Source organism: Sciurus carolinensis, chromosome 15 (genome assembly GCF_902686445.1).
Source record: "Sciurus carolinensis chromosome 15, mSciCar1.2, whole genome shotgun sequence".
NCBI lineage: Eukaryota > Metazoa > Chordata > Mammalia > Rodentia > Sciuridae > Sciurus > Sciurus carolinensis.
In genome coordinates, this window is record NC_062227.1 from 43,823,420 (window position 1) to 44,241,177 (window position 417,758).

Genomic DNA, 417,758 nt, shown 5'->3' on the forward strand with positions numbered 1-417,758 from the left:
TTAGTTCCCTTTTTATCTAGAAAACTTTAATCATGAAACAAAGAGTTTAATGGATGTAGTAATCACAATTTTAAAAGGGAGGAATTAGGAGCAAATATCCTAAATGCTACCTAAGTTGACAGAGCAAGTTGATAATATAATCTAGCAAGTCAAACTGAAAGTTTATTATAAAAAGGCAACTTTTTACCACTTAAGTAAATGTACACTGAAAACTAGCAAACTAAACTGACTGAAAAAAAGCACTTGTCTAATTTGATATGGGAAGGAGAGGAGTGAAGAAATAAGGAATAAACATTGCTCGAGCATATAGTCTGATACATTAGATGTTTTACACAAAGAACCAGGGTCTCTAAATTGTTAAAGTTAACACCTATTTTCTAATCATATAAAATATGGTGTTACTGAAATCTGTTATAGCTATTTAAATCAATATTTCTAGTTATTTGATAACTTAAAAAAGTATATATTTAAAATTTTTCTTTATTATAAAATAATAACATTTCAACCTTTCTTGTCTCCCTGATTAGGCATTATTCTGAAAATTCCCTATAAAAGTTAAGCTCAGGTGAACTTTTTCTCAAAGTATCTGTGGCAGAGCTCTTTCTTTTTTGTTTGAATTGGATTGGATTGGATGCTTTGTATTTCTGGGGATCAAATCCAGGGCTATGTGCATGCTAGGCAAGCACTCTATCACTATACTATAAGCCCAGTTCCACTTAGATCTTAAATATATCTGAAGAAGTTTCTGGGCTCCTCTGATGATGATGCTTACTTGATTGTGGTCCCTTGAAGTATCTAAAGGACTATAATTGAAATCATTTTGCAACCTAAGTATTATCATCATGAAAAATATCATTTAATCATGCAATATTTCATTCCTTCATTCCATACATTCTTACCGATTGCCTCCTATTTGCTACATAATTTAAACAAGACGATGTAAAAACACACAGGTAATCTGACATAAAATTAAATAATTGTGAATTTTTAAAGGTTCTATGAAGGAAAAAGTATGATATCATCATATTAAAAAAAATTGTCAAAAGAGAGATTTCCTTTTCAGGTGTGAACAAGAAAGATCCAACTAGAAAAATCAGGATGTAAAAGACTGAACAATTATCAGTCCACTTATCCTAAATCAAATTTATAGAATACTTCCTCAAATAACAGAAGAAAATGCATAATTTTCAAGTGCATATAGATTATTAAAATAGATCATACTCAGGATCATAAAATAATACTCAATTAATTTAATAAGGTTGAAATCATTCAAAGTATGTTCTATGTATACAAAGGAATAAATAAGCACCAATAATGGAATAGTGTCTGGAAACACTCAATATATGGAAATTAAAATCAAACTTCCAAGTAAATTGGATAAAAAAGATAACATTGGGAAACTTGAAAAAATGTTGAATTGAATATAAGCAAGAAAACATCTCAAAATATGTGGAATGCAGCTAGAGTAGTGGTTAGACAGAATATTATCACATTGAACTCTAATATTAGAAAATAAGATTTCAAATCAATTCTCTATGTTCCCATGAAAAGAAATTAGAAAAAGAAAAATAAATCTCAAATAAGCAAAAAGAAGGAATAGGAGTGAGATCAATAAAAACAAAAAACAATATTGACAAAACCAAAAGTTGATTTTTTTGAATTGATAAAATCAATAATCTCTACCAGATTTCTCAAGTATTTACTAAAGCAAAATTAAATTATAGGTCTTAAAAAAAAGCTAATCGAGTATTTACCCCAAAGATGAAAATACAGAATTTTAAGAACACTTGAGCAAATATATTTGCTGCAGCTTTATTGATGTTCTGAACACTGTAAACAACCCAAATGTCAATCTACAGGGGAATGGATAAACAGATTGTGATACATTTATATGAAGAACTAGAAGTCAGAAAAAAAAGGAAGAGAACTATTGATATGCATGACATTGATGAATCTCACAGATACGGTGCTGAGCTAAAAGAGATAGACGTATGTATACTATATGATTCCATTTATCTAAAATCTGGGAACATTAAAAAAAGAATCTTTAATAATGAATATGAAACAATCAGTACCTCTGGGTGGATTTCCTATGAAGAGGAATAGGAAATTTTCTTGGTGATCTCGATGCTCTGTATCTTGATTGATGTGGGTTACATTTTTCAAAATTGTCAGATTGTACACCTAAGATCAGAAAGGGGGATCCTGCAAAGGGGAGGTTGGGTGAGAAGAGAGAACAACTATGAAAGAATTAAAGAAAAAGACAAAGAAGAAAGGAAGAAGGAAGTAGGGAAGGAGGAAAGCAATGAAGGAAGGTAGAAGACTGGATCTTGGGTATAAAGGTTTAGAAAAATTATAAAACAAGATTGACCTTTGGAAAATCCAGAAGTGCACACTAAGATAAGAAGCAGCAGCCTCTAAAAAAGAGGATCCGTCAAGGATGAATAGTCCTTTAAGTTATTTACTCTACCTCTAGGCACTTGTAATTGTGTTTGTGTGTGCAAGGTCTATTTTTTAAATAATCACAGTGGGTTTGAGTATGCACCTGTAGTACGCAGCAGTAAGAGCCAACTTTTCAGAACACAGAAAGCATTATGATATTCTTCCTTATGTACTCCCATTCCTTAATTCTAAACTAAAATTTCATTAACCATATGCTGAAATATGGATGGATGGATATATACAAGATCTAAGTTTCAAAATAATATGGGTAGAATGGGAAGAATGGGTATGTGGAAGGATTTGGCCTTGGATTATCAATTGCTACAGCTGGCTAATGGGTACTATTATGTTTATTTGAATTCTCAATAAAAGAAAGTCAAAGAAAACCATAGTAACCATAAAAATGAGTGTTCAACAACTGAGAGGTTTTTACTTACTTTTCAGGAATAATTACCTTGAAACTTAAAATAATAGCTTTTAAGAATTGTAGCACTCCTGTTGCCAATGATAACAGCCCGTGCTTAGTGCACCTACTGGGCCATGCTGTTCTGGCTGGACTGAGGATGGCTTTTCCTGCTTGTCTCATATCCGGATGGTTTCACAGTTTAAAGGTGCCCCAGGGGGCAGCGGTTATAAAAGTGAAGTGAAGGAGTCAAAGCCTTTGTCACTGCACAGTAAGGAGCATCCCAACTAACAGGATAAAGGACTAGAAATATTTTGGGGACAGATGGGGGAAGGAAGCAGTGAGCAGGTCCTAGGGTATTTTTGTTTTCTATTCAGGATGCACGGAAAGTTATACTTGGGATTTTTATTTTAGAACTAAAACTCAAGGTAATACATTTCAATTTCTTAAAGATAGCAAAGCTTCTTCATTATGACCTATTGTTAAACCACTGTGTTTAATATATATTCGACATTCAGTAAATATTTTCAGTTATTGAAATATTTGTTAATTTTCTTTGAACAAATATAAGCCCTCTCATAATATGCTGTGCATCTAATTATAAAAAAAAATCAGTTTAAATTTTTAGGTTATCCAAATTTATAGCACTAAGAAAAAAATACCAGAGAAAATTATTTCTACTTAAATACCTCCAGATTCATTTTTAGAAGTTTTTAAAAGAGAAATAAAGTTGTACTACCCAAATGAATGATACTACAGAGAACTTTAAGAGATCACAGGTACTAATCATTATCTCAACAACAAAAAGTGATTTTGATATGACTTTTATTTATTCATTTAGAGACACAGAGTGAGGATTGTGCTATCGACCTTAAATTATTATTACAAACAACTCTAATATTCTGCTAGAAATATATATTTAAAATTTCAGAAAATCACAGAGATTAATAATAAATTTAAAAAGACATTATTCTTTATTTGGGGCAATATCCTACCAAAACCATCATCTCTTTTCACTTAATCAACATTGCAATCAGTCAGTGTTTATAAAATAACTATTAGATTCTAGGAAATGTACGAGAGGTGATTCTAATATGCAGGAAACTGTTAGTTAATAATATAATATATTATGTGAATAGGTTTTCAGAGAGTGTATCTAAGAATGAGCCTTTTGGATGAGTTCAAGGAGAATGGATAACAGAAGGCTAGAGACTATACTTTGAATGATGGTAAGAAAAAAGTACCGTGTGGATTCCCTTATGTATGCACTGAATAGATGTCTGCAAGTAGTGTCTCCACTTCTATAAAATAAGTAAATTGTTTTTACTTTTTATGAAATAAAAATAAAACTTCTTCATATCTCTAATATTTGCTTTAGTATAAATTAAAAACTTATGTTTTGTGCTTAGAGTCTTTAATTATTTAGACACAAATACAGACAAAGGAAGTTGCAATGTTTTGTTGTTACTGTTAAATTGAATGTAATTCTTTTTTATTTATTTTTTATTGTAAACAAATGGGGTACAACTTGTTTCTGAACATAATTCTGTCATCCAAATTTTACTTAAAACACAAAGAAAAAGGTCTATGCACTCCAACAGAGGAAGCAAGTCATACAGTGTATCCAATTCAGCTTGTTCATAGGAAACATAAAAATAGTCTGTCAAAGGTACTCACAAGCTTAAAGGAATTATTTCTGGATGCTACATAGAGTCAGAGGTAAAAATGTTTCAATTTTCCTCACTCTCAAGTATTTTGTAAGCATTCCCATAAGGATATACTTGATTTTCTAGGGAAGCAAAACTAAGAGTGTTATCATGGGCCTTGACCTTGAGAGTCTTAGCATATTTTTGAAAAATGTGCAAACAAAAAGTAATAGCAATTTCAAAATCAGGATGTTTTCATGTTTTAGAAAACAGCATAGGTGATGATGACCACAGATAAGGGACTGAGTATAAAGGAAGGCTTTGTGTTATGATAACTCAAATAGAATTCCTGCTATGTCTGCTTCTTTCAGACTAGTGATTGACAAAAAAATGGGAGGGTTTGAATGCAGCTCAGTGGTAGAGTTCTTGCATGAGACCATGGACACAAAAGAGAAAAAAAAAAACAAACAAACAGGACAATGATACACGATATGTGTGGCACACATAAGTATCTTGATTACCAAAGAAAATCTGCATTTTAGTAAATACATTATCACCTCATATAAATACACTTTGAATTATCTCAAAACATTCCCTGAAAGGTAGAATACCCTACTTTCAAGAATAAATTCAAGTGTGAATCCATGTGCATGTTTGTTATACACTTTTAAAGATTAATGCTTGGTTAATTTAGCTTCATCTCCCTCCCTTTTATTCTTTCAACTAGTTTTTTATAAAATATAGAGCTTCTCAGCATAAAGTAAATTGCATGGTATTTACTATAGGAATTAACTTTCAAATTAAAATGTGTGCTTGTTAACATAGTTACTGACAGCCTACAGAGATTTGAGCTGTGTCTACATGATATGTAAAGAAACATTTCAGTGGTGAAAAAAAAAATAAGTTAGGCAAGCTGGTTTCACATAAAAATTTTTTGACTAAGCTTTTCACCCTATATCCATTTTTTGGTATTATTTAAAACATTAGGTATTTATTTAGAAATAATCACTGAAAACTTTGACATTTCCCTGAGGTAAGTGGATAGTTATTCAGGGAATTAACCTGTAATAAAGACTAGGGGTTCTTTTTTTGTTCTTAATTACATGAGTGACTCATCCACATTGATCAAATTTATTTGCCTTTGACTTTCCTTTTTAATTTTCTCAATGTTATTTCTGATTATATGTATCAAGATGTTTTGTATGCCTGCATATGTGTGTATAGAAATTTAACCCAAAAGCAATTTAAAACAGGATAAAAACAGTTTTAGCAGCAAAGTAAAGTAAGTAATAGGCACCTTCTGAAAAGCTGTATTTGTCCACTTACTTTTTCACTCTTTCTTTACTGTGACAGCACATTAAAGTTTCATCCAAAATATTTGTGTTTTGTTTATGGTCCACTGAGGAAATAAATTCTCCTAGGAGCAAAAGACATGTTGGTGTAATTCCATTGAGAGATGTGAATCACCATAATATGTATTTAATAAATTGTTATTATAAAGTGAAATCACAACTATTTAAAATGGCAACAGATTTGTTCTTTCTAGCACTAGGAAACAAAATGCACTTGGTCACATACTCCCATTGTTACACTAGGTTCTCCCTTTCAGTGCAAGGAGAACATGGAAAATGCAAATAGCATTTATCCTGAGGGCATTAGTCAGACAGGAAGATCAAGGAGGTGACACTATGCCTGAGCACATTAATAGAAACCACAGTAACAGCTGAGCCATGAGGCACTGTACATGTGCACAAAGTGTCAGTCTAAGGAGGTAGAGCAAAGGTGTGATGTAAGGAAGATGAGGTACTACCCATGGTTTTGCTTTCTATAGTTTCAGTTACCTGCAGTCAATCATGGTCCAAAATTTTTAAATATAAAACTCCACAAATGAATAATTCATAAGTGTTAAATTCCACACCACTCTGAGTAGAGTCACAAAATCTTGTACCATCCAGTTCTATCCTTCCCAGGGTGTGAATCAGGGTGTGTATCCATCCAGTATACACTACCTGCCTGTTAATCACTTAGTAGCACACTCAGTTATCTGATTAATTGATGAGGTATTGTAGTGTTTGTGTTCAGGTAAACTTTATTATATATTATAATGGCTCCAAAGTGCAATAGTATTGATGCTTGCAATTCAGATATGTCAAAGAAAAGACATAAAGTGCTCCCCTTACGTGAAAAAAGATAAGTTTATCAGAGGCATGTATGTACAGGAAAAAGCATAATATATATAGAAAGAGTTCAGTACTATTCACCGTTTTAGGTATCCACTAGGGGTCTTGGAAGGTATCTCTCATAGATAAGGGGAGACCACTTCTGCTCTCTTGGATTTGGTAATTACTCCATAAAAACTGACTAGAGCATGTTTCAATGCAGAATTTCTCAGGCAAATGTATATTAAATTTTATAAATATGTGTCTTGAAGTGATGCATAAGTAAACTGAATGGACCTTGGTATTTATTAATTAAAACATGCTTACATCCCCTCAGGTTTCATGAAAGCTTAGGACACAGTTTGCATATTTCAGTGAGGGTAGAACACAGCATCCCATCTGAGACTGATTTCCACAATGTGGATTGCTTACAAAGTGAGAGCACAGCCCAAGGTTGCTGAATGTTTGAGGAGCCAGAGAAGTCAGGGCTTGTGTTGGAAGAGGGGAACATTGATTTTTTTTTAAATGGAGGGCAACATTCATCTTACTTCATAGTAATGCCCAGAAGCCACCTTGGACTGAAAGTCTGGTAGCTCACACAAATCCAGGGTGGTTGGCAGGAACACTTAACCATGAATTCTCTAAGCCATGGTTCAGTTGATCCATTTTCTTGATATATTGCACTGTTTTATACTTTTCATTTTTGAAATCTAATTAGAAGAGAATTTTTATTTTGTGTTTGCAACCCCCAAATCATCTATCCCTAAAACACGGGATAGAAGGAATCCTAATCAGTAAAATAGCAGTGTCTTTATTTCTTCACCTCTTTTGAATCCATCTTCTTTTTATTATTATTGGGTGTCTTGTAAATACTTCAATATTATTTGTTCCTTATGCTCCCAAACTATAACCAGTATACTGATAAGAATAATCCTTTTATTTTACCTGTGGTACATAAATACTCATCTAATACCACATATTAAATCACAGGCACACACAAAGTATCACTATAACCTAGAGACCATTTTCATGTTAGCTCTGACCTATTTTTAAAAAAGAAGAAATTATAAGAACAAAATAGTAAACACTAGTAATTTCTTATCCTTGGTAAAGATGGTCTAAATTAGTACAAACCATAAACATGTATTCATAATCACATTAAAAATATTTTTCCTAAATGAAGATATTCTGATATGAATTGCTAGTGACTGTCAAGTCATCTGAAGTTGTAATGCATTTCTGAAACACAATCATCAAACCTAAATATATCTTTAATTAAAACAAATTTTGACATGAGTATACAGATCAAAAGGAAAATGATCTTGATATATTGCTGTTCACTTTAAGCCTTCACCTTTTTTGCAAAAGTCTCTCAGATATACTGCAAAGTCATTAGAGTCTGCTACATGCTAAAGCTTCTGGTTTAACTCCAAAAACCTGTTTAACATCCTGGATTATAAATCACTGTTACAATCTTTGCCCAGAAATCCTTCTATTTGTATTGTTCACGAGGACGACTGGCAAAAGGTATGCTGAGCAACATGTTTAGGGCTGATCAATCAGAAAATACAAATGATATTTCCAAAACAATGAGAAAAAATTTTCACCGCTTCTCCATGTAGAAAGTTAGGGAGAATTATTATATTTAAAAATGAAATCCCCAAAGGTGCCTACATCTAATAATTTTTAGGTTCAGTAAAGACTTATGAAAAGCACTTTTAAAAGTCTGAATGTGCTTTAAAAACATAAAATATTATTAGTAGTATTATTTTGCTTTAAATGAAGCAAACTTAATTCTTTATTATTCACATCAAAGGATCTGTGCCTTTGGTTTCCCACTTATCTTCCTGAATTTCAGTACTAAATTCCTCATTAAAATACATATACATTAAATATACACAAGATACATGACTGACTTCTGCTGTTATTTTCATTGTTATACATTATTGATAGGTTACTCTACTTATTTCTTCTAGTGGATCTTGAACTTACATTTGAAATTTTTAGAAATTGAGATTATTTAGGGAACACTCTGCAAGATGGATACCTGGTGTCCTTGCCACCAAATTCCTCTAAGTTTATCAAAAAAGTTTGATGACAGCAAGAAACTCCACCATTTTCTGAGTTTATTTTCTATGGAGTAAAATATGAAAAATATTAGCTTTCACTGGTAGTTGTCACTCTCCTTTTTTGTTTTGTTTTGTTTTGTTTTGTTTTTTGTCTTTTCACTCTTCTTGCAAGTTAGATCCCTTTTTTCTTTTCTCTCTTTCTCATTGCTTTTTCTTCTACCATCTTCCCTGGACCATTCCCCCTCACACACCATTTTTCTTCTCTTTGGGTTATTAAAATTCTAATTAACTGCTGAAGTTTCTTATCTAAACTTGAATAGAAACTACCCAGGAGTGCTCTTTTTGAACTTCTGTAGTTTAAAATAATCCCCATGTGGTGTTTATGTGAGTTTGGTCCACTTATAGGTAAAGGGGAAAATTAAACATATTATCTTGGCTCTTGACAAGCTAGAGGCATCAATGACAGACAAATATGAGTGACATAGACAAATCAAATTATTGTAACATGAAACAAAAGTTAAGTAATTCATAACAAACACCCAAATAATAAAGTTATTTATTCATAGTCAGTCAATATGCATAGATATGAACTAATGGAGGGTGGGTACCATGTATTAAAATTCTCTATATAATCCAGCTCTTCATATATGGCAGGCACTTAAAAGGGACTTGAGTGAACAATACAGATCATTAAATTGGCAACTACTCCAAAAACACTGACTAAAATTGCTGGAACTATGATCTAGGAAATTTAAAAATCCAGATGAATATGAATTCACACACATAACACCTACCCCTTAAAGAAATGAAATTATATGAAAACATGAAACTGGAGATTTATGCAAATACACAAGAGAAAATGCTATGAAAATATAAAAATAGAAAATAAATTAATTTTCAATTTTATTTGGTAGGAAACAAAACTATTAATAATCTTTACTTATTCTCACTAATCCAAGTTTCCAGAAATTGATTATAGTAAATATGCAACTATGAGTAGCTGTGCAATTAATATTTATAGTGAGATATTGACTTATTATATGCACTTCGATAGGTCATGTTATCTTACCTATACCTCTGTGTCCCTGAAGTGACAATACTCTGCCTTCTCATCCACCTCCTCTGCAATGATGCTCTGCAAATAAATGAGGTAATGTTTGGGAACTGTTTGCAGCTTGGAATAGAAAACCACTACATATATCTAAAATATTACTATTCCATATTCGAGCCTGGTATATTATTGCCTCCTGTTTTAAATGAAAATTGCACTGTTTGAGTCCTTGGGTTCTGACCAAAATCTGGGTCAGCGTAAGAGTAAGATTCTTTTTAATTTTAATATGAGGTTCCGTTCATCTCCCTTGCACATGTAAGGGAAAACTAGGAAATAAACAAAGCACATAAATCAAGATTTAAAGGAGAAAAATCTCTATCTGGATTTTTTTTTTTTTTTTTTTTTTTTTTTTTTTCAATGAAGAGCCTGAACACTGTATTTCCCTGGAGGAATATTTCGGTTCAGGAAAGAGGGTAGTGCAAGCAATGAGAGAGAGTGTGTGAGAAAGAGAGATCGCGCGCACGCGCGCGCGGGTGTGCGTGTTGTGTGTGTATGTGTGTGAGAGAGAGAGGGAGAGAGAGAGTGTGTGTGTGTGTGTGTGTGTGTGTGTGTGTGTGTGTGTGCTGTGCGTGCGCGCCCGCGGAGAGAGGGGCGGGGGAGGCGGATGAGGAGGATGAGATCATAGTTTCAGGATCCTCAGGAAACCCTGGTACTGGCAGCAGCCAGCCTCTGCTGTGCCCACATGACCCACAACTCTGGCAGCGGACCCGGCACTTCCAACATTATTAAATAATAAGAAAGCGGCTCCTACTCCATGTCCAAGCCTCCCTACAGACCAATGGACACCTTCTAAGAGTTTGACGAGTCGGAGATTGAGGCGCCAGTCCATTCCAAGGTGTGTGCTCGGCGATTTCTTCCTTGACAGCTCCAGAGTGGGGGAGGGCGCGGGGATGGAGGGGGTCGGTATGCCGGGCGAGGAGTGGGCGCGGGGCCCGGCTCTGCGCGCTGCCCCGGGCCGCCGGGTGCCTTGGAGCCCGCCGCGGGGCGGGAGGTGCACATGACGCGCAGCCCCAGCTGCGCAGGGACCGCAGCCGCCCACGGCGCCGGGGCGCGGGCACAGGCGACTGGGCAGTAGAGCAAGGGCAGGCGCCGCGCACCGGGCAAAGTCAAGAGTGGAAGCCGGCGGAGAGTGCCCGCGGGGAAGGGATTCACCCGAACGCCCACTCGCGGGGTTCCCACCTGTGCGCGGGCGCTGGCCGTGGAAAGCGAGCGCGAAGCATGTGCCGGGCGCCGCAGCCAGGACTGCGGCGCGGCGCCTCCCCGGGCGGCGGGCGGCGCCTCGGGCCCGCGGGGCGGCGGTAGCGGCTGCTGCAGGATGGTCAGCCTAGGGGCGCGGGGCCGCGCAGGTAAATCGCCGCCCGCAAAGGCCCGGACAGCGCAGCAACCCCTTGCTGCTGTCCGCCGCTGAGACGCTCCTGGGGCGGCGATGGCAGCCGGCTCCCTCGTATCGCCGGTTGAGTTGTTTTGTTGGGTTTGTCCTCTTGGTGGTCCTCGTGGGCTGAGCTGCTGGGAGGTGGCGTGGCCACCTTCATTAAGGATGACACTCACGTTGGGAACAATCGGGGCGGTGGGGGCGGGTTGACCAGGGAATCCGCGAAGGGTTCTCTTCCAGCCGGCGGCGTCTGCGAGTGTTGCAATGCACCGCGGTGCCGGGAGGAGGGCTGAGCAGGAGTGGGCAATGGGGACTGGGGTGCGGCGGAGCGGGTGGGCGCGGTGCTGGAGCTTTTATAGCCTGTTGCCCACTTCGGGAGTTTTCCTCTGGACAGAGGGCAGGCGGAGGTTTTTATTCTGGTTCCCAAAGTGGGAGGTGGAGAGAGGTGTCTGTCAGAAGACCAAAGCAAAGGAGAGAAGAGGGAGGCAAGGGTGCTGGGACTCAGTGGTACCACTACTGAGACTTGATGGTAAAACTTTGCTGTTTGGCAGGCTGGGGCATGGCTTTGGGAAGATAAGTGTAGAAGTGTGTATATGGGGATATTAGATGTAAACTTTACTTCAGTAAAGGATATCTCCTGTTAGCTTCATTCCTACTCCAAAAAATGATCATTAAAGTTGATGTTTACATTCACATTTTCCTGTTACCTGTCGGGATCACTTGATATTTAATGTGTTTGTATCCTTTTTAAGAAAAAGCTGTTATCATTGTAGTATGCATAGTTATTAACCCAGTAAGTCCCATTATCCCAGATGTGGGACACCTATAAAAACTTAAAAGTAAGCAACAAATGTACCACTTATGGCAACTTTTGAAATAAATGTTGTTTCTAGAGTTCTATTCTATTGAATGATTAGAGCATTTGAAAATATAAATGTATTTCCATATTTAGGAGTATATAAAAGGGTGTATAAGCTCTAAATTATGGTTTCCAGCCAACTTATTATGCACCTGTGTCCATTTCCTTGAAATATTGGCAGAATTGAAAATTTGGGACTTAAAGGGTTAATTTCTTTGGCAAAAATATACCTTTTATTCTTGTTCTGAAGGTAGAAACTTTAGAACAAAACAGCTCCCGACCAGTTTCACAGTTCCATGGGATTTACCTTTATTCATTCTCTTAACTCTTACACCACCATGAGTGGTAGGAAATAAAGTGATCCATCTTTTATAGATGAGCAAAGTCCAAGCAGAGATGAGTGAAATTACATAGCCAAGCTCATACAGTTATTACTTGTTAGAAACCAATTAGGCTTTAGTGTGACCTTTTCCAATTTACCCTACCAAATGTCTTCTATACTTTATATATTTTCCACATCTTTTTATGAAGACAAACGTCTTAACCCACTACATGCTACCCATTCAGGCCAATTAACTCTAATTTTAATATTATGATTATGGCAAATACTCTTTGCATAACTTTCTTTTGCCAAAATTTTCTACATTAATTATAGATTAAAGTCACATTTAACAGCAGCATTAGGGTGTTCAGCAGTTAACATTTATCAGCAAACAAAATTATTATAAAATGAATGACTGAAGCTATGTATCTGTTTACACTTAATTTTAAACTTCCTAAGTTATTAAAGTCTATTCTTTGTTCAAAACATGGCCATCATTTCCGTCAGAAGACCATTTTGCAGAATTTTTGAGCAAGTTTAATTATCATTAATCCAATCACAGTGACAAGAGTTCGGGCAGTTTTAAAAGAAGAATTATACAATTCTCTTTCAACTGTCAGTGATTAAAAAGTAGGGTGTATTTTAAGAGCATTCATGTGCATCATGTCTTTTAGTCAGTTTTATGTCCTTTCTACAAAATTCTATAGCAATGAAGACTGAAACCAGATTTTCTCATTAGTTCTAAGTTGAAACACTTTCAACATCTCTACTTGTTTTGGATGAACCATGATGTAAAGAAAGGTCTCAGTAGGGTGAACTCCGACTTTCCATACTTAGAGAATTACTCTTCGTTTGAGCTTAACATGGAGCATTCATAATATTCATTTTATTGGACAGATGTCTCAAGTCTATTCAAGTAAGTTTAATTGCTTCTTCATACAATGAGTTTTGACATTCATAAATTTCCTTTAATTCTTATATTTCCATTTAATTAAACCCAATATACATAATTTTTAAAGCCATACTTTCAACATCATAAGCAAAAAGAGACAAAAAGACAACTGAATTATCATCAACATGACCTATGGGCATGAGAATAATTTTCCTATTCTTTAGTGGTTAACTCCCGGCCCAGCCCCCCCAACTTTGGACTTTGAACACACCTGAATTGTGGCCATGTCTTTATTTTGAGATGCTAGGATGCAGTCCTGTGGTCACAGTGATCATATACTATCAAGAACAAGTGTTTTTGATGTTGAAATTGAAATTGAATTTTCTAAATGTTGCTTAAATATTATTATTAAATCATAAATTTATAATCATATATGAATAATCATAAATTATACATATATACACCCTTTCTTAACTGACTCAAAACTGTTCCAGAGTTCTAGCTTCTGTTACTTATGTTAGAGACAGCGTTCTCTTGCTGCTTTGATCTTACATGGTGGTTCTGACCTGACTTTTTGTTTCAAGTCCACCCTTCTGGTTTGGAGAGAACTGTACTCTGTCTACCTCTGGAGAATCAATCCATCAGTTCCAGGCAGAGAACTGGCCATCGGGGTTGAGCAGAAAGATGTGTAGACCCTGACAGCTCAGAAGATGGACTTTCACAAGATAATTTTAAATATAAATGATTATTTTCAAGTTGATATGTTTTCTGAATGAAGGAAGGAATTCTGTGAGAATATATATGTTAGGAGATTGTGGATTAGATGCTGAGATCAGAATAGGATGCACAAATAAGTGAGAAGTCACATATTTGTGGAGGAATGATGTGTGAGGATGTGTTTGCCAAGTCTAGTCATCTTCCTAAATGCTTGCATGTTAATTTTCTGAATTACTTTCTGAGTCAGGGACAGGAATCTCCCTCCAGTTATCATTTTACTTCCCTATTCATCAGGCTATTTCCTCTCTTTACTCACTGTATACCTTGGCAGGTTTATAACACTCCTTTCAATAGTTTTTAAAGTACAGAGAACATGTACTACTTTTATCTGGTTATTATCCAGTTTTCAAAAAAGTAATTATGTTTAACAAAAAATAGTCATTTCCTTTCTTTGCACTAGCAACTTTCAAACATTTTAAATGTAGTTTTATGTACGGTGTTTTGCTATTGTTGTTGTGAAAGCTGCAAAATGTCTCCAATAGAATTTTAGTGGGTTTATTCTGCATTCCCTAAGATTCTCTGAAGTCCCCAAGGGAAGGGAAGAGTTTCCAGAGCAAGAAGGATGAGGTTGAATATTGAAAATGCTGAGGAAATGAGTATTAACAAGGTAAAGCAAACAGTGACTAAGTTTATTGGACACTGCTGTGTACTGGATATCATTCTATGGACTCTATATGAATTCATTGATGAATAATTCACAATATCCATATGATTTTGCCTGCATTATCATCTATTATCCTTTATTTTACAGCAGGAAAAACTGAAATAAAGGCATGTCAATAATCATGACCATTGCCGCATACTAAGATTTTCATAGTTCATACTACTATTGATGTATAACGTCTCTTTCAAAAATTTACTTCTGCATTAAATTCCTGTTGAAAATATTGACACCTCCTAACTTGATATTTTGATTCTTTTCCCTTGATAAAAATTTGTGGAAAAAATAGAATTTCCTTTACATCAATGCTTTTTTGCCCCATATTTTACAGCAAAAAATGTGTATATGAATGCAAGGACTGGTGACTACTAGATTATGAGAAATTCCTAATTATTTATGATGCATTTTAAGTTAAAAATGGTCATCATTTGAGTACCATTTTAAACAATTAAAATTTTAAAAATTTCAGATTTTTCTGAAATTTTAAGAATTTCAGATAATTCAGGAAACATTTTTAACAGCTAGAGATTCTATGACCACTAAAAAACTTAAGAATTTTAAGTCACCTGTATTACCTTTCTCTGGTTTCTTTGTCTGGAGCATGCACTGTAAAGAGGATGTAGAGTTTATTATCAAAAACATGGTAAATTATCTTGACACAATTAGAAAGACCCCACTAATTTTGCCATTGGGTTATTTTGACATGAATTAATGTAATTGTTATGTTAAAATTATGGAGGATAATTTAGTAATTTTATATTATGCAGATAATGTTAACTAAGTCAAATGGCACATGTCATTGATAAAGTGAAATGCTAATGGGGTAAGTGTGGTAATGCATTAAAAAAAACTTTGCTTAGTTTCTGATGATAAATGTCAGTAAATGTTTTTTCTCTCTGAAAATGATGGGTAATATGCAACTTATATGAGTAGTAATAATAATTTTGGTGGCGTACCTGGGATTGAACTCAGGGCCACTCAATCACTGAGCCACATTCCCAGCTCTATTTTGTATTTTATTTAGAAACAGCATCTCACTGAGTTGCTTAGCACCTCCCTGTTGCTGAGGCTGGCTTTAAACTCATGAACCTCCTGTCTCAGCCTTCCGAACTGATTAGAGTCATGTACCACTGTACCTGGCAAGTAGGAATAACATTAACCTTGAATTCATCCATAGCACACATGTGTAAATGTACACAGCTTTTCTCTGAAGTTCTTGGAAATGCTCATGGCGGTGAATATATTTTCAGTGACTCATATTTCCCTATGAGGAATGTGATACATCATTGTCTGTATGTTCAGCTTCACACAAAGCCTGACATCATAGAGTAGCTAGTAAACTATTTTTCTGACTTTTTAAATAAGTAAAAAGATACAAGCCTTGATTTCTTGATTTGACTTTCCTTACTGTGTATCTGTTAGAATGGAGGATGTCATTGAGTAGACCCATGAGTAGTGCATTAACTTGCGTTTACAATTTAATGTCACAGTACAGTGCCTTATTGCAGAGTTTTGCATATTTAATGTAAATATAAAATGTATCAATCAATTATAATAATTTAGGTTATGCTGTGGTAACAACTATCAAATCTCAGTGACTGAAAAAGAAAAACAAAATTAATTTTGTGCTAATACTACGTTCTCATCCTGATCAATGAAAGACTATTCTATGTCTTGCTTATTCAGGAATCCAACCTTATAAAACTTCTATCATCCAGAACATCTTCATCCTTTATCATGGCACATGAAAACGTGGTTAATCACCACCAGTTCTTACAGTCTTCTGCAGGAACTGGCACGTGTTGCTTCTCATATTTCATTTTCCAAAGCAAGTCATATATATGGCTATGCTTCACCTAAAGATGTAAGACAAGACAATCCTATCATGTGTCCAGGTAGAAAAAAGTTGGCTACATGAGTAAAAACACCTGACAATTTCCATATAAAATTCACATGATCCCTTTAATAGTTGTGGCACTAAAATATTACTTATTATTTAATGTAAAAGTAGGCTTACCAACATCTGTGTTCTAGAACTCAGAAAAGAAAGGTTCTTCTTTCAAAAAGCCACAATCAGAGGCTAAATTTGTGAAATTGATGCTATCAACTATTTTCCAGCAGGGGTTTTGTTTAGTTAAAGAATGATGATAAAAGCTATGATTTATTTTGAGTGAATGCATAAAGTAGCCTATTTGATAGCAAATGCAAGCTAAGAACAGTGCAAGACCTCCACACAGCACCCAATCTTGGTTTTCTGAACAGATTTGATAGTATTTTTTTTTTATGATTCAAACATTTATTCAGGAAAGGCATTCAAAGCCACATTCATAGGAGAACCCTTTTGGCAATTGTATTAATAACACAAGTGTGGGGGTAACAAATCAAAACATCATAAATTCCAACTTCAGTCTTTCAAAATAAATGAATACAATTAGGGATATGTAAATTGACTATTCAAAAATAATTTTTATAATTGACTACTCATCTCCAGGATGATGGTATTGACATGATATAGAAATCAGAACAGCTATGTGTGTGTATGGTTTTGTCACTTGACCTGCATTGAAAAAAAATCTATGCTATCGTGTATTATTGTAAAAAAAGAATACAGGTAAACATACTGTGTGTTTATTTTATTTTGTCAAACAATCTGCATAGTTAGATTTTTGCCAGTCCATAATTTTTAATTAGTTTTTATACAATTGGACATTAGCAGTTTTAAAAAAGAGAAATTCCATGGTCCCTTTACCCATTTTTCTGCAATCTTGCAACATTCTGGCAAAATTACAGTGCAATATTGCAACCAGGGCACTGGCATTGATACAGTGAAAAACGAATTCCATTTTCACATGGTAAGTCCTCTTACTGTCTTTTGGACATAACAACTTTGCTCTATCCACCCTTGCCCCTTTAACTTCTTGCAGTCACTAATCTCTTCTCCATTTCTACACTTTTGTCATTTCAAGAATGTTACATAAATGAAATTACGTAGTATGTAAACTTTGGGCATTGGTTTTGCATTTGGTGTAATTATCTGGAGAGATCTAAGTGGTTGCATGACTCAGTACTTTACTACTTTTTATTTCTGAATTATATTTTGTGGTGTACATGTGGCATAGTTTGTCTTGCCATTCACCTGTTGAAAGACATCTGGACTTTTTTCCCTGGTGTTTGGATACCATAACAAAAATGATCATGAACATTCATGTGGATATTTTTGTCTGAATGTAATTATTAATTTAATTACATTAATTTAATTTAAATTGGGATACATTTCCCAGAGTTATTTGTATACTTCTGTATGAAACTGCCAAAGACTTTTCCAGAGTGAATGTGCCATTTTACCTTCTCATCAACAGTGGGTGAGAGATTAAGTTTCTATCTTCACCAGCACTTAGTGTTATTGCTATGCTTCATTTTAGCCATTTTTATAATTATATAGTAATATTTCATCAGGGCTTTAGTGTTCATTTCCTTAGTGGGTAATGCTGTTGAACATCTTTTCATGTATTTATTTGTCTTTTGTTTATTCTACATGTTGAAATATCACATAGTGTTTTTTGGGTCTTTTATAATTGGATTGTATTATTACATTTTGTGTTCTCTCTATATATTCTAAATAACAGTTGTTGTCATGTATGTGGTTTACGATGGGAATACTTGTTTCAGTATGTTTCTGTGTTCCTTGTTCTTTTCTGCCAATGTGTGTATAACCCTTACGCAACACTATACAATCTGTAGCAATATAATAAATCTTGAAATCATATAGACAGATTCCTTCCACTTTATTCTTCTTTTTAAAAATTATTTTAGCTATTCTTGTTTCTTTGCTTTTCTGTACAAATTTTAGAATGGTTTTGCCTATAGTGATAAAAATTCTGAATGAAATTTGAAAGGAATTATGGTAAATTTACATATCAATTTGAAGAGAATTGATATTTAATCCATAAATGTTGTATGTCTCTCCATTTATTAAGTTTTGTTGTTAACTTTTATCAGTAATCTATGATTTTTCAAGACACAGATCCTACACACATCTTCCTAAATTTACATCTAAGTAATTTTTGAGCATTTCTAAATGGTAATGTATTTGGGGTATGTTAGTTAGCTTTTCATTGCTGTGACAAAATACCTGACAAGAACAACTTAGAGCAGGAAAAGTTTAATCTGCTCACAGTTTTAGAGGTCTAGCTACCATGCTTGGCCAGTTCCATTGCTCTGGGCCTTAGGTGAGGCAGAACTTCATAGTGGAAGGGAGTGACAGAAACAGAGAAAGTGAGTGAGGACCAGGAATAAGATTTTGTCCCCAAGGATATGGCCCCCGTGACCTGTTTCCTCTTGCCATGTGCCACCTTCCTCCAGTTATCACTCAGTAGTCCATTCAAATTATTAGTTCATCAAATGAATTAATCCATTTATGAGGTTATAGCTCTCATTATGGCCTAAAAACCCCACCTCTGAGCCTCGATGCATTAGGATTTATACTTTCAACACTTGAATTGTTGAAGTGACATTCTAGGTCCAAACTGTGACCCCAGGCTTTCAAATGACTCAAATATTTTTATATTGTATCTTGTGCACTTGTTGAATTCACTTTTTCTCGGCATTGTTATGTAGATCAAGTTATCTAAAAATAGGGACAGTTTTATTTACTCTATGACTTTTGTTTCCTTTCTTGCTATATTGTATTGTCTAGCATTTCTATTAGTGCTTGAATAAGTGTGATAAAGACAGACATCTTTGCCTTGCTATTGATCTTCAGAGGAAAGCACTTAGAATTTTAAGTAAAATGTCATCTGTAGTTTTCATAGATGTTCTTTATCAAGTCAAAGAACTTTACCTCCTTTCCCATTTTTTTCTGAACTTTTAAAAATAATCACAAATAGTGTTGATTTTTATCAAATGCTTTTCCCCTCAAAGTATATGATCATTTATTTTTTTCTTTGTTTTTGTAATATGATGGAAAACACGTTAAGCCAGCATTGCATCCTGCCTGCAGTGAACTTCATTTAGTTATTACTTGTATAATTCTTTGTATGCGTCATTCAATCTATTTGCTGATATTTTATAAAAAGTTTTATACCTATGTTCATAAGGCATATTACCTGAAGTTTTCTTTTTTGGAATTGGTATTAGGATAATACTAGCTTCATAAAATGAATTGGGATGTGCTCCTTCCTCCTCTGTTTTCTGAAAAAGATTATGTAGAATTAGTATTAATTTTTCTTTAGAAGTTTGGTAGTATTCTTTAATAAGTAATTTTTATTACTTTTCTAGATCTATCATGACAAAATGCTGTAGACTAAGTGGTTTAAACAATGGAAATGTATTTTCTTACAGTTCTGGAGATTTGAAGTCCAAGATCAAGGTGTTAGTGTTTTTATAGTTGTTTTCTTCTGCAGTCTCTCTCTTTGCCACTGTCACATGAGGACAGTGTTTTATCGATGCATGTTTATTGAGGTTTATTTTGCATCCCAAAATATAGTATATCTTGGTGCATGCTCCATGCACTTGAAAAGAATGTGTTTGACTGTTTATAAGTAAGGTGCTCTGTAAATACTGACTAAACATGTCATGATGTTGCTAAGTTTTTGTAACATCTTCATTGATTTTCTGACTGGTTGTCCTATTGGTCAAAGAGTCTGTAAAAATCTCCAATTATAACTGTGAATTTATTTATTTCATTTTTCCTTTAACTTTTACCAATTTTACTTTACATATTTTTGTAGCTTCATCATTTAGTCCATGCATATTTATCTTTTTGGTGTACTGAATTTTCCATCATTACATATCAATTGCTTGCTATATCTGATAATTTTATTTGCTCAGAAGTCTATCTGATCTTAATGTAGACTCTCTTTTTTCTGTTAATTCACATTTTCATAACGTCTCTCCATTTGTTAAGGTTTGAATATGAAATGTCCTCCAGAAGCTCCTATGTTAACGCAAGAATGTTGAGAAGTGAAATGATTGGATTGTGAGAGCTGTAACCTAATCAGTTTGAGTTTGAATGGACTAGGTGGTATCCATAGGCAGGTGGGGCATGTCTAAAGGAATCGGGTTATGGTGGACATGCCCTGGAAGGGTTCATCTTCCCTGAGACCTCTTCCCCTAGCTACCATGAGGTGAGCAGTACTCCACCATGCCCTTTAACCATGATGTTCTGCTTCACATTGGACCCAGAGCAATGAACTCAGCCAGCTATGGACTAAGACCTCTGAAACCACAAGCCAAAATAAACTTTTTCTTCTAGGTTGTTCTTGTTGGATATTTTGGTCACAGCGACAAAAAGCTGACTAACATACTGTCCTTCTACTTTCTACCTGTCTATATTGTTACAAATAATTTGAATTCTTTGTAAACAAAATATAGTGTGTCATATTTTTTAATTCATTCTGTCAATTTTATGTCTTGGTATACCATTATATGACTATTTACATTTATTGTAAATATTCATATGTTAGGCCTTAAGTCTACCACTTTATTTTTTGTTTCTTCTCTGATTTTGGTTTCTCTAGGGTTTTTCTGACCATTCTGAAAGTTAACTGAACATTTTTAGAATTTCAACTTTATTCGTGTATTACTTTGTGTATTACTTTATATAGTCAAAGATCATTGTAACTATTACATTTTGTATATAAATTATGACTGTCTACTGCTGCTATCAACTTGTAAATTTGAGTGACATATAGAAATCTCATGTCCCTTTACATCCTTCACTTAAAATACAATTTTCTAAATATTTTCTCTGCATACACTTAGAACTATGTCAGTGTCATAATTTTTGTCTTTGTCAAATAATAACTTAGTTGAGGAAGAGAAGGGAAATTCATTACATTTATCTACATTTTTATTGTCATGTTTTTTATTATTATTGATGTTTTTACATTCCTTGCTTACTGTTTCCCATTTGTTTTGAGAATTTCCTTTAGCCATTCATTGAGAGCAGATCAGATCTACTGGTAACAAGAATATCTGTGTTTTCCTTAGAATGGTAATTTTCTTCTTTCACAAAGGATATTTTTATTGGATATGGAGTCTAAGTTGACAATTCTTTCCCTTGAATGCTTGAAAAATGTTGTCACTTCTTTCTGGCCTCCATGGTTTCTGTTGAGAAATCCACTGACATCCTAATTGGAGTTCTTCTAGAGGTGAAGGGTCATTTTTCTCTGGTGTACAGGATTTATCTTTTTTATATCTTTAGTTTTTATAATTTTGACTCTGATGTGTCATGCAATGGATTTCTTTATTTTTTATCCATTTATTTTGGGAGTGGCATTCGGGTTCACTCAGTTTATTAAACCTCTAGGTTTATATCTTTTGTCAAATTCATGAAGTTTCCAATCATATTTTTATTGCTTTTTTAGCCTTACCTATTCTCTCTTCTCCTTCTAGGCCTCCAACACACAAATGGCAGGTCCCTTGTCATAGTCCTGCATGAATTTGCTTTCCATGGTTGCTGAAACAAATTAACACATCATGCACATCTATTCTCCTATGACTCTAAAAGCCAAAAGTCAGACATTAGTGTCATTGGACTGAAATCAAGGTATTGGCAGGGTAGCCCTTCCTTCTGGAGGCTCCTGGAGACCTGTTTCCTTGCCTTTTCTATTTTATGGAAGTGACCTGTATTTTTCATTTATAGTCACTTCCTTGGATTACTTCAAGATCCTGCTTCTGTCATCACATCTTTACTCCCTTATCTGTAATAAAATCTCCCTCTTCCTTCCTCTTTCAAGGACATAATGACTACATTTAGGGCATACCTGTATAATCCAGGATACTCTCCCTATCTCAAGATCTGTGATTTAACCACATCTACAAAATTTTACTTTTTTCTTTTATTTTCTTTGTTTTTCTTTATTTTATTTTATTTTATTTTTTTGTGCCAGGGATTGACCCCAAGGGTGGTTAACCACTGATCCACACCCCATATTTAATTTTTAAATTTTATTATTACTTTGAGACACAGTCTCACTAAGTTGCTTACAACCTCACTAAGTTGCTTACAAAGAGGCTGACTTTGAACCTTCGACCCTCCTACCTCAGCCTCCCAAGCCTCTGGGATTATAGGCATGTGCCACCATGCCTGATTTCCGTTTTCTGTATAGGATAGTATTTGCAGCTTCCAGGGATTAGGGTCAATACTACATATCTCTTGGAACCATTATTCATCCTACGCACACATTTCTGAGATGTTCTTTCTTTTCTCTTCCCCAATTTGCTTTGTCTTTATTTTCAAATTGAGTAATTCCTATTATTCTAGTTCCTAGCTCTCAGGTTCTTTCCTGTCACTTCCATTCTGTCACTGAACATACCCGCTGAATTTTATATTTTGGTTATTATCTTTTTCAGTTCTAAAATTTCCAAAATTCCCACGTAGTTCTTCCTTACGTATTTTGATTTTAGCCAAAACTTTCTACTCCTTCATTTGCTTTAAGCGTGATCATAATTGTTAATTGAGATATTTTTATTGAGTCTGCTCTAAGAACTTGGTCATACAATTCCAACAGTGCTGTCGTCTCATTGTTAGTATCCATTGATTGTCTTTTGTCATTCAGTTTGATTCCCGGTGTTTGATACAATAAGTGATTTTCAAATGAAACCTGTATGTATTCTTACATGTTAGAAGACTCTGGATCTTACTTAAACCTAATTTAGTTCGTTTCCACTATCATCACCCAGTGAGCAAAGTAGGGTGTCATTCCACTTCACTGTCATGTGTGTGTAGAAGGACAGGTTCCTCAGTCTCCCTTGACACCAGGTGGAGTTCTACATGGGAACAAGCTGAAAATTCAGACTTCTCACTGGGTCATCACTTAATGCTCCTTGACTGCAAGTGTGTCCTTTCTGTTCCCAGAGTGGTCTTCACTGACTCCTTAGGGACACAGAAGGTGACTGATGACCACTGCGCCTTAGGTATAGTCCTAACTCTCTACTAGGTGTCCTGTGACACCATCCAGCAGATATGGAGAGAGGAGCCTTGATTCTACTAGGTGAGAGTGAAGTCCAGTGAGGTATGGGGGTGGTAGTGGGCAGTAGGGAGCCTTTACTATCACCTGATGGGCATGGAAGCCCCAGCTCCCTACCTTGCCCTCTGAGCATCACCATGATGGGACTGGGGGAAGTTGAAGCAACTTATTGTGAGGGTGAAAGTTCAGCATAGCCTGTGCCAACATAGCTTTTGTTGGCATGAACCTGGTAGTCACTTTTTACTTTATATGTTTGTCTTGTGTGGTTGGGATACAGCAAACAGTTATTTTGCTTTACGTTATTCACTTCTTTTTGTGGCTCTGGGAATTGAACCCGGGGCCATCCTCATGCTAGACAAGTGTTCTATCACTGTGCCACATTCCCAGCCTGCAGTTGTTTGTTTATTTGTTTTTCTTGTTGTGCTGATCCTCTCTGGTCCTTACACTGGAGAGGCATGCTTTTGTTGGCATCTTTTGAAAATCTGTGCCTGTTAGCATTTCTGAGTTTCTAGTTTCTTTAGGAAAATTCCTTTTTCTCCATCTTAACAGAAAGCAATCCATATATTTTCTGCAAGTCTAAACTGAAAAATATCACTCCCCATTGATCCTCAGAGGATGAATCTCAGAGGGTTACTCTGGATCTGCTTCCAAATAATCAACACTACAGGTCCTGGAGTGTGTGAGTCTTTAGATAATGATGCAGTTGGGTGCACAGAAGAGGTCATCGATCTAAGAGCACCTGGAGTTGCTCTCACCCCCACTCCCCCAATCAGTCCTCTTTGTCCCGGAAAGCCATTGCTGCAAGCTGAAGCAAGGTTAGAGATTTCCTCCACTAGGATAGATGAACTTCTCTGGCAAAATTCTGGTACTACACCAGGGGAGTTCTACTTTCTCACTAAGTGTTCTTCATTCCCAGGAACATCTTCCACCTTAAATGTAGTTCGGCACAGTATATGTGCAGGGAAATACCCCTGAGCTTGGAAGAAAATAGTGGCCTCAAAATCCATGCTTAAACTCTGAGGAGCCCCTACCAGCAAGCATTCTTATTCATTTCTTTTGATGTAAAATTATACATTAAAAATAAATGTATTGATTTGTCAAGTCCTTTGATCACTACTTGTTAGATTAAATGTGAAAGATGGGACAAAGAATTTTCTGCTTGAGTCCAATATGCTGAGAAAAGACAGATGACAGAAAGGAGAGCACAAAAAACAACAGCCTGGGGAAATTCTTGCAAGAAACAAATCAAGTTATTGACATTGTGGCTTGCCGTAAGGTTCTTATTGTCAGAGAGCAATGGTTCTCAAAGTGAGCTCCTCAGTCAGGCAGCATCAGCACCAGCTGGGAACCCTTTGAGAATGCAGATTCTAGGCTCCACCCTGGGAACAGAACTCAGCAACGTATCTTGCAGCAAAGTCTGATGAATGCGAAGCTGCAAACCCCTGGACTAGACTATCTCTTTCAACCATTGCAGAATACACTAAAGCTATGCTTTTAATGACTGAGGTTCATCATTTAGGTTTTGGGAAAATTTACTTACATTGTATTTAGCATTTTTATATGCTGTAATGATAAATGCTTTCTCAAGTAAATATAGTAAAGAAATTAAAAATGCATTACCTAATCTCTTTGATTAAATACATGTGAATGATTTTGCAAAGTTATTTTCTGTCCTTCTACAACATCTGCTCCATATCGGCTTTTACAATTGACACACAGAAAAAAGCCATTCCCACACTTCCCTGCTTTTGTTTGGAGTCACTGGCCAGTCTTAGGAGTTTCTTGCTGTCTTTATGTCCTTCTTGTGAGCTGACACTAGTCATGAAGGTGTTTGGAGACAAGGGTGGAGGCGTCTCCGCATCATTTAAAGAGGATGCTTTTTAGAAGATCTTGTCACACGATATTGTTAGAGACAGATGCATATGCAGATGTCCAAACTCATCATTGTCATTGCCACATCAGCTCCACTATGGGGGATTCACAGTCTTCTGCACTTGGGCGCTTTTCTCTGGGCTGTGTGAGATTAAAGGAAATCTTGGCTACAAGGCTGTCCTGAGGAAAGATAAACTGCATTTCTGAGTAGAGCTGTTTTATAAATGGTGTATAGTTTCCCAAACCTCAGAGTCGGATAAGACAAAATTGGCAAGAAGTAAGAGGTTAAAAAGTTTAAAAATATTTGGGGATTATAGTAAAATAAAGATGCATGCAGATTTGAGAAGTAGTCTGTGACACTAGCCCTGAATGCATTTCCATTTTATTTTAAGGACAATATTTTCCATAATTTTATGCTGTCAATTAGCAAATCACTAAACCTAGAAGACATGACAGATTTGTAGTCACTTAATATCTACCACTTCTGATGACTAATAGTTTAGCTTTTTGATTGGGGAGCCACATTTTACCATGCATATTTTTTAAGATGCATTTTTTAGTTTTCATAAATCATAAATTCCAGTTCCATGTACTCTGTATTCCATATGCCTTTTTAAAGGAAAATAACTTATGAACAATTTATCTGATTTTCATTTAAGATGTCACCCTTTCTTGGTTTGTAAAATATTGTTCTCTTATCTTTTTGCTCTTCTCCACTACAAGTTCTTTTATGTTTTTTTCCTACCTTCTGGATCGTACATGTGTGTGCATTCAATCTGATTTTATTTCTCCTTTATTCATTTTGCTCATGTGTTTAAATGCTTGGGCCTCTGCAATGTTTTGGGAAAAGACTTTTCAAACCATCATTATAAAATGTTTGTTCAGTAACACCATTTGGGCAGGTTGGAGGAACCATCCCTTTAAGAACAGATTTTTAAATGGTTCAACAGATGTTTTTTCACACATGGAGTCATTTTTTTTAAAAATAAAGGCTCCCGTCCTTAGCAATACTAATCAGATGTTTTCTTTCATAGAGTAGTTACTTGGTTGGCATTTCTTAATATGGTGACTAAATCATAGATGCAATGCTTAAATATGACTGGAAAAAACAACCCCACAGGTCTTACAGGAAATAAGGGGCAAGAAGAGGGGGATTTAGAAAAGTATAAAGTGCTCCGGGAGTCTTCTGTGAAGAGTGGTCCAGATCTTCCCTTCCAGGGTGAGCTTCTATTTATAAACCCCAAATGTGCCACATGCTGTTTTTCCCCACATGCAGATATAATCAGGTGTTCTGCCTTTCTTTTAACCTAGATGCTATATACCATTAGAATGTATACAAAATAATACTTTGTGTAACTGCTAGTAAACACTTTGTAGGAAGTTATATATAAGTCAGATTTTGAAACTTTGATCTAAGTCTGAATCAGGATTTCAAAATAGAAAAATATTCCATAGCACCTGCCTGTTCTTTTCACATTTTCCTTAATGTCAGTGGAGTGCCTACCTCTTTTTTTTTTTTTTTTTTTTTTTTTTCTTTTCTGCTTTTCATTGGTTAGTTTGTGTTTGGTTTATGGTCATGTTATTTTCATGCCTTATTTTTAGGGAGCCTGTGAAATAACAGCTAGAAAATAAAGGCTTTCTAAATTCCCCTAATATTTACACTGAGCATGGACTTGAGATTGAGAGTGGCTCCGTATTTCTGCAGTTGGAGTGCCTGTATAGAAAGCAAGAATGGCAACTAAAGGAAATGATATTTTATCTACTTCTAGGACTGGTTAAAAGGGCAAAATAGTCCAACTTCCCCTAGTTAGAATAGTGTAAGGGAAAAACAGTCTTGTGATTTCTCTTGAGCCAGTGTGTGTAAAGCTTTTGGTTTTTGTTAAGGCCAAGGTGGAAGGAGGTGGCAGTTATCAGTGCTTCATTTCTTTCTTAGACTTCAGTGCTTCTGCCTGTGTATAAAAAGATGATAATTTATGCCAGTTGTCCTTGTTTTTTTCCTATGAGCTTATCTGCCCTCTCCACCTCCTTATTAGTCTGTTTCCTGTTACTATACACCAAAATACCTGAGATCAGTTGACTTTATTAGGAAAAGAGGTTTATGTAACTCACAGTGCTGGAACTTCCAGAGCATGTTACCAGTATCAGCTCAGCTACGGCAAGGACCTCATGGTAGATGGCATCAGAATGGTGACAGCATGCATGAGATGGAGATGAATCAGATGGAGAAGTCATATTGAAAGAAAGGAAGCCAGAGAATGAAAGGAGCTAGTAATAACCTCCCACTAAACCCCACCTCATAAATGTTTCACTGGTTCTCCAAAACACCACACTCGGGACTAAGCTTCCAACATAAGAACCCTTAGGACACACTTAAATCATAGTAATCTCCTCCCTCAACGTACACATTTTTTTTTTTTTTTTGATGCTAGTGATTGAACCCAGGACTAAGCACATACTGTCCACTGAGCTACACCCTCAGCCTTTTCTTGTTTTTCTCTTAGCTTTCTTTCCTCGATACTTCCAGCCAGCATCATGCTGAGTTGGATGGTCATGAAAGAAGTCTTATCACTGGCATTGTAAGAACCAGGAACCTTTTAGTCCCTTCCTTGTGCTTCTCTAATCTCTCCCAAAGCCCATGACAAGACTGCATTTTTTAAGTTTTCTCTTCTACCTGTTCCAGCAGTCATTCCTTATTAGTCACTTAGTTTTATCATTTTATGATATTCTGTGGGAGGATGTGCCTTTTGCATAGGTGGTACTTCCAAATCTTCTGTGTAACCCATCTCAATGTGGCTATGACACTGACCATTTTTTTTGGGGGGGGTGTGCTGGGGATCGAACCCAGGGTCTTATGTTTACAAGGCAAGCACTCTACCGACTGAGCTATCTCCCCAGCCCCTGACCATTTTTTAAATGCCATATTTCTCAGAGTGTGTTTCGAGGACCACCAATATCAGAATGAAGTGTGTGTGTGGGGGGGGTACTCGTTAAAAGTACAGGCACTCAAACTCCAGCCTACTCCTACTTTCTGAATGAGAATTTTTATTTCTGACTTTAAGATTTTAGGACTAACACTAGTGATACAGATGAATCCAGATCTGCGCTTCATAACCTTGGGTAGCTTTTTAAAAATCATAATGCACATATATCTACCCTAAGCACTAATTTAGACAGCCTGGTATGTTTCAAACTTGCAGTCTATGTCAACAATCGGAAATGAGCTGTAGAAGTCAAAAGGTAAGAACAGAGACTGGTTTGACTGAGAAGTGTTATTTCCTTGAATTCATCAGTCTATGAATTGATCTTCACTGGTAAATTAAAAACAAGGTCTTTCTCTCCAAGGCCACAGTCAGATTCACCAAGCTTATATAGACTCATCTATAAATAAAATGGCTGTTTGCTTATGCACAAATAGAATGATCATTGTCACAAGGACCAAAGTGACTGGAACTTTCTTTCCCTGTAGACCGATATCCGTGGAAGGAAAAGTCATGGCCAGCAAGTTTCTCCTTTAGCTTGGAGCCAGACTGAAGGAAGTTAGCCGAATAAAATTAGTGAATATATTTTGAAGACTTACTATGTGTCAAGGACTGTTCTAAACATTTCACCTGTGTTATTTCATTTAATCTCTCTCAGTAACACTTTGTGCTAGTAGTATTACCTTTAATTTCTAGGACAGAAAAGGGAAAGAAAGGTACCTGACTTGTTCAACATGACAGAGCTACCACAAGGTAGAGCAGAATCTTCTAGGCTCTGTGATTGAGTTATTAGAAAAGGAAATCAGAAGCTTCTAGATAACTTGAGCACTGCTTGGGCCTTGCCCTTTAAGAAAGCAGTCAGATGAGGGCAGAGCAAAGACAGGCATCTACAAACTACTGTTCATGTGGATAGATGTTTCCCAGTCATGGGCCATGAGGAGGAGCAGCCCTGGGTGGAGGCAGAGTGACCCTGTGGTCACAACCTACTCATTTATTTTACTGTCCTCTCTGTGACTGTGATTGAGAACAAAATCCACACGATCGAGTTCTGCTCTCAAATTTGTTTTTTTTTTTAAATGCATCACAGCTCAATAAAAATAGCTAGTCATAAATAATAAGTAAGAATAGAGACATATAAATATAATAAAGTATGTAGATATAGCTCTCCCAAATGTCCCCAAGTCCTGCATCTACCCTGTCTCAGGAAATTTGAGTGAAATTGGTTTGAACCTCTACGAACTCTGACTCAGGCACATTTGCTGTTATTTGGGGGGATTTTGTGTAGCTTCCGGTTCCCCTGGGTCTCTGTTCTAAGTTTCTGCATCTGTTGAGTGTCTAATCGCTGTTCTGAATTTTGTTTCCAAAGCATGGTGCCAACTTAGATCATCCTGCTGGCTCCTGCCCTTCATCCCTTCACTCCCACATTATCATCAGCTCTAGGCTCTGTGTTTAGGAGACTTTGCTGTGGGTTCAGGGCAATGGAATAGAGTTATAGGACAGGGATATTAGATATCCCTAGTACTAAAAATCCTTCAACCATTTCTTTTTTTCCCTGAAAAATCAGAGTTCCTATTTTAAAGTTATGCTTCAGCATCTTATGATGTGAGAAATGGGGTTATTTCTGAGTGCACAGATACATCTCAAAATGGCAGGTAAACACTAATAAATCATATTTCTGGCTTTCTGTTTTCCCCAGTTGGTCTGCTAGAAACTGCCTATCTGATTTCTAGCTACTATTGAAATGTAACCTTTACTCTCTCAGGAGAAGCAAGTGGCCATCTCATCTATGAAATAAATGTCTGCCAGCTGCCGTCCCTGAAAATCCCTCAGCATAGACAAACATGCCATCCCCCAGTGGTAAATCCAGCAAATGAAGGGCACAGTGACATTGTGTGATCCTGGGGCTAATATTTTGAGATTCTTTTAAGTCAGTGAGAGTAGCCCTAACTCTACAGTAGTGGTGTTAACTATTCACTGAAAACTACTTGTGAGGTCATGTCATCTGCTAAGAGTGGGAAACTGTAGGGCCCTAGGTGTGGAAAACATGGTGCAACCCCAAATGGACATCTTTCCCAAAAAAAGCTAACTTAATCCTTTCTGACATGAGAAATGACAGGCACCAATGTGTAAGTGTTGTTTACATCAAACATGTTAGGGTTTATCAGATGCTGTGTTTGATGAGAAAATAAATAAAACTTGTCCACTGTGATGAAAAGTAACTGCTGCATTATGAAACACAAGTTAGCAAAGCAGCATAGAATAGGAATACTGGTTTTGCATATGATGTGGCCACTGCTAAAATCAGGACGAATGCAGTGAATGACGTCCACTTGCATGAGTCGAAGGATGTGTGGAATACTTTCACATCTGCTTAAGATGAGTAGCGAATGTAACTGTGGCATTGCTTTTAGATTGTCATGCGTTTTCATAGATGTGGCTTTTGGAGCTCAGTTTATTTTCCAGAAATAAATTCTTATATCTTAAAACTGCCAAGGTACACATTATTGCCAGCTGAATCTCTTAAGCAACTTCTACGTCTCTGAACCCAAAAAACACTGGTTGAGATTGATGCAAATCTATAGGAAAACACAACTCTTCAAAAAAAAAATATATACTAATGGTAAATTTAACATCGAATACTTGTAGCACTAAGAATTTGTGGTCTTAATGTGCAAAAATCTTTACATAGTGATAAACTAAGAAGAAAATGTGACAGATCTCATATATGAAAGTAGTGTTTTATAGGGAGCATCATTTTCCTTAGCAATACCTGAAATTTTGTTCTGGCTCCGCCAGATGTTGAACTGACAAATGAATTACTTGTTCTAAGTTCTCATTGGAGATGCCATTAGTTCATTGCAAGGCAATAGCCTAACTGCCTAAGTGAGCAAGGGTAGGACTAGGAGAAGATGAAGGTGCCCATACATTAGGGTCACCTTGAAGGCTGACCACACCAAGCAAGTGAAAAACACATCACTCCTTTGCTCTCAGAGAGCTTATATTCTGCCTAGGATATGCCATTAAGAAGCGACATGATCAGTGAGACAATCTGATGTAAAGGAAGTCAAAATTGTGTTGTATAAAATATAATAAAATGGAAAAAATATAGACAGGTAGAGACACAGGAAGGCTATCAAGAGGTAAGCAAAAACATGTCCTCTACTTTTTTGGATCAACAACTACATAAACAAGTGGGTGTTGCCATTAACTAATGCTTCATCCCACCTCAAATCTCTGCAGTGAAAACCTAGAGGGAACTTGAGTCCTACTTGGATACTCCTGAATTCTGCATTCCTTGCCCATATCACAGTGTTTGGGTTTTGGCTCTTGACAAGAGAGGGTGCCTTGACTGCAGCAAACTGAAAGAATGGACTGGTCCATCTTATGCCTAGAGATTCTAATGGTCAGAATCCATTCCACAGTGGAGAGTAGATAACTAAGGATTCTAAATTTGCTTTTTTCTCTGTATTTTATCAGGCTAAAGGATCAATTTCTACTTTTAAGGAAATCTGTGATTATATGATCTTTGTCCTAATTCCTTTCTCATCAACTCAGATGAAATTTGGAACCCATTATTTATTAGTGATTCAAGGTTTTGGATGCGTCAGAATCACCTGGAGAGTTTTTGAAAGCACAGATGGCTAGGTTCTACTCTGAGTTCCTGATTTAGAACTCAGGGGTGAGAAGCAAGTGCTTGCATTTCTAACAAATTATCAGATGACGCTGACACTGCTGATCTAAAGCCAAGATTTTAAGAGCAATAAATAATGACAGTAAAGCCCATGGTGAATCACAGTGACTTGATTAAAAAGTCAATACTGAAACATAGTATCTATGGTAGTCTTAAGGGAGAAACAGGGTACTGCAGTGTACACAAGTAAGTATGTCTTAGTCTGTTCAAGTTGCTATAACAAAATACAATAAACGGATCAGCTAATAAACAACAGAAATTTATTTCTGACAGTTCTAGATCGGGTAGTCCAATATCAAGGCCCATTTGCCATCTGGTGAGCCTGCTTTATCTTTGGCTCACAAATGTTACCTTCTTGCTGAGTAGAAAGGACCAAAAATGTTTTGGGTCTCTTTTAAAGGCACTAATCCCATTCATGAAGTCTTTGACCTCATGACCTGAATATATCTCAAAGGCCTACCAGGCCTAATAACATCACCTTGGAGGTTAGGATTTTAACATGTAAGACCATAGCAGGTGTATTTTTGCACCCCTTGAAACTAATCCTTGGACTTTGCCTTGAAATTTTGTGGTACATTGATGTTCATGGGTTGATTAAGTTTTGTAGTATTTGTTTGATTCTGTTATTGGGGTAGAATCTTCCCCTTGCTGAATACCTTTTTCAAATTTTTGCTCAAAACAACTAGTTCAGTTCACTTCACCTGATTGACTTTCCCCTAAGATCATCTCCAACTAATTCACTCCAAATGGGATTTTTTCCCACATATGTTGTAAGTGGGATCACTAGCTTTATTTGCTTTCCTAGATGGCAAACTCTATGAAGAAAAGTACAAAGTCATTAACAGAGACCAAACATATTTGTGTCTTTTTACACTGCCAGAATTTACTGAATAACAATAAATTCACAGGCTACATCCTTACATCAGTGGTAGTTCACTGAATACTTATGGGTCACCAGGCAGGTAGAAGCTGGGCAAACACAAGTTCTTTTATTCCAATATTAGTTTCTAATATCTATAACACTCAAGTCACACATCACACTTCACACAATTATATGTATATGTATATATGTAAAATATATGTGTGTATATACATATATATTACAGAAAGGCTAAGAAAAGACAGTCACAAGGGTTCAGAAGGCTGAAATGAGAGCAAAGCGGGAGAGCAGATCTGAAGGCAAAGAACCCCCCAGCAAGTGGTCAGATAAGATTAAGAACCAGCCAAAGAACCTGTTCAGGGAGAAGAGCTGTCAATTCGTAGAAACTTATTCTACGCCAAGATCCCAATGGACCATGGACAGCAGTTTCACAGTGTCAGCTTGGAGTGTCAGTTTGAGATGTCAGCTTGGAGTGGGTCTTGCATGGTCATCACTGGCAGGAAAAATGGCACCCAGCTAAAGCTTGAGGACAGAGATACAGAACTTGATTGCTGTGACAGTTTTCCTGGGCCAGGCTAATGACAAGTGACCAGGTGACGGGGTCAGGGTGCCACTGGGTTTGGTCTTAGTGTGTTTCTCCCTTAGCGGTCATGAGTGTGGGGATTGCATCCTTTGGTGGTCTGGTGTCTTTGATAAGCTCATGGATCTGGTTTTTCTGATATGAGTTTGATATGCTCATGCATCCATGTGTTCCAGATGAATTCCATAAGTGCACAAGTGGTCATTCTTACTACAATTAATTGTTATATCAGTTTATGCCTCAGAGTTGTACCAGGCAGATGGTGTTTGTTTACTTATACAAACAAGATGTTGAGTCATTCTACCTCAGTATTTAAATCCAAAATGGAGTAGCTTATGGCAAACTACACAGCTTTATAAAATAGAGTAGCGCAGGTTTAGGAATAGTCTGAAAACTACTATTCTCCACACCGTAGAATAACTCCAAGCAGAGAACAGACTGTGACTAAGGTTGACTAATCCTCATGGTTTCTTGTGTCAGGAAATCCACATTCTTATGCTCCTCCAGTTTTAACTCTACTTCTTTCCTTAAAAAACTACTATTATGATGCAAAAGGATGTTAGCTCCTTGGACAAATATTTTAAAAACACTTGCACATACATACCACAGAACCACTCTCGAAGCATCTTACTATTTTGTAGTCATGGCTATTTTTATGAAATAATCCTCATTTCCAATGGTATCATAAACTTATCTACTTACTAGAACATCACCTTTGTTTTCTGTTACTTATGTTTTAAGAGGATGGTGCTGTTATTTTTCCAGTTTTCATACTCAAGTATTCTAAAACACTGTACATTGCTTGATTTTCTCCTACTTCCAGAGATAAATTTCTCCTCATTAACAAATGCTATTCTAAAACCACTTGTCAACCTTACCAAAGGAGAGTTTACCCTGTTCTTCGAACCAAGTTTTAGTGATTTTTTTTTCTTTCTTTTTTCTAGAAAGCTCAAACCCTATCCTCTACTTTTGGGTTAGAATCATGATGTACTTGTGGAACATTAAATTTGAAAGAGAGCATAGATATCATCTAGCTCCACCTTTTCAGCAAAGAGAGAAGCTGAAGTGGATGGATCAAGACCACACTCTAAGTCTCTCAAATAATGACGAAGGGACAAGACCTTTTAGCCTTTCAGCCAACCTCTTCAACAACTGCATCTGAAGTTTTAACAATATAATGGATCTTATTCATCAACATGATAGTCAAAGATCTTTAACCAAAGCAGCTGCTGTTACTCAATAGATTGTCAAAATTTCTCATATTGAAACTGCCCTGTTTCTATAATACTCTTAAAAGTCTTCAACTTTCAAAACCTTTCTTTTTTAATTTTGAGATAACTGTAGATTCACATGCAGTTTTAAGAAGTTATGCAGAGGTCCCATGAAATTTTCACCCAATTTACCTGTGGTTACAATCCCAGAAGAAACTCAGGAGTCCAAATGTTCTTCAGGTTGTGGTAGTATCCTATCACTCATGGTTTCCAAAACTCCATTCCGAAAAACAAGCTTATTTTTGATAGGTCTGTTCTGATATATTTAAGAAAGGGACTGTGTGTGCCTGCTTTATATAAAAGATGACCATGATCTTTGTCCTGCTCTCTTACAGTCAGTGTTAGTAAACATTTCATGTCTTGGCTTAGAAGAATGTGTCCTTGGACAGTGGTTTCACATGTTCAGTTACCCAGGGGATACTTTAAAATTATGTATTCTGGAATCCTACTCTTGAAGACTTCAAGATAGTCAACCAGAAGTGGATCTTTTCTTGCTTCATTTTTTAAACTTTCCTGAGTGTGTCTAGAACATCTCAGAATCATTGCTCTGTGATGTAGCCCCGGACTTCTGAAATTTGCTAGTGTGGTTCCCCTGCCATTTCCTTTTTTGATTTCCATTGCTTTAAACATTTAATAGCATTGCCTAGATTTTCTGTCTTGTTCAGAACTAGAACACATTTTGATAGATGACTGAAACAGTCCCTCCCCTAACCATTAGCCTATCCATTCATCGAATCCTTTCCTGCAGCAGCATCTCAGAAGCAAAAGATGGTGTTGGTGTGATTTTAATAACATTAACCACCACAACATAAAAGCCATCTTTTATTGAGTATTCACGATGTGACAGATGTGTTCCTGGTGTTTTGACTGTATTTTCTGGTGACAAAAGTCTAATCTGTGGAGGTGTCTTTACAACTGCCTACTCAATATCTCAATGCAAGGCTTGATTCCTCCCTTCCCTGATACGTGCCCCCCATCTCCCTTCATCTTGGTATGCTCTCAGCAGTCAGCCAGTTGCTCACATCCAAATCTAGGTGTTATTCTTATCTTCCATTTCCCCCAACACCTTATCACCAATCTATCAGTAAATGCTGTCAGCTGAGTCCTCAAAACCCAGTCTCACCATTTCTCACCTGCTCCACCAAGACATATTCAATCCCATTCAGTATTATCTCTTGTCTACACTACTTTGGTAGCTGGATGACTGGCTCCTTGACACTACTTTTTTTCCTCCATTGGTACAGGGGATTGAACCCAGAGGTGCTTAACCACCGAGCAACATCTCTAAATAATTTATATAGAGACAGGGTCTTGTTAAGTTGAAGGTGCTGAGGCTGGCTTTGAACTCACAATCCTCCTGCCTCAGCTTCCCAAGCAGCTGGGATTACAGGTGTGTACCACCATGCCCAGCTCTGCCTCTACTTTTGTTTCTTACAGCTAGTGCTTCAGAAATGAAGAAAGTAATTAAAGTGCAAATCAGAGAGAATGTCACTCATCATCCCAAATCCTTTGCTTCCTTTCACACTTAGATTAAAAATCAGAGCCTTCACAAACAGTGCCTACAAGTATCTGGCTGTGTTCTCTCTCCAGCCCCATCATATCACTCTGTTCCCTGTCTTCCCTCTTTCCTCATTGCTGTTCTCTAAACAAGCCAGGCTTTGCCCACCTCAGGACCCTTTCTCCTACCTGGACCACTCTCCCTCCAGAGCTTCCCATGGCTCACTCTTTGACATCACACAGATCTCTGTTCATATCTCATCCTTGGTGAGGCCTTCCCTGCCTGGTCTACCTAAAATGGCACTTCTGTCACTTTACTGTTTTCCTTATGTGCTTTTCCTCATAGTCTTAATTACTACCTGACATCATGGCATAAATTGATTTGACTATTTGCTCTCTTCCCCCACCCGCTAGAATGGAAGTTTCATGAGGGAAGGGTTTTATCTGTGTCTTGTTCACCTGTTTATCCCTAGCACTGGCACATGTCAGTGCTCATTCAGTGTATATTAAATAAATGAATGTGTAAATATAGTAGTTGTCACCTTTCTGGATTTTCCTTCAGCAGTGCCTTTGATTCTTGCCTCTTGGCTTACATGAATTTTGTGTATATTTAGATGACATGACTTGATCTCTGTCATTCATTTTATTCATTATACTGGTTATTTTTTGTTTTTGCACTTTAATATTTATAAAGAACAGAGCCCGTCCTAGAACAGTTGGTCCTTTTTCTCAAGTCTCTCAGTTTTGCAATCTGCCCCTTTTCTTGGGCGCTTTTGGATTTAGGTTGAAGAGGGCATGCTTTGTGGGGTCATCAGTGCCCCTGCAGACAGGGAAATACTCTGTGTACCTGCTGCCTATCCCAGATATTTATAGGACCATATGAGAGAGAGAAATGGACTTTTGTGCAGGACAATAAAATGCTCACACTGGAACCTTCGGGCGAATATTCTTGGTTCCCACACCACTAATAGATACATGGATCATTTTACTCTCCCTTTCATCTGTGGCCTCCTCCTCTACTCTGAGCCATTTCCTACAGGAAGTTCTACATTTGTTCTATGTTCCTTGATGCCTGAAATACTAGTACTACCCGCCCTCTTCTAGCTCACACTAGGAGCATTTGTTTTATGACACATGAGAGCCAGCAAGTGTGGTCAAGTGCAAACAGACCCATATGCAGGTTGGTGGAAGGGCTTCTTGCGGAAAGCTAGCTCTCACCACAGTGTACCCACTCACAGACCCTTGGAAAGCTGGCAGCTCTGCGGAAGTGAAATGGGCCAGCTTGCCAGTGGGCACCTTGCCATTAGAGCAGATGGGCCCAGCAGGGGCAGGCAGCAGAGCACGCATGTCCGTTCCGGACACATGCATATTTATCATTTGTGTCTTTCATTTACAGGAGACAAATTTTTGAACAGAAAGGCTGAGTTTACAAACTAAGAGTCAGAAAGGATGAGTTTCAGCCCTTAATTAAAACATTCCAGCAGAGAATTCAAGAGAAGCATTGGTCTCGCGAAGGAAAGCTTGTGAAGCAACTCGTTACAGACCCTCTTCGATCCAAATTGCTCCTTACTGAAAGGGGTACTGTGTCACCTCAGCAGTCTTTCACTTGCAGACTCACAAGGTAGCTCCAGAGATGAAGGAGAATCACTGTAGACAATGGAATTCTTTTTATTAACATACTCATTATTTAAAAATACAATTATCCCCAAACTATTTTTCTCCTTTTAAGAGAACAAGAACAAAAATTATTTTCTTTTCCTGCTAACTTTAGAAGGTGACACTGTGCAGAGAGGATTCAGCTTGTAGACTAGGCAAAAAATACTGGTACATTAAAAATCTGCTTTAAAATTAACTGAACTGGGCGTAGTGGGATAGGCCTATAATCCCAGCTTCTTGGGAGGCTGAGGCAGGAGGATCAAGAGTTCAAAGTCAGCCTCAGCAACTTAGTGAGGCCCCAAGCAACTTAGTGATTATATATATATATATATATATATATATATATATATATATATATATAAAATGTTCCATTTGTCCAAGTTGAGAACTTGAAAAGGAATAATTTTAACTAAAAGATATGCAAATGACCTTAGGTAACGTATCAGCATCGTATCCACCTAAATTTAAAAAGGAAACATTTTACAGGCCCAACTTAAACTTCATAGATACTTTGTAATATTTCTTCACATTGTATAGCCCCTTTCACTTTTGACTTAGTTTCCACCTGTTACCTCCTTGGAGCTTCACAATCACCTTGTGACTAGGAAAGGCACGCGACCTGAGTCTCACTTTGTAACTGAGGAGATCAGGGATCATGCTAGTAAAATGACTCAGCTCACACTTCACAATCGTTTGTCATTTATCAGGTTAACTTCAGTTTGCAGACTACAGTGAGAGTGATAACTGAAGCAATCATAGTCTTTTAAAATCTATTGATTTTACTAATTAAATCTGGCAAGGATATTTAAGAGGAACTCTTAGTGTTTTAGATATGTTGGAAACTGACTGCAAAATCAGCCTTTGAGGCTTCTGATTGACTTCAGCTTATGTTTTTGACATTTATTGGGTCCTCCAGGGCTTGTAGAGAGTCACTACACTGCCTTGCATGTGTTAATTTTTTGAATAATCATGAGGATGATCATTGCTGATCTTTGATTTACTTTACTCTCCATCAGTTCCTCTTAGAGATATTAAAACAATATCACTGCTCTAAAGAATTGTGTGTTCAGCCATATGGTATTTTGTTTGTTTATTTGGGATTTTACCAACACAAATGGTGACCTTCATGCAAAATAGCAGCACTAAGGAGAACTCTATAGTAAATTACAGTGTTCTGGGGACCCTCCATATGAAAATATCCTTGAAAGAACAATACATTTTTATTTTGTACTACTTTACTTACTTGTTTATTGCTTTTTCCAAATGGAAATATTATGTTCTTATTTTGACATGTTGTAAACAACATGCCTTAATCATTGTTTACATTTACCATGAAAGAGTACAGAATTCTGCTTTCAGACATGAGACAGTTATTGCAATTTCCCAGTCCTGAGAACCCATCAAAAATCTTTTGATAGTGAGCTCACTTAAGGAAACCCAGGAAGCCACTCTCCTCCTGGAGGTTGGTATGATATCATCTGTCTCCTTTTAGAAATAGCTTGTTTGAAGAGATAACAGTAAGTTAAATTACAAACTGTTTTCCAAGGAATTGATATCTGTTACTGGATTTGGACAGAGCACAGTTATTTTGTCTGGTGGCTGGTGCTCTGGTATGCAACGATAGCATGTCTTTTCTGTTGTAGGTGGGTTGCAGAAAAATCATAGTTTTTAAGACCTTGTAGAGAAGCAAGAGGATTTTTTAAAAAAAGGTTTATACAGTTCTCAGAATCTAAAAGAAACAAATTCCAGGAAGCTGCAATAGCCTGGTCATCTGTGTCTGAGAGGACTAAATTTAATCATTTGTGTGGACAGTACTCAAGGACAAGTGAATTTGGGACATAGTGCACCTGTGCATACGAGATGAACTACAGGGTGGATTGGGTGAAAACTCAATTTTTAAACCCAACAAACTCCTTAATTCTGCTTGGAGGTCATAAAAAGGGGGACAGTAAATTAAAAACATGCCCAAAGTGGCAAATTTTTGGAAAGAATCTGATTCAGTGTCCGCTATATAGTATACTTGGAAGCAACATTCTTATGGGTGCTGAGATGGAGTTCTCTGCTGCTGGACCGACCCTACAGAGTCTGCATGACTCCCCAAAGAACAAGCAGGAACTGAGTGAATAACTACTCCACTTTCCAGGGCAGCAAGAGGTCCAGTGTTCAGGCAGATCTGCAGCATTTGTTTCTTGGCCCCTCCAGACCATTGGAAAATACGGGCATATTTTCTGTTCCCATTCCTTTCCCTACACTCTTTCATCTTTCATCCCACTTCTCACTTTTAATCTTTTCCATAGCTTTAATTTTGTCTTTTGTCTTCTCTTGCCTCTTCAGTTCCTCCTGTCTAATTCCCAGAGTTTATCAGTACCTATTTTACACTATCCCCAAGAGGATCCATCCTTATTTAAGGGACTGTTTAAACCTTTGGTTCATAGGATTTGAAGCAGCATTGTGAAGCCACAGGTCCTTCTTTGTCCCTCGGATCTTGTCCCAAAGGAGAGCATATGCTGTACTCAGATTGCCTGCTCATAGGCAGTTTCACTGTTCAAATAAAGCTACTCCTCTGTCTCTGAGTGGGAGAACTAGAAATGAACCACCCTCGACACAGGTTTGATCCAGAAAGAGCCAATAGGTTTTGCAAGAATCCAAAGAGAATGTAATCTATAATAATTTCTATGGAATCCTATTTGGACATGATGAAAACAAAAAAGGAAATAGATTGGCTGACCAAGGTGACTTCTAAGGATTTTACATTCTCCGTGTGTCTATTTTCCCATTTACGTATTTACCCTACCAAAGAATAAGCTGGTGTTTTCCCTCATCACAATCTGAAACTGGATGCAGGTCCTCCATTACCTGACCTAGATTACTCAAGGTCAAGGTCATTATAAGGGTAGACATGCCCTTGAACTCAGCACTCCCCTCTGGAACACTGAGCCATGCTCTGTAGCTGAATGTTTGCTGCTAGTCGACAGGAATGTTTGGTGATTTGTGACAAAGAAAGAAAGAAAGAAAGAAAGAAAGAAAGAAAGAAAGAAAGAAAGAGAGAGAGAGAGAGAGAAAGAAAGATCTATTGTTTACTTGAGTTTTTCTGTTAGACTCTTGAAAAATAAGCAAAATTTCATAACACTGGACTTTACACAAAAGAAGTAGGAGACTTAAAAAGAAATGCTGTGATTTGGTGACTTTTGTCTTCTTCCTGTCCTTACACTTTGTAAGATAAAATTAATTGATTAAAAATTTACTTCTTTGAAGATGGGGTTAATAATGGGTTTATCAAGACCCATGGTGAGTACACTTTGTATGCAAAATACTGTGAACAGTGCTCAGTATACCTTACACAAGTATGGACCACTATGATTAAAATTAATCAGTAACAGAAAACTGCTGTATCCCTATATTTACATCATAGAAACACTAACTCTAATCATAGGAATATATAAAAATAAAGTTTTATACTAAATGTAGTAGTTTTTAGTCAGTCCTATTGCAAACAATATCTGACTCTCTCCAAAATCAAATTTTGACCCTTCTACTTAAGAGTGTACAATTTTTAATTTTTGGTCGTTCTTGAAATTCAGAAGTTGCTGTTTCAATTTGATGCTGTCTCACTGAGCAAGAGAAAAGAAGTCATTTCTAAGGAGACTGTTTTCCTTTGGGGATATATCATTTCACAAGTGTATTTGGTTTTCATCTGTAAGAGGCACAGGGAAGAATTTTCAGTCCTGGGACTCTTTATTGGTTCTGCTAAGAAGGAACAGACAGTGAAATCTCAGGCAGATACTTGTGAAAGGCACTGCCTGCTTTTCATGTTGTTTTTCTCAGGCTTGCTATATTTTGAGCATTTGGCTATCTTTTTTTTTTTTTTTTTTTTTCTCACTCTCTTCTCTTTACACCTGTCCTTTCTGTAATGCCTTAAATGTCTTTCACCTTGTGTGCAAAACACATATATATGCATGCATGGGATGAGGGTGCATTTGGACCTAATAAGATCTTTCCGATAAAGTAGTACAGCAGTTAAGTCAGATAAGATAGGGACTCCAGAGTTCATTTAGTCAGACCCTTTTATTCTCAAGTTCCACCTCCCACAAACCAGAGGAAATTGTCAGCTCATCAAGAAATGGACTTGTTATCTTCCCTTAGTTCCATACAAAGGAGTATTTTTAGTGGCTCACCCAGATGCTGCCAAAAGCTAATAAAGAATGGCATTTTAATAGTAGACATTCTAGATATAGGCAGGAGCCTCAGCAAAACAAGACAATGTTTCATTTTGTTTTTATTCAAGGACTTGTGCTTCTTAGAAAGAAGGTGAAATCATTTAAGGGGCAGAATAAATCTGTATTTCAGTTCCAAAGTATGTTGAGATATCAGTGAAGATACATTATTACTTGTTTAACTTCTACAGGTTTATTACTTGTATATTTGATCTACCATTTTTAAAGTTATTTTTTATTTTATAGAATTAAAATGAAAGCGCGGAGAAGCAATTCCATAGAGTCAAGTATCTAGTCCAAGGTCAGAGAAAATCATTGGTAAGACCGATTTTGAAACACCAAATTTTCAGTTATTAAACTGTTACTTAGACCACTAAGCGGTGATAAGTGAGTCCAAATACTGCAGTTAAACAAAATTTTAAACTTTACTTGAACCTATATCAAGTTCAACAAAGTCACCCATTTGCTGAAATTCTCTGTAAATTCCTTATTAAGGTAAAGTTACTTAGATCTCTATTTTCATTAAAAGGGTTTTTATGCCCAGCCTGTAGCACAAGATTACAGCATGAGTGTTTTCTTTTTTTGGAGTACACAGGAATATTAATATACCTGCCACTGTGGTTGATTTATAATTTCATCCTATTTTAATGAGTTAGAATCTTCATGCTTCTTTCTGTCTCAAACACCCATCTGTTCCTAATACATAGTTGCTATGAAAACATGCCCTTGAAACCTGAATTTTCTGTATGACTATTCTGCATTGGGCAAGACCTTGAAATTAGACAACTGACTGAACTCAGAGAACTTCTGCCAAAAATATTAGAATTGATTGCCGAAGCTACTTGAACTGAAGAAGAGCGTTAAGTTCATAACTTGGAGTTTGTTCAACTAAATAAATACACACATACATTTAAAATAGTGTTTAAGTTTTTCAGAATAGCCACTGTGGCAGGTAGCATTTTCTCCACACAGATAGTCTGGGCTGATTCAAATCAGATCATGCAAAGGGTGTGGCCACAGAAGAGAATATGGCAGTTGTAGTTAAAAACAAAAGTCTGAGAGGTAGTGTCCTAGCAGTGACCTTTGATAGCATAAATATATTCATATATTTGTTCTGATCTGAGTAAAACTAAGTAAATGAGGATTTTCTCTTTGGATAACTGTAAATGCAGAACATTTCAGGTTGAAGTGTTTTCTAAAAGAAGAGCTCTACCCAGAACCCAGGCACAAGTACCACGTTTGATAATGAGATTAGTCACCTGGGGTGCAGGGTCTGCTAAATTTTCAAGAAAAATAATACCTTTCCTTGACAGACAGACCTCTAATCATGTGTTTTTGCTTTTAAATAGGAGCCTATATTTTCCATGAAAATTTAGAATATGGAGAAAGAATATGACTAAAAGTAGAAAGTTTGTCCTATTTCCATGGTTGATGCCTGTGGCATAATTGCCACACCCAAGACCCAATCCCAGTCTTACTTGTTGACCTTCCCAGTTTGCAGATGTTGGACATTGACCCTACTCATCTGCCTTGTAAGAATAGAGGGCAGTTTGACCCAGTTTAGCCGCTGGGATGTAGTTGGATGTCCACTGACCCTGTTCACATTCCCATTCCTTTCATCCTGCTTTGATCGAAAACAGAACTAATGGAGCTGCAGCAGCCATCATGACAGCATGAGGAAAATACCTCAAAGATCTGGGTGACACTAATTACAACTTATCAGACAACTGAACCCACGCTGGTAACGGCCCAATTCTAGAATTTTCATTTTATGATTTTTTAGAACTCTCTGTATTTATAGAGTTTGATATGCCCTCTGTTCTTTATCCTACTATATAAGTTCTTCATCATCATTCATTTGTTCACTCAATGTGTTATAGCATATGATTCAAGTTGGTATATAACATAGAAAATTAAAATAAATTTTTAATATGAGTAATATAAGGTAGGGAGACTTCAATGGTGGAAAGGCAAATTAAAGTTAAAAGAACACAAAGTTATGCCTGAAAGAACCCTAAAGCCATGCCCTCAGTGACCCACTCCATTCGACACACCCTACCTGCCCACTGTTACCACCTGGTTAATCCCTATCAGAAGGATTAATGCACCAATTGGTTTAAAACTCATAACCCAGTCATTTCCCCTCTAAACTTTCTTGCATTGTCTCACACATGAGCTTTTGGGGGATGCCTCATATCTAAATCATTACAATATATATTGGAAATATATTAGGAAAAAAAGACAGAGATTTGGCTTAAGTTTTCTAGAATCCACTGCAAAAGGGCATAAATGATGAATTATACAAGTCTCATGCCCGTAAGAGAATAACAGCTGGTTGCTTTGCTGAAGTCAAGGACTACTGACTAGGAAATGATGGAAACATTTTCCCCATGGAGAGACACAAAGTACTCATTGTGTACAGTAATGAACAAAATCTTCAAATGTTTTCATAGTTACGTATTTTATAGATTTTTTTTTCTTGGCCCGTCTTAATATATGCTAATGGTACAGGGCCAAATTACCCTTTAATAAAACAACTTTATATGTCACCAGTATGATGCAATATATATTCAGAACTTTTTGAAAATCTGGTTTAACTCAGAGTAAAGCTAAAGGTAGTTAGAAAAGTGGAATGGGGGATTGTGCTTCAGAAAGAACTTCAATTTTTCCACTTTAAATTTTGGTAGCTATTAAGAAGCACTTGAGCCATAAAATGATCTTAATAAATGTGATTATGAGGGCTTTCCTGGCTCCTCTGATAACTTGGGTGACATGTTCCCTTCATTTTATGAGAGTATCCATGGAGGCAGGAGCTGCTTGGACCTCTCTGGGCCACTTTATCCTTGAGGAAGTGCTTTTGGTGGGGATGATTTGTGCTCTTACTCATGGCTGTGGGGAGGGAGCTGGTCTTCCAGCCCCCATCCACCAGGGCACAGCGACTTCCACAGTGGTCAGTGAAGGCCCACTCTCAGAGTGAAGAAGTAGACATCTCCATCAAGGATAATTTATCCTAATTGGGGACTTTAATGAAGAGTGACACTTTAATAAAAATGTTGTCTTTTAAACGGTCCTTTTGCTCCTCTCAGTACATCATTACAGATTTCTCTGACATTTAATTCAGTTATTTTTTCTTTCTCCTACACGAGAAATGAAGTCATTCTGAAATTATGAAACTGTAATATAGTCAACACTCAGAAATCTGTCTGATATCACTTCTAGTCCATTCTCACAAATGCTCTTCTCTTTTTTCCAGTTACCCTCTATCCATCCCCACCCAGTCCCTCATTTATCCTTTTGATTATATTATCATATGTGAAAAAGCAATATTAATTATTCTAAATTACTACTAAAACTAATAGTTAAATTGCCAGAACTTAGTGCCAAAATCTAGGCTGAGTGCTTTTGCATATGTTTTGCCATTTAACTCATTTGATAATATTTTAAAGAAGCTGTTTTTATTCTAATTTTACTGATGTTACCAAAGAATTAGAAGGGATTCTAATTCTTCTCCTAATATACCAGTGTCCCCTCATCTCCTTCTCCTTTCTTCCTCCACCTCCACTTCCAGATCACAGTCTACAGTGTGCTTCAAGTGTCAAGGGGACATTTCTGTGTAATCGTACAGGAGCTGGAACTGAGGGACTCAGTTTTTCTGGAAAGCCACTTAGGTGATGGAGAGTCCATTACGCAGTCACTGCACTAGAGATTAGCAGGAATGGGAAGAGGGAATTAACATTCAGGAGGCACTTGAGAAACATAGTTTTACTGGAAATCTTTTCCCTCTGCTTATAAGCTCTGCATGTGATCCTGAGTATTAGGCCTGATGTTTTACTGGTGGCCTCACAATCTAACACTAGTGAGATATGCAGAGAACCAAAGTTCAGGACATGTGGATTCTGGCCTCCCTGTCCTTGGCTGCCCTGTGACTTTAAACCAGACATTATTTCCTTCCCTCTCTCACAGCAGCATTCATAGCTCTTTTAGGACTTCTGGTTGAGATAGCATTTTGAAGACATGATAAAAGAAAATAAATTTTTCTTTGAAAATTTAAAACTCCCTTATTTTATAAGTAAATGATGATGAAAGTATCTTAACTCTCTTTCCTTTGCACATCCATTAACGGGTTTATAACTAACTTTATGTTGTTTTTTTTTTGTACTGTCACTTCATTCATTGAATGGATTTACATTCATTCTGCATAAATTATTTAACTTTGCAAAATGCAAACACAGAATATTTAATAATTAAAATACTGTAGACAGAGAGTACAAGAAGATTTGAATGCCTCCCTTATCTTCAGTCCAGTTTTCTGAAGTAATCTTAAATTCATTCCTTGCTTTCTGTTCAATCAGGTAAGAATTTTAAACCATTTCTGATTTGGGGTTTCAAGAATCTAAAGAACACTTGAAAGTCCCTGAAACAAAGAAATATAATACTTTGCTTTCCACAATTTTAAAATAACCAAATGGAAGGGATTTTTTTTTCTTTAAATAATCTTATCCCTTAGAGTTGAGAAAAGAGCATGAAAATCTTCAGCCAAAAGGTTAAATCCTTTGACTAGAGGGCCTTTCAGGGAAGTGCTCAAAGATCACAAAGAATGAACATGCCTTCTCAACCGTTTAATTTAATTTAGTTCAGACAGCATTTACTGAGCACGTCCTAGGTGCCTTGATGTCAGAGCCCCCAGCAAAATGAAAAGATGCATGAGACCTGGCAGTGGCCTCATGGCAATGCCCAATGCAGAGGGAGAGGGAGATGCAGTGAACCTTCCTCCTCTGAAGCAGGGCTTTCTGGGGTCAGTGTTACCTGGAAGGACTCGATGGGGGAGAAAACACAAAACTGATTCTGACTGCTGCCTTTGAGCAGGCTCCATGATGAAGTGGAGCATTAAACGGTTCCTTGAAAAGTGATAAAGGCCAGAAGGTCACTCTAGTCCAAGGGAAGAAAATGAACTAAGAAATGGGAAACAAAGAAAGTGCATCCGGATGCCTGAGATCCTCTGCAGAACTCAAAAAATACAAATGGAGCAGATGTGGAGGGTGGTGGGTGGAAAGTTGCTTAGGGTTCCATTTGGGCCACTTCGTGGAGAATTTGAATGGCTTATTGCAACTCCTCAATTTGGAATTCCATCACGTGCAATCAGAAGAAAATTGACTTCAAAACTTTGTTTTTGTTTTGTTTATTAGCAATATTAGTAAATGTAAGTCACTATTGATAGTTAAAATTTATGTCCCAGATGGAGAAGCAAGAAGGGAGGAGACCACATCAGGTCAACACTTCCCTTGCCTTGTGCCAATTAACAACTGGAAGGGAAAGTTCTGTTTCCACATTCCTGCTCCTGGTCCCTGTTACTGCCCCTTCCATAATCTCATAGAACCTTGTGCATATCAACAAAAATAGTGTGTATCACGCTGTGTTGAAATCACCTACTTCTCTTGTCTATCTCCCTCGGGGGCTTTAAGTCCTTTAAAAGCCAGAACTGTCTGTCTCTGTATCAGCATCCACTTAATCCACTTAGTAAACAGGAGGTGAATTTTTTTTTTAAACTTTAGATATATTCATAGAATAAATGCATTAAAAAAAAAACAGGAAGCCATGTAGTTAGGGTTGTGCTGTAAGAACAGAGATTTGATGATAGTGCATAGCATAGAATGGAAGGTGGAGAGGTAGAAAGAAGTTGGATACAGGGAGAAAGGGAAGGTCTGAACCAAATGTGCCATTTGAACAAGATTTGGTTATTTCTTGAGTTTGAGGTCAAAGATGGGCAGTGGGGGGATGAAAATTTATTTGAATGTTCTACTTATGTAACTGGTAACTATGACTGGGAGCGCTAGGGAAAAGAATAAGAGGGGCGGTTTGGGGGAGACTCATGGCAGAGGAGATGAACTATTTGGATGTGGTGAATCTTTGGTTATCACTTCAATGGCTATTGCAGCATTAATTCTCTATCCCTTGCAAAAGGTGAAACCAAAGCCGAGCAATACAATTTAACCAACAAAATAATTGTTACTTATTTACCTGTACCATGCGCCAGGTGCCTTTCTAAATGCTTTATACATGCAGGAGCTCATTCATCTTTAAATAACCTAATAAATTCAACCTTATGATTACCCCCTCTTTTATGATGAAGAAATGTAGACCAGTAGAGGTTCTAGGATTCACCCAGATTCATGTCCTCACCAAACTAGAGCCGGATTAAAACCCACACAAACTAACCCAACGGTTTGAGATCTCTCCCACTCTATAAACATCATGCAGGAATGCAGGATACTCACGTCAGTGAAATAATTTGGAAGATGAGAACAAATGATAGGTTTTTATTCATTATTTGTTGTGGACAGATAATGAGACATATCTTGGGAATCTTTAATTATTGGAAGCTTTAGATTACAATAAAGATCAACTTTTTGTATCACATCTAACATAAAACATTTGTTATTGATAAATGTTTCAAAATTTGAAAGTAAATCTGAGTCAGAACAAATCTTCCTGTCCTTGGAAGATGTCTGAAATCCCCCTTCCTAAAGCATGCCCTCCAAAATGCAGATGTTGTAAGGGGGAAGGAAACTTTGACTTGATTAACTCGATCATTGTGCCAAGTCAAAACTCTCCACAATTAAAAGAGAAAAGTAGAAATAATTATAGTTGTTGTGTCAGTTACACAAAAATATTTGGTGTGCTTGCTTAGGTCAGTGTTTCCAGGATTCCTTTTTCCATTTTTTCTTTGATGCTTTTACTCTCAAACTTCTTTTACCATCTTTCTTTTGGCAATGGGCAAGCCTTAAGACTGAGGAAGAAACATGAAGATACTAATCAATCACCAAAGGCCTCCCAGCTTCTAAATGAGTTGCTTGTCCTGTCCCTTTTGGTTTTCTCCATTCTACCTACTCCGAATGCCTTTCTCAATTACTGAGGTTGTCATGGTATTCTAAAAAGATTACCCAAAGAATTGTCACTGGTTTTGAAGTTTGATTCACATCCAGCCTCAAATAAAGCAACTGGTATTTGTTATATCATGTGGTCCTCAGTTTCTTCATATGTTCAGTGAGGAGGTTGCATTAGGTGATTGAATTTGCTCCCAGCTTTCAATTACTGATTGAAACCTACTTATAATCATAATAATTATTCAAATTTAGAACATACATTTTCAAGAGTGTCCATCTTTCAACAAAGTATATAGTTAATCTGCCTTCCTCTCTTGCTCCCTATAAAAATTTAACACATTTTCCCTTCATTTTCTATGCCATCCCTTTATAAAGTAACCTGGAATTTTAGTTTCATTTATTAATTGTACTGTTGAACTATCCTCTGAGTATTGTGCTGTTGCTATTCTTTCTGATTTTACTACATTTATCAAATTGAGGTGCTAAACTTTCAGAATTTAAATGCATTAAGGTAAATTTTTTTCTAAGAATTATAACTTGCTATGTAGGGAGTATAGAATTGTAAATATCCTTAATTTTTTTTCTTTTCAAAAAAAAAGGCTTCATTTTTATTCAGCAGTCAATTCTCATATATCAATAGCATTTTCTTAGTTTTCTTTTTCTTAAGAATTATTGTGACTAGTGTATATATGACTTTTCTAGTAATAGTGATATTATTTTCAGCATTATAGTTTCCTCTCTATAGATTGTTATGCTTGCTGTATCAACAAGTAGGAGCAAAAGAGTTGGTAGAAAATTACAGATAGTCTCTATACTATAATATAAACTGTACACATTTAGAGTTAATAATAGAATCAGTGTGATGCAAGAATTTGCCTAATCTTATCTGAATGAGTTTAAAACACAGTATTTCAAAAAATATTTTTTAAAACCTTGTTTTGTCAGATGGGTTTAGACAGGTGCAGCTCATAATAGCAAGTTGTTCTGATAGTTCATAGAAGAGAGTTTGACTTCAAGAGAGCAAAGAAAGGAATATATTTTCTTTGTTGTTGTATTTTTGTTTCCATTTATCCATGTCATTCTACTATTATAAAAGCAGCTGGCTGACTTACATTATCTCTGTACTGGACACTCAACAATGACCCCCATATCCCTTTTCTTCCTTCCCCTCCCATAGCATTTACTAGTCAACAAAAGAGAGCATTTTAGCTCTGATATATTTGAATACTTTTTCATAGGCTGTAGGAATATTATTGTTATAGCACAGAGAAGAGGGTAATTTGGTACGTGGGTTTTTATTTGTTTAATTTAGTAAATGGGTAGTACATTATTCCAAAATACAAATGAAAAGAAATACAAATTAGACAATAGCCATACTTTATTATGATAGAAAATTAAATTGTTTGCTTGGTAAGAAAATAAATAAATAAAAACAGGCAGAGCAAATGTTTATGGTGAAGAGTTTGATTTGAAGGAAATTTTTAAATTTGTGAGTCAAAGGGCAAATAATATGGCTCAATAGTAGAGCTCTTACCTTGCATGTGCAGGTCCTGGGTTCAATCCTCAGCACCACATGTATACAAAACAGAGACGCATAGTATGAGTCAAAAGTAAATTTGAATGGCAGGCACAGTGGTGCAGGCCTGTAACCCCAGCAGTTAGGGAGGCTGAGGCAGGGGGTTCACGAGTTCAAAGCCAGCCCCAGCAAAAGCGAGGCACTCAGCAACTTCAGTGAGATCCTGTCTCTAAATAAAATACAAAATAGGACTGGAGATGTGGCTTAGTGGTTGAGCATCCCTGCATTCAATTCCTGGTATCCCATCACAAAAAAAAAGTAAATTTGCACTTAAAACTCAGTACTCAAGAATCTTAAATAATGTAAAATGATCTTAGGATCAGTTATGGAAATGGTTTGCCCAATCTTCTTGCCTGTGCCTATGACAGATTTCATACCACCCTTTTAAATTCCTATTTTGTCATAAATACAACCTCAGAATCATTCTCAACATGCTTCAGCTGCTCTCAATTAAACACAAGTTACACAGAATAAAAAGCTTCTTGCTTTGAATTTATATTGATTAATATAATTAATGAGTAGAAACAAGGAAAAAGAATTTGACAGGGAGAGGACTGAATGAAGTTTTGTGATTCTGAAATTAAATGTGATAAGAGCCAGGGAGAAAATAAAAATCACTTGCAGTACCAGTGCCTGAAAAGAATTTTCTACCTTATTTTTGTCTTTTTTCTTGGGATTTTTGTTATGTAGAATTAAAGGGGAAAGGTGAGATAAATTGAACCTGTAATGAAAAGTTGAAAGATTTGCTTTAGAAAGGTCCAGTTTTCTCTTAAGAATAACACAAGTGTGAAGAGCGAAGTCAGTTAGACTTTTTCAAGGGATGGTTTTGGTTGAGGTGTGGCATGGGGCAGGTTGGGAGACTTGCTACCCATGCAAACAATTCTTAAAATAGCAGCTCTACCATTTAAATGGGTTTTAAACCAATTTAATTATAATGTTATATGTCATTCTTTCCCTAAGAGAGTGATAGGAATTATTCTTAATCACTTCTTTAACTACCAGACACTGTTTATTTGAAACAACAATCGTAAAATTCATGATCCTGTGTTTGAACTACATGAAACCAAAGCTATATTTGAGTTACATGATTGGTAACCTTGTTCCTGACCCCAGTAGATTTTCTAATTTACTTATGAATTTAAAAAGTAAGAAATTAGAAGTGGATGACTTGGAAAATTTAGTTAGGAGGTCAATGTGCATGCCACTGAAAGATGTGTGTGGGAGTTTCATGACAGGTACTGTCTCTACTGATGGAGTATTGATACAAGAGGCATCTGTGCATAGAAATAATTGATATTGTGAAATAATAGATGTTCTAAATTGAAAAACAGAAAAACATATTAAGAATATAAGGGGAATGCACCTGTATTCCCAATTCTAGAGATAAACTTAGGTATTGCTTACGCATATTTAAGATTTTTTTCAAAAGATTTTACATATTTCAGATCATTCTTTGTAAATATTCCTGTGTCCTAAATATATAATTACTTTCCCATTTTTTTGGGGTGGGGGAGTAGAGCAGGAATTGAACTCAGGGGCACTAGACCACTGAGCAACATCCCCAGCCCTATATTGTATTTTTATTTAGAGACAGGGTCTCACTGAGTTGCTTAGAGCCTCACTTTTGCTGAGACTGGCTTGGAACTCACAATCCTCCTGCCTCAGCCTCCCAAGCTGCTGGGATTACAGGTGTTCACCACCATGTCCAGCTCCCATGGTTTTAAAATATGTATAAATGTAATTTTCAGAGACAACTTGATATCATCTGATGTGAATATAGTATAGTCTAATAATATATTCTACGGCTCTGTGTTCTGCATTCAGTATTTATACCAATCCTTCCAGATTAGAGAACAGATTTAGATATTGTAACAAAAGACTCCAAAGAGCAGTAGCTTAATAAAGTCTTATGCACTTTTCTCTTCATGTAATAGTCTAGTGGTAGCTAAGGAATCCTGGGCTGGCAAGTGACTCTGACATCCTCAACATGTGGCATTCACTTGTGTTCTAAAAATACTGTTGCCATCTCACAGCTTGGAGAAGGGAGAAGGGGATCAAGAAGCACACATTATTCCAAGGACAAGATCTACAGTGGTACACATCACTTCTGCCCACATCACATTAGTAGGACTAATGGCCATGCTTCACTCCAAGGAAAACTGGGTTTTGAGCTTGGGCACCTTCCACATAATGGCTATTAACTGGAAAGGAGAAAAAAAAAAAAGATATTGAGAGACAACTAGCAGTTAGTTGCACCTTGAAATAGGATATCGTGAGAATATCCATAAGTTCAGGAATTAGAAGTCAAACATAAACTGGCATAAGTTTCCTTCGAATACCTCTTGCAATCAAATTATTAAAAATTCCTGTATCTAAGAATATTTCTAAAATAGATCTTATTTTATAATTAGATGACTTAAAACTGGTTTTGATTTTTTGCCTTAATTATAAAGTTTATTGTCTTTTATTCTGGATTGAATTCTAAATTTGATTTGAGATTTTTAAGCTAAAAAAATTTAAAAAGACTTTTCTTAGGGATCCATTGGAAACTTCACAAGCTATAAAGACAAAGGCAGTTCACTGACTTATTAATTTAGAAAAATGGGAGACAATCTACATTCACAAATTTCTTTCAAGTAAGCTAATGAAAGTTCAGGAATCAGAGGTTCCAGGTAGCCCAGTTTCATGTGATTACAGATGTTATCAAGCTTAGGGTTACATTTCTGTTAACATGGCTACTGATGCTTTTGGTGGTGGAAGGATTTTATTGTTTACTGCCTTGATCTTGACTTGCTAGTTCCTAGCAGCAGATATGTTGTTGTCCAAATGCACATGTCTTTTAGGGCAGAGCTTTTAATGATACACCTCTGACTAAAGAGACTTAGGAATTCCATGCATTGGAATGTACTGTCATGATATTTCTAAGTTATAACATGTATTTGATTTATGTCTTTTACAAAAAGATTTTTTTCCATGGCGGGGGGAATCTCATGAAAATTGAAGGGAGATCAGTAGAATAGAACAAAGGGGCTAGGAAGAGGGAGGAGGGAAGGGAAAGGGGAAATCCTGGGAAATTATATTGATCAAATTATATTATTTTATTGTGTGCTTGTACGAATATGTAACAACAAATCCCACCATCATGTACAACTAAAATGCACCAATAAAAATGTGGAGAAAAAAATATTTTTTCCTATCTGAATTACTTTTTTGACTGAATTAATTAATTAATGCTATATGCTTTTCTGGTCACTTTTAATATTGTCACTATAATTAATAAAACATAAAAACAAATCCTAATTCAAGTCACAAATCTGAAAACGATTACTTTGATTTTTGAACAATTGTTTATTCTGAAACTCTTGAATATTAATATTAAATTACTTTAAATACTCCACTTAATAAATAACCTTTATTTAAAATAATAATAATACATTAAATTGAAGATGTCAAAAAATGGGGTATATCTAATTCCCATATTTTTATATATTACTTTCCTCTTTTATTACAAAAATGATGAATTCACATGAGGAAATTTTTAAAAATCATGAGCAAAAATATAAAAGTTGAATCAAGAAAATAGAACATAAACACAAGCCATAGGATTCTACATAGCTCCTAATGGTTGAAAATAGCATTTATTTCTGGTACTTGTTCACACTGAAAACAAAGACAATTACCATTTGTATTATTTTCACTGTATGAGGCATATAAAAATACACTGAATCTTCATGGGAAGAAAAATTGATCCACACAAGCCCTGGGGTTCTATCCCATCCACACACACACACACACACACACAAAAAAAAAAAAAAAAAAAAAAAAAACCCAGCAAGGAGAAGGAGAAGAAAAAAGAAAAGGAAAAAACTTATTATTCTAGAACATAGCTTTTTTTGGGGGGAACTTTATATAGACAGTGAATGGACAGTGACTTTGTTAACATCTCTACAATATATGCATTATCGGATTCCATAAAACAATATATAGTATCTTCTTTCAACAATACTTAAGGTTGTAGCCACAAAGTACATAGCTAAATGAAAGACGATCTATGGGAAGCCATGAATAGCTGGCCTGAGGATATACCTTTTGATAGTCTGGTTTATTCACAGGGAAAATCATTTAGGCAAAACATAAACTATCCTGAAGGAAAAGCAGACTTCATATCCTTAAAATCATGCTCCATAAGTACTATTTCCCTAAACCAGATTCATAATGTGCTGGACAACTGAGAGTTTGGGTTTCGATTGCACATGTTTAATGCATTAAGGGTTTCATTAGTCACACTGCTCCTTGAAGAGAGGATGTTCCTCCTATGCAGATTTTCTCCTGCATCCGTAACAGACCTGAGCCTGCTAAGCCAATTCAGGAGTCACTGCTAGATTCAATGAACCTAATACACTATAGGTTTTGGAAAAGGTTATACAGTAAGACATAATATTCTTAAGACACATATCCTCAGCAGTGCTGAGGACCAAATGGGACTGCAAAAGCATTGTAAAATATGAATCCTTTTGCTGTCTCAAAACACCATAAAACTACCTCCACAAAAAAAGTCAGTTTTGAAAACAAGAATTTTCTATGTCAAAAGTAACAGTTTTACAAATTAAATAATAATACCACTAAGGCAATCATTATTTTGATTTTGTTTTAGATCCTTGTGTTTCATGACTTTTTTTCATGTCACTCAAATTTAAATCCTGTAAAGAAAGAAATATGAATTTACAAGGACAACTTATTATATTAACTATATTAATGAACAATATTTCACAGATATAATAATGTCAGCATTTAAAATATGGCTGTTAATAATTATCTTCAATTGTTCATCCATTTATTCATTCACTAAATACATTCTGATCAATTACCATATCATAGTCACAATGAACAGAATAGACAAAAGTCTGATCTCATTCTATCCTATTGGAACATGGAAATTTGCTCCTAGTAAAAAAGACCAAATCAAACAAATAAACAAAACGTAAAACACACACACACATTACTCACTCACATTCAGCTACTGATAGATACTTAAAAAAAAAATACAGCAAGTAAGTAGATGGAGAATGACCACAGGCACTATTTAGATAAGTAGTTAGGAATTCCTTGCAGAGCAGGGACCTGAATGAAAATTAGGAATAAATCATCTGAATTTATGAGTAAGTGTATCCACTGGGATCTGTATTTGCAAGAGTTCTTGAGGCAAGAAAATGCTCCAGTTTTTCAAGAAACTGAGAGAAGCCAGGTGTCAACTGAGCCAAGTGAACACGAAGAAGAGAATAAAAGGAACTGAATCAGATGTGAGGCCAGTAGTAAGTTCCAGTAGTCATGGCCATGGTATGAAAATTGGAATATTTTTGAAGTGATAGGAAGCTATTGAATTTGGAGCAGATGATTGACATGGTCTGATTTGTAATATAAAAGCTCACTGAACCATTGTGTGGAAAATGGATTTTAGGTGAACACAGAAAGGGGTGGGTTTGAAAATGGGGTGGAGGGCAGTAGAGACAAGGAGACCAAATAAAAGACTTCAATTAAAGATAATAATGGCTTAGTCTAGAATTGGAGCAACAGATCTGGTAAGGAAGGTTTAAATTCCAAGTATATTGAGAATTAAGATGACATGATTAGGTAAATGGGATATAGCATATGTAACAGAAAATTCAAATATGACTTCAAGTGCTGAATAATTATGATTTTCTGAGATGAAAGAACTACAGGAAAAGCTGGATGGCAGAAATATGGAATATCAAGGGTTTGATTTTGACCATCTTAAATTAGAAGAGCCTCATAGTCATCCAAAAATGCAATTGTGTGACAGTTATATATGCAAGGTTGGATTTCTTGGGAGGCATATGGCTAGAGTTACAGAGAAACATCATGAGATGGTTTTTGGAGGTGGGGCACTGGATGAGGGAGCCCACTATGTGTACTAGAAAGGAGAAGGAGGCTGAGCACCACCACCTGGTCTCAGCAATGCTTGCATATCATGATCAAGAGTGCCATCCAGCAACAGTCTTGGAAACAGAGACCAGTGAGGAAGAAGGACACTCAGTAGAATCCTGGGTTTGAGCAATGAATAAATGTGTTGTGTGTTAATGAAAGGCTGGGTATGCTGCAAACTGAGACTGCCCATGGGATCTGGAACCTCCAAGTTCATTGGCACTGTTATAAGCTGTTTCTATAGAGTTGAAACGAAAGAATAATTTGAATGAGTTAAAGGGAAAATGGGAGCCAGGAATGGTGGTACACACCTAATCGTAGCTACTCAGGGCTGAAGCAGGAGAATCACAAGTTCAAGGTCAGACATGGGAAGTGAACTTGTATCAAAAAAGAAAAAGAACAAAAAGGCAAGGGAAGGAATGGAAAAGGAACAGCAAATTTGGGGTTCTGCTTTAAGGAGGAACATAGAAATTTGGCAGTTACTAGATGGAAATACACAGTTAAGGAATTTTTAAAAACCATCTTGTAAGGTAAAATATTATAGTACATTCTTTTATAAGCTGATAGGAATGATCCAATGGAGAGAGGAAATTAATTTAAAAGATTTATTTCAAGAAGCAAAATCCTTGAGTATGAACACATGAATACTGTTGACTTCAGGTAGAAATTCTGACAATTGATCCATTACAATGGGAGAGAAAGATTATTTATTGACAGGTGCAGTGAGATTGGTAGATTTGGTGGTGGGGAATGAAAGACATGCTTCTCATGCATTATTTCAATGGAATAAGAAGCAAAGTCACCAGCTAGAACAGGAGGAATGGGGAGAAGGTAGAAGATTTGAGAAGAGAGGAGAGAATGTTAAATAGCTTCTGTATATGGAGGTGAGAATTGACCAAAGAAAAGAAGTGATATTGAAAGCCCACTCACAAGTACAGAAACAGAAAGAGAGTGCACCTACCTGTTCAGGACAACTGCCCAATTTCAAGTTGCTCAGGCTAAAATCTTTAGCAAATGAAGGAAGTGACCAGAGGAATGCATCACTTTGCTGAGAAACTTGTGAGGTGCTATAATTTAAGGGCACATGGTCCAAAAGGAGCTGAGTTTCTTTGCTTTTTAAGGTTGAAAGGAAGAGGTCTTGGCAGGGAAGGTAAGGAGTAAGTTGGATACTCATTGCAGTCTTGGCCCACAGTTTAATGAGGTACTCTCAAAGGAAAGTAATTTCCATTAGCACAGGTAATGGAAACATTTAGCAAAGAGATTAAGAATATAGAGAGGGGGCTGGATTGTAGCTCAGTAGTAAAGTGCTTGCCTCGTATATGTGAGGCACTGAGTTCGATCCTCAGCACCACATAAAAATAAATGAAATAAAGTTATTTATTTAAATAAATAAATAAAGTTATTTTTAGTTGTCCTTCTACAACTAAAAAACATATATATTTTTAAAAAAGAATATATAGAGAGGCCAGGCACAGTGGCACATGCCTGTAATCCCAACAACTTGGGAGGCTGAGGCAGGAGGATCTCATATTCAAAGCCAGCAACTTAGGAGGGCTGTAACCAACTTAGTGAGACCCTGTCTCAAAATATTTGGCTCAGTGGTTGGTTAAGTGCCCCATGTTCAATCCCCAGTACAAAAAAAAAAAAAAGAGTATTTTGCTGATGATATACACAAAGAAAATAATCTAAAGTTCATTAAGGAGTGGGAAATAAAGTAGCATTTGAAAAGGTCCAGAAATTATGGAGGAGAGTGTCCCCAAGAAGAGGGATGACTTAAGAGCTACTGATTCTGATGTTGACAAAAGTTAAGTCCTGCAAGTTTTGATGGACATAGTCCTGGTGGTAAGTTAAGGATAGATAGTAAGTGACCATAATTAATTCTGTCTTCATGGGAGTAAGCAAGTCATTGGAAGTTTGTGGCCAGGAGGATAGGGAGAAACCAGGGTCTGTGGTGAAGAAGCAGAGTGGTGGGCTTAGAGGAGCAGCCAGAAGTTTGTGGACCTTCCCTCAATATACCTGTGGACAGTACCCTGGTTAGGTTGGGAAAGGTAAGAGGAGAAAGAAGTCACCAGACACTATAGTAAATCATTCCATTTTTGCTGTCATTGATTGCTATTCATTATTTTGCCATTTATTTTATACAGTGTCTTCTGAGCATCCAAATCTAAAACTCTACAAATTCACTTTAATCATTGTAATTTACTACCAAGAACCCACAAATTCAGGACACAAGAGTTGGATTTCAAATTGCTTCAGTGAGTATATTGTGAACATTTCCCAGTTCCCTGAATTGCACCTCATGACATTCATGAAAATTGGGTAGACACGCATCTGTACTGAGGTGACATGTTCCTTACTGTGGATGATTTTTCTTCTTTCTGAACTGAACGCTTCTTTAGTTTTATGCCTGCTCATTAATGCCTATGTAGTAACTCATCTCTGACAAAGATCATTCTATTCTACCAAAGCATTTCCCTTAACATGCTCCCCCACCCCTGGAGAGACAGAGGTGGATCCTTGGATGTTCATTATATGAATCATTCAGTTCATACTTCTGTTTCATTCAGGTTGCTGAGGAAATGTCCAGAGATTCTGGTAGTTTTGCTTCTCTTACTTACAAGCTGCAAAATTAAGAATTGAAGGCTTTAGGTATTGTCACTTGGATAAGGATTATCAGATTTGGGGGTTGTTCATATAACTGTATAATTTTTTAAAAATTATAAATGGGAAAATGGGAACAAGGTGACCAACCATTTCTAAAACAACAGCAACTACTGCCTATTTTCACCAGCATTTCATTAAAAAAAATGATATCTTCTGACTTTAAAAACTGACTACAGAGGTTGGTGTTATGGCTCAGTGGTAGAGCACTTGCCAGGCACATGTGAGGCACTGGATTTGATCCTCAGCATTACATAAACATAAAAAATAAATAAAGGTTTAAAAAATTTAGTTTAAAAACAACTGACTACATGTCACATTATAAAAATCATTGATGGTCATTATTTCCTTCCTGCTATAACATACTAATGAAAACCCTCACATGAATCTACAACAAGTTGCAGACCAGAATTAAAGAAACTGAGCAAGCTGAGCTTTATAAATGTGGTATTCTATGCTAGCATTATTTAGTAGTAGAGTGCAAAATCATGTGTTTGATCCTCTGTTATTCAATCTGCTTTATTATGCCCACATGGAGCATCAATAAAATTTCTAGTAATGATGTTAGAATCTATTTTGAGGTGTTCTCTATGTACTTTGCTATAGTGTCATCCCACATTGTGTAAGATCTGACACAGCTGCTTTGATAAATATATGACAAAATATATTTAAAATATATTTAAATATATTTAAAATATAATATTTTATAATTATTATAAACCATCACTTGGGCAATGCATAACTTAGGTCCCAAATTATACTGATAATAAGGAATCTCTGAGGAAGTTGTCTTTTCAGCAGATATGAAGAAAAAAGTGTTAAATAGCATAAACTTTCAAATGTACCCAAAAGTCCATACAATATTAGTATATAGTGTTTCTTGTTGGCAAGGAAAGCTGTCTTGACAAATGTATTCTGCTTTTTAATTACACCTGTGCTTATTTCATATACACTTAAATAATTATGTGTATTATGTAAATAAATGTACTTAAATATAATAATTTGGTAAAAACACCAAATTAATTTTGAAAGACAATGGCAAACAAAAAATTTGCTGCCCTAATTTTAATATTTCCTTTTTAGCCTATTTCCTAATATGAGTTGTGGATACATTTTTGCTTTCACATGTTGTAACTATAATTTACATAAGCACATCTATGAGCACCATGTACATGTATGTATAATAAGGAAATTCATCAAGGCAGATTCTTGGGTTTAGAAAATACATAGGAAGTCATCACTTTTCATCCCATAAGATGGGCACTTGAGTTTTCTTTATAGTCTCCCCTTGACAGTGTCTAGTGATGGGGAATTCACTATTTCTCCATGAAACTCGTTTTACTATGTGTCACCTATGAAGTTAACTTTATATTTTATAATATTGTACAGATTTCTATAATTTCCACACATTTATCCTTTTCTGGACTTGAACTGTATGGATTAATTCATTGCATTTCCACATAATGGGTTTCCAACATTACACATTGTTCCTCCTCCCAAGTTCTTTCCAGGCTTGGTAATTTTAATTTTTATGGTTATGTGCTCTTAAGATTTTCAAGCCCATTCATTGACTTGAATTCTTTCCATGAAATGTCTTCTGATTTGTTGGTTGGACACTGACATGTCACAGTACACCAGAATGGTTTAGCCTGCACTGAGTACATTAGAACTCGCATTTTATACTGCATACGATAGTACACCATAAGACCCTTTTCACCAACTATATCACATCATGGCTTATGTTGACCTTATACTCAACTACTATCTTCTTACTTCAATTTTATCTCTTCCTACATTGCTTCAGATTGTGATTTAATTAAAATTTCACCTTGCTGGATTTAACTCCTCTTTTCAACACAATACTGCAGATCTCTTTTTGTGGATCTGTATCTCTTCCAGCTTTGCTCCTTTTATTAACTGAGGTAATGGTCGCCAGTGTCCCACAGAATCATTGGTAAACTGACCATGACAAAGTTGAGATTAAAGAATTGTGACATGCTTCAAATAGCAGTTCAGTTACCTATACACTGCCTGCAATTCACTAATCAGTGTCATATAGAAGGAATCCTCTATTTTCTTCCTGTTAGAAGAATTTTTAAAAATTTCTGTGGTTACCTATTAATACAAAGAATTGTGTTAGGTGCTGTGGGATATTAAAGTGATTTGTGAATAGACTTACAGTAGTTCCCACATATTATCTACAGGAAATACCATTCCAAATCCCCAAGTAGATGCCTAAAACTGCAGATAGTATGGAACCTACTTTCCTCTGTCACACCATTGTGCCATGATGTTCTTCCTTACCTCTGGCCCAGAGCAATGGAGATGGCTGTCTATGGATTGAGATGTTTGAAACTGAGCAACAAATACACTTTTCCTCCTCTAAATTTATCCTTGTCAGGTCTTTAGGTCACAGAATAGCAAAGCTAACTAAAGCAACATACCTAGGATTAAGTATAATGCCTTCTGTATTTTAACTAAGCAAATACATACTGTGACCCTAACTTTTGCAGTTTTAGTTGAAAAACTAGAAGGAATACCATTTTCCTTCTTCATGAGTTCACAGATAGAAAATTTGTCTTTACCATAGATCTTTACAACCTTGGCATACATTTTTTTCTTTCCTTGCCTTTTCATTTAAAGGAAGCACTTTATAGCTTATCTATGCCATATTCAACTTCGCAATATCATTTCTCTTGTGCTTTTAGATCACTTTAAGTAAAATAAGGTCTACTTAAACATGAGCACTGAAATATCATGACAGTTTTGATCTGATGACCAAGATGGCTACTAAGTGATCATCAGGAAGGTGGCACAGAGGCATGATTCACATCCAGGGAGTGAGACAGTGTGAGATTTCATCATGACACTCTGAATGGCACATGATTTAAATTTTATAACTTGTTTATTTCTGGAATTTTCTATTTAATATTTTTTAAAATATTTTCAGGCCACAGTTGACCATGGAAAACAGAGATGGCAGAAAGAGAAACTGTGGATGGGAGTGACTACTATATTAGATCCCAGCAACCACTCTAATTAACCCATTTTCCCACCACATAGACCATGATTTCATAAATTTATAAAATGACTGGTTTTGAATTTCATTCAAACTATTTGATATGTAAAGACCTAAAATCTAAAGTCCAACATTATTTTTTAACACTACTAATATTTATAAATAATTTCCATTTAGATTTTATAGATGTGCACTTACAAGTTTGAAGAAAATTTTACCTGGGTCCTTGAAGGACTTTTAGAGGCTCTGTTAAGCCTTGGAAAATTCAGATGAATTTAACCCACTGTGTTCACCACCTAGTGACATTAAGGAATGAAGCCAGTTTGCACTATTTTTTCCTTAGCAAATTCTTCCTGTTCCTAATGAACATCTCATCCTTCATGAAGTACAATAAAGAATTGATTTGTTCATGAGACTCTAGTCTGCTTTATAGAGCCAAAGTGGTCTTTTGACCACTTATGGCTGGCATAACAATAATAATGGTCTGTTATTGATTACATTGACCACATTTATTGACTGTGTATAAGTAGTTTACATGTATTTTCTCACTCAAATCACATGAAAATCTTATCATTATCCTCATTTTATAGATAATAAAACTAAAATTCAGAATGGTCGAATATGCCCTAGGCTACCAAGTGATGGAGTCAGGATTTACAACCAAGCTCAATCCAAATGTTAAATTTTTAAAAAGATATCTGCCTGACAATGCATAGTCTTATCTATGGCTCTGGAATTTATGGAAATATAGAACCAATTCCATCATGGGAAATGTATTATTTCTCCCCAACATTATAATAATAATAAAGAAGTCTCTGAGAATATGTATTAAAGAGCATGAGTTTCCAAAGGCAACTCAAGGTCCATACAGCCTTGTAAGCACACTGCACTTTTTCTTGGCTGGGAAAGCTTTCCACAAAGGTACTCTATCTTCCTTATAGATGAACTCCACCGACACTTGTTACAATTTTTCTGGATGATAAATGGCATGGCAAAATCATCCAAAAGAAGAACCAAGGAATCTCTCCATTGCCTGAGACTTGGGCTACCTGTATACCACAGCAAAATAGAGCATATGAAAGCACAAGTTTTGAAACATAGAAATCCCTGAATAAACATTTATTAATTCAGCCATAATATCAATATACTGGATTTGGAAGGTGTGGATAATGGACAACAAGAGATAATCTCCAAAATTAAAATATTGTACAAATACTGCATGTGCATATGAACATACACACACACACACAGAGAAAGGCACACTCAGAATTTAGTACTGGATTCACTCAAAGTGCTTTTCAACCTTGTGGCAAGAACAGTACACTTCTGGCAATCCATACAAGTGAGAAAAATGAGCATGAGCTACAGTAATCAGGACGGAATAGCATGAAGGAAAGAGGCCCTTTCTGGCACAGAATTTCAGGACCAGCTCTTAACTTCAATAAGAGTTGCAATGAGTGACAAGTATGAAAGCAATAAAGGCTCTTGCATACAGTGTTAATTATTAGGTATGAGTATAGGAAAATAATAATTGTGTAAAGTAAAAATAAGTTTTTCAGTGAGACAATTGTAGCAGTTCCTTAGTGAGAAGATTTCTAGCCACCAGTGTCATCACTGATAGGTACAGGGTCTAACAAAGGTGGGGTCAGACTGGGATTTTTCCTATAAATCATGCTACACTCCAGTTTGTCTCAATTTAAAAATTTATAATGTAGCTGGGAATGTAACTCAGTGGTAGAGGCTTGCCTAGACCTAGGTTTCATCTCCAACACCACAAAATATAAGTAAATAAAAATAAAATTCATGATGTATCATACAACAATGTGATATATTTCTGGTCCTAAGTCTGTGATTAAAATAGAATAGGATTTTAAATGATGATTGAAATTTTTGCTCTAAGTGAAGCTTACTGACATAATTGAATCATATAATAAAAACAGAAGATCCTGTTTCAAAGAGCACTATCCCCTGACATAGGAGACAATATAGTGCTCAACAAAGTCAACAAAATCTTATTTGGGAACTTCCCTTTGATATTAATAGTGCAAAAGATGAAAACGAACACAGTCTTAATGAAATTTTTCATATAATTATGAAACTTTATGAAAAGTTCAAAATTTTAATTGATACACTAGGATTTCAAATTAAAGTGCGTATAATTACAATATGTTATATATATGTAATTACATCAACATTTACATTTTATTTGGAAAGTCGTCATGTCAAACCAGCCATTTTTTGTAACACTTTAGAATCTAGTAAAGTTTTAGGTACCTGCCTATGCATTCCTGAGGAGGTGACTTGTAACTTGTTCTTGGACATGTTAATTACTCTGGCTCCAATGGATAGAATGGGTGCTGAGTCTTTAACGTAGAAGAGGAAGTCTGAAGAACTGCAAATGGGTAACACTGAGCAATATTGTCCATTGTCTGAAAGAGCTGTTAGACAGTGTCCAAGCAGTTGGAACTGACAGGGTTACCTTAACTAGCCAGGTGCAGCCTCAGAAAGAAGTGATGTTGATGCTGTGATTTTGACAGGTGGCAGGTGTAGTCTTTGTCCAACTTGATTTCCTACAAAGAGTGTGTGAGAAGTATAGTTGCAGCATCCATCACAGGAAGGAGATGGATAAGTCCTTGACAGGATGGAAAATTTAGGTCAGAGTTTGTTGGGAGTTAGTGGGAAAGGAATGTAAGGAAATACAAGTCAGGGCAACCAGTCAGAACAAAGAACCCGACTGGGAGTAGATATGATGGTTGTGACATGAGATGCCATGCATTCTGGCTACTCAATGGACATTAGATCTGGAAGTTCCAGGTAATCTCAGGTTCCTTTCAAGTATAAGGAAAGAGTCACTGTGCAGTGTTGCAGTGGAGGACAAGGATGTTTTGTGAACTAAATTTTATATTCCTACTCTGATATCTATTCTGTGGAAAATTACTGAACTTTGTTAAATATCTCAGTTGTATGTTTGTTATTCATTTCCTAATTCATGATGAATTCAACCAGGTAACATAGTAGTTAACAGCAATAAAGAAGAAGCACTAGGGCTGGGGTTGTAGCTCAGTAGTAGAGCACTTTCCTTACACCTGTGAGGCACTGGTTTGACCCAGAGCACCACATAAAAATAAATGAAATAAAGGTATTATGAAAAGGTATTGTATCCATCTACAACTAAAAAAAAATAAAAAGAAGCATTAGCTCATTTCTAAATATAGAATATATAGCTAAATAAGTAGATTTAATCATTTATTTTCATAGGATGCAGAACATTGAAACTGACAGTAATGTGGCTTTAATCTACCCTCCTTGTTTAAGCAATGTGTTTAACATGTTGAATACCCAGCTTTGAATACCAGAACTTCCCACTGCCTTCCATCTTCTGCATAACTTGAAGATTTCATGAATTATATTTAACTATAGTAAGTTTTAAAAATATTTTTCTTATAAATGGCAATAAATAGAGTTTAGGACAGTTTGTTCATATTCATATTTTCATGTTCATATTTTCTTTTTATAGTGAAATAAAGAGAGGAAATAATTTTATTGCTTTCTCATAGCAGGTTGCAGAATAAGGTTAATAGTTCATGGGGTCAGTTTCTTCCATGTCAACACTTTCTCAGCATGCCTTCAGTCCCAAGTGTGCACAGTTTTCTTCAAGCACAGTGTGCTGTGAGTTTATTCAGAGATCATTAATTAAGGATCTGCGGGATATACAGTTCTGTAGTGCATGCTATGGCAAAAAAAAATTTTAAATAGAACTCTCCTGTAAATTGGTCACAAGAGCATAAAACATGGCCAAATGATTTCCAAAAGGATTACTCTGACCCACAATAAGAAAAACATGGATCTCTCCTCCCCTTAGTAGTGAGAATCTAGTTCTTCTCATGTTATCATATTCCCTCCTTCTGGCCTCTCTCCAGGCAAAGACATGGATTTTAGTTTATACAGAGTAAAGACATGGGATAATTATGGAACTGTGACCATTAGTGCTAACTAATTTACATGGAGATTTGCCCTCTTAACTGAGACAAGTCAGTCCAATATCACCCATATGCACTCTAAGCTATACCTGATTCTTGCCATCCAAAATTTTACCTCAGTGATACTGCAGTAGCATTTTGTACCTGTCTTTTTTAGTAAATCAAGGAATATTCACCATTTTTACCTTCTGGGATATTCTGAGCAAGTCTATATTTATCCATCTTCTGTTCTTCTAGACAAAGATCACCCCTGCCTAGTTTAAGAATTCAATGAATATATCCAGTAATCTTGATTGTCTTGTAACTCTGAATTAATCATGCCTTGTTAATTCACAAGAAATGGAGTCTAAAGGACTAATTCACATCACCAAAAGGATCCAGGTTCATGTCTGATTTCCAGCTTGAAAGACTGTGCTAACAACATCTGTGAGGGAGACATGAGTCACATAGGTTCAGTTTCCCAGGAAAACTCAAAACCCAAGACATAATCAATGCATCCAACATTATCTCACACACTTCAAGTCATCAATCAAACCTTTGAAGAAAAGTACAACGACTTTTCCCATATAAAATGTGTATCATTTGAAGGAGGACCAGAAGGGAAGGGAAGCTACCCAGTAATCACCTGCCCTTATTTTGTTGTCATTTTCATGATCATAGATATTATACTGTGGTATTGTCTAAAATTACACAGAGGGAATAATTATAACATAAGTTACTATACAGTGGTGATTTACTGTAAATATTGACAATTTTCACATAGACTGGGAACGTTTATAGTAATATTTCGGGAGAAATTGTGTTCTGCCTTTTGTGTATTTGATCCTCAAGCTCTCTTGCTCACCAACAAAAGAAAAATGTAAACATAGTTCAAAAGTGTGGAGAACCTACCTTTAAATTGTAATGACAATTTTTAAGTTACTATATTTCTGTTCTTTAATACCAGGGAGTCTTGGTCTACCTGTCATCTTCTTGCCTCTTTCTACCTCTGCCTCAAAAAGAGAGTTATGAGGAGCAAAAATCGATCTTGTGATGGATTTTGCTCTAAGCTGTGACTTACCAAGGAAATATTGTATTTTATGTGTCACTCTGAGATGACCTGGGAGAAATCTTACAAGGCGAGAATTACTCTGAATGCTGACCTATATGCATAATTCTGAACTCACTGAAAATCACAGATTCCCTTTATGCCAGATGAGCTTATGAAAGATGCCCATTATTATTTTTAAACTACATTGGACTCTTAGAAGTGTACCATATTGTTTCCCTTGAGTGAGTTATTTTCACTTTACCTTGGTCAGAAAACGAAAACGTTTCTGTTGACACAAACTGTATTCATGGGAACAGATTCAACATTTGAAAATCACTTCTACGAAGACATAGGACTAAGTACAAATGAGGAAAGTTGAAATAGATTATTTAGGGGAAGATTATGGGAAATGCTGAATTGGCTTTGCAAATATGAATATTAATATATCCCAGTGTAACCTGTATCTATGCATATCAGATAAATTACAATCAGAGCAACCAAACTCAGGGTCAACCAGCCAGAACTTTTCTTGGATGCTTTCAAGACAAATTTAAAAGAAATGAGACTCGATTACAATTGATGGAAGATTAAAACATTTTATACATACATATACATATAGATACATATATATGTATATGTATATAAAACATAGCTCATTTTTAAGGATTGAAGAGTGAATATTTTGGAAGTTGGGGGAAAATCTTTTATCTCTGTTTCTTGAAGCTTAATAAATTTATCTTTGTAATACAATTCAGTGCTCATGAGCAAGGAGAGCTGCTAATGCATTAGAAGGTGTTTTAGTCATTTTTTTCATTGCTGTGACTAAAAGACTCGACAAGAAACAATTGTAGAGGAGGAAAAGTTTATTTGGGGACTCATAGTTTCAGAGGCCTCAGTCCATAGATAGCTGGCTTCACTCCTCAGGGCTTGAGGTGAGACAACATCATAGTGGAAGAGTGTGGCGGAGGGAAGCAACTCACATGGTGATCAGAAAGCAGAGAGACTACATTGCCGAATACAAGTATATACCCCAAAGACATGCCCCCAATGACTCACCTCCTCCAGCCACACCCTACCCACCTCCAGTTACAACTCAGTTGATTGGCCAGGGGATTAATTCACTGATTGGGTTAAACTCCCATCACACTCTTACATTGCTGGTGGAGTTGCAATTGGTGCAGCCACTCTGGAAAGCAGTATGGAGAATCCTAAGAAAACTTGGAATGGACCCACCTTTTGACCCAGTTATCCCATTTCTCGGTTTATACCCAAAGGACTTAAAACCAGCAAACTACAGTAGCACAGCCACATCAATGTTTATAGCAGCTCATTCACAATAGCTAGATTGTGGAACCAACCTAGATGCCTTTCAACAGATGAATGGATAAAGAAACTCTGGTATATATACACAATGGAATACTATTCAGCCATAAAGAAGAATAGTATTATGGCATTTGCAAATAAATGGAATACATGGAATTGGAAAATATCATGCTAAGTGAAATAAGCTGAGCCCAAAAACCAAAGGCCAAATGTTTTCCCTGATAAGTGGAAAATGATATATAATGGGGGTCAGGAGTAGAGAGTGAGAGAAGAATGGGGAAACTTTAGATTATGTAGAAGGAAATGAGAGGGAGGGGGTTATGAAAAATGGTGGAATGAGACACACATCATTACCCTATGTACATATATGATTACACAAATGGTATGAATCTATGTAACATACAATAGAAATGAAATGATTTACCCCATTTGTGCACAATGAATCAAAATGCAGTCTGTAAAAAATTAAAAGATAAATTTAAAAAACTCCCATAACCCAATCATTTCTCCTCTAAACTTTTTTGCATTGTCTCACACATGACCTTTGGGGGCCATCTCACATCCAAACCATAACAGAAGGTATGTGGAGTTCCATGTTGCTTTATGGAGGATCTAAAAACAATAGCAAACTGGATACTACTTGCTCACCCAAAACAAATCATTACAGATTCTGGATCATCAGAAAAGAATCTAGATAAATCAATTTATTGTCTAAATCACATAAGAGTAGATGGAGAATAGGTGAATGCACACATTCTTAAACACATTTTCCTAATTGTCTTGTTATTCCTTTGAGTCTAAGGAATACCAGTTCAGGTCTATGTATATTTTAATATAAACTCCAAATTAATTGCATTGTAAAAGAATGAGAAAATTAGCTAGGTTTGTTCTAGTTGTGCTTGCTTAAAATGAATTAAAACCTCATGTGATTTTAAACTTTTTATGTATTATTGTTCAAAGAGCTTTAATTGCTTATTGGCCTTTTGCTAAGATTAAGTGAGGTATCTTTAGCTTTCTTTACTTACTTCTAAGGTGCAGTAGAAGCCAATGTAGTCTGAATATATTATCTCCAATCCAAAATATATGTAGCACTTTAAAAGAAAATTTGCAATATTTTTACTATATTAATGTTTGTCTTTACTTATTTATTTTTATGTCTCTTCAGTGAATCATGCAACTTTCTTTGATAACTTTACTTATAGTCTATATTTTTCAATAGAGCCTCTCCTTAAACACTACTTTTATTCCCATATTAACTCCAACTTCTTTTAATCCAGACCACAACAGATCTTTTATTTGTTCTGCTATGAAATATAAGCCATCTGTTGAGCCTGGGCTGTTATTATTTTTGTCAACTCTGTAACTAGACTACTCTGTATTCATGCTTTCTTGATGGATCTGTCCTGTCAGTTCTCAAGACAAAAAGAGTTTTGTTTCCTATCTTATTTCACAGAGATTGATAATTTAACACTCAAATTCTTACAGTTTGCAAGTCAAATGAGGTCATCCCTGTCCATCCTGTCTACATCTAGGCCCCCACAGACAACAAATGGTTCAACCCCAAGCCATATCCACTAAACCTTCCCCTCTCCACAGTCTGGTCCACAGCTTCCACTCAAGTCCAAGCCACCAACATCTCTTAGGTGAACCATGCAATGCCATTTCTTCTGATCTTACTCCTCAACTAATGCACTTTCTAGGCAGTAGCCTGAATGCCTTTCTGATGTACTTTCTATGGGAACTCTTTTTGTCTATACTTGTTGGCATTTCCAGCTTCTTGGCTTCTCCGTTGACTAATCCAGGATGTGTGTTGCAAAAAAAAAAAAAACCTGGAGAACTCACTCCTGGATTGTTCTCCAGGTCCTGAAGTCCCTAGTCAGTCAGTCTGTCGTCATCTCTCCAGCTATCAGTCTTTTTATGTTTGTTGTATATATTATAATATCTAGAGGTTTGAGCTGAAATAAGCAAGAAGAATAGAAAATAAAAAGCCTATTTGCTATATCTGATCTGTATCTAGAAGTCCAGAATACTACTTAAAAAACAGATCACTTTATATCACAGTCTCAAGTTTAAAACCTTTCTGTGGTTTTCTGTTACTCTCGGTATTCAAACAAAAGTACCTCAGTGACCCACAGGACCCAAATACTATGATCTTGACCTGCCTCTTCAACATTTATCTTGTGACAGTGGCCCTTCCCCACAGACCCAATCTAATAGGATTCTATTCCCTTTTCATGTTTGGATTTTCTTCAGGGAATTATTATAAATCAGACTTTTCAGTGATTACTTTTTATAGTCAATCTGTATGAACAGTTTCACAAAAGACCTTATAAACTTTTAGTCTTCTTATAGATGCATTTAATCAACACTGCCTTGAAAGATATTATTATGTTAGAAGCAAGAATAACAAATAAACAAATCCACAAAGTCCCTAAGTTACAGATCACTATCTACACCAACAAGTACCCTTGCTAGTTTTAGTTTGCTTTTTAAAAAACTAATTGATTAATTAAACTAATATTTACCAAGTGCCTATTTTGTGCCAGGCACTATTCTAGCTGTTGGAGATATAGCCATGAACAAGACCAAGTTCTTGCTCTTGAGGGGCTTACTTTCTACTAGAGACAGAAAAATAAATAAATATGAGACAAATGTATACTTTATCATGAGTATAAAATGTAAAACAAGGTAAGTAAAGTAGAAGTGACTGGTATAGGCTGGGACTCAGAGACACACACATTCATACATAACGTAGTCAGAAAGATCTTTTGTCATAAAGTGATATTTGAGCAGGGTCCTAAATAAAATCAAGGACCAAGCCATGCATATAACTGAGGGATACAGAGGGAATAGTAAGGACACACGTCCTGAAACTGAAATGTAGGTACCATCATCCAGAAACAACGAGGAGACTGATATGGCTGAACTTAGAGTGGGAGGAGGAAGTACTGAGATGAGGTTAGTGTTAGCCAGAGTAAGACTGTTGATGAAGATCCTTGACAGCCTTTCACCTGGACAGACTAGTCAAACCCAGCTTGTTACACAAACTGCACTCAGTGCACATGGACACCCTTGATGTTGTTTGGAGGAGAGTACCAGGCATTGAAACATGACCACAGTTTCCCAGGTTCAAGTAAGAGTAATACATACAGGAAATGTATTGAGCTGATTTCCCTAATTGACTCTAGGAAGGCAGAGTGGAGAGAAAGTGAAGACAATTAGGGCATACATTATAAAAAAGTAATTAGAAATACTTCTAAAAGGAAATGAACTAATTGTTTCAAAGTTATTTAAAATTCCAAATTCACAGTTGTTTAATTGCTTTCTTATATTACAGTGTCACCAGGGTAAGCAACTGAATCAAGTTCTATGGATAAGTGGAAAGATGAATACAGAATTAAAGGATTCCGAAAATAGCAAATGGGCATTTAAATGTGTGCAGTATTTTATTTTTTAATTGAAATCTGAAAACTGCAGGTAGCTTATTTATGTGCAGTACTATATTGTCATTGTGTAGATAAAAGATAACTAAATGTCATGTTACTGCTACGAAGAGTACAAATTGCTGTTCTGGACAGGAAATTCAGAAGGAAAGAAGTGTCAGGTTTCCCTATGATATCCTCATCAGTTTAATTCATTCATCCAGGCTTAGATGATGACAACCTTTAAATATGATGTTGACTATGCCTGACTTAAACAGAAAATAAGGTTTTCATCCACACTTCTCCTTACTATAATTCCTCCTGAAATCATTACAAAGGAGTGCCACTTTCTGGAAGCCTCTGGTAAATTAGTCTCATAGTTGGACTACTTCCTTTTCCTCCTTTGCCATCCATTTCTTCCCTAATAAACTAGGATTAAGGTCACATCTTCTGTCCTTCCATATATTGTACCACAAAATATGTACAGAAAAACACCAGTACACAGGGCTTGGAAAATACTACTTCCCATGTTCTAATTGCTATAACCATGAACCAGATCTTGCTCACCTTCATAAACCAATGGAGATTCTTTAATCCCCCTGCTCTGTCCCACTAGGGCAACTTCTTGTAGACTGTCTCCTTTATTGGGAGTACTTCCCTTCTAGCCCTTCCCTCTTTGCCTGACAGCTCCCATTTCTCTTTCTGGACTGAGACTTTGTGTGACTTATTTTAAACTTTCCCTGACCATCACCTCTGAACCTTAGGATTCTGTGTCCCTGTATTAGAATTGAACATGCAGTGTTGTTGGTTTTTTTGTTCGTTTGTTTCAGATAGATCATTGTTAGCCACTACAGGCTGTTTGAGAGTGCATAATATGTAGCACAACCCCGGGAACATGACTAAGCACTCAAAATATTTGTTGAATAACTGAATAAACCCAATTCCAAACCAAACATATTGTTTAACTAAACATAGTAATGAGAAAATTATAGTAAATTCTAAGGTTGTGAAGAAACTTATTGCTTATAATTCCTTTTAAAGTATTTGCACTGGAATGTTATCATAGATAATTGAAATAACCCACATGTATTTGTTGTTCATAGAGATGAATCTTGAACCTACAGACTATCCAGAATATGCAATATATCTTACTTTTTCATGGCTACTCGTTGAGAATGCACAGCAATTTAAAATTTGAATTAAGCTTTTTGATGGTATTTTTTCATTAAAAATTGACGTGACTCAAAATAATCTAAATTATTTGGTCTAATATATTAAGTTCTATATTTTCATTTTTGATCTATTTTAAATAAATGCTAATTATCACATGCATAATAAATTTCATAGTTATGTCATTGAAATGTGGGGATAGTTTTTACTTGAACAGGGAACAAAAACTTTGTTTTTCTTCCTTTCCTCAAGATGCAGCAACAATTTTGTAAACATATACTACAGCTAAGATGACTATGACAATAACATTTTAGCATCTCTTTCGAAAATGAAATATATTTCCTAATATGAAATACATATTCTAAAAAATATTCTGTTCTTCTAACATCCTTAAGAAGTCATTGAGATGAAATTTGAAATACTATCTTTGTGATCCTTGAGAAATATACAGAAGTTCTCAGTATCAAAACCACAGCCCTCTCAAGATGTATTTGCATGTATTTTAAAACACACACTGGAGTAAAAGATTATACTCTTTTGAAAGCTGAAGTCTTAGCAAAAGAACTTGTTTTCTTGTCTAAATTATGTGTTTGATTTGTGCTTCCTTCCTAAGCATCACAGTTGAGTCTAAGGGAGTAGTGATATTTTACAGTGCTAATGAAATCCAAAATTGCTTTACTTTCTTTACAAATCAGTGATTTAATGATCTAGGAAATAGTCCATTCTTCTTGTTCCTTATAACTGATAGAAAATTATTAAAATTTTGCTGCACATACTTTTATCTTAGAGGGAAGGACTATAAATGGATGCTCATAGCAACATCCCAGCATAATCTTTTTATTGAAAAATTAGTTGAATCTTGTGATTGCTATTTTTTTTAAACCTTTTTTTTTTATTTTTTTTTTTACGTTTACATAGGGTAATGATGTTTATTTTATTTTTTCCCTCGCCCCACCCCTCCCACCCCTCTTTTCCCTCTACACAGTCCTTCTTTCCTTCATTCTTACCACTCTCCTTAGCCTAACTCTAAACCTAACCCTAAACCTAATGCTAACCCCTCCCACCCCCATTATATGTCCTCATCCGCTTATCAGCGAGATCATTCGTCCTTCAGTTTTTTTGAGATTGGCTTATCTCACTTAGCATGATATTCTCCAATTTCGACCATTTGCCTACAAATGCCATAATTTTATCATTCTTCATTGCAGAGTAATATTCCATTGTATAAATATGCCACAGTTTCTTTATCCATTCATCAACTGAAGGGCATCTAGGTTGGTTCCACAATCTGGCTATGGTGAATTGAGCAGCAATGAACATTGATGTGGCTGTATCTCTGTAGTATGCTGATTTTAAGTCCTTTGGGTATAGGCCAAGGAGTGGGATAGCTGGGTCAAATGGTGTTTCCATTCCAAGCTTTCTGAAGAATCTCCACACTGCTTTCCAGAGTGGCTGCACTAATTTGCAACCCCACCAGCAATGTATGAGTGTTCCTTTTTCACCACATCCTCGCCAACACCTATTGTTGCTTGTATTCTTGATAATCGCCATTCTAATTGGGGTGAGATGAAATCTTAGGGTAGTTTTGATTTGCATTTCCCTATTACTAGGGATGTTGATCATTTTTCATATATCTGTTGATTACTTGTACATCTTCTTCTGTGAAGTGTCTGTTCATTTCCTTAGCCCATTTGTTGATTGGATTATTTGTATTCTTCGTGTAGAGTTTTTTGAGTTCTTTATAGATTCTGGAAATTAGCGCTCTATCTGAGGTATGGTTGGCAAAGATATTCTCCCACTCTGTAGGCTCTCTCTTCACATTTCTGATAGTTTCCTTTGCTGAGAGAAAGCTTTTTAGTTTGAATCTATCCCAGTTGTGATTCTTGCTTTTATTTCTTGGGCTATGGGAGTCCTGTTAAGGAAGTCTGATCCTAAGCCAACAAGTTGAAGATTTGGACCTACTTTTTCTTCTATAAGATGCAGGGTCTCTGGTCTGATTTCAAGGTCCTTGATCCATTTTGAGTTGAGTTTTCTGTAGGGTGAGAGATAGGGGTTTAATTTCATTCTATTGCATATGGTTTTCCAGTTTTCCCAGCACCATTTGTTGAAGAGGCTATCTTTTCTCCATTGCATATTGTTGGAACCTTTGTCTAGTATGAGAAAATTGTATTTATTTGGGTTTGTGTCCATGTCCTCTATTCTGTACCATTGATCTACCTGTCTATTTTGGTACCAATACCATGCCGTTTCTGTTACTATTGCTTTGTAGTAGAGTTGAAGATCTGGTATTGCAATACCCCCTGCTTCGCTCTTGCTACTGAGGATTGCTTTAGCTATTCTAGGTTTTTTATTCTTCCAGATGAATTTCATAATTGCTTGCTCTATTTCTGCAAGGTACATCATTGGGATTTAATTGGAATTGCATTGAATCTGTATAGCACTTTAGGTAGTATAGCCATTTTGACGATATTAATTCTGCCTATCCAGGAACATGGGAGATCTTTCCATCTTCTAAGGTTTTCTTGAATTTCTTTCTTTAGTGTTCTGTAGTTCTCATTGTAGAGGTCTTTCACCTCTTTTGTGAGATTGATTCCCAAGTATTTTATTTTTCTCGATGCTATTGTGAATGGGGTAGTTTTCCTAATTTCTCTTTCTGAAGATTCATCACTTATGTATAAAAATGCATTGGATTTATGAGCATTGATCTTGTAACCTGCTACTTTACTGAATTCACTTATGAGTTCTAAAAGTTTTCTGGTAGAATTTCCAGGTTCCTCTAAATATATAATCATGTCATCAGCGAACAGGGATAGTTTGAGTTCTTCTTTTCCTATTCGTATCCCTTTAATTTCTTTGGTTTGTCTGATTGCTCTGGCTAGAGTCTCAAGGACGATGTTGAATAGAAGCGGTGAAAGAGGGCATCCCTGCCTTGTTCCAGTTTTTAGAGGGAATGCTTTCAGTTTTTCACCATTTAGAATGATATTAGCCATGGGCTTAGCGTAGATTGCCTTTATAATGTTTAGGAATGTTCCCACTACCCCAATTTTTTCTAGTGTTTTGAGCATGAAGGGATGTTGTATTTTATCGAATGCTTTTTCTGCATCTATTGAAATAATCATGTGATTCTTAACTTTAAGTCTGTTGATATGGTGAATGACATTTATTGATTTCCGAATGTTGAACCAACCTTGCATCCCTGGGATAAAACCTACTTGATCGTGGTGCACTATCTTTTTAATATATATTTGTATGCGATTTGCTAAAATTTGTTGAGAATTTTTGTGTCGATGTTCATTAAGGATATTGGTCTGAAATTTTCTTTCTTTGATGTGTCTCTGTCTGGTTTAGGTATCAGTGTGATATTGGCTTCATAGAACGAGTTTGGGAGGGTTCCCTCCTCTTCTATTTCATGGAATAGGTTGAGGAGTATTGGAATGAGCTCTTCTTTAAAGGTTTTGTAGAACTCGGCTGAGAACCCATCTGGTCCTGGACTTTTCTTTGTTGGTAGGCTTTTGATGACCTCTTCTATTTCATTGCTTGAAATTGGTTATTTAAGTTGTGTATGTCCTCCTCGTTCAGTTTAGGTAGTTCATATGTCTCTAGAAATTTGTTGATGTCTTCGAGGTTTTCTGTTTTGTTGGAGTATAGATTTTCGAAATAGCTTCTAATTATGTTTTGTATTTCACTCGTGTCTGTTGTGATGTTGTTCATTCCGAATTTTAGTAATTTGAGTTTTCTCCCTCTTTCTCTTTGTTAGTGTGGCTAAAGATTTATCAATTTTGTTTACTTTTTCAAAGAACCAACTATTTATTTTGTTAATTTTCCCGATTGTTTCTTTTGTTTCAATTTTGTTGATTTCGGCTCTGATTTTAACTATTTCCTGTCTTCTACTACTTTTGGTATTGGTCTGCTCTTCTTTTTCTAGTGCTTTGAGCTGTAGTGTTAAGTCGTTTATTTGTTGATTTCTACTTCTTTTTTTGAATGCACCCCATGAAATAAATCTTCCTCTAAGTACTGCTTTCATAGTGTCCCAGAGATTTTGATATGAGGTGTCTTTGTTCTCGTTTACTTCTAAGAATTTTTTTATTTCCCTCCTGATGTCTTCTGTTATCCATTCATCATATAATAGTGTATTATTTAGTCTCCAGGTATTGGAGAAGTTTCTGTTTTTTATTCTGTCATTTATTTCTAATTTCAATCCATTATGATCTGATAGAGTACAAGGTAGTATCTCTATCTTCTTGTATTTGCTAACAGTAGCTTTGTGGCATAAATATGGTCTATTTTAGAGAAGGATCCATGTGCTGCTGAGAAGAAAGTGTATTCGTTCTTTGTTGGATGGTATATTCTATATATGTCCGTTAAGTCTAAATTGCTGATTGTGTTATTGAGATCTATAGTTTCTTCAATTTTTGTTTGGACGATCTATCCAGTGGTGAGAGAGGTGTGTTAAAATCGCCTAGTATTATTGTGTTGTGGTCTATTTGATTTCTGGAATTGAGAAGGATTTGTTTGACGTACGTGGATGAGCCAATGTTCGGGGCATAGATATTTATGATTGTTATGTCTTGCTGATTTATGCTTCCCTTAAGCAGTATGTAATGTCCTTCTTTATCCCTTCTGACTAGTTTTGGTTTGAAGTCCACATTATCTGAGATGAGGATGGATACTCCAGCTTTTTTGCTGTGTCCGTGTGCATGGTATGTTTTTCCCCATCCTTTCACCTTTAGTCTATGGGTGTCTCTTTCTATGAGATGAGTCTCTTGCAGGCAGCATATTGTTGGATTTTTCTTTTAATCCAATCTGCCAGTCTGTGTCTTTTGATTGATGAATTCAGGCCATTAACATTCAGGGTTATTATTGTGATATGATTTGTATTCCCAGTCAATTGACTCATATTTGTTTTTGACATGATTTGGTTTCTCCTTTATTTGGCTATTCCTTTAGGCTAGCGCCTCCTGTTGCTGATTTGCATCGTTGTTTTTCATCTCTTCCTCATGGAATATTTTGCTGAGAATGTTCTGTAATGCTGGCTTTCTTTTTGTAAATTCCTTTAGCTTTTGTTTATCATGGAAGGATCTTATTTCATCGTCAAATTTGAAGGTAAGTTTTGCTGGGTATAAGATTCTTGGTTGACATCCGTTTTCTTTCAGGGCTTGGTATATGTTGTTCCAGGCCCTTCTAGCTTTTAGGGTCTGGATTGAAAAATCTGCTGATATTCTTATTGGTTTCCCTCTGAATGTAATTTGATTCTTTTCTCTCACAGCCTTTAAAATTCTCTCTTTATTTTGTATGTTAGGTATTTTCATAATAATGTGCCTTGGTGTGGGTCTGTTGTAATTTTGTATGTTTGGAGTTCTATAAGCCTCTTGTACTTGGTTTTCCATTTCATTCTTCAGATTTGGGAAATTTTCTGTTATTATTTCATTGAATAGATTGTTCATTCCTTTGGTTTGTTTCTCTAAGCCTTCCTCAATCCCAATAATTCTTAAATTTGGCCTTTTCATGATATCCCATAATTCTTGTAGATTCTGTTCATGATTTCTTACCATCTTTTCTGTTTGGCCAACTTTGCTTTCAAGATTAAATAATTTGTCTTCAATGTCTGAGGTTCTGTCTTCCAGGTGTTCTATCCTATTGGTTATGCTTTCTATGGAGTTTTTTAACTTGGTTTATTGTTTCCTTCATTTCAAGTATTTCAGTTTGTTTTTTTTTCAGTATCTCTAACTCTTTATTGAAATGATCTCTTGCATCCCGTATTTGGTCTTTTAACTGTTGACTGGTGCGATCATTTAATGCCTGCATTTGCTCTTTCATCTCCTCCTTCAATGCCTGCATTTGCTCTTTCATCTCCTCATTAGCTTCCCTGATCGTTTTAATTACGTACATTCTGAACTCCCTTTCTAACATTTCTTCTGCTGTGCTGTCATTGGGTTTTATTGATGTAGTATCTAGGTTTGTTTGGGACATTTTCTTCCCTTGTTTTCTCATATTGGTCAGTTGTCAGTGGGACTCTGAGATATTGCAGTTTTCCGCTATTGGCTTATAGTGTCCCGGTAGATTTCCAGTGTATCACCTCCCAGCCTTCAGTAGCCTGATGTCCTGGAGGAATCTGATAAAGCAGCTCATCCGAAGAAAACTGCCCCTAGCCCCCTACTGGTTCCACGGTTTGGAACTGGCTCTGTGCGGAAATGCTCTCACTGTGGGCCTGCACCGTGCAGCTGGCCTTGTGGGAGGAGCCCACTGCCAGAGTGTGGAAGGCTACCTTGGGAAGACTCTAGCTGCCCTACCCGGCTCCAATAAGCCACCTCTATCTGGGCCTGCCACCCGGACCGAGCTTTACCCAGTGGGCAGACTCACCCGTGGCTCTATTTCAGTCCGAGTCTCTCAATGCCTCCCCTTCTTAACTCCTGGGTTCTGGAGCGACTGGGGGTGCAGTCTCCCTCTAGGCCGCCATCTTGGATCGCCCCTTGTGATTGCTATTTAGGAACAAATTCTATTTTGAAAGTGTACTTTTATCTATCTACACTAGTGCAGAGGGAAATGGAGAATGTTGTATCACAACTATTCAATTATAGCAAATTTAAATTTTAATCCAGTTATGTGATTGCACATTTTTCTCTTTCTAATTTCCAAATAATCTTTATTATATTTATGTGTTAAAACCCACTGTTTCCCCTGTGTATTACAGTCTATGGTAAAGTTATAAGGTATTTTCTGTGAAACGAGTTTGGAGTCACTATCTATGACTTCATATTTGAAGGATGTTCATCTATTCAACAAATGTTTCTCAGAATAAAACTATCACAACAATAATCAATTAAGCTAAAAAACTTTTTAAAACTATGTATGCTTGTATGTACGCACATACACACACACACACGCATACCTCTAAATTAATAAAGAAAATAATCCATGTCCATAGTTGTACTACATTCATTACTCTCCATTACATTTGCCTTAAATCCACCAAAATCTACAGACTCTAAACTACATTCAGAAAATATGTGATAGAAAAAAACTTCTTCTTTCCAAATATGAATTATAATTAAACAGGAATCCAAGACTAACAAATAGTAGATATAATCATTCCACTTCATTCTGTTCCTACTTCCTCAGCAATCAGATGTTAATAATGGAAACATTTTGCCACCAGAAATGACATCTCCATCCTTTTCTTTATTCATTCTACTTCTTTGTCATTAAAGTAATTGTGGAAGGAGGGAGCTTGAAAATGGGGAAAAGATTTTCCTTGCTGCAACTAATAGGAGTCTTTTACCTGATGATGATTCAAGGCAGCAGATTTGAAGTGTGGTCTCCAGTGCATCCACATCAGCCAGAGGCTTGTTAGAAATACAAGTTTCCAATTTTGTGGGTGGAGCTCAGTAAAACTGTATTTTAACAAGCCTCCTGGTGATTGTGAAATGCAACTAATATGAGAGAACCACTGATTTAGGGAACAGTTATCATGACAACCCCATGTTATCTACCTATGAGAGAGTGTCAGAAAGGCCCATGCTGTCCTTGAAGATCTTCCCCAAATTTAATTGTTTAATGCAGGAAAAAAATGATGGAATGAGGAGCTGTGCCTTTAACAAATTGCAAATTAAGAAAATTTTTTGCCTCAAAATTGTGACTAAGAAGAATTACCTCTGAATTATAACATGAGATTTGAGAACTTCAAAGACTGAAGGGTTTTAATGGATTGAATACTTTCCCCCAAAATCATGTCCACATGGAACTTCTGTTGTAACCTTGTTAGAAATAGGGAGCTTGCAGGTGTAAGTGTTAAGATGAGGTCATACTGGATTAGGGTGTCCCTAAATCCAATGCCTTGTTTCCTAATCAGAAGGTCATGTAGAGAGACGTCCAGGGATGAAAACCATGTGAATACAGAGGTAGAGATTGGAGTTAAGCTGCCAAGAGCCAGGACATGGCAAGAATTGCTGCCAGCCACATCTGCTAGGAAAGAGGAATGGGTCACTTCTCTCCTCTGCCTCCAGAAGGAACCAACCCTGCTGACACCTTGATTTGGGACTTCCTGAACTATGTTGGAATAAATTTCTGTTGTTTTTAGTCAAATTATTTTCACTTAATTGTTATGGAAGCCGTGGGAAACTAACAGAAGACTTCATATACTTTCTATTTTGTAAATATTCTTTGCCTTGCTTTTGGTCCATGAAAACCTTCCTCGTAAAATAATGTATAAAGAAATATGCCCCCCACCCCATCAATTCTGCTTTTCTTGTCCACACTATCCATCCCACACTTATTTGTTGTGTTCAGGTTTGTCAAGAGATGAATTTGACAAGTAAAAATTATAGATATTCAAGGGGCGTACAGTGATGTTTTGATCCATATATATACATCATGAAATGACTACTATAGTCAACCGAATATAGCCATTACCTCACAAAAGTTGAGTGTGTGTGTGTGTGTGTGTGTGTTGAGAATAGTTAAGGACTACTCTTCTATTTCAATTATACATACATATATTATAGTACATTGTTAGGTCTCCAAACTTGTAAGTGCAAGTTTGCACTCTTTGACCAACATCTCCACCTTTCTAAAGGATTTTGAAGAGTCTAGCTTTAGCTGGCAAAGTCATATTCTTACTTAATGTTGTTGGGGAAAATTCTCCTAAGAGAAAATTAAATGTAAAACCTTTTTCACTGTGCAGAAATAAAACATTTGTGGATTTTCAGTTATAAATTATGCCTATTATCTCCCATCCATCTGTCTTTCAATAAAATTTCAGGTCGAAGTGGATTATGCTTTTTAAGCTGCTCTGTACTCATTTGTTCAAATGCATAGCAAGCCTTTTAATTAGGCCATTTGACCATTTTATATGCAAATAACTAATAGCATTAAGTGTATCTGTGCCTCCTTCTGTTGCTGCTCTGGTTATGTCATAAATGCACTGACCCTCCACAAACAGGGTTAATTAGAGTGTGTGTGTGAGCGCGTGCGTGCAGGAACTGCCAGCTGTAGATCTAAGATAAAGAAGCGAGATTCACCAAGCAAAGCTCTTTGTGTCCTAGACAAAACACATGTAATTATGAATAATATATTTAGGGAGCCTGCCTTAAGGAAATGAATTGCATTCTCTGTACCTTATATTAATAGTTCCATGAGTTCCTTTGTTACACTTTTTTCCCCTCAAATTACTTAGCCAACCATCTGTATTTTAATATATAAATAGGCATTTTAAAAAGTCAGATGAATTGAAAGAAATATTCAGTAAGAAAACTCTGCTAAAATAATTTAAACAACTTGAAATATCCATCTTTATGTAGACTTATGTTAGCTCTATAACGATTAAAACAAGCAAACATACAAACTAAAAGCACCTTGATTTCATTCTTTTTGTATATGCTGTGTGCTAAATGTTAAAGAAGTTCAGGTTCTTACATTCAGAAAATGATAATCTAAAAGGAAAGAGTACAGTGGACATTTATGAATTGGTTCTAGAATTGGTACCTGGAGCTGGGGGAACTAAGAAAGGATACTATACTCGTTTTCTAGGGCTGCCATCAATAGATATTTATTCTGTTACGGTCTGGAAGTCTGAAGTTTAAAATCTAAGCCCCAACTTCCTCATAAAACTCTATGGATGGATGAATCCTTGCCTCTTCCAGTTTCTGGTGCTTCCATACATTCTGTGACTTGCAGCCAAATAATTCCAGTGTTGCCTTTGTCTTCACCAAGGTCTTCTTCTTTGTCCCTGTCTTCTCCTCTTCCGTCATTCATTAGAATATGTGTCATTGGATTTAAAGTCCATCCTAATCCAGGATGATCTCACCTTGAGATCTTTAACTTAATTGCATCTACAAAGATCTTTTTTCCAAATAGCATTACATTTTCAGTTTCTTGGTGGGCATATCTTATGGGGGCCATCATTCAACCAGCTCTAGCTCCCCAGAGGAATGTGTCCTCTCCATTTCTGTGCAGGTTAGAGGAGAGAGGGGAGACAAGTAGTGAGTTCCCTTTTTTGCATGGACATGATGAGATACCCAAGTTATAGCACAATACCTGGGGTAGAGCAAGGACTCAGAGACCATGGAGTTATTAATGAAATATACTCAAGAAAAATGTTCAGGTGGATGCACTAGTCTAGAGATCAGGAAAAAAAAATTGAGTTGGATAGAATAGATCAGGTTAACAATGGAGCTGTATAAGAACAGAAAGAGAAAAGGAAGGTCCAAGAGGTAGTTCATGTTTGAGAACTCTTTGAAGAAGAGATTCAGGAATTGCAGTAAAAACAAGAGGAAACCAGGAAAGAAATGTGGCCTAGGAGACAAGAGAGGAATACATTTTTAAGTGGGGGAATTCAGGTTAGGTTACTGAGTACATAGTCTAAAGCCTGGATTTGGGAACTTTGATAGAAGCAATTTCAGAAGTTATAAATACAAATTTCAAGGAATTAAACATGGTAGAAAGTGTGATACACATTTTCTAAAAATTTCCTAATGGACAATGAAAATTAATCCAGATGGTCTTCAATTTACAGTATTTCAACTAACAACTTCTTTATCATGATGTGAGAGTAATAACACATTGAGCCAAAACTATACTTTGAATTTTGATCTCCTCCTGTGTTTGTGATATGTAGTGATGTTCTCCTACGATTTGGCACAGGGGCAGTGAACCACTGACCCTGTCAGCCACATAATCATATGGGAAAATAGGGGAGACTCTAGTGTACACTATGCTGCTAAACTCTGGTGGTCAGTAGGTGAGGGGAATTCATACCTTTCAGCTTGTAACATTTTCAACTTATGATGATACAGTTTATCTGGTTGTATCCTCATTATCGTCAAGTTGGGGAGCATCTGCACATAGCTTTCCCTCCTTCATGCCCAGTGCACATGTTTTGAAGAATGAGTTCTTAACAGTTCTGCATGAGGACATACATCCATGACCTCTTTCCTTTGAACCATGGAGACAGACTGTGTGAGTTGCCATGGGTCATTGGAGGCACTTGCTGGAGATTCACTCATAACCTCATTGTGCTCATTGTCTTACCACATCCACAGTGGGAGAGCACAGTTTCTGATCTGTGATGCTCACGTTCCTTCGGCATCCTACTGAATCCACTACAAATATGAGTCAGGAGTCCGTAACATTGGATCAGAGACCCTTCTGATCAGCAGTGTGAAATATATTAGAAATATAAGGAGACTTCATGCTTACATGCTGGAGAGATTTAAAGGCACATTATATTTTAAAGCCAACATCAGCTTTCTCCCTTACAATGATATCTGCTGTTAAGGAATTCAAGTTTCCTTAAGTTAACCTTAGATGCTGGAAGAACACTGAAGAAACATGGTATATAATCAATACACCACACATTTGACCTTTCACTTCTGTATTAACAAATGACTGAACATTGACATTTTCTTTTGTAACTTGAAATCCCCCCCAAAATGTTTGAATTAATAGCAATGGTAACTGTGTACTAGTTTGCTCAGGTTGACTAATTTTTTTAAAAGAAATTAAGGAGAGTAAGTTTGGGTATTTTGATTTATATTGTAAATGGTAGCAATCATTATTTGTAGGTTTTGAAACATTTTCTCAGGCTTATGAACTAAGATCATGACAAGAGTGTTCACTTTGAAACTAAAAATAGGTTTAACATTCCTTACCAAGTTGAACTTTAATATTAGGCAAACAAAAAGATCGTGTTTAAAATCAGCTTTTTAGTTGTTAACATATTTTTAGATTGAAATCTTCAGAATTTGGAACGGATCATTATGGGAATTATTTAAAACTTTCTTTTGTAAGTATATTGTGCCTGATTTTATAAATCAGATTTTAGAGTTATAGAGGGTGATAAATTATGGGGTAGCATATACAAAATATATGCTATTTGGTCATATTTAAAATAACTGATATATATTTATATTTAAACCTATAAACCCAGAATTAATTTAGATAAGTCAATAAATAAATATATAAATAACCTTTATTAAGGTTGAACCACACAATGTTACAGCCACTTTAAACTTCTACCTGTTATTTTGATATTACATTCAGACTTTGGAGATTTCTGCTCATCTTAGAAAAACCAAGCAGCATGTTTTACTACTCTTCTAGCATTTATATTCACAAACTACATACATGTAACTACTTAGAGTTTAATAAGTCTTTCAAAGAGAATCCTGATCTTAGTAAAGCTTTTACCCTTGCCCTACTTATAATGTCTCTATCAAGTGCTTTACTCTACAGGCTTATTTTTTTAAAGATATAATTTTATATTATTTTTCTATATGTTGCAATTATGCCATTTTCTTTACATGAATATCACTTTCTGCAGAAAATGTTCTTTGGAATATCAGGGGAAAATCAACTGTTATTTCTATAGAAATAGGAATGTTCTATGGGCAACAGTGGATTGGAAAATAAGGTGCATTCAATATGAATCTTTGTTCACACTAGGTGAAGGATAATTTTGTAAAAACAAGGCCAAGAAAGATGAAATCTGGAATTTCATAGTTCATCATAACTACAACATTTTATACTTCTAATAATTGAGCACACCATAGCCTCCAATCACACTTTACACTGCAATGTATGTTCATGAATAGGAATAAGATTTGTCAAGGCACAGTAGCTCTACAAATTTGAGGGGTGCTTAGATTCCGGTTGTAAATGATGTAATTGTGCAAAGGAAAAGGCAGCAAGGATCCTAAGCAAAGTGATTTGTGAGTGATTGCATTAGTCTGTTTTCTGCTACTATGATGAAATACCAGAGGCAGATCACTTTATAAAGAAGATGGGCCTATTGAAGTTTTAGAAGTTTAAGTGTAGCAGCAGCAGCTGGGCTTTGGTGAGGATCTCATGACAGAAGGTATCACAATGACTGGAGTGTGGATGGGAAAAAAAGATCATGCTGCCCGATAGAAAGCCAGAGAGTTTAGCAGTAAGGCTCATTCTTGTAATTTGCTTTCTTAGGAGCTAGCTCAGGATCCCACAAGAACTCTCTTAATCCCTTCAGAGTACAGTGCCTCCAGTGACCTTAGACCTGTCACTAGTCCCCACCTCTTAGAAGTTCATCTTCCCTTAGCATGAGGGAAGTTCATCTTCCCTCAGTCTCCAATACGTGAACCCTGGGGGACACACCCAGACCATATCCAAACCATGGAAACATGGCAGTGCTTCTATTGAGGGTTTGTCTCATTTCCCCCAAATTTCCCTTATGCCATAAATCTTCACATTTTTTTTTCTAGATTTCCTTTTTTCTTTTTCTTTTGTCTTTGTATTTTTCTTTCTTTCTCTGGCCTAAAGTTCCCCCATGCATTATCATAAGGTACTCCATTGATTATTATTCCTTCTCAGTGTTTATCTGTGTGCTCCCTTAGCTTCCTCCTAAATCTTTGTTCTTTAAGAATCACTTCTTCCATTTTCTCCCAAGAATATTTTTCCACAAACCATCCCCAAGTGGAAGTTTGCTTTCCTGAACTAAATTCACCACCCTGTGTTTATGTTATCATAAAACGTATCCTATTCTAATGACTCTGCTGGAATCTAAGCCCCCTGAGCATGGACACCTTGTGACTTTTGTTCACACCTGTATCACGATCACTTAAAATGTCCCCAGCTGCATTGCAGTCACTCAATAAAAAGTGAATGAATGAATTAGGGAGGGAAGGAATGATTTTTAATTTCTTTTTCTTAGTTTTACTGCATTATGAATTCCTTGAAAGCAGGGACCAGGTTTTAATTCCTTTTTTTCTACCTAAAACCTAGCACAGATTAAAAGTTCTGTGAACGTTGACTAAAGGAATAATGGGTAATTGAATTACTAAGTGCTTACTGCGAACTTTTTCTTGTCCCTGAATGCTTCAATTTTATTCCAAATGTTTTATAAACATTTTTGAAGCACTTACACAGATAGGCATTGCTGTACCTTGGAGAAATTATATTGGCAACTAGGATTACAAATCAGAAAATGCTAGTGAGAGGGATCAGATAGTCTTTTTAAAGATCTTCAGGGGTACCAATGGTTGAGAATCTTTGCACTAGGTAGAGTTGAAATGAGGTTGCTCAGGAAGATTAAAATATGGGGTACTCTAAGGAAGGCTTGATCGTTTGAGGACACTAGGGTGGAAGCTTTGAGCAGGTTACAGAAGAGGGGCAGAAGATTCCTAAAGAGGAAGGAGAAATGAGCAAGAAAGTTGTGTAGTACTTTGTAAACAGTGAGTATTTACCACTGTCATGCCTAGAACTCAGTGTTTTACATGAGCTGCCACTTGTCTTTGCAACAGCCTTGCCAGCTCGTGTTAGGTTCTGTTTATGGATGAGGACACTGAGGCTTAACTTCCTCCCATCCACTGAAGAGAATGGCAAAAAGTTCAAAGGTAGGATTGACTGGCTACAAAGTTTATTATGTTCTTTGCACCACATCAGTGATTCTCAACCAGCTGAACCACCCAAATCTATGCCCCACTTAAGAACTGTTACATGGGAACCTCTAGGTAAGAGACCCAGGCATCACTATTTAATTTTAAATCTTGTCTGTGTTTACAAAATGTTACCAAGGTTGAAATTCACGACCACAGATTCCACAGACTCCCCCTGGACTTCCAGGTACTCTCATCCAGGAAGAGACCTGACTCAGTCAGTTTGTGAAGGATCCACCCTATAGCCAGTTAAAGGAGCCTGAAGAGCCACATGTTCACTGGGTAATCTGTGTTGCTCTTAATAGGTGTCTGCTTTGATGTTAGCAAGGTTTTATCCCATTGTAACTCTGAATTAATGAAACGGATTACAACACTAGCTCCAACTCTCCACAAAAGAGGCCTGATCAGTGGCATTCTCTTTGTGAGTTTTATAGCACAGCTGGTTGCTTTATTCAACCTACCTCATTCCAAAAAAAGGTTAGGTAATAGGCAGGCCCTGTATATGTGTGTGTGTGTGTGTGTGTGTGTGTGTGTGTGTGTGTGTATCTACATAGATAGATAGATAGATAGATCAATAGATAAAGTGTATATATGTATATATTTATATACACACATACAAATCTACTTAATCCACACAAACACACTTATTTATACATACCTACACACACATGCACACACACACACACACACACACACTGTACACTGCACAAAACAGGGTATGGTTGATGTCATGGAGCAATTGTTATATTTGATATAAGATTTTCTATAAATTTTGGTAGCACAGAGCTCATTTTTTCTTTGTATTGTAAAAACTTACAGCTAATGTGCAGGATCAGTAACTTTGTGTAAAATAAAATACATTTGTGCAAACACCTGAAATGTATCAAAATTCAGTCAGATATTTGATATATTATGTGTATATAGATCAAACTAATTAGTTTAAACTCAATGCTAATAAGAAAGATTGGCATAAAAAAATGATAGAAGTTCTCTGCCATGATTGCACATTAGAATCTAGGAGGACCTTTTTTAACTTTAAAAAAATTTTTATTTCCAGTACATTAAATTTACTCATGAAAACATTCTAAAAATGTACAATTTTTCCTTTTTAGCCAAGTGTAATAAAACATAAAAAAAAAAACCAAAACAAGAATACTTGACACTTACAATTCAAAATCAAATTAGCAGAATGTTAAATATTTACAAAACTATATCTTTTAAAAATATTTATAAAGTTACATGCAATTTTGTAGAATTGACAAAAGAATGACTCAAAATGGAAGAATATTCCTTCATTCCTGAAAAGAAGGCATGTCTTTTAGAAGTTTCAAAGGTTTCAGTCTGGGCACCAACCCCTCATCTTTGCACACAGAAATGACACTGGTGGCGGCCGCTCCCTCCCCTCGGTGAGCAGGGTTGGTGGCCGGGCCCTTTGGCCTCCACCAGCACAGAATGTGATTTTCTAGAGTATTGAAAGAGTGGACCAGAGACCCCACTTAGACTCAGCCATTGGACTGTTCAGCAATAGACTCCAGACCCTATGGCTTTCAGTGTCACCTGACTTCTTCCTTGGAAGTCGCCTGCACTTTGGGAAGGACAACCAGCCCTGCTCCGGTTCCATAGGACCATCCTTAGCAGGGAGACCATTTCCCTTACAACCTTTAAGACATGAGCAGGCAAGGCCAGCAGTTACCAGGATGCAAGACTAGCATCAGACAACACCAGGAAGCATCGGGTGACAGGGGAGGGGTGGGGAGAGGAACTGGTGACCTGTGCCCACAGGGAGCACAGCCAGGGAACAGTGGCAGAGAGGGCCCTGTGAGCTACACCTGAATGAACACAGGCTACAGCCGCTGTGTGGACAAGCTGAGAGGCAGACGATACTGGCTTTCTAATACCCAGTCACATGTGTGCGCTCAAAAAAATGATTTGTCTTTATTTTTATTTTAAGTGCTATTTCCCATTTTCTCATTGCTCTTCAGCAATTAGGAGTTTTAACATTAAACACTTTCCAATTTTCATTGTTACCATGGAATAAAAATTAGAAATAAGGTAGAAAATTGAGTATTTTGCTTTAAAAAAACAGAGAGGTTAAACAGTTCTATTCAGACACTGTTCCACTTGGATCTGTAGATTCCACTGTCCCCATTCCTGGAGATAAAACACAGGGTTAGAGGCTTGACTAAGGGGACTTTATAAACAAACAGATGCTTAGACCCCATGCTAGAGATTCTGATTCAACTGGTCCAGTCATTGTTATTTAAATGCTCCCTAGGTAATTCACATTGGGCTTTTTCTTTACCTTCCTTAGACCTTCTGCTGTTGTAGAAGATGAGTATTAAATGACAACACTTAGATTCACATATTTACTGTCAGCAGTGATAATGATGATAATGATAATGATGATAGTAACTAATTGAGCTTGCTAATTGCTAAGCAAATTTTCCAAGTGTTTTACATATAGGAACTGTACTTATAAGCTTATAATAGTTACTTGGTGAGGGGAATATTATCTTGGTGGTTTTTGTTGTTTTTGTTGTTTCGGTAGCAAGGACTGACCCCGTGGGCACTTGACCACTGAGCTACATTCTCAGCCTTTTCTATTTTTTATGTTGACAGGGTCTTGCTAAGTTGCTTAGGGTCTCAGTAAATTGCTGAACTTGTGATCCTCCTGTGTCAGCCTCTCAAGTCACTGGGATTACAGGTGTGGCATCGGCCTATTGTCATCCTTTTCATAGATAAGAAATAGGTTTAAGAGATTAAGGGACGAGCTACAAGACCCAGCAGAAGTGAAATGTGAATTCCAAGGAGTCAATTCAAGTACCATATATTTTCTACAGCCTCCAGTGAGGTTATGAAATTAACTAGATTATATCTCTAAGCTGCCCCTTTAGCTCATTCGTTGTCATTTTCCCTCTTGGCTTCTGCAGGCTAAGCTAGGTACAGGTTCACCAACTCCTCTCTCAGATGATAAGGAGAGTCCTCCCCACTGCATTTCATCCCACACACGATTGCATTTGCTGTGTAGTATAATTGCACCAAGTCTTCAAGATTCAAAGTACTACCACTTGGTGGTTCCTCTCTTTTGGAAAGGTGTCTTTTTTACTCCTAACTACAGTGGAAAGAATGTAAGGCTTTGAAATCACACAGATGTAAGAAGGAATTTATGTACCTTTAGTTATTAATCCTGGGCAAGCAATTTCTTCTCTCTGATGCTTCATTCTTTTAATCCATAAAATGGAAATGATTCCTAAACCACAGGAAGTTAAAGGATTAAGTGGACTAATATACACAAACCTCCCATGCACTCAGTGGGTACTCCGTGCACATGCTTATACCTGCCCCCATGCCAAATGCACAATTAACTCCACACTCAGGAAGTCCTGCTCACCTTCTACAATTCTGCTTTCCTTTTCCCCTCTTATTTCTGTGTTTCAAAAGTTGTATGGGGCAGCCAAAGTTGTGTTTGCAAAAGGCTTGCCCAGTAGAGAGCTAGCTATGTGACATGATTTAGCACTCTAAGGAAACATTAAAAACAAAATTATCTCTTAAAAACATCACAGCCTCCCTCCCTGCCCTCCCTTTCTACTACCACCACCAATCTATTCAAACATTCAAAAGCCTAAAATGATAATTTTAAGATCTCCTCCAAGGAACTGTTGAAGAAAATGTGTTTGTCTAGGGCACATCTTGTCCACACATGGCCACACATGGGCATACCCTATATGCCATTACCATCCACCCATATGAAGGCAAATAAAGGACTGGAAAAAGGGCAGGTTCTTTTTCTGCTTTTGGAATTGACGAATAAAAATTCTATCATGTACAACATGATGTTTTGTGGAATGGTTCATTGAGCTAATTAACATATGCATTACCTCACTTATTCTGTGTTGAAAACACTTAAAATCTACTCTTCTAGAGCTTTCAAAATACAATGCATTGTTGTTAACTATAGTTACCATATTGTGTAATACATTTCTTGAATTTATTCCTCCTGTTAAACTGAGATTTTCTATCCTTTGATCACTGTCTCCTTAATGTCCACCCACCCACCACCCATCCAGTAATAACCACCATCTTACTCTCTGCTCCTTTGAGTTTAATTTTTTTAGATTTCATGTATAAGATTCATTTTTTAAAAGCAAATAAATTTTATATATATATGTGTGTATATATATGTATATATGTATGTGTATATATAAATGTATATATATGCATATATATTGGTACTGGGAATTGAACCCAGGGGTGTGTAACCACTGTGCCACAACCCTTTTTATATTTATTTTATATTTTATTTAGAGAAAGGATCTTACTAAGTTGCTTAGGGCCTCTCAAAATTGCTGAAGCTGGCTTTGAACTCATGATCCTCCTGCCTCAGTCACCTGAGCTGCTGGGCTAATGTGCATACACCACTATGCCTGGCTATTGTTAAAATATAGGGGAATAAAGGTTTTGGCATACCGAGTGTGATCCTTAAAGTTTCAAAAGTGGCTAGCTGTTGCATGGTTTATTTAAAAATTCTGTTTTCTTAATGTTATAGTGGTCCAGCTGACCAAATCATAATATATTGCACTTTACTACTTAAAGAGTACAATGAAAAGGAAATAATTTTTCACAGGTATCCAGCCCTTCAGGGGCATGTCTGATATTTCTATCCACTGTGAAACATTTCTTGTTTCACTCGAAACCCTCTCTACTCTGTTTGGTTAATTTCCTGTGAGATTTCCTTTCATTTTCTCGATACAGTTCTATCATTAGGTTTTTGTCAAGCTTTTGAACTTCATTTTCCATCTTTGCATTTTCTGTTTCTAAAGGTTCACTCTTGCTTTGGAGAGTTTTAATATAATATGTAAGCTCTTTTATCTTCTTCAGCCAATTTACTATATGTCTAATTACTTTTTGATTGATGGCATGCCCATTGCTTCAAAGCTCCTCATCTAGGTGGTGTCCAATTTCGGACCCTTTTATTATGCCCAACTCCTAGTAACCATCACTTGTCATCTCTAAGGACAGCAAACAGCATCTGCAATCTTCAACAAGTATTTAATCAGAGTCTAGTTCTGATGATCCTTCTCCTATAGGATCTTTTCCAAAGATGCTCTTAGATTTCAACCCTCTTATCCCCTGTTAAGAGTTCACTCTGTCTTTCTTTCCATCCTTTTATCTTCAATATGCAAGAATTTTTCTGTTTTCCTAAAGATTGGAATTTTTACTTTTGAAACTTTTCTTTACAATTACAATCTGTAATTGTATTTTACTCTTCTGATGTAAATTCCAAGTTTAATTTGGTTTAAGCTTTTGGAGCTTGGAGGGATTTGATTTATACTTCAGTAACTGTGTTGCATTCTTGTAAAATCAGTTCTCACCTAATGCTGATCTGCATATTTAAGATTTTCTTCCACACTTTTCCTAGCAAGTCTGTTTTAAATTCAATAAAGAAAAGGGACTATTTAGTTTTTAAATATATGTCTTCAGCCTTAGCACTTTTAATAACTTTATTTCAAGTGTGGCCTCCAGGAAACAGTTCCCCAGTGCTAAAATTCTAGAGCCTATCAGAAATTTTAATTTTTTTCTTCATCTCTAGTAGAAAACATTCTTTCAAGCTCTTTCCCCCTATAGTTAGTTCCATGAGGCCTGTGATTCCAGCTCTCTACAAAAATCTCAGGGTCCAATCTTGACTCACACCTGCAGGCACAGGGCTCACAGTCTCGTATGGAGCTTCCACAGTAAGCTATAGTAAAGCTGTGTGCCTAGTGTGTGGCCTTGGTAACACACATGGCTGCCACAGAAGTGCTTCAGATTGTCAGTGTCCTATGGCCACAATAGACTACAGGGAACTGAGAACATTCCACTTGGGACCCAAGTCAGCAATTGGCAATCAAGACAAACCAGCATGGAGGAGTCTGTTATGGTTTAGATACAAGGTGTCGCCTAAAAGCCCATGTGTGAAGCAATGAAGAAATGTTCAGAGATGATGCGACTAGATTATGAGAGCTATAACCTAATCAGTGGTGGATTAATAATTTGATGGATTATTAATTTGAATGGACTACTGCACTAGGTGGTGACTACAGGCAGGTAGGGTGTGACTGGAGGAAGTAAATCACTGGGGGTGTACCTTTTGGGGTTTGGCCCCTGGTCAGCAGAAAGTCCCCTGTCTGTCTATCTGCCTCTCTCTCTCTCTCCTCTCTCTCTCTCTCCTCTCTCTCTCTCTCTCTCCCTCCCTCCCTCTCTCCCTCCCTCCTTCCTGGCTGTCATAAACTTAGCATCTTTCCCCCACCATGCCCTTCCACCATGATATTCTGCTTCATCTTAGGTCCAGAGCTATGGTGTTGACTGACTGTTATGGGGCCCAACTTAAGAACAGACCGACCACCACTGAGAAGTCCAAATTTGAGAGTCTCTGTTAAGCTGGCCAGCTGACTGTCTCACACAATGCCCCAAAAAAATGGCTATTGGGAGAACAGCCCCAATCATAGGGTGGTAGGGGTTCTTATACCGAAAATCACATCAATCATAAGTGTCTGTTGCTATGATTCAAAATTACAAACTAACATCGTGAGATCATCAATGGAGGGGGAAGTGGGTCACAACAACGCTTACCTAGGTACAAACTAAAGAATGTTTACTAACATCCACACAATCACCGTTCACATGGTACATTGTTTAGGAGCAATAGGAATCAAAAGAGAGCAATTTTTCATTACATAAGAATTGTCATTTTGTATTGCTAAACATGTCACGCTAAGTAACTGATTATGGGTACAGAGGTGGGGTGTTCCCATGGGAGAAGCTTATTTCCTACATAACATGGAGTCTCAGAGCAAAAATGGAGTCTGTTTAGTCATTTCCCTTATAGTCTGGCCTATAACATTCTCATGGAGCCAGATCTGCCAGCCCATCACATGACCATGAACTGAACCTCTGGAACTGTGAGCTTTGTGGGGTATTTTGGTCACAGCAACACAAAAGCCAACTAAAACAGAGGATAAGGACATTTTTCCTCACCTGTCCCATTATGGAACACAAGAAATTGGCAAAGTCTGTAATGATTCCCAGGGAAAATGTGTAAGGTTGTTTCCGACTTGCTCCACTTGGAAACCCTTGGACACACGATGCATGTCTTGTCATAACTGTGGACCTTTCAAGCTGACTGGCTGTCAGAAAACCCTGCCAAGACTCCCTCTTCTCACTATCACACCTCTAGGCACTTAGGGAATCATCCTGCCTTGAGAGGTCCCAGAGAGCACTCCCCAAAACACACTGTACTCCAGAGTATCAGAGGTTAGTAATAGTGTGTGTGTTTGTGTATGTGTGTGTGTGTATGTGCGTGCACGGCCATGCATGCTGGGATAAAAGACCTTAAAAGGGGTTTCTGCTTATCTTTAAATGACTTTGGATTTGTATATTTTCCCTCTAACACTGTCCATTTTTGTTTCTTGTATTTTGAAACTTTGCTTTTAGTTTTATGTCTTCTTGATAAATTGATCCATTTATCACTATAAAATGTCCCTTTTTGTCTCTGATAATGTATCTTGTTTGGAAGTCTACTGTGTTTCAAATGCCTACCATTTTTGTAGTATATCCTTTCTCATTCTTTTACTTCCAACCGATCTGTAGTTTTGAATTTAAAGCAAAAATCTTACAAAGATCATGTAACTTAGTTTTTATTTTTTAATTCAACTTGGTAATGCAGGATTTAGTATATTTACATTTAATATAATGTGTGCTGTTGTTACATTTAAGTCTAACATTTTTGTAATTGTTTTCTATTAAGCTCATCTGTTCTTTGTTCCTGTCTCCTTTGTTTGCCTTCTTTTGAGCTAATTAAATATTTTAACCTTCCCTTTTATCTCCTCTATTGATTTTTTAAAACTATACTTCAAAGGAATTTTTTTCAGTAGCCCTGTCTTGAGATTACACAACATGCACTTTTATCATTCTCTACCTTTAAGTAATATTACTAAAATATTAGTCTAAGAACCATAAAAAAGTATAACTCTATTTACTCACTTTCTGGCCTTTGTCCTCTGCACTGATTTTATTTACTCATAAAAAACACAAAATATGTCACTATTTTTGCTTTAAATCTTCATTATTCTGAAAAATGTAGATAGGTAGGTGGATGGTTATAGGTCAGTAGGTAGCTGTGAGAGTTGATGCATAGGTGGGTAGAAGATAGCTTTTTAAATGTCTTTTATGTTTATTCAGACATTTATCCAGTTGTCCTTTCTTATGCTTTTTATTCCTTCATGTAGATCCAGGCTTACATCAAAAGTCTTTTCCCCTTACCTTAGAAAACTTCCTTTCTCTTCTCGACTTTGTCCTGCCTTATTTCACCCTCCTGTGGGCAGATACTTTTGCTGAATGTGGAATTCTGTGTTTAGAGGAACTTTTCCTTCAGTACAGGCAGAAATCATTGTGTTGCCTTAAGCGGTCCAGTGTTTTAGATGAAAAATCCGGCCTCATTCTCCAAGTATGTAATGCTTTTCCCTCTGCTTTAAAGATTTAATGTGTGTCTTTTTGTCCCAGCAGTTTAATTATACAATGCTTCAGTGTATTCTCACTGTGGGTGGTAGCTTTATGTGTTTGGTTTATGTTTGCTTTTATTCCACTTGGGCTTCATTCAGGTTTTTTTCATATCTGAGTATGTGAAATTGACATCTTTTATCAATTTTGGAAAATACCAGTAATCTCTTCAAATATTTCTTCAGCCCCATCTCCTTCGTGTTCTTCTGAGACTCTAAATTACACACATTAGAACATTAGATATTGTGTCATAGTTACAGGTTTTCTTCACTCTTTTTCCCCCTTATGTTTCAGTTTGGATGATGTTATTGACCTGTCTTAAATTTTATTGATTCTTTCTTCTACTGATTCAGTCTGCTAGTCAGACCACTGAATGAATCTGTCATTTATGACACATAATTTTCTTTTACCTTTTTCATTTTGTTATGTTTTAAAGGGCTCATATCTCTGTTGAAACTCCCCAACTGTTAATGCACTCTTCCTACTTGCTCATTTTATCTCTTTAGTACGTTTACCATAGTTTCTTAATTTTTAAATCTCTGTCTACGATGTCCAACATTTGGCCATCTGTGGTTTTGCTTCTAGTGTTTTATTTCTGTCTAGAAGTCACATTTTTCTGCTTCTTTGTGTGTTTTACAATTTTTCTTATGCTTCACAGTAAAAGCATACTAGTAAGTAATATTTGCTCTATCAAGATGCCAATGTGTATATTATGTTGCAGGGACGCCAGGGGGACTGAGTTAATCTGATGGTCACTAGATCTGCTTCTGAGATTTGTTGCAGCTTTGGTTAGATCTGGTTCGCCAATGGTTTTAGCAGTATTGAGGGAGGAAATAGGACTTTCCATTTAACAAGATGGATTGCCTGTGCTCCAGAGATGTCTTTATGCTTAGAGCCTAGATGCTGACAGAACTCTCCTCCTTCTACTGTCCAGGCCCTTCTGTCCAGGCTTAATATCTCTCTCTGCCACTGGAGAACTTCTGCAGTGCTCTGAGCGAAGGTCTGTGCACCTGGTGGGATTGCCATCAGCTTTCCTGCTCTCACCCACTCCCAGGACTCAGGAAGGGACTGTGGGAAGGTGTTGGCAGGCAGGTAAACATCCTTTCTGTGCTAGGGGTACCTCAAGGTTATGATTTTGAACTCTAGCCCATTTGCAGTCGTAAAACGTTTGCCAGTCGGGTCAATTGTCTTTACCATGTCTTCACCAACAGTGTCCCCAGAAGTGATAAGAACTAGAGTCCTTTCTCCAAGGAGGAGTTAATCCCATTTTGGAAATTAATATATTTAGTTTTGGGGGGATCTTGAGCTCTCTAATAGATTAAGAGGCTTATCTGTTGTTCAGGACAGATAAATTTGGTAGAGAAAACACTGAAAGGTACCCAGTTGCCTTTAGGGCTCTGCAATGTAAATAGAAGGTCAATATGGTTGTCAGGCCTGACACTAGTATTTGCAGAACTTGGGACTGGAGTACAAATGGGGACACACAAAAAAATATGTCTAAGTATTTAAGAGTTATAAATCAGACTTGAAAATCATTAAATTAAATATTTCCTATTTTGATAAATGTATCTTCATAATTACTTTGAAGACCAAGTTCAAACTGAAATTCTTCTGCATGTGGCAACTCTGAGGAGGATGGCAGTCTGCCTTCTCTTCCCACTCCTGGTTCTGTCTTCTGTCTGAAAGGGCTTGCTCACACACGTGTAAACTCCTCAGTACACCACTCCATGTTTGATTCATACTCTCTGCATCCACACTCCACAAACAAGCACCTTCATTCATCCCTAAGTCTCCAGCTGTGTATGCTAGAGTCAGATCCACCTTGGGAGAATAGACCTGGAAGCATCTTAGGGCTTTTGGGGAAGGAAACTCCAGAGTCCCAAGCACTCAACACCAAATATGGAAAGGACCTCTGGATTTTCTAACTCTTAACTCTGTGGGGAAGGATATAAGCAGAGCAAGACTAGTGAAGTACACAGTCTTTTAAAGTGTGAGGCCAAAAGTATGCCCCATTCCCCCACCCCATCTTCCCCTTCCTTTTGACTAGGTCTAAGGGCAGTACTGGGAAAACTACAGAATATTTCACAGTTAGGTGGGCAATTTGCAAAGAAAGAAGAAACGTGGAAGGAAAATAAAGGATGCTAAGGATGCTCTTTATCCCTTTGTCCAGGGCCAATTCTTATAGCTGCAGAAACATAGAATGTATACATCTTCCTAAGAGCTTCAATACTGATGGTATACTTTTGAAAAAAGAGGGTACAGTGTGTTTTCTAGAAATCTGATGCCTCTGGATTGACATGAGGAGCTAACCTAGCCTATAAATTGATTCAAGACACAGCTTACTTCAAATAACAAAATCCACAAATGTGGCCCATATGCAATTGGCTGTGATAACTTAAAGGGTAAATGACTTCACTATCTGATTTTTCATTGCCTTCCAACAAAAAGAAAGCACAAAATGACTGCCAAGATAATTTACTTGTCTTGACTAGATTATGATTTAATTTATAGTCTATGTAGAACTTCAGTTACAAAAGAAATGCATTTTCAGTTTTTAAGGTATACCATTTTTGCATGTGAAGGAATTATTTATAATTATATATGTTCGGATATTTAACTCCTCAGACATCTGAAGAAAGTTTTAATATAAGGGACCACAAGTAACTTCAAAATAAAAAATATCTTTTAACTTTAATTGAATGTTATACTTAACTGTGTCTAATGCAGTTAATTATATGCCTTGATGAGATTCAGCTTTCATTTCCCATTGAATGTACTTATGGAGAAATATGAAATATTATGTTGCCCCCCATGCACACACACATGCTGAATTTGGTCAGAGCTTTTGGGGAATACTTTGAGAATTTCTTCCCTTGTTAGAGCAGTGCTAAAGAGTAAGGCAGAAAATTACAGTTAAAGTGGTGGAAATTTTAGTACATGTATACAATGTGCAATGATGAGATCAAGGTAATTGGTATACCCATAACCTCGGGCATTTATCATTTCTTTGTGTTGAGAACATTCAAAATCTTCTCTACTACTTGTTTTGAAATACTCAATTAATTGTGGTCAACCATAGTCATCCTACTGTGTACCTGAGCATTAGAAGTTATTCTTCCCATCTGAGGGAAAGGTATTTCTGAACAATAAATTCTGTATCTAGTTAAACTAACCATTAATGTAAGAGAAGAAATTTTTTCAAGCATTCAAGCTCTCCCAAAATTCATTTGTTGTTTCTCAGGAAGTTATTAGAAAATATCTTCTCTTACCTATAAATAAGGGAGTCCATCATGAAAGAGGAAAAACAAAGTATCTAGGCAAAGGACTCAGTAATACAGAGAGACAAGAAGCAGTCACAGGATGGCAGCTCAGTAGCAAGATTGCCACTAAAGATTGGGGTGTGGGCTCCAAGAATGGAGGAACTTTAGATTACATAGAGGGAAATGAGAGGAAGGGGGGATGAAAAATGGTGGAATGAGACAGACATCATTACCCTATGCACATGTAAGAATACATGAATGGTATGAATCTACATCGTGTACAACCATAGAAACAAAAAGATGTACCCCATTTGTGTACAATGAATCAATGTGCAGTCGGTAAAAATAATAAATAAATAAATTTAAAAATTTTAAAAAACAATGGGGTGTGGGAGAAAAGAATTATTGATAATATTAAAAGAAATGTCATATGTGTATTGGACAGTTTGAGAAGATATGGTTATGAGCAAATAGGAAATTCAGCAAACAAAAATGTGACTCAACCAATGTCAAGAAAAAGAAAAACATATAAAAGAAATATAATCAGAACATGTGAATAACGTATCCAAAACCAAAGTAATGTAACCACTGATTAGTGCTTCATCTAAAATTGTTGTGAAATTAAATTGGGAGGATTGGGGGAAGAGAAGTGTGCATGTGCGTGTGTGTGTTCTCTGTACCTATGTGTGTGAGGGTGTGCGTGTGTGTGTAATGTGAGAATCAGAAAAGGACAGAGGAAGGAACAAGGAAAGTGTAAGTCGGGGGGAGAGTTCACACACTAGATGAATCTCTGTCTTCCATAGACAGAACTGAAAGATAATATCCATTTTTGAAAAATCAAAAAGGAGGTGTATGAGAGCATCATTTAGGAGCTCGGAATCATCATCATAATTAACAGTTAAGAACTGAAGATGTTGCATCTGGGATTCAACAGCGGATAGGGGCAGCTAGGACTTTCTTTTAAGCCTTCTAACTTTACGTGACTTTTAAAAATATCTGCATGAATTTTTATTAATATATACCATCTAATTTCTTTTTCCTTTTTGGTACCAGGGACAGAACCCAGGTGTACTTAAACCCCTGATCCACATGCCCAGCACTTTTTATTCTTGCTAAATTGCTCAAGGACCTCACTAAACTGTGAGGTTGGCTTTGAACTCACTATCCTCCTGCCTCAGCCTCCAGAGTTGCTGGGATTATAGGCATGTGCCACCATGCCAGACTACAGATAAAAATTTTAAGGGAATACTAGAGTTCTGTGTTTCTCAAGCTGTACTTCCCAGGTTCCTGGTGGTTGCCCAGTGAAAGTATGGGCAGACCTGGCCAGGACACTGGCCTCACATCTGAGCTTCTGCAAAAGAAGTTATGCCTTGTCCTTGTTAAGTTTCAGTGAAATATTTGCTTTTGAACAAAAAATTCCATAGCAAAACAAATCTGAAAAATTTTGATAGTTATATGTTCATCTGACCAAACAACAACAACAACAGAAACAACAACAAAAGCCTGCTCCCAGAAGCACTATATAATTACTAGCTCCATCCAGTGTGGCTATCACCTGCCATTTTATTTACCTCTTAAAAACTAGAATTTGAGCCAATTTTTCAATTATATTTTAAATGTGGATTGGGTATTAGATTATGAAAATTTACATAGGTTTTAAATAATGACATTTAATGTATTTTCATTTTGCTCCCGAGCCAGATTTCACCCTTACTTCTTACGAGCTATCAGATATGACATGTGCTGATAAAACAGAGGTGTCTCTGTGCTTGAGAAGTCACACATTTTAGTTTCACCTAGAGATGGATGTCATTATGACTATGCTCCAGTTAGGTTGACTCTGATCCCACAAAGGAAAAATACCCCCACCCAGCCTAAAAGAAAAATATACTAAAATATCCATATTCTATACTGAAGACAATCCAGATCTTTTGCAACTATGTTGCTTTGCTTGCTCCTGGGGCTATAGAGCCTCTCAAAAAAAAAAAATTAAAACATTTCAGGGGAAATCAAATCCTGAAACAGATACTTCTGAAAAAATCATTTCCCTCTGTCAATCAGTCTCCTTCTTTCCTTCTCTCTCTCTTTCCAACTCCCTATCCCACACTGTGAGGTGCTGTGCTTCCTCTGTATGTTTCCGTTATTTTTCGATCTAAAATATCGAAAAGTTTTTTTGAAAAATAACTACATATAATTTCATATAAAATTTGTGTAAAACATACTTGATATGTTATAGATTTATAAACTTATATAATCTGAATTTACACACATATCTCATTTGAGGTTGGCAACAACTCAATGTGGTATTATTATTCTCATTATAGGAATGAAGCAACTGTAGTTATCAGAGGTTGTGCTTTCCCAGGTTGGGTGACTAAAGACAGGTTTATGAAATTCATATTTTCAGAGCATGGTGAGCTAAACACATCCTAATTCACCTAATTTGGTCTTTATCAAAAGCATACGTATGTCCTCAAATTCCAGATTACATATATAGGATGATCAGCTGGTCCCCATTTGTCCAGACTTTCATGGTTTAGCTTTGAAAATCTTGCACCCCAGGAAATCCCCGAGTCCCAGTCAAGCCAGAGTAGTTGGTAACTTTATATGTAGTGGTGATCACAAGAGATGAGAACAGATGCCTCACAGGAACTGAAAGAGATAGAGGAAATGAAATACAAGTAGAGGAAAAAGATCCGGAAAGTTTATTTAGACGAGGGTAAAATGATTTCTTACCCTTATCAAAGAAAACTAATTTTAAGAGCCATAACAACCTAACAATTAGCACTAACTCTTCAAAAATGTGTATGCAGTGGAATGTATCTATAGATTTAAGGTTCATTTCAATATCATGAAGTGTCTAAAAGACACACAAATTTGACTCTCCAATCTTGAAAAGTAAAGACCTCTCTTAAGGGTTTCATGATAAGAAATCACAAAAGATATGACTTGATGATCTAGATATCCTAAATTTCTTCTTTAGATTTTGCTCTCCTCAAAGTCTACTTCATTAAAGTGACAGCTCCTAGTCTGCCCCACCCCACCACGATGTGCCAGATTCAGTGCCCCACTGTCTCTTCCTGAGTTCTTACATTTCTGTTAATGATGTTCTTTTTCTTAGGTATTTCCTTCCATGCCCTTTCTTAAAACCCATGTGTTTTCCACATGAGAAACCATCTCCATTCCCCTCTGCTCCTGTTCTCAAACCAACCCACAGCAAAGACACAGAGAAGAGAAATAGAGATGACTTTTCAAAGTGAGGAGAGTAAGCAGATGAGGAAATGTGTTTATTCTTATTTAAGAATTTGTGGGATGTGTGTGTGTGAGTGTGTGTGTGTGTGTGTTTGTAAATTCTCAAGGTAAAATAGCCTCATTACTGAAGATGTAAGAAGAAAGGGATAACATTTTTTTTTAAATGAACCACAAATCATTTTAATAGGATTCCTTTTAGCTTCATCTTTTTTCTCTGTAACTGCAGATGTTCTAATATAGTTGAAATCCTGATGCATGTTTGTGGTGATTTTTAAGTTAAACATTGCCCAGTATCATTCGTTTGTCATTGAAACCATCATTATTCTCTACCAAATATATTATCATTTGTATTAGTATATTACATATATACTATATATGTATATGTACACTATATATATATATACATATATATATATATGTATATGGGATATATATATCCCTTTCCTTGACTAGGGTTATTTTCACACAATAGATATCCATAATTGGTATCCATTTCATCCAATTTTAAGTTGATTGGCATTTAATAGGATTACACATTATGCTGCTCTGATTCCTTTTCTTTTTTATTGTATATATTTGAGATGCATGTGGTGTTCTGATATACTTATAAGTAGTGATATACATATATGTAACAAAATGATGACTACTCTCAAGCAAATTAACATACCATCATCTCATATAGTTTACTTTTTGTCTTGGCAAATTACCAATATATAATGCATATATATATATATATATATATATATATATATATATATATAAAACATACATATATAATATATATATAGTACTTTTTCTTGGGTAATATCTATTTTAATTATTTTTAAAACATCTATTACTTATATTTATTAGAATTTTTTCCTTTGAACAAAATTATGATCCTTTCTCAAAACATTTTTTTACATAGTTTTTTAAAATAAATGAGATATAAACATTCAAAAAAGCAACTGCAAAACCTTGAGAATGCCATTTGTGCTTGTCTTTTAAGGATAGTTGGAAGGATAAAATGTGAAAGTACCACCTACTTTTGAGTGACCAGGACTTTTATACACATGGATGCCTTATAGAGCACCTAAGACTTGAATTTGCAGCCCTCATGTATACCTGCAAGTAGCCTACACCAGCATTTGCCATCCCCAGGACTATACTAGTACCGTCTTTTTCTGGAGAACTGAGCTGCAAATTCATGATAAATTAAAGGCATCTGATTTGCCTGTTACATGCCTGATTTTCTTTGGAAACAAGCCCTGGAAGCTATTTTTCTGATCAATCCTAACTCTCCTGTTAGTAGTTATAAAAGAGGAAAACAACATTTACTCATGATAAAGACTGAGTTCTAACCATTATAAATCTTATCAATTGCCCTGTGAAGCTTAGGGGGGAAAAGAAAAAAAAAATTCATTGTGTTCACTCAGGGTAACATCTGTACTGATGATACTACCACTGTTGCAAATTGTTTCCAAATTTCTAGGATTGGCACAAATGAAAACATAAGCAGAGGTGAAGTTGGGGACCTAAGGACTTTATTAATGAATGTTTGCACTATAAAGAATGGTCAGTGACATTAAATAAAGAAAACTGTTACAGTTTCCTAGTTAATGGAAAATATTAAAGACCTAACATCTTTTTTCTGTTGTTCTCATAAGTCAGCAAGATCAGCATGAATGATCTTAAATGTTTGTCTTGTTAGTTTTTTTTTTTTTTTTTTTTGGCTTCAGTTAGATGCTTAATACATAATATACATTCCATATAAGTTCTTGGTTCATTGCTTGAAGAGCAAAATATTTTTCCTAAAATCATTAAGTTAAATGCAAATTATTTTTATCTAAATTGTGGGCCAACATATAACCATTTTCCATAGGTCAAAATATGAACTTTTACACAGGTGGGGCTTCATTTTCAACAAACATTTCTTAAGTGTCAGTTTTGTGCTGGTGTTCTCCCAAAGACAGACAGAAGTGAGCAGTGTGCTGGAGGTGACCCTGATGACCTGCCACCTGCTCTGCACACTCTTCGAGTTTTGATGCTGTCCATTAGCCTGGCTGAGGAGTGTGATCTAATAGAGGGGAACAAAGATTTGTTCTCTGGGCTCCCTGTGGAATTCTTTCTTTCCTTTTATTTATGAATTTATTTATTTTTAACATATTTATGAATTTCATAGACAGTAGCACATAATATACACTTGAAAATGAAGAAGAATGGTTGTATAAAAGGATATATTTCAACCTATGGAAAAAGCTATGAATTGTATATTTTAACATATGGAAAATGACAGATGCTTCTATCTAGCAGCATTGACTAGAGCCCAAACTTCCCTAAGACAATCAACTTTGGGGATAAGAATTAGGCATCCTTCTTCTCTTCCTTCCTTTATAATTTTTTTTTAAAACAGCAAGTAAAAGATAATGGAAAAACAAAAACAAAATGTAAAACCAACAACAAATAAACAAAAACAGTGTTCCTTGTGGAGTCAACCATTTGCCATTGAATGTTTTTGAGATGTCCCTTTAAGTCCCAAGGAGCAGCTGCAGCGACACCACCACCTAGAGCCCAGCCAGCTGACAGTTGCCAAGAGTTGGCAGTGATTGGGGTTGTGATGTGTCTAATTACCAAAATTATAAAGCCTTTATCATGCTTTGAAGAAGTTGTGTGGCCCGTTGAATTGCATGCAATAAATTCATTATTATAAACATAAAGAGGTAAATTATCTTCCATTGCAGATCTTTTTGACCCCAGTGACCACTAAATAAATGTTAAACACAGGTTTATTAGTGGCGATTTAAAGGTGCTCCCCATTATTAATCCTTTCCAGACTCTATTTGATGAAATGTGCCTTTTTCCTAGTTTGCATTCATTTGTTTCTCTTCTTTTAGATTCCTGTCTCTCCTTCCCTCCCTCCTCTCTCTCTCTCTCTCTCTCTCTCTCTCTCTCTCTCTCTCTCTCTCTCACACACACACACACACACACACAACTTTTCCAGTTCTCACTGAAGTTTACCAAAAGTCTTAAGAAGTTTCAACAGGGAGGTACAATCATTTCTTCCTCCTGAGTTTGAAGTATAGGTCATTTAAAATCAGTTTCCCCACAATTCCTATAAGCAAGTTTTTCTCTCACAGAAAATCCATATTAAATAGTTGGTCCTCCAGAATACCTTGAAGCAGGAAGCATGGTCCTTTGTCCCTCTGATGGATCCCAACCCATTTACCAATGCTTCCTCAACTTGTAACCAAAATTTTGCTAATTTACTTTTTAAGCTACAGTCATAGCCATTTGGGGTGCAATTATATGTGAATATTAAAACTGAGGTACTGTCCTACAACAAAAATATTGTTAATGCCCCCAAATATGGCTGGATTCTCCTCAGACTTATGAAACAAAAAGCATAAGTGTTACTTGTTTGTATTGTGTGCACCTGGGAAGTTATTCGTGCTGAGTAACAGTACAAAACTTGAGCTGCTTTGCTTTCTGCTTCCAGGAATGCCAATCAGAGAACATTCTTTTTCAGGCAGCCAAGTTTGGAAGTCAGTTGGTTTCTGGCAGTGAGTAGGGGGAGGGGCTGGCAGGGGAAGCACAGTGAGTCCTCGGGCTGGTCTTCAGCCTCCAAGTGTTTCCGTAATAGCCATCAATGAAAGCATCTCCTTTTACCCACGCAGAGACAGGTAAAAAGACAGCTGAGTAAATCAGCATTAGATCAAAAGGCGGAAGCTCCATTGGAGGGCGGGGGTGAGAGAGGGCGTTTGAAAGCCTGCCATTGGTGAGCTTACCAAAGGCATCTGCCAGTGGGACTTCAGTGGAATGTGAAACCAAATCATTTTCAAGTTAAAGATAGACACAGTGCACACCAGGATCTAGGAGCTGGATTTTAAACTCATATCTCTCCCTAGGATTTCAGAGAGTTCTGGCATGATCTCTGCGGCAATTAACAATTTGGTTAAAATTTGTTCTTCCAGTGAATGTGCTCAGAATTCATGTAAGTTCTGGATGTACTGGAATTAAAAGGATCTAAGAGATCGTGGTGTGTGCACTCTAGGGTAAGTGAAAAAGATTGACTTTAAGGTGCATCCTTTTTCTGGGAAGGTTAATACTGAATTTTTATTGGTGAGAATGAAAAAGCAATCATGAAGATTTTGTAGTTGTGTGTGTACTTTGCTTATCTTTTGGAGTTAGTTGGTATTGTACATTTTGTGTAGCAGAATGAAATATAGTACTTGAGTTTAGTTTTAAAATTTACATTGCAGGTCTGTAACTTCAGTTTTGCCAGTACCCTTCTTAGATTTTTTCCTGTTAACCCTTATGCACCCTATGTTTATTGAGTTACAGTATCAGTAGTTCTCTGTCACACCATACCCTGAATATTGCTGTGTTCATTATGTCACTGAATGAAACTGTATTATTGTGAGATGGAGTTCTGTTTCCCTTGTATGTTACTAACACACTTCCTAATTTTAAAAAGGAAAATTTTTTTTCAGGAGAAAAAGGGAAAAAGGAAGGTGATCTTTAAGGGAGGTCTAAAAGTGCATGAGAAGCTATTAGAAAGTTTTCTCTTTTTAAAAAAGCAACTGAGAAAAAAACAAGCAATTTCCACTGAACAGAACAATTTATTAATAGAAGTTATTTTTTGGTGTTACCTCATTAATTCCAAGCAGGTTCCCCTTCCAAAAGAGCTGATGTTTGCTAAGTGAATGGAGGCGTTCTGATTATAGAGAGCTTGAGAGAAGAGGAGGAGGGACTGGGTCGTCTAATTTGCTATTGCCATGCTGTGTTTCTGGATTTTAAAACATTTTTTCATTAAAAGAGAGAATGACAAACTTGAGTTCTTCATGTTTTGCCCATGTATAGATTTTGTTTCTTGTTCTGTCAAGTGACCGCTCCCTCTGCTCTTAGTGACATCTTTTCCAAACTTGCAAAACATTCCTGCTGAATAAATAGTGTCCATAATAGTCACAGAGTACATGGTGTGAATTGGAAATTCTACTTTATATGGGGAAAATAAATGTGCTGACGCTCTTATTACAGAATGTGGGGCTGAACAGTTGTTAAATGTACCCACCCAGTTTTTGCACTATCAAATAGACCAGATTCAAATGAATTAAGTTGACTCAACTAGGTACACACAATGAATGACTTAATATGGATTTTTCACTCAACTTTGATAAGAATGGATACTATGTCCTGTTACTCTTTTGAGATGAAAACGTGGATGTTATCTTGATAGAGCCATTTGGATTTTACAACTACCAAATGATATGACAAGGCCAAACAAAATGTGAAGTTGGCAGAGCTCAGGTTTAGTCTCCTTCTCTCTTTCTCTGCCCACTGTCCCCACCCCCTCCTCTCTTCCTCCTCTTTCCAGATCCCTGAGGAAAATCATTCCTCAGTGCTGTTCTTTTCTAACAGTTGAGACATGTCCTCAAGGAAGAAGCTCACTGTAGTACGTTTTAAAGTCAGTGTTCTAGATCCAACAGGAATATTTTCACTTCAGTATAAATGCCTAAACTTTGAAGAGCTTAGGTATTTGTTAAATCATGGCTAACCTTTAGTAATACTTAGAATTAACTCATTAGGTTGTAAAATTTGCAGCTAATTACCCTAGTGGCTGGTACCTTTGTAAATTTTCCCTGGTCATATCAGATGCCTGGGGATACTGCATTACCAGCTGTGCCCTGAATGATTGACATTAAAAATGCACCTGGAAGAAAAGTGCATTCAAGTAGTTTGTAATGTATACACTTGTACAGAGTACACATGCAGGCACATGTAGGCATAGCTTTTACTTAACTAATATATTTCTCATTCAACTATGAAAATAAATAAGTATATTAACCTTAACAGAATGGGATTTTAGTGGGGTTTTGTTGTTTTTTTTTTTTTTTTTTTTTTTTTTTTTTTTTTTTGGTTCGTTTTCAGCATGTCAAAAATAATAATAATATAAGTGTAAAATTCTAAACTGTAAGAATTTTAAATTATATAGCCAATCAGTAAAAGAGGCAAATAGTTGTCTGCTGTATTATGTCACCTTTATAGTTTCTAGGTCCCTGATGAAATTGTCAAGCTTGACTTTTAGTAAAGGTACTAAACATAGTAGAAGTAAGCTGTTATATAATATTTGTCTGCTGATTATAATATTTCAAGTGTTATTGGATTTGTTTCTATTATACCAATCCTGCCATTTCTCACTTGGGGTGTCTTATTTTCTTGGTAACCTGGATATTTTTACTATGTGCTGGGAATGTATCTTAAAGCATGCTTGAAAGAGTAAGTGGAGACCTCATGAGGGTGCTGTGTTCCTCCAGGGAAGAACTTGGTTTGCACTCACAAGGCACCTGGGGGCAATATCAGACCAGAATCACCTTAGAGGAAGTACAACTCCTAAGGCTCCTTGAACCACAAATGTGCCAAGAGGCAAAACTGAACATCTGTGCTGCAGTTGTTTATTTTGGGTTCCCTTCACCTGAAGAAAGATATGGCCATTGGGGAACTGGATGTGAAATTAGGTTACTTAGTAAAAGTCCCTTCTTGAGGGCCAATGACCTCTCCCTGAGCCTACCAGGCTACTCAGAAATAAAGCTCTTTTCTCAGGTCTTTTTTTTTTTTTTCCTGATGGTCAAATGCCCAAGGGCAAACACTTTTAAAATTGAACTTACCTCTCTTGACTTCTGATCTTCTCCTAAATTTTTTATCTTCTAAATTCTCATCATCTTATTAGTTCTTTGCTATTTTTATATTTCAAGTAATTTTACTTACCTGATTAGGTATGTTGGTCCAAAGTATTTGATTACTCTTACAAGAGATGGAAATTCTTTCTAGTACTTTTATAGTCTTTTTTTTTTAACTCTTCATCTTAGAGATAATCGGAGATGGTCTACTGATATCTTTGGTTGATTTCAGGTAGTTTTTCTGATATATTTGTCTTCTTTTTTTTGTTGTGACCTGATTTATTTAGATTTTTTGGGGAAAGCTGCATATGCATGCTGAATGAAAGATTCATGTTTTCCAACTTGATGTGGGTGTTCACAGTACTTCACATTTCTCTTGTTTGTCCCTAGCTAGCCACTCTCCATGGTAATCTCTTTTATCTCTCAACCGTCCCACTACCATCACTCTCAGCTGTTGACCTTGACTTTTCCAGCTTTCTTTTGGCCTATATTTAGTATTACCACATTTAAAAAAAAAAACTTAAATAAATTCCTTCCTTTCTTCCTCTTTGCAATTGCTCTCCTTCAGGTCTTCATCATCTCACTTGGGGATTGCCACGGTCTCACAGTTGCTTTTGTGCCTTTGGGCTCCATCCATCCACGCTGCCACCCCACCCAACACATATCTCCTGCACTGGGCCCAACACAGATATCTTCTAAATATCATAGATACCAACAATTACTTAAAAATTTTCAGTGGCTCACCAAAGCCTTCAAAATAAAGCTCCTTCTCTGTGGTATGTCCTCCAAGGTCTGTCACAAAGCCTCGACCCATTTCTCTAACATGGTCTCCACTCCTTTTATGGTTATCTTCATACTTCACTCACACATAGCTACTGCCTCCAGAACATGCCATGTGTTCTCATACCTCTGTGCTAGTCCACCCACTAATTTCATTTTTCCCAGAATGCCTATCACTCCTCTCCTTTGTGGGCAGATCCTACTTCTCCTTCAAGGTTGACCTGGTAAGTCACCTTCACTGTACTTTCCTTAATTGTATAGTTCACCTGCTATTCTGGGCGCCTCTAATGACATGAATTGTGTCTTACTCATTTCTGTATGCTCAGTAACTGACACATGGAAACCACTTACTATATGATTAAGGAATTAACAAGCAATTACTCTGAGAAATTTTTCCTTCAACAATTCCTTTTTCTTTCTTTCACTGTACTCTATTTGGTTCTAAAAAACCATTACTCTTTTGACCTTAGAATCTTTGTCTAATGACTTTTGTTTTGAAATTTTGTATGTCAAGTGGAATCACAAAAAACAGGACTGTCTGGTGGTTGTCATTGTTTTGGGAAGAGGGGATTATCTATTTATTTTCTTTTTAAATTTTTCTTTTTTTTTTTCTTTTTTGTTATTACCAAATGAAGCAAACTTATGACAAGAGAAACAGTAAAAGTTTAAGTTTGGTGAATCAACTGTATATTAACAGAGAGATTCTTAATCAAAAGGCATAGACTGGGGCTGACATATTTCAACAAATCGTGTTCAGAATGTTGGCTAGTACAACAGGAAAGAGTCCATGGGACACAACTAAATTAAATTACTTCACTACACACAACCTAAATCTTAGCCATCAGAAAACAGTGGATTGTTTTCATATCAGTGTGGTGCTAGAAGGAAAACAGCTGATTGTTTATGTAATATGACCTTGTGACCCTGAATCTGAAAGCTGGTTGAGATTTTCTCTTAAAAATGTTAAGACCTGAAAGTGTAACTGAGATCTTGTTTTGCTGTCAGCATATGTTAAACCAAGAAAAAATGTGTTATTAGTTAAAAATTGAATACAGTTTATGGGAATCAAAAGAAGTAGAATAAATAACTAATTTATTATAAGGATGTTTAATTAATTTTATAATTTTGGACCACTTATAAATTTTTCATCATGTTTTTATAGTGTGCCTTTGTTATGCCCACTTCTGAAATTTAGAAAAATTTAATTCTGGCTTATATTATTTCTCATATAGAATTCTCCTATCTGCATAAAGAGAAAAGCTCTAATATGGTGGAGCCAAAAAAAAATCTTTAAAATTTTTTTTGTAATGAAATGTTCAAAGCCGATGTTTAAATGTGAAGCCAGAATTTTCCATCACAAAATATGAAAATATGATGTTGACCTTTTATTTTTTGTCTCATCTATAAAATTGACTAAGACTCGCTCTTAAATACTGGCGATTACATCATAACTACCAAGTAGCCAAACTAATTTGACTCATTACTTCAGTTATTCAAGGTCTTGTCTTGTGCTTTACTAGGTAGTGAAATTACATATTCACCCCCTTTGCTGGACATTTAAATTGAAAGATATCAAGTTTGAAAAATGGACTTGATTAACACATTTTGTTATAGATTCTTTCACTTACTTTTTATGTTTTTGTGAGAATCTCAGGTATTGTTTTTTAAAATATCATTTTGCCTTTCTCAACAATTAGTATTTTCCTCTCAGAAAACCAAGTAATAGGTATTATTATCTTGGCATTATCTTAATGCTTAAAAAACCCCCATGTTTAACAAATACTTTAATTACAGAATAACTTAAAGAAAATTGAACAATGTCTAAAAAGAAAAAAGGGAAATAGGTTGTATATTTGTCACATACTGTGTTGCATTCTTAATATAAAATAGAAGTACATTTATTTGTATAAATAAATCTGAACTTTGCATTTTTGCAAAATAAATATGATGTAAGGATGACTCAGAAGCACCCTGAGTCATGAAAGCTTTGTAAACTTCTGCATATTTTAGAAAGAGCAATAGAATTATCCTTCTTATTTTTCCTTTTTAGCCTCATATTACTTTTTGTACCCATTCCTATAAAATGTGATAGGTCACATTTTGTGGATGATGTTGAACCAATGAATTCATCTAGTTAATCACAGTGCAGGGATACAGATGCTTCCTCTAATTTTATTAAAGGATGTAGATTAATTTTGAATAAAATTGATCTTCTAATGCAAATAAATTTATAAGCCTCAGATTATTTGTTAGTACACTTTTATAAAACATATTTACTTACCAAGATATGTTTTTTTTAACACCTTGGGTAAGCGTAACAATTGTAAGGTCAATCCAATGTAGGCAGGAGACATATATTCTTATTTTACTGCCTATGATAAATCTAAGATGTGGATATAGAAACTGTTTCAACTATACTAAGTGTGGTTTGTCATGGGGCATCAAACAACCCCAGTGTCAGTGCAGTATGAAAACCAAGGTTTTCTCTTCACTCATGCAGTTTAGCAAACTTCACTGGTTGACTAAAAGGCTTTCTCCACATTTTCTTAAGTTCAAACTCCCTTGGCCATAGCAGGTCATGTGGCCATACCTAACTTCATTGGTGTGGAAAGCACAATCCCACTGCATACCTGGAAAGAAATTTGCCTGGAATATTTATGAATAGCTGTGCTGACTCTCTACACTAACAGATGGTGAGCAATCCTAAATCCCCAACATCTAACCCCACAGTCTCACACACTGTGAACAGGTCCATGCTTGGGGATATGGACACAGACGACCTGAAGTGTGATGCTCATATCGTTTGCCCTTTACATCTTTTGGCTCTCATCTCCACTGAAAATTTTTAACTCTCTAAATCTTTGCTTTTCCTCAGTGTCTGTGACCTTTTCAGTCACAGCTTCTGGTGTGTCATGGAATGCTGGGATTTTACCTATTCTCCCTTTAGTCATTCATGGAGTCTTGCCCACAGTGCTGGGAAGTCAAAGGAGCCTCTACTAGGGCAATTCCTACAGTGTGGAGAGAAAGTATGCTCATGTATAGTAACAGAGACTAAAACCAAAAAGGACCAGGCTTCAGGAAAAAGGCACGGGGGAATGTTAAATATAGACTACACATTAGACATGCGTAGATGGTCTTGAATAGCATCTGTATTTACTGATGCTCTACCTTTTGCTTAACATTCAGTTTCAAGCATTAACAAGATAAAACTCAAAAATTCAAGAATTAATGAGACACTTAAAAGTTTAAAAATTTTAAGCCAATATTTTAAGGTCCTTTGGATCACAATTTAAGTCAGCAAATCTCATTTGTGCTCTTAAGAGCCATAATTCGAGGAAATGCTATGTGATGGTGGGGGTTAGGTTTAAGGATGTGCATAAAGTGAATACTATATTCCCCTTTTAGAGATTTAGGTCAACATTAGCATTAAGTGTTTATAAAAGCAGTACAGTAAAGAGACATGTTTGACTTTAATCCAATGCTTCCCAAGCTTATTTGACTATGGAACTTAGAAAGAGAGACAGAGTGGGGATCCCATTTCGACATCACATCACACACTTTGGTAAATTCTTGTTTAACTACTCCTAGTTTGTTGTATTAATAAATTATAGTGTGATAATATTGTAGCTCATATAATAGTTTTATAATATAAAGTTAAGAATTTTAAAGGATTTTCACAAATATCTTCACTATTTGGTCATTTGTTTTCATTTTCTTGATAAAAGACACTGATTTGGAACACCAACAGAAATTTAAAGTGAACAAAGCATCCAATAATATTTAACACTATGCAGGCATATATATAATTTGTGATACACCACAAATAAGGAGATTGGCTGTATTTTTCAGAACCCAGAACTCAAAAGCAGTTTGCCCTATTTTAATCATTTTGTTGGAAATTCTAAAGCTGTCATTCAGATTTATGATATGATCACACATTACTAATGTATCAGTCTTGATTGTCATTTCTTTATGAAGGCCTTGTAAAGAGAAAGGTCATCATTTAACTTCAAGGTCTGTTTCTTGATATTTTCCCCATTTTTTTAAGGTCAGAAATTGTAAAACCTAAATGGAGAAAAAGAAATTTGTTGGGTTTTTAAAATCTTCTACTAAAAGTACCCCCTTGGAAATTTTCCTGCGCAAAAGAAGAGTAATAGATGAATAACAACAAATTATCCACTTCCTCTTTTGTAGTCAACCAAATGCAGTGATCACTTGGAAGGACCCTACAGTCCCATGAATGTTTATACCAGCAACACCTTCATTCAAAAAAAGTCCTAGGTATGATTTTTACTAGTGGATGTTTGGGTGCTTTAGGTAACAGGGCATGTTACATGGTTTAGGTAACAGGGTAACAGTGTTCTTACCCACTCTGGTTACATTATTCTGTTTTTCATTCATTAGCAATTTCAGTTCCTCTCCCCACATTTTAGAACAGGAGACAAATTAATAGTCAAAAAGTGATTTGCGAAATACACTTTCTTTCTAGACCATAGAAGAAGGCATTCAATCAAAATTTAGGGTAGCAAAAATTTCTAGAATACATTTTTCCTCTTATTCTTTTCATATTTTTCCTTGGGTTATAAGATTCAGAATGTGTAATGATGTCAGTAATACCTCTGAAATTTCATTTTAGGAGGATCTGAAGATCACTTGAGTGCTGCAGGGCTGCTCTTTTGCAACTCTTTGAAAGTCACACAGCAATATTCTATTTCTTGTCTGTTCAATTCTGAAATCAATTACAGCCACGTTTTCTTTTGAGGATTGAATGCAGGGGCACCTGCCACTAAGCTAAAACCCCACCCCTTTTTAAACTTTCTAAAATTATGAGGCAGAGTCTTGCTAAATTGCTGAGGCTGGCCTTGAACCTGTGATCTTCCTAACCGACTACCACATATATCATTTGGAATGCTAGAGAAAGTCCTGTGTAACCATTTGCCAAACACCAAAATGTAAATCAAAGCTACTTAGATTTGCAGTGTTATAATCTCTCCTTTAAAATGACATGAGGGAAGCTTTTAACTTAATGAGGCAGAGGGTCCTGGCATGCAAGTTACATTGTATTTTTCATTGCACAAGGCTAAATTATTGCTTTAGCTTCCTATATGGTACCCCAGTGGCCTCAAAGACACAATGTAGCTTCCAGAAATGCCTGCTTTTGTCTTAAGGCAATAACTTATTCCCTGGGACTATGCTTTGTGAAAATTACCCATAACATTTCTTACAGTAGGCAGAATTTCTTGAAGGTCATTCACAGATAAGAACTGAACATTTTTATTTTTAAAAACTCAGGAACATTGAAGTAGCAAGTCTGCAAACATTAATATACAAAAGGAAAAATGAACATTTCCTTTCCATCTATAACATTGAGAAAACAAAAAAATTCTGGGTAAGAAATTATAGGGCATAGTTTTTTTTTTTTTTCCCCTGACATTTCTCCTCTGTTGTTGTAAACTATTTAAAATAAGTAAAAGTGGGTTTGCAGGGAGTGGTCTTTGAAGACTTAGAGTTATAATTATGAAATATACGAATTTAAATTTGTAAACCAGAATCTTCATGCTATTTTAAACATCAAATGTACAGACCCAAATATACAAGTGTGTATGAGAGTTATTTTTAAAAATAAGCTGTATTGTCTAATAAGGTAATATGAGAATTTAATCAAAGCAAAGCAAATAAAAAATGCCCTCACTAGTCAGTGTTGCAGCCTTTGGGGTAAATTTTAGAACTTGACATATTTCAAGGCAGAGACATTGCTGCAGGCTTTTTGCCAAACAATTCTTGGTAATCTGATGACAAGGGTTGAAGCAAAAGAAAGAGCTGCTGCCTGGCTTAGTTAGATATGCATTTGCTAGAAGAGAAGCCAGTGCGTTTTTTTAAGCAAACCATCAAAATCATAACTTAGACACACACACACTCAGTATGCTTTTACAAGCCCAGGAATATATGCATTAAAATACAACTGGGCTCAAAGGAAACACAGAAGTAGCAGACACAGCTGGTGTTGGCTGTGTTTTTGCTACATCTTGAGTGGTTTTGATATACTGCAGCATTTTCCTCAATGGCTACAGCGGAAGGAATTCCATTATTCATATCTGGACAAGATTTGGAATCGCCCTTATGTGGTTAAATTCTAGGGACTGCTCAAAATCATCCATTCATAAATGGATGATTTGGGCTGCTATTGTCTGCAGTTTATTTAAGTGACTTAAATAAAATCTATTCTCCCCATAGTGCTAAAAGTGATTATGTAATATTATAGTGATATAAGAAAGTGAAATCAGACATGTTTATGAAAGGAAGATTGTTTTATAAGTTCTTTGGAGGAGAAAAATATAGAGTAAAAACTGGGTTTTGGGATATATAGGTTTTGGCCACTGGAGGGCTCTCATTTTTTAAAACGAATTCTTTAGAAAGCTGCTTGATGTAGCTGTAACTTCTACATCATCAATTTAAATCTTGGTATTATAAAATCTATCTTGATTTCCTAGTTCATAAGATGGCATAATTTTCAAACCAAAAAAATAGAATGAAATCAGATTTAATTTACTATGTTCTTTCATTATTCCACAAGAAAAAATATTTCATCACCAAAAAGGAGAAATGTGCTGTGTGCCTATTTTTTTAAATAATCATTTCATAACAAAGACTCATGTCAAAATTGCATGATTAATAATAACCTGCATATAAGAGTATAACAATCCTAATCTGGGAGTTAGATTCTACGTTTGACATCTTAAATAGTCTGCAGTATCAAAGCCCTGCCTTTGAGTGGTGCACTGTTGGATTTAACAGATGAGTAGATATTACCTAGACAACATAAGATGGGAAGAGCATTCAGAATTGAAGGTCTAGCAAGAGCAAAGATGAAACTTCACTCGAGGGTGAAGGGTGAAGTTAAAGTGCAAGGGGATAAATCTGGAGAAGTAAACAGGTAGTCACAAGTGAAAGTCCTTTTATATCATTCTAAGGGGTTTGCTCTCTATTCCTTAGAGGGTTGGTGCTCAGAGACCCTTCCCCAGAGGAAGCAAAGCCTAATTAGAATCACTGTCTATTCATGGGAGAGCCCAGTGCCAATGCTCAAAATGACCTTCCATCTATCTTGCTTTCTTTGAATTCTCATGTATTTACATTTTGCTTCATTAATAAATCTTCGTTTCATTCAGCATAAAAGTATTTTTTTCCAAATTTCCAGGAAGGTGCTCCATTTTATCCAAGAGCTTCTCATTCTGGACATACTGTTGGTGTTTTCAGATTTGTAATTACAAATCCCTTTTGATTGAGAAGCACAGCAGGTAGCAAAGATCATTTAAAGTAGAAGTCACAAGAATGAATTAGATAAATTGACCATTCTGGATAATGATTTTAAAGAAGCAAAGAATGGAGGCAGAAGAGAGAGAATACTACAATAGTCTGCTCATAAATATTAGATTTAATTGATTCCATAATGTCTAGTTACCTGGAATATGATTTTGACCAGTGAGAGAAATTCCCATAATTTTTAAAATTTTGATTCTGTAGAATCTATTTGATGCAGCTGAATATTCCCAGCCTAGCTCCAAAATGGACATTTACCTTAGAAAAGCTTACATAAAAATAAATTGTATTTCTCAATTTTCCCAGCTCTTTCACTTATAAATTCCTATTAGAAGAGAGAGGAAAACTGTGTCACCGTAACAAGCACCTATAGCATCATGGTATTATTCCTGCAAGGTGCCTCCCATCTCTTCTATGACCCCTTGGCATTTTGTGCCAGTCTTCCATAAACACTCCAAGTTCTAGGTTTTCCTGGACATTTTGGTACTTTGTTTTTATAATGCACTTACACAATCCACCTTATCCAGCATCAGTAGATTGGAAGATACAGAATTGATAGATCACCTAGAAGAAAAACAAAAGAGGTAACATTCTGATACTCAAGGAGGACTTTTGTCCAGGTAGTCTGTTTAATGTGAAATTCAAAATAGAGAATTACAACAGTGCTCCATCTAGAATTGGCTATGATTCCAAATCCCCATGATTTGAATCTTAAGTTGCTCTGACACATTAAGAGGAGCTCAGAAAGCTTCCCATATCCCTGATGAAGCTACACTAACATTACACTCCTCCAACAATTTCAATTCAAATTTTAAATCTTGTAGAAACAAGTTTGTGCCATGTCCTATGTTGGTATTTAAGTGAATTGGAGAAATACTTTCGTATCCAGTCCTACAAAAAGGCACATTAAACTATGATGGCTTGGTTTTGTTATCACAATCGGGACTAACTTTAATAAGCAGATTTGTCTGTTACTAATTTTATCTAGGAAGAGACTTTCACAGTGGAAAAAAATTAATAAGATATTTAGTATTCAAATACAAAATAGTAACCAATCCGATTTGATCAGTTTGTTCATATACTCAGAACATTTAACACTCTGGAGTACCCACAGTATGTCTTTCTTCTTAAATATTCAGATATTTAACAAAAGGTTCTTGGTTCCTAAGATCATAGATTCAGGCAATGAAATTGGGACACTACCCATAAAAATTACTAATTTTTATTCTGTTCCTTCTGTGCTTTGTGGAACTTAACATACCAAGAGAGCAGATTCAGAATTCCCTCTCTCTTTTTGAGAGTAGAGTTGGTTTATTCCTTTGTGTATTGGAATGACCTTCCATGACAATGTCAACTCTCCTGCCATCTTGCCTACTCGTTAAATATATAGATCTTCTTCATTTAGCCACATCGAATATCAGCACTTCTAGTAACTGTCAACAAATGTAACCTTCAGCTGACTGTACTAAGATTATGGTCAACCCACCTTCCCTAACTGTTGTCAGACATGGAATCACGTGCCACAGCTCTTTGGTTCACTCTTCTAGTAACCACCACATATTTCTGTAAGGTCATGACTGAGTAGCCACTTATTGTTGTACCCTTGATTTCTGTTACAGTTTACATAATACATGACTCTTGGGGAAAATAAAGAAAGAATGGCTTTGAATAACTGCAGGAACATCATGCTAAGTGCTACTTGACGTCTTTAGAACAAGGAGCTATGCCACACAGCTCCTTAGGATTTGTTCCAGAAAAAAAGTTTATCTTTTAAGATTAGCTTCTAAGCTTTCTTTATTGGACAAGGAAAACTATGTAATACATCAATTCCCACTTTTATTTTGACTGCCTCAATTGTTGGAGCTAAGTTGAATGCTAAGTTGTTATTAATGATCTAATTTTTAGTGCTTTTTATAATTATTGTTTTCAAAATTTGTTTTAAATCATACCATGTGAAGTCCCTTTTGTTTCCTCTTTCATAACACTTATCTCATGAGGGCAGAATTCTTTCCTTTTTTACTCTCTTGTGATCTCTGACTCAGTTCATAACTGCTTAGTGGTCTATGGTTGCTTGTTCTTGAACAGAGATGCTTGTGGAATTACCTTTACTTTGCACAGTCTTGTATTTTTAGGGGTTTTTGGTCTTGTATTTTTAAATAATCAATGATTCCATTTTGAATATAGGTTGCAAAATTTTAAACCATCAGAAATAACTAGCAAGTCTATTGAGAATAATTAACACATGAAAATAGTAACAATTCTTAGGGACATTTTGAAACCATGTTTTCCCTAAAGAATTTAATGATATCCTTCTACCACGCCCCCTTTATTTTTGCCCATATCTATATACATTGTTATCAAGTCACAGTTTATATTATTTGAGTTTTAACTTTGTTAGAGTTTGCATCTGAGGACTCTAGGCAGAATAGTTAAGCAATAAGGTCATACTTGATTACCAAGTGTTTATGTCATCACTTTGTCCTATTCTTGAAACCAAGGCCATTAGTCAAGTACGTGAGGAGAATTGTATAGGCCAAGGAGGACTGTGACTGTGAGGCTGGCTTTATAAGAACTGGGATGAGTCAGACAAACTATCACTTACAGGAGCTGCTTCTTCCTTCATAGAAATCTCCTGACATGTGAGGAGAGCAAATTTGGAATCATGAAGTGATTGTCCAAGTTAAGAACAAATCCATCTAAATGGGAGTCTGAAACCCAGGTCTCCTAATTTATAATCCTGAACTCTTTCCAAGACATGTCTCAGATGTTTCTCATCAGTTGTCTTAAATAATGTATTGAGACAGAAAGGGTGATCAAGCATCCCTTACTGTTGTGATAAATTGCAGAGCACTATTTTGGGGCATGGGGAGTGGTCACTTTTTCTCTTGTGCCAACAACATAGCCAATGTGTTTTGAGGTATGCTTATAAAATGAATAGGCCCAAAGGGATGAGGGAGAAGGTATGTGAAACTTCATGAATCATAATACACAACTGAAAAGGAAATTGTTAGAAATCAATGGCAAATCAACTTGGTAAAGTATTATATGGTCATTGTACATTTAAACTTGGTATATATCCTTCCCTGAGATAGACCAATGACTTCCTATAACCTGTGTGATATCCATTTAACTTCTTTAACTTCTTATTCTCATGTGTTAAATTGGGATGATACTAGGACTACCATCCGGGGGTGTCGAGAAGATTTGATGCAATATTGACCCAGGTAGAACTTACAAGATAGGCATGTTGTCCATAGTAAGAATGATGTGTAAAAATTTTTGATGATTTGGGGAGATGCTGATGTCATAATGTAACATTAACAAATGCTAGCATGCTAAATCATGCAGTTGATTATAATTATATAGATATGTAGATAGAAGAAAATAATTCAGAGGGAAATATTTATCCTACTTATCTTTAAATTATTAACTATTGAGATTATTTCCTTCCTTTTTTGTATTCACCTGTATCACATAAATTTTCTACAAAATAACATACAAAAGGTGTTCATAAAAATATAAAATTCAAAAAGGTAAATATCACAGTTCTCTCCTTTGTATCCTAACAATTCTTGGCAACTTTGGGGAGGCAACTGATGTAGTTTTATTTGCTTAAAAACCTTTATCTAGCAATGTGCATCTCATATGCACTAAGGAAACAGTACCATTCTATTCTAGTCCAAATCCTTTCTAGCCTTTTAGACCAGTTCATTCATCTGTAATGAAAATTTAGCAGTTAGAGAGTGACATGATCCTGTTCTCAGGTGTTGAGCTCTATAAATCTTGATTCATAGATGTTCATTTCCTTTTTCAGAACCCATATCATTCTTTTAGCAAAGAAAAAGTTCAGAAGAATCATGATCTTTGAAGGACACAGGAGTGTGTAACTTCAGGGAAGTGGCATTGAAGACTCCAAGTGTGCTCTGTAGTGTCTCATCACTGCAGAAATAAAAAGCAGCAGGGATAGTCTTCTGGGCCCCTCTTTGATTAGCTGTATTGAGCAGCAATAAACAAGGAACTGTTGTCATTAATTTTGCAGTGCTTACACTCATCAGTAAACATTATTACACCTTGACGTTTTCAGTGGTGCTCAGCTTACCTGTAAACATTTCCCCCGCCAGTTCACCTTGCTCTTGCCTTATAATTATGAATCATTGTATGAATTAATCTAAATGAAGGTATTATACCCACAAACTTTAATCATGGCTGGGAGAGTTCTCAATGTGTAAATCAATTATAATAAGTCAGCCTTCATGGTATACTCATAGTGCTTTTGAAAACAAGTGTCGGAGCAAATGATATTCCGTGCTTGTATAATTATGTCAAAGGGAACCCCAATATTGTCTGGAACTATGATGCACTAATTAAAAATTTTTAAAATATGCACATTCTTATGACAAATTATTCCCTCTGCACACCTCCTTCATCTCTTTGGCAATATAATTTTCTAATATTAGACTGGATCCAGCTCCTCTCTGACCTGGGTCACCAAATGATAGAGCTGAGAGTAGGCTTACATATCATGTACTGAATAGTTCAATCTATTCATTTTATAGAAGAGAAACAAAGGCCTAGAGAGATTAACTTTGTCCAAGAGCACAAAGGCAAAGATTATCCCAGTCCTGTTCTATTCTTATACATCTTGTGGCCTTTTGATAATTAATACCAACCATTTTTTGGCCCATATAATGATTGGGCACTGTCACATACTCCATTTTATGGAGTTCATCCTACTTCAAAGTATTTGTTTACATCACCATGAAATCATTTTAGTGAGGAAAATTCAGGGACAGAAGCACTAAGAGTTGGTCCAAAAAGCATTTTAAATCAGTGGTGACTATAAATCACTATTTTATTCAAACACAGCATCAGATGATTCTCTATACAAAACATGGAATAGACAAATGGAAGTGTATTCTTCAAGAATAGGAGCAGATCAAGAACAATTCTGTGACTCAAGTATTCGTCCCTATTCTTTCTGCCCATTTGCTTTTGGAGGCATATATCAAATCTTTCAGTGTTAGGAAGTAGGATTTTTTGGTGCTTTCAAGGGTAGGATTTTTGTTGTTTTCAAGGGTTTTGCATTGCAGATGAAGATAAAACTTCAAACTAGTGTCATGTTGAAACATAAGAAAATATTTACTCATAATCTTGAGTTAGCATTTTTTACCTTCATGAAAGAATTGGTCAAATGAATGGTCCTTGATAATAGAGATTTTTTAAATAAAAAAATTCCTTTTTTCATTCATTCTCCATCTACCTTGATCACTAACCAGAAACTGACTTCTGATTAGGTCTGTAGATGCTGTCTCTACCCAAGGGGAAATTCACAGAGCATCGGGGAGACACACACAGGCAGGTCATCATGATCGCATGTGACAGATACAATGGAAGGCCCAAAAGGGATAACGAAAGAGGCAGAGTATTAATAGAGGAAAAGACAAGCAAGACAAAACTCAAAAGATGACTACAAGTTTGATGAACTTGTTGTGGATGGGATGGAGTTTAATATGTGAATGCAAAGTAATATTCTGGAAGAAATAAATGTAAGAAGTATTGGGGTGGTAAGAGAATATTTTACCTTTAGGGAGCTGAAATTGTTTAGTATTGCTAGAGCATAAAATCTGTTGTAATGAGTGGTATAAAATAAGACTGAAAATGTATCATATAAGAAGTATTGTAAGTATCATACAGGGTAAAGTATCATTAAAGGAATTTAAGACTGTGTTAAGAAGGTTAAAATTTATGTTGCGGCATTTAAGAATTATAAGCAGACAATGGCACAATCTAACCTCAATGTTAGAAAAACTACCATTGCCATGGTCTCTTAGGAGGGAATCCCCTAGACCAGGAAGAACAGCAAAGAGGAAATAACACCACAAATTCTAAGTAAGAAATATGTTCTGGGAGAATCACAATGATAATGGCAGTAAAATAAAAAATAGGATGAGTCTAGAATATACTTCACAAATAGACATCATTTAGAGATTTTATGAAAGGTCAGGAGTGAAAGAGATGGAGGATGGTTCCCAGATTCTTGCTGTGGCAAGAGAGTGGTTGGTAATCATTTTCAGTGATAGGAAATGTGGGAAAGGATTCACTTGCGGGGAGAATGAACATGGTGAACACAATGAATTCAGTAGCTTTGGATATTTCAGGTTGGACACTTTGATGGGATATCTATATAAAAAATGTCCTGTAGGTGAAATGGTGAAATGTCAGGAGGAGAGACTTCAGTTTAAAGTCCTTTATTACATCATTAATGTAATAAAACAAGTGACTTTTCTCAGGAAGCACATATACCAAAAGGAAGAGAAGGCTAAGAAGAATGCTAATGGACCCTAGGGAGTTACTGAGGAAAGGGAATTGCATCATCAAGTGACACTGGGAAGAATTAGACAGAGAGAGAAACCAAGAGGGAAGGTTCTACAGAAACAAAGAAAAGAGCTTTTTTTTGCTTGTTTGCTACTTTGCTTTTTATTTATTTATTTTTTAAGTATTGGCAAGTAGTGTTTCATGAAACAAAGAAGATTGGTGAGGACAGAAAAGTATCTACTGAATTCTGTAATTTGGAGATCAATGGTGGCCCTGTTGGGAGTAGGTTCAGTGGAACGATGGGAAGGCGCTGGACTACATTAGGCTGCAGAGTGAAAAGGAGACAGAGATGTGCACACAGCTAACAGAAGATTGCTATTTTGGAAACTCAATGGTGTAAAAAGTTAAAATGGATGTAACCAAAAAAGAACTTAGTCAAAGGACTTTTTTATTTTAATACCATTTTTAAATAAGACAGACTTGAAAACATTTAAATGCTTATATGAAAATAAAACATCCATGGGTATGGGTAATTTGAAGACTCAAAAAAGAAGAACTGATAAAGTTCCTGAACACATTGAAGAAGGCAATCCACAGAACAGGCATTTCTATGCAATACATCTTACTTATCATAACCCAAGATGTACCTTGCTGCTGTGTTTGGCCTATAATTTAAATTTTTTAAGTTAAAAATACATATTTGGAGTGACTGATTACTTTGAGACTATTTCATGAAAATATCCTTTAAAAAGTCAAGTATTTATGGAAAATTTCAGATGTTGTTGTTCCTATATTGGTAAATATGTTGTTAACCTTGAAAAACCTTCTACTCTTATTGTATGAATGATTACACAGTGGTTAAAACCAGATTTATTCAAGGTCATTATATGTTACAACAACATACATTAATAAATTCAGCAGAAAACATTTTTTGGAAAGAACTAAATTATGTGGTAACTGGCACTGTATTCTTAATAAAGAAATCAGAATTAGCTCACTCTCAGGTTTCTAGCAGGATTAGTCATAGTAGCTAAGATATGGAATCAACCTACACATCTATAAAAAAATGAATGAATAACAAAATTGTAGTGTGTGTGTATGTGATTAAATAGATAGAGATGTATGAATATATATCTACAATGGAATACTACACAACAATGACATGGATGAACTTGGAGAATATTATTCCAAGTAAAATAAGCCAGGCAGAAAAAGACAAACACTGCATAATCTCACTTATGCACAGAACTTATAAAAGCTGAGAGTAGAATGGTAGTTGCCAAGGGTTGGGGATGGGGTGGGGAGTAAAGGGGAGATATTGGTCAAAGGATAAAAAATTTCAATGAGACGGGACAAATAAGTTGTGAAGCTCTGTTGTACAGCATGGTGACTGTAGTTAACAATAATATATACTTGAAAGTGCTAAGAGGGTAGATGTTCAATGTTCTTACCACAAAAAAAGTATGTGAGGTGATGCCTCTGTTAATTTGCTTCATCTAATCTGGTCACAAAGTATATACATATGAAAACATCACATGGTGTAGTATGTATGTAATTGTATTGTTTATTATACTTCAATAAAATTGGAATGTGTGTGTGGCAGGGAGAGAAATCAGAACTAGCCTATACCTTTAGCTTACATTTTCAACTAGTATGTTTTAGCTTCAATGGAATAGCCTTGAAAAATTGTTATCAGTAAGCCACATTAGTTTGATCAAAAATTCTATCATTTGGTGTTATGATGGGTAATAGCACACTCTCTTAAAAATATGAAAGAGTGTTCTTCTGAAAAGTGCCACAGGATAGCAGACATAGCTGTATGTTCAGGCCTGTGATAGGACACCTTGGGGAAGAGCTCTTGTGGACAGGACCACTGGGGCACAAGTCACATGGAATACATCAGAGCTATATAACATGATACCCCTACTGGTGTAGGACCAAGGCCCAGAAAATGCAGGCTTTACCAAAACAGGGAAGAAAACTCTAATTCAGGAACCAGGGTCTGAGCCTCAAAGAAAATGAGACAGGCAGACTTTTCAGGACTTCGATTTGGGTTATATAGAGACTGCGATAAGTATCAGAAGCAAATCAAAGGGAACTCCATTTACAATGTAGAGTTGGATTTTTGAGGATTATTCTGGCAGATGGAAGTCATTTCAAAACATATACATATATATATATATATTCATATATACATATATGAATTACAACTTTTTTTCTTTGCTTAGCACAAAGACACTTTTTATCTTTCTGAATTTTCTGCATCTCTAGTTTTCACCAGATATTCTCAGCGCTCAAAGAGTTTATCCTTTGCGGAGCACATTCTAGGCTAGAAGCAGTAACTACAATCAGTACAAGTATTAGAAATAAATGCACTAATACAAATGTCCTCAAATTCGTTCATTAATTCAATCAATACTTTTGCGCTCTTGTTATATGGCAGACATCGCGCTGTGGGCTGGCCATGGGCCAGACCAAAAACCAGGAGTCAGCTAATGGCTCAAGGAATTAAGTGCATGCTGAGAGAGCAGGCATTATGTGTAGCAAGAAATGCAGTCACATTACTGAATGAGGCATCAGGGTTGTTTTCTGAAAGTTGCATTTTTAAAACCATAATTCTTCCAAATGTGTTGAAAATTGTCCTCAGAAGCTATTTTAACTTTACACAGACGCAGCGCTTTTATAACAGGAAAACGCTCATATTTTCAGCTCAAGTTTTTAAGTGGGGAAAACATGGCAGATGCTTTTTGCTAAGCACAAGAGATTGATTTGAACTGAATTTTAATTAAAATTACTCAAAGGCCTAATGAATAGTTTTTCGTGGCTGAGTCCAGGGGATGGGGAAAAGTATCCACCTGTTTAAAAAAAAAAAAAAGTATCAAATTTAAATCAAGAGAACAAGAAAAATAGAAGGTAACCAAGTACGGATCAGTTATGTCATGAGATTTTCCTGAATATTGCAATGGAAAGATAGTTTTCATTTTACCTTTGCCAGTTACAAATATATTCATTTATGAAGATACTAAGTTCAATAAATTAGCAATGATGTAAAATCTTATTCTGGAAAAAGCAGAGCACATTGACACATTAACATTTCTATAAAAAGTGCCTACTGACTATTTTCAGTATTTATTTTTTGCATTTTTGAACAGCAACTGCCTCTTCTATAATGGATGGTTTGACAACACAACTGACTATATATAAATTTAGACTATAACACTATGTTTGAATAAATGATTTAGGAAAGCATCAAACTTTTTTTTTTAACATGCCAAGTGTCAATGCAATTTTTTCAAGTCTAATTATTTTTAACTGTGGAAATGTTTGTTCCCCAAAAAGAGAGGTATAGAGAATGCTGATGTGTTAAGCAAAGTTGAAATTTAATAGAAACTTAATTAGCAAGTATTGTTAAAAAATCAGTGCTATCTTAGTTACTTTGAGAAATAAACAGATGAATTGCACAGCACTATGACTCACCCAGATCTCACACTATACGGTGGGAAACAGCTGTGATAAGTGCTTTAATAGCTGAATAAATAACATCCAGGCTGAAAGTACAGCAGGGCACAGGGGGATTAATTCCAGTGGACCATGCCCTTTAAATGATGGATATTCATGGCACATTAGGTACCCTAGAGAATAATAGTACAAACATATGACATGGCCCTTCCATCAAGGAACTTATCTTCCTGGGAAGATAAGATATTTATACATAAAATAGAGAACTCTATAAACAAACAAAACATTGTAAAATGTACAGTTACCTATAAAAAACAAAAGAGTTTGTTCAGAAAGTAAAGGCTCTAGGAGTTCACTAGGGGAACAAATGGGTATTGACAGGAGAGATTAAATGACATCTTGGAAAAGATGGACCATGAGTCAAGCTGGGAAGTGCTGGAACTATTTGTCGAAGATGCAAAAGTTTGAAATGATGCAAAAACTGAATGAAGGGAGGACTGTTCCATGGATTTCAGAGACTTACCTGGCTGAGGTCTTCTTCAAGCTGCATGGGGAGAACATATTGGCTGCATTAAGGATGGGTGGGATGTGGTACCACCCTTGAATGCCAAGATGAGGTATCTGGACTTGACCTGATAAGAACAGGAAATTCCTGCAGTTTGTCAAATAGCCTAGTGATAGGTGGAAGCAGCTGGAAAGATTAGGCTGGCAGTTATTGCTTTTCTGAAGAATTGTTTTATATAGAGTTCTTCTTAACAGTTTGGAATCAAGCATTAGACAGATATACAGTGTTATTATTACTTGAGATGCACAGAGAGAACTAATAAGTTTGTAAAGAACCCTAACACTTGGGAAAGCGTTCTGTGGAACCTTACAACTGAGACCTGTAAGAAACCATTTAGTCACCCTGCTGTACCATAAAGGAGTAGATGAAAAACAGAATGGATTAACAGTTGTTAAAAATAATCTGAGAGACCCTAAAGTGGAAATGCTTCACACACAAAAAGATTTCCATCCAAAATGCACTTATCTCTGATATTTTAAGGAGCTTCAGAAGGTACCTTGACATCGAAAAAGGAAATTTCCTTTTGTAAGATTTTTTTAATGAGAAAATATATTTGGGGATTACAAACGAGTTTAATTTTAGTACATAAGAAGAATGAAACCCAACAGGTTGCCAAGAACCAGAACATTAAATGTAGGTAGTAATCAACAAGATCTTATGAAGGGAAAATCAGGGCAGATCAGTTCAATATCCGCCCAGGACAAAGTAATAGATCCTAATGATAGGAAGTTATAAAGTAGCTGAGGTTTCGTAAGACTTTGGGGTCTGCTCTACTTGACATCCTTTCTAATAAACTACACAGATATGATCTGTGGGTGTTGCACATGGAGAAAGATGGTGATAACTTATATCCAGATATTGCTTATTGATCAAGGATGTCTCACCGTTAATGTGGAAACTTTTGTAGCTGATAAGCTCAGTTGTCAGAGGTGTGTTAATGATGTCAAAGTTCCAGAATTGCCTTCCATGTGAACTTGCTTTATCCTGGAATTACATTACTAGTCGGGCTTCTTCCTGCCCGCTGACTCAAAGAATATATTGTTGTCACTAGAGAACCCAGCATAAAATGATAGTACAAACTAAATCCTCACTAGTAGAAGGTGGGAAAATATCCCCATAAATCCTGCTTGGGCAATGTCTGCATGCACAGAGTTTGAATCAAAACAATAACAACAAAGAAACAAGTCTGCTCATTCCAAATATCTACCACATCAAGAAAGTTGAGATTTAAGTGACTTGAACTTTTCATTTGATGGGTCAAAACAAACTAACAATTTCACTGTTGAGACCAAGAATATTTGGTGAGAACTTATCACAGTTTGGGAACTAACAATCATTCCAAGTGTACCTGTGTATGGTGTGTTTGCTTCCCTTGTCCCACTGAAATCTTCACAACTCCTTTCATCCCAGGAGATCAGATTCTTCCTAGCTCTGCAGGAGCCCCTTCCCAGAGAAGTTCCCATAGCATCTTGATGTCCTGTTGTCTCTTCCCAGCTACCGTCCAGGTGGCTATCCAACACATTAAGCTTGGTCCACCAATATCCATATGTCCTACAGATCACAGAGGGACAGATCATCCAAAAATTCCTTTTCAATATTTGCAGTGAAATTACTCTCAGGCCTCTGTCCCCATCCTCTTTATAACACCCAGTCCACTGTTCTTTGCCCTTGGCCTCTACGAAGCACAGTGCTCCACCTCAACTTCCTGGATCCAGGAAGAATGACATACTTGATTTCTGCCAGTGCAGCTGTGTTTATGGAGATTCCACCCACAGCCCAGCTTCTCTTTTGGATGTGTGCTCCATCTGGGCAAAATACGGAAGAAAATTTTCCTTCAAATGCTCTATTGAATGTCTTTATTATGAATGACTTCCCGATGCTGCTTCTATTTCTTCTAGCATTAGTTACTTTTAGGAATCTCCTGGTACATCTTCTGTCTGAATGTATACTAATTTTTTAAAATATGAGTTCAAGTGTCCTAAAATAACTATAAAATGCTAAGGTATTTGTCATTTCTGTAGATTTTATGGGAGACATTTAAAATTCTTCTTCTATGGGCTAAGTATATAACTCAAGGGTATTGCCTAACATGGGTCCATCCCCAATGCCCATCCCCAATACATCAAAAATAAAGAAAGAAAGAAACAAAGAAACAAAGAAAGAAAGAAAGGATAAATAATAAAATTCTACTTATGCCTTCTTTCTCTGTTAAACAATATCTCTAAATCACCTTATTTTTAATAAAATAAGAAGTTGAAAGGTACAAAACATCCCTGTGCTAAATGAATCTACTCAAATGTTTTGAAACAATTTGATAAAGGATTCATATGACACAGTGATTTCTTTTGATGCTCCTTTGTCATAAGATCTTTAGACATGACATACAATTTTATAAATAAAGCTAGCTGTCAGGTTAGTGATTTGATTATGGAGAAAGACTCATTTCCCTTGGCCTCTACTTATACATTGTTCAAATTACATTATGTTCTTTGAGATTTTTTTCCCATTGACCCAGCTAAATCTTGCTTGATGCTTTTTTAAATAATGCTTATCAATGAATTTCCAGTAACCTTCTGGCATTTCAAAATTGCTATTCCCTGGATAAAAATTGTATTTTTCTCATTGTGAATTACCTCAGGAGATGCTTCAACTAAAGCAATACTTTCTAATGAGTAATCTGTTAGTAGACTTGGTAGAATTTTCATAAGTAACTGAACTAAGAGCTAGCAAGTAGATTTGCGATGCCACAGAGATCAGAACTGATTTCATTTTTATCCTTTCACCCTACCTTTATTTTGTTATTACCATTGTTACTTAGATTTCTGATTCATGTGGTACTGTGGTACTTTCAGTCCTAACTCAGAGGGTCTCTAGTATTGGTCTCAGGAATTCTATTTGCTACTTGCTTTCCTGGGCTAAGATTTCTCCAGAAAATCAATGAATCTAGGTCTCAGTGAAATCTTTCCAAGTAAGCTTAAGATGCCCTCATTCACCTGGACATTCAGAAAAGTGCAGTTGAAAACCTAGGGGCTCCTCCATTTTCCATGCTTCCCAGGCCTATTAACTTGGTCACCCACAAGCCAACATTAAAAACCTGTCCTGTGCTGGACAACTACATCAAACAGTCCATCCTGAGCTAGCCCTCTCCTAACACTTTTGCTCTACTGTTCCCAAGAAACCTGTACGCTGCCCCTCTTTTTTCTAAGTTTTTCTTCATCTTCTCACCCTGATTGGAGGCCACTGGGCCTCTGATAACATGGCATCTCCGGCAACCCTCTCAAAAGAAAGTTGCTTATTCTACTCACCCTCTACTAACCCTGTGCCTCAGGGTTGGATGTTGTGGTTGGCATTTTTGTCCCTTGCTTTGGAAGAGTGGTTTCCATGCCTGTATCTAAAATTCTTGAATAAAAATCTATTCTTAGGCATATGACCTCCACTTTAACCTCTCTGTACCTCTGATGATCACTGTCACCCACTTATAAGCTGAAGAGTTTAGAAGCCAGTATGTAGTATTTAATACAACCCTGGTAACTGCCATGTTGAGTGACTTTGCATCTGGGCATATAATCCATGAAAATGAGAGTCTTTCAGGGCCTTGGTTTCCCTGCCTCCAAACACCTTCACCCCACTTCAGATACTCCACTCCCGACATCCTGCTCCCCAGCCATATCCTGGGACATTGTGTGACCCAACTCTTCTGAATTTCTGAAATCACAACTCTATCACTTATTAGCTGTGGCCATTGGCAAATTACTCAAACTCTCTATGCCACTATAGATGAGAATCATAATGATACCAACCACACAAGCCTAGTGTAAAGACTAAGGGGTTAATGCACTTTGTGAGCAATACCTGATTCATAGAAAGCCCTATGTAAAGACTTAAAAGTTATTTTTATCATTGCAATTTTCTATAATATACTCTGACTTGATGGAGAGGTATAATTATATCCCCACCCTTCTTTTTTCAACTGAGGAAACATATTGTGCTATTTAGTTTAGTAAGTTTTGGGACTGGTTTTTGGAAGGGGACTTTATAACTAGGGATCCCGCATATTTAAGAGACAAGGAAAAAGATTGCAAGAAACAAAAAGCGAACAGTTCTAAGAAGTAGAGAGTGACTAACAGTGCTAAATGTAAGAAAGTTGTCTTGAAAATATTCTTTAGTTCATGTTGTTTTAACTCAACACCAAGGACTCCCACATGTAAACTAATTAATCACCCAAGAGTCACTGTGCCTGGAAGAGTTCACAGATGCGATTTCCTTTTAAATTCATTCACTGAAACAATTGGGTTGTGGTGAAATTTACTCAGCTCTACTCCTACTGGGAATTTCATAATCATGCACATTTTATTTTAATATTTGACTCCAGTTTAAAATCCATCTTCTAAGTTCATTGCATTATGTTATTCTTAATTTAAAGGAATTATTTATTCTCCATTTGGCAGCACTGTAATTTTTGTTTGTTTTTTGCTAACTACTTCTCACCATTCCTAATGAACTGTATTTAATCAATATTATCTTGTATGTCTCCTAACATTTTCAATCTAATATTTTTTAATTAAAGAAAATAGACTTTATGTAAATTTCTCACTAAGGATTTGTAAATCCCTGGGCATTAGAAACAGATTACATGGCATTGTCCTGTTCCTTCTCCTGGTGTGGTGACATACACATAAAAGGCTTGTACATTTGGGACATTTCATGTCAACTTTGCTTTACCAGTCCATGAAGCTTACATTCCCATTGTTAAGGGTAATTTAAGGGGAGGATCATTTAGAAAGCAAGCCAAGTGATTCCTCTTGCATCTCAGCTCTTTCTAATATGATAGCTGCAAACTATGCTGCTGTCCTTTGTCATGGATTTCCACATAACTCTGGGCATGGTGCCTTATTTAACAGTTCCCTGGTGTTGTTTTGGAAAAGTCCTTTGCAGAAAATGCCAGAACTCAGCTTGAACTCTTGTCCCCTGTCAGGGAGAATCTTTCTATCAGCGGGATTTCTCAGCTATTTCAAAAATCATTCAGGGCTTTACTGGTAAATTTTGTTCCTGTGGAATATGCCAACTGTAGCTTACCCTAATTGTTCTTCCTATGAGCATTAGAAACAAAAAAATTTCATCAGGAAATTTCATTCTTTGCTACATCTTTTATGTAGAAATCTTAATTTTAACTCACTAATTCACTTCTGTTGCTTTTAAATGCACTTTTAAAAGCTTCCTTTCACTTCCTTTCACTTTAATAAAGATAATGAAATTTTCTTTAATAACAAGAATTTATTTGCTAAGTTAAGAATTAGTGTACCCTTGGATAAGATAAGAAATTTCTATTAGTAAACAGTGAAACCAATATTTGAACACAGATGATCTCCAGAGTCTAAACACATAACCATTGTGCCATATTTGATGAGGAAAATCCCAAATTCTAAGTCAATGTACCTCCTTAGGATCCTGCAATGGTAACTATTCTAATAACTGGATTAAGTCAATTCTTTACAGTCATGTCGAGTTCCATAAGTCCACTGTAAGTTAATCATTCAGAATTCAGAATACAATACTAGAGAAAGGTGGTACTCTGCCCAACTCACAAAATCCTATTTAAGCTCTTAATTGAAACACACTGTATTTATAGTAGCCAACTTACAAGTTACAGTGGGACAATACTGAAATCAAAGAAAATATAAAACAATATGAAATTTTGAAAAATGTTTAATAGTATTGCTTGAGTGGATGTTAAATTTAATTATAACATAAAAAAATAAAGATCTTGATAGCAAGAAAGTCATAAAAAAGGAATTCAGATCAGGTGCATTACAAATCATGATAATGTTTGATGAAGCAAAAAAAATTGCAAGCTGAGAAATTGAAAGCGGTCAGGTAGGAATGGGAGAGAAAGAGGTGGCACCCAGAAAATGTTTTGAATACACGCATTATTAACAGGTCATAAATTCCAAGGGCTCCAATAATTGCTAAAAACAATATATTTTGTGGAGAAACACACACACACACACACACGTCTGACCACCCCCCATTATATTAATGATAGCGCTGGATGAGCCCAAAGACACCCATGCCTGCAGGCCTGTGGAGTAGTACAGTCTTCTGAGTTTTCAGTACAGGGAAAAAAGAGAATAAATGTGAAAAACAATCTTAAAACTCCAACCAAATGTTTGAGCATCATCAAAATGGAGTTCTGTGGGCTTAAGTGGAAGTAATATGATTCAGTTGATTAATGAGGTAACTTACATAAAATTTACTGTAAATTGTGCAATCCATAATAGAATACAATCAATCATAGTTATTACTAGGCAAAACTCAGGTACTTCCTTAACACCTAACCAAAAAAAAAAAAAAATAGTGTCTATATATTTAGTGTATTTGTATTTCAAGGCACTTTTTGAATTTGAGGTTGAGATAGGTACACAGCATGGCTGCCCAAATTTTGTCTTTCATTCCATTTGGCTGTGTTTTTCTTCAATTTTCTCTAAAATAATTACTTTCTTTGCCCAAAATGCATGCCTGCACACTAGCTCTTCTGGAACATTTTAATCTCAGACCCTCTTTTTACTCTTTCAAATTATTGAAAACTCTCAAAGAGCTTTGTGTGGATTACATCTGTTGATATTTTCCAAATTAGAAATTAACACTAAGCAATTTAAAAATTTTTTACTTATCCATTCAGCCAAATATAAGAACAAATTACTTACCATGACACATGGGACACCTTTCTTACTATAAATAAACCATAATTTATAAGCAAAAACAGTTGGCAAGAAAAACAGCAGTTTTACATTTTTATAAATCTCTTTAATGTCTTAGCTTGATAAAGGGCAGTCAAATTTTCATATCTGCCTCTATTGCAATATGTTGATTTGTTTGACATATATGAAGAGAATTCAGCCTCACATAGATATATAGTTGAAAAATGTATGCTATGGTTTGTATATGAGGTGCTCCCAAAAAAGTTCATGTGGCAATGCAGAAATGTTCAGAGGTAACATGATTAGACTATGAGAGCTGTAACCTGATCAGTAGATTAATCCACTTGGTGGGTTAATAACGTGAATGGATTCTGAGTGGAACTATAGGCAGGTGGGACATGGCAGAAGGAAGGAGGTCACTGGGGACATGCCCTTGGGAATTGGCTTTGTCCCTGGCTCCTCCCTTGCTCTCTGCTTCCCAGCTGCCTTAAGCTTTTCTCCACCACACCCTTCCACTATGGTGTCCTCCTTTATCTCAGACCCAGAGCAGTGGATCAACCGACCATGGTCTGAGACCTCTGAAACCATAAGCCCAAAATAAACTTCTTCTCTAAATTGTTCTTGTCAGATATTTTGTTGCAATGACTACAACATTAGACAATTTTGCTTGCCTTTTCAGATAATTGTGAATAGTCTTTGATATTGTTCAGGTTTGAATATGAGGTGTCTCCCAAAAGTTCCTTAATTAATTATTAATGCAGGAATTTTCAGATGAGAAATTATTGAATTGTGAGAACTGTGTCCTAATCGGTCCATCCTAGTTTGAATGGACTGACCAGGTGGTAACCATAGGCTGGTAGGGTGTGGCTGGAGGAGGAGGTTCACTGGGATGTGCCCTGGAAGGGATGTTCTTCCTGTGGCCCCTTCTGCTTTCACACTTTCTGCTTCCTGATACCATCATGAGCTGAGCAGCTTTCCTTCACTGGGTCCTTCCCCCATGATGCAGTTGAGTTGGCCATCTGTGAACTGAGATGCCTGAAACCCTAAGCCCCAAATTAATTTTCCCTCCTTTAAGTTGTTCTTGTCAGGCATTTCGGTCACAGAGACAAAAGGTTAATGAAACCTGAACTCAAGAAGTCACTGTTTCTCTTAACTTTTAATTTTTTTAACTGAAACATATAAATTTAGATAATGTACAACTTATTTTGAAATAAGTGTACATTCTGGAATGGCCATGTTGTACAACAGCTCCTTTGAACTTATTCCTAACAAATTTTGTGTCCTTGACCAACCTCTCTCCACTCTCCAACCCCATTCTCTGCTGATCACCATTCTGCTTCCTAATTTCTATGAATTCAACTTTTATAGATCCCACATACAAGTAAAGCAAAGCATTCTTTGTCTTTCTCTGCCTGGTTTATTTCACTTAACATAATGTAATGTCTTACAGGTTCAAACGTGCTGTTGCAAATGACAAGATTTCCTTCTTAAGGTTGAATAGTATTCCATTTTTTATGAGTGCCACATTGTCTTCATCCATTCATCTGCTGAGGAACCCTTAGATTAATTCTATATCTTGTCAAGATGAACAATGCTGCTATGAACATGGGAGTACAGATATCTCTTCAACGTGCTGATTACATTTCCTTTGAATTTTTGCCCAGTAGTAGAATTAGATCATATAGTCATTCTGGTTTAAATTTTTAAGTAACTGCCATGCTGTGTTCCATAAAGGCTATACTCATTTACATCCAACAGGTAATTATTTCTTAAAGGTGAGATGTGATGTGAAATCTTAAGCTCTATCAATGAACTTCTCACATTTATATCCATTATCTCTCTCGTATTTTGTATAGACTTTTTGCCTATGTGTGATTTTATTACTTAATGCATTGGTTGGTTGGTAGGTATGCATTTACTGAGTTAAGCAAATCCTCCAAATATTGACATATTTTACTTTACAATAATAAAAAATGTTCTTGTTAATATAAACATCAGTATCATCAGAAAAGTCTTTTATATTTTGAGAAGTTGTCACATTCATGGTGGCAGATGCAAGCTTTCCAGAATTCTAATTTTTAATTAAAATTTCATTTTTATCATTGGCAACAAATACTGTCATTTCTTTTACTTAAAGTGACAAGTAAAAAATACTTGTGAAACACTCAAACTTGAATAACTATAGTTTGTCAGTCTTCTTTGACTTAAAATGACATTCCATAAAAAGCAGCTAGCCCAGTTCACAGTCATTTGCACAAATCCTTTATATGCATGCATGCACAAACACACTCCTTGGTGTGTGGCAAAAGTGCGTTATGTATGCTTCCAATTTCATTACATAAAATATTAAAAAGATACAACTTTGATGTTGAGATTTAGAAAAATTAAGGATTTTCCCCATTCCATCAAGGAAACTGAAGTGAAATACTTGTTTTTTAATTGCAGTTAAAAATTAGTATCAGTGCGACATAAGAAACTCCCTCAGTTCTTAGAGAGAGGCTAAAATTTTTGCTCACCATTGCTCTTGAGCTATCAGTGCAAGTGGTAATCTGGCAAATAAAGCTGGTGATGTGTTAGCATCACTATGAAAATAGTATTGAACTTGTGCATACCCTGACAAAGTCTCAGGGACCCCAAGAGTCCATGGGTCACACTGAAATGCTGTAGCACAGAATGCCTATTTCTAAATGTATCTTGTTTTGTTTTATTTTAAAATATCTCCCTCCTCACCCATAGTTTTTAAGCCTTTGAGCTACAGGATCCAAAGTCACAACAATACCATAGAATATTCAGTTGTCAACTAAAAGATCATTGGGGTTAATTAAAATGAATTTAGTACTTTGCTCATGGTTTTGAAATATCATAGGAGATATTGATGATCAGTGAATAGTTATTACGGGGTGTTGTCATCAGTTCTGATTTCCAGGTCTTTCTAAAATGAACCTATAGAAAAAAGGGATGGAAATTGTTGGCACCTGCAAGTTGTTCAGTAGCCTCTATCCAGGCTGATCTTCTAAATAAATAAATGCCATATTACTTACACAATGCCTTGCTTACTCAATTGCTAGTATTTCCCCCTTTAAATTATCCCAAGAGAAAGGAAATGACTGGAATTATGTTCTAATATTGTGCTAAGAGCAAAGAAACTAGGTATATCTTCAGCCCCAAGTATAATTTGTGTCACAGCCAGTCATTATTGCTATCATGGCATATTCCTGTGTTTACTTTTAGCAAACAGAGTTTAATTAAGTGTAGTTCATTGCCCCCCTCCAGCTACTCTTATCAGATCTTTCATAAATGTAAAACCACTATCATCATCTAAAAAGTGCTGCCCATGCAGGGGAAAATTTCAGGAAATAATTTATTTCTACCCCAGAACTAGAAGGAAACGAAAGTACCCAAGTGGAAAAAATACACAAAGAGGTAAATCTCTTAATGATAGTACAGTTTCTGTTCCTATAGCAGAATACCTACGACAGGGTGATTAATAAGGAACTGAAGAGCAGATGCAGTGGTGTGCACCTGTAATCCCAGTAACGCAGGAGGCTGAGGGAGGAGAATAGCCAGTGTGAGGCCAGCCTCGGCAACTTAGCAAGGTTCTAAGCAACTTAGTCACTCTGTCTTCAAAATAAAAGTAAATAAATAAAAAGCGTTGGGAATAGAGCTCAGTGTAAAAAACAAACAAACAAAAAAAAGGGTTAGAGTAGAAGAAACAAAGCACAAGAGGCAGCCCCCCTTTATCACAACCCATTCCCTGGATAACTAACTCCCTCCCAGGAGAATTAACCTACTCCCAGTAGAAGAGCGTCAGTCCTTCACCAGGTAATCACCTCGTAGAGGCTCACATTCCAGTACTGCCACAATGGTGACCAAATTTCAACATCAAATTTCTAAGGAGACAAACCATATTCAAACATACTAATGGATAAATATGTAAAATAATTAAGATGCCATTCTGGTTTTGCTGTCAAATGCTATTAGGCCAAAAATTAGCATACAGCTGGGTCCTGCCTCCACAAAGCACGCCCACCCAGCCACAGTCTGCTAGTAGAGTTCTCTCTGATCATTACCACCTGGAAGCTGGCCTGCCTGTCATGTATGGGTGCAAACAGTTCTTTCTCAAGATGAATTCGTATTGCAGGAGCTCACAGAAACAAACTTGAAAAGCCACAGAGCAGTTTGTTACGTTTTATAGTCATTCATGTAAGTGCTACAAGGATTTGCTCACGGGCTAACTGCCCATTCATCATCCATAGGCAGATGTAAGCAGGGAAATAGCATCCAGGAGTAGCTTAATAAGATTAAATTGGAGTAAGGGCAGTTAGCAGGGTCACTCAAATGTGTTAAGGCATAAGCTAAGCATATATTTCTACAGCAAGGAAAAATTGCCCTCAGATTCTTTTCCATGTGAACTGGACATTTTCATTTTTGCCTGGGAAACTCGATTTACTAGAAAGAGTTAGGGTTGCCCTTTGTCAGACAGGTCCCAGGTATCTCAGCTCTCTGTACTTCTCACTGTTCTATGTTACTTAACCTTTTTGGCTAGAGTATCACTGGGAATTAAGTGAGGTAATGGGTATGGAACACTTAATAAAAGACCTGACATATGGTAGGATAGCAGTAAGCATGAATTCCTTTTCTGGCTCTTGCTCTTCTAGGCTTCTGTTGTGGACTTCCTGTAGTTCTCATTAACACCTAATTCCTTCCAGTCAGCTAATACCCTAGGTGAAGAAGTTATATAGGTCAGTCTTGTAAATAACGGCTTCTTCTTACTGAGTACTGTGTTCTAGGCATTGCACTTACTAAATTGTTTCAATACATTCTCATGTACTCCTCACAGCAACTCTGTGGCAAGTGCTATATACTTACTCTCCTGTTATAAGACAATGGAGACAGGATGTTTAGTGAACTTACCCACCTGGAAATCAGTGGAGCTGAGATTGGAATCTAGGCCGTGTAAATCCAAATTATGCTTTTAGCTGGTACCTGACAGTCGCTGATCTCTCACCTGCCTACCATCTTCCTTTATGTTCAGGGGAACTTGCATACCTTGGATCAGCTCACTATGTGTGGATTTGTAAGTTCTCAGAGCACACCTTAGTTCCTACATTTCTGTGTTCTAGGTATGGACATGTTGCCATCACCTTAATTCATAAGCATTTCTATTTGTGTAATTCACAAATAAAGGGAAATATGGTACTTAGGCCCACAATAAAACGAAAAGTTTATTCCCCTACTCAGAATAATCTGTTTTGACATTTGATCTTGGCATACAATCACATTTTTATTAAGTATTTGTTGATCATCTGCTAGTTTCCAGGCATATTTCTGGGAGGTAGAGATTCAGCCTAGATCAGGAAATCTCAATCTAGGTACAATGATATTTCAGGCAAATAGTTCTTCATTGTGCGGAGCTTTCCTGTGCATTGTGTAATATTTAGCAATATCGCTGTCCGCCCCCCAAGTTCCACCACAGACACACAGAGCTCTGACAACCAAAACTGTCTCCAGATATTGCCAGTGTCCCCCCAGAGAGGGGCAGCAATGTCACCCACGATTGAGACCCAGGAAATGGCATAGTATGCAAAAACTCATTCCAGCCAAGGCTTTTAGGGTCCTTCTTGGGTTGAAATTCATAATTCATGATCAAGCTATAAACAGGTCTTGATCTACTCCACCCCTAGAAAGGAAAGAAATACAAGTTAAAGCTGGGATGGGCGGTAGCGTCAAGTTCTTATTTCCACTCTGCTTTCATGGGGTCTCAGTATTTCTCTCAACTGGAAAATGAAGCAGGAACTGCAAGGTCAGCTGACTCCCCGACAGACAGCACCACAAAAGTTGTGACATCGCCAGCTCCATTTTGCTGTGTCCATTTGGTTGCATTCTTCTGAGATTCCCTGAGATGGAGTTGGGATGATAGTTTCAAGGTCCTTTTCTGCAGTCTAGTGAATACATGAAAACAAACTTTCTTTTAAGGTATAGATTATTGTGTTTTAAAATTTCCACTAAAAGCCTTGGATGCAAATTTCTCCTAAAATAAGTTTCAAACTGTCAGAAATGACTGTTAACCTACAGTTGGATGATAGGAGAGAGCAGTCCTTTTGATGTTTTCATGTTATCAACAACATTTCATCTGTAGCTTCCTTCTCTTTCCACCTTGCAGACCATTTCATGACCTCGTCCAGCAGCAGCCACGTGGTGATTTGCCTGGCTACCTACCTGCGTGCGCCTCGGCTTAGTTCTGCCTCCCTTCGCTCAACACTGGTGCAGAAATGCAAGCACCCATAGACTGACTTACGGTCGTTTCTCCTTAGAATATAGACAATTGTCCTTCAGGTTTTATGCTGTATTCATGCCCAAGGTCGAGTAGCTGGTCCCTGTCACAATGCCCACCCTCTGTCTCTGTTCCAGTGACTGCAACTTTGTCAGGATGACCTAATGCCCACAACACATATCTTCCCTGCTCTTCTACAGACTTTCATTCTTTCACTTATGTATTCATCCACAAACAGGTATCAGCTGTAATAATAACCCAGGTCACGTTCTAGGTTCAAGTTCCCACCTCTTGACATGCCTACCAGTCTTTCTAGACCTCTGGCTTCTTGAGTACCAGTCTTTGCCCAGCTGCCTAGAATGTTTCCCACACTTTGCATCTAAGTCAGGCCTGATGGTTTGCTTCATCTATATAAATCTATCTAGAGTTTAGATTGCTTCCAACTTTGAACTAGCTTACTCCAGAACCAACTATACCCTATTTTCATATGAAAATCTCAAAGATTTTTCTTCAAAACAGTTTTTTCTGATTTTTTTGCAGTTTTTTTGGTTTTGTTGCATTTTGTTTTTCCTGTGGACTTTTAGCTGATTTTCTTTGGATTTAAAGGGTTGATTTGTCTTAGAGGTTTTGTTGTTGTTGTTCTTTGGTTTCCTTTTTAAGAAGGAAATTGAAACTTTATTAAGCACTGTCAATTTACATAGGTACAAGCTGAGAGAAGAGATTTCATTAATAATTAATTAATAATTGCCGTGGCAACATATACTAAATGTTGTTTCTAGGAAAAATAAATATGAAAATAAAAATCAACCTAGAATATTTCTAGTACCCAGGGCAAATAATGTGTGAACACAAAGATAAACCAGTGACGGTAAAGTCTATTGAATCATAGAGTCTCAGAAATCTATGATAACTTAGGCACTTACCAAATCCTGTACTTAAAAATAATTATAAAGATGAATTATGTGATAATTAATGAGAACATTTATTAAGTAATGTCTGTGTACCCTGTTATGAGCAAGTAAAATGATGGATGTAATTGATTCCTGGAAAACTGTCCTCTCTAGTTCCTGGAACTCACCATGACCACAGCAACTCAGAATATTTCAGAGTATGTTAGAAAGTTCATCCATTTATCATTTCTAGACCTTCTCCCCTCTGCTTTATGCCTTCTGAAACCAGACTCTACAGGTCCATTCTCCCATCACATGATAGCCATAGCTATTCATGTGACAAGGACAATCCAAATAATCTTGATTCTTCTCTTCTCTAAGTTAGACAATATCAATATTCAATTATCCAACCATCTGCTTATAGCAAGGGACTCTTTTTCTGGAGGAAATCCACTAATCCCTTGACCCGATTCTTGCTCTTCTCTCAAATATCATTGCTTCTCAAAGTGTGACCCAAGGAACCAAGCACTGTGTTTTAGGTATGAACTGAGAAGGAGAATTCATTCTCTCTTTGGATCTTTGGTTTATTTTAGCATAAATAAGTTGACATGTGAGACTGAAGTTTGGACTATAAAGAGACAGAAAGGACAAAAAATGTTATGCACCAGAGAACTAAATTTAATAGATTATATTCCATAGTTTTATTTATTTTTTATAGTCTGCTGAGAGTTAAATAGTAATCCCTGAAAAACAGTCTCATAGAGCAAAGTACTGGCAAACTGCAACCCACCAAATAGGTATGAATATTGTTTCTAGTACTGTTACTATTTAGGGATTGTACTATATTCAGACCTCTCGTTGAATTGCTTCCTAGCTGCCTTTCAACTCTATGTATTGATTATCACCTAGATAGGAGCAACTACTACTACAACAGGAAGAAACTTTCTCCTGAGTTCTCATTACATCCTTTTCATAGCAAGAATCTTTGAGGGACCACTGAGGAATTCTCGGAACCCACTGGAGCATCTACAGCAGAATCAGATGTTGCCCCAGGATGCCAAGAATGAAGGCTCTCTGGAGCCATAAGCTCCTTAAAAGGTTCTCCTTAAAGGTCACCCAAATCAAAGCAGGGTGGCTCTGTATAGCGCCACTCTCCATGTTGGGATTTCCAGGGTCTTGAGAGACCTCACTGCTTTGAGGATGAGCATTTTCATTGCTATTTAAAACTCTTGAATGCCATTCAAGTACCCAATCTTACTACCTTAGTGGAGGGAACAAAGTCTCCTGACAGGAAACCAGCTTGCACATTCCACAGCACTTCCACTGGCTTTCATGGGGAGTCATATTGCCTTGGCTCCATTGCTAAGTCTCTTTTCTTACAGAATCCCAACCCTCCCAGAAATGTCACTCTAGCACCACCCTGTCCCAAGCTTGCTGAACACTAGCCTGGAATTCATGCTGGTCACTAGCATGCCATAACTCAGCTGCAGGCTGTTGCAATACTTCTCTGGGTATTAAGTTGGGCTGGAGCCGGTGACTCAGGGGAGAAATTTGGTGACTATTTTTGGTGACATTCTTTAATCATGGGATATGGTCAGTCTTCAGTGGGTAAAGGGACTATGTACCTTAATGCAGAGTACTAAAACATGTCATAGAGCTCAGTTCGCCAGGCCTTTGTTGTGTTAACTATGAGGACTTCTAATCAGAGCTCATAGATTCTTATCTTTGGTGGTAAAAGATTTGAGAATATCTTCACTGGACAAACCAGAAATGTTGACAACAATTCACCAGCATCTGCAAGTTTCATTTTCTAGACTATTTACTAGAAGCATTGACTTTTATCCCAATTTTGTCCTTAAACACATTTAGATGATATGATGCAAACTCTCTTTAGGAACTGGGATTATGTTTTCTGATCTACATTTTAGAACTAGCTGCCAACATGAAATCTTAATGAAATTATTATTATATAAATCATAACAATCCAGTTGTATACTCTTTAATTACATGATTTGCTAAATCCCCATACCTCATTAAATATCCCCGTCATATATTGTAAAAAAATATAAACTTCTGTAGCCCCAAAGCTAACTGCCAGACCACAGCTCAACAGCTTATCCAATAGTACATCTTTCTTCAACTGTATATTCAAATGCTTCTCTAAATTTTCTCTCACTCTTACAGTGGCCAATGCAATTGTGGAGGATAATGGAAAATAGGAATAACAGATATTTCAAGTTCACAAATAAGTTAAAACTCATTTGAGTAAGTACTTTCAGCCTTCCCTTGCCAAATCCTAGTGCATTTATGTTCCTTTAATATCCTACTCACGCTCTAATAGAATCTTAAATAAGTAGTAGAAATAAGCACATAGAGATTGAAACTAGAGAAATTCCAGAGAGAGCCAAATACTCACAAAGCCAAGTGATTCGTGGAATATGTAGGAATTGACTATTATTACCAAGAGAATATTTTTGTGAAGGTTATGATGGTTAAAAATCTTTATATTTATTAGCTGAGTTATAAGGAATAAAACTACATGGAAGCTAATAAAATAACATTAAAATATTCCAATTTAAACATAATCATTATTTCATAAGTCTTTCTGGAATGACAGACTGAAACATCCCCTAAATCCTATTAGGGAGCCAGAAGGCTTTCCAAGGATTTGTAGTTTATTTTTGAGTTCAGGTTTGATTTAGTCACTATTGATGTGTATACTTGCAATCATCATCACTAATACTCTAGAAATACACAATTTGGCGCCTCACTTTATAATCTGAAGAGAACATCAGTGACATTTTAGAAAAATTTTAAGCAAAAGAAAACCATAATTTTTAGTTCACTTCAACCAGTCTTTTTTCTTCAGCCTAATATGGATATAAAATGCATCTGGCATTAGCGTTTCTTAGTATTGCTGCAGCTTGCTGGAATGCTTAGACCTTTGCACAATGAATCCTTTATTACAGTAAATATAAAAAGACATAATATTCTAAAGAGCTCATCACATTCCTTCTAATGTTCCTTGCACCCCAGAACACATTTTAATATATACTAAGTATTTTAATTTATTTTCAAAATGGCAAATTCATTCTTTGGATTCTTGCCCTTTGGGAGTTCTTAGTGCATATTTGTGAGGTTGTGAACCTGGTGTGTTAATTATGATCACTTACCCACTGGAAGAAAACACAGTCTTTGACTAAGTCTCTAAAGCTTATTTGACCCATAGCTTTTAAAATGATGTGGGAGTTATATTAGAAATATGGATTTTCATAAAGCTGGACACTAGCCTGTATATTCTGATTCTAAAAGACATTGTTGGGCAGAGGGGAGAGGGGCATGCCACATAGAGGACTTTGTTAAATTAATGGTGTGATTTTAAAGGTGCTTATTATCCTCAATATTTGACACTTATGGTGAACCCTGGATCTAGCCTGTAGGGTAGTTCTTTTTACTGCTTATAAGATTTGCATGTGGGTTTCAAGCCTGTTCACAAAATTGGCAAGGGCTGAGAGTGTCATTAATCCCACCCTGTAATGTGGGAAAGTATTTAAGAATTAATGTTGACTGAGGGAAGAAAAACATTTAGACTTTGTTGAATGGATATTAGCTTTAGTAATTTACCAAGCCCTCTCCATTCTAGACATTCCTATTCATAAAAAAATCTAAAAGTATGTATCTATGTATGTAGAAGTAGGCAATAAACCTAAATAAGGGATCAGATAACACAGGCAGAGTGTATGCACTAGACTCACAGGAGGGTGGCAGAGTTACATCAACCCTTAGGGCTTCCTTGATGGAGCCTTTGGGCAAGCACACTCAAACAATGTCACTGGAGCAAATGGGAGTCTCTTAGTTATCCAGTGTCTTTTCTAGAAGACTATGAGAGGAGGCAAATACAAACAATTCAGAGGTTTCCTCAGTTGAATTGACTTTTTTAACCTGCCTTACATTATCTTTTATTCTTTCACTCATTTCCTAGTCTTGTAACTATTTTGTGAAAAACAATGTGTCCCGTTTATTAATATTTCCTCTCGACACATTTCTATCACCTAGTCTCTTAATCGCACCTAAAGATCCAGAAATGGAGGTGGAGACATAAGTTGCATCCCCTTCCTATTTTTGTTTATCACTACATGGCATGTGATCATTTTAACTGCATATATATGTACAACTTGGCTGGCATTCATTTTTATTTCAAGTCATGTCTGTTTTCCTGCCTTTTCAACAAGCCATACCCTTTAAATCAGCATTTCAAAGGGCTATTGTATCAGTTACTTCAGAATTAAACAAAAAACAATGCAACATTCCTCGTTATATGATGAAAAAAAGTAGTAAAAAACTGGGCACATTACTTCATTTCCTGTCTGTTATTTGTCTATAATAAACTTAAAAGTTATTTATTAGAATTACCAACAAGCTTGTTTTTAGAAGTGTTTTTAACTTGATAGTTTTAAAATTAGGAAGATGTGGCTCAAACAGAGAATAACACAAAATTAGGTTATGTTTTATACATTATTAGAGGAAAAATGTATTTTATATCAAGGGTTGGTTATAGCTGTCCAAAAGTCAGTTTGAACTATTAGGCAAATGACATGAATTTACTAGGGTAGTAATCAATAGTTTTAACATTTATACCAGATAATGTACCACAAGTCAATATTTGGAATAAACTGGACACTTTAGATTACTTTTATTTTAAAAGCAACATAACATCAGGAATACTGAATTTTGTTTTAAAAGAATTACAGCATATACCACATATTCAAACAACTTTTTATTCTCTATAAATCCCCATTAGAAGTTAATCAATTTTATGTTTAAGAGGTCCACAGAATTCTGCTAGGAATTGAGATGGATCAGGATTTGTATTTGAATGGTTCAATGGACCTCATTAAGACACACACCCAGGATTCAAAATGGATAATATCCCTAAATTCTAACATGTTTTAAAACCCACAAATGAGGTAGTAACTGTTATTACAAATAAATCCCATAATGTCTCTACATACCAGCAATGTTTCTGGTGAGTAGGTGGCTTTTCTCATGAGGTGTTTCTGAAAATCAGGTCCCTTCCTTGCATTTAGGATTCTGTCACACCTCTCAGATCACAGGGTTCTCTGTTTCTAACTTAAAACAGGGGAGGAGGGGAAACCTCCTGAACACCCAGGAAAACTTTATTCCAGCTGACACAGAAATGGCTCCCATTACCTGTGCTCACATTCCATTAGCTGGAAATTAATCACATGATTTCATAGCAAGGAGTCTGGGAAATGTAGTATAGCTGTGTGCCAGGAAAAAGAAAACAGATAGTGGTCTTTGCTACTCCTGCTGTTTTGTGTGGTTCTAAAAATGAGGACAAGTGTCAACCTATTTGACACTGGTGTCTAGATCTAGCTTTATCACTAAAATTGTGACATATTAAGAGGTTTTCAACCTCATTGCCCTTTCTAATATTTGGTCTCACAGTCTTAAAGAAAAGAGGTATTAAATAGCCAAACAAATAAATATATCATCACAAACTGTGATTAATGAAGGCTCAGTGAGAGTTTGGACCATGCCTCTCTGGCACTCAGAACAGTTCTTGATGCAAACTAGGTGCTCAGCCACAGGTGCTCAGTGAATGCATGCCTACATGCATGGAGGAATGAATGGATGAAAATATCTGAAGGAAAAGAATAGGTGCTGTGAAGGAATGTAGCAAGGAAATTTAAATTAGTTTGGAGATCAGGGAAGGCCTTTCTGATGAAATGATATTGACATTGAGGAATGAAAAAATGTAGGAATTAGCAAAGGGAAGAGTTGCCTGGTGTACAGAGTTGTCTGGCAGAGGAAGCAGCATGTTCAAAGGATCTGAGTTAGGAAGAGACTGATATATGGAAGGAACCGAAGGAAGGCCATCGTTGCAGGAACCCACAGAGGCTGAGTGGTGGTGAAAACCAAGCTAGGAAAGTAGACAAGGGCTGTCCCTGGCAAGGCTTCTATGATGTGTTCAACCTTTTGTTTTTGTCTGAAGATGCAATATGAATCTAATGACAATTAGAATGATCATATTTTCATTCTGTGAAGACTGTGTTGAAGTGGGGTGTAAGTAAAAGTAAAGTAGTTGGGAAAGTATTGCAGATTATCTAAATAAAATGACTAGACCAGTACAGTGGTTTAAAACAAACTGAGAGCAGAGCATATAGATTTAAAATACATTGTATAGGCTGAGAAATTGGAATAGATGGACATATGCACTAATAAATCCCCTGGTCCCATACTGCATTATTATTCTATTGCAAGTGTCACTACAATGACTATGTTGCCACTAGAAATAGAACTTCCAAGATGATTAGTTTTGCTTCCTTCAGATTCTTTAGAAACTTTGTCCCAACTCAAGATTTGCTCAAATATCAGTCAAATAGTAGGCATTTCAATGTAGGTTACATTCTTGGAGTATCTGGAGAGCTGGGGGAATAGCTTAATGGTAGAACACTTGCTCGGCACACAGGAGGCCACAAATTTGATCCCAGCACCACAAAAACAAAAACTTGCTTCAGATAATATTACACAGCCATTTCCTTTTCTTTAAGAAATGAATTAGATAAATTCATAAATAGAGTGGAGGGTTGTATGTGCATGCATGCAAATGCATCTTTGAAAGTGCCTCAAGTATTTTACCTTTAAGAATGTATTTATTAAAAGATAAACTTTGGACCACCTCTCATATCTTGCTAATGTGTACTTGTACTGTTGGTTCTGTTTTAATTTTCAATTTAATTGTAGGAAGTAATCCACAGATTGCAATATTGTTAAAATTTTATCCTTAAAGCCAGTTTTTTTGCTCTTTCAGAGTTGGTTCTAATGATTTGGTCTTTATTCGCTTCTTTGGAGATAAGAACACTCTGTTCAGAGGACTGGCAATTTGATGCTCCCGAATTCCACTCTGCTCTCCTCCCTCTCCCCATTCGTTCTTGGGCTTACAGATTAATCTCTGTCTGTGTTTGTCATCTAGAGAATGGGCACCACGGTGATTTCCCAGAGGCATTGGGAGGATTATGTCAATGTTTATCAATCAGCTTTTAAGATGATATGGGGATTTGGGTAAAGGGATATCACCAATTTAGGAATAGATATGTCTGCAAAATGACTGCTATCCACAAACACAAATGCTGTCGAGACCTGGAAGATTTCCTGCGGAGATGTTATTCCCATGGTTGGGGAAATACTTCTGGCAGGTTCCCTTCCTCATTCTAAAGATAGAGCCTCAATTCTGAGATTCTCTGGCAATGATATTGACATGCAGTAAATGCTATTTTTCACCTAAATGCTATAATTTTCACCTAAAATTCACTATTTTGAGTTACAAATTAGTGGATAAAATTTGTTAATGACCTACTGGGAATACCAGGAATTAAAAAAAATTTTTTTGGTTCTTTTCTGATAATCACATTGATGTTATAACCTTCTATTTTCACTTCATATTGATTGAGATATCCCTCACTTTCTCTTTGACATGATTAATCTTTATGTGCATTTTCTTTTCTTTTTTTTTCCAAAAAACTTTACAGGCATGTCTTTCTCCCCCCAGCTCTTTCTTATCCCATAGCCACCTCACTTCATGATGATGTCATATGTAAAGGAAAGCATAGGAAACTGAGGCAAACTTATAAAGTACTTTTGTTGTTGTTTTAGTTTATGTGTAAGTGGAATAAGAATATAAAAAACGGGAGTGGTTTTCTTACAGATTCTGGGCAAGTTATTTGCATTACTTCGCTCATCCCCAAACTTCTACTTCTCATGCTAGCCAAAAAATAGTTAGGACTCCAAACTTGGATAAAATCATTTGTGCAGGGGAACCTGAGAGTCAAAGGAGTGCTACCTTTAAGCTTCCTCATTACACAGATCTCTGATCACACTGCTTTCTGAAACCTGATACAGAAGATGAAAATCCTCACTTCCTGCAAATCAAGTGTTTGGAGAGCAGAAGTTGACCTTCCAAGCATCCTAGTTTACTTCCAGATCAATAAATAAGAACCTGTGCAGAGAGACCAGGAGTCAGGTGAATCTTCCCTCATGGGTGAAGGTTCAGTTCTGTGAATCAACTGGAAAAAATTGAAGGAGGCGTGTAAGCATGTGTGTTGTGTTGTTTTCTCTACTTGTACACACCTGCTTTGTGCCTGCTTCTCCCCTTGGGATACAATCTTTTTATAGTAATGGTGTAATTAGATCCATTCCCCTTGAGCCACTCTTAATCATCTTTTCGACCTGGAGCCAATATCTCTACCTCAAAATAGAATGAAAATTCAGCTTCCTAGCTTGTGGCTCCTATGGGTGACTCTCCTTGCATTATTGAGCTTGGAGACAGACACTATACTAAACTCATGTGGCAATGGATTGGGTGTTAAAATATATCTGTTCTAATGTCAGTAAAGAATATACAATTAGTGCCTTGAATCAGTTTCTTGTTTCTGTCATATTTTTTCTATTACAGTGACCACGGGAGATGTGCTATCAAAGAATGTCATTATTCTTCAAAATGTACATTAGTAATTTTTATAGCCCTATGGCTCATGAATCATTTGAATGTTTAAAAATTATTTTCTATTTTCAACTTACTCCTAATAGTAAGTAATATATCCTTTCACGGGCCCAAAACTTACCTCTTAGAAATGCACCAGTATTTCCAGTGGGTAAGTTTGCTGTCATCGTTTCCAGACCATTCAAAGACTTGTAGCCTACACATCTCTTTTTTCCCAGAGAACCCTGTATTCTTTTAGTCTGTCTTTATACAGATACCACCTATTCTCATTAGATACTTCAAATATATTTTGTGAGCTATGGCATCCAGAACTACCAGAGGTATTAAAGGTGTAGTCACAATGGTTTATAGAATGGTAAGATCTAATTTATGTGCAATTGCATTTATGATTTCATTTTCTTATTAGCAATACCTTTCTAATAAGATTACTATGAGGATTAAGTGAGATGATGCTTGGAAAGTAATTAGCACAGCAGTTGGCATGATAAGCCCTCAATAGATGTTAGCAATCATTACTACTCAGTTTAATTTTATAATATCTTAATACACCATGTGCCAGCCACTTTTATTTTTTAACATCCAAGACTCTCCTCTCAGTAATGTGAGTTATGCATTAGTCAGATCGACATTCCTGATGCCCATCTCTGATCTTATCTGTTTCATTCATTCAACAGATCCATTCAATGAGTATTCCAGGCATTGAGCTAGGAATGGGGAGACAGCTAGAGATGACATTCAAAGGGCCTACCATACACAGGGACAACCAATAATAAGTAGATAGCTACAGCTCAGTGCAGTGAGATGCACAGGGTTAACAGGCTAACACAGAAGGGGAAAGTAACTAGTACAGAACACTAGGAAGGCTTCCTGGAAGGAGTGATGCCAAGGCCAAGAGGTAGCCAGAAAGGGAGTAGAGACATTATCAAAAGGAATATCCCGTGTGCCACTTGGAGGTGAGAGAGAATGTTGTTTATTGAGGAATTGAAAGATACTGAACATGAATGGCCATAAGGTATAGGCAGGCATAAGATCCCAGGAGGCCTTGGGATTCATGTTAAGGAGATTGGACTTTATCCTCAAGTCTGCTCTGAACTCATCAATGACTTCTCTTCATCCAGCCAATACCATTCAGTCTTCTTGGCTGAGTAATTTGGAACCAACCCCTTTCTCATTATTTCCTCACATAGCCCTCCCACTGTTCCTGCATGTCAAGTGTTTACTTATCTCCTTGACTAGAATGTCCATCCTCAAATTCTTCAGTTCAATCTGGGATGCATTTGCTGGCAGTGGGTTTGTGCCGGGCATTGTGAGGTATCATTGTTCCAACACCTTTTCATTCGTTCATTCTGCAACTGTTTATTACATGTCAAAATACGGAAGGTGCTGTGCTGCTTTCCCAGGACAACTTCTGTGAAGGCCCCCAGATACTCCTGCTGCATAATCTTTTCTACTTTTCTTCATCCCCTGAAGCCCTAATATCCTCCATGTGCCTCTGTGGCAGTTCTTGCTGCTTGTTATACTGCATGATAGTTAAGAATTTGCCTGAGTCTGAAACCTCAATAACTTCTCTGTGTTCTAGGGAACTGAGTCCTGGTCCCACTTGTTGTGTTTTCAGAGCTCATGATCTTGCATTGGTTTAAAAACTTTATTGTCCATAATAAATATACAAATGAATTTATTTTCTAATATTGTATAGAATATAATTGGCACTTCCTAATGACCTACTTGGCCAATCAAAGCAACTTAACTCAAATTCATCAAAACTGAAATTTAGTACAATTTCTCTTAAAATTCACTATTTCCTACAGGATTCTAAGATTTGCATGAAAAACAAAGAGGTGGATAATACCCCATTTAAGATTGCACACTGTTTTAGTCCATTGTCTGTTGCTGTAACAAAATACCCGAGACTGAGTAATTTACAAAGGGAAGAGGTTTACTTTGGTTCTCAGTACTGTAAGTCCAAGAGTGAGGTGCTGGCATCCTCTCAGCTTCTGGTGAGGATCTATACAGCTTTAACTCATGGCAGAAAGCAGAAGAATAAGCAGGTACCTGTAGGAAAGAACAGGGGCCTGAACTCCCAGAATAGCTAATCCAGTCCTGTGAGAGCCAACAGAACTAATCCCTTTTCCATGAGAACTAATCTAGTTTCATGAGAAAGACCTCAATTCCTCTCAAAGACCCTGCCTCATATCACGGCTATACCAGCAACCAATTTTCAAAGTGAGTTTGAAACCACCTCCAAATCACCACACATCTATCATTGTCTCACTCCTCAGATCAGCTCTCTCCTGCTCATTTACTCAAACTTTTCAGATTTACTTATAATCATGGTAAATCACAAAAGAAAAAAAAAAGAGTAAACTGTAACTTGTTGATTTTGTTAATTGCTAAAAATAAAACTGCTTTGCCTTTAACTTTTCAGTTTTACTCTTCTCTTCCTGGATTTATAGCTAACATTTTTTGGTGATTGCCTCTGCATTTACTAGGTGCACCAATCTTCTGGCAGGTTCTATGATTCATGGTGAATACTAGAGTTGAATCTTAATTGTCTCCATAGTCAATATTGTAGTTGAAGCTTAATTTTCTCCAGTGCATCACCATCTATTTAAATGGAAGGACCAGGCACAAACACTTAACACTAAGGAATACCTTTAAAATACCATGGAGGAATCTATGTTGAAATACCAGGCAGCTTTGCACAGAGACCTTCCCATGCATTACACTGCTTCACTGTCCATACTTGCTAATGATGTTTGAGCTTTATTTGAAACTACATGAAAGGTTTTGAGGATGCTTCCTTGTCAGCCACCGTAGAGGATATGCTGAAGCCAACAACATTCAGAGGTGTTTTTTTGTTTGTTTGTTTGTTTTGTTTTTTTCTGAAAGGAAACCTGGGAGGATGTGTGGACTTATTTACAGGCTTGGGTGTTCTCAGTGATTCACCTGTCACCTTACTCAATTTCCTCTTCTGTGATTGGCCATCTGACTTAGTGATATTCTTCAAATAGCTGAAATGATGGAACCATGGTTAATTGACAAGGAGATTGTTGCTTTAAAAGTGACTGGAAATGTCCCGATGCACTATTTCTATTTAGTTCCTTCCCACTCCTTACTCCACTTAATAATTCTAGAGAAGTTATAGTTACTGAATGAGTCACATGCTAGGAGCAATATATTCATTATCTGCATTAAAACTCCAAATTACTCTAGCTAAGCACTATTAAAGATGAGGAAATATTTAAAGAAAATAAGGAACAGATGCAAGTCCTTATTCTTGGTCACCATGCTGTAACTTGCCAGTGTATTCTGAGCACATATAGACCCTTCAATACTAGCTGAAATTAAGATTGTGAAAAATGAATCTATTGGGTACATTCTGAAAAAGAAAAAATTCAAATTCTGAACCCAAATATATATTTTAGAATTTATCTTCCAGATAGGATAATCCTTCCTCTGTGTTCCATTATGTATATGTTTAGAAAGTTGACTGGAAAATCCCTAGAGAATAAAAATATAGCAATAATAATATCAAGGAATTATTTTATTAATACGTGTAATTTTTTTAAGAACCCTGTATTATGTCGGCAATCTATGACACTCTGTTATGCAGTCAGGCAGAAAAGTTAAGTCCAGTCAGGATAGTAGGGCAAGTAAACTGTTAGATTCAGGAGGTGACTTTCTTAGATAAGCAGACTGCTGCTTATTTTGTCTATTCATCTGTCAAATCACTCATGTGTTTTCATTTTTTATCCAGAAATTTCTTGAAATTTCCAAGAACCAGTGCTCAACTTAAATTGTTTTCTTTTTTTTCTATAAATACTTACTCTTAATAAGGAATAGTTAATCAATTTTTCTGGCAGTTGGATTTCCCAAGATATTTTTAACCAAAGAACTTCATGTATTTGAGTACAATAAAACTCTTATTTTGCTGGAATGTGAGTAGGCCAGTCCTTCCAGGAGTCATAACTTTGTCATGGAGGAGACACACACTGATAAAAAAAAAAAAAAAATCAATACTCATCTATACAAAGAACAAAGTTTTCACTTTATCTTATTCTCAAACTTGTCAAATTTTACTTTCTATCCTTTGAAATGAGCAAAAATGGGAGGTTTCCCACATATACACACATCCACACATTTATACTCACACACACACAAATGCAGTGCTATTTGTCAACTCTTTCTCTTGTTGCAGATGAAACAATTGAATTCTATGAATGGTCTTTATGTGCTTGGAAGTAATTCTGTGGTTTGTGGACACCCATGAGATGATGGCTTATATCATTATAAAATTTTATCATAGCTTATAAGTTCCTTTTGTAATGCTACAAGTTCCTTTTATTTCTTTAATTAGATGTATTTCAGACATGATTTTACTTCCAATTTTAGTGTTACTAAACACTAAGCACAGATTGTCAGTCCTGGAAGGGGTGAAGTAAGCCATTCATTAGAGTGATTCATCTCGGTTAAGCTAGTAATGAACTATGCAGTTTGGATTTTATCTTCTGCACATTGTCCTCCTGGGAATCACATCGGAAGAACAGAGGGACTCTTACTACCTTACGTGTCTGAGCATTGTCTCCTATTTCTTCGTCTCTTAAGGGCTAAGGGGTTTTAATTGGACTTGAGATGAGCTGCTAATCACCATTAACTCTTTCCAGGTCAGGAGCAGTCAAAGCTGCTTTTTCACTGTCCCGGTAAAGTTTTCCAGGCCCTGACAGGCTTCTCAAACCACATTCTACAGATGTCACTGCCTTCAGTACTATGGTTTTTCTTTGTTTGCTTTCCCTGAAGGAGTTTCATTAACAACTCATAAAATCTTAGAATGTACAGGATTCTTTATCACATTTCTTGGTAACAAAATCTAGAATAAAAAGAAAAGAAAATTCTAATTATTAGATGTTGAAATCCTTTTAAAAAATACTCTAATGCAGTTATCCAAAAATTCAGGGAGATTAAGTCGACAGTATATTCTACACAATCTTTTCATGTTTGCGTAATCTTATTCAATATTATTTTAACCCCAAATCACTAGAATCAGATAATATAAGGTTGTTGCTCTAGAAACGCTATAAGCTTGTCTTAGCTTGCTTAAAACACTCTTGCTTTTGTATATGTTCCAAATATGAGCACTTTTTTTAATTGGTCAGAAACACTTGTCAAGAAATTAGATTTAGAAAAATTTGTCAAAAAGTAAAATGTGGCAGGGCAGTATGACTCGCATCTAAAATTCCAGGTATGCAGGAGGCTGAGGCAGGAGGATTTCAAGTTCAAGGCCAGCCTGGGCAAATTAGGGAGACTCTGTCTCAAATTAAAATAAAAAGGGCCACAGACAGGTTAGTGGCAAAGTGCCCCTGGGTCCAATCCCCAGTATTAAAAAAAAAGAAAATATTAAAAAATTAAAAATCAATTACCCTGAAGAGTGATATGATTTCAGTATATTTTTAATGAGAAAGCAAAAATATATGAAGATCATTAAAATACTAACCCATCAATTTTCCCTTAGAATATTTCCAAACCTTTAAATTAATACACTGTTTCACATATTCTGACTCTCCATTTAGAGAAAATATAGTAATCACAGGGGAGAATAATGATCTGTTCTCAAAAGTCCCCCCAAAGACTCATCTCAATTTCTGAATTTAATAGAAAAAAACTATAATATTTATTTGGGACAGAAAGGAGACACTTCATGACTGATTGAAAAAACATTTGAGGAATTCCATCCTTTCTATCAACTAACTCAGGAGACACGCACTCTGTGACCTTTTCATTGCTAGGATGAATACATGTTTTTGGACAATTACTCCAAATGTTCTAGCCACTGTTTAATGACAACTGTGCTCATAAAAACTAAAGTCAGCGTTAAAATGGATGAGTGAAATTCAAGGATAAGTGGTAGATGACTTTGGAACCCAAAACTGGCATCTTGTCTACTCCAAAGTCTTCAAAGCAGATGTTGTTTAAGAACTTCCGACAATATGTACAATCAGAAAAATGAGAAATTATACTCCATTTATGTATGATCTATCAAAAAGTTTTAATGCATTCTGTCATGTACAACTAATTAGAATGAATTTTAAAAATTAATTTAAAAAAGAAAAACTTAAAAGAAGCTGATTGATGCAATGAAGTACAGGAGCAAGGACCTCTCACTAACCACAATTCCAGGTGATATTCTAGTAACAGAAAATGTATTTAGTCAAATCAAGAAATTATAACTTTTCCTTGATTTGAATAGCCAAATCAGTGTCCAGATTATGCTTTACCAAAATCCTTCTTAAGACAAATTTTAGCCCAATGTATATGATACAGTCTTGACCACTATGGCCAAGTCTTTCTCAAAGAGCATCCAAGTCTAAAACAGAACTGAAAAGTTCTGAGAACTTCACCAATTCTTTTCTACAGGGCTCATTGTGTTCTTTTGTAAGAGTGGCGTGGGGAGAAACATTTCTTAGCATATCTACAGGGCCTTTTCCTTTTTAATGAAGGAGCCAGAATTCAATGAAATACGACAAATGTCCTTTCACTCTTGAGTCTAGAGCTGAGGCCTTTTGGCGGTTCAGGAGGGGCTGACTTACTGTCATTCTTGTACCATTCTTTGGCTTAGAGAACTAGAAACTTCAAATCAGCACCTTAAATGTAATTCTGAAGCCCTTGTTATTTTAATGCACATTACTTAGGCTTTTTTCCTTATCTTTTTCCTCTGTGTGTGTGTGTGTGTGTGTGTGTGTGTGCGCGCGTGCATGTGCACGTGCACAGGTGTACATGCAAGGGCACGTGTGTGTTATATTGGAAGGAAGTGATATCTAATGTCTCCTAAAGCAGCACTTCCAATAGAAATAGAAAGCAAGCCTTGTATTTCATTTTAATTTTTCTAGTAGCCACATTTTAAAAAAAGTAAAAAGAAACAGACAAAACTAGTTTAACTAATATATTTGAGTTTTCAAAAAGTCAAAAGCATCATTTCAACATGTACTCAATGTTAAAAGTTATTAGGGTTTTTTTTTTTTTTTTCTTTCTGTTTGCTTTTAGTACTGTATCTTGAATTCACGCCTGTATTTCACACTTGGAGCACATCTCAGTTTGGACTGACCACATTTTAACTGCTCAGTAGCCACATGCATCCACTACCAGGCTGGTCAGCCCAGTTCAACAACCTCTTTCCTTCTTGGCACAATATCCCATTCAAAGTTGCTGGCTTCTAACATTTCAGTTCTCAGTTCACATATATTTCACTTTACAAAAGAAATCTATATGTATAAATATTTTAATTTAGGTTCTAACACACAAACCATGTAGATATATACATATTAACATCTGGACATTAATAACCTATGCAGATTTCCTTCTAAGTAAAACTGAAAAATAAAAGTTCCTCCCTCTTCTGTTTTCTGAAGGCGCATGAGTGTGCACCATCCTGCCGTTGAGTGGTCACCGTATTTAGCCTTGTCAGAGCTGCTGACTCATGGCCCATGAATGGCCCTGCTGCCCATGGTAACTGTTTGACAGAATGCCAGCAATGGCTGCCTGCAGCGTCTGAAAAGCTGACCTTGTAACAACATCCACATTCTTTTACTTGCTTTTGCTGACATACTCTCTACTCAAAAGCTGTTTTCAAAACAAAAGTATAACCAAGTATTGAGCTTCTAGAAGCAATTGGATTTCAGTTCATTAAATTATGTGAGTGTGTCAAAGAGGGCAAAACAGCAAAGAAATTAATATACAGAGGGAATTATCCTTGAAGTTGACATTTGAGCTACAAGCATGGAATACTTGGGGACAGTGATCTAAGACAATGAGAGCATGGAAATGAAACAGATGTCACAAGAGCTAATTTTTAACTTTCTCAGGATCCTTTATAAGCTCTGTATTACTGACCTATTTGAAATTTTCTTTTTCCAAATTGCAAAATTTATTCCATTCCCCACCCTAAAAAATGTTTTGCTCAAGTGAAGCTTCTGAACAAAGCACATGAGATGCTCTTCATTAATTAATAAGTGTATAAATACTTAAAACAGGGATCAAATTAGCAGTAACTGGTACATACTGTTCTACTTAGTGGATAAGCTGATAATTGATGCTCATTTTTCCACACAAAACTCAGTATATATCTTCCAGCCAACAGCATTTTCTGCCAGTCCTAGTTTTTAGATTCCTCTCTTTTCCTGGTGGCATGGTCTAGATCTTGTGTCTTCTCAATCCTTGCTGGAGCTGATGGCCCTGCTCCCCTCTTTACATCACCTTTAACCCTCAAGTCTGAACTGACAGTAAAATTACCCTGCGGTTCACACCTCACACATTGTAGCCAAAATTTGGTTTCCTGGTTTTGGTAGTGAATGATGATTTTCACATGGATGGAGGTTTTCAATGAACTGAATGAATGAGCATTCCGTTACTGTTTTGGCAAGCTCTAACCACTAGAGGGCGATGGAGGCGCCTCTCTCTCTTAGGTTCCTCTCCTCTGCCGGGAGGAGGAGTTGTGATAGGAATCAAAAGCACAGTTTAAAGATCCAGAGGAGCAGGAAGGAAATGTAGCAACCTGAAAACCCTGACAACATGTTTTATTTGTTTTATCCAGTTTGAGGCAAGAGTTAATAATTTGAAGATTTCACGTAGAAGCCTGGATTTCCACCCTGAATATAAAAATAGGAAGATGTGGCCATATTGGCTGCATGCCTCCACATGGCACACGCACAGGGAGCTACTCCCTTTCAAGACACACGCTCTTCATTTGAACTCCATTGCTACAACCCTCTATTGCTTTTCCAACACTGAAACAAAATTTCTGTGCCACTTATCAAGTCTGTGGGGGAGAGACCAAGCAAACCTCTTATTATTTCAAAGAAAATGAGAGAAAGAATAGCTTTTGGAAGTACTAAGAGATATTCACAAGTAAAATATGCAGCACAGTGTATCTCAGTTTTGCCTACTTCTCCCATTTAAGTCAGCTTTTGAGTTTTCTACCACTGACTCGGTCTCTGCCAGATCCCTTCTGTGAGAGCGCTACGCATACGTATGCGCATGTGCGTGCACGCACACATGCACTGCCCTCCTCTTTGGGAACACCTTCTTTCCCGCTTGTTTCCTTGCATTAGTTTTCCCCAAAAACTGATAAAATCTGGAGGACTTAGATTAGGGAAAGAGCCAACTCTCAGGAAAGACATTTCTCAAGAGTTGGCTCTAGGCCTTGAACAAACGGGGCTCCTGTGACCCCTTGCGATCTAGTCTTCTGCTTCACAAACATGGTATGGTAGGCATCAGGTCAGGGGTTGAGGGATTTGGGGACCCAGTCAAAATACCATCTCTCATTTATTACCCCTAACTTTCACTACCAAGTAATGTCTCTCATGACTGTATAAAATTTGCAAAATCAACATACAAGGGGCAAAGCATCTATCTTTGTACTCAAGGGAGTACTGAAAGAAGTATATAGCTGCATGTAGCCTGTACTCACAGAAAAAATGTAGAACTTAAATTTGGATTTGGGTGGGATAAATAGATTCCAACAGCTGATATTCTGATTTATTCACATCATTACTTCTTGATCTCAAAAGGAAAGATAATATAAATATTAGTAATCATAGTTAACATCTGTTGAGTTTACTGTGTGTCAGGCACAGTGCCAAATGATGCCTTTAATATTTAGGAACATCTCTGTGAGGTAAGACCTGATATTTTTCCTTTTAGAGGAATTAAAATTGGAAAAACCAGTCTTGGAGTAGGTAAGTAACTTTCCTGATAACAAAGAGAAGAGTTATCATGGTCTGTCAAACCTCAGAGCTTCCACTCAACCACCTTAACATATTCCCTTCCTCCTAGGGCAGTGGTTCTCAAAGTGAAGTACCAAGACTTTCTAGGGTTCCTTGGCATCAAAACTCTCCTACTAATAACATAGTGTATTATTTACATTTTTCAATCTGTAAACATTTACATAGTATAAAAGTAGTGGTGGCTGAAACTGTAGGAATCTTACCATAAATCAAAACAATGATGCCAAACTCTATATTCTTTACTCCAATGCAAGTATAGTAAGAAAACAAAGCTACCAGAAGAACATATTTTGTTAAATCTCAAAGCCGTAATGCACATCCTTCTTGACAGGTGGTGTGAGAAAATGGAAAATATGCATAAAGCACTTTTAAAGTATTTCAAGGTACAATAATTGTCTCCAAGTACGACTGTTTGGGATACAAGCTGAACCAGCCACTACTTTCATAGAACAACATGTTTATTTGAAGAACAACTGGCAAGCAAACTATGATTATTCAGACATGGGAATTTGGCAAATATTTTCTTGGAAATGAATGAAGTGAGCTTGAAACTTCAGGAAGAAAAACTGAAAAAAAATTCTAGCAATGATAAAATGTAAACTTTCCAGTAGAATTTTGGAAAGCTTGCTTCTGCCACTATGAGCTTGACAGCTTCCCAATACTTTTAAAATAATTTTCTGATGAGACTGATGGTGATATTGACGAAAAAGATTTGTGTTATTGAAAGTGAAATGTGTCAACAGTGGGAATATCTGCAGTACCTAGTGAACCAATAATTTGCAAATGACAAATGCATGGTGTTATAAAACTCATGCTTTTGTAAAAACATTTATAAGAACTATAAAACTGATGGTAGATTTTAATGCAACGATTATTCAAAGTTCGTTGATTGGCTAAAGATTCCACACTGCAACTCTTTCAAGGATCACTTGTTGAATTTCAGTGTCAGATCAAAAACAAATATTCATATAATATGAAATACTCTGGCATTTCTGATTGTGTCTCTGTATAAACCTGGAGTTTCTTCATACTCTTCAACCCAAGCCCCATTTTGCAATAGATTCAGTGCAGGAGCAAATATGAAAACCCATCTATCTGCTATTGGTCAAGACATTAAAAGTATTTCCAGATATGTAAAACCAGGCTGCACTTCCTGTCCAAATTTTGTTTTGGAAAAATATTGCTATTTCATTATTTATCTTACATCCAGTGGGCTTACCATTATTATTCAAATGAATTTATAAATACTTTTAATTTTCAAGTTTTAATTTCTAGTAAGTTAAATATTAATAGATGTAACAAATAGAGAAAAACTCTTTTAGAGGGTCTTCAGAACAAAAGGTTTAAGAAGCCCTGATGTAGGGTCTAGGTTCACTTTTTTAACCCCAGAGTAGCATGGTCATTTACTGACACTAAGTTAAATGATGTATGTTTTATCTTCATGATTTTAGAAAGGCACTTTCGTCCTCCGAGTCAGGTGGAGATGACAGGTCAGCCCCTCAGTAGCCGTCAGGCGGCTCCTAAAGCATATGACATATGGAAGTCCCCCAGACTAGGTAGAGACACACTCCTGATGGACAAGGCTAGAGAAACCAGAATTAGATGCTTCTGTCTCTTTATGCCTTCCAGAAAAAGCATTTCTTTGTTTAAGAAAACACTAACCTGCATTTTGCACATAATATTATTTTCCTGAGGAAACGAGATCCATAGTACAAGCAGCGGCAACAGAAAAAAATTAAAATCTGGTTTCTGTGCCAGCCAGAGTTTGTCAATGAAACTGCATCCAAATAACTGCTGCATTTTTTTGTGAGAACAAGTTTTATGGTTGGGTTTTTATGCATATTAGAGAAGAGGAATGTTTTTAAAACATACAGAATTCTACATGCTTAGTGCAACTTTGATTCCGGAGACTTGTAGGAAGCGTGGTACCCTGCCTACAAACATCTCCTCTCCTCTCCTTCATCTTCTTTGTTTAAATGTTACTAATTGATAGAATGTCCTTTAAATCTTTTTTTCTTTTTAAATTTTGCTCTTTTTCTATAACCAGTTCCATGAGTTACTTTTTTTCCTTCCTTCTTTTCTGATTGTTTTGATCTTTACACCATGGCAAAATCAAACACAGTTAAAGCAAATCACATCATGTCATTAATCTCTTAGACATGTAAGACCGACTTCCCTATCGAATGAATGAACATAAACTATGAACAAGAAAGCAAAGGTCACATATTACCAGGGAGACCATCTATGATCTACCTGCATGTGATTAATTAAAATTTCATCTCTTCAGAAACTAATTGGACTAATCTTTGTCACATTGTTAGTTATCCTTCAAAATTCAACTTAATTCTCTTTTTGACCAACTTCATGGTGGTGCTTAGATGCAAGGGACAAAATAAACATTTTTCTTCCTTACTTGGAGTTAATTTCAACATCGAAAGTTCAAGGATTTAATGAGTTCAACACTCTGCAGTAGTATCTGCCTGTACTTGATTTTAGTTGCATTTTGCCCTACCTTTATTCATACAGAGATTTTCTTCTAAGAAAACTTCAACTACACTTATGTTTAGTAATTATGTAAGAAAATGAGACTCTCATTGGTTCTGTACTTGTATTTCCCCAAAAGATGAAAAATGAGATAATCACTTTCTTGAAATGTTTTCTGAGAAAATGACTCTCTTTTCTGATATTTTGGGATACTTGGGATTTTTACAGAAGATGTTTGTATTATAAAAGTAAAATGATGACCTACTGCCTTACCTTGGAATGTAGCAGAAATCTGTTCTGATTGAATGTGTACATGAAATACACAAGTAAAATAAAAAAACTCTCATGTGGTCATAGGTTCACAGACTTCAATTAGCAAATTGAATAAAAGCAACCTCATAGCCATGAAAAGAAGTCTTTATGTTGAATATGTATAAATCACCAGCAATCAAATACCAAAAGCTTAAAAAAAAAAAGAAAAAACTTGGAACGAAGTCATATCTAGATTATAATACCTCAAGTTCATTAAAAATTATGTGTTGTGTATATATGTGCATATACCTGTGGGTATATATACACATAATCACACACATATCTACATATTTATATATGTGTATATATAATTGAAAGTAAATGTACAAAAACCTTCGTAGGGATTTCCTCTGGGAAGGAATGTAAGCAATATAATTTTCTTCATATTTTCCACTTCTCCCATAAAGAAATTTGTTGCAATTAAAAAAAAGCTAAAAGCTCTATTAGTTTCCTGCCACCTCATTCTATTTTTAAATTAAATTTGCTTTTTTCATAAATATTAGCATCTGAGCTAATCATTCTTACTTGTCTAACAAAAGAAGAAATATGTGTAAGTTCTTGAGTTCTTAGCAACTGAGCTCCTCTACTGAGGTTGCCCAAGTGCAATATGTCATTAAATATATCATATCAGGGACATGTCCTTTTAAAATTAATATCATCTGGTAAGCCACTGCCCTAACCTCAGTGAGATTCAACAGGAAGAATCACGGAGGCGGAAACTTAGGCAGAAAATGCCGTGAAAGAAACAGAGCTGAGAAACCCTTTATAAATCACCTCCTTCTTTCTCAGCACCTGTAAAACAGTTGACAGAACACCAAACTGAACTGAGACTGACAGGCAAGTCGTCATATTGTTTAAGAGTTTCTGAATGTCAGCAGGTCTCTGGCTTCATGGTGTAAGAAATTCTGCACTCACTGCTGAAGGTATACATCCATTCCTTTTGACAGCTATTTTGTCCAAATGTTGTGCTTTCTATTTTATCTTACTTTAACCTGAGTGATGAAGTATGATTTTTTTTATCCTTGTTGGTAAAATATTGATTGAAACTGAATTTTCTGCTACTTTCTTATATTTGGTCAAATACCTTCTTGCTGTCTTTTGTTGCTGTTGTTCTTTTTAGATATACATGACAGTGGAGTGTATTTTGACATATTATATATACATAGATTATAACTTCTTCTAATTTGAATCCCATTCTTGTGAATAAACATGATGTGGAGTTTCACTGTCATGTATTCAAATATGAACATAGGAAAGTTATATCCAATTCATTCCACTGCCTTTCCTAGTCCCATCCCACCTCCCTTCCCTTCATTCCCCTTGTCTAAACCAAGGAATTCTCTTCTCCAACCCAAACCATTGTGTGTTAACATCCACATATCAGAGTGAACATTTGGCCTTTGGTTGGGTATTTCACTTAGCATGATTGACTATCATTCACTTAGCATGATCATCTCCAGATCCATCCATTTACCAGAAATGCCATAATTTTTTCTTTATGACTGAGTAATATTCCATCGTGTATATATACCACATTTTCTTTATCCATTCATCTTTTAAAGGAACCTAAGTTGGTTCCATAGCTTTACTGTTGTGAATTGAGCTGCTATTAACATTGATGTGCTGTGTCACTGTAGTGTACTTATTTTAAGTCTTTTGGGTATATATGGAGGAGTGGAATAACTGGGTCAAATGGTGGTTCCATTCCAAGTTTCCTGAAGAATCTCCATACTGCTTTCCAGAGTGGTTGCACCAACTTGCAGTCCCACCAGCGATATATGAGTGTGCATTTTCCCCCATATCCTTGTTAACGTTTATTGTTCCTTGTATTCTTACTAATTGTCAGACAGGAGTGAGATGAAATCTCAGTGTAGTTTTAATTTGCATTTTTCTACTTGCTAGAGATGTTGAACATTTTTTCTATATTTTTTGACCATTCATATTTCTTCTATGAAGTGCCTGTTCAGTTCCTTAGCCCATTTATTGATTGGGTCATTTGTTTGTTTATTTATTTGTTTTGGTGTTAAGTTTTTTGAGCTCTTTATATATCCTGAAAATTAATGCTCTATCTGAGGTGCAGGTGGCAAAGATTTTCTCCCAGTCTGTAGGCTCTCTCTCTCATTCTTGATTGTTTCCTTTGCTATGAAGAAGCTTTTTAGTTTGATACCATCCCATTTATTGATTTTGGATTTTACTGCTTGTACTTTAGGAGTCTTGTTGAGGAAGTCAGTTCCTAAACCAACATGGTGGAGAATTTAATATATTGCAAACTCCTGTCCCATTATATATTAAACTAAACTAACAATCACATTTCTTACACATTTTGTTTAAAAGAAAAATACTTTTCTTCTAGTAGCGAGGGGTTTCTGGGTCTAATGTGTAGGTCCCTCTCACTGTCTTGCTGTATGTTATAGGGAGTAAGTATTAAAGTAAGGAACTGAAACAGTAGGGCACAGCAGTGGCTCTACTTTTTCCTGTACAGATGTCTGGATTTCTAGAATGATGACATATACCCAGGACGCTTCAATCATAGGGTATATGATAGAAACTATATGAGAAACTATCGAATCACAGGCTCCCCTGAGATTAGATGAATTTTCCTGATTGTTTGACCAAAGACATAAGAATGTCACAGAATTAAGATGGCCATAGAACATAAGAGCAGATCTAGCCAGTCCTTTTTTTTTTTTTTTCCAGTAGTGGATATTGAACCCAGGAATTACACAGGCTAAACAACATTTCACCACTGAGCTACATGTACAGCCCTTTTTGATTTTTATTTTAAGACAGGGTCTTGCTAAATTGCCCAGGCGGGCCTAAAACTGGCGATCCTCCTGCCTCAGCCTCCCAAGTCGCAGGGATTACAGGTGTGCATCATTGCACTGGACTGGCAGTCAGTCTTAATAGCACTTCCCTTGGGGATCCAAATCCCAAGAGTAGGGAGTCCACCTGATGTGATCTTGCCCTTCCATGATGGGGCCACACGAGATTGGAACAGCTAACTTGCCACAGTTGCAGCTTCTCTCTGCTGTGGGCCTGCAGTAACAATCTTTGCCCATTATAGGAATATGTGTAGACACCCAAAACCTTCCTCGTTCTCTGGCTGAGCTTTGTATCAACAAGAACAAGCCCTTAAAAGAGAGGATAAACACTAAGCGTCCCTAAACACTAATTTCATGTCCCAAAAGACTCATTTGGCAGCAGCCATCAACCTGACTGACGTAATTACCCTGTGTCTGGGGTGACTCCACCTTTACCTCAAGGACTGTGACTCCAAATCCACTTTAATGCAGCTTCCTAAGGTGCTTCAACATTCCTAGGCCAATAACTAATAATCTGGTGAAATTATCTGAATAAATGTGTACAGCAACTCTGTGAAGGACCCAGGCAAGAAACCACTGAGCTCTTCATGTTTGCCATTTATTCCATTATCAACCATTTACTTGAACAAACATTTAGTGAAGACTATTAGTCATCAAAGATGATGTCCCAGAGAGAATGAAGAAATAAACAAAACTGTTCCTGCCCTCAAGTTGCACCTGTTCTTATAGGAAAAAGAATATTCACATTTTCCATGACAGCAGGTGCTCTAATGAAGGACCTCAAAGGTGTAGCAACACTAAGAACTGCAGAATGAAGGAGGTGTGAGAGGAGAGCTGGAGGGTGCAGACAGGAAATCAGTATGGTATATAAGCCAGGTAACTTCAGTGGTGAATCAGGCTCAGCTTGTGCAACATCGGAGGTCTGGATGGACCCATGGTGAAATTACAGTATGGTCTTAGGACTAAGAGGGATTTAAACCATCTGGACCAAAGTTTCTCAACCTAGTACTGGTACACTCTGGACTGGTTCCTCATTGAGTGGGGGCCATCTTGGACACTGCAGGATATTTAGCAGCACCCTGACCTCTACCTACCAGATGCCAGTTGTACCCACTTTTCCCCACAAGTGAAAATACTCTAGACATTGCCAAATGTCCCTGGGGCTAAGAGCAAAACCACTGCTGGTTGAAAACCAGTGGTCCAGACCAATACCTTCATTTTACTAATGAGAAAACTGAAACAAAGTTGAGAGTCAATGGCTTGCCCAGCTAGTTAGGGATAACGACAGAAAGAAAACCCAGTCTTCCAATCATAGTTCAGTCTTCTTTCCAAAACAGAAGAAGAGAGACCTTTCAGACCTAAATTTTTCCTTCTCTCCCAGCCTTCTCATCATTGTAAACGATTATCCTGCTGCTGTGATTGCAGAAGAAGGTTAACAGGAATCCCAAGCTTAGCTGAGGTTAAATCTTAGCATGCCATCTTTAAATCAGTGGAATAGAGCTGCTGGAAAAAAAAAGCAGGACCTATGTAAGTTGTTTGGAAATCATCTGGACAAATTGTTACCATGTCTCCAATGACTTTAAGAGCTAACCAAACCATTTTAATAACTGCTACAACTTATGTCAACCGACAGTGTCAAACTCCAGAAGTTAGCCAAGTTTTATATGTTTATGAATGCCATATGTCTCTCATGCTTGCATATTTTTTGGTCCACCCTTTGCAAATTTATGGACATTATCTTCTAACCCAAGGATCTGAAATTGTTCTCCATTCACTGAAATCTAATAAGATAGACCCATGGCACCCCAGTATCCCAAGCATAACTAACCAAAAAGGAAAACCTACAGCGTAAGTCCTGGCAACTACCCATTTCCCTCTCCCTTAGTGTTTCTGCTGCATATTCCTACATAATAATGAAAATAGATAAAATGACTACTTGATTTCCTCATTTGTTTCAGTGTGAATAAAATTCCTGTGAATTCTTCAACTTGGGATGAAATTATTTTAATGTGGTGCAAGTTCATAAGGGTTAACAGAGAGGAGATTGGACCTAATACCTTTATAAGAAAAGGAGGCAAATTTTAGAAGAAGAAAATAATAAGATTTCTTCTTTACTGCATTCATGTTATTTAATCTTACATTTTACCCTCCTTTGTTTGTTTGTTTTTTCCCCCCAGGGCATGTATAGATAAAATCATCAATTATAAACCCAAATCTGATCTGCAAATCTTGTGATTAAAAACATGCAAATTTCTTCTTAGATTTAAATTTGGTGACAACCAACAAGGTTTCATTCACTCATGGGCTTGTGTGTTCTTGCAATAAATATTCCTGCAGGCCTACTCTGTGCTAGCCATCACCCTGAGCGTCCGAAGTGCAATAAGGAACAAAAGCTTTGCCTTTGTAGAGTTTATATGTTAGTGTGAAGAGACAATGAATAAATAATACATTAGAAAGTTGGAAGTGCTATGCAGGAAAATTTTTCAAGGTAACCACTAGAGAATGAGGGTGGAGTGTTGTTTTAAGTGGGAAGATCAGCACTAGCACAGACTTGAATAGTAATGTGAATGTTAACTCTACTTGAGTCTCATAATTGGCTTGGTCCCATGGAATTAGAATTGGAGTGACCACGTATCCCAGCCTTGTGTAATGGCTGTGTGGCCCTTACCAAATCCCACACTGCAGTGACTATCAAGTCTCTATATTAATACCATTAGTGTGAAGGCCTTTCCATTTGTGTATGCTCTAATTTAAGGAGTTTTCTTATTTAGCAAAAACCGTCCTCCTGCAACTTCCATTCAACCTATATGCCTAAAATATGGTGCCCCAAATAGAGCAAAATACTTCTTTCTCTTTTAGTAGTCTGCGGTGTGATAGCGACTCCTAACTCCAGTAGGAACCCTGCCTGAAATCTTGTCAGGGAACTAGGTAAAGGAGACCTTATTTTTATTTTATCTCAGTGTACTAAATTTTAACTTCTAGTTGAATTAGATATCCTAGGTTAGCCAATCTAGAATTTAAGTTACCTGACCTAGTATTTAAGTAAACTTTTAAGGAAAAAAAAAAAAAAAGGTATCATTTTCTGTCCCCACAGAGTGTTCCTGTGAGAATTTTGCTTCACAAGTGTCCAATAGGCTGCAGTAAGAGAGAGAGAGTAGGATTGATGGCTTTGATTCACCGGCAGTTTGGGAGGCAGCCACCCTCAGGTTCAGACGTGGAAAGAATTATCTTTATTCAGTTCTGTGTATCCTGGGGTCCCACAGGGAACAAAGCTAGGAGTAGTAGAGATGGAGCTGCCTCCAGATTAGACACCTGCTTTTGATCACTGCCAGAGCTACAGGCTGTTACAGGGTCTTTTTATGGTGAAGGAATAGTGGCAAAAACTCAAGCTGGCTCATAGTCAGCAAATCATCCAAGGTGCAATTGTTATTAAAGTCATAGATCCCAGTCAACTTGGGTCACCCAGCTCACTGTTTGAGTGCTACCTTGTCTCCCTCCTTGTCCACTGCAGTCCAGGGTGACCCAAGAGCTAGGCAAAAATCGAACATGCAAGGCACCCACCTCAAGATTGACAGGTGAAGGAGCAACAACAAGCAACAAGATCCTAACAGGTCACGAGGCCAACAGCAAGGGATTTCTTGAATGATTCTGGGTTGCCAAATAGAGCTAGATATGTTTATCTATGTGTGGTCACTTTATTCCACACATACACACACATACATGCACATATGACCTTACGGGAAAGAATATAAGATTGCATGGTTTTCTGTTTATTTCCTGGCACTGTGGCTTGGAGGGCTGCATTCATGGTGGGAGGGGCAACATTTTAATGTATAATGTATTCCCAAATACATAGGTCTAATCTACTTCAAACCCAATTTTAGAAATAATAACAGTGTATACTTCAAGAAAACAAACCAAAATATCAGAAATTTTTGTAATAATACATTTAATTCAAAAATGCCAAATTCATGCATGTCCCTAGAATGTAAACACAAGAGGAAGACTGTTGGGCCCTGGTATAACAGAACAGGGGTTCATTGTGCAATGAAATTTTCTTTATCTCCGGTTAATACAACTTATGTAATAATAAACCTATCTGAGAATTTGGATTAGAGGAAGGGGGAGTGATTGTTATAGAAATTTTTTTCTATCTACCTAACACCATATGATGCCTAAAACTAGTCATGACAGCTAAAATAATGATTATGGTCATTTTAGATGACCAGGGTTAAAGAACACAGTTGGAGAGGAAAGCAGTGGATTAGAGCCAGGGACAGAGGGCACATACCCCAAGTCAGTGTTCTGTCTGTCCCTCCCCTTTCTGTTCCCGCAGCTATCAGACACCTTCTCCCCTTTACCTTAATGTGTCCCTTCCCCTCCCTCTTTTCTCCTTTAACATTTGATTTCCATAGCCATACAAAGCTTCTCTCCTCCAGTTTTCATCTATGAATTTTCTCAGAAGGCAAAAGCTTATAAAACCATTAAATGTTAAGAAATATGAATGGCCCATTTTGTGAACTATTTACTGTTTATGTTATTACTACACAACATGATAAATCGTACGGATTATTAAATAAGTTAGTTTACTTTGCTGTAGCTCATTCTTATGGGGTATCCATGCCATTAGAGAACATTTGTGTCTGAGGACTCCAGCTTCAACATTAAGTTCCTTAGCTTTAGTAGAAACTATGGTGATACAATATTCTAGAAAATTACCTACTTGGAAAACATAGCAGATTCCATGTTCTCCCATTTCTGGGTTTCTAATTAACCAAAAACAAAGAGTTATGCTAGGACCCCAAGGTTTCAGACTCCCTTCTGTTATTAATAAGTTGTTTCACCTTGGACAATCACTTGATCCCTCTGGGCCTGTCCATCCTCATCTGTGAAAGGGCTTCTAGCATAAATGCCATTATTCTTACAGGAAAAGATATTTCATTTCTTATCATGAATGAAAACCAAGGTTCCGAGTTGAATATTAAAAGTTATTAATAGTGTATGAGGATCTTGTAAAATAACATATATTCTAGATCTGCCATTCTTGGCTTCCTGTTTCTGTAGTAAATGTGAGTTTCTTAGCTAAATAAAAATATGTTTTCTCATTGCAGATATATAGGATTTACCAGTCCCTGGATGAAGCACTTCGGGAGTCTTTAAATGCCATAATCAACAGCCATTTCAAAGAAAATAATATAGATGGTTTTGGAAAGTTCATGCTGTTTCCTCACGGAATTTTAGGTGAGTTTAAGCCGAAGGATGTAAGATGGATGTTGAACTGTGTCCTTGTAAAGTGCTTCTCTTCCTTGCATAAAAGGAGTTAAATATTAGCAATGCCTTTCACCTTTCTACTTTTAATGAGGTGTTAGACAGTGAAAGACTTATTTTCTGTTCCTTTTGTTTTTATTATTATCAGAAACCATCTGCATTATGAAGTGTTTAACACAGAAATGGACCCGATATCTCTTCCTGGTTTCTCTAAGGCAAATTCCATAATATTTTCCTCTCCTCTAAAGCTTACCATTTTTTTAAAGATAGAAAGTGTATTCAATATTAGAGTAATTAGTCAGAATAAGATAAAAACTGCATTTTAATGGCATAAACTGACAGAAAATTTGCTGGTGTCAATGGTAGTTTAGTCATTGACACATCTATGGGAGATAAAGATAACATTTCAAAAGCTACCTGTAGGAGGGTTTTATATTGCCTAAATAAAAAGCAGGACATGGTTAATTTCAGTTGTGCCAATTTTTTTTTTTAACTTCTGTGTACAATTATGTACACACACACATACACGCACATTAAATTTTGTTTGCCTGGCTATAAAATGGATGAATAAATATATTTTGTATCATCAGACATGATGCCTTGCAAATTAACGTTTCAATATTAGCCTTAAACATTTATCATTTTTCAGCAGGACAGAGAGGATGGGAGGATTTGAGTGTGGTCATTTTGGAGAAATTGTGTGACTTTCCACTTCCTCTTAAGACCAGTTTACAAAGTATGGTTTTATTTTCCCCTTTGAAGAAGGGTGATGTTCAAATCATCAGAATACACCCATGTTCCCTTCTGAATAAAGCAGCGTGGCTGACAAGACATTGCTCACTGCCTGTCTCTTGCCTGAAAGGCAGGTGTGCTTCCTTTACACTTTTGACTAACTTCACAATGAAGGTCGTTAACTCTCTCATATTCTTTTTTTTTTTTTTGGTACCAGGGTTTGAACCCAGGGGTGCTTAACCACCGAGTCACATCCCCAGTCCTTTTTAAAATATTTTATTAGAGAGAGGGTCTTGCTGAGTTGCTTAGGAGCTCACTAAGTTGCTGAGGCTGGCTTTGAACTCATGATCCTCCTGCCTCAGCCTCCTGAGTCACTGGGATTACAGGCGTGTGCCACCACACCCGGCTCTCATAATCTTAAGGTGCATAAATTTGGTTTATTGAGACTGGAGATAGAACTACAATGGAGATTTCATTCTTTTTCAAGATGTTTGTTAAATGTACTACCCAAGAGGTAAACAGTGCACTTCAAAGATATCGTTAAATCCCTCTCCCTAGTGGAGCAGTTACTCCAGAAGAGAAAAGGAAAGCGAAAAGCTTATTTTCTGAGCTCTCTATTCTCCAGGGTGCCAGTCTGTGCCTGTTTTTACCCTGAGGTCCATTCTTTGCCCTGTGTCTGCTCTGTTCCATGGGGATGAAGCCCTGGAGGCTGCTCTCCAACCCCAGCCCTTGCCTCCAGCTTCCCCCAGGAACCCTGAACCCTGAACTCTGGCGACACTGCCTCTTCTCGTGGTCCCTTGAGAACTTAGGGTGGTAGTACTTCGGGCGTTTTGCTGCTTGTACTGTTTAGCTTGGTTCCCTCTCACCGGTTTAGCCTCTCATCTATGTAACCATTTCCCTTGGGTTAAATTCTACCCATTTTAAATACTTAGGAGTGTTTTCTCTTGTCGGTTGTGTCCTAACTAATCCATCAATGCTTCATTCCAAAATTATTGAAAGAAAAGTGCACAGGGATTACTTGCTTCTCCCCAGTAAAACACATGATCTGCAGGAAATAAATTTAAAATTGCGTATTTTGTTTTTGTTTTTGTTTTGTCTTTTGTTTCTTTTCATTTATAAAATGCTTTATATTAAGACTCTGAGATATAAACACACACGCGCGCGCGCGCGTGCAACACAAGGAAGTATGCTTGTGTTTCTGTGAATTTTCACAGGGTGATTACTATCAATCAAACCAAGAAACAGAACTTCACCAACACTTCCAGATGTTCTACTCATGCCTTTGTCTAGGCATTTCCCAGAGGAAACCACTATCCTAGTTTATATCACCATTGACTAGTTTTGCCTATTGGAGAACTTTGTCTGATGGAATCACACAATGTTTTAAATAGCCATGGAGCATTTCTTTTTTTTTTCTTTTAATTAATAAGCCTTAATTTTGAGAACAATTTATTATTCACAATAGAACTGGGTGAAAGGTACAGACATTTCCCAGATACTCCCTGCCCCCAAACATGCCTAGCCTCCTGCACTATCCACATGCCCCACCAGAGTGGCACATTTATTACAATCTGGGAACCTACATTGACACACTGCTATCACCCAACTCACATTGGAGTTCATCGTGGTGTACATTCGGTGGATCTTAACAAATGTACAATGACACGTATCCTCCATTAAAATGTCACATGAAGTGGTTTCACTGCCTGAAAATCCTCCCTCCCCACTAAGCCCTGGAAACCAATGTCTTTTCGATGCCTCCACAGTTTTCCTTTTCTAAAATGCCATACAATTGGAATCATACAGTCTATGCCCTTTTCAGATGGGCTTTGATCACTTAGTAATATGCATTGAAGTTCCTTCCCTGAATTTTCAGGACTTGATAGCTCATTTCATTTGAGTGCTGAATAATATTCCATTTCCTGGATGTGTCACATTTTATTTATCTCTTCACCTACTGAAAGACATTTCATTGCTCCCAACTTTTTATAATTATGACTAAAGCTGCTATAAACATCTGTGTAGGTTTTTGTGTAGACACAACTTTTCAGCTCATTTGGGTAAATACCAAGAAGTGTAATCACTGAATTGTACAAGAAGAGGACTTGTAGTTTCGTCAGAAACTGCTGAACTGTATTGCAAAGTGGTTGTACCATTTTTTATTTCCACCTATAATAAACAAGTATCCTATTGCTCCACATCCTTGCCAGCATTTGGTGTTGTCAGTGTTTTGGATTTTGGTCATTCTTATAGGTGTGTAGTTGCTTTAATTATCGATTCCCTAATGAATATGATGTTGAGTATCTTTTCATATACATTTTTGCCATCTTTATATCTTCTTTGGTGAGGTATCCATTCAGGTCTTTGGCCTACCTTTTAATTGGGTTCTCCATCTTCTTATTGTTGAATCTTGGGAATTCTTTGTATATTTTGGATAACAGTGTTTCATCAGATGTGACTTTTGCAAGTATTTCCTGTAATTGGTGATTTATCATCTCATTCTGTTAAAGGCTGGATATTTTTTGTTTTGAACACTGAAAAACTTTTAAACAATATATTTAAAACTGTATTCTAAGCTGTACAATTTTGTAGCATTAATTTATTTCTATTAACATAATAGTTGTCACCCTTCTCATTTTGCATGTCAAATTAATAGGAATATCTTAAAAACTTTATGTATATCCCAACTATGATTTTTAATTTTTAATGTTCACATTTTATAAACAAGTGTGTTCAATATAAGAATTTCTTCATGGGACATGAGTCTCATTCTGGCATTCAATTTTTTTTGTTTTGGTTGGAACTAATTTATTTATTTATTTTTTAATGTTTAAATATGTTTATTTTTATTTATTATTTTCTTTTTAAAATTTTTATTTGTGCTTTTTAGATATACATGAGAGTAGAGTGTGTTTTGACATATTATACATACATGGAGTGTAACTTCCCATTCTTGTGGTTGTACATGATGTGGGGTTTCACCGGACATGTATTCACATATGAACATAGGAAAGTTATGTCTGATTCATTCTACTGTCTTTCCTATTCCCATCCTCCCTTCTTTCCTTTCATTCCCCTTTGTCTAATTCGATGAACTTCTATTCTGCCTTCCCCACCCGTTTATTGTGAGTTAGCATTCGCATATCAGAGAGAACATTCAATCTTTGGTTTTGGGGAATTGCCTTATTCACTTAGCATGATAAGTTCCATCTATTTTGGCATTCACATTTAAATCTAGAGCTTCTTATGTTATTATGGACCTTTCACCATTAGCTGAGGGATCTGATCTCTGTCTTCTAATAATGGGTATTTGCTATTTGAAGATGTCTTGTGATCAGAACATTTCACACACTTCCTATAATAAATTCTGAATAGATGTATAAAGTGGTCAGGATGCCAGTGTCTTTCTTTCTCAACAGGTAAACAATTTGTCCTGTTTCAACAATCCCATTCATTCTAAGGGGCTTCCTTGGTATTAAAGTAGTTTTTCATGTTATCATTTTGGTGTTTTACTTAGTTATTCTAAATGTAAGTGCCTTGCTGCTTTCATTTTCTTCTCATTTATTTATGCAGACATTTTCCTTTTCAATTTTTTCCTTAGAGATTATCACAACTGCTCATAGTACATTTTAATGTACTATGGTTATACTTAAAAGGACATGGTGTCCCTTCTCCAACAATTTTCATCTATTCAACCAAAGTTAATGTTGAACCTGCAATACCTAATTTAGAATCCTTTCAGACAATGTGCAAATGACATCATGAACAGAACAGAATTACTTGGACCCCATCATAATCCTGCAGCTGGGAGATACAGGGATGAGCAGCTTTATGATGTGGTTTTAAAGGCAGTTAATAACCGATGTTCAGCAAGCAAGTCTTCCCCTTAGTTTGGTACAGCACCAAAAATTCTAATCGTTAACATTTTTCTCCAGCTTATGGAAATAAGGCTTTCTAAAGTTATAATTTTTGGAAATAAATACCATTGGGAAAGAAAAATTCATCCACTAAAAATGTATGTTATGTGAATACATAAGTCTAATGACTTAGCAAAGAGACCTCTAAAGCAATGGTGGAAATACTCATCTTTGGAAGGTTTGGTACACATAAGTAGAAAAGGCTACTGAAATAAGCCAACTGTTGTCTGCAGTCATGGGAAACACCTGTCATCAAAGATAATTCAGGCTGCAGAGATCTAATGTCTTATTGGGGAAGAACAAAGTTGTGGCGAGAGATTTTAAATCACTGTTGCCCAAGTGGTTCAGAAAAGTATTTTAACCAGAATGTAGTCTGTACCACAATTGCTGAATCCCTGAGAGTGATGCGAGAAACAACAAATGTTTTTAAATGCAAAAATCATCCTGTATCTATCCTTGTATCCCTGAAAATCAGCATAGAGCTTGGACATGACAGGAACTTTCTAAACAGTTGGCTGATGAATGAGGGCAATGGCACAAAGCAAGATGGGCTAATACCTGTGGAACTCTCATTTATGCCAGACATCCTTTTGTATACACAGGTACTTTATTTTGTGTTAACACACCTGGTGGCTTGCACTCTTTATTTACATATGAGGAAACTGAAGCCCCATTGAAGTCAGCTAACCACCCTATCTAAGGTTCAGTTAGTTGGAGTGAGCATTCCAATTCAGAGAGTCTGGCTTCAGACCCTAAGCTCTAAATGATTATGCTCTGCTGCCTTGCATGTAATATAATCACCAAATAACTTTAAAATACAGAAGCAATTTTTTTTTTATGTTTGAGAAAAGTTTTATCATTCCAGAACACAACTGGACTAACAGACTCTATGCAGATCTCAAACAGCCTTTCTTTGAACACAAATGCCCTCTTTTCATTGTTCTTAAATGAACATGACTGCCCAAACATGACTTTCCTTTTAAAACATGACTGCCCAAATCAACTTCCTAATTTAAGTTCAGATCCCATCATTTTCATTCTTCTGAAATTCATGTTTTAAAAGTTCCATTGTTAAAGCCAGGCACAATGACTCCATGCCTGTAATCCCAGTGACTCAGGAAGCTGAGGCAGGAGGATCGCAAGTTCAAAGCCAGTCTCAGCAATTTAGCGAGGCCCTAAGCAACACAGCAAGACCTTGTCTCTAAACAAAATATAAAAAAGGAACTGGGAATGTGACTTAGTAATTAAACTGGTTCAATCCCCAGTACCAAAATAAATAAATAAATAAATAAATTCATTAATCCTTTTTATGCCATTTGCTTAAGAATGTATCATATTAAGCAGCAAGTGATTTAACCTCTCTGAGCTTCACTTTCCCCATGTAAAAAACATGTCTGTTTCCTTTTAAGGGCTAGAAAATAATACTAGTAAACAACAAAGCACAGCTCCTGGTACATGGTAGGTACATAATGAACAGTAGGCAATATGACCATGTAATCATTATCAACTTCTATCTCAAAGTCAGTTTTGGCTGCTCCATCAACAGAAGAATAAAATCTATGTCCAGGCATTTGTGGTGGTGCATGTCTGTAATCCCAGTGACTCAGGAGGCTGAGGCAGGAGGATTGCAAGTTCAAAGCCAGCCTCAGCAACTTAGCAAGGCACTTAGCAACTCAGGGAGACTCTATGTCAAAACAAAAAAATAAAAAGGGCTGGGGATGTGGCTCAGTGGCTGGGTGGTTCAGCACCCACGGGTTTAATCCTCAGTACCAAAGAAAAAGAAAAATCTATGACCAGCGTTCCTCAGTGTGTCATACATAATACAGGGTTACCACCTCCTCTGCTCCTCATCAGCTGTTCTTTCCCAGAATGTTTTCACCTTTCCTAAGTCTCATTCTCCATGCTGTAAAGTCTCTCCTTTACTTTGCACATGCTGGTTCTCCTGCCTAGACTCTCCTCCCCAAATCCCCCTCACTAGCACGCAGTCTCCAGTGGTTCACAATGTGTTAGTCATCCTTCAAAGTCCATCACAACTGTTGCTGTTGCCCTTTCACTGAAATCATTGACACGCCCTCCTAGATCAACAGTTATATCTCTCCTATCTCTGAATTCACAGAGCCCTTTGGGCCCTTTGTAGAAAACCAGGTCCTAATGTAGACAACAATAATCAAAGCAATCTTCATTCAGTAGTCACAGCATCATGTTGTAAATCCTCTGATTATTTGTCTTTCTCCCTTCTGAATTTTTCATCCAGTACAAATGCCTGGTTATTTTTCACCTTTGGAAGTCCTGTGACCAAGTACAGTGTGGTCTTTCTTTCTGGTATGAATGAAGTATGGAGGGTCCTATTTGAAGAGAGTCTTAGGTGCTTTCAGGGGGTTAAGATTCTAACACTGTATCCAGCCATCACAAGAAAAGGAGAGATTCCTTTCCCTGACAGAGGGCCTTGGCAAAATTCCATTCTTAAAGAACTTTCTGATTCGATCTTGTAAAGATACATGTGTTAGATAATGTTAGAATTTTTCATTTAAAATGTTTCCTGAGGAGAAAGTTATTTAAAAATACATAGATCTTTTCTGATTGTCAAATAAGTTTATGTTTAGGTTAATGCTAAAATTAGCATTATTTCTGTTCAACAAGGGTTTCAAAGATCTAGCACCTTATATTTCTGAGACCTGTTTATGTAAAATCCTTCTTGAGGGTAATTCTGGAAATAACAATGTCTGAAGTTGTACACTAATAGAATTTGGGGGCCAAATGTGATCTAGAATCAACTCTAGGAACTGAGGTCTTGTTAAGGCAGGAGTTTCTCTCTTCTTTTTTCTCCTGAAGAATATTTGTAAAATGATTATTTATAACTTATGAAAGGGTTTGTTTAAAATGCAAAATAAAAATTTCCCTAGCTATAGTGACACTATTAGCACTTCTTCAGGGAGTACATAAATACATTCTAAATGTTTCAGTCACACCTTTCAAATACCAAGGGTAAGAATAATAATTTATATGAATGAAACTGAACTATCAAAAAACAATCTCTGATTTTGTTTTAATTGCAAAAATCTGTATCTATAGAGAGGAGCTGCTTCCTTTGGTGGAAAATCCAATGGATGCATAGGCAACATTAACGCATTCTTAGAACAATTATTCATTCTTTCTTCCCTTCATTTTTTAAACATCCTTTACACAAATTAATGTCTTCTGGTTCTGTGTGAGGCACCTGGGAACCTGAGATAAATAAGGTACAACTATTCCAAATGATATCTTGGTTAGATACCATATGTTAGAATCCTAGTATTTAAAGCATCAGGAAGGACATTTCAGGTCATCTACCTGAGACCCATTAATTTTTCATTAGAAGAAATTGAAGCCCAGAGCAGTAAGGTCTGCTCCAGGAATTAGCAGTAAAGCCATAGCTAGGACCTTTTTGAGTTTCCCATCATGTCAGTTCCTCTCACACAACAGAGTGGCCTGTGTCCCTGTGTTCTTGATTTTATTTTGCTTCAAGAGAAGTTTCCAGGTCTAAGAAGATAATAAAATAAAATAAGGTTGATCCAGGTTTTATAGAATGTGTAGAAGACACATTCTATATTCAATAAATGTTTATTGAGAATTAAATATTTGCTAAATGCTGGAAATATGACTGAAACAAATAGGAATGTCTTCCTGGCCCATATCCTGTTTACTGTTGTGTGTCCGTGTGTAAATCCCCAGCATAAAGATGCTAAACTGCCCTTCAGTGTAGACAGTAAAATAGTTGAAGCTGAGCAATGTTGGCACATACCCAGAATCCCAGTGACTTGGGAAAATGAAGCAGAAGGATCTCAAGTTTGTGACCAACCCCAGGAACTTAGCAAGACCCTGACTCAAAATAAAAAAAAATTAAAAAATTTAAAAGGCTGTGGATGTAGCTCAGTGGTAAAGCATCCCTGGGTTCAATCCCCAGTACCAAATAAATAAATGCAGAAACAAATAAATATTCCATGCAATATGTAATGCCAAAAAATGGTACTAAAATGATTGTAACATATTCACTTTTTAAAATATAAAACAATGCAATCCATAGCACCTTACATATTACACTGAAAAAATTCATACCCATGACTTTGGTTTACTACTGTTAAATGAAAAACTTGACCTACTTCCTGCTTACTTAAACATTCCAGAAGTGAAAAAGAATTTTTTAAAAATATGAGTGGAATATCTGCACTGTTGTGTCTTTGAGTAAGAAAATGTATAGTCTTAGAAAACAGAAGTCTATTCACATTTCCAGATTATAGTCCTGACTTGTTATCTTTTGTGTGTTAATTGCCCCTTTACTACCCCAGAAGAGCTTGAAAAATGCTATTTACCTTTATATAAGTACAATTTAAAAAACTGTATTATCACAAGATTGAATAGAGAAATATTTTCCCATTAAAAACTAGGGATTGAAATGGGCCAATACCTATGTGGTTTAATGTTAGTGCATTCGTATTAGTGACAGTTTATTGTCTGAGTTTGTATTTTAGCCATAAACTGATTTTTATAAGCTTCAAAATGTGAATTTTAAGTCTGTACTGAGTTTATATAAGTAAAATTTAAAACTGTGAATCTGATGGTTTCAAATCAGCAAAGCAGATGAATAATGTAGCTCTCAATTCTGTCAGTTCCTAATTATTCTGTAACAGCAGAGTATAAATGGTACTGTGTGTGTCTATGTATGCTTTCAGATGACTGATACTTTGAGCATTTTCTAATGGTATGTGAATAAATAACGTGGCTGTCTTTTTAGGAACAACTTAGTAGTATTGTACCATGCTGTCTTAGTGTATAAACAACTCTAGTATCACAGTGTCTCTTCTGAAGTTGGAGTTCTTCCCAGGATGGTTACATCCTCAATGGGCACATTGGGAGGGGGAAATGCTTTAGTATGTCCCACATAAGGTTACATTCTTCCCGTTCAGCTGCAGCAAATGAACCTCCCATAACCTCAGTTACGTAGGCCCCCGTTCTCTACTGCAACAGAGTTAGAACCCTCAGTTTAACAGACTTCCTTTGCAACCAATAGTGTCACCAGGAGTAAGACAGAGCTATGCCACTGCCTGAGTCCCCAGTGCATCCCCATAGCAATCTGAATTCTTCTTTGGCAAGAGAAGTCTGCAGACATAGAGGACAATGGTAAAATTACACTGTTCTGTCCCAGATTCCCAGATTCTCCCTTCCTACAGTACAAGGAATGAAGCACATAGTTTGCTAGTCCCCTCCAAAACTCCATCATTTTTGTAAATAAATAAGTAATTTTTTATTTGTTCTTTTTAGATATACATGACAGTAGAGTGTATTTTGACATATTAGACATACATAGAGTTTAACTTATTCTAATTTGGATCAATTCCAATCTTGTGAATAAACATGATGTGGAGTTTCACAGGTCATGTATTCACATATGAACATAGGAAATTTATGTTCGATTCATTCCACTGTCTTTCCTATTCCCATCCCTCCTCCCTTCCCTACATTCCCCTCTGTCTAAACCAATGAGCTTCTATTCTCCAACCCAACCCATTGTGTGTTACCATCCACATATCAAAGTGAACATTTGGCCTTTGGTTTGGGGATTGACTGATTTCACTTAGCATGATAGTCTCCAGATCCATCCATTTACCAGAAATGCCATAATTTTATTCTTTTTTATGGCTGAGTAATAGTCCATTGTGTATATATATATATATATATATATATATATATATATATACCACATTTCTTTATCCATTCATCTGTTGAAAGGCATCCGTGTTGGTTCCATAGCTTAGCTATTGTGATTTGAGCTACTATCAACATTGATGTCACTTTAGTATGCTTATTTTAAGTCCTTTGGTTATATACTGAGAAGTGGGATACTGGATCAAATGGTGGTTCCATTTCAAGTTTCCTGAGGAATCTTCATACTGCTTTCCATAGTGGTTGCACCAATTTTTAGTCCTTTAGCAATATATGAGTGTACCTGTTTCCCTACATCCTTACCTACATTTATTGTTACTTGTGTTGTTGATAATTGCCATTCTCACTGGAGTGAGATGGAATCTCAGTGTAGTTTTTATTTGCATTTCTCTAATTGCTAGAGATGTTGAACATTTTTTCATATATTTGACCATGTTGCTTCTCTCATAAAGTGCCTATTCAGTTCCTTTGCCCATTTATTGATTGGGTTATTTGGTTGTTTTTGTTTTGTTTTGTTGTTTTGGTATTAAGTTTTTTGAATTCTTTATATATCCTGGAGATGAATGTTCAGTCTGAGGTTCAGGTGGCAAAGATTTTCTCCCATTCTGTAGGCTCTCTCTTCATGTTCTTGATTGTTTCCTTCTCTGTGAAGAAGGATTTTAGTTCGATACCATCCCATTTATTGATTCTTGATTTTATTTCTTGCACTTTAGGATCTTCTTGAAGAACTCGATTCCTTAGCTGACATGATGGAGTGTTAGACCTACATTTACTTCTAGTCAGTGCAGGGTCTCTGGTCTAATGCATTCGTCCTTGATCCACTTTGAATTGAGTTTTGTGCAGAGTGAGAAATAGTGGTTCGATTTCACTCTTCTACATATGGATTTCCAGTTTTCCCAGTACCACTTGTGGAAGAGTCATCTTTTCTCCAATGTATGTTTATGGCACCTTTGTCTAGTAAGAGATAACTGTATTTATGTGGGTTTGTATCTATGTCTTCTGTTATTTTCCGTTGGTCTTCATCTCTGCTTTGGTACCAATACTGTGCTGTTTTTGTTATTATAGCTCTGTGTATAATTTAAGATCTGGTATTGTGATGCCTCCTTCACTCTTCTCACTGATGATTACTGAGGCTATCCTAGGCCTCTTATTTTTCTAAATGATTTTCATGACTGCTTTTTCTGTTTCTATAAAGAATGCCATTGGAATTTTAATAGGAATTGCATTAAATCTATATAGTACTTTTGGTAGTATGGCCATTTTGACAATATTAATTCTGCCTATCCAAAAATATGAGAGATCTTTTCATCTTCTAAGGTCTTCCTCAATTTCTTTCTTTAAAACTCAGTTCTTACAGATGTTGTTCCATCTGATGAAAAAAAAATTTCTTTGAGATTTTCCATGTCATCCAGCTCTGAGGCATTGTGTGTAAGTTTGTCACCTGTAAGAACAAGGGATTTTCAGTTAAATATTATTGGTATTCCCTAATAACAAATACTCTGGTTCAGTTCATGATTGCTTTCTCATTAAAATATTGAGATCCCTTTCATACTCATATCTGGAGCCTTGCTTAATATATACTAACTGTAATAAACTATAGTTGCCTAGTAATGAGTGGATGCCTGTCAGAGTCTGGAGAACATCAATGAATAACTGAAACAGCAACATCTGTTTCAGGTGGGTGACCTAAGCCTTCATTCTGCACTGGCCATCCCCAATGTTTCTGATGTGCTGGTAACTTTCTCAGAAGTAACTCATTATTATATCATAAAAATGAAAATTAGCATTTCATGTAATCTCCTTCTTATGGTATGTGTTTGGAGAATGACCATAGAAGCAACGGGTCCAGATACTACCATCTCTGAAATGCTTTTAACAGAATACAGAATGAGATATTCACCAGAATAGACACTGTCAGACAGCTTGTTTCAAGTGCTTTTGATTCTGTTTGCTCAGTTTCATTGGGAAAATGCGTTAACATTTTCTCCTTTTGCTGATAGTATTCTTTTTTCACATTGAGTATTTAAGGATTCTAAAATATTTACCAATTTTTAAAGGTTATTACTTTTAAAAAAATATAGAAGCAAAGGAAAAAATGTGTAGAATAAAGGAATTTTAGCTGGGTAGTAAAAATTAACCCCTAAAATAAAAAATACTTGATATATTCTGAAGATAGCTTGAAGTACACCTAAAGCCATTCTTTTCTACCTAGAATATGTAATCATGTGATGGGGCTTTCAAAGCCCCACGAAGAAGATACATCAGCATAAATTTTCATGGGGAGTCATAAGGTATCAAAGACATAGCAGTGTTGTAAATAATTCTGCCCTCATACCCCAATCTGATGTAGTGCCTGGGTTTACCTTGCTAGCCCATCCAGTGGGAATTTTGAGGATCATACAAAATAGACCCTCTATAAGAACCCAGAAACCACTCCGGACTCCAGAACTCAGCAAGAGAGTTTATTAAGCAAACAAGCAGAGCATCTCCCTGCAGGGTAAGAGAGAAAATGAGAGGAAAAGAGAGAGAGAGAGCACACGTGCAAGAGAGAGAGTGAAATGGAGGAGAGAGCATGAAAGTGAGGAGGAGAAAGAGAAAGAATGGCGGGGGAGCTATCCTTAAGCAGTCAAATTCCACAGGCTAACAGGGAACCAATAACGGAGAAGGATACTTGCAAGCTGACTGATGAACCAATAGCTAGCTAGGATGTTCACAGACTGACAAGAAGTTGGGAGGCGGGGAAATGACTGCAACATAAAGGGCTGGGAGCAGCTTTATATTACCCTCCACTGTTTGGAAAGAAGGATTGTGCTTTATTTAAATAAGAAAAATGTTCTTACTCATAACAAAAGTATTTGTGTGAATTCTGCTCTCTTTATAGGCAGGACAAAAAAAAAAAAAAAAAAAAATCATCCACAATTTGTTTTGAAAGTTGTGTAGAACCTTGCCCACTTCCTCCAAGCAATGGTTCTCAACGGCATACAGTTTTTCCTCCAGTGAAATTTGGCAATATCTGTAGACATTTTGATTGTCACACATGGGGGTGGGAATGCTATAAGCATTCATTGGGTGCAGGCCAGGGGTGCTGTTAAACATGCTGTAAAGCTAAGACAGTCCGCCAAAGGGAAATGTTGTCTGGCCCACAGTGCTATTAGTGGTTAGATTTAGAAACTCCACTCAAAAATATTAAGAGCTACTGTTGCTGTGTACTAGGCTACATATTAGGTACTTTCCACATATTATCTATTTAATCCACACCACCAATTCATTAAGTAGGCACTACTGTCTTGACTTTTATATGATGAAACACAGGCTCGGAAGGTTAAGTAATTTGTTCAAGGTCATGCAGTCAGCAAGGTAGTGGACTCTGAATTTGAAAGCAGATGAGACTCTAAAGACTAGCTCGTATCAGGTCACTATGCCCCACTCTTCAAAAATACCTGTATCAACTGCCTCTGTGCTTCCTGAAACTCTGCTTCCAAAGGGTCCCCATTGAAATGCATGCGTGTCATCTGTAAAGACTGGCAAGGTGGTTAACTATGGCCTATTACTCCATTCCCAGAGTCCAGAGTGAATAAAATGGTTTCTATAATTCTGGACTCGAAAAGAGATGACCAAGTTAGAAGGGAAGACAAAAATTCCCCTGAAAGAAAACGTCATTATAAAAAGTGCTTCTTTAGAACAGAGCTCTGCTGGGGAAAATGGGATTCCGGGGCAGTATAGGAATGGCCGGTCATGCACTAGGGATTTTATGTATGAAGCAGAGAGATCCTGAGGCAGCAGGCCTTGCAAGGGGATGCGACACCCTGCTCTTTCTAAAGGAGACAACAGGCCAATTCTCTTGGCAGAGGAACCACTCACCGCTTGTTGCCTGCCCTTCAGTGAATGTGAGCAAGGGCTTTAGTTAGGCAGAAGCCAGCAAGAATCCCAGGAAGTGGTGGTCATTGCAAAACAGAAAATAGATAATTAACTTTGGACAACACTGGAAAAAAAAATGAGCCCCTTCATCTACAGCATGTTAAAGGAAAACGAAAACATTATTTTCAGTGAATGGTATTGTTTCTTGACTCATAATTCTACTTGACCATCAGTCATCTGCTTTTCAGCACTTCTGGCGATGGCCTGCTGAACTGTTACCTCTTCAGGCTCTTCCAATGGGCCTTGACTCTCCACCTGTGTCATTCACCTGACATGTCAACATTTTCATTTCTCTCTATGATTCTTTTTGGAATGATGAGACTTTTCCCACAAACTCCTTAAGAGTTTTCTGGAGTTTCTGTAACCAATAACCATAGACTTGGGGCTTGAATCAACAGAAATTTATTTTTATTTTATGGTTCCATAGTTAAGAAGTCTAAATCAAGGCTTTGGTCAGCTGGGCCATTCTCATTCTGAGGCCTCTAAGGAAGAGCCTTCTTGATGCCTCCTAACTTCTATTGGTTCTAGAAATCCTGGGCATTCCTTGACTTGGAACTATGTCACTCAAGTCTCTGCCTCAGACTCCCACAGCTTTCTGCCCTGTATGTGTCTCTCTCTGTCCTCTCCTTACAAGGATACCAGTAATTGGATTTAGGGCTCACCATAATCCAGTGTGATCTCATCTTGATCCTTAGCTGATTATATCTGCAAAGACTCTATTCCTAAACAAGGTGACATTCTGAGTTTCCAGGTATATGTGAATATTTGAAGAACACTGCTTGTATTAGGGTACTCTAGAGAAACAACCAATGTATTGCACACACACAAAAACAAAAACATAATAAATTTATTATTAGGAATGGGTTCACACAATTATGGAAATCAAAGAAACCCCCAGATTTGCAATCCAAAGACCTGAGAAACAGGAGAGCTGTTGGTGAAGTTCCAGTCTAACTCCAAAGGGAGAAGACCCTGTCCCTACTCCATCAGGCAGAGGGCATGAAGATAGCTCAGCCTGTCAGTCTTTTGTTCTGTTTAGGCCCTGGTGAGATGAGGCCCACACAAACTGGAGAAGGCAATCTCTTTTACTCTGTGTACCAGTTCAGATGTTAGTCTTATTCAGAAACCCTTCAAGACACTTCCAGAATAAAATGTGACCAAATAGATGTGCATCCCCGGTGCCAGTCAAGTTGACACCTAAGTTAAATAGCATGCCACTCGACTACTACCCTCCTCCCAAAAGATTTTCCACAGTTCACAGGCGTCACACTGGCAAGGGGGCTACAATTGTAGTGACTGACTTAGACCCTTCCCTGAGTCCTATGGTAGAACCATAGACAACAAAAACTTAGTATTATGCCTGCAAAGAAAAATTGGAGATTGGATATTGGGCAGGTAACTAAAAAAAAAAAAAAAAAAAAAAAAAAAATCTGTTACATTTCCATGCATTTCAATTTGATAATTCAGAACCATCCACACTAATCTCTGCTTTCTGTTTACAAGCAACAGAAGCAAAACAAAAAATTCAAGCTAGCTTAACCACACAAAAAATAGGCAATCAGGTTTCAAGTAAGAGTAAGAGTAGATCAGAGGTTCGAAGGGTTGACTCAGGAGTCTGTCTCTTTCTCCATTCTTAGTTGCTTTCCTCTAGTGTTGGATTAATATTTCAGGAGGCTCAATCCATGCAATGAGGAAGAAAGTCATCAGCCTCTGCAAGTGTAAATAATCTATCTAATTATGAGTCACAAAGAGATGAAATTTCACTCCCACAGAATTCTGAGTGGCTCTGTTTAGGTTACATAAATACATAAACATTCCCCCTCCAGCTCTTGTTTTTGTGCACTTCATTCACTTGTTTTGATCTCTTCATTCTACCTATGGCAGTCCCAAGCAACATCTTCTTCCCAGGGAGGGGGGACTTCATTTGACCTCAGCTGTCCACTTCTTTGACCATTGAAACTGAACCACAATCATGAAATATGATCTCACAGTCTCCAGGTGCTGCATACTCCTCTGCAGCTTTTTGCTCTGATACTCCACATTTGCCACTCTTTTGTGTTCATCACAGGGTATTTTCATCCCAGTTCTTTCCTGCTAGCAGTGAGGCTCCTCTTAGTCTTTACTTCCTTCCATTTCTAAATACACAAATATACATCCTTTTATACCCTTCTGTTCCCTGGAATCCCAGGGAAGGCAGTTTCTCTCCGCATGTAGGTAAGTGTCCATCCCCTTTACCCTCTCCAGGACTGAACGCATCAGTCAACGATGGTCTCTCCTACCTTGTCAGTTTCTCTGCCTTTATGGACCGTACAGCATGTGTATAGTTCAAGGATGCCTATACTCAGAAATCTTACCCTGGCTTCACCCTTCCTTTTTGTTGTTACCATACCTGCCCTCCCCTGCAAACCCAAGTTTCTCCAAAATAAGTCTACATAGGTTGATTCCACTTCTTCACCTCCTATTCTCCTCCTCTTCCTTACCATTCCAGGAAAAAAATAATTGTTCTCATTATGGTCATCGTTGTCTCCATAGACCAAAGCCAATGACTACTTTTTCCATTTTCATCTTACTGAAGTTCTCAGGACCTCTGAACTCAAAGACCACTTCTCCCTCAGAAAAACTCCCTTGTCTTGGTTTCTATGGAAATACCCTCACAAGGCTTTCCTCCTACTTCCCTGAGCCCTCTGTTTTGGGGAGGAGCATTGGGCATTGTCTCTACGCATGCTCTTTCTTTTTCCCTCATGACTTTAAAAAGTCTACAACTTTCATTGGCATCTCTACATCTAAACCCTATTTTCTTAGCTTCAGACTCACAAAAACACAATTGATGTGATATCTCAAATTGAACACTTTCCTCATGCCCACCACCCCTCAGGGCCTCCCCACAGCACGCTCCTGCATCCAGCCTCTGCCTGTAGTAAATGCCATCTCCGTTCATTTTGGAATGCTCAGAGTTTTTCTGCATACTTGATTCTCACCCATCCTCCTCATGCAGTCAATGACTGATTCCTGTCATCCTATGTCCACATGGAGTTCCAACATGATCCCTTCTCACCGTCTCCATTGTTAGCTTGTCAGCATCTACTTCACCATCTCCAGTCAGTCACCAAATTCACTTCACTTGATCCACTCTTGCCGCTGGCCTATCCATTCACCACACCACAGCCAGGGTATTGGTTAGATTATGTCACTATCATGTCTTAAGTCCTTCAAAGCTTTTCCATTGCTCTTGGAATAAATTTCAGAATCCCTAGCATGTCCTACAAAGTGCTGGTCCCTGTTGAATTTTCCAGGTTCACATTATGTTCCCTCTCTCTCATGCCCAGGGCTCAGGCCACACTGATCTTCTTGCGTTCCCCAATCACTTCAAGTGATCTCCCCCTCAGGGATCTCATGTATGCTCTTCTCTCTGCCTGAAATCCTTCCTCCCCATCCTTCTCAGGTGTCTTCTCAATGTCACTTTCTCAGAGAAGTCTGAAATTCCACCAAATCACCTCTAAGAGGGTGATTCTCTCCTCATACCCTTTTCCCAGAATAAACTTAACTGCCCATTTCCTGTCAAAGCTTTCCTATAATTTTAACAATAATAAAGAGATATTACAAATCAAGAATATTTAAAATTAGTCATCAGCACAATTAGTCCTTACACCGTAAGTCATGCCCTTCAGGAGGAGTCCCAAATTGGCTGCTTCCTCCTGGGCCACTGTGATTTACAGCCTGCTTCCCCCACAGATAGAAGTTCCCTTTGATCTGAACCTGACTCCCGGGTTCAAAACCTAACATCCATTCCCCCAGATCTTGTCTGTACTCCTATCTCAATTCCAAGTAATAACTGGTAATTTTCCAACTGTACAACCCATAATGAACACACTATTATTGTCTTTTATATAGAATGGCTTAGTTTCTTTTCCTTTCACTCTCTCTTCCAGACTAGTCTATGTGTAATCAATAGGCTCATTTAAAGTTGATTGCAAAAAAAGATCCTTTCTCAAAAGTAAAGTCATTACATCTGTAACTTCCTTTAGAATTTGGGGAAAAAATCAGTTTCAAAAATAAGAATTTGTTTTAAAATCAAGCTACATGTTTACATAGAAACAGATATGACTAGGGAATTTTTTTAAGTCAGCTGTCATTGGTGTGATTATAAATGATTAGAAAACATTTTTGCTTTACTTTTTTAATTGGTCTGCAATGTTTATGAAAGATATCATAAAATCTAAAACAGATAAAACATACAGCCTTGGTTCTGTTCAGTGTTCTGGGTGTTATTGCTGTTTTGGTGATAGGGGTAAGCAAGCCATAGCTCAGCATCTAATGAATGATGTAGCATTTCTCTGTGCTCAATATGTGTGGCTGAGAATGTACAAACACATAATTGTCTTCACTGGGATGTAGGACATTCTTATAAGAATAACAAATATGCATGGCTAATACCCTCTGAAAAATGGTTTTCATCTCCAGGTGGAACATTGATTTCTTCCTGCCTCCTTATATTTATGAACAGAATCTTGGTATTATATCAGCCGGTTCTTTCCAACCTGGCCAAAGCATGCTGGGGTGGCTTCAGTAAGAAAGGAACACCTGTTCACCATTGTTTACATGCAAGCATCCTTTCAAAAGCTGAATCATCTCTCTCAGAGGCTTCTGTTCCACTTCCCTTCCTGTTCATTGTTCACCGATATACCTTCTCCAGTTTCTCCACTACACTTCTCAGTGAGGCTCTTCTCCCCTTCTCTGTGAGGCTCTAAACAGAACACAGTGGCTGAAAGGCATGGAGGAGACGATGATGTGTGCAGCAAAGATAGGGCCTCCCCGACTGACTCCAGTGAGCCCCTCAGTGGAACCTCTGAAATGCGATGCGGACAGCCCTGGCAATGGAGTTTTTGCCACTGACAATGTACAGACACTTGGAAGAGTCCAAAGTGCCCCATATCTTTATTTTATGATTCAATTTATATAAAAAAATTTAACTACTAGTTCGACCTTTTTCCTTCATTTCAATAACAGAAGTCATGTTAGTATACAGAATAAAGTTTCAACTCTTAGTCTATTTCTCATCTCAGTTTATTCAAACCATTTCCCCAATAGTGCATATTTTTTCAATATTCTTCTCTATTCCTCCCTAGGGTAATTTTGCTTTTGTGCTTTCTTAAGCACATATGCTTCTTTTTATTTTCTTTCCCCCAAATCAGTTCATACCCCTTCAAACTGCTTTTAATCTTTTTCCATAATTTATTCACCTGTAAAATTGCCTTAGTGTTTTTTCTAGCTTGCTTCATTTCCTACAACCCTATAATTTTTTCATAGTTGCCACTAATAATGAACTTTTTACTGAGTGCCTACAGGTGCATAACCTTCACTGCTTCCTTGTCTCTTCCATGTCATTGTCTCTGAGATATATATATCTCATGACATATATATATTATGACATACACACACACACACACACACACACACACACACACACACACACTCTCTCTCTACTTGATAGGCAGTTACAGTTCATCCTCCCATACCACTGCATACTAAATTATTTGTCCTTTCCCAGGGAGCATAACTGAGGCAAGGAGAAACTCAGTAGCTGTTATCACTCCTACATCTAAACTTAGTTACTGAATCTGCTGTTAGGGTTCATCAGACCCAAAATTTAGAATGGGTGCTGTGTTGCTGTTTTCAAAGTCTGAGCAGAAAGTGAAAGAGTCAGGGAGAAACACACCTAGGATTCCAACAACGAAAGCTTTCCAAGCCTGGGGGGGCACCGAATGGGTGATTTTTCTTCCAAAAATGTTCTACTTCAACCGACCTAATTTGATTATCTATCCACTCTCAAGTAAATTGATTATATTCCTTCTCATATATTGTTGTATCTGCAGTTGTATTTTCTTTATCCACATTCTTATCTCCCCATCTAGATTGTATGCCATTCATATTTCTCTGACTCTGTCTAGCACAGTAAGTGCTTTTTAGAAGACACTTAATTAAAATCTATTGAATTGGAATAAGCCATCTCATTTTAGAATAAGACACACTGAAAAAAATAGGAAACAATAACCTCTAGTACTGTGTATTTAGAATAAGAAAATGAATTCTTTTAAGAATGAAGTCTCAGGAATCTGCCTATTTCCTTGACTTTATAGGTAGACTTGATTTTCAGAAATGTCCTTCCCTTTCTTCTCTAGCAGAGAAAGCATATATTCTGTCAAAGGGGGACTTCCTACATCCTGCAAACATATCTGGGTTTACAGGCTGTGACAGATCACAGGCAGATGATCAGGCTGGTTCTTGTTGAGTTGGCTAACAGTCTGCCACTCAAATCGCAGAACTGCTGCTCTCCCAACCAACCATGAGACCATGAGAAGAACTTAGAGGCCATAACAGCCGTGACTATTTTACATCAGTTTGAGCTCACCAAGTTTAGGAAGATCCTGATCCCTCAACATTCCAGGGAACTTTCTATTTTGTTCTCCAAAGAATGACTTTTGGTCTGAAAGAGTGCTTCTCAATATCCATTCTGTTTTGCTATTAATAGAAGGTAGTTCAAGAGATCCTGCCACGCGGACTGTCCCTCCTGAGCACGTTGGTGGATTTTCATGGAGGACAACACCAAGGTGGAACTGGAAAGGAGCCCCTCAGGAGTGAATTGCCATTTAGAGTCAGCATGGCAAAATTACGAAATGCAAAACTGACTCACAAAAAAATGTCCTTTTTCTGTTCTAGCACTAGAAAAAATCGTGATAGGACTTGGAGGAAGCTTTTACACTTCATTGAGCTTTAGTTTCCTCATAAATAAAATCAGTAAAATGGGTATTAGACTAAATTATAGATATGGATCCTGCTATCCTGACAATTCTAAAATTCTGTGCTTGAATTTATCTAATGTAAATTTAATAATCTCCCCCATCCCCAGAAATCTATTTTAACTAAATAACCTTAGATACAACCAAAAATGTATACACAAAGGTACATCAATTAGAAGAAACCTAGAAAAGGCTAAGTACTCATTTAACAATAAGGTATAGCCAAATAAACTTGAACACATCCAATTAACAGAGCTCCATGCAATTATTAAAGTTTTTTGCAGATCTTAAAATATTAGAGTATGCTTATTTTACTGACTTTCATTAAGTAAAAAGACAATATTAAAATGATACACTTTGTTTAATTAAATAAATGCATCAAAATGTGAACACTGATTACCTCTGATAATTGAATCATGAGAGCTTTTAATGTTATTTCAAAAATATTTTCTACATTTTTCAACTTCTGTACAAGACACTCATGTGTCTTTCTCACTATCTAGTATTGAGAAAATGGAAAAAAAAAATAACTGTTTATCATTAAGTTTAAAAACCAAGAATATTTTTTACTAAGGATAAATCCAGAAATAACTACATAGCTATGAATTTTAAAGAAATGAAAATTGCAAAAACAAGTTTGGGAATCAATTTCCATAAATGAGTAAAGCGAAACGATGTAGGGTTCATGTTAGGTTATCTGTAAAATATGTAATCATCAGTTTCAGAAATGTTATTTAAAAATAGATATTTTATGTGATATTTTCACTCTAGGAAAGCATAAAAGAGCCTTATTATTTATAACCCCACTGAGATAATTCAGAGAAATATATTTTGAAAACATCCAATGGGAAAAATAGAATATCTGGCTATTGATATAAATCGAGATGGCTAGCAACAGACTTGTTCTTTCATAAGAAATTGTCATGAATAGAAGAGATACTAATCTGATTAATATTTTTTTAGGTCAGTTGCTCAAAGTGCCTCAAGAAACCATGTGCTTGCAAAAATTGTTCAGTAGATCACTATCTTTTTTCATTGCTGTTAACATGTTTTATTTAATATAAACCAGCACCCTAATAACAAAGCATTTCGTGGTATTCAAAAATAAAGAAGTCTTAAAATGTGACCTGAAAAATGGCATTTGCAGAGGCTCAAATTATTTTCTCTTGTTTTAGTTTCATTAACATTGGCAGCCCATGTTTTTTTGTAGCCATGCTGCCTAATTCAAACCAGTGACCTCTGAGTCCATATTAGTACCTTGAGTTGGTGATAAATTATGCGCTCTCACATCAGAAGAGAGAGCAGCGGTGAAGCAAATAACCTCTTAAGCTCCCTCCTGCCTCCGTGAGACCAGGGCTTGGCAAAGCAACTTCATGGGGTATATTCCAAATTATCACCTTTGTTGCAAAAACTTTCTCTCCCCAGGTGTTTGGATTCTTCACATGCAATTAAGTGGGTCATACCAGCACAGATTATATTACAAATTCAGTTCACGCACAGAGAGAAATTAATCTTAACAGTCACAAAAGGGAATTGCAAACTTTCAGAACCCTAATACACTGATGTCATACTCCCTAATGTTTAAAAAGAGCAAATCAAACAAGTTGCTTTAACATCTGACAAACGATGCTACTCATGTTGGCTGATCATAGTGAATGTTCTAGTAGTCATATGTATTAACTAGATAAAGGAGAGGCTTTGAAGTTTACAAAGTGAAAAACAATTATATCCATGGAATGGGCACCTGACTGTAGGAGTGAAAAGGCAGACAGTGAAGACTTCCAAAGAAATGCTACAGGCCCTGAAAGAGTCTTCGTCCAGGGAGCCGCACATGAGAATCTTTATGAATTATTCACATGTGCTTGGTCTCGCCTTCATCAGCTGCTCTGAAGAGAATTAGCGGGTGCTGGTTTTCCAGCATGGCTGTTCCTTATCCTTCTTGCTTGTTCCTCCTCTTCATTTTGTAGGACTGTGTCCTTGTGAGTCACAATGCTTGAGAATTTTTCAGGTTTGTAGCAGTTGCCAAAGCTATTTTCATAATCTCAATGGATTTGTTGTAGGGCTTTTCTTTATTTTTGTTTTTCATGATAGAGAAACCTTGCAATGCGCAACATTCTTTCGGTAATTTCCTGCGAGAAGGAAAGTTTTTTACTTATTTTTTTTTCCCTACCACAGGATATTTTAACTGCTGCTGTTTGGCATTGTAGTCTTCAAAGGGATTTTGATGCTAATTTTCCCATGCAATTGGCTTTGGTGTCAGGTAATTTCCTGACTTAGATGACTATGGAGAAAAGCAGCTGAAAGTTTATGTTGCTGAGTAATTCACAGTAATTGTTAGATCAAGGTGACCTTTTAAACACTCCTGTTAATCCAACATCAGTACATTATTAAAAATGTAATCTATATATAATTTCTATTCTGAAATCCTTTATGGTGAAGATACTTAATATTTCATTTTAATTTGAAACAATACTACTAATGATCATATGACCATTTTTGAGAAGACAATGTAATTACTGCAGTGAACTGCTTTACTTAATGTGTTTTGTTGCCTATTTAAAGATGGGAAAAATATACTCCCAAGGTTTTGCTTTTGTTTTGTTATATTTTGTTTTGGTATCAGGGATTGAACTCAAAAGTGCTCCATCACTGATCCACATCCCCAGTCTTTTTATCTTTTATTTTGAGACAGGATCTCACTGAGTTACTTAGGGTCTTGCTCAGTTGTTGAGGCTGACCTCAAACTTGCCATCCTCCTGCCTCAGCCTCCTCAGGTGCTGGGATAACAGACGTGTACCACATTGAAGATGGCTAGCAACAGACTTGTTCTTTCGTAAGAAATTGTCATGAATAGAAGAGATACTAATCTGATTAATATTTTTTTAGGTCAGTAGCTCAAAATGGCTCAAGAAACCATGTTTACTCCAAAGTTCAATATTCTTCTGATGGTCCATTTTGTACTGGGAATATGTGTAACCTTTGACTGCTCAGTCATTCTTAGATGGTTTGTGGGTGGTGGCAAGCTGCCTTAGTTATTTGCCTAAAAAGGTCACTGTATTTATACTGTGTTGTTGTCCAAACCCATATTATGAGGCCTGAGATTAATAACTTGCCATGTTACAAATGAGTTATATCAACTAGGGGAAGTTCAAGTAGTAGTTAGCTTTCTCGTTGTTCCCCTTGCTCAAAATTCACAAATATATTTACTTAAATAATACTGCCAGGAATTTATTGAGCAGTTAGTATATTTCAAGCTCAGTGCATGATGCCTCCTTTTTCATATCTCTAAGGATTCTACAGAGAAGAAAATAGAGCTTTGGAAAGGATAAATAATCTACCCATGATCACAAAAGTATGTATGGGAGCTTGAGGCTGTGCCAGCCTCCCCTTGTGAGGCTCTGGCTGAAGGAAAAGCCTGCGCAGGGTCTGTAAGGCTTTAACAAAAGCAAGGTATGCTGGAACAGTCCAGCAACAGCCAAGTTTCCTCCAGTGTATGGCAGGGAGCGAAATGGTCTTTCCTTTTTTATCTATTCAAGAAGTAGCCCTGCCTTATGCCCACTCTCCATATTCCTTGGTGCAGAAAGGTGATTAAGAAAGAGCTCATGTCTAAAGAGAGAAGATCGATACATCAACAAATTATTACAAAATAGGATCTAAATTGGGGAGCTAAGCAAGGTTGTGCAAGCAGCAGAGTAACAAGGCCAGGCCTGAGGGACCTAGTTGCCTGGGAGCACCAGCTGGTGCAGGTGTGCTGCTGGGGAGGAAGGGCAGGGTTGTCTGAGGGGAAGCTCCAGGCTCCCGGGGCTCTGTCAGCCCTTCCTTAAAGGACCAGGACTCCTTACATCTTACCCCACAGCCATTGGCTTGGGGCGTCCTGGAAGTGACCACAGGTTGATATTGATCCAACTTCAAGACCCTGCTCTTAATATAACCTCCCAAATATGGTTTGGCTAATTCTAGCAAGCTGTATCACCATAGTTCCAAATTTATGATCTAAAATGTAAGTAGAACTGAAACCTAATCTGTTTAAGGAATGGTTAAACACGAGACTTTGATAAAAAGAAAATGAAGAATTTTTCCTCCCACATCTAAGCCGTGAGTAAAGTTTGTTCTAAGGGGAAAAAAAAAAAACTTAAGACTAGCCCTTGGTATACTGATGTAGTGTTTTGAACATTTGTGTTTACTGAATAATTTTTTTTAATGTTCTTAAAGGAGCTGTGAGATTATTTGCTATAAGTTAGTGACTGGTGTTTGAGAATATTTAGTTGGCAGAAGTAGGAGATAATGATCAGTATTTCAAGAGATTAGTGGCAATTTAAAAATGCATATTGTTATTTCCTTAGTCTGAATGCTTTAGAAGACCTTTTATTCTTTTACCTCTGGTATTCATTTTTCTTTTTCTTTTTCTTTTTTTTTCCCCCTTGTTCATGGAGTTGAGTCAGCAAGAGAAACATATTCAAATTAGACTGTCATACAGAAAAAAAAAAAAATCTGACTTTGTCAGGGTGGGTGGAGGGGAAAAAAGCAACTTTTTGTCAGTCTTTTGTATTTCAGCAGCTGGATTCATTGCTGCCATGGTAACGGACCACATGATGAGGTGTATTAGATTGCTGTGTGTTGAGCACAGGGGGAGAATGAACACAGCTTTTTATTGAAGTTAAAGGTTACTTTGGAGTTTCTTCTGTGGAAATGTGTAAGGTCAAATACTATAGCTTTCAGCATATGTAGTGCCTCAGCAGAAGAATTAGGGGCATGTTGGTGCATTTAACTACAAAACCAGGTAAGGTACAATCGAATCTATGAAACTGAACTCTCTTCCTCTGTAGCAGTAGCATAACTGGCTGGGTGGAATTTCACTGTCGCCCCCGTCCCCGCCCCCACAGAGGCACAGGACAAATTTTCTCCTGTCCCCTCCCCAACTCCTCCACCTCCAATTTTATGTTTTGCATTCGAAAGTCTAAAACGTTGAAGGTCTAACACATTCCAAATTTTTGGAGTTCTCTGGTAGCGTGCACAAAAGCTTTGTGTGTGTGAGTGTGTGTTGTTAAGTCAAAGAAAGAAAACTGCCAAGGAAGTAATAAGAATGCCATAATTAGTGTCTTCAGATCATTGTGAAATGAAGAAGTGTTTCCTTGTTTTGTTCTTTGAAAATGGTCCGCTTTTCTTAGGGGACACCTTATTAGTGGCATTGGTCCAAAGCTGCTTGTCTCGCACTAAATTAAGCAGTAGGACAAAGTTCTCCAGCATATTATTTAGCTTATTTGTTGTATGTGGGATTTTCCCCCCCTTCTTGTATCATAAGACTGCCAGCCTCATCCAACAAGAATAGTTCAGTTTTATCTATAATTTTTGCAACAGATTTTATTTTCAGCAACATTCAATTCTTTTAGGCATTGTGGCTGTATAAGTCCTAGAGGATTTTTTAAAAATATAGAAGTAAATATAATATGAGTGAGTGTAAAACGAACTCTTTTGCTTGGAGGCAAAGACCTGAATGTAAACAATTCAGTGTGGCTTGGTGAGGCATCAATTCCCAGAGCACAGCAGCCTCCTCCTGAGCTGTTTCTATATCACCCTAGCAGCCTGCATCAGGGGAGCCTTCCAGATGCACAGGGCAAGCTAGTGAAGAAGAGGAACGTTTCCTCATTGATAACTTATTTTGCTTCCTTGTTTTTACAGATGTTTTATATTTGACTTTCTTAGGAGAAATTAACATTTATTTCACGTTTAGCCAAGAGCTAACTTATGCAACTTCTTTCTGTACCAAGTTGTCTTGACAGCTTTTAGAGACAAAACCTAACTACATAGTAGCAGAGACCCACTGTCCACCTGCAGTTTTTCCACATATGAAAATCTTTGAAAACTGCTTTCTTAGTAAGTTAAGTCAGCTCTTTGCCACTAACTAGCACTGATTAGAATGAAAGTCAACAAATTACCCCAAATTGAGAGTATACCACACTTCCTTCAAAAAGGGCAACTTAGATTTTATTGTATCCACTTATGATCTGATTTTCATTGCTGTTTCCTTAGTCTCTTGTTTTTGTATGTTAAAGTCATCTTCCAAGTTTGAGCAAGGAGTTACAAATGAAACATTTTTTGTTACATCTAAAATAATTTTTGCCATGACCTCACATGATAACAAATATCGAAATCATTATAACACTTATAAAACATGTACACTTCTATCTGCATTCATTCTTTCTTTTTCCCCTTTGTTATTTTGAATACAGAAAAAGCTGTGAATTTTGCCAGGATATTTTATCGGAATGCTTTTGTCATCTCTTGTTTTAATCATGCTTTGCTGTTAATTTTGAATGAACGAATGGTAATTGTTAGTGTTTTTTAACATTTTAGCTTTCATTTCTAGAGTTCCCTAGGTGCTCAGACTAATAACTAATTATCTGCAAACATTTACCTCTATTAAGGTGATAGACATTCAACAGTGTCACAAGAAAGGAGAACTGTATTGACTCAGAAAATTAATAACTTTTGAACCCCAAGACAGTATTTCCAAAATAGAAGAAGATGAAGCCAATGGATGATAATTTAATATCAGCTCTATGCACCATTTTTAAGAGTTATTATTTTTGCACCTACTATTCTATTAAATTTTATTATTGATCACCATTTTTGTATAAGAGGAATTGGACAAAAGGAATTTTTTTCTCTAGGATTCTTAAACTTTTCAAATAAAAATTAATGGTACAATTATGCTGATTATGATGATGTTGGGCTAATGATTAATTTGGAGAATAAAATAGAAAACTCTCGGCCTGTATCTAGTAAAAGGTCAATGTTTTAAAAGGAACATGAAAGTTTCTAATGGGTTATATGAGTCTCAGAAATTTACTCCCATATTGAATTAATTCCATTAATAGCACTTATAAATCACTAACAATAGATGTGCTTGTTATGTTCTTACCAGATATTATAATACATGTTGGACTTTGTTCAATAAGCAATAGAGAGAGAAATGATTGAACTTATCAAAAATCATACAATATGTGGGCTAGTATCTGATAGGAAAAGAATAAACTCTTTTCTGGGAATGAATCACTTGTATTTTTAGTATAAAGGAGTAATGCACTACTTTTACTTTGATAATAACATAATTCCCCCACTCTGACATGTATCTTCTGAAATGTTCACTATTTATACCCTCTCAATATTTTTGCTGTATTTAAATACTAAATTATTCATTGTAAGCAAATAATAATATCTTATATGTGAAATCTGTGGACTTTTGGTTTGTTCATGGAAATATTCTGCTCAGAAAAAATCTCTTATCTCTGCTTATCCCACACATGAAGTAAAAGGCCAAGTGGATTGACAATTCCAATACAGAATTAGGATCCATGAAAGTAGTAGGAGAAAACACAGAAACTGAGATAGAAAAATATGCCCTCAAAGGCAAAAACCATAAAGAAATGGTGACATGAAAACTTACTACTTCTCAAAAATTCTGTGAGCAAAATTAAAAGACAAGTGGCAAACTAGAAGCAATATTCAGAGTGTATGTGGAATAAAAATAGTTAATATTCATAATGTATCATGAGGTCTTATAAATCAATAAGAAAAATAAGCTCCCTGATTATTTTAAAAATAACCACAAATTAAACAAACACCAGAACTCAAAAAACTCAAAAATGTGTTCAGGGACCAGGTCATCATTGTTATATCATCACCATCACCACAATGACCAAGCCTTTGGCATTAGGCAGTTTTCATGGATTATTTAATTTTTACCACAACCTATGAAGCAAATAGTACCCTTGTTTTTTGAGAAGACACCTACACAACCTTGTAAGTGCAGAGCCAGTGCAGAGCCAGGATGATAGACCAGAGTCGGCTCTATCAACCGTGCTGAGTCTCTACTTACCTGCTTCTGTATGGAATTCAAACTACCTTTCTGCATAGAACCTGAATACTGAATAGCTGAATACTGTGGGAAGCCATATGCACTTGAGGAGTTAATAATGGCAGCAACAAAGAAAATAAACCAGAGGGAAGTCACACTAGATGTCAGATATGAGTCCCAAAGTGAATGCAGGACATGTAATGTAACCCTCCAGGACAAAAATGAGAATGACTCTGGGCCACGGGAGTGAAAGTAACTTTGAAAAGGAGTGTATTTGAGAGGTGTTTGTCAGTTGCCTGGCTTTACAAAAGTCAGCTAGAAAACTTCTAATGTTGTTTTCTAAGCCTCCCCTCAAACAGTCAGTGACTGTGGGCAGTACTCATGCAGGATTGTGATGGTCAAGGAAACTGAGCAGATCTCACAACATCCAAGCTTTTCTGAGGAGACTTATCTTCACAAACCACCCTGCACCATCTGCTTTCACAAGATGCATGGTGCATCACAGGATTGTTTGGAGATATAAATAACTGAGGTGGTATCTTTATGGGATTTTCTCTTTCATTGAAATCTTAATGCTCTTAGTGATTTATCTCTCTTTCCAACATGTAATAATTCTTACATTATAAAGTTAGAGAATCGTTTAGAAAGGTCAAAACACAGTTCCTTTTACCATTGTGGAAACTAACTTAGTTTTTGATTGGGGTACACTATTATGTTCCCACCTTGGCATTATTTTTCTTGGGATTGTTTTTCCCTGCTGTTGGCAGTATATCTAGGTCCCTTTTTGGGTTGGAAGATAAAGAGAAGCCATGCCTTCTGGCATCAGAAGCCCACTATTTTCCAAGAAGAAGTTACTTTCAATGTCTCCCAGTCTTAGGATCATTGCAATAGGAAAATAGTGCAATAGGGAAAATGCAGGGGAAAAGGTGGAAGAGGTGGAGCGAGGCCTTGATAATGAAGAGCTGAAAGGAAGAGAAAGGCAATACCGGTGGGTGAGGTGCTGACCTTATGTTGGATGACCGTGGGAACCACCACCCAGGAAGACACACACACATTGGGTGAGAATTCCTTGAGTTTTCTGATGTAACAAAACAGGATACTTCCTAAGAGCTGGATATAACTCCAAGTGCTTTTCAATTATTCATTTAAATTAATTGAACAGTCCCTAACACATGGAACCCACTGAATAAATATAATTGCAGAGGGTGCTTCTCCATTAGTCCTCACAACCACCCATGAGCTGGGTATTTTTAGCACTTTTATGTTACAGATGAAGAAATCAGAGCCATAGAGGTCAGATAATCACCCCCAAAACTTACAGTTAGATAATAAAGAATGCTATAGTTAATGAGCTGTCTATCCACCATACTCTTAATCTATGCAAAGCTTATTATATGTAAAGAGATGATATTTGTAAAGTGCTTGTGAAGTGCCTAGAATATAGTAAACCCTTAAAAATGTCAGTGATTATTATGTAATAAGATTTAGAAGACTTTCTGGTGTTTATCTCCTTCTACACAACAGTGCTCAGAAATAGTAATAGGGGCAGCTTAAGATTTTTCTCATGCACTGTGTGAAAAGAGCTGTTGAGGAGGGTGCCCCTTCTAAGGTGGAGGAACCCTATTTCTACCCAAATACTATCCAGTCAATTTGACTGGCATAGTTGAAGCTTTCACCTCAAAGAATATACCTCATCGAAATGTTCTTTCTTTATATCTGCATAACTCTGACCTTCTGACAGAGAGCCACTGCTGCTAACTGGTACTAATGAGAGCAAATGAAATCCCCTTCCACGTTTTGTATTTGAATAATACGTCAATTTGTTCATTGCCTTCTTGCTAAGAATTAAATACTCTGACATTTTTATAACCTAAGGGAGCAAGTGAGAGGTTGGCAGCCGGAAAGAAGGAATCAGGCCAGAGTCTGGCCAGAGCTTAGTCATAGGGGGTGGATGGGTAACAGAGTCAAGGTCAAGAGAGTGGCTCCAGCATAGCACAGCCAGACCCTAGAACAGAGTCAAGTACAAAATGCCCTCTGGTCTCTTTTCCCTGTGATGCAGGTTTGCTGGGGGTGGGTGGGTTGTCATCCTCTGCACTGAAAGAATGTTACGGAAAGTCAGGCTTGAAATCTAACTGAAACAAGAATACCAGCAGATGCAGAATTAAAGCTTCTGAAACTTTATGGATGCGAGGCAGTGTGAGAACAGCGCCTCTTTGGTGCTGGATTTCCCGGGGTGGAGGGTACTGCTGTGGGCCATGCGCAATGACTAGGCAACAGATGGAGGCAGAGGAGGTTTGAGGACACCATGACTCAGGACAGCAGAAATGTGGGGACTCTAGAGGTGTACAGAAGGCTGCAGAAAGGAGAGGGCAAGGAAGAGCTTCATTGGAGCACCCAGCAGTTGCTTTGCCATCTGCATCTGTCTCCTGTGGCTCCAGTTGCCTTTATTTGTAACCTTAGATGAGAATTTAAAGGGTTTTAATGTCACTGGGCAGGTGTGCCCCGCCCGTTACCCCAATAAGAGGACAAGGAAGGCAGAGTAGAGGGATGTACTGGCTCTCGTCACTGCTCTCCTGGCAAGGATACCCCAGGGGTGTGGGGCTGGGAAGCCTCTCTAGAGGTGTGTCCTCTGCCTTGTCACCCAATTCAGGTGGCTGCTTTTCCATGAGCTTAAGTGGCCCTGGTTTCTTTCAGCTATTAGGGAATATGTTCATAATGGCAGTAATTCATGGGGTCTTTGATATTACCTCTGCAAATATTTTATGTAGCTTATTATCTGAAAAAGTAAGGAGATTTATTAACCATAATAATTAATATTTGTATGGTGACTTACTGTTCACAAAGTATTTTGATTACATTATAGTTGAGTCTCCACAAATTCTGGAAGGTAGATAACACCGTTATTTCCTCTATAAAGATGAGGAAAGGTAAGTTCAGGAACTTCCTTAGAGGCACTGGCTTAGCTAGCAAAGCAGAATTTCATTCACTGGTTTACCAACCCACACTCCTTCCCTCAGCACCTTCACCTCTTGAAGTTTCCTCAATGATAGACATTTACTTTTAGAAAATTGATATTACAAAGAACTCTTGCAGTTATTCAGAATATTAATACAAATTAGATCCTCTTTTCACTTTCAGGGGAGTTTACGTCCACCGTGGGTATTTAATAAGTGCTCACTGCCTGATTGTTGTCTTTCTGCGTTCCTCAACAGTTGATCATTCTGATTCTGACACATTGGATGAAAACGGTTTTTTATGTTAGAGAGAAAAGAATAGTCAGCAATTACAATTCCCAGTGTGGAAAGTGATCAGAAAAAGAAAATGTGAACCTGTTCTTTTGATTTAAGAAAATAATTTAACCTGTAACCTGTAAAAGAGAGGACATCCAGTAACTCAAGTGGACAAAACCCAAAGACAGGGCAGACATTTTGGATCTATTGAAATCAATAGAAGGAAATTATTATGAGCCCCAAACTATTCTCCCTCCCATATCCACATTACAATCAACCACTGTACAAGTCTATTTTGCCTAGGAGAGGCCCTGCTATCTTGCTTGGTGTGTTTTGTATCGTGCACCATCTGTATTCTTGACAGTCCCCCCTACCCAGCATTGTCCTTGAGTCTAGTTCTCTATTTTGCCTTGCAGAGATATCAAAAATATTCTAATCCCTGGTTAATTCTCTGTAAGAATCAGTGATTAAAATCTGGGCCAAAGAAGGTGGAGCAGATGATTGTCAGCAACAGGTTTTTTCCAATTTGGCTAAACTGAAGCAAGTATTGCAGCTGTTTGAGTTTAATTTTGTTTATACTTTTCCTTAAGATTAAAAAAAATTTTGAATTACAATGTTTATTACCTTTGATATCCAAAACTGTATTAAAATAATCCTTTGCATTTAAATATTCTCCTGTGATAATAAGGCTAAGATCTGGAATTTTTTGATTAGTCTAGGGTCAGGCAAGAAAAGAATATTAAAATCAAGAGGAACTTATCTTACTAGCTATGAAATATTTCATAAAGCTATAATTATAATTAAGTTGAACTATAATGAAAGAAGGTGTTAGTATGGACAAAACCCTAGAGTACAAATACTAGCATATGTAATAATATATGCTAGAGAAAGCTATGCATATCCATAGGGAAGATCATTATTATTATGCAGAGAGTAGTATTAAAAAGGAAAACAGGGTCCATACAACTAAACAAATTCCAGTTAGATTAAATATTTATAATAACCAAGTTATAAGAATTAATAATATAGAGGAATTTTAAAACAACTTTGTTGTGATAAAATTGAAAATAAACTAAAGTGCAAAAATTTATTTTTTGATACAATTTGTATGCCCCAACCTTCTCTAGAATCAAGTTAATGAATCCTTCCTTCACCCTCAATGGTCTCCTCCAGCCCTTTGGTAATTCTTCTCTCCACTCCTCCTCACCCCAGATCTGCTTTCAGTCACTAGAGATTAGTTTGAATTTTCTAGAATGTATCTAAATGAAATCACATAATACATACTTTATTGTCTGATTTCTTTCACTCAGTGTAATTATTTTGTGATTTATCCACATCATTGCATGTAGCAATGGTATGATCACTTCTAGTGCTTTATTGATTCTACACTCACCTGTTGATGGACATTTGGGTTGCTTCCAGTTTTTTGACTATTACAAATAAAGCCACTATGAACATTCATGTGAAAATTTGAAGTGATCTGTGAACGGAAAAGGATTTAATAGTATAAAAATGAAGATTCACTGCAGAAAAAGGAGTTACGTTTGACAACATATTAACATTGTAACTTTCTGCATATCAGAAAATGTCATAAATAACATTACAGGTTAAATGCTAGTCAATGTATACTAACTGATGATGGTAAGAACTAGCTATAAAGAGGCATCAAAATTGTTGCATGCAGGGCTGGGGAGATAGCTCAGCTGGTAGAGTGCTTGCCTCACAATCACAAGGCCCTGAGTTCGATCCCCAGTACTGCAAAAAAAAAAAAAAAAAAAAAAAAAAAAGAATGTCAAAATTGTTGTATTCATTAACCCTCATGACATTCCATGACATCCTCATGACAATATCATCCCTCATCCCTCTTCAGTCCAGTGCCACAGTCTGTGTATTAAGCCACTGCTCTGTGCTTCCTCCTTTAGTGGAGAAAGAGCAGATAGCATATACAGATGGTAGGCTTGTCAAAGAAAAGGTTAACATCCTAATGAAGAAAAGTACTTATGAAACACAATGAAAATGATCTGTAAAATGGTTATGTCTGATACACATATATGAGATCACTAGACTTAATACATAAAGAACTGTGCAAATGTGCAGGAAAATAAGAAGACACTTGTAAAATGGGAAAGAGACATAAATAGGTAGTTCACAGCCAAGAAAAAGAAAACTATACAAAGGTATTAACTTCATATTAATCAAAAAATTAAAAGTAAAATCACATTGTGACACCTATCAAACTAATGAATATTTTTATATATATTGTTAGGTTGTTTTGCTTTTTAAAAAAATGATGGTAATATAAATGTTAGTGAAGTTAGAAAGCATTCTCTTTCTTCATTGGTGGAAGTGTAAATTAATGCAATAATTCTGGAAAGCAATTTGGTATCACTCCAGATCCATGGCTTTAAAATAATTACACCATTTGATAAAAAAAAATTATTTTGGAATCATCTAAAGAAATAATCTAAAATGGATACAAAGATATGTACAGAGGACCTTTTTATAGCATTATTTATAATTCTAAAAAATTGGAAACCACCAAATGTCTTATAATGGGAAAATGAATAACTAAAATCATTCCAAAGCTGAGAAATCCTATGTAGCCATTATAGGGGTTTCCCTAAAAATTTTCATAAACTATTGGTAGAGTGAGAATTTCTACAGATATTATGGAGAAGAGTTGGTGGTATTTTTAATTTATTTAACTTGGATATGATCATTAATATAATAATTCTTTTAAGAATGTCTAAGATGCAAATACTTTTGTCCCAAAATTTATAAACAAGGATTTTGATCACAGTATTATTTGAAACATGAAATTTTAAAACCAAACTAAATACCCAACAGTGGAAACCTGGTTAAACAAATTATGGTATATCCATATGATGTAAACCATTTAAAGAACTTTGTAAAATGCTTGCTTAGAGAGAATATGCTTTTATAAAATACTTTCTACCATTATATTCTGCTATTGGGGAGGAAAGAGAGCAGAAAAAGGATAGATAATAGGAAATTAAGCAAAATGTTAGTTATCTATGGCTAATAGGTCAATTTTTCTGTCTTTCCTGTGTTTTCTAAATTTTCTTCAACTGATATATATTGCTTTTGCAATGCGGTGATACAATTAAAAAGTCACATTTTGAAACTGGATATTCAGTGTAAATATAACAACATATAGAAAAGAGGCAAGAAGACTATCAACCAAAAAGTTAATAATATGGTTTTTATCTTTTTTTGTATCATTTAATATTTTTTTCTAAATAGTAAAGAATCAGGGCAAAAACTACTTCCAGAAATTGAAGGAAAAAACAAGTCCATCTTGTTAGTATGTGAAAAGTAGTAGAAGAGGCCAGAAAGGAGTTAGAAGAGACTCTTCCTGTTGCAAGTTTAAGAAATACCACTCCAACCAGTTTTAAAAGGAAGAATTGGTTTATGTAAATACCAGGAATCCATGAACAGGTGGCTTCAGACTTGTTTAGGTCCAGAGGCCCCCAAGACATCTGGAAATTCTTTCACCACTTCTAGGCTCTGTCCATTTTGACTTACTCTTATTCACAGTGACTCTACCTCGAGGAGTATGACCAGATCATGTGTCTCTCCTTAGTTCCTGGACAGGAGTTTTCCAACAGTAGCTGGGGTGGATGCCAGTAGCTCCAAAATCACACACCAGCAGCTTCACATCCCATAGCAAGAGATTTTTTTCTTAATAACTCAGACAAGATTCCAGCAAGTAAGTGGCAAAGACTGGCTCAGATTGTGTGCATGACTCTGAACCGTTGGTCAGGGGGAAAGGCATTTGAACCCCAAGCCTGGTTCAGTTGTCCACCTTTCTGTTTAAAGGAAAACAAAGTCAGCAGCAATCTCATGCACTAGACTGCAAGGGTCGTCAGAATAAAAAAGAGGGAAAGGGAATATTGGAAGGGGCGTAAGACAGACGTCAATGACTAAAACTAGCAGATATAATGACAAACATTTTACAAAATTATTCAATCCTTGCAAAATTATTAAATTATGACGTCCACTTTCAAATAAATAAATTGAAGGTTAAAAAAAATGAAGCTATTTGCTCAAGAACACGCAGGTAGGACACAGCAACCAGGTGGTTTGAAATAAGGTGCATAACTCCATGGGCAAACCTCCCATGGAACTTTTCTTCTTACCCATGATCAGATTTGCCTTCCTTAAACTACTATGTCTGCTTCATCTTCAGTCAAGGAATAAGGAGTGACATTCTCTGTTTCTATAAGTAAGAAATGGCAATGGGCACCAAGTTTTAATACCTTCCAGATTAGCTACCTAGGTGACAGGTTGCTACTGTCTCCCTTGAGAACTCTACTTCGAGAAGAACTAACAAAGTGAATAACCCATCAAAGTATGTGCCTTAGGTAAAATGTCGGATATTTTCCACACATTAAAATTGAGCATAGGATTTAAATGTATTAAAGAATTTCACACTAAAATGTTTTAACTTTTTTGAAGGAAGTTGGCACATTCCATATTTGGCACTCCAGAGTATATACAAGAGCATCCTAGGCATTCTCAAAGATATAAAAGTAAACACAGTCTAAATTAGGACACAAAGAAAAGACGGAAGATGGGAAATTCAAGGTAGAGAGACATAAATGGCAACCCAGAAATAATAGTCTTTGTAGATTTGGCAGTTCCCCAGCCAAAGCAGACAATCTAAAAGGAACCTCAGGTTATTTATACCTGCTGAGGATTTACTAAACCTAGTGATTAAACCTCCAGAACACACTAGAGAAGTTTAGTAGAGCTTTAAGACTTCAAGGTTTGTATTTCCTTAACCTTCTTGTTTCCTGTCCTTGGCTCTGCTTGAAAAAAAAAAAAAAAAAAAAAAAAAAAAACCTCATCTCTCCACAGTTCCAAGGAATAATTCCAAAAATAAATATAGGCATTTGCTTTGACCAGGACATTATGTCCCGGGTTTTCTTTCCAGAGCCTACAGGATGCACAAGTTGCTCTTGAAGTCTGTCCACAGCCCACCAAATGCAAGCTCTGCACTTGCTCCCTGCTGAGTGGCCATGCTTGACAAAGCTGCACTTGGTAGATAATGCCACGCAGGAGCAGCTGGATGAGTAATGTGCAGTTAAAAGCATTGACAAAGTCTCCGGATTTATTTAGCACAGTGTATTTCATTCTTCATTCAGAAGAAGTAAAATTCCATATATTAGGTAATGTTTGTAAAAGTGGTTTGAACTTTAAGCATTAAAGCAGAACACAATTGTTAGGACTCGAAGTTGAGAATGGTCAACCTGTGTCCTGGTCAGTCAGGAATTCATTTCTTCCAGAGCAAGAGAAGATGAGAAGTTTTGCCTGCAGCCCCCTGTACTTCTTGACAAAAATCTGAGGACGAATAGTGAAGTAGAAAGAGTACAGACTATTGGACTCAGATTTAGGTTCAATATAATTTCCATGCACTAACTTACTGTGGGACCTTTTTGAGCCCCATGTCCTCATTTGAATAACTCAGCCTCTTAAGGATTCACATAAAGTTGCTTTGAACCCATTCCCACAACCTTTGGGAGTTCTTAGGGTTACTGTCCCCTACCCTATTATTCCTCTGCCCCTAATGTCTATGCATGTTGTCCTTTCTTTTTCCCCATCATCAGATTGCAAGTGAAGCTGTGTCCCCATGCCAGGATCCACCAAAGAAAGCACTCATGTATGGTGTATCCAGTAACATTGTTGGTTAGCGATCAGAAAGGATAGGGAGATTGGAGAGATCTCCCGCCTGCTTCATCTCTCCAACAAACTCCGTCGTCTCCTTTTTCACTCATGTATGCCTCTAGCTTGCTTCTTAGGAATGTGAATGTTTTTAATCTTACTATGAAGAGAAATTTTGCTCTTTTCTATTCCTCTTCCCAACTTTGATACATAAGTGCATCAAGATGCTAGTGGAACGAAGGGTCTTCCAATGGCCTCTTCAGAAGACACATGAGGTTATAAATAGAAAAAAGGAAATTTTCCTTCATCTTTTAAAAATGGTCATAAAACACTTACCTTGCTATTTTCTAAGATGAGTGTGAATTTTAGGTATAAAGGATGCACAATACTTCTGACATAATGTATGATACGTGGTGCATAGTTAGTGATAATGATGATTCTGTAGTGGATACTTGGTATTTGCAGTAACTGTACTTCTCTGAATATCATTTGCCACAATTATAATGAATTATTTTTGTAATCATGTTTTAATGTCTGTCCCTCCCACTAAGACTGCTGAGTTCCTGAAGGCAGTCACTATTTCTTTTTTCTTTACCACTGTATGTCGCCAATGCCTCCTAATGTGTGTGGCCCATGGATTTAACTCTTTATTGCATTAACAAGTAGATGAAAAGGAAAATGGACAGATACTATTTGTGGAAGATTTTTCTCTTTGCTTAGAGTTGTAACTTTATATAGAGAAGTCACAGGACAGACAAGTGAAGGTGAAAATATTTAAGATGATCATGGGATGTTGTCAGTTCTTATTTTGGGAAAAATTTGCAGGGCCTTAATTGCTTTATTCACTTCATATTTCTAAGCATTTTCTACTCTCCCCACCCCACCAATCTGCTCCCTACATTAGGTTTATTGGTGTCAATGACGCTGAGAAAAAGATATTTGTTTGCCAGCCGCCCCCCACATTGTCTCCTTAACCCAAACTATGACCATATGTTTTCAGACTATTCCATGAAAACCCATTTTACCCATGATTTATTTGAAGTAGTTGAGGCTTTTTCCCTAATGTTTACTTGGAAGGTATTTTGGTTTTTACCTACCTTGTTGATGTACCTAATATTCTAACTTTAATATTATAGCATCTTCTAATTAGGAAAATATATTCTGTGCTACAGTGAAGCTTGTACATTAACTTTAGGAACATACCTTACTCCTGTACTGCAGAGTCACCTGCAGATGTCGAGACAGCACAATCCAAAGCAAAGACACGTATTTTCAATCACCCTCCTCACTGATCCTCTCTCTCATCTAAAATAAGAATTCAGGGCTACAGAAATGGATTTCAAACAATAACCAGACCTGGGAGCCTGAACTGGCTACTGCCCTCCTTTTCCTAACAGAGCAACTCCTGCTGGGCTCAGGTTGAGAAATTCATTCGAATGAAAGTTTTCATAGCAAAAATTAAAATTAGGAATCTGGGGAAAAGACTTGTCTTTTATCCTAGGCATAGAATATGAAATCACCCAATAAATATTTTCTGAGTCTAAAGTGCTACATTAGTAAGGATACCAGATAAAATGCAAGATGCCCAGTGAAATTTCAATTTCAGATAGACAATGAGTAATTTTTGGTATGCATATGTCCTCTTCAGTATTTGGGACATACCTATACTAAAAAATATGTTTTTTATTTGCTAATACTAGCCACTTTATATACTAGGCACTTTGGGTTTGAAGGGTAGACACCAAGAAGAACACAAAGACACATTGTAAAGTGGAACTGTTTCTGTTGATTTTCTTATATTGTTATTACTCATTAGTAGGACTCTTGGAAATTCATTGCATTACTCCATTACCTTGTGTCACATCTCAGCACAGTGCCAGCCAGAAGAGGCGGCTCTCTCTAGCTTTTAAGGTTCTCCGTTCACACAGGGCCACCAAAAATGCATGTAATGCCAGCCACATCTGTACCTCAGTTCCTCCTTCTATTACCTCATGCAGGATCTCTGCCCCACAAGGCACTATTCCCTATACCTGTGGAGTTTATTTCTAATTTAAAAATTGAAGCCCATGGGAAAAGGGTGTTCAATACACAGAACTTAAACCTATAGCAAATATACCCAGAGGATTAGGGGCCACAGGGTTGGAAAACACTGGTGACTGAGTACTGTAGTTTGTAATCGTACTTTCCAATTGGCTAACACCACCTAAAGTTATAATTACAAGAGAACAACACCACATTATAAACTCTGAAATGTCACTGTCCTTAGCAAGTATTCACATACTGTGGATACTCCTATGTGGGCTTATGCTACTTGTCATCATCTCCATTGGTTGGAGATTTCATTTCTAAAATCTTTGGGAGAATCTTTTCAAAAACTTATATATAAGCCATAATTAATATGAATAAATTCACCCAGAAAAAAATAAGGATATCTATTTCCCATTGATTTTACCATAAGCAAGCGATTGTAACCAAATGTAGAGTGTGATGGTTTTCCATAACCATTGTATCATGAATCTTAAAGTGGAGTCACAAATGGGGGAAAGCATGGACAATAAACAACACAGACAGAATCAAATTCTAGGTCCTAACACCCCTAGAGTAGATGGGAAGATGGAGTCAGCATTATAAAGGTAAAAACCTTCACATTCTGAAATTTAAGCCTACATTTAAAGGCCTTGAATTTATTGGGATTAAAAGACATTGCCCACATGCTCTTGAGCTATTCAAAATGATGCATTTGTAATAAGAATGATTTTTATGAACTTTCAAGTAATATTCATTATACGTTTGGCCCCAAAACTACAAGTCACTTGAGAATAGGTTCTGTTTAAACTGTGGCATATATATACAATGGAATATTACTCCGCCATAAAGAATGATAAAATTATGGCGTTTGCAGGCAAATGGATGAAATTGGAGAATATCATGCTATGTGAGATAAGCCAATCTCAAAAAACCAAAGGACGAATGATCTCGCTGATAAGCAGATGATGACACATAATGGGGGGTGAGAGGGGTTAGTGTTAGGGTTAGGGTTAGGTTTAGGGGTAGGGTTAAGGAGGGTGGCAAGAATGGAGGAAGGAAGGACTATATAGAGGGAAAAGAGGGGTGGGCGGAGTGGGGGGAAGGGGAAAAATAACAGAATGAATCAAACAACATTGCCTTATGTAAATTTATGATTACACAAATGGCCTTTACGCCATGTACAAACAGAGAAGCAACATGTATCCCATTTGTTTACAATAAAAAAAAATAGAGATGGAAATCCAGTAATGAATCTGGAAAATGTTTAAAATGTATCTATCTGGTTCTAGGAATGACGGAATCTGGGGAATACCTCTGTACTTACTCTTCCTCATACAGTTTGATCTTTCTCCTTTGCCACACATCCTCAGTTTTGTCAGAAAGGGCATAAGATACTACAGGGCAACCCTTCTCCCTTCCATGGCTTACAAAAGTGCTCCGTTCAAAACGGGGAAGAAGTAAAAGTTAATTTGTTTTCATTTTTAAACAGCTATACAGTGAAAGTATTCATATTCTAAGGGCATTTGACTTCTTTGAAAATATCCATATATTTGGCTTCTTTGAAAATTAACCACTTGGGGCTGATCTGAAACAGGGCTATTTTTGATGTACATGAAAAGCTATCTTAATCATCAAAGAGAAGGAACTAGCTAACATTTGTTAAAGAAATTGAGTCTAGTTGCACCTGTGAAGGCTATTATCTAAGTTTACATCCATAAACAATATACAGTTTAAAATTTAAAAATATATATGTATCCAAAATTATTTTGCAAAATGATGGTGAAACCTCATTTATTTACTAGAAATCTTAATTATTTCTTCTAAGATGGTCTTCTTTTACTACATTCCCCATCTCTTAAGAATGTTTTTAAAGTCATAAAAATGAAAGTGAATGATTCTTCTCATTTTCTCTGTAAATAGCTTCTCTTAGCTCCAGCTGAATCATCTGTGTAGTGTTCCTCCCTCTTACGGTGTAGACAACCAAGGACTGTTGGACAGAGGATGGCTTCTACTTCCTGGGAATTGCTAACTCTCTGACTCAGTTCTCACTACTAGTCCTTCCAGGTCAAATCTTCTAAGGTGTAGTCTCTCTCCATCTCTGATTCATCCTGAGTATTTACTGCCAGATTAAAATTCCCTAATTTAATTAATTTAATTCTCATTAACTCCTGGGCACAGAAATCTGCTCATGCTCCTTCTTGCCTCCTCTGTGACATGTAAGCCACTCAGCCAACCTACAGCCCCTGTCATGCTCCTTACCTGCATTTTTCCAAGCATCTGCGATGCTGGTGAACATCACTGAGACAGCACATGCCCATGTGAAGCTGATGGTCCTGTGAGTGATACAGACATGCACAATTTCATAAAGTATTTCATGACCATAATTGTGATAACTGTCATAAAAGGAATTTATGGGGGCATTAGGAAAGGAGAATGCTTGAGTGTACCAGAGAAATGAGGAAAAGCTGCCCTGGAGTAGAGATGCTACCTGGAGCTGGCCAGGTTCAGGGTTGAGAAGGGAAAAGAGTATTCTTGGCAAAGGAATCAGCAGCAGGAAAGGCCCCAGGGTATGGATGACTACAGTGCAGTGTGTAAACAGAGATATGGACCCCGAATAAACCCAGGAACCAGATGACCCAGGACCTACAAAGCCATCTTAAGGATTTTGGACTTTAAATAATAAAGGCAGTGGGAAGTCCATCCTGCTTTAATTTGCTATTTTCCAAAAATCATCTTAATTGACCATGGAGGCCATTAGACACAACAGGCACAGCTACTATTAAATTAACTCCTGTAAAATAAGCTGCAGTGATAGAAATGCAATGTCTAAACCACGAAAGGCACACACTGTGCCATCCAGCTGTGAGCAGAGTATCCCAGGGACCTCGGAAATTGAACAGTGCAGTACATTTACTGTATGCAAACCAAAGGTGCTCATGTTATGTCTTTTTTTTTTTCTTTTTTTTGCAATTGAAAGTATATTTTTTTTTACTAAAATCCATAGTTAACAGTCATGGGAAAATCCTGTGAGAGCCCAGAGCTGGAAGCTGCACATTAATAAAGGATTAATACAGAATGTCCCGCCTGATGAAAGTTTCTGAGATCATTTTGCAAATAATTCTTGAAGAGTTTCGCAGAGAAAGACTGCATAATTATCTTGAACTTTTTAAACTGGAAAAAAAAAAAAAAACACTGAACTTTGACTCTGTGTGGTTAAGATACAAACAGGCTCTATATTAAAACCCATTTGTCACACTTCGAGTGACATTTAAAACTAAAAGTGACCATCAGTTTTTGTTGTTTGTCTATTTAGAGGTGAATGGTCCAGCTCTCTTTCTGTTCTTCACTATTACACACCTTTCCCCAGCATATCTTCATGAGATATTGGCATAATCCTAAAGTTTGGATGAACAGAAGCACATCAAACTTTTAAAAGATATGTCATTCAAAGGTCTTAGTAGTTTGGTTCCTTTGCAGACTATTAATGGACCTCAGAGCACAATAACTCAAGTTTAAACATTTGCAGGCAGATAGTACCACAGGGTGATGACTTGCTTGCTTGAAAGGACTTCTGTGGACCTTAGTGGTTGTGACAACCGCTTGCAGTCTCCAAGATTCTCATTTCTCACCTTCCCTATTTCTGATACCACATATTCTTGTCTTTATAGGTAGTCTGGGGAGTTTTTACACTTGAAGCACTGCCTCAAAGAAATAGATCTCTAAATTAAAGGAGAGAAAAATATCTCTAGATAGGATCCAAGAAATATAGATTCAGGTGTTGGCTTTGCCTTGGTCCTATTTCTTAACTTCTGAATTTTCACTGTTCTTACCAATCGACAACTCAAAGTTGGGAAACAGTAGTATAGACACCTATTACTAATCGGAAAAAATGATGAGGAATTTCTTGTTTTGATCCTTCATTTGGGCACCATTCTGTTTACCCTTGAAATATTATGGAGGTTCTGACTTTTATCGGAAATGGCCTGATTTGAGAGATAGGAGCCATTCATGCTGTAAGCCTAATAAGGTAACAGCTCACAGCTGGAAGGGAGCATCTTTGAGATTGATTTCTACACTATGTGAGTTCAAAAAATACTATTGGAAACATCTGAAGTCCCAGAATCCCTTTCAAGGGCTTTTCACAGCTTTTAAAGAACAGTGTTTCAGTAGTTCTTTCTCGAGGTGCCTAATAATTGCCAGGTAGTAGTTTAGACTCATTAAGTCTTTGAAGTCACTAAGGTGCTATTAAATGCATCGCTGCCTCCATACATTGAATGACAGTGAAATGGCGGCCACTTGTCTGTGTGCCCAGCACCCTCAGGAAGTGACTTGAGTACCCTTCTGCAAAAGGCTTTGTTTAAAAAGGACTGCTTATTCAGTCTGAGACACTTAGCCTTCTGCTCATTAGCCTGCTCTGTGTTCTCACCAGGTCCAGGGACTCTTGTTCCCATAAATACCCACGCTGATGCACGAATCTGGAACACCTTACTATTGGCTGATTCACAGAGTGCACGCATATTCGTGCATCGCAAGCATGATCTTCCAATTCTCAAATCTTTCAGTTCTCAAAAGTGTGTTCACAGTGGTGTCAATGCCATTTGACTGCAGATGCCGCAGTTCTGTTTTGCATCCCTGTGACTATTTCTCGTGGTGTGTCTATGGAATGGCTCCATGTATGCGCATCATGAATCAGAGAAGCACAACATGTATATGTGTTTTTATTTGTTCCACTTATAAGCTCTAACTTGGGGGAATTATAATTCAGAAATAAGCTTTGTGTTTTCTGGATCTCTGGGCAGGTCCCTTTTCTACATAATTATATTGTATATCACTCTGTCCTTTATATTATGGTGAGAATAATATGGCATAATAAAAATATGTGATATTTTAATTGAGTTAATATAATTCATTATGTTACTGGCTTTTGGGGATCATAAGGTTCTCAGTAATATGGTCTTCATTTCCACACGCTTTGGTTAACTAGTTGCTCTTCTGTTTTAAAATATTGTAGCTATTATATGCAGAACATCCTCCCATTCAGATGGCCTTTGATATGTTAGCTTAGGGTTTCAGTGATTTTTCTATCATAATATTTGGAGGTAGTCTAATATTTTAATAATCTTGAGATTTTTGTATTATACTTCTACAACATTTGATTATATTAAGTAACCAGAGTTAGTTAAATATATTGCGTAATCTTGTGAAAGTTTCTTAACTCTTTTCAACTGTCTTAGTTTCCCATTGTTGCTGTGACAAATTACCTCAGATTTAATTATTCCAAGCAACACAAATACATTACAGTTTTCTAGATCCAGAAGTCCAAATTTTGGACTAAAATTTTAGGTCTAAAATTAGGGTGTCATCAGGACTACTTTCCTTCTGGAAATGCTAGAGGAAATCTGTTTCCTTTTCCATTTTCTGGAAAATTACCTGCATTCCCTGGTGTGTGGGCCTTTCTTCTATCTGTAAAGACTCTCCCTTTCCCTGTGAAGACACTTTTGATTACACTGGTCCCAGGCATGTAATCTCATCTCAAAATCCTTAACTTAAGCACATGTGTGAAGAGTCCTTCTTGCCATGGAAAGAAGCATATTCACAGATCATAGGAATCAGGACATGGGCCTCTCTGGGAGTGGGGTCTCTGTTCTGTCTACCTCATCAGCCTTCATTTTCTCATCTATAAAACAAGCTAATCTAGTATGATGTACCCAAAAGTTAGGATAAGAAATAAAATAATCCTTGTCAAATGATTCGGGCCAAACCTACTCCCACAGAGCAAGCACCTAATTTACACTTGGTGAATGAACCTCTGAATCCTTCCCATCATTTAACCTAGGCATTCCTGCCTCTTCCTCACCAGGATGACTCAGGGGTCCTGGACAATCCAAGACTTAAAAGGAAGGCACGTTCCCACCAGCTATTTTTCCCCACTCAAATTCTTGGCAACCACCAACTTAGAGCCATGGTTCTCTCAACAAACAGATTTCTCCCAGTCTTCCTCTAATTTCAGACAAAATTCCCTTCAATGGAAGGAACATAACTGAGGGCCTTATAATTCAGAGGAACAGATCCAGAGGCAAGAAATAAGGGCGGCCTCTGTTTCTTCTCTTTCCCTCTGTACTCTTGTCGTATCCGTCAATCCTTGTCTGGGGCAAAGGACCATAGTGTGCGAAACGCCTTTGTTTACTGCTGGAGATCTTGCAGCCATAACTTTTGGCTGCACAAACCCTCTGCCTGTTTCTTTTCCATGTGGCCTATTTAATTTTGGCATCTACATTCATTAACCCCCTATGCTTGGCTGTGCTTTGAGTAGATGGCAATCATTAGTGTCCTTACAAAGTCTTTGCTGTTTTTAAAATTGTTTTATAGTACATCACCCTTAAATATTCACCACAGAGAGAATTTAAATGGGGAAAGGAAAAATAGAACAAGATTAATTGATATGTAATTGGATTATTCTATTATATATTTTACTGACATATGAAACTAGATTGAAATATGGTTAAATGTAGGTTCCCATACAGCCCCATTTTAAATATATGTTTACAAAAAAAACCTCAAAAAGTTAACTTTGTCTGCAGTCTAGAATTTTTGAGACTTACCCTTTAAAAATATTTTTTTGGGCCCAAATAAATTTTCAGGAATATAGCACAATCAGTAGGGAAGAGAGGGGTTAAAAAGAAAAAAAAGGACACACCTGTGATCTTTTCTTACCCTTCTTGTAGAAAAAGTGGAAACATGTGTTCTTCCTGTGTTTTGTTATTGGTTCTGAATCTGTAAATACACAGTGATGGACATTTTGACATCCTTCATGCCCTGTCTTATCCCTCATCTACCATTTATCCTTCTGTCATCCTTATCTCACAAGACAGCTTTCCCATGAGGCTTCTGAAGGGTGTCATCCAGACCTGGACTCCCCTAAAAGCACACTAGAGCCATTATGATTCAAAATTGCAATCTCTCCGCTGTGTCTATCTCAGCCAAGAATTAAGAATAAAGGAACTAAATTAATTATACTAAATGGAACTTTCTGATTTTCCCAAGAACATTTGTGTTTCTAAGGCATAAAATAAGCTTCTTTTGGTGAAATTTTAAGCTAAATCTCAATGACACACAGGAAATTGAGGAGAGGTTTCATGGTAAGAAGATATTCTAGTCCCATTAAAATCAATCCCAAATAAATGACCATCCCCCTTCCCCATTCACACCAAAGTCCTCATGCCTAGGCAGCCCTGTGCTCTGAGTCTAGGGTGGTTATATAAAGTACCATGATGTCCATGCCACTGATCATGGATAACATGACTTTGCTGGGTCCCTCATGATATTTCTCTTTCCACACTACTTGGACTTTTTTTTCTCAAGGTAAGGATCATCTAGTGTGTTGATTTGAGTCCCACTCCTTAACACACATAAAAATAAAGTCAGTAAAGGAGGAAAATTAAGGAAAAGAACTTTGAATCAGAGAATAAGGGAATCAAATGAAAAGAAGAAAAATGGAAGAAAGTTAAGGGGGAAGGTAGAGAAGAAAGGCACCTCATGACTCTCAGATCCCTTAACTTAGCACATGTGGGACGTGGTGCAACATGCGAACCACATCCTACCAACCTCTCCTGGCATCCACTAACAGACACTTGAGTTTTGTTTCACCCTTTTAGTGTGGAAAACATCCTTCAATCAATATCTTCAGGAAAAAAACACAGAAATTCCCTTGAGTCTTATGCCATACCATTCCATCCATTCCATTTTGCTCTTTTTTTCTTAAGGTTTTTAAGAATTGCATTTATTTGTGAGCATTTTTTCACCTTGCTACTGGGGATCCATCCCAAGGTCTTGCACATACTAGGCATAGTGCTCTACCACTGAGCTACTCCCCAACCTCATTTTGGTCTTTCTGAAGAAGGCTGATGGGCTATGCAGTGGGACATGTCTACTTTTAAGCCTTAAATTACTCACGTAGGCAATCTGAACCTTGATGGTAAAATGGTACTAATAAGACCAGTATTGTGGTGCTACAGCTTTCAGTGTCTTTATTATTACTCCCTCTTTCAGAGTAAGCCTGATTTTCTTGATCTATTGCCAAAAGTACAATATACTTTCCTGTCCCTCCCTTTCACCTCTCTCCAAACTCATCACAACTCCTCCCTAAAAAAGAATGGAAATTCAACACACATACACCTCCCTGGCCTGCATTGCATGCCCTGCACTTTTATTCTCACTTCCTTTCCCCATATCTGCTATGGGAATCACTCCCATAAGCATTAGCCCATGGTCAGTAGCTGCTCCCATTGTTTGTTTGGTTGGTTGTTTTTGTTTGTTTGTTTTGTTTTGTTTTTTTTGTCAGCACATTAGAACTGGACAAGGGAGAATCCATTTCTTTCTACTACACTTTCTAAGATTTTCTAAAACAAAAGATGACCTGGAATCCTTTAAGTTCCAGGAGTCATACCAGTAATGTCCTAAAGCACTTTGGATTTTCCAGATGTGAGTTTCTGCCTGACATGCAACTGTTCAGTTCATATGTATAGACACACTGCTTCCTACCATGTGAGGATCTGCTTTTCTCCAGCACTGCTCCACCTTGCCCTTCTCACTCTCTCCCAGGGACAAGTGCTTTGCAGGTGTGTCCGCAACCCTTGGCTGCTCCCATTTCACTAACAGAAAGTAAAACTGTTTTTAATTCTCACCAAATCCTGACTTTCTTTCCCTAAACCGGTCCATGCAAGGAACCATGATTCCTTTCTCTATAAGCATTTTGGTGGAGTGAGAGGCCAAACCTTTTATCAGAACATTAGAAGGTCCAAATCTTAAAAGAAATCTCATAGACAGGATTGCATCACAACCAGCTAAGCACATCCTGTGCCGCTGCGCTTCCTTTATTCAAAAGTTTAATTAAGCCCAGTCACTTGAAAAAAATATTTGGAATTACAGTTCTTAAAGTTTTCCAAGTTATTTTATTTCTATCAAATGCTTATGTAAAAATGGAGTATATTCCTACTATAATGAGATGAGTGGAGTTTAAAATTTCAATTACAAAATTTGGAGTTGACTTGGTGCAAAGTTAATGAAAAAGTCTTGTAATTATGGTGGAGGGGGATTTTCACTATTTTTTTTTTCATTTATTAGTTTGGTAAGGAAAAGAGACCTCTATTTATGAACAGTACCATCTTATGGTAAATTGAGAACAGTAACATCTCAGGCAAGCAATTGGAAAGCAGTCATTTCCCAGCACCTACCCTCAGAAGTTAAGAATTCAGCATTTCCAGGGAGAAGACAAGGAAGTCTGACCCTCCAGAATTTGGTTCAACCATGACTCCACCATGAGAAAGTGGGCCATCCATGAAACATTGTGAAAACGCAGATGCACACGTGCCCAAAGCCATTGTCTCAAGACACATCTTGTTAGATAAAATGTACTCTTCTGAAAAATCGGAGGTCCTAATACATCAGGACAGGGAGCCCCCTCCCAGTGACTTCTCCTCCCAGGGACCCAGCAGATCCTTTTGATCAGTCATAGACAGGACTCTTCACTTCTTCTGAGACATCTTAACAACTCTGAATCCCACATGATCATTCGAGTTTTAATTATCATCCTTCCAAAAGGATTTTTGACTCATGCCAATGATGCTCCCAGCCTCACTCTGCAGTCTCTGCTCTAACAAGGGAGAGGCATGATTGATACCAGGCTGTTGAGCAGGAGTCCCAGCTTCTTCCCAGGCCAAATGAAAAGCAAACAAAACCAAATGTTCTTTAACGTGTACACTCTGACCTCAGCACAAGAGGTTTCTACCTGTCTTGAAAGAGCAGTTGAGCAGTTCTTTCCAGAACAAAAATGGTTTATCACTTTTTAATGGCATTTTCTATTTGCCTATTAGATACCTTTGTCATATGTGTATAGGTTTATATATTTTTAAATTTCCCGAAAGAATTTAATTATCTTCCCTTTTGACCCAAAGAACATTTTTTTTGTTTGACTATTTGTTTATTGTAGTAAAAACTCTTAAAATAAGACCTCTTAACAAATCCTCTTAAGAAATGCAAATACATAATGCAATATTGTTAACCATAGGCATATTGCTGTACAATACGTCTCTAGAACTGATTCATCCTGTGTAACTGGGACATTATACAGATGAAAAACAGTTCTCCATGCTCCCCACCCCCTAGTCCCTGATAACCACCACTGTACTTTCATCAAATCATGCAGTATTTGTCTTTCTGAGACTGGTTACTTCATTTAGCATAACATTGTCAAGTTTCATCCATGTTGTCACATCCAGCAGGATTGCCTTCTTCTTTTAACTGTTTATTCTACGTACTTATTTATACATGATAGTAGAATGCATTTTGATTCATCATACGCACATGGAGTACAGCTTTTCATTTCCCTGGTTGTACGTGATGTAGAGTCACACCTTTTGTGTAATTATACATGTACATAGGATAATGATGTCTGTCTCATTCCACCATCTTTCCTTCCACCTGCCCCTTCCCCTGCCTCATTTCCCTCTACACAATCCAACTTTCCTCCTTTCTTCCCTTACCTCCTCCTCGCCCACCCCCATTTTGTATCATCATCCACTTATCAGAGAAAACATTCAGCGTTTGGTGTTTTGAGATTGGCTTATTTCACTTAGCATGATTTTCTCCAACCCCATCCATTTACCTGCAAATGCCATAATTCATTCTTCTTTATGGCTGAGTAATTTTCCATTGGATATATGTACTACAGTTTCTTTATCCATTCCTCTATTGAAGGACATCTAGGTGGTTCCACAATCTAGCCATTGTGAATTGAGCTGCTATAAACTCTGATGTGGCTGCCTCACTATAGTATGCTGCTTTTAAGTCCTTTGGGTATAAACTGAGGAGTGGGATAACTGGGTCAAGTGGTGGTTCCATTCCAAGTTTTCTGAGGAAACTCCATACTGCTTTCCAGAGTGGCTGCACCAATTTGCAATCCCACCCACAACGTATGAGTGTGCCTTTTTCCCCACATCCTCACCAACACCTATTGTTGCTTCTATCCCAAAGAACATTTTTAAGTGGATCTTATAAACTACAGAAACATAGTACATGTGGGGCATGGTGGCACACACCTGTAATCCCAGTGGCTTGGGAGGCTGAAACAGGAGGTTCTCGAATTCAAAGCCAGCCTCAGCAATGAGGAGGTGCTAAGCTACTCAGTGAGACCCTGTCTCTATATAAAACACAAAATAGGGTTGGGTATGTGGCTCAGTGGTCACTTGCCTCTGAATTCAATCCCTGTTACCCACCCCCTGCAAAAAAAAAAAAAAACAAAAAAACCCAAAAACTAGAAACATAGTACAAAGCAACATAAGAGCTCCAACCTAAGGTTGTAAATTAAGTTCATGGTGAAACTCAGCTAGCATCATATCAGATGTGTATCAGATACATCTGGGGTGCCATTGAAAAGGATGAATGTTCGACTGTGACTCCAGACTCAGTAGATCTCGATATTTGCATTTTTGACAAGGTCTCAGATTTGTATGATGGGCAGGCACAGCTAAGAATGACTCTGCTGAATACAAAGAGACAAGATCAAATCCCTTTTAACCCATAACCCATCTAGCTGGTCATTACACTGAAGTAGTGAGATATGCCCCTGCTAAGTCAATCATCAATTAATCAGTCAATAATATGGCTCTAGTTTTCAGAGTATAAGATGATGTTCAAAGGAAAAGACTTAAGTCAGAATTGTAAGCATTTATTTTAGTAGTGACATTTCCCTACTGTCAGGGCTCATGTAGATAAAGGACGAGGAGGTAAAAGCAAATGCAATTATACTTTGCCTCAGGAAAGAGTTATGAATAATTTTTTATTATATTGCCAAAGATTAGGACTAGAATGTAAATCTGAGAAAGTCATATGAGAGGGCTTTCTCCTTAACAGAAATGGAAGTGGGCATTTATGTGCCACCAATAAATCAATTAAAAGAGGAAAAGAGCTGGAGATGGCCTTCATTGGAGTTATTGACTTCAGGGATTGCAGCAGTTGGTGATTGCTGAACCCAGAGTTTTCCTGTCATCCACCTGGAGCAAAAGGAGGAACATAAAATGTGGGAACAGTCCCACCGTATTAAACACGAAGTCAATGAGTCTTCGAGTATTTGCTAGAGTGGAGCAAAAGCAAAACCGAGCCAGACATTTATAAAAACATTGCCCAGCTTCTGTGGATTTAAATTGGGAGAGTGCGAATCAGTGTGTGAGTTTATATGGGTCTGAGTTTACATAAATCTGGACACTGGGAATTATTTTAATCTCCATGATTATTTCTAGCATAACAATGTTTTAGAATAGGAGGTGTCCATTAAGAAATCACACACAGAGGAATTTCCCAGTGAAATTTGAGAGAGCTATGAGTCTCCTCCATTCTCCCTTTGGTCCATTATTCACCAAGTTCTATCAACGTCTTTTCAGCTTACCAGTTTCAGAAAGTGTAATTTGTGTTGAACAGAAACATGTGGAATAAAATTACTGGCAGTTGGAATCCATGTTAGCCTAGGAATTTAAAAATTAAAAATGACAAGCACAATACACAATAGCCAAATTATGGAACCAGACTAGGTTTCCATCCATGAATGAATGGATACATAAAATAGGGTGTATATACACAATGGAGTTTTATTCTGCCATAAAGAAGAATGAAATTGTGTTATTTGCAGGGAAATGGATGGAACTTGAGAGCATTATGTTCAGTGAAATAAGCCAAACTCAGATAGTCAACAGTCATATGTTTTCTCTCACATGTGGAAGCAGAGAGGAAATAAAGGAGAAAAATGCAGTGAGGTCATCCATGAAAACAGAAGAAAGGCCAGTAGAGTAGGGGAATGGGAACCAGAGGGAGGGAGGACAGGAGGAAAAGGCGGGGGAGGGTGCTGGGGAACAAAATTGACCAAATTATAATGTTATATTGTGTGCATGTATAACAATGTAGCAATGAGTTCCACTATGATGTATAATTATAGTGCACTAATAAAAAAGAGAAAAAAATATTAAAACAGGGAAAAAATGTATTCAATGTCCTGCCATGCCAGAAAAAAAAAAAAAATTCATTGTTTTTGGATAGCTACTTTACCTGATTGAGTATCTCAAGATCTTTAGCAGTCAATAACTTGAGAATAATATTGTCTCCCAACTTGCTCTCACGGTTACAGGGAGAAGCATTTTGTAATTTTCAGAAAGCTATGCAAGTGTAAGTTACCATTAGTTTAAACTTCTACCTTTAAAACTTCTCATATAGCATGTGTAATAGAAACATGTTGAATAGCGTTGGATTAAGGATGTATCATGCAGTAACTTGAGGTTGAAAAGGTTGTACGTGAACTTATTCTCAGTAAGCCAAAACATAACTCACATTTCTTCTAACACTCTGTACCCTACATTTTGATATTCTTTATTTCTTACTGGTTCCCAGGTTGTTTCACTCTGTTAATTTATCCCTACCCATGTACAGGGTCAGAGTTGATAACCTTCTTGTCAAGTCTTGTCAAGTCTTGCCATCTTCTTTTGATGACTGGGCAGAAAGAAGTCATCATAACCCCATCTCTTACAAACTCAATATTGCCACAGGGGCAAAAGATCACTTCCCAATATGAAAGAGTAAAAGCTAAGGTGCTCTCCTCTGCCATTCTTCAGGTGACCTGGCAATCACCCCGTCCTATTGATGTTTCTCCTTAAATTTTTCTCAAATCCACCTTTTGGCACAAGACATACTGGTTGTGTTCCTAAGTCACAGAGGTAGCCAGTTAACTTCCTCTTCCTTTGGTCGTATGCTCCGCCCCTACCCTCCTGCCCACCCGGTCATTCTTCCACTCAACATGCTGGCATAATCTTGCCAAAGTCCACTTCAACTTGGGTGGTACCAGTCTCCTTCCTATAGGAGGGCCCTGGGTTGTCTGGGCATGACAAGTGAGGCTTCCTAGGCTTCATGACTCTGCCTCTCACCGGCATCTCCACTCACACTTGGACCCAGCAATGCCAAGGACTCCCCCTTCCCAAATGAACCACACCCTTTTTAATGCATCATGCTTTTCTCATGATGTTTTCTTCCTCTACTCTCTTCTATCTGAAAAATTCCTATTCATTCTTTAAAATTATTTTCCAGAATCACCCTGTCTTTGATGTCTCTCTCCGATCTTCCTGGAAATAAACTGATATCAAAGAATGCTTTCATTATGGTATATATTACACTAAATGCTAAGTATTTACTAGGAAAATGTGTTCTCCTTCTGGACTGGGAGCTTCTTAAGGCAAGAAGTATGTCTTATTAACCTTTGGATCCTGAGAAGCCAGCAGAGTGTCTGACAAATGATAGTTACTTTGTAAGTATTTCTTAAATGAATGGATGGATTCTTATAAGTGAGAACAACACATGCCCTGTTTAATTTATGGGGTAGTGCTCTAGTAAGGGGCTCATCTACAGGGACTCATCACTTATTTGTCACTGTTAGTTCTTTTCACTCTTTGACATTTGCATAATATTCTGATAATTTCTAAGGTCGTAAGCATCTTGTCTACATAAAGGAGAAAGAAAAATTGACCAGATTAGGCCCACAGGTGAGCCATATCCCTCGTGACATAAGTAGCGTCATTACAAATAGTTTATTTTCCTTTCACCTCCTCCAAGAGACTTTGGAAGGAGTCGTTATACCAAAATTCATGAAAAACCGAGGTCCTGGACAATTTCCAGAAGCAAAATTGCCCTCTGTAAAACCACTCATTCCTTCCTGTACTGAAGGTTGTGTTCTTTTCTCTTTCTTAATGTAAGAGATGTGGTAATGAGAATGTTGGTCAAGAACGTGTATCTCAATCCACTGACCAAACGCAGATTGGAAATTAAGGAGTCCACAGTAGCATCCTTACCTCTCTGATTCTTGAGCTCATTTTGTTGAAGAGTCCCCCTACTGAATCAGTTTAAGCTTTAAACTGCATGAGCCCCTCTTCTTTTCCTATGATAACTATGTTCAGTGATAATGAGTGAGTGCTCTCCATTGTAACTAACAGCCTGCTTCCCAGGAAACTCTGGGGGTAAAATGAGAAGTGTATTATTTTTTCTCTTATATTTATAATCATTCTGTTCCTCCTATTATATCACACCACTGAGTTCCTTCTTTTTTCCCTCTTAAGGTATACATTTTACTTAGAAGTGAGAATTAAAACCTATTGAATAACTAATGATGGTACTTTTATGAGTTAATTAACCAAAAGAAGAGGTGATGAATAGACCAAAAGTTGACATTCATGTAGTTTGCATCTTTTGCAACTTCCATTTCATGAGACATGATTTTGCTTTAAAAGCACATAATTCTACATTATAACAAATGTAAATTAGTTTCTTTCATTTCAAATAATGAATCCTTGAAACTGGTACATTTTGAATTTCACTTTTCATGAGTCAGATTTTAAAAATATAATTGAAAGTCCATTTCATGGAAAGAAAATTTAGTTCTTGTTTTTCTCCCCTCTCCCTGTCCAGTAGTTTTCCTCCGCTTTCATTCATTCAATTAATAAATACTAACTGGTCACCACAGTGATAGATTGGCTTTTGCTAGGCACTGAGAAGAATTTCAAATTAATGAAGTTATTACCCTTGAAAACTTTACAGAAACACACAAAATTAACTAGGAAAAGAGATGTCATAGCACTGTAAGTAAATGTTCCAGGCAGTAAGTGTATGAGCTCAGATGCTGGTCTTCAGTTTGCTCATATTCCTAGTAAGAGCCCCAGTCTTCCATTGTTTGTAATTTATTTTAATGGTTCTTTTCATCTCATCTCATACCAGCATATGGACAAACACAAGAACACCCACTGGCTCTATCCCCCGTCTCACTTACTGCCTCAACTTCCTTCTGAGCCCTTGAACTACAAACTGGATGCTAAATCCAGACTATTTTGTGGATGTCAGGTGATGATCTCCCCACTTCCTATGGAGTAAAGGAGATGGGGTGATATGTATCAGGAAAGGAACTTTCTTGCCACATCTCTATTTGTCAACTCTACTTGCATATTTAAAATCTTTTAAGAAGAAAGATTTGACCATGTTCAGCAGTGAGTTGTTACCAAATTAAAGAAGGTCATTAGTAACTCTCCTCCTTTCCAGTTTCTAACTAGGCTGGTTATATTATCTAACCTGTTATGAGTGTATATAGACTCTTCCCTTGATTCTATAAATAAAGGCTGTTCCAGGTCTATCTTACTCTTCTTTGCAGTTGATGTATCCTTCAGTCATAGAAGTAACAAATGAGGCTATATAATCAGTTTAACCAACATCATTTTGTTAGTCAGCCTTCTATCACTGTGACCAAAATAGTTGACAAGAACAAGTTAGAGGAGTTTCAAAGGTTCAGCCCATAGTCAGCCCACTCCATAGCTCTGGGCCCAAGGCAAGGCAGAAAATGATGGTGAAAAGGCATGGCAGAGGAAATCCACTCCACTTATGGAAGCCAGGAAGCAGAGAAAGAGAAAAGAGGCAGGGACAATATATAATTCCCAAGGGCATGCCCCCAGAGATCTACTTCCTCCAACCACTCCGTACCTGCCTACAGTTACCACCCAGTACAGTCAGCCTTGCAAATTATTAATCCATCAAATGTATTGATCCACTGATTAGGTTTCAGCTCTAGTCATCTAATCATTTCATCTGTATTTCTGTATTTTCTATCCCATGGGCTTATTGGGGGACACCTCATCTGTAAACTATAAAAATAATTTTTATACTAATTCTTTTCCTCTCAGGTAAGCCTTTATATAAACAGTCCCTTAACTTCTGAGAAGATTTCTGTTAAATGCAGCTGCAGGAAGTCAACTTCTCTCATCTTCACATCTTTCTTTCCACTTCTATGACTGCCATCAGCTCCTTGTGTTTTAACTGCTTTTGTGCTCTTGTATCTCTTCCAGTACCTTATGAGCACCTTGAGGGCAGAAATTGTGACTTGATACCTGTGGTATGCCCAAAGGTTAGCACAGTTCTTGGAGTACAGAAGGTTGGAATCAAGATTTGTTGAGTGAAAGGCATTGTGCACCCTATGAAGGTTCAGGGGAAAGTCACCAAATCCAGGCAGAAATTGACCTGGGAAAGATTTCAGAGAAACTGAGGTCTGAAGGCAGTCCAGGCACAAAAAGAGGATGCATGAAGACCTAGATTTGAGAAAGAATAAGACACATCAAAAATAAGGCAAAAGAATGTGTGCAGTTCTGCTTTATGTTAACCATGCCTGAGAATCAAAACAGAAGTCATAGTGCTATACATACATGTGCATATGAACATGCATTTATGAGAGAGGAAACTTGAGTCTTTAATAGTTTTATTAGATATAATAAAGAAATCAAGTTCGTCAACCCACAATACCCTTGAGTTTTAGCCCAAAGACTACTACACAACTAAACAACATTTCCATTAACTTTCTCTTTACTTTCCTTTTCCTCAAGCTAATGTTCAATTTGTTACATCTTTTCTTATTCTGTTTTAACTTTTGACATTTTAATACAATTTTAAAATCGTTCTACAGCAGACATGGTATGGTTAAGGACAGAGAGGCAAACCCAGCCACTTTATTTGAAATTATTATGTACAGGAAAGCTGTTACCTGTTGCAAACACCCAACTTGGAGATGAGCATTAGAAAGTTCCCTACTTCTAAGTTGAGGGTGTGAGTACACTAGGAACAGTGGCAGAAGAATGAGGTGCAAGTTATTATGTTGGTCTTGGAGTCCAAAGGTCTGTGCTCTTCATTCACCGAGTCCATGAGACCCTCGGTCTCATCAGCTGTTGAATGGGAACCAACAAATCTGCTCAGTAGCCTTGATAGATACCCCCAGAATTGAAGGAGATGCTATACTTTAAATGAATCACCTAACAGATGGTATATGGTTGTATTTAGTTAGAGCATAAGGTCATCTGCTGTTGTAGTAATTTTTATGTTAGGAAATAAAAATTTTATACCTCCTTCAGCAAAACTACAAAAACATTACATAAGGAAAAATTGTACAGCAATTTAGATTAGCGAAAGTATTTACTTTGTAAATTTGCAATTTTAAAATAGTTTGTGGCACAAATGCAGCAAATGTGTTACATACAAATGGCTGTTTGCCTTATTAGTATGAGGATAATGCACATTGTAACAATTTTGTCTCATAGAATGATTGAAGATAGTGGGAAAAGAGGAAATACCATGGCAGAAAGAAGACAGCTGTTTGCAGAGATGAGTAAGTATGGAACTCTTAAGGAACTCCCTACAGTTTTCATTGAATATTCATGGGAAGGATAGAAATAACTACTTAATCCTTATGGCATTTGTACTTTTCCTTCAAATTTAGGAAAAATGCATAAAGCATACATTTGGCCATTTTGCCTCTTACTAGGTAAGAGTTAAAGTAGTCAGTGATTCATTATAATTTCTTACTGAACTCTCTATATTTACATTTTAAAAAAATAAGGACCTATGTATTTATATTCACACACATACCCTGAGACACCTGGTAAACACTGCTTAGTACAGACATTGATTCTGTGCATTAAACTTTGAAGTCTGTGCTCCTCTTCCTGCACCATTACAGTGGCTGGCATAGAGGGGACACTAGATAAATTGTCAAATGAATTCTTTATTGTCTTCCCTGCAAAATAACATCATATCGTCATATGAGAAAGAAGAGTTCTGATACAAATACTGGGTCAAACTATAAACCATCATTCAGACCCCATGTGGAGAGGGAGATCTTGTCCTACATACCAGTTCTCTTAAAATACACAGGATGACAAAAGATGAAGGGACTTGGAGGTGACCTGCTGTACAAGGGAAACCAAACCAAGATTGTATTTACTGACTCCAGTGCTGAACCTACGAAATAAAGGCTATTGGTTTATGTAAATGCATAGTTATGGTGTAATTGGTATGGTCTCCTTTATAGAACATATTTCTTATTCATGAAGAAGAACAACTTGACATTAGAGGGAAAACAGAGGTCTCAAATTAAATATTACAAAGAAAAAAAACTGTGATTCTCTTATTGTTTTTTTTCTGTTTTTGTTTGTTTGTTTGTTTTACCTCTCCCTCCTGTATAAAGAGTGAGAACAAGAAAAGTGAGTTGTGAACCTTCTTCCCTGAGAAGACAGTTGGAATAAATTAGGTTTCTATGGAAGATTGGAAGTGATTGGCAAGAATGAGCGTCAGAGTAGATAAAGGAAAGTCCTAGATAATAAGATTCAGATTTTCTTTTTATCATTTCTCAATAAATCAGAGGCACCAAGACTCTGTTAGAACTAACAAAGAGGAAAGAAAATTAAAATTGACAGAGGGAATCTCAATCATGTGCCTTGCCTTTTCCACTTTCAGAGATGAATATAAAGTCTGAGGATTTCAGTCAAGACCTTCCAAAACAATTTTATCTAGTGTCTTGTGGTTTTTATCTAGACCATTTTTGGTACCAGAATCTTTGCTTCCGACATGTCCAGACACCTGTAATTGCAACCTTTTTTATAGATACAAACTTAACAGACCAGAAACCCAGTTACTACCTCCCAAAATCTTAGACCAGAGGAATAAGTTTTAGTGATCTATTGCACTACACTGTGACTACAGTTAATAGTAATGTATTGCATATTTCAAAATTGCCAAATGAATAGATTTTTAACATTCTCCTCACAGAAATATACATCAGTGAGGAGTTGAACATGTTAATTAGTTTGAATAAATCTTTCTACATTGTATATAGAGATTGAAATATCACATTATACCTCATAAATGTACATAATTGTTATTTGTCAATTAGAAGTAAATAAATGGATTTTTAGAAAAGAGAATATATTGTATATTTGGAAAGTCAAAATACAGAGAGAGAAAGAAAAAAACAATACATGGGGGGTGCGGGGAAGAACCTATTAGCTGCTTCCCATATAAATAAAATCCAGAGGAGCACAAGCATCAAAACAGACAAGAGGACATAGTAGAGAAATGTCCTGTCAGATACAGAAAAAATAAGTAATTTTTACTATAGGAAGGCAATAAAATCTGATAGAAATTTTTGAACTTATTTTGTAACACTAAAGACAATATCAGCTGGCACACCATAAGAATTTTAGAAGTCTGCTTACTTAAATGATTTTGCAAATCCATATCCACATTTAAATGCCCAGTTCATTCTGCACAAATAGGAATGTTGCAAATGGCCAGTGACTTAAAATTGTTCAACTAAAGAAAGTTGGACAAAGTTTTTATAGTCACGAAAATGAACAACTCTAAATTTTTTTTCAAGGGAGAGGGACTTGGGAAAACCATGCATTCAATTCACAAATTTTAACTATCTTTTCGTAGAAAGTTCTCAGACTGTCAGGAGAGTTTAGTAAATAGTTTTATAAGTTATCCTAATTAATGATATTATAGATAAACATGACAAAGAAATATGCATCATTCTTCCCTGGGTGTGCTGACGACTCAGATGTCAGCCCGAGACAGCTAAACATGTCTGACCTTAATCATCCATTAGTTTGAGCAGCAAGTGTAGATCAGCACAATGCACATCCTCAGTCAGTAGGAATCTACTGGATAAAACAATTTACTGCTTCAAAGGGAGGAATTGACTTCAGATAGGTAGATTCTCTTACAAGAGAATGATACTCTCATTGAAAATGTGTTAAGTGGTTGAAAAATATATGGGTGACCCCAGCTCTATCGGCAGGACACCAAAGAAAGAAAACTATTGTTGGAGAAGACTGAGACTTAGAAAGTAACTTCTTCCAGAAATCTGTAATGCCTAGACAGGGAGCACCAAAAAAACTAGGTGCTTATTAATTTGGTCAGGGAAGTTTTATCTAGAAATTATGTTTTACAAACATCATTACCCTAGGTACAAGTATGATTACACAAGTGGTGTGACTCTACTTTGTGTACAACCAGAGAAATGAAAAGTTGGACCCCATTTGTGTACAATGAATCAAAAATATAAAATAAAATAACAAACCAAAAAAAGGCAGCAAAAGAAAGTATCAAAGGGATTTTTTATTATTGAAATTATGAATGTGAAAGAAAAAATGCATCAGGCAGAGTTAAATGGGGGGAAGGACTTTATTCAAGACTCTTGCAATAGGAGAGAAAGATCAACCTCAATTCCCCTGCAGGAGAGTTTTTGAACCCCAGGGTGCCTAATGGAAAATAACCAGAGGACTAGTTGGGAGGCTGGTCAATGTGCTTAGGCCTGCCATACATGTTTGCTAATTGTCCAGGGGAACAGTTAGATTCTTCCCCCGCTGCAGAGACTGGAGATAGGGGCATGATCTCCTTCAATAACTATCAAAGGACTGGATCCCAGGTTCTTGAGAAAGTCATCCCTGGGTTGTAAAGCTGGCAAGAGACTGGGAAATTTACATCTCACAGAAGCCCAGTAGAAATTTATAACAGGAAATTTTCCAAACCCGAACGCTCTGAACAAAGGGAGACCAGAGGCCTAGAGGCAGGAAGAAGTCTGTCTAAAGTTAGGTAGGTGGCAGGGAATGTCAAGGCAGCCTTATAAAGGCAGAGCAACAATCGATAGGGAGAATAATTGATAAGAAGGTCTGGCAAATCTAGGAGATTGCAGCACATATGCATTAAACATTTACTCTGAGCTCATTACCACTAGCAACAGAAGCAGGAAGAAACAGCAAAGAAATGCAATTAAGAATAGTGCAGACATACAAGTACAGAAAGTCTAGCCTCATGCAAAAACCTAGGTGGCCACTTACTTTGAAAAGTATCTTGGGAGAGTTGTGTAAACTCAAAATTCTCTTTGTTATAATGCCCTGTTTATCAGGTTACTTAGTGTCTTGGATTACAACAGAAAAAAAAATTCTGGTTAAATGTAAACATCATCCTTACCTTGACCTTTCAGCCAACAACTTACTTGATCTGCTCAAACAGGTTTATCAAACTGGCCTTTAGCGGAATAACTTGTTTGTCTTAGAATGAAATTCTCCTGGGCATGTTTCCTCTGCTTCATGTGACAATTACATACGAACACACACTCTCAATGTCATTCACTATTGCAAACGTCTTTTTGGGGACACACCCTGGGCATGTTTCTTCACATTCATTCACCCTAGAGGCTAAATCGGTGTTTGCTTGGAGGCCAGGGGGCCCAGGCTGGGTAGGTTTTAATGGAAGACAAGTAAACACCATTTGAGAGCCTAGAAGTCTGCCTATCAAGATGAAAAATGCCTCAAGGAGAGGGCAAAGCCACTACTGGCCTCCACGGAAGGAGGGAACCGAAATTGCAAAAGGTAAACATGGGCTCTCAGGAAACACTGCTGAGTTGTTTAAAGGCAGACAGAATGGTGGCAGGGGCACAGTTGGTAAGGAAGCTGGGGCATGCTCCATAATGTACACTGTGAGTTCTAGGAACACTAATTTAAAAAATCCAGAAGAAAAATGACATGAAAGATCCCACCACTACAGGCCATTGTGGACAGTGGACACTGTGACCATTTTCACTTGCCTTTGCATTTCTCCTGCTCCTTATTCTCCAAGAGGTTAACACCATGGATCACCATTCTGTCTTCTGTCACTACCCTCACCTGGTCTCCTGCTTCTTCTGATCACTCTACTGCTCTGTTTTCTGTCTTAGTACCCAACAGACCCTGAAGTCAGTTTTGTTCTTGGCCAGTTCTCTCTACCTACGATTTTTCTGCCTCCCAAGTTATTCTATTTGTTGCTGTGACTCTCAAGTGTTCAGAATCCTTCCAAGCCACCTCTTGTATTCCCATGAAGCAGCTTACCCAGAACAGTCACCATGTAGACCCGACATCCCTTCTGGCCTTGCCTTCTTGCTGTTCACTGACAAAGTAGCTGGAGGTGAGCTCATCATTGACTCCAGTAATAGTTCCCACCACAAAAAAACCAATGTCCCTGCCAAAGCTGCTGCCTTCCAGTGTTCGTAAAGCCACATAGTCTCTGAACAACTATACAACAGCTGAGCACCATTCAGAAATGGGGATGAAGTTTCAGTTCCCAGTTTGTGCCTCATTCTGTCATCTAGAATGTATACTTGTGCACAGTCTTCTTTGGGGAATATATCCCCAGTCTGCCTCCTGGATACCTCCACCGAAACATTCTATGAACAACTCAAGCTCTGTATACCCAAAAACCGAACTCTTCATCTTCCCCTGACTACAAACCTGTTCCTCCCTGTTTGCACCTGAGCTCATCGAAAGACAGGCCATCCCTCTGAGTTGCCTAAGGTTGAAATCCAAGCATCACCCTTGACCTATGAACTCCTTAATCTCCCCCTCCCAATCCCCACCCCCACTCCTCACATAAACACACACACATATGCATTCGGTCAGTCATCAAGTATGGTAGAGTTCAGACACAGAGTTTATAGGCTCCATAATTCTGCAGATTTTTAAAATGAATGAGATATTTAAAAACTGAAGTGACTATATAGAAATTTTATAATGAAGGCAAAACACATAAGCTGTGTGGAAACATTTAGTGTGTCACGAAGCTAAAGTCAAAAGTTAGGTAAAGCTGCTTGGTTGGTAGGGTGGGTGAGCTGGTTTCATAGATGAATTGAGAAAAAAAGTAGGAGGATGGAAATAAGTAAGAGAGGGAGGGACAGAAATACGGAAGGATGGGAGAGAGAATCATGAGAAGATGGATGAGGAAAAGTAAGAGTTACAGCTGGCAACTGAACAGACACAATTTCTTACCTGTATCTTTGCTCGTCTTTATCACTTTTTTTCAACTATGACTTGAGTAGGAGAGGTTTGAGGAGATGGTGCAAAAACATCAAGTTTCCTTAAATAAATGCACTTTAAATTTTTTATTGTGAAAAATTTCAAATATACACAGCTATAGAGAAAGTACTATTCATCTCTACCCTTAATTATTTATCCCAAGCCCCCACTGTGTACTGATATGAAACAAATCTAAGAAATAATTTAAATGAGTTGAATCTCCAGGTTTTCGAAAATCATATCCAAGTGACATTATAAGAAAAAAACAATTACTATCTATTATCTTGAAGACATTGCTGAAAGTTAAAAGAAAAGTGACGGGAAAATGCTATCTTCATTTTTTATTCAAAAGGAAGAACACAGATTCTTTAGACTCTCTAGTATGAAGTTGATGTAGCTTTCGTTATAACACAGATTTTTCATTTCATGGACTACAGGTAGTAGTAATCCTAAACATTGTAACATGTTAAAAACAAAGATTCCTCTACTGACTTCATTCCCTTATTCATTTATTTAAATTCTATCGTTTTAATGAAAGAATTAAACCAATTAATTTCCTCTCTTATTAAGGTCACCAGGCTGGTAGATGAGGAAAACACCATCAAATAAAAATTAACCTTAATTTCAGCAAGATAACAACAAAGGCTCTTAGGTTGTGTATGTGTTGGACTAGTGAGGTTTGGGTCACCACACAATTAAGTAAATTGACAGGTGGTGTGGTGTCTGTGTCCAGAGGAGTAATTCATAAGTCAGTCAAGTTGGAGGAAGGCAGCCTTCTACAGTATGATGACCCTGCTCGGGTCCTTGATTGTAATCAATGACTTGGATGAGGACACAGAAGATATGCAAGTCATTCCAAGGTAGACTTTGGGTTTATAGAAAAGACCCCACATGGAGAAGTAAATTAAGTTCATGATTTATTGAGGCAATGAAAAAAATTTATTTTAAGCAAGGCGAATAAGCAGAGCCAAAGTGCATGCAACACATCTCAGTTTCTTTGGGTCACAACATTCAACATGGATCCTGTGGTAGCATTTGCATTGTACGTGCAAGGTAGTATCTGCTATATTTGAACAGCTAAATTTTGTTGCTCACCATGTCCTTTCAGGAGTTACATCATCAGCCAAAAAGAACATACACAGATGGGAAATATTTACAGACACCTAGGCCCCTTTTGGACCCTGGAACAAAACACACTATCTTAAGTCTACATAGTGAAAGAGTAGGAGGGGGCAGTCAGTGCACTCCTGTCCCTCAGCGTCATCTCTGTGTCTCTCTTTACCACATCCTATAGAGATGCATCTCTGCCACATTACCCCAGGACCTCTATCAGAGACACCAGGGTCACTGTTCTCCAGAGATAAGGTTTTGCTGGAACTAAGAAGCTTTGCTGTGTGCTGCCTCAGTCTTTGTATACTATCAGGGCTTGAATCATTATCCTTGAAGAACTTATACAAGTAGTCTGTGCCCCCTACTGTTTTCTTTTAAAAAATGATTTATAGGTTGAGGTTGTCCTGACTGCTGAGCCAAACTCAGCATCAATAAAAGCCCATCCGCATGCAGTGGGAAAGGCAGATTGAGTGTTCAGGCATTTGTGACAGTCTCTCTATCCCTGTCATCATAGTGAACAGAAACCTATCAGATTTACAGAGGACAAGAAACTGGTGAGGATCTTTGATATGCCAGTGACAAAATCAGAAATTTGAAATATATCAGAAAAGTTAGAAACATGAACTGAAAATTAAAATAAGGTAACCAAATAAATACAGTCCTATCTTAATCCAAAAGTAGAAAATAAGCACGTGATTCTTTAAAACCAGCTTTGCAATTAACTGCAAGCTTAATAAGAACTTAAAAAATGAACCCTGACTCAGTTCATTTATCCTTACAACTATCCTTACAACTATGAAATAAGTACTGTCATTATCATTATCCCCAACTTGCAGATGAGAAAACAGAGGCTTCTAAAAGGAACTGGCTGAGGAATCCACAGAGAAGGTGCTCATTTCACTGTGCAGTCATCTAATAGTAATGTTCTAATAACCAGTAACAGTGCATTTTAAAGTGCATTTATTTTATGATAGTGTCTGATATCATCTAGCTATTTAACTCTAAGTCCCAGCTTGAGCAGATTGCTCTCAGAAGTGATAGACACAACAGGGATGAGGTTGTATTCCTTGGTTCATGAACTTGGTTGACAATCTAGGTTCAACGTTGAATGCATGTGCTCCTTTCCCCCTTGAACCTGAGGACTATGAGACAGAGCTTTCGAGTCTTAAAATAATATTTGTATTCTAATAAAATTAAATTAAAATAAGTGTATGATTATATCTGCAGTTATTTTATTTATAAACATCATAAATTCCTTTCCACACACATGGCATACCATATGTGTACGCTTTCTCCCCCACTAGGGGCTCAAGACCTGGATCGCATCCGACTCTCCACCTACAGAACAGCATGCAAGCTTAGATTTGTTCAGAAGAAATGCAATTGTAAGTATGCCAGTTGTTTGGGCTAATTACCTTTATGAATCCTATAGTTTACATTTGTTACTAAGTTTATTGAAACCAGATTTTCTTGTAAGTATTGATTAAAAAATGTTTACCCAACAATAAAAGGGGCACAATGATACACAAATGGTACAGAGACTGTTCCTATGTAATTCTGAGGTCTGAATTATTCTTAATTACTAATGTATGGAAATGAATGAGACCCTGGAAGTGTGCATCATCCCAACTTTGGACTGGTTTAAGTCTGGACAGAGGTTTTTCCTCTTTTCTCTACCCTTGGTATTCTAAATGCAATGCCATCAAAATGGTTTCCATGAACTTTATAAAACATCAAACATTAAATCTTCCTTATGTGTGTATTTCTTTTGTGAGTATTGGAACATGTTTACAAGCTTAGTTCTGATTCTGTAAGATCAGCCCGTTGTACTGGAATATTAACTACATGTACTGACATCAGACAAGAGTGACAGAAGGGAAGCTGCTTAAAGAAACATGGGAACTTGCTTCAGCTTGTTCCCAAATTTTAAAATGTAGGAAATGAGTCAGATCATTGACCACAAGAAGCAGTTTACACTCCCTGCTGGTCATTGCTTCTATCACATTACCATATCCATTTTCTCTTGGAAAAAAAATATTGCTTTCTAGTCCATATGTATAAATTTATTCTTTCTTCTTCTTTTTTTAAAAAAACTGTCTGCTTTTAAAAACTAATAATGATCTCATCTCTAATTAGTATTGGATGAATTCTACAAAGTGAAAGCTGTGATGGTCTCTTGAGTACTTACAGAGAGTTCTCGAATAACTGGCATGGGAATTGGACTCTTGGCGTATACAGAGACCACCACCTGCAGATTTCTGCCCTGCCAGAATCTCCAGCAGGTGTTTCCCAGGGCCAGGTTTCCAGGCATTCAACTGATCGTGACAGGATGATGGGTAGTGTGCATCTGTTCTTTTAAGGTGCCCAGCTATAGCCTGTTCTCCAGTCCCACTGGTTAAGCAAGGGGCAGGAGAAGAAGCATATTGCTCTAACATCAGTATGCATTTTGACTCCTCCATCAGTCCCAAAGTAGCAGTGAGAAAAGTGCTAGCTGTTGGAAAGAAACTGGGCTGAATTCGTAGCCCTGTGTTAAAAGCCCTTTCCAGTGTTAGGGGACAAGGAAAATGCTCCCAGAGAAGAAAAACTGCCCTTCCCCCTCACACTGAACACACGTTAGAACCAGAGGAAGAATCTTGACATTCTCAGGAATGAAAAATCATGGGATTCTCCCACGTTCTGGCCACTTATTAGCACTCCAGTGACCTTCCAAACTGGGGAGGCAGGAAGAGCATGGAGGAGGGGGTTTCTGTCCCCGTTAAAGCCTAGCCAAGCAGAGCCTTCCTTAGGCTTCTTTCAACAGAACTAGGGACTTTTTGAAAAAGCTGACAAAACAATAAGGAGGAAGAAGAAAAGAAGTGAAAGAGAGGGAGAGAGAAGGAGGAACAGAGGGGTTTTAAGGGAGAGGCGGGGACAGCAGGGAAGGAAAGAGACTCACAGGGAGTTGCAGCCCTCCTGCCCACAGTGCAAAGTGCACACACTGTCATCCTTCTGGGGGGATCAAGCAACCCTCCGGACCTGCCCCATTGCTCCTGCTATCTGAAAAAGGTCCATTCTCATTCTTGCACATCTCTTTTTCCTCTCATTATTTTCCGATGTTGTCTTTATTCTACATCCAGAATTGTATCTCTGTCACACTGACCTTCTTGGAAAACTGTGGTAAAGAAGGGAGGATGGGGTGTGTGAAAACAGACCCTCCTGGGCAGTGGCCCCTCCCTGTCCATTTGTTCATGTCTTCACTTAGTAGGTATATAAGGAGCTCCCACTGTGTGTTTGACACTGTGTTAGGAAGCAGAGAGGGCGCAATGGTGAATAGGAGGTCATCCCTGACTTCCTGTTGCTGCAGGTCTCACTGTATGGATACACTCTTCTGTTGTTTGTTTTGTCCAGTACTGGGGATTGAACCAGGGACACTCTACCACTGAGCTACATCCGTGGCCATTTTTTATTTTGAGAGAGGTTCTCACTAAGTTGCCCAGGCTGGCCTTGAACTTGTAATCCTTCTGCCTCAACCTCCTGAGTAGCTGGGATGACAAGCACATGCCACCACAGCTGGCTGGGTAATGGACCTTTAAACAGATTTATAATCCCATGTAGAAGTGTCACAATTGGAATGTGTGCACGGTGTTTGGGAGCCCTGGGAAGGCAGTGCTTTGATATGAGGGATAAGAGCTTTGGGGAGGACTTTCCTGAAGGAAATCCAGACTGGATCTTAAAGAATTAGCAGATGCTAAGGAAAAAAGTCTTATTTACTTTACAATGTACCTTATAAACATCATTCTTTTTAGGAAAAGAAAAGATACTACATTCTATACAAACTAGACAAAGTTAAGGCTCACAGAAGAAAAACAAGCATAATTTGATTGCTCTGCTAAAATTAAGCTTCTTTCTAAAGTTGTTTCTACCTTATGCGAAGTGTTAAATACAAGTGTTAAGTATGTTTGCTGAGTTTTCTTTCCTGACAATAAATATAACAGTTGTAATGTTCATATTACTTGCAGACTACTAATAAAATTCATCTTGGCTTATCTTAATCCAAGTTGGTAACTTCCTTCTAGAAAGGTAATCAGAAGCAGTGATTTCTTCTTTCTTTTCTTTTTCTTTCTTTCCTTTCCTTTTCTTTCTTTCTTTATTTGACAGCATTAGTCAACATTGAATATACATCCCTCTATTAGAGGAAAGTAATTTTAGTCTGCAATCAAACCTAACCCACAACATATTATGGTAACACATAATAGAATTTTACTCTGCAACAAAATAAATAAGATAAAAATTTCAGGTAGTATATTTGTAAGTGCATTTGTGACCAAATGCAATTGGTTTCTGCTTCATAAGTGCAAAGCTGTTAAGCACAACCAGGAGATGAAAGAGGGAAGAGAGGTTCATTACTGCAGCAAGTCAGGAGTGCACTGGGGATCATCCAAAAGCAGTGTCTCCCCTAGCCAACAAAGCATGGGGTTTTATTAGGGAAACTCATACATATTCATGCAGGCCAGACTCTCATCACACGTAGAGGAGGGAAATTCTTGAGCATCCTCAGTTCAATGCCATGCTTCTTCATATATTACATGTTCCAAAAATGATGGATGGAACACCTCTGGGAACAGAATTTAGTATTATAATGAGCCAAGTTTACTCTAGCTCACCTAAAGACAGGTGACTTATCAATTTGGTCTGGCTCCTTGTAAATTCCTCTGGTAGGCCTTTTCTGAAACAAAAAACAAATTTAGAGGCACACTTACCATCATTTAAAGGGACCAGAGCTTTCTTTTCCTGCAAGCAAGGGTGATTGTCCCTGAAAGTCCCTCCTAGGGGCTAACAGATTGCTTTATTGGAAACTGTCTTAGTCCCTTTGAGCTGCTATAACAAAAATACCAGGAACTGGGTGGTTTATGAGCAAGAGAAATTGATTTATCACAGTTCTGCCAACATCAAGGCACCACCCAATTCGGTGCCCGCTGAGGGCTTACTTTCTGATGATGGCAGCTTCTTGCTCTGTCCTCCCAGGATGGGGGCAGTGCACTTCTCTGGGGTCTCTTCCATAAGGGCTTTAATCCCAATCAAGAGGGTTCCACTCTCATAATCTAATCACCTCCCTAAAGCCCCTACCTCCTACTACTATCACAATGGGGATTCATTTTCAACATGAATTTAGAATGGAGAGGACACAAACATTCAGACCACAGTGCAAACTCATTGTAGTATATTATTTTTACACAGGAATCAGTGAATCTTAACTGTTTTCTATTTTTCCAGATCATGATGGGTGAAACCTTGAATATAAAGACAGAGCTGAAAGTGGGAAAAAAAAAAAGAAAAGCATCAGCTAGAGTTAGGGAAAAGAGCAGAAACCTTCTTAGTTAGGGACATAAGTGACAGATGACTAGTCCTTGGAGCACAATTATCTCTGTATTGTTGCGAATGTTTTGGATACACAATTTTCATTCCTGATGTTAAATCATTCTAGACACTTGTTTAGACTAAAGAAAAGTACACTGCACTAGAATGCTGTGTTTTCAGAAATTCCCTGTGGGGAGGCTGGTGGTGGCAGCAAAGCATAAACAAACCCATTAGTGATACCCATGGAATATGACGGTGGAAAAACTGCTCCTCTCTGGGCAACCCTGGGCCTACGGCAAAATTCTTCCCCTCTATCAGAGCAAACCTCTGGTACAGAAAAGTCATAATTTTAGAGTCCTGGTGATTCTATATAAAGTTAACTGAAGCTGCTTCTTCCCTTGTTTTTATTTAAGATCTGAAAGATCCAATAGTTTTAGTTTTAGAGAATGTTGGAAGTTGTGTCTGCTCAAGCTGCTGCCATAGCACATGTGAACTAAGCCAACACCTCGAGTCTTGTTACTAGGGATCTGGATATAACAGAATATTGTTCCTTTCCCTTTCTTCTGCTTCTGCATTATGCTTGTAAGTTGTGTCAACTGAACATTTTTTCCTTCCACAAGTTAGGAAAGAACATCATCTTTAAATGCCCTGGTCAGTTGGCAAGAGTGGTACATGCAGAGGAATGCCTGCCAAGCTTCCCTAAGCCTATCTAACAGGTATCAAGGCAAGATTCAATGGCCTTTCCCTTGACCAAGAAAGCCTGAACAGCCGGCCCAGAGCCAGGCAGCAGAGTGAGGAAGGGATCCCACAGAAGGTATTCTTCCACAGCCTGGTTTCCAGGATCTTGGGACTGTGGGACACACTAAGAGAAAACAAAAGACTCTCAGGGAAGAGTGTAAGAGTGTCCTCTCCAACCAACCCCACCCATCATTCTACATGGAAATCATTCCTGATGTCACCTTGAATTACTTTTCACTGAGTCCTTGTTAACATTCAATTTTGTTTTAGCAATCATTCATTTACTTATTCACTCAACAAATATGGACCGATCATTGACTGCACACCAAACCCTACTGTAGACCATGAGGCAGTGGCAGGGAGTGTGAGTGAATGGTGGAGCATTCTCCTATACAAACTTTAAATAAATAATGTTTATTTTAGTATGCCTCTTCTGCAATCCTGAAATTTGCATTTCTAATATATTACTCTCACCTGTTGAAAATTAGAGAAAAAAAGAGGGTTTGAAGTTAGTGATAGAACAGTGAAAAGTTTATTCAAACAGTCCTTTAAAAGAGCATTTGCTCCCTCAGTTAATGGTACTGAGACCTCTCAAGTTGCCCAAACGATCTGGGAATTAATCTTTGAACTCTTCTCCCATTTCAAGTTGAATCAATCCTAAAGTCTCATCAGTTATACTTTTTACAAACTCTTTTTAGATGTAGAGAAAACTCATTTTAGATGTAGAGAAAAGTTTCTCTACATCTTTCTGTGATGATAGTAAATACTGACCCAAAACATCTTTACCTGGATTACAGTCTAAGCAAGTGCTCTGCCACTGAGCTATATTCCCAGCTGATGTCAACTACAGTATGAAATAACCCCAAGATTTCCTATCCCCTGAGTAATCCTGTGCAAAATCGCCAGGACTGTGAATTTAATGGAGTTTACTCCTGTTACTCGTTTTTGTTGTATTTCACAGTTGACCTTCAAATAGAGAAATTATCTGGGTAGGCCTGAGCTCATCAGATGACCCCTTTAATAGCAGTAAAATTTCTCAGCCAATCAGCAGAAGAGAAAGCCAGAGATTTGAAAGATCAGCAGGATTTGGCATGCCTTTGGTGGCTTGAAGATACAGGGAGCCACATGCTCAATCTCTAGATGTTGAAAGATGCATAGGTCACAGGCAGCAAGGAAATGAAGACCTCAGTCCTACAACCACAAGGAACTGAATTCTACTAACAAAAAGAATAGGCATTTGGAAGCAAATTTTCCCAGAGCCAATAAATTATAACTCAATTCATCCCTCTTGCTCTATAGTTTGTTTTTCTTTTGTCTAAGGTACTTTTTACATTCTAATATACTATGTGCTATGTAATTTACTTAGTTGTTATGTTTATTATGTCTTCCCTAACTCAAATATAGGGTAAGGGAAAGATTAGTATGTGTCTGGTATACTGATATATCTGCAGTACCTGGCACTTAAGTGTTCAATAGATACTTCCTGCGCAAATGAATGGGCCTTTTGAGGCCATTGGGAAGAAGCTTTTGAACAAGTTGGTGATGTCAAAGACAGTATATGGTTCAGTACCTATTAATTCAATGAGTAAAATACCACTGGTAGCCTACTTAATGTATTGCCATTCATGGTATGTTGCAGAAATGAAAAATATTTGTTGATTTCTTCTAGGTTTTACCCCAATGCATGTGTCTCCATTTTCTGGATATTTACATTTTTAATTTAATGTATTCATCCCTTCTCATCTTAGAAAAATCTTTAAAGTTTTTCAACTTTGACTTTTCTCACCACTAATGTTTGCAAAAACTTGAGCATCACCCCCATGTTTAGGAGGAAACTGCAGTACCTCTAAGAAGCCCAGCTACTAAATCTCTGACTGGAAATTCATGTGACAAAACCCCTTTCAGAATAAGTGGATTCATGAGTTTCACAGGGTGGAAGGTTCTAGAAACAGACCGAAATTTTCTTTTCCTGAGTTAAAAGACTTCAGAATTTCTCTGAAACTTAAAGGCATTGTTCTAAACCATGATGCATATTATCCCTTACGGAAGATGGGGCGAGATGAATACATTAAACTCTAAAAAATGTAAATATCCAGAAAACAAACTACTTCACTACCTAAAAAGCAATAGCTAATATATCCAGGCAAAATACTTTCCAAATAAATGTAATAATTCATTATGTGAAGCCTCATGTATAGTGGCACTGACTCCCCTTCACTGTTATTTTAACATAATCTTCTATTTTTCTACCTAAAGATGTCAATTGCTTTCCAAAAATTTGCTTTAAAATATGTAACATAAAAATTGCTGTTTAAACCAATTTAAGGGTTTAATTTAGTTGCACGAAATACACTCAAAATTTTATCCAAGCACTGCCACCATCAATTTCCAGAACTTTTCATCATACCAAACAAAAAATCTATACCTGTAAATCTTTTAAAATCCTGGAGAATGTAATCCTATCAAATTTTCTTTCCAGTGATAGCCACCACACAGACTCAGCTCTGAGATGCAAAATAGGATACCTGAAAGCCAAGTACATGACTAGGTGATACTAGTAATACTAAAAATAAATAAATAAATAAAAAATAATAAAAATTCTTAACCATCAATGACTTAGATTATAAAATAAAAGCTTTTCTGTTGGGGATACATTTTTTAAATCACTCAGCAAATTAACTCTCCATATTGCCAGTGTTCTGCATATGTTCCATATACAGAATAATAAGCAAAACAGGACAATAAAACCTCACCCTCATGAAGCTTGCATTCTAGCAAATAACACAACAATTTGGGCAGGAATGAGTGCTCTGAGGAAAATAATTCAGGACAGTGAGACTTGTGTCTTAATTGCTGCTCATGTTCTCTACAATGTGCAGCACATGACATACATTAAATCTATATTGATCTGCAGATGTGTTCATGCAAGACCTCTTGCATGATTCAGACACAAAGTTTCTCCCTGAGGAGCTTGTAGCTAAACCCAATATATATGGTATACTATTTCCACCCTAGAAACAGCTATTTACTAACATATCTAGCTTGTCTCTTTTTTAAATTATTTATTTTACTTTTTTATTTTTTACAGACTGCATTTTGATTCATTGTACACAAATGGGGTACACCATTTCGTTTCTATGGTTGTGCACGATGTAGATTTATACCATTCGTGTAATCATACATGTACATAGGGTAATGATGTCTCTCTCATTCCACCATTTTTATACCCCACCTCCCTCTCATTTCTTTCTACATAATCTAAAATTTCTCCATTCTTCTCTCACCCCCCACCTCTTCACCCCCATTATATATCATCATCCACTTATCAGGGAAAACATTCGGCCTTTGGTTTTGGGAGATTGGCTTATTTCACTTAGCATGATATTCTCCCAGTTCCATCCATTTATCTGCAAATATTCTTCTTCTTCTGTCATTGGCCTAAACTCATCTTTCACTTAAATTTTTTATACTTTTTTTTCCAATTATTTTTATTATCAACTTCTTTCCAAAATCTCTGCTTGGCATGATCTGAACAATTTGACCATCATCCAAATGTTAGACAGTAGCAAAAACACTGAAAGTATGAAACACCCAATAAAAGTGTGTCCCTTTCTTTCCTTTTTAAAGTCCCCCTTCTCAACAGTGCAGCTATAGGAACATTTAGAGGTCTGTCAGTCATAGCTCTGGTTCTTGAAATTATCATGTCCATTTAAAAGAAAAACTAAACTGAAACATCACAAAAAGAAAAATGCAGTATGAGATCATCTCATTAATTTAGGTTATCCTGGAAAGTTGTATTCCTTAGTGTACAAACTTAGTAATAGGATAAGCTCAAGTTTAGGACGTAATGAATGTATTCTCTTTATCATAAATCTGGATTTTGTGAATATCAAACAGTAGATGCACTCTAAAACTTTGCTATATAAATTTTTCATAAACTAATACCTAACCTATTAATCCCTTGAGCCATCCCTCATTTTCTGAAGGAAAGAAAAGTTATTTAATTATGGTGGCTAAAAAAAATCAAGTATATCCAATACATATTGAAATACCCTTTATGGTGTTGGGCTAGGACTTCTGTGTTATCTCCTTATATATCATTATAAAGTTAGTTCTGTTTATTCCAGATGAGGAGGGCATTGCATGAGAGGCTTTTCTTGGATAGACCTCAGATAAAATCATATAATTGAAAAGCCCAACTTCTAACTTCCAATATTAGCCAAGTGTCATGGTATACAGAGTTGCTGTCCTACAGTATCTGTCAAGCTTAGATGTAAAAAAAAACACTGGAACAAAATGAAGCAAGCTTGTTGACCAAGCCTGCGCTGCTGCTAATAATAACAGCACCAGCCTTTTCTTACTTTCTCAGAAAAGAATAAACTTTGACATAAGGCCAAGTGTGATGCATGTTACTTTTTCATACTGTGCTGAACAAGAGAGTGATATTATACTGTGGAAAAGAACACGTGGAGGAAAATGTATATGGCCAAACAGAATCTGAATCTCCTTTGAACATGGTTGTGATCCCATTTTTGTCTCATTACTTATTCTGGGTGGGCTCAATGAGGAATAGACTGATACTTGATTAGAATCAGTGCTTTAGCCTGTGTTTCTCCAAAAAATAGGCCACAGACATGACAACACATGTGTCACCAGGCTCCCATGGAAGCATATAATTTGGATGGTGAACCCAGAACAGAACTGGAACAGGGAAGAAGGGAAAATCATAGACAGTGCAGGAAATTCTAAGCAACCTTAGGAAATGCACCCCAGAACTGCCACCCAGAGAACAAAAGAAGGAGCTCTAACCCATTGCTGTGTCCTGCATTGGCCAAGGGTGGCACATAATAGTTTTGCCCACACACTTCTGGGTTACTCCGTAGGTTCCAGGTTTTCATGCTGAGACATCAGAAGCATGCAGTAAGATCCTGAGGCCAACTACTCTCTGGTTGCAGATGCACCAAGTTGGTCAAAGGCTAAGTGGTACTACAGGGACTTAAGCAAGAATATTAAGAAGAGAACACAGATGGGTCAGTATCACCTCCTGCAAACTATGACTTTGACTACTCAAGATTCCTCATCTCTGTTTTCCACTGACATTTTTTAAATTTTTGTCTATTTTTATATTTTTTAATTATTTACTTTTTTATTTTTTACAGACTGCATTTTGATTCATTGTACACAAATGGGGTACATCATTTTGTTTCTATGGTTGTACACAATGTAGATTCATACCATTTGTGTAATCATATATGTACATAGGGTAATGATGTCTTGTCTCATTTCATGATTTTTCATACCCCCCTCCCTCTCATTTTCTTTCTACATAATCTAAAATTCCTCCATTCTTCTCTCATCCCCACCCCCATTATCAGGGAGAACATTCGGCCTTTGGTTTTTGGGGATTGACTTATCTCACTTAGCATGATATTCTCCCAATTCCATCCATTTATTTGCAAATGCCATAATATTATTCTTCTTTATGGCTGAATAATATTCCATTGTGTATATATACCACAGTTTATCCATTCATAGTCTATTTTTGAAGTACAATGTGATGTTGCAACACTCATATATATTGTGGGATTATTAAGACAGGCTAATGAACATTTACATTACCTCAAGTACTTATCATTTCTTTGTGGTGGGAACATTCAAAATCCACTCAGGAATTTGAAAAGCTATCATACATTATTGTTACCTATAGCCATCATGTTGTACAACGTATCACTAGAACTTATTCCATGGCTTTTAAGGACTTTTAAATAGAAGATACACTTCATATTCTTATACTATGTTTATATATCTGTCACTTCACTCAAAATACCTTACTGTACTTACTGGTGAATCAGCTAGAGATCTCTTCATCCTAAATGCTAACCCCACTTCCCAAGCAATGCTCTGTGTGCAAGGAAGTTGTGCTGTCAGTATTTTCTGAATTGGTGAATGAAACGCATTTTCTACCCATCTATCATTATTTACTCTCACTGCACAATGAACTACATATTGAAATGGTTAGAGAATGAGTATAGAAAATGTAACACATCACAGCCAGTTGCTGCTTGCTCACTGTTTCCAATGCCCACGTGTACTTTAACTGTTTTCAGGTTGACCACATGGGCATGTGATGCAGGGTCAGTCCTATCGAAAGTTATGAAGTAAAAGATGAAGAAAGTTGCTCATGATTGCCAGCCCTGTGGATGCCCTTTCTTTTTGGAATGTGGTCTCTGACATCTAGGGTTCTGGCCATCTGTGCAAGTCATAGTGTGTAAAGAATAAGAGGTAAAGTGGAAATTCATTCTCAGTGATCATCATGGAGCTTTCTTAGACTACTGAAGCACAGAGAAAGCTTCCAGGGATTATATGTGGTAGCTGGCTTGCAGCAGCTGCTCTACTCCATTCAACAGGCAGGATAGGTCACCCCAGTTTGGACTAGTTATTGTGTAAGGAACTGTGAGGAATCTGAACATGAGCAAAACATATTCTGTGTCTTCAAGATGCTTATCATTCAGTTCTGTGGCCCCTCAGCTTATTCCCCACATATCTTCTGGAGACTGATGAAAGCTGTGGATCCTTTCCCAAAAAATACCCATGAACCTATGCACAACATTTAGTTCATAATTTTAGAGACTTCTTTTCCAAAGCCCAATCATGTGTTGATCTAGAACATTAAGGGAAAAAAAATGTGTCCACTAATGTGGAAAATGCAGAATGTCATAAATGATCTAATAGATATGTGAAGGACTCTGGCCATGACAAAAGACAGACAGCAGTTTACCTGAGGATATCAGAATGGACTTCCTAGGGGACAGGGCACATGTGTAACACCTTGAAGGATGGTAGATTGAACCTACGCCTGATGGAGGGAGCAAACTGAGCACAGACACATGTAAGAAGGCCAAGGCATATTTTGGAATTATAAGAAGTCCCATGTGCCTAGAGCCAGGACTCTTGGAAGAAGCTGAAGAGTCATGGAAAATGAGACTAAAGATCAGTAAACTAAAGTCCAAACACGGGTTTTCACTCTGAGCATCTTGGATAGGCAACGGAGAATGGGCTGGCCAGAGCTGACCCTCAAATTTCTTAGGATAAGCAGACAGGGATAAAACTGGAGATGATTAGGAGACCCGTTCCAAGTAGAATGCATTAAAAACCCAACTAGGGCACTAGAGTATGGGAAACGGTAAGACCACATTAAAAGCCCTGTGCACAGTGACTAGCCTCAGGGGAGATAAGATACTAGGTTCTCATGCTTCTAAAGTCATTAAAAAAATTAAAAAACTAAAGTTATTAAAAAAAAGGTAAAGTTATTCTGTACAAAATTAAACACTGGCAAGGAGAAATTAATTATTATTCATATCTTTCTTTGCATTTACTTTCCTTTATTATTTTTACAATCCTTGGTGCAATACTTTGAAAATAATAGGCTTAATAAATACTTGGCTCAATTGAATTTAGTTTAATTTGTAGTATGACAGCAACAATGATTATGCCTCATGTTGAAAAATGATGCTGGTCTACAAACACAATTTAAGGAACACCGAATACTTTTTCCTAGTGGTCAATGGTTGTACTGCCAGGGCCTTTGAGAATTGGCATGATATTCGATTTGATTTTACACCAAAAATATGTTGTATACCTTTTCATTAAGCTTTATTACATCATCTTACCCAGGAAATCAAAGTGAATCTGAAATGTTATATTTCTAAGTTATGATGCTTCTCTCCAAGGGTTAGTGATGAAAGCGTATTTTGGGGAAGCAAGGAAGAAATTGAGATTGGAAGCATTAAAAAAAAAAAAAAAAAAAAAAAAAAAAAACCCTTGTGAGTTACTCCAGCATTGTTCATGTTCACATTTTATAAAGGTTTAGCAAGTGACTAATAATCAAAAATCTAAAATGTTGTGCTTTTGCCAACATTTCTTTCTGAATTCATTGTTTGGAGTGATGGCTAATATCTGTAATACAGTCACATCAAAATGTTGACCCTGGCAAAGCACACCATTTACTGGTTCTTCCTTCCCAACAGATTTTAAAATAATATTTTGTCATAAAAAGAGAGAAAGGTGTATATTGTTATTTCTCTTCTACAAATGAAGATACACTTGAATCACAGTCTACTGTCTCTTAGCCATTTTTTCTCTATACAAGAAAACAGATATATGCATACATTGGTTATCAATTAGCATGAATATCAAATCATGTTGTACACTTTGACTACATACAATTTATTTTTATTTTAATTAAATATTTAAAGTAAAAAGAAAAAACAGCTCATTGTTGCATGTTTAATACATTTATTTGCTTAATATCTCCATCTACCACATCTGAGGGACCTGCCTATCTTTTACACTCTAATTTTAGAACCCAAAACAGTACTTCTACACAGTAAGAGCTAAAGAAATACTTACTGCATGAAAGAAGTTTTAAGTCTCTGAGGTGGAAAGCTAAGGAAAAAGGTCAGTGAGCATCTACTTGAGGAATATGGAATTGTTCCTGCACTCCCTTGCAATAAGGGGCTAAGTTCCTGGCCCCACTTCCCCTACCCCATCTCATGACACCTGACTCACATGTGAAGCCCCTTAAAAGTGTTTTTACTTAGTGTCCACTTGTCACTTAGAATACTAGATGAAACTTCCCATTTGAGAGTTACCACAAGAAAAAAACAATCATCCTTTAGTCCAAGGACCTCAGACTTTTGTTGATAATTACAAGAGCGACACTCCACAAGTAGCTCTTCTACAAACGCACAAATATATTTTTAAGAGTCTGCTATGCTAAAGAACACAGTTTGCACTTCCAATGCCACATGTGAACTCATCAAAAATATTACCTAAACTTGGTTCTCATGCCCTGAAAAGTATGCTTACACTGGAAAATTTATGTGGGAAAAATGTTGCATAGAAGATCAGGAAATGTGCATCTGGGAAGGGGAGAATCAGATAAATTTTCAGGGAAAACAATCTACGTCCATTGTCACGGGATATGATGAGTAGGTTACCAGCAGGACTCCTGCAATTAGGTGCATGTCTCAGAGTGGGGAAAACAAGTTCACAAAATCTCAGACACCCCCCAACATCACTTTAAGCACAGGGTCAAGGATGAGGACTGAGAGGGCATGTGCATAGGTGGGGGGCACATGTGTGCACACACACTCTCTGTATCTCGAGGATATACACATCCCCAATGCCATACCAATGAATTAAATTCTTCCCAGCCTAAATGCAATTTCTGTTTCTCCTAATTAATGCAAGCATGACCTTCCAAGAGATGTAAACTTTAAACTCCTCTTAAATAATATATGTATACATAATTACATAAATCATTTTTAAACTTAGTAAATTTAATTAATAATAATCAGCTTCTTGCAACACATCTTACAACCTCTTAGGGCATACCAGCCCGTCTTCATGACAAAGGACTGAGGGTGACTGACTTTAAGTGGTGCTTCCTTAATGTGAATACAGACTGTATGGATATGTTAATAGGCAGCTTCTGATTCCCCTGGGCTGGGCTGAGGGCCTGAGATGCTGCATTTCTAAAAGCCTGTGCTTTTCTACTCCAAGTGTGATGTCCAACCAGCATTTGCAGCAGTACCAGGGGGTCATTTTACAACATTGTATGTGATTTCAGTGTGCAGGCTAAGTTTGAGAATCACTTTTCTCCAGAAGGAGAGAAGTTAAGTTACTCTAAATGATTGTCCACTGATCTTCTCCAGCTGCAAGCCCTGTGAGACCTTTCCAAAGGTTTGTAAATCAGTGGTTGTCAAATCATCTGAAAAGTTTTGTCAAAAATTTTCCCACTTTCTTACATATCAGAATCAGGAGATGATTGTGTTTGGGGTTGAGAATTTTTAGATCTCCAGGTGTTTTAGAAACAGGGCACCAAGCTGAAATTGGGTGACTTGAACCCAGCCTCTAAAATGTGGTTCAGGAAAAGATGGACCTGGATTCAATCCTGAAAAAGACTAAATCCAGAAGTTCTCTTTTGTTATCCCTGACCTCCCATATTTTACTCTATTTATGTGATTCCAATACTCCTAATAAACTTTATGACATCAATCATTTCTGTGAAGGTAGAAGTGGGTTTTATACATCTTATAAATTAATAGAAGTACACATGACTTCAGATCAGTGAGTGTTAAATTGTGCTAACGTAGCCTCTTGTCATGAGGGAGTGCAGAAACAATTCCCTGTTCCTCAAGTAGATGCTCATTGGCCATTTTCCTTAGCCTTCCATCTTAGAGACTTAAAACTTATTTTATGCAGTTAAGAATTTATTTAGCCCCTACTGTGTGTTTGTTGAACCCCTATCATTTTAACACTTTCCCCAGCTTTACTTAGATTGAATTCATCCCTAACTATGAACTAAAGACTCCATGTTCTATTAAAATTGTGTAAGACATTAGCAGATAACAATCATTTCTTGATATGAATGAACTCTTCCCTACCCACCTGTAACCCCTACTCCACCCTGACCTAGCCTTTTCTATCTGACATTACCTGAACTTGCAGCATACTATTGATGCTTTTTCTATTTACTTTTATTTATAAGGAAAAACTCCTAGGTTTTAATAATTAATGACTGAAATCAATACTAATATCTTTAGTTTTCAGATTATATGAAGAGTTTAATACTGCTTATATAATAAGTAATGTATAATAACAGATACCTTATTTTGGAGGGGTTTGAAGTTTACATCTCTAAGAAATTCACTCATTGTGTTATGATTGTTTTCTTAATTAGAAGAAAAGGAAATTGCAGTTAGGCTGGGAATGAATGTATTTTGTTATTCTCTAGCCACATAGAATACTTTAAGAATACATTTGGTTTATTCTCAATATGGTTAATGTTGACTAAGGAAATGTATTATTCAAACTGTTGCCTTACCATGTACATTAGTAAGAAATGTACACAGTTGTAGAGATAAGGGAGCCCCACTTCCTATTGACTGTTCCTACTAGCAGGTGTCTTATGATGGACACTTAAAGCTTGATAGCTATTTAGTAAAATATGCCCAGTGCCATCTAGCGGTGTGTAATCATCATTGCATATCCTAATTGTCCTCACTTTCTCAAGTTGATTTCAGAGCACAGCAGTAAGCATCATATATAAATAGCTGTCAGACTTTTAAAACACACTTCTTAGTGTGTTTCCTGACAACACTTCTCAGTGTTCCTATTTAAATAAACAAAAGTTTATAATACTTGTTTCTCAGTAATAATAATAACTAATATATATTGAATGCTTATTAGGCACTAAGCACTGAGGCACTTAGCACTGATAATACACATAAAGCATGTATGTGTATTATCTCATTCATCTCTCACAGTAACACTGTAATGGGGGAACTCTGTGTCTCCATTGCCCAAACTCATATGGATAGCTGGTAGGGGAAGCCCAGCAGAACCCAGGATCCTGCACCCTTCTACACATGATTGTGATAGGGCCAGGAGGACAAGACAAGGCCATTGGAGCACTGTGGGCATGAGAAGGAGTTGCTTTTGAGTATGAGGAACCAGGTTTTAAGGAGAGTCACATGATCAGAAATGTGGCTTAAAATTTTTTCTGACTTTAAGGAAAGAAAAAAATGGAGATGGACAGGCAGGCAGTGGGAAGTAGCTAGAGTCTCTTGTAGTCCAGGTAAAAGACGGTGATATTTTCACACAGGTGGGTGATAGTATGCAGAAAAACACTGCAATCATGCGCCATGTTAGTCCATTTATTTTCTAGGGATTGGCCCCATCACAAGGACATCGTAATCCCATTTTGATCCTGGTGAATATAACAGTATGTCATAACCTCTGAGAGATCTGAGTGTTTATGAGCTCCCTGAGGCAGCACCCACATGTGCATCGTTTGCCTTTGAACCCCCAGGACCTACTACAGTGTCTTGCACACAATTATGAAAACTAGTTTTATTTAAATCACTTGTGATTGATTATCTATCCTCACAGTTATCCAGAACTAATACTTTATTTTCCTTATATTGAGGTCTTGAATGTACAGGGACACAAATATGGAGTGTAGTTATTTATTAATAACATTGTGATTTCTAGGTATTTTATTTCTTCATAACAATAAACAATTATTATTGTTTATTGTGACATGCCCTATTCCAAGTGTTCTCCAGACAGCATCTCATTTGATCCTCACTGTAATCATCTGAAGGGTAGTTGCTATTATCGGTCCCACTTTTCTAAGGTGAAAGATCAGAGAAGTTAAGTCACTCCACTGATGATACATCATGGATTCAAATCAATACCTGTGCATTTCTTCACAACTATGTCTTATTGCTCCTTTAGAAATCAAATACATCCTTAGGAAACCCTGCTTCACTGTTGACTCACTTCTCTGCCATTTTCTCACTTAGTCAAGGGATATTGATTGAGCTCCCATGTTGTGTCAAACACTGTGACAGATAGAGATATGAACAGTGAACACACGCAGTCTCTCCCTGCACTGGGCGCATGCAGTACAGAAACGAGGCAACCAGCTGATCCACCGAGAGTATTTGCTAAGTGTTGTTGTGAGGAAGAATGGGGTTCTCAGGTGGCACCCAGGACAAGTGGGAAACCTAGAGAGAGAGGATCCTGAAAGATATCCTTGGGGAAGTGGTGTTGACACTGTATGATGAAGGAGACACAGATGAGAAATAAGCAGAGGCCAGATTTAAAAAGCAAAACAAAAAAATCACAAGCCATTTTGGGATTACAAATTAATGGGCAGTTATTACAGGACTTTAAGCAGTCTACGAGTGACTTGTCAGGTTTGTAATTCAGAAATATCACTCTGGCTGCTGTGTGTAGACAGAATTGAAGCGGGTAAAGGACAAAGAGAGGACTGATTCGGTTAACCTGGAAGAGCTCTGACAGCATCGGGTGATAGAGTTGGGTGATGGCCGTGAAGGTCCCATGGCAATGGAGGGGTGACATTGAATGGAATTCATGGGACTTGGTCATTGATAGGATCCAGGGATGAGATCCAGATTCCAGTAGGGGGAGGGGGAGGGAGAGGTGGTGCCATTCACCAGAGATGGGACCCCAGCAGGTCATTTTGGTGGGGAAAGATGAGTGGAGGCTGTGCAAGCTGAGGCTGCGGTGTGTGAGGGGCCTCCAGGTGGGCAGCTGGACACTCCTGTGGGCACGTATAATGATGGTCGCTCCTGTAGACCTGTACGACTCCACTCCTGGCAATCCTGAGAGGATTCCCTAGCCTACGAAGGCTCAGCAGGAGAGGCATGGCCAGCCAGGTCCCTTCTCTCCACCAGCAGCTGTCTCTGGGGTGGGTAGCACCCCTCACTGGACTCCAGTTCACACTCTACACTCCCCTCCTCAGAGGCCTGTTCCACATCATCCACAGCCAGCAGCCAGGTGAGAGCAGGCCAGCAGCCTGCTTCTCAGGGTAACCTGGGCACGGGGACCAGTGAGGACAACCGGCCAGATCCATCATCATCACTGTTCTCTTTTCATCCTGCACCCGGATATATCCCCAAGGATCAGATCCAGAGGATTCATAGATCAACTATGTAAGGAATAATTATAGGCATCCCAGTTATTCCACTCAGTAATTAAAATAAACCAGTTCTCTTTATAAATATCATTTCTCTGATTGTGCCTTGCTTGAAAATTGAATACATAATGCTAAGAAATACAAATAATTGGGATTAGGGTTGTGGCTCGGTGGTAGAGTTCTTGCCTAGCGTGCATGAGGCTAGGTTCATTCCCCAGCACCACATTAAAAAAATAAAAAGAAAACTAAAAAATTAAATAAACAAAATAAAGGTATTGTGTCCATCTACAACTAAAAATATGTAAAAAAAAAAAAATATAGGGCTGGGGAGATAGCTCAGTTGGTAAAGACCCTGGGTTTGATCCCCAGCACCACAAAAAAAAAAAAAAAAGAAAGAAAGAAATATAAATAATTGCCTTGTTTAATATTTTTGATATACAGAAAAGATTGCATATTTGGAACCAAAACAGACTTTTTCCAAATCTAATAAATCAGAATTTTTTTAATCTAATGAATACTAAAGTATTTCCGTTGGTAAATGATTTGTCTTACCAGCGAGCTCCAGCATTCCTTGCAGTTAAGCAGTCTCTTCTCTTCATAACATAAAATATTATTTTAAGTAATTATTTTTTTTATTTTTACAGATTGCATCATAAACAAATGGGGCACAACTATTCATTTCTCTGGTTGTACATGATGTAGTTAAAAGCAACAGCAAACATACAAGTGAAGGACACAGAGAAGGTTCTATAAAACCTGTCTTTGTTAATTTCAAGATGTGCATAATCCATGTACCTTTTTGGTCTCAAATGCATGTAAAGTTAGTTATGAAAATAAAATTTTGGGGATTTTGTTTTCTATTATGCCTGTTTTGGTAACCAGGAGGTCTGACCCTGGTCCCTCAGAACCCAAAAGTCCTACAGTTAAACCCAGCCTGGGAGAAAAGAATCTGACTTCAAGAAACTTTCTTTGTTGGTAATAAGGTCCTGCTATACCAAAACAAGAAATCACAGCATCTGTGCAGAGAAACAAAAGGAAAAGAGAGGAGACAACATTACACATCTTACAGTATAATGCCAGGCACCCAACGTGGGCACTCAATAGATGTTAATTTTGTTTCTTAAATATAGTATCACAGTGAGCCAAAAGGTAGCAGATAAAAACTAGGGAGTTGTTGGAAAAAAAAAACTTAGGTGGTGGACACATTTCTCAAGGACTGAAATGTGAATATATTTTATTGAGAAAAGACAAAATATTTATTTGCATATGCAAAAGTGCAATGAAAAGTGAACCTAAAACTTGGTGAAGATGTGGAGGAACTGAAACGGAACGCTCATACTGCTGATAGGAATATGGAAAATACTTGAAAAGTTTCTTTAAAATTAAATATATACCTACTATACAACCCTGCCTCTTCATTTCTAAGTATTTACAAAGAGAAATGGAAGCATTTATCTATCAAAAGGCTTGTACATTATCATAGCAACTCCATTCATCCCAACCAAAAAACTGGATCAACTCAAATGTCCATCCATAGGCAAGGTGATAATCAAATTGTGATATATCATGTAATCCCAGTGGCTCTGGAGGCTGAGGTAGGAGGATCATGAGTTTGAAGCCAGACTCAGCAACTTAGCAAGTCCCTAAGCATCTTAGCAAGACCCCATCTCAAAATGAAAATAAAAAGGGCTGGGGATGTGGCTTAGTGGTTAAGCACTCCTGGCTTCAATCCCTGGCACACACACACACAAAAAAAATTGAGATATTCATATAGTGGAAAACTACTCAGCAATGAAAAGGAGCCCACTACTGATACTGAAACAGCATAGATGAATCTCAAAATAGTTACACTAGGACTGGGGTTGTGCTCAGTGGTAGAGTACTTGCCTAGCACGTGTGAGGCACTAGGTTCAATTCCCAGCACTACATTAAAAAACTAAATAAACAACATAAAGGTATTGTGTCCATTTACAAATAAAAATATTTTAAAAATAGTTACACTAAGTAAAAGCATCCAGATAAAAAACAGTACATACTGTATGATTCCAATTTTTTAAATTCCAGAAAATTGTGGCCTTCTTGCTGGGAATGGATTACTAGGGAGCACAAAAGAAATTCTTGGGGTGGTGGACTTCTTCTCTATCCACCATTATCTTTGTGGTAGTGATGGTTTCCGGAATGTGTAAAAATACTTCAGAACAAACAGGAAAAAACAGAAACAGATTTCTTGACTATCCTAATGCAAGCAACCATGACTCAAGTTAGATTAGCTAGTCAATAATGGAAGGGAGAAACTGCTTGTTCTTGACCAGGGTAGCCAGTGATCTCTGACTTCATTCTGCTGCTGCACTGCATAAATAATTTTTCCTTTTCCCCTTGTTTTCCTAGGTAGAATACCTTAACTTTCCTTTGTTTTCTTATTTCAAACTACATACTACTAGAAATATATACAAAAGAATGAAGACATTTTAAATACTCAAATGCACTTTGTCTGTCCTTTAAGCCACTAGAATGAAGATTCTGGTCTTCTTTTCTTTTTGAGGGTCACCGTGTATATGAAAATGCTTTCATCCAGATAGACTTGGATTCAAAGTCCAGCTTTGCCCTTGACTGACCTTGCACCATCGCACCTGTCAGTTAACTTCCCCGATGCTCAGTTTTCTTACAGGCAGCATGAGGATAATAGCTGTATTTCAAGGGCTGTCTACTGCAGTATTCTGTAAACCATTGCTTGTTGTTAAATATTGTACCTCAAGTCTTAGAGATCGGGCACTAGGTCCATGTATTTGTGCCGACCCCTACAACAGCAGGACACATGAGGAGTCTAGAGAAACCTGGGCAGATGAACATGTAAAGTAATGTATTTGCCTTTCCATGCACTTTGGGCTGATGTGTTGACTCTGTTTTAATTGCAGTGCACCTGGTGGACATTTGGAATGTCATAGAAGCACTGCGGGAAAATGCTCTGAACAACCTGGACCCAAACATAGAGCTGAATGTGGCCCGCTTGGAGGCTGTGCTCTCCACCATTTTTTACCAGCTTAACAAACGGATGCCAACCACTCACCAAATCCATGTGGAGCAGTCCATCAGCCTCCTGCTTAACTTCCTGCTGGCAGCCTTTGATCCGTAAGCTCGATCTGACTGTCACTTGCTCTCTATATGTTTGGTTTCCATTTCTCTTGGCTCTTTCCTTGGTTATTTTCTCCAATAATTTTCTAGAGTAACTATCTCTTTTCTCTTCATCAGAGCTTATGTCAATAAAGATTCCATGTGATTGACAGAAACTTTAAAGGCTGCAGAAAAGACTAGAGAGTAAATACAGTGCCACAGGAATGTGAGAACAATTGTGTTTTATGAGCTGACCTTTATTTAACTCATCCCACACTACCTCGCAGCTATGGACGCTCAAGAGTGTGGTGTGACGGCGTTCCTGTGGAGAGATTTAATGAAGCGTGAAGTAGGAAGATGTTTTTAACTCTCTTCTCCGCAAATTGTCTAAGACAGTGTTTCTGAGGTGTCATAACAAGACCCTAGAGCAGATGGGAAAGAAATTGAAAAGGGTTTCTTGACTAGCCTAGTCAAAGTAACCATGACTTGCATTAAATGGACTGGTCAATTATGTGGCACCATAAAACAGTGCATGCTGTTCACAGAGCACAGTTGAAACTCAGCCTCATTATAGTATAATTCCCCCTCATAGAATCAGAGAATTTCAGAGCTGGCTGACATCTTAAAGACTGTTCATCCAGATCTCTCATTTTACAGATGAAGGAACTGAAGCACAAAGAGATTGTCACTTATCCAGTGTCTCGCAGCATGTTAGTGGCAGAGTGGGGACTTAGGTATTCAGCTAAGGTTTCTTTTCCAGGGTGCATGTGACAGCATCATGAAAGGTGAAAACTCCACTGAATTACATTATTAGACCTAGATTTCAAAGGGCTTTTGCCTTTTTGTTACTGTGACCAAGTCTGGACATACCATCACTACCTCCACTTTCACTACTTATTTTGAATATTAAAAAGGGAAATTGCTAACCTGACCTTTTAGCACATTTTAAGACGCTCTGAAGGTCTCGTTCAGTCTGCTTGTCTGCCCAGTGCTTGGGAGCATTCAACCCAGCAGTGAAGACATTCCAGTCAGGTTAATGTCATTATGCTACTCGAAGTCACCAACTGTCACGTTGCAACTTAGAGTGGTAACAGAATTGTCCCTGCTTGGTTTTACCAGCATACCTTATTGTCTCCATGATGGTTACCTTGTAAGTTGAAATAAGCAATTTTAAAATGAGCGGTCCAACTCGGTAGACTCCTTGCTTCTTCTCTGCAGACTTCAGTAATAGATGTTCTGCTCTGGCCTGATTGCTATGGTAACTGAGTGGTGAGACAGTTAGAAAGGGCTGTGGTTCCAAATGACAAGCAGAGAATGGAACCAGGCCATGGAATTTCTACACCACCTTTTCTGTCCTGGCCTCTTAAAATGAACGTGGCAACTCTCAGACTTTCCATTAAAGACTACATGGGACTTATTTGTTATACATGTATATTAGTCACCTTTCTATCACTGTGACAGAATATCTGAGATAGTCAATAAAGAGTGAAGATTTTCTTTTCTTTTTTTTTTTTTTTTTTTTTTTTTTTTTGACTTAGGTTTCACAGGGCCACACTTGGCCCCATTGCTTTTGGACCTGTGATGATGCAGTACCTCATGATGGAGGCATGTGGCAGAGAAATTCCATTCACCTTATGGTGACGGAGAAGCAAAGAGAGAGAGGAAGGGACCAGGGTGCCAGTCCCTTCAAACGCACACCCCTGTTATGGTATTCCCCAAAAAGCTCATGCAGGAATGTTCAGAGGTGAAATGATTAGATTATGAGAACTACAAACTAATAGGTGGATTAATTCATCTAATGGATTAATAATTTAAAAGTACTACTTGGTGGTAATTGTAGGCAGGTGGGATGTGCTAGAGAAATAGGTCACTGGGGATGTGTCTTTGGGGATTGCACTTTGTCCCTGCCCCACATCCCCCATCTCTCTCTCTTTCTATCTGCATCTTGGCTTTCAAGAGTTAAACAGTTTACTTCTGCCACATCCTTCCACTCTAAAGTTTTGCCTCATCTCAGAGCAGTGGAGTCCATTGACCAAGGACTGAATCTCTGAAACCATGAGCCTAAAATAAACTTCCCTCCTTCAAGTTGTTCTTATCAGGTATGTTGTTGGTCACAGTGACAAAAAACTGAATAACACCCCCAGTGACCTAACGTCCTTCCACTAGGCCCCACCTTTTAAAGGTTCCACTCTCTCCAGTGGTACCAGAGGTTGATGACCAAGCCCTTAGCATTCAGGCCTTTGGGAGACACTTAAGATCGAAATCATAACAAAGTGTAACAATGGAAAATATAAAAAATGAAATATAATTTCCCACTAAGTTCTGGATTATTACTGAAAGATTCACAGGGAATCCAAGTTAAGTAATAATTTGTACCCACTCCATAAATACAGAATCAGAGCTGAATTAATAGTAAGAGAGCAGGTGTTCTGTGAAATATATGGGACTCCAACTAAGAGAGCTAGATGTTTCACTATTATTTAGAAATATTGATTAAATCATTATAAAACATAGCCATAAATATTCCCTAACTAGCCACTGATCGTATGGCTGAATCATTGCAAGACTAATGAATGCTAAATTTAAGGGCTATCCCAAGGTAAGGAGCAAGTCACAGAATATTCACAAGAAATGTTTATTTTTTTACCTACTCTTCTTACAGATAGGAAGACCCCAGTGTGTATTTCCCTAATCTCAATTGTAGATTTATAAACACATCCACGTTGAGAGGTCTCATTGCAGAGATTTTTAGACACATCCACATTGAAACCCAAGTCTGAAGGTACCTCTGCTATCTCTCTCTCGGCAGAGCAAATGCATGTAGGCAATTCTACTGGTACTCAAATTTTCCATCCAATTGTTTTTGGAATTATAATGTGAAATGTAAGCCATTAGAAAGTACAACTAATGGGAAATGTAACTTAGAAGTGAATGTAACCAGAAAACCTTAGGAATAAAATCAGTGTCTGACTCTATTTCTTATAACAGTCAACTTCTGTTTACCCAAATGAGCTCCAGTATGGAAACCTGAAGTCACTTCCTACCACCCGTCACTGAGCCCAAGTGTTTAAGACAAACTTCTATATTTTGGCAAATATGAATGAGTCTGATACTAGTAAAACAAAGATGTGCTGTTGCTGTTGTAGAATCACTAAAACATTTAGAGGATTTTATTCTATTGCTACTTGGACATATTTAAAACATAAGAATTTTTTCAAAATGAAAAACAGAGATGCCTTAAGAAGGTGGACCCTAAAGAGACAATGTTTTAAAAAGAATAGCAATTTAAACTTATGAAGAATAAGAACTCACATTCAAAGAAACTTGCTCATTCTTTTGGCAGTGTCTTAAAATTCATCAGACCCACCCAGCTGGACTCTGAAATAATGATCAAAGCCCACTTCACATAGAGGTATCCCTGGAAACCAGATTCACCTTCCTACAACCATAATTCCCCAAGAATAGCACTTCATACACCCCCAAAAAATCTGGACCTCAGTTCCCATACAAGGATGCTTCCTGCAGATAGTCATGTTTCATAGCTGCAAGGTTCCTCTGTTCTTTGGCCTAGTAGGACTCTTAGAAGACAGGGTACATAGTGGCATCTGTAGGATACTTGCATGAAGTTAGGAGATAGTACTTGACCCCCGTGGCCTATGCCAGGGCTTGCCATTATGTCACTAAAGAGACAGTTTTTCTGAGTCTTGAACATATTTGTTCCTCCTGACTTTCCTCATAATGGCTCTTTCCCTGAGAACAGGGGTCACCTAGGGAACAATTAGAGCCAACTTCCAGGCAGATCTTTCCCACAATCATTAGCTATCTGTTCTAGGGTAACTAGGGAGGTAGATTGGTATGCCTGGGAAGGATGGGGAAAGAGCTGGCAGAAGATGGAAATGGGGCCTAACAGGGAAAAGATATACTAGGAAATAGCCAGAGCTTGGGCCAGTGTCTTCCTCTTGTGTCTTTCCTCTCTGTACCCCAGAAACCCACCAGTCACCTTCCCCTGTCTGCTGGCAAGAGCTGTCCATCTGCAGCACTCTCCTTCAGAATCCTCTAACACTGACAACAGCTTTGCTCTCACGTCCCAGTGGGGAAAATAAATCTCCTTGAAGTGTTCTAAGGCTCTTGACTGCTGCTGTTATCGTTTTTTAGGAAGTAGAGAATACCTCAAAAAAGAAAAAATAGGGAAAAAACTTACAAGATGAAAATAATTCTTCAAAGTCTGTAATGAGCAACCTTTTGGAGATGTGTGGTCACAAACTCTGATGTTTTATGGAGCCCTTTGCTTTTCATGGTCAAGTTGATCACCTTTCCCAGGTCCCACTGTTCCTTGTACAAAATTCTCCTGTTCTCTTACAGCACATGTCTGACCATTTTCTGGGTGGGACTATGGCTTATTCTTTTATGCACCAATCCTGAGACCATGTCTCCAGTTCAAGAATGGAATTAATGAGTGAAAATCAAAGATTAACCTTTTGTCTTAGCTCTTATTACACAAATTTTTTTTAATTCTTTTTTCAAGATTAAGTTCTCTTTAATCTCCATTATATTACCAAGATCACTGAGTCCTGGTCACTCAAATCCATACCCTCTGTACCATGTTTTCATGGTTACTAATGTGGGTGATTTTGTTTTCACAACTTTGAATGGGCTTCTTTTATTTTCTTCCTACTTCCCTAGGAATCACTAATAACTTCAGTCTTAGTTTTATTTCAACTCAATAGGATCTCTCTTCTTAGGTCAATTTCTCAAAGATTATGTGGCAGTGACCTTGTTTTTAGCAAATATCATTTCCACTTATTTTCAGTCACTCAAAATTCATAGTGGGTCAGTAATAAGTATTAAAGGTAACTGATTTTCTTATTTGCAGGGGTCAAGTTGTATTTTTAATGCCAGTTCTTTAATTATAATAATAATATGATAGTTATAAGAGCTAAGAAGCACTCAACATTTACTGTGTGCCAACAATCTTACTAATTTAGCACTGTATGATTACAATGTTCCAGGTTGAGGAGGTGATGAAGCCAAGACATAAAGAAATTAAATAATTTGCAGGTCATACAGCTTCATACTGCATGGAATGAATGGAAAAAAAGATCATTTTGTTTCAGGAATTGGTTTTAATTCTGCTCCCGTATGCTTTCTCTTTCATTTTTAAAATATGAGAATGAATACACTTTTTTTCTCCCAACTTACCCAGCTTATTACAGAATATTAGTATTATGCTCACATTCATAACCTTTCCAGTTTGAGGTATTTAGACATATTTGACAGAATGTATGTGGAGGAAATATTTGCACTTAACAAATTTTATGTTGTAACATGAGAGTCAGTTTTATGACAACTGCCCAGAACAACAAATCCATCATGTGATGTATGTAGAGAATACAAAATCCTGGCATTTTCCTTTCTGTGTGACATATCACCCCTTGCTGAGCCATGTAAACAATAATTCCCACTTATGAGCCCCCTACACCAGGAAAGGGACCATGGCACTGTTTCAAATGCAGAGGGATGAAATGATCTTAGAACTCTGCCAAATTTCTTCTGCCTTTTAAATTTTAAAAATTATCTTGATATTTAATGTAAGAAGCACACAGTCATTTCTCTGTGTGCCAACAAAATGTACTGGTCATGTTTGAGACTGTGTGAATGTGCAGCAGCAAAGGAAAGAGAGAAGAGTTACATAAAACCAAACGTTCTTCTTTTCTATTATCTATACAGCTAAAACCAGGTATTTAAAAGTGTTTACTTAGCTTGGTGATTTTTTTCTTAGCACATCTTAAATTCAAGGTGTCCATAGAATGTTCTTCCCTAGTAAATAAAATTTTAATCTGTTGAAAAATACTTTGTTCAAGATTCCTACTTGCGGCTAAAATGGAAGCTTTTTCCAAAGAATTTACACAATTATAAATAAATTCAACATCCTAAAATGTCACTCATCTTTTATCCAAGTTATACTTTGAATGAGTGGCAGATGGAATTTTAAGAGAAGCTTGGGAACATTCCAATGTATTAACCCTTCCCATTCTAGATAACCTCCTGGCAAGCCCACCTGTCCTTACCTGGCCCAGGGCTAGGAAGAATTCTTCTCCCAAGGGTTTTACTGGCATTGTAGAAAACCCACAGGGATGTCAGGGCCATAAAGAGTTTCTGTTTGTTCACAGGTTAACTTCACTATCCCCAGACAAGACTAGGTCATCACTTCTGAATTCAAGGCATCCTATAACTGCATGATCAGATATTAAGGACTATAAAGTAGATCACTGTAATTTTACTCACTTTGTTTTTCTCAATATAAATACCCACAGTAAATCAGAAAGTTTCTTTTCATTTGTGCATTCATTAATTTAACTAACATGTTGAGAGCTTGCTAGGTGCTAGATGCTGTGATAGGCTGGAGATAAAGGATAAAAAGACAAGATGAAGTGACATGAGATGCCCTTGAGGCTGGCTCTGATGGGGGTGGGGGTTGTATTAAAATTAACGGTTCCTGACTTTTCCCCCATAGGCTGTCAGCAAATGGAGAGTAGAAACCTTTTCTTATTCATCTGTTTATCCCCAACTTCTGGGACAATGCCAATAAATATTTAGTGAGAGACAACATGAGTGATCTCTATGAGCAAAATAATCCCAGATAAAGAAATGTGTCACCACAGAGGCATGTTGTGGAGGCATGGGGGAGGATGCAATTCTCAATTAATTAAGCCACCAAAGTGTGTGAGAAAGAGCAATTTGAGTGCTGTGCATCTGCTTATCAAAAATGCTTATCAGATGTTTTTGTAAAATATGCTGGTAAAAGAAGAGCTTCTGATTTTAGCACTCTTAAATAGAAAAATAATTTCTTCAGCCTGTTCAAGGAAGTATGAGTCAGAATTCAGCTCTCACTTTGAGGACGAAAGATTTATCTCAGGATTCTGTTGCTTCAAGTAGGAAACTCTCTTGGCAATTTGTAGAAAATGTACTGTTCTGAGGTCAGCCTGGCATCCCAGGCAGGTCTATCAATATCTATTTGTTGCTTTCCTTTCTTGTCAAAAGCAAATTTTCCCTTCCAGGCAACTTTTCACTAAAAATAGCATATTAGTTGATAAAACTCAGTTTGTCTCTTGGTCAGGTAATGGAAAACCCAGCCCAGAGTAAAGCAGTTACTCACTTTTTATTATGATGAGTCAAACTTTAAGCCATGTTTTCTTGAGACACTCTACAACTAACCATATATATTTTAGCCAAAGGGTAAGTGCTTGCCTCTTTCCATTTCCAATCAGTTGTGCCCCGGGAGAACTGGCAAGTATCTAGATACAACAACAAAGTGGAAAGCGAAATAAAAGAGTTAAAGAAACATTGATTTATGGAGGAATTTCAGTTTTGTGCCTTTGGTAATTTACTTAGATTAACCTAATTCTCCAAAACACCTTATTGGGTATTAATTAAAAACCATAGGAACAATTTAATTGGATATTTTTGGATCTCAAGCTAGAACAGGAAAGTAACGTTCGCACAAGAAAAAACTCTGGGATAACTGGCTTAAAACCAGAATATATTCCATAATGTCAAAAAAACAGTAATGGAAACAAGGAATAAAGCATGCATTGTGTCCTGTCTCCATTGAAAGGGAAAACCCAAGAATAAGTAAAATCTTATTGTTTTTTCAGATAAAATTATTTTAATAAAAATGATATGCTAATCATAGTTTCTTTTTAAAGCTCTTACTGTGCCTTTTACACTACTACAGAATCAACTGCACTAGCAACTTTAATTCATGAGGAAAAGTTTGCATGGTCCAGTCTTTGATTACTGACTCCTAAGTCTGTGACTCTAATGCGTACACTCAAACACACGAGGTGACAATCAGAACTGCTTCTGAAACTGAAGGTGTGCTCTCACAGTTTTTCCTAAGAGTATAGCCTTTTGTCGTACTGTTCCCAGTGTTGCCTGCTCCCAGGTTGTTTGACCTTCCGGCCCTAGGGATAAACTGAGTGTTTATCTCCTCAGGTCTGCTTCTTGAGTTGTGGCTGATCACCAGCATCCCATTGGGGCAGTGTACTACTTTAGTCCTGAGGCATTCAGACTCATTTTGGAACAATATGCTACTATTCTGCTCCTTTGCATAAGACTCTTGGGAGCTTCCTGTTATCTGTCTTAATGAGTCTGTCTTTCCATTCCCAGACACCTAAGAGATCTTGCTGACTGTTCATAAATCAAACCAGGGTCCAACTAATGACAATCTCTGGTGAACATAGCTCTCCCAGTCTCCCTGTGGGGTGTACCAGCTTCTCTCTATTCCTTGCTTCCTGGGTCAATGCCAATTCCTTTTTCACAACAAAATAGGGACCCTGGTCCTGTTGTGACCTGGTCCCAAGCAATGGCCTTTGGTATAGAATTTAGTCAAAGATTTTTAGAAAATCTTTCCTCTTTGATTCTCCATTCCATTATACCCACTGAAAACATGCTTTAAGAAACAAAAAACAAAACCGAAAAAGAAGAACCCATTTGCATTTAGGTCTCTGGCGCCCCTGGAGTGAGCGAGGTCTGAACTTAACCAGTGTTGGTGCTTACCAGGATCTAAATCCCTGCAACCCTACCCCCAACCAGCAGTCCTTCTTCCTGACAGGGGTCACATTTGCAGTCTGGCACAGTAGCTTGCATAACAATGGATTCCAGTGGCCTAATTTCACCCTTGAGTTCCTGCAAAACTCATTCAGCTGCCCTCCACTCTGTGATTTATCTAGATTTATTGTGTCAATTTGGCAGAATAGTTCTGATACAACCATTGTTGAATTTAATATGATCAGCCTTTCATTTCTAGGAAAAAGACAGGACTGGTGATCTCCCTATGATCTTCCTCATTAAAACTAAGGTTTAAGAATTCACTTGTGAGTGATTTGGAGAACTCTCTGTTCCAACGTCATCAGTACTCAATCCTCTCCCTTGAGTTAAATTGTTCTCTGAATCATTGAAAGGAAATTGTATTGCTCTTGAAATCTCACTGTAATGCTTCTCAAATTTTTAGCATTTTGAAGACTCCTTTTTGCTGAATTATTCCTAATCTTCCATACTTGGTGGATTTTTCCATTCTTGTTTGAACCATGGTCTCACTTAGGAAAAGAAAGCTATTTCCTGAAGTAAAATGTTTGATACCTCCAGTTCTCCGTGCAAATGAGAATCAGGGGACATAAAATAATTTTGAATAAGATGGTTTTTACATAATCATTGCATTTTTATTACAGCTACCTGCTCTGAAATCACTGAACAACTTAATGAATGGACACTCAAAATTCTAGGGGCATCTATTATAAAGATTAATATCCATTCATTAATATAAAAAATGTATCAGTTATTAATTCTGAGAGAGACCAAAATGCTGCACTGGGAATTTAACTAATTCAGAAGAATCATCTCTGCCCCCAAGAATCTCACAGTATGATCATTGCAGGCATGGAAATAACCAAATCAAGGTCACTTGGTGTGATAGGTGTCACCTGATAGGTAAGAGTGAAGGTGGAGTGATTCTCTCCCCATCTAAGAGAAAAGCTGGGTGAATGATGGTACTGATCAGTGTCCTGAGAATGGGTGGGAGGATCCTGGGCACACCTTGGTGAGAGGGGCAGGGGCCAGGAGTTATTGAACAGTCTCTGTGGTGTGCCCTCCAATAACACAAATCATGGCTGGTTACTGAGACTGGAAAAGATAATGAGGTTTGCCATGAGAAAAAGTTAGAACTTCACCCTGTCAACAAAAGGGGGCAACAAGGACTTTAAACAATGAAACAGTATGGTCAAATCTGTCATATGAGTATTTAAGTAGAAAGATTGTTTTGGAGGTTATTACAGTGTTAAAGCAAGAGCTAATGAGAGCATAAGCATGAAAATGGGTGGAAGGGAATGGACTCAATGTATAGCTCAGTGGTACCTTTGTTCAGGAAGTTGGTGAATTAAGGAAGAGCAAGACATCAAAGGTGACTCCTGCCCTAAGATCAATTTTTGGGTAACAAGGTCCATAGTGGTTCTAACAACTAGAATAGGGATTTTGGAGGAAACACAGTTAGTATTACAGATGGTTTGATTATTAAGAGGGCTCTGTAAAGATAATCGATTCTATTTTGAACTTACCTGATTTGGCAGGTGGTATCCTACTGGAAATTTCCAATAAACAATTACATAAATCTGGTGCTCAGGCTAAAACAATAGCCTTAGAGAGTTACTAGCATGGCATTCAGTCAGTTTCTGCATTCTAGCTAACTGTATTTCAGGTACTATGTTAAGAACAATGGCAACAAAGGTGGATAACAAATGACCCATCTTAAGTCTAGAAAGAAACAAAGACACAACCACTTAGTATACTTAGTATACCTTCTTCTTTTACTATATCACTTATGTTAACCTTATTTCCATAAGGGATTTATTCTATATATTAAAGCCTTGTTAATGCAGACTTTACCTTTCAGTCACATTATTTTTAATAACTCTTGATCATTCCTAAGAGTAGCAACTATCAAAGCAATTAATTACTAATATGATATTATTTCTGATTCCAAGGATATAAAAATAAATAGTTCATTCCAGCTGGAAAATAATTTAGCTAAAACATTATTACAATATTAAAACATTCTTACAATATGTCCTTTATATCACCTTTTGTGAAGGACAAGTTGGTTGTACTTCCTGTATCAATGAAGACTTGGCAGTATTTGTGTCAATACAGATAGAAGTAGCAGCATTCAAACAAACCTTTTACTTTTGCCCCTTTAAAATGGCAACTCCCTTTAAATAGTAATTATGTCACATAAGAACAGTTGACCTTTGGGTATGAAATGATAGTTGAAAAAATTATGTGATGGAAAAAAATCTCAAATTCTCAGATTCAGAAATTGTGTGTAAGTGTGTGCATGTGTGTGTGTGTGTGTGTGTGTGTGTATTTCCAAAGCTTGTTTAAATAAATTATAGAGACTGCAATCATCATACACAAAAGAATCTTGTGAAGCTTAATATGAAAAGCATATACTGTTATTTAAATCCATAGTTAGCTAGTGTATATTTATCTGGCTAGCAGCCCATGTTTTGAGCAAGTGACATAGACAAAGAATAAACTAGAAGATTTTGATCTCTTGGAGAAAGGAAACATTGAATAGACAGTATTTCAGAAATGTGCTTTGAATTGTATTCACAACTTTTTCTAAAAATGGATGTGTTCATAAAATGCATGCAGTCACATACATATTCTGTGACTTCCACAGAATAGAAAATGTCAGACCTCATTACTGGAAATACTCCAAATGACATCATGTTCTGTTCTTTTTCTTTTTTCTTTTTTCTTTTTTTTTTTTTTTTTTTTTTTTTTTCTATTTTCACTAAACAGGGAAGGCCATGGTAAAATTTCAGTATTTGCTGTCAAAATGGCTTTAGCCACATTGTGTGGAGGGAAGATCATGGACAAATTAAGATGTAAGTTACTATTTCTTGTACCTCTCCTTGCTTTTCTCTCTTATGTACCATTTTTCCTCTCCTTTATTCCTACCATGTTCCCCTGACCATTCGTGTCTTTCCTCATTTCATGAGAGTTTTTGAAATGCAATCTTCTTTGAGCATGGAATTTTATCAAAGAAATGTTTTCATATTAGATAAATGTTGATGAAATTAACATTTTCCTTTACTTACAGATTATTATTATTTTTAACTTGCTGAATATTACCAGAGTCTGGCATTAAAATAAAATAAGTTATTCTTTCTAGTTTGTTCTACTATACCTTTATAGTGGTAGTTCATCAGTGTAAGGACAGGAAGGTCAAATTGGGCATCTTTCCCCTTTAAATATTCTAAATATCAAAGTTCCTGACACATTGCCTCATTTTTCTCAGCTAGGAACTCCACAGGTTCCAAAGCCCACCTTGCCAAGGTACAGGAATCAAAACTGCATGAGATAGTGCAGACAAAATTAACTGGATACCAATAAGAACATGACAACTAAAGGACATTGAGTGACTATAGGATTTATATACATGCTGTCACTAACTGTACATATTTTTAACCAACAACACTATGGGATTTTTCTCATTTCTCTGTTTTAAGTAAAGAAGCCATAGAGTTAAATTAAATCACATAGCTAAGATGGTACCAGGATTTGAACCCTGACTTTTTTCCAACACCACGGGTTCTCAAATGTTCATATGCATCGGAATCACCTGGAGGACTTTTTAGACCATGGACTTTTTTTTTATTTCCACCTCCAGAATTTCTGAGGTGGGACTGAGGAGCAAGAATCTTCATTTTTAACTAGTTTAAAATTATATTGGTGCTGCTGTTTAAAAGAAAAATTTCATTTCACCCTATCCCTTACACTAAATATTGTGAATCTGGTTTATAACACTGGATAGAAAAGGTAGCGCCATGGAGTTGGAAGCCCAGCGGTGTGACTCATCGCTGAGTTTCCCTATAGAACTTACTTCACATCTTTAGTCCTCAGCTTCCTTCCACATTCTAAATATGGGTATCAGAGACCTGGAAGGTCACTCCCAGCTACATCCATCTGTGACTCACAGCCTTGAGGCGCTTTTCTCCCCTGCTGCTTGTCAGCTTCTGAGTGTATCTCTTTTCTCTCCATAAGAGAGGAAGTCTGTAGGAAGATACAGAAAAACCCTTTCCTTCTTTGGAATTTCCCTATGCATGTTCCAAGGAGGTTTTCTCAATGGCCCAGGAGATAGGTGAAAGGGACCTCCAAGCCCCAGGCTTCCTTCACTTCCAGAAACTTCCTTTCATTGAAAAGCCAAATGCAGCCAGGATTCAGAGAAGCCCACCCAGACCTTATGAGGGTAAGTTTAGTTTGTCTTTAGTTATCCTGGAAGACATAGAAAAAAGAAAAGACATAGAAAAACTATCTACAGATAATAGCTCAAGTAGAAGGTGCTGCAACCAGTGCTTTAAAAAAAAAAAAAAAAAAAAAAAAAGTGTCTTCAGAGTAGTTCAGGAGGCATTTCTTTCAGGGTTAGGCTGGGAAGAGAAAGTTTAGCAAAATGAACCAAAGCAAAGCAAAGGAAGAAACCCCTGGGGGCCTTGCCTACTCACTTTGTGTCACAGTTGGCCATTTATACTGAGGAATCTTGAGAAATATTTTCAAATACTTATCCAATATCATGTTAATAGGTACCTGGATAAAAGAGTCTCTATTTAGTCAGCTTTTTCACTGCTGTGACTAAATGACCCGACCAGAACAACTGTAGAGGAAGGAAATTTTATTTAAGAGCTCATGGTTTCAGAGGTCTTAGTCCATAGAAGGCCAGCTTCATTCTTCAGGGCTCGGGGAGAGGTTGAACCTCATGGTGAGGAATGTGATAGAGGGAAGCAGCTCACATCATGGTGATCAGGAAGCAGAGAGTTCACTCACCAGATACAAATACATAACCAAAGCCACACCCCAATTCCTACCTCCTCCAGCCACACCCTACCACTTCAGTTACTACTCAGTTAATCACTCTCATAAGGTTAAGGCTCTCACAACCCAATCATGTCTCCTCTGAGCCTTCTTGAACTGTCTCTCACATGTGCTTTTGGGGGACACCTCACATCCAAACCATAACAGTCTCCTATTAATATAAGTGTGAGGAAAATTGATAAACCGGTTTTCTAAACTTCAGAACCTCTCCAAGCCATTATGTACCAAATGAATCTTGTGCCCCCAGGAACCCAGGTGCTCCCCATCTTCCCACTCAGCATTCTTCTTCCTCAGATTTCACCCCTCTCCTGCAGGGAAGGGGAGTCGCATCACACCCCACCCAGTCTTTATGTCTTATTGTCCATGGCACCATCTCAGACCAATTCCTAAACCAGTTGCTGGAAGAATAAAGTCACAACTGGGACAATCAAAATCAATCCACTTTCGCTTCCTGGGCCAGGAAGAGTCACTCCTTTCTCTTAGCCCAGGAACAAATACGGAACCAAGAAAGAGGAAGGGAATGGTTGTTAGGCAAGCATCTCACATTGTCAGCACAGTTCTGAAGCACAAACTGGTTTTGAGCTAATCCATACTAGTTCCCAGAGGCCTGTGGTTCTCTTGCAAACCCAGGAGTTAATATAACTGCTGTAGTACTTTCTCCTAACTCCATCCCATCATCCTCCACAAAGCCCACATACTACCTAGTGACCCAAGTCAGTCCCCCTCAGGACAGCGAAGGAAGCAATAGAGGCACGCATCCCTCCAGAGACAGACTAAATTCTCCCGCCTGGAAACACGCTCCACTGTGTCACTCTCCTCTTTGAGATCAGTAGGCCTGAATTAGTCTCATGTGTCCCTCTTCAAATAGTAATCCCAGGAAGACAGTTTTGGTGGGTTCCAGGTAACTTGTTTGAAAGCAATTTGACCAAAAACAACTTAATTAGAAGCAGTTTAGTTGGAAGAATCTCTCCAAAATGTTAGTCAAAAAAGAAGATCCTTTGTCACTAATAGTTCTAGGTTAAATGATAATTGACTGAAGGAGCAAGTGTGGGCAGATCCACCCACAAACAGCCATGGCTGCTTCTTGGTAAGTGGGATTATGGGTATTCTCTGTAGTCTCTGACTGGCTTTCATTTCAACAACAAAACAAGCAAGGTCATGGTTTTCTGCATTACTTTTGTAATAAGAAAAAGTAAAATGAAAGGATGTGGAATGTTTCATGGTTGGAAGGTTTTGTTTTACTTTCTGTAAATTTTTCTAATTCACTTTAAGCCAATGGAACAGCTGTGCTTGTTTGGTAAATTTTTTTTGTATTTCTGTGCAGGGGGATGAAAGATATTTAGTTTGTTCCAACTTTTGTTGGTGAGCATAGAGCAAGAATAATTGCCTGAAAATAAATTATGAATTAAAAAAAAGGAGAGAAAACAATAAAATTAAAGCTAATTTTTAAAAATGCTTTTAAATGCATTAAAAAGGGCAACAACTCCATTTACTAATACACAGAGGCATCAACTGATACTCAGAATGTTCACTGTGTAACTCCCGGGAATATCATTGAGCCAGGCTAGGGAAAAAAAAGGGCACCCCCTGCAGCTGTGTGACATGGCACCCTGAACATAAACTGACCTCATCCATTCCTTTTATATGAAATTGTTCTCCATCCGATTGTAAACTACTGTTTTAGAGGGTTCTTCTGCTTTGGGTCTCCTGGACAGTCCTAAGGATCTTGAGGAGTTCTAAATCCACCGCTGTAAGCCTGGGATGTCATGTGCTCTTCTGTTGCTTCTGAGGAGAACATGCTTTCTTTGGTTCAAAAGACTAGCATCATGGCAAACAGCTTGTATTTACTGAGTATCACTGAACTGATCGATCTGCCTCCACAAATACATTCAAGGTAGTGTTTCTAACTCATTGGCTGTTAAACTCTAATGTCTCCCTCACCCTCCTTTGGACATAACAAAACTTTCAAAACTTCTCAGGTCTCTGACACACATCCCATGCGCCCTTGTGTGCACCCTAGGACCTGCCACAGGGCCTACTCGAAGATCCATGCTTGCTGTCCTCTTTGAGCCTGTGCTGAGTCCTGATCCCATTTCCTAGAGCTCACATTCCTCATTGGTGCCTGACTAGCCCCTAACTAGCCTTTACACTACGTCCTGACCTACTCCTTCCTCTGAGAACCTCTCTCAGCTCCTGTTGCATCCGTTCATGCTACTGTTCCAGTATTCACAACATGAGGTTATAATCCAGGATGTCCTATGATGCACTCTGAAAGCACTTCTCTGTCACCCTCTCTTCACGGAGGTCTCCCAGTGGGCAAGAACTCCATCCTGACCTTTTTGTATATTCACTGCTGAGCACAGTTTCATATGCTTAGTATGTGCTAGGGGGGGGGTTATAGTTGAATGAGTTCAGTGACTGCAAATTCTTCTAAGTGTCCATCATTGTGTGGTGCTATAGGAAATACAAAGGTTTAGCGAGTGATTTGGAACCTTATAGAATATCCTAGTGGGGAGGAAAAGCCTAAATATGTAAAGTCAATGGCAGAATTATGCCATATGAGATTAATAATAAAAATAGCAAAAATGTTCATACTGTGTCCTATGTGGCAAGCATCATTTCAAGTGCTTTATTTCCATTTGCTAATTTAATCCTCAAAGTTATCCTCTATGTCATATACATGCACATAAATATCGAAGACATTTTACCTAAGCTGAAAACTAAAGTAAAAATGAATATCGTTTTGGTATCTTCATAGTCCCCTCAATTCTTTTTGAAAACCCGAGCAGCCATTAACAGGTCACTTCCAATTAATCCCATTGACCTAGCACTAGTTTATCTATTGCTTGCAGGCACAAATGAGGTTAATTAGTTTTCAAGTGTGTGGAAGGTCATCATTGGTACTCTTCTTTTGCTCTAGTTAGAGATGTTTTCAGAATTTTTTCAGTAACTGACTTGAAAAGCCTAGGTTACTTTTCAAAGTGTGCCCTGGAAAATCAGAGCCTGGAAGATAATCAGTAAGATCCTGTTAGAACCAACCAAACTGCCCCCAAACAAACAAGATGGCTGCTTTCAAGAGAAAATCAATTTACCTTTCCTGGGATTATTTTCTCCCTTTTGATCAGAATTCTCCAGCTTCTATATTTGGAATTACAAAACAGATTTTGCAATTGGCAGCTTCTTTATTTATTTGTTTTTTGACTAATTATAATGAACTGTGAGATAAAATTCACTATGTAAGCAACATTGTGAGGTAAATGAGAATAGCACTGATTTTTTGTTCAGATAGAATTTGTTTTTAAAAAATTGAAAAATAAAATTTTATGTTTGATAATGTACAACATGTTTTGATGTTTAAATACATTATCAAGTGGTTACATTCAACCAGTTAATATATGCATAGTTTCAAAAATACAATATATTATAATTAGCTATAGTCACCATGCTGCTCAATAAATCTCTTAAATTTATTTCTCTTCTCTAACTGTAATTATGTATCCTTTGACCAACATCTCTCTACCTTCCCTCCTCTCTAATCATCCCAACCACTGGTAACCATTGTTCTACTCTCTACTTCCATGAGGTCAACCTGTTTAGACTCTACATAGGAGTAAGACCATGTGATAATTAACTTCCTGTGCCTGACTTATTTCACTCAACATAATATCCTCCAAGTTCATCCATGTTCTTGCAAAATGTCAGAATTTCCTTTATTTTGTAGCTGAATAGTATTCCTCTGCATATATATCACATTTTCTGTAACCATTCATCTTTTGATGGATACTTGAGTTGGTTCCATATCTTGACTACTGTGAATAGTGCCACATTAAACCCAGGAGTTCAGCTATCCCTTCAGTATAATTTCATGCCCTTTGGATATATATGCAGTAGTGGGATTGCTGGATCACATGGAAGTTCTACTTTTAATTTTTCACATTGTTCTGTACTGCTTTCCATAGTAGCTGTACTAATTTCTATTCCAACCCACAGTGTATAAGGGTTCCATTTTCTCCAAATTCTCTCCAACACTTGTTTTTGGGTTTTTTTGTTTGTTTGTTTGTTTGTTTGTTTTGCTTTGTTTGTTTGGGTTTTTGGTTTGTTTGGGTTTTTGGTTTGTTTTTGTTTTTGTTTTTTGGTATTGGGGATTGAACTAAGGAGGGCTTAACCACTGAGCTACATCCCCAGCCCTTTTATTTATTTATTTGTTTTTATTTTAAGACAGGGTCTTGCTAAGTTGCTTAGGGCCTCCCTAAATTGCAATCCTCCTGTCTCAGTCTCCCAAGTTGCTGAGATTATAGGCAAGCCTGGATCTTTTGAATTTTTGATAATAACTATTTTTACTAGAATGAGGTGTAATTGTGGTTTTGTTTTGCATTTTCATGATGATTAGTGACACTGAACATTTTTAAATAACTATTGTATATGGTATGTCTTCTTTTGGGAAATATCTATTTGGTTTTTTGCCCATTTTATAAATAGGCTATTTGTTTTATCACTATTATATTGTTGAGTTTCTTATATATTTTGGATATTAACCTCAGATAGAATTTCTGTAGTCTTGTAATTAATAAACTATTCAAAATAGAGTAGAAATAATTTAGAACTGGAGTATTTTAAGAAAATGAGAGTTAATTCACATCCTTAAAATATAATTTAATAAAACTCCATAATATGCTTAGTACCTGATTACAGTATAGAAACAATGTTGTCCAATTACATTTGAACCTGGAAAAATTAAACCCAAAATGAACAGAGTTTAGCACACTGGACTTAGAGCATTTATCCCAGCAGCTGTGCTGGAAACTAGTGACAATTATGTTATCATGATGATAAACTAATAGTAAACCCTTCTACCCGATAGTGATTTCTAAAGAGGAATTCTAAAGCACCTTGGGAAATTATGCCATTAATATTCATTAAGTGGACACAGTAGTAGAAACTGATGATCAGAGGTTCAGCGAAGCCAGAGGCACTTTGGAGAATAATCCAAGACCCTGACGTTACCTCATTGATCATCCACAAGTTTCCCTCCTCACTACATGAATCAAAAGACCCTTCTGCGTAAATCAAACGCCTTTCACCCAGAACCCTATGATTTATAGGAAGTTTTCTGCTTCTATGGGCAGTTAATCGAGTGTTTTTGTTATATCTTTATTGCTATTGCATCTTTCATTTTTCAGATATCTTAAACCAAAACCCAAACATTTTGGCAATAATATAGATGAAAACATTGCTAACCAGATAAATAGATACACCCTTACACCCCAACTTTGGAGTGCTTCTCTTTGTATATTTCAAATGAAGTCAGCCCATTCTACACATACAAAAATCACCCCATCAGGTTATATATCAGTAAATAACCGAGTTCAAAACAAAATGTGATGTTCTCTGTCTTATCAAGATATGTTAATTTTACACAAATAGCCAGTTAATGTTATGTGCCAGAATCATCTACGAAAAGAGCAGAGAAAATACCATACCAGGAATATTTAGCATAAAAATTAGCTTTTATACTATTCTTTCATAAAGATAATATATTTAATCTGGAACATTTTTGTTATATGTAGCAGATGTGTTGACCAGAACAGTAGAGAGTGTTCATGTGATAAATAAATATCTTCATCCTTTCCCTTCCATCAGATATTTTCTCAATGATTTCTGACTCCAGTGGAGTGATGGTTTATGGACGATACGACCAATTCCTCCGGGAAGTTCTCAAACTACCCACAGCAGTTTTTGAAGGTCCTTCATTTGGTTACACAGAACAATCAGCTAGATCCTGTTTCTCCCAACAGGTAACATTTTTAAGGAAATATCTCTCAAATAGCCGATATTCTCTTTCTGTGTACAGTTCCCAGTCACAGGTGAGAACAAATCTTTCTTCATGACAATACCCTGGGTGTTTCTTCCAGCCTCTGACAAATGACCTCTGAGCCAGTAACTAACCTATCACAACCTGGATAATAACAATAGCTGATGTTCACTGGCCGTGAGATAGGTGCCACACTAAATTCTTTACTCTCTTTGTCTAATTTAATTCTTACAACAACCCTAGGCTCTTGGTATCATTATTATTATCACTACACTTTTGAAATGGCTGAATTGTCTCTCAGTCCCACATAAGACACAAGTCTGACCCAGCACCAGACTTTACCAGTGTTCAGCAGAGGAGAAAAGAAAGGAGTTTCTTTACATCCCGCAATGTGATCAGGGCAGCCCAAATTATGGCAGACAACTGCCTAAGTCTTCCATGATATGACACACTTAGGGTTCCAAATGATGTGTTTTACCGGACCTGGCATGAGAAAGCTGCTTAGATTTGAGGTCCTTCCATGTTTATACCTCTCTGGTCATGTAGAAAGACTATATGCAGCACAGTGATAGTATATAAATCCATAAATTAGTTTGCTTAGAATCTTTTAAAAATCCAGACTAACCAGTTATTCCCTCAAAATTCATTGCATACTAAAAAGAATTGTGTGTGATATTTCCATGCTAAAAAACATACATAAGATGAGTGCATAGCAGCCTCTAGAAAAATGCATTGACTGTCTAGCTAGTAAACATCATCATTCCATGTACCTTGTGATCTGGAAGGCCAAAGCTGCATAGGCATCTCTAAGAATCATGAATTTATGTGGACTCATAAATGCATCCATACTGTTAGTAAAGAAGACATGGTTCACTGCACTAAATGCTAACTCTCCTGTGTCACCCCACTTGAAGGTCCTTTCTGACCCTCCCCAATCTCCTGTGCTCCTCACCCAGGCAGGTTTATGTGCTCCTGTGAATTCATTCCTGCTTCCCTCTGCCCCCAGTGACAGAATACCCCTCTTTCAATAATTTCCCTTTGGAGTCCTGTTCCTCCCTACCCAGCCTCCCTAATCCCTGCCCAGTTTCCCTTATGCCTACCCTGCCTCCTTTATCCCTACCCTTCCCAACCTCCAGCAATCACTCTTGCACTCTCTTCTTCTCTAAAATCAAACTTTTTAGCTTCCACATGATTGAGAATATGCAGTATTTGTCATTCTGGGCCTGGGTTTTATTTTATAATAAAAGGAACTATATACTCAAAGAGAATTATATGATAGTCCCATGCTAAAAAATTTTAAATATCCCATAGACTGTCTCATTTTATCATCATTTGTATATTCTCAGCGATAAGAAATTGATACATGTAGAAATCATAACATTTTTGGAAACTTCCAGAGTAATTTTTAGCCAATGGGGTGAAGGATTAAAATGAATAAAATCCTTTGAAGTACAAAATGAGGTAACCCAAATTAAGAATAAAAAGATCAGCTAATTTTTGTCAATATTTTTATAATAATAGTTTAAAGGATGAAAGTCGCAAAGTGTTAAAAATACTTCATTAGAAAAAGTTCACACCCAGTGGTAATTTTGAAAGAGAATATTCCTTTAGACATATAAATTCTAGTAGCTTTTTAAAAAGTACTTTACATAATATATATTTTAATAGTAATACTGATATCAACCCTATTGAAAACTTAAGCCATTATGAGGAAAAACTAAAATTATAAATTTCCGCTGATAATAAAAGTCTAATGAATGAGTCCCAAAACATTCGTTTAGTGAATGAATTACAAGGACTAGTTTAAGCTATAAGTCTTAAAAATACATTATATCTCTTTGGGGACTGATTTATTATTTTAAAATATTGAAGTTCTTGATATTCTAGTTCAAATTTTCAAAATATAATAATTTCTGCTTCTAAACATGTAATTTTTTATTCATACTAATACACCATATATTTTAATATAACTTTTTTATTTTTGTCATTTTGAGGGAAATTTATAGATATGACACATCCCTTTTCTATAGCAGAAAGGACCCAGATGAGGAGACAGAAGGAGTCTGAATTGAAAGGAAACCTATATACAGAGAGGAAACAAAAGAAGTTTTTAAAATTTAGAACATTACTCCCAATGGAATCTCCTCCTGGTCTTACATAATAGAGCCATTCACTGTAGTCACTAAATATTGAGTACTTAAGCAAGTTGAAGAAGCTTGAGAAGGAGCCGTTTGCAAATTTAGAAGACTGATGTGGGAATTATAGAGTGTGCTGTGGTGCACTATTGAGGATAATTCTGTGGAGAATTTTAATCTTTGTCTTTTCCTGTCATATATGAAAGTGAGGTTTTTCCATTGATGATGCTAGTGACTCATCACTAGTATCCGGTGGTGGAGTTAATCCAGTCTCATGTATGTTCCCGTGCATGAAGCAGTTGATGTGTACATTTCTGAACTAGTTTAATAACACATTTGGCAAGTTATATTTCTTAATAAATCAGAGCCTAATTGATGTTCTATGCCTTTATCTCCAATGATATTTACATTGCAGGTAAGTTAAAATGATTCTCTGTTCTAAATTTTTGCAATTTTTTTTTTTTTTTTTTTGATGCAGAAAAAGGTCACATTAAATGGTTTCTTGGACACGCTCATGTCAGACCCACCCCCTCAGTGTCTGGTCTGGTTGCCTCTCCTGCATCGACTGGCAAATGTAGAAAATGGTGAGCAGTTACTGCTGAGCAAAGGCAGTTTTTAAAATTACTGAAATCAGATCACCAGCTGTACAGTTATTAAGACTAAGAACTAATTTATCTCCTTAATAAAGCCTTGTAGGACCACTGCAAAATGAGAATTGTCAGTTCTAAAAACTTATTAAATCTCATCATGCACCTCTCAGTTTTGTTCAATAGAAGAGTCTCAATAAGGAATGTGACATTTTCTAGTATGTTTGAGATCTGACTTTCCAATTTTGCGTATGTGGCACTATTTCTTCCAACACAGTCAGCCAGAAATATGTGGTTGAGATGGCAAAAAATTAAGTGATAGCACCTTGCTAAACTTTAGTCATATGCTCCAAATTGTAAGCTTTCAAGAATTATACGTATGTTAAAGATGAGAGTAATGAAATTTTCATAGCATTTTTCAAAACAAAAAAGTATTTCTAGCATAAAAGTATTTACTTTTAGTATATACAGATTGAAATGTGAAATATATAAGACCAAAGTTAAAGAAATTTAAAACACTGAACAGTTTAGTACTTCCCTCTAATCTTTAGGTGTTATTTATTATCTAATTAAACTTTGAAATTTCTTCCGACTTGAATAGGACATAATTTATCCCATGTCTCTTACTAGAATCTCAATCTCTATTTACTTCTTTAGTAGATATTAGGGCTCATTTTAAGTTCTCATTCAGAATTTTGGTCTCTGATTTCATTATCTATCTTAGTTAAAATTTATGAATCTATCCTGTTACCCATGGGCAAAATGGAAAGGATGAATTTACTAGTCTCTGCCATTACTAACAACCGGATTTTTTAAATGCTTCTTATTCATATGCAGAAGTAAAGAGTAATCACGGTTCATATTATGACACAGGATGAGTTTAGTCACTGTTTGCAGTTGCAGGACCAGTCATTTTCCAGTTGTAAAGCTCTTCTTTCATTTCTGCCATCTCACTGTTTCCTGTTGCAGGAGATCAGTTTATTAGGCACTTGTCCCAGTACAGTTGCTTGAGATCAAAGCCCCCCTCCTTGTCTTTCTTTCCCCAGAGTCAGGAAAGGGGCTTAGGATGCTTGTTGAGAAGACAGTGCACCCAGAACTTCTTAGACCTTTGTTTTCACACTGCTTTTATCTTAATTTATCCTTTTTTTTTTTTTTTTTTTTTTTTTTTTTTTTTGTGGTGCTGGGAATTAAATCCAGGGCCTTGTGCATGTGAGGCAAGGACTCTACCAACTGAGCTATATCCCCAGCCCTTCATTTATTCTTATATGCATTTTTATTTTTCCTGGCTGGTTAGCCAGAGAATAACTTTACCAAACACAAGAACTGGTGTGCTGTTGTTGCTTTAGCATCTTGAGCCTAGAGAATGTAGACCATTAAATGGATTTGATCATTTGTTAGTTTCGAATCTAAAATATTTTACCTTCCCTAGTTAATAATTCTTATTTCCTGCCAAAGAAAGGTAAGTGTGTCTTGAACCCTCTGAAGTAGAACTACATTCAGATAATTTACATGTCTTTTGGGGTCCTCTCCACCTGTTTCAGAGAAGAAAAAATATGTTAGATGAAGCCAGTGCCACTCTTGAATAAGCTCATTTGCCACTCCATTTTTTTAAAAAGTAACTGAAATCTCTCGTCCACTTTTTCTACTCCTCCCCCATCTCCCTTTCTTTTTCTTCCTCCCATTTTCCATTTCTTTGATATTGGCTCTTTACCCCCTGGACAGTCCACTGTGTCCATCCATTCTGCTTCTGAATCTTTTTAGTGAGCTATGCTGGTCTCCAGGAGACAGAGAGCAGTTTGGGGGAAAAGCAAGTCAGTTTGAGTAATTTATATTCTTGTAATGTAAGAGATGAAAGTGGAAAGAGCCAATGGCATTACAGAGATCCGCGTAGCTAAAAGGACACCTATTCTCCATCTCATTTTATCCCCCCCCCACCCACATGCATGGAAAGGTAGTGAGATTCCAAGAATAAACTAAATGTTCTCCTGAGCCAAATGAACCGTCCTCCAGAATCATGGCACACAGCAAACAAACGCAATTCCATTTAGACCATTCTCCTGGTTCTCGTTCATATTGTTGTTTTCTTGGGTTTCTCTTCATTCACTCCCTGCTCAGTCTTCCATCCGGTTGAGTGTTCCTACTGCCACAGCGAGAGCATGATGGGATTTCGCTACCGATGCCAACAGTGTCACAATTACCAGCTCTGTCAGGACTGCTTCTGGAGGGGGCATGCCGGTGGTTCCCATAGCAACCAGCACCAAATGAAAGAGTACACGTCATGGGTAAGGCAAGGTTCCTGCACCGTGGGATGTGTGAGTGTTGCGTGGAATGAAAGGGAATATCAAGGATAGTGACAGTTAAGGGACAGGCTGAACTTCTACTCCTGTTCTAACATTCCTGCCCGCTTCCCCGCTCTCCTGCTTCCTGGGATCTCTTACTCATTCTGTCTGAACCCAGTGACCTAAGACTTAACTATAGGAAGATTCAAACCATGTTGCTTCTTGGACTATAGACAATTCAGTACTGATTTAAATAACAACTGCACAGCAAGCATCTTCTGGAAGACATTCTTATTTTCACAGTAAGTTAAGGGTTTTTCCAAATTTTATTTTGTTTCGGTTTTGCGGAAATTGCTGAAACATATTGTTATTTTCACTTTTCTTAGATCCCTGAGTTCTTCTGAGTGCATGAACAGAGTGCTAAGGAAAAAAGTATAAGAGTTTGGACTTATTATTTCCTTTTATTTTTTTTCCCCCAGAAAGTGTGGAGGAGAAACTGTGGTTATAATTAGCAAGTCAACTTTTTATGAATAATGTGAGTGACCAGCTTGGGAAAGGTTACATGTGAGTGTCCATGTGATAGATGTATTCTCAGGAGCACAGGCTCTGGGTCTATGAGAGAAATTTGGCTCACTCTGTGTGCTACTATTTGAATGGTTTGCACTTCTCTGACTTCTATCTCAGTTCAACTCAAAGTTCTAGCAATGTTGCTCTTGTAGCATATACTGTCAGCCCTGCCAGTCCCTCTTGAAGTAGTTCTGTTACAAAAAAATAATGCATAGCTGTATGAGTTTTCTATATGTAAGTGTATTTCAATTCTGTCTATAGTCTTTATTCAAAGGGTAACTTATTCTTTTTTAAAAATTCCTCAGAACATGCATCTTAAATGAGAATGTTCCTTCTTGGAATTATTATAGGGAACTGATATTCATTCTAACCTCATTAATAGTTCATCTCCTGTCGTATTTTTACTTTGAGTTCTTCACTAAGGCAAAGTACATGAGAGCTTCCTGCCAGGTCATAGCCACCCCTCGCTATGAGTTGTATCATGTACTGAGGATAGATATGTGAACACAGATCATAAACTGCAATTCAGCACAGAAGATAGAAGCACACACTTTCTGTGTTGTCAACATATTATCAGTTTCCAGACTTCTATTCCAGATCCTACAGGGTTGATGTTTGAAGACAAATCATTTTTTAGTTGTTTTTATGTACATGCTTAACCACAAAGGGCGCCTCTTTCTTAAGTGTGGTGTACTCTAAAATTGTATAACAGGATACTGTCTACAAAGTTGGATCAGAACAAAGTGCCCAGGGCTTGTGGGAGAAGCTCTATTGTTGCTGGTAACTTAAGAGCTCTAAGAATCACATCTCCTAAGAGAAGCCAAAAGAGAACTTCTCAACAATACTGTTAAAAAATGAGGGCAAAAATCACTTTATTATATTAACAATTATGAACTCCAGGTGTCAAAGGAAGTACCAAAATTATAAATGGCTCCTCACAGAAAGGGAAAATTTGGTTAGGGATTTATTATATGGATAAATATTTTATCTTACAGAAATATGTTACATGTTTATAATTTTGATGGTGTCACATTAAGAAAAAGATTCCATCAGTTCAAATGAAAAAGGTGGCACAATGCTCTGGGCAGAACGTGAATTTTAAATTTGAGAGATGGGGATTGTAGTTCCACTTTTACTTCTAATTGGATGTGTTGGGCCACACTGAAAACACCTTGCACCTGGATTCCTGCCAAACCTTCTGCTCAGCTCCTTCGTTCCAGTCCTGTCCCCTCAAAGACATCTTCTGTTCTTAAGTGGGAACAATCTTTCTAGAGTCAGGTATCATCCTGTAATCCCTATAAAATCTTCATCACCTTCCTTTGCCCATGAGACAAAGACCCAGGTCTGAACGTGCCATGGAGGGACCTTGGTGACCTGCCTCCTGCTTTCCTCTCCAGAACAGACTGTTCCTCCTCCTCCTGCCTTTCTAGTTGCTGTTTCCTCCATCTGAAATTATCTTCCCAGTCCCCTGGGTTTTTGTCAGAAAGGTTCCTCATTAAGTGCCCATGCTCAGTAAATGCTTCCATTTATCACAGCATTTGCTGGCATGAAGCAGCAGGCGTTAGGTACCCCGTGGCTTGTCCAGCAGTCTAGTCCAAGCTTCCTGACTTCGAGCACTCAGAAAGGATTTCTTGAACATGAATGAATGAATGAGTGAATGGCTATTATAAAAAAAATTATAAAATGTTACATCATGGTTAGTTGTTATCACTTCTCCTTTTCTTCTTCTTTCCAGAAATCACCTGCAAAGAAGCTGACCAATGCATTAAGCAAGTCCCTGAGCTGTGCTTCCAGCCGTGAACCTTTGCACCCCATGTTTCCGGATCAGCCTGAGAAGCCACTCAACTTGGCTCACATTGTGTGAGTATCTTTTCCCCCGGCCCCCACTCAGATTAAGATTAAAATCTTCTTCACTGACACCTGTCTGGAACCATACAGAAGCAATTTCATATCAGTTGTCAGAGACCAAGTTTTAAAATTTATTCTTTAAAAAAAAAAAAGAATCAAAATAATGCCATGATAGGTTTTTCTTGTTGACCTATGCAGTTCTTCTACCTGACTGTAAAGTATGCAACACTAGCATAATTCTCCTTAAGGTGAAAAACGTTCAAAAAGCTTAGTTATAAAATATAAATGTTAGTAGGGTTTTCACAATTGGAAGTTAATGCTCAAGGAATTACCACAGTTTTAAAAAATTTAAGCATATCATACCTTAATAGCATATGCACTTTGAGTCCCAAATCTAAAAACCCTGTTTCATTTCTCTGTGGAGCAGTCATCTTAAAATTAACCAGCAAATCTAAAAATTGTGGTTTTTTTTTTTTTTAATTTCAAACTACAAAACTTTAGAAAATTCATGGTCTGCTCATGAGAAGGTTAAAAGGGAGAACTGGTGGGAGTCCTCATCAGTTCACTCTCCCCCAACCCAAAAAGAAGAATTCTCCAAAGTATGTGTGAGTTTGTGGACTGGAAGTTTGGCCAGTGATTGAAAGAAAGTGCTTCTCCCTTGGGTGAACTTGGAGTCCAAGGAAAAATGCTCCTTGTCTGCTTCTATACACAGTTAGGAATTGTGTACTCACAAGGAGTCTCTGGAATAGACGGTTCCTCCTCCTTATAAGCCACCTTTGTCCAGTGGGACCTGCCACACCACAAGGCTTGTATTTACATGTTGACATCAGTAGGCAGGCTCCTGGACCTACCAGTATAGGAATTGACTGATGCACAGTTCATGCTTTGGGCAGGTCAGAACAGGATCTGTAAGAGGCACTAGAGGGGTAAGACCCTTATGAAAGCAGTAACTCTTTCCTCCCATGGGCCCAAGCAAATACCATCCACTCCTTTGTGTTACCTTGCATTTATGAGCTTTGCATAAATACTGCAGCGCTTTGTGCTGTTTGATCCTGAGCGTGCGCTGAGGGCTCACTGACCCCAGTAATACACACAGAATGGTGGCTTCTGTTTCTCTGGCAACACACTGGTCTGAGCCAAGCATCCAGAAAACTAATATAAACCAATTCTGGAGAATGTTGGCTAACTTATTTTTGGAAATTATACTCCTAAAAATATGCCAGGAGTAAATAAATCTGGGAAATTTCCCTCTTGGATAAATCTGCTTCTTAGGAGCTGTTCCTATTAAGGTCTCAACTTTTATTCCTATAGTCAACTAGAAACATCACCAAGTTGTTAGCGAAGGAACATAACACAGAGAAAGCAAGTCCATGCTGTGAGTTCTGCCCAGAGACACTTTCTACCGGCCCAGTAGGAGACAGCAGCCTCAGGGGCATGATGATGATACAGTATGGGTGAGTCACCTGGAGCTAAGAACTTTGCAGGAGAACAGAATGAGGATGCTGCTGCCCAGTTCTAGAAAGAATTAGAAAGTGAGACACCAGGAAGTAAAAGCCAGTTTCACAGGGTGCATTACCTAGCACAGGGCCTTGTACACAATGCTCAGGGTTGGGGTGTGTAAGTGTGTGTGTGTGTGTGTGTGTGTGTGTGTGTGTGTGTGTTATTTAATTGGCTGAGAAAAATGTTTTTAATTTTAATTTCTAGGGACAGTATGATCTGATGTGCTATTTGCTGCATTAACTGAGGGAAATATCTACACAATAAGTACTTTATTTTATGTATTTATTTATTCCTGGTGGTGGAGATTAAATACAAGGCCTCAAATATGCTAAGCACATGCTCTACCACTGAGCTGCAGTGGGTTCTTCATAGGGGTTCCTTGGAAAAATTTCAAAATTCCCTTAAAATTCTACACAAAATGTGCCTTTTTCTGATAAAACTTCCATATATTTAACCAGAGTCCCAAAATAGTTCTTGAATCAAAATACTGATCTATACTCACTGATAAAATATTTTTCCAAAATCATCTTAATTTTAAAATGCAAATTGTATGAGGCATTTATTAAAATAATATATAAGAATTCTAGATGCTGAAAGTTCAGTCTATATTAGAAATTTTTTGCACTTTTTAGCTGTAGAAATTTTCCTCATATTGTTTCATTAGTCAAGTGCTATATAATGAATAGATATGCATACTTTTGGGGAAGGTGAGGATATTCTAAGACTTCTAATTTTAAACTATGCTGCTCACTTAGCTATTCTAAATCATCATAAGTACAGACAGATTATTTAAATAACAAAATAAATGACATATCTTTCATCTTTTTCAAAGAAATACTACCTTAATCTGCTATAATGAGCTTGTATTCAAAAGTTAATGAACATTCACACTTCTTCCAACTAATTTTGATACATTTGACAAAAATATTTGGCATTCCGTGCATGTCCTTTTACAATAAACCATTGTACCACATCTAGAGATTAAAAATAAGTGAATGAACACTTTAAGAAATAAAACACATCAATATTCCCACCCCCACTTAATTATCTTAATTTATTGCTGCCCAATATGGCTTAAAGCATGAAGGTCTCAAGCTGAAGGAATATTACCATAGTATAAGAATATGTATAGTATGAAACTTCACTGTTTGTGTCTCTAACAAAGAGCACCCTGACAGTATGATTCCTGACCTTTTTGAAATAGTTTACTAATCCATTTGTCAGTTGTGGTACAAACCACATCTTTATCATTCATTGGACACATGTTCACAAAAATATCCCAATCTATGTCACTTACATACATACATGAGCTCTCAGACAAAGGCAGGGAAGGAAGCAGCAGGCACTGACAATATTGATGAGCATACTCTGTCATACACTAGGTGAGCCAGGATTGGGACATTGAGCCTTACAGCATAAACTCAGAACACAAAGCATTTTTTCTTTGTAATTATGAAAAAGTGTATTAATTTTATAAATTAGTGCAAATTCTTCAAAGATACCACCTAAAAAAAAAAAGTCACAAAATGAGAATGTTCATGCGAAGGATGAATGCATGTTCCTTTGCAACACTGAAGCATGGTTAATGTTCTGAAGCCCATGAATATGGAATTAGATGCTGAGCATTATATAGTCTTCTTCAATGCACCCTTCTTGCTGTGATTGTGTTTAAAATAATGGCACTAGGGTTCTAATATGCATATCCAGTCTTAAGAAGTAAAAAGTTATAAGTATTAATTGAGACAAAAATACTTGACTTATGCTTGATCAATACTTAAGAAATAAATTAGAAAATATTTTCATTATTAAAGACTCTGGTTCCAACTTTTAAGCGTAAAATATGGGGAAAAAATGTGGCATAAACTATGTAACTAGATTAACATTTTACAAGAAGCCTAAGATAGAGTAAACTGAGACCGAATCAATAGAACTTTTAAACAGGTTGAATCCTCCTATCTCACACAGATTTGCCTATGGAAATGAATCATGTAGCACAAAAAATATCATGCCCTTACTATAGCCAAGGGATTTTATACACATGCAGTAAAGAAGTGTTGCCAACCATGAATTAGTCCTTAAATAGAAATGAGCAGGTGGTGGCATTTTGGTTTTTGGCTTTTGTTCTTAGCTATTGTATTGCTCATAAATGTTGCCATGATTAACAGTCTCTATTCTGTTCAATTTTTTTGCTGCCAAAAGTGATACTTGGTAAGTAGTTCAATAGTCTCCCATGTATTTATAAAGATTTAGAATCATAATTATAAGTGGTTATGAGACACCAAACAAGTAAGTAACATGAGGCTAGTTTAAACTTCTTCTGCCTTGAGATGAACTCTGAGTTTATAAAAAGGATGCCAATTTTATAAAAATGTCTTCTGCAAAGATCTTATCCAGAAGAAGAAAAAAAAAAAAAAAAAACTTAGTACTATACCCTTGTGACTTTCTCCATTTTGTGGTACTGTTTCATCTTCATAAGAGTAAATATGTGCCACATTCCCAATGTGACCTATTTATTGGATTAAGGCAACTTGCCATTTGGCTATGGAGGAAATAGGAACATCAGACCCTCTGAAAACACCATTTGGTGCCAAGGTTTAGCCATTCTCTGTTCCAAGTTCAACATTTTGATAGTGAACCATAAACATGAAGCCGTTTGCTAAGAAATCTCAATTTCAACTTTGCAATGACCAGGTTCAATAGACTAAATTTACCGAGCTAGTTAAAAAGCATTCCAAATCCACTTGTTTTCTCATTACAAATGGAACAAGATGAAAGCATTTTTTGAAACAGACAATAGAGAACCAGAAGTGTGGAGTCACCTTTATTTTTTTTTCAACTTTTTGCAAAGCTACAGTGAAGGTGTTCCATTCTGTTAAATGTTTTAAAATCAAATGTACCTAAATTCATAGTTACAAGAGGACATTTGGATAAAATTAGCATCCTTCTTATAAAGTGTTTGACTCAAGGCAGAATTAGTTTTAAATCAGCCTCAAGTTGCTCACTTATAGCAAGATACATCCTAGACAAGTGACGCAAAACACTAAGATCATTTTCAGAACTTCAGTTAAAATATCCAGAGTAGATGAAATACTCAATCTGCTGTTTTGGCCTCGTCCAGTAAATAATGCATCTTATAACACTGTTAGTACCAGCTACTAGGAAAATGTTTCAAAGAATTGCTGCATATAATACTGACATTTTAAAACCTGTGGAGTGTCATGTTCATTTCAATAAAAACATTGGGGTAGACAAGTCTCTTTTCCCCAGAATCTCATCATTGTAAAATCCCAAACTAACTCTAGTTCCCTAAAAATTAAACTATTTACAAATTTGGCTTTTAACCAAGCCAACATGAATTGAATTGATCCTTTGGGCTACTATAAATAATGTCTCATCTTCAAAAAATTCTATACTGTCAAATTCAAATATGGAATCAGAGTAAAAGCAAAACTTCCTCTGACTCAGAATGATTTCATCTCACCTTATTGTTCAGTCTCTTACATTGAACCTAAAATAAGACCAAACACTGCTTGCACATGAAATAGGGATCTTGGCTCCATAATTTTGTCTGAATTAAAATATTCATGATAGGGAAAGAGGGACAGAATGAAATGAAGAAAGACCAAAGAAGAGAGATCCAAATGCACTTAACTGATGTTTAGGGCTAAGAAATATTGAATCCTATTTCCTTTCACTCATCATATGAATAGAGTGAAATTTAGGGGATGCCTTACATCATGCACCCCATTGTATGGTTCAGCCAAAAATCAGAAACAGTGAGTCCTTGTGCTGCTTCATTGCACCTTCAGATGAATGGATAAAGAAAATGTGGTACATATACACATGGAATATTACACAGTCATAAAGAAGAATGAAATTATGGCATTTGCCAGTAAATAGATGGAACTAGAGAGTATTATGTTAAGTGAAATAAGCCATTCCCAATAAACAAAAGGCTGGATGTTCTCTCTGATATGTGGATGCTAACACACAATAAGCTGTGGGTAAAGAAGAACAGAAGTTCATTGGATTAAACAAAGGGGAATGAAGAGAAGGGAAGGGATACGGGAATAGGAAAGACAGTAGAATGAATTAGACATAACTTTCCTATGTTCATATATGAATACACGACCAGTGGATCCTCATCATATACAACCACAAAAATGGGAAGTTATACTCCATGTATATATTATATGTCAAAATACATTCTACTGTCATGTATAACTAAAAAGAACAAATGAAAAAAGTTTGAAATTTTATAAATTAAAAAAAAGAATAAAGAGCACACAAGGCAAGGTATTGTTTGGCAGCCTATGCCCTTCTGCATATTAGAAAGGGCCATTGTCTGGAATATTACTCAGCCATAAATAATAATAGAATTATGGCATTTGCAGGCAAATGGATGAAATTGGAGAATATCATACTAAGTGAGATAAGCCAATCTTAAAAAACCAAAGGAAGAATGCTCTCGCTGATAAACGGATGATGACACATAATGGGGGTGGGAGGGAGCAAGAATGGAGGAAGGAGGGACTGTATAGAGGGAAAAGAGGAGTGGGAGGGATGGGAGGGGTGCGGGGAAGGGAAAAAATAACAGAATGAATCAAACAACATTGTCCTATGTAAATGTATGATTACACAAATGGCATGCCATTACTCCATGTACAAACAGAGAAACAACATGTATCCCATTTGTTTACAATAAAAATAAATTAAAAAAATAAAAGAAGCAGCAAAAAAAAAAAGAAAGAAAGGGCCATTGTCATGAGGAACACAGAGGTAAGTGTCTGAGGGCTCAGGATTCCTCCTCTTTCCAAGAGAATATGGATTCTGATCATCATGTTTTCCGAGCTTTTCTCTTCAGTAGAAGTAAGGCATCAGCCTTCTTCAAAATCCTGACCCATTTGAGAACATGATTCAGTGAAGCTCCAAGGCATGAATAAACATGCTCATGTTGCCCAGAGATCTCCCTTACACGTTCAACTGAGATGCTACATTCTCAAGGAACATAACAGTTTAACTGAAATATGTCCACTTTCATGTTGATCCTGAGCAGTATAGCACTCTGGTCTTCCCATCCCCTCTCCTCAAGGACTGTGGATAGTTTTTCATTCGGGACTTTGCTTCACTTTAACTGTCCACACACACTACTCTGTTTTAGGCCTCCCAGACCTGTGACCAGCATGAACGACACCCTGTTCTCCCACTCTGTTCCCTCCTCAGGAAGTCCTTTTATTACCAGGAGGTAAGTTCCAATTTTATTATAAAATAAGTCCTATTATAAAATAATCCTTGGTTCTATGGTAAAAAAAAAAATTCTATTGTAAGTCAAGTGCAGAAGACTATTATTGGAAACTAACTGGTACATATCCATCACAGTTTTCAGTTATTTGGAAACATTTAAAGAGGGTTGGGATGGCTTTGGGGGTTCATGTCATTTCTGGAAACCTGCATTTCTAATCTCCTCACAGTAAGAATGTGGGGTATGTTTTAATTTTACTATGGCTGCACATGTATTCATCCCACTGAGTGAGTCACGTTTTAGCACCAGGAAGTTGGAATTTCAAGATGTGATGGCATGTTATTATATAGATTCTGAAATATCTCATTATTTGAGGCTCCAGATATACAAGAATCCTCTTCTGGTGAATCCTCTTCTGAAGTTTGTGAGGCTAGAGGCTGAAGACCAAACTTAGAAATGTAGTTTCCATATAAGTAATTATAGGGATAATAACAGGAACTTCTTAAAAGGGTGGATATATGTTTCATCTTTTTGCACAAGATTCAGGAATAAGAGAAGCATATTTCTCTAACAGTTAGCATTGGAAACATGCAGGGCTCAAGAGGTGCTGAGTCATTTGATCAAATTGTGATATTTGTGAATCAAGCACCTGAAAGTTGGTTTGTGTATGCATGGAGAAGGTTTACAGGAAAGCAAGAACAGAGGTAAGAAAAATTGAAGTGAGTGAACGTAAAATCTCAATTACCTTTCAGCAGAAAAAAAAGCTCATATTTTACAAAATACACATAATCCATCTTTTCCCTGGAGAGTTTTGTAAAGTGCCAATTTCACAAATATCCAGGCATAGCCTAGTGAGGATTGGAAGACTGCGAGACTCAGCACACTGCTAATTTTTTTCCCTGCATTCCTGTATTGCCCCATCAGTGGGAACCTGAGACTAAGACGTTCCCCACCATCCCATAATTGTAGCCCGCAGGAGTAGGACAGTGGGGCAGTACACGTTATTTCCAAAATATAAATTGTGTAACAAGTAGCAATGAGAAGGTCCTCGTACTGCAGAACATCCACAGTGAAATGGTGATTTAGGTACTCAGTAACTTCCTGTTGGCCTTTCCAGAACCACCAGCAAATTTAAAAGAAAACCATAATCTGTAAAATCTGCAGGACACACAGGCCTGTGCATCTGCCTAGGAAAGAACTAGGAATATTTAGAAAGAAATTGTGCTTTTATTAGGAAGCTCTGCACTCTGTAAATGCCAAGCAGAGGTAGACCCCATCCTTACTGAAGGTCATTTTATATCATTTCAGCTCGGACGGTGCTTATGGTGGATGCGTCTAGATGGATAACATGACTTCCTCTACCCTAAAATATGCCTATAATGCTTTGAGCTGTTCTGCTTTCTCCAGGGTACATGGTACCCATTAACTCAAAACATGATCACTTCCCTTTTCTCCCATTTCAGTCCTTTTGGCATGTTCCCTGTGAACCACAGACATGTTGTTTAAAGCGTGCAGTTCTTCCTTGTCACCACGGAGACTGGACCCTGGTTTCTGTGTTAAGGGTGCTGCTGTTCAATAAAGCTGTGTACACTGAACGGTTTTCCTCTCTGAGTGGGCCTTGCTCTGTCCATGGAGATTTTAATGAGGTCTCATTGTTTACATCCCTCAGGTTACCTGAGGGGATAAGTGCAGCCAGCCCTGTGGCTGAAGAGCATTCACTCATAAAGCTGTATGTAAATCAGCTTGACCACGGCGCACGGTCAGTATGCCAGTATCCCTGAATCACTAATCATAGAGTAGTTTCCCAGCTATTCTCTCTGTTAGAGCACTAAAATCCTCCTATCGCATGTCCTAGTGGAGATGGAGGTCTTCCGGGGTTTAAAGAGCTTCTCTAGAAGATTTTCAATCTAAGGTGGACTTCTCAGCTCTTTTTCCCTCTTTCTTGTTTATTAATTTTATAACTTTCTACCAGTACATATGAGGTGAGTAAGTGTGAAGAGTACCTTGCTGGGTCTCATTTGGACAAGTCTCTGATTTTGTACAGTCTCTGAGACCCTAGATGATGATTTCTAAGATGCTAGAACTCAAGAGCGACTTGGAATAATCTTTAGTGCTAATTAGGACAGCCTAGGATAATGCCATGTGGCTGGACCTTACTGTGGTTAAAGACTTGAGGACTTAACCAGTGGTAAAACCTTTCTCTTCCAAGGGGAAAGGGCCATTCCGCCCCCCCTAAGAAGGACAGTCTGATTTCTACTGGAGTAGCAATTTCAAAACCAGCTTCTTACTCTCAGTGTTTGGTTTCTATCACTTGATAATGCTAGTGATCCACTTTGCGTTCTTAACTATGTAGATACACTGAGGTTGATGGAAATCTGCCATGCCAAATGAAGGCATAAGTTAGAGGCCCTATTCTTTCTATGACTGGAACAGGACTAAAACCATATGACCTAGAAGTCTGCCCTCAACCCTCCTGCACCCCAACTGCCCCCTTTAAAACCAAATGAAACCTAAGCAGGCCAAAAACAGCACTGTTCAATATTTGGGCAGCATTAAGAAAGTAGGGAAGCTTGCCTTGTGGGTATTTTATTTAGCCTCAGTTGTCAGTCTTTTGTATTTTAACTTAGAAATCTTAGAGATCTTAGAAAGATAAAACAGAGTAAGGATGAATTAAAATCACCACTGCAAAATCCTCTCTCCACACTCCTGGCACTCCCCGCCTAGAGTCCTTTACAAGTCTACCACTTTGATCTTCAAAAGGCACTAGGGTGAATCTTTGAAGTCTTTTGACATCCGGGTAATCCACCTCACACAGATTTATGAGTGTGTACCTCTGGTTACCACCACCATCTGTCACATCCCCTGTTCCTTTTCCAGTGATATATTTGATTCACTTTTGCATTACTTAAAAGAAGGGATTCTCAAAGGCACTCTCTCTTAGTCCTTTGAAGTCCTCTTGTGAGTGTGTGTCTGTCTGTGTACACACACATATGTGTGCACTCAGTGCTGGTTAGTAGTTAGGTAGGAGGTGGGTCAAATAATATAAATCATAGATATATCCACCTCATTCATTTTCTTGATCATTATCTATATTCGTATGCCTAGATTGTTTTCTTGTAAATTTATAGGAAAGAATGGCTGGATTGATAGCAATCTACCATGCTCCCTAGGAAGAGGCCTCCAATAGCTAAACATGGCAGCCAGCAATCTTATCTAAGCTTATGAAAGATGGCATACCCTTACTGCAAATATGATTGCAAGGACTCACAACAAAGCCAGGTTCATGTGGTCCTCTCTCCCCTTCACTGTCCATAGCATCTGGCCTCAGAGGATCTTCTTTCTTTGTTGGAAATATATCTCTTTTAAAATCTTAATTATCTTGCCAAAATCTTTGCTTAGTTTATATAAAAGAATTAATTAGTACTTTCCTATGATAAAAAGCTTCTTTAATCATGGCCCAACTTCATTAGCCATTATAAGGACACTGGAAATTTGAATGGCTAGTTTCTTCTACCTCCAATATCAGAAACATTGCTTAAAGATTTCACAGGTATTTTCATAGTTACAACTTCCAAGGTGGTAATAATCACTCACAAAAGGAGGCTTTTTGGCTATTACATGTAGCACCTAGCCATATCCTGTCACTCTATCAAATATTAGGAAATGATTTGGAATTCATATAGTGTGCTAAACACAATCTTATATACCATTTTCTGGTTTGTCACAGTCACACTGGTTATTCCTGATACTGCATTAGGCTCTGTAATACCTTAAGGAGAGCACCCTACCCACCCCAAGCACTTCCCAAATCCTAATTCTTCCCAGTGGAGCAGCATTTGTTGGTGGCTTTTGTTGGTTGACTTTTGGTCACTTGGTTGATTGGATTGCATTTTCATCCAAAGAAAACTAATTCACTGTTATTTTTTTCATTTTTTTCCAAATGCTTTTGCTTATCCAAAGATTATTTGCCTAACAACTCAGGCTTTTAATCTGAATTAAATGGTTCAAACTAAATTTCAAGCATTTGTGATTTGGTAATCAAAAGTGTCTAGAAATAAAATGAGATACTGAATTCAGCTTTGCTTCTGAAAATCAAAGTTTTCTCCATGACTAATTTTTTTAAGACGCCTATCCATTTTCAGTCATAAAAATAGAGAAATTGATAAACCAATATCTGACACCACCCTGAAGATGTCTTCAGTCTTCTCACACTCTTCTGGGGATATTGTGTGAAATTACATGAAATTTGAAATAATTACCCTCTGTAGATAATCCTTTATTTCATGTATCCCCAGAGCCACACATGCACTAGATTTTTTCTTCAAACTTGAATTAACCCAGTCTTTGCACTGAATTCTAACAATTTCCTATATTTAACTGTTAGTGCATAATTAAAACCACGATCACCTCTCTTTTTCCTTTCTTAACCTTTCTGATCTTACTAGCATGCTTCAGATGATTTTGGTGCACACTCTGCACCCAGCAGACTCTTCTATGGGTTCTGTTGGCAAAACACAATTGTTACGACTTGATAATATTGGGGAACATCATACTAAGTGGGATGAATTGACTGTGACCTAAGAATTCTTATTTCTTCCCTGGTACCTGTTCAACTTGAGTCAACATTTATGCCTGCCTGACTTGATTGACAGCTAACTTTTCTGCTAAGATACTAACCTTTTTTTTATGTGTTTCCTGATTTGCATGTAAGAGACGTTTTACATTTCAGCTCTAAGCTACTGAAAGTTAGAAAAGGAAAGAGAAACAGGATGTTTTAGGAAATTATCTTTTTTAATTTTTTTATTTTTATATTCTGCATTTTGATTCATTATTCACAAATGGGGTACATCTTTTCATTTCTGTAGTTATCCACGATGTAGATTCATACCATTCGTGTAACCATACGTGTACATAGGGTAATGATCTCAGTCCACCATTTTTTATACCCTCCTCCTCCCTCTCATTTCCCCCTATGTAATGTAAAATTCCTCCATTCTTCTCTAAAACATCTGATCGATGGACTCTTTAATTGTGCTTAAATGAGTTTGGTGAATTTGTTACTAAACTGTGTAAATTGTAGCAAGAAGCAAAATTTTATCCACAAGTGAAAGTTACTTAAGGAAGGAGTCAATTTTACAAATCATTCTTGACAAGTCCAAATACCACACAAGTTTATCAATGAATAAAGAATCAACAGAAATGAAAATATCTATCTTTAATTTGTCATGATTTAAATATTGCTTTCCTTTTAACCATTGTGGTAATAAGTTTTTCATATTAGGTACTTTGATTATGTAATATCCGTGCCCCATGAGACTGAATCCAGGCTTTTAATATAGTGCTCAATAGAAGAAAAAAAGTTCTTTGACCAGGGCTGATATAGTCATCCAACATAGGTCACTATATTATGCATTTTTAAAATGCATTTAAGGTTCAGGCAAAACTCCAGGAAGCATTTGTGTATAATTTTGTTACCTTAGGATATCCTAAAAATGTTTGCACTAAACTAAAAATACTGGCTTCAGTTGCCCTTCAAAACTAAAGGGAGAATTAAAAAATAAATAAATATAAATATGTCTATCTTTCTAGAACCCATTAAGTCACTGCATATCTATATGTTTTTGCATGAAACTGTTGGGAAAAGGCTATTTATCATTAAATATCCTGTTTTCCAGAGAGGTTTTTTAAAAAGTAAATTGCTGAAGATGTTTTAGGAAGAAAAAAAAAATAACACAATCTCAATCTTTTTGCTTCCTGCAGAACATACAAATTGTAAAAATTCCTGCCATGCCCTCCAGGGTAAACAGCAATAGTGATATGTGTGCAGAGGGATGTAGGTATATCTTGCTGTGAACCTGGTAGAAAGAAAATCAGAGAGGTAGACATACAATTTGGGAATGGTGGCCTTGCTTCTCCTGGAGACTTAGATTAGGAAAGATGTTATAAACCATGTGGAGTGGGGAGCCCTAAGTAGTTCCCAGTTTCAGAGACTGAGAGGGAGAGTGCATTTGAACTTGAGACAGGGCAAAGAGCAGCTTTGGGAGGTCTAGCTGGAGTTGTGTAAAGTCATTGTCACATTCTGACACGCTGAGATGCTGAAAGTGCTTAATCCATAAACAACAAGAATTACCACTTCATTTCTCTATGCAAGCCACCAAGCTACAAAATGAAGATTCAAAAATCTAAATTATTCCATGAAATAGTGTGAGAACGCATTGCCTCGAGGAGTCACTGTCTTCACAATGACTCAGAAGAAAAAAGTGTTCACTTTGCTTCCCTTGTTCAAGTTCCTGGGGAGCAACAGAAGGGATTCTGGAGGAAGGTACCTCATGTGGGAAGACTTTAAAGACCCAAGTTTAAATGAAACCTGAAGTTCCTGACCTTATTTTGAAAGAGTAACTATTCTTTTTTGTTGTGTCCTTGGTCACCTTCATGCATGGTCATATTCTTAACTTCCCAGAAGCAAGTAATGAGAATTTAAGTCTAGCTCTAGGATAAGTAGAAACCGTGTAAACAATAAATACCAAAAGGCAGAGATGCTCCTAGCTCTAAAAATTAAGAACTGTAGCAAAACAAAATAATTTACTTCCACAATCTCATAAACATGCATGGTGTAACCCCCATATTTTCCAAGAACTGGTTTTTCCAAAAATTCATTTGAGGAGGAAAAGGAAAATAAAAGGATTTAAATGATTCCCTCAAGCCAACTCTGGCAAGGGCCAGTACAAAGAAAATAGCAACAAAAAGCAAAGAGATGGGTATACTTAGAATATCTGTTCATTCCTTGGAGGAAAGGAGGGATCTGGAAAAAAGAAGAAGAAGAAGAAGAAAGAAAAAGAAGAGAAGAGGGTAACCAGAGAAATGGAGGAGCAGAAGAAAAGTAGAATAGCCCAAATCATTGAAGAAAAAGAAATAAGGCCACCAAAGGAAAACTAGCCAGTTGCCTATTTCCTGACACCCTGTCCCTGCTAGGTACTGATATCAGCAAGCTCCTCCATGCTTGTGGAGTGACCAAGCGGTGGGAAGGTCACTTCTGGGCTTTACCATAGCAACTTTCTCCCATCACCAGAATAATTTGTAGCAAACACATTTCCGTGGTTGATTTTCCTGCATTTCTTTTCTCTCCTTTTTTCTCATTTTATCTCACACACTCAGCATCAGTGGATACACCTGGGTAATTATTAGACTTTGGCTTAAAGAAATATTGCTATAATATTTCTGGAATTCAAAGAACAAAGAAACACAAGTCAGGGAAGCCTTTTAGTTCAGAGGGAAGAATCATTGATATTTCACACAGTGTTGCAAATGGTTTTACAAACATCTGAAATCAATTATACAACAGATAAATTTACCTTAGTTCAGGGGGAAAAAAAGTCATTGAGGATATTGGGCAACAGAAAGACTTAGTAGGCAAGGTTTGAAATGTTGTTTTGGTGGGAAAATGGGACATCACAGAAAACAACCACCAATGAGGGGTTAAGGTGGTTATTGACCCCGATGGGCATGTTTCAGTCTTAGAAGTAAAGATCAATATGCTGGGAAAAAATTAAGTAAGGCCATCAGGAAAGAAGATTCTCCTAGAACATTCATCTGATTTGTTGTTTTCAAAATTGTAGTGATCTATCACTGGGCATGTTGACTATGGTTAATAGCATCGTATTGTCTGTTTCAAAATTGCTGCAAGAATAGGATTTAAATGTTTTCACTACAATAAAAATAAGTATATGATATGATAACTATGTTAGTTTGATTTAATCATTCCACAATATATACATCAAAACATGTATGCACCCCACACTCATTTATTTTAAAGTCACTTTTATGTGTAGCTGCACAGTGTTATTTTGTGTTAAGTTGCCCACCTAAAGGGCCAGGTGAAGATGCCAAACACTCAACAAACAAACACAATCAGCTACTCTATGCATTGCATTTTCTTTATAAATCAAATCTGACATGAATTTATCAGACTTAAGGAAACTTTTGTATACACTGTTCCAAAGTAATAATACTAATCATAATGTACATTATTCATTCAGACATTTCTGTGTTTTTAGGATTTATGTCTGAAAAGGTGGTACCTTGTGATACAACCTTAAAACTTAAGTTTTGTAAGATTTTAATACTTTATATATAATCTAGAGAAATTTGGAGCAAAACCCTACAATTTTAAATACCATGGTGATACTTGGTATTTTAACAATTAGTTAGGCAGTTTACCTTTGTATTTTACATGAAGTAGAGGATAGTTTTAGGTACACCAATGTGTAAAGGAAATTCTTAACCTACAAAGAAGCAAACTGTCTTTAAACAGATTACCAAACCGGTTGAAATACCATATATCCCAGGGAAACATGTCTATTCATCATAGTAGATCTTGGCTTTGGCGTGGCCACACTTAATTAATTATGTTATATTACTATTTATAATTCAATAAAACAATATTTTAAGCCTTAAAATTATCCTTTAAATTAATAAATAAAATTAATATTCCTATGTTTTAAAATTGCTTTAGTGATAGGACTCTATTCCCTAGTTTCATATTAATATTGACATAAGAAATACAAATATATACATGTATATACACACACACTCTTCTCTCTCTCTCTCTCTCTCTCTCTCTCTCTCTCTCTCTCTCTCTCTCTCTCTCTCCAGGGTTTATTTTTCTGTTTCTCTGATGGTTTTCTTTGTAGCTTCTCAGTCAAGGTTAAGTGACTTGTGCTTAGTAGTAAAGTACTGTTAATATGACAGCAATTTCTAGGTAGTTTTTAAGTCTATGCAACATAGACAGCTGAAAATGTTAGGGGAGAGTGGGATCTAAAGGCTGGCAGGACTTGGTGAGCTACCAGACTGTTTTCATATATGTTGAGAGGATGTTGAGAAAATTTTTATGATGTCTATGCATTTGCAATATACATGCTCATTCATTGGGCAAATAGCAAAGGTCAAATCTGGAACCAAGGTGGCCTGTGTAATTCTAATTACAGTTCTCAGAGCAGGTTTCCACTCCTAGTCAAACTCGGTGGAGATCTGAAAACATCTTGAACGTTTCAAAATATTACAGATCTTTGCAAATAAAGCTTGGACCTAGACTTGGGAGTTTCTGTTGCCAGTTTCTGTCTTGAGTGCGTTGCCGTGTTTACGCTCTTCTTGGCTTTCCCATCTTATTAACCAGCTCTCCTCCCAAGGACAGTGAAGTAGAGCAGAACAAAATGCTGGCTAGGGCTGCTCCAGCTTTGCTGAAGGGCAAAGGGTAAGTTACAGCCAGAGTGCACTGGAACCCTGAACTAACAAAACTAAAAACGGAGTTTCTTCTGCAAAAATGCTTTGTGTGTGAAAGATCATATTCAGTTTAGTAAAAGCGGTGACCTGTCATAACCCAATTAACAGCACCAACTAGTTGTTTTGCGTGGACACATCTGTGTTGTTATTCACTTCCGAATTTCCTTTTTCTTTTGTTTTTCTTTTTAATGACTAAACTGATGATAAGATTTTCCAAAAGATACTTAATCTTTGCTTGCAACCTCTTTCAATGTGTTCACTGTACAGATGAATTCCTTGACCTTAGGGGTCAAAGAATGCAGATCTGTTTTCTAAAAAGTTGTTCAGCCTAAATGGAAGTCCTCATCTGTAAAGATAGTAAAATGAAATTGTGAATTTCATTGCCTGGGTTTTGCTTGTGTTTTTCTTAGGCTCTTCCTTTACTGCCTTGGTTTTCCAAATGCCTTTTCTACTGCAGACTCACTCCTGCCTTTCCTGCTCATTTCTGTTCACCTCTCTTTCTTTCCTCCTGCCCCGTTTCAGGATACAGTACAGCCTGAATGTGGCAGACAGGCTAGCCGATGAACATGTTCTCATCGGACTGTATGTCAACATGCTCCGGAACAACCCATCATGGTTAGTGCAGGTTTGGCTTCCTGACTGTCCTTAGAAAGGGGATCAGTCTGAGCTGGTGACAAGGCATCTTAGCAAGGGGCTGAGTCACGGTATGCTGAAGGTGTCACAGAGACGCTTTTTACCTAATGCAATGTTGAAGTCTTTTGTGATGTTAGTTTAGATGTTTCCCTTGAAAATATCATAGAATTTGTAACCTTGTTTATATCTTAGCTAAGGTGAAAACTTGTGTAAATGGATGTTGTGCCAAAGATTAGCATTCAGGTAAATGTAGGACTCTGGGTCCCCCTGGCCAGTTCTTTACCATGTCATATCAAATGACACAGGATGGCGATGCAGGAATTTATCTCATTCCAAGGACATGCTGATTTGTGAAACGTTGCTTCACTTCACTTAACATAAAACTGAAAGAGGGCAAAAGTAATGTGATAGGACCATATGGAAATCACTTCTTTGTCTTTCAGCAATTCTATTACTTACAAACATATCTAAGTACCATGCAGATGAAGTTTGCTTTCAAGTCCCAGAATATACAAAGTTTATTTTCAGATTTGTAAATCCAGGAATTGAGATAGCCCTACATGATAGGGTAAAGGCATTCATGGAGTCTATTTTAATGGTGACATATGAGATTGGTGAAAGTTGCTTGATTTTCTTAATGTGCATTTGCAATTTGAATAAAAGTGAAAGGACAGACTATACACTTAGATGTATGTTTCCATCTTGGTTAGGCTACTGTTGTACAAGAATATTTAGCCAACCAATTCTGTGGAAATATTTTGATTTTGCTTAACAACTCCAATTTTCTCTGAGCTAAGGGTCCATGGTTTTTCTGAGGTTATAACGACTAAGTGAACCAGTGGGTTAAACTCCCATTAAAATGCTTTCCACCTTCAGCATTAGCAAGCAGGTCTTCTTTTCCACTTCACAAAGGCATCCCTGAAATACCTAATGTCCATTGTTAGATGCTCACTGCCCTCACCACTTAGTGTCATTAGACTGTTTCTAAAACTCTCTCTTCCCTTGACTATTTCCAAAGTTCCTTTCTATTACCGCTTCTGACACCTTAGATCTATTGTTTGCAAGATTAGCACAAGAGACAATTTTAGGTCTGATGAACTAGTGAATGTTTATTTGTTTCAATAGATAAATATAATAAATACCTATAAATTTGCATTTTTAAAAAACGTGTAAGTAGCATGTTAATATAATCCTGTAACCTGCTCCTTATGGAGATAAAAATGTGCTCTTCAGCTGACTAAGCCCATCACTTTGTTCAAATTCCCTGAGCTTCTGGATTCAGTAGTATCTACATTTTCACAGCTCAACCTCTCAAAACAAGATTGCCTTAATCTTATTACCAATAAATTTGGTACCCCAATGTTTCATGGAAGCTGAGAGAATAAATAATTATTTTAAAAACATCTCAATAATCTTGCCAGAATACAGTCAGTAGAGAGTCAATCAAAAGGCAGTGATGTGATGGTATACCCTCCTCTCCCCCATAATTCTGAGGGCACCCCAGTCATTTCAAACACTCTTCTTTGACCTTTTCTTAATTAAGGTTATAACAAAGAAATCTCCAAAGAGGAAAGCTCAGAATTTGTCACTACTAACCATTTTCTCTACTCAGGTGATTAATCATATTGACTTGATGGTCACTTGAGACCATCATACTATCTCAGCAGAGACACCTTACATCTGCCTGATAAAAGCTACAAAGGATTTGTATTTTGGAAACAAAACAAGATGTAAGACCAATTGATCAATGAAGCAGGCTGCCTTTGAACAGCTGATTTCATATTCCTCATTGCTTTTCTCGTCCCCTTAATAAGTTCCAACTTCTTCAAATTTCTCATTTTTTTCCCTCCATTTCCTTTATGTTTTATTAGGTCCTGACAATTTCTCATACCTGTCATGATTTTATATAAATGATACAATGATCTATCACCTTCTTTATTATCATAGCTCTAATGCTTGACCATCATTCAAAACAGTGAGATATAATAATGATAATAATCATAATCACTACTAATTTTAAAGCACTTCCTTCATGATAAGTTTTGCTACAACTTTATGTACATGATTTATCCTAGTCTTTAGAGTAAGCCCACAGAGTAAATACAGTCATTCCCATTTTACAAATAAGTGGAATCATTTTAAAGAGTTTACCTGACTCTTCCATACTCACATAGCTATTAAACAGTGAGCAGAGATCTTAACTATTCTCCATCCAAGTTCATGGCTACTGTGCAACATCACTTCTTATAAAACCTGGGTCAACATTGCCCTCTAGGAAGTTTCATAGGTAGTTTATCCACCCTGCAGCCTACACATATTTACTTCTACAGCTGCATCTCTTACTGTGTTATTTTTATTTCCTTTTAACAAATATTTTGAATACATCTAAGAATAATGGTGGTTGCTAGTAAGTTGCCTTCTATAAACCCAGCTCCATGAATTGCAACTTCTTATGTTAATTTTTTTCTATTTTAATTTTCTAATTTGTTCTAATTAGTTATACATGACAGTAGAATTTATACATTTTGATAAATCATACATACATGGAGTATAATTTCTTATTTTTCTGATTGTACATATTGTGCATATTGTAGGATCATATCGGTCATGCAGTCACATATATATGTGAGATAATGTCTGTTTCACTCTACTATCCTTCCCACCTCCATACCCCTCCCCCCTTCACCCCTATCTACCTAATATAAAGTAACTCTATTCATCCCTAGCCACCCCAACCCTTATTGTGAATTAGCATCAGAGAAAACATTCAGCCTTTGGTTTTTTGAGTTTTGCTTATTTTACTTGGCATGATATTCTCCACCTCCATCCATTTACCAGCAAATGCCGTTAAGCTTCTAAAAAGGCAAGAATTTTGTCTTCATTCCCCTTTATCTCATCAAAGTAGACAGAACTGAAATAATAAATTCTCCACTTAGGAAGTGCTTCAGAAATGACAGGGCCCTTTCTTTTTTTTTTTTTTTTAATTTATTTTTATTGTAAACAAATGGAATACATCTTGTTTCTCTGATTGTTGACAGGGCCCTTTCCCACATATTATTTAATTTACTTTCTCACAGTCCTAGAAGGTTGGATATCATTTCCATTTCCCTGATAAGAAAATGCAAGCCCCAAAACATTAAGACCTCATCCAAGATTACAGGTCAGTGAGGGCTTGCATGCAGGTCTTCTGAAACCAGCCACCATCTGTTTTCTTCCCCATTCCTCCAGTTCCTTGTCTGCATCCTTCATGAGATGCTCAGAAAATGGGCACCTCAGCTGTTCTCCATCAAAGGCTTTGTTTTTGCCATTATTCAGACAGGCTTCTGGGAATCTTATATTCTTCTATTCTATATTAACTACTTAACACCATGGGAAAGTGGCTCATTTGTAGGTAGTCCAGTGGTAAATTAAAGAAACTTGAGTCATTGCTGATTCTGATGTCAGATAAACCAAGTAAGTAAATAGCAACTCAGGGGAGAATTTCTGCTGCTGCCTTCCTAAAAAAAAAAAAATCCAGCAGCTCAGGAGGCTGAGGCAGGAGGATCACAAGTTCAAAGCCAGCCTCAGCAAAAGCAAGGCCCTAAGCAACTCAGTGTGACCCTGTCTCTAAATAAAATACAAAATAGGGCTGGGAATGTGACTCAGTGGTCGAGTGCCCCTGAATTCAATCCCCAGTTTCCCCACCAAAAAAAAAAAAAAAAAATCCTTATGCCTTTTAAGCACCTTCTCCAATTCATGAAGGAGGTATCTCAAATTGTACCACAGTGGGCTTTTCTGCCCTTCCCCAAACTTACCAGTTGTCTGAGTTTACCAGTAACTTACAAGGAAGGTTTGTGGCAGGCAGACCTAAAGACTAGAAACAAACCCAGAATGTCTACCTCTAACCATAATTATATTCCACATATTTATCATTCAGAAGTTTCTAGCATATTTCTCCTAATGCTGGAAGGGAGGGAAGGAAAACAGCTAATGCTCCACTCTGTAGTTCATTGTCACAATCAATGACTGCCACTTGGTTAGATTTCTGATCTCATAAAACTGGTTTAAAATGTTCTGTTTGTGTTTTTCTCCAGTACAAAGGACTGTGCTTTCATATTGCCAACAGATTTCTTGCTAAATGGATTGATAACCCAACTAGTTTGAAATTGTTCCACAATATTTTATGCTTGGTGAAAAAAAGACATACCACATTCTTCAAATGCCCATTTCTGGATTTCATATATGAGGTCTAAATTTTCATTAACTTGTCTGCTTAAAACTGTTGACTGAATTCCTACTGCACTTAGTTTACAAGCCCTCACCAGGGTCTACAAGCCTGCTTGTGAGCTACCCTCGCCTACCCCTCCCCAGCCTCAGCCCTCATGGGGTTCTCCCACTCCATCAAAATGTTTAGTCACATCAGCATTGGATCAATTCCTAAGTCAGGCCAAGCTCTTTCCTGCATCAAGCCCACAATGCTGGCTCTTTCCTCTGTCTAGAACATTCTTCCTCGCTCTACTGCTACCCATCTTCCATATGCATGTATGCTGACTCTTCTGGCTTCCAAACTTAGATTGAAGGCACCACCTCTGGTAGGTTCCCGTAAGTCACTGTCATGGCATACTGTTTATTTCCTTGTCATCACTGTCATCCTTAAGTGGGTGACTGGTTGTTTAGTTTACTATCTATCTTCCCCTCTGTGGGAAAGGATCCTCTTTAAGTAGTTCAGTCCCATCTCTCTGGCACCTAGCACAGTACCTGGTGCTCAGTATGTGCCCAATAAATGCCTGCAGATGTAGAATATTGATAGTGCTGTACCTAAAATTCCCTCTTATCCTTAACAAATTTGTCAGAATATGCAGAAATGTTTTTTACTAGTAAAAACAATTATCTTCGAAGAGTAGCCTTAGTACTCCTTAGTATAGAAATATAAAGTAGATGAAAAAGTAGAGAATTACGCTTTATGTAGATAGAGGTGGTAAAGGTGGACAGCATAAATGAGGGACTTGAACAACTGAAATCTGTTTTCTCACAGTTCTTGAGGCTGGAAGCCCAAGACCAGGGTGCCAGCAGAGCTGATTTTTCCTGACACCTCCCTCCATGACTTGCAGATAATCACCTCCTCACTGTGGCATCAAATAGTTTCTTCCTTATTACTATGCATCCTCAGTGTCCCTTCCTCTTCTTAAAAGAAAATCAGTCATGCTGGCTTATGGTTTCATGTAACCTTAATTACTGCTTTAAAAGCCCTATCTCTGAAATGGTCACTTTCTTAAGAACTGGGACATTAGGGCTTCAATATATGAATTTGGAGGGAAACAAAATTCATTCCAAAACACACTTCAACATTGAATCCACTGAACTGGGTGCCTTTAGTATTTTTAATACAGTAGGCTAAGATTTGATTGATTATTTGACCTTGATTGTAAAATAGTAGGTTGTTAAGGTCAGAGTCTTGATAAAGGAGTTTGAAGACATCCCTAAGAAGAGACATTATAATGGTAGGCTATTATTGTTATTATCTGTGAAGATTGCCATTTCATTATTTCCTGTCTTTTCCTTGCAAATCACTCATTAAAGGGTCATAATGTTAAGGTTTAGGAGGTGGATTGCCTCCCCATTCTTTTCCACCCTTACTCTCTCGGGCTTGCTGACTCCTAACTGTCTGAACAGTGCATTATCCCATAGCATTTTGCTCCCAACCACTTCAAAATATAGAAAATAGTCTGAAAAAGAAAGCCTCCAGTTAAGCGTTAACTAATAATGCCTCCCTAGACAATAATCCTTCCACTTGTATTTTAATAGAAGACCACAACCTTAAAATTAAGCTCTAGTGATAAAATACCTAGACAAATAGAAAAAAATACTAAGGAAAAATAGAGAAGCATTTCTGGTACCCTTTGGATCATGCCATTTGGGGGGTTGATTGTCCCACCCTGGAAGCCAGAAAAGGCCCACAAGAGTTCTAAATGTAAACGAATCATGAGTTTTCAGAAATCTTTGCTGAATCACAATTTAGTAAGCCCTGGCTTAGATGGGACCACTCGAGTGTCCTGGTATACCTTGTGAAATCACTAGCAACAGACATCAGCCATGCATATAGGTAGAAAATGGAGAGCTTTCAAAATAATGGATTTCTCCACTCTGAAAGGCAATCAACATGGCAGCCAGTTTTTAATTCATCATAATCTTGTAGCAAGATTACTGATAATAAAGTCTTGAAATGATTAGCTAGCAAGGGAGGAAGGGTTGGGATAGGTATGTATTTTAATGATTTAGGGATTATTGGCTACTCATTTTCAACTATTTGTAATTGAAGTCTTGAAATAATGGAATCTATCAGAAGAATGCCTCATTCACCTTTGTATAATTTAAACATACTGAAAAGGCATATGTGGACTCATAAATTGTTTGTGTGCACCAAGGGGTAATATATCACACCAGTTCTCATTCGCACAGTGTTGGGGGAAGGAAGACATGGAATATGAGTTATCGCCTACTAGATGGAGTCCCGTAACTTCACATCTTACATTGCCAGGAGGCTTTTTATTTTTTTAAATATAACCTTCATATTATTTACACTTGCTGGTCATTCATGATACAAAAAAAAAAAAAACACATCAAGAAGTTTTTATCAAGTTGTCTTTGTTGTTTATTTATCAAAGCAGTTATGAGTGTTTCTGTCAAAGTTACTCTTAAGCAAGCATTTCATCATCCTGGTCTTGAATTAATAGGCCCTGTTGTCTGCACAAACTGTGTTGAATTAGGCATATACTCTCCAATATACCAGCAAAAAGTGATAAATGTGTTAAAATCAAACAAAATGGGCTCTTTGCAGGGTAGTCATATGTTTGAAGCAAAGACCATTGTAACTTGCTCTTTCTTGTTGGAACTATGATAAGAAACTTAGTTAACCACTGCAGAATGCAGATATTGTTTTATAAAGACCAACATCTGCTATCAATTTTCCAGAAATAATTCTGTGTTTTGCTATAAAAATTATTTTCTTATTCCAAGTCTAAATTTGTGTGCTGATTGAGCTCTCAATCTACTTTAGGATTGACGCTACACATTCTATGAGTCCTGTTTCCTAAAATTTTTTATCTTCAGGGAATGTTTATGAAAATAAACTCTCATAAAAAAAATATGTGTTTTATATGGCTTACATCTGGGCTTTACTTCTTGTATTTGGATTTTCCATTTTGTCTTCAAGACCTTCTGGATCCTTCTATTAAAAGTTCTTCAATATCTCTTGGAAGCGTATAAAAATGCAGATTCTCAGCTTCCACCCCAAACTCCACTACTTCCCACTACAGAATTCAGAAACTGCCTTTTCAAAAAATCCCTAAGTAATAGCTCTGACTTTAAAGTTTGAGAAGCACTGCTCTGGACAGTATGATAGTAGGTGACATTTTTGAAAAAGACAAGAATTGTTAATGAATCTGCACAGGCTACTTATGAGACAAAATAGTAATATTGCATTACCTAACATTTTTGAGGTTTTTAAAGTGTTCTTCGCACGATGATACCTTGATGTTTTTTACATGTATCATCATTTGGACGAAAGAAAAGAAAAACCTCTTTCTGAGATTGAAGCTGTGAGTTGGTAAATAGGGAAGTTGGGAAATATTCTACTTTGTTATTGTAGCCCAGAGAAAGGGCTAAATCTCAAGTGAACTATTCAGGATTAAAATAGGTATAGTTTATATATGTGAGTGGTACAGTCAGAAGCAGAGATAATGAGGACAAGAGAGTCCTTCAAATGCACAGAAATAAATTGACAGTGATGGATTTAATCAACCAGGAGAGAGCTATTTTGAAGTGGCATGGCCAACATACCAGAAGTATGTAGTGATTTTCACTCATTTTCTCATCTTAGAACTAAAGTTATAAATTATTTTGCATGTTTTATTTGTGTGTAAATGCATATATAAATAGTTGTATGTTATTTATATGGATCTGAATCTTCCCAATGGATAATTCTTACAACCTTAATATTGGCATAGAAGCGTACCTTTTTAAATGTGTAATCATGAGTGCTAATATTTTAATTAAGGAACAAAAGTATAATAGCCAATGGAGAAGAATATTGTATGCTTGGAAATGAGAAGAACCAGTTTCTAATCTTGATTCTGATCTGATGTACATCATAATAACCCATAAGACAAACTAAGACCAATTAATCTGGTAACAGAGTTAGTACTATTGGTATGTTTCATAGAATTTTTTTTTAATAGCACCCAAAACTGAAGCCTCAAGGAAGGGCTTCAGAAGACAAAGTTTTGAGCATTGATAATTCTTCTACCTGCCTTGATTTCCAGGGATTCAGACCATCCTTATCCTACTAAAAACATTTTCTATAAATTCTTGGTAGACAGTAAACAATTATCATTAATGTTATGAGGAGCCAGTACTGTAATTCCACTTCTTTGTAAATATAAAAGGTAAATTACCTGGAAAATAATATTATATATAAGAATTATATTGGTTATCTATTTTTCCATAACCTGTCACCCCCAAAACTTAGCACCTTAAAACAACAAATGTTTATTAACTCATAGTTTCCTGGGGGAATCCAGGTTTGGCTTAATGAGCTGCTTCTGGCTCAAGGAGTTTCATGAGGTTACAGTTGACTTCAGACTGGGGGCTCTGAGCTCATCCAAAGGCTCTACCAGTTGGGATTTGTTCACCTGGTTGTTGGCTGACTTGAGGCCTTCATCACATCTCCTTTCCACAGGCATGCTTTAGACATGGCCGCAAACTTCCCACAGGATAAACAATTCAAGAGAGCTCAAGTGAATGAGATCCCAAAATCAAAGCCATGGTCTTTTCAGACTCATTTTTGGAAGCAACATTCCATTCCTTCTGCCATATTCTATTCATCAAAAGCAAGTTAGTAATGCCAGCCCATACTAGAGGGGAAGAAATTATGTAAGGATGTTAAAACCAGCAGAAGAGGTACTGGAAACAAACTCCAGCTATTTTTTTTTCCTCTTTCTACTTGCTTTCATAGTTTCTAACATTATGAATTCTGTCCATGCATTACTCATATAATAGGGAAATTAAAATATTGACAACAAAACTAAATTAAAGAATGTATTTTTATATCAGAAATGTTGATTACAAAACTCATTTCTCTTTGGAGCTCTCTTAGTAAGATGATTGCATTGAGCGAACTCAGGATTTATTATTTAACTTCTTGTCCCCATCTTAGATTCATGTCATGAATCAAAGTTAGAGATCATTAACCTGGCAGGGTTTTGTACAGTTTGCAAATTTTTGGCATTGAAAAATTGAAACAGGAAGGCCCCCTGATGGTGAGATGAATATGTCAATCTTTCTCGATTGTCTAACACTCTACTTCTTGCTCTGTTCTGGATAGTATGCTTGAGAGTTCAAACCGGCTCGATGAAGAGCACAGGCTGATCGCCAGGTACGCAGCAAGACTGGCAGCAGAATCCTCCTCGTCTGTAAGTAGTTTGAGTGAAAGGATTCATGTGTTGGCATCTGGGATCCTTGAATTTCACATGCCATGTCCATTTTTATCATTACAGCTGATTCTAATTACCAAGAAAATAGTACTAATTTATGGGTTCATGTGTCTGTGTTACATTTATGGCTTCTTGGTAGTAGGGAATTCTCACTTTTAAAATGGGAGACCTAAAGAAAAAAATATCTACTATTATGTGCCAATGTGGACAAACTAGAAGCCCCACCCCACCCCCTTTACCCTGCCCCATCCCCATATGAGGACACGAGGAAAGGGATGAGGACTGGTTATGATTCTTCAATGAATTTAAGGCAAGTATGTTTAGCAGAGATACTAGGTTAAAGGCAGAACAGTTGCAAGTGACACTTGAAATACACTAGTAGAGGAAATAGGGCTCAAATCTTTCTCCACCTGCTTTTATCTCTAAAGCAAAAGCAACAATTTAACACTGTTATTTGAAATTCATCTACACTGAACTGCGAGTGAGCTGCTATTGATGCATCACAAAAAACAATGAGTGGCAGAACATTAAAGTGAGGAATCTGCTACCTGCCCCTCTCACAAGGGATGTTGCCATTATCGGAGCCCTTCATGCTGAGCAGTTAAATAATGATCCCAGATGGGAGCCTTGACCTATTGCATTAACGCTGGAACTTGCTTTCTGTGACATCAGCAACTGTTATATTGTTAGAAATTACCATGATCTATAATGGGAAGGGATGCAAGCAGGCTAAAAGTGCACTATATGACCCCAAACCCAGACATGGTAAAACAGAGATTGTACTGGACTCTGTGAAATCTTAAATGCTATAATTAAGAAACAATTGTGCTAAAGAAAATTAGAGTCAACTGAAGGAACGGGAGAATTAGATTTTAGAAGTAACCCCCTTGGGGGAATCTACTCAAAAAGGAAGGAAAAACAAGATTTCTGGCAAAATCTATTTTCCAAGTTTTCTGTCCTTTTTTCATGCATAAACCTCTGTGGACAGAGGGTAGAGACAGTAAGACATAGAATTAGCAATGTGGGCTTGTGAGTTGGAGTCCTAGCTGTCCATGACCTCGTGCAAGGCACCACTTCTTTGAGCTCAGTTTCCTCATTTGTAAATAGGTATAACTATAATTATTATATATACCAGGGCTGCATATTATTAGGGTCAAATGAGATAATAAACTACAAATGTGGCACATAAGCTAATGATCACAAAAAATAGTCTATGGTCCAAATTTTCCCTGCAGAAGTGTCTTATGTGGCCCGCACAGGGCTTTCAAATCGTTATTAGCTGTCAGTATTTACAAATCAGACAGATAACCTTAATACGCTGAATTTTTAGTTTATCTTGAAAGACTAACAAGAACAGGTCCCTGTTCCTCGTAGCAGCAGACATCTGGAGTAGGAACACTCCTTTGCTTATTCTGGACAGGGAGAGGTGGCGAGATCAGAAATTTATATACCAAATTTCAAGTGCGATGATCTTATCTTTTATGAATAATATTCTGAAAATTTGTTTTCCTCTGACTCTGTCTTTTCTATCCGTTTCTCTCTATGCCATCAATTAAAGAGGCTAAATGTAAATACATAATGAAAGTATGCTAACTCAATAAAAATTAATAAATATCTCCCCTTCTTTTTCTTTCTCCCTTCATCTCTACTTTTTGCTTCTCTTAATCTGCCTATATTTCTTTTTTCTCATCCAATTCAAATATTTTATTGTTTTCTTCTTTCTTGTTTTTTTCTCAAAAAGACCTGTTATATAGCTCTGACCTTCCTTTTATTATTTCTTGTATTTATTGACTTTAAATTCTTAGTCTTAATTTTTAAAATCAAGTAAGTTAGATGCTATATATTTTTACTATTCAAAGAAAGACTTTTCTATTATTTATGGATTGGTATTGTTTTCTCCCTATGTTGATGACTATCTATTGGTTACAAATAAATTAAGAGACTTCTTAACTCTTGAGGAATTAATAAACTACCTTGGACCAAATTCAGCCCATTTTTGTACATGAGCTAAGAATAATTTTTAATTTTTTAATTGTAGAAAAAAAAAAGAAGAGTCATATTTTGTGACAAGTGAAAATTACATGAAATTCAATTTTAGTGTCCATAAATAAAAATTTTATCAGAATACCACCATCTCACTTTTTAAAAACATATTATCTTTACATGCCATAGCACCAGCACTAGATAGTGGCTACTTTATGGTTTCTTCCATTTTTCCACTTTTCAGTTATCATTCTAATGTAGCAAAAAATCATAGCTTGAAGCATTATGGTTTTAACATTGTTAGGCCCACTCAACACCTGCTTCATCTAGATAATTACTGATCCATTAATATAAAGAGCACACTGACTACTGAAATCCATAACTTGCTCAAATAAATTCCCTTCTTTTATCATGCTTAAAACATATGGAAGAAAGAAAAAATTAATGTTGCAAAATCACAGGGAAAACATGGATCATAGGTCAAATCTGTCACATGCCAAATTCAACCATCAAAAGCCAATTTATGGTACAGAACACAGAACCTCAGAATTTTTCATTAGCAACACAGATTGTTTCCTTATTAAAAGGAAATGCAAAGTAAAAATCACAGGAGAATTTTAGGAAAACCAGACTTTTACTATTCTGAACAGTTAGGTTTATGGGCATTAAAAAACAGGCTGTACTTCTCTATATCTTCTGGTTTAGGTAGCAGGTGCCATTTTTAAAAGCTTCATGTTCTTTGGTAGAAAAATTATTTATGATTTTTAAAAGTAATGAAAATTGGCTTGAAGGAATTTCTATAATGTACCATGGAACAAATAAAACAAGACTAGTATCTACCTAGTCTGACCCCTTTTTGAAATAAAATAATCCCAAATAAACAAACCCTTGAATGAATATATACACACAAATATATGAATATATATACACATATGCAGACATACATAAAAATATGATATAATAGGATTTATGATATGTATCATTATATGAGAATGGAGAAAGCTGTGACTGCATATATTTCAGTTATTAAAGTTGGTTGCATGATTGAAAATAATGGGTTGCTATGGTATGAAGGTGGAAGAAAATAATATATATGAATCCATGGATATAAAATTGCATACATGAATAAAGACATACATGAAAGCATCTTGACCAAAAGAAGAAGAAATTAACTGTTTTCAAAACTATGAATTTTTTGTTAGAAATCTACTTTTAGTTTTTTAAATACTTTTATTTTTATTTATTTACATTTTTTTTGATGTTGGGGATTAAACCCAGGGCCTTGCACACACTAAGCAGGTGCTTTACCACTGATCTACATCCTTAGCCAAAATACTTTTATTTTTGATACATATTTATGGCATATTTATACATATTTATACATATTTATGATATATACATATTTATGTGATATATATACATGTTTATGTGTATATATATGCAATGCATAATGATCAGATCAGAGTAATTAACATATCCATCATCTCAAATACTTACCATTTCTTTGAGTTAGAAACAAAATCCTCTCTTCTAGCTATTTTGAAATCTACAATAAGAATGATTGAACAGTAGTTCTACAGAAAGAGTTATCTCAACAGTAACATTTTTAAACCCACCTATACAGACAGAATAATTGCCATGAGAACACTTGGCAAGAATGAAATAGCTTCCCAAAGACTTCAAATCAGAAAGCTGAAAAACAATTTTTCCTGTTTTGCTTATTTACCTGCCAACAAATTATGTTCTGTTGTTCACTGCATAGGTGTGTTCTAGATCTGTAGAAAAGTTGGTTCTTAGGAAAGGAATAGCAATTTAATTTTGTTTTTGTCCTTTATTGTGATAGAAATAGTTTTCCCTTCCTTGTCGGTCCATGCATCCCGTTTTTCTAAACACATGTGGATTCACATTCCTAGTAATAAATCATGTGAACTACATATTTTACAGCAGCCAACTCAGCAGAGAAGTGCTCCTGACATCTCCTTCACCATTGATGCAAATAAGCAACAAAGACAGCTGATTGCAGAACTAGAAAACAAGAACAGGTAAGGCTTTCTAGACATGCTGGCTTTTTTGATCAATCTGTGCTTTCATTAATAACCTATGGTCTGGGATTTTCACCCTGTATGCAAATTTAAGGGAAGACATCTTGAATCAGTGACACTGGCTTCTGAAAAGCTGAGTCTTTATATCTTCAGTCTACAGAAACTTCACTAGAAAACTTTGTGTGTGTGTGTGTGTGTGTGTGTGTGTGTGTGTGTGTTCTGAGATGACAATACAATTAATGCTATACTTCTTGAATGTCTTATTTCCTTTCTCTGACACATCTGTTTTTATTAACAAGCTACAGTGCAATAGGGTCCTCCTGGGTCCTAGGCAAAGTGTATCCCTCCCAGCCAGAGACACCATGGAGGCTCACCAAAGAGGCTTCCTGTAAGGACCCCAGACTACAGAGGCACTTGGAATGATATCACCATCACCCAATTGTTCCAACCAAACATCTCCACATCCATTCCATCAACAGGTCCTTTCTACCTATTCAGTACAGATTGATTCTATTGATTCTATCTCCATAGCATATTCTGAAAACTATCCACTTCATCTCCACTACCAACACCCAATCCAATCTGCCAGTTTTTAACACATGAATCATGTCATGTTGTTGTTCCCAGGTCAAAACCCTCTGAAGACTTTCCATTACATTTTGATTCAAACCAACTTCTCTTTTCATGAGCTTTAAGGTCCTACCTCACCTGGCTCCTGCCTGCCTTATCGACATAAGATCCCCTTGCCCATCACACTCCAGATTTGAGCAGCTTCTTCATGTCTTACATGCTTTGCTCTAATTGCACTTGCAGCCCAGAAAGCTCTTCCTCTGGGTCGCTGAAGGATGCCTGCCTCCAATTATCCAGGACTCCAGTCAAATGCTACCTCCTAAACACCATCTATCTAGTCTTGCCCACTACTTCCTACCCCAACAGCTCTCTATTACATCTCATTCATGTGTGTGCATGCATGTGTGTGTGTGTGTGTGTGTGTGTGAGAGAGAGAGAAAGAGAGAGAGAGAGAGAGAGAGAGAGAGAGAGAGAGAGAGAGAGAGAGAGATTGAGAGAAGCTCTCTTACCACTATCTGAAATAATCTTATTAAGGAGTTTGCTTCCTTTCTTATTGTCTGTCTTCCCTCATTGAAATGGAAGTTCTTTGAGATCAGAAGCTCCCTGGGGCCCAGAACCATTCCTGGCACATTGGAGATGCTCAGGAAAACCCTGAATGAGAAAATATTGAATAATTGAGTCAGCTCTCAAGCTCAGTACTGAGTAAGCTCAGCACAGGAACGATTCATACATTCTCTGTTTCTTGGAATGGCATTAAAATATCTACACTTCATCCCATTCTTAAACACTGATGTCACTTTTGAAGTTATGGGATAAAGGAGGAGGGTGTGATGATAATTTCATATGTACAGACTTTTACCTGAGAATTTTGGAGTAAATGCATTTACTTCAAAGCATTCTTTAAAGTTCTATAGATAAAAATTTAAAGGAAAGTGCCAATTGTTGGCACATTTTCATATTTTTTATAGAAAAACTCTTTTTGCTTAATTGTCCCAGGACTGATCTCTCTTCATTAGGAGACTACAAATTAGAATGGAAATAGCCCCATAAATGTGACACCAGGATTTTATAGCCTTTAAAATTATTACTGTATGCTGACCTCCCAAAGAGATGTGCCCTATATGATCCCTCTCAACTTACCAAGTAATAGGAGGCAACATTTGAAAAGGGAGAAAATGAAAGCATGGTGAAGAGTTAGGAAAAAAAATACCCATATAAATTGGAATTTGTTCAGGATAGTTGCAAGTCTGTGAAACTGCTTATTTTATTTTGTATTTCCTTTATTATATCTACCATGTGAAAATAATTGTCCTAGGTCAGAAAGAGTGTTTGAGAGAAGGCAGTGATTTCAAATGAGCAAAGGTACTTCATAGTTGGTATGAGAAACAATGCAAGGAAAGGAAAGGGCAGGTAGCTGGGGGCCAAGGTCAGGTGGGAGCAGGGAGGCACTGGAGAAGGCACGTGAACTACCAGAAGGAGGGTTCAGAGCCAACACTGCAAAAGAATCACTGTGCCACCCAGGTCCCTGGAACTGCTGTGTGAGTATGGGTGGTGAAGGGGAGTCTCTGAGGTCACGTTCAGATGTTGTCTTGATGCCTTACACCAACTTGGGCACCAAAAAGAGTACCACAAAAGAAAAATGAACCAGTTTAAAATTCTTGACTTAATCTAATATTTCAACTCCTTTAGGGGAAAAAAAAAACCTTAGCAAATATTAGAATTTAAATGTAAGGGTTTTTTTCTTCTTTTTACTCAACAAAGAAAACCTATAACATGTGACAGGAAAGGTTTTTCCAAGTGAGTCAGTCAGAATAACAGACATCAGTACATCAGTGAATGCCTCATAATAAAGTCAACAGAGAGAGCTAAACAAGAAAGCAGGAAAGGAGGGACACATGGATGGACTCATCTTGAATTGGAAGGCCATGCCAACTTGAGGCCTGATTGAACTGTGCCCAAGTAGAGGCCACTTTCTACAGAAGGATTTGACTTTCTAGATGGTCCATTTGTTCTGTTTCTGACAGGCATCATGCCTTACCTACTTCTCCGACCCTTAGATCCTTTTCTCTAAAACTTGCTATGACTGCTACCTAGCAAGTTGTTATTAAATGAGGAGAGGTTCAAAGCTGGGATTAATAACATCCAACCATAGATTTCAGGTGTCAGAAATAAGAAATCTGGGTTTTTGTTTCAAGGTGTGAAGGTGTGATCCACTTCACCATCATTGTGGCCTAGGAAGGTGCAGTAAACTTTGTAGAGAAGGTGGGTTTTTAGTGGCACATTTAAAAACAGTGAAATTTGACCAGGCAAGATGGAAGAGAGGTTTACAAGTAAAAATATCCATAAACTTTGAGAAAAGTGCTGAAGACACTTGTCAGGCCAGCACCAAAGGGTAGAGATGAATAGTAAAATGGAAACATCAATATACAAGTCTTGTAGACTAGGCCAAAGAATATAAATTTTATAATGTCATGATGGAAAGCCCAGGTCAGCACATATTGCATTTGTAAGAAATTAGGTAGAAACTGAAAGGGATGAAGACTACATCTACTTTAAGTAGATGATGCTGAGATAGGATTAATGGAACCAAAACAGGAGGTGATTAGAAAAAAAGAATCAACACTTATGGAATGTTCCTTTATGAAATTCTTCATTGTTCACTTCTTACCTTTCTATCAAGAATTTTCCAGTATTAATCTTCATGCCACCCAGATTTTCTTTCTTTCTCTGATCCCCCCACTTCTGCCCTCCAACTTTCTGTCCTAATATAAAGAGGAAAATCAGAGTTTGGATTTCTAAATAAGAGATACCATGTCAAGGTCAAAGAGATGTTTGTGCAATATCAGAAGGAACAAATCAAACCTGATCTGAGTTTCCACAAGGGTCAACCTCACTCTTACATCCCTTCTTAGAAAGAAAAGACTAAACACTCACCGGCCCATGGAATATCTCATCTTGGTTGCAACATTACCCTGCTCTTCCACCTCTACAGAGAGCCTAGTTTTCCCTCTCAATCCTCTGCTTCCACTGGGGTATGGAGATAGATCACTTGAGGGGGAATAGGCATTTCCTTTGAGGAAAGACCCCAGGGAAATCTGCCTTCATGTGAATCTGTTTCTGATTCCAAGAAGTAATATGAATATTCTAACTACTCTGACTCTACCTCGATACCATTCTTTATTGCATGCTCTGCATATATGTTTCTAGAACCAGAGAGAAAAAAAGAAGCAAGAATGAGAAGCAATGGTAGAAAGAGAATTTCATCCTGTCCCTGATTTCTTTCATGATTCCTAGAGTTTTCAACTTATCCCTGAGGAGTAGCGAGTTCATCCTGAACTCATCTCTCTACAGATGAGTCTTTGCAGCCTCATGCTCTGCAAAGACTCCAGGGCCCTGTCCCAGAAGATTATTCATGTCACACTCTGCACCATAGAAACTCACTCCGGGTCTCACGGGTGACAGTTAACCCAACAATCAGATCTCTGAGTTTAAGAGGAGGATAGTTTCTCACTTTGCTTCATGACTGTGTTTACCCTAAGTAATTCATGAACATGTGAGTTAACTTTCCATCACTGAGACAAAATACCTGAGAGAATTAGCTTAGAAGGAGGAAATGTTTATTTTTGACTCATGCTTTCAGAGGCTTTAGTCCATGATCAGATGGCTCCATGACTTTTGAGCCTGTGGCAAGGCAATACATCATGACAGAAGTACATAGGGAAGATGTGTTCACCTCAAGGCAGCCAGAAAGCAGAGAAAGTAACAGACCCAAATGAAGGCAGATATCCCAGGTATTTCCACAAAGGAAGTCCCAATTCCCCCTCAAGTGTTCTATCCACATACCCCAGTGGAAGCAGAGGATTAGGAAGGGAAAACAAAGTGCTATGGAGAGGTGAGAGAGCAGATTCACACTACAACCAAGATGAGATATTTCATAGGCTTGTGAATCTTTACTAATATCTCCTTCAAGGGCACACCCCCAGTGAGCTTCCTTCCTCCCACCAGGTCCCACTTCCTAAAGGTTCTACCACTTCCCAATAGTGCCACAGGTTGTTGACTAAGCTTTTAATACACGGGCCTTTCAGGGACCCCAGATCCAAACTACAGCACCCTGTCAGCCATGGTCATTAGAAGATAATGTTTCCTTTTATCACCCTGGGAGGAGACAGTGGGGTTAGTATTTGCAGTAGCTGAACTCTCTGGAGCCTGCCTAGGCTAGACCAGTCAAAGCAAGTCTCAGAAACTGAAGCAGTCTGACACACAGCATCTGAAGCTAGCCAGCCTGTGCTCAAATCACCTCCAACACTTGTTTGTTCTGATACTTGAACATGTCTTTTAACTGCTCTATTCCTTGATTTTCTCACTCTTGAAACAGAGATAATAATAGTGTCTAAATACCATAGAATTGTTATAGCGTTAAATAAGATTAAAGAAGTCAGCACAGTTCTACCAATGCATATTATGTATTGTACATATTTTTTTTCTTACCAGACTTCTGTAATTGAATGACTAAATTACACAGTCCAGCCTTTTCTCCACACCCATGAAAGGTGTAATGGTTCACTGGTAATTAGCCTCCTGGTCCCGCTGTGTTTAGGAAACAGACATAAATTAACCCCTTCCAATGGAAAACCATGGAGCTTCTCTCTTTTGGTTATTTGGAGAAATAATAAATTCTTGTAATCTATAGTCACCTCCTGTGCCATAGAACACTAGAACTTATCCCTTATTAACTATATTTTGGTACCTGTTATCCAATCAAGAGGAATATGAAGGTCCCAATACAAAAAAAAAAGCTAGTTACCCTGATTTAATCATTACATATTACGCATGTGTATAATTATCACATCGTACCCTGTATAGATGCACGATTATTGTGTCAATTAAAATTACTTTAAAGATGGAACACCATCTCCCTTGCTCATGAGTTTACCTTCCATTCTCAATCTTTGTTCTGTCTTACTGTGACTTGTGCATTTTGTTAAGTGGGAGACTGACACCCCCAGTCCCCAAGAACATGTGACTTGTAACCTTGCTTAATGGCTTCTGACTCACTTAGGGGTAATTGGCTTTGTACTGGGTGCATATCCTTTATGGCCAGCCTAATGTTCACCCAAAATCAGGGCAGCCCAGGCCTAGCATCAATTATAGGTTGACATGTCTCACCCCCTGACAGAGGTCACACCAATAGCACTCTGTGTCACAGACTCAATTACATGAATCCTTTTAGAAGCACTTTCCTTCTAAGGCTGCCCTTACTGAGACCCGTTGTTAAAGCTGAAAATGTTAAGAAAAAAGAGCATGTTGCCTACCTGGGGGCATCTAGGATAAATTCAGTGAGAAGAATGTTATTCTTAGTGAGAGAATGAGATTATTTAGTTTTGTGAAATGAGCACCATTTATCCTTATTTTCCCTCCAAGCACCTCTTACTTGATAGCTGTGGGTACTTTATGGTGTCAGAGTGTGATCATAAATAATGGGAAGATACACTTTTGTCTCTTAAGCAGTGCACTCATCAAAGTTGGACACATTACCACAGCACTCCGTGACTTACTGGGGAGATGATTAGGTCCTGGTGATAACACCCCATGACATCCTGCAGGGACCTCACCCACAGCACTCGCATGGCTAGGCCAACGCCTCATAAACACACAGAGTCTGTGGATGAGTAAGGGTTGGTTCTGCTCCCCAACAGGATGATTCCTTCTCTCTCTGTTCTGATAGATCAATCTGCTCAGATGCTAGTGTCCCAGAAGTTAACTAACTCTGGTTTCTCACCTTCTCCTCTTTCCCAAGAGAAATCTTACAGGAGATCCAGAGGCTGAGGCTAGAACATGAGCAAGCCTCTCAGCCCACACCAGAGAAGGCACAGCAAAACCCCACCCTGCTGGCAGAGCTCCGGCTCCTCAGGTAAGAGAGGGCCAAGTCATCTCAGGCAATAGGAATGTTTGAGATCTTGAATACGGTCTGACAGTAACTGATAGCCAGGAAATGGTCCTCGGCCACTACAACAGCCATTATTTGTTTCTTTTTTCTTTATTTCATTACTATCATCAACAACATCATCATCATCATCATCAATCATCCTTATTATTTGTACTGGGGATTGAACCCAGGGGCATTTTACCACTGAACTACATCCTCACCCCTTTTTTATTTTACTTTGAGACAGGATCTTGCTAAATTGCTGAGGTTGACCTTAAACTTGAAACCCTCCTGCCTCAACCTTATGAGTTGCTGGAATTATACGTGTGCACCAGCACACCCAGATATTTGGTTTTTAATAAGATACACTTAACTGCTGATATTTGGACAATTTGGAGAGAAGTTTATGCATTATTCTTTTTTATTTATACTTTTTATTCATTATTTTTAGATAAACATGAAAGTAGGGTATATTTTGACATATTATAAATACATGGGGTACAATGTACAATCCATTTCAATTTTGAACCCATTCTTATGGTTGAACATGATGTGGAGTTACACTGGTCATGTATTCATATATGAACATAGGAAACTTATGACCAATTCATTCTACTGTCTTTCCTATTCCCAACCTCCCTCCCTTCCCTTTCTTCCCCTTTGTCTAATCCAGTGAACTTCTGTACGTACCCTCCCTACCCTCCCTTGTTATGGGTTAGTATACATCGGAGAGAACATTCAACCTTTGGTTTATGGGGACTGGCTTATTTCACTTAGCATGATAGTCTCCAGTTCCAACCATTTACCAGCAATTGTCATAATTTCATTCTTCTTTATGGCTGAGTAATATTCTATTGTGTATAAATACCACATTTTCTTTATTCATTCATCTGTTGAAGGGCACCTAGGTTGGTTCCAAAGCTATTGTGAATGGATGTTATTCTTTTATTAAATACAAATAAAAGGAAAGTATTCCTTAGATCTGAAAAAAAAATCTCACTGGAAAAAAATTTTAACTCAGCTCTTTTCACTTATTGTACTATCAGCAACATGTTTATGTTACAAATTCTTAACAAAACAAACACATAAACAGCTAAATAAACATCACAGTTTTCTAAATTTGAAATTTTACATGCAACTCATAAAAGGTAATGGTTTTTTAATCGAATTCATGATCCCTAAAAGCTTTACAGACAGATCTAAAAAATAAGGCATCATATGTTCTTACTCTGCAAATGAATGAAAAAGCTTACTCTTGTCTGTCATAATAGAATGCTTTGGTTGAAAGGGACCTAGAGAGCCATCTGACTCAATCCCTGGGTTTCAGCACATTATCAGAGCCAGCTGGGGACTAGCCAGCCTTAGATCAGGGCCATAGTTGTCCCCACTCCTCCCATGGTGTTAAATGCAAGCCTTATTGTGGGTGCCCTCTCTTCACCCCATCAGAATGACTGAGCACTCTGCCTTCAATATGGCAGGTACTCAAATGTATCTGTGTATCAAACAACACAAGAGCAAATTCAAAGGCCTTCCCTCTTCTTAGAAATGGCATGCTGAGCTTTCACAAGGCACTTTTAATTAGCAAGAATTACCTTTTTTCATCCTTCCATTTGGGTGCCAAGGACATTCCAGGTATATATTTATAACTCTGAAAAATGCTTTTTTAATTAATTTTTTATTTGTTCTAATTAGTTGTACATGACAGTAGAATGCATTTATATATTTTGATAAATCATACATAAATAGAGTGTAATTTCTCATTTTTCTGATGGTACATATTATAGGAGTACAGATGCCTCTTCTCAGAAGCTCTTATCAGAACTAGTGCTATTTTCTTCCTCCATTCAAAGCAACCAAATAGAGCAGGTTCTGTGTGACTGTGTTTGGAATTTACCAAGTCCCTATTGATTACAGTCATGGATGTTTCTGGGGTTTCCATCCCACGCTGCTTTTCAGACATGTTAACAGGTGAGCACTGTAGTCCTCCTGGCCCAAAGCTGCTGGCCTTGCCTTCTCTCCTGCTGGGATCCGCTGTTCCTCTCCCAAGTTGATGACTGGAGCAGATCCTGCAAAACCTTCTCTTGTGGGAAGGACATCTGCAGAACCTGCAGCTTCTAGGGGCTGCTCAATGTGGAGAGATCACTCATACTTTTGGATAACAAATTAATTCAACAAAAGAAACAGCAATTCTTCCTTCTCAGCCTGTATGGTTTCTGCCCTGCCCTCAATGCAATGTATGAGAAATTCTTGCACATTCTACTGCACTGTTACCTAGAAGAGGTGGAAATGAAAAGGAAAAAGCGATATTTCATAGCATCCTCATTAAAAGCATTAAAAAGTGAAAACCTATTTAACTGTTCATTGCCATAGAAGGTCATGTTGGTCCTCCATACTCACAAGTTGGAAGTTAAATTTAATACACACAGAATAGAACTGAAAAAGCCCAGGTGGAAATAGAGTAGTACTCATCTACCAGGATCAGAGTAGTACCTTGTCTCTGTCTGAATTTTTTTTATCTTTTCCATTGTTCATCCCATACACCATTGGAGATGACTAAGAACTTTTCAAAAGCAGTTTCATTGGTTCCCCCATGTAGCTTTCTTTTCTGAAAGTATCCTGTTCCATATGAGAGATAGTCTAAGAAGTCATCTGAATAAATTTGGATCACTGTAACATATTTTCCAACTGATATTTCTTCCCTCCTTAATGGGTCATTGGAATAGACTGATAATTCCAACCACCCTCCTGGCCCTGACTTGTGAGCATCCTGTGACTCCAGCTGAGCCCAGGCTGTACTAAGAAGTCTGGATTTGCCAGGAACTACGTTGCCATTGGCCTTCCTGTCAGCTGGGGGTGGCAGCCGACTTGCTTGCCTGCCTCCATATTCTACACGTTTCTTCTGCCTTGAAGGCTTTTTCTCTAGATGCTTATAAAACCACTAACTCTGTGCTGAGCATTTTCACAATTTGGGGATTTCACAGATGCCCTGACACCCCAGATTAAGAAACCTCGTTCTGGTTATTCTTTTATTCTTGTGTCATTTCAGACTTTCAAAGCACTCCAAACGGTGGCCTCTTGCAAAGTTACCTTGGCCCTGCTCACACTGAGAGTGGCTATGTGAGCTCCTTTCCATAGCTGCCATAGAGGTTCCCTCTACTACATCATTCCTGAACCTCTTGCATCATTTCTCAACTAGAGAAATGTCTTGCAGCTGGGGGCAGGGGAGAGGAAGAAAGGAGTGGAGACTTGCTTCTCATGAATGCATAGTTTTATTTTTATCTTAAAATCTCTGACTTTCTAAATGATCATGTTTCCCTTTTTACTTTGTCCACAAGGAAACTGCATGCCACGTTTCCAGTCCAGATGTGCTCATACAGCAGGCATTTCTATTTGCTAGTCTGACACGTATTACATACTAAATTCTACATGCACTGTTCCATGTAATTACCATGAAAAATCTGGGAGATAGACAATATTATTACACTCCTTTTACAAATGAGGAAACTGAGATTCACAGAAGTTAAATAAAAGTTGCAAGTACATACCCCTTTATTCCTCAGTATATGTATGTGCATATATTTTTTTTTCTAAGAAAAAAATTTATATAATCATGTCACCATCCTCAAATCCAGGAAGTTAGTATGAATATACATCATTATCTGACAGAATTTCAGGAAGAAAAAGGCATTCCTTTAGAGAGGAATGCATTTTAGCTATAGGAAAATAAAATCACTTTGTAGTCTTTGTTTTCTCATACCCCCTTGGAATGGTGGAGGCTACCCTGCAGGTTTGTAATTGGATTCACATTTGGTAACCACTGATGAAAACTCTTACAGAGAAGATTGGGAAAGGCATTATGAAATGATTTAAATTGAATTAAGAGATAAGTACTATAAAATAAATGTACAATAAGATTAATTTAATGTTGACTGACGGGTTAATGTTGATACCCGTTAACTTTTTCTAATATGGCTTAATGCCTCTCTTAGTATTTCTTACCTACAGTGTTACAAATTTTGCTCTGACCTTCTCAAGGTGCTCCTGTGTACAAACAGGCAAAAAATTATAAAGTAGTCTTAAGACAAAAACTTAAAATAAATCAGAAACACTATCTACTCATGTCCCAAGTTTTCTGTGAGTGTACTTAGAACACCATGAGCACACAAGGTCAAGGAAAAACAACCAAGGTCAAGGAAAAACAACCAGTGGAGTTGCCGTTGAAGAACAGTCTTGAATGGGGCAAGACTTACACAATTAGAATGCTTCAGCCCAAAGAGACAAAGACTAAAATAAGAAACCACTAAAGCCTACAAAATTATGATGTTCCTGATCCTCTGGATTCCAAAAAGAGGCAACTATAAAGGAAATTAAAGGAAGAAGTACTTCATGAGTAAGCCATATGTAGCAAGAAAGGCTAAAAATATAAATATAATCAGAAAGGATTGAGAATTTTATAAATTTAAACTTACAATTCTTTGTCGAGAAAGCCTATATGAAAGCAAATAAGAAATGTCTCATTTATACCCGTAACCTGTCTTCCTATAAGTCTCTTTCAACTGAATGATTCACAGACCTAACTCATTGTGACATTTTTATATTGTCAGTTTTTTATTTCAAGGTCTGTGTGAAAGCTGTACTTAATATGGTATCTGTGCCACAGAGACTAGCCATATTCATTCACACATTAAAACATACATGGTTAAAACATCCACAGATTTTTAGAATATAAGTTCTTATATTTAAAATTCAAACAAATCTTTGGGGCAAGAATCAAGTACATATGTTACTTACTCACTAAATGACCTTGAAATACTATATTTGAAGTTGATTCAGAAAGCATATGTATCCTTCAGAAATATGAACCATTGGTATTAGCCTCCTTACTATTTCATTTCTTTCCCCTGTTAAAGATATTTTTGATACCTCTTAGTGTCAACATAAACAAGAGAATGTAGATTGTCTTTAGTGGTTTCCATTCTTGCTGAGAGTTTAATAGGAGTTCAGAAAAACAAAACAAAATTAAACAAACATCTCATATATCATTTTCAGTTGTAGAACAATAATGGAAGAACTTCTTTATTCTGACTTGAATTTATCAAATCAAACTTAGACCAAGTAAATTGATTATAATAAGTATGCTCCATTAATATTTCACCCCTGAAGGGTACCATATTATATACTGAGGGTGGAACAGATTTTAAAAGTACATTTATATAAATCTGATTTCCAAAGATTAAAGTAAACCCTATTTTCTGTGAATTTACAAAAGATGGCTTGGATTTGGAGGATCTATAGGATTGGCCCTTTTCAATGACAATTTGGTGCTTGGGTTTTTGTTGTTACTATTGCTTTTGTGTCAAGAGAAGCCAATGACACAGAATGGGACCTGCTGTATAGTAAGTATTCTGAAAATATTTCATTAAATGATTATTTAATTCAGGGTACAAGGATGGAAAAGTCTAATGTTAAATTCTGTATAATTTAGTACAACTTGAACAAATCAAAGTACACCTCAAACTGCAATTGGTCATTCATTTGAAGACAATTACCTGCCTGGTAACCATATCAAAGAACTAGCGATACCATTTTCTGATAGTCCACTGGTCCCACAAAGTTGGGCAATGTGATTAGCTCAGTGAGTTGAATGCTGTTTCTAATGACAATTGCTTCTTTCTCAGACAACGCAAGGATGAGCTGGAACAGAGAATGTCTGCTCTCCAGGAGAGCCGGAGAGAGCTAATGGTCCAATTGGAAGGTCTCATGAAGCTACTAAAGGTAAGACATTTCAAATAAATATTTCCTAGAACTATTACTATTTGTATTACTTCATTTGTAAATTTTTTGTACATAATGTGCAATGGCTTTTCTGATTCCTATATGTGATTTCCCCCAAAATGTTGTTACAAGCTCAGTTATGGAACTATTCCTTAGACCCATGAAACAACAGTAGTCAATTATAGAACTTATTCTTACCTTTTCCTGGACCCAGACTGCTGAGGACCTTTATGGGGAAATTTTTCTTGGCTTGTTCTAGTTCCTTTATGACCTTGAAAGTAATAAAATGGGATTTATTTAGAAATATTTTATGTTTGATCACTTTCGGTAGTTCTGCCCAAATTGAACAGAAGCTAATGTCTAATTCAGAAAACTAAGACATAGCCACTAGACAATCTTGGTGATTATAATTTTATTAAGAGGAATAACTTAGCCAGGCACAGTGGCACACGTTTCTAATCCCAGCAGCATGGGAGGCTGAGGCAGGAAAATCCAGAGTTCAAGATCAACCTCAGCAACACAGCAAGGCCCTAAGCAACTCAGTGAGACACTATCTCTAAATAAAAAATATATGTATTTTTTAAAAAGGGCTAGAGATGTGGCTCAGTGGTTAAACAACCCTGGGTTCAATTCCTGGTACCAAAAAAAAAAAAAAAAAAAAAAAAAAAGGAATAACTTCAGTAAAATATTTTATCCCATTTTTATGACTTTTTCACTTTTTTATGACTTATAAGGGCCTAAATGCAAGTTATAAGTGGGAATATTTCCTTGGTCTTCTGTAGATAGAGGTTTTAATAAGGTGATCTGTGGAAGTCCTCTAGAGAGTGCTGTAATCTATTATGATTCTCATTGAAAGTGGCATTCCTTCTTCCGTAAAGCCTATTTCCTTCATCAGTATACATGAAATTACTTTTCATACAAATTATGGCCATGTGTCCACAGTCAGCTCAGAAGTGTCAGTGCTGTGTGGTCATCTGTCTTATGTAAGCAGGTCTGACCAGCAGGGATTGGAACTGCCACGTTCCAAAGGCAGAACTGGAACTGGTGGTGGGCGAGCAATGAAGGGAGCATCTCTGGGCAGCTCATGGGAGGCAGGACATCCTGACTTTCAGCCAAGGACCCCCCCATCCCCAAAACACCATTATTTGTCACTTCTGTATTATCCTTCCTTTCTTCTTTTTTTCCTTCCTCTTTCTTTATTTACTTTATATCCTTTCTTTGTCATTCTTTCTCTCCTTTCCTTTTATCCATCTTTCTTTGTCTTTTGACTTTCTTTCATTTCTTTAATAAACTTCATTTGAAACCTCCTGCATCCCAGACACTACACTTGTAACATATATTTCTTCATTTTTCTTTACTGTTTTATTCTTAGTCAACTTTTTTTTTAATGCCATTTGTGTCCTCTTTAGTAATCTGTTGGGAAATGTTTTATCTTCACAACAAAATTTACTCTATGTGCTTTAGACACATAAAGTGTAGAATTCAGAGTTGCCGTGTACTATCTATGGTAAGACAGGACTAGATCATAATAACTTCCTGCTGTTTTTTGCCTATTATCTCATTTGATGCAACAGAAAAGCTCTTTTCTGCTTCCCTTTCCAAATATGTCAAATGAAGAGGTCTGAACCCATCTTGCCCTCCACCAAATGACAGGAAACTGAAAAATGCCCCTTCTGGTGTTTCGAGAATTTCTGTCACCCTGACAATGGAAGTAATGGGATAGGAGTCCATTCATGTCCAGCCATCTTGGTGTCACCTGGTGTCACCTGGCCCAGTTGAACACAGCCTTTTATTAAGATGTGCAAGCACTGAGATAGATAGATGGTATTGAGAGATGGTTGGACATGTGAGCAAAGGAATGGGTCTGTCATCTCAAATACTGAGATTGATACTTAGGCTTGAACTGGAGTGACTGAGGTAGCAGAGGCCTGGACCTACCTTAAAGCTGTTGATGTTTCCCCCATCTTGCCTTCCTTCACCCTGTGTGCCTGCTCTTACTGGAACCCTGGGTAATCTAACTGTTATTGATTCAATCTTTCTGTAGGAAGAAGAACTGAAGCAGGGAGTAAGTTATGTCCCCTACTGCAGGTCTTAACTAACAGTGGAGGGGCCTGCCGTCCTGCTGTTTTTCTCATTGCTTTTGCCTCTAATGTATGTTCATGCTTCAGTTTGGAAAGAAAAAAAAAAATCATACTAATTTGCTTTCTTTTCAATGTAGTGCTTGAATTGAGATTATAAAATTTAGCATCTTTTTATAACTATCATGGCTGTTGGCACCAAAAGACCTATTACATCTTTTAGAAGAGGGAACAAATTGTAATTGGTTGGAAACATTTTAGATCCCCAGGGATACAAGTTTCAAATCAGTTGAAGCTTTTGGGGGGTTGTTGATCAGACCCCTCTCTTAATAGAATGACCGTGTAGTTACTAGAACTACACGGAGGTTAATGTTATCCCAAGACCCACAGCACACAGAAGGGAGCCTCCACATACTCTCACACCATGAATATTCAGTTCAGTTTCCATTCTACTGAAAAATCCCCTTTCATCACCTAAGTTATTAGGCCCTTTCCCCCATTGCTCACTGAAACGTGCTCAATCATGTAAAAGACTGTACTCAGTAACTGACTGCCCACTCCCCATATTTTTTATTCTTCCCCATTATAGAATCTCAGCTGTTGGTTGACAATAACCTCTAAAAAGTAGTTAACTTTCATTCTTTCTCTTATCACAAAAACATTTCTGCTCTGGAATTTCACAAGTCTGGCATGCACATTTATTTTCTGGATATAGGGGGCATTGTGACTCCCTGACCATGTCCTAAAATGGAACCCTGTTCAGGTTCAGAATCAGCAGAGAGAGAGAGAGCAGCATAATAAACAATAAATTCAATTAAAGCAAAAGAAAAGCAGCTTTAATGTCCAGTGCATGTACCAAACTATGTATGACAATATATGCCATTTGCTAGTGTTATTAAAAAGTTTCACATTATTTCCATGGATCAATTAGGACTACAGCCTGTCCAATATCAACATATCTTTTAATTTTTCTGTATACTCTTTTCTATATTTCATTGTGTGTGTTTGCGTGTAACAAAGAATGTTTGCAAAATGCTGGACACATTTCTACCCCTCATTCCCATGGTCTGTAAAAAAGGAAAGTGTTAAACCAATCTGTAATGTCAGACAATAAAAACAATGTGCTACATTATTTTGTATTTTGTGAAAAAAATTACTTTACTAAGCTTAAGTCAAATTTTAATGAGGGACAGTCTGCGTGGGTTAAGGTCACACCACTTGTACAGCCTGTATAACTGCCCATAAATGCATACGTGGAGTATTGCTATTATACGTTCAACACACTTAGATCATGGTAGAGAAAAATGCCTTACTTATAATACTTCTCTTTGCAAACAGCCTCTTTTCTTTCCTGTCTCCTACTTTTGCATGTGCATAGAAAAAAAAAATACTGCTCAAATATAACCTTCCCCCTTCTGGTGGAGAGAGAGGGCAATTATACTGTAGTTGGTCAGCCTTGCTTTAACCCTTTCCCAGGGGATCCTTTCCCTACATTTTCAGGCAGCACATTCTTGAAAGGGTCCCTAGCTCAGGATCTTTATAAACAGGTGGACACACGGAGCCAAATCATGGCAGTACCACCTCACCTTCCAGCCCCATAGCCTCTCCAGTTTCTGCACCTTGGACAGTCAGCCAGCAGTGGTACTGAAGCATTGGAACCTGAGGGCATCAGTACCACCCAGATGTCAGTTAAGCATTGTCTGGGTGTTCAGAGATTTTGCCTGCCTGCTTTATCTATTTGCTTTTATGCTCAAGCCTTTCTTCAAAAAGGACCTGGAGCAACTTACAACAAAATATATAAACGATGACTCCGTGAAATTGAAATAGAAAAATCTAAAACTAAGGAAAAGGAAATGCAAATATGTTAATCATAAGGGACAAGGATGTTACTCTGAGCTTTCTGGCAATGAATCAAACAGGAAAATATGATCTGTGGTTTTATCGGTATAGAAATACCAATTTTCAGCAGAACAAAATTTCTGTGGCATATAATACAAAAGGAAGTCTTCACTGGGAACTTTAGAGAAAGAGTACTGAAAAATAAAGTGGAAAAATGCAGTCAAAGATTTCATGTGGCTGTTTCTTATACTGACCTTCAGTCAAAATTAAAGACAGAATTCCATAAAGCCCAGCCCTGTAGAGGAAGTTCTATAAAGAAAACAAATGCCATCCAAATCTATAGACTTCTCATGGTATAACATGATCTAAGGAGAGAATTTAGAGGTTTTAGATTGGTATCTGCTTCTAAATTCTGTTTTTATTTATGAGCCTTTCCCCCTTGGGGACATTCTCTTTGTAAAATCAAACTTAAAACACCCCACACAACAAATTGTGCTTGATTTAATAACCTCTCCATGCTTTATCATAAGTCTGTGTGGTTCAATGTAGTGTTTTATTATACTGGTATATATAATTCCTACTTATACTGTTTCTTGTTATGGGTAATGCATGAATTTATCCCCCTTGAGGAGAGAACATGAATTTTTAAAAAATAGTGCCTGTAATATAATATGATGATTATGGTATCACAAGCAATAAATTTCTTTTTTACAAAACTTGAATTGAAGTTATCCTACCCTCTTTCTTCTTTGTGTATCTTTAAGATTTATTGAAGGAACCATAAAAAGAACAGTCATAAAAAGTTCAATAATGAAGGCAGCAGCTGGGATGGAATTGCAGTAACAATATGTTCCTGAGTTTCTGGTATACTTCCAGTTCCAAATATTATGTGCCAGACTGACTGAGTTTAGAAAGTAAGGTCTCAATAATAATTTTCTTACAAAAATTACAAGACCTGTATCATGGTGCTCTCTGCTCTTCACTCACAGCTGTAAGATCTTGAGTAAGTAAATGAACTTCCTGATAATTTATTTCAAACATACTGATAATATGTGGTTCACAGAATTATTTCACATATTTTAAAAAATTATGGATATGAAAGCACTCTATAAAAATACTAGATGAATGTCAGCTGTAACTATGTAGGTATGTATATGTATCCAAAACTTTTTAAATTTGACCCATAGTTCACACACACACATACACACATGCACACACAATGACTCACACACTGACTTCCTTCTTTACAGTTAACTAACAGTGTCTCCATCAGGAAAAGAAATTTGAACAAGATTTAAGTTTGTTCATATTTCTTGTAAGTGCTTGTAACAATAACCAAAAAAAGAAAAACTACTTTTATTTTAGAAATAGTGATAGAGCAATCCAATAAGATTTTCTTTTCCCATTTCTGGTAACATAGATATGCTCCTAGGTATGCTAATCATTTCAGAGTGTTGCTGTCACCCCTCTTGGAGGAGATGTTTCTGAACAGCCAATACTGGGGAAGGCTGAAAGTGTTAAACTTTCTGTACCATGTTCAATGTGAACTCCAAGATCTTTTCTGAAAGTTTTGTTTGTAACACACATTTTTTGTTTGAGAGAGGTGATTGGCACAGGATGCATATTTTAGTCAAGGATCAAAATAGAGTTTGTGTTTATTTGTAGTGAATTCATTTTTTGAATTTACAGCAAGGATTTACTACAGACTTTAGAATCAAATTGTTCCTCATTTGGGAGAATAATGTATGTACTTTGATATTCCATTGAACAATACAATTTAGTGGAGAAAAAAATGATCAAATGTCATTCCAAACTCCATCCCCTGTCCACATTCTCTTCCCTGTTTAAATTGGATGGTCCAATTAACTCAGGAAATTCTTGTCCCTCGAGTTCCAATTTCTCCCAGACACATTCTGGAATATGAACAGACTGGAAAGGACCACTTTCACCAGCCTAGGTTTCTCCTTCCTTTATTTCCCTTGCTCATTCTCTTTGGTGAGTTTTCTATGGAGTCGAGGACCAGTCAAAAGTGAGGGAGGTGATAATTGACGTCACAGGTGATCATCTGCAGCATAAACACTAATATCCAGTGTTTTAAAATGTACCTTTTCAGATTGTACCTATCTTCTTAAAAAAAAAAAGTTGGAATTCATTCATTAGTCCTAGAGAAGTAAAAGTATTTCTGTGCTTAAAAATCCTGGAAGATAACAGACCCTCTTTACTAGTTCAGGATAAAGTCTGCACCAAATTTCCCAAGTGTAGCTCCTTGCCCTTCTCTTCCTCATTTTTCTCTGCTCCCCACAAGGAATCTGGTGCTGTGGCTACACTGGCCTCCCCAGCATCCGCACTATACCCCTCACGCATCCCATGCCTTGCTCAGGCTAGTCCAAAACCCAAGTGCTCTTCTCTCAATACTCCGTCTCTCCTGCCTGGATATCTCCATTGTTTGAACCCAAGTGGAAAAAAGCCCATTGCCTGACCAATCAGAATGAACCACCTCCTCTGTGTCCCACAACACTTTGTACACGTCCTTCCCTTTAAGAAGCCATGTTATAGAAATCACCATCAATGCCATGACAGTCGGCGAACGTGTATGGGAGGAGATGACAGTGAATGTGCCACAGGGCTTTGCTGTGCCTTTCCAGGCTGCTAGGTGCCACCAGGCATGACCAGGCTGCATTCTTAGACAGACCTGGAGGCAACCTTTCCAGGACTTGGGGAGTGGGCTGCATAATGCCCTGCCTTCCGTCGGGGTGGGCTGATTCAGCAATTAGACTGCTGCCCCTTTGCTTGAAGCAGCCTTCGTTTCTAGAGCTGAGTAGAAACTAAAATACTTCCTGGGGAAAAAAAATCAGAAAATTTATGGATCTTGTCAGACTTTTTAAAAATTGATACAATAGCAGGTTGAGTGGACTCAGAGGATGGTGTGTGGAAATTAATTTTTCATTTATTCTCTAGGAAGAGAGCTATTTTAAATTTGCCAAGTGTGATATATGCTTTCCTTCTTCAATAAATCAACTCTCTCCTTGGGAATTTTAGATCTATATATTGATCTGCATGGACCATTGTCCCCTAAGTCTTTGCTCCATTAATCATTGAGTAATTTCCAGGGGAGTGTGTTCACAGGGATTATTCAACTCTAAGTCCTGTGAAGTTGTTAGCAGATAACTATGCTTCATGGTCCAGCTAGAGGCCACCCTTCTACAGGAGTCACCGCCTATGAAAATGAAACTCAGTGTATCATCACTGATCTGCTCCAATGCCAGTAAGCAACTATCCTTTCCTAGTACCCCTACAAGAATGGAACAGAGGGCTAGGGAGATAGCTCAGTCGGTAGAGTGCTTGCCTTGCAAGCACAAAGCCCTGGGTTTGATCCCCAGCACCGCAAAAAAAAAAAAAAAAGAATGGGAACAGGAAGCAAGAACAGAGGAGGTGTTTTCCACACCAGTGCTAGGAAGGTACCATCCATCAAACTGGGCAGTTCTCTGACAAAGACATGGGGCCAGGATCACCCAGGCAGTCAGCATCCTACCCCCAGAAATCTGGATAAGGATGGATATGCCTTGAGAGTTGCAAGTTGTAGGAAAGATGCAGTTGAATCTTTTAACACAGAATCTTCCACCTAAATTCTTCACATAATCAGACTGCTTGAAATTGCACCAATTAGGGATTCATTTGGGAGATGGTAGCTATTAGTCATTCACACATTGGCGTAACTTAGAGTCAGTCAATTGTTTTTCCCTTAACACATAACCACAGCCAATTATTTTTCTCTTAACACAGAACCACTCATGGGAGTTTCAGAGAAAAGAAACAGAAAGGGGTAGGGAGAGATGGCTTTGAAGATCAGGCACTAAGCAGGGAGGGACTGGGCTGAGAAGACCTTTCTGGGAGCCCAGTGAACTGAGAGCCGGAGACAGGCTCACAGAAAGGAGGAAGGGCCAGATGTACACCTTGGTTACAAATGCCCCACAAGCCTCCTATGCCAGAGAAACTGGCATAACAGGTGTAAGCAGGGCTGGGGTCAATACAGCCCCAGTACAACCACTAAAATATGGAAATATGATCCATAGCCCATATCTGAAATCATGGGGTCCTGATATGTCCCAAATTCAGAAGTGTCCAGGTTTTTGAAAAGCAGAATGATACAGATATTATATCAACAGCTTCATGTTTCATGAGAACCAAATTCATTATGAAGCAATATATTATTGGCAAGAATTTGGGGGAATATCAAAATTACAGAGAAGAGATTGGGGGAGGTCTGTATTTCCGTATTGATGCATGAGCAGCCCGAAGGCCCCCTGCCATTGGAGCACCCACACCCCTCCCATGATGAGGATGCTCTCCAACAGCACACCACAGTGGGACCCTTTTCAGCCTGCAGTTCACTAAACCTTTCTAGATGAATCACAGAGTATGTGATGACGACAACATTCACACTCCTGAGAAGCAGCTGTGCTGCCTTGGGAAAGCCCTGGGTTTGTGGTCTAGGGGCTGGGGCTGGGGGTCCTTTTCATCTCTGCCAGTCACTATCTCAGAGACCTTGGCTAATCCAGTTTTCCCCTTGGAACCTCAGTTTGTCAATCCATAAAACAGGAATAATAATACCTTATTTGGTTGTTAGGAGGATTAAGTGAAGTATGCGGGGGCGGTTAAAGACAGACTACAAATCATACTTAAATATATTATCATTCTACTACTATATGAGGAAAATGGAACAAAAAATATATCTAAAAATGTTTCATACATTGTAAATTACATACAAAAAGTGATATTTTATTATTATTGTGAACTTCCTACCAAGAACCTGGCTTCCTAGAGTTGATGTGAGGCCAAGAGGAAGCTACTGCTACCAGCACTCTGTCCCACTTCCCATCTCCGGTCCCCACTTCCTGCTGTGACTAGTTCTTCGGTTAAGAGGACAGTTAAGAAAGACCCAGGAGCCCTGCTGAGGGCCCTGCCTTGGAAAGGATGCACAGGAGTGGTGGTCCAGCCAGGCAGCACTCAGACCACCTACCTGACATCTGTCTCCTTTGGGGGACACGCCACCAACCATAGTCCCTCCTCTAGCCCAGAGCACTCAGAGCACTGTGGGCTCAGCCACCAGCTCTGCCACTCTGGCTCCACCTCCTGAGAGCAGTTCTTTTCACTCTGTGAGCATTGGGGTCCACAGCTGCATATTTAGAGGGATAATGCCTACTTCACAGGGTCATGGAGAGCAATCAATGAGAATGTACATAAAACCCTTTGAATATCACAAAGCACCACTCAGGTGTGCAGTTATTTATGACTGGCATGGGAAGCTGGGGACACAGCAGTAGCTCACAAGGTTTCAAGGTAATGGGGCTGAACTGCCAACGTTCGCTGGGAAACCAGACCCCTCCTTGAGCAGGCTGAGGAAAGCAGGCTGCAAACATCGCAAACCAGCAAAGTTCTCTCTCCCGGGCCTGGAAAGATCATTGCAAGGTACTGTTGAGAGTGAAAGAATGGAATCCTCTGCCCTTTGGGCGCCATATGAGTTCTTTTCTGTGCTCTGTTCTGGTTTGCTTCATTTGAAATTCTGGGTTTTTCCTCAATTTATAGTTTTGACAATTGTGTGTGAGGCTGAGCCCTGGAGAGCTAACGGCATGGCATTCACAAGATTGATGTTGTGTATTTTAACTGCAAGCAGCTGAACCCAAAGCAAAGATCTAAATAGAATATTCCAGACCATCGCTCTCACGGTGCATGTCTAGGAGTTTGAATGGCTTACGATGAATCTGTGGGCCTCGCAGTGGAAGAATTCTCACCCTAGCTGGCCAGAGTGACAGACGGGGATGAAACTGGCTTCCTAGAGTTGGTGTGGACCCCTAATCTGTTGTGTTTGAACTTGAGGGTCTCCTTGCATTTTCTTACATGCATGCTTGATTGTCTTCCTTTGTCTACTAATTATTAAAACAGGGAGACTATTTCCAAGAGACCTCATTGTAGAGACAGCGTCTTAAAAATTCAAGGTGTCACAGTGTCGGAAAGGTTTCATGCCAAGTGCAAATGCAGAGAGAAGGGGCTTTTAGTTGTTTTCTGCTTTTTTTTTAAGTTTATCATCTCAGGCATTTTATTATAGTAACAGCAAGCTAACTTATACTCCATATGAATAACCTTCCCTAATTCCCATAACACTATGAAGGATTGTTTTCTACTTCTATCTTTACTTCTTTTAAAATTCTACTATTCTCACTCTCCTGCTAGAATACTGTTTTCTCACAGGCAAAGAGAAGGACATTCCCTGCAGGAAAACAGTAACCAAGAGTTAGAAACCAAGATTTCTGGAACCCCAAATCACAATGAGATATCACTTCACGCCAGGAAGAATGACAGATATCAAAAAGGCAATAGATATGCAAAGAAAAGGGAGCACTTACACACTATGGATGGGAGTGTAAATTAGTATAGTTATTGTAGAAAACAGTATGGAGATTTTTCACAAAATTAAAGATAGAACTGTCATATGACCCAGCAGACCCATGACTCAATATTTGTCCAAAGGAAGTGAAAGGAGTATGTCAAAGAGATATCTTCATTCTCATGTTTATTGCAGCACTATTTCAAAAGATGGAAAGTATCAATGAATTAACAGATAAAGGAAACGTGATACACGTACACATGGAATATCACTTAGCCATAAAAAATAATGAAATCCTGCCATTTGCAACAACATGGATGGAACTGGAGATCATTATGTTAAGTGAAATAAACCGGACACAGAAAGACACATACTGCATGATCTCACTCACATGTCAACTATAAAAAGTTGTTCTTACAGAAGTAGGAAGTTAAGTGGTGGTTGGCAGAGGCTGGGAAGAGTAGGAGAAAGTGAGGGATGGGAAGACTGATCAGTGGGTACTAACTTACAGCTAGGAGTAAGTTCTGCTGTGCTATTGTATAGGAGGGTGACGATCACACCCCACTATATCATGTACTGTGTATTTCAAACAACCAGGAAGAATTTTGAATGTCTTCACCATAAAGAAATGATAAAATGTTTGAGTAGATACGTTTAAACATATCTGATTCAAACATTACCCAATGTATACATAGATCACAACCTTACATGGTTACTGCATAAATATGGTACATTTTTACATTTTCGTGTACCACTTAAAATAAATTTAATTAAGCAAAGGGGGAAAAAAAAGAAAACAAATTTCTTTTTTCCTCTTCCCCATTCAAATCCCTGAGTCGCAGGGTAATTTGACACAATCAGCTTTTACTGTAAAATAAAGATTAAACAATTTATACCTCACTTGATTCTTAATTTGAGTCTTAATACACACAATACGGCACAAGACATGATTTAAACTGCGAATTCTTCTCTAAAGATGATGCCGGTACAGAAAGGTTGGACATTCAGGAAGAAAATTTTCTGCCTCCATTTCAAATAGTCTCCTACTTTGTATTTAAAACTTCCTCTTCATTGTGTTTTTACTCTACACAGAACTTTCTTCAGGGAGAAAATACATACCTTGTAATTATCTCTGATTAACAAGAGCTTCATCATATGTACACACATCTCATATATTGTAGTACAGTGCTGTACTAATATTCTTAGCTTTCAATATTTAACCCAAATTTCAGATTATATGAAAACAGGATCCTATATCACCTACACCCAAAACCCAGGTTTAAGATTACCTACTCAATGACCTGAGATTTCCTCCTGCTTTGGAATTTTCTTGTGTTTAACTTTAGACCAAGGCATTGGGATGGCATATGGCATTTTCTTGGGAAAACAAATTAATGACTCGCCTTGTCTCTCCAGACCCAGGGGGCAGGCTCTCCTCGATCCTCCCCCAGCCACACCATCAGCAGGCCGATCCCCATGCCCATCCGGTCCGCGTCCACTTGCTCCACCCCAACACACGCGCCTCAGGACTCTCTCACAGGGGTCGGGGGAGACGTACAAGAGGCGTTTGCACAAAGTAAGTGGTTTGCACAAAGTAAGTTCTCTATTTTTTGCTGTGGTTTACTTTTAATGGACAAATAGTTCACCAGATCCACTGAGTGATGGATAGTCGCCAGAGCCACTCGTACATACCCCAGGGTTTCCTGGGTCAGAACCAGGCCCAGGCATCTTAGAAATCCTGTTTTGATTAGTTCACTGTTGGGCCTTACTGTGGTTTCTAATACCCTGCCCTATTCCTCAGTAAGTCTTTGCTGCTCAAGGCACAGGAAATCTTTTAGCCAGAATCCAAGGAACCTTTAGAAATGCATTTTAACATTCCGAAAGAGGTTATTTCATTTCTTCTCTTTACAATTAAGCAAATTCAAGAATCTCAGCTGTTTAGCTTTGAGGTGACAGAGAACTCATAGTCATTTTATAGACTCTCTGTTGAGATGTCCTAAAGAGAGGAATCATTGCCTCTTTGGTAATGGAACTGCAAAGTTAGGCCTCCAGGGTCAGCAGAGGACAACAAAAAGGGATGGAGATGACAACCAGCACTCTACACCTGCAGAAGTAGGGGGCCCAAGGCAAGCGACTTAAAACTTTCTTACAATCAATTTTTAAATTTATAGAGCAACAAATCAACAACAGAAAAGTTCCTCCTATACCACTTTTCAATGAATAGTTTTTTCCTTCTCAACTTTTGGCTTATACATAAATACATATAATTGTATGTGTGTAGGACACATATTCTTTTTTTACACAAATCAGACCAAGCACTGCGTTTTGGTCTACAATTTGCATTTTCTTTTCGTGAGTAATGTGTCATGAACATTCTTCCAGGTTCTCACATAAAGATCTAAAGAGAAGAAAAAGGTTTGATTCTTACGTTTTAGAGTAAAAGGAAGCACAAACAAAATCAAATGATAAAAACAGAATCAAGGAAACCAATTCACAAACAACTATAGAAACACAAATCTTAAACATCACCTTTTACCTTGCAAAATTTATAATTTTTTTAGCATCAATAATATGCAAAAATAGCCAGTGTGAGGAAACAGACACTCTCATCCTCCACGTATGAGGGTAAAATCTTAACATATTTTAATGGGAAAGAATAACAGACTTTAGTCTGTTTCAAGGGAAAAAAAAGAGAGTCCACAGAAGGCTTTTTCTTCTGAGCATTGAATATGATTCAAGAGCTGTTTATGTAATTCACAAAGGAACATTCTCTTTTATAATTGTAGAAGGAAAAATATGCTTTCTCTAAATCATCTTTTAGAGAAAGTATAGTATTTTAAATCAATTTGTGCTTTCTATTATAATTAATGTTTTCACCCAGCTACTTTGATTTTCTGATTTAAATGCATTTATTATTTTACTTATTTAATATTGCTTTCTGAGAAATGACAATGAAATGGGGCCTAAAAGCAGCCCTTAGCTCAAATGTTCATTCTGAATAAGGTCATTTGTAAGTCAGGTATTTGGAATCCTGTGTACTTTTTTCCAAAGATATTATGATAATTAACCCTCTATTCCATCTCTACCTTGCCCCACTCCCAGGACAGCCCATTTAGCCCTTATTGAGCCTGAAATATAAGAATAATCTTTTTCTACCATAGACTATGTTCCAACTTAGTCCAAGTTCAAGTTCAAGGTACCTGCTATGCATCTATTTTGGCATTAGGAGCAAGAATCCTAACCTTTTTTTCATATTCTGGGAACATTCAGAGCATGGGCTTCCCATTCCCAACAGGCACATAGCTACCCCAGTGTATCCCAGGGCTACTAGGGAGAGCTCTGGAAACCCAGAAGGAGCCTGAACCTGTGCTGTCAGAGACCAGAATCCAGTGTGCTAAGCCACAAGGTTAAGGCTGGAACAATAACAATAGCTATGAAGGTGCAGCTCTCTAGGCAAACAAGAGCCTTACCTGGGATCATTCCAGTTTAAGTCAGGTGGCCCCATCTTATTCCAAAAAATGTCCCAATTTAAACAATACCGTATGCTAATCTTCTGACATCAGGGACCACTACCCTATGCACAGTGGGTTTGTTTGTTTGTTTGTTTGTTTGTTTTAGGGAATGGACCAAAACACTTCTGAAAAGAAGTATTAGAAGTTTTCTAGCTAAAGGTTGTCAGTGGAAATGATAAACAAACAATATAAAATTTGGGGCATGGGAAAATCTCCAATTTTTTTAATTATTAATTATTCTTTCCTGAAGGTTCAAGAAGAAATTTAAGGAATGACTTGCTAGTGGCAGCAGATTCCATCACTAATACCATGTCCTCTCTCGTCAAAGAGCTGAATTCTGGTGAGTCCCTGGTGCCCTCTCATTTGTCTGCTCATCACAAAAGTATCTGTAAGTCCAAAGGGCCTCTCTTAGAGACCTGCTCATTGTCACAGTTTGAAAGGTCTATATGATACCTTGTTGATATATTCAGATTTTTTTGTAATGTTTGTATTTTGTTTACTAGAAGACTAATAATACATGTTCAATGTAGAAAGTTTGGAAACTGAAGAAAAGTATTAAAATTGACCCATAATCCTAGAATCCAAAGATGACCATTGTTATATATAGTGATCCATAGTAACATGATGCTGAAGTTATTTTATAGGGTAAAGTGTTTTATGTACGTATTCTGACTCTGGTGGCTTGAAACAAATGATCATTTGAATGAGGCTAAACTTAAATTTTCCTTTGCAGTGTCTCCTAAGAAAAATTTGCTCAGAAAACAAATAGCATAATATTGTGGGGTCACTTCAACCTCCTAATACTATACAGAATTTTTTAAACTTTTGCAGAAGGAAAATACACATGAATATCTTACCAGTTACTAGTATATCTCTATCTATTCCATAAAGCAGATCCAGCAAGGTATCTGTCTCGCAAGATACTAGACAGCTAGAAATTACAACTATAAGAATAAAACTTCAGGATTAAAAAAAAATCCTGCACTTAAATTTCTTAAATTCTCTCTAATAAGAATTAAAGTAACTGAAAGTTGTGGCTATAATTTCAGATTAAGATTACCAAAAGGATAAAATGACATCATGATTAATGGTACATAGCTACTGCCCTAACAAATGATAACTCAAGGGTTCTTGTGGAAGTCTCATGCACTATTACTTTATACTCTTAAAATTCTTTGAAATAATAAGTGATTTTAATATTATAGATTTGTATTTTGTGGGGCAGTATTAAGCAAAAGTAGCAATTTCAATGAAGTCTTTTGTGGAAAAAAAAGTAGGAGTTTTAAGAAGTGAAGTTGGCCATTAAAATAAAAAAATTCCTACTAACATTTTTGAAATAAAAAAGAAATTGTTTGAAATTATTTTATAGTAATTTGCGTCAGTATCAATTCTCATGTTGAAATAAATATTTGACAAATGTACTATTACTGGCTGATGCTTTACACAGCACAGGATGATTTATGATAAGTCTAGACCTTTATTTGCAGATCATAAACTATCTAATGAGTCACTTTTTATTTCAACTGCTCCCACTAGAGGTGGGGAGTGAAACGGACAGTAACGTGGATTCCGAATTTGCAAGGACTCAGTTTGAAGATCTGGTTCCATCACCAACTTCTGAAAAGGCTTTTCTAGCGCAAATCCATGCCCGTAAACCGGGGTACATTCACGGAGGAGCTACCACAAGCACCATGCGCAGCGACATGTGAGTATCTTCTGCTTGGATATATTTTTCTCAGTAGCAGAACAATCTGTAGGGAGACGGTAAGAAAGTAAAAACATGGTTGTTTAGTTCTTCACTTTGGAAAGGAATGAGGCCATTTCCCTTTCTACCAGAAGAGACAGAAGGGTGCTACATTAAAGCTGGCATTGGGACTGTTTCCCCTTACAGTTGGAAGGATTATCAATAAACTAAGCCAATCAGTACTTGTTGAGAACCTGGCTCGCCGGAGGCACTGGGTACAGATGCTCCTCCATTCATGAAGTCATCCCAATAAAACCCTCATAAGTTAAAAATATTGTGAGTAGAAAATGCATCTAATACAACTAGGCTACCAACTATCCTAGCTTAACCAAAAAGCACTCTGTCAAAAACATCAGTCATTTACTTTCATCATCTGAATGACTGCCGGGGAGCTGCAGCTCACTGCTGCTGCCCAGCATCACAGGACAATATCACACTGCATGTTGCGGCCCTGGTAAAAGATCCAAATTCAAACTTGGAAGTATGACTTCTACTAAGTGCTTATCACTTTTGCACCACGGTAACATTGTCAATCAAATATGTTATAAGTCAGGAATCGTCTATAGTATTAAAAAAGCTGCACTTATTCTTCCAAGACTCAGTTCAGAAAATTAATCATCCTGCCTTAAGAATTTACTGTATTTGTACTTAGAGGACCTTGTGATGTTGAAGAGGCCTCTCTGTTCACAATGGATATAAACATACACACATTTGGATTAAAATAAGTAAATGCATAAAATCTCATTATGAAGAAATCCAGTTTCCTTGACATATTGACTATGTACAGACCTGACCCTTGGAAGACTTGTTTTGCAAAGGTTTTTCACCTGATTAGTTTTCTGAAACATGACAGAAGTCCCCAGAATCAGTGGCTTTCCGGATCAGCTCAAAGTAGGCAGCAGAGAAAATTATGCTGAGAAACCAAAGCAAGCTCAGGATGGAGTTGCAGAGCCAAGCTTGAGAAGGGAAAAGAATAAAATGAAGGAAGGGAATTGGAAGTGAGGCACGGTCTCCTGGAGTTATGAGAAATGTGAGCAAAGGTTGACCAAAGGCTGAGAAATAACTCAACACTAAAAAAATAACTGAAGGGAAACACTTACTGAGAAGAGTGAAAGGTACTCCAGACCAGTCTCCAAGAATACATCAGCTGTGTTAGAGACCCAGAGGAAAACTAGCCAGAAGCTCTTCTGATATTTTGCCTCTCAATCCAAGTGGTGAGCAAAAGACCAGCAAGAATGGAGAGCTCTAGAGACCTGGTGAAAGCTGACTGTGAAGGAGCAGAGTGTGAGCTCAGAGCAGAACGGTTAGGTTGTGATTCAAAGTGGCAGGCTGCAGCCACTTCCAATTTTAGTTTGCTTTCTTGTTCTCTCCTCTATAATTTAGAATGGTTTGTTTGTTAGTCAAAACGGGGGGTTAATTGTCATCTGTTTTGTCGAGTAAATACATCTGTACTTGATTTTTTTTTTTTTTTTTTTTTTTTTTTTTGGTGGTGCCAGGGATTGAACCCAGGGCCTTGTACAAGCAAGGCAAGCACTCTCCCAACTGAGCTGTATCCCCAGCTCTCTACTTGATTTTTTATTGTTAAGCTACATGGTAGCTACCTAAAATTTCCTTTGTTCCAATTCTAAAAGCCAAGACCATTAATGCCATTCCAATCTACTATCCCTGGTGTGCTGGGGAACAGGACCAGCTACCAAAGAGTGATTTGGGAGCTGAGAAGGGTACGTTCACAGGCACCTCACAGAACCATTTAGGCTGACCCAAAACCTCTAAAAATAACATGAACATGTCATAAAAATATAAATAAATATGAAAAATGACATGAAATTCCAGACCAGAAATGTCTCCTTGACCACTCTTTTCATTTTAGAGAATATTTTAATATCTATACTGTCTAAACATGAACTGCATTTCCCCCTGAGAATATTCTAGTCATGTGATTTAGGTAGTGAACTTATGTTCAGCTCCATGAAGTGCTTTACATATCCTGGAATGAATAGAGGGAGATAATGTTTCATCTTAGTGAGTGAGGCATTCTATCTATTTTATAGTAGAATTAGACAGTTTAAATGAATTTTCAGGTTCAGAGTTAGTATAAATTTTTAAGGTCAAGAGTATGCACCCTAAATTGACTCTCATGAGTGTGGGCACATGTGTCTGTGTGTGTGTCTCTGGGTGGGTGTGTGTAACACAGAGGGTTAAATTATGAATAATCGCCCTTAAGAATTATTTCACTAGAGGGCTCACTCTCCTTATAGAAACTGCTCTTGGATTCTATTTGAAAAGTCCCTATAATGGGAAAACTTAATATCTCTTTGAAAAACAAGTTTGCCCTTTTTTGTAGAATATAGGACATGTAAGGGGCCCAGCTATTCCTATAAACCCTATAAACACACTGATGACTAATGATCACCAGATTGCAGTGGAAAAAATGTGTATGAAAATACCTTGACTGTGTATTCCTCCAAAACTCCTTTTTTTTTTTTTTTTAAGTTTCCTTTTAGGGAAAAGAGACATAAAAGTGGCTCGAGGGACTAAAGGGAAATAAATGTGCCATCAGAGCTATAACTGGACTGGGATGTAGCTCAGTTGGTAGGGTGCTTGCCTTGCATGCACAAGGCCCTGGTTTCAATCCCCAACAAAAAAAAAAAAAAAAAGAACTATAGCTAACACACAAATTCCACTCATACTTGTCTTTTAAGATTTGCTCCCAAATGCCATCTGTGGTTTATTCACAGAGTTACAGAAGACGGGGATCCCTACGTGCGGCCTGAGGATGAGAACTACGAGAACGACTCCGTCCGGCAGTTGGAGAACGAGTTGAAGATGGAGGAATACCTGAAACAGAAGCTGCAGGACGAAGCCTACCAGGTACCGGGAGCCCGGCCCCCTCAGTCTCCTCCCCTTAGCCCTCAGTAGCGGGTCTTTCACAATCCTCCCAAAATTAGTGCTTCCTCCTTCCTTCTGCCCTCTCTTCCCAGAATATTCTCATGGCACTTCTTATTCCAGGTACTCCAGACAGTAAAAATTTAAAAACCTTCTCAGAGCTAGCTGTCACTCACTGTGCATTCTTATGAATTCTGGTCTGGAAAGTGAAAAGCAACCCTGTGACATTAGCAGAAACATGGTGACTTAACAATTCAAACTCCTCCAGGATCATTAAGGTGCTTCTTTTTTTCATGAATTAAAAGAATACAAAGAACAGTGCACAAGGATATTGAACAAGCATAAATATACCTCCTACCTTGAAGTGTTTGCCCTCAGCCTCCCTGACTACCCACCTATGCCAAATGTAAATGGGAGGAAACTTTGAGTAACGTTGGGGGGACTGCAGGCCCAAGTTCAGTGAGGTGTGAATAGACACATCTTCAGATACAGAGTATATTAACCCAGCTGAGAATTCATAGAATATAACACAGGCAATTGGGAATAAACGTAATTAATCACTCATGCTAAAAGAGGTGCATTTGACCCAAGGGATTGTTCTACTGTCTTGTTTGTCTTTCTGTGAGCATCCTTTCTCTTTAACCTGCAGGTGTGTTGTTCAGTTCTGGGAACTCAGGGATGCTTGCCTGGTGGAGACATGCTGGTCTCCAACCCCAGTGGGTTACTGTTTTCCTGTCACATTTCTTTCCAATGGCCACATAACCTTTCTACATATTCTTAGATCAGCAGTGGCCCTGTTGTACTCCATTAGTGAAGGCAAGAGAAGTAGAGGGAATAAATTGACTCCCACTTCTTGTATTATTATAGATTAAGCCTTGAAATATTTTCCCCAGAAGAATGTAGCAAAAGAGAAATTAGAGCCGGCCAACTTCACCCCAACAATGTAGAAAAGGTTTGCTTCTTTGGAATGTCCCATTAGACTTTTCAGTTACACAACCACATTTTCAGAAGCAACCAAAATGTTGATCTAGTCATACAAAAAAAAAGAGAAAAAAAAAAAAAAAAAAACAGAAGTAACATAAGTGGAGCCATGCTTCTATGCTATAGAAATAGTAGTCCCCTGAAATCCATGGAGGGTGCTCTGTCTTTGCAACTTCTATGGTTTGTCCACAAAAAGAAATTAGCCCAGAAAGAAGCTGGCAGGACATCTCTGGGGACTCTGAGGGATGGCATCCCTACACATGCCTCATGTGACTCTGTGAGAGGGAAAAAGATGTAACTAAATAATCAATGTTCTAGTTTTTGCTGTTAGGGGGTCCTTATTAGGCCCCCCTCTTTAAGCTCATACCAGTTTCTGGATTTCAGTGACAATGGTGACTGGAATTCTAGAAGTTCTTTTTTTTTTAAAGAGAGGCAGCCTTTCACTATTCCATATCAAATAGTAAATTTTTATTTATTTTAATGAATTAGGAATTTAATCTTAGATGAGTAAAATGAAGGGAAATTCTATTAATGACTTACGATCCCATTGGAGTTCTTACCACCTCCGTCTCTGGTAAGTCTTAAGCTCTCTCTCCTTGCCTTTCCATGCCCAATGACTTCAAGGGAAAGGGCAGAGAAGGGGCTGGGAGAACATAACAAGCCCATGTGTGCCCCTCAAGACGAAAGCCCTGGAGAACGCTGGAGTGGTTTTCCTGGAGGGCTCTGTGAGCAGACGGTTACTGGATGGATTGGAACACTACTCTCTTTCACTGCACTCTCTCTCTGTCTTTGTGCATGGCTTCCAGCCAAATAATTCACCAGCTTGACTGCGTCACCAACTTGACATGTCACCTTTCTTGTTTGTGTCCTTTGTCACCCACAGGTCAGCTTGCAAGGTTGAATGCAATATCCTTTTATCACTCTCCTCTCAAGTAAGTACCTTCTTGTTTGGGAGGAAACATGGACACTACACTGAATTCTGATAGCTTGTAACCTGAATTCACAATCACTCTCACATAAGTGTTTCTTTCTGTGTAATAAAATATCCTCCTTCCCTGCTGATATTGAAAAATTCTCTCAAGTCTATGGAGCATTTCATTACAATCCAGTGGAAATCTCCCAGACATCTTTGGGAGTTGACTTTTTCCTGTGTTAATTAGGGAAGTCGACCCAGAAAGTTCCTTAACATCAGAGATGCCCCATAAGTTCTCTGGGGCCAGGATGCTTAGCTAGGCACATCACCAGTCCATCATGGCATCAGAGTTGCCACCTCTCTAGCACCTGGGAAGGAAGGGACAGAGCTTGTTCAGCATTTATAGATGGATCAGCTCCTTAATCACACTATATTCAGGGTCCAAAAGATCAAACATGTGTCCCTTAAAAAAATCAAAATCAAATATTTTAAAACTGAAAGAACCAAACTGGGTGCAGTGGCACTCACCTGTAATCCCAGCAGCTCTGGAGGCTGAGGCAGGAGGATCTTAAGTTCAAGGCCAGTCTCAGCAACTTAGAGAGATCCTGTCTCAAAATAAAATATAAAAAGGGCTGGGGATGTGGCTCAATGGTTAAGCATCTCTGGGTTCAATACCCAGTACAAAAATAAAAAGAAAAGAAAAGAAAGAAAAAAGGAAGGAAGGAAGGAAGGAAGGAAGGAAGGAAGGAAGGAAGGAAGGAGGGAGGGAGGGAAGGGAAGAAAGAAGGAAGGAAATCAAAATGGAGAGGGGATTCTACAGTCATATTTGGGGGATAACTGATTCAAATCCACTGTGGAATTCAGCAGGATATAAATTAATTTAAAATATCATTTATCCAGTGTGTGATCCCAACCCAAGGATCTACCTGAATTCATGTAAAATCTCTCATGGTTTTAATGTAAAGAACACTTGACTGGCAAGATCACTTGAGGGTGATGGTATGACTTAAGCTTTGGAAGCCATTAGACCCAATTTCAAATATGGTTTTCCCCAAATTACAGCAGCATCAATTTGGACAAATTATTAAATCTCCACCTCAGTTTCCTCTGCACAACATGTCATACGCCTACCTCATAGAGGAGATGCAATTCCTGAGGTGCAGTTTTAAAGAGCTTGACACAGTGGCAGACCACCGTAGTTTATTAAGAACATGCACATACATGCCTGCGGTGATGCTTCCTACTTTATAACCAGTGCAGGACCTGCAAGCTGCTATAGTGGTTATGCAAGTGCTTGGGAACCACTGGGACCATGGGGACTAGAACTAGCTTGTTCTCCCTATGTTTACAAAGAAGATGAGGCCTCAGCTACCTACAATGACTTGAGAGACCTTGGGCTACATTGTCTCATAAGGCTAGATCATTTCCCTGGACCCAGCTAATGGTCATTTCGATGTCCCCCACTATAGTTCAGAATCTGTGTACTTTCCGGGTAATTTACTGCACAGGTCCAAGGACTTGTGCCTGCTTAATTATATAGTCCTTTCCAATCATGGACTCCTTTAAATCTATATAGTACAATTAATAGTAAACTCTATCAACTCTGGTTGCTAGATTAGAAAGGGATATACTTCCCTTAAATAGCATCTCAATTAGTAAAGAATACATATTAGTCTGAACATTGCTGACATCCTGTCCTGATCCTCATGTTAAGATTAAACAAGTTAAAATCATGGCCTGATGGCTATGATATACATTTCATGAGGGGAGAGGAAAGCTGCTACTGACCACACTCGACTCTTCCTCCCTTGGATTGAAGAATGCAACTCCACACACCCTCCTCATTCACTATGACTAGAGTGAAAAAATTCCCAGGAGCAGTTTCTGAAAATATTCACTCCAATTATAACAAACCTAGTCCCAAAGGAGCAGGCCTTTTCCTTTAATAGCATTTTCTTTCTCTGAGCTTCAGCAATTTAATCATTTTTGTTCTGTGTATTATTTAAACCTTGATTGCTATTTCTTAGAAAAATATTTTTTTAAAAGCCTGATAAAATGGCCTGGACATAAAACCACATAAAAATTGGTATTGGGTTCATTTTGTTCCTAAAAGCCAAAATTTTCAGTATTCTAAAAGTTCTTAGACCATTTTTTTTAAATCTTTGTTGAAAAACTGGCAGTGAAAAATTAAACATTTGTGACCACTACCATTAACTGCATCAGGTGGCCCCTCCCCGCCCCCCAATCTGGCATTCTACAGAACTCTGAATATGAACCAGCCTGATCCAAAATCAGCCACTTAGGCAAAATTCATTTAAAATCTGATAAAAAACTACAAAAGTTAGTGACTTTTCATCTTGTAGCTAGTTCCATCCTCCTATAATTTTTCTTAATGTAACGGAGAAATACAGTTGAATTTTAAAAGGATTTACATTACTACATTATTTCTGTTTGGACTTTCTGACTGTACTGCAAGGCCAAAAATTATCCCAATATGCAACTCTTAGTCAAAAGTCCTGAAGCTTGATTTCAGGCAGTCATCCACCAAGGCAGAACCCTACATGGGTAAAGGAGCAGAAAGTGGGACATCAGAAACATAGAAGACCCCTCCTCTGCTCAAGGAGGGTTTTAGGCCTATTTGAAAATAAGCACACACTTATCAGCATACTAAGCAAGTGAATGGAGTTCCTGGTTGATTGCTTTTCAGCTAGCTGCTTTTGAAAAAAATACACAGAATGGTTAGTACTTAGCTTAGTGTCCCCCATGTCTCCATTTTGCTCCATTCAAACTTTGTAATTTTTTTTATCCTCTGACCACTTGGTATGCCACTTTCCTTGCCCAGTCACATTTCAACTTAGACATTGGAGGATTGGACCATGGAAAGTGAATTAAAAACTAAAAATCAACATGACATTCTGATGGTGAGTCAGTAATGCCCTCTCCTTGTTCAAAGAATAGCCCAAATACTTCTATGATACCTCAGGTACGTCTTAAGAAAGAGACTCAACAAAGAGAACTTCCTGTCCTCTCTTCCAGAAGGTGCAGCAGCACACAATGTCTTAGAACACCCGTCCCTGATTTTCATAGGGAAGAAGTACCACAAGTGTGTGTTCACATGTATGTGTATGTGTGTGCATGCCTGTGTGTGCATGTGCGTGTGTGTGTATGTGTGTGTCCGGGAAAGGGGGAATCCTAAATTTCATAATCCTAATTTAGAAACAGTTTTCATCTTTAAAAAAAAAAAAATGACACATTCCTTATCCTCAGGCAAGCGATAGTCAGACAGATGATGAAAATAAGATGAGAACTGGTGATGATGGAGAGCACTGCACCCAGACAGAGGAAGACGGCAGCCTGGCAGCCGCCTCGCCGGAAAGAGGAGCCACCACACCCAGCAGCTCCTGACAAGCCCCACCCCCTAAAGATGTGTTCTGATGCCTCTAGTGCAGCTAACTTTTTGTTCTAAGATTTGTAGTTTGTAGGTGTGTGTTTTAGAAGGGAAAAAACAAAAACAAAACAAAACAAAACAAAACTTCTGTTCAAAGCTAATTTATCCGCTACATCTTCTGTAACATGGCTCACCCCTGGTTAAAAACAAGCCAACCCAGGCTGAGAACCGTGCTGCTGTTACACACGATGGCAGTATTAACAAGCATTTTAAACCTTTGCACATGATATTGACCCTGTTCAGTTTACAGTGACAATATTAATACTGTTTATAGCTAGAAGTTTGATTTCTGGATTCTTCGAGATTTTAGCAAAACAGTATATTATACACTGGACATTTTTTTCCCCATAGCAATTGGAGGAAAACAACCACTTGCAATTATTCATAAATCCTGAAGGGTTTGGTTCCTGAGTGTACAAGCTCAGAATATGGAAGCCAAGACAGATCCTTGGCCTGCAGTTGACCCCAAAAGTTTCTTTGAGCAGTGATTTGAACCAAACATCAGGCAAAATCCATCCTTGGGGGCTTCTTTCCAACTTTGGGTTGTTTTCTTTCAAGATACTCTAACAAGTCAGCCATAGAATTTAGTGTAAATATTTTTTCCAAATAATCATATTCAAAAAAAGACAACATTCAAATTATATAGAATCTAGTTTTTAAAATCAGCACAGATCTTCTTAAAAACTGTGAACTATGTTTTGAAATACTCGTTACTAAAGCTGTTTATAAACCACAGGTGCCATAAGATCCCCAAACGGACTAAAGTTATCTATGCTCTTCCATGGTCTTGTTACTCTCGTTTTAGCTTTAGGAAGCATGTCTTTAACAGCACCGCTCATTCACAAGCTCCCCTATCAGGTCACGGAGGCCTTCAGCTTTAAATGTACAGGCTTAAAGTGCGCTTGCGAAACGTTCGCTCTCCTTTTATTTCTGAATGTCGATTGCCTTAGCTGGCCACCTGGTGTTCTGCATGCAGCGTTCTGTGGTCACGTGAAAGGAGACAGGCTCTTCTATGTTGAGTTGGGAGTTCTGCACTCAGTGAAAAGCTGATTCGCGTGCAAAAGAACTGCAAAGACAAGAGGATAAAAAAAAACTATTAATGGTCCTTAGGAGGGCCCTCTTCAGAGAGATCTAAAGACCCCCCCACCTTAGGGATTCTGGGGAAAATGGAAAAGCGGTCTTCTGTTTGTTTCAAGATTTGATGGGGGATAAAATGCCTGCAGCATATTGGATATATCACACTTAAATGAGCAGCTTCTCTGGAATTCCTGTTTTTCCTTTGAGAGAGCATCATTGTAGAACAGTGGTTCTCAAACTACGTTCCCCAGATCAGCAGCATCAGCATCACCTGGGAATGTCTCAACAATGCAAATTCTTAGGCCCCAGCCCAGGCCTACCCAATCAGAAACTATGGGGATGGGGCCTAGCAATCTGTGTTTTAATCAGCCCTCCAGGCAATTCTGATGCGTGCTGAAGGTTGAAAACTACTGCTTTAGAATACAGTTGTACAATAAAGTCTATGGAAAGATCTTCAGAGTAAATAAGAAAGGCTCTGAGTCAACCTCAAAGCTTCAGCGATTCCATTTTGCTTACAAGTTTGCAAAACCTTTCTCCCACCCCACATACCTAGTCTGTAGTTAGGGGTGCCAGCTGAGAACACGAGTTCCAATATCTCCAAGTTCCACCAGCAGAGGGCCATCAGATGTTCATGGCTCTGCATTTGTTCAGAAACCATCTCCTTGGCTGCCCTTCACAACAAAATCACTTGCCTTGGGGATAGTAAAGTGATTGATTGGCATCAGTGAGGACCCCACCCTGTCCCTGGATGTACTTAATCATACTTCCCTCCAGAGAACCCGCCTAACAAGTGTCCCTGAGCACAGGCTAACACCAAAGTGGCACGACTGCACAGTTCTCAGATTTCTTTGCACAGATGGATTTTATTGCGGGTTTTGTTGGTGTGTTGATGTTCATCTCTCTTCCCCTGCCCATCCTCTGTGAAACCATACCTCTCTAGATGGAGCAGGTGGCCATTGGTGCCTCATATTCAGTACTGAAAACCACTACATCCCAGCTACCTACATTGCTGTCAGTTCAAAATCAGAGCCAGGTGGTTCTTGAACTCAGAACTCAGACCCTGCAAGTGGCACTTCAGCCATTGACTGGACTGAGCTGACATATGTCGTCTCTTTGTGTTTCTACATCAAAACGTTTGTCTGAGGTTTGAACGGTTCTGCTAAAATCCTTCCCCCTTGTCATAGCTCTCATTGCCAACCAACTCCATAACCCGGTGTTGATACCATCGTTCAAAGCCATTGCAAGGACTCTGGAAACTGCCACCCATGACCAATTTCTGACTAACCAGCCACCTTTTCTTTCTCTTAGCTCCACGTCAGCACTGAGACCAGACTCAAGCACCCCTGTCCTGTAACCGAGACAAAATGGCGTGTGTTGTTTTGGGTTTTCGTGGTTTTGGGTGGATTTCTTTCCGTGGCTCTCCAAATTTACTTTTGGGATCTGTTCTAAGCACAAACCCAGCACGTTTCATCTGTCCTGTCCATTAGATACAACTATATCATGCAGGGGTTGTTTCTTTCTTGTTCCACAATAAATTGCACATCCATCTCCATCAGAGCTATGGCCTATTAATGAGCACTGGTCTAACACAGCCAACCCTCCCCCACAGCACCATGTTAACGGAGAGGGTAGAAGGGTGAAATCTACAGGACAGGATTCAGGAATCAGTTGTGGTTGGTCAGGACGGAAGTCGGGGTAAGTTCGGTTGGTCAGAGGGAGTTGTGCTGGAGATTGTGAAAATGGATTCTCGGACGATCTATTATAAGGCAGGGAAGGCTCATTTGTAAGTAGTAATGTGAACTGAATTGCATTAAGAGTGTGGCCTTTGTTGTGATATACTATGTATTTTCTTATATGCATGAGCCAAACTGTTGCGTCATAATTTAGCACTGATGTCTGCTTTTATTTTGATCATCTTTATCCACCTCTATTAGTTCTTGGCTGTTAACTGTAGATAGATCTTGTACATACAGCAACCTTTGGTTGCTGCATTCACCTTGGTTCGATTCCATGCAAGGAGCCACAAGCAAGAACTCCACTGTGTCCTCAGAAGAAAGGGCATTTTTACTTTTGAACCAAAAAGAGAGAAAAAAAAATCTGAAGCATTACATCTTGCGGCTAATTAACTGTAAGACATTTTTAATTATGACTACTGTAATTTGACGCCATTTGAAATAACCAATTCAGAGACACTAAAGATTTCACAATATTCATTGGTATTGTAACAAAACTACTATTGTATGGGTTTTTTGTATTGCTGTTAAGTATTGTTTTGTGTGTGTGCGTGTGGGTGTGCGTGTGTATTGGAACCTCCTGGGGACATGTTATATTTTGAAGTGATTAAACTATTTAATTGTGTGTCTATATTTTGGAATGGAATTATTTCTTCATTAAAAATGTTTTTAAAAACACTATATCTTGCGTGTTTTATTCCGGTTTCAATGACTCTTTCCTGGAGCAACATGGAGTCAGTCTGCTCAAAGAAGAAAGAGAGATCAGCGTTTGCAGTATGGAGCAAGATACAGTGATGGAATATTGATTAATTAAGGCAAAATAGCTTATCTCCTATAAATATTTGAGTGACTTTGTATTTTTTAAAAAAGCTCAGAAAAAAAATAATATGCCAAAAGATTAGCCATTTAAATTGTGCATTTAGGAATTATAGTTTTTATTTTCTTCATTATATTTTTATTTTAGCTTATTCAGTCTCCCTACCATAGATATTTGGAATAGAGGGGATGGATGGGTGAATACATAGGAAACATCTGTGTTGGAAAGTTTCTTTGGTAAGCCTGAGTCAGCCAATACCTTGAGAAGTCCTATCTAACAATGGGAATTTTCTTTGCTTTCAGAGAACAAAGAAGTCTCTTTCTACAGCATTGTTAGGCCAGAGCATTGAAAATTATATGCATGCTTGCTGTATTTTAAAGAAAATAATAGAAGATGGCGGACTAGAGGGCGGCTGCATTTCACGCTGCTCCAGGACGCAAGATTCAAAAGAGGAGATAGTGAGAGACTTGGGACCAACTCAAAGCTGCTGGGTGAGTCTCTCCTGTTGGGGAGGCGTCCCGGATGGGGCGGTAGCCCCGGAACGCAGGTAATTTGTGAAGTGGAGTTGCTCGGCGAGACGCCCCTCCCCCCACTGGAGCGGTAAACACGGACAACTGGGATCATCGTAGAGGAGGCGGCTCAGCATAGCGCTTGGACTCGAGCAGCCGCTGGGGCTCCGGGCGGCTGCCTGGGGAGGAGCTGCGTGGTGAGCTGTTTGGACCCAGAGTGACCACTTCCGAACACCGGGGGGTTGCCCGGAGGAGGAGGAGAGGCCCGGCGGGTCGCTTGGGTCTAGGAGTGACTGCATCAGAGCCACGGGCGGTTGCCAGAGGAGGAGCTGCGTGGTGAGCTGTTTGAACTCAGAGTGGGCGCTCCTGAGCACCGGGGGACTGCCCGGAGGAAGAGGAGGAGCACGGTGGGACGCTTGGTCTGGGAATGACTGCATCAGAACCACAGGCGGTTGCCAGAGGAGGAGGTGTGTGGTGAACTGTTTGAACTCAGAGCTAGCGCTCCTGAGTGCCGGGAGGTTGCCCAGAGGAGGAGGAGGAGCGTGGCTTGTTGTTTGACCTGGGAGTGACTGCATCAGAGCTGCGGGCGGTTGCCGAAGGAGGAGCTGCGTGACGAGCTGTTTGAACTCGGAGCAGCTGCTCCAGAACACTGGTGGCCTGCCTGGAGGAGGAGAGCGGTGGGACGCTTAGTCTGTGAGTGACTGCATCAGAACCACAGGCGGTTGCCAGAGGAGGAGGCGAGTGGTGAGTTGATTGGACTAAAAGCAACCGCTCCGGAACACCGGTGGCCTGCCTGGAGAAGGAGCGTGGTGAGTCACCTGGTCTCGGAGCCACCGCTCCTGAACACCTGGGGGGCTACCCCAAGGAGGAGGAGGAGGAACAGGGTGGGTCACTTGGACTTGGAGTGACTGCCTAGGGCTACGGGTGGTTGGTGGGAGGAGGAGATCCAAAGTGAGTTGTTTGGATTCCTAGTGACTGCGTCGGAAACCGGGCGGCTGTCCGGAGGAGGAGGTGTGTGGCGGGTCTCTGTGTCTCGGAGCTATTGTACGGGGCTCCAGGTGGTGGCTCAGAGGAGGGGCTGCATAGCCAGGCGATTGGTGCAGAGCAGGGTCCCAGGAGCTAGGTGGCTTCTTGCTGGAAGAGCCGCACAGAGACACGCCTAGGGGCGAAGCGAAGTTTCCAGGGCGGCGGGCAGACTCTCTGGGAGAGGCAGCCTAAGGAGACTCGCCTGCGAAGGGTGAGGCTCCCAGGCCCAGGACGTAGGTCCGGGCCCCTGGGATCATTGCAGAAGAAGACAGCCCAGCCCAGGGGGTAGTTGTAGATTGAGGGGAACCTCTAGGAGGGCAACTGACTAGCGAGACGTCCCCACCGAGTGACTCTTCCCGGCCAGGGGAGGTTTTCCCACAGGGACAGTAAAGTCAGAGACATAGGCACAAACAGGCCTTGCCTCAGCCCGCAGCCTACTTCCCCGTTGGATGACCATTGGTCAACAAGTGGAGGCACCTCTGCCCACTAGCAGGGAATATACGCCACCCTAGAGAGGCAGCTTCTTCGTGGAGCTCTGCATTATCAACCTCCTCCAAGACTTCAGGCTACTGAAGGATAAGAGGGGATATACTAACAATCTTCAGGGACATTATAAGTTGATAGAGGAAATCTGCAATATCTTAATGACCCACTGATCCCTGAACAATATGAGAAAACAAGGGAAGAAAATGCCCCAAACAAATCTAGATGTTACATCAATAAAATCCAACGACAGCATGGCAGAAGAAATGACAGAAAGGGAGTTCAGAATGTACATAATTAAAATGATTAGGGAAGCAAACGATGAGATGAAAGAGCAAATGCAGGCATTGAACGATCGCACCAATCGACAGTTAACAGAGCAAATTCAGGAAGCAAAAGATCATTTCAATAAAGAGTTAGAGATATTGAAAAAAAAACCAAACAGAAATCCTTGAAATGAAGGAAACAATAAACCAAATTAAGAACTCCATAGAAAGCACAACCAATAGGATAGAACAGCTGGAAGACAGAACTTCAGATATTGAAGACAAAATATTTAACCTCGAAAACAAAGTTGAACAAACAGAGAAGATGGTGAGAAATCATGAACAGAATCTCCAAGAACTATGGGATATCATGAAAAGGCCAAATTTGAGAATTATTGGGATTGAGGAAGGCTTAGAGAAACAAACCAAAGGAATGAACAATCTATTTGAAGAAATAATATCAGAAAATTTCCCAAATCTGAAGAATGAAATGGAAAATCAAGTCCAAGAGGCTTATAGGACTCCAAATACACAAAATTACAACAGACCCACACCAAGGCACATTATAATGAAAATACCTAACATACAAAATAAAGACAGAATTTTAAAGGCTGTGAGAGAAAAGAACCAAATTACATTCAGGGGGAAGCCAATACGGATATCAGCAGATTTTTCAATCCAGACCCTAAAAGCTAGAAGGGCCTGGAACAACATTTTTCAAGCTCTGAAAGAAAATGGATGCCAACCAAGAATCTTATACCCAGCAAAACTTACCTTCAAATTTGACGATGAAATAAGATCATTCCATGATAAACAAAAGCTAAAAGAATTTACAAAAAGAAAGCCAGCATTACAGAACATTCTCAGCAAAATATTCCATGAGGAAGAGACAAAAAACAAAGAAGCAAATCAGCAAAGGGAGGAATTATCCTAAAGGAACTGTCAAATAAAGGAGGAACCAAGATGTGTCAAAAATTTTAAATATGAACCAAATGACTGGGAATACAAATCATATCTCAATAATAACCCTGAATGTTAATGGCCTGAATACATCAATCAAAAGACATAGACTGGCAGATTGGATTAAAAAGAAAGATCCAACAATATGTTGCCTGCAAGAGACTCACCTCATAGAAAGAGATACCCATAGACTAAAGGTGAAAGGATGGGGAAAAACATACCATGCACATGGGCTCAGCAAAAAAGCTGGAGTATCCATCCTCATTTCAGATAAAGTGGACTTCAAGCCAATGTTAGTTAGAAGGGATAAAGAAGGACATTTCATACTGCTTAAGGGAAGCATAAATCAGCAAGATATAACAATCATAAACATCTATGCCCCAAACAGTGGCTCATCCATATATGTTAAACAAATCCTTCTCAATTTTAGAAACCAAATAGACCATAACACAATAATACTAGGTGATTTTAACACGCCTCTTTCACCACTGGACAGATCTTCCAAACAAAAATTGAACAAAGAAACCATAGATCTCAATAACACAATCAATAATTTAGACTTAACAGACATTTATAGAATATACCATCCAACCAAGAGCGAATACACTTTCTTCTCAGCAGCACATGGATCCTTCTCTAAAATAGACCATATATTATGCCACAAAGCTAATGTCAGCAAATACAAGAAGATAGAGACACTACCTTGTATTCTATCAGATCATAATGGATTGAAGTTACAAATTAATGAAAGAGTAAAAAACAGAAACTACTCCAACACCTGGAGATTAAACAATATGCTACTATATGATGAATGGATAACAGAAGATATTAGGAAGGAAATTAAAAAATTCTTAGAGGTAAACGAGAACAAAGAAACAACATATCAAAATCTCTGGGACACTATGAAAGCGGTACTTAGAGGAAGATTTATTTCATGGAGCGCATTTAATAAAAGAAGTAAAACTCAAAAAATAAATGACCTAACACTACAGCTCAAAGCCCTAGAAAAAGAAGAACAGACCAACACCAAAAGTAGTAGAAGACAGGAAATAGTTAAACTCAGAGCTGAAATCAACGAAATTGAAACAAAAGAAACAATACAAAAAATTGACAAAATAAATAGTTGGTTCTTCGAAAAAATAAACAAAATTGATAAACCTTTAGCCACACTAACAAAGAGAAGACGAGAGAAAACCCAAATCACTAAAATTCGGAATGAACAAGGTAATATCACAACAGACACGACCGAAATACAAAACATAATTAGAAGCTATTTTGAAAATCTATACTCCAACAAAATAGAAAATTTCGAAGACATCAACAGGTTTCTAGAGACATATGAATTGCCTAAACTGAACGAGGAGGACATACACAATTTAAATAGACCAATTTCAAGTAATGAAATAGAAGAAGTCATCAAAAGCCTTCCAACAAAGAAAAGTCCAGGACCAGATGGGTTCTCAGCCGAGTTCTACAAAACTTTTAAAGAAGAACTCATTCCAATACTTCTCAAAGTATTCCAGAAAATAGAAGAGGAGGGAACTCTCCCAAACTCATTCTATGAAGCCAATATTACCCTGATTCCTAAACCAGACAGAGACACATCGAGGAAAGAAAATTTCAGACCAATATCCTTAATGAACATCGACGCAAAAATTCTCAACAAAATTTTAGCAAATCGCATACAAAAACATATTAAAAAGATAGTGCATCATGATCAAGTGGGTTTCATCCCAGGGATGCAAGGTTGGTTCAACATCAGGAAATCAATAAATGTCATTCACCATATCAATAGACTTAAAGTCAAGAATCACATGATTATTTCGATAGATGCAGAAAAAGCATTTGATAAAATACAGCACCCCTTCATGCTCAAAACACTAGAAAAAATAGGGATAGTGGGAACATTCCTTAACATTGTAAAGGCCATCTATGCTAAACCCATGGCTAATATCATTCTTAATGGTGAAAAACTGAAAGCATTCCCTCTAAAAACTGGAACAAGGCAGGGATGCCCTCTTTCACCACTTCTATTCAATATCGTCCTTGAAACTCTAGCCAGAGCAATTAGACAGACCAAAGAAATTAAAGGGATACGAGTAGGAAAAGAAGAACTCAAACTATCCCTATTTGCTGATGATATGATTGTATACTTAGAGGAACCAGGAAATTCCACCAGAAAACTTTTAGATCTCATAAGTGAATTCAGTAAAGTAGCGGGATATAAGATCAATGCACATAAATCGAAGGCATTTTTATATATAAGCGATGAATCTTCAGAAAGAGAAATTAGGAAAACTACCCCCTTCACAATAGCTTCGAAAAAAATAAAGTATTTGGGAATCAATCTCACAAAAGAGGTGAAAGACCTCTACAATGAGAACTACAGAACACTAAAGAAAGAAATTCAAGAAAACCTTAGAAGATGGAAAGATCTCCCATGTTCTTGGATAGGAAGAATTAATATTATCAAAATGGCCATACTACCAAAAGTGCTATACAGATTCAATGCAATTCCAATTAAAATCCCAATGATGTACCTTACAGAAATAGAGCAAGCAATTATGAAATTCATCTGGAAGAATAAAAAACCCAGAATAGCTAAAACAATCCTTGGCAGAAAGAGTGAAGCAGGGGGTATCGCAATACCAGATCTTCAACTCTACTACAAAGCAATAGTAACAAAAACGGCATGGTATTGGTACCAAAATAGAAAGGTGGATCAATGGTACAGAATAGAGGACACGGACACAAACCCAAATAAATACAATTTTCTCATACTAGACAAAGGGGCCAAAAATATGCAATGGAGAAAAGATAGCCTCTTCAACAAATGGTGCTGGGAGAATTGGAAATCCATATGCAACAGAATGAAACTAAACCCATATCTCTCACCATGCACAAAACTAAACTCAAAATGGATTAAGGATCTCGGAATCAGACCAGAGACCTTGCATCTTATAGAAGAAAAAGTAGGTCCAGAGCTTCAACATGTCGGCTTAGGACCAGACTTCCTCAACAGGACTCCCATAGCACAAGAAATAAAAGCAAGAATTAATAACTGGGATAGATTCAAACTAAAAAGCTTTCTCTCAGCAAAGGAAACTATCAGCAATGCAAAGAAAGAGCCTACAGAGTGGGAGAAAATCTTTGCCAATCATACTTCAGATAGAGCGCTAATCTCCAGAATCTATAAAGAACTCAAAAAACTCTACACCAAGAATGTAAATAATCCAATTGACAAATGGGCTAAGGAAATGAATAGACACTTCACAGAAGAAGATGTACAAGCCATCAACAAACATATGGAAAAATGTTCAACATCTCTAGTAATAAGAGAAATGCAAATCAAAACCACCCTAAGATTCCATCTCACCCCAATTAGAATGGCAATTATCAAGAATACAAGCAACAACAGGTGTTGGCGAGGATGTGGGGAGAAAGGTACACTCTTACATTGCTGGTGGGGCTGCAAATTAGTGCAGCCACTCTGGAAAGCAGTGTGGAGATTCCTTAGAAAACTTGGAATGGAAACACCATTTGACCCAGCTATCCCACTCCTTGGCCTATACCCAAAGGACTTAAAATCAGCATATTACAGAGATACAGCCACATCAATGTTCATAGCTGCTCAGTTCACAATAGCCAGATTGTGGAACCAACCTAGATGTCCTTCAATTGATGAATGGATAAAGAAAATGTGGTATATATATACAATGGAATATTACTCAGCCATAAAGAATGATAAAATTATGGCATTTGCAGGCAAATGGATGAAACTGGAGAATATCATGCTAAGTGAGATAAGCCAATCTCAAAAAACCAAAGGAAGAATGATATCGCTAATAAGTGGATGATGACACATAATGGGGGTGGGAAGGGTTAGTGTTGGGGTTGGAGTTGGGTTTAGGGAGGGGGGCAGGAATGGAGGAAGGAAGGACTGTATAGATGGAGGGGAAGGGTGGGAGGGGAGGGGGGGAAGGGAAAAAATGGCAGAATGAATCAAACAACATTACCCTATGTAAATTTATGATTACACAAATGGTATGCCTTTACGCCATGTACAAATAGAGAAACAACATGTATCCCATTTGTTTACAATAAAAAGAAAAAAAAAAAAAAAAAAAAAAAAAAAAAAAAAAAAAGAAAATAATAAAAATACTAGAGATTTATGAGTCAAATTAAATAATGACAATTTTTGGTTCCCTCTTCCTCAATGCTATTTAGTTCAGTAATTGGACAGAAACAGAAAATGTGGACCAATAATGCAGGCCATGGATATTCTTCATCACTGGATCTGCTGGCTCACGTGAGCTGAACACGTGAGCTGAACAACGACTGTGGTTGGCTCCTTCACTTTGCAGTGCCCTGATGGTGCTACCAACAGAAGAAATACTGTTAAGGATGAGTATCAGACAACCAGAACATAAATGCCACTGGGTCAATGATCTGACATTCTATTTTTCTGGAAGTCTCTTTGTGGCTACTCTAACTCGGGAGCAGCTACATCTTGAAAATACCTAGGTAGGAACAATTAGACCAGCTTTCTGATCTACACCTCCAAAAAGAAAGTTATTTGTGCTTTCCTTGTAATTATTTCTTGGCAAACACCTTTTCTTCCATCTGTGGGAGTAAGTGGGTAGGCCAGGAGACTGCGGAGGAAGGTGTGTATACATAGGTGTGCCTGCTCTAGGCAGGGGGAGTCCTCCATACACACACTCAAGTCTCACTCATCTAGTCTGTGAGACACACACCTTATGAATGAAGAGTTCATTTGCCAGGACCTGTCTGCATCTTTATACATTTTGTGCCGAATGTCATAGATTTATCATTAATTTTATGCATCTGTCTTTTAAATCATATAGGCAATAAAAAGTAATATTATTAACCAAAACTGCAATATGTTCTCACCCCAAGTGGATATACTGTAATTAAATTTTGATGCTAACTACTCAGAGTTAAGGCTGACCCCACAGGCAAAGGACAAAATCCTCCACAAGACTACAACTTAAGACAGTCCTAAGTTCATGGGGTCACCCACATTTCTGACTAATCAGCTATAAATTCAGGGATTCCCATGAACCCCTCAGGTTAAATAATTCACTTGAACAACTCACAGAATTCACTGGGAGCACTATATTCTCATTAGAGTTTTGTTATAAAGGATACATATCAGGCACAGCCAAATGAAGAGACAAAAAAGGCAAGGTCCTGGGATAGGGGAGGACACAGAGTAACCGTGCCTGCCCCTGTGGAATCTGGTCATGTCATTCTTCCAATGCATCCCTGGGTTCACCAACCAAGAAGCTTCTCTGAACCTTTGTACAGAGATTTTATTGGGTCATGATTGAGTAAATCAATTTCAACTCAATCTCTGACCTCCCTCTTTTCTCTGGAGGTTGGGCTGTCTCAAAGTTTCAACCATCTAATAACATAATTGATATTTCTGGTGACCACTTCATATCCTGAAGTTATCAAGGGACCCACAATGAGTTACCTCATTAACATAACAAAACTACTCCTATCAGGAAATTTCATCAGTTTTAAAACTCTAGATTAGATACATTCTCTGTTTTGCCACATAATGCTTGCTTTTATGTTTGTCCATGTACTTACCTTTACTGGAGATCTTTATTTTGTCATACAGCTTCAAATTACTATCGAGCATGCTTTCATTTCACCATGACAATTCCTTTCAGCATTTCTTGCAGGACAAGGTCTATTGGTAATAAATTCTCTCAGCTTATGTTTTACTGGGGATGTCTTAATTTTCTCATTTTTGAAAGTCAGTTTTGAGTATTCTTGGTTGATAGTTCTTTCTTTCTTTCTTTCTTTCCTTCTTTCTTTTCTTCTTTCTTTCTTTCTTTCTTTCTTTCTTTCTTTCTTTCTTTCTTTCTTTCTTTCTTTCTTTCTTTCAATATGCCCATTGCCTTCTGGCTTCCATGGTCTCTGATGATTAATCAACTGTAAATCTTTATTGAGTCTCCCTTGATTTAGACAATCACTTTGCTCTTGATACTTTGAAGAGTCTCTATCTGTCTTTGGTTTTTAAGATTTTTGTTATAATATGTCTTGTTTTGGATTTCATTGAGTTTACTCTACATGGAATTTATTGAGTTTCTTGGATATATAAAAACAAACTTCACAGATAAAGTTGCAGGGGAATTCATTGGGATGTCACTGAAAAAATACAAGAGAAAGAAATAATGATAGTTTAGACTAAGAATAGAGAAAAGTTTGTCATATTCTAAATATATTTTTTGAAGGATAAAACAACCACGTTTGTGGATGGGTTGAATTTGTATGAGAAAAAGGGGAGAGAAGGATAATACATAGTTTGAGCATTTAAATAACCAAGAGAAAGGTGAGTAGGAAGAATAGGTTTTGGATGGGGAGAATTTCAATACTTCCTTTCTGGACATAGTAGACTGGAGATGCTTATTAAACAGTCAAAGACAAAGAGGAAGACAACATTGGTGGCCTAGGCTTGGAATCCTGAAATGAAGTCTCAACTGGAACTATTAATCTTAGAGTCATCACCATAGAGTTGATAAAGGAGACTGAGAAAGAATGATCAGAAAGATAGTAATAAAGTCAGGAGCTATGGTATACTAGAAGCCAGATGATAAAAGTGTTTCAAGACAGAAGGTGTGAGCAACTGTACTGAGTGCAGCTGACAGGTCAAGGTAAGATTGAGGAATTGATTCATTACATGTGTGTTGAAATGAATTAACATTAAAAACTTCAAAGAATCTCTTTTCTGTTTTCAAGTTTCAAGAATTCCTATATTCTCAGTGAAATCTTGAGGAACACTGGATGGAAATGCATGTTTGTTTCCCCTCTGAAGGCCTTAAGAAAGTTCTTGTCCTAAATAATAAATCCACAGAGTTTACACTAGTTCCATCTCCACACACCTCACAGGCCAGCTGTCTTCCCTTTTGAAGATGTCAACAGACAAAGACAATACTGACAATTTACATATTGTGATAGGGTTAGAACAACCATTTCACAGTAGAAAACATTTCCCTATTGGCCTTTCAAATGCCTTTTTAATGAAAAGAATATATAATTTTTATTTTTGGAAGAGAAGACTTTCTTACATTACTTTAGAAACTTCATCTGCCTCAATTATTTTCAGTGAAATAAAAGCTAAATGATAAATCTTCCTTGCTTTCTGGATATGTAAAAATAAAGTTTAAAAATGTCTGTGCCATTCTGTGTGTGTGTTGGCATTGCCTATTGTTACTTTGAGAGTGAAACTACATGAAAGGGTACATGGAAAGTACCTAGCAAGACATCTGAGCATGACAGAAGCTCAGCACATGTCAGTCCCTTTCCCTTTTGCCCTTGTGTAGTTTATGGTCCTCATTCATAAAAGGGGGGCAACAGGTTTTTTCCTACATTTTTATTGGTGAATTACAAATTTACATATTGATGGGATTTGTTGTTACATATTCATACATGCACACAATACCCTCCATACCTGCCACCCCTTGGTCTCTTCCCTCTACTGATCTCCCTTTGATTTTTTGGAGATCTACACCCACCTTATTTTCCTACTTCTTCTCAGGCTTCTGCATATGAGAGAAAACATACAACCCTGAACTTTCTGAGTTTGACTACACTTGACATAATGGTCTCTAGTTCAGTTTTCCTGCAAATGCCATAATTTTCATTTTTCTTTATGACTGAATAAAACTCCATATGTATATATACACATCACACACACACACATCACAATTTTTTCATTCATTCATCCATTGATGAATATTTAGGTTGGTTCCATAGTTTGGCTATTGTAAATTGTGCTGCTATAAACATGGCTATGCATGTATCATTGTAGTAAGATGACTTTAATTCTGCAGAATAAATGCCTAGGAGTGTTATAGCTGAGTCATATGGCAGTTCCATGCCTAGGCTTTTGAGGAGCCTCCATACTGATTTCCATAGAAGCTATGCTAATTTATAGTCCCACCAACAGTGCAAAAGTGTTCCCTCTTCTCCAAATCCTCTTCAGCATTTATTATTATTTGTATTCTTGATAAATGCCATTCTGACTAGTGTGAGATAAAATCTCAGTGTAGTTTCGATTTGCATTTCCCTAATTGCTAATTATGTTGAACACTTTTTCATGTGTTTGTTGACCATTTGTATTTCTCCTTTGAGAAGTGTCTCTTTAGTTCATTTGATGATTTATTAATTGTGTTATTTGATTTTTTGTTGTAAAATTTTGAGCTCTTTATATATTATAGATATTAAAACCTCTATCAGAAGAGTATCTAGCAAAGACTTTCTCCCATTCTGTGGGTCCTTTCTTCACATTCCTAATGGTTTCCTTTGCTGTGCAGAAGTTTTTAATTTGATGCTGTCCCATGTATTATCTCTTGGCATTATTTCCTGAGCTTTGGGGATTCTATTAAGAAAGTCATTGTCTGTGCTTAAAAGCTGGAGTGTTGAGTCTATGTTTTCTCCTAGGAGTTGCATAGTTCTGAGTTGATTTTGATGTAGGGTGAGAAAAGTCTAGTTTCATTCTTCTGCATATGGATAACCAGCGTGACAACATTTTTATTTTCCAGAAAAATAAATTTTAACTTATAAATAAATATAACAAAATCTGTCCAAACTCCTTAGGAATAAAAGAACTGGAAATTAAGATAGTTATTCCAATTTAAAATCTATTAGATGAGCAAATATTTTTAGTAGAATAGGCAAATAAGATAAAGTGAAGTATTTGCCACTGAGAATAAGCACTTGCAAAAAGTCTGTGTAGGGAGGAGGGAGGCAGACAGACAAGGAGCAGGAGGGGAAGAAAGGGAAAGGAAAGACAGTGAGGAAAAAAAGAAGAAACATTCAAAAAGAGCCTTACTTTATCATCCAGTAACACCACATCATGTCTAAACTTTCAGATAAAAATATAAATAATTTAAAAGACAGAAAACATAAAATTATTCATGAAATTATGTACATCTGAACAATGTAATATTTGGCATCATACAAACATTGATGCATAAACACTAACATGACTTTTAACCAAAGAGAATGTAAATTTGTGGAGCTTGTTTGGAAGACGGTCTGAGAGTTTCTCAAAAGGTGAAACATGAAATTAAAACATAAGACCCAACAATTCTATTTAGAAAATGAAAACATACATTCAAAAAAATTTGGTACACAAGTATTCCTAGCACTATTCTTTATAACAAACAACAAAGAGAGTGGAAACAACTCCAATGTCTGTGGGTGGTTGGATAAACAGAATCTGGTATAGACATACAGTAGAATGTTATTTTTAAATAAAAAGTAATGAAGACTGGGTGTCCCTAATCTGAAGTACTTGGGGCCAGAAGTGGTTTGGATTTCAGACTTTTTGGGATTTTAAAATATTTTCATTTGCATAATGATATACTTGGAGAGGGGACCCAAAGTGAAACACAAAATTCCTGTTTCATATCCATTTTATACACATAACCTGAGGAAATTTTACTTCATATTTTTATTTTTTTTTATTGTAAACAAATGGGATACATGTTGTTTCTCTGCCTGTACATGGCGTAAAGGCATACCATTTGTGTAATCATAAATTTACATAGGGTAATGTTGTTTGATTCATTCTGCCATTTTTTTCCCTTCTCCCCCATCCCTCCCGCCCCTCCCCTCCCTCTATACAGTCCTTCCTTCCTCCATTCCTGCCCCGCTCCCTAAACCCAACTCCAACCCCAACATTAACCCCTCCCACCCCCCATTATGTGTCATCATCCACTTATTAGCGATATCATTCTTCCTTTGGTTTTTTGAGATTGGCTTATCTCACTTAGCATGATATTCTCCAGTTTCATCCATTTGCCTGCAAATGCCATAATTTTATCATTCTTTATGGCTGAGTAATATTCCATTGTATATATATATACCACATTTTCTTTATCCATTCATCAACTGAAGGACATCTAGGTTGGTTCCACAATCTGGCTATTGTGAACTGAGCAGCTATGAACATTGATGTGGCTGTATCTCTGTAATATGCTGATTTTAAGTCCTTTGGGTATAGGCCAAGGAGTGGGATAGTTGGGTCAAATGGTGGTTCCATTCCAAGTTTTCTAAGGAGTCTCCATACTGCTTTCCAGAGTGGCTGCACTAATTTGCAGCCCCACCAGCAATGTAAGAGTGTACCTTTCTCCCCACATCCTCGCCAACACCTGTTGTTGCTTGTATTCTTGATAATCGCCATTCTAATTGGGGTGAGATGGAATCTTAGGGTGGTTTCGATTTGCATTTCTCTTATTACTAGAGATGTTGAACATTTTTCCATATGTTTGTTGATTGCTTGTAGATCTTCTTCTGTGAAGTGTCTATTCATTTCCTTAGCCCATTTGTCGATTGGATTATTTGCATTCTTGGTGTAGAGTTTTTTGAGTTCTTTATAGATTCTGGAGATTAGTGCTCTATCTGAAGTATGATTGGCAAAAATTTTCTCCCACTCTGTAGGTCTTTCTTCGCATTGCTGATAGTTTCCTTTGCTGAGAGAAAACTTTTTAGTTTGAATGTATCCCAGTTATTAATTCTTGCTTTTATTTCTTGTGCTATGGGAGTCCTGTTGAGGAAGTCTGGTCCTAAGCCGACGTGTTGAAGCTCTGGACCTACTTTTTCTTCTATAAGATGCAAGGTCTCTGGTCTGATTCCGAGATCCTTAATCCATTTTGAGTTTAGTTTCGTGCATGGTGAGAGATATGGGTTTAGTTTCATTCTGTTGCATATGGATTTCCAATTCTCCCAGCACCATTTATTGAAGAGTCTATCTTTTCTCCATTGCATATTTTTGGCCCCTTTGTCTAGTATGAGAAAATTGTATTTATTTGGGTTTGTGTCCGTGTCCTCTATTCTGTACCATTGATCCACCTTTCTATTTTGGTACCAATACCATGCCGTTTTTGTTACTATTGCTTTGTAGTAGAGTTGAAGATCTGGTATTGCGATACCCCCTGCTTCACTCTTTCTGCCAAGGATTGCTTTAGCTATTCTGGGTTTTTTATTCTTCCAGATGAATTTCATAATTGCTTGCTCTATTTCTGTAAGGTACATCATTGGGATTTTAATTGGAATTGCATTGAATCTGTATAGCACTTTTGGTAGTATGACCATTTTGACAACATTAATTCTTCCTATCCAAGAACATGGGAGATCTTTCCATCTTCTGAGGTTTTCTTTAATTTCTTTCTTTAGTGTTCTGTAGTTCTCATTGTAGAGGTCTTTCACCTCTTTTGTGAGATTGATTCCCAAGTATTTTATTTTTTTCGAAGCTATTGTGAATGGGGTAGTTTTCCTGATTTCTCTTTCTGAAGATTCATCGCTTATGTATAGAAATGCCTTAGATTTATGTGCATTGATCTTATATCCCGTTACTTTACTGAATTCACTTATGAGATCTAAAAGTTTTCTGGTGGAATTTCCTGGTTCCTCTAAGTATACAATCATATCAGGAAATAGGGATAGTTTGAGTTCTTCTTTTCCTATTCATATCCCTTTAATTTCTTTGGTCTGTCTAATTGCTCTGGCTAGAGTTTCAAGGACGATATTGAATAGAAGTGGTGAAAGAGGGCATCCCTGCCTTGTTCCAGTTTTTAGAGGGAATGCTTTCAGTTTTTCACCATTTAGAATGATATTAGCCATGGGCTTAGCATAGATGGCCTTTACAATGTTAAGAAATGTTCCCACTATCCCTATTTTTTCTAGTGTTTTGAGCATCAAGGGGTGCTGTATTTTATCAAATGCTTTTTCTGCATCTAACGAAATAATCATGTGATTCTTGACTTTTAGTCTATTGATATGGTGAATTACATTTATTGATTTCCTGATGTTGAACCAACCTTGCATCCCTGGGATGAAACTCACTTGATCATGGTGCACTATCTTTTTAATATGTTTTTGTATGCGATTTGCTAAAATTTTGTTGAGAATTTTTGTGTTGATGTTCATTAAGGATATTGGTCTGAAATTTTCTTTCCTCGATGTGTCTCTGTCTGGTTTAGGTATCAGGGTAATATTGGCTTCATAGAATGAGTTTGGGAGGGTTCCCTCCTCTTCTATTTCATGGAATACTTTGAGAAGTATTGGAATGAGCTCTTCTTTAAAGGTTTTGTAGAACTCGGCTGAGAACCCATCTGGTCCTGGACTTTTCTTTGTTGGTAGGCTTTTGATGACTTCTTCTATTTCATTACTTGAAATTGGTCTATTTAAATTGTATATGTCCTCCTCGTTCAGTTTAGGCAATTCATATGTCTCTAGAAACCTGTTGATGTCTTCGAAATTTTCTATTTTGTTGGAGTATAGGTTTTCAAAATAGCTTCTAATTATGTTTTGTATTTCAGTCGTGTCTGTTGTGATATTTCCTTGTTCATTCCAAATTTTAGTAATTTGGGTTTTCTCTCGTCTTCTCTTTGTTAGTGTGGCTAAAGGTTTATCAATTTTGTTTATTTTTTCGAAGAACCAACTATTTATTTTGTCAATTTTTTGTATTGTTTCTTTTGTTTCAATTTCGTTGATTTCAGCTCTCAGTTTAACTATTTCCTGTCTTCTACTACTTTTGGTGTCGGTCTGTTCTTCTTTTTCTAGGGCTTTGAGCTGTAGTGTTAGGTCGTTTATTTTTTGAGTTTTACTTCTTTTATTAAATGCGCTCCATGAAATAAATCTTCCTCTAAGTACTGCTTTCATAGTGTCCCAGAGATTTTGATATGATGTTTCTTTGTTCTTATTTACCTCTAAGAATTTTTTAATTTCCTTCCTAATATCTTCTGTTATCCATTCATCATATAAAAGCATATTGTTTAATCTCCAGGTGTTGGAGTAGTTTCTGTTTTTTACTCTTTCATTTATTTCTAACTTCAATCCATTATGATCTGATAGAATACAAGGTAGTGGCCCTATCTTCTTGTATTTGCTGACATTAGCTTTGTGGCATAATATATGGTCTATTTTAGAGAAGGATCCATGTGCTGCTGAGAAGAAAGTGTATTCGCTCTTGTTTGGATGGTATATTCTATAAATGTCTATTAAGTCTAAATTATTGATTGTGTTATTGAGATCTATGGTTTCTTTGTTCAATTTTTGTTTGGAAGATCTCTCCAGTGGTGAGAGAGGCGTGTTAAAATCACCTAGTATTATTGTGTTATGGTCTATTTGGTTTCTAAAATTGAGAAGGATTTGTTTAACATACATGGATGAGCCACTGTTTGGGGCATAGATGTTTATGATTGTTATATCTTGCTGATTTATGCTTCCCTTAAGCAGTATGAAATGTCCTTCTTTATCCCTTCTGACTAACATTGGCTTGAAGTCCACATTATCTGAAATGAGGATGGATACTCCAGCTTTTTTGCTGAGTCCATGTGCATGGTATGTTTTTCCCCAACCTTTCACCTTTAGTCTATGGGTATCTCTTTCTATGAGGTGAGTCTCTTGCAGGCAACATATTGTTGGATCTTTCTTTTTAATCCAATCTGCCAGTCTATGTCTTTTGATTGATGAATTCAGGCCATTAACATTCAGGGTTATTATTGAGATATGATTTGTATTCCCGGTCATTTGGTTCATATTTAAAATTTTTGACACTTCTTGGTTCCTCCTTTATTTGACAATTCCTTTAGGATAATTCCTCCCTTTGCTGATTTGCTTCTTTGTTTTTTATCTCTTCCTCATGAAATATTTTGCTGAGAATGTTCTGTAATGCTGGCTTTCTTTTTGTAAATTCTTTTAGCTTTTGTTTATCATGGAATGATTTTATTTCATCGTCAAATTTGAAGGTAAGTTTTGCTGGGTATAAGATTCTTGGTTGGCATCCATTTTCTTTCAGAGCTTGAAAAATGTTGTTCCAGGCCCTTCTAGCTTTTAGGGTCTGAATTGAAAAATATGCTGATATCCATATTGGTTTCCCCCTGAATGTAATTTGTTTCTTTTCTCTCACAGCCTTTAAAATTCTGTCTTTATTTTGTATGTTAGGTATTTTCATTATAATGTGCCTTGGTGTGGGTCTGTTGTAATTTTGTGTATTTGGAGTCCTATAAGCCTCTTGGACTTGATTTTCCATTTTATTCTTCAGATTTGGGAAATTTTCTGATATTATTTCATTGAATAGATTGTTCATTCCTTTGGTTTGTTTCTCTAAGCCTTCCTCAATCCCAATAATTCTCAAATTTGGCCTTTTCATGATATCCCATAGTTCTTGGAGATTCTGTTCATGATTTCTCACCATCTTCTCTGTTTGTTCAACTTTGTTTTCGAGGTTAAATATTTTGTCTTCAATATCTGAAATTCTGTCTTCCAGGTGTTCTATCCTATTGGTTATGCTTTCTATGGAGTTCTTAATTTGGTTTATTGTTTCCTTCATTTCAAGGATTTCTGTTTGGTTTTTTTTCAATATCTCTAACTCTTTATTGAAATGATCCTTTGCTTCCTGAATTTGCTCTGTTAACTGTCGATTGGTGCGATCATTCAATGCCTGCATTTGCTCTTTCATCTCATCGTTTGCTTCCCTAATCACTTTAATTATGTACATTCTGAACTCCCTTTCTGTCATTTCTTCTGCCATGCTGTCATTGGATTTTATTGATGTAACATCTAGATTTGTTTGGGGCATTTTCTTCCTTTGTTTTCTCATATTGTTCAGGAATCAGTGGGTCATTAAGATATTGCAGATTTCCTCTATTGACTTATAATGTCCCTGAAGATTGCTAGTATATCCCCTCTTATCCTTCAGTAGCCTGAAGTCTTGGAGGAAGTTGATAATGCGGAGCTCCACGAAGAAGCTGCCTCTCTAGGGGTGGTGACCCTCAGGTGGTGTATATTCCCTGCTAGTGGGCAGAGGTGCCTCCACTTGTTGACCAATGGTCATCCAATGGGGAACTAGGCTGTGGGCTGAGGCAAGTCCTGTTTGTGCCTGTGTCTCTGGTTTTACCATCCCTGTGGGAAAACCTCCCCCGGCAGGGAAGACTCACTCGGTGGGGATGTCTCGCTGGTCAGTTGCCCTCCTAGAGGTTCCCCTCAATCTACAACTACCGCCTGGGCTGGGCTGTCTTCCTCTGCAACTTTCCCAGGGAACCGGACCTACCTCCTGGGCCTGGGAGCCTCACCCTTCACAGGCGAGTCTCCTTAGGCTGCCTCTCCCAGAGAATCTGCCCGCAGTCCTGGAAACTTCGCTCCACCCCTAGGCGTGTCTCTGTGCAGCTCTTCCAGCAAGAAGCCACCTAGCTCCTGGGACCCTGCTCTGCACCTAATCGCCTGGCTATGCAGCCCCTCCTCTGAGCCGCCACCTGGAGCCCCGTACAATAGCTCCGATACCCAGAGACCCGCCACACACACCTCCTCCTCCGGACAGCCGCCCGGTTTCCGACGCAGTCACTAGGAGTCCAAGCAACTCACTTCGTGTCTCCTCCTCCCGCCATCCGCTCGTAGCCCTAGGCAGTCACTCCAAGTCCAAGTGACCCGCCCTGTTCCTCCTCATCCTCAGGGTAGCCCCCCGGGTGTTCAGGAGCAGTGGCTCCGAGACCAAGTGACCCACCGCGCTCCTCCTCCAGGCAGGCTACCGGTGTTCAGGAGCGGTTGCTCTGAGTTCAAACAGCTCGCCACGCTGCTCCTCCTCAGGCAGCCGCCCGGAGCCCCAGTGGTTGCTCCGAGTCCAAGCGCTGTGCTGAGCCGCCTCCTCTACGATGATCCCAGTTGTCCGTGTTTACCGCTCCAGCGGGGGGGAGGGGCGTCTCGCCGAGCAACTCTACTTCACAAAGTTCCCTGTGTTCCGGGGCTACCGCCCCATCCGGGACGCCTCCCCAACGGGAGAGACTCACCCGGCGGCTTTGAGTTGGTCCCAAGTCTCTCACTATCTCCTCTTTTGAATCCTGCGTCCTGGAGCAACGTGAAATGCAGCCGCCCTCTAGTCCGCCATCTTGAAAACCCCCTACTTCATATTTTTAGTGTACCTGCATTTTTTTTTTTACTGCATCACACAAGGTCAGATGTGGCATTTTCTATTTGTGGCATCATGTCAGCACTCAAAAATTTCTAATTTTGTAGCATTGTGAATTTTAGATCTCCAGATTAGGGATGTTTGACCAATATTGATAGGTACAACACCATGGGAGAACCTTGAAAAAAGTATGCTAGGTGAAAGAAACCAGTCAAAAGAGACCTCATGTTGTTTTATTCCCTTTATATGAAGTGTCCAGAGTGGGCAACCCATGGAAACAGAAAGTAGATTAGGGGTTGCTTAGAACTGAGGTGTTGGGGAGAAAGTGGGAGTGGCTGCCAGAAAAATGAGATTTTTCTTCAGGGGCGATGAAAATGTTTTAAAATCAGTTGTCATCAATATAACAGATACACAACTGTAGAAAGGTTAAAAATAACTGGATGGTAGGCTTTAAATGAATCATGTGATATGTGAATTAAATCTCATTAAAGCTGTTGTGTATGAAGATGATTGAAGAATGTTTTAATAGCAGGATCAAACACTCATATCTCCTATGGAAGAAATGGTCAAAGTAGGATTCAAAAAAATGTACATAAAGCACACAACTATAAAAAAAAGTACAGGAAAAGATTAGGGACTTTAGAGTGATTATCTTTAAAAAATACAACCTAGGAGAAAATAACTATTTTGGAAACTGAAATGCAAGTAAGTACATGGTCACTGACCTAGTGGATCTGAAAAATCAGAATCCTGTGCTGAGAACCAACCGGAATCCTAAAGGTCAAGGAATCAGAACCAGTTGCCTCTGAAAATGGGAGAGACAACTAGGAGGAATGTTAGAAAGCTTTCGAGGTAATAGAGTCTAGATTTTTTTATCTTCTTTATCCCATTGGGTGACTGTCCCTCTCCTACTTCAATGGAAAAGTGGAGTTTCCTGCTACAATAAAGACAAGGTGGGGAATGTCCTATCTGGTCTAGAGGGTCCCAGGCCTAACTGAAGGGTGAGGATCACACAAACACAAGAGGTCTGAGATTCCATAACACTAAATTCTTGGGACCCTTCAGCTAGCTCTCCCCGATTTATACACAGAACACTCAGCCTGACACTTAAACTCTTCGGATGAGAGGTGAAAGAGCTTTCTTTGGGGAATCCAATTAATCCAAAAGAAAATCCCTTAAAATACTGACTTGTTCCCAACCAGAACACCCTACAGAAAAGCTCATGCTCAAATCTTCCCCCTCATATGTTAAGACCACCAACCAGTTCATTTGGACCCCCCGCTCTTAAATATGAGCAGACACCAAACATAGCAAGACATTCAAGAAGAACCTTTAACAAATAATAGAGGCCAAAGCAGGGAAGCAAAAACTTAACCTAGTGGAGTAGTGAACTATGTGTGGAAATTAGATAAGATAATGCTAACTGCTAAAATATCAACATAGAACAATGATTTAGACCTAGTACACATTCCAAAATGGAAATCCCTCATCAGTAAGTAGATCTCCTCCAAGTACTGACTTAGGGATTCAGGCTCCTTCCATCCTTTTACAATTGGTAATTTGTATTCTATTTCTTAGTGGGTTCCCAGAATTGAATAATAATGTCTATAGCAACAAAAACCTAGGTCTATTCCTATTGCTACCTAAAAACAAGCTTAAAAGGGGGAGAAGGAAATAGAAAGAAAAGCAACATAATTATTAATTTCCAAGTTAGTCAAGAAAAGAAGTAATCATAGTAAACCTTTGAGCTCAGTTTTGAATTGTAAATTCACACAGAATGTTGATCAGCCAAAATTACATATAACTAGATATTGAGAAGTTATATGTACATAAATAATGGAAGAGGAGGAGAGCTAAGTTCTCATCATCCATAAGAAGTCCATAGATAATGCCTCAAGCTTTTAAAATAAAAATAAATAAAGGATATTATTTAGATATTAGGTAAATACTGAAAGAATAAGCTTGAAAGTTTGAAGTCAGTTGTTTCTGAGAAAGGGAATATGTGTGTAATTTTGATTTTTTTAAATAAAAGAATGGTGGGGAAAACTTTAAGGTGTTAACAGTAGTTGTCCTCAAGCAAAAGACTTCTGAATAAATTTTTAAAACATTCCTCTTTTCATCTGTATTTTCAGCATATTCCATCATAAACATGGATTACTTTAATGAAAAACATATTAAAGAATAAAACTAATGTCTATCTCAAAAGTTATTAAGAATTAAATGTGAAATGTCTTTTAAACTAACTCATATTTTAAATTTCTAGCTCTTCGACTTAAATAGGAGTTGAAATTTATGGGATTAAATTTCTTGTTTGATGGAAAATTTGCATATATTTGACCAGATACCTCCCTCATTTTCTTAACTATCTTATCCGCACCCCCTCAATAACAAAATAAATGTCTCTCCAGGAATTACTGGAATTTTTAGGGCCCCTTTGAGGCAATCACTCGGCTGGTAATTAGACCACTTGGCAAGGCTGTCACTAGGCAATTCCATTTCATGTCAATCAGTTTGCCTGTCACAAAGTTATAAATCTCTCAAGGTCAAAAATCCATACACTCACTTTCCTTTCTTCTCTTCCTCTTCCCTTTCCTTCCTCTCTTTTCTATTCTTCCTACCTCAATTTCTGATGCCAGAAAAATATAATCAATATTTGTGCAATCCTTTACAATCTTCAAAAAACTTATTTTACATTTAATCATCCCAATACTCCTTTCAGGAAGATGTTGATTATTTTCTCCTTTTAACAAAACAGAAAAATGAGAATCATGGAGTGTTTTACCCAAGAACACTCAGTGGGGAAGCCAGATTGCATTATCTTCAACATGGTTATTTACAGAAAGAGCTCAGTAAAGGCAGGCCAGCCAACAGAAACCTGAGAGGAACCTGGGATACCCCTTCTCCACTGAATCCAGATTATGTTCCTTTGTATCCACTTAGCAACAGGGCAGAGTCACCCCCAGTCGAACCTAGAAAGCTCTCTGCAATGAAAACATCTTCAGACAAGAAGATAAGAAGGAAGTCCCAGGCATGCCATCAAACAAGAGGCCAAGGGAAAAATCAAGACATTTCCCACTTATGTGAAGATGGGGTGCTTCTAGGAGGAGTTTCAAAAGCAGGCTTCTCCCTTTCTCTCCAGGGGACTTCAGCTCATCACCCGCCAGATATGGTATCAGCCAAGACTAAGATTGGACTGGAGAACTGTGTTTAGTTCCTGGCTTTGGCTTAATTCGAGCTGCTGTCTTCTGGTTGCCTTAGCAACATATATTGAACTTTGAGAATTTTTGTTTTTAACATTGACAGAGTAAAGGAGAATGGGGTCTAGGGAAAGGTAAAAAGAGAATTTCAATAACAATTTTCAACAGGCCGTGATGTACATTAAGAACACGCTCCCCAAAGCACTCTCCTAAGACTTCATCCACAAACGCCAGGAGTGAGAAGTCAGGTCCGGATGCAGAACACTGGAGAGGTTCAGGGCAAAAACCTCTTCCCTGGTTCCCTGGTTCACAGCCAGTTCGGGAACAACAAAATCCTTTATAGTCTCAAGCAAAAAAAAAAAAAAAAAAATGAAGCCTTTGGGGATACTGTATGTGAAAAGAGAAATATTTGTCCTCTAATGGAAAGAGAACACTTGATGGAGAGAAACCAAAATATTTTTACAGAATAAAAAAGAGAGATCCTTCCGGGCAACTTAAACTGAGGCTAAGAAAAGATAGTGAGAACTGAATGTCAAATGTATCTTAGCTTCTCAGCTCCCACTTTCCAATACAAGGAAGCAACTTGTTCAACTACAAGACAGATGCTTTTCTAGCCATGAACTCTCTCGAGGCATATATTGTGACAGTCTCTGTATAATAGACATTGAGTTGTATAAGGGACAGTCTTCAATTTTTTTCTAAAAATGCAGAGTTGTTCTTTGTATGACTAGTTAACAGGATGCTAAATTGTGAATTTGTGAAAGTGACTTGTGCAAAGTTAACAGGAATTATTCTAGAACAATAACTTTGGTCTGATCTAGGCTGCTGTAGGGACAGAGCTTTGTTAGTAGTGCTCATTTACTTATTTGCTTGTCAGATGCTAAACCCATGATGAGTAGGGTCTGCCCTTATTTGGAGTTATCACTTAACCCAATTTATTGCAAAGTGATTGAGTAACAAATACAGGACAAATAAAGAAAATAAGGAGGACACACTATTCCTCAGGCTACTCCTCTAAACATCAGTGGTCATAGGATTTTTCATAGAAGCTTTGGAATAGACTTGGGTAAACACTGGAAGTGAGCAATTGCTGAGGTAACCCAGGAGCTCTAAAACTAGACGGAAGTGATCTCCATTCCGGGCAAGAGAGCCAATGATTTGTTTTCTGACCACTGGACTTGCAGAGTCAAGATTTTCCTCAGAAAGTATATCAAGTAGTTTGCTTGAGATTGACCTCATTTTAGCACTGAAAGCCCTGAGTTCCCAGAAACCCCAAGTTCCCATAATAGCAGATTGATTGGTCCCGGAGAAAGCAGGGAGGGATACTCCAGCACTCAGGCAGTCTCAGTCAAATTCCACATCCTAAAGGTAAAAATTCTCAGTCAAATTCTGCATCGTAAAGTGTGCAAGGTATTATTCAAAGCAGACATTTTGAGGACAGAAAAATGTTTATTCTACCATGAAGGTAGCTTTATTATCAGAAGCTTAATTTTTTAATTAGATCTTTTTAGTTATGTATAACATTAGGATCCACTTCGACATAATTATGAAAGCATGGAATAGAATTTGTTCTAATTCAGTCCCCAATACTTCCCCTTTCCCTCCCCTCCCCCTTCCCATTTCCTTTCCTTTTCTCAACTGATCTTTCTGCTATTTACATGTAGTTTTTTTTTTTTTAATTAGTGTCTTGTGGCTATACATGATGGTGCAATTCACTGTGATATAGTCATATATGTACATAAAGATTGGGTCAGATTCATTCCACTGTCTTTTCTTATCCCATTTCCAGAAGCTTAATTTTTAGCAGGATTTCACCCTGATGTCCTGCCAGGATATACTAGCTGCAGAATTTATTTGGGAGTATCTAAAATGAGAATTCCTGTAAATTCACTTTGGGGTTTCTAAAATGATATATCCTATGGATTAGAGTTGCTCACACATTTAGATACTGAATAACATGTCAAAACTAAGTTGAATTTTGACCTGATATGGTGCTTTAAAAAAAAAAAAAACTCACAGTGACTAACTTTGAGAATCAATGTATTCTTAAAGCCACCTCAGAATTATGACCAGGTTATTAATTTGCCTTCCTTATTTTCTTTGAAGGAAGGACACCATGCATTAAAGAAGGAACAGAATCAAATTCTTTAGACACATGGACAGAAGAGGCCAAGATGCAGCCTTGTTTGTACCATTGCCCAGTTTTGCTCAGTGCCTACTTTCTCCACTGTAATCTCCCTGGTGCATTGGAACATTCTGGAAAAAGACACATAAGGGTACAAAGGATTTGACCCTTAGAGATTTTTTTTTTCATTAATTGAACCAAAGACCAATAAACTTTGTAAAGACTTACATTTGCAGTAAAGCAAAATAAGAGGGAGAAGGAAAGAAAGAATCACCTTCATATTTCTGGAATAACTACTAACATATGGTGGGATTGACCCGTGACCTTACAGGATGCCCCTCTCCTGCAAGTTCTGGAGGAAACTTGTTCTGACATGCATTTTTTAATTATCTGAATAATTTGAGGTTTGAAATATAAAATAACAAAAATTATGACAACTCAGAAAACTGGAACACACCACAAATTTTTAAAAGGTCCCCAAGACTTCTAAGATATTTCAGCTGTTACCTAGAGTTCACCTCTGAATGAACTGTCATCTCTACTAGTAGTTGATTATTCATTCAGGTGAAAATTCAAATGAATTCAATTCAATGGTAACTGACAATAAAGAGTTTTGGGCTGGAGATTTAAACAAGTATAAATCAGTCCTGCATCAGTTTTACTCAGCATTATATTCCATATAGCACATAGTTCTTAATGCATACACACAAAATTAAATTATTGACATCAGTTTTTACATCAGAGGCCGTATCTTCTTTCTACATATATCAATATACATCCACTCATCATAGTGGCCCAAGGTCATTGTAGCCACAGTGCTGAGGTGAAAGCTAGCGTTGTCCTTGTTTACAAGTTAATCATCAGCAAAATTGCCCCTTTCGAAATTTTGTGTTATGATTTTACTTTTATTTTTTTTTTTTTGGCCAAAAGAGATAATTTACAAGTCACAAGAAGGAAGGATTGAAGTTTATATTTAGATATCAGAATAATGGTTAGAAATTATTACTAGGATTTATAACTCACCCACAGATTGTCACAGGAAGTCCTGTAGGGTGAGGGAAGGTACCTGAGCCCCCTTGACTGTACGGAACCTAGAAAGACTGAATTACAAAACATGAGAAATACCAGCAACAAGGAAAAAAAATTTTTTTTTGGAATGATCGTGCCTTATTCTCTCCCAAAAGGTATCTCTCTCTAGTGAATTGTTCCTCACCATAACCTAAAGCTCGTATTTTCTATGAATCAGCATTTACTGAACAAATGTTAAGAGGATATGTGATTACCACTCCCTCTCTAGGAACATCTGTTTCCAAAGGATTGTTGGCAGAGCTTACAAGTGATGTCGAACTGCCAGGCACAAAGATTACAATCTGGGTAACTCTTGCCCTGGCATCCTTTCCTCCAAGGAAGTTTTGTCTAGGAGCAAGTCAGAGTTTGAAATGGGTTACTGTACATTCTCACTGGAACATAAACACAAGGTTGGAAGAAGGAAGTGCTCATAGCTAGAGTTTTACTGTGTCCCTTAAATATTTACATTCAACATTCATAAAACTTCCATTTGTAACAATGTTTTAAAAACTGAAATAAAATTCCACAGGGAAACAATTCCAGTCACGATGTTCACCATTAACAAATATTTATTGCGATAACTCCTTGAAGGGCAAGGAGCCATCCAGCTCTTTCTTTATAGACCATCTACTCCATTTTAGTCATAGAATAAACTTCACATATCTAGTTGACTAATTGGGAACTCAAAGGCTCCAATAACTATTTTGTGTTCATGAACTTTCCTTCGATCTTCAGAAATTTGATCAAGAAAAGATGTTGAGCAGATCACCGAGGCTATGGGCTCCAATAATCACTTTTGACTGAGAAGACTCATTGTTGCAAGCAGTTTTAACATTGATGGCAGGAGATGGCATTTGGGTTTGGTTATAACCTACAAAACAATGACTTAAGGAAACAACCCCTTCAAAGTTAAGATTTCGTGAATAAGAGACTTTGCTTTAAGTTAACTTAAGACAGAATTAATAAAAGATCACTGAAATCAAGAGAAAATCAATTTCAATGACCAAAAAAAAAAAAGGGAATGAAAAGGAACACTCCACATGCCTTTGCTTGGACCCACAAGAACTATTTATTCTTTTTTCAGATCAGAACATTATAGAACAGGGATGTCAATTAAAGATTTCTCACTGAAGGACATGTATTCAATTGTATCTCAACTGCTGAATCACTAAGCCTTGGCTATGTGACAGTTTTATAAATCAGATGATATACTGAAAAATTATGTAGCACCAGGAATCAAGATACCTATGCAAAGTTTGCCTTGTCTGACACTGTCAGTAATTTATTTTCAACAAACTTAAAAGTACAAATACTTAAGTTCTTTACAGATGAGCTGTGACAATCAAATAAAATAATGCAGTGAAATGTAGTCATATAGTAATTTATAGTATAAATGAAAAGCATATAAACGTACCAAATGTAAATTATGTTACCACTCACATCAGTTCCAACAGTTTGTCTTAGTTAATTTTTATATTCAGAGAGCTTTCTGTGATCAATTTTCTTCGACTCTTATGGAGTAAGGGACATTGGTCCACTTCAATGAATGATGCTATTTTAAAAGATGGGACTGCTGTACAGATGCCAGTTAATACTGTAGTGACCCTTGCTCACTCCCAGGTCACCCTCACTTCCCACTCTCATTCATCAGGCAGTTAGGGTAAAGGTTACATAGCTGCAGCACTTCCTCTAGGCCTCAAGGAGAGTTTCGCTTTGTTTCCCATAAACCAGAGGCATATGTAACTACTAACCAAGAAACTGAGACAAACTCCACTATGATTACATTCCCCTGGCTCCAGCAATTTGACAGGAACTGCCCAACAAGAAACACACACACACACACACACACACACACACACACACACAGCACAGACAGGGAAAGAGCGCGCGCACAATGGAAAATCTGGCTCAATGGCACAGGAATGTTCTTTCCCTCCTCTGGGTAAATACAAATGTGTATCTGGTTATGAAGGACCGTCCAGGAAGTTTAGCTGCCTCTAGTGTCAAGGAGTCCAGAATCTGTCCCTCTCATTACCCAGCCAAGGTTCAGACAGGAAGTCAAAAGACACATGAGTAGAAACTATAGAAGTTTTTGTTTTGTTTTGTGTTGATTTTTGTTTTTTTGAGAGTGAGATACTGAAGGCTGGCTCCCGTTCCATGGCTGTGGGCCTTCCCTTAAACATAAACAGCGGCAGGAGCTGAGAATGACTGCCATACTTGAGTGCCAAGTAAACACAAAATGACAAGCACAGATTTTTGGCTTTAAACTAAAGCTTGGTTTTTCAACAACCCCTTTTGTTGCCGCTAAAGACAATGGTCTTAGTGTTTCTGAGCCAGATCCCTGGGACCCTGGCTGAGCCACAACCCAGCAGAGTACACTCTGCAAGCAGAGCTCCTGTCCCTTTGGGTTTGAAAGCAAGCCATCTCTGCCCTCCTGGTCCATTGCTGCAGAAGCATTTGTTTACTGAAACTAAAGAACAGTGGTATATGAAACTTGGAATTCCCAGACCAACTCTAGGGTCGTTTGTTGAGGGATGTGCTCTGTGGCTTCTACTTGGTTGGGAAACAGTAGCTTCATTGCAAGTTCTGCAATGGAGTTGGTTGAAGGGAGCTGAGGATTCTTCAACTTAATTAGTTCATTATAGGTTTAATTTTTGTAACTGGCATTTGTCATTTTTGTTTTATGTCATTTATGAGGTTGCAGTAGTTGACTTCACTACATGGAATCAGTGTGCTCTTTACTCTCCTTCCTGTTTAGCTGTTAAACCAAAAATTCTCTTTTGTGGCCTAGTACCTCTGGCATTTACACAATTGAGTGTTTCAGCCCAGATATGTGAGTCACTCGAATAAGAGGTGTCTGACCATTTCCTGTCATCTCCACCACCTCATCCCCAGGCGCTGCCTTTTTTGAAGCTCCACTTCAGGATCTCAAAGTTCTGTTGTAGAAGCACTTAAACCCTAAAAGTACTTGTTTCTCACTCTATCCTTATAATCTCACAATGAGTTTCCCTCCGCTAATTTTTAATCATAAGAAGGGTAATGGGATGCAAAATGGTACACTAATATTTTAATTGTTATTTATATAACATAACTAATTTCCTATTCTAATTATTTAATAATTGGATGTTTAATTATTTAATAATAAGTATAATTTTCTTATTATTTAATAATGTTTAATAAGCTATCAAGGGAAATTTTTCAATCACACATACAGTGGCATCTACTTACCTTGTTGCTATCACCTTCAAGTTTGTGATAATAAAAACTTAATGGACATAATTCCTACTCAGTGACACTTTGATCCTTTATCAAGGTTGGAAGTGATGGTTACAGTACCTAACAACTCCCTATTAACATCTCTACTTCATAAGTGAGAAAACTGAGTCTGAGAAAAATCAGGTGGTTTACTGATGGTCGTGCTAAATTAGGATCCAAATCCAGGTCTCCTTATTGTGAATCTAGTTTTCCTTTGGGTGGAGCACACCCCATGAACAACCGGAAATGGAAATTACACAAAGTTAGTATAGCACCTGGGTGATCTGGACAGACGATTGTCTTGTTGAAGCTTAGGAAAGAATGCATTCATTCTTCTTAAAGTACAAAGAGCCATTCTGTACCAAACTCCAGCTCCTCAGCCATTGACAGTCTCCTTCTTGAGCTACTGTGACAAGAGGTCATTCCCAACATAGGTTCTATTCATTCATTCATTCACTCATCCACACACTTTTTACTTATTTGCTTATTTATTTGTCTACTTATTTATATTAGGAACAACATATTATTTCTCTTACTAGCACTGTCATCCCTGGTAAATTTGACAAAGTAAAGTCTAATTATCAAAACATGAGAAACAACAATGCAGCCCACTTCACACATATGTTCAGTAGGATAACTAATAAAAAATTTATGACACTTGGCAACCATGTTGTTCTAAGAAGTTTCATCAACATCCATAACTGGTTTCAATGGAACACGTGTGTGCCTCTCGTAAGTACTCATTTTGAACTTAAATTTCACGCCAAAGAAGACATCATTCTGCCATGGCTTTCAGCATTTGTGGCAAAATCATAATAATTCATAGCACCAAAGCAAAGAATTCTTTACAGCCTAATTACATTGAATTTTTTTTTTAAAAAAAAGTATTCTGCATGACTGAAACTACATAGTTCACTATATTCTCAAACAAAAGTTTTGTTATAGAGATCAATTAGCTTCAGAAATTTGTCTATGGATAAAGTGTATAAAGGAAAAAAGGAACAGTAGGAGCTTATATTATCAGAAGATATGCATTCTCCGCCTGTGCACTGTGCTCAGGGCATGCAAATCCAAACTGGACTCTGGTCTAGTGGAATTAAAGGAAAACTGAGTTTCAACATGAACCCAGTGAACGACAGACCAGAAGCTCCATCAACAACCAGATTTTTTATTTGTTACATTTAAAGACTAAGTATTGTCCCCTATACAATAGTTTCTGAACAAAAGACAACAGCAATCCCCAAACTATAGCCAAGAGCCAGGACTCCTCGGATTCAGTTGTATTCTAAGCCCTGAGCAGAAACAGGTGAACATACATAGATAAATTTCAAAGTGGATTAAAACATCCATTTTTCAAAACAAAATATCAAGAAAGGATGAAAGAAAAAAACATCTGGACTTCTTACCATTGGCAATGGAAATTTAATAGGTCTTTAGGCCTAAAAAGCTTCAATAAGCCAACAAAATTTTCCCCAGTCATGACCTATAATGAACACAGTAAGATGACAGCTCAGAATTAAAGCAATGATGTTAATACACTGAATAAAGAAATAACTGGCAAGAACATCATTTTCTTTTTTATTAGAACTCTTTTCCTAAATATTTTCTTTTAGACTTAGTCTAATTTTTATTTGCTTCTGTAACGATGAGCTTTGCCCTTAGTAAATATAAAGGCATAAGTAAAGAACAAGAGGTAATTTTGAAGAGAATGACCTTCACTCAAGAGACTACCACTTGAAGAGTCATTTGAGGTGAAGACCTGCCATAGAGAGTCAGCCAAGGTTGTCCTCACAGACCTCATGGGTAGATCCATGCTGTTTGTTTGTATTCCTAATGGTGACTCAACAAAATAAAACCAGAGCCCTATACAACTAACACCTGTTTTTTCACAACCACTTAAAATCCTAGTGGAGTTAAAATACACTTATTATAAATAATTTTTAATAACCAAGGGAGAGGAAGGAGATCAGATCTGAAAACAAACTCACCAATGTCCCCCACGGTTCGCTTGTATTTAATCCCCACGCCCCAGTTATCTTCTTTATTACATTAGAAACTGTCTTCAGAAATCCCTACATCCCCCTCCCTCACGTTCAAATACTGGGAACCCAACCTGTCTATCTTTGAAGCCCACCTCTCCTTGCCTCTCAGCCACTCCATCAAGTACTATCCGTTAAAAAAATCTTTTGGACAAATAACTAGAAGAATCCACAGAGGATTTGTTGTTTCCCCTTTAGTTAAACAGAACAAAAGAAAACTTTCTCTCCCAGTAGCCACACAGGGATAAGAGAGTTAAACCGATTAAGATGATGATCTTTTAATTGCATTTCTTTCCCCAGACACCACCCCCAGCAAAGCAGTAATCCTGATCTCAAAATCTCTTCTGCTACCTAACCTGGCACTTTGTAGTCTGTCTGTCTACACAGAGGGCTTCTTCCATCCCAGTTTCCTAGGGGTTCATCTGTTGCAGAAAGTATTCCTTTGATCAGAATTTGACTCTCATTCAGCTAACCAGCTGGATCCACACTCCCAAACCTGGTGCTTTGCTTTACAGCTGCCCAAGCTGATCCCACTGTCCAGGCAAAGAATGCAAAGATGTCCTGGTTCAATTTGCAGCACAGCAAGTGTTTCTGGTATCTCACCCTGGAACTCTGAAGGAATTTCCCATAGGGAAATATTCTAAATACACACACACACACACACACACACACACACACACCACAAAGAGGAGAAAAGTTTTAAGAGGACTGGGAGTTCTCAGAAATTTCCATAAGGAAATATCGTTCTCCAAAAGTGGGCAACCGTGACCTTTGGTCCTAAGTGATGATTTATGTCATGACCGTACTTTGCCTATACTGGTATTTTCCATCTGAACACTTGGTGGCATAGGGTTGATTTCAATCCACATCTCTGATCTTCACTTCTCAAATTTAAACAACAATAACAACAACCCTGTCTTCCTTTCTACTTTTGCACTACCCATTTCTCAACACAGAACACCTCACATCAGATCACCAGAATGTGTGTGGATTTCTCCATGCACACCAGCAATTCTCCAACAGACACCAACTAGGAATCCTATATAACCTTACTCATCCTGACACAACATTCCTGAAGACAGCACCAGATCCCACAGGCTGAGGACAGTGCCATAAGATCACCTCCACTTCAGATGCCAATCACAAGCAGTAGGTTGCCACCTATACTTCCGGTTACAAATCAGTGATCCCATGACCTTCTCCTCAGGTTAGATTAGTTTGCTAATTAATTTGCCTCATTTTAATTACCCATTTGTGTTGAAGGATTTTATAAAGGCTATGGATGAACACCCAAATGGAAGAGGGCATTGGGGAGGGTATGTGAGAAGGAGTAGGGGCCTCCTTGCCCTCTCTAGGCACAGAACCTCCAGGAACCTCCAGGTATTCATTTATCCAGAAGTTCATCCAAACTTGTCCTTTGGGGTTTTACAAAGGCTTCATAATGTAGACGTATCTGATTCCATCACTGACCACTGGAGAACAACTACAACCTGTGGCGCCTCTCCCTCCCTGGAAGTCATAGAGTGGAGCTAAAAGTTCCAACCCTCTTATTACATGCATGGTTTCCCTGGCAACCAGCCCCCATCCTAAAACTATCTAGGAGCACAACAAGAGTCACCTCATTGGAACAAAAAATGCTCCTATCACCCAGGAAATTCCAAGAGATTAAGAGGTGTGTGTCAGACACTCCTATCAAGAAATTGCAAAAGTTTTGAGTTCTGTGTCAGGAACTAGGATCAAAGACCAGATACTGGGACAAAGTATACTCCAAATGCCCTTCTCTACTTGCAGGGGTATTAGGAGCTCTGTCTCAGGAACTTGGCAGAGAACAAACATATATTTTTTTACTATATCACAGCTTTATTCTGATTCTTCCCAGACTTCTGGACCTAACCTTCCTTGTACCCTCTCTGACTTGGCCTGTCCCTCAAGTCCCCACAAATTCCACCATACCTCATGTTTCCATTTCTAACCACCCAGAGATCCACTTGCACCAGTGCTCAGTAGACTCTGCCTCCAGCTCCCTAAGCCCACAAATGGGGTAATGCATACCACCTGTCACCCCTGACCCTCTGGATGCAAAGGGAAGACTTTGCCTTGTTAGGACAAAAAGAGGTGCGCTTTGTGTTCAATAAACCTACAACCACAGAAGAATGAGGAGTCAGGAGCAACACAGGCTGGCCTCCATGCAGGCCAGGAACATTTATCTCAGTGGCCCCAGGGTCCTGTGTTTGCTTCTCCATCATGCCCTATGTCCCGTCCCATGTTTTGTGTGGTGGAGAATTCCCCAAATCATCAAATCTCCATGGAAAAAATGGCTAGGATTTTTCAAGTTAAAAGGGAAAACTCCAAACTCATTCTCTAAGGCCAGGTCTGAGACAGCAACAGGCCCCTGCTGTCTACAAGACAGAGCTAAAAACCACAAAAATGGACCCAGTGTAGCCGACAGGGAAAGTGCTCTCTTTCAAACATGACAAGCCACGTGGGGAGGTGTGGGCATCATTTCTGCCAATGACAGATAATTATTAAAAAGAAAGAGTACTAACCAAAATAGGACAAACCAAAAGCCTGATAACAGTGAATTCTTGCTCCTTATCCATGAATGGGATCATCAGCCCCTGGAGAGTGAAATCTAATACTTTTGTTAGAATAAGAATTATTTTTTAAAGACTAACTACACTTCAGTTTGGAATGGTTCTAGCCTGAGCAGGTGCTCTCAGAGACAAACACATGAGTGTACGGCTCTGTGAGGAGAACTGTGACCCGGACAGGGTACTGAGGCTCTCCCAGACAAGCTGTTCACTTCCCCATAAAATTGGCAAAAGAGAGAGCCATCTGTATTCAAATGCTATGTGCATTGTTGGTGTCTCACTGTTAGTCATGCGTTTTAGTTTTGTACCACAAAAATCATGATACCCTGCTAAAAGAGGTTGTTTCTCAGTAAACCAAAGAATCATCAGGTACTCAGAGCAGATATCTGAGTTTTACCTATTCGAAATTAAAAAAAAAAAAAACATAACTTTTTTTAAAAAAATCAATATTTGAGGCAAACATCTACCCACCTACTTTCAGATTTTCTATATAATGCATGCCCCCTTACCAGATCCCATGGCGCCCTATGCGTTGGAGACTGCTCAGAACGCTTAACAAAGAGGTGCGAGATCTGGGCTCCAGTCATCATTCTGCCATTCAATGAGGATAGTGTACAAGATATTTAATTTTCCCAGGCATGTTAAGATAACACTAGCTGCATAACAAACACTGAAGTTCACTGGTTTTAATGGAATGTTTCTTGCTCATAGGACAATGCCATGCAGGTATTCCTAGTTGGCAGGCAACTCTCCTCCACAATGTGTTTCAGGAATCCAGGCTCTTCCTGTTTCACAATCTCTCCATCCACTGGGAAGATTCCTCTGCTTCCAGCTAGTGGAAAGGAAAAGAGGGCATGGAGAAGTCCCACCTGCTTTTCAAGCATCTGGCCTACAAGTGAAGCATCCTACTTCCATGCACATTGCAGTGTTCATAACTAGTCTTGCAGCCAAAACCAATTGCAAGTATGGAGGTAGAGGACTGACGACTGTGCTCCAGCCAAGGAGAACATGACATTATGAGGTATGTATATAAATGTTTCTGCCACACCAGACTCTACTTATTCACCTGTGAAATGATAACAGCAATACCTGAATTACCACTGCACAGTGACTTGTTGAAAATCATGTAATAAGAGTTAATGTGCTTTGTAAATGGTACCACACAGACACAGACCCCCAAGACCTTATTTTCCTTACTATACTATCTACAAAGTTTATGTACTTTCTAGTATTTCCAGATCCAAATTCATTTTCAATTAATAAATTTGAAAGATCAGCTCAGTGTGGTGGTGCATGCCTTTAATCTCAGAGGTTAGGGAGGCTGAGTCAGGAGGATTCCAAGTTCAAGACCAGCCTCAGCAATTTAGCAAGGTTGTAAGTCATTGAGTGAGTCCTGTCTCAAAATTTAAAAAAATTTTAAAAGACTGGGGATGTGACACAGTGCCCCTGAGTTCAAGCCCCAGTACAAAAAAAAGTGGGAGGGAGGAAGGGAGAGAGAAGGGGGAGAGGGAGAAAGAAAGAGAAGAAAGAGAAAGAAAGAGCATGTCTCTGTGTCTCTTTGTCCATTACCCTCACCCTCCAGAAGCTTCAGACAAAGACCACTGCTGAGTTTGTGAAAAATCTATTTCCTTGACCTCTGCATTGTTGCAACCTCCTGGTCTTTCTTCTTTCTCTCTGAATGCTGCCCTTAGTCCATTTTTCTGGATTCTCAATCTCCATCCAACTGTTTTTCATCCCAGCATCTCGGGACTATGTTCTGAACCTAATCTCTCACAACACGCAATCATACCCTTCCCAACAGGAGCACATTGAATATATCCTGAGTCCATGCTGCCCCTGAGCTCTAGATCCCCATATATTCCAGCCTCCTTGGCAGCACCCTCTGAAAAATTCAGACAGCTCAAACTTGAGATGTCCAAAATAGAACTCCCCAAACCTGTGCCTTTGCTAGTCTTCCCAGATATAATCTTTCCATCTCAGCAAATGAAATTAACTTCTCAATTTGAAAATTCAGAAATCATTGTTTACTCCTCTTTCCCTCACTTCTTACTGGCAATCCCTGCCAAAAGGTCTTGCCTCCGTTCTCTTCTGCCAATATGTTTTAGTCAGCTTTTTCATCATTGTGATCAAAAGACCAAGTTTATTGAGGGTTCACAGTTTCAGAGGTCTTAGTCCATAGACAGCCGACACCATTCTTTGGGGGCCAAGGTGAGACAGAACATCATGGCGGAAGAGGGTGGCAGAGGAAAGTGGCTCATGACATGACAGCAGGAAGCAGAGAGAAAGAGAGCTCCACTCAACAAGAACAAAATATATACCCCAAAGGCCCTTAGGGACCCACCTCCCCATGCCACACCCTACCTGCCTGCAGTTACCATTCATTTAATCCCTAGCAGGGGGTTAATGTGCTAATTAGGTTAAAACTCTCATAGCCTAATCGTTTCACCTCTAAACTTTCTTACATTGTCTCATACATGAACTTTTGAGGGACACCTCACATCTAAACCGTAACACTGTCCGCTTCTCCCTAATAGCAACCACTGTCTTATCTCACCTTAACTGCTACAGAACTTTGGTAACTACTGTTGCTAATTTTACACTGACTATGTATTTCTCCCTGTCCCTCAAGTAGCAAGAGTAATCTTTGTAAGACATTACCATATTTTATCAAGTCTCTAAAGCCCTTGACTTTAAAACACAATTTATATGCCTAAGAAAGAATATACCTCTTGGACAATGACACAGCGCTTCCTCATTATAACAATTTTAAGATAACGCCTTGATTTCAGAGATGTTGAACTTTAAGAAACTGGCTCATGACAACTGCCTGCTTTTAAATCTACCCATTCATTTTCAACCCCCTGAAAAAACATACAGGCAACAAAGAGAGCAAATAAAATCATACACGATCCACTCCTTTAGCAGAATCATGACAAAGAATACCATGACACTCATATCACCTCTAAGCAGAGAAATAAAATGAAGTACAGCTGAGCTCCAGTGCTTACCCAGCACTGCAAGACTGTGGGTGAAGAGCAGGAGAGGGGGCCCTAGAAGACCCCCTGAAAATATCAAAGGGGTACAGAGAACTTAGACATGGTACTGATGAAATCATCCCCAGAACTTGGTAATCAACAGCACTGGGCAAAGGGAAGAGGTTCGAGATCACTGGCACCAGAAGCATCAGTCTTAGAAGCATTGCCCAGGAGAACAAGGTGTGCAGAATTAAAAAAAAAAAAAAAATATATATATATATATATATATATAAATGTAACCCTTGGAAACACAGCAGTGAAGAAAGAAGAGGAGAATAAAATTAAATACCCTTACTAAATTAAATACAATAATTAGAGAAACAAAACACCTTCCTGAGACTATTTATGAAAGCACCCCAGGGGAGGACAGAACTGCCCCAATAGAAACTTATCACAGTAGGAACACTGACCACAGAGAAAGTAGGAATAAATACAATAGACCAACCACATCCACACAAAACTACTAGGAACCTTCAGAAAGTAGGAGCTAAGGCATTTCAGTTCAATAAAAAATCCTCCCCCAAAAAATTGACAAGCTGAAGAAATTGTAATCCAACATTCCAAACTGAATTATATATTTTCACACAAATATTTGTAAATATGAAAAAATGTCTTGAATCACCAGTACAAAAACTAAGAACAGAAATTGGGGGGTTGGTAAAACAAGAGTTGAATGAACTCAGGAAAGAAATAGAAGGGAAACAAGACTGATCATGCCAGAAATAAGACTAAATCACAAGGTGCCCAAGGTTAAATTCCAATGAAAATTTAAGAAAAAGAAAGAGAACAACCAAAAGAATAAAAATGAAATAAAGAAATAAATAAAACTCTCAAATAAATGTCAATGTACTCTAAATAGTATAAACACAAAGAGATCCACACCCCAACACAACTTTTTTGAAAGACAAATACAAATAGGAAATCTTCAAAGCAGCAAGAGAAAAGTGACTTGTTTCCTACAAAGGAGTCCAATGACATTAACAACTGATTTCTCATCAGCAAGGACAGAGGCTAGAATCATTGGGATGAAATACAAAAAGTGTTGAAAGAAATTGTGAGCCAAGAACCTTGTTTCAACAAAACTCTATTTTTGTTGAATAGAGCTGTTCCTAGGGAAATAAAATTTGAGGGAATTCATTGCTAGAAGACCATCCTTCTAAGGAAAATAGACTAGCACAGACTTCTCAAAATCAACACACAAAGCAAGGCAAGAGCAGACCAGCATTTTTAAAAAGCCTAAGGGAAGAAAGTGTGAATCAAGAATACAACATCCATCCAAGCTGTCCTCATTAATCAATGCTGTAAATAAATGTCCTTGAGTACACAAGAAATCAGGGAATCATTTCCCAGTGTGCTCTTATGCCCTTCCCAAGGACTCTACTAAAACATGAGCTTTATTGAAACAAGAAATAATGGCAGAAATTTTGGCAAAGAACAATACATTCTTTCATAAGATTGTAGAGAAACAGTCACTAGAATGCAATGCTGTAGAAATTGAATATTCTCTAGAGAGGGGTATTTTTCAACAGTTAATAAAACTTATGTATGCATTTTATCATTTATCTAGCAATTCCACATACAGGAATTTTACTCTACAGTTATCTCTAAAGATAGCCACAGATGTGCAGAAGAGGTTGTTTGTTGAAACATGTAAATGTAAAATATTGAAAACTATTTCAGTATTTGAATCAGAGGAAACTGAAGAAACTATGGTAAATATGCATAATGGAGTATTATGCATCTATGAAAAAGAATGAGGACATTATTTATGACCTGACACAGAAAATCTCTGAGAGATAATGTTAATTGAAGAAAGCAAATTGTTAAAGAACACACATAGTATGTATCTTTTCTGAAAGAAAGAAAGAAAGAAAGAAGACGTGAATTTATCTCTTATCCATAAAAAGAAATTCAGGCAAGTAGGAAGCAGGGGTTTGGAAGCATAACTAATAAGATAGGGAGGGAATAGCACCCCTATGCATATAACTTTTCATGCAATTTTTACTTCAGAAGGATGTTAACATTGACATATGCAAAAATAAAACTAAATCAACAGGATGGGAAAGAGGAAAAACTAAAACTGAAAACAAGATAACAAATGAACACAACTGCGATCCAAATGAATAACAGGATCATACAGGAAAAGAAAAGGAAAGAGACTTCTGATCTAAGTCATTTGTGAACACAGTATCTATAACGTTAACGTTGTTGGAACTAAGTTCTAACTGTAAAAGGAAAGGGAATGAATGAGCCTGTGGGGAGATCACAGTTGAAGGTGTGTCAACTCTTGATCTAAAATGAAGGTAGAGAATACAGGTGTATGTAATATGCATGCATATGTGTAGATGCATGAATATGTATGAGTGTATGTGCATACGTCTGCATTCATAGCTACATAGGTGTAAAACGCCCATGTAGTTCCTAGTTCTATCACTAGAGCCATGCAAATAGCAATGTGTACTCCTAGCACCCAGATACTGGTCTCTAATACTGTTCCCCACTTACAAATATGAGGGGTCCTCAGAGAAATAGCTGATTCCAATGCTGGGTAAAGGAGGGTATAAGTCGGGCATGAAACATCTTGTTATGCCAGAAAGTAAAAATGTACCCAAACAGAAATAGAAAAAAATATAGAATATTGAAAAAAAATGAATCCATGAGTCCATACTATAATGAAGAAGAAATAAATAGAAAGATTCTTGCTCATAATTGAAGATGATTGATAAATGCAGGATGAGTAAAGAGTTGGTCAGCATCATTTTTTTTAAGTCAGCAAAAGGACGAACTACCTTAAAGGAAAAGTCAATAGAAGGAGAAACCAAGTCAAGTTAAAAACCAAAAATAAGCCAAACGACCAGGAAAACAAATCATATCTCAATAATAACCCTGAATGTTAATGGCCTAAACTCATTAATCAAAAGACAAAGACTGGCAGATTAGATTAAAAAGAAAGACCCAACAATATGCTGCCTTCAAGAGACTTATCTCATAGAAAAAGACATCCACAAACTAAAGGTGAAAGGATGGGGGAAAACATACCATGCACATGGACCCAGTAAAAAAGCAGGGGTCTCCATCCTCATATCAGATAGTGGACTTTACACCTAAATTAGTCAAGTAGGATTAAGGACATTTCATACTGCTTAAGGGAACCACAAACCAGCAAGACATAATGATTGTAAACATTTATGCCCCAAACAATGGCACATCCATGTATGTCAAACAAATCCTTCTCAATTCCAGGGAAAAAATAGACCATGACACAATAATACTGGGTAACTGTAACACACCTCTCACCACTGGACAGATCTACCAAATAAAAATTGAACAAAAAAATCACAGAATTAAATAATACAATCAATGATTCAGACTTAATGGACATATATAGAGTACTTTATCCATCTTCAAGAGAATAAACTTTCTTCTCAGCAGCTTATAGATCCTTCTGCAAAATAGATCATATACTATGCCAAACGAAACCACTAAGTAAATACAAAAAAATAGAGATACTACCTTATATTCTATCAGATCATAATGGAATGCAACTAGAACTCAATGATAAAATAAAAAACAGAAACTACTCCAACACCTGAAGTCTAAATAACATGCTATTGAATAATGCAATGATAACAGAAGACATCAGGAAGGAAATAAAAATTCTTAGAGGTAAATGAGAACAATGATGCAACATATCAAAATCTCTGGGACACTCTGAAAGCAGTACTAAGAGGAAAGTTCATTGCCTTGAGCTCATACATTAAAAGAATAAAAAGTCAACAACTAAATGACCTAACATTACATCTCAAAGTCCTAGAAAAAGAAGAACAGATCAACACCAAAAGTAGTAGAAGACAGGAAATAATCAAAATCAGAGCTGAAATCAATGAAATTGAAACGAATGAAACAATTGAAAAAACTGACAAAACAAAAGTTGGTTCTTTGAAAAAGTAAACAAAATTGACAAACCCCTAGCCACACTAATGAAAAGAAGGCGAGAGAAAACTCAAATTACTAGAATTCATTATGAAAAAGAAAAGATCACAACAGACAACATTGAAATACATAATATAATTAGAAACTACTTTGAAAATCTATACTCCAACAAAATAGAAAATATCGAAGACATTGACAAATTTTTAGACACATAGGATCCTCCCAAACTGAATCTGGAGGACATACACAATTTAAACAGATCAGTTTCAAGCACTGATATTGAAGAAGTCATCAGAAGCATCATTTTATCATGATCATAATAAATATGAGTTCAGGTAAGTTATCAGTGGGTGCTAAATCCAGGAGAAATTTTTTATAAAAACAGGGTATTTTCATGGTCTTTCATAACTTCTCACAGATAGCTTATTAATTTCAAAATAATAATAATGAGAAGGAGGTGGAGGAGGGAAAATTGGACCACACCTCAACCAAGGGAGCAAAATCGGCATGTCCCAGTGGAGCAGATGGTCGTGACATCTGTGCAAGTGTGATGGCCTGACACACGCAACCCAGGCCAACCCCGAGGAATCGTCAGATGAACCCAAAACAAGGAACATGCTCCTTTTATAAAAGGAGGTATGTGTTCCTCGAAAATGTCAATGTCATAAAGAACAAAGAAAGGAAATGTCCCAGATGAAAGAGGACAGAAGAGGCAAGACAATAAAATGCAGTATGTGACCTGATCCTGGATTCTGCACAGGAGGGAAATATCTAGAGAGGACATTTTAGGATCAACTAACAAAACTGGAATACAAATGTTAGATTCATTAACACATTGTATTAATATTAAATTTACTGCAGTTGCTCACTCTGCTGGGGTTTTATAAGAGAATTCTTATTAAGAAGAACACACTTGAAGTTTTTAGGGGTAGAGTCCTATGATGTACACAACTTACTCTAAAGTGGTCTCAAATAAAGTTTTGTGCATATGTATTTGTGTGTATGTGTGTGTATAGAGAGAGACAGAGATACAAACAGAAGAGACATAATAAAATAAATGAGACAAAATTAACATCAGGTGACTGAGTCAAGTGTGCATGAGTGTCTCATGTAATGCTTTTATTCATTTGATTTTTTTTCATAAAATAGAAATTATTTGCAAGTAGAAAATGATTTTTAAGTGGATGAAAAAATCTTATAAATTATGAAGTTAGATGAATTGAATTATACTGAATTAAAACATTTAAAAGCCCCCACAGCCCTTAGAGTGCAGTCCAGCTGCCTCCCCAACAGCTGGAAGACGCAGCTGGCTGCTAGACCACCCCATCAGGGCGGTGCCCTCTGCTCCCTCTGCCTGCCACAGCCTCTTCCGAGACCTCTCAGGTGTCCAGGCTTTTCACAAGTGCAAGGCTGTGTTGCTTTACCTACCCAGAATCCACTTTCCACAGGTAAAACCCTTTCCATCAATGGCTCACACAAGTGGAAGGGACCAGCCCTGCCTGTGCCCTCAGCTGCAGGTGGACAACTGACCTTGACCTTGAGTGAATGAAGCCATGCCTGAGGATGAAGCCCATGCACAGAGAAACAGAGCTGCAAGGAGCAGAGCAAGAGCAGATGCCCACCACATCCTCAAGCTGGAAAGGAGGCCCACCCCTGGACTTCCTGCTCACATAAACTAAGAAGTTCCTCCTTTTGCTTTTGCTGGTTTGAGTTACAGTTCTTGAAAGTGCTGTTCCCTCCATCTCCACACCATTCCTCTTCTCTCTCTTCTTACAGCTCTTTTTACCCCAGGTCTCAGTTTAAACGAAGTCTACCTGCTTCCCTGAACATCCTATTCCTATTAAAATCTGTTTTTCCATGTCTTGATTTTTTTTTTTTTTGCTTCATCATCACACTTACAATTTTGACTATTTAGTTGATTTGAGTCTACTTCTTTTTAAATCGTTTCCTCTACTTGAATGAAAAATAGGATCTGGTGGTCTCCAGCTCCATTGGATTCCCAGGGTCTGGGTCAGATCACACAGCAGGTATTCACTGTTATTAAATAATTAATGCCTCTTTTCTCATGGTTACCTTATCTTTGAATGCTGAAAAATGTATATAATTTATGAACAGGAAAACTGAATTGGCACTTAATTTTTAGCCCTAGAAATGATTTCACTAGGTTGCAAGCTCCTTAAGGAATGTGTGTTCATTTTCTCCTCACTCTCAATAGATCACATGAAATCTTACACATAGCATGTGCACAAGAATGTGAATTTTTGCTCCCAATTATAATGCTGACTAAGTCATCTGCGGAGCCAAGAAGTACTAAACTGACAACAATATACCCAAAGTTGTAGTTCCTCCTTTCAGAATTTACTGTGAGAATCCAGCCAGGTCAAGTTAGCATTCAGGGAATGGAATTTTCCAGGCAAGTGGATTAAAGCATTGTAAATACTCATAGAACAAATCAGAATGGTCTAGCTAAACAAATTACAGAAAAGGGGTGGGAGAATATAGCATCCTTAGTCATTGAGCGAGACTAGTAGAACTCACCTGCAAGTCCTCCATCGGTGGCATTTCTGCATTCAAACAGTCCAGGTCTCAAGAATCAATTTCCAATCATCTCTGAATACATTACTTAGCCCTCTTCTTTCTGTTCTCCCTAATCCCCTCACAAGTCTGGCCACTTAAGAGAGAGAGAGGCCCTCTGTCACCACTTCTATTCAACATTGTCCATGAAACACTAGCCAGAGCAATTAGACAGACCAAAGAAATTAAAGGGATATGAATAGGAAAAGAAGAACTCAAGCTATCACAATTTGCTGATGACATGATTCTGTACTTAGAGAATCCAAAAAACTCCACCAGAAAACTTCTATAACTAATAAATGAATTTAGCAAATTAGTAGGATATAAAATCAATATGCACAAGTCCAATGCATTTCTATTCATAAGTGAGGAATCCTCTGAAAGAGATATAAGGAAAACCACTCCATTCACAATAGCCTCAAAAAAATAAAATAAAATACTTGGGAATCAATCTAACAAAAGAGGTGAAATACCTCTACAAAGAAAACTGAACACTAAAGAAAGATTAAAGAAAACCTTCGAAGATGGAAAGATCTCCCATGTTCTTGGATAGGCAGAATTAACATTGTCAAAATGGCCATTCTACCAAAGGCACTATACAGATTCAATGCAATTCCAATTAAAATTCCAATGCCATTCTTCATAGAAATACAGAAAGCAAACATGAACTTCACCTGGAAGAATAAGAGACCTCAAATAGCCAAATGAATTATGAGCAGGAAAAGTGAAGCAGGAGGTATTACAATATAAGACCTTAAAGTATACTACAGAGCAATAGTAACAAAAACAGCATGGTATTGGCACCAAAATAGACACCAGACCAATGGTACAGAATAGAAGACACAGAGATGAACCCACATAAATACAGTTACCTCATACTAGACAAAGGAGCCAAAAACATACAATGGAGAAAAGATAGCCTGTTCAACAAACAGTGCTGGGAAAACTGGAAATCCATATGCAGTAAAATAAAATTAAACCTCTATCTCTTACCCTGCACAAAACTCAACTCAAAATGGATCAAGGACTTAGGATTAGACCAGAGACCCTGCACCAAGTAAAAGACAAAGTAGGCCCAAATCTTCATCATGTTGGCTTAGGATCAGACTTCCTTAACAAGACTCCCAAAGCACAAGAAATCAAAGCAAGAATCAATATATGGGATGGAATCGAACTTAAAAGCTTTTTCTCAGCAAAGGATACAATCAATAATGTGAAAAGAGAGCCTACAGAGTGGGAGAAAATCTTTTCCACACGTACTTTAGATAGAGCACTAATCTCCAAAATTTATAAAGAACTTACAAAATTTTACACCAAAAATACAAAGAACCCAATCAATAAATGGGCCAAGGAACTGAACAGACACTTTACAGAAGAAAAGTGATTACAGGCAATTAATAAATATATGAAAAAGTGTTCAACATCTCTAGTAATTAGAGAAATGCAAATTAAAACAACTCTTTAAGATTTTATCTTACTCCAATTAGAATGGCTATTATCAAGAACACAAACAATAATAGATGTTGGCCTGGGTGTTGGGGAAAAGGCACATTTTTACATTGCTGGTGGAGTTGCAAATTGGTGCAGCCACTCTGGAAAGCAGTGTGGAGACTCCTCAGAAAACTTGGAATGGACCCACATTTTGACCAGTTATCCCACTCCTTGGTTTATACCCAAAGGACTTAAAATCAGAATATTACAGTAACACAACCACATCAATGTTTATAGCAGCTTAATTCACAATAGCTAGATTGTGGAACCAACCTAGATGTCCTTCAACAGATGAATGGATAAAGAAACTGTGGTGTATATATACACAATGGAATACTATTCAGCCATAAAGAAGAATAATATTATGGCATTTGCAGATAAATGGAATTGGAGAATATCATGCTAAGTGAAATAAGCCAATCCCCCCAAAAAAAGGCCAAATTTTTTCCCTGATAAGTGGATGATTATATATAATGGGGGTGGAGAGAAGGGGGTTAGAGAGGAATGGAGGAACTTTAGATTATGTAGAGGGAAATGAGAGGGAGGGGGGTATGAAAAATGGTGGAATGAGACAGACATCACTAACCTATGTACATGTATGATTACATGAATGGTATGAATCTACTTCGTGTATAACCGTAGAAACAAAATGATGTACCCCATTTGTGTACAATGAATCAAAATGCAGTCTGTAAAATATAAAAATAAATAAATAAATAAAAAGTCACAAAAAAAGATCTGTCTCCTCATCTACAAAGTAGGAATTAATAAAAAACCCACTCTGCATACCTCACAAACTATTTCTAAAAATCTAATAATAAAATACACTAGTAAAAGTACTTGGAATTGTACAGATATCAAAATTCAGCTGCTAAACATAATATTTTTATCACTACTTATACTAAAGTATGCTCAATGGTTTTAGGGTTTCCTAAATACTTCTATTTACCACAAAGATCAAATCTTTTTAATTGCATCACTCTTTATAGGCACCTAAGAACTGTTTTAAAATATATGCATGTGATCCAACAACCTGTGATAAAAATACTTGCAGAAAAAAAAATTTCAGAAATTCACTAAACCTAAGTAAACATTCAAATTCTGGTTTTCTTTTTTCTTTTCTTTTTAAAAAAATTCAATGTTTACCTCAAAATATGTGGTCTCTTAAAAAATTATCCCACAATCATGAAAAATATTGATATGTGAACTAAAGCAGCTCACTTTCCTCTTTGAATAGAAGGGAGGTCAGCTACTATGAAGTCCCTCTTACCCAATCTTAGACTAGAGCTGTGGAGTTTTCTGAAGGATTTTCAGAAAACAATGTGGTCTCCAAACCTGACCCACCATAGTAGCCCAAGGAGGAAAAAGTTTTTGGTGTGAAGGTGCTAAAAGAAATGAGTCTTAGTAACAAGGAAAAGAACCAGGGAGATGTGTACATAAACATACCACACACATACATTGGAATATTATTCAGCCTTTAAAAAAGAAAGAAATTATTCCCTTTGTGACAACATTGATAAACCTGGAAGATGTGCTAAATGAAATAAACCAGGCACAGAAAGAAAAATTCCACATGATCTCACCTATATGTGGAATCTAAAATATTCCAACTCAGAAGACCAGGACCAAGAAGACCAAGAATCATAGTTCGGGTCAGAGGTTGGGGTCTGGAGGAATTGGGGAGATGTGGTCTGAGGATACAAAGTTTCGGGTAGGCAAGATGAATTAGTTCTGAAGCGCTGATGTAAGGCATGGCAACTGTACTTAATACTGTATCATATACTTGCAATTTGCTTTGAAGGTAGATCTTAAGTGCTCTCACTGTTACACATATACACACATAGCTATATGGACATGTAAGCTAATTTGATCGTGGTGATGATTTATTTCACAGAGTTCAGATATAGCAAAACCTCAATTCATACACCTTGAATATATATAATTCCTACTTGTCAATTATACCCTAACAACACTGGAAATAAGAGGAGGGAATAGGGATTATGGAAGGGAAAACAGAACTCCATTCTCACCAGTGAGAAAACTGTGAAATGCCTCAATTAGGGACTGGGCTTATGGTCACATGTTAACTATGTGACATTATAACATGAACAATTCACCTTAGTTTCCTCATCTGTAAAATGGAGGTGATGGAACAACTCTTGAAGGTTGTTGGAAAGATTTAATAAGGTAAAGTATGCCAAGTTATCACATGCCTGGAACATGGTGAGGGCTCAATGTCTGCAACTACTGATGCTACTAACCACAGCAATAAAAATTTGCCTTTTATTTCCCCATTAGATGTTAAGATCCCAAAGCCTTAATGCTGATCAAGTGGACAATACAGTAAGAAGTGTTGGGGTTTTTCTTCCCCTTTAACTGGAAGCCTGCATACCCCTCAGCCATCCTGACTTTAACCTTTTGGAAAATGATGTCAAAGTTCCAACAGAATCATTTGTGGGAATGCTTTATCATAGAAAATCTTCAGTGCATTATTTGTTTCTCTCTTATTAAATAGTAAATAAAAAACAATGTCAACTATTAATCCTACTGAAGACCAAGGAGCCCCTTTGTTTTGCTACTAGGTTTTAAGCTTTTGCAGTTTTGCTTTTAAGTTACTTAGGAGATCCAGTGTCTCATCACAGGGAACCACTCCATTAAGGCTCCTGCTAAAAGCCCTAGGCCATTTCCTACCATGCCCCCAAGTGTCTGAAATATCACTTTGTAGACACAAAGGAGAATCATCCTTGGAAATAAATCCTTCTAATGCTCTTGGGTCACTTCCTTCCCTTGGGTCACATCTGACTATCCAGGCCAAAGACGATACCTGATTAAATGCTAGTCTGAAGATGAAGCCTAGCATTACATTAATAAAATTTTAGGTTAACATAAGACTATAAAAATGTTTTATGTTTTCAGTGTAAAAATTTCCCCATTTTCTTCTTGAACAATACTCTTTTCATCATAAAGAAATTAAAAAATGCTCATATAATTGCAATCCCACTTATTTGTTCACATATCAATTTATTTACTCAATTATTCTTCACACGTTTATTAATTTTCCAGACAATATCTTATGTTTGGGGAATATAAAATTGAACAAGAAATGGTCCCTGCAATATACATGATAATAAGACACATCAAGAAATTGTTGTAATATATGGTGAGAGGGTCATCTCAAGTTCCAAAGGTCCCATTTAATAAAAATCCAGCAACACCAACACAAGGCATGAAAAAAATCAACTAGCCCATTCAAGTCTTGCATGCTTTCTCTCTCCAGCGAAAATGGTAGGTCACAAGTGAAAAGTCTATAATAAGGAAGAGGATAAAGAGATTAAGGTTAAACCACTCTATGTTTGATTTATAGCTAGGGAATTAAAGAATTGATGGGGAAGTTTAATCCACAGAACTTTCCCAGAACATTGTTTATGTACTTGTGAGTTTCATCCTGGGATATCTCATGGCAATAGCAAGGGGATATAGGGTATCAACAGTCTATTGGTCAGCGTAGGTTAGGTTATGCTACAAGCTCAGCGATCATGATCTCTCAGTGGATTAACACCTAGCAAGTCAGCCAGGAGGCTAGAGTCTCTTCAGGGTAGCTGCCATCGAAGAGGTGACTTGGGAACCCAGTCTACTTAACCATTATAGCTATGCCATCTAGAACACATAGCTTTTGGGTCACCTCAGAAGGGAAGAGAGAAGTGGACAGTCACACAACTATGAATAAATGCTTTAACCTGGAAGTGATTTATATCGATTTTGCTTCTTCCAACTCTTTGAACAAAAATAATCACATGACCTTATTTAATTATATGGTTATTATGAAATTTGTAGGAGTACATGTGTATCTGAGAGCAAGTGTTCTGCACTATCATATATATATATATATATATATATATATATATATATATATATATATATATCATGTGTGTATGTGTGTGTGTGTGTGTGTGTGTGTGTGTGTGTGTGTGTGTGTTTCAAAAGGGGGTTTGGGAAGAATGTAGTTGCTCTTTTATTTCCCTTGAATGTTTTATACTGATTAGATTCATTCTTCACATTAGAATGAAAACTCATTGATTTAAAATAATTTGTACTCCTTAGCACTTAGAACACTGCTGATAATAATAGACATTGAATAAATAAATGAATGGATGAATGGATGGATGGATGGATGGATGAATGGATGGATGGATGCAATTAGATAGAGCTAATACAGCTTATCCAAATTGTTGCCAGACAACCCAGATGTCTGCTTCAGGGATTAAATTGATCTTGCTATTAGAAATGTATTGATCTTGTTATTAGAAATGCAATTTATTTTTATCATTTGAGGAATTACCTGAGGCAACAGCAATCAACATGACTCATTCATTGCATCACCTAAGAAAATAAGCCAGTACTACAACTTTACACTGCGCTAAACTATCTTCCTTCATGTTTCACTGGAAATTAAGAAACAGAGATTACATTATTTCCTCCATATATTATTGCTTTGGTTTATTACTCCAAACTTCTATAACATTTTCTTTCAATTCACCTTAAAACAAAATATTTAATTGTTATCCTTCAGAAAAATAATATTCTTCCATGGCAAACATTTCCACTGTCATGTTGTTTTTGGTTATTATTTATTTTTTAATTTCTCCACTGGAGAAAAACTTGAAAACTGTTGTTCTCTATGTCTTCCCTTTTCTGTTTTGCAGATCTCATAATTGATGTCATTGTGAGTAACCACTTCTTTATAACACTTACATGGTACCTTAAATACCAAAGAAAAATAATCCTTCTCTTATTTTAGTAATGACTATAACCTGCCCAAGTACATGCCTGTTATATAATAGTTATTCAAATATGTTCCAGTCCTAATTCTTATAAATCTCTAGAAGTGGTAACCAATCAGAGATCCTAGAAAATCCTGATTGATAAAAATGAAGTCCAATCATTATTCTCATCCATAATTCATCAAATTATGTTCCCAGATGGATCACCATCACCTCCATTAAAAATTACAAATGATTTAAAATCCTAATGCAAACATACCTATTGATTTCAAAATTCCATCAAAGCATTTATCGTAGAAGCATAATCAATAGCACTTCTTGGTGAACAGCTCAATCCAATAAAACCTACATGCTGCAATTAACTCAGGTCTTGTAATGCTACTTTTCACTAATAATAACAGTCTTGATAACTCATCATGCTTGGGTGTCCTCCATAGGCAGGGTCCTTTAGACTGGCAGTTGTTAAACATGCTATCAGAATATACTACTGTGCAACAATCAAGCATGAGACATGCTTTGGTACTGCAAACAGTAAACTATCAATACTTTTAAATTATTTGCATTTTTTGGGTATGCAGAGTGACTTCAAGCATTCTTTCACTCACTTGCTTTATCTATGTGAGCGACATGTATGAGCATAGCTTATCCTGATTAGCAATCAACAATTCGCCTACAATACCAATATAATGTTAATGGTTGTAACAATATCCACTATGATATATATAAAAGAACACTGGAAGTTTTTTCAATGCTAGGTATCCACAAAAGTCGATCACAAAAGAGAAAAGGTTAGAAATCATTGCTCAAGTTAAGTCTTGGTGAATATTCTTGACCCTTTCTGTTACATTTGGTCTCAAGCAAGTATAACTTTTCCCTTGGCTATAATACTGTGATATACAGTTTCTATATTCAGTCACTTAATAATTGACATCTAAAATGTCAAGTTAATAACTTGGTAGTTTTCTCTCTCTTCTTTTGAAACCATTTTTTAAAATAATTTCCTGTCTTTCACAACTAGCACATCACATTCACCCCAGGAAACTAAGTAACCCAATGCCCTCTACAACAGTGTGAGCAATCTGTATTCACTTCAAATAGCAAACTGAAAAACAGAGAGCATTTCAGTTCAAATATATCAACTCAATGACACCAAGAAATATTATCCCAAATGCCTATTTATGACTATACGTTATGTCAATGTAAAATTGAAACCACAGCAGCAGCATGAAATAAACTGACATAAATATATTTCTTATGAAGTACAACACTTGCTTTTATGCACATGTTCTAGGAATTCAAAGGGCTTATCTTTAACACACTCAACACACACACGCATACATCCTGGTATTCTTTAAACCAGTAATAAACCTTCAAAGACATCTAATATTGTGTAAGATCCATTAGCCAGTTCCAATAACTAGCCAGTAGAGTTGGACCATATATTTAAAATACTGTTCTCTGTGTTTTTATGGCAACATAAAAACAGTCTACAGGTCAGGGAAAATGGCTAATTTAAAATGTAATATATAACCACACAGCTCATAGGCATTTCTCTAAAGAGACTCAAACTTTTCAAACAATGAGTCTGTGTGTGAAAAAAATTATTTTTAGACAGTTAAAGCAGTCCTAAAACAGAAAATACTCTAGTTGCAAATAAGTATTCTATGGACAGTGCTTTAATAAAAGCCAGTTGGAGAATAAAAAGAACTCCCAACACATCTGAAAGCACTTATATCTCCCATTCCATAAACGAAAGACAGATAAACCAATGTAAAATTTATTTGAGTTGAAACATATACCACTTCCAAGCAGACCATTCATCCAGAGTGAATATTTATAGAAATGCTCCATTCCTCAAAAAATATATGTTTATAACCTCAAACTTTGCCAGAAAATTTAAGACTTATTATTTGAAAGTTTTCTCACAACCTTGCTTGGGAGAAAAATATTAGCTTATATGTGAATGCTCAAGGATTATTTAAAAAAATTATAGAAAAGCTGGTCAATAAAGATGTATAATGAAAACATCACCCAAATCCTCCCCATATACATTCTTAAATTATCTTTGTGGGGTGTCTAAAACAATTTAGTAGTAGATAAATGTGTCTTTTTATTTTTTCATAATGTAATCATAAATTTATAATCATTTATTGTTTTATGACCACTCAAAATTTAAATACATTATAATAATTATAATAAAAATGGGGGAACATGTCATAGTTTAAAAGAACAAATAACAAATGCAACTTATAGAAATAGTGACATTAAAATTTTAATGACAATTATTCTGACTGTGACATAAAACTTTACACAGGATGAACATGAGACAAGCAATTATGACAACCACTGGTCTTAAAAATGTAATATAGCCAGGTGTGGTGGCACATACCTATGATCTCAGCGCTCAGGAGGCTGAGGCAGGAGGATTGCAAGTTCAAAGCTAGCTTCAGTAACTTACTGAGGCCCTAAACAACTTAGCCATAACCTGTTTAAAAATAAAATTAAAATGGGCTGGGGATGTGCCTCAGTGGTTAAGCTTCCCTGGGTACAATACCTGGTACCAAAAAAACATGTGCAATACAGCATAGAAAAGTATAAATTTTGACATTAATTTTGGTGAGCATTTTTTTTTGCTTTTATAGATGCATTATAATTATACCTAATAGTTGGGATCATTTTGACACACATGGAGTTCAATTTACTCCATTTCAGTCCCCAGTGCCCCTCTATCCCTCCCCTCTTTCCTCTTCCCCTTCCTTTATTCTACTGTTCTTCTTTTCACTCATTTGTTTATTTTTAATTGGTGCCTATAGATATGCATAAGGGTGGAATTCACTATGGTATAATTATACACTCAGATACTATAATCAAATTCATTCCTCATTTCTCCCCTTTCATATCCCCACTCTTCCGCTTATCTCCTTCTATTCCACTGATCTTCCCTCTGTCTTTATGATATCCACCCTCTCCCTGCTTTTTTCCCCTTACTTTGCTTTGGTTTCCTCAAATGAGAGAACACTTTCAACCATTGATCTTCTGAGTCTGGCTTATTTCACTTAGCTTGATGTTCTCCATTTCCATCCATTTACCAGCAAATGCCATGATTTCATTCTTCTTAATGACTGAGTGAAACTCCATTGTGTATGTATATATGCCACATTTTCTTCATCTCTTCATCTATTGACAGGTACCTGGACAGATCTATATATTGGCTAGTGTGTTGTGCTGCATGTGCTGCTATAAGCATCGGTGTGGCTTTATCACTATAGTATTCTGATTTTAGTTCTTTTGGATGAATACTGAGGAGTGGGATATCTGGTCATATGTTTGGTTCCTTTCCTAGTTTTTTGAGGAATCTCCACCTTGCTTTCCAGAGTAGTTGTACTAATTTGCAGTCCCACCAACAACATACGAGTGTACCTCTTTCCCATCCTTGCCAGTACGTATAATTATTTGTATTCTTGATAGTTACTATTCTGACTGGAGTGAGATGAAATCTCACTGTAGTTTTGCTTTGCATTTCCCTGATTGCTAAGGATGTTGAATATTTTTTTTTCATGTATTTGTTGGCCATTTGTCTTTCTTCTTTTGAGAAATGTCTGTTAAGTTCTCTTTGACAAGCAATTTTATATAGTTGGTATCTCTGGGACTTGGTATCATCTAAATTCCACCCCACCCCCTGGTCAGTCTTTTCTAATACAGTTGTTTCAGTCAAGTTCTCCAGGATGAAAAGGTACCACCAGTATTGGGTCTGGGGGCTTCTAACAAATCCAAGCACTCTACGTCTATTTAGTTGTAACACCCACCACTCTAAAACATGATCAGCTTTCCACTTGTCAGTATATCCTACCAACAAAAAGATTCCTGACGGTTGAGACTACATTTCATTTGTTACATATTTCTTGCTAGTATCATCTAGTATAGTTCAAAAAATAATTGCCAATTACTGCTAAATAGAAAATGCTAAGGACATAAGGAAGCACTAGGGTGAAGAACTTTTGAGGGCAGAAAGAAATGGCAGAATTGAAGAAGACCAATTCAAGGCACTGAGGTCATCTACTAAAGATGATGTGAGTTAGAAGGAGACCCAAGAAGAATGACAGCATTTGGAATAGGCACTGAGGGAAACTCAGGTGGAAAATGAAATAGTACTAGAATGCAAGAATAGGAAACATAAATTTACTTAATGGTATATTGCTAAAAATACAATATAAAGGCTGACGCTTGAAAATCACATATACAGTTTGTTTTACAATGAAGAACATATACATTTCCTGAAAATGATAGTTCTACCTCCAAACATTCAATATAAATGCTGGGCTAATAGCTTGGGGAGAGCAGTATTATTTTGTGAATATACTGCCTTTTGGGGAAAAAAGCTGCTTTATAGTTCCCATGAAATTCTCCTTATAAGCCTCATTTTTCTGTGTTGTTTTAATGAAAAATTACCGTAAAATAAATTTGTGCTTCCTGTTGTTACACTCTAGTGTCATTTCATTTTCAACCTCAGATTTTCTTAGTGGCTATTCCAAATGCTGTCATTCTTCTTGGGTCTCTTTCTGACTTTCACATTGCCTTTGGTAAATGACCTCAATTCCTTAAATTTGGCTTTCTTCAATCCTGCCATTTCCCTCTCTCCCCTCAAATTTCCTTCTCCTTACTCCTCCCTTCCTTCCTTCCCCTAGTTCAGGATGAAAAGGTACCCCACCTCCTGTATTTTAGTCCCCAAACCCTTTTATATTTTCTGGTCTTCCTCTATCAGTTAGGAATATTGATGTTAATTTTCTTGATTTATACTAATTTTAGTCTATTTTAATTAGATCTTTTTTCTATCTTAATTCAAGAACAGACATTTCTTATTAATAGTTTTATTCTATAAAATAACCATGAAAGTAGATTAGCAAATACTGAGTCATTTCTTCTGTGGGAAGCAGGATTATTTTCTGGTGAGCTTCTGATCACATTTCCATCAGCTGATGAATACATAACCTTGTTTTATATGTGTTGCAGTTTAAAGACACACCTTATTTAATAAATATTGCTGATTTACTAGTACAAAAACACCAAAGTTATTGATTTATGGACAACAGATAAATTTTAGTAAGAAGGCAACTTTGTAAATACAGAATCTGCAAGTCATGAGGCTTGGTTGTAATACCTGCTCACAATAAAAAATATGGTGGAAGCCAAGATTCCTACTTGAGTCCTGGGTAATTCTAGTTTCTAACTCAGATCAATGAGGTTTGGGAGTTCCATGTGTTGGAAAAGGAGGTGAGTGAGCTTACAAGGAGCCACAGTCCTGTGTAGGCAGGTAGGGAATTAGGACAAAGATATCTGTGTTATTACTCTTGGTGTAACTCCAGCTGCATCCACAGGGTAGTGGGGTTAGAAAACCCTGATTTAGCAAGAAAAAATGTAAATAAGGAAGTGAAACTTACTTATAATTCCACATACTCCTTTTTAATCATTTTGCTAGGCTTTTTTTGCCATGGGTTCACACCATAGATAATATAAAATTGTATCCTGTTTTGCTTCTTCACTAAAATTTTGCCCATTTGATTCTTGTGCTACATGTTTTAGACAGATGCCTCCATCTTTAAAGCATATTAATATTTATATTTATATTTCAATGCTAAGGTTCCAAAGCCTAATCAGGTGACCGATGGGGCCAAGATGTCTGAAAAAAGAACTTATTAAAAAGTAACAGACCCATTAGCAAACTAACCCTAGAAAGCCTTCTCTAAAATTTGTCACTTGACTGTGAAGGGCAATTCCATCTTGCTGAACAAATAGTTTCCAGTCAGTTCACTTGCCTGCTCTTATTATCTTAACACATCAAGAAATTCTTTGAAATTGCCACACTTGTCATTTATTCATGCTGTCACATATACCAAAAATAATACACCTATAAAGAGACCTAGGAAAAATATCTCACTTACCCCTCCATCTATCACCTATCCAAAAATCCAGACAGATTCTGCTCTTATTTTTAATGTCATGTAATAAAAGCACTGTGCATCTGAAACAGTCAAGAGCACCATCCACTCATCTGTGGGATGGCAGGGACTTTCTGCCTCTGACCTTCTAGTTCCATATAATTTAATAATAGAGATCGTAAATGTTTAGTGTCTCTTCATCTGAAAGTGAATGCCCTGAGGGTTTTTATTCATTTTTATTTTATTTTTGAAACATTTTAAACTGAAAGACCAAAATGGAGGGGGTGGGGGGGAAGAGACCCTCATGCCTGTACCACCATGACAAAACGTGTTACCATTCTACTGTATTTGCTTCAAACACCATCTCTCCATCCCTCTACCCGCCACAGCCCCTTTCTCACCTTTCCCCTTCTACAACAGACATAGATCACCCTTATGAAATTACATCATTCCCATGAATGGAGATAAGAGAAGGTGGAAGGGGACCAGGAGGAGGGAGACAGAAAGGAAAAGGAGAGGTCAATGGAGTTGCTCTCGCCTTTTCCAAATGTATTACAGTGAGCATACATTCCTTTTGTAATAAGAAAATACCATCTTTAAATAATAACAAAACTGTAATGGTATCTTCTTATTTCAAAGTATGCAAATGGAAAGTATTCCGGGAAAAAAAATAACTTTCTATCACAATTTGAGAAAGTATGTGTAGCCAGGATTGATTCACTACGCATGAGCAAGGAGGACGCAGTGAGGACTTGAGTGTGGCTCCCACCATCTCTGAATGTGGTTCATGCCTCCAATGGGGTGGTGACTGAACCAGCTCCTCTCCGTGCACAGGTGAAGGAACTCCTGACCCCACTGCTGTTAGAAAGCACACAGACTACAGTAAGTCTACACTGCTGAAATGTGTTATGTGCCATTGTTAACATTAGCTCAGGAAACCAGGAGGCCGTCAACACTGAAAGTAGTTTTTAAAATTTAGTGGGGAAGAAAGAAAGTCGTCTCAATAAATAGTGTTGGGACATTGGACAATAGGGAAAAAATTAAAAGACCTTGACTTAAAAGTCACATAAAGATACTTCTTATCACCTGGAGTCAGAGGAAGAGTTATGAGACATGACACCTTTTATGTCTTTGACATGATCCTTATGGGAAAAAAAAAATCAATAAATTGAAATTCTTCAAAATTAAACAGTTCTAGTCGAGAAAGACCCAATTAAGAGGATGAAAAAGTGAGCCACCAACTGGGAGAAAATATTTGCAAATCATATTATTGTCATGGATTGACAGCCAAAATATGTGAAGAACTCTCTACCCTCAGGAATAGAACAATAAGTAATCCAATTAGATAGTAGATAGAAGACTTGAACCCTAGACTAGCTAGTTTAAGAATGACAAATAGCACATACAAAGATCCTTACTATCTTTAGCCATTAGAGGAATACAAATCAAAGTGACAGGAGATACTGTAGGATACCTATTAGACTGGCTAATACAAAAAATACTGACATACCAAGTGCTGGGACTTGAGCAAATCTGTACTATTTTTGCTACTTCTCATGAGTATTAAGATAAATATACACATATGCCAATTGTAGAAATGATCCCAAGAAATGGAGACGATGAAGGGGAGTCAAGTGAATATCTCACTGGAAAATTATGGTTCATTGGACTCACAGAACTTAGCCAAGGTGTCCAACCCTGGAAAGGGAAATCCCAAAGCAGGGCAAAGTAACTGGTCTCAGCATAGCATTAGACAACAAGAGCTCCTGGGTCTTGGAAAAGGAGTATCAAACCTAAGAGGTAATCAAAGAGAGTTGTGAGACCTTAAGACAAGTCCATTCCTGAATTTTCTTGTCTGAAATCAGGAAAAACATAGTATCCATCTTGTAGTTATTTTGAGGATTAAATGGGGAAAATGCACATGTAACATTATAAATTATAATAAATTTTTAATTTTTAATTATTATTATTCGCCTAGAATTTACTCAAAATAGCAGTTCTCAGTGTCTCAGTTCACTTATTTTCTCTTCTCTGACTTCCCGTTTTCAAAAACCCCCTCTCATGATATCTCAATCCCTGTTCCCACTTGTAATTTCAGTCTGTAGAGCACTATTCTATGTAATGTGTACTTTTTATGGATTTTATTTTTCTTTTAAATTTAAATATTTTATTTTTTCAAATATACTGATATAAAGCTTATATTTTAAAAATAATCACATTTGAAAATAGATCTTTAAGTAAATGATATTACTTCATTGCATATCTGCAGGCAAATGCACACGAAAACTCTGTAATTTAAAACACGTTACAATGTATGAAGCAATTGTTACCCAAGATCATCACTCTATGAGGAAATAAACTACATAATTGTTAATCTGACTTTTGCTGGAGGAGGTAAAATTATTTTCTCAGTCTTTCAAGGAGTCACTATTTTTAACAAAGAATATGCCTTTGTTTCCCAAAGCTCCACATTCTTAGGAATTATTAAGTATGATCTGTCAGCAGATTAATTCTAACTTTCCACCAATAAATTATTCATATTTTATCCTCCAGTAATGACTAATGTAATACATAGGAAGTGTGGAATATATTTACATTCTGACAGTCATTTTTATAGAGTATTGAAAGCACATATTATTAAACATTTATCACTAGACCACATTAAAATTGGGAGCAGACAAAAGAAATGAAAGAAGAATCATTATCTTAATTTTCAGAGTACATAAGGATGTGGTCACATCCTTTAATTAACATAATGCTCTACACGCAAGAAAGCCCGACGTGATCTTTTTATTATAAAAACTGCAATTAAGTGTTTGTTGACTCAATATTAAAAGTTCTGTGTACATAAGGCATGGGTCATTTTTTCACTCTGGTCTCAAACTTGTGAACCTCCTGCCTCAGTTTCCCAAGTCTCTGGGATTACAGGCCTGTGTCGCCACACCAGGTTGGGTGGCGTATCTTCATAACTTACAATTTCTTTTTTGTACAGACAGAGGTTTATTTAGGAAGTAGATACACATCTAAGGGAGAATGAGGGCTATCTTGAGAGTGAGAAGCCTGCCTTGAACTGGGGGCTCAATACACATAAGAGGGGCTAGACTAGAGGTGGAATCAGGATGGAGTTGTACAATTTCATAGCAGCTTTCCTCGTGCTTGCAGATTTCCCTCATTCTACAAGGGCATGGTCCAAGACTTGCTGCTCAAGATTTACAACTGTGCTTTCTGCATCTCAATGACTTGGCAGTTCCATTAAGACCCAGTATCTATTTCTCTTTATCCTAAATCCCTCTCATTTCCTGTCCCCTCTCCTGGTTTGATCCCTTTTTCTTGAGGACTGGTAAGGTGTGAAGACCCATCTTCTATGACTGTTTCAAGCTGGCAAGGGCCAATGACCCTGTTAGTCAGGGACCAGAAGTCCATACTGACTGATCCAAAGAAGACAGACACTGGTCTCAGTTGTGGGGATACGGTGGAATCCTGTGCTACCATCCTCTTACCATGGAATTGTAATTGAAGTAGATGCCTCTGAATATCCCTATACGAGTCACCAAGAGCAGCCTTCAAAGACGAGATGTCCCCAGAGAACAGTTTGAGGGCTCCCAGAGGGAATCAACTCAGGACCAGGGGGATTCTTGGCATACAGGAAGAAAGAGAATCTATCTCAGCATGAGTCAGACAAAGGCATAGACAAAGGCATACTTAGGAAGCAGAAACACATTCAAGGGAGAATGTGAGCTGACTCCAGTAAGAAGCCTAAATCTTACCATCTTTGACCCAGGGAGACCACAGTCCAAATGGCAGGTGCATTAAAATATTCACAGAATATGAAAAGATTGCATCATATTTTCATGTTGGGCTTTTCCTCATACTTTGTAGAATTTCATTGCCAGCTCATTTGAAGCAAAATAACCAGCTGTTGCAAAATAAGGTCTGGTTTTATAAAGTGATCTTTCATCATTTCCAGGAAGATTGACCATGATCTCAACCGATCTAAAGAAGGCTACCACATAGCTACCAAGTGGGGGAACTGGCCATTCAAACAGGTCAATTTGGCAGGTGGTGGGGGGGCGGGATATAAAAAAGATATTTGGATAATGGCCCTCATTTTCTTTAAGAAAGTGGATTCACAACACTTCAAAATTTGGGTGACGGATGAATTAGTCAACGGTATCTGTCAAGCAAGTACAGTATGTTAAAGAATGTCTAATACTAACTTATCTCACAAATCAGATCCTTTCCAACCTAAAAATGTGGGATTAAGCAGATAGAAGTTTAAATGGAAGAGCCCTAGTTTAAACAAACAAAAAACTTTCCTTAACAAAAGTTCATGTAAGACAAAATACTTTTAAAATATAAACATCTATTGATTTTCTTTATTAATTAACATTTAGGTTTTAATATGATTTTATGAGTTGTTTGATCATTGCAGTGATAGGACTTTTTAAAAGACAGAGAATATCTTTTTTTATTTTAAGATGTTCGATGGGATAAATATTTTAACAATCTGGGAATAAATCTGAGAACACTGACTGTATTTCTTAAAAACGTACTAAAAAGGAAGTTGAATAGGAACCAGGAAAAAAATCAAAAAAAAATTTTAAAGAGTGTGGAGAAAACATTATTTTTATCCCTTATAACAGTGTTTGTCAAATATTTCTGTGTTTATGCATTACCTGAGGGCCTTTAAAAATTCAGATTCTGATTCCCCAGGCCTAGGGTGGGACTGACAGCCTGTCTTCCTAGCAGTGCTGACCTGACACACTGCTCCCAGGATCTTGTTGTGGTTCCAACGCGATATTTCATGGGAAGCTGACCCTTCATGGGGTCAGGGGAAGCCATCTACTCATAAGAGTCTTTGAAAGGTCTTCCTCCCCAAAGACTCAGTATCCCTTCACCATCTTATAGTAATTTGCTTAGTCTTCAGACCCAACTGAAGAAAATAAGTCAATTATTTGAAAAGTTAACAGCAATGGAATTTTAGCCAGTACATGTTTTACATGGAATGTGTTAACTAGAAAATGCTTTTGCATGGCAAATATACCTAATTTTTTTAAAAAAGTGATAGTAGATATGAAGTTTTAGCACAGAATCATTCAAGTATCAGTGAGAACACTTTACTCTTCATTGAGTCAAATAAATGTAACGCTAGATTAGGTCTTTTCCAAAGCAGGAAGTAATTTCAGTAAGAAACACCATAAGTACACACATTTGCTTATTGATTTGAAATAAAAAGGTGTGGAAGTAGCATTTTCTCTTGTCAGGTTTTCCTCTTGTTCCTAGAAAAGAGGGTGTGCCTGCTCTGTCACCTCTGTTCCTAACCAAGCGTGAGTTTCTTTGAGGATTCTTGGATATCACTGGATCTATTTATAGAGGTTAAATCTATGCTTTAGAAATGAATTTGTATGTACCCTGAATTCTCAAGGTACAACATGTAAATACTAAACACAGCTTACATCTAAAACAATAAGTAGGTGAAAAACACTTTATCAAGGAGAATCTGAATAAAAACATCATCTAGTCAAATATTTCGGTCTCAGGGAGACGTTAAACTGTGAATTACATCTATCAATATTTATTACATCAAAAGTTAAAATGGAAAATTTTAAACTTTTTTAAAAAATGATAAACCCAATGTATGCTAATGTAGATAACATATTTTGTGAAAAATAAATATATCTTCCCAAACGAAAAATATTTAGAGGTGAGAGTAACCTTGTTTTATAATTTTGCATATCTCTTTAAGATCTAGCTTAATAGGAGACATCTGGATTCTCATGACTACTTCTGCATTCACTCTTTTAAGGATGTTGTTTTGGCTAAAGTACATGAAGAAAATCCATCCTTCATAGAAATGTAGTTGGGAAGCAGAGGCATATTTTAAAAGTCTTTTCAGATAAATGTAAATATTCTTCTTTGATACAATATTAAAACTCAAGAAGTGGTGATCAGTTGCCATGTAGAATGTGAAACCCTATCAATGAACTTGGCTGCCCTGTTACATTAGAAACTATTGGTCTCTTTTACCTTTTAAATGTTTAATATAAGTTTTAACATCATGCACTGATTATTTGGCAAACTTTGGTTCATGAATTATGCAACTCTTCCAAATATTACAAAATATTTTCAAATAATATTTATTAATATCATTATCAATCTCATCAAAAAAAATCAGAAAGCTGTCATACCCATAGTAGCAGATCTAAGTTTTCCAAAGTTCTAATTTGCACTTGAAAGATGGTTGCCAACAAATAATGTCAGTTCTTTTTTTCTTAGAGTGACAGGTTCAATTCATTCATTGTTTAGTAATGCATATGCCAAATCCCAAGGAACTTTATTTGTCTCATAGTCATTCTTTGAAGTAAAATGGTGTACCATGAGAAAAAAGTTAACTCAGCTCAGCCCACAACTGAACCACAGGAATGCTTTTTCCTCAAGACACAACTGACATACTTCAGGATGCAATGAAGATGCTTCTGGGTACTTCCCATTCAGCCACACAAATGTGTTGTCAAGGGTCAATATTTACTACTACATGATTAACTATTTTTTCCTCATTAAGGACATTCTTTTTTTTGGGGGGGGGGTCATAGGGATTGAACCAGAGCCTCCTGCAAAGAGCTACACCCCCAGTTCAATAAGGACATTGTTTTCATGTGTATTTTATAGCATCAACACAAATGTCCACACAGTGATAGTGACAAATATTGCCTTGGTGTTATTATGAAAAGAATTTTGACCTCACAAATTCCCAGAAAGGATCTCAGGCACCCTCAGTGGTCTACAAACCACATTTTAAGAACCATGACTGTATACAACTGAATGAACCAATGGAAAGTTTAAAATTGAAGGAATCTATTTGCATTCTTCAAAACTTAGGAAGGCTCTTGATGTAGATGGGCCAAGACTGGAAGACAGAAAATGAAGCCAGGTTAATGATTTGGTATCATAGCTGAATATCCACTATTGCCCACATCCCCAGTCTCAGGTGTGAAATCTGCAGGGCTTAATGAGACCCCACTCCCAGCCTGTTTGTTCCCCGGTGGTTCCAGTGAAAGTGGTGGTAAAGGGCATGAGCTTTCTTTCTAGGCTGTGCTTGAATTCCAGTCTTAACCTTGGTTATGCACAACCTGGTTGTAAGCTTTGGCTTTCACATTCATAATGTAAAGATCATATTGGTACCTACTGCAAAAGGTTGTTGTGAAAATGAAATGAATTAAGATTTAAAACTTAGCACAGAATACACACTCAGTAAAGGTCAGATACTATTATTGTCCAGGAGCTCTTTATGAGCAATAAATTCATGGCACACAGTTTCCCTTTCCTGTTGCATCTCACACTCCTTTGGCTCTCACCATCTGGGCAACGGTGCTGAACTGTTGTAACTCCTCCAGTAAAACAAACCGTCTCTCTCTCCACTGTGTCTATGTTTTGCTCACTCTGCCTGAATCACACTATCTGTGAGCATTTCCGCTTCAACCTTTGATCTGTGCTGGACTGAGTCACTTCCCTCTTCATTGTCTCATTGCTGTAATTAACTGTTTCTAGACTTCGTCAAAGAATGTGCTGGTAACCACAGGAACAGTAACAGTGTATGTGTATAATATTCATTCAATAAATACATGTTGTATGAAAGAATGGATAATTTTATAGCAGTGGATTCAAAATCACTACTGCTGTTCCTTACATAAGCACCTAAGCCCCCTGAATATTCTTATCCCAAATATATTTGTAAGGTG

General features: G+C 37.3%; 1 protein-coding gene across 15 annotated transcripts; it reads left to right on the forward strand.

Moving 5' to 3' along the window:
* The first annotated feature begins 10,348 nt into the window (after positions 1-10,348).
* Dtna (dystrobrevin alpha) lies at positions 10,349-354,665 on the forward strand. 15 transcript variants are annotated; one of them, XM_047525920.1, is made up of 25 exons: positions 106,359-106,440; positions 106,732-106,812; positions 170,765-170,894; positions 228,942-229,009; positions 236,924-237,004; positions 258,120-258,333; positions 269,674-269,759; positions 277,384-277,538; positions 280,169-280,274; positions 282,393-282,559; positions 284,859-284,983; positions 291,633-291,716; positions 293,383-293,472; positions 300,886-300,963; positions 301,515-301,607; positions 310,987-311,074; positions 315,023-315,120; positions 321,488-321,601; positions 327,295-327,391; positions 329,436-329,456; positions 339,110-339,269; positions 341,456-341,545; positions 342,742-342,910; positions 345,688-345,820; positions 353,563-354,665. In XM_047525920.1, the coding sequence occupies exons 4-25, from the start codon at positions 228,943-228,945 to the stop codon at positions 353,701-353,703; spliced, it is 2,457 nt and encodes an 818-aa protein (XP_047381876.1). In that variant the 5' UTR covers positions 106,359-106,440; positions 106,732-106,812; positions 170,765-170,894; position 228,942; the 3' UTR covers positions 353,704-354,665. The 15 variants fall into 15 exon arrangements, with proteins under 15 accessions (XP_047381877.1, XP_047381876.1, XP_047381880.1 ...); XM_047525924.1 differs by lacking the exon at positions 106,359-106,440 and adding an exon at positions 347,700-347,748 and having other exon boundaries at positions 106,611-106,812; positions 350,997-353,703; XM_047525921.1 differs by lacking the exons at positions 106,359-106,440; positions 106,732-106,812 and adding an exon at positions 10,349-10,665.
* The last annotated feature ends 63,093 nt before the right edge of the window (positions 354,666-417,758 follow it).

Coding starts and splice junctions, on each gene's coding strand:
- Dtna (XM_047525921.1), top strand. CDS start 228,943: ATGATTGAAGATAGTGGGAAAAGAGGAAATACCATGGCAGAAAGAAGA. Junction 311,075..315,022: donor CAGCAGAATCCTCCTCGTCT/GTAAGTAGTTTG, acceptor CATATTTTACAG/CAGCCAACTCAGCAGAGAAG. Junction 342,911..345,687: donor AGCACCATGCGCAGCGACAT/GTGAGTATCTTC, acceptor GTTTATTCACAG/AGTTACAGAAGACGGGGATC.